This window comes from Sphaerodactylus townsendi, linkage group LG03 (genome assembly GCF_021028975.2).
Source record: "Sphaerodactylus townsendi isolate TG3544 linkage group LG03, MPM_Stown_v2.3, whole genome shotgun sequence".
NCBI classification, from domain to species: Eukaryota; Metazoa; Chordata; class Lepidosauria; order Squamata; family Sphaerodactylidae; genus Sphaerodactylus; species Sphaerodactylus townsendi.
In genome coordinates, this window is record NC_059427.1 from 59,436,210 (window position 1) to 59,922,109 (window position 485,900).

Here is a 485,900-nt window from a genome sequence, read left to right on the forward strand (position 1 = left end):
TCATTGGGATCTCATTGGGGATCTATGGCTGGAAAAACCTCAGCTCTATTGAGTGGGTTTACCCCATCCCACTGAGCATCTCAGAACAAGAGTGCGCTCTTCTGGTGAAAAAATGGCGTGTATCTGTAACCTCTTTCTGTGGGTTCTGTGGGGCAGTACTTGGAAGGAGTTGCAAAGAACTAGATTTAAAACAAAACAGTTTACTTCTCAAATAACACGTTTAAAACATTTAACATTTACACTTTACAGTCCTGATATTGCCAAGTACAATTCTTCTTTGCTGGTGGTTGGCTTTTGAAGACTTCAGAGGCTTGGTGAACGGGATTCAAGATGATGAAGGTTCCCAGAAAACTCACACCATTTACATACACAAAAACCCTTTAAACAAGGTGTTAAGGGCTTAATAAAATCAATCAAGGCCCCAGCCTGGTAGCCTTACTTCCTCCAACCTCATGAGTTCTGCAGCATTCTGCTTCTTTTCAGACTCCACCCCTTTCTGGGTCATCCCATTCTTACACAGGGGTTACATATCATCTTCTGTTGGATATCAGCATAGTTGACAAATGAGTAGTAAATTAATGGTATGTGTTGTTTTAAAACTTGTTTTAAAACTTCAGTGAGCTGAATTATGCTACTTTCAAGTTGCTCAGTAGCTTTGGAAGCAGCAGCAGTAGTCTAGACTTCTGCAGTTTTAAAGCCCTATCTAAAACTAGATAAATCTCAGGGGGAGTTGGAGTGCATGCCCCTTCACCCTCATCATTAGAGGAGTCTGGAGGGGTGTCACTTCCAGAACTTCTGGTGGTCCTCACACTACTTGCAGCCATTCCAGAGGAGCTGGCATTTGATGTAGTGTAGTGGGCGGAGCCGAATTGGGTGGGAGTGGATCACGATTGTCCTGGCAAGGCAGAGGTGGCCTGCCAAGACCTGGAACTATCCGCCTTGGCTGGGTTGAGCTGATCAGGTAGTTGGGTGGGGTTCACACTGATCATGTAGTTGGACAGGGTTGCTGTCTCTGACTGGAAGATTATTTTGTCCCCCCCCCCCACATGTTGCCATCAGGGAAGGGTTCTGGATACCCCTCCCCTCAATGGGAACTGGAGGGGATGGTCTGAGCACAATAGGCTTGAGTTCTTCTGGAGGAGCAGAGGGGAGCAGGACCTTTAAAGAGTCCTGCTTCTCCCTGCCCCACCATGGTTTGTAGTCAACCAGAGGCAGCTGGATAACCATAAACTTTTCTCCTTCTGATGCTACATAGAGTTCAGGTATCCATCAAGATTCATTGATCAATCTTTTTGTTTGTCTTCTGGAAAACGTGAAGCAAAGGCTGAATCACAGTCCAGTCAAGGGACCCATAAACTGGCCAGGTGATACCATTAGCAGAACCCATAAACTGGCCAGGTGATATCATTAGCAGAAGTGAGCAAAGACCATTCCTACATACAGAGATGTATTCCAGATCACTTAGCCAATTTGTCCCAGTTATGGAAGATGTATGCAAGAGTGGTCCCTGTGGGGACTAGGAGATCAGGACTCTGCTTACTGACCTTAGTACCCATAGTGCAAACTGCCCCCTTGGGTTATAAATGTTGGAATCAAACAGCGTTTTGTACTGCATGTATTATCCAGGGTCTGGGCGAGCTTCACCCTCCAGGCTCTGGTTTTCACCAGTGTGCTTACCATAGCTGTTCCAACACCCCATCCCTTTGAGCATTTAACTTGAACCAGAGCTCCTAACTTCGCCTCTACTAAGCAAGCAATGAATTGCCGCTTTGCAATGCACTTCCTGGGGAGGGGAGGGATGCCTTCACCTGTAGACAGATAGGTCTCGCTGGCCAGCCAAGCCTTAACAGAACAGATCAGACTGACTGTGCAGAGCAGAGCAGAGCAGAGCAGACAGAATTAATTTGGAGTGGTCATAGGGTTTTTCCCAGATAAGGAGGAGAAAGAAAATGATAGGATGAGTCAGGGCAGACAGAAGGTGGGGGGCTTACCAATCCTGGAGAGTCGAGGCATTGCAGCTGAAACAGGAACTGAAGCAGATGTAGTCAGGTTGAAGAAGGCCTTCTGGCGTCTGCCCTGGCAAAACTGAGATGTCTCGCTTAAAGCAAAGTCAGACCGTGGGGGGTCAAGAGTTGTTTTTGAGAATGTCAGAAGGCTTCCAGGTGCATGGGGAACTGGTCAAAGACAAGGGTTCTTGACCAGGCATGCTATCCCTGGCACCAAGCAAGCAACCTCTCTAAAGGATGCTCAGATATCTGCTCCCCGCAAGCACTGCAAACAACCGTTGTACAGTTTTGTTCAAGGCTACATTGAAACCAGGAAGATGTAGGTTTGCACTTGCCCTGCAAACTAAGATTTCAAAGAATGGCCTTATCCTTTTGTTGCTGTGCAAGTACAAACCATAATATGCTGATCTGGATGTAACTGCAAGCTATAATTTGCTGTAAACTCATCTATAGTGCCATCCTAAAAACATCCGTTACACCATTGCGATTAATGGGCTCAGAAGGATGTAACTCAGTTTAGGATGACACTGCTAATTATCTAATTTGCTTGTGGGGGGGGGAGAAGTGGAAAAGGAAATTTATGGGAGTAAGCCTGAACTTCTTTCACAGCTCATGCACATCACAGAATTGTAGTATTTGCAGTTACTTTTTTTTCCTGGGTTTGCTCAAAGGTAATTTAAGACTTCATAAAACAGAATTCTAGGTGAATTTAAGCTAATAAATCAGAGGCTTTAGGGTGAACATGGGCTAATAAATTGAAGTTTAATCCCAACAAGATGGCTGTGCTACAGTGCTAATGATGAGCAGACTGTCTGATGCAGGATTTAAAGTGTTTCCTATTCTGGATTGGGTTGCATGCCCCTTGAACAAAAAGTCTGTCATTTGAGAGTGCTCCTGGTCTACTGCTGGATTTTGAGTTTTGATTGGTTAGTCAGACACAATCTTTCTTGGGTAGTAAAAACCTGGCCACTGCAGTACATGCTCTAATAATATCTAGATTAGACTAGTTCTGGTGTTGTTTTAATGATAGGCTTTATAATGATCTGCCATTTCCCCAAAATATAATAGAACAGCATAATTTTGTGATGATCATGGAATCAATTTAAGTTACTCTCTCTCTCTCTCTCTCTCTCTCTCTCTCTCTCTCTCTCTCTCTCTCTCACACACACACACACACACACACACACACACACACAGGGTCTAAACATATAAGCATTCCTTGTTGCAGCTTCCATCCCAACCCATTTTTCCCAGGCCCTCTCAGTAGTCTTTTTTAAAAAATACTTTTTATTAGGTTAAAATAATGAACAACATTGTTAACTTTAGTCTCTATGCCTATTAAAGGTTAATAAAGATAAAGAAGGTTAACTTTAGTCTTTAGAGGTTTGGCCCACTTTGAACTTTGAATTTTGCCAAGACCGTCCACACCACAAAATCCTTCCTTCTCTATTATTTTCTATTTCCGCACTATGCTGCTCTGCAGCTCACCCTGGAATGGGGAACAAGCCCTTTAAAGTGGATTAAAGGAGTGAAGAAAATGACTTAAGGCAGCAAGCTGCCCCACACCATTTTGAAAGTGGAGCTTTGGTCCATTCCGGTTACCACAGTGGCAACATAGGTAGCGTCCACACAAACACTCTCATGGCCACTGCAAAGATGTCCTTTTATTCTAAAAAAACAGATTTTAAAAAATACCCAAATTGAAAGGGGAAGCATTAGACAAGCCACAAATCGTGCTCAAGATATGGATGGTCTGTTTTAATATGGGAGGCGCCTGCTTTCTATGTGGGGAAAATAATCGGTATAGAAACAGGAAAGGATTTTGATTTTGGCATTATGGGTCTTTATCTGGAGGTGGAGCACAAAGAAAATAGTCTGCTGTTGAGTAGGTGAGAAAACATAAAGGATCAAGTAAGTTACACTGAAATGGCTTTGCTGTAAGGAAGGTTGTGGCAATATCTCTTCTACAGCATATCTCCTGGAAATAGCTGATCTAAGAAAACAGTAGAAACCAAAGATGATAACACCCATGATAACAAGCCAGACCTGCTGCTATTTTTTCATTAGTGTGAAAAGTTAAAACTGAACAGGCACTCTCAAAAGTTCAGGCTAGCTTGTTTTGGCAAAATTGGTACTGCAACCAGTAGCAATAATATTTAGCGCTACTGACCACAGCCAGTGCTCTTTGCCATACCATCGGCTACATTAAAATTTTGACAAATGTATAATGGGATTAAATCTACCCACTACTTGAGATTTATATAGCACTTGTATGGCATAAACTTTTTGAGAGCTCAGCCTAGTAGATGCTTGAATTATGATTAGAACATTATATTGGAGAAGGTTGCAGATTTATGTCACTGTATCCTTCCCATCTGGTAATTGCATTCCAAAATATGTCTATATTAATGCCTGTTTGTTTTTATTCTATTGACTTCTAAAGAAATACTTTCTCAGATATAAAACTGGTCATCAGGTCCACATTCATTTTTGCTTGTTGTTCGAACAAACTTTCTTCAATTCCTCCCCCCTTGCAGCAGCAGCAGAGCTGATGGGGTGGTGAAACTGTGTGGCATGGGCGTTGGTGTTGGTCAGCAGGCTAATTGGCTAGAACAATGGCAGACCAAACATCTGGATAGCTGATAGACAGATCATAGGAAATCTTTCTCTGCTCAAGACCATAAGATGAGCCCATCTGGACCAGAGCAGAGCTCAGTCTAACCAATATCCTGTTTCATGAAATGTCCAACCAGTTCCTAGCACCCTCACTAAATGTCTGTAGACCCCAACTGTCTCATCTCAGCAAGGGGGGCACAGTTCGCAAGCTTGGGAACAGGATTTTAACTGGCAAACTGGACAGTATAGGAAGAGGTGGTCCATCAGATGCCTTGACCCACAAACCATTCAGAGTCTTAAAGGTAAGAATCATCTCTTTGCCTTGTGCCTAGAAACTGGTGGGCAGCCAAACCAGATCTTTTAGCAGAAGAGTGGTACAGTTCCTTTCAGTGGCGTAACTAGGCAAACTGGAGCCCTAGGCAAAACCTGAGTTTGATGCCCCCCAGGTGCGTGCCCAATGCAACGCGCACCCCCTTGTAGCTACACCCAGTGGCGTATCTAGGCAAACTGGAGTTTGGCGCCCCACATGGGCAGCCACCCTCCCCCACTGTGACCAAGCAATGATTTTTACACCAGGTTGTTTCAAAGTCATTATCACATTATAGAACATGCCCCAACTCACAAATCTGAGCACAGCAATAAGCCATGCCACACAGCAGAAATAATTTTTGAAAACATTTTCAAAATGCTTTCAAAATGTTTTATTACTGCTATGAAAACATTTTATGGTGTTGTATCCAGTACCCCCAATTGGGGGAAACAGCATCACTTTCATTAGTTTCAAAGGAGAATCTGGGCTCCCTAGTTTAAAGCAAAGTGATGCTGGAATCCACCCCCAAACAGCATCATTTTCAATGGTGTTTAAACTAGGGAGCCCAGATTCTCCTTTTAAATCCACCTTAAAGGGAGAATCTGGGGTTCCCAGTTTAAACAACATTGGAAGTGATGCTATTTTGGGGTTGATTCTCCCCCACCCTGAAACAGTATCACTTGCAATGTTTAAACTGGGGACCTCAGATTCTCCCTTTAAATCCATGTCAAAGGCAAGCGGGGGGGGGGGGGGGTAAAAAGAAAATCTGGGGAAATTTGGGAGGTGCCTGCTGGAGTCTCCCATTGGAAACAATGGATGATGGGGCACCCCCTTTGGGAGTCCATAACTTTGGACTCCCTGAACCAAACCTCACCAAACCTGGATGATAGCATCAAAAGAATCTCCCAAAACATCCCTGAAATTTTGGTGCTGCTAGCCTAAAGACTGCGCCCTCTGCCGGCCAAAAGTGGAAAAACACTGAAAATACAAAAAATCCCACAACCAAACTTGCGCCCCCCACAGGGCTGCGCCCAGGGCAACTGCCCACTTTGCCCAATGGGAGGAACGCCTCTGGTTCCTTTATCCCTACCCTGACTGCTGAATTTTGGACTCATTTAAATTGCTCAATAGTTTTAAAGGGAGCCCCACATAAATGCAGTTTCCAATGCAGTCAGCTATGTGATTTTTACAAATTTGTATTGACTAGAATATTCTTACTGTTTAATCCTAAGAACAGTCAAACAAGAAAAGAAGCAGGCAGCACCTTGATGATGGTGTAATATCACAGCTCATGCCCTTGCAGCAGAACCTGATCCCAAGGTTCAGCACACCAAGTTCTCTGAGAATTGTCCTCATGCAGCAGAGAAAGCAGTGTCATCCTGTGTTACCACTGCTGATATTTATGTGGAAGGCATTGAAGCAGGAAGAATCTTTTGCAGAATCTGTAATTTATCTACACATAATTAAGGTGAAGGTTTATGCTCTGTTGAGGCCAGCAGAAATAAACAGACCTAAATCCAAGTTCTTTGGGGTAAATGATTACAGAACAGGGTGCTCTAACGTAATTTTCAACCATCAAAATAAACTTTCAGATTCTCCTTGGGATGAAAATAGACATTTGAGGCTGACCTTGCAACTTGCTGAACACTCTACAGCTGGCCCAGTATTAAAAAGTGAATATTAGCTTTAGGTGTAATCTAATGATGCTTGACATACGCTAACAGAGGTCTGCATGATTGTTCATGTCTCAAAAGTTAAATGAGAGAAACCATTTAAGTCCCAGTTAAAGCAATTCTGTACATGCATAAACTCCTTTGATTCCAGTCATGTGTATATTTTATTGTAACGTTTGCTTTATCTGTTGGTCAAAAAGAGCAGCTGCCCAAGTGACTGGAGAGAAAAAATGTCCTGCCACTTTAATACATTTTTATTGGGATATTATTTACTAACTGGTTTGATTGACCTCCATACAATGAAAAGCTTCAGCTGACTATTTCCATACATGAAGCCTCTACTAAAAGGACAGGACATTTTTCTCCAGGTCTGGTCACTAGTCCCATCTTGATAAAGATTGCCAGTCTGCCCAGGAAGCTTACATGCCGAATAACAGAGCTAAATCTCTTTTCTTTTTACTCTTCCAACTTCGAGTGAAACTACCAGTAGGATTTCTAACTGCCTGTAAAATATATGTCATGTCAATTTAATAGAAGATTATTGGGATGTTATTTATCAGGTGGTGTTATTTATTTCCATGCTATGGAAAGCTTCAGTTGCCTACTTCTATACCTTGAGCCTCTATTAAAGGAAAAGGACAATGTTATCCTGGCTTACTAGCACCATTGGACCACCAGAAAACAAGTGTGTTCTAAATCAAATCAAGCTTGAAATATCCATACAAGGTAAAATAACTAAACTGAGGCTGTGGTACTTCGGTTACATAATGAGGAGACAAGAGTCAGTAAAAAAGACTCTGCTAGGAAAAATTGAAGGCAGCATTAAAAAAGGAAGACCCAACAAGAGATTAATTGGCTCTATAAAGATATATCAAATTCTAATTTTTTTAAATGCATTTCCTCACATCAACAGTGAGTATGAAGAATAGATTTTACTAAACTGACATATTGATTTCATCAGACATGGGAGCAGCAGTGATGTGCCCCATAACTTAAAAGGTCTGTGATTATTTTTCTCCACATCAGTTTACCACAGTGGCTTACTTATTTTACTTGGGTAATGACAATATCATTTTTTCTATCCTTTCAGAACTGTAACAGTATTGATGCCTAATAGAAAATGCTAGTCAATTTGAATAAAATGCTTATTTGCCACCAGAGTAATTCAATCAAATGTTCCCTGATTTCCTGAAAAAATCAATGATGATTCCTAAAAATTATGATTCCAAATAAAATCTGAGTTGTTTCTTTGTGCCTTTTACTACGTTGAATTTTTGTCTGTCTGTTTAAAAGTACACTGATTCACAGAAGTTTCGTGTAATTGCTGCTTGACCTTGCTCAGTGTGAGAAGATGGAGGCAGTGATCAGGAGGCCTTTATTGTTCTGGTACAAAATTAAATTCCACAAAGCAGTCATATGACTTGGGGCATAAAATATAGAGAATGTTTCCTTTAAACAGAGACTGAATGCCCATTTAAATCATTGTGTGTGTATTTATGTTCCAAAAGACTGATATGAAAACAACCCATTGTAATGTTAGCATATATTGTCTTTCATAAATATTAATTTCTTTTGGTGTGCAAAAATTTCTTTTGGTGTCCACTGTTCAGAATTTAAGTCCTGTTTTTTCTTTAAATTCGAGAAAAGCAGTTCATATGGAAACAATTGGGCATTATTATATGAAGCTGAACAATACAGAAGGCTCTTCTGCTGTCACTGCACATTCCATTCAGGTGCAGAACTGAAATGGATCCAATTACAGTCAAAGAAAGAACATTTTAATAAACAGCAGAATCCTGCAGATTTTTTAAAAAGTATGCATAAAGCACATGACCTGCACTTTCCTCCCTTCTGGATCCTCTACTGCTTGAGGAGGAAAAGTTGTGGTGTAGTAAACAAAAGTGCATTACAACTGCAGACCTATAAATAATTTAGAATCTTGAACAGAATTAATTAAAATGCAGTCATCGGGTACCATAAATCAATGAAACTAGGGGATAAAAGGAAAGGGGGAAGGAGGTTGCAGTAAAATATTTTAAAATTTACAAATAATCTCAGGAATTAGGTTTAGCATGAATAATAACCTTTATTATGAGTAAACAATGTTTAAAAATAAAAGCATCCACTTACATCAGAAGACAAATAGGAATTGGTATTTATATACTTCATTTGTGCCCTGCCTTACTCCCTCACTGGGAACCAAAATGGCTCTATTTTGTCTTCACAACTACCCTATAAGGTAGGTTAGATTGAGAGAGTATGACTGGCCTGAGTTCACCCAACAGGCTTCTGTGGCAAAGAGGGGGTTCAAAATTCAAATCGCCGATCCCAACACTCTGACCACTACACAACACTAATGCTAATGGAAGGAAGAAAAAGCTCTGGAAAAACAACAGCATGTTGCATTCCAGGATGTTGCTTGAACAGTAAAAAAATTAACTTTTCTCATAACAATCTCAGGATAAGCACTGATAAATCAAAGATCATTTATGTATTGTTGAAGGCTTTCACAGCCGGAATCACTGGGGTGCTGTGTTGTTTCTAGGCTGTATGGCCGTGTTCTGGCAGCATTCTCTCCTGACGTTTCGCCTGCATCTGTGGCTGGCATCTTCAGAGGATCTGATAGTAGGAAAGGAAAGCAAGTGGAATATATATACCTGTGAGTAAAGGTCAATAGGTGAGGGTATCTGAATAGAAGTGGCCTGGCAAGTGAGTAACAATGAAGTATGTAGCATGTGAGTAACCATGAAGATAGCAAGGTCAATAGGTGAGGGCAATCTGAATAGACGTAGCCTGGCCTTTGTTCCCTTTGATTGTATTATTGCCTATAGTCATCCTGTGTTTGTGTGGATCTCAAAGACGGCAATGAGGTGTCTACCTCCTGATGCCAAATGACAGCAAAGATGCCTCCGAAACACCTGGAGGAGAACATTCAAGCAAGACCTGAAGGCACTGAATATTGCATGGAAAGAGGCTGAAACACCCCAGACAAGAAATGCTGGAGAGCACTTGTTGCCCAATATACTGCTTACCATGGAAGGGTCTAACAATAACAACTTGTTAATTCATTCTTCTTCTTCCCCCTTAAAAGCTGTAGGCTAGATACCTAAATCAGCAATCCACTGATTTCCTCTTCCTGCTGCAAAACTCCTTCATATTGTTCTTCTGGGTCCCTCCTTTCCCAGGACCAGGAATTTGTGGAAGTCAGAGGACAAGCAAGAAATGACATTCTGTTGTGGCAAATTTAGTCTGGATCTGGTCTTGGGCAAGTTGAAAATACATTCAGTCTCATATGAGTGCTTTTGGCTCAGGCTTGTTAATCAGCAGTATGGGCATCATCTCCGAGCAAAATTAACATTATGAATAGCTCTGTGATTATTTTTCCTGACAATTAAAAAATGCAGTTGGGGAAGTGTGCAGTAATTTAAAGGAATGACCCCAACATTTTTCTAGTGGAGGTAAATCACCTTTGTGAAAGTGGTTTTCAACAGGAAAGGAGCTGGGGTTGGGGGGGGGGGCAATGACTCTTTTCTACCTGTGCTTATCTTCTTGTTTAAATCACACACATCCAGCTGCATTCTATTTTTTGAAAAGCAGAGGGGAAATTATGGTACCATAATCAGATGATATAGTAATGTGTGGATTCCTGCAAGCATCAGCCAGTGGCATTGGTAAACTGATTGAATGGGGAGGTAAATTGCTTCCCCTTTCCTATCCTACTCATCATATACAGAGCAGCTGTCTTATCCAAGACATTTGCAACTAGAAAGGGACAAAATATTATTCTTTTGCTCTGTACTTTCTAATTTTAATTTTTGCCTGTTCTTTCCCCCCAAATTCCTGAGAAACTTTGTAACTGAGGTGCTGTTCTTGCCTGCTGTTTAAATTTGTACTTTATAACTTCCCCCTAAAAAGAACATTCTTATTCTACTACAGGACTTTCCTTTACTAGTGTGTGTGTGTTTTATTTTTGCAACCAAACTTACATTACTTTCTTCTGACTATTAACAGAAGTGGTCTATGCCGTCCATATCAGTGGTGTTCAGAAGGCCTTCAAGCATGTTTCTTTATCCTATCCAATTAATCAACTGTATAACAGTTTTCCACCTGGATGTTACCTTTTCTCTGAAACCCCCCACCCCGCACCCCCCATTTTGGGTTCTGCAAAACATCAGGAAATGACCCACAGACCTTACTGATGATAATTAGAGAGACAGTGCATTAGGAATCTGGCTGATGTCAGCAGCCTTTTTGTTATCTCTATCCTTCATTTTTTTAAAAAAAAAAACACCCTCATGTGTTTTGTCTATGTTTTTCAGAGTGTCAATTAGTTTGAAGATAGAACTTAAATTTATCTGAAAGGTGGCAATCATTATTTATTTAAAGTATTTCTATACCATCCTTTTCTCAAAAACATAAGCTTAAGATGATTTACAATGCACGTAAAAAGATGGAAAATAATGAAATGCTTTAGGTAAAATGATTTTAAAGGCTGGAATGTGCCATTTCTACCTCAGCTCAAAATTAACCAACATGTCATAACCAGACTTGGAATACAGTAACTTGGAATACAGTAACTAATGGAAATGAAAATTAGCAAAAACAGTCACGAGGTCAATTTCAACACTTATAAAGGCACAGGGAGGGTCAAGAACATCTGTCCCCAGTGGCATTTTCAAAATAGACAAGTTCTTCTATTGAATAGCATTGGAGGCCATGGGTTGAATCTGTGGCTGCTATGACGTGTAATTTGGCCCTGAGTTTAAAGGCAGAACTTGAGTTTTGCTGCAGCTGCTGCTTGCATAGTTCTTAGGAATCACAGAAACAGCCCTGAATCCCGTCAGTCCTCCAGACCAACAAATCTAGAGCTCCAAAAACAGGGATTCCTCTCTAGTCCCTGAGATACTGAACTTCCATTTTGGGTCCCTAGGCCACACTGTATCAGATGCTAACCCTATAAAATAAGAGACAACAAAGAGATTGCACAGTCACTGAGCACTATAAATATTGCTTCTTAGAATGTTTGCTTGCGTGCCAAAAAGCCTGACCAAAATGTTATCGGACTCAGAAGTGCCAAATTAAAATGCATTTAAACTATCAGTTTGACTAGTGAAGCCACTACACTTCCCTCTGCTAAGGAAAAACCTTTTCTGTGACAACACTGTCACCCTGATACTATTTGTTTTTGCTTGACAATATATTTGGCAACAATCCTGCATGAATGAACCAAAGAAGAAAAGCATTCTCCTGCCTGTGTGTTTCTATCTCCCTGCTTTCCAATTGGACATTCTGCATATGGACATTCTGGTGGGTGAGCTTTGTTCAATAGGGTTGATTCACAAAATTGCATAAAAGGCAATTGTTGACACCTACTGAAGAAAATGGGATTACCTCACCTCACAGTGCCACTGGATCATAATCTATTGAAAAAAATTGGTACCCAGATTTTATTAAATCATTCACTTTTATGCTTAGTACAATGTCTGAAAATTAAAGGGGCACTTCCTGCTGAGTTGCATTATTCCACTATCTCATGTCGTTACTTTCCATACTATGTAGTGATGGACTCATGAAAACTCCAAGAAGCCTCTGGCCAGGAATATTTATCACCAGACCTTAATTGCAGATACAGCTGAGACATCCTAATCAAGACACCAATTATACCATTTGTATAGTTAATCAGTAGCAAAAGAGGTGCAAATTACACTGGAAAGATCAACTCTGGAGTGTGTGACTCTCCCTAATTCAGCATAATACTAACGAATAAATGAATAAAGCAGTAGTCCTTTGGTGGTTGTGGAGAGCCACACTGACAATTACCAATAACCAAAAGAGCCATCTGTTTATTTCCACCCAAGCATGAGGCCTGAACCTCAAAGAGGCTTGGAGCTTTTCTGTTTCTCTGGTGGCAGCTTCTTCAAAGTGAGAACCAAACAGCAGTCACAGTCCCTACTCATCTTGCCTCTTTCCTGAAACACAGTTTGGGTGACACATTGGGGAATGATTCTCAAAAAGAGCCACAGGTAAAATGCCAAAAACCCATATGTGGCTTCTGAGCCACTGAATAAGTATTACAGGAATAAAGAATTGACAGTATTCCACATGACATCTGAAACAAAGATGGCATCACAGAGGCAAACTCTTTGGTCTAGATAATCAATAGAAAAGCATAGCCAACACATGTAAAATATAACCATCTACTAAATTTAGGAAAATGTTTCTGTGACTGATTTTGGCATACCGGTAATGTTATCACTATTGTTCAATATACATTTAGGGATGTATATTTATTGAGGGATACATCAGCTCCTGAAAAGTGCCTCAGCAGGTATTCAGAGATATGCAGCCAAAAGCAGAATACTGAGTAGTGAAATTGCTTAGGGATTCTATGTATAGCTGAACCCAAAGAACATAACAATTCCTTTGCTGGATCAAATAAAGGACCATGTAACCCAGTACTGTTTGTCCAACAGCACCTAGCCAGGTACAGGATCTGACAGGCCCTTTCTACCAACTGAGGGACCTGACAGAGAGCCAGTGTGGTGTAGTGATTAAGAGCAGATAGACTCTAAACTGGAGAACTGGGTTTGATTCCTCACTCCTCCACATGACCGGTGGACTTGTATCTGGGGAACCAGATTTGTTTCCATGTTCCTACACATGATGCCTAATAAATGACCTTGGGCTAGTCACAGTTCTTCAGAATTCTCTCCGATCCAGCTACCTCACAGGGTATCTGTTGTAGGGAGAGCAAGAGAAAGGAGTTTGTAAACTACCTTGAGTCTCCTTACTGGAGAAAAAGGTGGCGTATAAATCCAAACTCTTCTTTCTCTTATGATTATTTGGAACCAGGTTTCTTTATAACTGTAAACCTTCAGTTACAAGATGTTAGGAACAGGCTCACTGTGACTTTTAATTCTTAAATATAGATGGAAGAGCAAACTTGCTTTGGCTCCAACCCCCTAACTGGTTGGAAGCAAAGAACATATTCACTGTAACTCCTGCCATCCTTGCACCCATGCAGCTTGTACAAGATTGGAATTGTTGGAGTATTACATCTCAACTTGCCTGGACATTGGAGATGGGGCTACATTGGTCTAGATCCGGGGTAGGGAACCTGTGGCTCGAGAGCCGCATGCGGCTCTTCTGCCTTGCACTGTGGCTCCACGAGCCGAGCCGCCGGCCCCATCCTTGCCCGCCCTGCAGGCAGCAGGGCGGGCGCACCAACTGCCCACGGTCGGCTTCCCCTCTCGCCCATTACCCGGTTCGCGGGGCGAGGCGGTAGCTTTTCCCAGCGTCCGGCGGTGTCAGACGCTTGTTACGGCTTCATCCTTGCCCGCCCTGCAGGCAGCAGAGTGGGCGCATCCATGCGCTTCTCAGAATGTGCGGAGTAAAAGGTAAAAAAACCCCAATATATATAGTGTTATCTTTATTTTAAATGTCAAAAATTATTTGCGGCTCAGAGTGTTTTCTTTTCCCGTGGAAAATGGGTCCAAATGGCTCTTTGAGTGTTAAAGGTTCCCTACCCCTGGTCTAGATGTTACATGTATTATCTACTTAATGGGGTGCCTCTCTTTGTTCTTAACCTGGGGGATTTTTTCTGACTTTTCCTCTCTTGGTGTACCCTTTATTCTATACCACTCTCCTCATGTCTCTTCATTTAGTTACATACATATACAGGTCTCGCCTATCGAAGCAGAATCAAAATGACCTGAATCAGCAGGTAATTTGTGATAAGGAATAGAATTCTTTGGATTAGCTTTCTTTCTCGCCTTTTGACTGCAGCCTAAATGTGAACTGAATCTACATGATAAATGTAAGCTTTACTTTTTACAATATACTTCTTGAGAGTTTATTTGTTGCATGCAATATCATGCCTCCATGACTGTGAAAACTCTGCTGTATTAACTAATACACATTCCTAATGGGGACCACTGGCTCCCCTTATGGGGCTGGCAGCAGATTATATTTACCTTGGGGTAGCAGTAGCAGTCAACAGGGAGACAGGGGCTACTGGTGGCAGTTCCCATGCACTTTGCACTGGACCATTTGGGTGGGAGGGCTTTTAAGCCATTGGCCCATTGAGACTTTCCCTGGTGGCTTCAACAGTCAATCTACTCCCAGATATGAATTACAAACTACAGTGTATGAACCAAGCCTTAATTTCCATTCCATGAAAAACCTACTTCATCTAGTAATTAGCAGCCCTTGCTTCTGAAAAGTTCTAGGCACTCAGCATACCTGATTCTATTTTCTGTCTTCAAGTAAGTGATCTGGCTAACTACCCTTACTGTAAAGAGAAAGTCTATCAGAAATTTCATTTTCTGTTTACTTCCAATTTGTGCAGTTTTATACTGACAAAGGCATGCAGTAACATGACCAGAAGTATAAAGGCTATATTTAGTTTCAGTCAGTATGTTTTAGTTTTAGCAATGAACTACATCATAGTTCAGAAGATATGTGAATTACCAAACAGAAAATTTGATTAATATTAGAGTTTTCTGTTTGATTTAAATCAAATGTGTGTGTGATTTAAATCATACCATGTCTGTGTCTTGAATCTGTGTATTCACCCCCACCTGCGAGTGGGTCTTCTCTTTCCTTCTGGAAACGCTGGTCATTTTCTTCCTCAGTACTGCTTTTGTGGATGTCTCCTTCAGGACTGATAATTATCACCCTTCCCTAAATGCCGTTCAACCTCCTCCCTTTGCTCTTGCTAATTCTTGGGTGCTTTATATGAGTGTGTTGCTCTTTGATAATCCATCTATTTGCCTTCAGTTGATTTATAAAACTCATTTTAGTTTCAACAACCACTTGTTCATTTAAGAGTTCTCACCTGGGGCTGTCCGGGTATACACAGGTTATTGATCCTAGTTACCCTTTCTCACTATCTATTCAGCTAATTCCCCCAGCTTAAGTGGAAACTTCCTGCCCAGGGTAACAGATTAGTGATGGAATTGCAGACATAACCCTATAGGTCTGAATACCATGGGTCAATACATGTATCTCTGAATGCAGATATAGGGAGGCATTCTGGTGAAACTCTCTAGGTGCGTGAGTGTCCCATTTTCCCATCTCGCGCCTGTACCATGTAGCCACCACCCCTAGATCACTGCTGAAATCACATTAATTTATAATCATTTGAAACTGGTCTCTACTTTTAAGTCAACTACATTCATACTTCCATAATTTAACCAAACTAGTATAGCCATAATATGTAACTAGAAAACTTTTGTAAATACTGGGGTGCTGTGTGGTTTCCGGGCTGTATGGCCGTGTTCTAGCAGCATTCTCTCCTGACGTTTCGCCTGCATCTGTAGCTGGCATCTTCAGAGGATCTGATAAAATACTTTTTTGTAAATACTTTTTCTTTCTTCATAAAGAATAGAAGGCCTATTATATCCGATGCAGCAGCTACTGTTGCTCATGTTGGCTTCTTTGTATGGAGGAGGTTGCATGTGGTCAATGGTAGGCACAGACCTCTGAATCAGCTGACTGATTGCATGTTGTTGCAAGTTCGTGCACATTCTCAATTTAATTTTCAGATATGGGACAAGGCACAAGTTGCCATTTTTATGGAAAATCTATTTACAGCAGTTCACCTTGGCATGCAGGCCATTCCAGAGGGCAACAATGTTCAGGCATATAATTTGGTATGTTTTGACTTTTTCACACTACCTCCAAACAGGGGGGTTTGAATTTCACAACAGTATTGAAAAGTCAATGCATGCAGAGTTCTGTGACTACCATGGGTATGCACATGCCTCCACACACAAAAAGATAGAAATTAGTCCCACCTTTAGAAGTTTACCACCAGTTTTTATTTAAACGAGGAAAGGCACAAAGGATACAAGAGAGCCAAGTGCTGCCTGAGATCCAGCATTTGGCTAAATAATATTTTCTTTCTTGCCAGTAGTAACACAGTTCTTCCAGCACGACATTTCTATAAATGGAACAGGCTTGCATTACCATAAAACCATATTACGGAAAGAGCTCCAATTGCCACTGTAATCACCATAATTGTAGCAGGAAAATACTGTGCATGCAGATGGTCTCTTTAACTATAACACAAAAGGATATCAAAAGTCATTTCAGAAGACCTGCGCAGACCAGTAAACTCCTTGGACAGAAAAGTATCTCATAACTGGAAATTAGTTTTAACATTGTGAGCACAGTAGCTGAAGCCCTGTTTTAGGCTTTGTGTAGTAACACAGCTATCCAGAAGTTATGCTTAGAAATATGTCAAATGTAGGGCACTTTCACACATGCAGAATAATGCATTTTCCATCCATTTTCAATGCACTTATGCAGCTGTGTGAAATAGCAAACTCCACATGCAAACAATTGTGAAAGTGGATTGAAAGTGAATTATTCTGCACGTGCGAAAGTGCCTGTAGAGTTTTTTGCAGGTAGGGGGGGAAATAAACAGTATGACAATAAAGCACCAGTGCAAGTGGCAAAAAGGAAATGTTCATAGCATTTCAGACAGAACAAGAACAATGGCATATTAATGGTGGTTAAAAATGTCTATTGTATGGAAAGCAAGTAAGGTATGTTATTGCTGAGATTGTCTCGGCTTCTAATTATGGTGGTTCTTAATGAATTGAGGCACTCAAGGTAAAATCCATTTCATTAGAATCAGCATAAGGCTAGGAATTGAAAAGGACATCAACAGGAATTAGAATGAGCATAAGGCTAGGAACTGAAAAGGATGTCAATTATCTGAAATAAAACAGAAGATTGAACCAGAGGCGCAGCGCTAACAAGGCGGGGTGGGGCGCAATGATCCGGGCGGAGCCACGGCAGAGGCGTGGCCAGGCCACAGCGGGGTCATGGCGGGAGCGTTCCAGGGTGGAGGCAGGCGGCGTCACGGCAGCGGCGCAGCACACACACCCTGGGCAGAGTTTCCCCTTGCTCTACCTCTGGATTGAACTCAAGCTTTTCTCTCATTTTCATGTGTACAATGAAGCTCCCTTTAAGGAGGTGGACTGGATGTGCATCCACCTTACAAATCATAGTTTCCATAGTTACTTTAAGCAATAGTTTATACTTAAAATAAGGGAATGATCTTTCACTAGTCATGGTTGAAGGCTGTGATTACGAGAAATATTGGCAAAAAAGAAGATCTAGCTGAAATGCACAGCCGAAATAATGCAACAAGTTATATGTTGAACTGTCCTTGAAGACAACTCAAAAACTGCATCTGGTTAAGAATATGGCAACTTGACTACTATTATTGTAAAATATTTGAGTAATTAATCACTATATTGTGATGATCTAATTCAGCTCATCAGAGCTATGGCCGGCTCAAGGTATTTTATTACCTGTGTGGTAATGGCAGACCTGCCTCCTCGACCTGCCTCATCATTCTCTAGCTGCAAGGCATGCTCTAAAGCTGATAGTATCCCTGGGGTTTGTCTTCTCCTGACTGAAGGCAATCCAGGTCTGTGAGGTGAGTTGTCCTGTCACCAACAAGCTTGGCAGGTCATCAAAATGTAGTGACAACTACCAGGATATTTTACAAAATGGTATACATATATATATATATATATATGTGCTAAACTTCCAGCTCATTGTCAATGGCTTCTCAGACATGCAATAGTCTGAAAGAAAAATTCAGAGGCTTAGTTTTGGCATTTAACTCTTACCCACCCAATGGAACCAACAGGAGACTCACTTCAGACCATAAGTTTCCTCCTTTATCTTGTGTGTGTGTGTGAGTGAGTGTGTTTAAAAATCTGAGATTTCTCTCCCTTAGCCAGGTATCCCTACCTACATTTGTTGGCCTTGTTTGCTTGAGATGTATGCTCTCTAAGTCCATGCCTAAATCACAAAGTTATTCTGATGATAAAATGGGATTGGGAGAAAGAGATCTATGTAGAGCAATTGATGAAATACAATTGCAATAAATAAAATAAATTGTAAATAAAATCAATTAATTGTAATGAGTTCAGAGCAACACTGGGATTGAGATTCAAGGGTAGTAAGTCACGAATAAAAGTCAATAGTGAGTGGGGACAGCCCTTCTCCAGGATCATGGGAGGGAACAAAAGATGGTATCTCCCCAAGCCTTCCATTCATTATCATCATTCAGTTGCCCAAAGAAAAGCTCCTTGTTTCCTTCCCCTCCAAACACACACACACACTTCTGCCTTCTTAAATTTAGATTGATCAACTTCATAATATCTGACAGAGACCTTCTTCTTAAAAGACTGAATTTAGATCCTCAGGATCTGGCCAATTACCGCCCAATGTCGAACCTTCTGTTGCTGGGCAAGGTAATTGAGAGAGCAGTGGCAGATCAGCCCCAGAAGGTCAAAATACTAAAGTGTTGAACCCCTTCCAGTCTGTTTTCCATCCTGGTCATGGGACCGAGGTGGTTTTGGACGAGCTCCAGTACCAGTTAGACAGAGCTGCTGATGTTATCAGACCTCACCGTGGCATTCAACACAGTAGATAATGACCTTTCGGTCCACTCCTTTGCTGATGTTGGGGTTCAGGGGACAACCTTGCACTGGATGAATTCATTTCTCCAGGACTGGTGATAGCAGGTAATGTCGGAGGAGGAAAATTCCAGGTGGTATCCCATTGAGTGAAGGGTGCCGCAGCAGGCAATCCTTTCTCTGATGCTTTTTAACATCTATATGCATCCCCTGGCCAAGCTGTTCCAGAGCTTTGGGCTGTGGTGTCATCAGTATGCATCAGTATACCCAACTTGTCCTTACAATGGTGGGCCAGCCACACTCGGCCTCTGAGGCTCTCCAGCGGTGTCTTGAGGCTGTGGCTGGTTGGTTAAGAACTAGCAGGCTGAAACTGAATCCAGCAAAGACAGAGGTCTTGTGGTGGGTCAGGGGGAGATGTCGGCTGCCTATGCTAGATGGCAAGGCCCTACATCTGGCCTCATTGGTTACTAATTACTAGGTGATCCTAGATTCCAGGGTTTCCTTGGAGGCCCAAGTCACTAAAATGGCCCAGACAGCTTTTTATCATCTCAGCCAGGCGTGACAGTTGGCCCCTTACTTCTCCTGTTCTGACCTGGCCATGGTGGTCCATGCAATGGTCACCTTCAGTTTGGATTACTGTAACTTGCTTTATACTAGCCTGCCCTTGACTCTAATCCAAAAGTTAAAACTTGTTTAGCCCACGGTCACTAGGTTCCTAACTGGAACCTCTAGCAAGGACTATATAACACCTGTCCTGTACCATCTTCATTGGCTGCCCATCGAGTACTGGATTATCTTCAAGTTATTGGTATTGTCCTTTAAGGTTGTGAGTGGTCTTGAATCCACATACCTTAGGGACCGCCTTTCCCCATATTGCTCAAGTAAGTCCCTCCATTCTTTGGAGGAGAACTTATTGAACTTCGATAAGATCCAGAACCTTTTTGTCCTGGCCCCCTACCTGGTGGAATATGCTTCCAACTGAGATCAGGGCCCTGTGGGACTTGTTTCCGCAAGGCCTGTGAGATGGAGCTATTCTGCCGTGCTTTTTCTGGAGGCCAGCCAGGCTGACATCTATTTTTGTGGCTTCCCAGGGGGTTAAATGGGAGTTGTAAGTTTCCATCTTGGATTGTTCAGTATGTACTGTATAAATTGATTTTTAACGTATTTATTGCTGTTTTAATTGTAGTAATGTTTTAATGATGTTGTTTGCTGCCTCAAGCCCTTCGGGGATGAACAGGGTAAAAATCCAAAAATAAATATAAATAAATATATAGTACAGCCATATTTAGCTTGATATGCAAAGTTCTGTTCCCTACAGTTCACAAAGGATGCAAAAAAAGGAGAGAAAACCTCTGGAAAATGACAAGTGATTAGATTCCACAAGGGAAAGCTAAAGCTATTAGAATTTTTAAAGGGAGACAACAAAGGATGTTATTCCAAGCATATTTACTGAGGTCCAAGTTCCACTGAACTTAAATGAACTGGTTTACAGTTGAATAATTATGTTGCATACTGGGATTTATAAAATTAAGAATAACACAGATAGCATGGCTGGATAAGTGCACCTTTAAACTCATGATTTTGCAATAAACTGGTTTACTCAGGTGTTGCTGATTGGCAGTAGGTTCAGAATATACTGAGGAACAGAGTTCGAATACTGGAATTCTCAATCTAGGTACAGAAAGAACTCCAGGGGGCTTTGATATGTTGTTGGGGAACAGGGGTTAATTTATTCTGTCCCATGCTATTTCCCATTTCTAGCATGGGGACAAGAAGAGCAAGGGACAGGGGTATTACAAATATCAGTCTTTTCCCCCCAAGTTGCAAAGTGCAGCTACCCTTACTCCGTAGAATAGTCTCAATCTTTATTAACTGTGAAACACCATAACAGGAGTTCCCATTACAGAATGCTAGTTTCACATGTAATTTTGCCCTAAAGGATGCTTTGTAAATTCCTAGTTATGTAGTGATGGCCGCTACATTCCATGGGTTAAAAAAAGGTCTATACATATTCATCAAGTCACATCATCCACAAATTTATCCATAATAGCTAAATGGAATGTCCATGTATGGAAGCAGTATACAATTGGATACTACTTGCTGAGTCAGAACAAACAGGAAATGCCTCCCAGTACTCCCATCAGAAAATGCCTCCCAGTACTCCCAGCTGAACTAATTATGAAAATAAAATGCTGCTCTAGACAAACAGTCTGATCCAGCCAATTATATTATGTTGACAAAACATGTAGTGTACTTTGATAAGTAGACCTTTATTAGGAACAAATCCTTTCTTTCTTCCGGTTTCTGTATATATTGCCAGACTATCAAGTATCCACTCCTCATAAGCTTTGAATAAGTACTCCGGAGTAAATTTAATATTTTGTACCAAAAGTACCTATTGAACAGAGAGGTACTATGACGTAAAGCACCCAATTTTCCCTTGATACCTAAATGATAAAATTAAACTGTCTCACTAATTTTAAGGAAACTGACATGGTTACAACCTTATACTTGCCTCTGTGAATAAACAAATACACTGTTTTTCTCTTTTAGGCAAGCTTGGCTTGAAATCTGCTGTTTTTCTGAGTGGGTAGTCAACACCCTGCATTTCCATTCACAGCCAGTCTGCAACCAGCTTTTCTGCATATGAACCTGAATGTGATACTGATGCTATAAATATGTGGGCTTTTTTCCTCCTCTCCTTCTAGTTGGCAAGCTTTCTTAATTCATCTGGTGCAATGAAGTGCATACACTGTTTAAAGCTCCTGGGGAGAGCTGTGATTTCTCTCTCTAAACACTGCCAGCAAGATCCCAGCAGCATCTTGCAAACTGGGGGCTTGTCTTAAAGAACCTTTAAGCCAGATTATGCAATACTTTATTTTTGTTCCTGTGTTTTTGTTTGAAAGCAAGATTCCTGTAAAGTGAGTTTTGAGGCAATTCTGTCCGACCAAGGGAAAGTGGCTATCTCTGACTGACAAATGAACCTAATTAACCTGTTAATGAACTCAGCAATGTAGATACTGCTGATACCCTCAGGGCCAAGAAAGGGCAAAAGGGCTGTAGGAGAAAGCTCTTAATGGACAGCTGGAATATATCTAAGAGAGATTAGATTATATTGGCCTTTGTTTGATTTTTGGAAAAGTATACAACTGATATGACTTTGGAAAAGGGGAGAAGCTTTATTTGAATATGCAAATGAACATACAAATCACAGGAAATATACAATGTATCCCTTCCCAAGCAAGTCAAAACAGTATTGTTACCTTTTTTTCTCCCAGAAGCTTCTGTGTTTAACAAGAGTACAACAAACAGATTTTTTACCCTTGCAGCCTTTCACATCACTGTATCTTTAGCTGTGTCTATTGTATTCTGCTCGTCATGCCTCTGTTAAAGGCATAGGAGCCTTGTCCCCAGCAGCATAAAAACTCTGCAATAAGGTCTCACATCAGTGATTGTTTGTAACTTATGTTTCCTTATCTTCAGAAAGCCCAAAGTTGCTTCTGTAAAGTAGCTATCATTATCATTAATATTGCACTATCGATGTGCATGAAAATTGACAAAGTAATCAAAACACCAAAATGGTAAGGAATATTCTCTTACAAAAACAGCACACAGAATTAAGCAATTACTAAAAAGACCCCATAAAAATATACCAAAAATCAGAAAGACAGTATTTTTATCATGCAAAAAGCTGTCTCTTCACAGGTTATTGAAAGAAACTCTGCTGAATTAGAAAGGTCCTTATCTTTCCCTGGTATTTTTCAGCCTTGCCCTATGCTTATTAACTCAGAAGTAGGTAGTATTCCAAATGTGCCCAATACTTCTCTAGCATTTAGGTTAAACTGTGCATCGCCCTGGGAAGTGATGAATGCACAGGAAGATCATTCACAGGAAGCATTAATGTTTACAAGAAACTTCTCTTTCTGGAGTACTATGTCCATGTTTGTAACTGAAAGCCATTTACACAACCCCCAAAAGGCTATTTTCAGATGATTCCAGGTCAAGAAAATGAAATGTTCACCTCCCACTGATTTCACATATCCTGATGAAAAGCATCTTAATATGAAAAATTCCATATTTTCTATTACAGAAACTTGTTTATAACTACTGGATCTGTCTTGGCATATCTGATAATACCCCTCCTGGCTCATTATGCTAAGTGGCATCTCCGTAGATTTGTAATAGTTTCAGATGTCATAGAAACATCTTGCCTATTTACAGAACACTATGGTTCAGAAACCTGTGTTCATGGTATAGCTTGTTGACAACCAAATTGATTCAGTATAGCTACAGCAGAAGCCCCCCCTCCCCCCCTTGTGACATTCCCCTTTCCTTGGTTTTTTTCAACAGTGAAAGGCAATCTGAAATAATATCAAAAAGTGTTGTTAGTTTTTATAGTTAGGAAGTGAATAGCATTGGAAACATCTATTTTCCATTCCATGTGCTGCAGAGCAACCCTGCTTATATGGATGGGTCTGCTCTGGAATGAGCACACTGGAGTGGTGGGATCCATAACTTGGAGAGTTCCGTGGGGTGGGAGTCACTTCTTCTGCTGAATCACCTTCACTCAAACTGCCCATCCTGTCAAGTATTAGCAAGATTTGTAGCCCAGGTTCCAGAGGAGCTGACTTTGCAGAAGGAGGGTCCAGTGAAATTAGCAAGGCAGCAAATGTACTGCGGTATTTGAGTATTAGTGAAAGTTTGGGGAAGGGAGAAGGAGCAAAGGAAAGGCAAAGGATGATTATGAAGAGGAAAATACAAGATGGTGAAAAAGCACACCCCGTCCCCAATTTCTCTCTTCCACCACCTTGTTTCCTCTTCAGCCGGGCCTCTGGACCGCAGCCAAAAGATCCACGCCAGTCAGTCACTCTCCAATTTGATGCAGCCTTTCTACCGTCGGAGTGATGCGCACATCAACAAGGCCGAGGAGAGGGCGGGTGCCGCTCCGCTAGCCAGCAGTTGCCACCCAGAGGAAGCGTGACTCGGGGCATATGGCTCGGGAGGGAGCCGCCGCCGGGAGCGCCCGCGGGGCGATGTTTGCAAACAGCTTCGGCTCTGGGCAGCAGCCGCCCTCTGCCAGCCCCGCGCTCTCCAGGACATCCTTGTTTCCCCGGGGGAGGGGAGACGAGAGAAGCGAGCGCTCAGCCACCAGCGGTCCTCCGCCTCTTGCCATCATTTCCCACCCCCTCGCCGGCACAGGCACGCGCGCACACACCGCCTGCTTTCCTTAGAAATCCAGTCTTCTCCTCCTCTCGAAACGCAAGCGAGACGGTGGAAGTTCAGCGCGTCTCCAAAGCGGGCTCGCGGCTCCGAAGCAGAGGGATGGCCGGGCACTGCAAGCAGACCGCCTGCCGCAACCGAGCGGGTCCCGAGCGAAGGCGGGCGGAGAGACCCTTTCGCTGCCCGGGTTTATTATCCAAGCGAAAGGAGCACAGATGATCTTGAGGGAGGACCCAAGTCGTGAAAAAAACAAACAAACCCACGCGCGCACCCACACGCGCCGCTTTCCCTTTCTCTCTCTGCCCTCTCTCCGGACTTCTCACCCAGCGGGGCTCCTGCCTGTCTGACTCCCCGACCTGCTCGTGGAGATGCCTCCTAGCAGGAACAGAGGAACGATGAGAAAAGGGATGAGGCGGGCCGGGCGCACACTGCCCTCCAGCCAGCCCTATAAAGGCTCCTGCCAGGTTCCCGCCAAAAGGCGAGCCGCGCTGTGAGGCTTCTAGCTTCGCGCATCCATTCGCTTCCCAGTGGGACCTCCTGGCCATCCCCCCAGTCCCAAGCAGCTGTCAGCAGCAGCGGCGGCGGCGGCGGCCCCTCCTCCTCCTGCCTGCCTGCCTGCCCCTCTCCTTTTCAGCCCTGCCGGGGTGCGTCTGTATTCGGAAAGAAGAAATCCGCCTTGCCTGCCCGGCGGTCAGAGGCTGGGAGGGCGCTGCAGTGACAGCAGCCACGAGTGGCGCTCAAGCCGGTAGTCAGCAGGCAGGCAGCTCCTCCCCAGAGCCGGAGAAGCGGCGCAACGCCCAGCAGGCAGTGGGCACTTTCACAAACTCTGCGCCGGCCCCTCCGCACCAGCGCAGTTACTGCGCGGAAAGATCTGCGGAGGCGGAGGAGAGCGCGCCTGCGTGAAGAAGAGAGCGCCAGAGACTGAAGGAGCCGCCGAGGAAAGCGGCGGAGGTGAGGCGAAACTCACCGCGCGCCCCGCAGAGACTTTTCGGGGCTGTTGGGGGTGGAGAGGCCGGCGTGGCGGACGCCGCAGGAGGCGGGAGGCGGAAGCCCGCAGCCCGGAGTCGAGGCAGGCGCGGCCGGCTGGACCTCGGGCGCGGGACTCCCACGCACCCGGGCCGGGAGCTGCGGGAGGGCCCGTGGGCAATGGCGGACCGGAGTCGGGGCAGCGAGGCGCTGCTCTGGTTCGCCTCCCCGGCCGAACAACGGGCTTGCTGAAGCGGAGCGAGACCGTCCCGGGACCGTCGCCTTCCTGCCCTCCGCCAAGCGGCGCCCCCCGTAGCCCAGGTGCGTGGAGGGCAACGGGGCTGGCGGGGCCATGGAGAACCCGGCGGAAAACCCGAGCAAGGCTGCCGAGTACCTCAAGGAGCTCAACAAGATCATCGAGACGCAGCAGGAGCTGCTGGAGAAGCAGAAGCTGCGGATTGACGAGCTCGAGCAGCAAGTGGCCAAGCTGTATCACGAGAACGCCTGCCTGCGGGACGAGCACCAGCGGCACCTGGCCACATGCAGCCTGCTCCTCCTGCAGCAGCAGCAACAGCAGCAGCAGGGAGCCCTTCCCGCGCCGCCGCGGGACGGCCAAGAGGACGCCAAGGAGGAAAAGTAAGCCGCGAAGCGGAGCATCTGCCAGGTGGCCCCTTTGGGATGGGCTGGGGGCTTCAACACGGGGTCAGCCCTCGAGCTGGCTTCTTGGCCCCGGGGGAGGGGAGCGGAGGGGACGCGCGTAGTCCGGAGGCAGCCCCAAGGACTAAGAAGCGGGGGCAGCCAGAGCATTGTGGTTTCGGGGTCTCCTCAATCGAAGGAAGCCCACGCCCCTTCTCCCGACGGCTGCTCAGGGCCAGGTTCTCGCTTCTGAGGACCCGGGTGTTGAAAAAAAGAAGCGTGGAGATGAGAGACGCGCTTCTCCCTTTGCATCTGCTTAGAAGTCGGGACTTCAAGCTGCAGGCTTCGCTTCATGTGGGCCAGGTTTGTGGCTTAGCGGGTCGGTTGGATTGCACAAGAATACGAGGTTGGATTCCTGCAGCGCTTGTCTGCGGGACAGTGCCCGCGCTACCGGCCCTGCTCGAGGTGACTTCATGGAATTGTACCTGGTGCCTTCTCAGGCACCCAGCTGGTGCCTTCTCCCAGGGCTGGGCTTGAGCCTGTAGCGGTGGGAAGAACAGCTGTTGACCCTTTCCGCATATGCAGAATAATGCACTTTCCATCCACTTTTAATGCACTTTGCAGCTGGATTTTACCGTACCCAATAGCAAAATCCACTTACAAACAGTTGTGGAAGTGGATTAAAAGTGCATTATTCTGCATGTGCAGAAGGGACCGAAGGGGACAGAAAGAGGGTCAGTAAACACGGGCAGGGTGGATGGCCACGTGCCAAACACTGGCTACCTCCAGTCAAACTTGTTGATCTTTGGGAACTTGTTTGCTCTCAATCTCTGCGTCTATTTAAAGTGTGCTTTAATCTTTAATTAATCATGTACTGCTTACAGCCCATGTGGAGCTGCTTAACTGCTTTACTGTTTAAAGTAAGGCCCGTTTGGGAGTCGTTAAAGAAGTACACCTGCTGAATTCCTTCTTTTTAATGAAGTTAATTCTTTTAAGTAAGATTGGCAAAACCGGTTTCTTTGAAGGCCACAGGCTCTTATAAATTACCAACTTTTGGTATGGTAAATTGTTCTTGTAAGATACTTTCAGAGGGGATGAGAAAGTTTCCCCCTTCATACATCTTTCAGTTACTAGCAGTAGGTGTACAGGTCCAGCTTGCTTCTGGGACTGCAGCCTTTAGTTTGGTTAGGTTAACTGAAAGTCTTTAATTGGTTAAAAAAGGTTGGCCCTGACTGGTCTTTTAAAAGTGATCTATTTAATGCAAACCAAAAATTACCAAAGATGACATCTTGAGAAGAAACTTTCCTCATTTTATCACGTGTGGGGGATACTTCTTTGCAAGATGGTTCTTGAGCATTTTCACTCCCTTCAGAATGTATTCTCAAAAAGAAGTATTGTTTTTACTCTTATGCAAATTTATGCAGAGTTAATTGGGCAAATAATGTAAACTCATAAGATTAATCGACTAAAGTAGAAGGCTCTTGTATTTTCAGCTAAGTACTTGTAGAAGAATCTGAACAGATCAGTTGTGATTAGGTTTATATGTCTCCAGTGTGATGTTTTGCACGCACTATTGAGATGGATATGCCTCTTTTCAATTTCAATCTCATCAAGTAATATTTACTTTGCTGTTCTATAAATAAGGTAGTCCATGACAAACCTCTCTGGTTTTCACCTTGGTGACTGTTTCCTAGATTTTTTCCTTATATCTAGCAAACACTGAAGTCTAAGCCTTGTAACTGGCACTGGTGCCTATAACTTAATTCCTGAAACATACAACTTGGGCATATACATTAATTCTTATGTGGTTCCTATTGGAACTGTTCCTACATGGCTCCCATTTGCAGTGTTCTACCTACCAGTGTGTTCCTTCGTGCCAACTTCCTTCTTCCCCAAAGCAAAGAAACAGTCCTAGCTTTCCTCTACCTAATTGGAACAGAAGTTGCTTTGCAATAATCCAGCAACCATCCTTTTGAGTCTGTAGAAAGTACTCTTTGAAAACAATGGTACCCATTGTAGGAAGATGTTTGGCTTGGAACCTCACAGCATTGTGTGTTTGGCTTCAGTACTCGTGGAATAAGTGTTATGGTTGCCAGTGCCTTATAGAGCAGCCATTTTGTGGTGGTGCCCACTAGTTCTCAATATTCTAAAAGGGCCCCACAGGCTCAATAAAGTTAGAGACCCCTGACATAGAAACTTGTGGCAAATAACTACAACTACAATTTCTCATTTCTTGCAAAAGTATTTGGGAATATAGAGAGTGAGTATTTTAAAGGAATAAGGTATAAGGAATATTCTCTGCTCCTTATGTGTAGTTATGGTTTTCAGACAAAGATGATAGATTAGAAAAGAGTAAGTAGTTCTTATTCCATGCTTATCAGTATGGCTTAAAAACTCAACTCTGTGTTGGGCCTCCTGTTTAATCTGTACTGTTCCCATTTACTACTTAGTATCTTATTGACTGCTTCTAGTTTTCTGAGGTTTTTGCTTTTTTCCGGTTGGCTAGGATAAACTCCTTTGTATGGTCAGGAAACTAACTTCGAAAGAATAAAGTATGTTGCCTCTAGTTTTGCAAAAGTAAGCTAGGAATGTTCATCCAGCAATTGATTTGAAACATATACAGGGGGTGAATTCTTCCAAATGAATCTCTAGAATACTTGAAATTTCTCCTAAAACCAATGGATTTCAGTGAATATGTTGCTATTCAGAAAACAACATTCCTTATGTAATAAAAAGTGGGCTTTTAGATCATCACCCTTGTTGACATACTTTTAAAATACCCAGTTAATTCAGTACTTGGATGAAGACTCAAAATGAACCTTCTGCATGTTTTCTGATAGTTGTCTTCCATACCTGTTGTAGACATAATGTACCAGAAATAATAAATGTTTTGCTGTGCTGTGATAAAGTGTTTCTCTTGTCTCTCAAAGGAAGCAGTCTGTGAGCTACAGGCTTGATGATTGAGTCTTTTTAAGTCTCTTAAGTGGATTTGATGTTGGGATCAGAATTAATCTGGGATATTTATGGAATAGTTATAATCTCTCTGAGGTGTAGTCCACAGGGCTCAGTGAGAAAGTTCAGATTTATCAGGCTTCTGCTGCCTTGCCCAACACGTAGAAGCTGAGCTAGATAGTGGTGGTAGAGCTACCACCTGTAATCTGGATGTACAACTGTAAAGTGCCAGGGTTTCAAGTGGAAAATGCTGGTTTCCTTCTTGGCCTCAGCAAGCCATATTATTCCTCTCTGAGCCACCACAAATTGCCTTACTTATTGCATCTTTAGAGAACATGCTGGAATTAATGCATCTGCCTATCTGAGTTTTTTAATACTTTGTTACACAAGTAGTATTTTTCCCAAGCAAGTCCAATGAAAGAAATGTGGGTTGTTAACAGCTCTTCAGATTTTATCCTGTGGGAATCACCATGGCTAGTATGGATAGTGGTTTGAAGGTTGGACTTGGAGGATGTGGGTTCAAATCCTCACATAAGACAAAGGAGCAAAAGAAAATTAAAAAATATGCGTTGAAAGTGAAATACAAAACCTATTGGACCAGCACCTCATACAGAAAGATACTAAAACAGCTACAAAATCCAATAAGCGGATACATGTACATTAAAATTTCATGAGACTTGCTGATATTTTTGCAGTATTGGCCTCATTTAGAGAATCTGTATGTTTATCATTTATAGAATCATGCTTCCTGTTTGAGACTAGGGATGCATCTAAAGTTATCCAGCTATACTAATTTTGGATCATATTATTGCAAACACACACATACATATTTGCAGATTGTGAATTTCTATAGGAGGTGGCTGTTTCTCAGTCTAGATATAAAATCTGAAGCTCATACTTGAGGTCATTAGATGACCTTCAGCCAGGGATTCTTTCTAAGCCCAACCTACTTCACAAGGTGACTGGGACAAAAGGGAAGGAAGAGAAACCATGGAAGCCATCAAGGATGTAGGTAAGGGGGGGGGGTTTCCCGGGTTCAACCTCCCTATTATATGTCCGAAGCTCCACCCCCCGTTTGTGGTTTTTTTCATTTTAAGTGTTTTTTTTCAGTTTTTGGCCTGCGGGGGGTGCAGTTTTTAGGCTAGCAGCGCCAAAATTTCTGTGATTTGTAGGGAGACTCTCCTGATGATACCACCCAGGTTTGGTGAGGTTTGGTTTAGGGGGTCCAAAGTTATGGACTACCAAAGGGGGTGCCCCATCCCCCTTTGCCTAGCTACGCCTCTGCCCAGAGTGGAGGGCAGAAGGGACTGCTGACTGGGAGCCCAGCTGGTGAGGGCAGGGGGGGCAGGGGAGTCTGCCATCCCTGGCCTCAGAGAGCTGCTTTTATAAGCACTGAGGCTGGGGGCAGGACTTGGGGAGGTGTGGCCACACCCCCAGGGGCGGGGTGGGGGCATGGTCCCATCCCCCGAATCCACCCCATAAAAATCTATACCTGTGTCACTGCAAGCCATCTTGAACTCCTTGGAGGAAGGATGTCTCAAATGGAGAATCTAGCTTGTGCCTGCTGTAGATATGTGGTAGAAGGCAACTCTAGTAATAATTAGAAAACCAAAAAATTCTTGACAGTTAATAGTGTTCTTGTTAATGCATTGTTTTGCAAAATCATTAGGATCTTACATATTGGGATGATCATATTCCCTCAAGTCCATTTCATTGTTCGTTGGTTGACTGTGGCTTATTTTCTGAATCGTCCAGTTTTCTTTTATGTTCATCTTCAGATTTTTGCATGGAAATCTGTAAAATTATGTTTGAGAATGCTGTGAGCACAGTTGCTGATGCCCCAGCTTCCCTTTCAGTTAAGTGACTTTGTTCTCCATTTAGGTGAACCATGGGACACATCAGTGCATAACCATCCCTCTGTATGTAACGGGAAGTGGGTTCCAAATTTATTTGCACACTAATGTGTATCCTCCTAGAGGTCACATACGTGGTTTTTCATCCATTTAAAAGCACAGGAAGTCTTAAAATATAAATGTGTAGATATATTAAATCTCTTGTGAATGTAATTAGTTTGTGGAAAGGGGCAGTAGTAGGACCTGTAACTATTTTCTGTACCAGTAGAGGTGCTGCAAAATTTGAGGTGAATGTGGTTGGCAGGGTATGAGTCCTATGAATGTGGCTGATGTTGCAGTCACATCTTGGGAGCATATATATAGCATGCTTAGTATGCCTGATACATGAAAATGGGCCCCTGCTATTATAAAGCAAATAACTTTGTTCTGTCTTTTCATGCCTGCTAGTTTGTCCTGATGAAGGGGCTAATGTACATGATGGCTGGGGATCAGTTTAGAATGTGAGCTCGTTGCTTGAATTCTTCAGAAAGACATGCACCATAATTAAAGAAAATCAAAAATTCTGCTGACTTCTTATTACTGTGCCGTAAAACACTGGAAGGGAAACGAGAACTGTGTAGAGTCCCCCACTTTTTACAATATTTGCTGGTGTGGTGTTCTATTATGCTTAATTGATTTTATTCATAATCTAGTCTGATGAGTGCATGGTTGGGCTTGCTGTCATTAGAATTCTGAAAACAACCTGTAGCATTATGGTCTGCTCAGCAGAGTCAAGTTCAACTGTGCACTGTGGCAGGAACAAATAAGGTAACCGTGGTTCTTAGCCTTTAATCCACTGCTGTCCACAAGCAGACTACATTGTCATCAAATGCCAGCACTATGGGCAAGAGAACTTTATTTACAAAGCTATATTGATTCATACAATACTGAGATGCTCATTGAGGCACTTACTTGATGGCCATCAGCAAATTTCTTAATGTTAGATTTAATTTTACGGGTCAACAAATAAAAATAAAATAAGATTTAATTCTTGTTTCTTACATTCCTGGGGGAGAAATCTAAAATTTTATCCTAAGGTCAGTATAAAACAACTTGTCATTATTTGCTGTCAGAAACCATTGCAGGTTGAGAATGGGATATTTGGCTAGTTCCTAGCTGCCCTCAAAATTCTGTAGATTGGCTCCTAGGAGAACTCAAAGTACCTGTTATTCTCCACTGACATAGCTTATTGACTACAAAAGCCCAAAACTGCAATAACTAGATAGTTTATGAACTTCCATTTTACTTCGTATTTTTACTACTCAGTACTATTTAATAATTTTCTACAGGTCTTCAGCTTCATTCACTTAAACTGAACAAGCACCTCCAAACGTGATGAGAATCTTCTGCCAAACAAAAGTGAAGCCAGGAGATGCTCGCTTTTGGCAGTCCAGCTAAGGTTCAGTTAGGGTACCATGAAATGCAGCTATAAAGAATCATAAACAGTAGTAATAATCTGTTAAATGTTGTATCATTTCATCTCTTAAATAGCTTTTGGTATATGTGGCTAAAACATGTTTTGCTAAAAGAATAACTGTACCACTAAGTTTCCTTTCAGATCTCAAGCAACCTTTTGCACAAAATGTTTTAATTAAATTCAGTTCAAGCTACTGGTATTTGACCTGTAGTTTTCTCCATGATAGTTTACTGTAATATACTCATGAAGGGCATGCAGTACTTCTCAGGGAATCACACCCAGGCAAAGCCAATCTAGGACAGGGCTTAAATAAGATGCCCTGCTAATAAACTAGATTCCTGGAAAGACTTAGAGAAACAAGAATTTGGCTCATCATCTTATTAAAGCAGATATTGAAGTCAACACTTTGAGGAAGTCTGAATTATAGGGGTACTTCAAGTATGAAAACTGCTCCTCTTGTAAATATGTGATAGAAACTAAGCCATTTGAACATCCAACATGGTTCTTGTGTATCCATATTTATGATGTAGAGAAATATGTTCTTTAGGAAAATGAAGAGTTTCAAATGAGAACATTGAAGAAGATTCTCTAAAAGAGATGCATGTCCTCTATGAAAATCTGAGATTTCTTCACGAGTGTTGGAGTAGATTCTCTGTTTTGATTCATATAAGGAAATCATCATTATTTTCCTGGTACACAACTGTTGAGAAAGACTTATTGAAATAGGAATTAAAAATCAGGATATGGACTTTGCATTCATGGACTTTTACCTGAGTACCTTTATGTTGATATTTGCAATACAAATGTGTATGATTTGAGATATGGACTTCGTGTTTATGGACTTTTACATTGATATTTGTAATATAAGTTTTTATTATTCTTATACTATATAGTCAGTAAATAGGAAACTTTTTGATTACCTATATGGCTTTATTGATTTATTCATAAAAGCAGTTGGTACAGTTGGTGGTTTACTTTTTGCCCGCTGAGAGAATGGCTACCCTAATTCTAACTTCACTGAAGTCATGAAGTGCCCCTCAAGAATTAATTATGGGATCAGATCTTGAAACAAGCTCCATCGCCACATTCATTAGGGAAGCTCTATTATAGGCACTACTATCAGCAGCCATACCATCATAGGCCCATTTTCCTTAATCATCCCATATGATTATGTATGTAAACAATTCCCTTCTGCAGTTTAAGAAGGCTAAGCAAGTCAGTCACTATGAAGAATAAAATGACACAAATTTTGACATATAAAGACAACATTCAAAAACCTGTGGGAGAATATATTAATCTTCCAGTACGGACTGTTGCTGATTAGGAATTCTTTTACAAAGGATCACAAAAGGGAGTCTCCGATGGGAAATTGCTGCATTAGAATTCATCAGTAGTATTAGCCAGGAACTCAAGGGGTCTGACAATTTTCTTGGTCTCACTGCGTGTTAAATTGCTTAATATAATTAACTTGCACTATCACCAATTATAGGTCTTACGAGTGATCACTGTGCTTATCAGTTCGCTTCTGAGTTTTGCAAAGAAAGACGCCTGTGAATCACCAGATTGATTGCTTGATTGCTGCTCGGGGTGGGGAGAAGCGAGACCAGCTGATGCCGCCCAGTAAGGGCGAAGGGGAGCCTTGGGAAGTCTGATACAGGGCAGCTTGACAGGAGACAGAGCCTAATGTTTAGGTGGAATCTCTTTTCCTATACCTTGACTCCATTATTCCTTGTTCTAGTCTCTGGAGCAGCAGAAAATAAAATATCAAGGAGTGAGGTTATACATAACTGATAGTAATGGTTCACTATGTACAGAATCTTTGTATTAGTTTCAAGGAACCACAAAAGCCTTGCAGCTGATTGTGATTAAAAGAACCACCGAAAGACATACTGTATGCGGGCTTAACCATCCTGAAAAAAAATGCTGGCAGTTTTACCAGAACATGTGTTAAACAAAACTGGACATAACATTTTATTTGAGAACACTGAAATTTTGGACAATTCAGAAGCCTACTATGTCAGACTGCACAGGGAGGCCATTGAAATTCACAAACACCAGGACAACTTCAATAAGAAAGAAGAGACTTTGAAGATTAGCAGGGCCTGGCTCCCAGTACTTAAAAAAATGGAATGATAACCCCACCCACAATACAATGTACTCAACCACACATTTGCATAGCAAGTTCCACCCAAACAGTTAATGATTGGTTCCCCACCCTGGGACATGAACAATGTACCACACTAAACTTTCCCTTCTCACTTAGACACAGTGAGAAACAGACTTTTCTCTGTGATACACCTCTGAAGATGCTAGCCACAGATGCAGGCGATACGTTAGGAACAAAAAACGTTAGGACCATGGCCACACAGCCCGGAAAACCCTCCAGAACCTCCAGAATCTTTGTTTCCTATGATGCCCTTTGAAATGAGCATATTGTTTAAAATATTTTCTTATGTACACCAAATTAATATACATATTGAGCTATCTATGAAACCAATATCTAGACATATTTGTCTTCATTCAGCAGCCATCTAACCTAGTTATTTAATTTGCATGAGCTGGAAAAAAACCTCTCTTGGCCTCTTCTCATTTTTTGAAACATGTGGCAAACTACAGGAAAAGTGGCTCGTGTCATATTGGGGGAACTATGGATAGTTTACTCTACCCTGGTTTTCTTCTTGCTCTGTTCTTATATTGGTTTTAATCACTCTACCATTAACATGATGCTTATTGATTTATCAATTTTAACAATGTAGATTTTATTGCTTTTGCTTTTGTTTTTCTTCTGGCTGTTAAAGTTTCTGCTGAACTTTTTTTGTTGACAGTTCTTTCTACTATTGTTGATTTAAGTTACTACGTCAGTTTTTAATTTTCAATGCAACATAAATTGTGACTTTTTGTGAAACAAAATACAGCAGTCATCCAATTCAAGTCATTTGCAATTTTTGGTTGTGTATGGCATGGCCACTTATGTGGATGGCACACATACAATTTAGAGATTAAATTCATTGTTAATGCTGAGAACTCATCAAGACAATGTAACAATACGTCGTTTGAAATAAAATGCATACAAAAAAATCTACAGATAACTTAAGGTACATGGACTGTATCTTACTTGGAATACAGCCTTCATGATACATAGGGCTGCATACTGTGCATACCCCTGACATATGGCTCGTAGCACCAGCTAGCATAATCTTCCACCTCTATGTAACTGAGGGAGAGGGCACCTGACTCATGGAAACTAGTACCTCACAACTGGCCAGGAAGCTGCAGTTAAAATAATGGTCAGAGAATTTCACATTCAACTGGGAAGTACCATGTTTCTCAAGGGAAGGGACCATTCCCAGCTAGGTTTGAGATGGTAAGGTAACTGAGAATGAACAGTGTCCTAGGTGGCTCCACTGGTAGGCCTGGAGTGTAACCATGATTGCAGTACATGACTCAGCATGGAAATAACATCTACCCTTGGAAGAAAAAAGTGTCTCTGCAGCCACAACATTCTGGCCAGCTCTCTAGCTATGAAACATCTGGACCTTCCTCTGAGCTGAGTGGATGCTGCAGTTGCTTTGGTGACTTCAGTGCCTGTGCTCATAAAATCATAGAGTTGGAAGAGACCACAAGGTCCATCTAGTCCAGGGGTAGGGAACCTGCGGCTCTCCAGATGTTCAGGAACTACAATTCCCCTATCCCAGCCCTCTGTCCAGGCATGTGCCAATTAGGCCATGCTGAGGTGAAACTGATGAGGAATTGTAGTTCCTGAACATCTGGAGAGCCGCAGGTTCCCTACCCCTGATCTAGTCCAAGCCCTGCCATGCAGGAAATACACAATGTTCTGCCCCCCAAGTGAATCTGTTTTTTTGGTGCCCTGTACTTGACTAGAACAGAGAGGGGGAGACACAAGCCAGGTTCAACAGTTCAACAATAGGTTTATTACTTTCACCCCCCCCCCCCCCCACCCCCCCCCCCCCCCCCCCCCCCCCCCCCCCACCCCCCCCCCCCCCCACCCCCCCCCCCCCCCACCCCCCCCCCCCCCCACCCCCCCCCCCCCCCACCCCCCCCCCCCCCCACCCCCCCCCCCCCCCACCCCCCCCCCCCCCCACCCCCCCCCCCCCCCACCCCCCCCCCCCCCCACCCCCCCCCCCCCCCACCCCCCCCCCCCCCCACCCCCCCCCCCCCCCACCCCCCCCCCCCCCCACCCCCCCCCCCCCCCACCCCCCCCCCCCCCCACCCCCCCCCCCCCCCACCCCCCCCCCCCCCCACCCCCCCCCCCCCCCACCCCCCCCCCCCCCCACCCCCCCCCCCCCCCACCCCCCCCCCCCCCCACCCCCCCCCCCCCCCACCCCCCCCCCCCCCCACCCCCCCCCCCCCCCACCCCCCCCCCCCCCCACCCCCCCCCCCCCCCACCCCCCCCCCCCCCCACCCCCCCCCCCCCCCACCCCCCCCCCCCCCCACCCCCCCCCCCCCCCACCCCCCCCCCCCCCCACCCCCCCCCCCCCCCACCCCCCCCCCCCCCCACCCCCCCCCCCCCCCACCCCCCCCCCCCCCCACCCCCCCCCCCCCCCACCCCCCCCCCCCCCCACCCCCCCCCCCCCCCACCCCCCCCCCCCCCCACCCCCCCCCCCCCCCACCCCCCCCCCCCCCCACCCCCCCCCCCCCCCACCCCCCCCCCCCCCCACCCCCCCCCCCCCCCACCCCCCCCCCCCCCCACCCCCCCCCCCCCCCACCCCCCCCCCCCCCCACCCCCCCCCCCCCCCACCCCCCCCCCCCCCCACCCCCCCCCCCCCCCACCCCCCCCCCCCCCCACCCCCCCCCCCCCCCACCCCCCCCCCCCCCCACCCCCCCCCCCCCCCACCCCCCCCCCCCCCCACCCCCCCCCCCCCCCACCCCCCCCCCCCCCCACCCCCCCCCCCCCCCACCCCCCCCCCCCCCCACCCCCCCCCCCCCCCACCCCCCCCCCCCCCCACCCCCCCCCCCCCCCACCCCCCCCCCCCCCCACCCCCCCCCCCCCCCACCCCCCCCCCCCCCCACCCCCCCCCCCCCCCACCCCCCCCCCCCCCCACCCCCCCCCCCCCCCACCCCCCCCCCCCCCCACCCCCCCCCCCCCCCACCCCCCCCCCCCCCCACCCCCCCCCCCCCCCACCCCCCCCCCCCCCCACCCCCCCCCCCCCCCACCCCCCCCCCCCCCCACCCCCCCCCCCCCCCACCCCCCCCCCCCCCCACCCCCCCCCCCCCCCACCCCCCCCCCCCCCCACCCCCCCCCCCCCCCACCCCCCCCCCCCCCCACCCCCCCCCCCCCCCACCCCCCCCCCCCCCCACCCCCCCCCCCCCCCACCCCCCCCCCCCCCCACCCCCCCCCCCCCCCACCCCCCCCCCCCCCCACCCCCCCCCCCCCCCACCCCCCCCCCCCCCCACCCCCCCCCCCCCCCACCCCCCCCCCCCCCCACCCCCCCCCCCCCCCACCCCCCCCCCCCCCCACCCCCCCCCCCCCCCACCCCCCCCCCCCCCCACCCCCCCCCCCCCCCACCCCCCCCCCCCCCCACCCCCCCCCCCCCCCACCCCCCCCCCCCCCCACCCCCCCCCCCCCCCACCCCCCCCCCCCCCCACCCCCCCCCCCCCCCACCCCCCCCCCCCCCCACCCCCCCCCCCCCCCACCCCCCCCCCCCCCCACCCCCCCCCCCCCCCACCCCCCCCCCCCCCCACCCCCCCCCCCCCCCACCCCCCCCCCCCCCCACCCCCCCCCCCCCCCACCCCCCCCCCCCCCCACCCCCCCCCCCCCCCACCCCCCCCCCCCCCCACCCCCCCCCCCCCCCACCCCCCCCCCCCCCCACCCCCCCCCCCCCCCACCCCCCCCCCCCCCCACCCCCCCCCCCCCCCACCCCCCCCCCCCCCCACCCCCCCCCCCCCCCACCCCCCCCCCCCCCCACCCCCCCCCCCCCCCACCCCCCCCCCCCCCCACCCCCCCCCCCCCCCACCCCCCCCCCCCCCCACCCCCCCCCCCCCCCACCCCCCCCCCCCCCCACCCCCCCCCCCCCCCACCCCCCCCCCCCCCCACCCCCCCCCCCCCCCACCCCCCCCCCCCCCCACCCCCCCCCCCCCCCACCCCCCCCCCCCCCCACCCCCCCCCCCCCCCACCCCCCCCCCCCCCCACCCCCCCCCCCCCCCACCCCCCCCCCCCCCCACCCCCCCCCCCCCCCACCCCCCCCCCCCCCCACCCCCCCCCCCCCCCACCCCCCCCCCCCCCCACCCCCCCCCCCCCCCACCCCCCCCCCCCCCCACCCCCCCCCCCCCCCACCCCCCCCCCCCCCCACCCCCCCCCCCCCCCACCCCCCCCCCCCCCCACCCCCCCCCCCCCCCACCCCCCCCCCCCCCCACCCCCCCCCCCCCCCACCCCCCCCCCCCCCCACCCCCCCCCCCCCCCACCCCCCCCCCCCCCCACCCCCCCCCCCCCCCACCCCCCCCCCCCCCCACCCCCCCCCCCCCCCACCCCCCCCCCCCCCCACCCCCCCCCCCCCCCACCCCCCCCCCCCCCCACCCCCCCCCCCCCCCACCCCCCCCCCCCCCCACCCCCCCCCCCCCCCACCCCCCCCCCCCCCCACCCCCCCCCCCCCCCACCCCCCCCCCCCCCCACCCCCCCCCCCCCCCACCCCCCCCCCCCCCCACCCCCCCCCCCCCCCACCCCCCCCCCCCCCCACCCCCCCCCCCCCCCACCCCCCCCCCCCCCCACCCCCCCCCCCCCCCACCCCCCCCCCCCCCCACCCCCCCCCCCCCCCACCCCCCCCCCCCCCCACCCCCCCCCCCCCCCACCCCCCCCCCCCCCCACCCCCCCCCCCCCCCACCCCCCCCCCCCCCCACCCCCCCCCCCCCCCACCCCCCCCCCCCCCCACCCCCCCCCCCCCCCACCCCCCCCCCCCCCCACCCCCCCCCCCCCCCACCCCCCCCCCCCCCCACCCCCCCCCCCCCCCACCCCCCCCCCCCCCCACCCCCCCCCCCCCCCACCCCCCCCCCCCCCCACCCCCCCCCCCCCCCACCCCCCCCCCCCCCCACCCCCCCCCCCCCCCACCCCCCCCCCCCCCCACCCCCCCCCCCCCCCACCCCCCCCCCCCCCCACCCCCCCCCCCCCCCACCCCCCCCCCCCCCCACCCCCCCCCCCCCCCACCCCCCCCCCCCCCCACCCCCCCCCCCCCCCACCCCCCCCCCCCCCCACCCCCCCCCCCCCCCACCCCCCCCCCCCCCCACCCCCCCCCCCCCCCACCCCCCCCCCCCCCCACCCCCCCCCCCCCCCACCCCCCCCCCCCCCCACCCCCCCCCCCCCCCACCCCCCCCCCCCCCCACCCCCCCCCCCCCCCACCCCCCCCCCCCCCCACCCCCCCCCCCCCCCACCCCCCCCCCCCCCCACCCCCCCCCCCCCCCACCCCCCCCCCCCCCCACCCCCCCCCCCCCCCACCCCCCCCCCCCCCCACCCCCCCCCCCCCCCACCCCCCCCCCCCCCCACCCCCCCCCCCCCCCACCCCCCCCCCCCCCCACCCCCCCCCCCCCCCACCCCCCCCCCCCCCCACCCCCCCCCCCCCCCACCCCCCCCCCCCCCCACCCCCCCCCCCCCCCACCCCCCCCCCCCCCCACCCCCCCCCCCCCCCACCCCCCCCCCCCCCCACCCCCCCCCCCCCCCACCCCCCCCCCCCCCCACCCCCCCCCCCCCCCACCCCCCCCCCCCCCCACCCCCCCCCCCCCCCACCCCCCCCCCCCCCCACCCCCCCCCCCCCCCACCCCCCCCCCCCCCCACCCCCCCCCCCCCCCACCCCCCCCCCCCCCCACCCCCCCCCCCCCCCACCCCCCCCCCCCCCCACCCCCCCCCCCCCCCACCCCCCCCCCCCCCCACCCCCCCCCCCCCCCACCCCCCCCCCCCCCCACCCCCCCCCCCCCCCACCCCCCCCCCCCCCCACCCCCCCCCCCCCCCACCCCCCCCCCCCCCCACCCCCCCCCCCCCCCACCCCCCCCCCCCCCCACCCCCCCCCCCCCCCACCCCCCCCCCCCCCCACCCCCCCCCCCCCCCACCCCCCCCCCCCCCCACCCCCCCCCCCCCCCACCCCCCCCCCCCCCCACCCCCCCCCCCCCCCACCCCCCCCCCCCCCCACCCCCCCCCCCCCCCACCCCCCCCCCCCCCCACCCCCCCCCCCCCCCACCCCCCCCCCCCCCCACCCCCCCCCCCCCCCACCCCCCCCCCCCCCCACCCCCCCCCCCCCCCACCCCCCCCCCCCCCCACCCCCCCCCCCCCCCACCCCCCCCCCCCCCCACCCCCCCCCCCCCCCACCCCCCCCCCCCCCCACCCCCCCCCCCCCCCACCCCCCCCCCCCCCCACCCCCCCCCCCCCCCACCCCCCCCCCCCCCCACCCCCCCCCCCCCCCACCCCCCCCCCCCCCCACCCCCCCCCCCCCCCACCCCCCCCCCCCCCCACCCCCCCCCCCCCCCACCCCCCCCCCCCCCCACCCCCCCCCCCCCCCACCCCCCCCCCCCCCCACCCCCCCCCCCCCCCACCCCCCCCCCCCCCCACCCCCCCCCCCCCCCACCCCCCCCCCCCCCCACCCCCCCCCCCCCCCACCCCCCCCCCCCCCCACCCCCCCCCCCCCACACCCCCCCCCCCCCCCACCCCCCCCCCCCCCCACCCCCCCCCCCCCCCAAACCCCCCCCCCCCCCCCCACCCCCCCCCCCCCCAAACCCCCCCCCCCCCCCCCCCCCCCCCCCCCCACACACCCCCCCCCCAAACACCCCCCCCCCCCCCACCCCCCTCCCCCCAAACCCCCCCCCCCCCCCCCCCCCCCCCCCCCACACCCCCCCCCCCCCCCACCCCCCCCCCCCCCCCAACCCCCCCTTCTCCCCCTACCTCCTCCCCCCCCCCCCCCCCCCCCCCCCAACCCCCGCCACCCCCCCCCCCACCCCCCCTCTCCCCCACCCCCAGTGGCTGGCATCTTCAGAGGATCCTCTGAAGATGCCAGCCACAGATGCAGGCGAAACGTCAGGAGAGAATGCTGCTAGAACACGGCCATACAGCCCGGAAACCACACAGCACCCAAGTCTATGGGCTATTCACCTCTATGGCTGTATCCACACCTTCTGCAGAACATGTGGAGGTTGTGGGTGGGACTAGTAGATATGATACTGTTCCACCTCCTGTGTATCCTCAGTGAATATATATGGTTCATGAAAAAAACAGATAACAGAAAGTTGGGAGTAATTAATGATGTTATTCATTCAAGATGAATACCTCCTTACAGACTCTTTTCGTTTGAAACATCTATTGGGGATTGAAAGGCTGTTCAGCTTGAAGATAAAGCATCTGACTCCTATTACATTTCCTGGAATTATTGATTGCTCTGCCTTTGCTTGCTAATATCTCTGCTGAAGTTTCTGTGAATTTTTATATACCACCTGGTACGCTTGCTGGAAACAGTCTTTTGCGATCTCCACCAACAGAAGCAATGCTTATGACATATTTAGGCTAGTAATTTCCCTGTTCCCAAAACACAGATAACAAATGGGATGGGGTAATGTAGTCTGATGGGGAGCTATAGAGATGGGAGCCAGGAATTTCTAAGTTCTTGCTGGAGCCTATGCTCTACTATCTGTTCAAGATGGAGCAAGTCTAGAAGGTGAACTGCCCCTCCCCCCACACACTCAAACTTGTCCCAAGCTCCCAGCTACTTATCACTTTTTTATTCCATTCTTCCTCCAAGAAGCTTAAGGCAGCATACATAGTTTCCCGCTCAGTCATTTTGTCCTTACAATCACTGGTGTATTTAAAATGGGACAAGCTAGGGCATGAGCCCCAGGCTCTACTTACCTGGGGATGCCCATGCTGCCCCTTTGCAAAGCAGGAAGCTGCCGCTGCTTGGAGGGCTGGTCTATCCACCATTAAGAAGCAATAGGTCTACCAGTTCTACTTAATGGCAGGTAGACCAGCCCTCTGGGGAGCTGGTCTACCTGCAATTGAAAGGAATGGTTGGCCTAAAGGAGGGTAGACCAGCTCTCTGAAGAGCTGGTCTAACTGTGGTCGAAAGAAATGGGTACACCTGGCTGAGGAAAAAAATCTATCTAAAGATAATTTAAATAGTTTTGTATTTAAGATCCATTATATTCCAAAGGTTATGCATCAGGAAATAAAGACTAAAATTTAATTTAATTAATCAATTAATTAAATTAATTAATTATCTTTAGTTATGTGCCATGGGATTGTATATTCACACAATGTTTAAATATTTTTGGTAAATAAATTCTACTAACCTACTCACAATGTCATGGTCTAGCAGAAGTTTCTATAAGATTATTTTAGCCATTTTTTTCACCCAATCGATATTATCACACATGCTTGGTTTTTCATTTTTCAAAACTGTAAATTTGTGTCTTCAGAAATAAAATACCTGTTGTTCACAGTTATTACTGAGCCCTACAGGGATAGGGCAGGATAGAAATCAATCAGTCAGTCAGTCAGTCAGTCAGTCAGTCAGTCAGTCAGTCAGTCAATCAATCAATCAATCCAACAAAGTTGCGAAAAATACCCTTATTGTTCATTTGCAAATCTATGTAGACGGAATCAACCCCTTTTTGCATTGTAAGCTGCTTGAGTCCCCAGAGGGTGAAAAGCAGAATAAAGGAGAATCAGGAAGAACAGTTAGCTCCTTGGAGGAAGTTCAAGATAGTTTGGAGAGGAGACGTCTGAGGGGGGATATGATTGAAGTCTATAAAATTATGCATGGGGTAGAAAATGTTGACAGAGAGAAATTTTTCTCTCTTTCTCACAATACTAGAACCAGGGGGCATTCATTGAAAATGCTGGGGGGAAGAATTAGGACTAATAAAAGGAAACACTTCTTCACGCAACGTGTGATTGGTGTTTGGAATATGCTGCCACAGGAGGTGGTGATGGCCACTAACCTGGATAGCTTTAAAAAGGGCTTGGACAGATTTATGGAGGAGAAGTCAATCTATGGCTACCAATCTTGATCCTCCTTGATCTCAGATTGCAAATGCCTTAGCAGACCAGGTGCTCAGGAGCAGCAGCAGAAGGCCATTGCTTTCACATCCTGCATGTGAGCTCCCAAAGGCACCTGGTGGGCCACTGCGAGTAGCAGAATGCTGGACTAGATGGACTCTGGTCTGATCCAGCAGGCTAGTTCTTATGTTCTTATGTACACTAAGTAATGAGTTTGAGAAACTTTGTTTGGTATATTGTTTAAATGCAGCTGCTTCTTCAGATTTAGGAATTACACCAGAGAGTGATTGCAGAACAACAGACAGCAGAACTGTTTACAGTGCAATCCAGAACAGTTATTCCAATCCAAGCCCACTGAAGTCAAAGGTTTTAGACTGGAGTAACTCTGTTCTGGATTGCAGAACAGTCTCTGAGTACCAACTGTTCTTTCTGCTGCTGTAGTGGGTTTTATTGCTTAGCTGTACTCTTACTCTCATCTTGTCTCCCCTTGTACCTACAGAACTATATAGGGAGCTTTTGAAAACAAGGATAGGGCGATGAAGACTGCATAAACATTTTTCTTACTGTTAACACTTTTTCCCCATCAAGCAGCATTTTTTCTTTTTAAGACTTCCTTAATTTTTGTCCCAAGAGGAAGGGCAGAGATGAAAAGCTGAAAAATAAAAAGAAAGAAAAGATTGAAAGTCAGTATTGTATTATTATGGGTAGAGTTGCAAACAGGAGCTTATTATAGGGACAGGAAAATAATCTTGTCCCTGTAATAAACTGCTTTGAGCCAAAAGGAAAGGCAAGGTAAAATATTTTAATATATAACAATAAATAGAGACTTAATGTGTGGAAATGGACTGGCATGGAAGTGAGTGACTTCATCTTGTAAATAAATTCCTATTAAACCTATACTAAAGAGCAGAGCACTCCCCCCCCCCAGCAGCCCTAGTTATGGGTAGGGGCCTTCTAATAGCAGAGAGTGGGAACAAATGTGGCCCACATGGTTCTAGTTCAGGGCCCTAAACTGGCAGAAGAGTCCATATTTAGCTGAGCTAAGTAGTAGGATGTAATACACTCAAATTAATATCTAGGATCTGATTTATAAGTTAAGCTTCCTGTATTGAAAGGACGAGACCCTGTCCCTTGATGTCTATCAACTGGCCCTCAGAGCAACTTCCCAGCTGTGGTTAGGGTTGCCATGCACCTCCTGGCAACTGGTAGGAGCTTCTAAGAGGCTGGGTTGGGGACGGCAATCCATGCACTTGGCACGATAGCATCACTTCTAGGTTTCAGCATTGCACTGAGGGACGCTATAACACTCTCCCCTAAAAACTCAGTAGAAACCATAATGGTTTTTGGGGAGAGTGCTGGAACATCCCATAGCATGATGTTGGAGCCCAGAAGTGACATTCGTTTCTGGGGAAGGTAATTGAGAGAGTGGTGTTGGAGCAGCTTCAAGGCTTTCTGGATGACACATCGGCTTTTGACCCCTTCCAGTCCGGCTTCCGTGCTGGGCATGGGACGGAGACTGTTCTCGTCGCCGTCACAGATACACTCCGTATACAGCTTGACCGAGGCGGATCGGCGCTGTTGGTATTGTTAGATCTTACCGCAGCGTTTGATATGGTCGATCATGACCTTTTGACCCACCGCCTGGCCGCCTCCGGAGTACGGGGCATGGTTCTTCAATGGATTGTCTCGTTTCTCCGGGGTCGGAATCAGCAAGTGAGGCTCGGGGATCAAGCCTCCCGGAAGTGCCCGCTTTCTTGCGGTGTACCCCAGGAGGCGCTATTATCCCCGCTATTATTTAACATCTATGTAATGCACTTCTGCTCAGCTGGTACGGAGTTTTGGGCTGGTCTGTCATCAGTATGCTGGATGACACCCAGCTTATTCTGTCGATGGAGGGGGGGAGCAGCCGCCGCCCCTGCGGCTCTACAGCATTGCACCGGAAAGCACGCTGGTTGGTTGCGATAGAGCAGGTTAAAGCTGAATCCATCGAAGCATTGAGATCCTTTGGCTTGGCCGCGTGGGGGAGGGCGGGACTTTTCAGCCGCCGGTGTGGGAGGGGGTCACATTGGCGCCGAATTCGGGGCGCTATCCTGGGGGTCCACCTGGATTCGTCTCTTTCTATGGAGACTCCAGGTGGCCCATATAACCCGGGTTGCCTTTTTTTTTCCACCTTCGCCAGGCCCGGGCGCAAAAGGGCCCCCTTCCTCTCCTGCCGACCTAGCCACTGTGATCCACGCGAACGGTCACCTCCAGGCTAGACTATTGTAATTCGCTTCACGCTGGCCTTCCCTTGCGCTCGATCCGGAGATTGAAACTGGTCCAACATGCGGCGGCGCTTCTGCCTACAGGCAGCGCCAGTTGGGATCATCATATTCAGCCTGTGCTGCGCCGGTACTGCATTGGCTCCCTGCAGAGTTCCGGATCATTTTCAAGGTGTTGCAAGCTGACCTTTAAGGCCTTACGCTGCCTGGGACTCCCTCGCATCTCGGTGACCGTGATCACCCCATATGTCTCCCACACGGCCTCTTCGTTCCGTAGAGGCCAATCTACCGGGTGGTCCCCTGCCCCTCTAGATGTATGCGGCTGGCCTCCACATCGGCTGTGCCCCGGCAGCTTTACAGCCTTGGCCCCGGCCTGGTGGAACGCTCTTCCACCAGCTGTTCGAGCCCTGCAGGACCTTGGTGAGTTCCGCAGGGCCTGCAAGACAGAGCTGTTCCGCCGGGCCTTTGGAGAGTCCAGCCGCTGATGGTGCCCCCCCCTTCCACTGGCCCCTACATCTGGGCCTATAACATCTATCTAGACCTGCCGTTCCTCCCTGGGGGGGAAGAATTTAATATTAGGCACCGGGCGCCACCCATGCCTATATTTATTTTACATTTAAATGTTAATGTTTAGCCAGTTTTCGCTGCTTTTATAAGTTTTAGCCTATTTATGATGTTTTAAAATTGTATCTATTGTCTGCTGTACACTGCCCAGAGCCCCTCGGGGATGGGGCGGTCTAGAAGCCCAAAGTATAAATAAATAAAATAAATAAAAAATAAATATGTCAGGCATGCTGATTGCTCCCCCCCCCTTTCCATGAGTCGTCTTCTGCCTGCCAATTGGCTGAAGGTTGGTAGGCAGCTACAGGAATACCTGTCAATTGGGAATCCTAGTAGCAGGCCTAGGCCAGCAATATATGGTATTTGAGCAAAAACTCTATAGCAGAAATGACTTTTATCATTGAATTTTTGCCCATGTACCAGAGCATTTGTGCTGAATCAGGCTGTGGGGACCTGGTGTCAGGTTTCAGAATCCTGGCCAGCTGACAGAAACAGAGCCAGGCAGCAGACTGCTTGAAGTAAGGGACAGTCCAGAGCACCAGAGGAGCCAGGAGGCAGGGAGAGTGAGACAAAGCTGAGACTCTGTAAAGATAGAACCGAGAGTCTGTTCACAAGTCAAGATCAGGTTGGTCTTGTCAGGAATCCAACAGAATAGGTGTCAGGGAGGCAGAACCGTAGTGGCAATGGGGACATCCAGGGCAGCTTGTCCCATGCTCCGCCATTGCCATCACGTGATGTGGGCATGTTGGGGGCAGGGTGGGGTGGGAGGAGGCGTGTGGGCAGCTCATGCCCCGGGCGCAGTCCCCCCTCCCTTCATCACTGCAGGGAAGTGGCAATCATGTTGTGTCCATGTCTACCTCCTTCGCAACCAGCCCTCCTATAGGCTAACCACAGGAGACTAATCCTCATCTTGTGACAAATCATTCCTGTCCTGTTCAAACAGGTGCCGATGGGCCATCAAGTGGGCACTGCACCTTTAATTCTGTAGTTTCTTCCTGCAGCACTGCTGGTGTAATTCTACTGACACAGCTGACTCCAATGAACTAACAGTCTAAGTGCGAACAGCTGGGACCAGGCTGGGAGATCAAGGTGCTTCTGCAGGCACTCCAGCCTGAGAGTTCTGGGGTTTCACTTGCTGGGGTTCTGGCAGGGCTGAGTTCTCTTGGCCTAGCTCTTCCTCCAAAGAATTCCTGAAGGCTGACCCACGATAGCATTCCTCACATTGCCAACAATGTGACAACATTCCTTCTGGTACGCTCCAGAAATGATGTTGCTATGACACAGGCCTAGGCCTTCCCCTGCTGCCACAAGTCCCTCCCCTGCCAGTTGTCAGGAGGGACCTGACAACCCTCTTTCACTAACACAAACCCATGGGACTGGTTCTAACTATAGAAGTCTCCTTTTGGATCTAACTCATAGATCTAAAATCTCTATACACTCTATTTTAAATTCATACAGTTGGATCTAAACTCTGTTTCACAAAATCCAAGATTCCTGTTGGTTTGAAGGGGTAGGGGTGAGGAACAAATGCTTAGTCAAAAATGACAGCTTCAAAATGGACTTTTATCTATCCCATCTCTGATTTTTTGACAGAAGAGGAGTTTTGATTTATACCTGCCTTTCTCTCCTCTAAAGAGTCTCAGAGTGGCTTGCAAACACCTTCCCTTCCCCAAAACAGACACCTTGTGAGGTAGGTGGGGCTGAGAGAGTTCTGAGAGAATTGTGACTAGCCCAAGGCCACCCAGCAGGATTCATGTGGGGAAGTAGGGAATCAAATCCAGTTCTCCAGATTAGAGTCTACCTGCTCTAAACCACTATATCATGCTAGCTCTCACTGGCTCTTAATCATTACATCACTTGCATTTAATTTCACATTTTGGAAAAGGTGGTATATTGGACAGATCAGAGACTGGCTATGTGAACCAGCCATGAAAGAATACCTTCTTTATGGAGCATATGAATCTGCCTTAAACTGAATCAGACCTTTGGTCTGTCACAGTCAGTACTGTCTACTCAGTCTGGCAGTGGCTGTCCAGGGTCTCAAGCAGGTCTTTCATCTCACCTGCCAAGGGACTTTGAACCTTCTGCATGCCAAGCAGATGTTCTACTACTGAGTCATGTCCCCTCCCCTGAGTAGGAGAAGATAAATCCCTCAGAACTTTAAACAATGAATTTAAAACTGTATAGTCCCATTTGGACTGGTACTTTTGATATGGTTGTGTTTATGTATATCCCCATGCCACTTGATTTCTCCTTTTAAATCATCAGTGATGGTTCAGGTAATTGAAAAACTCTCCCTCACTTTTTGTGAGCTGTGTATCAGTAAACTTCCTCCCATGAAGGAAAGACCTGCAGAGATTTTAATAGTGAAATTCTCTCTGCTCCCTCTGGGGCAGTTTTGGGGTCTCGGTGGGCAGCCAATATGGTAAGCAACTTGCTTTCAATCCCGCTTCACTAAGTTCAAATGCAGTAAGTAAATGACTTTAAAATTAACCTTGAAATAAACAAATGAAGAGTTTGAGCTGTTGTAAGTCTTCATTAGGAGTAATGATCCAGCAAAGAGCAATAACAATAGATGCATCTCTCTCACACACACATACACACACAAACACATGCAAAAACCCCTCAAGCATCAGTTTGTTTTGTATAGTTCCCAGTTCTAAGGTAAGTAAAACAGAGAAACATAGTTTGGCCCTCTATAATGTGTAGTGACCATATGTGGTCAATTACTGGTAAGCAGGACATGGTATAATGAGGAGGCATAAAACCCTATCCCTGGAAGATCTTTCATCAGTTTCTGAAGGCAGGAAAGTATGAAATTACTGACAAATATTTTTGTTTCAGCTTTGAGTTTGTATTATAAAATGCACCAATTCAAGCATTATTGGGTTGGATCCAGTGAAGGTTTTCTGTGAGTAGATGACATTTCCATTTTTGGAGAATAACTTCTCCACACACCCCCACACCCCCACCCCCGCTGCTCTTAGGGAATAGAGACTCCCAGGAACAAACTGGGGGAAATAAAAATCTGCTGTGGGAGGTGATATAAATTAAAAGGGTTTCCTTTTTATCCACAGAAAAAAAAAGGGGGGGGGCAAACCATTGGTCAGCCCATACTTTCATTTCAGAGGTGGAAAGTTGTTGCATCATAGAAATCCATTCAAGAAACACTTATAATTTTGATGGGGATTCAGAGGGAAATTCAGAGAGAAATTATTTCTAATTACAATTGGTTTTATTAGAAGAAAAGCAATAATGATCCTTAATTTTGTACAAAGCCACTGTCTGCCCTAACTATTCTGATAGATTATAACTGAGGAAAATAACACTTATGTAGTTAGTATAAAATGAGCTAAATTTACTATGGAGAACCAAAGCAAAGACCAAACAAAGGTTTCTAATAGGAAGAACCTGTAGTAGTGAACAAACCTGCCTACTGCATCTTTCCACATCTCCTGTGTGACCGAAGTTAATCTCTTTATGTGACTACTTTATTGCTGCAAACTTTTTCAATAAATTTCAATGATTCGTGCAACCAAAATAAAGCACTGGAATGACTAACTAGAAATTTATAGTAGTCTGCCTAATTTCAACAGAGGAATGGACTATAATCTCCTAGTTTCTATAATCTACAAAGTGATCTTCATAGAAGTCTCATAGATTGGTATGGTGAAGGCTTACATCTAGAGCAGTGATGGCGAACCTTTTCGAGACAGAGTGCCCAAATTGCAACCGAAAACCCACTTATTTATTGCGAAGTGCCAACATGGAAGTTTAGCCTGAATACTGAGGTTTTAGTTTAGAAAAAACGGTTGGCTCAGAGGCATGCGTTACTCGGGAGTAAGCTTTGCTTTGGCTTTGCTTTGAAGCAACTATGCAATTCTTCGAACGGGTGAATCATGAACATAGGAGGGTTTACTCAGAAGCAAGCCCCATTGCCAGCAACAAAGCTTACTCCCAGGTAAAGGATCACGCTTTAGTTCTTTGAATGAAAATCAGTGGGGTTTAACAGCACTTAACAGGGTTGCCTACACTGCTTCCCCAAAATTAGGTCTTAGGTTTAATGCTAATAATCGAGCCCAGCAGCCCAGGCCAGCCTGCGGGGGGGCATTCCCCCCCTGACAAACTCTGTTTGCGCGTGCCCACAGAGAGGGCTCTGAGTGCCACCTCTGGCACCTGTGCCATAGGTTTACCACCACTGATCTAGAGTGTTCAGGGTGTAATAGATTCCGGAGTTTTGAACTATTCACTGTTGAGTTGGAGGACCAAGATCCAGAGAGGGGTTGTTGAAATGACTGTGAGTGAACCTGGCCCTAGTATTTTTATAGCACTATGCAGGATAACTGAGCTCCCATGGGTGGGAATCTCCTAAACCATCCTGATAGCAGGTAGTATGTATACCATCTTGTTGTATATGGCCTTTTTATATTGCCATTCTAAAATGGTTGTTGTTGGCCCAATTCCAGGTAAAGCGACATTGGGACAAGGGTGTCATGCAGCATGTTTAAATCTATTTGTGAGCTGTGTCTGAAGTTCTCTGGCCATTTCAAACCGTGCCACCCCCCCCCCCCTTTTTTTTTGCAGCGTGGACTTTTTTGTATTGTCGAAGGCTTTCACAGCCGGAATCACTGGGGTGCTGTGTGGTTTCTGGGCATGGCTATACAGCCCGGAAACCACACAGCACCCCAGTGGACTTTTTTTGTAGTCTATTTTAGACATTTCAAAAATTGTGCTACAGTACTAGCCCAGAATATCAAATTAATGGCCATATTGCTAGCATTCAGAAGCATCAGAATACTGACAATATAGCACTGAATTGTGATATTGGTTTAGTGCTATACCACAAAAAGTTATAACATTTTTTAAAGAGCAGAAAAAGAATGCTCCACAAAAAAGGGGCGAGTGGCTCTTTTGGAAGTGCCTGAGGCATTTCAAAGATCACACTGAGGCAATTCAGAAGTATAAAGACCTGAAAATGGAAGAAAACAATTTTTAAAAAAGTCTCAATCCAACTTTAACTGGAACTTGGTATGAAAATATTTTTAAAAATCTGTTAGCAATTGGGAGTCAATATGGTTGTGTCTGAAATTACACCAAAAAATCCATTAGCAGCAAGCCACTGAAACAGATTACAAAGGCTGTTTTCAAAGGGCATAAGTGTTACCTCATGAAGTGTTACCTCATAAGTGTTACCTCCACCCAACTTGAGGCCCAGTTTCCTGAGAGAATGAGGGTTTACAAATACATTAAATAAGTAAAATCCTCTAGTCAATTAGGCCTAATTTTCAAGGGTGATTCAGAGAACAGACCAAATATGAACCTTCTAGCAGGAAGAGGAATATGCTTTAAATAATGAACCTGTTTCATCCACAACAGATTCCCAAATTTCATGCAGATAAGGACATTAACACAGTGCACACAGAACAAGATGTAACTTTGCCTTTAAGTGTACTGAGAATCACAGCATTATGAAATAAAGTTTCTGAGCGACCCACCAATCACTTCTGTTGCCCATTGCTGCTCCGAGCAGTGGCAGAAGAAAGATTCAAATAAAAATGCTTTCAGCTTCTGTTTTTGTACATTACTTGCAGGCAGACAGTGTCTGATTATTTCTAGAGTTATCTGTTGTCACTTCTGGGTTGTATCCAGTAGTGATGTCAGTGGCGTCACTGGCATCACACCCCCATGTCCCTGCTCCCCCAACCCTCCTACTGATTGTTGCACAACACAAATTATGAACATATATTTGTAATATCTGTGGATTTTGATTCAGCTTGGGCTTATGAATCAGAAACTTATGAATCAGTACTTTAAAATTAATTTTAAGAGCACACTTGTGTAAGAATTATTGAACCTTATAACATTAGTTTGTGAGGTACATATTCCCATCATCATAAAATACTAGCCTTTCTGACAGTCAATGAGTAAGGTTACACATTGCATTAAAAGAGACATAACCAAGCAGATTAAGAAAGTGAAGTTCTCAGTTACTTCCTATATACTTCACATTTTTAAAGAAGATGATATCTTGGCTTGTAACAGTCTATTGCAGCAGTTGTGCATACATACAAGCTATTATGCCTATACATGTGAAAACCAAACTCCTATAATTTCAGAAAGATATATAAATTTTTAACACACTTCAGGTTACAGGTGCCTGCTTTGACTTTGGAGGGCTGATTTTGGGGATGGAGTCTCAGCAAAAATGTGAAATCTCTTCTAGGTCAAAGATCATTTCATCCAAACCCTCTCATTCCTAAAACTACATTTTGCAACATATGCTACTTCTCCTCACCTTTGTTTTTCATCTTATATCACTTGTAGGCTTCTGCATGTCATATGCACATTTGTATTGGCATAGTTGACTATAATCCAGTTATGTTCCATTCAGCTGAAAACTCTCAAAATCCTCTTAAGTTTTTTCTCAGGGAGAAAAATCTACTCTGAATATATATATATAGAAAGATATCTCCCAACATCAATTCCATCCCTTTCTCAGTTCCTAGTTATACCTTGTTCAGGATAAAAATGACAGGAGATTTGTAAATTTATCCACCATTTCCCGGACTGTCTTTGTTCCAGAATTATCTGCTTGGATCCTGGTGCCTTGGGAACAGAACTAGGTAGGCACTAGGACTCAAGCAGAGCATTCTAGAACAAAGACGATCTCCTGTCATCTTTATCCTGAATAGGGTATAGCATCTGGCTTTTAGTGTCTTTACAGGCAGCAGTTTGTCCTAGTCTGTAGGCTATACCATGGAATATGAGGAAGTCCTAAAATATCTAAGCTCTGTCGGGACTCTAGGACTTCCATTTCTTTTAGATTTTGTGGTGTATCTTAGAATCTGCCACCCTCCCCCCACCCCCACCGCAGCTGCATTTGTTAACCTTGCATAGGTGGTTTTCATTTTTACAATTCTGCAATTTTATTATGATTAAAATGAAGTTAATTACTGATGAGTTAAAGAGAGTTTGGATTATTAGTTGAGAATAGAAAAAAGTCATGAAACTTTGCCTTAAATTTATAAAGTCTCTTAAATGAATTTCAGAAATCAATTTCCCTACAAAGTGAAAAGATTGCTGTTGATAACACAGAAAAGTCATCTTGGTGTAACACCTTTACTTAGAAGAAACTAAAGATATTTATAATAATATAAAAGAGAATAATTTAATGAAACTGTATTTAATGAATTATTTACATAAATTTTACCTGTTCTATAACAATTATAAATGCTGATAGTGTCACATTTTTTTATACAGGATAAGAGTTGGATAATTCACATCTAATAATGATGAATATTAAAATTAGATTGTAGTGATGAAGTTTTTCTAATTACTTTCATTCAATATTTGCTCAAAACCATAAATCTGTTCAAATAATATAAAATATAGAAGAAAACAATATATGCATAAATATTTCATAATTTAACATATCAGAATAGTGAAACCCTGTCTTGGATCCTCAGATGCTCAGGAAAAAGGAAGAAATATAAATACTGCTAATAAATAAGGATATGTACAGCATATCTATATATATAAAAATGGAACCATGCGTTTGTTGCTTCGAGAATAACCCCGCACTTGCTGGCCCAAACGCTCTGAAAATTTCATAGACATTTACTCATTCCCCTGACTGTGTTATTACATGCCTCCCGCTGTCAGACAACACACCTGAGCCAGGTAAAACATCTTTTTCCTGGCGCACCAGGCCATGAAGCTGCCTGTGTGTAACTGTCACCCTTAGAATGTTCGTGCCCTTAGAATGTTTGCTCAGATGGCCAAATATGGGCAGTGAAAACAGTACATTGGCAATAACTCGAGTGGACATGAAACACATACACCCATTGCCATGTGAGACGTCAGGTGGGGTTTCCCCCCTCACACACAGGTACCTTTCACTCTCTGTGCCTCACCCACTACTACCACACAATGCACCTACTCTCATACACATTCAGCAGAGGGAGAGGGAAGGGACAGAGGGGGAGGCATGCAAGGGAAGAGAAGTGGGGGGGGACAGAGAGTGAGGGGTGGCATGCAAGGGAGGGGAGGAAGCGGGCCCAGCATCTGGATATGACCCACCCACTCTAGCAGAGGGAGACGGAAGTGACCAGCCAGCCTAGATGTGTGGGAGGGGTGCCTTTCCATCCCCCCCAGGAATGCAGTCACATACATCAATGACATCGCACAGTATCAGCCTGCGCATTTCCATGAGCATGTACTGCTGGCCTCAGCAGTTGATTTGCTGCTACTGTTCCTTTCCCATTTCACTACAATAAGCCACAGCAATGCGTGGCCGGGCCTCGCTAGTTTATTATAATAAACTCAAACTGTGTGATCATCTCTGGAAGAAACCACAGTAGACTGGACATTTTCTTCCAGTTTCTGGAGCAAGAATACTGTTTAAGACCACCTGTTAATATCTCTTCCCCCCCCCCCCCCAGTGTATCGAGGGGAAATGGGACCCGAGGACAACACCTGCTCTGGGCGCCACCTGCTATGCCCGCACCCCCGCACTCGAGGGCAGTTTGGATGGGCACTGCAGCAGCAGGCTGGCTCTGGGTGGCACCTGTCCAAACTGCCCCCTGTCTCCCTACATGCCACCTCCTGCCCTCCTCAGTCCCTGGAGAGGGCAGAAGTCCTGGCCAGATAATGTAAACTTTCTTACTTACTGGCTCAGGAAGCATAGGAGTTAGCAATGGGAAATCAACTTGTGAATAGTAATCCCCCTGTGAGAAAATACATGAATTTGCTGTGACTAGATCTGCAAATTACTGGTTGTCAAATGTAGTGTTAGAATGAAATTCAATATATCTCTGAGAGAGAGAGAAAACTGTAATCTCAGAAGACTGATGTCTTGGTTCTAATATCAGAAAATAATTGGGGTTCCTGTTGAGATGCAGACCTCCACAAGTCAGTTGGGATGAAATCTTTTAGCACAACAAGCTCAGGCTTGTTTTTGAAAATGCTAATCAAATCTACAAAACATATCTGACTCAGAGGAACCTATCTTTAGGGAGAATGTTCTTTTAATGGTTGATAGTAGAAATAGTGTAGAGAGTAAAATATTTCATACCTCTCTAAAAATGGAAGATCTTGATTTAAGTCCAGTAGCACTTCAGAAAACAAGATTTTGTGAGGTATGGGAGCCAAAAACCTTGTCGGTCTCTAAGGTACTACTGGGCTCAAATCTAGTTCTTCCACTGCAGATTAACATGGCTACCCTCTAAAATTACCTTAAAATGGGAAAAACCATAGGAAGTAAATCTGGGGTTTTGTGTGGTTTCCAGTCTGTATGGCTGTGTTCTAGTAGCATTTTCTCCTGACTTTTTGCCTGCATCTGTGGCTGGCATCTTCAGAGGATCTGATGATAGTAAAGCAAGTGGAGTGTATATATACCTGTGGAATGTCCAGGGTGGAAGAAAGAACCATTTGACTGTTAAGAAGTGTAAAGGATGCAATTAGCAAGCTTGATTTGCATGTGTTGGGTGGGATCCACCCATTGAGCATGAAGATAGCATAATTAGTGAGGGCATCTACAAGAATCAGAAAAAAATATTCCTAGAAAGATTACATTGGCATGTGTATTGTTGCTGGAAAGTCTTGTACATCCTGAAGCAATTTATATAGTTTTCAGTTTATGACTAGTTTTTAAGGAGAGATTCAATATGCACAGATTACTGAAATCAGGATCTAAACAGCCCAACGGTGTTCAGGATTGCAGTCAAAATGTCTTCCTTGAGAACAGCTGCCAACCTCCAGGTGAACTCAGGGATCTCCTGGAATTACAACTGATTTTCAGGCTACAGGGATCTGTTCTTCTGTGGCAGTTTATGAGGGTGAAATCCATGGCAGCAATTACCAGGCTTTTTTTTAGTACAAGGACTCCTTTTTAGCAGTGAAAAATTTCACGGCCCCCCAGATGATAGTTGTAATATTAGTGTCCGTTGACTGAAAGAATACATCATGACAAAAAGCTACTATGAATTCAGTAATGCTTTTTAATTGATTGATGTTTTATTAATCACATCAGCTTTACATGCATTTGAAAAATGGTAATATATGCATATAAGGTATTCTTTATTAAGTATACAGAAAGTATGTTTGCTTTTTATTATACTGAGTCATTTAATGAAATTGCAGCTTTCAGAAACTATAAGTCTGCTTGAAGAGTTGAAAGTACAGATCAAAAGCTAGACACCATGTAAGAAAGCTTCATATATTTGTAAAGTTTGGATTTGCTGATGTAGCTGCCTGGAATTAACCCTTTGTTAACACAGTAAGTAGTTAGTCAGCAATCACAGGAATTTGCTTGGATGCTCAATGAACTTTTGGTCCGTGATACAATAACTAGTAGATTCTTATTAATTTTTATTTTCTCTTGCTTTTCAGTGGTAAGTTAGCTCACAAAGAAACTAATAGGTATCAGGATCTAATACGATGATTCAAGTACAACACAAAAGGTTCCTTGTGTAGAGAATTCTCAGTTGTGCTGGTTACCGTCATGGCTGGCTGCTCCCCCAGAGTCTTAGGGATGGCACTCAAATTGTTCGTTTATTTATGTATATTCCACCTTTCTGTTGTTATCAGACCCACTAAGGCAGCTAATAGGCTAAAAACATAAATAATATGTATTTCAAACCAAACCAAAACACATCATTAGAAAAAGTAAATCCAAAGCTTAAATACCCATACAAAATCATAAAACAGCTAAAACACACAGGGCAGGAAAGAGGGAGTACCAAAGAAAATAAAATGTATTTAAACACTGGAGGGAAGGAAATTGATCTTTAGAATATTCTGTCAGATATCTGGGGTAATGTGTTGAGTTGCAGGACTTTTTCCACAGCTGCCAATGTAGTGAATACAAATCTGAAAGCCAAAAATAAATGAGAAAACTAGTAGTATCATAAAAAGTTACAAAATCTAATTAAAAATCTGGCGTCTGGGTTTTCTATGGGGTTCACATCCATGCTAAATTCCCTGCATAAACTCTACCCTCCTTAGTGTTTGCCACAAAATCACCAAGAATTTCCCAATCCAGTGTTGGCATGAACTATCTGGTCCCCTGGTCTTAGTGGTCTACTCTGGGTTGGTCAAGAGGGAGATCATGCCCCATCCTGGTGAAGCTCCTGGCCTCTGGTGGCTGTCTGATGCAGTATGGGCCTTCCCAGGCTACCAGATATGACAGCCAACTGACAGGCTCACAAGGAAATTTCTGGCCAGATAGTGTCTTCTTAAAATGTGTAGTCCGTGCCTCTGTTCAAGGTGTTGGCATTTCCAGCTGTCACTGGAGACAGGAGGGGCAGATCATGTGAGCCATTATGCCCACCTGAGCGTCTCCTGAGGCAATGTTCTCTTCACAAGTGGACAAGTAGCCCTGACTGTGGTGGTGAACACCTGGGGCCTTTGGTTGGCTAAAGGTTGCCTAATATTTCTTGTCTAGATGGGGTTTTAGGCAGATAGGTTAAGGAAGTATGCTACAGCAAGTTGACTGGTAGATGAAGTACAGTTAGCAGCCAGACTAACAAGCAGTTGAGGGGCACATGAATGCATTGGAGGGGAAGGGGGAGGCAGAAATCTGCTCAAACTGGGTGGATTTGCAAACTCTGTGCTCTCCTAGGTTTCCAGATGCTTGGGCCAAGAACCTTTGCCAGGTGGCTTCACATTGCTAAGCTCCCTCTCTGAATTCTGCCCTCCTTAGACTCCACCTCCAAATCTCCAGGAATTTCCCAACTTGTTGGCAACCTTTTTCCCTGAAGTCTTCCGCAGAGAAGCTACTGTTCTTACAGAGAACACAGAAGTACTGTTGTTTAAAAATTTAGTTTGCAGCCAATTAAAGAAAACACAGAGGGCATTTTTCCTACTTTCTGTCCAGAATTTCTCATTGCCTTAAATCCTTTTCTTCACTTTTGTTTAGAAAATAATGCTTAACTGTCAGTCCTGCCACTTCTTAGAAGCTATTTATTCAAGAGAAGAAAAAGGTTGGCTTACTGTTCAAGTTTGGCTTTTGGAGAGTTTATATAAGTAACTTAAACAGTGCATGAATAGCAAAGCTGAAGTCATCATCAGCAGTTTTATTTGGTCTGGCTTCAGTACTACTCCCATCTTCTAAGCTGTAATAAAATGGAGATGATTTGCCATTGTAAAAGTTTTGGATTATGCATTCTGACCTTCTGTAAACATACTTCTAAAGCAAGCTTTCATAAAATCTAGCCAGTTTTTCTGTGCATGTCTTGTGTGTCCTAGAGATTTTTTTAAAAACAGAATGTAAACTATTTAGTATTTTAGGCTGCAATCCTGCTGTGGTTACATTTCATTGACTAAACTAGAGCTTATAGGTATAATTTAGTTCTAGTAGTTGATCGTTCTACCATAAAACAGTGGTTAGTAACCGAGACTAATTCATAACAATGATACTGCTATTCATGCTCCTTCTGGTGGTTAATTAGTAATGGTCTGTTCCTCATAGTTGAAATAAGATGTCCTGAGGACACCAAAAAAAAAGGTGTCCTGGGAAGGCACTCCACACAGTCTTTTTCTCAAGGTGTCCTTAGGATGCCTTATTTTTGCTCAAGACATCTTTTTTTTTAAAAAAATGCTTCAATGTGCACCTTTTCCCCCTAAGCTGCCTGCAAGACGTTTCCTGCCTGGCTGTGCAGTATGCAGAATTCAGGGGGCGTCTTATGTTTCCCAACGTGACCATTTTGTTATCTGGTCAGTTTCACACTCAGCTTGCTACCAGTTGCTGAAGGTTGCCTCAGGATATTTGCTCTGTAGATCTCTGATCCTGGGCGCGTTTTCTGCCCAAAAAGTACGTAGTTGTACTCAGCTTGTCGTGCTGATTCCAGCAATATATAGTTTCCCCAAAATATATAGGTTTTCAGGGAGCTATCTTTATAGCTATGTAGACACACATGTGAGAATCTTAGCCACTCGGAAGACCCATCCATCTCCCACTGAAAAGCACTGGGTTGTCCTGCTCTCAGTGGATTGACTTACTTTTTCTGGGCAATAAGTAAAAACTAAGTTGGTCCATGGAGGGAAGGTAAACCCAGTGCCTTCCAATGGGTGGCAGACCCATCTTCCAAGGGGCTAAGATTATTTTCTGTGTTTCTGTATAGGGTAAGCTTAACTTTCCCTTGTTGCTGTTTTTCTGCCAAATGATTGAGTTCCTCAGTACATTGCTGTGTTCTCTTCAGAGGCACAGTCCTCTGGGAGGTGGTGCTAATTTGTACCATTTAATATTCTGTTCTTCAAAGAGGAAAAGACCATTTCTATCCAGGGGCAATAAACATCTACCATCTGAAAGTGCTGTAGGTAAAACCTTTGATGTTCAGTAGAAGCTGTATGCTTAATATGTCTGGAAATTAAGGTTACTTGAGTTTGCTGGTTGATCAAGTTAGTAGTATTAACTTTGTAAGAGTGTGATAGGTAGTCAGATTCAGACTGTGTATATAATTTTCAGTGATTTTTTTAACCACATATGTAAAACTAGTCACATTAGGAAATGAATTTCATAGTTACTTTCATTGGTTCTGATGATAAACACACCCAGGAATGCAGTTTCCTCTTCCCCACCCAACTGAAATTATAGTCTTAGGAACTGCACTTCTTATTTATTTGGTCAACTTCTACATTACTCTTTCCCCTATTTAGGGCACCCGTGGCAGCTCACTAAATTCTGAAACAGTTTAAAAATATTAAAACATCAAAACATCATGAAACACAAAATACAGCACACGATAAACACACTTTTCAACTATAAAGCAATGTAATTGCCAACTCGAAGGCCTTCTGGAATTAAGATACTTTTTGATTTCTCTGCAGGCCCAGCAGAGCAGAGGTATAGCTGCCTAAAATGGTGTCTGGGGCAAGCACAATGCTTGTCTTGCCCCGGGCACCACTTGGGCAGGTCACATGGGGCTCACATTGCTGGCTGCCCTGCTCCCTCCCAACTGCACCCACTCCAAACTCCATATGGAGTTTTGAGGCAGGGGTGTGATTGAAAGCCCATGAATGTTTATTTGGACTCCTTTTATGACCTCCACATGGAGTTCTGTCGGGGCAGGAGGGGAAATATAACTGTATAAACATTGATGGGTCAGGGATGCTTCACATAGAATGCATTGCAGGTGTAAGCTACTCAAACCTAGAAGAGTACAACACAAGCAGCCTCTGCCACCTCCCTCTGAGAAGAGCAGCGGACCTCTAGAAGGACCTGCAGAACAAACCTGCTCTTTCAAGGGCAGAGTAATCCCATCTAGGACAGGCTGTGCATCTGTTCTTGTATTAGCTTTACTACCAACCCACAGCACTTCCATCGTGTCTGAATTAAGCTTCAGTTTATTTATCCCTGTCTGTGTGTGTAAAGTGCAATCCAATTGCAGCTGTCTTATGGTGACCCACATAAAAGTTGCGCCCAAGTCTGTTGGAAAATTCAAATAGGCCTTTGGATCGTTTCCCAAACTGCTTTAGTGCGGTTATAGTCTGTGTCAGATAAACTTGTGTTTGCAACATTGTACAAAATAAAAAAAAATTAATCTTTTAAAAACAGCAAAGGAAGAAAAGGAAGAGGAAATCCTGACTGTAGCAGTAAATGTGAAAGTTTATGATTTTACAGGGAAATTTTAAAAAAATTTACACAGCCTACCCATCTTTAGCCACATACATTACTTAAGGGGAAAAATACTTTTTATGTTGTGGTTTTATCTGTAGCATTTAATCTGCACAGATTAAATGGTAATCTTAACTTCTTTAAATCTTTTAAAGAGAAACTATAGTTCTGTGTAAAAAAGGCTTTTTTGTGATGGGGGAATATAAAATGTTATATAGTTTGTGCAACTTCAAGCAGTTGTGATTTTAAAATTGCAGTTTACTGAAGCAGTGAAAAAGAACTCCCTGAACATTGTATAAGATCAGGAAACAGAAGTTGGGATTTGGAGGGGGGAATAATTATAGCACTTCTGAAGGGTCAGAGATAGTAAGGGAGAGGTTCAAGCTGAGGAAATATATGGCATAGATTCAGAGATGGGATTTACAGATTTCATAGTTCAGTTAAATTTTTTTATTACATTATTCTTTCTGGAGTGGAGGGCGGGGCATTTAGGACATTTTAGGACATTAGCTAAACATTTATATGAAAGTAATGTTATTTTCCAAATAATAAATTATTTAAGAACAATGTAAACATCTTTAGGAGGCCACTATGTGGCCAACCAGTTTCTTTGGAGATGCAACATCAGGGCATGGAGGCCAAGGCGTTTCCCTGATGCTGGATGCTGGCACTAGAATTTACTGCCTCTGAATGTGGAAGCTCCCTATAATCATCATGGCTAGTAGTCACTGATAGACCTATTCTTTGTGAATCTATCTAATCTTCTTTTAAAGCTATTTATTTCTGTGGCCATCACTACATGCCCTGAAAGCAAATTCTGCATTTTAACTGCTTACTGTGTAAAGAACTTTTTTCCTCTGTCCATCCCAAGAGACTACTGCCCATTAGCTTCATTGAATGCCCTTGAGTTCTAGTATTTGCAGAGAGAGAGAAAAACTTCTTTCTGTCTGTACATAATTTTTTAAGGTTCTGTCATGTTCCCCCTTAGTTGTCTCTTTTCTACACAGCCTTTCTTCATAGAGCAGGTTCTCTAACTCCCGAATCACCTTGGTGGCCTTCTTCTGTACTTATACACCTTTGCAGTGTCATTTGTGAGATATGAGTATTCCAAAGGAGGCTGCACCATTCATCTATACAGGGCCATTAGAATATCAACAATTTATTTTCAGTACCTTTTCTAATAATCCCTAATATAGAGTTTGCCTGTTTCACCACTGCAGCAAACTGGGTTGACACTTTCATTGAACTATCTGCTATGATTCCAAGATCTTTTCCCCTGTCAATTTCCCCTATTATCAACCTGCACTTGAAGAAGACTTGGCTTTTACACACACACACCCTTCTCTACCTTTTCTCTACCTCTGAGTGGCTTACAATCACTTTCCCTTTCCATCTGTACAACAGATACCTTGTGAGGTAGATGCAGCTGAGAGAATTCTGAGAAAACTGTGACTAGCCTAGCAAGCTTCATGTAGGTGAGTTTTCAATTTCCCAATAGGTCTAGAATTTCATCTCTCATCAACTCAATTTGACTCAATTCTTCAGACTCCTTTCCTGAAAAAAGTGACCCATACTTTCAGCAGTGAACATAGAAGCACATCTGTTGAGCTTTTCTGTCATCTCCCCATCTTCCTTTAGAAATCCTTTTATTCCTTGGTCATCCAAAGACCAAGCTTCTTCTCTAGCTGGTTTCCTGGATATAGTTAAAGAAATGTTTGTCTTGATGCTTTTAACAACCTGATCCTCAAATTTTCTTTTTTTCCTGATTAGATTTGCTAAAGGTGCTAAAAGCTAAAAGCAGAATTTGAGGAGCAAATTTCATAGTCGTTCAGTTCTACAAATACACCTGGTCTTATACCTGACTTCCTGGCTATTTTGATGTGAAGTTGAGGCTTTCTTGGAAGAGAACATTTCTAATTACATCACTGTAAATTTAAAGGGTGTCTGGAAGCACAGTGCAGAGTATGATTTATTAGGATGTTGTGAAACAATAACATATAGGCAGTGGTATAAAATGCTCTCCTTAGGCCTGTTCAGTTGGTTACTTAAAAAAGGAAAAAAAGCTTTTATGCTTTTGATGTTCCATGCTGGTTAAGAATATTCTAGTTCTTGCTAATTCTGCTTCAGTTAAATCTGATAGATCTTGCGCATCTACTTGTTACAGTTTTCTTTGAAATGCAGCTTGGAATCTGACAGCAATAAACTGAAATCAGTCTCTAAGTAAGACTGCTGGAAAAGAAGATGAAAAGCGTTGTCATGACACTATAATAATCTGACTTCTTTACTCAACACTTTCTTAGATCTTACAAAAACAATATTTACCTTTAGAAGGAGAAAGGGAGTAGAGAATATTTTGCATAGCATGCCTTTTGGTTGCATTGATATATACACCACTGAAATATAACTATCATATATACTCGTGTATAAGTCCACCCCCATGTAAGTCGAGGCACCTAATTTTACCACAAAAAACTGGGAAAACTTATTGACTCGCGTATAAGTCGAGGATGGGAAATGCAGCAGCTACTGGTAAATTTCAAAAATAAAAATAGATACCAATAAAATGACATTAATTGAGGCATCAGTAGGTTAAATGTTTTGAATATTTATTTCAAAGAAAAACATTAAACTAGTTCCATAAGTGGAAAAGAGGGTCAACAAGAACAATATGGTATCAACAATAACTTTAAAAGTACAAAACCTTAGCTTTTTTGTAAGGAAGGGTTTTAAACAATGGATATTACAATAAAAACTGGAATGAACATGCCTGTTCACTGTGACTCAAAACTACCCTGCTTTTGAAAAGAATAGTTCATTATTTTTAGTGTACATGTTTTTTTAAAATTACACATGGCAGGTGTCATTTTAGAAGGAACATTCACACAACCTGTCAGGGGAGGAATCTTTATGTTAGCAGTACCAACATTTCAGAGTATCTTTAGGAGACCTTCCTGATGATACCACCCAGGTTTGGTGAATTTTGGTTCAGAGGGTCCAAAGTTATTAGCTTCCATTGGAAACAATGAGGGATGAGAGCACCCACTTTGGGGACCCTTAACTTTCGACTCCCGGAACCAAATATCACCAAACATGGCTGGTATCAGCAAGAGATTATCCTGATGATACCACCCAGGTTTAGTGAAGTTTGGTTCAAGGGGTCCAAAGTTATGGACCCTCAAAATGTAGTCCCATCTACTATTAGCTCCCATTGAAAACAATGGGGAATGGGAGCCCCCACTTTGGGGGTCCAGTACTGGACCATTACTGGTCCAGTAAACCAGTAATGGTGAACCTTTTTGACACCAAGTGCCCAAACTGCAACCCAAAACTCACTTATTTATCGCAAAGTGCCAACACGGCAATTTAACCTGAATACTGAGGTTTTAGTTTAGAAAAAAAGTTGGCTCCAAGGTGGGCGTTACTCGGGAGTAAGCTTGGTGGTAGTCGGTGGCTTTGCTTTGAAGCAACTGTGCAACTCTTTGAAAGGGTGAATCACAACCCTAGGAAGGTTTACTCAGAAGCAAGCCCCATTGCCAGCAACCGAGCTTACTCCTAGGTAAAGGATTGTGCTTTAATTCTTCCCATGAAAATCAATGGGGTTTAACACCGCTTAGCAGGGTTACCTACACTGCTTTCCCAAAACTAGGTCTGAAGTTTAATGCTAATAATCTCCCTGAAATAATTACACTATTATCACACTGTGGGCCTGGTGAGGGAAGGGGGAGGGGTGCGGGGGGAGAGGGAAATAAAACTTTCGCTTTCTGAAACCCAATAACCTCCCACCACAAAATAGAAGTAAAAAGGCTGTCAAGGAAGGCAATCCTAAGCAAGAATACTGTGCAAGGGGTGGGATAACTTCAGGAAAGCTAAATTGGTGGAGCATCTGATCTGCAGTTTTTCCTTCACATGTCATCACAGCAGTTGACTTCCCTCAAAATGCAACAGGAACAGAAAAATAAAAGCATGGAGAATATTTTGAAATGGACCTCTCTGTCCCACATTTGCCTCTGTCAGAATGGCCATAATTCTGACAAGGGGGGTGGGGAAGGGATGCTCGGGGTGGTAAGAGATGCTCCTCTCCCTTTCCTGCCAGTCAATTCTTTATCAATGTGAAATGCCTTTTGTATTTTTGCCTTGATCCTGTGGGGACAGGATTGGCATCACAAGCCTAGGGGCATTGCAAGATCTCTCCTCCCCGCCCTAAGCTCCCAGGCACTAAAAACCCCATCACCTTCTCTCCCAGGGGAGGGGGGCCCCTTAACAAATTGTTCACTCCAATCGGGGCGAGCGCCAGAATCCCACCACTGCGCTTGCCCTGCTCTTGGCAGACACACTCCTCTCAATGAAAGCCCCTCACCTGGACTGCTGCTTTTTAATCCTACCCCCAAAGTTTTTGTTTGGTCTCAAAAATTACACACCAAGAAAAGCGTGCCAGCCTCCAGTCTCCCAAGCTTTGTGGGGGAGGGGGTACTTGTGGGGCAGTAGATGGTACTTACAGCAAATTAGGTCAACTCAAGAGGACCTCCCTGAAGATCAGCCCCAGCTGGCAGAGTTCCTTGTGCATGGCCAGCCTGTTCAGCGTGACTTCCAATGCATTTGCTGGCAGCCGCCTCTGGCTGGGTGAGGGGGGAAGGGGGAGGGAGAGATGGCAGCATGCGTGCCCACAGAAACAGCTCTGAGTGCCATCTTGGGCACCAGTGCCATAGGTTCGCCATCACGGCCCTAAACTAAATGTCACCAAACCTGGCTGGTATCATCAGGAGTGTCACCTGATGATACCTTGAAATTTTGGTGTTGCTAGCCTAAAAACTGCTCCCCCTGGTGGCAGACTAATTAAAAACCCTAAAATATTTTTTAAAATACACCTGACTCGTGTATAAGTTGAGGGGGGCTTTTTCAGCACAAAAAATGTGCTGAAAAACTTGACTTATACATGAGTATATACAGTAGCTTTAATTAAGCTAGGGCATTCCTCATCTTGTAATTATACCAGCATCTAGATATCACAACAGTGACTTATTGAAACTCCCATTTATTGTTCAAATCCTGGTTAATCTAACAAGAGATGTACAGTGAGTAACTGATGGGGCAGACTGAGAAATTTAAGATGGAGCAGAATAAAGCTAGGTTGATGGTTTCTGTTACAGCCTGTGTTGGAGAGGTCACTTGTTTCAGACCTGTCCAGCAGCACCAATGATGGGTGCTGACTTGCTTGTTGCTGCTTTCTGCAGTGCTGCCATTGTTGGAACTACTGGACAGATCTGAGCTGATCAGTTACTGCTGTGCTGTATCTTAACTCTGTTGGCTTGCTGGAAGAGATTCTGTGTCTTAACTCTGCTTGGTAGTGGTCATCTAAGAGCCCTTCGGGGGAGGGGGCGGTATATAAAACCAATTATAAATAAGTAAGTAAGTAAGTAAGTACGTAAGTAAGTAAGTAAGTAAGTAAGTAAGTAAGTAAGTAAGTAAGTAAGTAAGTAAGTAAGGGCTGTGGCCCACCAAGAACTTTCCCTGTAAATTAAATGGCCAATCTACCCCTGGCAGCAGATTAACAATATTAAACCTCCCCCCCCCCAAAGGGCAGCTTTATGCTCAGCTAACAACAACTTACTGGTGGTCCCTGGCCTAAAAAATGTCCAGCTGTCGTCAGCCAGAGCCTTTTTAGCTCTGGCTGAAAGGCCTGTGTTCTGCCAAACCTATGGGTGAGGACAGTGAGGGTATCCATTAGCTGACCTCCTTTCCCCCTTCTCCTTTTCCTTCATTCCTTCCCTTCCCTTCCCTTCCCTTCCCTTCCCTTCCCTTCCCTTCCCTTCCCTTCCCTTCCCTTCCCTTCCCTTCCCTTCCCTTCCCTCCCTTCCCTTCCCTTCCCTTCCCTGTTTCCTATTTATTGTTGTTTTTGTATCCTTCCATGATCCTTTCTTGATTTGTTCCCTCTCCCTGTATTGGTTTATTATGTATTGATTGAGGTGCAAGAACTAAGAATTGTTATTGTAATATGATATATTTTACTTTCGTAAGCTGCTCTGAGCCCTTCTTGATGAGGGAGGGCAAGTTATAAGGCATACAAATAAATAAAGGTTCATGAGTAAACTCTTGGCTGTTATATATGACCAGAGTTTATCCATAAATCTTAGTTGATCTACTGCTTACCTTTCTTCATACATCTCAGCAGCATTCCTGGATGCCACCCTAAGCTCCCTTGTGTTGCTTGGCAGCTATCAAAAGTGCACCATATAGACCTCTTTCCCTTTTGGTCAACTACTCTTGCTGTGTTTCAGGTAAATAAAAGCTTTTCTAAAAAATTATTGTGAAGTTACTTGCTCTTTCCTAGGATAATAAGGGAAGTATGAAAGGGAGTTATTTTTTTTTGCAGTGCCAAACCTATTCCAAGTCTTAATTGATATGGCATTGTGTTAAACTTGTATAGGCTGAATGCACATTGTCCCTTTGTGTTTATTTCTTTGAGGCTTCCCCCCCCCTTCTTACAATTCCACATAGATGGTCAAGACTTCAGTATTAGAATTTATCTATGACAAGGCACTTCTAAAAACAGCACTGTAGTATGTGTTCTTGCAAATTAATTATATTTTCAAGTCATTATGGGCACAATAAAAGCACTTTAAAATCTTAGGTATATTGTTGTAAGGAAATCACAGAAGACTGATCTTTTTGCATAATACTATTGTTTAAAATGATTAATGTAAGGGGAATAGCAGTCATTGCTGCTAATCACTAGTGAATGATTTGCATATGTGGGGCTGCTGCCGCCGCTTTGCTATGAAAGCTCTAGGGTTACCAGCTCCTGGTTGGGAAATACCTAGAAATTTTAGGAGTGGATCCTGAGGGAGGGCAGGGTTTGGGAGAGGAGGGACTTAATTGGGGTATAATGCAATAGAATCCACTTTCCAAAGCAACCATTTTGTCCAGGTGCACTGGTCTGTGTTATCCAGAGATCAGTAGTATTGTGGGAGATCGCCAACCACCACTTGGACGTTGGCAACCCCCTAGGAAACTTCCCCGCGCTTCACATAGGGTGAGTGCCACTTTTTGCTTGAAACCAAGTTGGGCCTGGTAGGAGGCCATCCAACCAGGCTGTGAGTTTACCTGGACTTTTCCAGGTGGCTTAATGGCCAGTCAACACCTTCTAAAATAGGTGGTGGTCTTATGTTTTTACCAGTACAGTATGTACAGAACAGAGTGTCTCTACCAGTGCAGTAAGAGAATCTGTGCTGACCATACATCCCATTAGTACCAACATATTTGGGGGGGGGGGGTGTTGTGTTAGTTCATTCTCCTATTGTGTTTGATTATCTAGATCAGGGGTAGGGAACCTGCGGCTCTCCAGATGTTCAGGAACTACAATTCCCATCAGCCCCTACCAGCATGACCAATTGGCCATGCTGGCCGGGGCTGATGGGAATTGTAGTTCCTGAACATCTGGAGAGCCGCAGGTTCCCTACCCCTGATCTAGATCTTGGTCTTTTGGAATACTTCAAACTTTATTTTTGTCTGTTTCATGTAAAACAGGTATGTCCCCATAGTTCTTAGCATGCTTTTAAAGTGCAAATAACAGTTTAAAAAACCTTTAGCACGAACAGTTAGAATTTTAACATTGTTTAGTTTAACTCATCTCAGTCATTCTGCATGACAGACTGTCTTGCGCCAAGTACTTGGCAGTCATGACTCCTGATTTCACTGTAGTAATTGTGAATAACAAGAGCAAACTGGCAAGACTTCCAGCCAGAACAGTTGTATACACCATATAGTTCTTTTTATGGCAGACAGTTTAGATGGGTAATGGATATCTTGGGGTGTAACAGGATTTTGAAATCCTACATAGATAAAAGAACAAATGTTGTTGATATATAAAGTAGTAATCTGAATGCTGCTGGGCACAAAGCATCACTTTGCTAGTCATTGGGAAGACCTCAAGAGTGATGTCTGATTAGCTAAGAGCAATAAAATGTGTATTACTTTTGGCAAAAACAAGAATGGCAGAATGTATGATTGCTCATATAAAAATAAGATTTGCTTTTGCTTGGAATTGTATCAGGTTGCTAAATACTGGAGGAATGCTGTTATGCATTTTTTGTAAAATAGTAGAAAGCCATTCTTATCTTAAGAAATTGACAGTTCTTTTTTTACATTTTTGGACTATGGTCTGATATCATTTGGGACTCTGCATTGGATCAGCAATGTAGGATTTAACTTCATAGCATTAGTAAATTGTTGAGTATCTCATACAAGTCCACTGCACCATTGGAGATGGACCCAACAATAGCATCTGCATCCCACTTACTTTCAATAATAAATTGTTTTTGTGTCACATAGGATTAGATGATAGTTCTGCTGAGATTTGTAGGGAATGAACTCAGCATTAGCTTTGTAGATTCAGCCACAAACTGGGAAGTTTGGCAGTTGTTTCAAAAAGAAAGATGGTTTTGGTCCATAAGATACAGAATTGTGAGTGTCTACATATGTGCTGTGCAGTCTGTGAAAACTATTATTGTGTCAAAGACTCTCTGCAATATGTAGGACTTACTTTATTTCCCTATTTCTGTATTTGGTGGCTTTTTATTAAATTCTGGATAAAGCGTTCGGGTATTTCTGGTTGGTTTTAATAAAATGCAAAATTGAAGAAATACACTGACTCAAATTGCCAGTGATTGAAAGTGGTTCAGTTGTTAGGCTGTAGGCTTAATCCACCTGGCTGTGGTTAACAACTGAAAAAGGAAACTGAATACCTGATTTTAGCTGCTCAAAAGCAAGTCATTAGAACAAATTTGATCAAGGCCAGAATCAAAAAATCCTCGGATGATGCAAAGTGCAGATTGCGCAAAAAAGCTGATGAAACTGTAGATTATGTCCTCAGCTGCTGCAAAAAGATTGCCCAGACTGAGTACAAACAGAGACACAACTCAAGATGATCCACTAAATGTTTACAAGAATTACAACATAAGAACAGCTAAGAACTGGTGGGAACATTGTCGAGAGAAAGTAACTGAAAATGAGAAGGTGATGATTCTGTGGGACTTTTGAATCCAAACAAAGTGTTGAAACACAATACACCAGACATCACCGTGATCGAGGACGAGAAAGTGACCATCATTGACATAGCAGTACCCGGTGACAGTAGGGTCATTGAAAACGAGAAGGTCACTAGATACCACTATTTGAAAATCGAGCTTCAGCGTCTATGGCACAAACCAGCTGAGGTCATCCCAGTGGTAATCGGCATGCTGGGCGCCATCCCAAAAACACTAGGCAGCACTTGAAAATCTTCAAATCAACAAAATTAACATCTGTCAAATTCAGAAGCCCTGCTAGGATCCGCATGAATACTACGCCAATACATTACAACTTCCTAGGCCTCTGGGTGAGGCTCGAATTGTAATGAAGGCCAGCAACCAGCAAAATATCTGGCAGCTATGAAATCTACCATAATAATATCTATACAGTCTCTCTCTCTCTCTCTCTCTCTCTCTCTCTCTCTCTCTCTCTCTCTGTCTGAGTCACACCCAACCAGACAAAAGTCCTCTCTTCTTATACCTTCAAAATTATACACATCATGATTTCCTTACACACATACCCTTCACCTTAAAATCAAATTTGGTAGTTTGAATTTTTAACACAAAGCTGGAATTTTTCTCTGCTCTTTGGCTTGTTGTCCCTTCCATAAATAAGGCAATAAAACTAATTCCAGCCTTCCTGGTTTCATTGAAATAACCAGTTTCCAACATTCCTGAAAGGGATTATGTCCAAAGAGAAACTTCTCCAGGATAACACGATTTTACATACATCTTATTTACTAAAAAGGAGGAAATGATTGTAACAATTGTTTATGATATGCAGTTTCCCTAGAATACATTCTATGCATACCTTTCATATATTTCACTATCATGTCAGAGTTCATTAAAATATAGAAAAACACATTTTAATTATCTCATCAAATTTATCTCTCCTCTAACCTTTGACATCTTCATTTCTGTGTTTATTAACTTGGTCCCTCTTATCTAGCTGATGATACCTTTTTAGATCTATAAGACATGCTCTATCTCACATCTTTAGTCCTATACCGGGATGTTATAAATTCCTTGGTGATATGATAAGATCTTCCCTGCTTTGTAATTTGCTGACCAGTTACTTTTACTACTGAGAGCGAGACTCCTTGATTTTCAGTTTATATAGATCCCTTATTCTTTTATGTCAAATATAATATTCAAGCCTATTTTCCTGTTCCCATAAAAGCATGCAACAAATAGTCAAGCCTGACCTATTAACTGAAATAATTTACAGCTGGGGTGCTGTGTGGTTTCGGGCTGTATGGTCATGTTCTAGCAGCATTCTCTCCTGACGTTTCACCTGCATCTGTGGCTGGCATCTTCAGATGCAGGTGAAACGTTAGGAGAGAATGCTGCTAGAACACGGCCATACAGCCCGGAAACCACACAGCACCCCAGTGATTCCGGCCATGAAAGCCTTCGACAATACATAGTTTACAGCTGTTACAAGATATGCAGCTGTAATGGCCCTGTACTGGGGCAAACTTAAAGAAACATAATCAAATTATGGAGAAACAAGTAAGTACAAAATACGCAAAAGGGTTCACCAAAACCATTTTAAATCTAAATCTTGATTCAAGCCCCAACTAGTTTGAAAAGTTCTGAGTTTGAAAATCCACTTAACCTCTTCCCCAAGCAGAATTTTATATACATTTTCAAAGGAGTGTTTGGTTTGGTGTTTATATAGAACCAAAAACCTCAGATCTCTGTCTGTATGTTTATGCTGTATATAATGTTGATCAATGGTGTAGAGTTGCGACTAGCCACTTCTCAAACGTGGGTCAGGATTTGGGGTGCACACAAAAAATAGAGGAAAAAATTGGGTAAAATATTTTTAAGGTTTATAGAGTACAGCACCTGTTCAATAAACAAAATAACAGAAAAAATAACTAAAGATTAAGATAACGACATAAAACATTGGTAGCGTAGCTTCAAAACAAACAGCAAGCAAAGAGAGAGATGAAAAGTATTGCTGATGAGAACTGGCTGGCAGAGTCTTAACAGCTTCGAAATGCCTAAGATAGCAGGCTGGGGGGAAAAGTTAATCTCAGACATGGAGAGAAAGTAATGAGAAAGCAAGAAAGATATTCCTTTGAATATTGAAGGACAGCTATACAGAAACTACTGGTGGGTGGCATTAACAGACCATTAACCCTCTAACCCTAATTAACAGAGCAGTTTGGTGCAAAGTCATTGTTGCTATCAGGTGCAAATACTTGAAAGGGGTTGTTGAAATCCTAACTATGAAGGAAATAATCCACAGCTGGGGTGTGAACTTTAGCTAAAACAGCTACAAATAAGTTGGGAGAAAATTAAAGCAAAAAAGACAATTTCGCCACAAAAGGGTTCCTCAACTTTTTTCAATCTGATAATGGATGAGTGTTCTAAAATTCTTTGTTTAACTGGTCTGAAGAATTTGTGCACCCATTTATTAAGTTAGGTATAATTTAAATATATTTTCTAATTGTAACACCAAGAATTGTGTATATCCCATTTCATGTGCCTGCCAAGCATTCTATGTAGGTTGTACCCTGAGAGACTTGCAGTCCTAGTACTGTTTGTGGAATCCCTTGTTTGTTTTTTTATGTATTATATTGTGTGTTATCTATGTGATTGTGTTATCCAAGCCATATATGGTGTTGATGTTTAGAAGTTTGAGTGTATTTTAATTATTTTCATTAAAGATAGATATTTTAATGCTGTTTATCAGAAGCCAGACAGAATTTTGTTCTTTTTGTGGCCTTGATACAGCACCTGTTTTCTTGATACCAGGAGTTTGCCCACAGCCCTCAGGCAAATGGGAACCCTAATACAATGTAGCTGAAAACTATGTAAGTGAAATGTTAATTGCTAGGGGTTGGATTAAATGTAGTACAAGTGTAATATTGTTATTTCAGCCCTTTTTTTCTCATGCTAAAATTGTAGCCTGTTTTTGTGATGTTCAGTTTGCTCCTTTGTTTACTAGTTGCTAAGCCCTCTCTCCTTATTGTCAAGACTTCAAGGGTAGCCCTGAAATATGCAAATACAGTTCATAACAATTGAACTCTGTGAAGTTGACTGGCTCCAGGCCTCTTAACAATTCTAAGCAATTGGAGCCTTTTCTTCCTTATATGGAAAATCTGAGCTCTTTAGCTCCCCCTAATGGACCCTGTGTTACACAAACAGAGCTTCAGCTATAACACATACAGTTGTATATAAATACCGTATATACTTACTTACTTACTTACTTACTTACTTACTTACTTACTTACTTACTTATTAAATTTATATACTTGAGTATAAGACCCGAATATAAGCCGAGGGGGCTTTTTCACCATAAAAAATATGCTGAAAAAGTTGACTTATACACAAATATATACGGTATATTGCCTTGCAAGCTCTGAATCTGATTTATTCCTTCACGTTTTCACAGGCAAAGGTAATGAATGCAGTTGTTGTAGTTCATTTTGCTTCTTTGCATCTCTTCCCCATGTTCCTGTTGCACATAAATGTGTATGTGTTAAGTGCCATCAAGTGACCTCCAGCTTACGGTGACTATATGAATGAATGTTCTCAGAAGCATTCTATTGTTAACAGCCTCAAACCATGTAATGTTGAGTCATCCTCTTTTCATGCTGACTTCAACTTATCCTTCAACTAATTGTATTTTCTCATGACTCATGCCTTCTCATAATGTGATCAAAGTACAATGGCCTCAGTTTAGTCTTTTTAGCTTCTAGGGAGAGTTCAGGCTTGATTTGATTTAGAATTCATTTATTTGTCTTTTTGGCGGTCCAAAGTATCAGTAAAACTCTCACACAACAGTATTTTTCAAAGGAATCTACTTTCTTTCTGTCAACTTTCTTCACTGTACAATTTTCACACCCATATTGTTGAGAAATACTGTGGCATGACTTAACTTGATCTTAGTAATCAGTAACACGTACTTACACTTCAGAGTCTTTTCTAGGGAGACTAGAAAAGCCTTCATAGCTGTCCTTTCCAGTCTCAATCTCCTTTTGATTGGCTGCAGTTTTTGGTTGATGATGAATAGAATATTTTTAATAATTTCAATTCCTTTGTGATCAACCTAAACATTATGTAGTTTACCAGTAGTCATTACTTGTTCTTTCTTGATGTTCAGTTCTAATCCTGCATTGGCACTTTCTGCTTTAACCTTTTTTCAGGAGTCATTTAAATCTTTCTCAGGAGTCATTTCAAGTCTTCACTATTTTCTGCCAGTGATTTGGTGTCATCCTCATATCTCAAATTGTTACTGTTCCTTTCATCAATTTTCACTCCACCTTCATCTAAATCTAATCCATCTTTCCTTATGCTATGCACTGTATGTAGCTTGAAGAGAGAGGAAAATAAATACATCCTTTTCTGACACCTTTGCTGACTGGAAACCACTCTGTTTCTCTATAATCTGTTCTAACAGTAGCCTTTTGTCTGGAGTACTGGTTGCACATCAAAAAAATCTGTGGCATATCTTTTTTTTAAAAAAATCTGCCATAGTTATTCATGGTTCATGTAGTCAAAAGCTTTGCTATAATCTGTGAAACACAAGCTGATTTTCTTTTGAAGTTCTCTCAGATTTTCCAGTAACCAACATACATTTGCAGTATGATCACCTCCTTTTCTGAATTAGCATGAATATGACATATTTCTCATTCCGTACAAAGGAACAATCTTGGAAGATTTTTCACATGAGAAATTGGTCCAGTACAGTCTTTTACATCTTTATTTCAGAATTCGAATGTAAATTGATTGTTTCCACTGTGGGCCATTGGTTTGTTTTCAGTTTTTGTTGGCATAGTTTTGTCAAGTTGATATCCCATCTACTCCTGATGATTTCTTCTCCCAGTTGCTCTCAGAACAGCTTTTACTTCACTTTCTAAAGCTATATGTCTTCTTCAAAAGTTCTTTCTTGGAAGGAATCTTCTACCTTTCATCTTTTTTTGTATAGTTCTTCAGTGTATTGTTCCTACCTCTTTTTAAAAAATCTGTTCTGTTAATGCATTGTACTTGAAGAAGGGAGAGGGAGGTCGAGGGTGCAGAACAATAAGATGCAGGCAACCAATTTTTTGTGGAATGAAATTTGACCACAGCCTGTTTATTGGTATGCTGGCAAAGGAAGCAGAGATGCAGCATAGGGAATGGATCCAAACACTTACCCTTATGCCTGCTGTCTCCCAGTGATAACCTTCCCCCAAGTCCAAAAGCTGGGGGAAAACCGGCGCAGCAAGATAGAGGGAGCTGGTCTCTGAATGAACTCCCCTTGCTGCCATGGGGCGTGAGTCATCATCAGCCCCCATCTGGACATTCAGTCCCCCAGGCTTGCTCTACCCCCAAGGCTTATGAAGGTCCCCACAAATGGGGAGGGCTGGCACACAGGCTCCTCCTCCCCTGAATAAATCAGTTCCCATGTGCAACCCACCAACTGGGATAATTGAAAAGCAGAGCAGCAATAAAACCAACATAATGAAACTGCAAATGTACCAAAATCCAAAGCAATGAGAAGAGTGGACAGGATTTCTTGGATCTTGTGGAATAGATTCTGTTGTTGGTTGTTGTGGGTTTTCCGGGCTGTGTGGCCATGGTCTGGTAGATCTTGTTCCTGGGAAGATCTACCACACCACGGCCACACAGCCCAGAAAACCCACAACAACCAGTTGAATCTAGCCATGAAAGCCTTTGACAATACAAGATTCTGTTTTTACTTTTTCGTTGTTCTCTTCTGTTTCTTTGCACTGCATATTATAATAGTTTTATTTATTTCAAGTTTATAGGCCGCTCTTTCCTATATGGACTCAGGGCACCATACATATCAGTTAATAACAGTACGTCAAAAATATTTTATCTAAATCTCAGCATCATAAATTCTAATAAGGGATAAACAATTAAAATTCAAATCTAAATTAAATACCTTCAAGTCTAAAACAGAATGAGAATGGCAGGAATCTATATGTCTCTATATGCAAGTCACTAGAACTCTGCATATAAAATTGTAATTCTATTTTTGTCATCATTTACTTTTGCTTCTCTAATATCTTTAGCAAGTTCAAGTGTTTCATCCACTTTCCATTGTGGCGTTTCTTTTCTTTTTGCTATAAGAATACTGGGGTGTTGTGTGGTTTCCGGGCTGTATGGCAGTGTTCTAGCAGCATTCTCTCCTGACGTTTTGCCTGCATCTGTGGCTGGCATTTTCAGAGGATCTGATAGTTGGAAAGGAAAGCAAGTGGAGTATATATACCTCTGTGTGAAGGTCAATAGGTGAGGGCATCTGAATAGGAGTGGCCTGGTAACTGAGTAACAATGAAGTGTAGCATGTGAGTAGCAATGGAGATAGCAAGGTCAATAGGTGAGGCATCTGAATAGAAGTAGTCTGGCCTTTGTTCCCTTTGATTATCTATAGTCATCCTGTGTCTGTGTGGAGCTGATTTGTCACTGTCTTGACTCTAGTGTTTTCAAAACTGGCAGCCAAATTCTGTTCATTTTCATGGTTTCTTCCTTTCTGTTGAAATTGTCCATGTGCTTGTGGATTTCAGTGGCTTCTCTGTGTAGTCTGACATAGTGGTTGTCAGAGTGGTCCAGAATTTCTGTGTTTTCAAATAATATTCGGTGTCCAGGTTGGTTTATTATCACAAAACAACACAAGCCTTTATTGGCATAAAAAACAGGACAAAATTTTAAAACAAAACAAGGTTAAGAAATACAGTTAAAATTACTAATTTCCAGTGTAAAATTTGCAACAGTTTCACAAAAGAGTACATCAGAGCTGTTCAGGAGATTGGGTATCTTATAACACTTATGCCACTGAGAACATTGCAAGAAAATGAAATTCATGTATTTCATGCGTATCTTATTGTATTTAGGGCATAGAAACAAAGAATGGTCAAGTGTTTCAACCGTAGTCATATCACACGAACAAACTCTTTTAGAACCTTCCATATTCTTAAATCTCCTCCCAGCAGAGCTTTCGCTGATGGCAGCACATTTACATCCTTGCAGTAGCCAAGGCTCTCCTCTGGGTGGGATTAATCAGCGCATTTTAGACTAAGATATGCTTCCCATAATTCCTTCGCTCGCATGGGATTAATAATGTAGTCAGAGAACAGGTTGTCTTGGCAGCACGAGTCAAATTATGAAAATCAAGATCCAAGAGCCTATTCTCTAACTAGTCTGAAGCGCTTCCCAATCTTTGTGAGCATAAGGAGGGATTCCAAGGGGAAACCAATAGCTTCAACCCTTTCTAAAGATCAAAGTATACCCATTCTGAAATAAAGTGATTCTGATAAAAGAGAGGAAATATAGCTATTGGATCCCACTAGAAAATGTATATGCAGCCAATATTTTATGGCCCTTATCCATGCCAAGGTTTCTAGACTTGTTTGGCCCATCTCAATGCACAACGCAGCATAAGGCACACATCTAGGGAGCCCCATTAGTTTCCAAGGAATTTGGAATGTAATAAATTAAATGATTTCACTTATTGCCTAAAATCCAAATGTGGGGAACCGTACAGTAGCAAGGGAGCTAATCCTAGCCCTTCAAAACCTTCAAAGGCTGATTGCCTTCACTGTAAAAAAAGCGATATATTGCTGTCATGTTGGTATGTTCCGAGGTAGTTACTGCTAGTCGCTGTGAGGACCATGACAAATTATACCTATAGTAAATGCCAAGGTATCAGAAATATTTGACCTGCTCAATTTTGTGGCCCTTAATTCGCCAGGACGAGGGCTTCCAACTCTTAGCAAAAATGAGAACTTTAGTTTTAGCATAGTTAATTTCCAGTCTGTTCTCTTCGTGTTGCTTTATTATGTGTTCTGCTGTTGCTGATTTTTCTGGCTGAAATAGTCTGCAGTGCTTTTCATGTTCTTTGATTCGTGTCTGAGCGCCAAATGCAACTATCAAATCCTATGAAGATGCCAGCCACAGATGCAGCGAAACGTCAGGAGAGAATGCTGCTAGAACACGGCCATAGATCCCGGAAACCAAACAGCACCCCAGTGATTCCGGCCATGAAAGCCTTCAACAATATATAAGAATACTCTTTGCACATTCTTTCTTGATAATATCTCTGGTTTCAGCCCATGGTTCTTCCAGTTCCCATTCACTTGAACATAGTAATGCAAAACTGTTCTTTGCAGAGTCTCCAAACTCTTCAGGAATATTTTTAGATTGTATTTTGGCACTATGAACATTTTGGCATTTTCTCTCAGTTTTACTGTATTTTTTGGATATTGTCAATTCAGTTTTTCATCAGTACCATAATCAGCTTCTGATCGTGTTTTAGCAGAGAGAGTAGAGTGTCTTCATCTGCTGTTTCCTATTATATAGTTAATTTGATTTTTGTATTGCCATCTGGTGCATATATACACATTGATAAAATGCTAACCCATAAAACATTGCCTTGATGTGACTATGCATATATTTTCTTAATATTAGTATTAGCATCACACAAAATCTTGAAGTAATTATAATGCAATCACATTTAATATTATTTTTAGCCAGTATACAATGATGTAAGAAAAATTTACTAAAAGCTGCAATAAGTTGCTGTAAAATGTGCATATACAATATTTCATGCTTGGTGGAGAACTGATAACAGGCTGGTTCTACTTGCACACATCAAGCTGTGTTATACTTAATCTGACTATCAGTTCATCATGGTCAATACTATCTACTCAGATTGGTAGCAGATCTCCAGGGAGTCAGAAAGAGGTCTTTTATATCACCTACTCCCTGATGTTGTTAACTGATGGTGCTGGGCATTGAACATGAGACCTTCTGAATGCCTAACAGATGTTCTACTAATAAGCCATGCCCCCTCCCCTTCTACTTCAGAAACAAGACCCAGGAATCTAGAATGTCAAACTCTGGGGGGAAAAATTGAATGAAAACTTGGAAGCATCCTATGTAAACAAGTAATTTGGCATGCTGGGGATAATTAGGAAAGGAATTGATAATAAAACTGCAAAGATTGTCATGCCCTTATATAAAGCAGTGGTGTGACCACACTTTGAGTACTTTGTTCAGCTCTGGTCGCCACATCTCAAAAAGGATGTCGGAGAGATAGAAAAAGTGCAGAGAAGGGCAATGAGGATGATTGAGAGATTAGACCACCTTCCTTATGAGGATAGGCTGCAGCATTTGGGACTCTTTAGTTTGGAGAGGAGACGTCTCGGGGGATATGACTGAAGTCTATAAAATTATGCATGGGGTAGAAAATGTTGACAGAGAGACATTTTTCCCTCTTTCTACTGTAGGTGTGGGGCATCTTGAATGGGTGTTCTCCACCAATTGCAGAGAGGCAGGAAGTAACCAAAAAACTTCTCCATATCCTTCCTGTGTCATGCCCGGGGTCATCTTCCCTCAGTATCTTCCTGCCTCTGCAGAGAGCAGACGTGTTTCTCAGGCTCTTACAGATCCCTTCAATTTCTGCTTGTGTTTGGTGTTTGTTTGTCCGTCTGAGGTCTTGTGCGTTCCTAGAGGTGGTGAGTAGGGGTGCTCAGATTTAGGCTAGTCAGCAGCAGGAAACCTAAGACCTTTTCCATCTGCTTGCCCCCCCTCCCCCCTCAATCTCCCGCCCAGTCAACCTCCCCTCCGTGCAAACTATGGAGGCCAGATCCTTCTCTCCGGAAAGAGAATCCTTTATCGCCTCAGCGGCTGAGCGAACGCGCTCTTCCAAAACAGACAAAAAGAAAGGGAGCGCAGGAGAGAAAACCGCAAAAGGCGCCAAATCGGCCACGGGAAAAACGGGCCCCAAAGAGACCGCGCCATCGGCACAGCCCTCAAAGAAGAGGCATGTCCAACCCGACGGGAGCTTCGCGCCTTCCCAGGGTGCAGCCGTAGCAGGCAGCTCCTCGGACGACTCCGCCAGCCTTCCCGGGGCTTCGGAGCAGTCGCTTCCTCCCGTGGGCGGGGCTACCGCTCTGGCGATCTCCCCGGCTAATCAAACGCTGCAGAATTCGCCAGCCCCAGAGGCCTCTCATCCAGTCGAAGGGCAGTTGACTCCAGCAGCAGCTTGGATGAACGCCCCACCAGCAGCATTCGCTGACTTCCTAAGCAGGCAAATAGAGAAGGCACTGGATGCTAGAGATCAACGTTTAGCCTCTGCCCAATCTCACTCTCAATCACAGTCCCTTAGAGTCACACACAGCCCTTATAGAGGGGACTCTGGATCTCACAGAAGAAACCCCCTATCCTTCCCTGATGAGGAAGAGGAGGGGCTCTCAAGCATTAATGATAGTGAAGAAGGGGAAAAGTTTTCTGATTCTGAGGAAACTGCTGAAACTGCTGCAGAGCAATCAACACAGTTTTTTAAAGTGGAAGAGATCCAATTATTAATTTCAAAGACTATCTCGGCTTTGGATTTGCGTGATGCTGAAGATGCCGAAGAACAGCCTTCTCAGTCCTCCTCCACTTCTAACAAACCAATTAAAGGATTCCCTAAGGGAAAACCTGATTACTTCCCCGTAGATAGTGAAGGGGCTAAATTCTTCCCAGTACCAGAATGCTTCGTTAAAAGAATACAAAGAGAATGGCTCAATCCTACCGCACATAAAGGTTTGCCCAACAATTTTAAGAAAAAGTATCTGATGCCCCAACAATTTCATGTCTTACTGCAGAACCCCCCAGTAGATGCCCCGGTTACTGTTTTACACTCCGGAGCCCTTGTAGCCAAGGAAGGGGAGGGAAACATCAAAGACCCACTTGATAGGAGGTCTGAAGCCGCCTTGCGTAGATCCCATGAATGGCTTGCGGCAGCCATCAAAACCCTGACCCCCTCATCCACAGTGGCCAGAGCCACTATGGTTTGGCTAAAAAGACTCTTAGAAATGATCCAGGTTGAGGCTAGAGGCATCAGAGAAGGTGTTGAGAGAATCTTGTCAGCAAACTCATTCATAGCAGATGCCACCTTTGACGCGATGGCCCTGGTGGCGAGATCCATCGCTTCTAACATGGTAGCCAGACGCAATGCGTGGATTCGCCCATGGCAAGCGGATACCCAATCCAAACATGTGGTCACTGGCTACTCCTATTATGGAGGGGCTTTATTTGGTAAAGATCTGGAAGAGGTCCTAGTCCCAACCAAGGACAATAAAAAGACAATGCTAAAATCGGTCCTGGTTTCTGATAGGCAAAACAACACTAATAAGTTTACGTTCAGATCCCACAAAACCTTACCTAGAACCCAGCGGGAAGGTCACAGACCAAATTGGCAAAATCAACAGTCCTTTCAGAGTTACAAACAACCCTTCAGAGGCGGGTGGCAGTATAACAAACAAGGGAAGTCCGGCCCCGCAAATAAAAACAAACAATGACTATCGAACCATCCCGGTGGGGGGGCCGTCTTCAATGCTTCCAGGACGTTTGGCAGGGCAGTCACCTGGACAGATGGACCCGGGAGGTCATCTCCACAGGTTACGTGATAGACTTCAATACGATCCCACACCACCACGTGTTGATCTCTCCCCTCTCGAACGACCTGTCCAAAGCAAACAGAACTCTAACAGCGGTCTCCCACCTGATCCAGATTCAAGCGATCGAACCTGTGCCTACAGCGGAACGATTCTTAGGGACTTATTCGCATTTCTTTACAGTCCCCAAATGAAACGGGGACTGGAGAGCAATATTGAATTTAAAACGTCTCAACAAATTTATTCGACTACCAAAATTCAGGATGGAAACTCTCCGGTCAATCACTGCAGCCCTCCAACACAGGGACTTCTTGACTTCGTTGGACTTAACCGAAGCATACTTACACATCCCGATTCACAAAGCCCATCGGAAATTTCTTCGTTTTGCAATCCAGGACCAACACTACCAATTCAAAACGTTGCCGTTTGGGCTGGCCACAGCCCTGAGGACTTTCTCGAAGGTCCTCCTAGCTCCGGTCATCTTGCTACGCGAACAGGGCATCCATGTATACCCTTATTTAGAAGATCTTTTGGTTCACTCAAGATCCGTCCATCAGGCAAAGGAGGATGTAAAAAAGGTACAGGACACTCTGTCACGGCACGGTTTTATCGTGAACAAAGAAAAAAGCTCTTTCGTTCCTTCCACAAAACTGGAACTAGGCGCACTTCTGGACACCTCCAAGGATTCACTCTTCATTCCAGAAGAGAAGATCGGGAAGATACGGCGCGCAGCACTGGACACGATGACCAGCAAACTCAACTCCCTACTGAAGCTCGCAAGTCTCCTGGGATTATTTATTTCAGTGATCGATCTAGCTCAGTGGGCCAGACTGCACGCAAGACCACTGCAATTATTTCTGAGACCATACCAACTAGACATCATCAACAAGAAGGACAAAAAACTATCACGACACAGCCTCCATTGGTGGATGAAACGGTCCAACCTGCAACAAGGGAAACGATACCTACATCAAAACCGCAGTCAGATTTTTACAGACGCCAGTCTTCACGGATGGGGAGCCACTCTCAACCAACAGTATTTTCAGGGAACCTGGTCCCTGGAGGAATCCAAAATGCACATCAACCTGCTAGAGACTCGCTCCATTTTCCTGGGTCTCCATCATTTTCTACCGCAGATTCGACGTCAACACATCCTGATCCGTACGGACAACATAGCCGCCAAAATGCATATCAACAACCAGGGCGGCTCAAAATCGGCAAAACTCCATCGGGAAGCCATGAAAATCATTTGATGGGCAGAAACGAACCTCACCTCACTAGAAGCCTCACACATCAAAGGAATTCAGAACTCAACGGCAGACTGGTTAAGCCGTCAGGAAATATGTGAAAACGACTGGAAACTCGATCCAGCAGTTTTCAACCTGATCTGCAAAACCTTCAGTCTCCCAGAGATAGATCTTTTTGCCTCCCAGACAAATTCCCAACTACCGAGGTTCATGTCCCTCAATTATCATCCAAACGCGGTGGCAACGGATGCCTTAAACACAACATGGCCCAGCACGCTCCTATACGCGTTCCCTCTGTTTCCATTAATACCTCGACTACTGCGCAAGGTGATTGCGGAGGGTGCTTCAATGATCTTGGTAGCACCCAGATGGCCCAGGAGACCGTGGTTTTCGACAATTCTGGAATTGGCCTCGACAGATCCATTAACGCTACCCATCACTGCCAACTTTCTGACTCAAGGTCCATTAGTCCATCCCAATCCCGCTTGGCTAAAGCTAACCGCGTGGCTCTTGAACGGGACATCCTGATAAACAAGGGATACTCCGACCAGGTGACATCTACGATATTGGCAGCCAGACAGCGATCCACTGTTAATATCTACAACTCATCATGGAAAGCCTTTGTCAGATGGTGCCAACGTAAGAAAGTCGACCCCATAGGACCTTTGGTCAAGGACATCCTTGAATTCTTGCAACACGGTTACCCCATGGGACTCAAGTGCTCCACATTGCGTAGACAACTGGCTGCCTTCGCCACTGTACTGCCCATGGTGGACAACTGTCAGATCACGAAACATCCAGACATTTTGAACTTCCTGAGAGGTGTGAAACTATCACAACCAGCAGTAGTTCATAGGTTTCCCTCTTGGCGTTTACATGCAGTATTGTCAGCCCTCACTAAGACCCCCTTTGAGCCCATCCAAACGGTTCATCTCAAATGGGTTAGGATGAAGACTCTATTCCTGATCGCAATAACGTCAACAAGAAGGGTCTCGGAGTTGAGAGCCCTCTCTGTAAACTCGAAATTCTGCGTGTTCCACGAAGATAGGGCATGCCTTTGCACGGACCCTACATTTCTGCCAAAAGTGAACTCACAATTTCATGTACGACAAGAGATCGTCATTCCAAACTTCATGCCAAACCCGTCGCATCCCAAGGAAAAACTATGGCACACCTTAGATGCACGTCGGGCCCTAAAGGCTTACATCATTAGGACAGAGGACATCCGCAAGACGGAGACCCTATTCGTCAACATTAATCCGCCCAACACCGGATCTCAGATGTCTAAGGCAGCAATAAGCAGCACTCTGAAAGCATGCATTTGCGAAGCTTACAAAGCATCAGGTCTCCCTATTCCATCGGGAATTACCGCACACTCGGTTCGCAATGCAGCAACTAACGCCGCTTTTCGGAATCATGCCTCAGTGGAAGACATCTGCAAGGCGGCAACTTGGTCTTCCATATCCACTTTTGTCCGTCACTACAAAATTCAGTCCCTAGCCTTGGCAGAGTCAGCCTTTGGCAAAAGGGTACTGGAGAGTATTATCGGGGACTAATGAAACCCACCCGTATTTGGGACACTGCTCGGGGAGGTCCCATTCAAGATGCCCCACACCTACAGTAGAAGGATCCATTGGATACTCACCATGAAGGGTCTTTCTACTGTAGGTTAGTGGGGCATCTTGGCCCTCCCTGGTTTGTATTGCTCCCGATTCTACTCTCCAAAATAACGAGAATGCTTATATGTTCCTCTCATGTTTAATAGTTTTAGGGTTTCTGTTGAGCCGTTGTTTGTCTCCATGTCAAAGTTATATGTTAGCCGTTGCTTGTTTGTTGATACTACTATGCCAGGCGGGGGAACTGAGGGAAGATGACCCCGTGCATGACACAGGAAGGACATGGAGAAGTTTTTTGGTTACTTCCTGCCTCTCTGCAATTGGTGGAGAACACCCATTCAAGATGCCCCACTAACCTACAGTAGAAAGACCCTTCACTGTGAGTATCCAATGGATCCTTCTCACAATATTAAAACCAGGGGGCATACATTGGAAATGCTTGAGGGAATGAATTAGGACTAATAAAAGGAAACATTTCTTCACGCAACACATAATGGGTGTTTGGAATATACTGCCACAGGAGGTGGTGATGGCCACTAACCTGGATAGCTTTAAAAGGGGCTTGGACAGATTTATGGAGAAGTCAATCTATGGCTACCTATCTTGATCCTGAGCTGAGACTGCAAATGCCTTAGCAGACCAAGTGCTCAGGAGCAGCAGCAGCAGGACGCCATTGCTTTCACATCCTGCATGTGAGCTCCCAAAGGCATCTGATGGGCCACTGCAAGTAGCAGAGTGCTGGACTAGATGGACTCTGGTCTGATCCAGCAGGCTCTTTTTTATGTTCTTACATTCTTAACTTTAGAGAGTGAATTAAACAAATGGCATTTCATAGGCTGTTGGGCTTCCACATAAAAAATCTATTTATTATACTCCAGGGAGATTTGATTCATAATGGATAGATTCAAAATGAAGTTGTGGATGTATTGCAAATATGTTGTGACTTGGCTATACTTCTGCATGTGTCAGAGGTTCGATACTTTGAACAAAATGAAACACATTTCACCAGGCTTCATGAAGAAAAAGAGCACAGAAGTCTATTTTATCCTCTATGTCTTTGCTCTGAGTAGATTAAAGCATAGTGTCATAATTAATTCATAATGGAACAAGCAGCAAAAAAAAAATATCCCTCAATTTCTTGGGATGCCTTAAGGTTTCTAAGGAAAGCAACCAAAGGCTATAAGAGTCCAAGCTGAATTCTTCCACAATTTAGCCCAATCATACCAGTGCTCTACTCACAGACTGTTTGATCCAACTTAATGACTTTTTAAATGTTACTCAGTACCATAACTACAAAAATAGCTGATGTCAACTCATTTTAAGCTGAGGAAATCTTAATCAGGGTGTAGAATGGGGTAAAAAAAATAGAGTGTAGACAGACATCTATAGTGTGTGCTAAAGTGTATTCGAGAGCATTAATTTTTTTCAGGCCAAATATATTCAACCGATTTCATCTTTTTATGCCCGCAGATACCACTGAAGTAATATGATCCAGTTCAAAGAACTGATAAAATAATTGTACACACTGTTTATTAGGAAAGATGTTTTCCAAACACGTGGGCTTCTTGGAAAAAGTTGCCTGTATTATAGTTGCTAATCTATATTAAGGTCATCGTTGTTGCGCTTTGCTTTCTTAATGGCAGTCATTCTTTTTTAAATAGCTCATTCAGTCAGCATGCATGTGACAGCTTGTCTCCTTGCCACCCATGCCTTTAATAAAAGTGTATGAATCACATGTGAAGGAGTAATATTTAATGATAATGGTGCCCTAGCGAGATCAGACAACCCTATAATGTGAGAATGCAATGATGACTGAGGCTGCCATCTTCTGTGGAGTGTCTCTGCTACTACCAAATAGCTTAGATTCTAGGCTGCTGAAGTTTCAGCCGTGACCTCGGGAGATTTGTGGATGAGATATAATTGTGAGGATTCCAAAGGTCAAGTAAACACAGGTAATGGATCCACCACAGTAGACTATTAAGATTCATAGATTCAAAGTATCAGGCTTCTGTACATTTTGAAGCGGTCTGAAATGTCTGGAAGATATATTTGGGTTTATGTTGCTGTGGAAAATTAATAAATTCAGATACCTTTATTAGGCATATAAGGAAAATTAAAAAATCTTCAAAGGTTCTAAAATACCTGAAACAGCATTTAAAGTTGGTAATGTCAGAGCACAATTTTTCCCTTGTGTTGTACATAAGAACATAAGAACAAGCCAGCTGGATCAGACCAGAGTCCATCTAGTCCAGCTCTCTGCTACTCGCAGTTGCCCACCAGGTGCCTTTGGGAGCTCACATGCAGGATGTGAGAGCAATGGCGTTCTGCGGCTTTTGCTGCCGAGCTCCTGGACTGTTAAGGCATTTGCAATCTCAGATCAAAGAGGATCAAGATTGGTAGCCATAAATCGACTTCTCCTCCATAAATCTATCCTCCATAAAGCCCCTTTTAAAGCTATCCAGGTTAGTGGCCATCACCACCTCCTGTGGCAGCATATTCCAAACACCCATTACGTGTTGCGTGAAGAAGTGTTTCCTTTTATTAGTCCTAATTCTTCCCCCCAGCATTTTCTATGGATGCCCCCTGGTTCTAGTATTGTGAGAAAGAGAGAAAAATTTCTCTCTGTCAACATTTTCTATCCCATGCATAATTTTATAGACTTCAATCATATCCCCCCCCCCGAGACGTCTCCTCTCCAAACTAAAGAGCCCCAAACGCTGCAGCCTCTCCTCATAAGGAAGGTGCTCCAGTCCCTCAATCATCCTCGTTGCCCTTCTCTGCACTTTTTCTATCTCTTCGATATCCTTTTTGAGATGTGGCGACCAGAACTGAACACAGTACTCCAAGTGCGGTCGCACCACTGCTTTTTATAAGGGCATGACAATCTTTGCAGTTTTATTCTCAATTCCTTTCCTAATTATCCCCAGCATAGAGTTTGCCTTTTTCACAGCTGCCATGGATTGAGTTGACATTCCCATGGAGCTATCAACTAAGATGCCCAAATCCCTTTCCTGGTCTGTGACTGATAGCACTGACCCCTGTAGCGTGTATGTGAAGTTTGGATTTTTTGCCCCTATGTGCATCACTTTACATTTTGCTACATTGAACTGTATTTGCCATTGAACTGCATTTGCCATAAAATACCATGATTTAGACCCATATTGAAGGATTTCTGCCCACAAGTAGGATTTTATTTGCCTTCCGCCTTCTGCTGCAGCCCAAATTACCACCAAAATGCTGCACTAAAATGCTGTCACCTGAACCCCAGGGACTGATTTTCAGTGGGTGGCTTGAGTTACAGCGAAGGGGGAGTAAAACATCTGTTGGAAATCATTGTATCCATGGAAAAGTTTGACTAGATCCAAGCTTTTATCTAGCCAATGATAATGGCATTTCTTTTGATAATGGCATTCCAACAGATTCAGGATGGTGTCAAGCTAGCAGTGGCTGTGTATTCTGTCCCTGACTTTTTGTGTTATCCAGCTTATTTTAGTTTGTTTCTTTTGTATTCATGGTCATTGTGCTTTGGAGGACAGATGCTACCTTAAGGATGACTTGCTGCCTTGAGGATTTTTAGACTACTTCTAAGGTGCTATTGTTTATAATCTATCATGTTGAATTTTTTTTAAAAGCTACTGATCAAGAGGTCTCCCACTGTAGCAGGTCTCCTATCTCTACTTGTAGTCACAGACCCTTAAGGATGTCAGTGTATGTACAGACCTTAAGAGGAACTGAAACACATTCTTTGTTGCTATTATCAGAATGGAGTGTCTGATGTTTCTTCTTTAGCTGGAGCTTATTATCTTTGTTATAATACTTTTTCAATTTTCATTCCTTTTTTTCACAATAATATCAATATGTACACATAAGGTAGCTATAAGAAGTATTTATGTAGCATGTACAAAAACTCTTATAAATCTTACTCATTTGGTTGAAGCTCCATTTTTATATTGACATAAAGTGACTTGTTTCTGATCAAAAATATTAAGGACTCCAGACTAAGTTAATTGCTTTAATTTGCAAAGCAGGTGATATGGGTCTGCCATTGGGATACTCTTTAAGATACTCTTTAAAACACTTTTAGATTGCATAATATGCTACATCTTTAGTTCTGTGTTAATACAGAGATAACCACATGTAAAGATGGACAAATAATTTACAAACAGGTAGTTTAAAACCTTAAATTACTAATATTCAAAGGTTTTGCTGTTATTTATTGGTTTTTATCATGAAGAGTGTGCAGATGCTAATGATTTCATGCCTGACTACAATCAGAATGTCAACAGTATATATCTTTCACAGTACTTCATTAATGAGGTGAAAATTAAGATTGTTTCAGTAGCTTAATACTATGCGAGGCTTCTATTATTGGCTGTTCCTAAAAACAGGCATTGTATAAAACAAATAGGAAATACACCCTACAAGTCTTATATAATTTATATTTATGTACTTTTCTCTTCCCCTAGAGACAAAAATTGTAAGATTGGCTTTTCAATTTTTTTCTCCCCCCTGCCGCCCGCCCCATACTTACTAATTTGTTCTACAGATGCTGCCAATGTGCTGTAGTCTACTTGGCCAGTTTTGCAAGCCATATGTAGAACAGCATAAAGATAGCACAAAACCTCTCCCAGGATTATTAACAACTGTAACTGATCTGTCCATGAAGTTAGAGTTCCTTGATATCTCTGTGTGGATATACAATGTGCTTCATTCTGCCCTTTTGTTATACAGATCATTTTTTGGTACAAGTATTTTTTTCAGTTTGTTTTAAAAGAGTTAACAGAAAGCACCACTGTGCATATGTCATGGTAAGGAGGAGACTTGCAAAAGGAAAAGATGATTTTGTGACAACATCTTGCTGCAAATAATTTCCCCTTGAAAATCTACAGTGGTGTATTACTTGTAAAGCTGGAGTGATGCCATACTAATAAATGGGAAGGAATGTAAACAACTAAGCAGCTGCAGTCAGTGTCCTTGTTAGTGATGGCAGTACATGATATGAAAAGCCAGGTAGAATATGTGCCACGCCATCCATGACTGAGCTGTGAGCAGTATTAACTCTATGTCTAAAAATAGTATGCATGACCATGGAAAGGATTCCATGTCAGTGATTCAAGTGCTCTGCAGGGAATAGATATTAAAATTTTATGTGAGATTTCTCTACCATGGTGCGCATGATCACAAAAGGGTAAGTGTCAAGAAATTCAATCACTGTCAGAGCTTTGGTCAAGTTGCTCATGCTGTGAAAGGGAATCATTTCGAAAACAGGCCTGTGAATTTTTTTCTGTGTAATTAGAAGGCCTTGTCCTGATTAGATCTTGTTTCACCTGGTTGATGTTGTGAGAATGAGCAGGGAGTACTACCTCCAAACACACATACACACGCATACCGAAAATTCATTTCATGGGGGCTCAAGCCGGATTGTACTCTTTTAATACAAGTTCCTACCTTCTTTTCATGCATACCTGACAAACCTGACCTATGTCCAAAGACACTGTAAATTTAAGTTAATCAACACATGGTTCAGGATCACACATTGGCTGTTTGAACGTACATTGCATTGAAATATTAGTCGTGGGTTTTCCCCCCCCTCAGAAGTAGGACAGTTACTCCAGGCAGCTGAAAGGCACATTCTTGCTTCCATAGTGCCCACAGTTCTTCTGAGGAATGCACTCCACTAAGAAATGTGCAATTGAAATTGTATCATATCCTACCACGGATTTGAGAAGTGCTTTGGGGAGAATGTCATCTAGTTATCTCATAGAAACAGAGGGAAATGCCAAATTAGAATTTTTGTTTCTGAACCATCTCCGGGTAATGGTGGTCATTTGGTTCTGCCACCTACTCAAAGTGCTTCTTTAGCTAAAGATGGAGCAAAATCTTCAGTGTTACATAGTGTATTAGGAAATACAGTTTTGAAACATGCAGTTGTATCATATTGTTGTTCAATAATGATCACATACTCAACATGTTTTCAAAATAGATATCAAATTATAATGGCCTTTACCGCAGAAATCACCAAAAACGTTTTCACTCCCCCACTTTACCATACTGTATATCCATGCTCCACTCCTTAAAATGATTCCTGGCTGCCATTACATGATTTTTCCCTTTTGTTTTGAATTCTTTATTGAATCGATTCTTCAGTTCCTCAAAGCTTCTTGCTTCAGTTCTGTATGAGTGAGGGGAATGGAGAGTGAGATGGGAAAATGATGGTGAGGAGGAAGTTCAGGGAAAGCAGGGAAGCATGGAAAATGTAGTAAATAGTTCGCACAGCAATTGAAGTTGTTTTCAAAACATTTCAACTGGAGTATTGTTTTCAAAGGGTTTTCATTTAAAACATTTTGAGACTGCAAATAAAACATGTGGCAGTGAAAACAATGCAGGACTCCATGTTGGAAACATTTTATTTCCTGCTTCAAAATATTTTTAAATGTTTGTGTGGAAAGGGCCAATGTCTGCTGGATTTATTTTACAATGCATACACAACAGTATGCAAACACAATTTTATTTAATGAAGTATATTCCTATTCTGTCCTCACTAGGTGGGGCTGCCATGTTTCAAATGAGTACAGAACAAGTAATTTCCTAATAGCTGAATCTGGTGTGAAGTTAAGGCTTCAATGTCTGTTTAGTTGTGCATCTCAGAAATGCATATGTTCAGTAAGAACATTATTTTTTTTTGTATTGGGAAGCTTGAGAGCCAGTGTGTTCTAGTGGGTAAGAGTCAGGCTAGTACCTGGAAGGTCTAAGTTTGAATGCTCATTCATGTAATGGAAGCCCACTAGATGACCTTGGCGCCATCACACTCTCTTAGCTTAACCTAGTTCATAGAGTTGTGAGTATAAAATGGAGGAGAGATGAATGATATAAGTTGTTTTGGTTTCTCATTGGGGATTAATGAGTATAAATGAATTAAGTAAATAAATTGTACACATAAATTGTTACATGTATGCAATAGCCCAGGGTTGGTCCTTGTATGGATCAAACAAACAGCACAATGGACCCTGTCTGGAGGTTGTTTGTTGTCCATAAACTCCTCAGGGATGAAAACACACACATTTATGAAGATAAATGTTGGGAAAACTAGAGGCAATTTGGCAGTATAGTCAGGAAAGGAGAAGATGGATAGCTTTTAATATCTGCAGCTGAAAGCCATAAGTACCTTTGATGAAAGATGTTGTGGAACTGAGTAACACAAGTTTGGCTGGATTTCGAGATCCAGCCTCTCAAAGTAAGGCTTGGGTGGCCCTTCACCTATGCAGCCTTGGGCTTAGGTTGCCAGAGACTGAAGGATGCCAACATGTCCAACCACCTTCTGCATGAGTGTCTCCCATTCCCCTCCTGGCTGTGGAATTGGAATCTGCCCTGGAGGTGTCCCTGGCCCCTGTAGGTGCTTTTCAGCTTACTTTCCACAGTTACCATCTTCCTTCCTTCTTCCCTCCTCTTGATGGTGTGGTAGAACAAGTAGAGCAGGTGCCAACTTCTCTTCACGCCTGCCTCCCCACAGTTGGGACTGTGTGAGGAGGATGGTGGAGGAAGGTGGCTTCAACACCTTAGTCTAGGACAGGGGTAGGGAACCTGCGGCTCTCCAGATGTTCAGGAACTACAATTCCCATCAGCCCCTACCAGCATGGCCAATTGGCCATGCTGACAGAGGCTGATGGGAATTGTAGTTCCTGAACATCTGGAGAGCCGCAGGTTCCCTACCCCTGGTCTTGGATGCCCAAAATCTTTAGACCAGCCATGGTCTTTAAAAAGATTCTCCCTGTTGTTTGGAGAGAGTACACCAAGAAAGAGCAAAACAGGAGATCACATCCTCTCCTGAGCCAGCTGTCAACTCACATCTGTTCTTTTGGGCAGGGGGGAATGGAAGAGCAGATAACTTTATACTCAGTCTAGGCTACTGAGTTATCCTTTTTTGTGATTTATTTCTGAGAAACTGTATAATCTCATTCTCATTTCATTTGTATTGTATTTTGTGTACAAATACACTAGTTATATAAAAGCCTATTCCTTGAATGGTGTTCTGAACTGCACTGAATTCTGACTCACCTATCTGGTTGGTTGGACTGGCTGTGTACATCTTGCTGGTTCAAGACACAAAGGTTTATAGGAACCAAATTCTGGAGTGGCAGCAAAATCTACCAGGGGAGCAAATCTACCAGGGAGTTGTAGCAAAATCTACCAGGGGATACTTGGATACATTAAAAAGAAAGGGGAACCCAAGAAGGGGTTGAAATTCTTGGCAAGCATGGACTCTGAGTAACTTATCTTCTTGGTCAGTCGCTATCTTAAAGGAAGTGTTGGAGAGAGAGAATGAGTGAGGAAACCCATAACAGAGAGTTTTGTGCAGTTGGTAAGTTCACAACCAACTGATTTGAATGGGAATATCAGCTACAGAAGAGTACAGAAGTATTTCATTTGGAAAGAGAAGCTTGGCTAGTCTGAGTTTTTCTTGTTACTTTTCTTTCCCATTTCTAAGAGGAGTACTGTCACAGACAGTTCACAATCTGACAGGAGAAGAGCATATTTCTTTATCTTTGCCACCTTCACAGGGCAGTATGATAGAAAGGACAGAAGCAGAACTGGGTAGCTAAGCAGAACTAGTGTGAGGGAGAGAAAGTAGAGCTGGGAGTTAGACATTTCTTCTTCTGTGAGTCTTTGTGGGTGCTTCCTTCCATGAGTACTTGGACAAATTTTCTTATCCCTCCACAAGGCCTTCTATCATGCTCAGTCATAGTAGTTAAAAGAGGATTTTCTGAATCACTTAAGCCAGTCTTCCTATGGAAACTGCACCCCCATTGGCTGCCAGCTGTAAAAGGAAAATAATCCCATAAAGTAACCGTGGAGATGCATGTAATGTAACACCCTGTATTGTAACACAGTGGAGATAACAGTTCAGGAAGGGAGGACAATAGCACTTAGGAAGCATATTCATTCAGTTCTGAGGTTTAGCTTTTGTATGGAACAGGGATTAAAAGTCTGTTTCAAAAGGCTTCACAGATAAGGTAGTTTTTGAGGAGTGAGATGAATTGGAAAGCATAAGTTAAGGAGAAGTGAAGGTCACAGTTCATCTCAAAATGTAGAGGAATGTGAGATAGAAAGATTAGTGGTAGCAAGGCCACTGAGGACTTTGAAGGTAGGAATGAGGAGTTTGTTCTGGATCCAAGGAGCAGTCTAAAAGACTGTGTAGGATTTTAGGGAAGGGCAACAATTAGCAGCAGGGGTGTACCGGGCCTAAATGGCACCTAGGGACATGAACGACGCCCCACTTACAGAAGCCCAAACATAGACTGGGCTAAACATAGAGATAAGGCCCTGAAGGGTAGCAACTGTGCCTCTGCTGTTCCCCTGAAGTTTTTTTACCACCAACAGCGGTAGATTTATCCTGGTGGCCCTGAAAGTATTTAACGCAAAAATGGTTCAACATCTAATGTATGGGGTTCCTATATGGATCCACACATGGAAAACCAAGTTTGAACATCTTCCTATATAGATCTTTGGACTCTCACACTGTGTCCCCTATGCAGTCCTTTGCCTTGAGGCAGGACAGTACCTTCTGGAAACCAGGGCATGGGTCGCCACTTTCAAATTTGGTTATGCCTCTGTTTCCATTCTGACTTGTACAGCTTGGTCCAACTAGTGATGCAGGAGCTCCAGACCTCTGACTGGTGGTACTAATCAAGGCTAAGATCTCCTTATTGGGCCTTGCCTGGAACTTCCTGCTTATGCTCACAGCTAATGAGGTTTTTCGTCAACTAAAAAATAAATTATTTGATCAGGAATTTCAATACCTTTTGAGGAAGGCACAGAGTTCTTGTTCACCCTTGTACTTTGGGATTACTCCTCAAAAGCTCTATGTTGCCCACTTTCTGAACCAACTCCCAAACATGAACTTAGACGATTCAAGAGAAAGATGCAATTCCTTTCCATCATCTTTACTTCAAGGTCAGTTCTTGGCTGGGTTCTTGGATCTTTCTACCAATGCAAAGATTATTCTTCTGCTCAACAATCCCGAGGCTGACACAATGGAAATAGTAGCCAAATTTTTACAGCGCACTTTGAACTAGGTTCCCTTGGCTTCTGTTTACACTACTTTCAGTTCTGTATTGGATTTATTCTTTCCTTTTTCCTTTTGTCCCCATGCTGTATATGCCTAATAAAGGTCTCTGAATCTGAATCTAAATTTACGGAAGCCAGCAGGGAGGCAGGGGGCGGGGGGAGGAGGGCAGCGGGTGGCTAGGAGGGGCACTGCCACTAAACCCCGCCCCCTGCCTGAGGAGGGCAGAAGCTGGCCTGTAGGGAGACCTGGGGATGGGGCTCGGGGGCTGGCGGGCCAGGCAGGTAGCTCAGATGGGCACCGCCGTGGCAGGTTAGCTCCTGCCCTCCCTGGCCTCCGGGGGGAGCCACCCTGCAGGCGTGGCAAACAGCTCAGCTGGCGAGTGGCGCCCTGGCATGGAGGGAGCCGCCAGGCACCGGCCAAGTCACTGCATCATGGGAAACAACATGCGCCCAGGGGACATTGGATACCCCCTGATTAGCAGCATATAGTTCTGACAGAAGAGGTGAAGTTGTGAAAGTCAAAAGCCAGAGAATGGATTTTTGCAACAGTCAATGAGTTGACCAGAGTATTAAACATTTTTTTTGCTCGGGGTATGGGTAGAGATTAAGGACTATGGCAGGTCTCTATGGCAGGGATCCCCAGCATGATACCTGTGGGTAACAAGACTTTCACTAACACCTTTTGCCACACCCACCAAGTGCCACCAAGTTTTTGTAGGAATTGAGTGGAGCCTGGTAGGATTTAATTGGCTATACAAGTTTTGTAAAAATGTTGCACTGCTACCACAGCACAAGAATCTTCACAGTATTACTGAAGTTAAGCTGTGGCAATCATTTTGTGGCTGTCTCCACATTCTGCAGCACCCATTTTGTGGCAGCCATTTTACTGCTACACCCATCCTGCCATGTCCGAATTCCAAATGTGCCTGCAGACTCAGAAAGGTTGGGGACCCCCTGCTCTATGAAATAGCAGTGTGGAAAGATCGCCTTTTCACCATCAAGTCATTCTTCGAGTGTTCCTATGATATTTGGATTTCTTTTGAGGTATGACAATGGTCTTTACTCTTGCTAAAACGGATAAAAGGGATTCCTTAAAATGTAATTATATGATACCTTCTCTTGTCATATTATATGTGTTTTTGAATACATATGCAATTTTATAGCAGTGGGATAGAGGAAAACTAAGGTCAAAAACAGGAATGGAGACGAGCTATGAGAAATTTTGGTTTCACAGAAGTATGCATTCATTCATCAGTTTTCTTTTTTATAAAATAAAGGAACCAGCATTTCCTGTCATTGCATGGAAGTTTGAGAATACATGTATATGGAAATCAGATTTAGACATCAGGAAAAGAGGGACCCCTTTTTACTAGTACACCGAAGAGGACTTTTTTTCACTAATTTGAGACTCAGTAAATATTCGTTTCTTAGACTTCATTTGTTTACCATGTTGGCTGTTAGTGGTGTTAAAACATTTTTACTTTTCCTCCTCTTGCTCTGGTACGTTAAAACTGAAATTAATAATTTTTGTTTACCTGTTTTTCCTTTAATTGGTCAAATTGATAGTTTTTCTAATGTTGAATTGTAATGTATGCCAGTCAGAATGACTCATTCAACTTAAATACCTTAGCAGAGAAACTGCTGCTCCAAAGTATTAAACTTAAGTGAGAAAGTAAGCAGTGTAGAGGCCTGCTTTTATTGCTCTTTTGCCTTAAATCACATTTGCAAACTGCAAATAGCAGTAAATCAAGTTTCTGATTTGTCTTCTGTGATTGATACTGCTACTTGTTATGTCTGCCATTTAATATTTCTTCATGTAAAGCAAGCCTGCTTGCTGTAACTGATCATCTGGATTAGTCACCTGCTAATTTTTCCTCTTTCCATGCCTTTGAAGTCTTCTAGCTAAATGTTGAAGGGCATGGAAGAGTAGGGTGTTCGTCAGAGGAACTGAGTATAATAAGAAATGGAGACTGTGTCCAGGCTCCCTTGCCATTGTTAATCTTTCATTGCTTTGACGGTTGCAAGATGATTTCCATGTGAAGTGATGAGACATTTAAGTTGTTTTTTACATTGTGATTCTGAATATACCACTTTGCAAGTAAGATAAGATGAGCTTGCCTATAAAGTTCATGACTGCACATACTATAGAGTATAAAAAGCACATACATTTTAGCTTCTGTTGATTTATTGACAATCTTTTGAGTAGTGCTAGTATTGTTAACAAAAATGACACTGATGGTCAATGTTGTTCCCTGAATGAAATTATGACATATTGAAACTTTGTCAAGTTATTTTGTAGGAATCATTCAAAAATTTAGCACATAACATGAAAGGCAGATTATTTCTAAACCAGTCATGGTTTGACATATTTAATCTGTTTGATACTCTTTGGTTAAGCTTTTGAAAGGAAACTTTTTAAAGATAGGGAAACTATTTAAACATACCCCATTTTATAGCAGACTTCCTCTTTATAATGAGCATATGCAATATTTTATCGTTCTATTTAAGATTCAGCAATTTGAGAACTATTTTGTGTATTTTGCAGTATGTACTAATCTTCTTATGAGTGTTCATGCTGTAATTAAATTGGGGCCATCTAGTAATAAGGATTTTACATCAGAGGTGGGATCCAGCAGGTTCTCACCAGTTCCCGAGAGTGGGTTACTAATTATTTGTGTGTGCCGAGAGGGGGTTACTAATTGGATCCGCTTTTCCATCTCCACGCCTTCGCCTCCCCCTCTCTTCTTCTTTCTCGTAGCCCGGAGCTTGCCGGCTAGTCAGAGGAGGGACCCTTTAACTACTGTTGGGTCCAGGGGACTCTTTACTTGCTTGGTAGGCTATTGATTTTGGCACTCTGTTCATTTTATGATAAATTGTGATTTACCATGATGCTTGGCCACTTAAAAGCTCTGTATTCCTGTATGTGAGAATGTTATGCTAATCTGTGTCTCTAATCCTGGATTAATTAATGTGAAATATTTGCAGAATATACAGTATGGATTGCGAATTCTAGTTCACAATGGATGATGTTTTGGTTTATTTTTTACTTTAAACAGAAGAAGAAGAAGAGTTTGGATTTATATCCTCCCTTTCTGTAATGCAGGAGACTCAAAGGGGCTTACAATCTCCTTGCCCTTGCCCCCTCACAACAAACACCCTGTGAGGTGGGTGGGGCTGAAAGCTGTGACTAGCCCAAGGTCACCCAGGAATAAAAAGGGAGTATTAATGACTGATTTTAGGTATTTATGGGGCTAAAGGATTACAAAGCATTTTGTATAAGTGAAAGGTTAAAGGTACTAACTACTAATGCTTACTCAATTTTTTAAAAAGTCATGACCTGTGTATCCTGGCAGTAGCCTTGATATCTAGCTCTTGAATATGCCTATGCAGTAGGAATGGTCCATCGGATCCATGTTTTAATGAATTTGTGACTTAATCTAAAGTGCAAATTATTTTGAGTATTGAATGTATTAGCTCTTCAGAATATAGTTCACAAACAGTGGTGATGGTGAATCTTCACTAAACTGTAGTGACCACTCATGATTTCACAGTTGGCATAAAGTCCTGTTGTTTCCTATGTGGCTGGTTAGCGAAGGTAGAAAACGGGATAATTCTCCCTGTTGGGCTGTTTTAAAAACATGTTTTAGAAATATGGTAACGTTCCTTGTTTAAGGAAAGTATCCTTCTTTTGATTTCTAGAAACAAAATAAAGTATTTGAAAGCATTAAGTATTTGATAGGCAGTAAATTAGAGGAGAAGTAGTTGTTTCTGTTGGCAGTAGACGATAGGACTTGCTGTAATGAGTTTAAATTATGGACAGAAAAATACCAGCTGGAAATTAGGAACTTTTTTTTACAGTAAGAGTTTTTTACAGTAACAGAGAAATTATTAATGCCTCACCCCCAGAATGCCCGCCCCCGCCCCCGTCGTGCCCTGCCCAGCCCCATTGGCGCTATGCCACTGTTTGAATCCCACCACCATGGGAACCTGTTACTAAAAGTTTTGGATCCCACCACTGTTTTACATGTATAGGATTTATGTGTTGTGACACAATTGGGGTGTTCAGTCCCAAATATGAAAGACAGATATATCATTACTCTTTAGTGCCACTTATTTGTTCACTCACTTGTACATGCATACGTCAAAACTTAAAAAAAAATAATCCTACAAATAATTTTGGGAAACCTATTTACTATACATGCACTGAAATTTTGCAGGGTCATGCAATACCAAATCATATTGCTTCAGGGGTCACAACTTGCCTATGGACAGCCAGTTGTCTATCTCTGGTAAATTTCTTTTGACAGCCATCATTAACATGCAGCTTCTGAATACAAACACATGCTAAATGTCACTTGCCACAGCCATTGTTGAGGACATGACAGTGCTATAAAAATTGCCTGCAGAAGTCCATGATACATCTTTAAACTGATGCTAATGTGTGGAGGTACAAATGTTAATTAAGTTGTGACAAATCAGATTTTAATTTGATGAATGTGTGGCTTTTCACTTACAGCATATACTTTCAGAAAGCTGTGAATTCTGGTTGCTAGTTTCATAAGTGTTTCAAGAAATGCTTGTTTTCCACTGGCATCGAAATGCAGTGTTTCATAATGATTGAAGTCTCCCCTGGTTTCTTCTGAATATTTCAAGGCCTTTTGACAAATGGAAGCTGTTTGTTAATTACTGCAGCAGAGAAGTATTCTACTACAGTATTCTGCATCTTAAAATACAAAATAGTTTCACTAATTCCGAACAGTAGACTTTATCCTTAGAATACTTTGCAGAACAACATTAAGCTCTGGGAGCTGTTCCAAGGATCTAGATTGTAACTGACTAATGGGCTCTATTATCCTTATGTTTTGAAGTAGATAGTTGGTTGCCATAACAACTTGCCTGAATTGGATTTATTGCATGTTTTTTTGCAAATGGGTAGTTGAAGTAATGCTAATGGTGATGTTGGAAAACTTAGCTACCATTTACCACTGGGCTGTCCTTATGAGCAATGTGGAATCATTTGATTCTCCATTCTGAAAGTTAGGGGCAATATTTGGCTGAACTAAACAGTGATGAATGGTATTTACATAATAACATCTTGCTATGACAATATTAAGGTGAGGGATACACAACCTGTATCAGGTTGTGGGGGAAAAAATCAATGTATACATATTTCAGGTGTTCTGACCACTGCTGAAGAAGTCCTTTGTGTGCTATTTCATGGCTGGCTTATGTATTTTGCTTATCACACAAGGAAACAGATTGATATTAGTTCACTGTGACAGTATGTCTACTACTGGCAAGGCAGGCTGATATAGCTGTATACAAAATAGGTATTTATTTTAACAGGAATGTATAGATGGTTCCACATTTCATATATCTCCTAATTCAAAATCAATAATTTTGATACATAGTAACTATTTTTAAAATCTGTGATCCTGTTAACTACTTAGATGCAAAAGAATGATTAAATGATGTCATTGTCATTATCATTTTCCCCTACTACACCTGTATGTGCTAGCAATGAAAATGCAAACAAACTGTTTTCCTTACCTTAATGAGTTCTCTTGAAATAGTTCACTGCAATAATTATGAAGGACCCACAATAGAAAAAATCATGATTTATGAAGTACTTTTCATAACGGTTCAAACAGTAAACATATAGAATTTCCCCTGATCTATTGAGCATGTTCATTCATGAAATGGCATCAGTGTCTTCAGTCTAAATGAGGAGAGGAAAATGTTGATGCCATGAGGAGAAACACATGTTACCATGATATTATCTGAAGATGCCAGCCATAGATGTGGATGAAACATTCAGTGCAAAAACTACCAGACCACAACCACATACCCTGGAAAACCTACAACAGCATTGAAACAAAGTAAAGTACTTGAGTGTGCCTAGGGTAGCTCTTTGGATTCCAGATAATCTAACTATGCTGAAGAGACTCTTGGACTTTCTGGTCTTTTATGAACTGGGAGCATGGCCTTCTGATTAATTATCTGTAGTTTTCTTTAACAGCCTCAGATGGAATATTAAATAATGTTAATACACTATAACTTTTGAAAATTGTAGCTTCTCCAATTTTTTAGTTGAAAGGTGCTAGTAATTGTAATAAATAAAGTTCATATTTGATTAACAAAGTGCAGTCATTACTACAGAGGTTACTTAGAATTAATTTTGTATGAAAGGCAAATATAATATTGCATCTTTAAAATTAACCTGTGAATTAATTTAATTAGCTATGTTTGGCACCTAACTGACTCTGTAAAACATTAAACAGTAGCTTAGTGCCAGTGACCATTTTATTTTGAAAAAATGAAAAAAACTGTCATGGCCACTGTTTCTTAATGGCTTTCCTAAACAATTAACTATAGGGAAGTTTGCTTTGAGTAAATAATTGATAAATTTAGTCTTTTATAGATGGCCATATCTCTGTCATCATGCATCTTCTGCTTCATCTGCAGTTCTACCTTAAGTCATGTTCTTTTTATGCTGCTAAATTTACAAGTGGAAACAACTGAAGGAAGTGAGATGCAGAATCTTCCTGCTGCTTTAATTCAAGAAATATTCTTTAAGAGAAAAGATTCAGTTGAATTCCATTGAAATCAGCAAATTTTCAGTTCTTTTATGTCTGAATTGTGGCAGGCTTTCCTTGTCTCAGTGTCTGCTGATTTCAGAATTATCATTATGATGGATATCCAAGATGTATGAAAGCCTTCCTACATGAAAGACAAGAAGTTTCTGTATTTGAGCCTTCCTAAAGGCTCTAGAATGGCTAAAACTGCAAGTTTCCTGGGCTAAAATCAGGGTCTCTAACAGGAAACAAATGCTATATGTGGATGTGGCAGATTCGGACAGCATGAGTAGGCAATAATATATTTTTTGCTCAGAAAAGCTCCTGCTCAGTTCAGTGCCATTGGATTCTTGAAGGCAGCATGAGTGATATTTAAGAATACTTGAGGACTGCTGCTCAAAGAAGACTTCCCTGACACACACACCAAACATCATATACACAGAAACCAGAGAAAAATTTATGTACTGGCCTGCAAATGCTTGGCAGCCTTTAAAGTCTGCCACCCAGAAATGAAACAGTGATGATGGTTCTGAGGGACGATCTTCCCAAACCCACTTATAACCGCAGGAGAGAAAATTAACCATTTTATTTAGGGGTACACAAGCACTCCATAATCAAAACAGCAGAACACACACACAGTCCTAGGATATGAGCAACACTGAGTGGATAGGTTTGGAAAATATGGAGGGAAATTGGGATGGGGGATATGGGTTATAGTCACCTAATCTTAGAGTGGAATAGTTTGATGAACAGAGCTGAGCAACCTGCTCTTAGCATTGGTAGAAGAATAATATGTTGTGGGACAATAGCAACAGACAGAGAGCTCTCTGGAGGTATTAAATACTGGCTACTGGGAGAGGAGGCTTCCTATAGGGAAAAAGGGACCCTCAGGGTTATGCAGAGTGGCCCTTAATCTCCCAGGACAAAGAGGAATCCTGACTTTCCAGGAAAAGACAAGAGACAGACATCAACCTTAGGTATTGAGTTGTTAATCTAATGGTTGAGGCATTAGCTAGATGAGCCAAGCTTGGGGATGTCTGAATGTGGGAGGAAACTGATGAAATTACAGTTTTTATAACAATGACAATGAAAATGAGGTGGTCATTAGAGAGAGAGGAAGAAGTATTGGGTTAATACACTATTGGCAGAACATTTGGGGCAAATACCTTAGCAAGTCCTTTGTCTGCACAGGGTGGATAGTCCAGGGCTAGAGGTGGGAAGCAACAGCTTCCAAGGTAAAGGCATTGTGTTTTCTTAATCCCTTTAAGAAGGGTGTGGCTGCTATTTGCAATGCAGATGTGGGTGAGGGCAAGTCCAGACAGGATTTTATTGTGTTTTTGTGGGTACATTAGTCAATGCAGTGAATGGACTCCCCATTTTGGCACTGCACTGCTAGGCACCCCAAGAGTTGACAGGATGGGTAGAAACACCATTCTTAAAACAGAGCCTTTATGCATACACTGTGGATCAGTCTGGTAACACATTCCTGTTCCCCCTTTCCCAACAAATGTTCTAAGGACTCTCATTGGCTGTTTCTGTAACTTTCTACTACACCAGTAGGAGAGAGAGAGAGAGAGCAGAGAAAGAAACCAGCTGCCAGTAAAAGCTGGAGTAGCTGGAAAGAAGAAAGTAGTAGAAGAAAAGAAGAAACCAAATTATACTTTCCTAAATCTTGAAGAGAATCCTTGTGCACCCATGCTGGTCTGGAAGATGATTTGAACAGACACCCACAAAATTGGGAAACTTGCCCAGTTCCTCTTATGAACCAATTTTTTCCTGGGCTTCAGTGATAAAGCCTGGCCATTGGTCAAATTGGGCATGAAATTTGCCACTGGAATCCCACTGGACCACAGTATAGACTTGGAGCTCCCATTGGTGGATTCAGGCCTGTAAGTGAGAACCTGAGATCCTTTTAATATAAGTGTCAAAATTGAGTCTCTTAGTGGTTAACTGAACTATGAGAGTACCTGAATATCTATGAGATAGCCACCTGGGACAGGTATTAGGTTTTAGCTTGATGGTACCCAGATGGGGAAGTGGTCCATGTAAGAGGTCAGCACCCTCTCTTTGAATTGATCCCAGAAACAAATTGGGAGAGCCAAGACAGGAGTGATGTAGTTCCTGTTTCCCACTGCTGTCAACACCCTGACTGCAGCACTCTGTACCAATTAAATTTTCCAAACAAATTTCAAGGACAGGCTGACATAGAACACCATTCTGCAATCTAATCTGAAGATTGCCAAGGCATGCAATACAGAAGTCATATTTTTTCAGTCCAGGAAAGACTGTAGCTGGCTAACTAGTTTTGTTCAGTTTCCAATATTGCATATTTTATACTATGTCATGTTGTAAGAATCCAAACCCTGTTTTTATATATATTCCTGATTTTACTGACCTTCATTTTATATAATTAGTTGTCCTAGAGGTATAGCACCTAAACACACTGTTGATTTGCTTAATGAGAATTAAAGATTGAGAAAGTTGTCAGCCTCTTGAAGGACCAAAGATCCTTGATTGCTGTCACCTATAAAGAACTATATAAATATGTACTAGAGTGTTAAATGTAGTTGGGTGAGTTTGTAGTTCCAGTCTAATAATATCTGACATTTAGTTTTTTAAAGGAAGTCTTGTATGTGACATTTGTTATTTGAATAGCATAGGAAATAATAAAATGTTCTTTGTATGTGAGGTCAAGCGTGACTGTTGATCAATAGCGGATCTTAAAAAACCATTATTGTCTGGTATGCAAACAAATTTTCCCCCATTATCTGATGCATGTAGATAACTGTCATGATGTCACACAGGGAAATGGTTTGATAAATTTGTAATAGTAATGTTTATCCCGGATATATAACATTATAATAGTTATGAATGGAACATGTACCCTGATGTTACGGCACTGCCTGTTTCCCTCTACAATATGAGTAGATGTTTCAGCAATGTTTGCCTACTCTGTTGCTAGGTTCAGTAGCATAAACAGAAAGCTTGTATCCAGAGCAACTTGTTTACCTTTTGACTTTTCAGCCCATCAAGAGATAATTGCTTTCTTCCTGTCGTGTTCATGGTTTATTATAGAAAAGAATGCCAGATTGAGCATTTTCTGATTAGCTGCAATTGGCTGGATTTGGCTTCTGTGGCTACATACAGCTCAGGCTTCCAAGTCCCCAAGCTGGTCATTAATAAGTAGCAAAGGGCAAGTCAGAGGTGCACAATTTAAATTACTACATGGGTTGCTAATGAGTTTGTATCGGATTCCAAACCACAGTTTGAAGCAGTACTGGGGGAAGGTGAGCATACACCGACACACACCATTGCAGACTTAAAAGGTTTCAGGTTAAGGACAATGTTACTGACAAATAAATAGGATGGAAATAACAAATTCTTTGTGAGGGATTAATTAAGAGAGTGTAATTGAGTTGACTAATTCACTGGCATGAACTTAAATTATTCATAACCAAGCATTAGAACTGAATATTTGCCCATAAGATGTCTTCCTGCCTGCTCCATTGGAACTACAATGGGGAGAAGAACTCAGCATAGCTAAGTAGGTGGATCCAAATCTCTCTGTGGCAGTAGAAGCTGATAAACACAGCCTCTCACTCCAGCTCAGCTTTTTGTTAGTGGAAGTGAAGTGAAGGAAGGAATCTGGAGCTGGACCAACTTTGAGGAATCAAGAAAAGGGAAAAAGAAGTAAATAAATAGAAATAGTTAGAAAGCCACCTAAGGAATGAGGAATAGGGCTGTGCATTCAGATGTAGCTGAATTGAAAATAAACCCATAAGGGGGTGGAGGTACGTGCTGTGCACCAGGCGCATGCCAGTGGGGAAAAAATCGCCCCTCTTCCCCCTCGCCTCCCTTGCCCCACCCCACTTACCTTAGTTCCTCCCTGCTGCCCCTTAGTTCCCACCAGGCTGCAGGAGAAAGGAACTAGGGGGCAGGAGAGAGAAACTGAGGTATATGGGGGGCCGCAGGGGGGTTGCAGGGGTAGGGCTGGGCCATTTTTCCCTAGGCACCATTTTGCCCCCCTATTCCTCTGGGCCATTGAAATGAATGGATTTAGGCTGAAGGAATTCTCTTTAGATTATCCTGTTTGTCTCCAACCAGATTTCAGTTCTACATGAACTTAATGCTTGTTAATATATTAAATACAAATCATTAAAACAAATATTTAACATATCATAGGGTGCATTTCACCAGATGTGTTTGAAGAGAATAGCAAATTACCTTGTGTGACTGGCTTTAAGAAAATTGTGGCCCCAGACTCACCAGGGGCAGTAGTTGCGGCAGGAGGGAAGGCAGACAGCAAAAATTGCCATTTCTTCTTAGTGCACGCGCAAGCACGGGCCAGGGACGGGGCTCGGATAGAGACCCAGGTCACATGTCAGGGGCCCGGCTGCGTCATAAAGGGGGCATGCATGCCTTTAAAAGGCAGCACACGGCTGCTTCAGCCTCTTCTAATCGGCCGAGTTTTCAAATGTTAAAGTTATGCTGTTACTGTTCTTATGCATATTTTGTTGCAGCCTTGGCTGGTTTGGGCAGAGGATCACATCTTTTATGGAGAGGCTGGGCCTGCAAGCCAGACCTCTCCACGGTTGGGGGCCTCATTAAGAGGCTTGGGGTGGGGCGAGCTCATGGTGCAAGCTGCGGAGCTCTGCAAACAAGCCCACTACCCCCGGCAGGAAGGGGTGTCACGAATGGGTTTTCGTCCAGGTGATATCTAGTAACTTCCTGTCCCATTCCCCAATACAGATTGGGGACGGTTCTGGGCTCAGCAAGGGTGCTGCCCCAATGGCTAGGATGTGTTCCTCTGGCTCGCCCAGCTTTTTCTTTCAAGCAATAAATTGGGCTGCGGCCCAATTCATTCCAGCAGTGCTTTGGTGTTTCATTAGCATTATAGAGCTCTACATATCTACCTGCAACATAATATTATCTGTGCACTTGCTCCCTTATGTTTCCTTAAGAGGCTGTGGCTGCTTATGTTCCCACGTTTTAGTTCCTGCTGCATAAGCTCTGATTCACCTACTAACCTAACTAGTTTGAGGACTCTTCAGGTATTATAAAAAACTAGCACATTTAGTAGTGGCCGTTCTACCTTAATCAAAAATCAGCCATGAATGACCAGCAATTGTGAGTAACTATCAAGGGAAAACTTCTTGTAAAGTTATAAATTGGCTTGCATATTTTGTTCATGCACAGCAGTTTTGCATTGCTGCTTGGAAATTGTGTGTACAGAACAGAAAAAGTTATTGCCCTGACTGGCATTCAAAGTTGAAAAAGTGATTTTGTTTGTCTCTCTCTCTAGTGGGACAAAAGAGCACTTGGTTGAGGAAATACATAGATAGAGCTGCAGGCAAACATGCCCTCTTATTTTCCTGGATTTGAAAGTGATTTTTGATACACATGGGAGCATTGCTTTACAGTGATTCCATCTTTTCTGAAAGGTTAATATAAGAGGAGAGTGTTGATAAATAGTTGTTCATTCCCTTAGGAATTATTTTGTACAGTTCATGAAGGATGAAGTTTAGTTGATATACTTCAATATCAAAAGCAGCTGGGAAATGTTCCTGAATTTATGAGGTGTGGTGCTGTCTGTTTTTCCATTTCATTGTCTGTAAGTGAGGGCAGTGTCTATTCTGCACTTGTGGCTGAGTTCTGAAATGGACTTGACAAGGGTGAATTATTCCACATAAAATGAAAGTAATTATAGGCATTTTTCCCACGGACATAATATCCTGAGGGGAAACCAGGATCAAACATTGTTTGTATCTTGTGTAACGGTCCAAAGGACCCCCAGAATATTATTTATATATATTTCTGCTTTAAAATCATATTGGCAAAAGCCAGTTGCCAAAAGCACTCCTGTGGGTGTAGGTAGCAGCATGGCCAAAGGTCACAGGTCTGCTTTACAAAATCTAATTAAGAGGATGAGTTACTCTAGCATAACCTGGAGGTCTCATTTTGTTTGTGGGCATGATCTTGATTACCACACCTTGCAAAGATACTGTTAAAGACAAAGAATATGGAAAGCCAACTTGCTATCAGATACTGTCATTTCCCTATCTCTTCTGGAGACCAAGTCATCAACAGATGGTTGCTTCTCTGCCTCTCCTCTTCCCATTGTTATGAATTTTCCTAAAGCACCCGGTCTAATGTCTCAGCCAAAATCTGAGGCTTACTCCTGCATAAAGCCATTCTGTGCTTCCTGACTTAATCTAAGAGCAATTGGCCCCATTGTCACGGGCTTAGCAGTAGACGAGCTGACTAATTACCTCAGCACCCCCAGACCCAGCACAGATGTGAAACGTAGTGTGATTGGTTCCTTTCCCATCAAGGAACGACCCACCTTATAAAAGTTCAGTTTACCTGCAACATATTGCTCATTGCCACATGTTCTCTTGCTGTGGTGTTGAGACATGGATTCGTCCTTCATTGGGTTTCTGTGCTGGCATGGAATCCCTGCCTTCTACTTCTACCCTTCTAAGAATCGTTAGGTAACGTATTACCCCACAACCCCCCCCCCTTCCATTTCTATCATCCAATCTATCTTTTAAAACCTTTTTTATATCTTAGGAACCTGAATGTATGTGCTCTTATGTCTCACTGTGTGTTTGTATTTTTAAACAAATTTATATAAAACTTTTAAATTCAATTTGGACTCTTGCATTACTCTGTGGAATATCCATTGTCAGAATTCCTTCCCCGTATCATACAGTCTAAAAGATCTCCTCCTGGCCCCTCTCGCTGCCAACGTGAGAGCTCATTCCCCTTTGCTACTTTTAAAATCCTATGTGTGCTGTTATACTTTTAGCAGCTGGTGGAGAATCCCTTTAATAAAACCCCTACCCCTGTTAAGGCCATAACACTTGGTTTCTCCCTTCGCAAGACTTCCCAGTCAGTGTATTCAGGCCTGGAGGAAGAACTCCAGTGAATTATGCACAAGCCCCTGGGTAATTTCCATTTTCCACATGAACGTTTACGTTTATGTAATTTACATAGATTCCTACGCATGCGCAAACATTTCCGTTTTTCTGATGTTCTGATTGGCTGTAGCTGTGGGGCGGGGAGAGCAGGCAGCGAGGTGGGAAAAATAAACTGAACCATCTCCTGCGGTGTTTGCATGGGAGTGGGATTGGCCCGAGCTTTTAAAAAAGAACCAATTTTATCGTTTTTTGAAAGCTGCAGGATAAGGGAAATCTTGTGGGGCAGGCCCGATTTAGGCCCGGAAGTCATGGCTGAACTGCGATGTTTCACCTCCTTATCCCAGGATATATGGTCCATGGGGAAAACGCCATATTGAGGGACTGTGGAGCCAGATAGGAGGGGAGAAACCTTTTGGGGCAGGACTACAGTGTTCTTGTAAGATCAGACTCAGTTTGAAAGTATGTATGTGCACTTCAAAATTATCATTTTAATTCCATATTGGGAAGTAAGGAAGGACATAATTACAGCTCTCATTAAGTATGTATATTGTTACCATTTTGTAAAGTTGCGTTGGAGAAAAAAAACTATTATAAATATCCAAACAGTGTTACCTATTTAGTGAAAACTATAATCATGCCTTTCTGAATGAAAATAAAATTAAAATAATAATGTTAAGTGCCTCTTTTCACAGCAGCAGAAGCAGGGAGGGAGGGAGGAAGAGGTAGAGAGGAGGGAAGCCTGCTTCAGCCAGTCCATGGTACACCAGGCCTTTAAGCTCTAAAGCAGTGGTTCTCAACCTTCCTAATGCTGCGACCCTTTAATACAGTTCCTCTTGTGGTGACTCCCAACCATAAAATTGGTATATATAAAATATAAAAAGTCTGTTTTCCGATGGTCTTAGGCAACCCCTGTGAAAGGGTTGTTCAACCCCCAAAGGAGTCGCGACCCACAGGTTAAGAACCGCTGCTCTAAAGGGTAATTATTTCTTGTATGTGGAAAATCTGATTTCTGGAGATCTAACAGCCATAGAAAATAATGACCCTATAAGTTCAGTGTCTCTTTCCTGGTGGCAGCAGGAGTGAATGAGGGAAAGGAAACTTGATCTGGACTGGCCCTAGTTGGTCCATAGTACATTGGTCTTTAAATTTTAAAAGGTTACTCTATCAATGGACCATAGATTTGTGAAAAAAATGTCTCTCTTAACTAAAGAATAACAATAATTCCTCCTATGTTTTTCCATAACCAGATGTTTAACGCATAACACATGCAGTGTAGATATAGAAGGGTCAAATTCCCACTCTGCCGTGCAAGCTTGCAAACCGGTCTTGACCATTCAATCTCAGCCTAACCTGAAGAGGATTATGATATAGTAAGGTGCTTTGAGTCCTCTTTGGGGACAACAGTGGGGTACAAATAAGTATTATTTATTATTAACTTGGAATAGAAAGTTTGATGGGAAAGAGGCAATAATTTATGCTGCATGCTTGCCTCGTGTGCAGTTGCTTTTTTAAAAAAAGAATTAGATGGTGTATATATTGGGTGTCATACAAAACTCTTCAGATAGTTTTCCACGACCGCACATGGGTCCTTTTCTGTTTTGCCTTCCAGTGTCAGCCCCCATGTCCTGTCAAAACTGACTATAGTTAATAGGGTTGCCAGCCTACAGCTGGAGACTGGAGGGCGGAGGGTAAAAGATCTGATAAAATGGCATGACATGATGCCTTGAAGTCACTACCTGATGCCTATCTAGAAATGATGTCACCACATCATGCAACACTAGGATTTCCCCTAAACTTTACTGTAAAAAACAGATATTGGGGAAGTTTCTAGGAAACTGCATGATGTGCAGTTGCTTTTTTTTTTTAAAAAAAAAAGAATTAGATGGCGTATATATTGGGGGTCATACAAAACTCTCCAGATAGTCTTTGCTTCCAGGAGCATAGCCAGAAGTGCTGTTGTGGTGTCATGTTTCCACTGCCACTCAATTGAGCAGTGCTAAGATATGGTGTTTCCGCTCCAGCCTAATAGTTGGGTGTCTTCTACAGTGGTGTTGTGTGGGAAGAAGGGGTTCTTCCATAAAGAAATCTCTTATGTGCTCACAGAATTATTTGTACTGGCACATGGAATAAAGTGGATTTCAGCCAGTGTGTAAGATATGAGAGGCGAAGAAGTGATGTGGTATTAACTGACTGTAGCCAGCAGGGGATATGTAACTTCTGCTTCTGTTGTGATCTTTTTCTGAGCTGTTTTGAATTAGCTTTCTTCATTTGCCAAATTTTACCAATGTTTAAGAAGGATCTGAGTATAAACAGGTCCGGAGTAACAAGTGCTAAATTATATGGGGATTGCTGATACTTTGGCAATGCTAACCAGTTTTATATTACAAAACACTGTACTGCAATAGTCTGAACTGTACTACAGTAGCCTGAAAAGATACCACACCACACTGCTCTTGGGTCACCAAATTTTTTGAGCCTGTGGGATCCTTTCGAATTCTGCCCCAGGACACAGTGCCAATCATAGAATGTTAGGAGATGAGGACTGGTATGACTCTAATAGTAACTCTTCAGCATTTCAGGCAAGAGCTGTGTTTTACAGGATGCCTTTTTGAATGAACATATTGCTTCAAAAGTATTTTCATGGATACACAAACCTGACCTTCAGGAACACAGTAAAATTCCTTGTGCTGTAATGGCGGCAGCTGCTGAAATAACTTTTTTAAAAATCTGCACAACCAATCAGAAGCCCTGCTGTACAAAAGACACCTTGCCCTGTCTACTTTCTTTAAAAACTTGAGTGCTAAGAAAGAGCTTAGTGGGCATCATATGTTTCATCCTGGATTACTGTGATTCATTGCTGTTTACAATCTCTCAACTTGGCTCTCATACCACTCCCAGGCTGTCTGCTGCCAACTGGGCTGAGCAGCTGATGTTCCTATAGGGTACATGTGCCAGCACCAAGCCACCAAGACCAGCTTTCTTACCTCATTGCTCCTGGCCTTGGGTTGCAATCACGGTCATCAGATGAATCTGGGACTGTTGCTTCTCAAAAATACAACTTTCTTGAAGCCAAAAGTCAAGCGCTATCATTACAATTCTAGGGATCAATTCAAGGAACTTCTGTCAGAAGTAAGTCCTTAGGATTGCAACCATAGTTCTTCCAGATAGGAATATCACTACCCAAGGGCTCATTTTACTTTTCTTTAATCTTGGTTTGTATTGCACAGGAAATACTTCAAGATTTTTCAGTTCACCTGGTCAGTTTATCTTTATAGAGTAAAGTAGTTTTACAAAGTTTTACAAAGTATCAGTCTTCAAAAAAATCAGCTAAACCTAGAATTCTTTAAATGGACTGTAAGAACAGTTTCTGTATATGGCAGTTAGTTTGCGGCTAAACAGAGATAACAGCAAACTAACTGCCATATACAGAAACTATCCTTGCAGTCCACACGAAGAATCCTAGATTTAGCTGAAATACATTTAAAATACAATATATACAAATAAAATTGAAGTAAAAGCAAGAAATAAAACAATAAAACCAATTAAAGTATCAGATACAAAGCTTGCTTGGAAAATAATACTCAACTAGCCAACTCCCTGGTTTGTAACATTAGCCAAAGGCTTCATGATACAAAGCAGCGTTAATTGCCCTGCAGAATGCTGAAAGATCCCACAGGGCACAAACTTCCCCAGGTAAATGATTCCAGAGGGGAAGGGACAGCCAGTGAAAATGTCCTTACCCTGGTGGTTGACAAAGTTTAATCACAATGTTAGTTACAACTGTTCGTGTATTTTGCAAGATACCAAAAGCTAGAATATTTAATTTACTTGTCAGCAGAATTACATTTGTTTTACATCCATGCAAAATTTGTTCTCTTTTTCAAAGTCTAGTATGTTTCAAGGCTTCTTGACACTGGTAGGTCATAACTTGGCTACTGTAGAGTACTGGCTAAAAGACTAAACTATGAATTAGAGAACTCATCATGAACTCACGAGTGGCTTTCCACAAGCCGTTGTCTTAAGAATTTATATCAGACGCAAGATTTAACTGAGGACTTCTTCACCTGTACATTACATTTACTTACTAAAAAGTCTATTAGTTAACAATATTAACAGTTAGATTGTTCCTCCAAAACTGGGAAGTTCTTTTTGTATCTGTGTGCATTTTAAATCTATAAATGTAAACTTTTATAGTATAGAATCAAGTTCTGTAAACCATATACCCAAGAGGATTTATTTTAAATCACCTGCCAGCTGGGTTGACATGTTGTCTAATCCTATCTTTTCAGTGCTTCTGCATTGGACATAATTGCCTTTTGTACCTGCTTAGATTATTGGGTGTTATGGTTTCACTTGACACATTTCTCCATATGCCACCATTGTAACTCAAGTCAAATCTTGCTCACAATTCCAAGTTTGTATACCAGTTTGGGGTTTGAATATTTTAAATTGCTTCAATATTTTCTAAAAGTTTTGTCTGAAAAATAATTCACTGATTGTTTTAAGCCTAAAAGCTCTTTCATAATTAAGAGATTTAGGGCATGGATGATGAAGTGCTGTTTAATCTTCACTATTGTCTATGGATTATTGATGCAGTTAAGCCATTATGGCTAAGTCTAAACCTTTTAAATTCACAGACCTGAGACTAAGAATATAAATTTGAACCTACAAATTGAAATAAAGTAACCTCTTATGGTTTGCCATTCTCTTTATTTGCAAGCTTAAATAGCATTGAATTACTGCAGCTTCAGGCAATACTTCAGGCTACAAACTTCTAATTATTTGAGCATTCTGGTGTGCAGCCATTTAATGAGGCTCCATTCGTTACCTCAGTCTATGGCCTTTGTGTGTCCTGTGAGTGTGCGAGATCAGTTGTTTGTCTACCCCCTGTCTTGCATGTGTGTTCGTCTCAAGTGGGCAAAAGACAAAAGGGAGGTAGGAGATAATATGGCTTCGCAATCATTCACACCTCTGAGGGAGACATTCTCCCGCTCAACTGCGGAGGGGACGAGAGCAAAGGCACAGAAGAAAACGCAAGTGGAGCGCTTTTCTCTGGAGCGAAGTTCCAAGACACAAAAGAGTAAAAAAGTGACAAGGTGTGAGGAGGGAGTTCCTGCGCCTAAGAAGAACAGGACGGAATTGCCGCGAGGGAGCTGCGCGCCTTCCCAGGGCGCAGCGACAATGGCTGGCTCCCAGCCGAGCTCCTCCAACCCTTCGCGGGACATGGAGCACTCAGCCAAAGTATCGGTATGGCAAGGAATCGAGGTGGAAGTTCCGAGCGGTAGCCAACCGATCAGATAAGTCCCGGGCCCCGGTACTAGTACGGGGGGGACGAGTCCCAGCCAGAGATGGGGGAAGAGGCTCCAAACGCCCTTGCGCTGGAGGCCGCCAGGACGGAACCAACAGTTCCCACCAATTTGGAGCTCACAGCCTGGCACAATGCTCCCCCTGCTGCCTTTGCAGCTTTACTGCAGCCAGAGATAGATAAAGCGCTAACAGCGAGGGACCACCATAGAGACGCTACGCAATCTCAGCTCTCCCAGATTGAACCCCCTGCCGACCCTCTAGGGGAGCTTGGGCGGGACGTTACAGGGACCCAATAGCCTTTCCCGATGAGGAAGAGGATGGGTCAGACAGAGAAGAGACATTGGACAGATTCTCAGTGGGGGAAAAACAGTGGAGGAGACAAACGAACAGTCAGCCAAACTGTTTAGAAATGAGGACTTGCAGCTTTTAATTACCAAAACTATCTCAGCTTTGGACCTGCAAGACAAGGCGGATGCGGAAGAGCCCGCAAACCCTCTGGGTGAGGGGTCCTCAACCAAGACAGTTAAAGGATTCCCAAAAGGAAAAGAAGATTATTTCCCAAAGGATTCTGAGGGCGAAAAATATTTCCCAGTGCCAGAATATTTCGTGAAATGCTTAAAAAATGAATGGTTAAACCCAGCTGGCAGGAAGGGACTTTCCCCAACCTTTAAGAAAACATACCTGTTACCTACCCCCTTTCATGACATGCTGCAGAACCCTCCAGTAGATTCCCCAGTGGCCATCCTACACTCAGGGGGGGCTAGTAGCCAAGGAAGATGAGGGAACTATTAAAGACCCACTGGATCGCAGGTCTGAAGCAGCATTACGCAGATCGCATGACTGGCTGGCAGCACTGATTAAATCACTAACCCCAGCTTCACCAGTTTCCAGGGCTGCCATGGAGTGGCTCAAGAGAATACTAGAAAGATTACCACCGGATGAGGCAGCTTTAAGGGAGGGGGTAGAAAGGGTTCTAATAGCAAATGCCTTCATTGCAGATGCCACAATGGACACGATCGCATTAGCAGCTAGGATAATGTCATCCAACATGGTGGCAAGACGGACAACTGGCTACGCCCCTGGCAGGCTGACACTCAATCAAAACACGTAGTGGCAGCCTACTCCTATTACGGAGGTGCCCTATTCGGCAAAGAATTGGATCAGGTACTAGTAGGAACAAAAGACAAAAAGAAAGTGATGCCCAAGGCCGTTAAACTGGAGAGATCTCAGAACTTTAATAGAACAACTTTCAGATCTCACAGGACACTATCACGGACCCCCTGAGAGGGTCCATGCCCAAACTGGCAAAACCAAAGTTCCTTTCGGAGCAAGCAAAACTTCCGCCCCTTTACCAAACAGGGCAAAAACTTCAAAACAGACCGCAACAAGCAATGACGGTTTGGACCTCCTGGTGGGGGGTTGCCTGGCCAAGTTCACAGAAATCTGGCAAGCCGATCACGTGGACAGTTGGGTATGGGAAGCAGTCCATAAGGGCTATGTAATAGACCTCCCAAAGATACCCAAACAACATTTTGTGCCGTCCCCACTGTCCAAAAACCCACAGAAAGCAAAACAAATGTTGGAGGCAATAGAACATCTGTTACAGATACAGGCGGTAGAGGTGACCCTGAGGAAGGAATTTCATTAGGAATTTCATTAGGAATTTCATTAGGAATCATTAGGAATTTATTCGCAGTTCTTTACGGTCCCCAAAAAGTCAGGGGACTGCAGAGCAGTACTGAATCTAAGATCTAAGATTCCTCAACAAATTTATCAAAGTCCCAAAATTCAAAATGGAAACACTGAGGTCCATCTCACTGGCACTAGACCACGGAGACTTTCTGATGTCATTGGACCAGAGAGAAGCATACCTCCATGTCATGATCCACCCCTCACACAGGAAATTCCTAAGATTCGCGGTGGGGGATCGACATTTACAGTACAGAGCACTTCTGTTCGGGTTGGCAACTCTGCCAAGAATGTTCTCAAAAATCCTATTGGCCCCCATCACTCTCCTCAGAGAACAGGGAGTACATATTTACCCCTACCTAGATGATCGGTTGATCCGCTCCAGGACATACCAGCAGGGGGTAAAAGATGTAGAAACAGTAGTAAAAGTGCTACAACAGCACGGATTCCTGATAAACAAAGAAAAAAGCTCGCTTACACCAGCGCTACAATTAAATCACTTAGGTGCAACCATAGATACTCAGCACGATGCCTTTTCCTCCGATGGAGGGAAAGGTAACAAAAATCCAACAAGCAACCAGGAAAGTAATAGCCTTGCACCAACAGTCGCTAATTCAACTAACAAGTCTGTTGGGCCTCTTCATCTCAGTAATAGACCTATCACAATGGGTGCGTTTTCATGCACGACCGCTTCAACTGTTCCTCAGATGTTTTCAAAGGGACATCATCCTAAAGGGACAGGAAGGTTATTCTCCCTACCTCAGTCAAGGACAGCCTACATTGGTGGATGCGTCGGGACAACCTCATCAGAGGCAAGAGGTATTTGCACAATCACAGACCACAGATATACATGGACGCCAGCCTCATGGGCTGGGGGGCAACCCTAGACCAACAATTCATTCAGGAAGCATGGTCACAACAAGAGTCGCAATTACCCATCAATCTTTTGGAAACAAGGGCAATACCATAAAGGAAAAACAAAACAAAAAGGCAGATTGGCTGAGCAGACAGCAAATCCAGGAAGGGGAATGGCAACTGAATCCGGTAGTCTTCCAACAAAGTACCGAGGTTCTTGGTTGGCCGACGGTGGACCTGTTCACGTCGCCCAACAATGCCCAAGTGGAGATGTTTATGACCAGGTTTTACAACAGCAAAGCGATGGACACAGATGCCTTGATGGCACCTTGGCCCCAGGGAATTCTATACACGTTCCCACCATTCCCGGTGATAGCTCGACTGCTCAGGAAGATAAAAGAAGAAAGAGCAGCGGTGATACTGGTGGCACCAAGGTGGCCCAGGAGGCCATGGTTTTCGACAATACAGGAAATGATGATTGCCCCACCAATACAACTGGATCCGGTGCCAGATCTACTCTCACAGGGACCCATCGATTTCCCCCAACCCAGAATGGTTAAAATTGACCGTGTGGCTTGTGAGAGGAGACGTCTGATGCGAAAAGGATTTTCAGCAAAAGTGGCGACCACCACAAGGATTAATATATATAACTCATCATGGAAAGCCTTCGTGAGATGGTGTGGCAGTCGAGCGGTGGACCCAGAGCATCCGTCATTACAGAACATACTGGAATTCCTGCAACGAGGTTTTGACTTAGGTCTCCGTAGCTCCACTTTAAAAAGACAAATTGCAGCCATAGCCACTGTGTGCCCATTCATTGAAGGCGTCGCCATCACCAGAAAGACAGACATCATGAATTTCCTAAGAGGAGTTAAGCTATCACAACCACCAACAATGCATAGATTTCCATCGTGGAGATTACACACAGTGTTAACACCCCTTAGTAAACAGCCATTCGAGCCAATTCAAGATACGCACCTAAGATGGGTTAGAATGAAAGCATTGTTTCTTGTTGCGATAACATCAGCAAGGAGAGTATCAGAGCTTCAAGCGCTATCTACAAACCCAAAACTTTGTATTTTTCACAAAGATAGAGTCACACTGAGACCAGATCCGGCTTTCATCCCAAAAGTTAATATGAACTTCCATTGGAGACAGGAGCTTATGATTCCTAATTTCATGCCAAATCCAACTCACCCAAAAGAGAAATTATGGCACACACTAGATGTCAGGAGAGCACTGAAGGCTTTTCTAATCAGGACAGAACATTTGAGAAAATCAGAATCATTATTCATTAATATTCAACCTCCAAAGGTAGGCCTTCCAATGTCTAAAGCAGCAATAAGTTCTACTCTGAAGGCAACCATCATTGAGGCTTACAAGGTTAGTGGTCTGACACTCCCTTCAGGCGTAACTGCGCACTCGATTAGAAGTGCAGCAACCAATGCTGCATTTAGAAACCATGCATCAGTGGAGGAAATATGTAAAGTGGCAACTTGGTCATCTATTTAATCATTTGTACAACACTACAAACTGAATTCCATTGCAGCTGCAGATGTGGCCTTCGGCAGAAGAGTATTGGAAACCATCATCGGGGATTAAGGGGACACACCCTAATTAGGGGACACTGCTCGGGGAGATCCCATACAAGATGTCTTCCCCCCCCCATAGAAGAGTCCATTGGATACTCACCATGAAGGGCTTTTCTACTGGAGGGAAGGGAAGACATCTTGACTCCCCCTGGTCTCGGTTTCTTCCCAATGATGGTACTCCAAAAGAATAGAGAACGTGAGAGAAAATAGGATGGAGCCATAGTAAAACACAGTTACGTTTTATGTTGTTAACATTGTGTTCAAGTGTTAAAATGTTATATGTTTAGTTCGTCTTCCTGTGGTCCTCATGTCTACTACGATGTCAGGTGGAATACCGAGGGAGGTGACCCAGAGGACCCACACAGGAAGTGATGTCAGAGATTTCTGATTGGCCTGCCTCCCTGCAAGTGGTGAAGAGCATATCTCATACAAGATGTCTTCCCTTTCCTCCAGTAGAAAAGCCCTTCACGGTGAGTATCCAATGGACTCTTCTGTGCAGCTAAGTTGGCCTGCACAGTAAAGCCTTTCACAAATGAAATTTTGGATTAAAAAAACTTTGAGCAAAAAAATTAATTGAATCTCATACTAGGTGTTCTTTCTTTTTAGAAGTAATATTATTTTACATAATAAAAAATCTAACTGAGAAAGTAGAGATAGGTTTCTTTCTTGCCAGTAAGTAGGACAAGAGGCAGTCAAAATTAATTCCTCTTATGACAGAATTAATGATACAGTGTTTAAAAAAGAAGTGGATTTGACATTTGAAAGTTATTTTTCTTAGAAAATGGGAATTTTCCAAACTGTTTCTGAATAGATGGAAATCTATGCAGTTGTGCAAAATACTGTAAATTAAAAGAGATTATTAAAGGCCATGGAAGCTAATGCCTGTTTTAATACTTCAAGATTTGGAATCTTATAGAAATAAACTACAGTTGCATGTAGTGTGCATTCAGTGTTAGCTTGAAGAAACTAATCTGGTTGAAGTGAATTAACACTTCATTAAGACCTTTGGAGAGCAATGCAGTACAGCTGAAGGAAGGAAAATAGTGCTTTGGCATCTCAGTGGTATTAGTCTTTTCATGCAAGACTGAAGAGGGAATATCTTGTGGCACATTGAATCACTTCCCTGCCTTGTCTTCCTTGCCACAGCCTACTGAGACCCCCCAAATACTGCTCCTTTAATGCCTCAGGATTTCAGTCGCCCAGTGGCCAAAAAGCTGTGCAAGTAGTGGGACTCAATAGCTCCCCTTCGCAGACGGACTATCAACTTACTGGTTTCGTTGCCTATTGCTGTTTGCTGCCTCTGCCTTCTTCCTTGGTGGCCAGTTTAGGACCGCCAGGGGGTGCGTGGCTATATTTGCCATCCTTCGGGGCCTGGTTTTTTAATGCCTCAGGAGACACCACTGCAACAGTAATAGAGGCATATTATAATATAGATACTGAAGACATCAAGAGGCTGGGCTGCACTCTGCTGTGGAGTTTACCATCTTCTCCCTTCTTGTTGCAGTTATTAATTGATTAATTAATTAATTAACTGATTAGCCTAGATTAGTTAGTGGGTGATTTGTATAATTGTTTTAGCTTGCTTATTGTATAGTGTTAGTTAAATAGATTAGTAAATTAGTGGCGAGCTGAGTCCACCTACGGTGCCGAGTTGTTGCCGGGTTGGGTTAGGAGGGGACAGCGGGGATGGGGGCACCTTCCTTGGGGTTGGGGATCCCAGTGTTGATGGGACGGGGCAGGTATGACGGTAGGCGGCGGCCATATGAGAGAAGGTGGACGAGATATGGTTATGCTCGTTCACCTTCTGACCTCCGACCTATCCCAAGGGACGAAGGTGGTTGGGTTCAGAGACACCCTGCTTCGTCTTTGGTGTTGATAAATGCCAGGTCCATAAATAACAAGACCGCTGTTCTCCGGGACTTTTTTGGAGTTCAGCAGATGGACCTGGCTTGCGTCACCGGAACTCCGGGTGCGAGAAGGCGAGATCGCTAAGCCTTTTAGGCGCAGGTTTCCAGGTTCAGCCTAATTCCACCGATCGCGAACACAGGGCCGGGGGGGTGGCGTGGCGATGTTGGGCTATCCCTGTCCCTGAGATCATTGGTATGGAGTGTGTCGGCCTGGAGTGGTTGGCATTGGAGAGGTTGGCTGTTCTCCTGGTGTACCGGTCGCCTAGCGCCCCAGGAGACAGCCTGTCACTGCTGCAAGCAGGAGGTGGTGGACTTGATCAAGGCGGTACCCCAGACTTATTGTTCTGGGGGATTTCAACGCCCATGTCGGACACTGCCTCATGTACAGTGGCCACGGACCTGGTGTCATCCATGGCGACGCTGGGCCTCTCCCTGGTAAATTCTGGCCCCACTCACGAGGCCGGTCACACACTGGATTTGATCTTTGGGTCAGGGGTTGATGTGGTCATATCCTCTACTGGACAGAGTGCCATGGTCTGGACCACTATGCCCTGAGGGCTCGGATAAGCATGCCACAACACCCCGCTTCCAGGCTTAATTTAGCTGATTTATGCTCGGCCTCGCCGGCGACTTATGGATCCTGATGGATTCCTCGAATGCTCAGCGGGATCCTGAACTCATCGGCACCCTCGATGGCCTAGTAGCGGACCAAATGCCCGCCTTTTAGATGCCATCGAGGTTATTGTTCCCCGACGCCTTCTTCGACCCCGTGCTCGGCTGGCTCTGCGGTATAAGCAGAGGAGCTTACGCTTGTTTGAAACGGGAGCTTAGACGGCTAGAGCGAGTGTGGAGGAAGTCTCGTGACGAGGCTGCGCTAACATCTTATAGGACGCTATGAAGGCTCTGCGAGATGGCTTAATTAAGGAGGCTAAGAGAGTGTTCTTCTCCTCCTCTCTCGCGTCTGCTCAAGGCTTCCTCAACAGCACAATTGTTCCGCATTATTCCATCCCTTACCTCTTTGTCAGAGGGTTCAAAAAATGATCAATTGGCTATTAGCTGTGAGGCATTTATGAGCTATTTTACAGATAAAATCGTTGCCGCTCCGCTACAGGACCTCCCTGCCACCTTGGAGACAATTAGTGAACTGGAGGCTCCCTTTGCCGCCTTTAGCCCCTTGTTTGGCCCAGTTTTCCCTGCTCTCTGAAGACCATGCTGACAGAGCCCCAGCTGCTGTTAGACCTACTACTTGTCCTCTTCTGATCCGTGCCCCTCCTGGCTTATTAAAAGCATGCCTGGAGGAGTTACGAATTCCACCTGTTGACTATTCTCTATTGCTCCCTTGAGCAAGGAGTTTGTCCGGGTGGGTTGAAGGGAGGCAGTGGTCCCGCTTCACTCTTAAAAAGACCGCCGCGATCCTAGTGATCCGGCCAACCACCGGCCCCGCTTCGAATCTTTCGTTTCTGGGGAAGGTAATTGAGAGAGTGGCGTTGGAGCAGCTTCAGGGTTTTCTGGAGGACGCATCGGCCTTTGATCCCTTCCAGTCCGGCTTCCGTGCTGGGCATGGGACGGAGACTGCCCCCGCCGGGCTGGCCACAGATACGCCCGGTATGCAGCCTTTGACCGGTGGCGGATCGGGCGCTGCTGGTGTTGTTGGATCTCACCGCGAGCGCTTGATGTGGGTTGACCACGATCTTTTTTGACCTTAATCACTGGCCGCCTCCGGGGTGCGGGGTACTGTTCTTCACTGGATTGCCTCGCTCCTCCGGGACCGGAGTCAGCAAGTAGTGGTGCGCGGGACCAAGTTTCCCGGAGGTGCCCGCTCTATTGCGGTGTGCCTCAGGGAGCGCTATTGTCCCCGCTGTTATTTAACATCTATATGCGACCCCTTGCTCAGCTGGTACGGAGCTTTGGGCTGGAGTGCCATCAGTATGCTGATGATACCCAGCTCATTCTGTCGATGGAGGGGGGAGCGGAAACCGCCCCTGCAGCTCTGCAGCATTGTTTGGAGGCGGTTGCTGGTTGGTTGATGCAGAGCAGGTTAAAACTGAATCCAGCAAAGACGGAAATCCTTTGGTTAGGTCGCCGGGGGGCGGCGGAGAGTTTCCAGCAGCCGGTGTGGGAGGGGGTCTCATTGGCACCGGCCCCCTCGGTCCGCAGCCTGGGGGTCCACCTGGATTCGTCTCTTTCTATGGAGACCCAGGTGGCCCATATAAACCGGGTTGCGTTTTTCCATCTTCGCCAGGCCCGGCGGCTGGCCCCCTTCCTCTCCCAGGCGGATCTGGCCACAGTGATTCTTGCAACGGTCACCTCCAGATTAGACTATTGCAACACGCTCTACGCGGGCCTACCCTTGAGGCTGATCCGGAAACTGAAACTGGTCCAGCATGCGGCGGCCCGTTTGCTCACGGGCGGTGCCTCTAGAGATCATATATCACACCCGTGTTGCACCGCTTTCACTGCCAATTCCCAGTTGAATTCCGAATCGTCTTCAAGGTATTGGTGTTAACCTTTAAGGCCTTACGCGGTCTGGGACCCTCGTGACCTCAGGGACCCGTCCTGGCCCCATATGTCCCATCGTCAGTCTCTGCGGCTCGGCAGAGGCTAATTTACTAGGAGATCCCGCCCCCCCCTCTATGATGCGGGCTGGCCTCCCACTAGAGGCTATTAGGGCTTTTCTGACGCCCTGGCCCCTGCCTGGTGCAGGAATGCTCTCCCACTGAAAGCTGTCCAGGTCCCTACGGGACCTAAACGAGTTCCGCCCAGGGCCTGCAAGGCCCCTGAGTTATTCAGCAGGCTTTCTTGGGGGGAAGCCGGCTGCTGATAGGTGCCCATTAACAACTGAGATCCGCTGTTCCCCTCTCAGAGGAGTTGAGGAGTTAATGGTCGAACGCCATCTGTTTTTAACTGTTTATGAATTTGGAACGCTGCATTTTAACTGATGAATTTTAACATTTTATTTTGTTTATCCGCTTGTTTATATTATGTTGTAAACCGCCCTGAGCCCCTTGGGGGAGGGCGGTATAAAAGTGGAACGAACGAACGAACGAACAAATAAATAAATAAATAAATAAGATACCTTCTGAGAACAGCATGAGGGCAAAGTATGGGCTTGAAAAGAGAGGTGGAATTCACACACATTCTCTCTCTCTCTCTCTCTCACACACACACACACACACACACACACACACTCTGTGTGTGTGCGCGTGTGCACACGCGCTTATTGTCAAAGCCTTTCATGGCCGTAATCCAGGGGTCTTCAAACTATGGCCCTCCAGATGTTCATGAACTACAATTCCCATCAGCCCCTGCCAGCATGGCCAAGTGGTATAGCTCATGGGAATTGTAGTCTATGAACATCTGGAGGGCCATAGTTTGAAGACCCATGCCGTAATCACTGGGGTGTTATGTGGTTTCTGGGCTGTATGGCCGTGTTCTAGTAGCATTTTTCTCCAAGTGGAGAAAGGTCTTTGAAAACTCTCTTTTTCTGCATGTGGAAAAAGGTCTTTGAATTCAAACTGAGCAGACTTGCTGTGGCCTATGTTGTCATGAAGTAGACTTATTACAGTCCACAGAAATTTAGAACCATAATAAATCTGTGTGTATTTAAGATGTAATTTCTCTAAGATTTTGCTTATGTAGTCAGACTAAATAGGGATGAGCAAGAGGCAGATAAATGTGTCAAATAACAAATTTCTTACTGCCTCAAATGTGTGTTAAAATATCTGGAGGAAATTTTTATTCTTTTTTGGTCTGCTTATATAAATATACAGTGATCATTTTGCAAGTTTTCACTTAAAAATATTTGCTTAAAGAGAAAGTGCATGTTCCTACCCAACTTCCAAATGAAAATGATTGCTGCAAGTCAGTAACAATATTAGTGTCAGAAAATGCCATCAAATTCACTTCACACATTATAGATTCATTTAAGCATGACCCTGTGGAAGGGTCTCCTGTCAGTTTGAAAGGCTCAGATAATTATTCAGTCTTTGTGCATAATACTGATTTTCTATGAGACAGTCATGTACAATTTTTTTTTGTATATAACATTTTAAGTGGGTTGTTTCAGAAGGTAGCCATGTTGGTCTGCAGTAGAATGATTAAATTCAAGTCCAGAAGCTCCATAGAGACCAGCAAGAGTTCTAGGGTATAAGTTTTTGAGAGTTGATGTTTCCTTTGTCCAGTAAGGCAGTCATCTTCCATTCAGATCATCCTCCATGTCAGCACATTTGTACCAAACGCTGCATCACTTTACATTCCCCCAAGTTTGGTAAAGTTTGAGTCAGGGTATCCAATGTTATAGGTCCCCATTTTTCCTTCATTGGAAGCAATAGAAGATGGGTGGAAGCACTGTCTTTGGGACCTCACTTCTGCCACACACCAGAACTGACATTAGTGCACTGCCATGGATAACCTAGCATGTGAACAAATCTCTAGGGTTCTTCAACAAACATCTGTGCTCAAATACCTGAGCATTCCAGGCACACAAGACTGATGTTAATACACTGGGATGCTGCTGGTGTCCTCCTACAGTTTCCCCACCATTCCCCCCCACTGGCTAGCTCAGGGGTCTGCAACCTGTGGCTCTCCAGATGTTCATGGACTACATTTCCCATCAGCCCCTGCCAGGGAATTGTAGTCCATGAACATCTGGAGAGCCACAGGTTGCAGACCCCTGGGCTAGCTGATTGGCAGCAGGGGCTTCCTGCTTCCAGTGTGGAGCTGGCAGCCCTATGTATTTATAGGCACAGTAAACATTTGGACTGTATCTAGTGAACTGGAGAGAAAACTCATTTCACAAACTCAGAAACTAGAAGATTTAGTGAGCCACTCTTAATTAGGGTCCCCAGCCAATGTCAGGGAGCAACCCTTGGACAGTTGCAGGAATCACTTCTAGGGAAAACTGGAAGTGCCTGTCTAGGAATTGCCAAAAACTCAATGGTAAAAACCATTCCTAGAGCAGAGTGACGTTATACCTTTGCTGAATGACAATTTTTTCATTCTTTTTCTACAAATAGCTTCAGGAGTAGCAGGGGAAAATAGGAGCTGGGTGAGGAAATGAGAAGTTTTGTACTTCACACATCTCTCAAGAATTTAATGTGTGCAGTGTGTTTTCACACACATTTCTTAATTTTACTGGAGTCATTAATACTACTATTCTTTTTAGCAATGTATTAAATATAGCACAATTCCAAATTATTCAGAAGCCTCTTTGTAACTGAGACTGCTTGTTTTAAATATGTAGAGTACTTTGTGTTAACATAATTTGGAACATATTCTTCTTTAAAACTCACTGGAACTTAGAGCAGGCTGGGAGGGAAAAATATTGGTGATTCTGAATTTATTATTGAATTTTGCTATGTCTTTGGGGAGGGATGCACAATTTGAAAATAAATTTGTAGCCCATGTAACAGCATTTAATTTCTTGTAACATTGTGAACCTACTAGATAACATATATTCTGGCCCTAAAATGATAGTAGTAACTTAATACAGGAATTATTATCCTTGGACTGGATTCTTTGTAATATTATATAGAAAGTCAAAAAAGAAAATATGGAACATCCTTTCCTGCTGAAGAACCAAAGCTTATGGAGAAAACAATCTTTCTCCAAAATTTGTATAAACTACATGTAGTTATAAATTTCCTACTGTATTTTTATGGAATATCCTACTTCCTAGGAACAATTAAATATAACGCTGTTGCTGCTGGAAGTAAAAAAGTAGTAGTCACGCAAATTTATGTGTTTATTATCCCATCTTCAAAAACCTGACAATATAGATGCTTTCTTTCTGTGTCACTAATAATGTATACAGTTTTAATATTTCATGAATGAAGGGAGCATCCAGTGGAGAATATGAAATATCATTTGCCTGATTCTGTCAAAAGGCTGCATCAGCATTCTATTTTTATATAGAAAAGTTAGAGCTGTGCTGATTTGAATGACACTAGTATTCATATTTTACTAATTATAAATGTAAGAAGAGAGAGGATGTTCTCATTTTAGTTCAAGTTTGCTGTTTTTGCTAAAAACAACTTTCATTCTCCATGCTGAACAACATACTGTTTGAACTTCAGTTAAAATAGTTAGGGCAAAACAGAGGCCCCTTAGCTGGCCCATGTGCATCTTTGTTCTTGCTCTTTGCTTCGTACATTTCACTTTGTTCAACTGTGTTTAGACAGTCAGTTTAAAAACCATAATTGTTTAATAATTATTTTGGCTTGACTGTGTTGGCATTTCAGCACCCTATCAGAAGCAAATTTTATTTGAGGAGACTTGGTGATTAGATTCTGCAATGTTTTCGATAATGGCCCTTGTGCCAAAGACTAGACAGGAAAGAGGCAAGTGTATAGTATAATATGCTAATCATATGCTCAGACTGAGCCTAATATTTTTAGAGTATGTGCTTGCAGAGTAATTGTTCCCGGATATCCCGGAAGAGAGTATGATAGTATCATTTAAGATTATTGATTCAGTTAAGCAAGATTCAGTAGATATAAATCAGATGCATTTGCCCTAAGGATGTGCATTTGAATGTAACAGAGCAGAATATATATTTGAAAAAAAAACATTTTTTTTCAGATGTATTTGGGTGTCCAAATATTATTTGGGAGTTTCTGGGATACTGGTAAATAGGGTTCTGGATTAATATTGGGAGCCGGTGGCTGAAGGCTACCAGGGCTGCTTTTTTCCCTTTACTTTCAGGAGTCCGTCTTGCCAGGCTTGGTATCAGCTTGCCAGGTTGATTTGTGTTACATTATGCTCTTTTAAAATGTTTTTTCTGGCTTTGCAAAGTTGTGTTTTTTGCTTGGATTGCTTTGGGTGAGGTTTGAAATGGCAGATTTTACATTGCTGTAGATTCTTGGGTTGTACATTGACTAGATTCTCTGATTTTGCTTTCACTTGTTCGCAACAGAGCCTTGTGGTGCAGAGTGGTAATTTCCCTTAATTTCTTGCTTCTATAAATGAGAGGTCTTTATGTATCATTAGTAACAATTTCATGACAATTGTGTCAAAATAGCAACAAATGGTTGTGAACATGCAAACCGACTTTTTTGGCTGTTTTGGAATTAGTGTTCAACTTTTTTTTGCTTTCTTTACAGGTCTGAAGGAGACAGCTCAAGAAGCATCAGGTATGTACATCATTTTCGATCTTAGATAACCTTTGTACAACTGTGTAAGTGAAATCATGTGGGCTTTTTTGTTTGTTTTGATAGTGGAACCTTCATAAATGAGAAGGAAAATGTATTTAAAAACAAATTACAAGATTAAATTAAAAACATTTCCAGTGCTATCACTGAATTAGATACCAGAGTATATTTTGCTTCAATTAGGGAAGACAAGTAAACTCATTGTTTTTGAGACTTAATTTAAAACTTAGTTTTTTAAAAAGAAAAATCCTGTGAAAGAGGTATTCTATTCTTGAGCAAGATTCTAAATCCTTGGTGTAGTAACCAAGTTTGTAGACCTACTTGGGAAGTGGGTATGAGTGCTTGATAGCAGAGTACAAAGATAGCATCCTCAAACATATGCCCAATTAGAAAGAGCTGACTGCTCTTAAATACCAACCAATATATTGTTACATAAGCTTTCATGAGCCAAAAGCTACTTCAGTGTGGTGTAGTGGTTAAGAACAAGTGGACTCTAATCTGGAGAACTGGGTTAGATCCCTCATTCTACTTTATGAGTGGCAGACTATAATCTGGTAAACCAGGTTTGTTTCCCTGCTCCTATGCATGAAGCCTGCAAGGTGATCTTGGGCAAGTCACAGTTCTCTCAGAACTCTCTCAACTCCACCTATCTCACAAGGTGTCTATTTTGGCAAGAGGAAAGGAAGGAATTTGTGAGCCACTTTGAGACTCTTACAGGAGAGAAAGGCAGAGTAAAAATCCAAACTCTTCTTCTTCATGAGATACTCTGGCTCATAAAAGCTTGAACGACAATAAATTCATTAATTTTTAAAAACTCTGTAACTTTGGCAATAGCAGATTAACATGATCACTCTGTCATTTGTCAGCATGTACAACAATTCAGTCTGTGATTGTACCAAAATCTTCTGCCATTTTAAATTAATTTTCAGATCCTTTATTTTACTGCATTTATTTCTGGTTGAAGATGTGTGTTGGTCAGAACAGTAAATTTTAACATTGCAATTCAGAATTAAAAGAGATTTGGCTCTCTGTAATAGTAAACTTTTTCCTAAACTGTATGCAAGGCAGATTCCACACTGATTTACATATTATCAGGTTACGTTGGTTACCTACTTCAACCCTCATGAGATGCTTTTATCTCCAATATAGATAAAACAGTTATTTTATTATTCTATGTAGTAGTAAATGCAACATGTTTGTTTTGCTACTCTTAATAACTTCTTAGAACTTTTTATGAACTGTGTGCAAACTACAACCTGAAGTTAAAGACTTGTTACAGGTTATGTAGCTAGTCGGTTAATTATTTCCTTGTTTCCAAACCCCTGAGATTGTATTGATATGTAGGAAGAAATCATCCAGAATTAGTTGGGTGGTAGAGCATCCAAACCCTTTCATGTTGTATTTACATTTTTTACATTAATGTAGCTTTTAAGAAGACATAGAAGTTATAACTATAACTGGTTAGCCTTCCATATGTAGTTGCCTGTGAAACATTTAAGCTGCTAATATATTTATGCAGCCGAATCCAAAGATGAGGGGAGTAAAGTGACTGCTAGGGACATCGTTGTCTACAACAAGGTAATTGGTTACATTCTCCCAAACAACTTAAACCATGCTTTTTGCATGAGTAATTTTTATGCTGCAGACCTCCAAGAATGCATCCTGGAACGACCAAGGTCCAGCTTCATGGCTTGGGCACTGCAGTAACTAGCTGCTGGGGTAAGCCCCTCAGCGCCAGCATACATGCCACTCTACATGGTGTTTGTGGCATGGGCACCGATGCATCACTTCTGCCACTTCCAATATGGCTTCAGCCTTTCCTCCCCCCCCCTCCCCACTTTGGATTGCATAGTTAAATTGTTGTAGCATTATAGAAATATTCTGCAGATTGGATTGCAGATTGGATTTACTAAACTGGATAAGGACTAGATGCAAATTTACATTAACTCAATTACAGTAAATTAGTTTTAAAATTGGTTGTTGTCAGATTTGACAGAGGTATATTATGAAGTAATAAAAACATACCAGTATGATTAAATTTTAATTGGGAAAGCCATTCAGTATACATTGAGTTAACAACAATAATTTGTTACAAGTAGGTTTAATTATTTGTGAAAACATTGTGTATAATGGTCATTACACTAGTTCTACAGTGTTGTTTTCTGTATCTAAATGTATTTAATTTTGGTAATCCATACCCTTAGATATACAGTTAACCAGTCACACAGCTGTATGAAATGGTGCTATGTGTAGATGTTGTTGTTTAATTGGGAAAGCCATTCAGTATACATTGAGTTAACAACAATAATTTGTTACAAGTAGGTTTAATTATTTGTGAAAACATTGTGTATAATGGTCATTACACTAGTTCTACAGTGTTGTTTTCTGTATCTAAATGTATTTAATTTTGGTAATCCATACCCTTAGATATACAGTTAACCAGTCACACAGCTGTATGAAATGGTGCTATGTGTAGATGTTGTTGTTGTTGTTGTTGTTGTTGTTGTTGTTAGTAAATCTTGTATACCGCTCAGGGCGGTGAACAACATGAATATGAGTGGAGCATGAAATAACCTAATCAAATAACCATAAATAAATATATAAATATAGGCTCTACACATGTTAAAATACGAAACCCCATTAAAATACATCGTTCTAAGTTATAAAAAAAATGGCGTATCACAACTAAACCCCCCCAAGAGAGGGGTGGCAGGGTTCACCGATGTTATAAAGAGAGGGTGGGGGCAATCAGAGGCCAGCCTCCCCCAAAGCCCAGTGGAACAGCTCGGTTTTACAGGCCCTACGGAACTCGCAGGGCCTGGACAGCTGGAGGAAAAGCATTCCACCAGGCAGGGGGCAGGGCTCTAAAGGCCCTGGCCCGAGTGGAGGCCAGCCACATCATGGAGGGGCCGGGGACCACCAGTAAATTGGCCTCTGCTGAACTCAGAGGCTGAGTTGGGACATATAGGGCAAGACCGTCCCAAAGGTATGAGGGTCCCAGGCTGTGCAAGGCCTTAAAGGGTCCCAGGCTGCTCAAGGCCTTATAAATGTAAATTCTATGGGACTTGAATTACTTAACTTTGCATCGTGTCCCAAAACATTTACCAAATCTGACAGGCAACAAAGAAAACAACCAGAATGTGTATAACTGTACTTCAGTAGGATACAAGTGATTGTGATCCTAGGAACAGGGGAGAGAAAGAGTGGGAGTGGAGTGTGAGAGCAAAATACCAAGACATGACTCGAAAAAAAACAGGCCGCAGCTTCTATTGAGTACAACCACAGGGGCATTGGTGCAGCATAGGGATGGATCCAGCATTCGGAGACCCATCTGTCACACAATATATTCCCATCCTGCCTACTGAAGGAGTGAATGTGGAGTGGCAAACCACGGGACATGGGTGTAAGCCACTGTGTGGTTCCCTTGACTCCTGTGGAAGAACCAGCCAACAGTCCCTGAGCTGAAATGCCATTGTTCACAAGATTCCAGAATGGTGGAGGTGGGCAAAAACACACAACCTCCCCACCACCAAAATGAAACTGGATCAATGCCTAAATTGCTTCTCCACGCTATGATGAGAAAGCTAAAACTGACCAACAAACTCTTCTGCAACACATCCTAAATGAAACTCTATCTGAGGGAGGGTGAGAGCAGGAACCAGAACAGATCAAGGGCAAGATTCGAGTAGCAGCCTAAATAGGAGAAGGGCACACCAGAGTGAAGCCTCAGAACCTCAGGCCAGCCCAAGCCTTCTTCCAGAGCTAACTTCACTGGCTCTTTAATGCCTGCTTGGAATGGCTGCACAGACCTCACTGCAGCTATCAGGTAAATCCTGGACCATTGCTTGTAGCTACTGTTTCAGATAAATAATGATCTATGAGTAATCCCTGGAAATTCTTGTTTGAACTACCTTTTTTAAGGTTATTTAAAATCACAGTCAGAGCTTCCCAGTGGTATGTGGCCTTTTGTTTTATCTAGTGAGCCAATAATTATACAAAAGTACAAAGGCATAAAAAAATAGATTCCTTTACAAATAGTGTTGCCAACCTCCAGGTGGGCTTGGTGATCTCACAGAATTACACCTGATCCCTGGGTTATCCCACTGATTTTGTGTGAGTGTAAAGTGCCACCAAGTCATAGCCAATTTATGAGAACCCCGCAAGGTTTTCAAGGCAAGAGATTAACTGAGGTGATTTACCATTGCCATTGATTTCCTTTAGATAGTGACTCTGGCATTCCTTGGTGGTCTCCCATCCCAGTACTAGCCAGGACCAACCCTGCTTAGCTTCTTAGATCTGACAAGATTGGGCTAGCCTTGGCCATCCATGATTTCACTGATTACTATAATGGTAATAGGATGTAAGGAAATAAGAAGCAGGCCTAGGAACCAAACTGCATTTATGCATTTCATTCCACAAAAGCTTTGAATCATTATTGCTTTTGGGGAGCATAAAAAAGAAAGATAATGGAGAGTATAAGTAATGTGTAGTTCTGTACTCTGTATGTATACAAAGAATTCTTGCAAATATTCAGAATGTAAATTGAAGAACACCCCCATTATTAACTGTGAAGTGCCGAACATGTTATCCATGGTTTGTATCCTTTTACTCTGGAAAAGTTAGATTGACTTAATTATAACTTTGAAGTTTTAGTCTTCTAATGTGTCCAGAGTAGGGGTGTATGATTGTCTGAAACATGTCCGAAAATATCCCTGAAAATGCCTTATGTTTTGAGTATTTTTGGCTCTTCCACAATTTCTGGGATTTTTAAAGAACACCCCCCCCCCCCCAATGGTCCTGAAAAACCTCAAAAATATCCAACACTTTTGTGACAATCAAGAGCTTGCATTTGTGGGCCTCCTCAGACTGGTTTCTTCCCTGCTCCTCCCACCCTGACTTGCAGTTGCAAGTTGTCTTTGATCTTCAATTTCCCGGGAACTTAAAGAGCTGCTTCTATCAGTTTCAGAAGGGCTTTTGTTTCTTTGCAGGTTTTCAATGGTTTGTATTCTGTCTGCTGCTAAACTGTTGCAGTGTCACTCAGTGCTGGAATTTCTTTTTCACAGTCTGGGTGCACATTATTCTTCCTGTTGAGCTGGCATACTGGCACTGGGTCGTCCTGGGCATTCTGTACAGTGAAATTGGTTCTGCTATACTTGCACTATTCTCCCCACCAACAGTTCCCACTCCAGGGATTCTCTGGTTTGACGGTTCTGCTGGGCTCACACTGTCTAAATGGGCCTGGGATCTGATAAGCTTTTGAATTGCTTCAGTTGGGCTAGCAAAAGTGGTGCCAGGCTTCTTGCCCTTAGGTGAAAAAAAGCAGAAAAAGAAAAAGAACTTTTTAAATGCTATCATTCTGTGTTTTGACAAAGGTATGGGTGGAGTGGGCGGTTCTGGAAGGCATCTGCAGTCATGTTGCATTTGGTTCATCTGGGCTTGCGGAAGTTGCCCCCTTTCTTGATTCTTGTGTGTCTATGATTCTCTGGTTTGACATTTGCTCTGTTAGGCGTTGCCACATTGGGTTGTTGCTATGCTGGATTCTTGGATTCTGCTTTAGTTCTATTAGTCAGGTGCCCAGCCTGACTAAAGTATGGATTAACTTCACTCTGGAACTAACATTCTTGATAGTGAATAGAAGTCCTAACTACATGACTAGCTGCAAGAGACCATAGGAGTCAGAATGGAACTTCTGAAAAGGAGGATATTGCCCTAAGATTAGCCATCTGGAGACAGACAAGATAAGACATTTAATGGGAGAGAAAGTGCTCACAATACTGTCCTATCTAACTGTCCTATCTTACTGCCTTTGCAGGGTCTTTTTCTTTATTCCCTAGACATTTTCTATTCAAAGTATCTTTGCTGCCATCACTGCTACCTCATAAACCTGCAAATTTTATGTGAGAAATTGAGGAAGTTGTATCAACATAAACTTTGACTATGGGTAACATTCCTGGCACTCATTTACTTTACAGTTGCCTGTCTCCATGAATTTAAAAACCAAGAACAGGTTTTATTCTTGATGTATTAGAAAAACATAATTGTCACTCATAATCAGCTCAAAATACACCTCAGTAGCTGTAGTGTGACAAAAAGTTGACTGTGCACTGCATGGCACATTACAGTGGAGACTTTGACAGCATACAGTACATATATCCAATCTTAATTTGTAGGGGCCCTTGGAAGGAAGCTGAACTCCAGCAATTACAACCACTCACACTAAAAACTTTAATGAGGTATTTTGACTAGCAAAGGTAAGGATGAAATGGGAAGTTGTTAATAGCAGTGATTTGAGCATATGCCCTTTGTGATGTGTTTTGCAGGAATTTGTTTAAGGTTGGAAGTCAGAATTAACAATATAAATTGATCAGTAAAGTGTTAAGTCATGTAAATGTCCATTTGAAATGCAGAGTTTTATTTCTGTATCAAATGGGTGCCTAAAAATTGTAGGTTTTCATTCTTCTACAATAGTTAATCTGCCTTCATTTGTAATTTCTGTTTTACCACAGTCACTAGCTATTTACTATTTTACCAGAGGCATTTTATAAATATACAATTTACTAGAGTGATAATCAAGTTCCTTATTAAAAATAAAGATTGTGCTAATGTTTCTAAGCAAATGGAAGATAATACAGAAGGCTTGATAGCAGGCCATTTTTATTTGCTTGGTAGCTTGTGGCTAAATTGATATAAACTCCTCTAAAGGAAGTAGAAACTAATGACTGTGAACCAGCAAAGAATGTAGAAGAGAAAAGAGATATGAAGTACTATAAGAATAACTTTAATTTCAACAGAAAAACTGATAATTCTCCTTTATATAGGGGAAAGGTAGAGGAGGATATCATATCAAGAGTTTTTCTATTGTTTACTGTTTTTATAAATATTAGTTTATCAAAAGAAATTGAAGAAACATACTGAAGGAGGTTTTCAGCTGTCATGAAAGATTCCAAAGATCAGCTTTTCTCTGGCAATATCAAGTATATGACTTGGTCCTGGACGGGTGTTACAGTAATTGAGAAAGTTGTATCAACATAAACATTGGCTGTGGGTAACATGCCTGGCAACTGGCAGGAGCTTTGGTGGGTAGGAACATGATGTTTCCTAGAACCACCTGACATCACTTCTGGTTTTTTTCTGGAAGTCACTTCGCAGCACACACAACACTGATTACATAAAACAGAATTGTTCAGGAGGACATATTTTAGTGGTAATAGGACTGTGCTATGACAGTTGTTTAAGAAGGCAATTGTTTAAGAAGTTGTTTAAGAAGGACAGTTGTTTAAGGACAGTTGTTTAAGGCAATTTTATAGAAGCAGAAATGTGGGCTACACTAATGTGTATATATTTCTCACAACTCACATTCTCTTGCTTTGAATGCACTGTTCTCTGCCTGAAAGGTTCTTTTACCTTTCCGCATTATTAACATATGTCTAATACTAATTATTTGTTTTCTGATTTCTGTAATCCTAGACCTATTACTTGTCTTATGATATTTCGTATACTATTGATTGTACTTTTGCATTGTATAATCCATCTTGAATCTCAAGATGCTGTGTGGAATGAGTTGAATGCAGGAGTCAGTGGATATGGTAAAGAATGGAGAAGGGGTACATTTGTCTGCTTTGAAAAGTGTCCCACTTCATTAATTTTCTAGGGTTCATTGCAGAAAAAAATCAAAATATTTACCTATCAAGAAATGTTCTTTTGGATCAGGAAAGTGAAAGTGTCTCTATGTGACCAAACTGAGCTTCTAGATGTCTTGCTTTTATGCTTTTATTATTCTCAGTCGTGATATTAACAGCTACATTTGTTTTTGCCATATCCACTATATGATTCTGGGGTCATATGGCAAAGGAACAAGATACTACTTATAGGGGAAATTTTACATTAAATAAGCAGTAGATTGTGGGAACAGTCGATGCAAACTGGTATGAGAAACATGAGCATCCTCAGAAATGTAGGGTGGGTTTTTTCTGGGAATATTTCTGGACCCCAAATGTACTACTTTTGCCTCAAAAATCAAAATAGAAAAACATTCCTGTTTTAGAAGCCCTATTTTTACAGCCTAGGTACAAATCTTAAAATTTAAAACTTTGCTTTAACACTAAAATCTGTGTGCCATTTAATTTATATTAATGTGCCACTAATGGAAGGCAATCTACATAATAGACTGGTTAACACAGATGTTCTAATAGTAAGATGAAATGTGGGATATTCTAATTTGGATTACCTAAGCTTGTGTGAAAATAACCAATGATGTAACATCTCTAGCCAAATTTGATGGAATATTCAGTTACATTTTTTCTCACTTAAGTCAGTAACTTACATTCTTGTGTGCACACCTAAAGAGATGACTAAGCATTTTCTATGTTTTGGATGCAAGAATTTGAAGGCACCTTCATTCTGCTTGAGAAATAAACATCCATATTACATAGACAAAATATGGGTTGAATAATACTAAAAATTCTCTTGGAAACAGGAGGTGTGCAAGGTCATGTGATTGCAGAAAACATTTATTAATATTAACTAGTGTGCCTGGCCACGCGTTGCCGTGGCTTCAGTCTGGTGAAGTGGAAAAGAAAGAAAAGGGAAAGCGAACGGTTCGAACATGTGCCATTGAACAATGCTTGCAAGGGAGGGGAGGGGCAAGAGGCCCCTCACTCCCCTCCCTCTCTCCTGTTCCCTTGCATGGCACCCTGCCTCCTCCCTCTCTAACGTTCCCCTTCCTCTGTTAGGGTGGGTGGCCCATGTCCAGATGGCGAGCCCTGTTCCTTTCATTCCGTTCCCTTGCAGGCGAAGTGTGTTGCTGTTGACGTCCATCCGATCGCGCTGTTGCTGAACCATACCATGGTTCCAACTGTCACAGGTGTGGCAGGTACACAATACCTCTCACAGTTTGACTGAGACACACCCCTAAGAGATGTGTGTATGAAAGGTTATCCGTTTCTACTTGGCTTTTGGTTCCTGTGTGCGGGGGGGGGGGGGGAACTGGGCGGAACGTAGCTTGTTATCATGGTTTACCTGGGCCAGTGTGGTACATGAGCTAGGTAAGTAGCTTAAAACACTCTGGGAGGCATGAGCTACGTTGTGTTCAAATTTCAGAGCGTTTGGTCCAGCAAAACCCCGGACCCTCCCTCACCTTCCCCTTCCTCCGCTAGGGTAGGTGGGCCATGTGGGTGGGCCCCGCCCCATCCCTTTCACACCAGATGGCAGCGGTTTTCAAAGAAGGCATGGTTTCCCTTGTATCAGAGGGTGTTGCTTTGACGGCCAGTAGATGGCGCTGTTGCGGAACAGAACTGTGGTTCCAACTGTCACAGGTGTGGCATGTACACAATAACTGGCAAAGTTGTGACATGTACACAACAGGAGGTGTGGAAACAGTATGGAAACCTGGCCGCACACGAATGCGACGTTGTGTGAAAATTTCAAAGCAATTGGTCCAGTAGTTTGGAGATTACCTGTCAGCAGAAAACACACTGATAGATTTTTATAGATAGATAGATAGATAGATAGATAGATAGATAGATAGATAGATAGATAGATAGATAGATAGATAGATAGATAGATAGATAGATAGATAGATAGATAATCTTGAGGATGGTGTAGAGAGTTCTAATGAATGCTGATGTGCATTTTGACCTGAAATTTCTGGAAGTATCTGTAAATTGAAATGTTTACAAGCTTCTGACAGATTGGATCTGAAAAACTGGCTTGTTCTTGACCCTCGCAAAATTATTCTTTGAGTCAATAGTCTTTGTTACTTGCACAGCTTGAAAGAACTTCAAATGAGCTCTGTCTCAAACAAACAGCAGTTGTATTATGCATCTAAATATTGCAGACTTCATCCAAAACAAAGTTTAATGTCACTCTTCAACTTGTGTCAAACTATACACATTAAACTTTAAAAACTAAAGAGTTTGAATGTTCTGGGTGTGGGAAGACAGTAAATGCGACCTTGAGAGATGGGGTGGTTACTCCTTCCTTGAAGTGGGAAGTAGTGTGTCCACTCCTAAAGAAACCTGTTCTGCACCTAGGAGAGTTGAATAACTACCATCCAATCTCAGATGTACCATTCTTGAGCAAGGTGATTACCAAGCACTGGTTGAGACTCCTGAATGAAGTGGATTGTTTAAGTCCATTCCAATCTGGTTTCAGTCTGCTTATGGGACTGGAAAGGCCTTGGTTGCCCTGATGGATGACATACACAGGAAGATAGGGGAGTTCTACCCTGTTACTTCTCATGGACCTCTCAGAGGCTTTCAATACTATTCTTCTGGATTGCCTTTCTGGGTGACTGGGAGGTAATGTTCTATGGTAGTTCTAGTCCTATCTCAAAAGTAGCTTTCAGAGTGAAGTACTAAGGAACTGCTGCTCTGCCATTTTGGCTTATGGTGTTCCCCAAGGTTCCATCTTGTCCCCCATTCTTTTCAACATAAAGCCCTTGGATATGTCATCTGGAGATCTGGACTGAGAGTCACTAATCTCAAAAGATACTCAGCTCTATCTCATGCTTCCAGCAGATCCCAGGAAAGCTGTGTGAATGGGTGTCCTAAGGCAGTTTTGGAATGGATGAGGGCTAACAAGCTGAGACCTAATTTTCATAAGTGGAAGTGCAACTGGTCAGAGCAGGTTGTGACTTGGGAAATGGGTTATCACTTGTTCTGGATGGGAAACTAGAAACCTTAGCTGGATCATCAGATTCTGGTCAGAGTTGGGGGCTCTGCCTGTGCCCCTGGCAAGGAGTTCCCTTCCACGCCCTTCTCGCTATGCCCCTGTGCATATTTGAATTCTAACATTGCTACTACATACAACAAAAAGCTAAACATGATTTGTTGCTACATTTGACCCAAAACAACATTTGGGATAAATTTAGAAAGTACAAATTAGTGAAGATGTCTGAAGCATTTTTGAGAAAAAGCTTTTTTTCATGGGATTTTTATACATCTCTAAGTTTGTTGTATGCTTTTACAAACAACACATATACTGAACAATTCCTTATATTTCAATTCCTTATAGTTTTGTATTCCCCTGGAAAGCTGTCTTTCGCTAGCACAAAATGAAATGACAAAAGATTAACCAAGGTATTGATTGTAAAATGTTTATTAGGAGTATTTTGTCATACTCTATAAAGATCTTTGATTTCTTCGGTTTCACCTCACTGAAAAATAAATATGAAACACTGTCTCTGGGAGAGTCTGTTTTCAATTTGTTATTCTAGTAATATTTTCTAAAATTAAACTCCATTTAATCTATATATATAAAAAGCTAACCATTCGTTTGTTGGTCTTGCCCTAACGCCGAAACAGCTGGACGGATCGCCCCCAAATTTTCACATGACGTCCCTCCCTGTTGGGGGCAGGTAATCGGACCTTCAAATTGCCAAAAGTCCATACCTGAGCCAGGTAAAACGTCTTTTTCCTGGCGTACCAGGCCATGAAGCTGGCTCTGTTTAACTGTCACCCTTAGAATGTTCGTGCAGCCTGTCTGTGGCCTGAGGCCTTGGTCTGCCCTTAGAATGTTCGCAGAGATGGCCACAGATGCAGTGAAAACAGTAAATAGGTAATACTGGTAGGTAATATGAGTGGAAGTGAAACACATACAGACTTTGCCGTGTGAGACGTCAGGTGGGGTTCCCCCCTACACACACATGCAGGTAACTTTCACTCTCTGTGCCTCACCCAATACTACCACACAACACACATACTCTCATACACATCCATTTCATCCTCACACACCTCACTCTGCCCTCCCTCACATCCAACCACCACTTACCCACTTCCTCACCCATATTCACCACAGCTCTCTTTTACTAAAAGCAAGCTGGAGTTTGCCTCTTTCTTCTAAGAAAATCCATTGGGTGGGGACGAACCAACACTACCAGCTCCGCTTCTTTTGCACGTGGCCCTTTAAAAATCCAGGGAGCAGGCCTCGATTTGAGCACCTCACTACCCTGCCTCTGCTGCCTGACTGGGATAGCCTCCTTGCCCCAGTTCTGCCTTACCGAAGCCAGGACTGTGCGTGTCAACCAGCCTCATGGACAGCGGGATTCGCACTCTGGACAGTTCCGTTGTGGAATGGAAAGGGTTACCTTATACTAAAAACCAAGACAGCACCATATAATAATGTGAATTGAAAAGGGAAAGAGGGATTCCATTTTCACCACCCCAAAAGAAGAAGAAGAAGAAGAAGAAGAAGAAGAAGAAGAAGAAGAAGAAGAAGTAGTAGTAGTAGTAGTAGTAGTAGTAGTAGTAGTAGTAGTAGCAGCAGTAGAAGAAGTAGTAGCAGTAGTAGTAGTTTGGATTTATATCCCCCCTTTCTCTCCTGTAGGAGACTCAAAGGGGCTTACAACCTCTTTGCCCTTCACCCCTCACAACAAACACCCTGTGAGGTGGGTGGGGCTGAGAGAGCTCTGAAAAACTATGACTAGCCCAAGGTCACACAGCTGGTGTGTGTGGGAGTGCACAGGCTAATCTGAATTCCCCAGATAAGCCTCCACAACTCAAGCTGCAGAGCTGGGAATCAAACCCGGTTCGTCCAGATCAAAATGCATCTGCTCTTAGCCACTATGCCACTGCTGCTCCCAAAAGGCTATGCTGGGGATCATTGGACCTGCATGGACATCTGTGTGGGTTGTGGACTGTGATGAGAAGGACAATTGCCACAGCAATGTGTGGCTGGGCCCCGCTAGTTTATAATAAAAAGTTGTGTTGAGCAGCAGTACTTTGAAACCTATTTAATTGCTGTGATTGAAAGCATGGTATGGGATGAATGTAGGTGGATAAATTGACCTATATGAAAGAATTCTAAGGAACATAAAGTCTTCAAGAAAGAAGTATCTGTAGAGAACATATTCATATATTCATTCTTCTTGGAACTATAGTTTATGTAACATTTTTAACGCAAACAATAAGGGTAAGCAAGAGCATCGTAATCCCCAGGAAAGTAGCAAGAACAAATAACTGGAAATTTCTGAGCTCTTTTTTCAGCCCTTTCTTTGAATGCATTGACCCAACTTGAAAGCTTTTCTATTGCTTGAAAGCTCATTTTTTGAGATAAACATCTGATATAAGTCTACATTTTTGTGTAGCGTAACAATAAGGCAAGAAAATTGCTACTTAGTTAACCGTATGGCTATTCAGTATGGCTATTGTATTCAAAACACTTGACTTTAAACACACTTTAAATAGATGACTGATTTCAAATTAATTCTATACATCTTCTTGCATGAACCTAAAAATAGCAAGGTAAGTTGCTTTTGCAAGAGGAAATTGACAAGGGACTGCCGTAGTAAACCACCTACTTTGGCATTACCTTGTCAATTTTCTCCACAAAAGCAACTTCCCTTGCAATTTCACTTGCGCCTAACTGTGAGCGCATTGTATCTTCACCTTAACATGACATTGCTCATTCAGGATGAAATTGACGAAGCTAATACAATCAATGTGGCTCGTGTCTGTGCCCTTATGTGACATTGTTAATACTGTAAAGGTTTTTTTTTAAATCCTTTTGAAATGGAGGAGAAAATAGTTGAATGGTAAGTTGGTGAGGTATTTTGTGAGGTGGAAAAATAAAGATTGTTTCAACATGATTGCATGCTTATGGAAAAGGCTCGGAAACAGATTTTTAAAAATCACAGTAAAAGTGCTCGGGAAAACAACGGAGTTAAAATGAAGGGGAAATGTTTGCAGAACCAAACAGAGGAGCATTTGGTGGCAAGATACACTGTAAACAACTTCTGTAGAAAAGGCCTTAGTCCTCAACATTCATGCCAGCTATAATTTATACCAGGAGTCTGCAGAAGCTAAACAACTCACAGGGAATAACAGCAATCTCTCCTCCCCAGTTTTTTTATGGATGGTTGATGGAAAACTGCATAACTACAGACTAACTGCAGAGTTAATTTGGACAGATATATCACATCATTTTCTTTCAAACACATCTGCTATGCAAAGCAGGTCAGTTTCCTCTTCCTGTAACATCTGATTGAGGCATGCAGTTTTGTGGTTCACTGATCTGTTTTGCACAATATTAGAGAAGAGGTAGGGGAAATAAGGCCATTGCATTGTCAACTTTTGGGATGCTATGGAGATTGGATGAACAGTGAGTATGCTTGCCAAATATTGACCATCTTTGAAAAATCCAACCCCCAGCTCCCACTTGCACTGCAATAATGAATTCAACAAATATCCTACTTCAGGCAAACATTGTTTCCACAACTACTAAGAAATCCTACAAACACCCCATGTCTACAGAGAAGCCACAAAGCTGTCCAGAGCCATAGTTATTGTGTTGAAGTTAGCATTGTCCAACAAGCTTTGTTATATGTCAGTACTGTTCTGATCACCAAGTATATAAGTGGTGTAACTCTCCATCTGCAGTCGTGGGGGACTTTTTTCCACTCATTACATGCAATGGCTTAGCACCAGCTGTGCACCCCAGGGAAATAGCCTCAAGCCATGAGTTTCTTGCCATTCAGCTTGTTTCTGTCAATGTCATTTACGCTAGATTAAGTCATAGGTATTCATGCTAATCGTGTGTGTCCTCATGTATTTTTATGACCTCTGGAGTTCACCAGCTGATCAGGGTGAAAGTACAGGATTTCTTTTATCTCTTCGGCAGCCCCATCCTAACCCAGAGGCAGCTCCAAGAGGGTTTTTCAGTGGCACAGGAAGCAGGGAAAAGCCCTGAACACCACCACCCCCCATGCGTGCGCGCACACATACACACACACACACACTACTGAAAAGCCCCATAGAGCATACAGGACCAAAAAGGTGCTATAAGTCTGAGGGCCAGGGCACTGCGCTCCCGGCCTTCAACCTTGGGAATGCCCTGACCTGCCTCTCCGCATGCTGGCATCCAAACAGAACAGCAGTGCAGCCTTTCCGCAACCCAAACTTCCAAGTTTTGCAGACTTCCAAGTTTTGCAACCACCAGTGTGTCTGCCTGCCTTCACTAGGATAATTGCCCCATGGAGGGGAAGCACATTGACACAAGACTGTGCTTCTCCCTGAAGCCCTTCTGCTCCACCCCTTTGGATGGGTCTGGTAGTTTTGATAAATAGTGAATTTGTTTTTCTTCTAATTGCAAGTAAGCAATGAAATTATCATTGACTTCTAGAATGTTTATTCATTAATAATGCAGTGTTTTTTGTAAGTTAGGGGTGCATTGGTTATATTCTTAAAGATGGATTCCTTGAGGTAAGAAAGGGGGGAAAGCAAATAAAGAAGAAAAGTTGGGGTTGCAGTGTATGAATTGATTGGTTGTAAAGAGAGAGACTGCTGACTGGGTGAAAGAAGAAAAGAGTGGAGAAGCTATTGAGGAGAAGAGTTGAGACAGTTTCTTAAAAAAGGAGGGTAAGAGACAGGTTTTGAGAAAAAAAGTTTGAGGAAGTTGTTAGATCTGTAAAAAACAGATTCAAGTGCATAATATAGCTCCTGGCCCTGCTGAATTGTGCCACATGAAAGTGTGCCATAATCCTGTTTGTCCTATGGGGTGATTTGGGCATCCAGAGGGATTTAAATGTCCCCTCTTTTGTATGTCACCTGAAGTCCCTTGTGAAGATGGTGCAGTGGCACCTTCAGGCAAACACTGTCCCTGACCAGCTCCCTGCACCCCTACCCCCAATCTAGATTGCACCTTTGGTATCATCCCTAAACCCACCTACTTGCTGACTAGTATGTCACACAACTTCCAGAACAAGAATAATCTATTAAGAGGGATAGAATTTGGGAGGTGGATGCCTCTGGTGGTACTGGAAACCCTGTTATAAGAAAAGTAGTGGAAAGTGAAATTTCCCTTTCTATTCCCTCAAAAGTCAAAGATGATGCAAGCCTCAAAATTTATGCTTTTAATCTTGAGCAGAACCAAATAGGCTTGAGCGGAACCAAAAAAATTGATAAAATTCAGGTTTGGGTTTTTGTGGCTTTAAAATTAGTAGAAACCATCCACACAATGAGAGGTGGGGGCTTTCCCTTTGGGTACCCATAGAATTGAATCCCCTGGACCAAACTTCACCAAACATGGGTGCTTTTATTAGAAGAGTCTCCTAAAGTGACCCTACAAGTTTCATGCCTCTACTTTGAAAAATGCTCCCTCAGACACCTCCAGAAATGTCCCAGATCCTCCTATTTGACTGGGCTCCATTTTAATCCCTTCCCTCAACCCACCACCAAGTTCACCATCAAGCCACAACAGCAACTAAAATTAAAGCAAGGAAATTATTTTTTAAAAAATTAAATTGGTTCAGTCAAACCATTTGACATATTCTCCATGCAGGCAGATAGGACTGCAATATACAGTTGATTCCATGAAGACAGGCGTTCAAAGACTAGATTGGGGGGCGGGGGGGGGAGTTCAAGAGCCTAAGATAAAGCTCAAACTATCATTCAAAACCTCAGTCTGGATCACAATGGGTTGGCCAGGACCCCGCACTGTAATTTTTGCTCTCTGGCCAGACACCAAAAAGAATCTAAAATTTGAAAATAACCCAAAGACTAAAAACATTCCCTGATTGGCCAAGCAGCAGTAGTTGCAGTTATGCTGAGACTCCAATGGCCACTGGCAGTTTTCTTCCTCTTCCTCATAGAATCATAGAGTTGGAAGAGACTCCAAGGGCCATCAAATCCCCTGCAATGCAGGAAGACACAATCAAAACACTCCTGACAGATGGCCATCGAGCCCTTGTTTAAAAACGTTCAAAGAAGACGACTCCACCACACTCCAAGGTAGTGCATTCCGCTGTTGAGCAGCCCTTACTGTCAGGAGGTTTTTCCTAATGTTTAGGTGGAATCTCTTTTCCTTCATCTTGAGCCCATTACTCCTGGTCCTAGTCTCTGGAGCAGCAGAAAACAAGCTTGCCCCCTCACCAACATGACATCCCTTCAAATATCTAAATATGGCTATCATGTCACCTTTCCTTCAACAAACTCAACATACCCAGCTCCCTAAGTCTCTCCTCATAGGGCATGGATTCCAGGTCTTTTATCATTTTGGTTGCCCTCCTCTAGACCTGTTCCAGCTTGTCAATATCCTTCTTGAATTGCAGTGCCCAGAACTGTACCCAATATCCAGGTGAGGTCTAACCAATGCAGAATAGAGAGGTACAATTACATCCTGGGATCTTGACACTTTACTCCTATTGAGTATTACATCCTGGGATCTTGACACTATACTCCTCCTACTCCTACAGCCCAAAATCACATTGGCTTTTTTGGCCACCGCATCACACTGCTGACTCATGTTTAGTTTATGGTCTAGTAAGACTCTCAGATCCATTTCATATGTAGTCTTGTCAAGCCAGGAGTCACCCATCCTATATCTGTGCATGTCATTTTTTCTGCTTGTGTAGTATCCTACATTTTTCTCTGTTGAAATTGATTTTTTTGTTTTGACCCAGCTCTCTAATCTGTCCTGGTCCTTTTTAATTCTGACTCTGTCCTCTGGGGTGTTAGCTACCCCTCTTAATTTGGTGTCATCTTCAAATTTGATTAGCATGCCGTATATTCCATCATCCAAGTCGTTGATAAAAATATTGAATAGCACTGGGCCCAGGAGAGAACCCTGTGGCACCCCACTAGTCACTTCTCTCCAGGATGAAGATGAGTGATTGGTGAACACCCTTTGAGTTTGGTCAATCAATGAGAAATCCATCTAATGGTAGCATTGTCAAGTCTATATTTCACTAGCTTACTTGAAAGAATATTATGGTGCACCTTGTCAAAAGCTTTACTAAAATCAAGGTATGCTATGTCCACAGCATTCCCTTCATCTACCAAGCTTGTCACTCTATCAAAAAAAAGATAAGATTAGTCTGGTATGACTTGTTTTTCATAAACCCATACTGACTTTTTGTGATCACAGTATTCCCTTCTAAGTGCTGGCAGACAGTCTGTTTAATAATCTGCTCCCTGGTGTTCATGTCAGGCTGACTGGATGGCAATTATTATGGTCCTCCTTTTTCCCCTTTTTGAAGATGGGGATAACGTTATCCACTGGGACTCCTCCTGTTCTCCAGGAGTTATCAAAGTTTATAGTAAGTGGTTCTGCCAGTTCTTTTTACTTCTGCCAGTTCTTTTAATACCCTGCGATGTAGCTCATCAGGGCCTGGAGATTTGAATTCATTTAAAGTAGCCAGGTGTTCGTGCACTAACTCTTTGTTTTGTGCTAAATTTCTCCTACCGTATCTTCTGTTCCATTTTCTCCTGGATGAGAACCGTTTCCTATTTGGAAAAAGACTGAGGCAAAGAAAGTGTTGAGTAGTTCTACTATTTCTCCACCCCATGTTAGCATTTTGCCATCTTCTCCATGCTTCTTTCTTCTTCCTTTTGGTATGGATATAACCAAAAAAGCATTTTTTTTATTGTTTTTAACCTCTCTGGTAAGCCTCAGCTCATTGTGAGCTTTAGCTTTTCTGACTTTCTCTCTACACATCCTGGTTATTTGTTTGAACTCCTCTTTGGTGATTTTCCCCCCTTTTCATTTTTTGTACATGTCCTTTTTAAATCTTAACTCAGTTGAAAGTTCTTTAGACAGTTATCCTGGTTTCCTTAGACACCTCCAATTTTTACTCCTCTTTGGAACTGTTTGAAATTGTGCTTTCAAAATCTCACTTTTAGGAAACTCCCAGCCATCATGCACTCCCTTCTCTTGTAGTATTTTTGACCACAGGATCATACCAAGTAGATTCATTAGCTTACTGAAATCTGCTTTCTTAAAATCTAGAATGCATGTATGACTGCGCTTAGCATCCCCTTTCCACTGTACAACAAACTTCAGGAGAACATGATCACACCCACCTAAGGATCCTATGACATCCACTCCACTAATCAGGTCATCATTATTGGTTAGGAGCAGATCTAAAATAGCTGTTCCCCTTGTTGCTTCTTCCACCTTCTGGACCATGACATTTTTCCTCTGTGAAAAGGTTCTAACTCTGCAGAAATACATGGCAGTCATTGGCTGGGATAGAATTTCTACCAAGCTCTCCCATTTGCCAGTGGGAATGCCTCTCTGTTGCCTGGAAACCACACACAGGCATGAAGAGGGCAGGGAATACTCCAGCGAGGCCCTTCAGCAGAGGGTAGGCTTTAACCAACCCCCAAACCTCACCAGTAAGTCCTCCAGAGAGACCCTGCCAGGGTAAGTAAGAAGTGAGTGGGTGGATGATTCTCTGCTTTGAAAAAAAATTCAAACCTTCAAGGGGTTTCCCAGTGGCTACATGGTATGGAAAAGTCCCTTTAAAGTTTATATGGCCCAAACCTGATAACCTGAATACCTTGGGTTATCAGGTTTTCTAATTATTATTATTATTCAACTTGGCTGGGTTTTTTTAAACTGGGGTGGGTTTTTTTTTGGTATTTAGGGTTGAATAAAACCCAAAAAAGCTGAACAGGACTTTGGGTGTGTGTGTGTGTGTTGCTCAGGCCTTCTTGAGAAATTAATGTATGTGTGTATCTTTTATATCATTTGTGGACCAATCATATTATCTAGAGAACAATTAAATCTTTGAAAGATTTATCTCAATTTTTAACTGTCACTTTCTCTGTAAGAAGTATGATGTAATGAGCAAATCAGGTTTCTCTGGTCAAAGAAATTTAGGTGAGGTAATTTTGTGTTTTTTACTAGACTTCCAAACCTTTCCTACTATTCCAGGACAACTGAAATCTGATTTAAACTTAATGTATTTAGTTAGGTTTGAGAAATGTAAAGAGATTTCATTTTGACTGCATGTATTTTTTCTATGACAATAGAACTAATTAACATTTGCTAAGTTCTTTTCTAATAAAAAAGTTATGTCTTTTTTCAATAAAAGTCATTAACTCACAGAAAGTTTTCTGCTGGTTTTCTGGTAATGATCAAACCCTTAGACTCACCCCATCTCATTGTACTACAAAAGATAAATCTATCTTTATCTCCCAGAGATCTGATGAGGTCTCTGCTGCTGTGCTAATGAGAATGATTCTCACAAAGTTGAGTGGTGCAGATCCTTAATTGGATACGAACTAGCTAGTTCATTATAAAGAGATTCTGGCCCTGTGAAACTGAAGGTTCTCAGTCTGTTCTTACCTTTAGCAATTCAAAAAGAGACAGGAAGCAAACTTGGAGAAAGGTGCAAAAGCAATGTTTAATTTGTAAGCCATTATTGTGGTGCTCTTTCACACAAACAGACACATCCTGCAATCTCTTGTTAATCAGTCCAAATTCTTGATCTCTCTTCACAAGAAATATGCTTCATTCATTCGCCATGACAAATTCAGTTTTCCCATTTGTACTTCTCCAGCTCTAAATATTACTTTGAAGATGAAGACACCTATATTCATCTGGATGTGTGCTAGGTTTAAGCCTTAATCACCAGGAGATCATCTACCTCCCTTTAATCAGACTACTTTGCAGATGATATTTCACCTGCAAGTTAAAAATGGAATCATTTTTCTGCTAACCTTGTTTATCTAGGTTTATATACTTGCTTTATAGACTTGCTTTATATACTTGTGATATGTCATGTGTGATATAAAATCTATCCATGAAGGCTAAAATTTTACATTAACCTCAATTTACATCCAAAAATGCACCCACATTCATAGTTATCCCTAATCTTGCTGCAATCTCTAGTTAATAAAATGTGCAGCATGTCACCATGTTGTGCATTTCCTTTTTGACTAGCATCATGGAGTTTCCATAGCACAGTGGCAGTGTGGTTCCTGGTTAAATCTTTTTGGCATTTCCAGTTAACAGGATCTTAGGTTCAAGGACTAGGAAAACAGCTTTTTAAAAAATAGTACAGAACAGTTGAGTGTAGATAATACTTGCAATATTATTTGTTGTGGTGTTGTGTGATTTCTGGGCTGTTCTTTGTTTGAAATATTTATACTGCCAATCTATATGATTTTCAATACAGTTTATAGCAGCTCTAAAAATATAACAAAACTAATGACATGATAAAAATCCATGAACAAAACAGAAGCACTATCAGAAAATACCAGAAAACAAACTAAATATTAGCAGAAGCCTAGATAAATAAAAACATTTTCATCTGAGTATACCTCAACAGAACAAACTCCTGAGCAATAGGCGCATGGAAGGAGTTAAACAAAAGATATAACAGAGAGTACACTTGAAAGGAAACAGACAAGAGCCAGTGTGATTTAGTTTTTGGAGTGTTGGGCTAGGTTTGGAGACCCAGGTTTAGAAATCCCTTCCTGCCATGGAGGTTTGCTGGGTAAACTTGGACCAGTCATGCACTCTCAGCCTAACCTGTTGTGAAGATCAAATGGAGGAGGGAATGATGTAAGCCACCATGTGTCAAGGCACCTAATTTTACCACAAAAAACTGGGAAACTTATTGACTCGAGTATAAGTCTAGGGTGGGAAATGCAGCAGCTACTGGTAAATTTCAAAAATAAAATAGATACCAATAAAATTCATGAAGGTATCTCACTGATTGTAAGAAAAGTTGACTAAAAGCAATCTTCATGATCAGAGGATGAACAGGATGAAGGCAAGAATGTGCAGAGTCTAAGGACACTGTTGTGTTAACTGCTGGTTATGGTAGAAATGTAACATGAGACTAAAGAAAACATTACCATAGCATCTCTTCAGAGTGATAACTATTGATCATCTACTCAGGACCTCAGCAATCTCTGTTGTGCTTTCTAAGTTTGTACAGTGAGATGCTTTTTCTATGAACAGATTTTTTTGCTGTTTATACAGAGATTCGGGAACAAAGTACCAATTACAGCTGTTCGGAATTGCTGTAAGGACAGCGCCAGCTGTTCTATCTTCAGCTGGCTGGCACTGAATATGATTACTGTAGTTTAGGATTATGAATAGTTTATCATCTTTTCTCTCACTTATTTTAGACGACATGGAGGGATATAGAGAAAAAGTATGTAGAATTGATAAAACTATATGCCAATCCTCTAGAACCATGCAATTTCCATGGAAAGGCTTTTTTTAAAAAAGGAAAACTTTATTATATTTGGCACTTCTGCTCAAGGAAAGGATTGTGGATAATTCAGAGGTTCAAGAAGTTTGGATACAGCTTTATTTGTTGTATTCCTTCTTAGATGCATGTGTATATGCTGAGCAAAAGTATAATAAAGCAAAAAAACCCCCTGGGTTTCAGTTGAGGGAGACTATTGATTCATTCATTTGCTACAGTGATTTCACATGTGGGTCCTTTTAAAATAAGGAATTTAAGGTGTATGATGAAAATATTTTAAAGTTACAAGTCACATCATACCATTATGAGTTTTTCCACAATTAAATAGTTTATGTTGCCTTTATGTAGGATTTATTAAAGCAACTAGCAATATATGCAACAGAATCTAGCATTGTAACAGACAGTTTATAAAATTAATGGCTGGAATGAACAAATATGTGAAAATCTTAGCCTTATCTAGACAAGAAAACCACTGTAAACATAGCTGTTCTCCAAGATGGTTTTAATTGCTTTCTGAAAATTTGTATCCAAAATTGAAAATCAGTCCGAAAATGCAATTTATAATGTAAATTGGTAGTTTCTGGAATCATCAAAAGTTCTGGAATTCTTTGGGATTATAGCAATGTATCCCATAACTGTCTGTACTTTTATATTCAGGTTCAGGCCTTGTCTTGCTTGTTTCTGCTGTCCTTTTCTCCCCTTCTTCAAATATACTGATTTTTAGAATAGTGAAAAGGTAATAGGTGTTCAAATGGGATCCTTGGGACAATCAAGAGATCACTCCCTGTAGCCAATCACAGGAGCCCAGCCTCACAAACAAGCCTTTGAGAAGGCTACCTTGAAGAGCTTTTTAGTTGGTATCCCAACTCCTGATTGCTTCTGCTCTTGTATTATGTCACTGTGCAGAAATTCTGTCTGAATTTGGTCTATGTGGACCTTAGAATGTGATCCTTTATTCTGTTTGTTTATTTGCAAAATTTATATTCTGCTTTTATGCCTTCATCAGGTCCACCAAGGCAGATAACAGATTAAAATATAATAACAAAGAGAATAAAAACATATTTCCAGGTTAAACTTTTTATTATTAAGGACCTGCACAGAAAAATAGAGAAAAAACACAAAAAGTACGTATTGCTGTCATGGCCCTGTAGCATGTTAGCCAGTATCTTGCAATATTTCTTTCGGGGTCACTCTTAGAGGGTTCTAGATGATTGGCACACAGTTTTATCAACTCTTTGCGTCAGAAAGATTCAAAGCAAAAAAAGAAAATTATCTAAAATTGCTGTTATTTAATCTTTTAAAGAGTTTTTTTTAATTCAAAGGTTGAACAGAATGACAGGTTAGATCTATTGGTTTAGTTCTCACTTCTGTAAATTATAATGTCCAAAACTTTGGCAGATAGCAGCAGAGAACTTCTTGCATTAATTTCCATTTGAACATTGAAGCAGGTATGTTTTGAGAATCTTGAAAAAAGAAAAACATACAAAAAGTTGAGATATATTTCCTTTGGGTTCTAGAATATAATAGTTGTAAAATCCAGGAGTACTTTTGAACAAAAATGTTAGTTCAACTGATTTAGTTTCCACTTCAGCTTATAATATCCAAAATTGCTGAGATATTTACTTATTTCAGTCTTTTAAAAAGTCTTTAAAAATCATACTTGGGTTACATTAATCATTTGAACTTGAAGGTTAAATGCTGGAAAGTCTACAATCTTAAATGTGCTTAAATCCAACTTAAATCCAACCTAAATCAGTTGTAGGGAAAAATAAGGTTTATATTCACATTCACTACATCATCATCATAGCAAATTGAAAGTAAAAAGAGGGAGCATCTCTCATGTCATAAATTAACAACGCCTGTGTGATAAATAGCATAGAGTTGAAAATTTCCAAAAGTGAGATAAGAATTTCTAATTGGCAGATAATGAAGAGTAAAATAAGCAGCCAGGCTAAACCTCAAAGCAATTTTGCAGTCTCCTCTGTTGCGTGCAGATGTGCGGATTCCGCTTTTCTTATTAACCACACATATATACTTACATTCGTTGGAATAGAAATGGCCGCAGCCCGGTTTATTAACAATGACACATTACTGTTTTGGGAAGCTGGGCGAGCATATCAGGGCACATCCTGGCCACCAGGCAGCAAACCACTGAACCTGGTCATGGTCAGCTCAACAGCTGACCCCTGGCCCTTCGAGCAGCGCACTGCTGAACCCGGCACCGTCCCCACATGGGGATCGGGACAGAAGGTTACTAGATGCCACTTGGGCACCTACCTATTTGTGACACCCCCTCCTGCCAGGGGTAGCAAGCTTGAAACCAGGCTTCCAGGCCTGCTCCAACAAGCCTTCCACTACCCCCAGACCTCTTATTGAGGCCCCACCGTGGGAAGGTCTGGCATGCAAGCCTGCCTCTCCCAAAGGATGCACTCCTATGCCCTGAAAAACTGCCCAGACTGCGACAAATGTATAACAATAAATAGCATACAACAAAATAACAGCCCAAACTTAGGGAAGGCTGGTGGAATCCACATGCAGGCAGCCTTGTGAGGAGGCTGGGCTGAGCCGTTGGCTTAAATAGCCTGCCCGGCTCCCTCGTCACAAGACAGTTCCCCCCTGTCACATAACATCTTCAAACGACAGAGCAGGGAAGGCGAGCCGACCGCTCCCTCCTCCCCAGCTGCAATGGTGCCCCGGGTAAGTCTGGGTGTGCTTTTTACAGCCCTGGGTGATTTCAGTGCTTTGGAGAGAAGAAAATACCTCTTCAGAAAACAAGGCAGACTTCCTGTTTTCAATACCATGCTCTACAGGGACTTTCCACAGATTGGGAAGGGGATGGGTTTAATTAATAACCCTGTCTGGCATTCTGAGGCCCTTGTACAAGAGATGCAGGAAAGCACATGTTATGATGTGCTTTCAGTCAGTTGCCATCTTGGGTCCTCTTTCCCCTTTATTGTTTGTTGAAGCTGTGTTGAAAACAACTGTTCTTTCTTTGAAAAATATTTAGCAATTTTTTTAATTTAAGAAGAAAATCCTGTCCATTTATGCTGTGTGACTTGAATTCGTGGCACTTTCATTTGGCTAGAATTCCAAGGTACCAACTCTTTTGAAATACTTTTTTTTAGCCTCCCAGGATTTTTAGCATATTAGTCATATTTTATCATCCTTAATTCTATTCTAATTTGTAAAATCAGATATCACTCTGATACTGTATATATCTCTTTTTGCTTTTCACCATAATTTTATGACATTCATGAAGATGAAATTAGGCTCCAGTAATTGTTGACCAATGCAAGATGTTGATTTTACTACATGGAAAGATATGGTGGATATGAAAACAGTAACTTGGCTTCTCTGATGTTGAGTCAGTAAAATTCTGAAAATAAAACCGTTACACTATCCTTATGTAAATATATGTGGTGTGAAAATATTCATGAAAGTTTGTACAGTTCTTTATCTAGCATAGAAGGATATTGTAGACAACATCTATTGTAGACAACATCTATTTACCCTGATAAATGTGCTATAGAATCTTCTCATCTAAACTGAAGGAATGACTATCACATCTTGAGGAAGTTAATTTCATAAATTGATTACACATTGTGTTAATAAATATTTAAATTTGCTTCCCTAAATCTACAGCTAATCGATTTTATTGCAGGGTCTTCAACTTCTAGTGTTCTGGGAAGAGAAAAAAGATCACACCTAATTTTATAAATTGTTAATACCTGTTGTGTGGAACCCACAGGGGATTTCTCTGAGGCCCCTTCCACACAGGCCAATAAACGCGATCTAACCATGGTATAAAACCTGTGTTGAAGGGAAACTTTGCATGGACCCCGCTCCTAACACAAGTCCACTCCGCGTTTCACCCCCCAACCCGGGTTTTTCAAGAATTGCGCTACCTGTGATTCTTTTGTTTTACTGTGGATTGCAGCTGTGGTTGAGCAAACGGCTTCCCCAGGAAGCGCGTTACTTGGCTGTGCTTCCTTTTTTCCAGTCCCCTGCTGTGTAGTTATTGAGGGGCACAGGGACAACAGCATGGTATGGAGGTTCATGCTTGCCAGGCTTTGTAGCTATGCAGCAGAGGGAGGTGAGTGGAAAAAAGCACCGCTGTGTGAAGACACATGCCCTGGCCAATACGCTCGCTGACCACATAGCCCAGCCATGCGAGTGGCCCAGGGCTATGATGGGTTTATTTATCCCACCTGCAACTCACTTAACATTTGCTGTGCAGAAAGGGCCTGAGGAGGATAGCAGCTCTCATATACCAAAGATAGGCAATTGGAGGCTCAAAGAAGTAGAGGGACCAGGGAGCATTTTGTGAGTTCAAATCTACAAAATAGATTTGAAGTTCTCTCCCTTGTCAGTGAGGATAAGGAACAGATATAGGAGCAACTGAGTCAGCCCTCAGAGAATGTTCAGGTGTCAGAAGGCTCAACCCATGAAATGGCACCTGCAAAACCCCCAGAAAAGATGTGTGTTGGTAGTAGCAGACTCCTTGTTGAGGGTAACAGAAACAGTCATTTGCAGGCCTGACAAGATGCTTCAAGAGGTGTGTTGTCTCCCTGGGGCAAAAATCCAAGATGTCATGGAGAGGCTGACAAGACTTGTCAAGCCCAATGATTGTTACCCCTTCCTTTTGATCCACATGGGAACAAATGACACTGTAAGATGTAGCTTTTGGGACATCAGAAGGGATTTTGAGGCTCTGGGAAAGAAGTTGAAGGATCTGGATGCACAGGTGGTAATTCCATCTCTACTCCCCATTGAAGGACATGGCCCAGGGAAGGAAAGAAAAATAGCAGAGGTGAATTCACAGGTGGTGCCACCGGGAACATTTTGGTTTCTTGGCTCATGGTCTGCAGTTTCATGAAGAGGGACTACTGGCAAGAGATGGGTTGTACCTCCCATGTGCAATTTATCATGATTAAAATGTTGACTAACTGTTCAAGCCTGAACAATTTACTAGCTAGACGAGCAAATATGTTGCAGCAAAAGAACCCAGTATTCAGGCATCCTACTAGAAGGCTCATGATTCTGTTCCTGTGTTTTACTGGTTTTTAGAGTGATTTAACAAATAACTGGAAATAGATTTCTTAAATGGTAGACAGAAAATATGGCATTATTACAAATCAGCATACAGAAAAACAAATTAGATAAGTTACCATTTTAAAGTTACACAATAAAAAATAACAGAAAATCTCGATCAAATTAAAATCCCTGTTCTCTCCAGAATCAGCCAACTTGGCAAGAGTTACCCAGTTTTGATGACCTAGCTGGCCAGCAGTTCTTTAAGAATTTGTTATCACAGCTTGTCATTACTTGTTGACAAACATAGCTAGAACTAAGTGCCTGTTTTCACGTTTCAGGTTCTTTCATAAGTAACGTACAAATTGAAGAAAAGAAACAACTTAGTATATTAATTGTTAGTAAGCTATTCTTTGCACTAAAGAATGTAAAATAGATGTTTTTTCTTTCTATGAAGTAAAGTTTCCCACTTGTATTCCTGTATCTTTTGTTGGCAAGACTAAAGAGGAATCACTTCAAAGTTAGCCTTTTCAGTAAGGAAAAAGACTTTTCAACCATCTAATGTATTTAGGTACTGAAATAGTACTCTGTAGAGAACAATTAAAGAATTTTAAGCCATTCTTCTATACTATATTGCATATGATGTAATTGTGTGTCAGATTTTGAAGGACAAACTCCAAACTGAACTAGCTTTAAAGAATCCACAGCAATACATATCAGTGCTAATGTGGATTAAAATGAATAGCAAAATCACCGTTGAGTGTGTCAAAGATCGTACATTGTGGGAAGATTATATAATAAAAGCATTCTAGAGGCAAGAAAGCTGATGTTTATGGTGACATAGAATATTATGTTTCATACCTAATGATAGTAAATGCTAGAGTTTCTAAAATATTTGAAATGAGGGCTTTAGGTAGTAACAGCAAGAAACTTCAGTGGTACATTTAGAACCATTAGGTATCATGATCAACATTCCTGATAAGATTCTCTTGTAACATTCTCTTGGGCATCTAGTACTTTTTGTGTGATAATTGAATAGATTATTTGCCATAACATTTTATATCTTGACAACTTGAATTGTGACAGCAAAGGAAAACATTAAAATTGCCTTGCCTGAGTTTGTTACCTGAAACTGAATTATCTGGGGACCTGACTTACAAAAGAGTTATTTTAGCATTCCTGACAGGAATTCTTGTAGCGCCATGGAGGGTCTTACAAAAGAAAAAAATATCCAATCTCTGTGGATCTTTTATACTGGAAAATGTACCTGGTGCATACTTAGTCTACTATCTGGAGACTGACTTCTTTTTATATATACAGCATAACTTTTTGATAGAGAGGGGACTTGCACTAAGATCTCCCTGGACAGGTGATTGAATGTGTTTGTTTATTAAAACCTTCATATCTCCCCTTTCTTCCTGGTTCAAAGTGGCTTACAATAATAAAAACATCCCCAGTCTTCTGCCAGTGATGTAGTATCATTGGCATATCTCAGATAATGTTCCTATCAATTTTCCCTCCACCTTCATCTAAATCTAATCCAGCTTTCCTTATGATATGTTTTGTGTATGGGTTGAAAAGGTAGGGAGATAAACTACATCTTTGTCTAACATCTTTGCCAATTGGAAACCACTCTGTTTCTCCATATTTTGACTTAACAGTAGCCTCTTGTCCAGAGTACAGGTTGCATGGGACGGAGACCGCTCTTGTCGCCATCACAGACAGCTCATTAATGCAACTTCGACCCGGAAGCGGATGCGGCTGCTTGCTGGTTTTGTTAAGATCTTACCGCTGGCGTTTTGATATGAAGTGCGATCCACGACCTTTTTTGACCCACCGCCACTGGCAGCTTCCGGAGTGCGGGGCACTGTCGCTTCCAGTGGATTGCCCTGCGTTTCTCCGGGACCCGGGAGTCCCAGCAAGTGTGGTCGCGGGGATGCAGGAAGCCTCCCGGAGGTGCCGCTTCAGTCTGCGGAGTACACGCGGGAATGCTGCTATCCCCGCTATTGGCCCAGCTTTAACTTTATCTATATCACGACCACTTGCTCCAGTTTGGTCGCGGAGCTTTTGGGCTGATCTGTCATCAATATGCTGAGTGACACTTTCAGCTCGATTTCTGTTGATGGAGGGCGGTTGCGGCCCCTGCGGCTCTCCAGCATTGTTTGGAAGCGGTAGCTGGTTTGGTTTGCAGCCAGAGCAGGTTTGCAACTTAGATCGCCATAGAAGATGGAGATCCTCTGAAAGCTAGACCGCAGGGGTGAGGTTAGGGATTTCCAGCCCGCCGGTGTGGGAAGAGGTCTCATTAGGCGCCGACCCCCTCTGTTCGCCAGTCTGGGGGGGTCCCACCTGGATTCGTCTCTCTCAATGGAGACCCGGGTAGGCCCATACAACCCGGACGTGCATTTTTCCATCTTCGCCAGACGGCCCGGTTGGCTCCCTTCCTCTCCCAGGCCCGGATCTGGCCACTGTGATTCCATTGCAGCGGTCCCACCTCCAGGCTGGACTGTTAGCAACTTCGGCACTGTACATGGCCGGCCTTCCCTTGCGTTTGATTCCCGGAAGTTAAAACTGGTCCAACTTATTGCAGCAGCACGCGCTGCTCACAGGAGGCGCCTTCAGAAGAACACATCCAGCCACCTGTGTTGCGAACAGCTGCATTGGCTCCCGGTTGGAGTCGAATCATCTTCAAAGGTGTGGGTTTTGACCTTTAAGGCTTTGCTTGTGACCTGGGACCCTCATTACCGCCGGGACCGCATCACCCATATGTCCCAACTTCGGCCTCCTGGCTCTGCAGAGGCCAACGCTGGTGGCCCCGGCCTCTATGATTCACGGCTGGCCTCCATGCAACGGGCCAGGACTTTTACGGCAATGGCCCCGGCCTGATGGAACACCCTTCCTCCGGGAGGCCGGGCCCTGCGGGACCTGGGTGAGAGTTCCGCGGGGCCTGTAAGACTGTGTTGTTTCCACTGGAGCGCTTTGGGTGTCCAGCTGCTGACATGGTGCCCCCTTACTGCCCTGCCCCTAGGGCAGTTACATCAGGGTCCCCTCATATTGAGGGGTCCTGCCATCCCCATGAGGGGTAGGTTTTACTAAATTGGGGTCGAGACGCCTCTTGTTGTTGTTCATTATGTATTATGGGTTTTTTTTTTTGCTGTTTGCCAAGGTTTTTGAAAGCTATTTTATGGGATTGGAGCCTATGTGTTTTATGTTCAATACGACCGCTCACTGTTGATGTTGTGAGTGAATGTTGTTCACCGCCGGGGCCCCTTCGAGGGGATGCAGGAAGTGCCAGCCCTAAATTAAATAAATAAATAAATAAATAAATAAATAATAATAATAATAATAATAATAATAATAATAAATAATCAGTTGCACACCCTTTTCTGTTAAAACCAGCCATAGCTTTTCCATGATTCATACAGTCAAAGGCTTTGCTGTACGAAACACAAGTTTTTTTCTTAAATTTTCTTGTATGCTAGTAACCAATGTAAATTTGTTCTTAGAGATGCATTTTGGTTCCAGAGTAAGTGTAGCTCTTTCGCTGTTGCCCTTTGGTCCACTCCTCTAGCAAGCATTAAGTTGGTTTTGATGGAGTGCAGAAAATGTAATTTTTAAAATGCAGGTCTGCCTGAAGCAAAGCATTGTTTACATTCAGAGTAAGGCAGTATGTGTACCAAGTCTGTTAGAACCCTGTATGTCTGAACAAGCCATTAGCGAGATCATCTGAAGTTTAAGGAACTGTTCCATCTAAGAAATAATGATATAACATCTAATCTGAACTGTAATTGAGAACTGAAACTGATACGTCTGTACCTGAAAAACTAAATACTGAATCTCTGTGCCAAGCTTTAGTGCATATATATTTGTCCTGCTTTATTTGCCTCATCCATTCCTTCTCTCCAAGTTATTCATATCCCATTCTCAACTCCTTTTCATTAATAAACTTTGTATTCTGTTTAAATTTAAAATCTGCCTCAGTATTTATTTTGTGTGCCTTGATAAGGGGTTTTGCCTAGAAAAGGTTTGTCAGAGGGCATCCTTCACCTTCTGGGTCAGTTACAGGAAAGTGCTGAGGGAAAGTGCTTTTATTATACCAAATGCTACCATTTCTGAAGAGAAAAGATGTGAAAAATCTGACGAACTAGGTCAGAAAGTGGTTTCCCTGCCTGAAGAAAGTAAAGAAGGTATGGGGTCTGTTGCTTTTGTCTTCTGTTGGCAATTACTTGTCTCTTGCAGGACACCAAATTGTTTTACCCTGGGATACCATTTTATATAATTTTGTTTTAAATCTGAACTAAGACTTAGACTGGCTTTGGATATTTTACTAGCTCAAAGGAACTGTAAGGTGGTTCAAGCCTCCAGCACTTGCATATTCCCCTGGACATGGAATTCTTCACATGGCATGCCAGAAGAATAGGAAGTATGAATATCTTCAGGAACCTGTTAGTTGGGTGGTTTTTGTAGCTGAGATAGAAGTTGTTAGTTAATTTTAATATTCATGTATCCTTATATTTATGTAGTGGAACATTTTTTACATTAAAACACAGTGTAAATGCAACTTCCATAATGCAAGAAAACAGGTCCTTTCTTCTGCTTAGTTTCCTTTTTAAAGACTTCTGTCTGTCACTGTTGTTTAGTAAAGTCCATAAAGAATGTCCAATGAATTATACATTAAAATGAGTGCTGCAGTACTGCAAGTTGAAATATTCTGAAGTGAGATAACATACTGCTTAAATTAAAACTTGCATTAACATACAGATGTTTCAGTTTAGATTATACTTTTCACTGCTGAAAAATATGCTCTGAATTTAGAATTTTGGAACTGGGACTTAATGACTGAAAACTATTTATTGTTTTTCTCATGCTGAAACTGCAAAATCATTATTCTGTAGCTTGGGTATTAGTTTTATCCATGAGACTGAAGTTCATGTAAGCCTACAGGGCCATTCAGATTCTTTAATATATGACAGAGCACAAAAGAGGTGGATTGAATAGGTTGTACCAGTGGCATTGCTAATATGGGCACAAGGGGAGCAACTGCTCCCCTTGAGCACATTTGAAATGTGGTGCTTGTTCAACAATTTGCTCTACTGGTGGAGAATTTTGTCTTTGATGGTGCTTAGAGACTCCTTCAGCCTTCTCTGAAGCCAAGCAACTGAGCACCTGCCATTTGCGGCCAGTGGCTTGCATGCAGCTGTAACAACCTGAGTGTGGAGAATTGTGCAGCAGGAGCAAAAAAGATGCTTGAGCTGGTGCAACCCTAGCAATACCACCCCCCCAATCCAGCTGTCTTCCAGCCCCCAATACTTGGCTTGGTTACACAGGAGCAAGTCTAACTCCATTCAGTGGGCTCTGTTTCCCCCCACTAAGAAAAAAGAATTCCATCGCTGCCTAGCAGAGTTGTTTGGGCAAGACCAAGTTGTTTTTAAAAACAAAAAACGGTGATGAAGAAGAAGAAGAAATCTGGATATTTCCTTCCTTTCTGCCCCCAGCTTGAAAAAGTAAAACAGAGAGAAAAAATGAGAATCTCCCCCCAATACCTATCTTGCATTACTGTCTGTCCGGGGGGGGGGGCTCTCTGTTGTCTTTCAGGGCCAGCCTGAAACAGAAAAGCTTTAAGCCACCTTGATTCTCCTGTCCTTAGACTCTTCCTTACAGAAGAGAAAGGGGTGTGGGGCTGGGGAATCTCCAAACTCTGCTTGTTCTATTGACCACCCAACCAAAAAAAACGCCAAAAGAATTCTCCCCCTTTCCTGCAATCCTTACCACCTGGGGTTGCTCCTTTAAGAATCTCCCCCCAATACCTACTTTGCATTGCTGTCTGTGTTGGGGGCTCTCTGTTGTGATGGGGGGGGGCTCTTTGGTGTGCTTCAGGGCCAGCCTGAAGCAGGAAAGGTGTGGGGGGGAAGGGAAATTATCTTTAAGTCACTGATTCTCCTGTCCATAGACTGCTCCTTACATGAGAGAAAGGTGTGGGGGAGGCATGAATCCAAAGTCCATTGGAACGAGTGGGAGGGGTGGGATAGGGTGAGGCTTGCTGTTATGCCCAGCTGTCTCTGTGGTACAGATTTCAATGGGGAGCGCTCTGGTGGGGGTCTTGCTCGGGGTGGGGCACCAAATTTCCTGCAGAGTTGCCGATGAGTCTCCTGAAAGGAACCAGCCAATTTAGCTGAAGTTTGCATGGGAGGGACAAATGCTGTGGACATCCATTTGAAGATGAACCTGATGTCCACAGAACTAATGTCCAGCCATGCAAGCTTCAGCTAAGTTGTCTGGTTCCTTTCAGGAGATTCAGCAGCAGCCCTGCAGGAAATGGAAATTTGGTGCCCATACCCAGAACAACCCCCCAGAGCCCCCCCCCCCAAAATCTCCAGCACAAAGACAGCTGGGTAAAACAGCAAACCCCATTGAAGTCTATGGTGGAAAAAACCAATTAATTTTTCCAACCATAGACTTGCTGAAGAGTCTGGAAAATTATGTGCTCTGAAGTGGCTCCATTGCAGCCCAGGGGGAATTTCTGGGGGAGTCTGTGGGGGTGCACATTTTTAAAGCTAGCGGCATCAAACTTTCAGGGTATCTGCAGGAGACTCTCTTGATGACATCACCCAAATTTGGTGAACTTTGCATCTGTGGGCAGTGGGAGATGGGCCCTACCCTTTTAAGGGCCCATAATATTGAACTCCCAAAACAAAGTTTACCAAACCTGTGTGGTGTCATCAAGAGAGTTTCCTGCAGATTCCCTGAAAGTTTGGCACCTCTACCTTGAAAAATGCACACCCAGAAATTCCCCATTGACTGCAATGGAGCCAAGGCACTGGAGAGCAAAGAATCTGGGGAAATTTCATGAGGTGCCTGTCAGGGCGCATTTTTAAAGCTAGTGGCACCAAAATTTCAGGGTATCATCTGAAGACTGTCTAGATGATACCATCTGAGTTTGGTGAATTTTGGTTCAGGGGGTCCAAAGTTATGGACCCCCAAAGGAGGTGCCCCATCCCCCATTGTTTCCAGTGGGAACTAACAGAAGATGGGGGCTACCCCTTTGAGTCTCTAGATCAGGGGTAGGGAACCTGCGGCTCTCCAGATGTTCAGGAACTACAATTCCCATCAGCCCCTATCAGCATGGCCAATTGGCCATGCTGGCAGAGGCTGATGGGAATTGTAGTTCCTGAACATCTGGAGAGCCGCAGGTTCCCTACCCCTGCTCTAGATGATACCCTGAAATTTTGGTGCCACTAGCTTTAAAAATGCACCCCCTGCAGGCCAAAACATGAAAATCGTCAAAAAAAAATTAAAAATCAGACAGACCCAAATATATCTGGATATCCAAATATATTCCGGCATACCGAATATAGTATTCGGGCTTATTCGGGCATAAAGATACTTTTATGCCTGAATAAGCCTGAATCTGAATTTTACTGGTGGGGGGGGGGCGGCTCAGTTTTGGCAACCCAGACTGGACCAGGTGAAGAGCAAAGTGGTCTCTGGGGCCACCGCACTGCGCTGCTCAGTGGGGCTGTGGCCAGTCCTTGCCCATCTCTGCCGCTGGTGTCTGCAAGTCAGCTCTCCTGCTGGGCATGGCATGGCTCCCCTCACCAACATCCCAGGCATAGCTCCCCCCCCCCCCGGATATGCCACTTGCTGTCTGCTTCATAGTGCCTTTTTAATGTAATCATTCTCTTCAGAACTTTAGTACCTGGCTTTGCCCCCAGGTTGAACATACAAATATATCTATGTATGGTATTGCAAGCACTGGGGTTAAAAACTTAGTACAAGAATGATGGTTATTTTTGCTAAGGGGAATTGCTGGCTGATCTGTTTAAGTGCAGGATGTTTAAAATTCATAATATTTTACACTAGAGAAGGAAAAACAGATTATTATTATTAACAGCCAATTTCTAGGAATGTGCACTAGCACAGAAGTAGATGCAGAATATTTAAGAAATCTAGCATTTCTGAATATCTGGAAGTCCATTAGGTCAATCTGTTCCAGAGTGGAATTTATTCTCCTTAATTTATTCTCCTGCATGGTTTTTTTAGGTTAGAAGAATTAATTAAGCTCTATTCTAAATGTTTGTTAATTTTAATTTTTTCATCTTCATAGAATGTTAGGTTTCATGTTTGTAAACAATTCTTTTGTGTAACTTAGAGTGCAAATGCTGACAGTCTGTTCTTCTACTGGGCTATATTTTTTTTTTGTCTCAAAAAGGTTCGAGATGCCCAACAACAGGAACTTTTTTCTGTTATGTGTTCAACTTTCCTTTCTGTGACTTTCCATGTAATTTAACTTGTTTTTCTGGGAAAATTTGAAAACAGCTTCAACTTATCCACGGTTTGTGCGTTCTCCATAGCCTTTTTGATGTCATTAACATTGCATTTTAAAAATTTGTTTGCGTTTATTCTTTTGCAGCTCTATATGACATAGAAATACTGGTTCTGCCGGTTTCATTTTTTTAATCATGCTTCCAGGATAAATTACAGTCACTAAAAATATTTTCCACTGTTATTGCTGGTTGTCTTTGCATAGTCCTACTAGAATAGAGTCAAGTAAGTGCCAATATTTTGCAGCAAGGAGTACAATTGGGACACAGCTGTGCTCTGTCCCTGACAATTTTCCTTCAGTGTGGACTAAACCATTTTCAATAACAAAACAGACCCTTTAAATTCTGGCCCTGATTTTATATTCTAAAGTTATTTCCCTTCATTGCTCAGATGGTATTAGCATTCAAATTATATAGTCTGCAAGCAGGCAACGGATGGATACCCACTGAGGCTTGAATTTATGGCACATGAGCCTGAGATTAAAGTCTTTAGTCTGAGTGTTATATAATTCACCTTAAGAACATGCACTATTTCTGAGAGAATGTATTGTGAAGTATTTGAGCACTTGTGATATGCTATACAAATGGTAAGATTTTGTTTCTCCTTAAGATTTCCTCTGTTGGTCTTGGAGAGTCAGTTAAGGCTAAACAAAGGTTGCTTGTTCTAGTACACAGTGTTAGACTGCAGGAAACAAACCTGCTGTCTCACAAGCAGCTCCCTATTGCTGCTCTCCTAGTAACATGCCTGCCTCATGCCAAGTGTCAGCCAGGATTGCTTAGTCTGCTACCACCAGATTACAAAGCATGTGGATAAGTAGTGTATGAGAGACGTTTGTACCCTGACAACAACAAATCTGTTACTGTACTTAACAGATGTGTGGTTCCAAAGATACTGGGGTGACCTTTAGAAGGCAACAGTAATAGCTTTCTCCATTTCATCCTATGTTATTGGTTGCTGCTTTGAAATTATATTTTCAGCTGAGTTATTTCTATTCATCTGATCATAACAGAGAATTGTTGTCCGGTTATCCTGGAGCAGCAGTGGCGTAAGAGGTTAAGAGCTCGTGTATCTAACCTGGAGGAATCGGGTTTGATTCCCAGCTCTGCCGCCTGAGCTGTGGAGGCTTATCTGGGGAATTCAGATTAGCCGGTGCACTCCCACGCACGCCAGCTGGGTGACCTTGGGCTAGTCACAGCTTCTCGGAGCTCTCTCAGCCCCACCCACCTCACAGGGTGTTTGTTGTGAGGGGGGAAGGGCAAGGAGATTGTAAGCCCCTTTGAGTCTCCTGCAGGAGAGAAAGGGGGGATATAAATCCAAACTCTTCTTCTTCTTCTTCTTCTGTAGGATATAGAGTCTGGTTATTGTACTTTTTAAAACAGTAGAATTAGTTCAATGTTGGAATCCACCCTGAGCCTGTAACGAAAAAAGCAGCATATAAAGCTACTGAAATAAAATAATTATTCTGCATGTTTCTAATTTGGGAATAGGGTCAATATCTACTTCCATTCCCATTTAGACTGTGTAACCCAGGGAGTGTATTGAAAACAACGGATTTCTAGAATCTAAAAAAGAGCATTTTTCAACAGTTTATTTGCCTTGAGGAAGGTGCCCAGAAATTGGCTACATATGATGTCGAACAAGTGTGGCTGCAATGAGGTATTTTTCTTGTGTTTCCATTTGCACAAGAGCCCCGATGCAATTCCTTTGGGATTGATGCTGCCCCCTCCTACTATTTTACTAAGCAAAATTTATCTACTTATACCTCAGCTTTCCTTTTGCTTCTTGTTTAAAGCTTCCCTCTAGTCTAAGGAGCTTTCCTCTAAATTTAAATGGCTGGAAGTGAATCCTCAGAGTTTTAGAGTAATTCACATACAAAAACTCATAAGCTCTGAAGTGAGAGATTTTCTAAATGTTAGGGAATGATGTAGTGTTTGCATATAGCTTCACATTTGAAGACCTATGGTATGTTTGTACATCTGCCCCCACCCCTTTAAAAATATAGAATCTTAGCTTCATTGGTAAAATCCCATCATTTAAATAGTCTCTTCCTGGTTACTGATGGTTTGTTTAAGACCAAAAAGTATAACAGAAGTTCTGTTTTAGTAGTCATTGCAAATACTTTGACTGCTATTTTATCTCTTTAATGAAGAAAGGAAATAACAATGTGATGTTGTTCTTCTCTGCTTCGCTCAGAATTAAAATGTTGTATGAGATTCTAGCAGCAACTGATCTAGGGATGATTAGCAAGTAGTCACTGTCTCTGACAAAGGGGAAGTAGAATCTTCAGAAACTGCAATTGAGGATCCCTAAACAAAGACAATTTTCCATTTTGTAATTCATGTTTCCAGAACAAGAATGAATTCTACTTGGTTGATATAAAAATGTCAATCTATTAGTTTGCATTTATTCACCTGAAGAATATAATCCAGTTCTTCATGCAAGCTACATACCTTTGTATTAATGAATAATAGCTGCTTACTCACAAGAAGGTCATTGTGAAATTGATGGGTTTCTATTTAGGGTATCCTAGGACAGAGGTGTAGCTGGGGAAAACTGTGCACAGGGTGAACCCCACATTTTCCAGCCTCCATGGGCGGCCAAGCGGGGCGGGGCGGGTGGGGCAGGGGAGTCTGCCATCCCTGGCCTCGGAGAGCTGCTTTTATGAGGACTGAGACTGGGGGCATGGCTTGGGGAGGCATGGCCACGGCCACAGGGGTGAGTGGGGTGTGTGGCCCCACCCCCAACCCAAATCTATACCTACGTCACTGTCTGGGTTGCATGTCTTCTTTAATTCATGGCAGAGTGGAAGGGAACCCACCATCTCCTCCTTTTCACTGTAAAGGGCTGCTGTGATCACCAGTAATGTGCAAACCAGGTCAGCATGCCAATAGAAAATGATGATAGTGAATAGGAAGAAATGAATTTCTCTAAGGTGAAAAGTAAATAGATATGTAGTGTCATAAATATTCATAATTTCAGATCTGATCACATTGCAGAACATGGTTAGAGGAAATAAATCCGAAAAACAAGATTATATATGCTTATGAAATACAGGATAATACAAGACAATGTGAAAGTGCCTAACTTTCAATGTTAGGCACTTGAAATTGTGGCAATTTGGGGTATGTATCTGGTTGCTGTGCTGCAAGCAGGTGTTAGCTGTGACATATCAGAAGGACCAAGATCAAGGCATGGTCAGACAGTCCAAGGTCAAGACAAATGTGTAATCAGACAGTCCAGAGTCAAGCAAGTCCAGGAGTTCAAGCAAATAGGCAGGCTAGACATGAAGGTACAAGGTGTGGAGCAGGGAACCTGGTGCATGGAACTTTCCAGTGAAATATACTCATGGCACCCAGGCAGAGCCCCCTAGCCCAAGACAGGTTTATATAGGACAGTGGTGGCAAACCTATGGCACAGGTGCCAGAGGTGGCACTCAGAGCCCTCTCTGTGTGCACGCGCACACAGAGTTCGTCACGTGGGGGGGAATTGCCCCCCACACACACATCTAGGCTGGCCTGGGCTGCTGGACTTGATGTGTGTGCACCTCAAGAAGCAGGGAGGACTTGGCTGGCGGGCCTGGTGCCTGTGCCCCAGGTGGTTGCTGCCCTGGGTGGGGGCAGAGGTGGTAGAGAGGCGCAGAGCGGTGCACGTGGGACTTGCTGGAGGCTACAGCAGGCTGGCCCATGCTCAAGGGGGTTATTCAGGTTAAATTGCTGCATTGGCACTTTGTGGTAAATAAGTGGGTTTTGGGTTGCAATTTGGGTACTCGGTCTCGAAAAGGTTCGCCATCAATGATAGGAGATACTGGCTAATGAGGCTAGGATCCTGCAAGGATTCAGTCCTCCTCAGATGCAGGTGCCTCTGTTTTGCAGAACCTTCTACCATACCTAGCAGCAATGCAAGCACTTCTTTTAGCACTTAGCTGCTGCCATTGTCTTTGCCTTCTTCATGCAGCTGGCTTACTCAGTTACTCAGATTGTCTGAGATAACTGATGGCTCTCACAGCTGCACAGCATCAGACTCTAGCTGGTTCTGCCTTGGCTGGCAGGGAAGGGCTTGGAGCTGACTTTGCCCTTGCTGGTAGGACAGGACTTGGAGTTGACTCTGTCCTCTGTCGCTCCTGGTTCAGAGTGCCTTTAGGTTCCATGTCAGATTCCTTGTTTTCCAGGGACTGGCTCATGACAGTTGCATTTTTATGATTTGTTGTGTGTAAACTATTCATCTGAAAAGGGATCCAATAGGGTATCAAACAATGATTGCTCTCTGTGTTAACAGATTGGGCGCCCTCACCTGCTAATGATAAATGTCTCAGTGGTGTGACAAGATGCTTTTCTTTGGCAGGTGATGAAATGCTTGGATAGTAATCAAATGTCTGAAGAGAAGGGTAGGGAAGCTGTAATCAAGATGTATACAAACAAACCAGGATTGAATGATGATGTGAGAGCCAAATCCTGATTTCATAAACTACTTACAGTTAAAATAAAATAAATCCATGGTTTTCATGTTGTCCAGCACTTGAATGAATCCAATATCATCTTAGTTATATCTGGAATATCTCACTAAGACATCCAAGTTCAGCTTAAATGTTAAATATACTTTATATGATAGATCCAGTTATTTTTGTTGGATGCTTTAATCTGTTTTTGGAAACAAAAACAACTGTTTCTTCTTGAACAACACAGCAGTGTTCTACCTAACAAGGGAGGTGTTGAAAAATGTTGGGATGTTCTAAGTTCTGGAATATCAAGAAAAACTTTAAAAGGTGGGTTGGGGTCACCCAGTTGTGCCTGGTGCAGGGGAGAGGCAGAAGGATGAACTATAGGGCGATCTGCAATAGTTGTCACCTTTGGCCCCTTGCCTTTGGTTCTCATGCGCTAAAGTGAAACCTCACCCCTCAGTCTGTCACCTCATATGGTGTCTGGTTCACTTAGTGGGCAGATTTGAGGGGAGTGTCTCGCTTTTGGTCACCCCTAGAGTTATATGAGGAGTGATCTGAATCAAGCCCAGAACTCAGTGTCTACCAACCTGCCTGTTCATAAACTATGTTCACAAATTATGGTACTTGGTGATCACTGGTTAACAGAACTAAGAAGAAACTTTACCTGAGAACTATATTAGCTGAGGGAGATGGGCAGCAATAGCAAAATAATCACTGTTGAAATCATCTGTTTTCTTTGACACACTGGTGTGGGGAAGTTTATGTTGTATTGAGACAATAACATAGTGTAAGGCTGTGGTGGCGAACCTTTGGCACTCCAGATGTTATGGACTACAATTCCCATCAGCCCCTGCCAGCATGGCCATGCTGGCAGGGGCTGATGGGAATTGTAGTCCATAACATCTGGAGTGCCAAAGGTTCACCACCACTGGTGTAAGGTATGTGAGAATGGATTACCCTTATGCCCCACAAGAGTGTTCTCTTCGACAGATTCCGCATGGGCCAAAAACAGTGATGTGAAAACGGTGTAAAAGGGTTTAAAACAGTGTAAAAGGGTTTACATCATTTTCACACTGTTTTCACACTGACTGTTTTTGGCCTATGCAGAACCTGCCTTAAAGAATATTAGAGGCAAAGGTGTAGGCCACCATCTCAAAGTCTACTAGATGGCTGGCAGCAGGCACGAGCAGTGACTCCTGGCTTAACCCAGTTTTACATATCAGTGTACATGAAACTGCCTTATACTGATTGTTGGACTTCAGGGTCAGTGTTGTTTATTCAGACTGGCAGTAACTCTCCAGCATCTTATGCAGAGGTCTTTCCCATCACCTGCTACCTGATCTTTTCAACTGGAAGTGCCAGGGATGGAATATGGGATCTTCTGCATACCCAGCAGAATTCATGAACGTTCTACAAGGAAATATCTGTGGGATGAGCTGCAAGCAGAGGCAAACTCTGTGAGAAACAAATGCAGCAAATGGCAGCAGTGGGGAGTCTCTAGTTGCTGAAAATGGAGGGTGCGCGCTGCTGTGAAAATGAAAGTAAGTTCTGTACAGGGGAAGTGGGGAAAAAATAAGATGTTTCCTGCCTGTTTGTATTTGCCCAGTTAAGCAGGTGTGACATCTTACAGATTTTCATATTTTAGCGTTTTTTAAAAAGGACAAAGCTGGAATAAGGCGTCCTGAGGACGTCTTGGATAAAAAGCAGTATAGATTAAAGGAACATCAACAGCCAAGAAGGCTGCCTTACATTTTATTATTATTATTATTTATTATTATTTTATTGGACTTATATACCGCCCCATCCCCGAAGGGCTCTGACAAGTCAAATCAGCACAAATGACGTTTTTCTAGAAAAAAGTTTCTGAATCAGGTCTGCTCACCCTGTTTGAGCAGCAAAGAGACCTTCTGCTATTACCTGCAGGTTGATTTTCCTTAATCTTTCTCCCTAGCTTTCTGTATCTTGTCCCTATCTTGGTTTCACAGAAGAAAGGGATATCAGTAATATACTAATATACACTATATGCTATGTGTTTCAGTAGTACCTTATCTCTTCTCAGTTGTTTCCGTACAGACTTCAATGAATGGAGTAATTTCATAAAATTATCTTAATGCTGTTCTAAGATTATAGAATTTATCAAACTTAATTTAAATGATAGGGATGATCTATTTTTACCTCACTTACTTTTTTCTCATTGATATCTCAATTTATGGAGCTTTTCTCACAGTTTTCTGCTAGTTCAATATCATTTCATTGCATGTTAGAATAGCCAAGAATAGTATCTCATTGAGCTTTATAACCATTTGCATGGATATATTGCAATCACATGATTTTATTACTGCTGTGTATCTTATTGTGGGCAAGACTTTTTAATGTATTGCTATACACTGGTTTATGGGCATAACACTCATAACTCATTTATAATAGCTTCTGGTTGTAGGTCTTTCTTAGTTGCACGATGCCCCCCCCTCCCCCGCAGTGTTCCTACAACCACCTTTAGCATAATTTCCCTCTGTTATCATTCAAGTCAAGACACATAGGAGACATACCTCTCCTACCAAAAACTAACCACCTGAAAGAAACAGCTTCCTTTTTCAAACCCCCACCCCATGTCCTCTTCCTTAGCCAACCCAGTACCATGTTTGGGGCTCAAGCCATCCAGAATATGTATACTCATTATACATGGAATGCTTACCTTGAGGTTCTTCTCTGTGCAGTGGGCTTGCAGTGGGCTCTCCTCAAGTTTCTCTGTTTACATGCAAGGAGGTAACCCACAGTGTGCAGTGCAGTTTGTCTCCCAGACCTCGGGTGCTCCTAGTTCTCTTAACTCTGCCCATCAACAGCCTTAAAAGCAAAGATCTGATCACATCACGTAGTCACAAGACTAGCGCTGATATACACACTCTCTCTCTCTCTTCCCCCCTTCCCCTCCCCCCTCTCTCTGCCAGCATCAAAACAACCTCTTCCGGCATTCTTGTAAATGGTAAGCTTTGTTTTAATAAACTATCACAGAACAGTTTATTTATAAGGGCTTGTTTGAAATAAAGTTTTTAGAAGCCCTCTTGATCATTGGGGAGGGCAGAAGCAGAGTGGGGTAGAGCCAAAAACATGCCCTTCTTGTACTGTTCCGTGTAAAAGTCAACACTCTGTTATTATATTGATATATCAATATAAGCATTTAGAGAAGCAGTAAGGAGCCAGCAACATGGAAGAGGGGATGAGGGGGAAGGTGTGAATGCTGTATGAGAAAGTGGGAAGGTTGGCATAGTCAGGGGAAACATGTCTGGGGCAAAATTGTGCTCAAATCTCCCTGCTCTGGCAGCAAAGCAAATGAAAAGTCATGTGAGAAGTGGTCTCACTTGCTGTGGAGTGAATGGAAAATGAAAGCGCGGCTCCAGAAAATAGGTCCATACTAGAAATCTTGCTGTGACAGACACTCACCTCCACCACTGAGCAGACTCTTTATAATCAGCCATACTCTCCAATCAAGAAATGTTAACACATTAAAGAGCAAATTGTTCTCCCCGTCAGTTGCAAATTATGCTCTCTATGCAGAGAAAAGCACCTTTTCCACATTTGTTCACTCACAGAGACTCCAGTGTCTCCTCACATCACCATAACTGTCACAGCATCTCTCTCCTGCCTCTCCTCCACCACAGTTCTCATATCTGAATTTTTTCAGCTTCATAACAGTTGTGCAATCTATTGCTGTTAATGAGTCTATAGTTAAGTATTTATTTGGAGATGCTTTACAAGTCTGAGAACCTTTTCATATATGAGGTTTATGTTTCCTTGTCTTATGCTATTTAACTGCATGTTGGATTATTGTGGTTAATACAGAAACATGGAAAGCATATGTAATGTGAATTAGCATACTGATCTATGTTCTTGCATAGATGGTTTATAGCAGGGGTAGGGAACCTGCGGCTCTCCAGATGTTCAGGAACTACAATTCCCATCAGCCCCTACCAGCATGGCCGATGGGAATTGTAGTCCATAACATCTGGAGTGCCAAAGGTTCGCCACCACTGGTGTAAGGTATGTGAGAATGGATTACCCTTGTGCCCCACAAGAGTGTTCTCTTCGGCAGATTCCACATGGGCCAAAAACAGTGATGTGAAAACGGTGTAAAAGGGTTTTGGCCAATTGGCCATTCTGGCAGAGGCTGATGGGAATTGTAGTCCATAACATCTGGAGTGCCAAAGGTTCGCCACCACGGCATAAACCATCTATGCAAGAATCTATTTAAGTCCCATGCAGAATAGATTACTGTGTACAATAATCTCTTCATTACCAGAATATGTTCATGTGAAATGCATGTTGAATGGAGGATTTCAGCTGATGTAGGAGGTTGGCATCTCACAGACTGCCATTCAAGATACCTGCCCATTTAATTCCCTTTTTAAAGGAAATAAAATGCAGACCAGTTTAAGCTGCTGAAGCTGTAAGCCATTAAGCACAACTGACTTAAATGTATGACATCCCAATTGAAATGTCAACTACCCAATACTTCTCCCTTTTCTTTCCTGTTCTGCTTTTCTTTCCTGTTCATCCCATAAGGAGGATCAATAAGGCACTATCAGGCAGAAGAAAACTGTTGAGTAGTTCAACAAATGAGTGTGCCTTGTTGTATGCAGCCTGAAGTGTTTGGTCTGAGAGGCAATAAATAAGTTTTATTTATAGACTGCAGATTCCTACAGTCAGTTAGGAGGTCTTGGCCTATTCACTTAGCACAATTCAGAGAGGAAGGCAGAGGGTCAATAGATGCTCTGGTTTCTGTTGTGAAAGAAGCCACACCCTTTGGCCATAGGTAGAGATAGGCAGGGTCAGGCAAATAGTACAAAATTCTAGGCTTGAGAACCTAGGTAAGTTGAGACTGGGAGGGTAGTGACACTGTATAATGTATCTTGTAAATGTTTTTCTGAATGTGAGGCAGGCCCAAATATCATGAGTGTGAAGCAGGCAGAATCTTTGCCCAGAGACCCATGTTGGCCTATAGCAGCTCAGGGGGTATTCATTAGGCTTGGTGATTTGGTAAAGCTGAATCACAGAAAAACCTTAAAAAGCCACACCAGCTTTTTCTTCTACCAATAAAAATCTCCAGATGTATTTGGTTTTTCAAATATGCCCGGGGCCAAAAAAGCTGAGTAACATTTGGCTTTTAAACTTTTTAAAATTTACTTCCCTTCTCCAAACATTCCCCAAATCCAGGTGGGCTTGGGAGCCAGTGGAGGGGGGCAGAAGAGGTTTCTATGCGACACCAAGTTCAGCGCCACATGGAGGATTTATCTCCCACCAGCCAGATCTTGCATGCAGGACAGATGTAAATTAGCCCCACATGCAGGATTTGTCCTCCACTGGTGCTTTTAAACCTTTGTTGGGCTTGAGAAGCATAAGGAGAGGAAGAGCTGGTCAGTTCCTGCATGCAAGCCTGATGTCTATGGGACTGTGGGGCTTAAGAGCGCCAGCAGGGGAAAGTTCTCTCTCCACCCTGCTGTTTCCCAATTCTCCAAAGTCTTGGGAAATGGAGGAGGGAGAATTTAAAAATTACAGGTTCGGGTTTGTCAGCCTGAATATTTTCAATATTAGCCAAATAAAACCAGTGGATATGCCTAATAAGCATGACCCAGTGTTCACCCTCTACCTTCTGTGTCCCCCTTGTAATCAGAAGTATATTTGAAGGGCATTTCCTTGTGTAGTGTTTGCTAACAAACCTAAAGTTACACTAACTATTCTTAATGAAGGTGCCTTCCTTTTATCAGAGTTGTTTGACATAGGCAAGGTTGGTGGATTTTTCTTTGGTTTCTCCTTCCCTCCCTGGCACATAATTACCGAAGGACATTCTATAAAATGTCCTCTCCAGTTAGAAAAAGGTAAAGGATGGCATGATGTCATATCACAATGTTTACTAGGCAGACTATGATTATGGGGTGGTTTACCATTGCCTTTCCCAGTTATCTGAACTTTCTACTTACATTTCACAAACTATGTAATGTTGCTGTATTTAAGTCAGGCCTTTAGATGAGTTTCTGTACCCTGGTTTATTGTGTTTGGCCTATTTATTTAAAACATTTATTAGGTTCCTTTCTTCTACACAAAGCTTGTGGTGGCTTACAGTGTAGATAAAAATACATAATATAAATATATGTATCTATTAAAAATAATTCAAAATCACAATATAGAACTGCTAATAAATTAATCAAATGCAGTCCTCAATTCAGTTGTCCCCTAAAGATTAAAAGTGCACCTCTAAGGGGAGGTTGTTCAATAATTGTGGGGCCCTCTCTCATGTAACTGTGATGGCCCTCTCTCATGTAACCACTAAACAAATTTCTTTGATTAATGGGACAGTCAGGCAGGCATGTTCCTGTGATCTTAATTCCCAAGCAGGAGAATATGAGAAAAGACTCCTTCAGATATCTCAGTGTCAAGCCACGGAGGGCTTTAAAGGTCAAAATCAACACCTTGAATTGGCATCAGAAGTAGATTGGTAACCAATAGCTGACCCTAACTAGCAGTCTAGCCTCAGCATTCTGCATTAGCTGCAGTTTCTGAACCTTCCTTAAGAGGACAACCCCTAGAAAAGTACAGTGCAACAGTACAGGTGAGATGCAACAAAGACATGGATCATTGGGGCTAAATCTGACTGATGCAAGAACAGACATAGGTAATGTGCCAGCCAAAACTGGGCAAAAGCTCTCCAAGCCACCAGCTGGTTGTATGTGTTGCTTTTAAAACAATGGTTGTTGTTTAGTGACCTAAATTGTTGTTTGTATATTTCTATTATAAGTGGTATTTTTGCCTGTCAACTTTACTGGTGATAAATATTCTTCTAAAATCAAATATTCTCTGAATGTTGTTTATGCTAGGAAGGAACAGGTTTAAACTGCCGCAGGTAGAGGTGAATCTTCACAATTCAGTGGGATATTCTGGTATGCTTTTTAAAAATACAGTCAATAATCTAGAAATTAAATACTTATTGAATTTGTGCTGATTGAACACATTTTTTAAAATAACGTTGTTACATACATTCCAGGTTTGCTTGTTCATCTATATTATTTCTAGCTGTAAAGCCAAATGGTTCTTTCTTGTTTTGTAAAGCTTTTAAACATATATTATGCTTTGCTAACCCAGTAGCTGATTGCACATTCTCATATGCAATCAGCTGTGTGTTAGTGCTTCTACATCTTTATTTTTATGCAAATTATTGACATAAATGTACACTGTCTAGAGACATTTAGTTATAGAATTTGTAGGGATGATTTCTTAAAGGTGCATGATCACTATGATCACATTTAAGGAGTTTTAAAAATGGTATACTTTAAATTAGCACATGAAATCGTAACTATTTCTATGGTGCTAAACATAATTAGTGCTGCTGTGCAAATATTTGTTTTGTTTCTGTTTAGATCACATCTTTGTGCCTTAACTAGAAAACAAGTTAATTAACTACCACTTGGTACTGATCAAAATTGTATTGTTTACTTCCTCAAGGTATACATTTACTGCATTATGGAGTGATTCAGTGTCGATTTAGACAAGTTTTTTCCTATTGAAGCCAGTAGAACTAAGTGTAGGCAATAATTTCATCCCTATGTGTGCTCATTATACACTAATGTGACATTGATCAGTTTGATGTTGAACTAGTTCTGACTAGCTTCAGTTAGGTCAGAATGGATCCTCACAGTCCCATCTCATTTACAGTTCAATCCATCATCACTCCTGGGGATTCAATCAAAAAATCTTCCACAGAAGTTCTTGAATGCTAGAATAAGAGAAAGAACCATTCACCTCTTCCTTCCCCTTTTCTACCCATTTCTCCCCAGAGTCTGCAGAGACTTGGGACAGTTCGAATGGGGGGAAGTTTCTGATTTAGGAATCATTCTTGACATTTAGAGAACCTTCTCCAAGCTTTTGATCCAGTCTCAGAGCCCAGAAATATAACTTTGGGGGGCTTATAATATAGCCCTTTGGATTATGTTAAATAATTGCTCTTTGCTGCCTGTCTAGAATGGCGATAACAGGAGAATGTTACAATCACATTGTTCATAGGCTGCATTTGGTTTTGGGATTTACAAGTTGTATTCACATCTATTAGCAATTTTTGATGTCTTCAAGAAGCCATAGTTCAGATGCCCACTGTGAAGTTAGTTGGCACAGAATCCAGGGAAGATTAAAATACTGATAAGCAACAGATCTGGAAAACAATAAAACATATTACAGGGTAAGTCCAAATGTGGCAGCTAGTGTGAGAATCATCAGTGCATCTTACTGCACAGGCTCGATTTCGATGTTGCAAAGAATTCACTTTGCATTGAGTGAAAATGTAGTTATCAGTTGGAGATACCCATGGTCAGGATGGTTGAATCTAGTTTGCTTGCTTGGAGTATTTACTTAATGGCCCTTATCAGGTACTAGATACACACTATCTGCTTGAATATAGGATGGGAATAAAAATCATGTTAAGAAAGAAAATATTCTTCCAGGTCAATAGAAGAGAAGAAAGTATGAGTTCATGTGTCTGACAAGGAGCCTGTGACTTCTGGGAAACTAGCCCTGTTTTATAGATAAGCAGCATCTAAATGTTCATTTACAGACAAGTGCTAGCTAGCTACTTGTGTTGAACTTTATTTGTAAACCATTTCTCTCACAGTGTAAACTGTCGTATAAAGAACTATTTAAGGAATTCTTTATATTCACAACAGACTTGTAAAGTAGTAATTGGTGCAAGATTACCTGGTGAGGTTAATGGCAGAGTAGGGCTCTCCCCTATCCTAACTGGATGTGCTTACTACTTTACCACTCTGGTTGTCTACCTTTCTTATAGTTATTATACCTGGACTTCTTGAGGGTTTAGTTCCAAAGGGAAACAAATATCTGTCTGCAACTTCCCCCTTGTCCTGTTGAAATTAAATTCTCCTACATTACTGTATATAATCGTGTATAAGTCGACCCGCTTTAAGTCGAGGCACCTAATTTTACAACAAAAAACTGGGAAAACTTATTGACTTGTGTATAAGTCAAGGGTGGGAAATGCAGCAGCTACTGGTAAATTAAAAAAATAAAAATAGATACTAATAAAATTACATTAATTGAGGCATCGGTAAGTGGTGAAAATTTGAGGGTGCCTGGGAGGAATGTTTATGTTAGCAGTACCAACATTTCACAGAATCTTTAGGAGACCCTCCTGATGATATCACCCAGGTTTGGTGAAGTTTGGTTCAGGGGGTCCAAAGTTATGGACCCTCACAACGGTAGCCCCATCTACTATTAGCTTCCATTGGAAACAGTGGGGGATGGGAGCACCCACTTTGGGGATCCATAACTTTGGACCCTCTGAACCAAACATTACCAAACCTGGCTGGTATCAGCAAGAGATTATTCTGATGAAACCACCCAGGTTTAGTGAAGTTTGGTTCAAGGGGTCTAAAGTTATGGACCCTCAAAATGTAGCCCCATCTACTATTTGCTGCCATTGGAAACAATGGGGGATGGAACACCCCCTTTGAGGGTCCATAAGTTTGGACCCCCTGAACCGAACTTCACCAAACTTGGCTGATATCATCAGGAGTGTCACCTGATTATACCCTGAAATTCTGGTGCCACTAGCCTACAAACTGCTCCCCCTGGCGGCCGACAAAGTAAAAACCCAAAAATATTTTTTTAAAATACACCTCACTTGCGTATAAGTTGAGGGGGACTTTTTCAGCACAAAAAAATGTGCTGAAAAACTCGACTTATATGCGAGTATATATGGTATACCATTTACCCAAGGGTCTCGCTGCATGCTAAGTATCATACAGATAGGAGAATGGGTTTCTATTTTATAGGCAATTAAAGCTCTTCTTTGTAAGGATATATGACAATGAAGGGTAGGTTTTCCTCCTTTCCTACAACCCTCAGATGGGGAGAAGGAGATAATATTCAAACAAAAATGAAACATGTGGGCAAGCATAAGGAACTAGAACCTTTCCTCTGCATATGCTTCCTTTGATTTATTTTAGCATTTTTCTGCTAACCTAGCTGACTTCATCAGAGCTAAGCTGGGAGACAGTGCAGTTAAAACAGACTGACAGAGCATCACTCTCCTCACCTGTGCATACATTCTATGTTTGTTTTAAAATAGATTCACTCATCTCCTACTTTTTTGCACCTAAATGATTAGAATCATACATCAGTACATAAGGGTTGCTTTTTATTTATTTGAAATGCATTCTTTATGCATTTATTTATTTACTTCATTTGTACTCCCCTTTTCTCACCAGTGAGGTTCCAAAGCAGCTAACACCATTTTCTTCTTCTCCATTTTATCCTCATCTTGTGAAGTAGGTTAGACTGAAAGTGTGTAACTGGCCCAGCAAGTTTTCATGGCACAGTGGGGATTTGAACTATGGTGGCTCTCACTGCACTGGCTGAAATATTTATATTCTGCCTTACCTTGTTAGACTCAAGGCAGCTAACACAGCAACAAGTTGCAAAACACTTGAAAATGATATAAAACTCAGTGTGATTAAAAACAGCCTGTATGATATAATCGGCACAGCCAGAACTGTCAGAACAATTTATCTTCTGACACATTGTTGTTTTACAGGGAAATCACAGAAACTGGTGGGATTTGCCAGTGAATGTTCCTGGTGACATATCTGGGAAGTTACGGGGGGGGGGGGGGGGTCGTGTTTGTGCTGCCATTGGTTGGCAAAATTCCAAGCACCAGTGTGGCTACCAGTGCCTCACAGTGCAATCCTTAAAAGTGTTACTCTAGTCCAGTGATGGAGAACCTATGGCACGAGTGTCAGAGTTGGCACTCAGAGCCCTCTCTGTGGGCAAATGCACTCAGAGTTCATCATGTGGGGGTTGGTGAAAAATCACCCCACACACAAACATCTAGGCTGGCCTGGGCCAGTGGGCACAATGCCCTGCGGCAAGCAGGGAGGACTCAGCTGGCAGGCCTGGTGCCTGTGCTCCGGGTGGCTGATGCCCGAGGGGGAGCAGAGGAGGCAGAGATGCTAGAGAGGTGCACAGTGGTGTGTGCGGGATTTGCTGGAGGCTAGAGCAGGCTGGCCCCTGCTTGAGCGGGTGGGGCAAAGGCAGAGGGGTGGGGTGGAGGCATTGGAGCAGCACAGGGCAGAGCAGCAGGTGCACACAGGACTAAAACCTCGATATTCAGGTTAAATTGCTGTGTTGGCAAGTTACGATAAATAAGTGAGTTTTGGGTTTCAATTTGGGCACCCGGTCTCGAAAAGGTTCACCATCACTGCTCTAGTCTAATCCTATTCATTTCAATGGTCTTGTACTAGAGTAACTGTTCATAGGATTGTACTGTCACCCACTTTTAATCAGAGGCAATGGCAGCACTGAGAGACTACAACAAACATAATCCATGCCCGTCATCTCCTTCCACCCCACCAGCAGCCTGAAGCGGACTGTGTTCCAACGGTGTATCAGTTTCTTTTTAATTATGTCACCCAAAACAGCTACTGTTCCATTCCTCCATGCACCCGTTGTTTGCTTGGTTTCCTAACTGTTTTAACTTTTGCATCTCTCCGTTGCATGCTGTTGGTTGTGAGAAGGAGAAGGTGCAATCTCTGTTTCTGTTTCCCTGGTCTGCAGCACCTGTATTGTGGGGGTGGGGTGGCAGAGTGTCCCTGCTCCTATTTAGTAGGCAAAGCCGATAATGGAATAGCAAGCATATATTGACTTTGAAGACTGTGCAATAGTTGGTAGAAAGTGGAAATACTATGTGTATAAATATCTGTCAGAATGATTATTTTCCAGTGTAAATATTTATGCCCCTAACAATTAGATAATCTGTGAAGTTACTTCCTGCTCCTCCCATCTGACCTCATCACATGCAGTTGTGAGAAGCAGACAGTGAGAACCCATAGTAACAGGCTTTCCAAAAACTACTGTTTTTTTAAAAAAAATCTGTTTCAGAAGATTAAATATATTAATTGAAATGATCTGGTTTTGGTTAGTTTATGCATCATGTTAAAATGGTACATTAACCCTTCCTAATAAGACTGGGAAATCTGTAGTTAAAGTAGAATACAGTGACTTACTAAGGGTAACTAACTAATAGTCATAGCTGAATTCTGGAGCACAGTCTCTGGTTGTGTTCTGCAATTTTTGAAACACAGGTAAGTTGCTCCTTTGATTCAGTAATCAGAGCTATCTAACATATCATGTATTTCCTACAGCCTAGAAGAAGAAGAGTTTGGATTTATATCCCCCCTTTCTCTCCTTCAGGAGACTCAAAGGGGCTTACAATCTCCTTGCCCTTCCCCCCTCACAACAAACACCCTGTGAGGTAGGTGGGGCTGAGAGAGCTTCGAGAAGCTGTGACTAGCCCAAGGTCACCCAGCTGGCATGTGTGGGAGTGTACAGGCTAATCTGAATTCCCCAGATAAGCCTCCGCAGCTCAGGCGGCAGAGCTGGGAATCAAACCCGGTTCCTCCAGATTAGATACACGAGCTCTTAACCTCCTATGCCACTGCTGCTCCTAAAATAATCCAAACCTAAAATAATTCTTTGGGTTGAGGCTTAATGACTAGATTAAAGAATACTGTTTATGTGGGTTTTATTCTTGTAGGGATTTTTAGCTTGTACAGTGTATATTCTGAATTAATTTCTGTGCTTTGATTTTTTTAAAAAGCATAACTGCCTTTGAGTCTTAATGGAAAAGTGAAACATTAAATGTATTCCTTGCTGTGATTGAGATCTGAAATATTCTGTTACAGGAATTACCTTTTTTTCTTGCTATTCAGCACAAACTGAGGGAAATAGCACTATGCTTGATGAAGCATATGTGTAGGCACTCTTTATCAGTGTTCCAAACAATAATGAAAAATTCTTTTTTCTCTATGAAGGACAAGGAAGAAGAATTGAGTCTCCACAATGAAACTTTCAAAACTGAATGCATACAGAATTTTATTTCTATTATGACATCATGGATCTTTCTGAATTATCCTATGGAAATACTAAAATATGATAGCATTGGTATAAATGGCACTTACACCAGCGTAAGAGGTATTTACATAATGCAAAGGAACTTAGGTTAGCGCTGGGGAGCTATATAGTATCCAAAACACATCATTGCAGGCATGGTGCCAATACTATTCTGGCACAGGAACCTGTGCTGGCATAGAAAGGGGTGTTCCCAATGACTTTCATTGGCTTCTTGAGTCCTTTTGGGTCCTTCCCTGGAACACACTTGCACCAGCAAAATCAGTGGTGTACTGTAGCCCTTTGTGGTGCAGTCATTGGGCTGCATAGGCCACTTGTGCAGGGAAAGGAGCAGTGTCACATTTGGTTTGCTGACCACAGCACACAAGCCTCTTAGGAGGCAATGTGGCTGCTTCGTCCCTATCTGCACTGTAACTACTCTAAGCTCTAGAGTTGTCACAAAGGGATATAATGGACAGCTATTATGCCCATCAACTGAATTACATAGAGTGTTGGTTATTATGGATGCTACCTATTGATAAACCTGACAAAATTGGCCATCTGTATCTTTTGAACTTTTCAGCCAGTGGTGGTATTTGCAAGGAAGAAAGCATATGCATTAGTGGTCTTCATGCATTTATTTTATTTTATTAGATTTCTATCCTGCCCTCCCTGACTAAGGCTGGGCTCAGGGCAGCATACAAACATATTTAAAACATTGTATACATAATAGATAAAATTAACCCAATACCAATATTTAAATGTAATACCAATATTTAAATGTAATACCAATATTTAAATGTTCTGAACTGTAAGTGTATTTGCAGTTTTGTATGCCATTAAAGGTTGAATTGAATTGATAAAATTAACCCCATCTGTGTTAAATTGTACCGTTTAAAACAGGTTTAAGGATTCTTGCTATATTAGGGTTGAAGGACTGTCAGGGTCATGCCTTATATTCTTTTGATATACATAACCATTGCTGTATGAGCTATATTCTCTGTATCTTGTCTTGACCTAAATTTATGGCTGCTGTGCTGCTTTTGGACAACTAGGCCTCCCTTGATATGGTGGTACCGTGGGAAAGAGTGTTTATCTGGTCTCTGGGCTGGCAGCCAGGTGGCTCCATATTGTTATCTGCTACTGATATAATAACCTTGGTGCCAGGTCCAACTGCAAGTAACAGTTACCAGATATTCTGTTCTGAGAATATGGGAGGGGAGATTCTGTGGAGATAAATGTGTGTCAATTAGCCATGTTCTTTAGAACTGGCTTTGAACTTGTTTGCCTGATCTGCAAATCTATAATAAAGGCTACTGAGTAATATATAAGAGTCTGATTATTGGACCAAGTTTCAGGGATCTAACAGGGACTAATCATAATGGGTTTTATGAATTTTAAATTAGTTTTATTGATATATTGTTATATATTGCATTTGTTCTTCGGTTATCAGTATTTTAAGAAGAAGAAGAAGAAGAAGAAGAGGAGGAGGAGGAGGAGGAGGAGGAGGAGGAGTTTGGATTTATATCTCCCCTTTCTCTCCTGCAGGAGACTCAAAGGGGCCTACAATCTCCTTGCCGTTTCCCCCTCACAACAAACACCCTGTGAGGTAGGTGGGGCTGAGAGAGCTCCGAGAAGCTGTGACTAGCCCAAGGTCACCCAGCTGGCGTGTGTGGGAGTGTACAGGCTAATCTGAATTCCCCAAATAAGCCTCCACAGCTCAGGCGGCAGAGCTGGGAATCAAACCCGGTTCCTCCAGATTAGATACATGAGCTCTTAACCTCCTACGCCACTGCTGCTCCTAACATTTGTATCTTATGCTGTAACCTGCCCTAAGCCTTTTGGGTACAGGGTGGGCTAGAGATACATATACATAAATAAAATAATGAATGTTAAGTAGAACATTGTGTTGCCCTACTTATTTTCCTTAGTGGTGAGAAGATCCAAGATTATGCTGCCTGGATTTGATTTCTTTTGGATGAGAGAGCACCATAGACATTCATTTAGAAATGTAGGAATAGAATAGAGTTAGACAGAAAGTTGTGCGATACAGCTGATCTGCTGTCTCACATTAGATCAACAGATGCAGGAAGACTTTCATCTCTTTCACTTTGTCTTTTTCTTCATGGCATCATTAAGACATCACTTTTAAGGTGGCACTAAACTGGATGAAAAACCAACTCTGTTTATTGCCAAGGTCACGTGTCTTGCACTGCCTCTTCCTCTCAAGCAGAAGATTTTAGTTAGAAAGTAATTGCAGTTACCCACAAATGTAGGTACATGGCTTAATGAAGTTAGGTTTCACCCCCACCCACACATCTGGATTGGAAAGCAGGGTTAAATCCTAGTTTGGCTGAGAGGGAAAACTAACTTTTTAAATCCATGAGCCTACGATCATATATCATGGGTAACCAGGAGCATTCTGAACTGGGAAGGTGGGCAAAGTGTGCTTGGGACTCTTGTAGCATATCCACTAAATGTTGCTTTAGAATGCAGTTTATGTCTGTTCCAAAACTACTTACTGATGCTTTCTCTAGCTCCAGTTGGTATATCATTCAAGAGCTATCAGTGGACTTTGCTCTCACAATCACAGCTATTGTTGAGGCTAAGGAAACAATCACAGCTATTGTTGAAGGCTTTCACGGCCAGAATCACTTGGGTGCTGTGTGGTTTCTGGGCCGTATGGCCGTGTTCTAGCAGCATCTTCAGAGGATCCTCTGAAGCCACAGATGCAGGCAAAACGTCAGGAGAGAATGCTGCTAGAACACGGCCATACAGCCCGGAAACCACACAGCACCCAAATCACAGCTATTACCATTGTGTTATCAAAAGCCTTAATGTACAATAGCCATGTTCCATCTTAGGCAAAACCATGGTGGTAGACCCATTCACCATAATCAGTAAATAGTATTTGATATACTAATGTATTCTCAGTTCTTTTTTAATTCATTATGTTCTGTAGATTACTGTATAAAGACCTTTGGGGGGAAAGGCTAGAATATTAATTGAATTTGTTCCCAGGGTGAACAAAATTTGTATAATGAATCTTCAATAAAGAAGTGAGACCATACACGTCTTCCTTCGAGATCAACTTCATTTCCATGTATGGTGTTAAAAGGATAAAATGAAAAAGGGGAAAAATCTGCACGTTGTTCTATAATTCTTAAAAGAGTAAGATAAAAATGTGATACATAAATGCAAATTCTGTGTCTATTAAGTCTGATGCATAACAAAGAGACAGATCTGGAAGTCATCTGTGAGGATGATTCTGCTATTCTTCTGACCTCACTACTAAGCTGCCAGTTAGTCTTCACCCACAATTATTTCAGATCAAGTGAAGATTTATTCCTTCAGATAAATGGCACAACTATGGATACTCACTTGCCAACATTTTTATGGTTGACTTCAAGTAGTACTTCCTAAGTTCCTGTACATTAACACCCCTCCTGAACCTGAGATTATTGACAACATTTTCATTATTTGGGCAGTGTCAAGCAAACAGTGGAAAAAGTTCATTAGGTCTTCAGCAACTCCCAGCACTTGAAACATCTTCAAATTGACAAATTAAATATCTGTCAGCCCTGCTGGGATGCGCACTGCTGGGATCCGCACAAATACTATGCGGATATATTACAACTTCCTAGGCCTCTGGGTGAGGCTCGAATTGTAATGAAAGGCTAGCAACCAGTTAAAAAACTGGCAGCTGTGATATTAAACAAAGTAATAATAATAATAATAATAATAATAATAATAAATAGGAAGAGTTGGTTTTTATACACCACTTTTCACTACTATTCAGGAGTCTTTAAGGAGACACAATGATGTGTGAATGATACCAAGTGTTAACCTGCAACAAGAAGGGCACAAATGAAGCCACAATAGAACACCATGGGAGCTCACATAGAACTCTCAGCTCCAAGGATGTAGGTAAGGGGGGGTTCTCGGGTTCAAACCCCCCACTGCATGTCCGAAGCTCCGCCCCCTGTTTGTGGGTTTTTATTTTAAAGTGTTTTTTTTTGTTTTTAACCTGCAGGGGACACATTTTTTAGGCTAGCAACACCAGAATTTCAGGCTATTGTCAGGTGACACTTCTGATGATACCAGCCAAGTTTGGTGAAGTTTGGTTCAGGGGGTCCAAAGTTATGGACTCTTAAAGGGAGTACCACCATCCCCCATTGTTTCCAATGGGAGCTAATAGAAGATGGGGTCTACACTTTTGAGGGTCCATAACTTTGGACTCCCTGAACCAAACTTCACCAAACCTGGGTGGTATCATCGGGGGAATCTCCTAAAGATACCCTGAAAGTTTGGTGATGCTAGCTTAACAATTGACCCCTGACATCAGGCACCCCCCAGATTTTCCCAGATTTTCCTTTTGAATCCACCCCCTTTGGCATGGATTTAAAGGGAGAATCTGAGGTCCCCAGATTAAACCTTGGAGGTGATGGGTGGGGGATAATTCACCTGAAAACAGCATCACTTTCAATGTTGTTTTAACTGGGGACCCCAGATTCTCCCTTTAAGATGGATTTAAAAGGCGAATCTGGGCTCCCTAATTTGAACACAATTGAAATTTATGCTGTTTGGGGGTAGATTTCAGCATCACAGCAGCCATTGGGGGAGGGCGCAAACCTCAGGTTTTGCTCCAGGCTCCATTTTCCCTAACTACCCCTCTGCCTGGAGGGGAGGGAGAAGGGACTGCCGGCTACCAGCTGGGAGCCCAGCCAGTGCGGGGGGGGGGGGCAGAGCAGGAGAGTCTGCCATCTCTGGCCTCGGAGAGCTGCTTTTATAAGCACTGAGGCCAGGGACGGGGCTTGGGGAGGTGTGGCCATGCCCCCAGGGGCAGGTGGGGGCATGGCCTTGCCCCCGAACCCCCCCAATAAAAAAACTATACCTACATCACTGCTCAGCTCAAACCAGTTCAACACATCATTAACAATCTAGATTAACCATTTTACAAGCACTGGAAGGCCGATGTTTTCTTGCCCACAGACAGCCTTCAAACCTTAAACATCTCATCCACAGCAATAAACTTCCTAACGTGGACACAGAGGCCAAGGTGCCAACTCAGTCCGCACATCCACTCTGAGAACCCAGTAAATGAATCTAACAATACCACTCACACCATCTAAGAATTATTCATTTGTTCATTTTCCAATGTTATACATGCCATCAAATGTCAGCAATGCTCTTACACTCGCTATATCAGACACAAACAGATCAGTCCCTATGCAGCACAATAAATGGACATAAATCTGAAATTAAATACCACAACACTAAAAAATGGTGGGAAAACATTTTACTCTCCAGATCATTGCATTGCTGACCTAAGAGTGGTGGTCTTCGAACAAAGAACTTTCAAGGTCAAATTGCAACAAGAGATTGTTGAACTTGAGTTCATTCACAAGCCCAGAACAATATACCTCATAGGGCTGAATAGAGACATAGGATTCTTGTCTCACTACAGGTATTAATTTTCTGCCTCCAAGGATTTCTTATCTGTTCTGATTAAGCTGATTATACGTGTTGTACTTTTGCATCTTTTACAAACATCCTTTACAATACCCCTCCTACCTTCTGACTGCGTTAAAAAGAGGGGAAGGAGTTTTTAAGCTGCTTTAAGACTCCTTACGGGACAGAAGGGGGGGGGGTTAAATCTAAGCTCGTGTTCTGTTCTTCTGATAATCAGAAAATCTTATTGGTCTCTAAGGACTGGAATCTAATAGTGCAAATGAAATGCTTGACGAAGCTGGTATAAACAGCAGGCAACTTGAATCAAACTGTTCTACTGCAGACCAACTCAGTTGCCCTTGATTTGTTTGCTTATAATAGAGCACTCTCTTTTGGAAGGTCCTGCATGCTTCCTTATGCATTACATTGTCCGTGGCTTTTTTTTAATTGAGTGTGTTTTGTTGTTAATTGCTAAAGACTAGTGAACTATATTAGTCTGGTGATGTATTTAAGGAAATAATAAAAATAAATCTGCCACATCTTGAATTTTTTTTAAAAAAGGAGTTTCTCCGCTTTGCCTATCTCTCATGACAACTCCCTTATGACTGCTTTCACTTTGCAAGAAGACTGCAAGGAAACTATTATTTCTAGTGTATTTCTGAGAAACCATTTAAACTAATGCACCAGTATGAATTAGTTTGAGATTGTGGGCCATTCAATTACATTGAAGATATTTAAACACTGGCTATGTTCTTATGTTTCTAAAAACAAAGTTGTGTTTGAAGTAGTCAAATAACATAGATCATTTCATTTTGAATGTTTTGGAAGAAAATCACTTGGCAAAGTAGTGCATTGGCTGTTTTCCCCTTACAATAAAAATGTGCTGTTCAGTACTGCTGCTTGCTTTTTCTACTTATTTGTATTCAGTTTATGATGTGTGAATAAACACTTTGATGTTTTCTACAGGAAGCCAGTGCCCTCTTCTGGATGCTTGATGCATTTCATCAAATTTGTTTCCCATTCTATGATAAACATGCTATACCTACAGCTACATTTATTCTTTTAAACAAAATTTTTAGTTACAGTAAATAATGTAATCCAAATTATCTGCCTCTTAATTACCAATAGAACAAATAGATATTATTTTTCATTACTGTTCTCATAAAATATAGCATTATCGCTAGCTACTCAAATTGCTTTACATATTTTAGATCAATATACCTTAAAGGTGAAATCAATGAAAGCCACTTCGAGTCCCCACTGGGGAGAAAGGCACAATATAAATCAAGTAATTTTTTTTAAAAAAAATGAAAGTCAGAAAGTGCTCCCAGTCAGTGTTAGTGCTCCCAGTACCAATTTTATAGGGTGATTGTGCCTCAGAAACTGACTCAGTTCAGAATTCTGGATAGCCTCTTGCTAGGGGAAGAATTGCCAAGCCATGGACTGACTGTTCCAGATGCTGAAAAAAAATTTTCATCAGAACTTCTGCACACTTAATTCTGATCCTTGAAAGCTTATATTGGAATTAATTTTGCTTTGTTTTACTTTTAATCAGACCTTTAGTAGACATCAAAAATAGAAACCAAATTATATATCAGAACATTTGTGCCCCATTAGTTAGTTAAAACCATGGTTAAAAATTCAACTACTAGTTCTATTATCTCCTTTGACTGATTATCCAGAAGAAAGAATACCCAATATATTGTTGGACAGTCCCTTAAATAGGGAGGTAGTATAATGGGAAAATCAGGTCTATAATAAGCGTGTTTAGGACAAAAGCATAAAATATGTTCTGCAGTTTCAACAGCATTAAAACAGTAGGGGTACATCCGCTCTTGGGAGGGTAGCCTTAAAAAACACCCATTAAGGAGAGCAGAGGGAAAGGAACTGCACCTCGCCCATCTTTGTTTCAGATTTATCAACACTTTCAAATAGTGGGCCATCTGGTCTCTCTCTACAGCAATACCCTAGTAAAGGGGATACATGAAGAGCCTGATTCGCAGACCAAGGATTGAAATTCATAGTCAATAAGATGGGGGGGGGGGGCGTTGTTTGGAATATTTCCTTGGGTGACAACATTAATACAGAATCCTAATAGAGTCCCAATGAAATTAACTTTTTTAAAAAAACTTTTAAAATGCCTTGATTAAGAACTCCTCAATTGATCCAATCGTATGCCAGCGTCTCTGCAAATCTGAAGCTCACCCTCCCAGACTTTATGGACTCCCAAAAATCCACAAGGACTCCACTCCACTCAGACCCATTGTGAGTGCAATCGGATCCCCTACATATGGTTTGGTAAAATTCCTAGCTGCCCAACTACAAATCCATATTGGACATACTACACATTACATTAAGGACTCAGCGCACTTCATTGAAAAAAACAACAATCTTAAACTCAACCCCAATGACAAACTGATCAGCTTTGATGTGGTTTCCCTATTCACCAAGGTCCCCACAGCAGACACTATGGCACTCATCTACCGGAAATTCCCGAAAGACATCACAGCCCTGTTTCAACATTGCCTCACTACTAGCTACTTCCAGTGGGATAATGAATTCTATGAACAGAAAGATGGGGTAGCCATGGGTAGCCCTCTTAGCCCTGTAATAGCAAATTTTTATATGAAACACTTTGAGGAGCAGGCCCTGGAAACAACACCAAAAAAGCCCACCATATGGTTCCATTATGTGGATGACACATTCACCATTTGGAGCCACGGAGAAGAACTAAACAAGTTCCGGTACCATATCAACAAGATCCGCCCAAACATCCAATTCTACTTCATGGAAAAAAAAGAAAATGGAAGAGGAATACCTTGCCATTTCTAGATGTCCTAGTCAGCCAAAACCAAAACCAAACAATTCGGGCCATACAGCAGTATACAGAAAACCTTCTCACACACTGAAGTAGATATCTACACAAAAACTCCAATCATCATCCAGGACAAAAAAGGAGCACTTGGTATAAAACCCCTTTGGTAGATTTGCACAAAACAAAATCTTGGTGAACCCCACCTCCTTTCCAAGATGAATTGATCCACCTAAAACCGGGCTCTTACAGGCTAATGGTTAATCCTACTACAGACATCAGAAGCAGCTGCAAAACCAAGAATCTAGCCAGGCATGAACAAAGATAAAGAGCCATCTAGGAGAGAAAGTGTTCTTACGCCATACATCAAAGGGAACCACTGGACCGCGATAGTGAAAAAACTTCGATGAAGAAGCATAACCTACAAATAATCTACAGACCCACTAAGAAAATTCAACAAATGCTACATTCAGCAAAGGATAAGAGGGATCCTCTAGCTACTACAGGAGTCTACCGCATACCGTGCAGTGCTCAGACATGAATCAAAGAACACGAAAAGCACTGTATGCTATTTCATCCAGAAAAATCATCAATAGCAGAACACATAATAAACCAACCTGGACACAGAATATTATTTGAAAACACAGAAATTCTGGACCACTCTGACAACCGCACCATCAGACTACACAGAGAAGCCATTGAAATCCAGAAGCACATGGACAATTTCCACAGAAAGGAAGAAACCATGAAAATGAACAGAATTTGGTTGCCAGTTTTGAAAAACACTAGAGTCAAGACAGTGACTAATCAGCTTTACACAGACACAGGATGACTATAGACAATCAAAGGCCAGACTACTTCTATTCAGATAACTCACCTATTGACCTTGCTATCTCCATTGTTACTCACATGCTACACTTCATTGTTACTCTCTTGCCAGGCCACTCCTATTCAGATGCCCTCACCAATTGACCTTTACTCACAGGTATATATATTCCACTTGCTTTCCTTTCCAACTATCAGATCCTCTGAAGATGCCAGCCACAGATGCAGGCGAAACGTCAGGAGAGAATGCTGCTAGAACACAGCCATACAGTCCAGAAACCACACAGCACCCTAGTGATTCCGGCCGTGAAAGCCTTCGACAATAAATTAATTTTTCTTCAATACAATGCCACCAGTCAGAAGTCTGTAACTTGGGGAGAGCAGAAAATATGAAGCTATTGGGTCTGGTGGTGAAACATCTATATATATATAAAAAGCAAACAGTGACTTCGTTAGTCACTCCCTGACGCCGAAACGGCGGGACGAATCGCCCCCAAATTTTCACATGACGTTCCTCCCTGTTGCGGGCAGGTAATGGGACCTTCAAATCACCGAAAGTCCATACCTGAACCAGGTAAAACATCTTTTTCCTGGCACACCAGGCCATGAAGCTGTTTGTGCTTAACTGTCACCCTTAGAATGTTCGTGCAGCCTGTCTTTCTGTGGCCTGAGGGCTTAGGATGTTCGCGCAGATGGGCAGAGATGAGCAGTGAAAACAGTAAATAGGTAACACTGTTAGGTAATACGACTGGAAGTGAAACACATACACACTTTGCCATGTGGAAGGACACACAGAGTGGGGTTTCTCCCCTCACACACAGGTAACTTCTCACTCTCTGTGAGCTCCACTCACTGCTGCTACCACACTTAACACACATATACTTTCGTATACACATCCAGCTCATCCTCAACACACCTCACTCTGCCCCTCCCTCATCCCATCCCAACCACCACTTACCCACTTCCTCCCACCCACTTATTCACCACAGCTCTCTTTTACTAAAAGTGCCGCAGCTGGAGCTTTTACTGCCCTTTTCTTCATAAGAAAATCTGTACCCGGTGAGGGGCGAACCAACACTACTGGCTCCTTTCGCTTCTTTTTGCACATGGCCTTTATGAACCCAGAGAGCTGTGGAGCCTCAATCTGAGTGCCTCACCACCCTGCCTCTGCTGCCTGACTGGGATAGCCTCCTTGCCCCAGTTCTGTGCGTGTCAACCAGCCTCATGGACAGCGGGATTCGCACTCTGGACAGTTCCGTTGTGGAATGGAAAGGGTTACATTATACTAAAAAAAGAGACAGCACCATATAACGATGTGCATTGAAAAGGGAAAGAGGGATTCCATTTGACCACCCCAAAAGGCTATGCTGTGGATCATGGGACCTTCATGGACATCTGTGTGGGTTGCGGACTGTGATGAGAAGGACAATTGCCACAGCAACGCGTGGCCGGGCCCCACTAGTGTATGTAATAAAAATTTAGAGGTTGCCAGTCATGCTCTAGTAGTAAGGAGATGTTAACCAGCCTCCAAATAAAGGGTTACATCTGGAACACAGTGAAGGACTCCAAAGAGTTGGTAAAAAAAGCTGGATTGAATTTTCTGTAGGGATATGTTCCATGACTGGATCCATATAGGGATCCCATAAAGCAGTTGTTGAGCAGCCTTAGCATTAATTTTTTTTAAGGCTGCCAGGATGTAATGGCCGCCCTGAATTTTGCTTTATATCCCACTGTATTCCTGCTTTATTTCCTGGGCTTGGTATACAGATTTAAGTGACTTGCAATGTTCTCCTTTCTATTCAATACAAAGTTGAGTATTGTAGCCTGGATTTCTTCTCTGACTCAGATTGTGGATGCAAAGCAGAGAAGAACATCCCCTCCCATTTACCTTCTGCTGTGGTGGCCAGCTGGCAAGAGGGAGAGCAGGTGTAACCTCTAGCAATCTGTGTCCTCTGTAGGCTCTCTCAGGGACTTAAATCAAAGAACATTAGAAGCAATTATGAAACATCTGGAATCCAATTAACAGTAAATATATGTAAAATTTGTACAATATGTAGAAATTCTATAGCTCTTGTGTTCTGTGGTACTTGCTGATACTGTCTCTTGAATTGAGGTGAAATGCTAGCTTGCATGTCTTCTAGACTCAAGATTCAAACTCAATTGCTGTATTAAATGCATAACAAAGAATCCAACCACACTTTAAGCCTTACGAAAACACAACTTGAAAATCTCTCTTTGTTCCATACTGGCGTGTGCATAGTTCTATAGAATGTATAAATTATCTTGTGAGCTGTCAGTCAGCTTCCCCATCTTGTTCTGTGGAGTATGAGCTTCTCCATTCCACTCTGATACTGGTAACTCCTGTCATAAACCCACCATGTGGTCTGTGTGTTCTCACATGTGTGTTGTGTGTCTGTGCATGTACAGCATGTTCCTCTTCATTTCCCCCCACCCCAAATTGAGAGTCCAGCCTCTCATGTTACCAATGACAGAGAAAACTCTGGTAAAGGCTGCCTCAGAGCGAGTACAAAGGGCAGAGATTTTAAATTAGTTTAGTCTCTCCCCCATTCATGCATTTGAATAATCTAACTTCGTATGAGGAGGATTTGAATCAAAGTTTGCTTTCCTAAACAGAAAAAGACTTTATTGCTACAAACTAAGCAAGAGCATAGACAAGGAAAAGAGCTATCATGCTTACTGGTTACAGATCTAATGTAAAACTATAGAAAAAGATTTATTAGCATGATTGTTGCAATAGCTTTTGGCTTTGATAAGTGGAAATTCTCAATATCAGTTGCAACTATCTTTTGTGTTCTTTTTCCTTAACCTCTGATTTTTCCAAGACTCCCATGGGAATGAGTGAAACACATTTGTTGATATTTTCATTTATGTGTTTTGGTTAATGATCATAATTAATGAGGCTTAAGGGAAGGGTATTAAATTAGTTTGTGCACATCACGAATGTGGACTACCAGATATGGAGCTTGATTAAATGATAGAAGTACACAGAAGCTTCATTATTCCTAAATTTAAATGTAAAATTTGCTTCATTTTTTCATACATCTTTTACTGAGGGTGATTCTGCATGGATCAAGTAAAATGGGTTGAGGTTCTTTCTAAAAGTGTTTGGGGGGGGGTTTCCCCCAGACCTCGCCCCCAAAATGCTGCTAACCTGTTTTTATGGTCAGAAACCAGGTTAAATGAAAATCTCTAATTCACTGACTTTTTAAATTAACCTGGGCTGCAAACACTTCCTGTTTGCCTGTGTGTTCAATCCCCACCCCCTTCCTTACACCATTCTGGTGGATTCCCCAGGTGGTCACCATTAGAGGCAATACTCTAATAGGCAGTCACCATGCTGTGTAGGGGGATTCTCGGGTGGGGAGGGATGCTCAGGTGGGGGGAGATTCCTGAGGGTGTAGATTCTCGGGTGGGGGGATTCTCAGCTGCTCAGTTTGCATGGAAACACAGTATTTCTGTGTGAACCATACTACCTCGGGGATCCCAGCCATCCCAGCTGGTCCCTGCAGCCACCATACAAATGGCGGCAGAGGCAGCAGAAGCAAATTCCATGAACCCATTGCTGCCTGTAAATTAACTCTTATCTGTGTTTTTATGGTGGTTTTTGGTGAATTTCATGTAGCAAATGAGAAATAATAAAATTTGAGTGAAATAGTTGTAAGAAACCTAATTTTCACTTTTAACGTTTTATTTTATCATGAGGCTCCTTTATTTCGGAAAATGTGCTGCTCTACATGTTCAGAAAATGTGTATCATTTTAAAAATTAACACATCTGGATGAATACTATCTAAGAGGGAGCAAGAAAGCTTTATGGTGTTTATGGTGAATGGGAAGCCTGTATCAAGGTGTAAAACCAGGAATAAGATTTCCTTCACTATCCGCCTACACTGTAGCAGCACAGGTTATCTATTCTGATCCATACAATAAGACTCTTCTGTGTTAGGATGTAATTAAAAATACAACTACTTGCTGAAGTCTTCATCTGGTTTTATAAGACAATTTGCAGTCTCTCTATATTGCCTGGATACAGATCCTGAGCAAAATAGTGCCTCTGTTACTGTGTACTGTCACACTCTTATTAACTGCAGGAGTTCTGTTCAGTTTAAAAATAACCAATTTTAGCTTCACCTGGAAGTAGATTTTCAGTGTTAATATTAGGCTGTCTCTCTTATAGCAGAATATTTTTTATTGGTAAAAGGATAATGACTCGTGTAAGAAAGCAAATATAATTTCTGGATATGCATCAGGAAGTTTATGTGTTGAGTAAAGAAATACCATGTGATAATTTAAAAGTGCTGAATAGATGGATGAGTCATCATAATTATGCATGCAAATACATCTAGTCAGGATTCTGAAGTGTCCTTGGCACAACAGAAAAAAAGATATTGCAGTTCAGAAAGCAGAATGATTAGTTTGCTCTTTAGCTAATTTTTTTCACTTCAGGGATGTAGCATTAGTCAGTGATTCAGATCTCTATAAATAAATAAACAAACAAACAAACATTAAGTATAGGGAGATTAGAGCCATTTTATGTCAATGTCTGAATAGAGATACAAAACAAGACTCAAGTCAATTTTTGAAAATAAGTTCTATCTCCAGTGTATAAGATAACGAATGTGAGGCATTGTTCTCTTTCGTATTGCAAGTTGCATGTTTTTAGTGGTAAAACAACATGGCACCTTATTAAGTAATTTTAGTTCTCTAGTTAAATCCATAATGTTTGCTAGAATGATGCATGTTTATATTTCCATGTTTTGTTTGGGGGAAGCTACAGTTTTTAGAGTTCTGCCCAGTTAAAATTGAATTTGGCACACAGTTAAATGCTACTATTCTGTTGCTATTGTTTAAATTGTGCACTGTTAATTTTTGTTATTGCAGGATTTGTAAATACTGTAATATTTGAACAGCATATTTCTGTACTGGAAAAACTAAGCTTTCCAAGTGTTTGGGAATCTAAAAATGTTAGTGGAAGGCCATGTTTCAATGATTAGAATGAGTATGCTTTTACAAAAGCATTCCCATGCCTACACTCTGGATACCATTATAGACTCTGACATAAAAGAAACCTGTGAATGGAGATTCATTAATTAATGTTGTATATTATACAATGATCCAGACCATCCTAAGAAACAATATTGTGCATTTAATTTAGAAGAAGATTATTTGTCATCTTACTGTGAGTCTGGAAGCTCATACTTCTCAAAGAACTGGAATCCTTTACAAGTCCCCTCTTACACTCCTATAAACTTCCTTAGGGTTATTCAAAGGGTACAGCCACCTAGTGATATGGGAGTACTAGGTGCTGCTATTTAGATACACAGTTGATCTCAAAGCATCTTTATTATTTGTTTGTTTATATATTTGTTTGAAATATTTATATTCTGCCCTATTACTTAAATAGGGTCGCCAAGGTGGTGAACATCAAGATATTAGAACATTTAAATAATATTTAAGAGAGTGTGTAAGAACATGTTGAAATACAAACAACAAACACACATAGCCAGTGAGAAGGACCAATAAAAATGCACTGTGGTACACCAAACAAAACAAAAAAGTTTTCATCCACTGGTACAGGACAGTGACGGAGGGAGACAGTCAGATCTTCCTGGGGAGGGAATTATAAAGTTTTGCCACCATAATCAAGAATACTCTTTCTTGGGTTGCCACCCAGCTAGCCTCATATGGCTGGAACACCCAAACAAGAGCTCTGAAGATGACCCAAGTAGACAGTTCTCAAGATATGTTGGCCCTGAGCCATATAGGGCTTTAAAGATCAATTCTATACTTTGAGTTGGGCCCAGAAACAACATGGGAGCAAGGGTAGATGGAGTGCTACAGTTCCTTCGATACAGTCCCAGATGTGAAAATTGCCGGGGGGGAGGGAGCAGGTTCCCCAGGCACCACTTGCATGGGTCACATGGGGGAAGGTTTGGGCAGCCAGCCCCTCCCTCTCCCCCTGTTGGGCATGTGAGCAAGCAGACTTGTGAGTGAGTGAGTGAGTGAGTGAGTGAGTGAGTGAGTGAGTGAGTGAGTGAGTGAGTGAGTGAGTGAGTGAGTGAGTGAGTGAGTGGTGCAGTAGGTTGGCAAGCTTGTAAGATCTGCTTTCTCCTATTTTCCCCTCCCCTCTGCTCTCTTCTACCCCATTTCCATGCTCATCTGTACTGCCTTTTTTTATCATGAGAGAGAAATCTGGGGAGGGGGGAAGAAGAGGAAAAATCAAGTTTGTCTGAAGCAAAATGTGCTTGCAAACTTCGTAGATGTACTGATTTGTCTTTTCATTTTTTTAGTGATCTAAGATGCAAATAGTGAATCATATGCAGGTAGGCAATAGGTGAGATTTATTGATCAGTATCATTTGTAAAACTCTGTAACTTTTTTGTTTTCTGATACAGTTTAAAATATTAATATCAAATTGTGCCAAGAGAAAGGACAATTTTTTAGACCATGGGAGGGGGGAGCAAATTACCAGGGGAGGTAGCTGATAATGCTGGGGACTGAATCAGTTAAAACTTACTTTAGAAGCTTGGACCACAAAAGCAGTTTGTAGTCAGTGCAGCAATGTATTTTTGAGACTAAATATTTTGTTGGTTTTCTTGGTGCCCTAAGGGGTAACAGATTTTCTGGCTCAGCTGCTGATGTTTAGAAGTTCTTGTACGCTTACTACAACTGCACCCCTAAACTGGCTCTTCAAAGCTTGTTTCAGACATCTCAGCCCCTGTAAACCTTGTTCTAATAATGTGTCACAAGCACATTGCATTTCATTTTGGTGCTGATTTGAAAATAGGTGATCGAGTCATTGTGGATGTGAAGTGTCCTTTCCTCCTGAAGACATAGATAATTGTGTTGTGGAAGGCTTTCATGGTTGGAATCAGCTGGCTATTTTAGGGTTTCCAGGTTGTGTTACTACCCTGTTTCCCCAAATATAAGACATCCCCTGAAAATAAGACGTAGTAGAGGTTTTGCTAAAGTGCAAAATATAAGGCATCCCCCGAAAGTAAGACGTAGCAAAGTTTTTGTTTGGAAACATGCCTGACGAACAGAACACAGAAAAATAAGACATCCCCTGAAAATAAGACATAGCACATCCTTGGGAGCAAAAATTAATATAAGACACTGCCTTATTTTCAGGGAAACACAGTAACTAGACCATAGCTGCAGAGCCTGGGAAACCCATAGCAGTCACATAGACTATGCCAGTGGTGTCGAACCTATGGCACAGGTGCCAGAGGTGGCACTTAGAGCCCTTTCTGTGGGCACGCGTGCACAGAGTTCGTCATGTGATAATAGTGTAATTATTTCAGGGAGATTATTAGCATTAAACCTAAGACCTAGTTTATTCATTTTATTTATTTATTATATTTTTAGACCGCACTCCCCAGAAGGTTCAGGGAAGCAGTGTAGTTTTGGGGAAGCAATGTAGGTAACCCTGTTAAGCACTGTTAAACCCCACTGATTTTCAGGGGAAGAATGAAAGCATGATCCTTTACCTGGGAGTAAGCTCAGTTGCTGGCAATGGGGATTGCTTCTGAGTAAACCCTCCTAGGGTCGTGATTCACCTGTTTGAAGAGTTGCACATTTGCTTCAAAGCAAAGCCACCGATTACCACCAAGCTTACTCCCGAGTAACGCACGCCTTGGAGCCAACCATTTTTTTCTATACTAAAACCTCAGTATTCAGGTTAAATTGCCATGTTGGCACTTTGCGATAAATAAGTGGGTTTTGGGTTGCAGTTTGGGCACTCGGTCTCGAAAAGGTTCGCCATCACTGGACTATGCTATGCCTTATGTTTGTAACCTGTTTGTCTTCTATTTGTGACTGGGATGACTTGGACACAGATGGCAAAACTAAAGGTTATTGCTAATCAGTGCAGGCATCTTAGCATCATTTTGTATGTTAACCAAAAGAAAAGAAAATTATAACTGGTCAGATGTGGACTCAGGTCAATCTCAGCAGTATTGGAACACATAATGATGTATGTAAGCAACTCCTTTTAAAATATAGAGAAAACAAAATACATGAACAGGCATCAGTTCAATGAGAAATGTAATTATATCTCAATTCAGTTATCCTAGGATATAATTTTCTCAAATTAACCACAGGCAACATAATACATTCAACAGTGGCTAGAGTTCACTGAATCCAGCAATTGTGCACAACCAGTTAAAAATAAATGAATGCTTTGTATATTTCTGCCTACATATATTGCTCTATTGCATTCATCAGCAACTATGAGCCAGCAAAGTTGGAACTTCTAATTGGAACATAAAATCCAATTTTCTAATTGTGGTTCTTTATAGTGATGTCACAAATATTATAATTTTGTAGTATGCTTGTGTATGAGTCTTTTTAATTGCCTGTTGGTGTCTCTGAAGAGTGGCAGGAAACAGAAACAGTTAAGCAGACAACGTTGTATATATTTGAATAAGAAATGAAGTAGAGAATAAGAAGTGAAGTAGCTTGCAAAAGAAAAAGGCCAAACGTATCTAGTTAATTCTGATGTCATTTTCTGTAAGGGAAATGGACAGAAATTAAATCAATGGAGTTAACAAGTCTCCTGAAATAGAACAATATTTTGGGGGGGTTGGTCTGGTTTTCCATACCCTCTCCTATTGTCCAGCTCTTTTTCTAAAGTAATTCAAGATAACTAATTCAAACTTATTTGTCTCATAAACAATTCTCTTCTTCCTGCTTTCCTGCCACAATACTCCTGATAATTAGGAAATTATTCCTATAATACATATCTCAGAGGTTAAAACACTTGTTAGAAAATAGGTTCTGAACAAAGAAATTAAAATGCTGCATAATTATCTACCACTACAAAATTCAAATACTAATTTCCTAATCTGTGAATTCTACCATTGGAACAATTTATTTCTGCAGAATGTGACTACTACAGCTCAGAATGCCTCTTGAAATGCTATTCTGGAAAGAAGCACCTGCAGGAATGGAATTTCGGGGAACATTTGGGTACAGCAAGAGGGGAGAAGTGAGAAAGTTGCACTTCATCCATGGAAGCACTGAGTTGGATCCAAACCAGTGCTTGTGGTCTGGAGTGACAGCTGGCTGCTTGTCCTGTATTCTAGGCAGAATGCTCCCTTCTGTTGCATCCTACATTCTTCTAAGGGCACTATCTAATTTTTCTTCTTCTGGTGAAATGATATATTAGAAACAGGCTGTTAAAGAAAAAAAAAAGGCTTTTCCTTGGGAAACTGAAGCAAAAACATCATTTTTCATACAAACCATAGGAGAATATATTTTCCTTAATTTCATTTTCATTAAATAGGAAAATGGGAGCTCATGTTTCATATACCATACATTTGGTTCACTGTTGCTTTGTGGGTATAGCTCATGGTGTTCATTTTCACCCCCATAATCCTGAACAACATATACATTGTGTACCTGAATGTCATTTTGTTTGTATGCCTTAATAAGATCAAAGGGCAAAGGGTCTTCTAGCCCAGAGGTGGCTTTAAGCAAAGTGGACCAATTGCTCCCAATTGGGCCCCACACCTAAAGGGGCCCTGCAGTAGGGTAATTACTGTAATGTTGTGGTGGAGTAATCAACTCTAATCACATTTGCTGCCATCCCTTACACCTTGGGAGTCAAACATATGGCCCAGGCCTGATCTGGCCCCTTGAGGGCTCTTATCCAGCCCAAGCTTTTGCACCACTGGCCAGGCTGAGCCCTGTGTTGAACTGCATGCAGCTCAACACTGAATCAAGACCAGATGAAGGCCACAGTTCAATACTGGGCACAGCCTGGCCAGCTCTGGAAAAGTTCAGGCCAGATTATAGTTCTCAAGAAGCTGTATGCTTGACGCCCATACTGAAGATTTTACAGACCTTTTCTGTGAATCTGGGGCCCCACAAAAATGTTCAGTTGGGCACCACAGCTTCTAAGACTGGCCCTGTTCTAGTCCATCCTATCTATGTGGCAAATGCTAGAATGTTAAGCATCTTTCTGTTCAGGTTAGGGTTTTGTTCACTAGATTCATCAGCTTCTGGAAAAGGGACTGAGAATAATGGACTCAAATGTCTTCCAAGAGTGTAATGTTCTTGTTTCTGAAACACTGACATTTTTCTCACCCTACTGCCACTAATTTATTTCTCCTTGAGGATTATAGCATGTGTTGTATTTAAACTATGTTTTCTTTAAAAGTAATGAAAGCTGATGGTCCTTAAGGATAGGGATGTTCAGTGTTAAGGTTATCTTCCAAGATGCAGGTATGCTGCCTGTACTGCACCTTCTAAAAGTCTGCCTTGATCACATTTAAGTAAAACATACCTTAAACTATGCCAAAGGAAAATATATGCCCTTCATGTTTGTGTTAAGTCACAATCTTCTTAGGCTAAGCACATATCTGGCATCATCATACACTACAGCATGGGCTGTTCCAATCCTTTTCATTAGAAACAGGTACAAATTAAAAATCTAAGGTTACTACTCAGCTCAGTCACCTTGCTAATGTTTAAGGGGAAACAAAAGGGGTTTTGTACAACAATTGTAGCTAGCAGGACATCAGTTCCAAGAAAACAAGGCAGTGATGTCATGCCCCTGCAGGAATTGCTGGAATTTCTGTTACAAAACCATAGAGCCGTGGTGGCGAACCAATTGGCCATGCTGGTGGGGGCTGATGGGAATTGTAGTCCATAACATCTGGAGTGCCAAAGGTTCGCCACCACTGCCATAGAGTTTCCTGTGATTTCTTAAGAGGACTTACATCGGCCTGACTGTCTTTTTTATTTTTCTTCTACTGCAGTTCCTAGTGGCAGCAGGAAATTGGAGCTGTATGGCGAAGGAATAACAACACTGGGCAGGAGTAATTATGTAAATGAAATAAATTTCCTTTGGACTGTTGGCTAGCTTTAGAATCTTTAACAAATACAATGTTTATACATTATCACTTATCTTGACAATTGAGACTGTCATGTATTGTCCATGATAGTTTGCCATACAAGTGCTGGAATTCAACAAGACTGAACTCCAATCCTGGTTTTGCCTGGCTATTAGTAGCGACCAGTTCAGTTCAAGGTTTTCTTTCATTGGACCTTTGTTATAACAAAATTATCTGTTGGTTGTGCACCTTCTGTACTGCCTTCTCTTCATGTTGTTCTTTTTTGTTTTGTTTTATAAGCCATGTTCTTTTCAGCAAGCTGATATATATGTGGGGTACCATATTACAAATCCAATTGACGAAGTGCAATTAAACTAATGAAGTGTTCATTTGAAGGATGTCTGTTCTATTCCCCTTAATTTATTCTGCCTCTTCCATCAATCCAACTGAAATAATTACCGAACATTATTTTTCCAATTTTCCATTTTCTCTACCCAATGAGAGAATACTTGTAAGAACTGAAAGCTTTTATACTAGTTGCTTAGCCTGCCAGTAAGACATTTATTTGTTAGTTTGTTTTGTTTATATTTTAGATTTATATCCTGCCCTCCCCCCAGTACAGTGGGACTCACAGTAGGTAACAAGTCATATTTGCAGGACCACCTTTCCCAATATGTCACCTGATTGGTGCTGCAATCAGCAAGCAACAATATGCTGGTGGTCCCTGGCCCAAAACATGTCTGCCTGGCCTCAACCAAGGCCAGGGCATTTTCAGCCCTGGCCCCAACTTGGTGGAATGCCCTGTCCAGTGAGACTAGGGCCCTCTGGGACTTGATGAAATTCCACAGGGCCTGTAAGACAGAATTGTTCCACCAAGCATATGTTTGAGACAGGTACGTTTTCCTCCCTCTCCCTTCCCCTTCCTTTTTCTGGGTTTGTATCCTATTCTACTAGATGTTTTATGGTTCAGGATTTTCATATATTTAAGATGACTGGAATATCCACTATCTGAAATTTTAACTGTAATTGCAATTTAAGTTTTTTAATGTTTATAATATTTTGGCGGCCGCTTTGAGCCTGTGAGGGGAAGAGCATTATACAAGTTAAATAAATAAATAAATAAAAAGTTAAACAAAATGAATTAATTAAAAAAATTAAAATAGATTAAAATCCATAAAATAACAAATAATAAGATGCCACCCTGGAGGCTTTGCTGGTGACTGGTGGATATAATAGAGCATCTGAAAGCCCACAGCTAGAGCTGAATAATTGAATTGGTAAATCTAAATGACAAAAAAACCCTTTAAAAAACAAATGTGCAAAATAATCTGGTTCTGAAAAAGCTGAATAAGTTTCTGCTTTTTCGGCTGTTATGGCTGTCTGTGGGGTTGGGAAATTTTGCAAGCAGGGAGAGGGCTAGCAGGGCTGACTGGAAAGATTGGGAACCTCAATCTCTGCAGGCAACCCTCCCTTTCTGCTTGCAAAGCAATTTTTGACTTTGCAAACAGGAAGGAGGTCAGCTGGACTGCTGCGAAGATCAGGAATCCCAACCTCTGCAGGCGAGACTTCCTCCTCACCTGCCTAGGCAATTACAGCATTGCAACCGGGAAGGGCCCTACACAGTTGAATGCAGGAGTCAGATCAGCTGATTCCTGTATTCAGTTGTGCAGAGCTTGCATTTTCAAGTTTAGTTTTGAATAACTAAAAATTGTGTTGTGGATTGTGAAAGTGGATACTTGTGGAAGTGGATTGAAAGTGCATTATTCTGCATGTGCAGAAGGGGCCACAGTGGGACATCAGCTGTTCTGTATGTATGCATCTTTGTTGTGTGTTTGTGTTTCCCTTCCCCCCTTCAACAGTTTGCTCTTTTGTGGCCTCCTATTTCAGCTGTATCTAGTTTCAAAGTTGGTATATAAAATCCAGTTACTATTTTCCCCATTTTGCACTACTTTTCCCAAATGTAAAACTGTCAACTTCTTTTTTATGCCATTGTAGTGATGCGTGGATAGAACCCATAAGAAATATCCAGTAGCAATAAAACAGGAGGTGTGAAGCAGAGAAGTGATTTAATGAAACTAATGTATGAGATTCTGCTTGTCAGAGTAAACACTTGAGCTATAATGTTAATAATTTTCAAGTATATAATGGATCACAGCACTCACCTTCACGAGCTAAAAGCATATGAGGAAAATGGCTAATTATTTGCATTAAATGTAGTAAAGACATTCTCTGAATCAGATGTAATGGAGTAATTTGTCAAACTGACACTCGATTCAATCCTTTTTGCTAGGTCTTTTTTTTCAGTAACACTTTTCTATTGTTTAATACTGCTAACAATTATAGAATGCAAATGCAGTTATTTGTTGAGGAAACATTTATTATTATTTTATTATCATTATTATTATCATTATTAACTTTGATTATTATTATGTTATTAAATGATATCCAGCCCTTCCCGGCCAGGGCTGGGATCAGGATGGCATACACAGATATTTGAAAACATTTTTAAAATAATGATTTATTTTTAAAAACCTAATTAATAGCTTAGCAATAAAACTCAGATGGCAAACAACAGTGTACACCTATGAAAAACCACCTATCCAAGGATTTGGTAAGGGGGGTTCTCGGGTTCAACCCCCCCATTCATGTCCGAAGCTCCACCCACCGTTTGTGGGTTTTTAAAACATTTTTAGTGTTTTTCGGTTTTTGGCCTGCAGGCTAGCAGTACCAAACTTTCAGGGATTGAGGGACTCTCCTGATGATACTACCCGGGTTTGGTGAGGTTTGGTTCAGGGGGTCCAAAGTTATGGATTCCCAAAGGGGGTGCCCCATCCTCCATTGTTTTCAATGGGAGCTAATAGGAGATGGGGGCTACACCTTTGAAGGTCCATAACTTTGTACCCACTGAACCAAACTTCACCAAACATGGGTGGTATCATTAGGAGAGTCTCCTAAAGATACCCTAAAAGTTTGGTGCTTCTAGCTTAACAATTGCACCCCTGACAGCAGGCACCCCCCAAATTTCCCCAGATTCTCCTTTTAAAACCATCCCCTTCGGCATGGATTTAAAGAGAGAATCTGAGGTCCTCAGTTTAGAAGAAGAAGAAGTGTTTGGATTTATATCCTCCCTTTCTCTCCTGTAGGAGACTCAAAGGAGCTTACAATCTCCTTGCCCTTCCCCCCTCACAACAAACACCCTGTGAGGTGGGTGGGGCTGAGAGAGCTCTGAAAAGCTGTGACTAACCCAAGGTCACCCAGCTGGCCTATGTGGGAGTTCACAGGCTAATCTGAATTCCCCAGATAAGCCTCCACAGCTCAAGCGGCAGAGCAAGGAATCAAACCCGGTTCCTCCAGATTAGAATGCAGCTGCTCTTAAACCACTATGTCACATTGAAAGTGATGCTGTTTCAGGGTGGGGGATAATCCACCCCAAAACAGCATCACTTTCAATGTTGTTTAACTGGGTACTCCAGATTCTCCCTTTAAGATGGATTTAAAAGGAGAATTTGGGCTCTCTAGTTTAAACACCATTGCAAGTGATGCTGTTTGGGGGTGGATTCCAGCATCACAGTGGCTACCGGGGGGGGGGGGGGGGGCGTAAAACTCAGATTTTGCACCGGGCTCCATTTTCCCTCTATGCCTCTGCCCAGAGGGGAGGGCAGAAGGAACTGCCAGCTGCCGGCTGGAAGCCCAGCTGGTGGGGGGCAGGGAAGGGCAGGGCGAGGGAGTCTGTCGTCCCCGGCCTTGGAGAGCTGCTTTTATAAGTGCTAGGCTGGGGGCGGGGCTTGGGGAGGCATGACCATGCCCTCGGGGCAGGTGGGGGTGTGGCCCCACCCCTGAACCCCCCATAAAAAAATCTATACCTACGTCCCTGCACCCATCCTACCTCAATGCTGTCCCCCTACTACAAAGGACTGTCTGAGGGTGGGAAAAAATTTTGGCCAGAGGAAATGACAGGATGACAATAGCACCTTGTTGGTTGGTTGTCAGGAGGCCAGCAGATGTAATTGAAATAGATGAGTGACCTTAACCAAAAGCCCAGTGGAACATCTCCATCTTACAGGCCCTTTGGAACTGTTTAAGATCCCGCAAGACCAGGGGTAGGGAACCTTTAACACTCAAAGAGCCATTTGGACCCGTTTTCCACAGGAAAAGAAAACACTTGGAGCCGCAAATAATTTTTGACATTTAAAATAAAGATAACTATATATAGGGGGTTTTTTACCTTTTACTCCGCTCATTCTGAGAAGCGCATGGATGCGCCCACCCTGCTGCTTGCAGGGCGGGCAAGGATGAAGCCGGCAGCTCGGCCTCGCCAGCCTCCGGGAAAGCGTCCACCCTGCTCCAACGGGGTGGGCGAGAGGGGAAGCCCGCGGCGTGGCCCAGCCAACCATGGGCAGTTGGTGCGCCTGCCCTGCTGCCTGCAGGGCGGGCAAGGATGGGGCCGGTGGCTCAGCTCATGGAGCCACAGTGCAAGGGCAGAAGAGCCACATGCTGCTCTCGAGCCACAGGTTCCCTACCCCTGCGCAAGACCCTGGTGTCAGCTGACAGAGAGTTCCACCAGGCTAGAGCCAGGGCAGAGGAAAGCCTGGCTCTGATCAAGGCCAATTGGACATCCTTGAGGCCAGGAAACACCAGCAGATTTTTGTCCTCCACGGGCAATATGGGTGATGAAGTTTTTAATGTATAACAGTTTTCCTCGGGAGCATGGTACTTAGAAAACTTGCCTAGTTTTCAAAATAAAACTGTAAGTCTGAAAAGGATGTACCCCTGTTTTCTGTCTATTTTAGCTGCCTTGGAGTAGCTGAGGACCCTGTTACGATGAGAGTAAACAAGCTCCTATTCAAGGTATCCTGCTGAAAGGCTCCAGATGCTTGGCTATTAGCAGCTTTCTGCACACCCACTTCTTTTTATCATAGTACACTTTCAATTATGGGGTCAATCTCCACTTTTGATCAGCACCCTCTACTCATGCTGATTCTCATAATCACGGTCTGATTTCTTTAAAAATAATAATCTGTTTCTGTATCAAATTCTCCTAGGTTCATGGTTTCATTGAGTAGATTTCTCCCAACTATTTCTTTCTTATTCCCTGCAAGAGTTCAAGTGTGGCCATGGCTTTTCTTGGAATCTGATTTTTTTTGGTTCCTGAAATTACCACACATGTTGCAGAGATGATTATGATTATGGTTAATTCCTGATTGTTTGCCCAGAATTTACTTTAAAAATGAAAGTGCTGCTATTTTTATTTGTTATTTTTGTTTATTTTGTTTATTTGTTAATTTTAATCTCTTCTGTTTCATTTTTCCATTTATGTTGCTTTGTTCTAATTCATTGAGATTGATGTATTTACTGGTGTTACCATTTATTTTTATTACAATTGATGATATTTACTACTGCTGCTATTTATGTATTATGTAATAATTTTGTTGGGGCAAGAAATTATCATTACTGATTGGGTTTACTCTGATTTTAACCTATATTTTATTGTTGTTCCAAACCACTGGGGATTTTTTTTCAAAAAACCGAGAAGGGTTGTATATAAATCTATAAAATAAATAATTATGTCAGCTCCCACTTGATTTTCTCCTTCCCTTTTGTTCTTAGGCCAATTGCAGGAAAAGAGAGAGGTACTTTCTCTCCCACTGCTGTGCTTTCTGTAGAGGGTGTGTGTGTTTGTATGTGTAAGGGGGGGGGGGGACAGAGAGAGAGAGAGACAGAGAGAGAATTGCATATATGTACATGAGAGTGAGAGAAAGGTTAACTTTCTGCCTTCTGGACCCTCAGAAAATGTAGACTTTCAGAGACACAGTTCAGCAGGGCTGCATAGCCATGTGTGTGTGTGTGTGTGTGTGTGTGTGTGTGTGTGTGTGTGTGTGTGTGTGTGTGTGTGTGTGTGTGTGTGTGTGTGTGTGTGTGTGTGTGTGTGTGTGTGTGTGTGTGTGTTTCCCCCCTTATCTGGGGTGAGCTGCTGGAAATGAGGCATCAACAGAACTCTCCCATCTGGGCAGTGGGGCAAAAAAGCTGGGCAGTAGTTACCTGTTGCATTTATTTGCTAAATATGCAGGGGAGTGTGGTGCTCAGGCAGCTGTTGAGTTCATGTGCTCTCATCCTCCCACTCCATTCCCTCTTCTCTCCCTTCCCTGGCAGTCACTCCCAATAAGTTGCGGAGGTGCACAACCCAGGCAACTCTCTCCTTTCTCCAGAGTATAACAGGATGCCTGCTTGCAAGGCATTCGGGAGAAGGAAGGGAGTGCCAGTGGGGAGGAGTGGGTGCTTCAGTGCCAGACCGGGGGGGGGGCAATTCTGCCACCCCCTCTGTATGCCATTCCCATAGACACAGTCCTGTTCATGACAGTCTTTGAGGCAGTTAGGATGCTTAGGGTTTGGCAAGAACCTGTAATTGTGAGGGAACAGTATCTGACCAAAGCAGGTACTGAATGGGGTGAAGGGCAAACATGCAGGCAGCCTGCTAAAGGCAGATCTTAGGTGAGGCCACAATATGAATGGATCTTAAGACAGTAACAAAGCACTGCAGAGCTGGAGACCATACTGCCATCCTCAGCTAAGCACATAGGCCAGAGCAACATAGTGGAGGCAGGGCGGCCAAGGATATGCACTACTTTTTAAAGAGCTTAACAGGACAGCAGTTGCATAAAATCTTTTTCAGGTAAGTCCTCTGGCAGGCCATGTTAAACAGTAGAGGGGGCATTAATTCAAGTTTGGACATTGTGCCAGTGAGGGACTAAAGGACTGCAATCTGCCTGTGAGCAGACAGGCTAGAGCTTTTCCCTATAAGCAATATGCTTTTGGCCTTGTCATTCCTTGAGAGAAACGAGAAAAAATTGTAGAATATACTTCTTTACCTGAAGTGATTCACATTTGGGCCATAAGTTAGTTTGCTCTTTGTATGCTGCTTATCTCCCAATGAGCAGCACAATATTTGTTTGAAAGACAGTCATGTCCTATAAAGAGATATAGCAGGAGCAGAGATCTCCTGAACCATTCTTGTATTATATACTGCTTACATAAGCAGATCACTTGCAGGAGTAGTAAAACCAGCTGCAGTAATATTTTCACTTGAGAGGGTTTAGAATTCTGTGGCTGGAGCTAGCCAGAATCAGAGCCTGGGATGAATCATGCAAATACATTATTGTCTAGTTGTTTATTGTTCATAAAACAATCACTTCCTCTATTTGTAAAACAGATTTCCTACATGTGCTGGGAATCAAAATCAAGAAAAAGGGGTGATGGTATTCCAATTGGAAGGACTTCTGACCTATGCAAAAATAGATTTGAAAAACCATGCCCCCACAAAATCTCCCAAAATGACAAATTGATGACAGCATCAGCCTCTTGCCCTATTGTAGCCAATTAAGTTAGCCGCATATATTCAAGCCCTCAATTGTGTGAATTAAATCACAGGGCACAACTTAAATGGGAGGGAGCAGGATTCAAATTCAATTTGCCTGAAGGCAACAGGCAACCTCCTGCTCCCACCCTCAGTTCTCCATGCTTACAGGTGACATTCCAGGGATCTCCTCTGTACCCCATCCCCAATCTGTATGGCAAAGACCATAAAAGTGCAAGAAAGAAGTGATATCATTTCACAAGCTCCACCTTCCCCAGGTACCTCCCAGAATTTCCTGGCATTTGTTGAAACAGAGCTGGCAGCCATCATTCTTTAAACTGTAAGGACTATCGCACCATTTTTATTTTTATAGCTTGACTTACTCTCCAATGGGAACCCAAAGCTACTTTCATTACTTTCCTCTCCTCCCTTTTATCCTCACACTGTCCCAATGGTAGAGCATGGATTTGAGCCTGGGTCTCCCGTATCCTAGGTTGACACTATCCACTACACTACACTACACTACGCTACACTACACTACACTACACTTGCTCTGCCCTAATATTAATTGCCCTTAAAAAGCCTTCTGAAGTCAGAAAGCTCCAGGAATGCACCAAAGTGAGAATCCTCCTGATTTGCTCAGGGAGCTGTTTCAAAGAAAAGAGGTCATAGTCAAGAAAGAATATGCTTACTTAGTGGCAAATCTAATGAACACCAGTGATGGGATATTCAGGGTAATGTCCTGAGAAAATCCATGTTGGTGCAAAAGCTCTTAATAAAAAGGCTGTCATGAAATAGCAGATTTCCTGAATGCAAACAGGTTTCCGGAATGTTTTCCTAACTCCTATGGAATGTCAGGGAGCCACTGTGAAGAAAATCCACAAATGAGCTAAGGCAGATCTCACAAGCGTATGTGGGGGGACATTCTTGCCAGCCCTGTTTCTGCTCACATAACAGGATGAAACTTCCACAGTTAGTGGATCTCTTCCTGGAAGGAATTATCTTCTCCTTACTCCTGTTGAACCAGCTTTTCTTTTCTTTTCAGTAACCTTCTGCTGCCACCAACTAACTTTAAGCAGTAACTCCTGCCAAAGGGTTAGAACTCTTTGTTTCAGTGCTTGTGCAAATTGCCCCTTTACTTGCACCAGCCAACATGGGGATGACCAAATGCACTTGTGCACTGTGTACTGTTTGTTTATTTAAACATTTATATCATGTCTTTCTTCTTTTTATATTTACGGTTGAATTTTTTTCTGTCAAAAGCAAAAATACAATAGAACCACCCCTCTCCACCATTTAAACCACCTCAAAAGCTCTGGCAAACAGGCCGGCCTTGCAGTGCATTCTGAAGATCTCCAAGGAGGGGGCCTAACCTCTTCAGGAAGTTCATTCCAGAGAGCCAGAGCTATGATGGAAAAGGTCCAGGCTGTGGTCAATACCAAACAGACTATCCTAAATAGTGGGATAACCAATAGATGGCTGTCTGACTACCATAGTGGGCGCACAGGGTCATATGTAGGAAGATGATGTCATAAACCCACCAGGGGTCTATGTGTTTTTTATATGCATATTGCATGTTTGTGTGTATGTAAAGTATGATTCTTCCTCTGCTTTGGGCTAGCACTCAAAGTTAAGAACTCAAGCCTCCCACATTACCAGCATCTTTGGGAATGCTGGTAAAGGCTGCCTTTGAGCCAAATACAACAGGCAGAGTTTCCCAATTACTTCTACTCTCCTGTGTATGCGTGTCTGCACATGAGTGAGTGATCTAAGGCACGCAGGGAGGAATTGAATCACAGTCTGCTCTCTTAAACAGGAAAAGACTTTATTGCTACAGATTATGCTAGAGCATAGGACAAGGAAAATAGTGTCATGTCTGCTGGTTACAGATATAATGAAAAGAATAGGAAAATATAATACTAAGTTAAACTACAATACAGAATACCTTTGATATCTCCCTTTCTTGATATCTATGGAACAAATGCTCATCCTGCCCCCACCTGCTCCATGCAGAGAAATCCAGCCTCCACCAATTAAACAAAGACTAACAACATGTAACACTCTATTTTATATGCCTAATAAAGGTTGAGTGGTTGGTAACACGTATTTAGTACAGACTAACAACATTTTAACCCTTTCCTGACTTCACTGTTTCTTAAGAAGATATAAAACTCATACATATCTGTGAGCAACCTCAGACTAACCAAGGTGTTTTTTTTAAAAAAAGTGATAATGTTCACTTCTCTAAACTATAATCCTGTGTATACCTTAATTGATATTAAATTAGGGTAAACTATCTATTCTTAGAACTGCAGACAATTGGAAATTATTCATTCTTATTGTTGGAGCTTCATGTGTTCAAGGTGGAGTCCAGATTAGCATGGAGCCTGGTTAAAACACTTGGAATAAAATGGAGAATGGTTTTCTGAAATATAGCTTCTCCCTTGTGTCTGGGGTAAAATAATCTCTTCTTTCCCCACTCCTTGTGTCGTCTTCTGTTTCCAAAAGGAATATCAGTTGTGTCCCTTTTGACCTCCCAAGTCCTGTGGCTTCAGTATGATTCTAGACTAAGTGGAACCCTGGATGTCTTTGCTCTGTTAGCTAGGACCATCTATATATTTGTGGTGCTTGGGAATTGTCTACACTTGTCTAACAAAGAACAGACCCAATTATTGCAAACTTTGCTATTCTGAAGTGTGAAACATTTCATCCTATATGATTCCACAATTAGACACATGTCAGTAAGACATATGTCCAGTCTGCACAGACCCACTGGTGAAAAGCAAAATGTCCAGACCCAAAAGTAGATTTGTTGAATATGTAGGATTTGAATATGTTCAAGATGGGAAGATACAGCATGTCACATATAATGAACCTCCCTCCAATGGTATCCCACCCTGCAGTGGGGTGCTGCCAAAGGGAGGGCCAAGGGAAAAAATTTAAAATTATTTTTGGAGTTTCTGCCAGTTCTTAATTATTAATGGCACACAAGAGGCTTTTCTTTTAGAAAACAATGAAACAAGAATTTATTTACAGAAATGAGTTAAAGTTGATGGTAAAACATAAGCTATACCCATTAAGTTGTTTTTTAGAACTGTCCCTACACTCTTTAGAGACTTGGCTTATCATTTTCCTTCAGGAAATTAAGCTTCCCACAGGTTACCCACACAATACTATACAGACAGTCTCCCCTCTAGAGTGCCTGTCACACACACTGGGCAGTACAGGGATAGCCTCAGGATTTTCTGCCTAAAGTAAACTAACAAAAATCCCCTCCTTCCCAGAGGTGGGATCCAACCAGTTCTCACCACTTCTCTAGAAGTGGTTACTAATTTTTTTCTGAGTGCCGAGAAGGGTTTACTAAAGCAACCTCCCTGCCCAATAGGGACTGAAGGTGCGTGTGTGCGGCGGCACCACTGTTTGAATCCCACCACCATCGGAACCTGTTATTAAAATTTTTGGATCCCACCACTGCTTCTTCCTCTACATTACCACACCCACAGGAGCTTCACTGCATCCATGTCTGGGTGGGTGTCTCTCTCTCTAGAGATATGTAGACTAGCCGCCTTTGTGTGTTTCACTAGTGTGACTGTGGTCTGGTAAATTTTCAAGACCCTCGGCTAAGAAAACTACATCGATTTCTGGCCTTCTTGGCCTTTGCTTCTGCTTTTCTGCCTTTCTGTCTCATGAACACACACCCTCTGGCAACAGCCAGCCAATCAGGTGGAGTTCTCTCTTAACCCTTATGGGTCTGACGTTTCTAAAGCTTTTTGGAGGCTAAGTCCCTTAATCCATTACATTACAGTTAATGGGAACTGAGGGAAAGAGACTTGGTAACTGATGTGAAAATCCTGCATCCCACTAGACAACTTTTGCCAGTGGAACACATACCACGAGTTGAGAACTGATGTCTTAGACCATAAAAAATCATGAAATGTTTAAATCAGAATCTTGAATTGAACCCAGAAATACACTGGCAGTCAGTGTGACTGGTATACATGTCCTGGTTAGCAGCTGGGCCACTGAATTTTGCACTAATTAAGTCATCTGCAAAGGTGAATATTACACTCAAGGAACAGCATATAAGTACATACTTACACAGACTGGAACCAATGCAAAGTAATTCTTCTGATACACACCCAATATTCCAGGCAGAGCAATAAGATGACATAATCAACCAGGTCAAATGCTGTTGACATATCTAACAGAACTAAAAGCACTGAATTAATTTGGAAATGGAGATTGTCAACCAGAGTTAGTGAAGTCATCTCATGCCCAAAATCTGGCCTAAAGCCAGACTGAAAAGGGTCAAGGACGTACCAGTTTATACCTGTCACAACCATCTCAGCCACTGCAACCAAACATAAATAGGTTTGACACAAGCTTACAATTTGCTGGATCATTTACCAGCAATGAAGTTTTAAATACAAGTGTTCATGTATTGGCTTCCTTTAGAAGGTGTAAGAAGCGATTCCTTCCGTTTAAAAAAAACTGTTAATAATTTGAACCACTGGTACTATAATTTTCTTCAGACATGGTTTTACCAGCCACAATCCAGCCATCGTAATCTTGTAATATAATCTTTCAATATTCAGTGGCAAGACCAAATCAAAACTATCAGAATCAGCTTGACCAGTTAGTTCCTGTGAGACCTCTGGTATCTGATCTATATCAAAACCAAAATTAGAGAGATTTTACTAAAATGCAACTATCAAAAAGTAACAATTTAAATCATATTCTTGTTCAAGCAGGTCTTGTACTTACACTACCAGGCTGTGCTCAATTTTAAAAAGCAGAACAAAATGAGATTCAGCAGACACAATAGAAGTGGTGCTGTCATTGTCATCACTGCCTCCTTGGCTTTCAAATGCTCTTTATTGCACGTTCTATCTGTTTTGGCTCTAGTTTTCCACCAATATCACTGTTTCTAATTCCCTCAGATCATTATGGAAACAGAGTCTTACAACACTGGGGGAGATGGTGCCTACAGAACAGTCCTATCCAGAGCCCCAGGGAGTTTGAAAGTACAGACCCCCATCAACAAGGGTTCATCTAGGAATCTAAAATAAGTTTGGAAAACAAACTACTGTAGTGGCACTGTCTTTGTGCTGCTGTCTTGGACTAATGTGAGGCTTCCAAAGTGACTTGCAGCACAAGCTTATGCATGTCTTCCCAGAAGTATCCCTTACTATGCTTAGTGAGAGATGTACTTTCAGATGTTCAGCAAAAAAGGGAGGCGTACAAATACTTTAAATAAATTTTTAAAAAGAGATAAAGTGTGTGTGGGATTGTAGTTGTTAAAATGTTCAGAAGCTCTACTTGTCCATAAATATTGTCCAGTACTTAAAAAAAAAGCAGTATAACTTACTGGACTCATCACATCATCAAACATTCTTGGCATTTTAATATACATTTCAAGTCTAATCTCAAGCTAAAATTAAACCATGCTACAGGCTTCAAAACAGCATGGGGGAGGGATGGTGCAGCCTCTGAATTTTCTGGCTGAGAAAAATCATAGGCTCCATTTATTCATCATATCTAATAGGGAGAAATGTATGGATAGAAAATTCCTCTGAAGAGTGGAACTTATGAATAAATATGCAAAGGAATATGCCCCATAAGATCTTAGTGATCTTTTTCATATAGTGCAACTCCAAGGGGCTCAGGATTCACAAGATATTGTGGAGCTGAAATGATCTGGGACTTACCTGGAGATGAAGACCTAATGGTATAGCTAATGTTGTACATGATGCATCCTGCTCCTTGGAGGTTTCCTTGTGGAATTTATAAACAGGCAGTGCCAATCACAAAGCACATAGTATAATTTTGCATTCATTCGACTCTCATCTAGTGATTATACATGGGGAACCACTGTACTTGAACCATTCCCATTCATGTGTGTTGTTGAAGCACACAATCCAAACATGTATAGAGGACTTAGGTCATTTCTCTTTACAGGTGCACTGCTAGTCTGGGTAGGGTAAGGCGGGGCAGGGGTCTTGAAAGAAAGAGTGCATGATCGATGTGTGGGAAGCATTCCTCTGCCTCTGACCCAGTCAGTGTAATGACCAGTCTGGTTTATTTGGTTTGCCAACTAGAGTCTTGAAATTTTATCAAAAACTATTGAACTCTCAAGACGCTGAAAGCAGACCAACTTAATTGGACCCCTGGTCTTGCAGAATAAGGCTTTGACCTGAACCTTCAACCTCTGAACAGGGATTTCCTCACCAGTTATCTCCCTAGAAAACTACTTAATAAAAAAGGTAACATGCAATTCCTCATCTGTAGAGTCAAAAACAATCTTGGCTCCTGGTGAGGCCTGGAGATTTATCCAGAATTACAAATGATGTTCAGATGCAGTGGCTTACCTAAACAACATGGCACCCAGGGCAAGAACTAAAATGATGCCCTCTGGCCCAGGGCAAGAACTAAAATGGTGCCCCCTGGGTCCCCCAACATTTTCTTCCTCCCCCCAATTTGTGCCCCTACTTTTCAGGTGGCTATTCAGCAGGGTCTGGTGCACCTGGCAGCCAAACTCTTGGAGCGCCTGTCCCATTGCCACCAGCCTGCACCTATTCTGCATGGGTCTCAAGGAGTGCAAAGTGGGTATAGGCGTGCCCCGAGGGGCAGCTCTTTGGCTGGCAACAGAGCAGAGACAAGAAGAGCCACAACCTTCCTGGCTTCGTTAGAGGAGCAGGAGGTGCAGTGTTGGCAGCTGCTGGAGCCTAGGTGGCAGCACAGTCCCTCGCTGCGCCTCCTCTGCCAAAGCCAGGAAGGTCGCAGTGGGCCAAGAGAGCCCAGAGGGGGTCGCTATGGCTGGCGGAGGGGACAGTGCCAAGTGGGGGCACCTCTCTGCCAGAGGGGTGTGGAGTGTGATTTTGCACCCCCCATGTTATTAAATGGGTGGCACCCAGGAACATGCGACCCCACATGTCCCTTTGGCAGGTACGCCCCTGTCCAGATGACAGAGATCAATTCTGCTGGAGAAGACAGCTGTTTTGGAGGGTGTAGTGTAAGGCATTATATTCTGCAAAGTTTGCTTCCGTTCCCAAATCCTTTGTGGGGATCGGAAGCAAGAGTTTGCTTCCCTCCCCTCATCCTTTGAATTCTCCATTATCTAATCTCCAAGAATTTCCCAGTCTGGAGATGGCAAGGGCGAACTGATCTCTGTATTTGGGAGATCTGTTGTGATTCCAGGAGATCAACAGGCCCCATCTGGAGGTTGGCAATGCTAACAGGAGAGAAGGAAGCAGTAAAAGGGGAGATGCTGAGGTGTCTTTCAGGAAATGGAAAAGGTAATAGTGGGGTAGGGGAAATAACATACCTCCTGCAAGTCCTTGCGGGTTCCCATTTGTCGGTTTGATATTTCTGCAAACTTGAAAATTCCCAATTTTTCGCAAAAATCTGAAACTTAAAAAAAATTGTAAAAAAAGAGGGAGTTGTAAAAAAAACAGGGAGTTAAAAAATGCATTGGGGGGAGAGAGAACATTTTCCAGAGCTGTTTTACCTTCCCAGAGCTATTCAGCCTTTGAGGAAGGACTCATTGATCCAAGCCAGGCAGCAACCACTGAGTGACTTGTTACCATCCAATTGTATGACTCAACTAGCCCTGGCTATTTGCTACTGTTCAGCAGCAGTCACCCTGTGAAAGCCAGTATGATGTAGCACTTAGAGCTTCATAAGAACATAAGAACAAGCCAGCTGGATCAGACCAAAGTCCATCTAGTCCAGCTCTCTGCTACTCGCAGTGGCCCACCAGGTGCCTTTGGGAGCTTCAGAGTAGGGTCTGGGTGATCCAGGTTCAAATCACCAGTCTGGAATGAAAGCTCACAGGGTGATGTTGTACAAGTCACATACTTTCATCCTAGCCTAACTCACCGAGTTGTTGTGACAATAAAAAGGTGGAGAGGGTACATTGTGGAGAAAGGTAAATGAAGGAGCTAATACCACACACCTGACCCGTAGTGTTCATAGGTAGGGATTATTGGGAGCAGGGGGAAGAGGGAAGGCTGAAGATACAAGGCCAGATAAGTGTAGGCTGACTGTTGGGTGGAATGGACAGAAGGAAGAAAGGGAGAGGCTACAAGGGTTTTCAGGGAAGAGAATAAGAAAATAGTGGCAAAAAGGGAAATTTACCCCACAAATCCTTAAATGTCTCCTTTTGTAAAAATATAATCCCAATCTGAATTCAGAGTGACTGGGAAACTAATGAAGTATTAGTCAATTTGGAACTGTGCTTCTATGTAGATTTCTGGGCAAACTAAAAGCTGATCAGATAGTTTATTCTTTGATGCATGTAAGACTTTAAGTATTTCTGCTGTTTAAGTATATAAAAATGCATTGTAGCAATAACCACTAGTGTTTGACAGAGTGCTTTTTCTGGTTAGCTGAAATGTTTCCAGCCTGTGGAACAGTCTTAAATTCATACCTTATCCACAAATATGAGCTGTCCATGTAATATATTTAATTTAGTAATGAGAACAGATGGTCATTATAGTGACTCATAAACCAAGGGAGACAGATTGGCTATCTTAATTATGTTCAGAGAGAGCACTGAATTGCTCTAAAATGGAGGTTGAGGCTGTAAGCTTCTCCTGATCTGCTGGCAGTACGCAAGAATGTTAGAGGCAAATGGATACACATCTGACTAAAGACTTTTGGATTTAGGAAGGTACAAACTCAGGTGTCCAAAGAAAGCAGGATGTTGCATTTGCTTTCTCCCTATACTACGAGTCGTTAACAAAAGGGGCAGCATTGGGAGCTTTAGATGACTCTCTATGCCATTTTCATTTTGTATGAATATTGCAGTAAAATGTATGTTACAGATTTATTGTGCTGCTGTTGGGTGACTTAATATGTTGTAAGTTTTAAAATGACTGTCAGAAGATATATGGAGTATGATGCATATGTTATTCACATTGGGAGGTGAATGAGTGAATATTTATTTCAATAATCAATGGCTATTGGGAGGTGTGTATTTCTTTCAAAAAATCTAGATAATTGCAGATAAAATCATGAGGCAGTACTCCTACAATAGGACAAAGGAAAAGAAATTTAAAAATAATTTTATTTTTAGGCCTAAATAGTGCTATTAAACTACTGAATTTTAATCTAATAAATGTAAACCAATTTTTGTTCCTTGAAAAAATAGGGTTTCTTCCCCTTACCTGTTTCTGTCACAGTATCTCACTAGAAATGGACTTTGCAGTAAAGAAGGGTGTAGAATTTGCCTCCACAGATGCTGCTGTTACCATGGAGATAAAGGAACCAATGGCCTTTTTCTAGTTTGGACTGTACTATACTGTTCATAAAAAGATGGTGAAATCTAAAACTGCATCATTTGGTTTTTTAAAAAGTGAACCAGAATACCATAAAAGAAAGCAATTGGAGTTGTATTTTAATATTGTTATCAAGTTATAAATGGAAGATTTTTCATGAGACACAGCATAAATAAATAGAAATGTTTGAAGCCTGTGCTAGTGGCTTATTCGTTTGCTAATCCTCCTCCTTAGGAAAACCTTTGGCTTTGCAAAATATAACCCCTCAGAGCCTTTGGCTTCATCTGATGCAGCATTTGATGCTGATTACATCACAGACTCCCTTATCTGTGTTGCTCTTCTATGACTGAACGTGAATGAGCATGTGAAAGCTGTGAATGTGAATTTTGATTCTTGGAAGAGAGACGGGCTCTACCTCAGATTGCTGTAAAGAAGAAAAAGGAAAGCAGATTTTTCGAAAGATCAGCAATGGCTTGTAGAAGGTGTCATTTGTAAGTATTATCTGTCATATAAAGCCTATGTCAGAAAGAGTACAGATTGCTGGAGAGGAATAGGAATTGCAATTTAGCTCCTTTTGTAGCAGCTTTCTCTTCATGAACCATTTTTTGGGTGTTACCTCTCAGCAGCATATTGATGTGGATGTTTAGAATTGTGCAGTTGTAAAGCTTCAGAGATGCAAAAGTAGGAATAATTTGGCATGGTAGATAATAGAAAGAAACCTGTTAGAGGTTTGATCAAAACCAGCTGTTTTAAATGTGATATTTGCAGCACAAAGGGTTGAGGTCTCCTATGTATAAATATATTGACCGGCAATGAATGTATCTTCATTTTTGTATAAATGCTTTGTTCCATGATTGGTTTAGGCAGTATCATAAGTCTCTTTTAGGCAACATATCTGATGCTATTTTTACCACAACCGTATGTAATTTTAATATTGTGTGCCACAGTATTTATGTAGCAGATAAGATATTGTTCATAATATTAACATCACAGGAAAGTAGCAATAATTAACAAGGGTGTGTGTGTATGATTTAGTCAGAGAAATGATAGCAGAGTTTACACAAGTCTGGTAAAATAACTGAATCAATCTATATAAGGAGCCTGCAATAGATCCACTTATCTGTAAGGATCCAGGAGGCTTTGATTCTTGAATCTGCATTCATAAACTCCTAGTACCAATGCATCCCAGTGGATACTTCATCCAAAACCAAAATAAAAATGGAATGAATATATAGTACAATATTTCAAAGTAGTTTGTTAACCTTTAAGTTTCAGGAAAACAATTCAAAAGGCTTATCATTCTGAATTCACTACTTTCGTATAAATAACCTATCTATATATATCTCACCTTGCTCTGATTTTAGTATCAACATGGAAATAACCTACCATTGTATTATACCAGCATGCATGCTTTGACTCTCCTGTTTCCAGTGAGCAATACTTTTCCCACAAATAGACATTTTAATATCAACCAGTTATGAGGGAAGAGTTATGCAGCATGAGCAATAATTTGCTTTAATTGCTGCCTGCTTCATACCACTGAGCTGAACAAAAATACTTGGCTTTAAACCAATACAAATTCAGTGTGTAACATGCAATGGATTTCAGTGCTTGCTATTCATGAATAAGCATTGTTTAGATAGTGCTACACTGATGTACTCCCAAGAAACTCATTTCAGATGTTTTGCAGATTTCACTCTTCAATATCAGTTGATTTCATTTAACTTTAATAGACTTTTTATTGAGGGTGCAGATTGTGATTTGTAGACTTGAATAATAATGCTTGAACTTGATATTGTAGATATATAGAGCAAGTTTGACTGGTTGAGGTTTAGAGCAAGTTTGACTGGTTGAGGTTCAGGCAAGCATGTAATCAGTATGGTCTCATATACATGAGATCCTATCCAATATGTTGGTGTTAACCTGTCAGGATTAAAGAACTGTCGATATGCTGGAAGAGCCATCTATATACTGAATTCCACTTTCATTTGTTTGTGGACATTCTGATTTTGTTAGTGTCGGCAAGAATAGGATAGATTTTGCCAATTTTATGTAGCAAACATCCAAAGTAGAATAGTTGTACTATGCTACAGCAGTCATTTCCACAACTATTATGATCAAAATGTCAGTCTTGTATAGAGACATTGTACTGCTTAATTCTTGATCCTATATGTTTACTATTTGTCTTCCCCCTATAGAATGGTTTCTGTGTGGGTCTGTGTTTGTATTAATCACGTTACAAGGTTGCTTCATTTGGGAGTGATGTTGGCACTCCAGTCTTAAAGCCAAATGTCAGTACTCTCTTTCTATTTCTAAGCATCCAGAACCGTATAAGGACATGTATTGTGGAATATCGATCTTAGTTTCTCAGTTCATTTCATATTTAATCATTTAGCCTTATGGGAACACATTCAGTTTTCAAAGATTATATGAGAAGAAAGTAAGCCAACTGAGAAATTCCAAAGTATTTGTATCTGGTGATATATGTATGATTTGCATTTAATACTTTTTAAATATACTTTCCTGTTCCATTAAGGGTAAACAGATGGACCTTAATGTTTAAAGGAAATGTATTTTTCTTTGTCCTGTGGATAGTTTTCAGAAACATTCTTAAAAGAGAGAAAGAAACAAATAATATTTAGGCTCTGGTTCTAATTTAACTAGAAAGGTTTTTTTTCCATCCTGGAGAAAAATAATTCATGACTATATGATTTAACAGGTGAGATATTCCTACAAATACTATACTACATGGAGCACATGTTTATACAATCAAACTAACAAAACCTATATGTGGTGTGTGTGTGTGTGTGTGTGTGTGTGTGTGTGTGTACAAACAGTAGAAACCTCTTTGTACATTCTGTATTCCCAATGGAAAACCTATTCCCAATGGAAAACCCACCAAATCATCCAATTTGAGTGGTAGTAGTTGGAAAAATGTACTACATTTTTATGGAAATTTGTTGCATTTGCTACTGTCAATCTAGAGCAATTGTAGCAGAATTCTTATTAATTAGGAGTGTAAATTGATTTTTAGAAAGAACTCTCCACCAATAATGCTATTATGTTTCCTATTCAGTTTCTTGGGAGTTTTGTTCTGTGGCTTGGCTTTTTGAACATTAGCTTTCAAACTGAACTGCTTCATTCTGAAAATGGTTTGTAATCAACTCTTTAAGGACAGGTTCAAATCTCTTATGAAACTTAAATGCTTGACAGAATAGATGATAGCCTAACTTTGCCCTACCCTACAAACGCTAACTTATCTTTTTCTATCACCGGCCATATCACATTGTTTCTCTGGTTATTTACTCATTTAATCATTGCTACTTAAAGTAACTAAAATGAATGGGCTATTTTATGTAGTTTTTGTAGTGCATTATCATCCAGTGCCCTTAGAGCTATGGGACTGCATCAGTAGAGAAATATAATAGAAGGAAGTTGATGTATTTTATTGGATTGCTTCCTTCTCTGGACCGTACAACAATTCATGTCTCTTGAAATTTTAATTCTATGCTGAATGTTTCAAAAGGGCTGTTTAAAACTGGTAGATAAAAATAAACTTTGTAAATATGACTAATAAACAGGATCAGTATCTTCTTGAGGACATACCCTGTAGTGATGTTTTCTATGGCTATTTGTAAAAAGGCAGAAAACCCCTCTTTCTTTCAATAATTGATATGTTTCCTTTGTGTTGTAGAGTATGTGGTTTAAAAGGCAATTTCCCTTTGTCCCAGAAGAAAGCAGCATACAAAGACTGTATTTAAAATTGAGTCTTTATCCTAAGGTGCTTTTAAGATTTGTGGTACAATTTAAATTGCGTTAAGAAACACTGCAGCCCTGTCTGTGTAACACTCAGTTTTTGGGGTGGGGTGGGGTGGGGTGGGGTGGGGTGGGGTGGGGGACTTTATATACTACGTGAAAGTAGACTAAACTATTTTTATCACCATGTTAAATCCCCAAGCTTAATAGAAGCATTCTCAAGAAGGAAGGAAAATTATTTATCAATTGCATTGTGACTATTTTGCTTTTAGTTTAGTTGATCATTCTATAGAAGTGAGTCACAAGGCATCCTAAACCTGATGAATATTATTTAAGTGAAGATGTTGTATCACAAAAATGTATCTAATTATGTAGGATCAAGGAGGGGGGGGCCTTATTTAGTTCTCCCTCCTAGAGCGTAACAATCCAAAATCAAGTTAATGCCGAGGTATGCTATCCCAGTATTAGGGTTCCTATCACCAGTTTGTTCCCACTCAGCAGCAGCCTTGCCAGATTGGTCATGTTCATAAGTAATATCCTTCTTAGTACCATATTCTAATGGCAGTATGTGGTAGACTTCATCTAATTGAAATCATCTGGTTACCACTGGTTCAACTGGTTGCAACTGTCAAAAACAAAATGCTGGACTTAGTGGACCATGGTTTGATTGAGAAGGGTAATTTGATATAATTTTGTCTTTTATGTAGTCCAAAAAGAATTGTACTGCAAATATAGGCATACTACGATACTGGTTGAAGGGACAGATTATTCTTCTATAACCGTACCAGGCTGAGTATGACATACATATTGCGTCTAATAGATGGATTGGAGCAGAAGAATGTGGCTGCTCTGTCAATTCTGATGAGTGTTTTTATTGTTTCCTATGAACACATTTGTTGGGGTCAGGATCATTCCAATTTTCTGGTGCAAGAAAAGAAATTACGTGTATACAGATTTATTGTGAACACTTTTATGTCATTCATATATGTTGTTATAAAATATGTTACAGTTGGAGATTATTTGTTCTATAAGTTACCTTTTTGTGAAATCTACTAGTGATGTTTTGATGGATTAGCAGCACATTTCAGTCGTAACCCTTGCTTAATTTAATAATGTCAAATTTTGCCTGGGGTGGGGGGAGAATGAGTTTTAGTGTAATCACACTGTGGTTCATTAATAGGGTTGTGGAAGCATCACTTGCAACCTCTTTACTGGTTTCTGGATAGTACCATCTGTTTTCACACAGATACATGTGTCTGTATCTATGAAGATTAGGATGTAGAATTGTGCATTCCAGAACCTCTGTCACTCAATTGCCATTTGCACGCTCAACCTTGCTTCCATCTTACCTGTATCAACCTTAATCCTGGTTGAGCAGTTTCCTCTTAACCAGAGTTTTGAATTAATTAAAATCCTGGTCAGTTATAACCATGGTTTACCATCTCTGCAGAATTAAGTTTTACCATTTTAATGGTCGATGGTCATCATCTGCGCATCCCAATCTCAACCCATTAATTATGGTTAAGGAATGAGAGCATGGTACAGTTGCATAGGTTTTATTAGACTCATGACTTTGTAGCTATCTAGAATCCTATTGAGAAGAAAAAGGGAAAGTCTAAAAGGAAGGTCAACATTTTGTTAGTCACATTTCTAATAAACAATCTATGTGGTTTAGAATAATGACATATAATTAGTTATTCACAGTCTACCACATTGATTTCACTGCAGTGTGTATAAATAACTAAGGTCACTATTTCAGCCTTTCAATATGATACAAGTAGTAAAAATGAAATGAAAAATGCCACAAAATTCATTTTCTTGTTGATTATGATGGAGAAACACACCTACCCCTCTAAACGGAGGGAAATCTGCTAAAAGTGTAGCAAATTATTCAGAGGAAATTTTGTGCTTGTGTGTAATTTCTGAATGTAAAACAAAGTATGTAGATGATGAATGAATTTAAAATATAACCTATTCCTTGCCAAAACTTGAGCATGTTGTAAAATACATTTCTGCAAGAATATATCCTTTGTGAAATAAGGGGCTTGTTGTCAATGCAAAAGCTCTTATCAAAATTTCTCTCACTTTCAGTTATGTATAGCCAATACATTTTATAAAGTTACAATGTACAGTGACAGAGTTCACTCATTCATCAGTAGTATTAGTAGTATTTTACATGGCCTTGAATCTAAACAAGTGTCGTTGGTATTCCTCAGTTGTGTGATGTCCCCAGTAAGGCTATATGGGGAGATTACATGGTTGACTATAAATGACATTGAGGTTCAGCTCAAACCTATTGATTGCTTACTAAATGGGTGCAGATTTTAAGGGCTGGAAAGGAAAATTCTCATTCTGCCTTTCTTCCTATCAAGGATTCTTAACTTTACAATTAATGCTGGTAGTATGAACAACTACTTGGAGTTATAATTTAGTATGGTTTTAGAATTTATTAATTGGTATAATCATTGTAGAATCCCACATGGATAAAATAATATGTTTCTTTATTTAGGAATTTAAAAATTAACTGGATGGAAACAACTCCAGAGACAATCACCTACATGAGCAAAATGTATGTTTAGAATGGGTTTACAGTCAGTTTGTAATCTGTATTTTTACAATAATAATGTAGTTTTCTGATGATGAATTGTATCTTGGCTATTCCAGATTATGTAATGTTGCATTATATATCTCACATTGGGAAAGTCTGATGTAGTTTTATTAGCAAATTGTAATATGCACTTAAGTAATCCAGCATGTATATTGTGAAAATGTTGGCAGATAAAATATGACATCAAGTCAATATAATTTAAAAACTCGTTTACAATTAAGAGACTTTTAAAAAAACTACACACAAGTATTTCAGTATAATTACAGAAGGGTAATTTGGCTTAAGCTAAGTAGCAGTTTTCAAAAGGTGTGCAGATAATTACATCCTCTCAATCTCTATGTATCAGCCTGCACAGCAAATATATAACAGGTTACAGATGTTATAAAGGAACCCATTTTTCTTTTTCCTGTTCACATTCATGCTATGCAGGCAGCGATTAAAGCCTATAGAAACAATCTGGGTTGCTTTCACGCCTTCGCATGGAGACACTTCTCTCTCTCTCTCTTTAAAATTTCCTGCTACACATGTGTAGCTGTGCAGGCATACAGCAATGAACCCTCACAGCCATGCTGATCATCCCACAATACATTTGGCTGCACCTGCATAACTGTACATATGCAACATGCAAAACAAGAAAAAGAAAAAGGGGCCTTCCTGCAATGGCAGGGTAATAATGAACGCATTACTGTAGCAGGAGGATTCTCTCTGGCCCTTTTCACCTGGGCCAATAAAAGGGGGAGAAGGCAGGTTATATGAACCCACCGTCACCTCGGCCCCTGGCCCCTTCGCACATGAAGGCACCTCCCCCCTCCCTGCCTGCTTTCCCCCTTCTGCAGGACCGACCTCCCCGGGCCATGATACAGCCCATTTCTCCTGTGTGGCTCTTCAGATGGGAGCTGGGGAAGGGGTTTTCAACAGTCGTGTTATGTGCAAGTCTCGTGTTTTCTGCGAACCACTTTAAAACAAAAGAATCACACATAACACAATTGTCAAAAATTGGGTTGGGGGAACACAGAGCGGAGGAGAATGGAGCTGAAAGAAAAAACTGGAGAATGGAGTTGGAGAAAGACTTAGAAACTTAACTCTCTGTCACACACACACACACACGTGTGTGGGGGGGAGGAACTGGAAGAGGACATTTCCAATTCAGAAGTTCAGCTCTCAGTTGTAAGCTGCTATTATGCCTGGGTGGAACTAGAGCAGAAGGATGGTGGTACAGGTGTGGCTGGTCAGGTAACCCACACTACTTTCTGCAGTTCTTCCCATTTGGCCAATTGTGCAGCTTGCAGGAGTGAATGCAGCACCCTTCAATGGGCTCCAATTTGGTCTGTGATGCACATTTAAAAGGAAGGGGCTGCAGGCAGGCTGGGCATTCAGAGTCCCTGGTGAGCAAAACACACCCCTTTATCTGTATTCATTTCTCCAGCCTATGGTGCCAAGACCTGAAGAGCCTGTAATCAAAAGCTGTGGCCAGATTTTCCCCAGTCCAACATGCCTGTGTCCAGGGGCGTAGAGGGAGAAAATGGTGCTCGGGACAAAATGGTGCCCGTGCGCCGCCGCCCCACTTCCCTTTTTTTGCTGGCTGAAAACAGCTTTCTGTCGAACAGCTTTCTGCCAGCTGAAAACAGGCCAGGCTGGTGGGGCGGGGTAAGGGGGTCAGGGGTCAGGGTGATTTTCCGCCCCCACCAGCGCACGCCGGGTACACGGCACATCCTCTTGCCTCCTTATAGCTGCGCCTCTGACTGTGTCATCCTTCTTTCCCTCCCTTTCAGGCTGACCCTACTCCAGGCACAAGACCAGGGGGGAAGGGAAAGGAGTTTGTAAGCACCTTTGAGTCTCTTTACAGGAGAGAAAGGGGGGATATAAATCCAACTCTTCTTCTTCTTTAAAGATAGAATAGCCTAAGCTCATGATGTTACATTGTTAAAGATGCGTGAATGAAATAAATGTTAATGAAGGATTTTTTAAAAAAATGAGTGAAGGAAAGATCAGAAAGTAGAAGTAGTAATTTTGAACTTTAATTTTATTACTGTGGAGGAAGATAGTGGCAAGGTGTGATTGCATGTCTTAAGTGTGTGCAGGAAGGGATAAGGTATCAGGCATTATTTCTTTCTTCAATTTTCCCTGCTGCTGGGAACAAAGGTTGCTGCGGCTAGCAAAGATTGTATGAGCATTGTGGGGAAAGAAGAGAAAAGAACAAATATTAATTCAGTATAAATTTCAACACTTTGAGAGGTTGGAAGGAAGTATTGTATCAAATGGTTCTTGCTTGTGGGTAGACATAATGGGGAGCTATTAAAAAGTGCAGTGTTGAATTACTGATATAACTCTAATTCCACATGATTATTGAACAGTAATGCCTCAGCAATGCAAAATTATGTTTGCCTGGATAGTCCTTTCAAATTACAATATAAATTCAAAGATGTATAATAGAATCTACATATCTGTAGTCCAAATAACTATCAGCAGAGTAGAGCAGAGCTACCCATAGTAGACAAAGAGGTCTAGTAGTCCAACTGCATACACTCAGGAGCCTCCCACTTTCTTGGAATAAGACACTTCACAAGAGATGTTCTTTCCACAGGAAGGCTTTACTTGGTAGTTGCAGCATGCAAACACTATACAAAGTTCTAAAGCTACACAGGACTAAGCAGTAAGATAAGCAAGAAGCCTAAAGAATACATACAGAGTTCTATACATTGCCTTTATAATGGTCAAGCTAGCACTTTGCCCAGCAACAGTCTTCCATAGGAACAGAGTCACAGTCTCTTGCACCAATCACATTAAAGGTAGACTATCACAAGTTGCTCCAGATTCTCTGGCTCCGGCTCCGTTGCTGACCCAGATACCTAGGAGATGAAACCTCTTTTTTTCCGCATACCATAATAATAACTACATCATTTTGTCTACACTAGACAAAACTAGTTAGTGTAAACTGGCTAACAGAATTGTAATTTTTAAAAATGGGGATGTGGCTGCAGAATTTTTAAAAAGAACTTATTTGTATGAAGTGATTGTATGAAAACTATTTCCACTTGTAATATAAAAAGCTATAATGATGATATAATGTTCCTAGTCAGTGTCGTTTTAACAATAAACTTTTTTTGTTCATGACCTGTTTACACTTAAAAATTGGTAGTTGGGGGGGGGGACCCTCCAATTCTCAAAACTCTTCTGGCTTATCAGAATGGACTAGGGCCACTTTCATACAAAGTGCTTGCTGTGCAATTTCTTAGTGAAAGCCCTTTGAAAAGTTGCTTCCAGACTGGTAGCTTTCCTCTTTCTGTTCAGTGTTTTTAAGTTGTTGAGTTGGGGTCCAATGATCCAGTGATCTGGGAAGGCTGGGACCAAATTATCTGGTAAAGGATTGCATTTCTGCTACATCGGCGCTTTCCTCATGCCACACAAACCCTTTTTTCTCCACATATGTTGTATCAGTGCAGTGGAATAAAGTGAGGTAGTGTTCCTAGGGCAACAGTTTCATCTTTTCTAGACATGAGATTGCATTTTTAAACATCCCATCCCACCCAGGGTAAAGCCACTAGAGCAACATTTTATACAACATGAGCTTTTCAAAATCTTAGTCCAAAGATTTATAGGTAGTTAAGACTTGTCAGCAGAAGCTCAAGTTTGAAAAAAACAAGCTAATATGTACATGTTCACTGGCATTTCTGATAAAACAGGAAGGGGAAAGAGGACTTTCTCTTTCACACACACCCTCTGCTCAGTCTTATTTTCTACCCAAGCAATTGCTAGCAAAGTCATTTAGAATTATAGCAATAAAAGACCATAACCCCCCCCCCCCCGTAACGATGATGGTTAAGATGATAGTTTCTAAATTACAACATTTATACAGGTAACCACAATTACAAATTATCCACCTAGGGTAAAGTTACAAGTTTTATGCAATGGTCTTAAATAGTCAGACCCTGCAGCAGATCGTTTTTGATCTCAGGAAGCCTTTTGGGCAAGATTCGAATTAGAAATGATATTTGAAACAATAAATTATTCCAAGAGCACTACAGACGATTTCTGAGGAAGTGTATACTACACAAAATGAGCCCATATTGGAAACTGGATGGCTCATGAAGCTTCTGTCATTATCTAACCTTCAGCTTCTGCTGACAACAAGTTTCAAGTCTTAATTGATTATAAGTCTTTGGATGCAAGACTTTGAAAAGCTCACTTTGTTGCTCTTGTGACCTTACCTTAGGTTGAAGATCCCATAGTGGGGAATCTGGGGACTGTGGAAACATCAAGGAGGATGGTGAGGAATTTGAGGGCAGTAGGAGGCAGCAGAAGATCTTGGGATGGGAGTGGGGTCAAGTGCAGGGATTCCTAAGCCAGCTGGTAGGAAAAAGGTCTTGTCCTTCCATCCGGGTGACTGGTGAGTTTTAAAGGAAAAGCAGCAACACTTTCCTTGCTGTGTAGCTTGAGGTGGTGGTGAGCCAAGGCAGAAAGCTCTGTCACGCCTGCATTACAAGGCAAGATTTTTTTAAAAAAGGAAAAGCAACAGCATTCTCCTCTCTGTGTTGCCTGGGGAGTGCAGGGAGCCAAGACAAAGCGCTCCATCACTGCTGCTTTACAAGGCAGTATTTCTTTTCCCCTTGCTGTGTAGCCTATGGGGGGGGGGGGAGAGAGACTCAAGGCAAAGAGGCCTGTTGCAAGGCAAGAGCCCCATTGCTGCTGATTTGCAAGGCAAGGTTTCTTGCCGTGCAACCTTGGGGTGGGGGGTGGGGGGTGGGGGGTGGGGGGTGGGAGAGACTCAAGGCAAAGAGCCCTGTTGCAAGGCAAGTTTTTTGCAACAGCACTCTCCTCACTGTGTAGCCTGGGGAGGGAGGGAGTTAAGATGTGAAGCCAAGGCAAAAAATTCTATCACTTCTGCTTTGTAAGACAAGATTTTTTAAAAGGAAAAGCAGCAGCACTTTCCTTGCTGTGCAGCTGGGGTGAAGGGGAGCCAAGGCGAAGAGCCAGCAAAGGCATCTTTATTACTCAATTTCTGTGCCCAATTTACATGGTTCTCTCAAAAAGACCTTCCTGATCACTACCCTGCACTGTGGGACAAAGTCAAAATGTACTCTCTTGCCTTCTCAACATCATATTTAGTAAAGTGGGGCTTCAGTGCAATCACCCAGTTTCTTTCCAAGCAGCGAAACAGACTGAAAATTTACTGAATGTGGGGATCTAAAACTTCGTCTTAGTGCCTTGTAGCCTGATGTTGAGCAACTGATATCCCTCCACCAAGCACATCCATTCATTAAACAATGAAGATATAATGTGTGAGATGCAAATATACCCTTTCATATTGCTAAAGCAGCTGAATCAATTGGTTTAATTTTACTAGGTCATGTTTTATTAGTAAAATATATATGTGTGTTTACAGTTTTAGAAGCTGTTTTGAATTTGTAGTAGATGTAATATCACGAAAAAGGAATGTGTTCAGGGGCGTAGCTGCATCCCTTCCCTGAACTGGAGCTCCACATGGAGGGAGCCCACTCCACTCTCAAACTTCACATGGAGTTTGGGAGTGAGAAGGACACATTTGATGCTGGCTTCAGGTGACCCACATCTAGCTTTAAACTGCAGGCTTCAAGCCTGTAGTTTAAAGTTCAACCCTACCCCTGCTGAGGCCAGGATCCAACTGAGTCTCTGAGATCACCAGCTCCAGCTTTATACTGTTAACACCACCCCAAGGTGGAGTTTGGGGTGGAGCCAACATTATAAAGCTAGAGGCTTTATAGTAGCCAAGCTCATTCTGAGCCAGGCACAAATAGGCCCTTGCCATTCCTGACCTCCATATGGGGGGGTGGGCGAGCCCTACTCACTGACTCTCAACTGTACCTCTGCTTGAACTCTCCAGAGTTCAGGATGGGGCACAGCTGTGAGGGGAGTGCTACCCTGCTGTCCCCCTCCTAGAAAGTGGGGCCAGGGGCTCCAGCCCCCCATGCCCTCCTAGCTAAACCACTATGTATGATCACATATTGGGGGAGGCACTAGGAATGTGGCCTGGGAGCCAAGGGGGCAGAAGCCCAAAAAAGTTTGGGAACGACAGCCCTAGGTAGATGATCTGTATTTTCTAAGCACCTAATCTCTAATATTGGGAAAACTCTCTCCCCTATCTCTTTATTTGAAATTCAGTATTCCAGAAGCCAAGAGCCTGTCTTATTCTCCTTCTTTCCAGCCACTCTGTCCTCCAGCGAATCAGGTGCTGTTTTTGTGTGTGAATGGAAGAGAGAAGAAGAAGAAGAAGAAGAAGAAGAAGAAGAAGAAGAAGAAGAAGAAGAAGAAGAAGAAGAAGAAGAAGAAGAAGAAGAAGAAGAAGAAGAAGAAGAAGAAGAAGAGTTTGGATTTATATCCCCCCTTTCTCTCCTGTAGGAGACTCAAAGGGGCTTACAATCTCCTTTCCCTTCCCCCCTCACAACAAACACCCTGTGAGGTGGGTGGGGCTGAGAGAGCTCCGAAGAACTGTGACTAGCCCAAGGTCACCCAGCTGGTGTGTGTGGGAGTGTACAGGCTAATCTGAATTTCTCAGATAAGCCTCCACAGCTCAAGCGGCAGAGCTGGGAATCAAACCCGGTTCCTCCAGATCAGTGTGCACCTGCTCTTAGCCACATGGCAACCATGGAACAGAATCCTTTCTTCTCTTGCTGTCCATTCTTCTCCTGCTTAATCCCCCTTTGTATGATTAACAGAAAGCTGTTCCTGACAGATGCATGATCCGTTTTTCATCTTTTGTAGTAAAATCTATGCCATCCAAGATAAAAACATCCTTAAAGACCTCATTGCTACTTCAGTTTCACCTGATTGGCTCTCAATTATTGAACATTGGTTTCTTTTTCCATTGTTTCTTTTTCCATTGATCATGAAGCAGCTTTAAGCATAGCAATCTATTTTCAACTTAATAGAGGTAGAATATTCTCCCCACTCTTTCTGGAGACAGTATGACATTTTTCTGCTTAACTCTCTGTTTTGATCTTTTAAGAGGGTGACCTCATTGGACCCTCTCTTTCATCACCTGGAGCTAAAAATACATTTTTCTTTTGAAGCTCCTAGGGAAGTGTGTAAGCAAAAGAAATAAAGGGGACCAAATGGAATTTTGTATGTATATTTTATTCTTGTCATGAAAACTTTCAAGTTTTATTTTACAAAACAGATCACAACTAGTGAATGCCATTTTTATCAGATCATTGGCTTGGATTTTCATTATTGCTATCAAAGTTACTGTAGTCAGGAAATTTGATTTTGTGGTATCATCATACAATATTTTCAATACTAAACCATGCCTACTATTTCCACAGAAAAATGTCAAATACCAAGCACAACTGTGCATTTTATATTTTCTTTTGGTCTATTGCTTTGTGTTACTTTGTCGATGCATTGTGATTATTTTTATTTTGGTCTCCTCTTGTACTTGTAGAGATGTATTCAGAGATAACTTAAGAATCAAAATGTAAAATTTCTGTTTTTTCATAGTTCAAGATGATTTATTGAGCATACATCCATATTTTAATCTGTGGTGTTTCCTTCTCAAGGGAATTAATTTACAGTTAAAAAGGTAATTGTATGATTAAAGTGTAGGTTATTGAGTATATATGTCCATGCTTTCTTCTATTTTTGTTCCTCAAAACATGGTACATTTTGGAGTAGCTAAAACACAAAACACAAGCATACACAGCTTGACTGGTGCAGAGTAATCAACAGTTTCAAATGTTTCACATTTCTTCAGAAATTATAAGTAATCTTTAAATTTTATCTTCGCTATGATAGTTCCACATAACACAGCAAAGAAATCAATTTTAAACTTGGCTTGTTTTTAGGCTTTGTTTTTTTACCTGACAAAAAATTGGCTTATCATTGCAATCACTTATCAAATTTATTTCTGATTGTATGCATAAATTTTGTGAGGACTTTGTTTTCTGTGAATTGGAACTGACAGTTTGAATTTTTTTGGAGAAACAAACTCCCTGACATTTTAGATATAACAGTTAGCATCTACCTTTCCATTAGAAAGCCCCTTACTAGACACTTGGTGTGTTGACTTTGTTTTTCCTTGTGTCGTAGGTCTATAAATACTCTGCACCAGTTTTGCTGTCCAGCTCCATTGTACCATACCAAGCTAGCTGTCCCTGCCACACAGTCAGAGTACAGGTAAGAGTAGATATGGTCCAGTCACTTCTTCCTTTCATGGAAAAGTCTGACTTTTTGTAGCTCTCTATGATTAAAAAGAATGCTACAAAAATACAAGATGAATTTTTAAACTCTATGTAACTAAATTTGTAGTATTAGTTCTATGTAGGATTTCCATAGATAGGTAGAATATTATCTCTGGGCTCCCCAGTATTTATATTTACGATGTGAACAGTTGTACTCAGTGGGGACGCTTGCATGGTGCATGTTTCTCATGTGCTTAGGGAACATATAGGATACTGAGATCTGTACAACTTGACACATCTGTGTAACTTGTCAACGCAATATAAATGTTAATACTGGTGCAGAGGTCAAAAGGGGTGTGCAAATTAAACTGATTAATCAGTTAGAATCACACTGGGTCCTTAGCTGCTGCTGTTTTCAAATCAGGGGCTTCTGTCACAAGGGGAAAGTTATTTTTTCAGCTGTATGATGCAAGTGCTTGTCTTTCACTGGTCATGCCACATGCATCCTCCATCTGATGGTATCTGATCAAAGGCAGATGGACAGGAGCTATAGTTAGGTACCCTGAGATAGGGCACTAAGTTGGTTAGAAAGAAATCTCTTTTAGAAACTAGCATACATCAAGTATCCTGTGGGGCGGGGGGAGGAATTCAACAGTCGACTATCAGTGCAATCCTAAGGAAAGTTATTCCGGTCTAAGTCCATTATTTTTTTTCTTTTTATATCAAGTGCCAAGCTCTTACAGCACAATCCTATGCAGGGTTGCTTCAGTGAAGATCCGCTGAAATGAATGGGTGTAAACAAGAGTAACTCTCCTTAGAATCGCACTATTAGGGTCACATAAGGCAGTCACCTCAGTTGATGGATTTTGAAAGCTGGCAATCTTTTGTCCCATTTGCCAGCAATCATCCACCCGCACACCCATACTGGAGGCAAAGGAGATACTTGTGTTTATCTCTTTCAGACCTATTTAAAAACAGAATCAGCAATTTGCTGATCTCTGAAAAGATTTATTTTTGTTGCAAAAGTTTGACCATCATTTTTTGTTGCCTGTTGCCAGAGCAGCTAAAATGATGACCAGACGCTCATAGGGGGGAAAAACATCTTGTGGGAGAAATGGATTGCTACACTGTTTTAAAAATGGTTGGAGGGATGAAGAAAATTCTCTCCTCTGGCTCGTGGGTGAGAGGGCAATGTTGGAGCAGAGGGTGTGGCTACTGCTGACACTGCCTCAGGCAAGAAAATATCTTACTGTCATTACTAGAATAACTGCAGGACAAGAGAAAATAGTCAGCACTGCAAGGTCCCCCCCCTTCAAGCTGCTTATTAGCAAAAAAAAATTCAAATGAAGGTAAGATATATCTATAGTATATCACAGATTGCCAGCCAGTAGATTTAGTGATATAGAAATTATGAGTACACTGAATATTTAATTAGCTCTTTCTTAATTCATTTTACTTTTGATGTAGATAGTGATCATTTGCCAGCTCATGAATAACATTTGTTCAAATAGCAGTACAATGATGCTGAAAAATCTTCTAGCTCACACTGTACTAGTAAACCATATAAAATCAGCAGTGAATCCTAAATCTGTAAATGCAAGTGCATGGTGTGTTGCTTTGATAATATGTATGTTGCCTCTATAATTATGTTGCATATTCGTCTTCCATAATTTTCAGCATTTTCTCTTCTGTTTTTCATTGTTTGACTTTCTTCTGTCATATTTACCTTTTAATACAGTGAATTTGTTAACCACTTGTATGTCCTCACAATAGAGTTAATTCAAGATGGCAAACCTATTTGTTTTTGTATATCAAGGTCTTTGCTGTAGAGCAGGCCTATAAGCCAAATACAGGTATCCTGCCATATGGGACAGTCTACTAAAGATGTAGTGAACTTGCTAATTTTGCTGCTTTTCTGCACAGCAAAAAGAAGCGCCTAGCTGGCCATAATTTATCACTAAATTTGTACACCTGGCTCAGTGAATCAAACTTTTCAGATAGAAAGGTAATCATTTGACTGACCACAAAGATTCTTCATTGCTCTGTGTTTAACTAGGGTTGCCAAGTCATAAGAAGAGCCTTGCTGGATCAGAACAGTGGTTCATCTGGCAAAGCATCCTGACAAAGTGACTATTACTTTAAGCAATTATCAGAGGGGGATTTTTCTGGAAAATGTTTGGATTTATTAAACCTAAACTCGAATAATTTCTGCTTCCTCCCAGTTTTCAGCTCTGTGCTTCTGCTTCCAGACCCACACGTTGGAGTCAGCAGTACAGATCTGAACATTGAACTCCAGTGACCCAGTGTTCAGCTATGTGCTGCTGCTATCTTTGAAGTCAAAGGCAGTCAATGGTATACTACCAGAAAACAGTTCCTGGGGCTTGCTTCAGGTGCCATGCCCAGTTCCTGACAATGAACTCCCCCGCTGCCCCCACTCCGCTGAACTCCCCCACCACTGCTGTGCCACTGTTCCCACAACTTCTCCCCAAACAAACCTTTTCCTCCTCCAAACAGCACTGGTGGGCAACACACTGGGGGTAGAAGCTTCCCTCGCCTTAACTGTGCCTCCAGTGTGTTGCCAGCTGGTTCCACTTGGAGGAGGAAAAGGTTTGCTAGGGAGGGTTGGGAGGCTGCAGTGGCAGGGAGTTTTGTGTCAGTGGTGGGGGAGTTCAATGGGGGGCAGTTCAGCCAAGGGCTGGGTGGGGGCAGGAAGTCAAAATGCATTCCCCACTTGACCCAGGCAAATGGCACCTAGATCATCTGCCCCCTCTGGGGTCCCTAGTTCCACCAATGGAGGCAGCACTGCAGAACTGAACAATGAGCTCCCAGGAGCATTTAACTCTGCACCATTTGCTGCCTTCAAGACTGAATGGATATTTGTGGCAACACAAAGCTGAATGCTGGGCCCTGCCAAGCAGCATTCAGCTCTGCACCGCCTGCAGCTTCAAGACCCAGTCAGCAGGTAAGTGAGGGGGAGAGGGCCAAGTGGGCCAAAATAACGGTAAAAAAAATATTCCGACTCTGCTTTTCAGCTCCCTTAAATCACTGCTAATTTTTGGAGGATAAAAGAACCCTGAAAAATACTGATAAGATAGTTTAGGGGGGTTTTTTGGTTCGGCTTTTGCCAAATGCACACCCCATCACCCTTACCTACATGTTTTTTCACTTCCTCGGATAATTTCAAAAGGTTTGTGAGGCTGGACTTCCCTTTGCAGAAGTCATGTTGATTTTCCTCAGCAGGCTTTGTTCCTCTATGTGCCTAACAATTCTATCTTTGATTACAGTTTTTACTGATTTGTCTGGTAAAGATATCAAACTGGTTGGCCTGTAATTTCCTGGTTCCTCTCTTGAACTGTTATTTAAAATTGGCAAAATATTTGCAAAATCTCTATCCTTTTGATATATAACCTGCACAAGAGGTTATCTATGGATGTTATAAAGGTTGCATTCATAATGGAGACAGAGTTAGTAGTTTACAGGCATTTTGGTCCAAAAGTAAAAACAAAGAACGCTATTAGGGTAATGGCCAGTGAACCGTGCAGTATCAGCATTGAAACTATAAATCACAGGTGTTTCATTTACTCAGCCAGAAGATGTGTATCACAGGGTGCTTCTATGTTTAATCTTTTTTGGCTTGGGATGGACTTATAGACTGATATTTGACCTAGAAATTGCTTATGGCACCAATCATCTGTGTATAGATGTGCCTAAAATCTAGTCCACATTTTAGAAACACAGACTTCTGCTTTCAAGGGGATTAAAGCATTATTACACATTAAACTTTTTAGCACATCCCAATCCCCATTTATTTATTTGAACTCTTTTGTATTTATTTGTTGTTAAAAGACTATGGAAATTTAGGCTAAAATATTTAAGAGGGGAATTGTCCATGCAGTTTTTTAATTTTAGAACAAAGTGTTTATTTTTTTTTTTAAAAAAAAGATTGTGCTACCTTCTAAAACTTGCTATTTTTAACATACAAGGAATATAAAGTGCAGTATGAAAAATATACCCAAGTACTTTTCTATATTGTAATAAAGAAGCCTAGATAGAAGTTTATTTCAGTTTTTAATCATATAATTCCAACATACAAATGGAAATCATATTCACATCTTATAAACCCTTTCCCATAGTTTTTGCTTTTTTTCAACATAATTTCATCTTCAATATGTATTAATTTATTTTTGTCATGCCCATGAAATTACATAACACTTCCCATTATAATCAAACTATTTCTCTTTCTGTTTACATTACTGACACTTCTGAATTGTCATGTTCATTTTTGTCCACAATGTTTTCTGCAGAACCATCCTCTAAACATTTGAAACTGGAGACGTTTTCTCTTCTTTTTCCCCCAGTGATGCCTGTGAAAGCAAAAAGATATTGCAAAGGATGTTATAGTACCAAAGAAATCTCATTATTTTCTGGCAGTACCTACCTGCATAATGTATGTTCAGCACCTCTATGAGGTAAACCCATTATTCTGAGCGTATTGTTCTAACCTTGAAATTAGTGACTTTTTTGGTTTTAATAAATCATGATTTGTAACATTCTGATCAGTTTCTGTTTCCAGAGTCAAGAAGAAAGAATTGATAATGGTTAACCCTACTGCTCAGTCTGGTGACAAGCAATGTTGTTGTTTATCATTATTTTGTAAATAGTGAAAGTTGAGAACACACTTTGTGATTTCTGAAAAAAGGATCTGTATGGTAGAAATATGTGGCTCTGAATCATGTGTCCACTTTTAACACTGTAAGAGAAAAGTGTCTATTTCAGCACTGTGAGTTTTGAAATTAGTAGGAAACAGAATGTTTCCTTTGGCACAGATATGATGGGCAATAATTTAGCCTTGTGGGTAATCTTTAACAAAATATTTTATAAAAGCTGAACAGGCATGATTACTTGCTTTTACCACCCACACTTTCTTCTATATTTTAATTCTCACTGTGGCTGTTTTGTGGGATTTCCATATAGTCATATTTTCCAAAGTTTCTGTAATATATTCTCAGAATGAAAGAAACAATGGTAAGAAAAATAGATCTTAGGTGGGTTTCCTGGTAATGAAATTTAATGGAACACACCTTGGCTGTTTAGTCCTTGGCTCAAAAAAAAATCCAGTCAACGATGGCAAGGGGGGGTATGCTCCTGGGAGGGGCCAAATCTTAAGGGAGGCCAAATCTGCTCCTGGTAGTGCCTTGTTGCCATGCCAGTAGCTTCACCCTCTCCAGGGCACTTAGCCTGGAGTGATTTTGCCGGCGTGTAGCCACTGCCCACCCCCTGGCACTGGAACACGGCACTGGACACCTCACCAGCATCCCAGGGGCCCTGCTGTCAGTGGTTGTGGCCAGGGGATGAGCCAATCTTAGGCCCTTTCTGCACAGGCCAAAAAAGGCAGCCTGGGAACGGCAAAAACGCTGTTCCCAGGCCGCCATTCGCACAGGCGGCGCTGCTGAAACGCAGCAGCGCCGACCTGGCTCCCCTTCCCCTCCCTCAGGGTGGCGTCAGGCTATCCTAAAAAACAACCCTTTAAAGGGTTGTTTTTGAGGGAACAGCGTCTTCCCGGCGGCGCGGTGTGAACAGCACCACCGGGAACACGCTGTTTCCCCTTCCCTCTCCCACTTACCTTGTCGCTGTCGTCGCCCTACTGGCCTCCTAAGTCCCTCCCTCGCTGTCCTCCGACCCCTGGAGGTCGGAGGGCAGCGTGGGCGGGGCTTAGGAGGCCAGCAGGGCGACGACAGCGACAAGGTAAGTGGGAGAGGGAAGTGGGAGAGGGAAGGAATATATTACAGCGCCTCCACCCCCACGCTGGCAGAATTCTTGCCAGCGTGGGGGCGCATAGAGGCCCATGCGGAAAGGGCCTTAGTTAGCTCCTTTGCTGGTGGGCAGCAATTTGGATCTAGGTCACCTTTTGGGTTCATTGAGGCTTCTCGATGGTAGGGAGACTTTTGAGATTTATGAGCCTCCCCACACCACTTGGAAGCCTCTATAGGAGTGGCAGGATGGTGCCACATTGGCACTGTGGCCCACTGCCTTCCATTTGGATGGGGCTGCCGATTTAGCCCATTATACACATGAAGACTTCTAAAATGTATCAATGTAATAGCTGTAGTCTTGTTTCTATTTATATAAAACATCAACCCAAATTTTAGAAAAATATTTCTTGGCCAAAATTGGCCCTGGATACATGAGCTGGCCTACATAAAAAGACAATACTAGTAGTATTATTGTTTTACTTATATATCTCACAATTTTTGAAATGACTAACCTTAAGACTCAGTGGGATTTGTGTTTCTCATTTCGTAATGCTACATGACAGACCACTTTTGAAAAAATAGAATAGTTTCAAAAGCAGATTATGAGGTAGCAGGTTTTGGGGTTTTTTCCTTGTTCAAATAAGCAAATCTGTAAAATAACCCATACTACTATATTATTGCTATCATGTAATGTGGTATCCTTTATTCAGATAGTCATGTCGTACAGAAAAATCTGTTCAAACTATTCAGCTGATAATTTCACTTCTTTCTTGTATGGAACATGGGGAAAACATGAGGAGTAGCATTTTTTGTGATCTTATTTTCATCCTTTATCATGTTCCTTTCCATCCTTATTCTTTAGCCTGTTATTTAATGAAAGGAAATGGCCACTGGTGGTGGTACTACTGATAAAGATGTGACTTCATGCAAGCTTCGCACTAAGCCAGCATTCTTCCCTCCCACCCTAAAGTACAATATAGCTTTACAGATGTAGGTATTCCATATTGCTTTTGTATACTAAAGTGTTTAACTTATGGTTTGTAGCATTACTCATGATTCTGGCAACTTGGGAGACTCTGTAAGCAGAGTTTTTCATGTACTTTTTTTTTAAAGACAGTTCAGCCGTATCTGTAAAAAATCATTCTTTATGGAATCTGTTACTATAGATGTACTTAAAAACTGAATTTTTTCTCATGTGACCTATTAAATAAAAGCCTTTTAAAATGAAGGCAAAATAAGTAAAGCATGTTTCCAAGACAGGTAGAAAGACTCACACTTCAGAACTTATTAGAATAAGCCAAAAATGTTATTCAAATTCTATTAAGTTTTCAAGTTTTCTGAACAGTTCTAATCCTCTATCAACTGACAAGTTGCTTACAAATGGGCTGTGTTCTTTTTAAATTCTGTATACTCACAATAATGTCCCTTTGTGATTCTGTTCCTCTATCTCTCTTTTTCCACTCCTTGGCAGGGAAGATAATGTTCCACACCAGTTCTGTTGTCCACCTTCTGGGTCTATTAGTCCATCTTCAAGATAACAGAGAAGTTTTGAGTCGCTATTCTGTGCAGTCAGAGTACTACATCTGTACATTCCACTTCCTCTTCTTTCTCTGACTGGTGTGTATGGAACTGACACTAATTTGCATGGATACAGTAAAGGTTCTGGTTTATGTCAAATTCAAAACTACTCAGAATGTTATATAACTGACTGGTAATTTCCACTCTGCATTTTCTACTTCATGTTTGCACAACTCTCCTGTTCTCGCTCTGTCTCTCTTTTCTTGTGTGATCTTAACAAATATGAAATGTAAACTTGACATGTAAAATTCACATATTTTGAACTAAAATAAAAAGTGTTACCAACCTGCATTCTGTACAGTTTCATTACATAAAGACCTGAGGGCATTAACATGTATCTGAAGTATTATTAGTAACTCTGAAATTTTCATGACCTTTCTCTCTGTCTTTCAAGACATTGTCCTAAGACCTTTCAATGTCATACAACTACATTTTAACATAAGGATACAAAATTTGCAGCTGGGCCTGAATTTTTCTAGTCTTTGGAACCTGAAGGTTTGATCTATCTCCTTTCACATTTTCATTCTACTACAATATATTTTAAATTTGTCTATCAGATTAATATTTCCTCAGTTTCCAAAAGAGTTTACTTGTCAGTTAGTTACATACCAATTAAATGTATGGCAAAGCAATGACTCATGGCATTTGAGTGAGAAGATCAAACTTAGCTTCAGTGGACTAAAATAATTTCATTTTCAAGTTGTGTGAAAGTTCACATCTGCCCTTGATGAAGATGGAAAGTATTTTGAAGGTAAATGTAACTAAGGTTCTCTTGTGTAAAGTTGGACATGAAATTTCCTAATGAGTAAATAAGGCCATGCAACCATGACATCTGGTGGGTTGCATTTTAAAATGCTGAGTGATTTGCTGAACTATTCAAGTATAACATTTTTGGCTGTTTCTTTTATCTATTAAAACGCTGCACTTAATTTTTTAGTACTGTTTCTTAACTTCTTGGTAGTATTCTTTTTGTTGGCTGTCAAGTCAGATCTGACTTATGGAGATCCTGTTGAGTTTTCAAAGCAAAAGACATTCAGAGGTAGTTTGCCATTGTCTATCTCCATGTCACTATCCTGGTATTTTTTTCAGAATACCAAATACTTGCCAGAGTCTGTCCTGCTTAGCTTCTGAGATCTGACAAGATGCTAGTCTAGGCTATCCAGTCAGGTCATTATTACAAATAGTTTATTTCAGTAAAGAAATAATTTCTAGATCAAGGAAGAGATTTTTAAAAGCACAATGTGGCATTTAAAGGGTTTACTCATACCTAAGAAAGCTATGCTGAAATCCAAACAGTCATGAAGCTCAACAGAGACCTTGGGCCAGCTGCATTCTGTAAGCCTAATTTACCTAATAAGACTATTAGGAAAACATAGAAGAGAGTTACGTTTGCCATCCTAAATTGAATGGAGGCTGGATAAAACGAACATATAAAAATATTCACACAAAGCTTTTAGACTTGCTGTGAACATGCACAGAAGTCAATTAAGAGTATTGTACTTTCCAATAATCAATTTAGAGAACAAATCCTAACCAGGTCTATTCTCTAGGACTTAATCTTAGGCTCATTCTGCACAAGCAGAATAATGCACTTTCAAACTGCTTTCAGTGCTCTTTGAAGCTGTGCGGAATGGCAAAATCCACTTGCAAACAGTTGTGAAAGTGGTTTAAAAACACATTATTTTGCGTGTGCGGAAGGGGCCTTTGAGATGTTAGGACTGCAGTGTTAGTGATCTTGTGACCTAGTAGAGAACAGTAAAACCAGACAAGCTACAGAAATAGAGGAGGTTGCCAGCCACTAGATGGGGCCTGGAAATCTCTCAGATTACAAGTGATCTCCAGATATGTTCTCCTGCAGAAAATAGCTGCTTTGAGGGATAAGCTCTATGGCATTATACCAGTTGACGTTCCTCCCCTCCCCCAAACCCCACCTTCCATGTCTTATTAATGCCAGCAACTTCAGGTATTGGTATGACAAACTATTAATTGAACTTCAATAGCACAAAATGAAAAGAACAAACAGTTCCTTCTCAGGCTTTGCTTATGCAGCCGCACCTTAGCTCTCCCAGTCTTTTTCTCTACTAGCTTCCTGTTTCCTATTGCTGCTCCTCCCTGTTCCAACCCCTTAACTAAGGTTACATTTCACAACACTCCCATATTCTACCCCCAGTTCTCTAGGAATTTCCCAGCTCAGAGTATGACAAGACTGTAGATTTTTACTTGGCAGAATAAAATTACGTTGAAAAGTAAAAAAGAAAATAATTAAAAACATCCTAATAAGAGCTGGATGTTCTTTGTGCCTATCAGTTGAAAAGTGACGACAGGAAATAGCAAATATGCTTTTTCAGTCCTCTTACAGATTATATGTCTTGGGATGAAAGAATTAGGGCCTGGGAATGAGCATTGTGGGGTAGGTAATTCTGCCCTAACCTCCATCTCATCCCTCTTTCATTCAAGTTGCTATAGTTTTTTCCCCAAGGGGTCTAACCAATTTGAGGCTAGAAATTGCTTGGAAATATGTGTTGTTGAAGGCTTTCACAGCCGGAATTACTAGGATGTTGTGGTTTTCCGGGTTGTATGGCCATGTTCCAGTAGCATTTTCTCCTGACATTTTGCCTGCATCTGTGGCTGGCATCTTAAGAAACAACCCAGAAAACCCACAACATCCTGCTTGGAAATAATTTACTGGACTGAGAGAAGCAACCAAAGGAAAGGAGCTGTCCAGTTGAGAGAAAGGGGTAGGCAGCAGTTGATGGGAGCTTGAAAACATGTGGGATTGAATCCAAGGAGGCTGTACTTAAGAAAGTTGCAGAGAATGGGGAGCAAGGAAAGTTTGCAGGCTTGCAGAAGGGCCTAGAGAGGGAAAGAGGCTGTGGCTGTTGAGGTGAGATAAAAGGAGGGAAAGGGTGAAGCTGGACCAAGATGATGCAATGGGATAGTATTTGCACAGGACTGGTAGGAGACTCCTGGGAGGGAGCACACAGGGAAAGAGAGAGCAATAGATTAAATCATACTTTTCCTGACCTGTTGTTGTGCTGCAGCAGTGGTAGAGGTCAAATCTGGAAGATGTGCAGAGATCCCCCTCCCCACTACACAATAATCGCAGGAACCACACACATCTACCTACCTAGTGTAATGATTCACAAGTTAATAAAATAATAATTAAATGTTTTCTCCTCGTTACTAAGTTTTTTCAACACTTTTGCATCTTACTACTACCAGTGTCTTAAGCTTTGCAAAATCTCTTGAGACAAATATCTCTAAACAGGTTAAATCAATGAAGGGCCCAGAAGCAAATCACATTTTCATTTGATAGGTGATAGCATGCCATGTTACAGGTATATGGTTGCTTCTGTCTATCCATGTGAGAACTAGGCATACATAAATTACAGATGCAAGAATTTATTACTCATAGCTGCACTACACTTTACACTTAGCACATTTTTAAAAATGTTGGTTAACAACTCATTTCTTCAAAGCTCCACAACTGAAGAAGAGAAGAAGAGGAGTTTGGATTTATACCCATTTTTTTCAACCATAAAGGGTTCAAACCAGCTTGCAAACTCCTTTCTAAGGCTTAGAAAGTTCTGAGAGAATTTTGGCTAGCCCAAAGTCAACTCCAAGGTCATCCAACTGTGAATATATATCCTCATAAATACCATGCAGTATAGGTCACTACTAATATGGCTATGGCTATGATATCACCAGGTACCAGCCCATTGATGGGCATGATGAGAACCTTGCTGGACAATGAGGCAGATTGTTTAGATACCATCCAGTCTGGTTTCAGACCTGATTATGGGACTCAAACAGGCTTGGTCGCTCTAGTGGATGACTCGTATCAAGAGATTGAATGCGACTCCATTGATTCTTCTGGACTTTTCAGCTGTTTTCAGTACCATCAATCATGGTTTTCTTCTGAAATTCCTATCTGGACTGGGCTTTGGAATCACTTCTTTGGTGGATCTGGTCTTTCCTGGAGGATAGATTTCAGAAGGGGGGGCTTGAGGGACTGCTGTTCAACCCTTTGGTCTTTGACTGATGGGATAGCACAAGGTCCTGTCTTGTCCCCTATACTTTTTATACATAAACCACTGGATGAAATCAACTGGGAATTTGGGCTGCGTTATCATGAATATGCACATGACTCTCAGCTCTATCTTGCATTTCCAGTTGATCCCGAGGCAGTAGAAACTGGTCGATCACGATCTTTTGACCCACCGCCTGGCCGCTTCCGGGGTGCGGGGCACTGTCCTTCAATGGATTGCCTCGTTTCTCCGGGACCGGAGTCAGCAAGTGTGGTGCGGGGACAAGGCCTCCCAAGGGTGCCCGCTTCATTGTGGTGTACCTCAGGGAGCTCTGTTGTCCCCGCTGCTATTTAACATCTATATGCAACCCCTTGCTCAGCTAGTACGGAGCTTTGGGCTGGTCTGTCACCAGTATGCTGATGACACCCAGCTCATTCTGTCGATGGAGGGGGGAGCCGTCACTGCCCCTGCAGCTCTGCAGCATTGTTTGGAGGCGGTTGCTGGTTGGTTGAAGCAGAGCCTTGCGCGGCCTGGGACCCTCGTATCTATGAGACCGTCTGGCCCCATATGTCCCACGTTGGTCCCTGCGTTCTGCGGAGGCCAATTTGCTGGTGATCCCCGCCCCCTCTATGATGCGGCTGGCCTCCACCAGGGCCAGGGCTTTTACGGCCCTGGCCCCTGCCTGGTGGAATGCTCTCCCTCCAACTGTCCGGGCCCTACGGGACCTCAATGAGTTCTGCAGGGCCTGTAAGACTGAGCTTTTCCACCGGGCCTTCGGGGAGACCAGCTGCTGATGTGGGTGCCCATAACAAACAAACACGCTGTGTAACATTCTAGACCCACTGTCCCACTCTTAAGAGGAGTTTAATAGTCGGAGGCCATCTCTTTTTAAACTTAAATTTAAATCGGGTTCGATAGCTGAACGCTGCTGCATTTTAAGTCTTAATTATTTTATTTGTTTTATTGTCTGTCTGTTAGTGTTGTACACCGCCCTGAGCCCTCCGGGGGAGGGCGGTATAAAAATGTAATTAATAAATAAATAAATAAATAAATAAATAAATAAATAAATAAATAAAACTCTGAACCAGTGCCTGGATGCAGCTGTGGAGTGGATAGGGGCTAATACATTGACAAGACAGAAGTGCTACTGATAGGCAGAATGTCTGACCTGGAATAGTCAACCAATTTAAATGGGGTTGCACTAATGTTGAAGCAACAACTCCATAGTCTGGGGGTGTTCTTAGACCCAGGCCTACTGCTGGATAAGCAACTGGCAGCTGTGGCCAAGAGTGCTTTTTGCTAGCTTTGACTGATTAACCAGCTGTAGCCTTTTCAGGATAGAAAGGATCTGGCAATTGTTGTTGGTTACACCTAGACTAGACTACTGCAATGCACGTTACAGGGGCTGCCCTTGAAAGCTGTTTGGAAACTTCAGTTGATAAAAAACAGTACAGCCAGGCTGTTGACTGGAACCATAACACCCTAGTTTTTGCCCACCTACACTGGCTTTCAGTTTGTTTGTGGGCATAACTCAAGATGCTGGTCTTGACCTTTAAAGCTCTCTATGGTTTGGGACCAGTTTACCTGAAAGACCACCTAATATTTATGAAACTGCTCAGCAGTTGCTGTTATCTTTGGAGGCCCTGCTTTAGGTACCTCCACTTTCTGACATTAGGTAGCAACTTGGGAGAGGGCCTTCTCAGTGATGGTACCAAACTTCTAGAACTTTGTCCTTGCGGAGATTTGTTGTCCCCTTCTCTTTCTGTCTTCTTCTAGCAGGTGAAAACTTTTTTGTTTCATTCAGTACCTCAATGATTCCTCCTTCCTAACCCACATTTTATGTTTTGTGTGTATTTTGTTTGTTTTATATGTATTTTAGCTGTGTTTTAAAATTATTTTTATAGTTGTTTTAATGATGTTTGTGACAGGTCTCTTCATCCTCCTTACTTCTAGATTAAACACACTCTGACTGAGCTACTCAGACATTCTTCCTTAATGACTGAGCTGCTTGGGTTGGCATGAAGTGATTTATAATGCTATTGTTCAGCCCTATAACCCCACAAAAGGTGAAAGAAACCTGTTATTATGGCAAATTCCATCATCAAGGCACCAAAAAATAATGAGGCAGGTTCAATGAACAGAAATAAAATTTGTTAAACAGATGAGATGGGATAGCAGAAAACCTAAATGGATCCAAAGCAGGCAAGAGATAAATGCATACAACTTCAGTTTAGATTTCAGTTTTCAGGCACTGGCATAGATCTTACTTAGACCTTATAAGTTTCAGTTGCTCAGATGTTCTAGAGCAGGGGTATCCAACCTATGGCCCTCCAGATGTTCATGGACTATGATTTCCATCAGTCCCTCCCAGCATTCTGTAATTAACCCTGCCATAAAAGTTCTAGCCATAGGCCTGCATTTAGCTTTGGAGTTCTGTAGTCACCAACTAATCCCAGTCCATTACCATGATTCCTTGCAATAATCAGCTAGGCTTACAGTATTCTCTTTATTTCTATTTGTCTACTTATATTCCACTCTTTTTCTCAGTGTGGACCTACCAGAGTGGCAATTTTAACCTGGGTTTCCCTGATTGCTATCCATTACTCTAGCCACTGCTTCAGGATTAGAGTGAGTGAGTGAGTGAGTGTGTGTGTGTGTGTGTGTGTGTGTGAGAGAGAGAGAGAGAGAGAGAGAGAGAGAGAGAGAGAGAGAGAGAACACATTTTAAAATGGGTGGGTCCGCCTGGCATTTATTTAACCAGTTACCGGTACTTTATTTAGGAAGCCCTAAATAAAGATAGTGTAAGGACTTATTTTGTTGTGACATACTTGTCTTTTTCACAGGCATAAACAATAATTACCTCCGCCCTCAGCACTGTAAAATAAAATGCTGTAATTACTCCTTTTCACATGCTGAAATTTTGGGGTCTTTTGATCTAATTAACAATGTGTTTGTGTGAAGACCAAGGTGAAAGTGCCTCAAGGGTCAAATATTTCATTCTGATGCCAGTTTGTAAGGGGGTATGTGTTTTAAAAAAGAAATGCTGATTAGTGTCACCATAGTTACCGTTAATTGTTCCATTTGTTTAAAAAAAGAAAAGCAGTGCAAATTGGATCTTTACTAGTTGTTGCATGGAGTGTCATTGCTTGGTTTTGATTCTTTTTAATTATTAAGTTCCAAGTCAACAGATATTCTTTGCATGTGAAATTCTTTGCTTTAGTCATCATAATGTCTTTAAACAGCGTGTGTATGGTAAAAAAGTGAACCTTCAGTGGAAGCTGGCTGTGTAAAAGTGTCCCTTTATCCATTTTAAATGGAACATGCCTGTATGTCTTGGTCATCACTATTGAAACTGGCAGAATAGTTTGCTCATTAGCTTGTCTTAGTTTTAAGGAAGCAAATTAATTGCTTCATAAAATGGAAAAGAAAAGCTCCATTAGTATTGGGAAGAAGGATTGTCCTTCCTTCTGATTTCTTTCCATATCTGGCAGTACAGCTTGTGCCTTCAGTGCTGCCTGAATAGATCTTTCAATTTGTAAAATCCTACCATACACCTTTTTAAAAACAGAAAGCTTTTGGGTGGCATTCTTATTTCTATTAGTATCCTGTTCGCTTCACTGATATGAAGAAACCCATTTTCTTCATGTACAAAACAAGTTTAATATGATGCCACAATAATGTCTTGCAGGAAAAAACAAACAAACAAATTTGGTATTCTGTCCATGGCCCTGTGTCAGGATCAGACAATCTCCCTGAAATAATCATACTCTTGGATTCAGAAATCAGTTTATTGAACAGGGATACTGTGAACAAGAAACAAGCAAACAAAATCTGAACACTCAATAATTATATGCTAGTTATAAGTTTAATAGCATGATTGTCTCATACTTTGCTTCTTTTATGGCAAAGAAGAAGATCATCCCAGGGATCTTTTTAAGGAGCAATTGCAGCCACTGCTGTGCTGTGCTGTGAGACTCTGTGCAGTGAGACTCTGTGCAGATCTTGATTTATGAATTGGTGTTCTCTTCTGTATTTTCATATTGCTTAATAGGGAGCCTTGAAAGGAATGGCAAGGTAAGTCTGCCTTGGGTGCACGCTGGTGTGTGAGCAGACTCCTGGGGGGAAGAAGGGGGGAGTAGAGCCTCTTCTGGTGTCCCCCCTTTCTAGAGCCTATTTTATTTAAGGTTAAAATGGGCTTTGGGGCTAGTTGAATTTATAACTCAAAGATGTTACTCCTCAGGGCAGTCTTTCCAAACCTAAGAACCAAAGCAGAGAATGTTCAAGAATGAACAGCTGCTGATGTTTACCCATTTGCAGTATAACCTTCAGTTGCCTTTGCTCAAATGGGTGTAGCTGTCACTGTGTGGTGTATCAGGAGAGGCTGTCCTTTAGATATATGGATCTAAGGCCATGAAGAGGTTTATTTTGTTCCTTGGTTTGTTTGTTGTTTTTGATATTGAGACACAGCTGATTTATAGCAACCCTGTGCAGCTTTCAAGGCAAGAGACATTCAGGAGTTAGCCATTTCTTGCCTCTATATAGTGACTGTGGTATTCCTTGGAGGACTCCCATCCAGATGCTAGCCAGGGCCAACTTTGCTTAGCTTCCAAGATCTGACAAGATCAGGCTACTGTAGGCTATCCAGGTAGTGGCATGAAGAGCTTGTGGAGGGGGTTAAATTCAAGGTAATAAGTGTCACATATGAAGAGCTTTGTGGGTGATACTTATTACCTTCAATTGCACCTAAAAACTAATCAGTACTGGATGAACCAATTTAAGAATAGGTGTAATATGTGTATTCATTCTACTTTCTGATAATAATCAAAGTTCTGCACCAGCTGGAGTTTTTGTTGTCTTTGAGGGCAGACTCAAAGTAATCAAAATTGTAAAAATTTTGATTTAGCTTACAGCATAGCTAGAATTGGTACTGATGTGACACTATACAACGTTGGCAAAGGAAGGGAAATGTTTTGAGGGTACTGGGAGAGGAAGTGCACAAATTTTGGAGCAAAGATCTGCTACATATGTCTGCATAGTCACTATTTCATGTTTCTGTAAAGAAAAAAAAGAATGGTGCTGAAATACTAAGAAAAACATGGGGGCATGTATGCTAACTGAACAAAGTCAAAGACTGTAGAAAATGTCCATTGATTACAGAACTTGGAATTCAAGTGGGGAACTGTAACTTATAATGGCCATGTTTGGAACAGTTGAATTTGTAAAGTTCTTGCTGAAAGTTGTTGGTTTATTTTTAATCTTTGAAATTTATCTCTTAATTTCACAAGGTTACTTCTGTAGGTAGAGTCAATTGTTGATAATAGCAGCTTAAGCCTGAGCCAGAATGTAAACTGTTTCACATTTTGTTTTATTCAGATAAAAATTATAGTGCTTCCTACTCACTGAACATGATTAATGCATAATGAGTCATAATAAAATCTGGCTTTTAATAGCAACATTATGGAGCAATTCAGTCTTGTCAAAACTGAAAAATGCAACAGTATGAGTAATAAAATGCTTTTGAGTCTGCAGTTGGATTTGAAAAGGGTATGACTAGACTAATCAAATCATTACATTCTGAATATATGGCAAATTGCATTTGATAAGGATACCTGCGTATTGAAGCTAGAGGGTGCTCTGATGCAGCAAGTTTCATTCATCGTGTTGTTCTCATTCATCATGTTTGCTCTATCTTGGATTGTTCATTGTTTAGTTTTATCCGTAACTCTTTAAAATGGAAAAGAAAACAGTTTCAATTAGCCATTAAGGGCCTCAACTATTGTGTGTGTCAAGATAGCTGCAAGAACACAGTATGTAGGTAAAACATAATAACTTTATTATCTCTCCTGTATCATGTCAGTGCTTTTGATAGACACACCATTTCTTGGAACAGATGTGACAGTCTTAATCATACTCATAAGGTTTCTTTTCTTTTTTTACACTGAACTACAATATTAATCTTACTTTTGAATTTTCTCTGAAGAGTAGGAAGCAGATGCCAATTTCCTGTATTTTATAACTTTTTGCTATGCAAATAGGTAGAGATTATGCACATTAAATTAACAGAAAGCTTTCTGAAGTCATGTATGGATTTCTCTATTGCATAAAATAATACAGAGCTAGAGAAAATATAGAATTATTTAACACAGTAAAATGCTTTCTTTGTTGTTGGTAGAGCCTCTATCTTTCTACGTTGGTAACACTAGAAATATTGACGTTCATATCATGGCCTTGGAAGAAAATACATCAATTCTGTCCTGTACTCGATTCTGAAAAGTTTTATAATCTAGGTGGAATTTTTTTGTACATTTTAATATGTATACCCAACTTCTCTTACCAATAAATACCCAAATCACAGATTATGTCATTTTCTCTTGTTATTTTGTCTGTAATGGAACAACCCTGTGAGGTAAGATAACTGAAAGTGGCTGGGCCAAGGTCAGCCCATGAGCCTCCAGTGGCGTATATTGGGGGTCAGTGGGGACAACCTCAGTGGCGTATATTGGGGGTCAGCAGGGACATTTGACCCAGGCACCATTTGCTTCAGTAATGTGGGGGGCACCCACCCTGCCCCCTCCCTTCCTCTCCCTCACATGCCAGGAAGGCCCTTGTGCCGCCACTACCATCCGCCTGCCCTCTGCTTGGTGAATCCATCACACCATGTAGGTGATCAGCAGTGGGCCCAGGCAGCAGGCACACATCCTTCCCAAAGATCAGGCTGCCCACTTCCTGCCCGCTGCTTGGCTGCTGCCTGCTCCCCTGCTACCCACCTGCCATACAGGTGATCAGTGGTGGACACAAGCAGCAGGTTACCTCCCCCCTCAAGTCAGGCAACCTACTGCTCAGCTGCTGCCTGCTCTCTTATCTGCTATCAACCTGCCTGCTGCCCACCAGACTGTCCACCTGTCAGCTCGCTTCTTGCCCACTGGAGACTCAGAGAGGTAGGCAAAGGCACCCTTTCAGTCTGTCCCAACTCTGGGGACACCATTTTGGGGTAAGGATGCAATTTGGGGGAGGACACAATTTGGGGGGATGGCACCTGGATGCAATTTCAGAACTTGCCCTGGGCACCATTTTTTTTAGGTATGCCACTGGCAAACTGAGATTCAAAATGGGGTATCCCAGATGTGACATTGACATTCAAACCAAAGATAAGCTCCTAGTTTTGTGATCTTGAGGCTAGGTGGTACTGCAGTTGTGTGTGTGTAAAGATGTGTGACAATGTGCACTGGTAATCTGGGAACATTTCAAAAGCAATTTGTAATGTAGACTACAGATCTGAGGATCTATTAAAATATTTAGAAATGCCTCTGGATATCAGAGAGCCCTTGGGCATGCAATAAATATTTCCTTTCATGCTGGCATTTTTTCTAATTAATAGAAACATTCTGATGAGATAAAGTGACACTTGTCAAGAAATATGAATGTGCAAAAATATGAATTATAACCATTTGTACAATACTATAAAAGTGAAATTTTTGCTGCATGTTTATTTTCTATCAAATAAGGATATTTTAAAATTGGTTTATACACATACTATTTGCACACATACATGTCATCTTCCCCACAGAAATTCATTTTAAACTATCTAGCAACATATTTTGAAAAGTTGCTCTAGTCCAAGAGAAAAATCTGTGTGGTGTTGGACAAGAATGTTGATTCAGACTTCATAGACACATAAGTGATGGAAGCAGTGGAGAACGCAAGAATTATTTGAATTCATTATAGTATGTTTACTGTTAAAGGTTGAAGAAACAGTTTACATTGGCCTTTTCTGCACAAATCCCCCCAAAGTTTGTAAAATACTTTCAATCCCCTTGCCCTTTACTGTGATGTATGTCTGCACTCACCCCCTGAAAATGATTTCTGGCCACCTATTTTGTGATTTATCCCTTTTTGTTTGAGAACTGAGCAAAGTTCTGAGCAAAGTGCCAAGGGTAGCTGGAGACTGTAATATTCGTGATGTATATGGTGGTCCATAGTAGTCTATGGTGATACATAGAGCACAAGTTAACAGCAATTCGAATCAGACAAAGACTGAAAGAAATAAAAGGAAGCAAGACACAGTGGAAACGACACAGTCTACAGCTTCAAACCTGCTGAGAAAAGTAAGTACTTTGATTTAGACAGACCCAAGGGAGGAGTTAGGGTCGTAATTCTCCTAAGTAATAAACCTATTGTTAGAACTGTTGAACCTGGCTTGGGTCTCCTCCACTCCGTCCTAGCCAAGTACAGGACATCAAAAACAGATTCACTTGGGGGGCAGAACATGGCCCAAGATCATCCAGCAGGATTCATGCGCAGGAGTGGGAATCAAACCCAGTTCTCCAGATTAGAGTCCACCACTCTTAACCACAACACCACGAGAAGGTGGAAGAAAAGTAGAACAGTGTATCAAAACTATCAAACTATCACAGCAGAGAGCCAGAATTCTCTGCACCTTTTGCAGTCCATCCTTCAATGATCAGCCCCTCTTCTATAAAGAAACCTGCAAGATAAATAGATGATGGGGAAGGAGTGAGCTGAGAAAATGGTGCTGATGAGGACGTGCAGAGAGAGGGAAGGCAGAGAGAGAAGGCAGAGAGGCTTGGGAAATGTCTTAAAGGAAACACGCATTTTGAAAACATTTCATCTACCGGTACTAAAGAATCGATTTAAAAGGGCATACATTTAAAACATTTTGAGGCTGCAAATAAAATATTTCAGAGTGAAGACAATGCAGAACATTTTATTTCCTGTCTCACAACATATTAAAGTGTCTGTATGTAAAGGGCCATTAACACACATCCCATTTTTAATTTAAAAAAACATAAATAGGTTTTTCTTTCTTACGTCAGTCCCCCCCCCCCGCTTTTTAAGTAAGAAACAGTGTAATATTCTTATGAACTTTACTTTGCTGTCCAACTGTTTCCCTTATTTATTTATTTGTTTGTTTGTTTGTTTATTATTTGATTTTAGGCTACCCTTTCCCATATGGGCTCAGGGCGACTTCCAACAATAAAGCAACCAATACAATCAATAAATTTAGAAAATGATATTTTATGACAATATTGTGTGCTAGTCAGCCATTGGAAAGCGTGCTGATTTTGTGTCTAAGCCAAATGAAACCCTCAGTTATACTATAATATCCTCTAGCTTCCTGACTTGTCAAAAATGTTTGCATTCTGCTACTAAAATATTCCTTTACCTGTGTGATGTAAATGTTACAATCTGTATTAATATAAGGTGTCTTTATTTTTAATTTTTTTAACGGGGGTTATATACTACAAAGGACTTTGTCTAAATGTGACAGATGTTGCAGACAAGTCAGCTAGGCATGAAGAGTCTGATTAAAGCAATTTGCTCTTCTTTGCTCTTAGTTAATCAGTGAACTGTCAGCTGAACCCTATTAATTCCACCAGCCCATATAACTGAGAAGCTTCCTCCTTTGCATCCCCTCATGATGAAATGGCATGCACCTGGGGACATGGGATATCCCATGTCTCCATTAGCGGTACGCCACTGCCTCTTCTCCAATGGAAGGCCTTTCTGTTAGCAAAAATATCTTGGGATCCAATCTATTGCAAGAGGATGATTTAGCAAGCAGCCGTACAGAGTCATCTACTCAGAATCCGACTCAAGTCTACTCAGTGGGACTCAGAAATCTATTCTTAGGATTGGACTGATAGTGTGTCTTATCCTTCCTTCCATGCGGAGTTCCGTTGTGCATAAGATACGTTAGTGCTTTACTTTATTATATTAAAATGGCTGTTATTTCTGCACAAAAATGTAGTATGTATTGTTCAAAATTATTGTTCTTACCAGAGTGCCCAGAAAAAAAATGCTACCCCAAAGAATGAATCAAGGGATGACTTAAAGCAAAAACTCTGGAGAGCAGGATGCTGTGCTTTATGTATTTATTTATATTTTGTTTTTCCTTTTGGCTGAAGGTACCTTACAAGTCACTGCTAAAACTTCAATTTAAAACCAATAGAACAAAACCCCATATACCCCCTCCTTCCTAAATATCAAAGGCATAGCAGGGAAAAATGGTGCCCAGGGCAAAATGGCACTCCCTCCACACCTCCTGTGCCCCCCCATGCCCCATGGTAGCCCCCTGTGCCCCACTTACCTGAGCCAGCCAGCGGCGGTCCTGGGCAGCCTGGCAGGGCGGGGCTGAGGAGCAGCCTGGTGGGGCCAGGCCAGCCGAGGGGGGAGAGGGGTGTGGGGGTGATTTTGCACTCCCCAGGGGCCCCATCACCTCCTCCCCATGCTGACTCGGACAAGCTGAGTCGGCACGGGGGAGGTGTGGGGGTGCAAAATCACCCCCACATGGCCCGCCCCTCCTCCCCTGTGCCACCCTGGGAGCTGAGTCGACATGGGGAAGGAGAGGTTTGGCAGGATGGTTCCACATGTCCTCATGGGCGCTCTGCCCCTGCTAAATATGTCTGCAGTTTTTACCCCATTAAAAGCTCTGGCAAATAATGGCCTTTCAGTCTCCTGAAAATCTCTAATAATGGCAACTTCTCAGGAAGCCAGTACCACAGAGTGATAGCTGCAAGAGAAAAGGAATGGTCTCTGGTTGATGCCAGATGGGTACCTTAAGTGGGGTAGCAGCCAGTAGTCACAGCCTGAAGAGCATAGTTCGAATACAAAGACAAACAGGAGGAGACAGTCCCTTGGAAGCGTTGGTCATAGGCTATGAAGAGTGCCAAAAGCAGTAACCAGCACCTTACATTGGACATGGAAACACCATCAGCAAATATAGCTATTTTAAGTTGAGTAATATATGTTGCTTTTGGTTAGCCCCTGACAATAATTGTGCTGCCATATTCTGAACTAGCAGCACTTTCTGGAGTGTCTCCAAGGACAGCCAAATGTAGAGCACATTACAGTTATGCAGCTACAAGTTACAAAAGCAAGGATTAGTGTGGCATGGCCAGATTGTCTGAGTCTAATAGAAAGGGCAGAGTTGGCAAACCAGATGAAACTGATAGAAGGCACTTTGTTTAGACTTTGCAAAAGAGCCAGTCTAGTTTAAGCCAGCCTATCTATTCTCCTCTTTCATGTTTCATTACTTGCATGGATGTCACTCTAATTGTTCAAAATTGCTGTGTGGATGTTTGTGTGGAATACATATGCTAGTCTGTTTGGTGGACTGATTAATAATTCCATGATACAAATATTTTATGTTGAGAAGATTTTCTCTTTAGTATATTACAAAGGTACGCAAACAATTCTACTCAAACAATTCTACAATCTACAATTTAAGCTTACTCAAACCCGGGAAACGATAGATGTGTGATGCCTAGTGTCTTTCAAAATATTAAATTGGGAAAGCCAGCTGATTCACATGTAGCACCCCTCCTCCTCCCCCCCCCCCACCGCCGCTGTTGTTATGGTACTGAGGTTTTCAAATAGCAAAGATTTAAAAGCATCATTGAAGAAGCAAATCATGTGCTGTCTAGGTTGGTTGCAGATATTCTGGCTTCATTTCTTGTATTTGAAGATAAGCTTATTTCAGAGTAATTTAACTTTTTATATATAATTATCATCTTCCTATTTTTCAGTTTTGTAATAGAAGTCAAAGAAAAATAGCTTCCTTGTTGTAAACGAGTTCCAAAACATATGAGTTGTCAGCTGAAGGGCGTCTTTGACCTTGTCTGTTAAACAACTTCATGTCTCATATTCTTGTGGTTTTCCTTAGTCAGCAATGCCCTGTAGTTTCTTTTTAAAACTTTTCCTACTTATAGCATAATGCTTGTATTGGCAAATTGTAATATGACACTTTTGTCATTTTGGGTAAACAAAACAGTAATATATTGTGCAGTTATTTTTCAGATCTTCTATTTGATCAATATTGGTGATCCGATCAGTTAGATAGCTTTGAAAATCTCAGGTGCTGCATTATCATTATTTTTTCACTATTATTTGCTTTAAAATAAAAGCTGCCCTTTTGAACAGTTTGGCATTTCTGGTATTTTCAAATGCTGTTTTCCTTTCGATCATAAAGATATGGATCAAAATGGTCCTTATTTTAACCAGATTGTGCTATCTAGTTTTCAGTTTCAGTTATGGCTATTTAAAACCTTTTATGCCACAAGACTTTTGTGTTTGCTGTTTGTGTTATGTGTCAGTTGTGTTCCGTTTGGAATAGTATTGAAGCAGCATGGCCTGGTAGTTCTTATTCCTGCAGCTGGCTCCCAAATGATTTAAACATTTAAAGAAATAACGCAAAAGCTTTGTCTATACCAGGGGTCTGCAACCTGCGTCTCTCCAGATGTTCATGGGCTACAATTTCAGCTGATGGGATTTGTAGTCCATGAACATCTGGAGAGCCGCAGGTTGCAGACCCCTGGTCTATACCAAGGCATGATGGTTGGTCTATTCCTCTGAATTTTGATGCGGTATGGGCTTTTAATTATCAAAAGTTAATGATCCCTGCCTTAAACCCTTGAACAAACTATGCCCACAACTGAGGCACAGTTAAGTGGAAAACAGGGTCTCACAGTACATATGGGTAGGTATTATTTAGAAAGCCCCCTTTTCTAGCTTTCTGAATTCAAAAGGAATGTATGCTAATTTTAATAATGTATACAAACTGTTTTGTGGCTGTGCGCTAAATCCCTGAGGTCATAAACATGCTTAGTGTCTTTCTGTACAATCAGGGGTCTACAGGCTATCAGCTAATCAGTGTCTCATTATCATGTTTCAGTATGCACAACACATGGTCACTCCATAAAGAGGCTGGGAGAGAGTTTAAATATTACAGGAACAAGATGGAACCCTCTTGATACAGTTTTTAAAATATTCTGTTGAAGTCAAAACACTACTGTATTCAGAGACTAGATGACTCTTCCAGATGAAGTCTGTGTTAAATGGAACTTAATTTAAGTAAATTAAGTTCATCCTTTACAATTGTCAAGTTAACAAAGAGCCTCTGGAAGACATATGTAAGACACCTCCTCAAAATTCATCACTATTCACAACTTCTAAACGCTGCTGACCACAAACAAAGGGATGGGAAAGCATTTGAAAGCTGATTTATAATTATGGGGACAAAGTGACTGTTTTGCTTTTTTGTAAATCCTGCACATGAAATTAAACATTTTATAAGAGAATTAAAAATTATATGAGAATTTAAGATCAGAAATTCAGTTCATTATTGTGTATTCTATTACTCCATGCATCAAATATGGAGTTTTCCTACATTCTTCTGTGTCTGCTGCTCCTTCTAATACCCTGGAAAAATCATTCCCAGGGTTGTGGGACCTGTGCTGGGGAATAAATGCATGGGTTTCGGGAGCTGGAGACTTTTTCACTAAGGAAAGGGAATCATGTTCTTACCCTTCTTAACTCCCACTGATCTGTATGGCTGTTCTTCCATTAGATCTCACAATCCCTAGAATGATCTTTGTGAGGGTCACAAGGGGTTGCAGAAATGGAGAGGAACATGGGAAAATTCAGTGTGCCTTCTATGCATGGATGGACAGATGGATACCTAGCTTTTCAAAATCAGACATTTTCTTTTGAAATTATTTCTAGATGCAGCAATTATAATTAGAGGTGTGCACTAGTTATCACCAGCCCTAAAAGTAATCCAGCATCAAGTTAGGTAGGCTTATACTGAGGCTGTCACAGGCTTTCTCAAATAGCTCCTGGATCACATAACATTGTGAACTGTCTGTAGAAAAAAAATTCCTCCCATTTCCTGGAAAACCGCATTTCTCTGCATCGGTCTTAGTCATTCGACTGATTGAGTGAGCTTCCATGTCAAAATACACAGTCTTTCTTGGATGGGAAGGAAATTTTAAACTGCTGAGTCCTCCATTACATTGGCCATTTGGCACCATGTGCCCAATGCATGTGTGTGTTGTGCTCACTGCTTCTTGTATCTTGGAAAAGACAGCTTGCTTGGATGATTCTGCACCCCCGTCTGGACAGATCCTGCCCAGATGGCACTTCTAGACAGACAAGTCAGATTAATTTGTTATTAGCCTTTCCTCCATCCTTGTATGTTGTTAACCTTTCCTCCATCCTTGTATCCCCTTGAAAATGTGATTGCCAGGGCACTGTTTCTGGTTGAATATGATTGGAAATTTTCTGCACTATATAGAAACGAACTTTTCCATCCCTTATGTGGAATGTCTCCGATGTAATTCTTCCTTCAAATACATTGCTTTACTAATATATGAACTGGATTTCAGGTGTGTCAAAAGCTGAGTTTCTAAAAGGGTGATAAAATTCATTAATTGCTTCAAAACTCATTGTTGCAAAGCTGTGCAAAAAAGATATTCCAGTATAAATGTTTACCATCAGAATGTAAATATGGTTAGTAAAGAAAAAGCAATCCACATTCTTGGTAATTTTAATTTTAACTTTACCTTTAACTTTTATTCTTTAAAGCATTTTATTGAAATATTTGTTCATGACATTTTAGCCTCCTTTTCTCAAAAAAAAAAGACTCAAGGCAGATTGTAATGCTGATTGAAAGCGCAGTAAAATAGGCAAAATCATAATGATATCACTGTTATAAAATATCAGAGTCCCCACATTCACATATCCGTTTAAATGTTTGAATGTGATACCAGTATCTAGCAGAATAGTCAGAATGACAGATTTCCTGTATAAGTAAGGAATAAGCTTGAAGCATTACAATGTGAAAGTAAATATGTTGCCTGATTCATAAGAGCTCTTTGAAGAAAAATGAGAACTATAGTGTCCAAGCCTTGCCTGCAAGCAAGATTTTCCTCTTGTATCATTCCATTTCTTTTTCTCTGGATACATTTGCAGCTTCCTAAACATTAAGCTTAAAGGAATTGGCCTGATTCCCTATTCTGTATAGAGGTTCTTATCCATATTGAGTATATTAAAGATGAAAGAGGCAATTTACCCATCTGTGCGTGTGTTTGTATGTAAATCACAGTGATCCCAGTTAACATTTTCTTTGATATGATCAATTAATTCACATTGTGCTTCTGTCTCTGGTCCCCCTGTGCTTTTAGAGCCAGTTTTGATGCCTGCAGGGGATCTTTCCATGTGGAACACGTAACAGAATTGAGACAGTATTAATGAGAACTGCACATGTGGCCAGCCCATGCCCTTTTTATTTTCATTTTGGGGTTTTTTCTAGACAGTTCTTCTATGTCAGCATTCTTTTCCCACACTTATCTCATATGTCTGTGCTCATTTCAGGTGTGTCTAATGTGCCATGACTGTAACTGTTTGACTTCTTTTTGAGAAAAGTTCTGGTGTTTGAAGTGCTGTCAAGTCACAGCCAGTTTATGGACATCCCAGAGGGTTTTCAAGGGAAGAAACAAATAGAGGTTTGTCATTGCCTGGCTTTGTGCAGCAACCCTGGACTTTCTTGGTGGACTCCCATCTAAGTACTAACCAGGGTCGATAGTGGTTAGCTTCTGAGTTCTGATAAGATTAGGCTACCCTGTGCTATCCAGGTCAGGGGTCTAAGACTAGCAAGCTATTGGAAATGTCTACAGAACCTTGCATTTTCACTGTTGCTGCAAGAGATGCCAGGTATAAAAGCCAGTGTAAAGGAGCTACTTTAATTGTGTTTTCTTGCTCCCCCAGTGATGGGATTCTATTGGCTGAACAGACTTGGATCACTTGGGTGCTGTGTGGTTTCCGGGCTGTATGGCCATGTTCTAGCTAGAACACGGCCATATAGCCCAGAAACCACACAGCACCCGATTCCGGCCGTGATGCCTTCGACAATACAGCCTTGGATCCTCCTACACCAGCAGGGAGAGATTTTCACTCTTCCCATCTGGTGCTCCTAGCCTTCCCGCTCAGTTCATGATATTTTCAACCATATGCCCCCTTTAAACTATGGAGCACTTAACATAATTTTCCATTCCTCATTAGCATAAATGTATTATAGCAAATGCCATGATTCAAAAACATTTGAAGGTGCTGTGGCATAACAGTCTAGAAAGAGCAAAGCATTAAGGGCCCCTCTCATCTGGGAGTAAGCCCTCAAAAATTCTGTAAGCCAAAGGCCATACTGAACAGCCACTTCAAAGAACCTTTGATGTTTGTCTTTGTGCAGTGTCACAAAGAGAACAGATTATCTGGTTTTCATTTCTTGTAATTTTACTGACCTGCAATGTTGGGTTCACTTTAAACTGGTTTGAATCATAGTGTTTCCCATAAACTTTTTTGCCATCAAGTCACATCTGCCTTATGGCAACCCTTATGGCAACCTTGGAGGGGTTTTCAAGGCAAGAGACATTTAGAGGTGGTTTGCAGTTCTATGCCTTGGTCACAGTGCTGGTGTTCCTTGGACGTTTCCCATTCAAATGCTTGCCAAGGTTGACCATGCTTAGCTTCTGAAATTGGATGAGATCAAGCTAGCCTGGGCTAGCAGGTCAGGACAATTTTAAAGCTACAAAGATTTTATTCCCGCATAAATTGTTGCAAGTCTTAAACTAGACTCCTGTTTAATATTGCTGCAAGAGATTAATTTGACTGCAAGAAATTAATTGATTGTTGCAAGAAATTAATTTCCTCTGAAAATATTTTACGTGATATTTTTACACAAGCATTTGATTGGAGGGATGGAGGAGATGTTAAGGATGTTCTTGCAAAGTTGTTCAAAGGTAAGCATTTATTATATGAGAAGCAATGTCCTGGATACCTACTCAGACACAGGAACGTGTGTATTTCAATTAGAGTTGGTTGTTCCTTAAGAATGAAGTAACTGAAAAATAATGATATCCTGGAGAAACAAGGAATTCACAAGTTGTTCTTTTTATCAGTCACCAGTTATAAAAGAAGGTTCTACATTATTCTGTATCAAATAGTTCAAGAGCCTGTGTTGCAAATATCTGCCCACAATGAGTGGTGGACCTCCCATAAAACTTCAGATAACCAAAGCATCAAAATTGTGACTCCTGTAATGCCACTCTAACAAACATACACTCTTTCACACACTCTCACTCACACTCTGGGACTAGGCAGCCAGTTGAGATGCAGTGTACAGATGGCAGCCATACTTTATGGCATATGTATTCCAACAAGCTTTTATGGATATTTGCAGGGCAGCTGTCAGTGTTGTCATGAGCCCCAGCCGCTGCCCCACGAATATCCCAATCCAGCCCCCTGCACATTGAGCATGTATGGGTCTGGGAGCACATCTGGGACAGGAAGTACCCTGCCACCCAGAGTGCCATTTGGGGTCCTGCACTCTCAGACCCCCTTTGGGATGGATGAAACACCAGCCTCTGGAAGAGCAGTGGCCCCTAGTTTGACACTCTGGTCATTCGGGAACAGACCCACCATCCTACACACCACTTACCCCACTTCCCATGCCCGGCCCTGTACTGCTCCCAGGACAATTGGCAAGGGACTCCATTTTCAAGGAGAGTTTCTTTGTACACATGCCCCCATCCATGTCTTCTCCATTTGGCATACACAGAATCTGGGAGCGGAAAGAAATTGTGAACCATGTCACTAAATCCTGCAGTCACATGCTGATAAGCAGGCATATGTTACCCTGAGCTATGCAAGCCATTGAGACCCCAGAAGGCAGAGAGTGTTATGTTCTTCCTTTACTTTTGTTTTGTTCCCCTGAAAAAGGAAAGGGGCAACAGTGACTTCAGAGCTAGGATTGTCCACATCCTGTAATCAGCAAATATTCTGCTTCATGAAGATATGGATTTGTTTATGCTGGTTAAAGACTCCAGAACCAGATTTTTTCCTGAATGTCCAGCCACATTGCGATGTGGAGGGAGCCGCATATCTGTATGGATGGCTGATCCCTCTATGGTGCACTCCCATTCATCTACCCAGCTCCTAGCTCGTTTTGCAAAAGGCCCTCTACAGAGCCCATCGAGCCCGTTTCCAGTGTCCCCACAATCAACTGGAAATGTTGGCCAAACCTGACTACTGACTCATCCTTCTGTGCTGCTACTCTGGCCCCAATATCTTGGATATTTTCAACTAGTTATACTCCAGTCATTATTAGAGCTTTCAGCTGAGTGTCCACAGTTCAGGAGCAGAGGAAAATAGCATTGCTAGGCATGTTCATGCAGATATGTCACCATCAATAACAGGATGAGCTCCATGGGCAGATTTCCTCATCTGCAATGAAAATAAGCTCCCCTCTAATAACCCCAAAGTCATGCAGACGAAGACACAGCTGTGGCCAATAAAGACACTTTATTGAGAGCTTTAGGGTCAGCAGGGCTAAGAGAATCAAACTCCACCTCATTGCCACCTGTGGGGAAATGGGTGTAACTCCCTTGGAGCTGGAGTTTGCCCCAAATGTCACTACCCTCCCCTCTTGCCAAAAAAAAACTACAGCATCCAAAGCACTCTTCCCCTGTTTGGAGCTCATATCCACACCAACAGCATGTGAGGTGACCTCTTTGGCATCTTGTCCAAGGGACACTACTCATGCCAGGGGGTGAGTCCAGACTATCCACTACACTAAGCATGTTCAGGCTCCACCCTCTCACCCCTTGTCCAAGGGGGAGCATGACAACTGCCTGAACTATCATTCCAGTTCTGAATCAACAGCTCGGGACCTCCCCACAACAGTTGTTTCAGCCCAACCCCCATGAACCACACCCACATGGGCAGGATGCTGGTAGGGGGTCTAGGGCAGGGGAAGGGAACCTGCAGCTCTCCAGATGTTCAGGAACTACAATTCCCATCAGCCTCTGTCAGCATGCCCCCTTGGCCATGCTGGTAGGGGCTGATGGGAATTGTAGTTCTTGAACATCTGGAGAGCCGCAGGTTCCCTACCCCTGTTCTAGGGTTTCTGCTGGGCTCAGATGTGGGAGGTGGTATTGCCAGGGCAACTACCAGCCACAACCAAAAAGAAAGGGAGGAAGAGATTTGGGGGGGACTGTAGTCTTTGTTTTCCCTGTTGCATGTTTGTGCTAAGTACCTGCCCAGTAGTGCTAGGTTCCACCAAGGAGGCTTGCCACTCTCTCTAAGGTTGCATGGTAGGGAACTGTCAAACAACATCCTGTGCCACATTCTCTACCAACCAAGTTGTGGGGCATCATGGCCAGAGTTTTTATAAGGTTGTGAGGTGCGATTTGGTATTGGGGATGGCCAGCACAAGAAAGGGAGCGAGAGCATCCTGCCCTGGTCAGGACCTTGTGTGTGTGGCTGCAGCAATGTGGGGGAACTTGATGTTATACTTTAATGACTACCTGTGGGGCATACCACCATTTTCCTCAGCATAACTTTGATCCTGTCTCAGGGGGCATTTCCAGGCTTTAAGGGGTCAGGGAGACACCAACACCTGTTATGTCCCCTGATCTGCTCACAACCACGTCATCTTAGACCCCTGTTCCTGAGTTGTCTTGGTGCACAGTTGGTGCCAAGCTGTACCAGTTCCCAAGAGCATTGGGCCTGTGCCTGCATAACTGGCTCTTATATCAGTCTCTCTTTAATATACGCCAGTGTAAGGGTCAGGCTTCTTCCTGTGCCCATAATCCGCTGCTTAGGATAGCACTGTAATAATTTTAAATGCTGGAATATTTCTAGGTCAACTAATGTTCTTAACATTTTCAAACTGCAGTTTGATTAGATTTATAAGTTAAACCATGCAGAGTAGGTTCCCCACCCCTTACTTACTAGAATACAATAGTTAGTGGCTCTCTTCAATGCTTTATTGGCAATAATAAGGAAAAATGCTTTAAAACCCCTATTTAATTAATACATGCAAATGTTTTGTTCATTTCTAAATCATATTGTATAAAAGAAGACACAGTGAGCACAACTAATGTTTATTTGTATAAAGGCTTACAATTGGTGTTTTATGGCTAAATTAAGAATTTAAATAAAATAAAAATGATTTTAAGAAATAATTTAAATGATGGCTTTATAGCAATATATTTAATACTACAACTGTTTTCTCTAATTAAAGCACTATTTTGGCATGTATAATGTTTCCTTGTATATGATTCATGTATAAATAACTTTTAAAAAATGAACCTGCAGATCAGATTTTAAACTATATAATTTATAAGCATATCATTCCCCCCAAATAACTTCTAAAACATCTTAATTACTTACCAGAGTCTTGATATGGTAAGCTTTTGTAAGCTTGTCAAATGTTGTATGTTAATATTGTTAATTTTATTCTTTTGCAACTATCTCAGGACCTCCTTGGAAACAAGAAGCAGTCTTTCAACTGATCCATTCAGGTATGCTACATATTTTTTTAAGCATATCAAATACCACATATGAATCTCACAACAACTTATCTTTCGACCTATATTTCTCCTTGAAATAACTGTGCTACAGAGATCTTTCTATCCCACCTGACTGGGTGGTTCTGCTTTGCGACATCTTCATGCAAATAACCATGAATATTCTCAATTAGACATTTCTTTCTCTGAACAGCTGTATCCTAATACAGAAGTGCAACGTACAGATGAGTGAATCAGGCCATACCCATCAACCATATGAGGACATGTAGCAGAGCTCATACTACAGAGATTACAAAATATTATCTGAGGGAAATATATAGTTTAAGAATTGTATTGATCCTGAGACAACATTAGCTTTTATGACTGTCTGAAGTAAGTCATTCTGTGTAAATTTTCCATACTAGAACACATGATGCCCTGAACTAAAATAGCAAACAACTGTTGTGGGAAGTATGACACAATTTCTGAATAACTGTACAATCTGGAAAGTTTTGTCTGTCTAAAGCCACAAAGATTTGAATAGAAACAGAAACAGAGATTTATTTAAATTTGCTTGTGGCACCTTAGTACTGATAATTTTGGTAGAGTGATGCAAGTCGAAAATGTGTGTATATTTGAGGGAGGATATTTTCACTTTCATCAAGGTCTTATAGTGTTGTTGGATTCCTTTGATAGATGTTGAGAAGAGGCACCATCTACTGGGCCAACACTACCTTACCCCAATGTGATTAGTTGGAGATAGAATGTTCATCCAAATGCAATCTGATCAAAAGCAACAGGGTGCAGATGAATAACTTTCATATTAAGATGGGTGTTTTTCCATACTATGAAGTGGTTGAACAAGACTATGTATAAATACAGCTGGACTGAAGTGAAAGTCTTCTGTGAAATCCTGGAAACATAGCACAGGAGGGATTACCAGCCAGCCCAGTTTGCTATCATGGAAGAATTTTTTATTTACACCATCTGTAGTCCACCTTTCTCACTGAGACTCAAGGAGGATTGCACAAATCAAATGCAATCATCAGGATGGGATGTTCAATAAGCAATGTAATAAGATTATAATTGAGGAAATGTGAAACCAAGCAGAAATGTAAAACAAAGCATGAAGTATCAACATGACAACAATTCAGAAATTTCAAAGTAGGAAAATATAAACAGTAATAGATAGTAACTATGCACAGTAGTATATTACACACACCCCTTCCCTTTATTAAAGCATCTTTCAGACAGTTCTATTACAGTAAAGCCCCATTTCCTGTGGGGGAGGGAAGGCAGCATGCTATAGCTCAATCTTGTCAGATCTTGGAAACTAAGCAGAAGGAAAGACCTCCAAGTAAGAATCTGCAGATGGAAATCACCTCTGCTTAATCGCTTGCCTTGAAAGCCCCTTTTTGGGGATGCCCTGTCATCTGTGACTGAACCGCACTTTACATACATACATTACCTTTGTAAAAATGCTCCCTTAAACAATTCATTTGTTCATAATTTGCCCCGTGCCAAGAGAATGTGACTTTATGACTTCCTGACTTTATCAAACAGGAGTCTAAAAAAGGGCTTTTGAATAATTTCTGGTTTATGGGCAAGTTCAAAGATCATATGGAATTAGTCAGGCCTTCAAAATACCCTGGACTCCAACCACCTAGAAATGTATAGTTCTGAAACTTGTTTTGTTCCATTGTGTCTTGAGCCAGTGAATATCTTGCAGAATATTAAGAGATAATTTTATGGTGGTATCTTCTTGCCAGTAAAGTTGCCATAACATGTTGGCTTGTGTTTAGTTGCTTCAGTCTTCATGTGCAAAGGTTTTTGTGTTTGTCCCAGCCTTACAGTGTTTGTCCCAGCCTTCCATATTACAGTTATATGGCATGGATAACCATAACAAGGTCAAAGCTACTGGTGTAATCAACCTGAGCTTTGCATAAGTGGAAAGGTCAATGCCTCTTAAGGTCCACTATAGTGTTAACAAGCCTTAAACCTCAGATATCCTTTAAGAATATCTGTGCAGTCTGGCATGTTAATCAAGTACTTGGGTAATTTACAGGCCCTAATTTTACACTGAATTTACAATCTAACAATTTCTAGAAGATTGTGTGAGGAAAGTAAATGCTCCAACACTTTCATCTTTCCCCCTCCCACCACCACCACTTTCTGTATTCTGTCCTTGCTCCTGTGCCCTTCAGTATTGGAACTACCACTGTTCTAGCAATGATTATCAGAGTAGTTAGGAAATTCCCCAAATGTCAGTGAGATCCTGTGATGTTACATAGTAAGAACTATTCTTTTTTGGAAGTTATCAGCTTGTGCAAGTACAGATGTTGCTTAAGCAGTTTGGGAGTGGGTCAAAAAATCACTATTTTGTCCTTGGGTTTTTCTGTAAACCATGAAATTTACCTTTCTTACCTTTCTGTAAACCATGAAATCTCCCCTTTTCTTGGCCACCTATTATGAATCTGCACCAGGGAGGATATTTAGATATATAGAATGCCTAGGATATTGAGTATTTTAAGCTTCCTTTCTTCCAAACATTGGGATCGATGGAGGGTAAAACAGTGACAGCAAAACATTTGAGACCTAATCCAAGAAGATAAAATAACAACAATCCAGCAATAAAAACTCTGTCAATTTAAATAACCAAAGACTTCATGTAAAAACCTAATAGTTTCTTCTACCTAACGAAATATATATGTATTCATTGTATCTGTAGACAAAAATTAACATTATTTCATTGTACAATGAAAACAATAGTTACAGATAATTACACTTATTTTAAATATAGTTAATGCTTCATAACATTAAACAACCTTGCAAAATTGACTGAGTTGCATTGTGAATAGTATGCCTCAGTGGAAGTCATTCAACAACAAATAATATTTTTCTGTAGAAATTCATTGAAATGGTTTGTCATTTATGATAAATAAACCCCTTGGGGTTTACTTTCCCAAAACGAATGGCGGCAGAGGAAGTAGATGCTCAGATAATCTATAGATGAAGATGCTGTACACTCATTGTAATACATTGACCTATGAAATATGATATATTAATGGTTTTTGCTCATGGAGGTGGGTTATCAAACAAAGCCAAGCTGTATTTAGTTTTTTGTTTTGTTTCTATTTTTGGTGCTCTGTTTCTTCATCTCATTTCTGTTTTAAATTTATGAATTTAAAGGAGAAAATGAGGAGGCCCAGTTCACACAGCCATGCAAGGATAATCTTATTATACATCTGTTCATATGTCTTGAGGCTTTAATTCTAATAAATTAAAACTTTTTTGCTTTGTGTATGAAGTTGCTTTCCTAACTTTTAAATTGCTTGATCTGTATTTCACATTTCTTGCAATTATGGGCTATAGAAAAAGACTTGTAATTCATTAATTGTTCTCCCTTCAGTCACAGTGGTTATTCATTATGTTTAAAAAACTACCATTTTCCTAGCGAATTCTGTGACAATACAATGAAAAAATTCTAAACAAGTTCTTTGCTCAGAATCATCACTTTGTGGCAATTTTAAAAAATGTGAATCTGACTTTAAATTTTTCTTTATATAAATGTAAGGGAGGCAACCTGGCCTGCTTTATTAAATGTATTGTTTTTGAAGTGCATTTCATCAGCATGCAGCCCAGAGTTGGCCAACTCTAAGCTTATACCATATTTACAAACTCTCTCACCAGCATCTTACTGAAGCCTTTTTTCTGCATCACTGATTGCCAAGGCAACCAGTCTTTAAGAGGAGCTGCACTATACTTTCTCAGCTTATTCAATATAGCTTTTTCTTAATGTCTGCTTAGAGCACTGTGCTCTCGTTTGCTGCCAGCCACTGAATCACATAAATGAATATACAACAACAGCTGAACGCAGCTCACTGAGCATCACAATGCGGAAGCTACACCACATCCAAAAGTTACTATGCTGTTTAAGCCTGTGAATTCAACAACAAAGAACAGACCAGGAAAATGGCCTTTCAAAGAACCAGCTTTATATTCAGGCCGAGCGTGACATGAAATTTAATGTGTTTTACTGCTGGTTTTCCAAGGGAAAAAATGAAGAGCATGTACGTTGAGACTGTTGTGCTTTTCATTCACAAAAGTCCCTATTAGCATTTCTTTACAACACAGTACAGTATCATCAGAATTAGAGTCTGTCAAAATGTCTTGATGAGTACCTTTATAACCACTTAGAAGCCACACTTAAAACACAGAGATTGGCAAATAACTTCCATTTATTTCTTGCTGGCAGAGGAGGAAAATGTCTTTGAACAAATCTGAACCTTGTGTCACTTTAGGAATGAATGATTTTATAATGTTCTAGTGAAAAAAGGAATAAAGAATAATTAAGAATAATGTTCTAGTGAAAAAAGGAATAAAGAGTAATTAAGAATTTACTCAAGCCCTTCACATCAGTTTCTTGCTCTTTATCATTTTTATATTTATACATATTTGTGTTTGTATGTGTCCCTACCCAAATAATGGATGTGATAGAAGTGAAAGGGATACTATTCTGATTCTGTTTTTGTAGTAAGTTTGTTTTGTTTAACTACAATTACCAACTGCTTTTGTGAGATGTGTTTTCACAGGGGAGAGATATTGAACTTGGTCAAATATTGGTTTTAGTGGGGAAGGAAGTGCAGTTTTAAGTTTTCAGTCAAAGCTCTGAGTTTAATGGTTCGTGTTTAAAACAACAATAACTGACATTTTTAGTCATCTATCACCCCCTCTTGAGCAAGGCTGATGGAAGCTGCAATTGGAAGCTGGAAAAAAGGAAGAATGAGTCTTAGGGCTAAGGCAGCATCGGCACTCCTGGAGGGCAAGGATGAAGGAGTGGGAAGCACCCCCCACCTCCCATCCCCCACACAGCTGCAAAGATAAGAATATTGGGAGCCAGTTAATGGTTGGCCCAGTAAATTAGGTGGACAAGGAAATACGAGTGTGTATGAGATGGGAGGCATTGGGGAATGTGTGTGTGTGTGTGTGTGTGTGTGTGTGTGTGTGTGTGTGTGTGTGTGTGTGAGAGAGAGAGAGAGAGAGAGAGAGAGAGAGAGAGAGAGAGAGACTCCACCCAGACACAGGGTTTGCATTCACTAAGACTATTGCTGCTGTAGGGAATGCAAATGCGAATCACTCCTTGGACTGAAAACCCCCACCCACATTACAATACAGTCAACCACATCTTTGCATAGCAAGTTCTACCCAAACACTTACTGATTGGTTACCCAGCCTGACACATGGACAATATATACCCCACTAAACATTCCCTTCTCACTGGACACAGTGTGTAACAGTTCTCTCTGTGATACACCTCTAAAGATGCCAGCCACAGATGCAGGCGAAATGTTAGGAACAAGATCTACCACATCACAGCCACACAGCCTGGAAAACCCACAAGTTGAATCCAGCCGTGAAAGCTTTTGACAATACATTGGTTTTATAACTCGATCACTAGCTAATTCATCTTAGTGTTTTTTTATGGGCCAACTTTACCAATAATTTTCAAACTCTCCAGTAACACTTCAAGTTTCAAACTTTAGTCCAATCCCATCCCTGCCAGAGAAAATTGACACTGACATGAATTCCATGGGACAATTGCCATTTCAATGTTTTTCCTTTGAGCGGCATACAGGTTAAGGATCTCCCTTCTCCCCATGAGATCCCATTCACTTCAGGGGGCGGCTCCTTGCATCCAGATTTAAAATACATATTTAAAATAATATTCTTTAAATACATATTTAAAATAAAATATATATTTAAAATAATATTCTTTTGGAATGAAAATCAGTGAAGGACAAAAAGGATGTTTTTATAGGAATGAGGGAGGGTAAAGGCTGTTATTTAGGCTCTGCACATTATGTGTCCAGATGATATATAAGACTACATACCTTACAAAAGAAATTAGGGGAGAAATTTAGGAGATTAGGTTTGCTGGCTATGAGGTAAGTGTAGAAGGGATGATGAAAAGGCTGTGTTGGTGCCACATGTAAACAGGTACAGTACAGGCTGCTGGGCTCCTTCACTTGGTCAATGTGTCTGCTACTTTGGTGGGCTCAGAGAGGGTATCCTGTTTAATTCCCAGAGCAGTGTCATCACTTGGCTCCATTGCTGAGCAAAAATTGCATTGCTGCTGCCTATATCATCAAAGTGCTACAATGGAGAAACTTTGGAGGTGGAGAAAAATAAGTAGAGGATGGGAAACAGCAAAGTCCTGGACTCAAAGCTGGAACTGGTGAACATCTGTAGATGTGGTTTGGGAAAAACTATTAGGAACATGCACCTGTAAATGGGAATAAGAAATGGATTTCCTGGTCTCTGTATATTTCAATACAATCTATGTCTGTTTCAGTGCCACCGTCACTGTGAACAGGGAATTATTATTATTATTATTATTATTATTATTATTATTATTATTATTATTATTATTATTATTATTATTCAAAAACAGTTATACACAGCAAACAAGATCGATATGCTGGATTTTGTATTACATCACACTGCGTCCGGACACTTGAGAAGCATCTAGGACTGTGCTGATGTATACATTGAATAATCGTGCAGAGCCAGGTAAAGATTATTTTGCAGCTGACATATATGGTGATTTTGTCAGAAGCATGAGTATTTTTTTTTTCACCAAGTGCCGTTCAAGATCTTTAGGCACTGCACCCAGTCATGCCGATCACCCATAGGACCACCTTTACTGGATTTGTATGCAGAGTCTTTTATGGATTCAATCCTTAAATCCCCTCATTATGCATTATAGAAGTTTTTCAGATTTACTTTCTCATCAATCCTGCTGCAACATCAACTATTATTATTATTATTATTATTATTATTATTATTATTATTATTATTATTATTATTATTAGGAATTTATATACCACCCACACCCAAATGTCTCCTTCCTCTCTTAAAGTGCCTTCCAAGACAATTTGCTTTTGTCTACTCATGCTCCAGCAGTTCTTCTCCCCCTTTATATGCTCACTCTCTTTGTAGTTGCAAAGAATTGTGATAGGGGGGGGGGGGTCTATTGTTCTACGGGAAGGAAGAGGGTGTGGAAATTGGTGACTAATGCTAGGCTGCAGTTTCAGCCTTTGCTCTTTCCCTATCACTGCTTCCAACATCCAAGTTAAAAACATAGTTGCCACTGCTAACCATACATATAGAACTTTCTTTTAGGAATTTCCACTGAGAGCTAGCATGGTGTAGTAGTTAAGAGCAGATGGACTCTAATCTGAAGAACTGGGTTTGATTCCCCATTCCCCCATGTTAGCGGCAGACTCTTATCTGGTGAACTGCATTTGTTTTCCTGCTCCTACAAATAAGTTTTTCAAAACTCTCTCATCTCTATTTACCTCACAAAGTGTCTGTTGTGGGAAGAGGTAGAGAAAGGAGTTTGTAAGCCACTTTGAGTCCCCTTACAGGAGAGAAAGGTGGGTTATAAATCCAAAATCATTATCATCTTTTTGAGTTAAATTAACATTGTGGTAATATGACCTTGCACAACTGCTATTATTAAAAATAGTGGCATAACCAACTAACAAGATATAATCAGTTCTGCTAAAACAGTGATGGCGAACCTTTTCGAGACCGAGTGCTAGAGCTGCATTAAAACCCTTATTATTTATCACAAAGTGCCAACGCTTGGCGAGATTTAACCTGTATACTAAAGGGTTTTAGTTTAGAAAAAACGGACAGAAATTCACGAAGTGATATTATTTACTCAGGAGTAAGCTTGGTGGTAGTTGGTGGCTTTGCTTTGAAGCAACCGTGCAACTCTTCCAATGGATGAATCACGACCCTAGGAGGGTTTACTCAGAGAAACAAGGCTACATTGGCAGCAACTGGGCTTACTCCCAGGAGTAAAAGGATGCGTGCTTTGGACCTTTACATAAGAAATCTGAGTGGGGTTTAACTTGAGGTGGCTTAACAGGGTTACCTGCACTGCTACCACAAAACTAGGTCGCAAAAGTTTTATGCTAATAATCGAGGCAATTGTAATGCAAGATTTAAATACTACATGTGTGGGGGGGCACTCTGTTTGCTTAGCGATGCCTGGAGAGGAGCTCTGAGTGTACCTCTGGCACGCCCATTTTATAGAGTTCGCCATACACTGTGCTAAAATGTTAAATATTATATATATTGGTATTTTGCCTATTGTACAAGAAGCAATTCTGAAGTCAGACGAAACACAAACCTTAAAATTGCAGATGTATCCAAATCTATCTTAAAAGGCTGGAAAGATAAATTGATGAAAAGTTTGAAATCTGTATTTCCATACAGAACTAAAATCATAAAGTCATAAGGCTGCCTTATGGAACAGTGGGATGACACATATAAAATCAATGGTCAAAAATCTGAGAAACTGTTTGTGGAACAGTGCAGTGCATAGTTAATCTAAATAGACTATCCTGGATATATTAAGCAGATTGAACAGTGTTCAGGCTATTAGTAAATGGAAAACATACCTTATTGGGCATGACAAAGAATAACCGGGGGGGGGGGGGGGGGGGGGCAGTGTTCCCAGGCCTATTGGAGAAGTCTAAGCTTTTCCTTGATGGAAGGAAAAGTCTGCTTGTGAAACATTCTGTAAGTATGATTCATCCCACCCAAACATACGTTCATTCACTATTACTTTGATATTTATTCTCTGAATGTTCTAATTCTAACCAGCAGGGATTTGGTGAGCTGCACAACTTACATAAGATAATTAATTTTAAAAATGTAGAGCAATTGCACCCTTTAAGTATCTCTGAAGATATGAGACACAAATGTGACCTTTGGGTTTCAAAAGGATAGCAAATAGAAAGCAACTGTCGCATCCTCTGTTCCAAAGAAAAGGATTTTAGAAATTGAAAATGCTGCCTGGTTTCTCCAAATTTAGTTTTTCCCCTCCATTGCATCCTTGCCCCAATTTCGCTTACCCTTTGTTTCCCTTAAGAATAAAAAGGTTTGGCTTTGCACTGTAACTAAATGAGGACTAGCTGCTGCCTTTTTTTTCTGCTGTTAATTAGCTGGGCTCCAAATTCATTCTCCACTGATGAGATTGCTATGAGTGCCTGAGCATTCCTTGTTACAGATGCATTATATCCCTGTAAACCAATGAAAAACTGTCATCAGGCTTCCATTTTAGACGTTATCAATGTGTTCTTGTTGCCATAACAACCAGAATCAACCTATCTCGAGGAGTCTTTATCTTGCTGGCTTTTAAAAAGCTAGGAATTTTACTCTTTGCACCATGTGGATTCCAGATGAATTGGATTTTTTCTTGCATACAGACCCTAACTAGCCAAAGTATTATTTGGGATTAAGATAACCATAATTTATTTTGTGAGTGGGAAGGACCTGCACGTAGCCTGTCACTTGCCACCTCCCTTCCACTCCCAGGAAATCAACATTTTTCATAGGTGCTGGCAGACAATGGAGCAGATGTGATTCACACCAGAGGAACTGATTTTTTTTTAAAGTTCTGTGCAGCTTAGTTACAGAACTGGGGAGTTTCCATATGATGTGATCTTAAGTCTGCCAGGATCACAGCGCATTTGTTGTGCTCAGCTGACAGGAATGTTTGCTTGTGAGCTCTAGGGATGCTTTCTGAGGGGCCTTTAATTTCTGACTGAAATATATACTGATTATTTATCAATCAGTTTTGGATTGGCTGGAAATAGGCAAATAGGGGTTTTGTGCGTGTAATGGTAATGTTGGTTACATTGAAAAAGTCTGAAAAGATTAGCCAAAATTAAGGGAAAGAAGCAGAGTAAATTAATGTTTAGCCTTTGTGCTATAGCCTCTTTGTATCAAAGTAGTACACTGTAGCTATGCAGGTGCAGGACCATGTGGACGAAGGGCTACATACAGTGGAAATACTTGCATTGCTGCCTCCTTAGAAAAGACGAGGGTGTTTTATGTAATATCAGTTTTTTCCCTTAAAAAGTGGGATATTCTTTTATTAAATACTGCAAACGAGATTTCACTTGCTGCAGTTGGATTGTTTTAAAATGCTGAAGTTAAAGGCCTTTTGCTTGGACTATTGGCAGTTTCTGTGTCTCCAACCTCTCCATGGTTTCTATAAAAGGTAAGAAATATTACATGATTTTAAGACTGGGTGACTGAAAGCTGCTGCATCCACTTTCTGTGAGATATATTTGCATGGAGAGGAAGGGGGTGGGGTGGGAAAATTAATGCAGATTTATTGCGACAAAGGTTAAATGTTTATTGTTTCTTTAAATATAGTGACATTGCTGTTTCCATGTTTCTGTACTGAAGTGATGTGGTATTAATATTCATATTTTAAATGAAACAGTAACTTTTTTCTTGAAATGTGGTTTTCATTCCCTTTGATTTTATCTCTCCCTTAAGCAGAATAACTCATTAGATCTACACAACATAAATAGTGCTTAGATATTATTTGGAATATCATGGATAATTATGTGATGCATATTAATATTCCAACAAGGAAAAAGTTTTAAAAGAGCAGTGTGTGTTTCACATGAACAAGCAATTGCACATCAAAGCAGCTGTGACAGAAAGCTGAAATGATAGATGGTGAGTCATGGCCAGGCCAACACTAATGGGACTGAGTGTTGGATGCATTGTTCTTGCGAAAGTAATGGAACAGCAAAATAAGCAATTTAATTTGACATCTATGCCACACTTACCCTGATGTTTTAATCTTATCTTTGGAGGTCTCACTATTCAGAACAACTTCTCAGTGAAGAAATCATGTACAGATTATTCAGTTAGCATTCCTCCAAGGTTGCTTTTAATTTTTTCACAACATTTTGCAATCTTCTATAGAAGGACTACACTTATGTCTTAGAGAAAATACTTGGAAGGAATGCTAATTACAGCTTTATTTATCACACAGCAGTTGCAAATCTTCCATATGTATACAAGGAATATATGCTCTTTTTAACTGTCATTTTGTTGCAAATTTCTTTTTAAAGAAAGTCTGGCAACACAATGATGCAGAAAATTTTGTGTAGCTTTAAAATTAATTAGAATATGGAAATCAGATTTGTGCCTTTTCTGTGTTTATTTAAATGCCTTCCTTTTTCTCTAGGAGTAATTATCAAAGAAGTGCGGTACCTTAATGCTTTTCACTACCTATTTCCCTATATAATAAGATTGCATTTTAAAAGGTATGACAAACTTAATTTGCATGGATTATTTTAATCAGAATGTGAAAAAAACAGTAATTACTTACATTAAACATCATTATTTCATCAGAGTATTTTTAGTGTTTACACTACATAAGCTGGAGTCACTTACCTGAGATAAAATATTGCTAAAGAACTGATAACATAAACCTTTATCTTTTAAAGTACAGGATGCTTAAGAATCTCAGAAAGTATTTGAAATTAACCTTTTTGTTCCTTGTATGTGAAAATAAAACATAAACGTGTTAATGAATATGATTCTCAGTCTTTAAAAGTTCTAGTTATGCTTCATTATAATTTTTGAAGTTAATCAGAATTCTTCACAAAATGCCTACAGGCCCACAAGAAGAAAGAGAGTGATAAAAAGGAGAGGGGAGGCAAAGTGTATGAAAAATAAATTGTGTTACCAGATCCAAACTTTAAATCTGATTAATTCATCCATGGCTTAATATGATGTCTGGCAGTGATGTTGAGGCTTTCTCTATCTTTTACCACTGAAGGTCCATAAAAGGAAACAAGTTTGGCAAATTTAACAGAAAAAAATATAATCTCTGCAGTTGAGTTGATCAGCAAGCTAAAACTGAATTACAGCTTATTAACTTATTAAAAAATAATAGAAGATACCTTGAATTCAGCAACATGCGTTCAGACCTTTCAACAAATTCTAGTTGGGACAGTTTTGATGCAAGTGATAAAATAATAGATTATTTACTGCTGCAGTTAAGATCATGCTTCAATTTTGTAATTGATATTACTAACCTACACTTTTAGATCTAGAACTATGACACTTGTTTTGTGTGTGCTGCTGCTGATACTGTTCCAATGTGAAATCTATTTGTTTATTAAGCTTATGGCTTTCATAGAACATGATAGAAAGACACAAAATGGTCTTCTTTGAAGTGCAGTTTTGCTCAGTAGAAGCACTCAATTTTTTAAAGTGGAGTAGGCAGCAGTTTTTCTATATATAAATTAATGTCACTTTTTTTACACAAGGAATTCCTACAACTGCAATTTTGATTTTGGCTTTTCATAATCATACAACCTGAGATAATCTTTCATTTGCTGGTGTATTCAAAGACTAAGCCAGAGTTTGCAAGAATGAAGTCAAAAGATTGTTGAGACAGGGAACTTTTGACTCATTTCTTGCTTGTCTGTCATCCCAAGGCAAGTGATATCCTGCCATTTCAGAAGAGGGGGAAGTGATTCTGTTCATTGCCCATTTCAATTGAAGACATGTTGCTTCACTGACTTCTAGAATAAGGTGACCAGATTTTTACTATTGAAAAGCAGGGCGCGCACACCCGCATGAGCACACTGCTTTTTGCGGCGGTGCTCCCCGGTCAGGAAACAGGGAAGCGCCCCAGAAGGCACTGTAATGGCAGCACGCGGAGTGCGCAAAACTTCCTATTTGTTTCGAAGCGCTTCCTGACTTCAACCGAAGTCGTCACAATAAAGCGCCCGCTACAAAAACGGTGTGTGCTCATCGCGGCCCCTCTTCTGTAGCTGACGCATAAGGCCACATTTGTTTAATCGGGACAATGTCAAAGCCTGGCGGGGATCGCGGGACACGATTCGCATAAAAGCGTGAAGTGTCCCATTTAATCCCAGACGGACTGAGATCACCCTATTCTAGAACAATATTTGGGAGGGGCTTGTGCTGCTGGCCGGGGGTTTGGAATCAGTTAAAATCAATCTCCCATCACTTTCCAACAGAAAATAGCTTTGGTAGCTAGGGCTATGTGTATGCAAATTATTTTCCAGTTTCAATGATGTTGAGGTTTTCCTGTTTTCAATAGGGGTTTTCCGATTTCCCCATATACCATAGTGTATGCATGTACCTTTGGGGGTCTGTCCAGTTTTTCTCTGATTTATTCCTAACCTTATTTTCCGTAAATTTTTGAAAAAAGTTCATAGCAAATTCTATATATATGAGGTATGGGTAGGAAAGTTTGGGTTTTCTCAGTCTTGCCCTGATGGCAGCCATTTTTCCTGCCCCATCTTTGCAGTGGCCATTTCCCTGTCCTACCATCAGGCAGCTTTAAAAAAAATCTCTGCAATTGGATATTGCTCTGTCATTATAATGGCAGCAAAATTTCCAAATTGTGGAGATATAAGGGGGAAGGCATTACCCCTTATGTCCCAAACAGGCCGCTGTGTTCGGCAGCGGCAGAGCTGCTGGAGATCCCTGGTCCTGTGATGGTGCGGCTGGCCTCGACCTGGCCAAGGGCCTTCTACAGCTTCTGGCCCCTGCTACCAGTGGAATGCTCTACCTCCAGCTGTCAGACCCTCGCGGGACAGCAAGTGAGTTCCGCCAGGGCCTGTAACTTGCTAGGCTATTCCACCGGGCCTTTGGGGGGGGGCTGGCCGCGGTTTTATCACCCCCCACTGAAGCTGCCACTTTCCAACTGGCCGGGCCCCGGGTTCCATCCTGGGTCCTACCTATCCCTCCCTCTCGGCTGGCCTTTTAGATGCGGGTGCTTGTTGTTTTAAGCGGTATGTAATTGTAACTGTTATTTAAGTTTTAATTTTAAAGTTTAAAGTTTTAAGTTTTAATGAAATAAGCTGCACTCTTGTATTTGAAATGTTTTGCTGTAGTTGTTTAATGTGCAGCCATTCTGTGAGCCGCCTCGAGCCCTTTGGGGGTGAGGTGGCTTATAAATAAATAAATGAATGAATGAATGAATGAATGAATGAATGAATGAATGAATGAATGAATGAATGAATGAATGAATGAATGAATGAATGAATGAATGAATGTTATTCTAATGATTCAATTATATTCAACTAATACTTTTTTTAAAAAAAACCCTGGAAAGGCCCTGGTGGTTTGGGGGGAATATGGCTGCTGCAGGGAATCCACAGGAAAATGCTACATGAAAGCCTTGTTGCCACTACTTGTTGTATTGGCAGCCACAGTAGCAATGGGAAAAATTCTGTCTCTGTGTGGAAATCTTGTGCGTTTCTTTATCGCTGAGCAATGCTAATCTTAGTCATGTGATACTTTTAGCCACCAGGGATGTTTCTTCTCATAAATCCTGGCCAGTTTAACATGTGCATCAGGAGCTCATAGATACCAGATTCAGAAAATGCAGTTGCTGAAAGTTTTTCAAAAGCAGATAGTAATTATGGGAAGCCAGTGGATGATAGTTCGTAATAACTGACCACTCTTATAAACTAAGACTATATCCTGAAGATAGGCAATTGTTGCTGGTTGTGATCCCTCTGGGGGCATCGAAAGGTACTCTACATGAAAGAGCCCTTTATTTTAATTGGTGCTATCTCCTTCACATTGACAAAGCCTTAAAGTGGCCATTACTTGCATCCTTGACACTGCCATATATAGGTTTATCTGTCCTTGAGTTTTCGTGGCAGCATTTTTCTGAAACATGTCAAGATTCTAGCCCAAGGTTAGCATTTAGGATGCATGTCTTTCTATGCCAATCTGTATCATATAAGTGAAAAGTCTTCCTACTATCTACCTGTGTCTCTATGTTAATACACACAGGTGCTTCATCTCTTAATAATCTGAGTATGTGTATCTTGGTTCAAGTATCTAGTTCATGCATCATTCTCCCCAAATAATCATGTACTATTTAGAACTCATATATCCAAGTAAATGCCTCAATTGTCCAACTAGTGAAAACAAGAAACAAATTAATTTTAGAGCTGTGGAGTTTTATAATTTACACATTAAATGCTAACTTCTGAACAGTAGAGTTCTCTCTGTAGTTGTCGAGAAGGCTTTCAAGGAATCGACCTTGGAGTGCTTCATGTGGTGTTCTGGAGTTGTATGACAGCGTGTTCTGGCAGCATTCTCTCCTGGCGTTTTGCGCGACCATCTGTGGCTGCAAAGCATCTTCGGAGGATCTGATCCTCTGGAAGATGCCAGCCACAAATACAGGCTAAACATCAGCGAGAGAGAAAGCCTGCTGCTAGAACACCGGCCATACAGCCCAGAAATACTACTACACATGGCAAACCCACAACATAATGGTTCTCTTCTTCCTTCCATCCCAGTTCCTTCACTTGGAATGGTAATTAGAATCAGCCACCAGTCCCTAGCTAGGCCCTCAATAATTATGTGTTCCCAGTACCAGCTGCTGAAGTATATCCAGGACTTTATCTCAGCTTTCTCTTGGTGTTGGGCTGTTATGGATGGTTTGCTTTCTCTGAACATTCCTAGTTCTTATACTACCACTGGCAATAAGGGGAGTTCATCCACAGGCCAGCGCCCAGATGGCTCCCACTATCTTGCTGCTCCAGGCATTGGTGTTTTCCCCATGCATTGGGCTGGGAGAAAGTTATTTCTGGGAGACAGCAGACCTGCTGCCCAGTTCCGGATCCATTCCCTATGCTGTGCCTCTGCATCCTTTTGCCAGCACACCAATAAAATGACTGTGGCCAAATTTTACCTACACAATTGGGTTTCTTTGTCTCCTTCCACACCCCTCGGGCCACTCCCTCCCCTCCACAGGTGGCAATGCTAGATCTGTTCCACATTACAAGGTCTGATAGCAGCATCCCCTTCCTCAGATGTCCCAGATAGGGGTGAGCCAAGAAAAAAAAATTATCAGTATTTTTCAGGGTTGGTTTTTCTTGATGATACCACCCAAGTTAGGTGAGGTTTGGTTCAGGGGGTCCAAGGTTATGGACTCTCAAACGTGTAGCCTCCGTCAAACGTGTAGCCCCCATCCCCTTTGGGAGTCCATAACTTTTGACCCCCTGAACCAAACCTCACCTAACTTGGGTGGTATCATCAGGAGAGACCCCCCAAAACTCCCTGAAATGTTGGTGCTGCTAGCCTAAAAACTGCGCCCCCTGCAGGGCAAAAACTGAAAAACACTAAAAACACTAAATCACTAAAAATACAAAAAACAAACCTGAAAGTTTTGCTGCCCTCGAAGCGTGTGCCCGATTGCAAACGACGCGCACCCATACTTGGTAGCTCTCCTCCTCTGACACTGGGCTTGCCGTGACCTGGCCCAACTTTGTACTGCAGGCTTTGGAGGTAGAGCCCACAGTTTAAAGCTGGGCTAGGCTGAGCTCAGGATTGAACTGCAGGCTTCCCCTCTAAAGATCACTTGGACTTTGCAGGCAGTGTGTGCGGTTCAATAGTGGACCCAGCTAGGCTGTAGGTAAGTAAAGGGGGACTTTTTTTAAGACGGTGGACTAAATGAGCCTGAAAATGCTAAAGAAATTTTACATTTCTGGGATCAGAAATGTCACCTTTTTTGGGGTGACCAAAACACCCACCTCTAATCCCTAACCTTCCCCCACAGAAATTTCACAGTATTCTTCTTACTATTTCTCAGTGCCCACCTCTTCTTCCATAACTAAAATTTCTTCTATTATTTAAATTAATCTCAGTTTTTGAAAATTACACTGTTCCAGAAAACCTGAATTGTCAAGTAATAGCAAGTAGTCACAGCCACAAAACAACTCCAAGCAGAAGCAGCTTAATGCCACATGTCATTATCTTTTGGGAAAACATGGTGTGAATCCTTTAATAAATGCTAGTTGAAAAACCCTGCATATAATATTCTTATTATCTGAAATCACAGCTTCCAGATCTTCAGCTGATGTTGCTTTTCATATGTATCAGCTTCTTCCCAAGAATCTAGAATGCTGTAATTTGTCAGCATAGTATATATGCATATCCAAGCAGTATGGAATTTTGTAATTGATAGATGGATATTTTATCAATATGAAGATGGTTCAAGTGCCATCCAAGGTTTTTTGGTATGACACTCAGTGTGCCAATAATCACTGAGACCACAATAATTAATGACTTTGTTCTTACGCTACCCTTCTCAATGGGGACCTAAAGTAGCTTATATCATTCTCTTCTCTTCTATTTTATCCTCACAGCAACAACTCTGTGATATTGGTCAGGATGAGAGTGTTTGACTGGCCCAAGGTCACCTGGCGAGCTTCCATGGCATGGTGGGGATTCGAATCTGCATCTCCAAGCGTCTAATCCAATATTCTAACCACTATACCACACTGGGTTCCACCGGTGCCCATCCTATTAGTGTCGGGCAAAATGGCATGGATGGCAGCACACAGGAACTTACCTCGGCAGCTGGCTGGCCACCGTGGCACCCAAACCTGCAGCCATGAGTCTCCTTTGCAATAGCCTCTGCCAGCATGGACAGGGCACTACAGGGGGCAGATATTCAAATTGGACTTGCCCAATTTGAAAGTCCCAAAGGACTTTTGGCCCGGGAAAGCCCCCATACGCCAGCAGCCAACTGACACCACTGAAAAGGATTCCACAGATATATATTGCGTTGGTCATTTGAGCACTTAACTGTTGGGCCTCCTCTGTATGTTGTTCCATGACAAGTGAAAATAAAAAGTACTCCCAGATATCAAAGTTATTTAACTTTCTCTAACTTTTGTCCATTGATTACCCAGTTATAAATTGAATGACAGTGTTGCTTAATGAAAATTATAACCTTAAATTTGTCATAACTAATATTCAATTTCCCCCAAAATAATACTGAGAAAAAGATTTAAACAAATGCTGAAGGCCAACAGGAGAACAAGAGTGAAGAAGAGTCTGCATTTAGCAATACAGGAATTTTGATGTTAGCTAAAGAAGGAAAGTGATGGTTGGGTAATTTCAACTTGCTGTTAAAAGTTTATTAAAAATAAAGATCAAGAAAATCTGTTCCTGGAAATGGAAGTCGCTGTATCTTTGACATCTTGTCGAGGTCCGCGCTGTAGTCTTTCCAAGCTTGATAAGGTGAAAATATGGAGAAGACTTATTAGCCGTTGCTGAAAGTGACCCCTCTACTCCTGAGGCGTAGCACCAATGGGGCGGGGTGGAGTGCAACACCCCGGCTGGAGCTGTGGCGGAGGCATGGCCAGGCCGTAGAGGGGTGGGGGCAGGGCGGCTGCAGTGGGGGGGCACATGCGCCCCCCAAGCAGAGTTTCCCCTTGTTCCACCTCTGGTTTATTCCCAGTCATCGCCATCCCTATGGATGCAGGAATAGATTCAGAATGTCATGGCATCTTTCACTTTGTCAGGTATTGTACGCAATATGATTAGGACACTGATGACTTGTGATGAGGAGGCCGTTTTCTGCAGAGTCTCTAGGTAATACATTCTGTTCATTGTATGTGCTCCCTCCCTTGCAGAGGCTAACATTTACTTCATTGTATTGTGTTGAGATTGTGCAAAACTCCTTGCACAAACATTTAATACAGTAAAGACAGATAGCAGCTTAGAAAATAGTTGCTTCTCTGAGTATGTTGTTTCACAGTATTACTTTACTGTCTACCGCCATCAGGTTTACACTGTATCTGCACAATGGGAGGCACTGTGGGAGTCATTAGCCTTAATTTGGATACAGTTTGAAAGAAATGCACAGATGCTGTGGATCATGTATGTCATTATCATCTGGTCTTGCTTTTATTTAGTCACATATTTTATTGCATCAGGGGCTGTTAATTATGCCATGAGATTCACCAGCTTTAACTAGGGCACATTGTCGGGACTTCTTTGCCAGGATGATAGCCAGTAGGCTGTGATAATTTTTAAAGCTGTTGTTCTTTATTGTTTGTTAAAGAGTTTTCTTGTTGTTCTACTTTTTAATAGTTTTCCTTTGGTTAGGTTAAAAAGTATATTAATCAACTGGAAATAATTATTCCATTTCTTAGAGGCAGGGCTGAGAGAATTACAGGGACAACTGTATGCAGGTTGGGGCCATTTTTCCTACATTTATTCTGAGGTGTTCAACCTCCTCCTTCTTGCAGTCTGCTTCTATGCATCATATGAACACAAATTCCACTGAGTTCCTATCTTTAAATATCTTTGCTGTATGGCACCCCAGTGAAGCCAATGCTGAATAAACTTGCCGCATCTGTAGAACTGTAGTGCTTATGTGCCTTCTTTTCTCTCCCCTATAGCATATGCCACCATTCCCTATGATTTTATAGCATCTGCTCGCCATTCTACAGGGAGTCTGCTTCATAATAAAATCATGGGAGACAGCCAACTGAAACAAAATTCCTAGTAGCACACGCAGAGCAACTGCATAAATAATGTAAAAGCTTTCAGCATCTTTCCATGCCAAACAGTACATGCAGTCCTTGCTATCAGTGACCCTGTACTTAGTTCTTGGGTTATGAAAGTGGCCAGTCTGTTTATCTGCTGAAAATGTACAGTAGTAGCTGAAATCTAACAATGCCATAAGTCTGAAACAACTGTCAACATGAGATTCTACCTCCAGTCCAAGCAGAATAGTTTTGTTTCTTGACATATTTCAGTGCTTTGTATAGGGTTGCCAACTCAGGGTTGAGAAATTTCTGGAAATTTGGGGGTGGACCCTGGGGAAGGCAAAGTCTGAGGATGAAAGGAACCTCAGTGGAGTAGAATTTGCCCTTCAAAGCAGCCACTTTCTCCATAAGAACTGATATCTGGCATCTTGAGATCAGTTAGAATTCTGGGATAACTCCAAGCCCCACCTGGAGATTGGCAACCCTAACATTGTAGAATAGGAATGTGGGTCCGCTGATGTAAGTTTATGTACAGTGATCAGTGTCAAAGAAATAACATGTAAGGGTTTTTAGTGTTTCTGTGATTAGGACATGCCTTCCTTTAATGGAGGGTTGCTTAACACTTGTACAATGTAGAAATCATCTTCAGGATTCAAGTTCTGGGTTATTTCTTCTGTAATGCTTACTGATAACCTATCATTGAAAAAACTCATAGAATATCCATAAACATATAGCCAGAAATGAGGCCTTCACTTATATAGCAATGTTGAGGAATATTATGCATTCCTCTGATACAGGAAATTGTTATTTTTATGTGATATAGGTGTATTGAAATCTACAGTTTTCCTTTCTTCAGTGATCCTTTGTCATTAGACTTGTTCGGGAGTTGAAGTGAGCTAAAATGAGAATCATATATCATTGTGCACGATCGTCGTGAACATAAGAGCAATTGTTCTGGAACAGATCAAAAACCTATTTGTTTTTATTTCTGTGTTCACTTGCAGTCAACTAGTTGCCTTTGGTTCATGAAGGCAGCAGATGCCCTCCCTGTTTTGTGTCTCTAGCATTTGATACTGCCTCTGAACATGAATGTCTCGTTGAACTATCATGGCTGCTTGTCATCAATAGATCTGTGTTGCAAAAGATCTAACTTTCCTGAGATTTCCCACTATTGTCCTTGTCTACTAATCTAGGCAGCATGTGAGTTTGCTCATGCATAGCTACTGCTTACAAAAATTTGCTAACGTCTGAAGGAAAAGACCATATGAACAAGCAAATTGGCTGTTTCTTATACCAGAATTTCTAGCCCAGTAGAGCAACCTGATATTTGAAGTAGGTGTGTTATCTTCCCAGTAGCATTATTTCTCTTCCAGTGTTTCTTGAATAGTTTGGGGAAGCAGCTCTACTGCAGTGGCTGCCATACTATTTCAGTGATATTTGAATTTGCCTACTCAAATTACTCTATTTACTGTAAACTAAAATACAAGTTTATGGTTCTCAGGTGTTTCATAAACTTTTCCAGTCTACAGTATGTTCAGCTTCTTCTAAACTTTTTAATATTTGTAACTGAACAACTTATAGAACATTGGCCCTGTACTCTGGGTGCATCATAATTGTTTAGCACAAACCCTTTGGAACATTAGTAATCTTTACAAATAAATAACCCAACCAGTTCCCCCTCCCCCCACCCCCAAAAAGCAAGATTAGTGTTCTTACTGGCTTAACTGATGTTTAAGTCTTTAACTTGATGAACTATTCTTGTGTAATTATTGATTGATTTGGTAGAGGCAGAGATTAACATAGTTCATTCTAACAGCAATTCATGTCAGAGCATTTCCAAGGAAGAGAGTGGCAGATACAACATGTGCGGAGAAATTACTTCTATCTCAATATTGTAGAAAACAGCTGGGAACTGTGATCTGAAACAAGTGCATCTGTCTGGTTTCTAATGACTGCTAAAGAAAATATTAACTGAATTGTGTTGTACCTAAAAAAAGATATTTATGATTTGTTCTGTAATTGTTTTGAAGAATACTATCCTTCAAAGACTGGAGGTCGTGCCCATTTCTTTCCCCAATGGTTTCCCAAGAAAGCCAGAGGGGAAATGGTCATTTCTGTGTACAGTTTCTACACGCTTAGGATGTTGTGCCCACATTTAAGTAAATGTACTTCAGAGGTGGCATCTCAGCAAGGCAAGGCCACCCTCTGTGTGTGTGTTTGTGTGTGTGTGTGTGTGTGTGTGTGTGTGTGTGTGTGTGTGTGTGTGTGTGTGTGTGAAGTGCCATTAAGTTGCTTCCAACTTACGTTGGCCCTATGACTTGATGACCTCCAGAACGCCCTATTGTTAACAGCTTTGTTCAGGTCCTAAAAACTAAGGGTCACGGCTTCTTGTATTGAGTCAATCTAGTTCATGTTTGATCTTCCTCATGGCTCATGTCGGGTCAGCATACATTGTTCTGTTCCCCACTCCCTCAAGTATGCCAGTGGGTCATGTAATCAGGAAAGAGCCCACTTATATCTGGACCAATTTTGGGGAGAATGTATATATAGACAGATGGCGAGGTAATATACTCAATTGTGAGTAGCATACATCCACACCTGCTCTCCCTCTAAGCACTGGAAGTAATTTTGCTTAGGTCCACCCACATCTACAGCTAGCTCTAAAAATGATTGTTTTATTATGAATACAAGTTGAGATAACATTTCTCTTCATGTGACTGATAATTTAACATATAAAATGAGTTTTGTGCTGTGTAATTCTATTGAGCTTTGTTTAGCAGATAACAAAAAGGATCAAAGCATAAAAGCATCCTTGTTCTGTGAGTGGTATTAATGTGACTCTTTGTCATTTGCAGTATTAACAGTGCCTAGCTTATACCCTTTCATCTATTAGAATCTGACTGTGTTTTTCACTTTGTATCTCATGATCCCTGATACAAGGCAAGAAGAGAGGGATATCTGTCCAATAAAATTCCTGACACTGCCTGGTATCAGTTTTGGCAAAAGGATCCATGAAAGAGTGATGCTCATCTGCAAGGCAATGCAAAGATTATTGTTGTTAAATTTATTGTTGGTGTTTGGTGAGAAAAAGATAATAGTTAATATATTTTTATCATTATTAAATATACATATATATGTGTGTGTGTGTGTGTGTGACTCAGATACATCAAGGTTAGCTTCTTCTCTCAGTCGAGCATTTCCATTTCAGATGCTGTGGTATAGTTGATTGATATATTATTTGAATAGGAGATATTCTTTGCTGCTGTGTATGTTCATGTTTAACATTGGAAAATGACTCAGTTCTTTTGGCATTCAAATGTTTATTCCAGTGGGCAAGAATTTGCCTTTAAAAATCTGCACTGCTGGGAGTTTACACAGTTTCAGCTGTGTGATTTAAATGTAATTGGTAATCACTTGCAGTTCTAGTAAATGATATTCTGGAACTTTGCAGGCAGATTCTGAAAGAAAAAGGGATTTTTCCCTGAAGTTCAACCTATTCTGTACCTGCCTAATTTAATAATCTGAAACTGTGATAAGTTACCTTCTGAACAGCCTTGAAAAATATTTCCCAGTTAGTGAATAATGTAAACAATTCTAGTAAATTGTGAAGAAACCTCAGATGGGAAAGCTGGCTTCTTTTTCCAAGTTACAGAGTTAAAGTCAGTGGAGATTGGAGGAATTGTTGGAGATCATGAATCAGAGTGTGGCTGCGTCCGGAATCTTGGCTAGCTTTTGCTTGGTGTTTGCTCAGTGTACTTCTTGACTGGATTATTTGGAATAAGTTTTGCCTTTTGTAATATTGCTGAGGAGGTCATGAAGGGAGATGGCAGTGCAATGTGGAATCTGATGTGGAAATACTGCATTTCAGTCAGAACAATCAGGTACAGTTGTTTGAAACTTGTATACTTTCCCTGTAGGCTCAGACTGTTTACATTTTGTATGGCTGTGTTCTACTTCAATGGCTTCACACTGTTGTATGTGATGATGGAAATCCCTCTAGAGATGTATGTTGTGTGCAGTTAAATATAGAGAACTAACATCAGCTTTTCATCATCAATTTTTTCCTGGATTTCAGACATTACAAGTGGACTTGATATGAGCGTAGGAGGTTAGTTAAAGTATGAAACAAATAGCTTTTTCATATGCCACTCTGTTGTATTACCTAGGGGTCTTACCAATATATTCTATGTCTTTAAAATGCCACGTATTCTACTATTTTGATTGCATGTGTCTGCTCTTCAGCAGATTAGTCACTATACATTGGGCTTTTGCATGTATTTTGCATGTTGAATATATTTTTCACCAGTGCTGTCTGTTTCAGTGAAGCATATTTGGTAAGGACAGTATTAAGAAAGTTAATTGTGTGCACTTACAGTGACTTAGAGAGCTACTTCATTATTCTTTTCATCCTATGACTTCTTTATGCAGTAGGGTTGTGTGTTTTTAAGGCTATGTTTTGTATGCAAACCTCCCTCGAGGAAATGCATAATCTAAATAATTACTGCACTTCACAGTATATAATTATTCACTGTTCCAACAAAACCGTCTGGCCTGGATTTCTGCATGAATCTTTACAGCCAGTAAGAAAAGTAAAAATATATGCCGGGGAGACTTTTTCAGTAATTTTTTTTTTTTGTTGAGACAGTGAATCCCTGGTGGCCATATGATAAACAGATGTTAATTAGATAAAGGAGGATTGAGGACTGAAGAACTTTTATTCAAAATGCTTTCAAGAGGTTTGGAAGTGGGGGTCTGATTCAAGGGCCTGAGTGAAGTGACATCCTGATATTTAATTCATGTTTAAACATAATTGCCATCTTATTTTCAAGAATATTCATCTTGCTTTTAATATTACTTGAAAGAAATAATTTGAATACATGAACATTGTATATGATCAACAATGTGCCAAGAGAGAGACTGAGAGAATGTCACAAACTTTAAAGGTCTGGAAATTCTGGGGAATCTCCAATGGGTCTTCTCTTTTTGCTTAATTCATAGATATCCAAAGTAAGTTATTTTGACCATGTGGATTGAACTTTAGATTTATTGCTTTAAGGTATAAGAACATAAGAACGAGCCTGCTGGATCAGACCAGAGTCCGTCTAGCACTCTGCTACTCGCAGTGGCCCACCAGTATAATATTTTAGTATTAGCTGTCACAAGAAGTGCAATCCAAAACTATTTCTCTTTTGGTAAGAATGCCATGGGTGTGCATTTGGCAAAAGTCAAACTGAACACCACGCCCCCGAAAAATGGCTTATCAGTACTTGGGGAAGGGAGTGTTTACCTGAAAAAAAAAAGGCAATTTAAAGGAATCTGAAAAACAGATCCTGAATCATGCTGATGTTTTTCATCATGATATGAGCTGCTTTGGACCTGTTACTAACTATGCTGCTTGGAGGTAGCAGGAATTTTTTCGGCTTCAGGTTTGATAGATCCATTTAAAGACCTGAAAAGCCAATATGGGAATTAGGCTGCCGAGGGGGCGGGGGGTGGGGGTTTCAAACATTTGTGGGAATATTAAACCCAAACCTGAAAAATAACTAAGGAAAAATGTGGCGCACACCCCTAATGAATAGCTGTGATTAGATAGCTGTGTGAAGAACTGTCTGAAAATCACAAAGCCTCTGGGTTCCACTACCAAAATTGAAACTTTTTCTTATACACATTTATGACAGTTCACTCCTATGAGAATGGCCACACCTGAAGGCTGATCATTACTAAAATTTGCCTTAGGCAACAGCCTTGGACTTATAGTTGCAGGACTGCCTCTCCTATGTCATACCTATGCTGCTATGACAACATCATTAATCTGAACAGGCCTTCTACAAGTATTGCTTTACAAATAAGCAAGATTCATAACTGCTTGGACATCTGCATTCTTTGTCGTGGCCTCCACCTTATGGAATAGTCTGTCTGAAGAGTACAGAAAAGCTCCCATACAGGGGCATATCTACAGAAATTGGCACCTGAAGCAAGTTCTCAAACTGCATCCCTCCAACAACTGACACCCATCCTTTAGATGTACCTCAACCATCATCTTCAGCTCACAATGGACCATTGCAGGGGTTAGAAACTAAGGGCTCATTTAGCTCTTTCTGTGCCTGGTGGGTGGGGGAGTGGGGGAGTTTATTTTTAAGCATTCTTGAGAGGCAAGAATGTACACAATCCAATTTACAGCCCAATTAAACATGAGGAGTCTAAATTTGCAAGTCAGTCCCATTGGTCTCCACAAGACTAGCTTCTTCCACCTGCTGTAACTGGATTTAAGCCCAGGGTGTCCACATTCAAAGTACTAAATGCACCCACAGGAAAAGGGCCACCTAGTTGCTGAAGGTAAGGGGATCTGAAACTCAAGAAGGGAGAAAGGAGGCTGCAGAGACCCCTGAACCAGTAATTGATCTGCAGCCCAATCATTTGCATCAGGAGTATCACCTAGTATTTCCAAACAAAGCATGCACGGGGATTAGTCCTGCTACAGACAAAACATCTTCACATATGTGCAGTGGAGGCACAAACCTATAGATTCTATTAAGATGATGTTGTGCATGGATCTGGACCTACGTCTGGTGCTAGGTATATCTTCCAATATCAGCATTCTAACAGACAACATTAAAAAAAACTTGGGGTGCACATGGGGTTGGGGGGGGAGCAAAATCTCCCAAGTAATTCCAACGGGCAACCAAACAGAAAACCAAACAGCTTTGTGTATGTCTTTCCCTCTTCCCCCTCCCCTCTTCTCCAAGGACCACTAAAAGCAAAACAGGAAACTGATCAATCTGGAGAACTTTGTGACTCCCTCATGTCCTTCCTTGCTCCCTTTCTGCATATTTGCAAAGACTGCAGCTTGCATTACCCACCCACCCATAATGAGAAGGAGGAGAGCAGTATGTGTGTGCACGCCATTGCATTGCTCCCTCCTGGCCCCTTCTCAGGATGAAGAGTCTCCAAGTTATGCTCTGGGGAATCTGCAACTCCTTGCTCCAGGGCAGCAGAGAGAGGACAGTGCTGGAGATTTGGGAGAGAGCTGTTCTCCCTACCCCTTACCTGCTGCCAAGTGGATCGTTGATTTCCTCCTCTGCAGGGGCATGTTCAGTACCTGTTCAAGACTGCTGTGATTGGGCATGCTGCGAACTCAGGGCCAAGGTGCCAGGGCACCCAGCAAAGTCCATAGCCAGGTTGGGAGGCAGGAGCCATGCCGCCTGCTTGCCTCTTCACTTGGAGGTTTTACTGGCTGGAGGCTGGATGCAAAGGTGAGGGTAGGGTGCAACAGTGAGCTTGGCTTAACTGGGCGGGAGTTTGAGGTTCCTCTGAGGTCACGGAAGAGGTGGGTTGGTGGTTGTTCAGCAGTGGCAGAAGCAGGCAACCTGGGCGGCAGCAGCCCATTGTGGTGGGCAGGGGAGGCTCAGGCTGGTAGGTGGGGGCATAGGAGGAGGAGGCAGCACAGCAGGCAGCCCAATGCAGCTGCTTGCTCCTTGAGGGGAGAGCAGGGGGAAGGTAATGACTTAATGTCCCCCTCATGTGACACTTGCAAGTGGTGCCTGGGGCAGCGGCTCCCTCTTTCCCCCATCCAAATTCACCATTGCTCCTATTTACTTGCTCCTAGATTACTTTCCATATTCTATACAAAGCAGAACTGTTCTGAAGGACATTTTACAAAGGTATTTTATTCCTCTGCCTAGTTCTGGTCTGGTCTGACAGAGCCTTTTCAAAATATGGTTGCTTTGTGTCTTTTTGTATCTTGTAAGGCCTTATTACAGATTTCTTTCAGCTATATCAGAGTTCATGGTAACTTTCTCAAATTTGCACCATTTACCTTTGATAGGAAGCATCTGTCTGACTAACCTATACAGTTCTTACCCTTTAGCCTCTGATTAGTATCCTGCCTAATGTTTTTCCTTTGTTCTCTCTCTTACCATTAACCAAACCAATTGGTTGTAATGTAGAAATGCCAGCTCCCTTTTGGGGGCAAGGGATCCCCCAGTCCTGTTGCCATAAAGATCTGTACTGTATGGTTTTATTATGGACTTTCTGGTAATTTTTAGAGCTACCAATGTCGCTTTTTTTGTTGGAAGTGACATGTCATTGCAGCCTGTGAACCCCTCAACCACCCACGCACGCACGCACACGCACCCCATATCTCCACTCAGAATCCTTCTCCTGGTTGCCAGACACTGCCTGAGAACCAAGGTGAAAATAGAATGTCTCCTTCATCTGCTGCTATAACAAAGTGGTACCCATTAAGTACATTTCAATGGAGCTGTTTTTGTTCTTGTAATTATATAAATACTTTTACAAAGTAATTTAGCTAGAGTAGCTAGTGGAAGTGTCTGTCAGGACTCCAAATATGTCTCCCTAATGCCCATTTGTTGCATTTTTCTGACTTGGCTGAGTGCCATGATGCAAATCTGTTTAATGCGTTCTAGGGCCACAATGCATCAAGTTTTTTCTATACATTCAGTAATGAAGTCTCCTCATTTCATCAGTGACAAAAAGTTCCTTGTGTTGGGTTGGCAATTTTCTTTAAAATGCCCTTATGATTCAAGAGTAGTTTTCCAGGAATCACTGGATCTTTAAAACAGATGTTAAAGAAATAGCTGGACATGCAGATTTAGTCACAAGGTTATTTGAATTTTGTCTGCAAAATTGGTGAACAGACACAGGACTGTGACTGTTGTAGTTTCCAATCAACACAAAATGACTAATTCACTGTACCAATGATGATCATGATTGTTCAAATACTGACATAGATTTTTTAAAATGCCAAACTTTAATCAAAGACAGTTTGTGCATTGATGGGTTCATTTCACAGTGTGTCTGTCCCACTTTCCTCCTGTGCTGTTAATTCCATGACTGAATATCCTCACAAGTATAAATAATATACACTGTTGTTGGTGGGGGAAAGTCAATTAGCTATTGATTTACCAATGTTTTTTAATAGCATGTCCCAACAAAGTTTATTCCCATGGTTTGGTTTGGTTTAGTGGTTTGAAAGCAAACTGAGCTTCCTTAGTCAGCAAATCCACAAGCCACAGGGAATAAATTGCAGGGTTTACAACATAGTAATACATAGCTTTATGCTTGCATCTTAAGTTCCATTTGTGGGGAATGGAAGAAACGAGTCAATGGTTTGCTTTCCACACTTCGCACATCTGGAAAGAGTAAAATATTTGTTCCTTCAGTTAGAGAGTTGTCATGGTTCTTTCTCCATCTACAAGGTTTTTCCATCTTGCTTCAGTCCTCTTCATTATTAGCTGTGCTGTACAAAATCATTTCACTGGTGGAAAAAAACAGTCTAGCATATTCTTTGGTAGCAATGGATACAAGTTTTGTTGGCTAAGTGTAAGAAAAGGACAAGCATGTGGTGGTCTTTTTTTTTTAAAGGAAGAGCTTCTGGTAACTAGGTATGCTTGAACCTGCCTGACCTCTCTATGGATTTTGATGGAGAGTAGAACGAAATCAAAAGCCTAGCATAACAGACCTATTTCTCTGTGTGACATGCTGTTAGACACAGAAAAAGCAATATGTTTATTAATGACCAAATCATTTAATCCAAGAGCAGGGTTGACTTTTGGGTTTGTTTGGGCACTGCATTTCAGTGCAAAATATCTGAGGCAGCAAGAGGTGAATGAACTACTGACCTCAAGTTATTAGGATAATAGAAACTCTAGCTTATTAGCATATGCAAAGTCACAGGGCTAGGGAAGGAAAAGCAAAAAAAAACACCACTTCCCTTTCCCTGAACTGATGATCACATTTATTTCCAAGGTGGTCTTGAAACAACTCAAGGCACTTCGCATTACACTTGTTACAGAACTCTTTTTGCCTGCAGCAGAAACTGTGGTTCTGAATGTTGATGTCTGGCTCAGTCTTGCTGACAATATGTAAAATTTACTATATCAATAAAATAGAAAATATTTAGCATTAAGGTATAAAAACAGTTAGAACCTAGTGCTAGTTAAATGTTGCCTCCATTAGGCACAGATGTACCCATTACTTCTCAATGGGATAGTGCTCTTATAGGCCTTTACCATCTTAACCCACCTGAGGTTCCCAACTTGGGATGAAAAGTTGGCATCTCTACCATTAACAAAACCATATATATCCAAGGAATGAACTTGCACGACAATTATAACATATTGCGGCACTGAGGAAAATACTGATACCTTGTTTCAATTTTAAAAAGTTCCCAAAAATATACAACACCCATGCAGGAAACTGAATTCTGGAATCTCCTGTGATCCAGTTTTTACAATAAGCTTCTGGATATTTGTCTTGAACCCCCATGGCAACCTTCAGTCATCCAACAATTTTTCTTGTCTGTTCCTTCCACAAGACTGATTAATATTCCAATCCAGAGCCTTAGGGTGGCCAGGGTGCCCTACAACCTTCAGAAGGCTTTTCAGTGGTGCAGGGAGGAAAAAAAACAAAAAATACTCCCCACTTCTGAAAAGCCCTCCTTTGAGCTCAATGGGCTTATGCCTCCCAGATAGTTGGCTCCACCCTGGCCATGCCACTGAAATGCCCCTGCTACACCAGCAGAACCAGTGGTGGCATAGAAGCCACATCTTGCCATGGTTGAGGGCTGCAGTGGCCAATTGCTACCAGATTTGCCCCTCTGCAGAGTAAGTGCCGTGGGAAAGGCAAATCTGATGACTTGAGTTCCCACCACCTCCGCAACTCCCTTTGCCCTCCCCCCATATGGGGCTGCCGCTCTTTTGTTGCTTGATAGAAGGTCTTTTTGTCTGTGGCCCCAGTTCTCTGCAAAAGCTTACCTGACCTATTGGTTTTTATGAAGCTAGTGGAGGAATTCACCTTATTCATTGTTTGAAAGGGTAAATCAATCCTTTTTTAGAGGTAATACCTCAGCACTCACCAAATGCAAATATTCCATCTTCTTGGAAATAAATAGCAGAGACTGTGAATTAATCCAGCATGGAGAAATTTCTGTACAACACACATATTCAAGAAAGCTGTGTTTAATAACTATTTACAAAGCAATTGAAAACAACATTTTGGTTAAAGCTTCAACAACTTTATCTTTGTGTAACAAAACAGTAAAAATGAAAGAGTGAAAAAGGCAGTATTAGTTAGCTGCATGAATAACTGTGAGGAAGAGAGAAGGGAGGGCTGACTCCAGAGGAAAGAAAGAACCAGTACAGTTTATCAGATCCAGTGATGGGATTCAGCCGGTTTGCACCAGTTCAAGCGAACCGGTTGCTAAAAGCGGCCGGCTGCTCTGAGGTGTGAAAAGCCCCTTCCTTCCCTCTCCCAGGGGAGGGGAGCAAGGGGGTTTCAGAGCCTCTATTGGAGGCTCTGATGGAGGTGCGGGGGGAGGGGCTGGGCCGGCAGCAGCCTGCCATGAGCACGCTAGGCACTCCTCAACTTGAGGGGCACCCGACGGGCCTGCAGTAGGCAGTTGTATCCCTGCACCTCTATTGGAGGCCGCAGTGGAGGTAGAGGGGCTGGCCCGATGCTGCTGTGGGCCCACTGGGCGCTCCTCACCATGGCCAGCTAGTGAAAGAAGCCCAGCCCATTCAGTAGCCGGGTGGGTGTCATGCGGGTGAAGCTGCAGTCGCTACCTTCCCTTGCCTCCCCCAACATCAAAAAGGGGGGGTGCAGCAGCCAGGTAAGTGGTGGGGGGGGGGGCGGCAGGGTGCACTTGGAGGGAGGAGAACTAGTAGTTAAATAATTAGAATCCCACCACTGATCAAACCCTCTCTTTCCTGAAACCGTAGAGGTTTCATTAAGATTAGGTCCCAGAGACCTTCTAGTATTCACTCCATTCAGCCACTAGCACTAGACTCCCACTGTGAGTTCGAATATGGCTGCAAAAGGAAAGGTGCCCGAGGGTGACTCATCAAGCTCCAAACTTATTTATTTTATTTATTTATCATATGGCTTTTGCTTCTCATTTGGAGATGTTTAAAAAGCATTTATATAATAAAAGAAGCGATTCCTGAAAACCATTACACAATGTTTTTTGGACAGATTAAATAAAATAAAATAATGAAATACATTACATAGATAACATTGTAGGCTGTGTTCTCCACCCTCCAACAGATGTCATCCAGGCCACACATTCAACTTCCTCTGCAATGGGGCTGGTTGCAAAAGGGTCTGATATCCCATCCATACCTGGACAAACTGAAACTGATCACATAGAGATTGAGTGGAGTGTCCTTCTGAAGGCTGGATTCAATTAGGAGGTGATCAGGACCATGCTAGCATCTTGTAGACAGTTCATGTACCACATATACAGTACAATGTGAAAAACGTTATTCCAAAGGAATAGGAGAAAGCAGCTGAATTCACTTCATCCTAAGATCACATCCCTCCTATTTTTCCAGTGAGGTGGCTTGACATCTCGTCTAAGATCTGCCCTGCTTAAAAGACAGATAACTGCTCTTTCTGCAGTTATCCCACAGCTGGGAGCATGGCCAACATCCAAGCACCCTCAGATTTCTCAAAGGCACAGCATCTGGGGACAAACAGACAATGCACTGGTTTCCTACTGGGAAACTTAACATCATACTGAATGCCTTAACTGGGCCCCCATTTGAACCTCTTAGTAGGGTACCCTTGAAATACCTCAGATTGAAGACCGTCTTCCTAGTGGTCATAACATCTGTTTGCAAGGTCTCAGAACTGTTGGTACTTTCAATAAACCCAAGCCTGTGCACTTTTGACATGGTCATCTGACCTGATCCATCCTTTCACCTCAAAGTGAACTCTAGATTACACCACCAGCTGGACATCCACCTTCCTTCATTTTCACCTCACCCAAAGCACACTAAATAAATATGCTGGTAAACCCTAGATGTTAGAAGAGAATAAATGTACATTGTTATAATATAATTTATAAGGAAATCTGAGTCCATGTTCATCAGCAGATGTCTCAAATCCTTCATCACTGAGGCTTACCAGTCCATGATGGTCAATCTACCATTAGGTACAACAGCACATTCTATGAGGGGAGCTGCAACTAATGCAACATTTGCATCAGTGGAAGAGATCTGCGAAGCAGCCACCTGGTCATCCATCTCGACATTCATTTGATATTATAAGATAGATACATATAGTTTGGCAGATGCAGCATTGGGCTGAAGAATGCTACAACATGTTGAAAAGTTTTAGGATTATGATCCACCCACTGCTCTGGGACATCCCACAAGGTGTCCTCCAGCTCAGAGGGAGGACGGCCACTGGTACTTACCTGTGAAGGGTCCTTCTCTGAGCACAAGAAGGACATCTTGCCCTCCCACATAATCGTCTTTTCCTCTTTGGGCAAGCTTGATCTAACTTCTTAGCTTATTATTATTATACCTTGTTTCTTCCTTCCTACTCTAAGTTATATGTTAAAACTACTGTTTTTCCCCTCTTTCAGTATATGTTGTGGAAATAGTGTTAGTTTCAGAATTAGTTGATTAGATTACTGCTGTCTGAAATGCCAGAAGTGAAGAGGAGGGAGGTGCTCCCACACCTACAGGAAGGAGAAAAATAATAATTTCCTGCCTCCCCGATTGGATGATAGGAAACAACCATAAGATGTCCTCCTTGTGCTCAGAGAATAAGAACTCTTCATGGGTAAGTACCAGTGACTATTTCTTCACAGAGTTTTCTAAATCTACAATACACAGAAAGATTTTTGAAGGAGTTTAAACTCTTGAGATTTCTTGGAGTTCTATTTTTATTGGAATGTTTCCCTTGGCTTTACAAAGAGTTTTTCTATGTGTTCATGCTGTTTAAGCATCCTTGAACTCACTATAAAGGGGTACAGTAGTCTACAGGTATTCTAATAAATGTAAATTAATGAACCCAGATAAACCCAAGAATCTTCTGAAGTGGACTTCTGAAAGATACAGGTGAGTTTTGTCCATAATATCTGAAATCTGGGCAGAGTTGGTTTGGTTGTGGTGGGTTTTCTGGGCTGTGTGCCGTGGTTTGAAAACCCACCACAACCAGTTGAATCCAGCCGTGAAAGCCTTCAACAATACAGGGTTGGTTTGTTTTAAAAAATTGCTCTACATTGCATAGATGAAATCATTCATGGAATTCAAAGATGAAAACATGGATATATTCATGCGCTGCAGGACAAGGAAATCTTTCAAGTGGCACGGACCCTCAAAAAGTAGCCATATAAGCTGAGAAATCTTCATCAAATTCTAGTATTGCTCTTGGCAGCGACTGACTAATTCTGTCCTATCGTAAAAGTTTACTGACAAAAATGCTACCAACTTAGAGTGACATATGTATATGTCAACAGAATAGGTTTAACAAAATCAGCTTCCCATGGCCAGTGTACCTAAAATAAGTATACCATGTCATTTAAGTAATGAATGGCACAATCCAGCCAAACTAAGCACTTTATGTTCCATTAAATTTATCTTTAAGTGCATGTTCATGTACTCCCATTGAAATAAATGCCTAAAAATGTTAGCTCTCACTCAAACTGGACTGAAATGTGATTGTAGAAGCTCTTATAATTTTAAAAAATATGCACACATGCTTGCACATCATTACAATGGCATGAATTGATGTTTTGGGGATCTTTCTCAGCTGAAGTTATCTGTGTATGCCACTAGTCTTTGGGTTAAATTATTCTGAAGATCTGTACTTTTGTGAAACAGAGCTGGCAGTATGCAGTGAAACACTAGACTTTAGAAACCCAATCTGATTTGCCTGGGGAAGTTAACAGAAACAGTTCCATTATTTATTTACACAACTTCTTTTTGAAGAGCTTCTTGATGCAGCAGCACAACTGTTGCAGGACTGGTGAATGTGTTTACTTAAAACAGGAGAGTTATTCTTATATTTGGCCTGTTAATGCTCTTTCAGTCTATTTACAATACCAAATTTCTGAGCTAGGTCTGCTGCATGGGAGCTGTACAAGGAACACAAGTACTGGTAGTGACCATGTCGCTTTTTTGTTTCAATACTTTATGAGTTCTTCAGCTCTTCTAGAACACATGCTTCAGGACTCTTAAAATTACGACCAACTTTGTACTGCTCTCATTTTGTGCTGCTAAATTTTGGGACATTTATCATGTATAAAAATGATAGTTGTTATTGAGCTCCATGACATCTGAAAGTGGTAAGATATGCACATAAATTTTCAACTAAATAGTTTTGTTTGAGTCAATGAAATACAGGACAATTTATTAAAAAAAATTATTTTAATTGCAAATGCATATGTTTAACATTTTGAATCCAGCAATGTCCTTAAAGAATCCAGCTTGTTAGCAGCCAGTGAGTAATGATGCCTGTTTAAAGGCAGCAGATATTTAATTAGAAGAGATTATGAGCCATATGCTGTTTAGGGATCAGCTGTATTCCTAAACTGTTTATTCAGTACCCATGGTTGGTCTCAGTGTATAATTTCTTACATTTGATATTGTTGGGGTCCCTGCGTATTGAAAAAGGATTTCCTGCAATAGCCGCTTACATTTAATAGAGAGCAGGATGCAAAGTAGATTTTATAAGGCTTATGGTCTGCACTACTAAATTTTTTAACTTAGTTCTGTTTAGGGATTGTTGGGAAAGAATCTGACATCTGCTTTTAAAAAATATGCTTGCATGATGCAAATAATTTTATATTGTTTAATATTGTCTATAATGTTTTCAGCTCTTCAGAGTTGCTTACTTTTAAACATCTGAATAGATTCTGAAAATGACAATAATGCATTAATAGGTTCTTTCTTTCTTTCTTTCTTTCTTTCTTTCTTTCTTTCTTTCTTTCTTTCTTTCTTTCTTTCTTTCTTTCTTTCTTTTGAATATCATGTATACCACACATCTCAATATTAAGCATGACACAGACTTCATGCAGCCCTGAATAGGCATATTTTTTTTCTAAGCTGTCCAATGTTATCATGATTCAACTGGACTTTGTGTCATAATCATTTTCTTCTTCTTCTTCTTCTTCTTCTTCTTCTTCTTCTTCTTCTTCTTCTTCTTCTTCTTCTTCTTCTTCTTCTTCTTCTTCTTCTTCTTCTTCTTCTTCTTCTCCTCCTCCTCCTCCTCCTCCTCCTCCTCCTCCTCCTCCTCCTCCTCTTCCTCCTCCTCCTCCTCTTTGCAAATTCTAAGCCTCTTCATTGTTAATAGACTCTGGTTTTACAGAAATATTACGACTTGTTCCCTACTTATTGTAGTTAAAATTGTGTTTAGCTCTAAAATTAAGTGTTTGGAAGTAATCATTCACCCAACATACTCTACCCTACTTGAAAAAATGATTCTCTGATTATGTCAGTTATAGGACTTTAGGGGTCATATGTGAACAAAACAATATACTGAGCCACCAATTCCTTCCAGACATGAAATCCTATTAATAGTTCTTAGCTCATATTGACAGTTTGCCTGAATATAATTAATAAAATAAAGCAATAAGAGCTTTGAACCTAAGCCATCAAATCGATGTTCCTACTTTTATTAAATGACATACTATGCAATTTTACACAAAAATAGTGTCAACTTTTTTAAAATTGTTGACAATTTTTTAAATAGTAACAGATTCTTCAAAGCAACCCTCTTGGTATTAGAATGAACAAATATTTGCTCAATATACTTCTGTCCATATCAGGGAAATTTGCTGATGTGTTCCAAACCACTGCATACCAGTTCCTTGGAAATGCTTGACACAGTCACCTGGATGCAGTTCATTTCTATAACTTTCTATTTTGCTTATTTAGCTCCTGAAAAGAATAAAATACATAGCAAGGTCTCAAGTTAGAGCTTGTGGGGATGGTTATGTTTACTTCTTCTTTGAAGCGTAGATATTCCTAATTAAACAATTAGGACAACAAACACTGTCCAGGCATGGGTCAGGTAGAAAGTTCAAATCCCAGATGGTCCCTCTCTACACACGACCCATCTACCAGATGGGACCCCATCATGGTTTTTTTTCAGGGTTAAGCCAATTTGTTATAGTCTTAATCAAATATTTATGAGTCTTGGAGTATTCACTAGGAAAGGTACAGCTTGTGCTTTGTTGACAGACCTCATTCTCTGCATCATGCATGTGTGAAAAATGAATGAGGGTTTATAAGCAAAAAAGTGATGGAAGAGAAAGAACCATGGCACTCTGGGAGTACTCAGTTCAGCAGTTCTCTGAACCATAGCATTAAAGCACAAAGCCTCAGTCTATATTACAACTGTAAACACCTTTGAAAACCAGATATACTAAATCTAACAGTGCAATCCTGAATGGGGAGGAGGTGAAAGGGCTTTGGAACCAATGTGACCCCACTGCTGGTGCAAATGCCAGTCCACACAATGTAGTCCATACTATTTTGGTGCCGAGGCAGTGACGCTGGCACCAAGGACTGATGTGGCTACTTAATGCTCACATACGAATGCTGCCATTGTAAGTTTCCTGAGGACTTTCAGCCTGGGAACACTCCCTTTTGGAGTGGATTTGGTGTGGATTTATGCCAGGTAAAAGGATAGCTCAGCCCATCTGGCTGCATAGGGGCTTTTCACTGTCATTTATGATTTTACTATCTTTTTGTTTTATTGCCTCAGTGCTGCAAACCTCTTTGGAGGTAGCAGGGCTGCACTGTGCTTGGCTGCCACTCATCTACACCCCACCCCTAGGAACTGTCTGTTCATTTTTTCATTGTATTTAGTGTGACGTGGTATTATATAGGTAAAAATAAATCTATAGACCATCTAGTATGATCTGCTACTTGAAGCTTAACATCTAACTGTACAGCAGTTCCTGCTTCAGCATTTTCTTCAGAGGAGGGTAATATCCCATTATACAGTCAGTAGTCATTGGATCTAGTGTAGTGGAAAGAAGTAATTGGATCTAACTCCCAGACTTTATCCTATATCTATAGTTATGTGATATTTATGGATGTAAAGTGATCAAATGGTGAGTTTTTTGGGGGTGCTGGTCTAAGATCTGGAAGATCAGATCCAAATATCCACTTACCCATGAAGATTACTGGTTGATCTCAGATCGGTCACAGTGTCTCATCCTGACTTCCCTTAGTGTTTTGCTGTAAGGATAGAAGTAAAGAGCCACGCACATCCTCCTGAATTCTTTGGAGGAATGGTGAGATAAAAGAAAGAAAAAATAGACTTTTATTATAGATATTATACATGTTTGACTGAGAAAATGTAATAATTGTGACACACAATTTATAAACTTATTTTTGTAGTGTTTAGGGAAAAAGGTATAAGTTCCACATCATTGAGATATTATAGCCCTATTCAAATGTTATGACCATTTAATCGGGGATTGCGGGCTTAAGGGCAATGCAGGAAGCAAGTTTGGGGGATGGACCACACATATACCAGGTTGGGGAAAAATAGGCCACAGTTTAATCGAATACAGCTGCCAGGAACTTTGGTCCAGCATGGGGATGAATCCAGCATTGAGTGACCTGCCTATATCCCCTTCTCCCCCTGGTGGTCTGTTTCAGGGGGACCATGGAGTGGCAAGCCCTGGACCCCCCATGGGTAAAAGTCACTGTGTGGTTCCCCTGCCACTTGGTGGTCAGCCCCTGAGCTGAGCATGCCGCTGGATGGCTCCACATTCCTTAAGGAAGTCCCCAAAATGGGAGAGTTGGGCTCACAGGCACTGTTTCCTTCCCTAATGGATTCATCCCAATGCCCAAACCATCAACTAAACTGTGACAAAGATGTAGAATATGGAAACATAGAATAAATGGAATAGTAGGGACCTCAAGGGTTGTCTAGGGTTCAACCACTTGCACAATGCAGGAAATTTACAATCACCTCCCCTTTACTCGCCAGTGTCCCCCACTCAATGCCCAGGATTCTTGGCCAATCTTGTCTGGAGGAAAATTCCTTCCTGACCCCAAAGCAGCAATTTACACTATCCTAGCCAAGTAAACAAGGACCACAGAAGTCAAGCCCTGGCTTACCCCTTTCTACCCTCCTTCTAATGATCTGAGTAAGATCAGTAAAGGATAATCCAGAATGCCACCTGTTACAACCTAAACACAAATGGTGAGCCAAAGGAAGTGCTCAAGCCCAGAGAAGGCAAGATACGCATGGCTGCCCGACACTCTCCCCACCCCCACCTCCATCATGTCCCCAGAAGAGCAAGGAGCCATGCTGCCTGTGCAGAGCTGGTCCATGCTCCTACTCCTGGGTCGCAAATGTGGCCCTAGGTAAACTTGGGGCCATTGCTTTCAGCAACCACATGTATAAGTGTATCCCCTAACTGTTTAATATGAATTGGAAACAGATGGATTTTCAATGCCCATTCAGCTTTCGTAATGTGAACAATTCATACATTTCTCAGTTCACATAAAATGGTGATTGCATGTGCTTGATGTGTGTCACAGGGTCCACATGTCCCAGATACACACAGTTGGTGGGTTCCCAGTTCACTTTGGCTGTTTCTGCACAGCCCAATAACAGTGTCCTATGGATGGTAAAAACACTGTCACTGGGGCGCTGTTTGCACAGCAGGTGCTGCTGCATCACATCAGTGCCATGCTTGTGCCACCCTAGTGGCGCAAAAATGCTGCTTTTGAACCTCACTTGGGGAGCAAGGTTTTTCAAAAGTGGCATCTTCCACCCTCTGCTGTGTGAATGGCAGTGGAAGGCGGCATTTTCCTCGTGCCGGTCCCAAATGACTCCTTGCCTCCTCCTGGCTTCCATCACTCTGTGGCGGCCAGGGGACACGCCTCCTGGCCTCTGTTCCTGCAGCCTTCCCTCTGGCCATGTGGGCATGTCCTCTGGCCTTCACAGAGCGACAGAAGCCAGGAGGAGGTCAGGAGCCATTTGTGGGACTGTGCGGCCATGCAGAGCCTGCTCCGCCAGCTGCGCAGCAAGCGGGGCCGTTCGTGTGAACGACCCTGGGGCTTTCATTGGCATGAGCCATGCCGATGTAGCCCCATTTCTCTGGCTGTGTGAAAGCAGCCATAAATATCTGAAGGGGCCTTATGTCATGGTAATTCTTGTAAAGATTCAGTTGTCACCATATTGTTGAATATTCATTTTTACCTAGGATCTGAACTATTTAGAAATGATGTTGGCACTCCTAAATATTTTTCAACGTAGCACCCATTGCAGTGAAAAGATGAGGTGAGTTAGGATTTAGGTGAACTAGAAAGCAAGTCTGCTGTAACAATGTCCTATTGCTCCGCTAGGCAATTTGTTTTGTAATACTCATCTTGCAGTTTCTGGTTACAGGGTTTCCATTACACAAGTATGTAAGATATATTCAGTCTAAGGGTAGGGCTATTTTCTGCTAGCTTTATTTATATTGTTAATCTTGCTGAAGTGAAAAGCATAAGTTGAGCAAGCCCTAACAAGCTATTTTTCTAGTGTTTAATTTCCTCTTGGTTATTTTATACAATTTTATTACATTCCATTGTTGGTTTCCAGGGAGGTTGTAGAATTCCCAAAGCTGCTAAGCTTTGGCAGCTAATTAAATATAAGCTTCTGGATTAATTTAAGAGGTTATATTAAAGTATATTAAATTAAAAAGAAAAACAAATGTCTGTTAGAAAATATTACTGTTAATCTTTGGCCTTCTGAACTCTAAGGACTGAATAGGATTTTAGTGTTCATTGTACATATTTTCTTCATTCCTAAATATGTAATCCAGTAGCACATATTTATGAAAGCCTTTGGTATTACATAATTCTTCAGGATCGGGGGGGGGGGGTATGCTAAGAAATTCCTATAATAGTCCTAACTAATGAAGTACAGGCGAAAATCTCTGATGTGATGCAGGATTCAAAGGGACTCATAATTGTGCAACACATTCAGGCCACAAGAGATTTGTTTCAAGGAAAATATATTTGGGGCAAATAGATGTATGTAGGCTGATGGACAGGAAGGAGAAAAGGAAGCAGGAAAATGGGACAGGGTATGAGGCTTTCAGGGAAGGGAAATAAGGCTAATTCCCCATGGTCAGTTAATCGCATGATACTCATGCGAAATATCAAGGATTCAGGAAGAACTCCCCGCTGCCTGATTGACAAACAAGGATTCATCCCGGTTCTGGCGCTCATTCTCCCCCTAATCCTGCGTCTTTGCCGAACCTTCTTGGAAGTACTACTTTTAAAAAACACGTCTTTGATCCAGTTTGGAGGGGAGGATCGGGGTCTAATCCTGGTTCAAATTTCCCACCGTGGAGCATGACGCAAATGCCTTACAACCAATCAGTGCGCGGAGTACTGTTCTTGCGAGAGCACGAGAGAATGATAACCAATCAGAAATTTGGGCAGGGGAGAAGTGATAACATGAGCACATTTTTGCAGGAGAAAAAAAAAGGTCCCACCCCAACCCGGCATGACAGCCAATGGGAGAGACCCGCCAAGCCGATCGCATGGTAATGGGGATTGTTACATTTCTTGAACCCGAGATAGGCCTAGATGTCTTCACTGGAAACATGCTGTGGTGAAGAGGTTGAAACCTCAATGAAACGGTGCAGTTTATTTTCAAACTTGGTTTGATCTAGATTGAATTTCCCGGTGGGGATTCGGCCTAAGTGAAAAGGAAAATTAGATGCCCCTTGCAAGGATCCCAAACACATAGGTGAGGCTTCAGTGAGACTGTGAAACATGAATTCCTTAAAGCTATTAACAAGATTGCCAGTCTATGATCACTCCTACCTCTGGGGTATAAATCAGCCTCCTGGTTAACTGCAGAATGAGGTCACCTGAGGAGGGCTGGGAGATGTCTAGAACATGGGTCTGCAACCTGCAGCTCTCCAGATGTTCAGGAACTACAATTCCCATCAGCCCCTGCCAGCATGGCCAATTGCTGAACATCAGGCCAATTGCTGAACAATTCCTGAACATCTGGAGAGCCGCAGGTTGCAGACCCCTGGTCTAGAATAATACTGGCAATGAACCTATACCCAGTCTGATCGATTATGATGTAGGAAGACCTATGAAGTGGAGGTGATAGCGGCGAAGAAATGTTACCATTTAGCTGCTATAGCATCAGCTTCCCTCCAACCTTCCGGCGCATTGTCCAGGCCTGGGGACATGCCCCCCCTGCCCTGCGACTCCAGAGCTGTCGTGCAGGGCAGGGGGGGGGTGTTCCCTGGCCTGGGCGACGCACTGGAAGGTCGGAGGGGAAGGTAAGGCGTTCGGGTGACAGCGCAGCCCTGTGCTGTCTTCCCCGCCCCTACCGGGACCATTCGTGCAAATGGTCCCAGGGTGTGTGTGCCGGTGTCGTATACGCCAACGCACCCCTGAGCATGGCCATGCGGAAACGGCCTAAGATTCTTTAGCGGGACTTTACAGCGCAATCCTAAATCGAATTAAACCCTCAAAAACTCATTCATTTCAATGGATTTAGAAGGATTCAACTTGATTTAGAATTAACCGAAGACCAAAAATCTGCCAAAATTCTACTTTAAATATATCAAGAATTTTGGTCCTAATTGTACTAGGTCAGGGGTAGGGAACCTGCGGCTCTCCAGATGTTCAGGAACTACAATTGGCCATGCTGACAGAGGCTGATGGGAATTGTAGTTCCTGAACATCTGGAGAGCCGCAGGTTCCCTACCCCTGTACTAGGTGATAGCAGAAAATTTTACAGCTAAGTTTTTAAATAGGTACATAGACTATTTGGATACAGAAATAATTTTTGGACAAACCGCCAATAGCATAAAATAGATGTTTAATGTGTTCTATGTGAAACTAGTTTGTTGAACAAGTTTTTTTAAAAAAAAACACAGATAGAACAGATAAATATATATATTAAATTTGTCCTAACAAACATTAACTGAGCCATATACTCTAGTGCCGTGGGGGCGAACTTTTGGCACTCCAGATGTTATGGACTACAATTCCCATCAGCCCCTGCCAGCATGCATTGTAGTCAATAACATCTGGAGTGCCAAAGGTTCACCACCACTGCTCTATTGCAACTTGTACTTCAACAAAATGTTTGTTACTGTGCAAGTCCACAGGTGATGATATATATAATTAAATCCAATACTTTCAATTGGGGTATCATGGTTATTGGCTATCCTAGTGATTTACTGCCAATCATTAACTTACTTTCTAGCAATCCCATCTTTACCATTCAAGCTGTTTCCTATTAGCACAAAATACATGTTAAAGAAAAAGCATAAAAGAAAAAATACAAATGGGATTTAAAGGTGTGCAATAAGAAAATTACAACCTTAGTGGTCCCAGTGGTTATTAAGGATTTTTTAGACAGATGAACTAGCAAAGAAATTGTTTATTCACCTTTAGCAACTTTATTCATTGAGTGGGTTGTTACTTAATTAGATGCATTCCTGCCAGTGGACTCTATTAGCAGGTGAAAAAAACTGTTTTGTTGGTTCAGTTACTATAAGTTAATATCTCTTCTGAAACTGCTGTTGTTACTGAATATTGGTTAAATTTTCCTTGCAAATTAAGTGTTTTTCAGAAATGATGTAAAAACAAAACCCCAGACTTTTATGAAACTTTGATCCCCTATCTGTACAGCCAGGGGTAACTGTCAAACTCAGTGGGCAGCTGGTAGGTTCATTCATTTGTAAAGACTAGACCGTCAGTGGTACCTATACAACAAATACTGCTTTTGGTTTTAGCATATAATTAGCAGCATAGCAAGACAGTTCAAAAGGTATGGAGAACAAAGCACAGTGAATGACAGAACACTGTATGCAGCCTATAATTTTGTGTTCTATGATTCACAAGGAAACAATAACTTTTTAAATAAAATCCTCTGGTTACAAAAGAAAAATATTCTGATGAGATTAATCATGCCTGAGTAATAACTTGCATAGACATTGCGAGCCACCTAGGCCTGTTTAAATTCCTTACTCTTGGGTCTTGGAGTATTTCAGGCGTTCTAAATATCCATTAGATACGTTTTAACAATCTGGGAACCTAAAGCCCAAGCTCTGGATTTAATAAAGTGGCAAATATTGGTGGATTCCACATAGCACAAATATAACGTCTTTTGGACATTATGAAAAGTGTTTTGGGGAAGAAGTTCACACAACTATCTTCTTCAAAACGAATTCAGCCCGTTATATTTTTCTCAACCCGCATTTTTCAAAAATTGCTAAACTAGCAATCTTTCCCCCGCAACCCGGATTAAAGATTATTCCTGCTTGCTGAGCAGCACCGTCAAGCAGGAAACACTTTATTTCTCTCACCCAAACCTCTTACTCTCATTTCTGCCATTTGCACCCACCATTTTGTCTGCTCCAGCAGATTCCCTTTGGAGATTCCCCATGGAGGTTTCCTCTTCTGGCAGCAAATCCATTTGCTGTTTCACTGTAAAAAGTAGCTGGATAAAGGTTGTTTAACGATCCCATGCACGTATTGTTATCCTTTTTTTTTGAGGGAGATATTTGTGAAGCTATGAAGACATGATTAGAGAAGCTGCAATATGTGAAAGTTCGTGTTGTGGGGAATCTCCATGGAGAATCTGCTACAGCTCACAAAATGCCACTGTTAAACTGACAAGAGCTCCATGCAGCAGGCAGGAAAAAAGAACCATTTTGGCTGGCAACACTTGTGTTCTCCCACACTGTGGGAACGCAAAATGTCAAAAAAGATCTTTTTATAACGCCCTAAAGACATTATATTTATGCTGTACAGAATCCATCACTGAATGACCTGGGTTTGTTTTCTGAGAATTCAATTATGGACTACAATGAAACTGCCCCAGCCTAGAAGAAAACATGGTTGATGGAGAGGTTTGGAAGACTGAACGTACCAAGTCAGCACTCACATACATACATAAATGATGGTGCCATTTAGCTTTTAAAGGCAATTATTTAAACAGCTATGTATATGTGTAAAACATTCATTCTAGAAACAAAAACAATAATACTGAAGCACAAAGTCTGGAGTTTAATATAATTTATTTTGCTTTTGGCATCCCCTACACCTGGCACCACGTTCAAAATTTACATAGGCTTTTTACTAAGGGGTTTTATCTTTTAAATGTTTTATGGCCTGATTCTGGTGCAAGGATTATTTCATTTACACAGTTTTAGGCTGCTTGGTATGCATTTTAGAATGCTGTTAAATCCAGGTTTGGTTTAATAGCATTGGTCATATTTAACAGTTAAGTTTTAATGGCTTGTCTTAGAGTATGCTGCCTTGAGCAGGTCTTTGAAGAAGTGGCACATACATTTTCCATATAAAGAATATTTTAAGACTAGTGAAGATTGTGTGAAAACTCTAGCAATACAGCGAGGCTCTGACACTGCATTGTGAAATGAAGCTGCTGTATGTTAATACCGGTAGGTCTAATTGCTTAGAAAAATAATGAAATAGAATGTGTGAAAACTAACTTCTCGTTAGAAAGCAGATAGCATTCTTCAGAGTCTAGAGCTTACACTGCTTGCCTATTGGGTTTTTTCCAGTTTTTAATTCACAGGCAGTTGAAATGGATAGATGGACCAAAATTTGATCTATGTTCAGGCTTCAGTGGTTTGAATTGAATGTTGTCTTGATGGACAGCAGGAGAGATAAAAAGGGGCTGTAGTCTGGCACTTCACAGTCATTTAAATATTTTTAAATAAACACATCATTATGTAGCCCCTAATGTGTCAGTATTGGGGGGGTAATCAAGTCACAGCTGACGTGGTGACCCTGTAGACTTTTCAAGGCAAGAGACATTCAAGGTGGTTTGCCTGTCTTGGAATATATTAATTCATAACTTGATTGTAGTAAATGAGAATGCATATTAATTTAATGAACATTTGATTACAAGAAAATTAAATAAAACTATCCCCATCCCACCAATACCTCCACATATTCTCCAATGTCTGACTAATCAAATTTAGGAAAAATGTAACCTATTTCAACAGTAATGACGATTGCCTTAACTTCACCTCTCCCCTTCCACCAATACGCCATTTTATATAGAAGGGTTTTATTGCCCTTCCATAAAGAGTTCATTATTCTGAAATAGCCTTTTCTGCACTGGCTGTGGAAGCAAAGAATGTTAATAAACTAAACATACATTTCCTTTAAAAAGCAAACTACCCAAACTTAAAAATATTTGTTTTCACATTGTGTGTATTATGAAACACCTGCAGCTCACACATTCAACAACATTTACCATATGGAGGAGAAATGGATGAGAAATGTTGGTCTGTTTACAAAATTTATATCCTGCTTTTCTGTCCTTAAAAAGGCCACCAAGGCAGCTAATAATTTAAAACACAGTACTTGGATGATTTGTTTATTAGCATGGTCAATGAAGCATTTATCTCTCAATCAGATGTTTGTATTCTTGACCCCTCTAAGAAGGCTAAAACCTGAAGTACTCTAGTGTACTGCTATGTACACTCCGAAAACTTGAAGAGGAAAGCTAACTTCTCCCCAAAAGGACAAATTAGGAATAGTAATTTGCCAAGCATTATAATCAGGAAATATGGACTGCCCCAATAAACACATGCAGGCAATAACCTCAAAAGAGTGCTTGATGGATTACTATTATAGCCCAGAATCCTGTTTTGTTGTGGTCAGCCAGGTTCCCCTGGAAAGCATATAAGCAGGCTTTGAAGTCAACAGCCTGTTGTTACTGCTGACCTCAGAAACTGAGCAGAGATTTCATTTAGGCAACCTTGAAAATAACCATTAATAAACATACCTCCAAGAAGTAATGACTTTTATTTTTGTGATTCATATGTTGCAGGAAAAAATACTTAACTCCCCTTTTCTACATATATGGTTAACAATTAATGTGTTTACCAGACTGTGAAGTTCTGAATGACACTTGTCAGATTACAGCTAAATTAGGACCTTGCAGATATTTGTGTGTACTTTCCATCAAACACCAAGTTGCCTGTTCATAGAAAACATATTGGCAGGCTAAAAATGAGTAATTTCCAGTAAATCTGTGAATGTGTTACAAAACCTTTGGACTGATGCTGAAGATTTTTTAGGAGAGAGAAATGAAAGCCAATAATTTGAGAAGGAAGCTAATTTGCCTAGAAATCACTGTTATAAAAGTAGTGTTCAATCTTCTGTTAAAAGCTGATGGTCGATAGTAAGTGGCAAATCTGCTCTTCAGGGTCTGGAGGGATCTTTCCTTTTTCAGGAACCACTGTATATGAAAACAATACAACATACATAAATGTAAGTCTGGGAAGACTGAAGGTGGTGCTATTTACCCAGGTTCCTGACATTTCTGTGGCTATTAATTCACTGGGGGGGTGGGGAACTGACAAATGACATTAGCCTGAATTTGACCATAGCTGTCATGTAGTTCAAATCCAGTGAATTCTGAATGCTTAACATATTTAAATAACTATATGATTATGCTGATAGCTCAGCACCCATAGAGTTCCTTAGTGAATTTGGATTTTCGAAGTTGGAAAAGGAGGTTAAGATATCAGCACATATGTGTTCCACATAGAGCCTCTGCTAACTTGCAAGGGTTTTTTTAAATGTGCTTAATCAAACTTTCTATGTTTCTCCTGAATTTTAAGCTACGCTTATTTATGGCTGAGTCCCTGTAGTTGTAATTTGAATAATTATGGAAACCCAAGTATAATCGCAGGTTTTAATTTGTTTGTTGGCCATCTGTTACCTAAAGATACGGAAAAATATGGCCTGGAGTCATTGCTATAGCTTTGATCACTTAAGATTATGCAGTGTTACTTAATATTCAAGAATCCCTTCAATAATTAAGCAGACGACAAAAAAGTAGCCATTTTATTATACAATCAAGCTGAAAACTGCTTTGATTCTAGCTTAAGAGACCCGTTTTAAAAGCCCTCTCCCCACAACTCCATTACTGTCCACAAAGTCATGCCATAGACAGTTAGTATAGTCAGTCAAGCTTAATGTTAGTGAAGCGGCTCCTTAGTAAAGTTGCCAACCTCCAGATGGGACCTGGAGTTCTCCTGGAATTATAACTGATTTCCAGTCTAGAGATCAGTTCCTCTGGAGGAAATGGCATCTTCAGAGGATGGACTCTATGGTATTACAAATCACACCCACCTTCTCCATTTCATACAAGTTACCAGCCAGTGACCCAAATCCCTAGGAATTTACCAAACCAAGGTTGGCAACCATAGCCCAGAAGCTTCCACTGGCCAGGTGAAAAGGTGAATTCTGGATGTAGTTGTAACTCTTGTGGTACCTTCAAAGAATGTAGAATGCAAACTTCTACTCATCTAACACTTATACTTTTCTCACCTTGCACTAACCAATCATATTTAGAAGAAAGAATTAACTTTTGGGCTTGAGAGTAGAATTACCCTTTCGGAATTAGTTTACCATTTGCCAAGAACTTGGTCCTTATCAGTTAATTGAAGTCAGGATGCTATCCTAGACAGCTTCTTATTTCAGGTAATTGATTTGTTGCAACACCTGGAATAATTGTACCATTATGAGAAAAATCAATCACTTATATACTCATTTTGCTTTGCTATGGCTGTAGCTTGATCTTATGTTCTTCCCAGAAAACTGATAATGGGGCAATAGTTGACCCTAATAAAGGTAATACTTTGCAGGTCTTGTGAATTTAGCTGTGCTTGGTTTGACCTGAGGAGCAGAAATAAGTTGCATTCATCTTCCTTGCTCTGTCACCAATGCTGGAGAGTCATAAGGCATTTCATTGCCTTTCTAATCAAGTAGAAGCAGCAAGGTACAGCCTATTCCTTCAGATACAATCTGCTTTTCCTTCTGTGTATTTGAGACACAGCAGAATAGAACAGATATATCACAGAGGTCCTGTTTTTCCATTACAGGTACTTGGCTATTTTGTTTCTGTAAGTTTAGATTAGAATCGTATTGCATAGTGGGGATTCTTTTTGCTAGTTTCCAAAATGTCTTTAGAAATAAAGGCCAATTCTAGCAAGGCTGGAAACACACTAATAGTATTTTAAACTATAAATGTGTGCTTTCTTGAAAACAGTTTTGTGATCATCCGTCAAGTGCTGGATCTACTACCAATAATGAACTCAGTGATTTCAGTCAAAGGTCTTTATTGACAGACAACAACATGGCCATAGAAGAAGCCAGGTCTGAGAACTGACTTCCAGTAACACCAGAAGAAAGAACAGCACATATTCCAGAAACAAAAGGAGAGATAATAGTAGAACTCCTAGATGAAAACAACAGTACAGGGCAGGAAATAATAGTACAACCACCAGTGGAAGTCCCAATGGAAAAAACTGTTAGACTGACAGAAAGACAAAAAGAACTAAAGTCAAGAAGAACAAAAAGATCATCCAGTATGGACAGTCAAATGAGAAAAGACAATGGCTGCCAGCATTGCCAGCAACGGCTAGACACTAGAACAATTGAAGAAGCACTGGAGCTCGCCAAACCACAAACAGCCACAGCGAGAAAAACTGAAAGATATGAAGCAAGAAACATCCAGTACAGACAAAATCAACAATTTCGATCAGACCAAAGGCATTTCTACCAAAGCCTCAACACAAAGATCAATGTTGAAAGCAAAAAATCAGAGAAAAATGCAACACTTCAGTTTTTTAAAGATCTGTGGGAAGAGAAGGATTACAAAAGGAAGGTGCAATGAATAAAAGATTTTGAGAAAGATGTTGGCCAAAAACAAATGCAAGAGCTGGAAATAACAACTGATATGATAACAAATCGAAGCAAGAAAGTGAAAAATTGGACGGCACCAGGACATGATCAATTGCATGGCTTCTGGCTCAAATACCTAACCAGTTTGCACCCGACAATGGCCAAGCAGTTCAATGAAGCCATGAAAAATGGTAAAATGGATGAATGGCTAACCACTGGGAAGACATACTTGATTCAGAAAGATCCAGCCAAAGGAACAACACCTGGAAGCTACAGGCCAATTGTTTCCCCACAATTTACCCAAGATGCTCAAACTGCTCACCGGCATAATAGCAGATAACATCATGGACTACTTGGAAGCAAATAGCCAGAGGAGCAAAAAGGGAACAAGAAGCAGATAGCCAGAGGAGCAAAAAGGGAACAAAAGAAGGAGCAGGGTTACAAAAGATCAACTCCTGACAGACAAAATAATAGTGGAGAATTGCAAGAATTGAAGAGCAAATTTGCATATGGTCTGGATCGATTACAAGAAGGCATTTGACTCACTGCCTCATAGTGTAAGGAACTCGAAGGACTCGAAACAAACGACTTAGGACAGCTCGTTTATTCCATAAACTTCAATGAACACAATACATGCCATGCGAGAACTGGCCCCCCTCGGCTAGAATCGTCGTTTTTACAGATGAGAGCACTGCCCCTCCCCCTGGTATAGTTCCCAAGCATAGTTTCACACAGGAAAAGCGAAAGTAAGTTTCAAACAGATATGATAAGCATGAGCATAGCAAGGTCAGTACTCCGGGCAGCAAGCCCAGCACAAGGAATGTGCCAAGGACGAGTCGGGCGGGGGATCGCACTAACCCCCACCCTTACATTCCGCCTCCCCTAAAAAAAACCCTTCCCCCCCAGGCTTGCCGGGGAAAGCTTTATGGAAAGCCGAAATCAAGGGAGGGGCATCAATATTTTCCACATAAATCCATTGATTATGACCAGAGGGATATCCCACCCAAGAGACCAAATATTGCAGTCGATTCCGAACATAACGAGAGTCCAGAATAGCGTCGATCTCATAATGCTTGTGGCCATCAACGATCACCGGCGGGGGAGCCTCCGTTGGGTCGTGCCAGGCATCTGAAGCGGGAGCCTGCTTGAGTAGACTAGAGTGAAAAACAGGATGAATGTTACTTAGCGAGTTAGGCAGTTCCAAACGTGCGGTCACCCCGTTAATTACTTGGGAGATTCTGAATGGCCCTATGAATTTCTTGCCTAGCTTGGAATATTTGTGCACATCTCTCAGGTTTCTGGTAGAAAGATAAACCCAGGCACCCACGTGCAGAGGAAAATCAACTCTATGTTTGTCTGCTTGGAACTTTTGAGCCTCTTGCGCTTGAGAGAGGGAGGTAGAAACAGATTTCCAACCTTCTGCTAAGGACTTAATCCAATCTCCAAATTCTGGGGGCTGCAACGCAGAGTCGGGAAGTTCAGGTAGAGGGGGGAACGAGCGACCAGACACTATTTCGAAAGGCGTTTTATTGGTGCTACTATGCACCGCGACATGTGTAAGCCTATTCAGCGAAAGGGAGTAGCTCGACCCAGCTGTCTGAAAGGTAAATGGTGTAACGACGTCGATATTGTTCCAGTGGTCTGTTGGTCCGTTCGGTCTGGCCGTCACTTTGAACGTGGTAGGGGGCGGCGACCGCCAAGGTGGTTCCTAGAATGTCCAGAAACGCCTTCCAAAATTTTGAGATGAATTGGGGGCCCCTATCCAAAATTACTCTCTCCGGAGCTGAGTGCAAACGATACACATTTTGAATAAACAACTTGGCTAGCTTAGGCGCTGACGGGATGGTGGGGCAAGGAACGAAGTGAGCTTGCTTGGAAAAAAGGTCTACCACTACCCAAAGCGCCGTGTTTCCATGACTCTCAGGCAGATCTGTTATAAAGTCCATGGATATGACCTGCCAAGGTCTGGCAGCTGGAGGGATGGGATGCAACAGTCCATGGGGCTTTCCAGGGATTCCCTTGGCTTCCGCACACGTAGGACACCCCTTAATGTAAGACTCAATATCCTTGTGCATAGAGCGCCACCAAAATTGCCGCCTAAGTAGGTGTAGAGTTTTCAAAAATCCAAAGTGCCCTGCTTGGCGAGCATCATGCCCCGCCTGCAGAACCCGCTTGCGTAGGGACGGCGGCATGTACCAGCAGTCACCCCGCCTCCAAACTCCGCCTCGTAATTGCAAAAGAGGATCCGACTCCTCTTTCGGAATGTCCCGTTGTCCCGCCTCCTCTAACTGACGGAGGAAAGGCGAAACCACGTCTGGAATACCTGATGGTAGTGAAGGCGGGGGGGCAGTCGTTTGGGATTGAGTGACCGCCAGCCCCAATTGGGAGGGGGAAAGGATAGTCCGAGGGGTATTACGCAAGGAGGTGTCCACCCCCTTCGGCTGGCGGGACAAAGCATCGGCCAACTTATTGCTGTTGCCTGGGAAGAAATGGACTGTAAATGCAAACCTGGAGAAGAAATCGGCCCACCGCAGCTGTTTAGCCGACATTTTGAGGGGGGTGGACAAGGCAACTAGGTTCTTATGGTCGGACCACACCTGGAACGGGTTGGCAGCCCCCTCCAGCCAGTGCCGCCAAGTGGAAAGAGCTTCTTTAATGGCGGCTGTCTCCTTGTCCCCCACAGTCCAGTTCAGTTCAGGGCCAGAAAGCTTTTTTGACAAGTAAGCACACGGGACAAGTTTATTATCTTTATTTCTCTGCAGGAGGGCAGCCCCCAAAGCTTTATCCGAAGCATTGACATGTACTATGAAAGGCAAGTTGGGATCCGGGTGTTTTAGAATAGGCTCAGTGGTGAACGCAACCTTAAGGGACTGGAATGCAGTTTGACAATCCTCAGACCAGGGAAGAGGAGCTCCTGGTTTAGATGCCTGAGGACCTTTTCCTTTGGTGCGTAGCAGATCCGTCAATGGCAGGGCTAGCTGAGCAAACTGGGGAATAAAGTCTCGATAGAAATTGGCAAAACCCAGAAAAGATTGGAGTTCCTTACGAGTGGTGGGAATGGGCCAGTCAACGACCGCTGCTACCTTAGCAGGGTCCATTTCTAGTCCCTCGGGCGAGATCCGATAGCCCAAATAGTCCAGGGATGTTTGGTGAAATGCACATTTCGATAGCTTGACAAATAGAGAATTGTCAAGAAGACGTTGCAACACCGCCCTGACCAACTTTTCATGCTCTTCCACTGTTTGCGAGTATATCAGAACATCATCTAAATATACCACTACTCCCTTGAATAAAAAGTCCTGTAAAACATCATTGATTAAACACATGAAAGCCCCTGGGGCTCCGGCTAATCCGAATGGCATTACACAATATTCATATTGTCCGAATTTGGTGTTAAACGCTGTTAAATGTTCATAACCTTCAGCAATTCTTAACACGATAGTAAGCCTCTCGTAAGTCCAATTTGGTGAAAATGCATCCCGTACCCAAAGCGTCGAGCAAATCTTTAATTAAAGGCAAGGGATATTTGTTGGAGAGTGAGACTGCGTTCAAACCTCGATAGTCGGTGCAAAGACGTAGGGAACCATCTTTCTTCTTCACAAACAATACCGGGGCAGCGTGGGTGCTTTTGGTTTCCCGCCGGATGAAACCCCTAGCAAGATTTTTATCAAGAAAAGCCCTGAGCTCCTTTTGTTCGGCGGGACTCATTCGATATATTCTTCCTTTTGGCAGTTGTGCACCCGGGACTAAGAGGATCTTGCAATCTGTATCTCTATGGGGGGGAAGCTGATCGCATTCCCGCTCTTCAAACACTTTAGCCAGATCCCAGTACTGCTCTGGGATCCCAGTCAGTTCAGGGCTCGGGGCAACTTTAAGGGTCAGCGAATTTTGTGAGAGTGGGGTTTCTAGGGGTTCGTCAGGTGGTTCTCCCTCATGCATATGGCCTCCACAAGGTGGATCCGTGAATTTAACGATGCGTTGCCCCCAGAGAATGGTGGGTTCATGGGACAGAAGCCAAGGCATTCCCAACACGATGGGGTGTTTGGCGACTGGAGCCAAAATGAAGCTGCGCCTCTCCCAATGCTCGGCGCAACGTAGAAGCACTGGTTGGGTTTTGAACCGAGCCGGGCCCTCGGATCCCAAGGGGCTGCCATCCATCTGAGTAAAGGGAATGGGCTTGGCTAGCGCTATCCGTTCGAGACCTAGCTGTTCTGCTACCTGAGGTCTCATTAAACAATGAGAGCAGCCTGAGTACACTAAAGCCCGCGCTAAGATATGGGTGCGTTTCGCTGAATTAGTTAAAGTGGCCATAATGGTTATGGCCCCCCCCCCTTCACTCACCGCATCGGGCGCCGTCTGTTCGTCCGCTGGGCCTGATGATAGACTTACTCCACCAAAGTCGGTCTCTTCGCTGTCATCCTGGTCGTCCTCCTCCAGGCTGCGGGCAGCTCCCTGAGGCTCTTTCGGACCCGGTTTACGGGGGGTCCTAGCTGTGGATCTTCGTGGCGCGGGGACAGGAGCCTTAGGTTTTTTCGGGCAGTTGGCTGTGAAGTGGCCCTGGCCCCCACAATACAAGCATAAGCCAAGACGACGGCGACGTTCAGATGTGGCTTCGGTGGTGGGGGGTCCCTTTATGGTCTTCTTTGGCTGAGCGGCGGCTGATGCGGGTTTTTCCGTTGACTTGGTTGGGGGGGCTTTTCCCGTCTTAGACCGGTTAAGTCGGGATGCAATGAAGTTACCAGTTGTAATCCATTCAGCGATGGTCTGGGGCTGGCGTATCATGTCTGCCCAGGTGCGGATCTCAGGATCGATGGCATCGTGAAAATACTCGCATTTCATGCGTTCAGGCCAGTCTGGAAGTTTATTTGCCGCTAATCGGAATTCTCGGGCGAAGTCGGCAAAAGGTCTGTTCCCTTGTTTGATGGTTTTAATGGTTCTGCTGGCCTTGTTTACTTCTTCGGGATCTTGAAAACGCATTCTGAGGCTTTGGAGTAAGGCGGTTACAGTTTGCAGTTCAGGAGCTCCCTCCATTTCATGAATTTCCACAAACCATTCAGCCGCGTCACCATCCAATACCGACCCGATGTCCCGCACCTTTTCCGCCTCGGAGCGGTAAAGATCATCAAATTCGAGCATGTGCGCGTCCAATTGCAGTATAAAGTAGGGCAATCGGGAAGCGGTGCCATCAAAACGTGCGGGAATGGGGGGCCTAGGATGGCCTCTACCAGCAACTGGGGCTGCTTGGGGCGCAGGAACTGGGGCAGGTGCGGGAGGCAGTTGAGCTGCGAATACGGGTGGCGGGGGTTGTGGCGGGGGAAGGATCCTTTGCTGTGGCACGGGAGCTCCCCTTTGGGGCCCAACCGCTGGGCGAGGAAGGGGTGAACGTGGGCGAGCAGCTCCGTCAGTCCCGGTGACGGTTGCCGGCGGTGCTCTAGCTTCACGTCGAGTAGCGTCTTCCCTATCCGCCAAATCTCTCTCTCGGCGCGCAAGTGCTTCCCGTTCTTGTCGGAGCCTCTTGCGTTCCTGCCGTTGCAAGGTCGCGTCGACTTCTCCCTGGGTCTTAAGAGCCTTCACGCATTCGCGTTGGCGCTCAAGATCTTGTTTGGTGTGGTCCAAAACCATGCGTGAGCGTTCGAGGTCTTTCAGGAATTGTTCTCGGAGCATTTCCTTCTCCTGGGCTATTTCCGCATCACGTTCGCGGCAAAACTGTTCCCGTTCTAATTCCAGAGCCTCACGCTCTCTCTCGAGGGCCTTGCGTTCCAGCTCCCAGTCCTGTTTGGCTCTGGCTAAAGCTGCACGCTGTTCTTCCCAATCGTCCAGATCTAACTCCGAACCCCGCTGCGAATCCTCGGTGGCCCCTGCAGTTGCCCCTAGAAGTCCACGGAGGTCGGGGGGTCGTGGGCACGGCCATCATCCGCAAAAGTTAGTCTGCGTTGGGACCCTCCGGGTAGATCCAAGACACTTTCTATGGACTGTCAAGACCCAGACGTGGTTTTCGGGCGCGCACCCGTGCTTTGCCAGTGGTGCGTGGGTGGGGGGTCCTCGAAGTATTGGTCCATATATTTCGCCAACGATTCTTGGGTATCTCCGTGGATGGCTGATACCCCGATTTCCTCTCGAACAGTACGCATCACCGGTTTGTAATCCACATGGTGGCGGGTGGTGATGTGTTTCTCTATGGGAGCACGATCCATTGATATTCCTCCACCAGGATCGAAGAATTCCTGACGCACCTCGAGACGTCCGGCCGAAACCATGCGTCGAGCTACCAGTGGGGCTTCCTCCATCTGCTCTTGTAGTTGGAGAAAGGCCACGCTTCGGCTGAGCCGAGGCCTGGAGAGGGTCACCAGGGAAGCTGGTTCCGTTGGCTCCTCGACAGGGACCGTCGAATGGGTGGTAGAGAGGGAGCCCTCTATGGGGGCTACCGCAGTCTCCTCGTACTCATTGTTCAACGGACCCTTGAATGACAATCTCTGCATGTTGAAGAACACCAAAGATTCACAGAGTGGTTGAGTGTAGAGGCTCAAACTCATACCAAACTTGGGGGTTGATTTGTGAGTTCTCGCATAATGTAAGGAACTCGAAGGACTCGAAACAAACGACTTAGGACAGCTCGTTTATTCCATAAACTTCAATGAACACAATACACGCCATGCGAGAACTGGCCCCCCTCGGCTAGAATCATCGTTTTTACAGACGAGAGCACTGCCCCTCCCCCTGGTATAGTTCCCAAGCATAGTTTCACACAGGAAAAGCGAAAGTAAGTTTCAAACAGATATGATAAGCATGAGCATAGCAAGGTCAGTACTCCGGGCAGCAAGCCCAGCACAAGGAATGTGCCAAGGACGAGTCGGGCGGGGGATCGCACTAACCCCCACCCTTACACATAGTTGGATTGCCATGATCCCACTAACAGTAATTTTAAAGAAAACAAAGTTGGAATATCAAATGTCCAAAGACTCGGAAAAAAATTCACATTTGCTGTACATGGATGATTTGAAGCTATACAGGAAATCAGACACAGAAATCCAGTTGCTAGTGAACACAGTCCGAATATTCAGCACAGATATCGATGGAGTTTGGCCTGGAAAAATGTGCTACTGTGGCAATAAAGAGGAGCAAGTTCACCAAGAGTGATGGGATTGAAATGCCTGATGAACAACTCATCAAGTGCAACTAGGAGGCAGCTTATACATAAATTTACAGATGGATAACATCAAGCACGGGCAAGTGAAGCCTATAGTCAGCAGAGAATACACCCAGAGGGTCAGGAAAATTTTGAAATCTAAATTAAACGGCGGGAATACTATCAAAACCATCAACACCTGGGTCATACCCATCATCAGATACACTTCAGGAATCATGAACTGGACATAGGCTGAGTTGGATGCATTGGATAGAAAAACTCGGAAGTTTATAACAATGCACCATGCCTTACACCCACGCAGTGATACTGATAGATTATACCTTTCCCGGAGATCTGGTGGACGAGGCTTACTGCAAGTATAGCAAACAGCGGAAGAGGAGAAACATTGGCTGAATAAAAGTCAAGAACAGGCATTGATTGAGGTGAAGAACAGACACTTGCTGCAAACCCAGAAAACCAAACAAAAATACAGAAAAAATGTGATTAAAATGAGGACCGAAAGCTGGCACAACAAAGTTCTGCATGGCCAATTTCTGGAGAATATCAAGGACAAGGTAGACAATGAAAAGACCTGGCTGTGGTTAACAACTGGAACTCTGAAAACTAAATCCCTGATTTTAGCCGCTCAAGAGCAAGCCATTAGAACAAATTCGATCAAGGCCAGAATCGAAAAATCCTTGGATGATGCAAAGTGCAGATTATGCAAAGAAACTGACGAAACTGTAGATCATGTCCTCAGCTGCTGCAAAAAGATTGCCCAGACTGAGTACAAACAGAGACACAACTCAGTGGCCAAGATGATCCACTGGAATTTATGCAAGAATTACAACATAAAATCAGCTAAGAACTGGGGGGAACATTGTCCAGAGAAAGTAACGGAAATTGAGAAGGTCAATATCCTGTGGGACTTTCGAATCCAAACGGACAAAGTGTTGAAACACAATACACCAGACATCATCGTGACTGAGGACAAGAAAATGACCATCATCAACATAGCAGTCCCAGATGACAGCAGGGTCATTGAAAAAGAACATGAGAAGGTCACTAGATTCCACAATTTGAAAATCGAGCTTCAGTATCTATGGCACAAACCAGCTGAGGTCGTCCCAGTGGTAATTGGCACACTGGGCACCATTCCGAAAACATGAAGGCAGCACTTGAAACATCTTCAAATCTGTCAAATTCAGAAGGCAGTCCTTCTGGGATCTGCATGAATACTATGCTGATACATTACAACTTCCTAGGCCTCTGGGTGAGGCTCGAATTATAATGAAAAACCAACAACCAGCTAAATATCTGGCAGCTGTGAAATCTTCAACAACAGCAACAACAACAACAACAACTACTACTACTACTACTACTAGTTTCTTTTGCAGGAAGGAAAGTTTCTTTTGCAGGAGGAAATTGATAAGAGACTGCTGCAGTAATGATCATATGTTACTGCAGTTCTAATTTGGCCAAAAATGTGATTCTATATGTTTCTGTTCCTTTGGTAATGGTGCCTGCTCTAGTGAGGGAGTGCTTCCATTTTGTGCAAACACTTGGCCCTAGTCCATGTCCTGTGTAATAGCCGAACAGTCCCTTCAGTCGGTTTTTCCCCTCCCTCCTCTTCCATTTTCAAAAGAATGTTTAAAATTCTTTTTGTCATATCAAACCAGCAATGTAACATTAGGCAGAGATAAAAGTAGAATGATACAAGTATAACGGTATATTAATGTGCCACATACTAGAGCTTTTTTGTGATAGGTGGCTCTTTTTGAATCCTATTGCCTACTTAGTTCCGTCCCACCCCTTCCATTTCAATCAAAAATAAAAACAAAAGAACACACCCTGACAATTTTGTTGGTGATTGAGGAATAGCCCAGGGAGAGGCACATAAAATTACATATAGAGCCTCTTCGGCAGTTGGGGCTGACCTCTTCTGCCAAAGCAGTTCAGGAGCATCAGGAGTTCCATGTGAGCCCACACATTCACGCACACACATTCACACACACACACACACACACACACACACACACACACACACACACACACACACACACACACACAAAGACCAGGAAAGAGAAAGAGAGAACAGAGAAGAATGGCAAAGGACAAAAAGGAGGCTTCCCTCCCTCTCAGCCACAGGCGCAAACAGCAAGACAATCACCGGTTCCCTGCGCAGCTAGGGAGAGGGCAGGGAAGATATGATCGACAGAAGTATGGGAGAAGTCAGGCATGGGAACAGATGATGCAGTTTGCATCAGGCAAGTATTGCTGATAGTCATTCAACGCACTATAAATGCTCTTGTATCAAAGTACTGTGTTTAATAATGCACAGAATAATGAGTTTGACAAAGGCAGCACTTAAAAATTATTGTTAATTTTCATATTCATTTGGGACTATTTTCAAATATGGAAGCATGCTACTTTCTCTTATGCCGCACCACAACTGACTTCACTTTACTCTTTCACTGGTGCAGATTATAGCATGGTCAACTGGATCAGCTTTATCAATTTCACATACAAATTGCAACTGTAACATTTACACAGAGATACAAATTAGCATGGTTCATTTCTCAAAGATGAGGGGGATAGTGAGCAGGAAGCTGAAAGGGAAAATCAAGAGAGTCAAAACTGTCCAGGATGCTTGGACGTTATTTAAAAACACAGTAATAAAAGCTCAGCTGGAATGTGTTCCACAGGTTAGAAAAGGCAGCACCCAGTCCAAAAGAAAGCCACCATGGTTAACAAGAGAGGTTGAGGAAATTATCAGAAAAAAGAAAATGTCTTTTAGAAAATGGAAGTCCAATTTGACTGATGAAGAATATGAGAGGGAACACAAATGGTGGCAAAAGAGAAGCAAGTTAGCTGTAAGGGAGGCAAAAAAGGATTATGAGGAACGCATGGCTGCGAACATCAAGACCAGCAACAAACAGTTCTTCAAGTACATCAAAAGCAGGAAGCCAGCAAGGGAAGCAGTAGGCCCGTTAGATGACAAAGGAACAAAGGGTGTGCTAAAAGATGGCAGGGAGATTGCAGAGAAGCGGAATGAATTCTTTGCATCTGTCTTCACCCAAGAGGAGGTGAGGAACATTCCTGCACCTGAACCAAGCTTCTTAGGAGGCGAATCCGAGGAACTAGCGAAGATAGTGGTAGACAAGGAAGAAGTTCTGGCAGCCATTGATAAACTAAATGCTACCAAATCCCCTGGCCCAGATTGCATTCACCCAAGAGTTCTTAAAGAGCTCAAGCATGAAATTGCTGATCTTCTCACTTTAATATGCAACTTATCCCTGAACTCAGGCTCCATCCCTGAAGACTGGAAGATGGCCAATGTCACACCAATTTTTAAGAAAGGATCTAGGGGGGACCCGGGAAATTACAGACCAGTCAGTTTGACATCTGTTGCTGGTAAATTAGTAGAATCTATCATTAAAGATAAAATTATAAAACATGTAGAAAAGCAAGACCTGCTGAGAAAGAGTCAGCATGGCTTTTGCAGAAGTAAATCCTGTCTTACAAACTTACTAGAGTTCTTTGAGGGTGTAAACAGGCATGTGGACAGGGGTGAACCGGTGGACATTGTCTACTTGGATTTCCAAAAGGCTTTTGACAAAGTTCCTCACCAGAGACTGTTGAGAAAACTCAGCAATGAAGGAATAAGAGGGGAAGTCCTCCTATGGATTAAAAACTGGTTGAGAAACAGGAAACAAAGAGTGGGTATAAATGGGAAGTTCTCACAATGGAGAGATGTCGGGAGTGGTGTCCCCCAAGGACCCGTTTTGGGTCTTTAACCTATTCATAAATGACCTGGAAGTAGGGGTGGGTAGCATGGTGGCCAAGTTTGCAGATGATACCAAATTATGTAGGGTGGTGAGAACCACAAAGGATTGCAAAGAGCTCCAAGCGGACCTTGATAAATTAGGTGAGTGGGCTAAGAAATGGCAAATGCAGTTCAATGTAGCAAAATGTAAAGTGATGCACATAGGGGCAAAAAATCCAAACTTCACATACACGCTACAGGGGTCAGTGCTATCAGTCACAGACCAGGAAAGGGATTTAGGCGTCTTAGTTGATAGTTCCATGGGAACGTCAACTCAATGCATGGCAGCTGTAAAAAAGGCAAACTCTATGCTGGGGATCATTAGAAAAGGAATTGATAATAAAACTGCAAGGATTGTCATGCCCTTATATAAAGCAGTGGTGCGACCGCACTTGGAGTACTGTGTCCAGTTCTGGTCGCCGCATCTCAAAAAGGATATTGAGGAGATAGAAAAAGTGCAGGGAAGGGCAACGAGGATGATTGAGGGACTGGAGCACCTTCCCTATGAGGAGAGGCTGCAGCGTTTGGGACTCTTTAGTTTGGAGAGGAGGCGGCTGAGGGGAGATATGATTGAAGTCTACAAAATTATGCATGGGGTAGAAAATGTTGACAGAGAGAAATTTTTCTCTCTTTCTCACAATACTAGAACCAGGGGGCATACATTGAAAATGCTGGGGGGAAGAATTAGGACTAATAAAAGGAAACACTTCTTCACGCAACGTGTGATTGGTGTTTGGAATATGCTGCCACAGGAGGTGGTGATGGCCACTAACCTGGATAGCTTTAAAAGGGGCTTGGACAGATTTATGGAGGAGAAGTCGATTTATGGCTACCAATCTTGATCCTCCTTGATCTGAGATTGCAAATGCCTTAACAGACCAGGTGATTGGGAGCAACAGCCGCAGAAGGCCATTGCGTTCACATCCTACATGTGAGCTCCCAAAGGCACCTGGTGGGCCACTGCGAGTAGCAGAGAGCTAGACTAGATGGACTTTGGTCTGATCCAGCTGGCTTGTTCTTATGTTCTTATGTTTTTCTTATGTTCTTATTGGATCAGCTTTGTCAATTTAATATTGAACTGCTGATATATCATTAGGGCAGAGAGTGATTTTGAAGCTATGGGTGACTGAAAAGAGTACTAGGAATAGTTGCTGCATGTAGCTGAGGACTGTTTCAGTAACAGTTGTGTATTATTGCAGATCAAATTGGCAAAAAAAATATAATTCTTTGTGAGAGGCTGGGCTCTGAGTTTTTATTCATTCAGGTAATGGTGCCTGCTCCAGGAGTTGTTTTTGGCTTCCTTTTTGGGTTAGTAGTTCTAAATAGTAGAAATGGAGGCTGAGGTGTGTTTTTTTTAATTGTTGCTTCAAAATGTATTTGTGCAGTAATTCCAGAGCACCTGTACAAAAGAAAAAAAAAGGGAAGGGTTGTTCTTTTGCATCAGAGATGTCATCTCACCACCATCAGGAATAGTATATTTTCAGCATTAGCATGTAGAATAAATGCAGCTGAAGAGATTGGGGAAAGGGGGTAAACGCCAAAAAGGCAAGGGTATGCAAAAAGGTGGTATGCAATGATTTCACAGAAAACATTTCCAAACCACAAGGTTTTCCCAGTGGTCAAATCTGTAGTAAACTGTGCATGTGGAACAGGCCTTAGTCTGTTCCTCGAACCGCACAATTATTCTCAGTGTCATATTGTTCATTCTTGCTATTGCCAGGCAGCATCTATTCCCAGGTAGCCATTTCTCTCAAAGCTATCTGTACTGCAAATGAAGGTAGAGGAAGAGACCTGTTGGATGAGATTAAGGATCTATCTGGTACAATATCCTATTTTGCATTGACTGTCTGCCTAGATGTCCTTGGGAAGTCCACAAGCAGAGCATGAAACAATAGTTTTCTGCCACTACTCGCCCCAGCAAATAGCAGTCAAAGGCACATTGACTCTGAACTTGGAAGCTTTATTTAGACACCATGACTAATAGTTGTTGATATCCTTCAGCCAGACAGGAATGCATAGACAGAAGCCTTGAGCTAACCCTAACAGAATGAGGGTGACTGTTTCTAAACAAATCAGTCCCATGAATCTATTCCAAAAATGTATGTACTTTATTTACCAGAGAAGTGAACTACATTTCAAAAACTTCTGGGGTTCAACACTATAGTTTAACAATGAACAAACCCTTAAACCACAGTAATTTAAAAATAATGTCAAGTATGCATTTGTGAGAGTATAAAACAAGTATACAACAAGTAGGGATAAAAGTTGTCATTAATCCAGATTAAAATGGTTTTTATCTATTTAAAAGCCCTAGAAAATGTCCAGTATGCAGTGTGTGTGTGTGTATGCTGTCAAATTGGAACTGACTTGGCAACTCTGTAGGGTTTTCAATGCAAGAGTCATCCAGAAGTGGTTTGCCATTGCCTGCCTTGCATGGGCTGAGGGAGTTCTGAGAGAAATGTCACTGACCCAAGGTCACTCAGCAGCCTTCTTGTGGAGAAATGGGGAATCAAAACTGATTCTCCAGGTTAGAGTTCACTGCTGTTAATCACTATGCCACGCTGGCAGTCTTCAGAGGTGGAGCCACATAAAGTATTTTAGCACTGTAGGACAATAACAGAGAAAGGCCTGCTATATATAGAGGCAAGTCTGGTCTCCTTGTAGGATGGCATTTTAAGCCAGGGATCCCCAAACAGTTTGAGCCTGTGGGCACTTTGGGGATTGTGACATGGGGTGGTGAGCACAAGCATGAAATGACTGCCAGAAGAGTCAGGGCCAACCACAAAATGGCTGCCAGAAAAGGCAGAGCAAACCATAAAACCACTTGCTTGCTTTTATTTAACATTTTATTTCAAATCTTAACATTGTATCTTCTCTCTTACCATGACACACTTTCGAAGATGTCAGTTGCGTGCAGATGTACGGACTTTGCTTTGCCCAGTAATGACAAGATAACCCTTATTTGTTGGAATGGAAATGGCCGCAGCCCGGTTTATTAACAATAACAATAACTGTAGGAAGCTGGACGAGCATAAATGGGACACATCCTGGCCACCAGGCAGTGTAGCGCTGAACCTGGTCTCGGTCAGCCCCACGGCTGACCCCTGGCCCTTCGGGCAGTGAACCGCTGAACCCGGCACCGTCCCCCATGGGCATTGGGACAGAAGGTTACTAGGTGCCACTTGGGTGCATACCCATTTTGTGACACCCCTTCCTGCCGGGGGTAGCGAGCTCGAAACAGGACCTCTAGGCCTGCACCGACAAGCCCTCCACTACCCCCAGACCTCTTATTGAGGCCCTCACTGTGGGAAGGTCTAGCATGCAAGCCTGCCTACCCGATAAGGGTGTGCCCCTATGCCCAAAAAACCACCCAGGCTGCGACAAAAAGCATAACATTAAATAGCATACATAACACTGCCACATCACTTAGGGAGGGAGGGTGGGTCTGCTTGCTCGCAGCCTCGTGAAGAGGTTGAGCTGAGCCGGGCACCAGCTTATATAGCCTGCCCGGTTCCCTTGTCACATGACGGTTCGAACCGTCACATGACCACCCTCTGAGACATAAGGGGAAGGTGAGCAGCTGCTCAATCCTCCCCTGCTGCAACGGTGCCCCGGGTGAGTCCAGGTGCACTTTTTATAGATGCGGGCGAAATGCAAAAACTACCAGACCACAGCCATGCAGCCTGGTAAAGGCACAACAACAAGTATTTTGGGTCATATTGAAGCATCATCTGCAAAATGTAGGAATGAATAATAGTGTCCTGTTCGTTTGGGAAGAAAATTTCAGAAACCTAGAAGAAAACTAAATTATACATTTTAAATGTTGGATAATAGTTTCCTGACTCTGACCTGATTCTGGTTCTCTTCAATCATGCGACAGCTGCTGGAAACTAAGTTTTCCGGAACCATTTGGCTCAGGACCAGACCACGTTGAGGGAAACGGCTTTAGCCCTTCACCCACCCACACACCACCACCACCACCACCACCACAAACCACCACAAACCACCACCACCACTGTTTGCTTGACTCAGAATGGTTCAAAGGCTGCTATTCGCCCTATTGGGGGTGCTTCAGTGCACTTTTGATTGCATATCTAAGAAATATTAACTTTTCATCCTGATTTTGATTAGATGTGCAGCCTAATTGGAATAGGTTCATTCCACACAACCTAAATAAGACATCAGCTGCACACAAAATGTCGGGCACAAGCTGAGGATGAAGCTGACCAGAGAGCATAATGGTTGGGCTTAGGAAACAGCCTCCGTTCTCCTCTGACTCCTTTGTTGTCTGGAAAGCACATCAGAAGCCACCTCTTTAAAAGATGTCTCCTGATGTCTCATTGTGACTATATGGAGTGAAAAGAGGCAGTCGCCTCTTTTTAAAACATCTCACAGATGTCTTTTTTTGTGTTGTGTGGAACAGACCATAGATATTTAGTAATATTATTAATGTTATCCAGTGTGGTGTATTGGTTAAGAGTAGCGTACTCCTATCTGGAGAATCAGGTTCAGTTCCTTATTCCTCCACATAAAGCCTGCTGGGTGACCTTGGGCCAGTCAGTCTCAGAACTTTCTTAGCCCACATGGAGGCAGACAATAGCAAACCAGGTCCCAAGTGTCTTGTTCTGAAAACCCTTTGGGGTTGCCACAGTTGGCTGTGACATGACAACATTTTCCACCACCACCAATATTATTGATAATTTTACATACAGTATCAGCTAACTTCCATGGACCTTAAAAGAGTCTCCGAGTGAGTCATCCCTATTCAGCAAAGTATATATTATAACAATAGGCACATGCATTTGTTTAAGAAATTTGCTGAGTCAGAACATTCATGCATAATAGAAAATCTGTTACAGATAATTCCAGGAAGACAAGTAAAATAAAATGGCTGCAATCCAGAAAAGTTATATTCATATGTAAGGAAGAACTGTGTGCAGCCGTACGTTCCTTTGACATTTCCATCACAGTAGCTCTACTGCTGAGCATATGAAGCTGTCTTACTGAATCAAACAATTGGCCTATCTATTCTTGTATTGGTTCTCTGATCTATCTCTGATAATGGTTCTCTGTAGTCTTGAATTGAGCCCCGGCCAGCCATACTATCTGAAATACTTTCAACTGGAATGCCAGAAACTAAACTTTGGGCTTTCTTCATGTTAAGTCTGTATACATTTCAGACTTAAAAAGTGACTTCAGCATGACCAACATCTACAGCATCATAAAATCTGCTGCAAATATACATATACAAGGGGGAGATCTGTAACAACTTGCAAGGGGTATCTCATTTTCCTATTCCCCACTATTACCTGTTTCCCTTCTTTGAAAGCCCTTGTAGTATTTTCCCTTTTCCTGCTTCCTCCTTTCCTTCCAAACCACCTGCCAACCTAACCTCTTTATCTGTCCCCCCATCTTAAATTTTTCTTCCTTCCCCCAGCAGATGGAGTAGCACTAATTGAGTTGCATGATAATGGCTGCCAAACCCAGTCCCAGTGGGTTACCTGGACATAGGAGAGACACTTTACTTTCCCCTATGTCCCCTCTCCTACACTATTCTCTTCATTTCCTCCTGGGATTCCCCATAAATTGTCTCCTTTCCATGTTTTCTTCTGTCCTTCCCACCAACCAACGAATCTACCTACCCTTTTTCCGCCCCCCTTCAATCTTCAGCTAACATTATTATTTATTTCATTTATACCCTGCCTTTGTCCACAATGCGGACCCAGAGCATCTTACATCATTATTTTCTCCATGTTATCATCACAACAACCTTGTGAGCTAGGTTAGACTAAGAACATGTGATTGACCCAAAGTCACCCAGTAAGTTTCCTTAGCAGAGTGAGAATTTGAACCTGAGTCTTCCAGTTGAAAGCAGTACTGTTGTGGTCACCTAGCAATAGCAACAGAGGGTGTTTATTTCTTAAAACCACAGGAACTGCTTCTATAATTGGGAGGGGGGAGAGTTTAACTTCCCAATGTTTGTTCTTGTTTTTTACATTTCAGATTTTTCTCTTTGTTCATAATTTCAGTCTATAGCTTCAAACAAGTATCCACTTGATTTATTGATTTATTTTGTACCCATTTCTGAGAATAAATTGCTTATCACTGAGCATTAGTTTGTATCTTTGGAAACAATGATTTGAGGGAGGACAAAATTATAGTAAATGTAATTTTGTTAATCAACAGTAATATTTTGAGAATCACTGATATTATATTATATTTTAAAATGTAAGGATCATCTTGTCTCTCCTCCCCACCCCCAATCAGAAGTTCCTATTATCTCTTACTGCTTGCAGATATTGTTAATGAGATCCCTAGAGATGGTAAAGAATGGCACTGTGGTATTGCATTTGTTTTGTCAATTAGAACATAATGAGAGACTGTCAGTAGTTGTCTCAGAGTCCAGATGTGGTGCCACTTATCAGTTCCTCTTTGACTTTTAATGATTACATATTGTATGAAGGGTGTCTATTGAGAATCAGCTTGTTACTTCCCCTGTCATTTTAGATAACAGAGAGCCTACATAAAGCAGTTTCAAAGGCCAACTAGGTTTGGAACAAGCACATAGTCTAGAAAACTGTATTAAAATGGAAAGCGGAGCAATACTCACCCTTTAGCATAGGATGAATTTCAACTGCCCTTGGCAATGGAGGTAGTTATGTTTTTGCATCTTGAAGGTAAGAATTTCCTATTTTGTAAGGCTACATGGAGAGAAAGGTTGTTTTTAGGGAGGTTGTTTCAATAATGCCAATGGAAAAAAATTCTGGAAACGAAGCATACGTGTAAGGCCAAAGGTTCACTTGCCTATTACTGTAGGCTGTACTACAACATGCCCAACATATTGTATTCATAATCTTTTCTTTTTTCAAAGAATCACATGTATATAGATTTAGCTTCACAACAGTCCTGTGAGATAGTTTGGTATGAGTGACAAAAGAGGGAGGAGAGGGAAATTTCACTCCTTCCCCCGTCCATTGCAGTCTCCCAGACAACATGGGTGTTACTCCCTGTGGGTTCTGAGTCATCCAAAAATATTGGCAATAGGGGAAAGGAAATATTGGCAATGGGGGAAAGGAAAGGTCCAGATTCTTCAGCACTCTGGCCCCTTCTGCGCAGCACAGACAGAGTGGGTTGCTGGCAGGATAAAGTAACCCACTCTCCTGTTTTCGCATTCTCATGCCTCCATGCAGGCAGCGGAGCCGACGGAAGCAAAGTTGGTTGCCTTCGCACAGAGGTGCGGGTTTTTCCCCACTCACCTCCATCCACTGCGTAGCTATGTGGGCAGGCAGGCAAGCATGGACCTCCACAGCCATGCTGACGTTCCTGTGCCCCTGCGTGGCTATGCAGCTGAGAGGTGGGGACTTTAAAAAGCGAAATGTGGCCAAGTAAAGCGCTTCCCAGGTGGCTGTTCAAGCGAGAGCAACTGCAACCCGCATTAAAACCAAAGAATATCAGATAACGCAATTCTCAAATAACCCATTTCAGGGGAGATAGCACGGGGCAGCCTTGCTTTAGGGGCAGGAGCCATGCTAAGCCCCCCCCCCTCCCGGGAATGGTTTTTTCCCCCATCACCAGCCTGGCTTTATTAGCCAGTGTGGAAGGGCCTCTGTCTTGACAGATCACAGAATCCAACCCAATACATTCATTACTGCTATAAAATTGCTGCGAATCTTGTAATCTCTTAATTTCCTTATTTTGTTCACTTTGGAGGAACCTTAAATCTGACTGACAGTATTACTTTGTTTTTAGTTGTTGTTCCCAGAACAGTAACTTAATGATGATTGTAAGTACTTTTATGAAATACCTGAAGTCCAACAATTAGCAAAACATTTTGTAAATTAATTAGTTGTAGCAGTAAAACATGGAGGGAAGAGTAGAATATGAAAGCTCCACATGAGGTTAACAGCAAGTAAACTAAATGAGATGGAATTGGTCCTAGGAGATACTATTCATTGAATGTTTTCTAATGTTAACATTGAATACTTTCAGGGGAAGAGGATATTTTATTAACAAGTACTTAAGGGATCCTGTATCAAAAACATTTCTGCAACATTGCAAGATGTGCATCATGGGGCAAAATTATTAACCCCAAGTTTCAAATGAGAACAAGATATCGACTTGAGTTTAAACTAGCATCGAATTTTATTACATATTCAAAAACATAATAAAATCAATATAAAATAGCATAATTTTGAATGGATGAGGGGGGACTGGTCTCATTTTCCATTACTGCTAGTTCTATGCCAAAAATGCAACTGGACTTGTTCCCGTCTACTAACAGCTAGAGATTCAGAGAGCCAGTGTGGTATAGTGGTTAGAGTTGGACTAGGATTTGGGACATCAAGTTTAAACCCCTGTTTAGCCATGGAATCTTGTTCTCATTCTAACCTAATCACAGGGGTGCAGTGAGGATGAAATGGAAGAGAGGAGAATGCTGCAAGCCACTTTAGGTTCCCAGTATGGAGGAACATGGGGTTATAAATGAAGTAAATAAAATAAATTCTAAAAGCCTGCTTCCCTAAGCTCCAAGCTCAATAGCTTCACAGTTTGCTGAAACCTACACAAACCACCCCTGCCAAGTGACTTGAGCTTAATGGAGCAGCACTGAGGGAATCCCTCACCACCAGCAGAAATGCCTCACTGGGTACCGTATATACTCGTGTATAAGTCGAGTTTTTCAGCACTTTTTTTGTGCTGAAAAAGCTCCCCTCGACTTATACACAAGTCAGCTGTATTTTTAAAAATATTTTAGGGTTTTTACTTTGTCGGCCGCCAGGGGGTGCAGTTTTTAGGCTAGCAGCACCAAAATTTCAGGATATCATCAGGTGACCCTCCTGATGATACCACCCAAGTTTGGTAAAGATTGGTACAAGGGGTCCAAAGTTATGGACCTCCAAAGAGGGTGCCCCATCCCCCATTGTTTCCAATGGGAGCTAATAGTAGATGGGGCTACATTTTGAGGGTCCATAACTTTGGACCCCTTGAACCAAACTTCACCAAACCTGGGTGGTATTATCAGGATAATCTGTTGCTGATACCAGACAGGTTTGGTGATGTTTGGTTTAGGGGGTCCAAAGTTATGGATCCCCAAAGTGTGTGCCCCATCCCCCATTGTTTCCAATGGGAGCTAATAGTAGATGGGACTACATTTTGAGGGTCCATAACTTTGGACCCCCTGAACCAAACTTCACCAAACCTGGGTGGTATCATCAGGAAGGTCTCCTAAAGATACTCTGAAATGTTGGTACTGCTAACATAAACATTCCTCCCCTGACCAAAAAACCAGTTTTGAAGGATTTTAACTCTTGTGTTGTAGCGTGGTTGCTGGTTGAGCTAAGGTTTTTGTACTTTTAAAGGTATAGTTGAGACCATATTGTTTTTGTTGACTCCCTTTTCCACTTACAGAGCTAGTTTACTGTTTTTCTTTGAAATATTCAAAAACATTTAACCTACTGATGCCTCAATTAATGTAATTGTATTGATATCTATTTTTATTTTTGAAATTTACCAGTAGCTGCTGCATTTCCCACCCTCGACTTATACGCGAGTCAATAAGTTTTCCCAGTTTTTTTGGGTAAAATTAGGTGCCTCGACTTATATGCGGGTCGACTTACAATACAACAACCTTTATTAGGCATATTAAAATAGGCTCCAGAGCATTACAGACATTTCTGAGGTACAAATCAAAAGTACATTCAAAACACAGACAGATAAACTGTATCTAATGCGGGTCGACTTATAAACGAGTATATACGGTAAGTCCTGTTCTTGTCCCCTTCCTGCATGAAGGTGCCCCTAAATTGTAGTTAGTTAATCTAATAGTATATCAGGCCTTTCAGAAATTAAAGAAAATTTCCTGTTCTGTCCCACTGTGAGTGACTAGTATCTGCTCATACTCCCATATTAGGGTGAGGAGACAGCTTGCATGAGTTGCTGTTATATTTGTCAGCTGAACTCTCTTTTACAGCAAATGCTTAACCAAAGAATTGGTGTGTCCTGTAGGAAAAGAGATCACTGATAATTGAAAGAGCAGACTGAAGCCACTGAAAAAGAAGCTGTTCCATGGCCCATCTAGATATAATGCAGAAAATCCATGATTGTGATCTCTTGCTTTAAAGCATCTGCTGGAGTCAGATAGAATCAGGAGCATGCTGTGGCACTGGGAGGAGTGCAAATTTCCCATTTCCCCCGTGTCATTTTCTTAATCTGAAAGCCCCCCTCATACACAAACTTGTGCCAAAATGTATTTTTGCCATAAGGAAAAAACCATAAACAGTCTATATTGTGTCTCTTGGTTTTCTACCTCCTGATAAAATAATATCTTCAGTTGCTTTGAATTTCTAAATCCTACTAGAGTTTTTATTATAATTCTATCAAGCGCAGTTTGGTCCTTTGTAGGTAGCATTTTGAGGGAAGTGTGGGGCTCTTAATTCTTTGTTCCTGCTAGTTGTCTTTGAGGCCTTGGGAAGTAATTTGAAAAACTATATTCTTTAAGGAAGCTGTGATTATCCGAAGTGCCAGTTTGTAGTGCTGGAAGGTAAAGAGTTATTTATCATACCTAGGTGGTTTGAATCTTTTAGAGTAGAACATGAACGAGAAATTATTGGTATTGTAATATAGTTTCACTAGCAATAAAGTCCTCTGTGCAAAACGATATAATGGGCTCTAGAAAACTATTGGTAGTGAGCATAGCAGGGAGTAAGGATTTCTCCAAATCAGTCATCAATGTTGAAAGATTTCTATGTATACAATGTTTTCTGTAAAGATTTTGTCAGAATTGGAAAATAATTTGCCTTGCTCTTGTCTTTTGACAATTTGAACCGTTATCTGCAGACAAGAGAAACCAGTGTTGGTTTGTCCCCAGGTCTCTCCCACTCCCCTCAAGTAGAGGGGTCTCCAGCTGACCCCACCTGGCTTTGCCAACCCCATTCACTTTTCAGGCATTCAGCGATGTTCTGGAACAATGTAGCCTATAATAATAGCATCACTTTTGGGGAGAAAAGGCACATGATTCAGTCAGGTTGTGGACAGCAATACTGTAAATCTGTTGGCAACGGCACCCTCTCCTGTTTTTAAACAAACTGCCAGAATCAGCAGCCTCAGTTATTCAAGTGCAGGGCCTGATGGGATTTGTACTGCCCTACCTATGCCTCCTGGAGGGTAATGCAGTACAATTTCCAGCAGCCCTTGTGACTTGAAGAACTGAGTGTTGCAAGTGCAACATCCTCAATTGTATCTCCCAAAGTGGTGGCTGGTGGAAATGTAGTCCATAAATACTCAGGAGGCACAGGGGCCTGGTCCTCCTTGATGCTCATGGACAATACTTCCCATCAGCGCCCCCCCCCCTTTAAAAAGTGAGTAATCTGAAACTTGCTGGGCTTTTATATAGTAGGATAGCCACCTCCTACAGACTATTGTTTCCTATAGAGACTCATAGGAGCTTTATGTGAGGGTGAGTATTAATTCACATAACATTAAAAGCTTGAAAGGAAGCTAACTTCTACATCTCAAAACAATGACAAAATGAAAGAGTTTTCTTTCAGCAGTTAGGAATGTGGTTGGAGCTATCACTTCACTAGAAGCCAAATGATAGTAACCAAAGAAACATATTCTTTATCCATATTTAACTTAAAAGGTGAGAGAAAAGCCTGTTTCCTGCTGCAAAAAAGTAACTGAAAATTCATGTCACAAAGGCACTATATATTATATTTGTATACCAACTTTCCTCCAAGGAGTTCAGAGTGGCAGAAATGTGTCTTCTCTATCCTTGCAAGCACACTGTGAGATAGATTAGGCTGAGAGAGCAATTGCTCACCCAGTGAGCTTCATGGGTGTATGGAGATATGACCTTGGGTTACACGACTAGACTAAGTTTACTCAAAAATATCAATTTCTTTAATTTCTTTTGTGTGATATGGTTCCTCAGGCTTAGAGATTTGCCAGATTACCCACAGGCATATAAATACATCTCCATAGTTCCCTCCTTCCCATCTTTGATAAATATATTATTTTAAAGCCTTTTTAAGGGTATGACATTGAGATTTGAAATTATTCACTAAGGTATATGTAAAACTGTGGCTAAGATTTAACAGAGTAAAGCAATAAAATTCAACACTTTGCAACATTATTGGGTCTTTTCTTCTGAACTTTGTAAAGGTATGGTATTTTTTTCCAGTGAAGGATAATAAAACATATAAATTTACTGATGTAAAAGACTACCATCTCATTTTATCTTTTTCTGAATCATAAAAGGTTGCAGGGAATTTTCATTTTTATGGGAAAAGAATATAGAGGCTGGTTTCCAATACATTTTTTCCTAGATAAAAATGCTATATCTGCATACATTTTCTGAAAGGTTATATTTTTGGTGTCTATTAGAACAAATACATTTGGAATGTATATTTTATTTTTATTTACATCATTTATAGTCTGCTTTCTCAGACTCAAGGAGAATTACACAGTGAGTCAATACAGTTGACAGGATGGGGTATATATGAAAGACAAAGTTTACACAAACAAAACTGATGAAAGAGATTGCTGTAGAGCTGATGGCATAAAGTGAAGGCACGCTAACTGGGTAATATTAGTCAGGTAGTTGTTAAATTTGCATATTGTTAGTTGTGCAATTACCTCTCACCCTGTATGCGTTGGTTAGAATTAACTATTGAGTAACTGTACAAGACTACAAAGTCCAAGGGGTAATCTTAGGTAAGTCATATATATCCTGTGCTAATATATTGCCATCCCTGAACTAGATACAGAATTCATATCAACCATGAGAATGAACCTGGACTTGTATCATCAATATATCTAATTCTCAATATGGCCCCATCTCTGCATGTTTAAATCTGGAGACTGGGGACATGAATAGACAAACCAGATCTTTCTACAAACCTAAAAAGAGTCCCAGCTTCAAAGAAAATTCTGAATTATAAAAATACTTTGGAAGGGTTAAAAATTTCCAAAATGATAGAAGCATTAGAGAAATGAATATCCTGTGCAAACAAACCAAACCAATCCAAATTATTTTCTGGACCTTCAGAATGCTACAAAAGGCCCCACTGTGAACAAAATTCATGAAAATGTTTGCACGACTTTATAATTGTGCTGTGCAGAAAAGACCTTAATGATCTTGGTCATATCCAACAAGGCAATTCTTTTAGTATATCAACAAATATATTCAGATATATAACGACACAAGAATATTTTGTCTGCATTACCATTCTGCAATTATATATTGCCCGTCACTTATTAGGATGGCTATAAAGCTAATTTAAACTTATGTTGTAATAGAACAAAAGTCTCCTGCTTTTAAAAGAAACATATTGCAGCTTTGACAAGATGGTACAATATGGCAAAACAGACTCCAAGATGATCAGTGAATCATTGTATTCCAAGATTATATTTTCTATAATTTATCACATTTTAGTCAATATGTTTCTTCTTTGGTTTTTGTTGTTTTTGTTGTTAGGGAGCAATAGCATTTGGTGCCTCAAGAAAAGTAAGATGGAGTTAATTACTGTAATTGTATTTTAATTATCTCCACAGATTCATGGCTAGTCAACATAAAAATGGTTATGCTATACAGTCGCTGTTCTGGTGATTTGGTAACCTGAATAATCAGATAGATTGTTATTCATAAAACATCTAGGAATATTAATATAGAAATAATAATAAAAACATTAATAAAACAATTTAGGCACATTAAACAGAAAAAAGCAAGCAACTTTGAGAGGAATAAAATATGTCAAACTGTTAAATTATAAATGGAGAAACAAAAAATGAAAGGAAAAATAAGAGTGCAAATCAACAGCAATAAGTCTGCTAGTATTGTAATGTAAATCATCTGTAGTGAGTAAACAAAAAGACCAGGAGACCAATTTGGCAGATGTGAAAGGTGTATCTGGAGAGCTACAGTACAAGGCAAATTGTTGATGTACTGCAGTGCCTATGTAATAAAGAGCGCAGATAATCAGGATGAAAGATATCAGAAATCCAAAAAGTCAACGTTTAATCAATTATGTGAGCGTTTTTAATGAATACATGTTTAATTCTAAAAGCTGTTGTGGATTCTAAATTCTGTTAAGAAAGCACTAACATATGCAAATAGTGGCAGTGAAACCTTAAAGAAGGTGATATTCAGCAGAAGCAAGCTAACTTTTTAGGAGTATTATTGTTTTTCTCTATTTTATTCTCTTTGAGTTGTTTGCTCTAAACTTTGGGAAATAATGATTCATTGTCATGTTCTCAGTGCAGTCCCAGTCAGCTGTGGAGAACTGATAAGAAGGCTTCCAGAAACTTCAGAGTGCCTAAAGCACTTTCCCTCCTCCCATTCGAAGCTAAGAGTTGCTGGCTTCCTGCCCAAACAGTCACATGACAGAGGCAGGGAGAGCACTCCTCCCTCAAGTCTCTCTTCATCACCATGTAGAGAGGACAGGCTTTAGCTGGGTGCTTCAGTTTTTTCCCCTCAAGATTCTTCTTCATTGAAATGGCAGTGTTCAATTCCCCCCCCCCTTCCATGCAGAATGAAGATAGTTCAGAACAATGAGCACAAGGGTTGTCTTTTTTATGTGTGTGTCTCAGTGAGATCCATGTCTGGCCTTTTTACTCTCACCCTCATCTATGACTGGCATCTTCAGAGGCGTGACAAGTTAAGATGTGTTTCTCTCTGTGGCACAGATCACTCAAGATTGCTGGGTCCTTTCCATAATAAAGTTTGGTTATCGTTTATACTTTAAATCTATCCCAGTTTCTCTCCACCATCTCTTTCCAAGATCTCTTTACATCTACTTGCAGCCATAACTTTGATGCAGCTACAGAAGAGTGCCAGCAGTCAACTCACTCCACCTTTTTTTGAAAAGGGATTTTCAAAAGGCCATCTGCATCCAAAATCCTGGCATTCATGGCTTCCACTACGTCTAAAGTTCCCCTGACCAGATTAAATGTGAGATGCTTATAAACTGGTCCCTTGGGAAGTTCAATCTAATGTGAATTCCCAGAGTTGTAAACTGTTCGTACCCAAAGGAATTCTCAGGTCTGTTCATTGGTGGGTGTTTTTAAAACATTTATTTAAAGGTGTTGACCTAGGCATGTTCCCTCATTGATCACAGACTGAGTCTAACTTGCATATACATCTTTTAGAAATCATACCAGTCAGGTACGCTTTTGCATCTCTTTCAACCACAGTCATGGGAAAACGTCTGCACATTGATACGGTCTGTACAGGTGCGAAGTTTTACATCAACAAGCAAGGAGTATAGAGCCTGGGATGCTAACACAGATCCTAACTCTGACTTCCCTTCCAGGTCAGGCACTCACATGCCTCAAAGGTTGCCCACCTAACCAGTGCATTTGTCAAATGCGCCATTGGGTGGCCATGCAGGCATGAGATTGTGCAAGCTGCATTGAGCCCCCCCCCCCCCCCCCCCGCCCCGCCGTTTTGGATGGGACTGAGATTGAGAAAGTCATAAGAGTCTTTTTGCCCGCGGAGACAATGGAAATTTCTGTATTCTCATTTTCCTCATATGTCTGTTGCTGTTGCATGGAGGGCGGGTTATTCCACATGTGTTTTACTTCCTGTTCTGGTTGATTTGATATCACATAGGTTTATGTACACCATATCTCCTTGCAGATTACTGCAGATTTTTATGCTGGACATAAACTGCTTCAATATTGAATCAACCACTGGAAAGAACAAAAAACATGAGTAGAATTTTTTTAAAAAAATGAATCAACATGAACACACAAGTGAGGAGAATGAAAATGCAGAAAAACACATGTCATCTAGGCTGAATTTTAAAAAAGAGGTATAACTTGAAGGTGCTCTCTGGGAAGAGATGTAACTTGACGGTGCTACCTTGAAAGACTTTGCCATCTAGGTTGAACTATTCCCAGCTGCCTACCTGTTAATAAACAAACTTGAAAGGTACCAATGATTTACAAGAAGATTGATAAGAAATTTCCCATATTTCTACTTATTAGTCAAATTTAAATTACCTTTAATGGCATTCTATCAATTTTACATAAAAATTTGAGTAAAAAGGGCATATGTTAAGAAAAAGAACAATAAAACCAGCATGTTCCTATTGCAATTAATGGCAAATAGGACATATGGATAAACAGTACATATGCTAAGAAAAAAAAGCAATGAAGGTCATTTCTACACTGTAGAATTATACCTGTGTAGCACCGTTTCCTTATGATCCCAGTCTGTTTAATCCTGGTTTGTCTGTTCGCATGGCTTCCTGTTTTGTGAAGGAATCCAGTGAAGTCCGGTAGGAAATACTCCAATTTCTTTTGCATGAGCCCGGGACTTCTGTATTTACTACAAGCATCTCTGAGCATGCCTGGTGTCCCGTATTCTGATTGGCTGTTGTTTTTGAGTGGCAGCTTGAATGAACATCAGGCAGGGAGATCAGGCAGCTGGGCAGGAAAAATAAACTGATTCTGCTCCTGCTCCTGTTCGCACAGTTTCAGGCTCTAGCAGGCTTACCCTGGGATTTTTTTAAAAGGACCACCAATTGGGATGAGGGAAATATCATGGGCAAACCCATTTTAGGACCAGGAACCATGCAAACATCTCGACTACAGGGATATTTTTCTTGCTCAACCCAGGATATTTTGACCCTGTGGAAATGACCAAAGTCAGCATATTCAAGTTTCAGTTGATCCTCAGTCTTAAAATTTTAGCCAAGAGAGTTGCTACTGCCATAATAACGTGAGGGTCTTGGTTTCTTAGAAGAAGTTGAGTCAGCATGGGGTTACTCAAATGATTCTTCCCCTTGATGTTTAATAAATGAAGAAGAGGTTTATGCAGATGATTGAAAAGAGCATTCCAAAATAGTATGAGAAATTGAGTCAGGGGTGTTTGCTCCACAAGAACAAAGTCGCTCATACATGGGAATGCCTGCAAATCTTCCTAATAAAACATTGGAGGGGAAGATATTTAATCTCACCAGCATAAATTTTCTTCTGAGTGATGGAGAGTTGAACATATACAGATAAGTAGCAGCTTATATATAAAGTGTATGGATGCTAAACGTTTGTGGTAAGCAGACTCTAGGTCTAGATTGTAAAAGGGCTTGTCTCTCAACATCTTTCAGTTCGGTTTAAATTACTTGGAAGATGTACCTCTCACTGCACATTTTTATTTTATATTCACATTTATACCCCGCCCTTCCAAACTGGGCTCAAGAGAGAGTCAGGCCTAGTTACCTAAGTTTATGAGAGATTTCCTGCAGCAGCAGGTATTCCCCAGCAGATGTAGTATTAGGCTACCGTCCCCAGCTCTGAAGTGAATTTTCAACCAGTATTAGAAAGATGAAAGTCATGCTTTGGTTTCTAGACTTTGGGTGCCAAGTTCTTTGTAAATTGCTGATTGGCTGACACATAGTTGTATGCCTAGCAGTTCTCTAAAGGTAGAAGATTGCAGTCTTTCTACACAGTGTTAAAGGCTTTTATCCAAATTGGTATACCTTATAAAATTTGGGCACTTATCTTGGCTTGATAGATCCGAAGCATGGCAGGAATTGACTGATTGCCTTTTAAAAAGAAAAGGTGTTTTAATTGTGCAAGTAAGTATTTAGAAGTGGTAATTATCCTGGTTTGGTGAGCTGTCCATTTAGTAATGAAGTTAAAGGTAAGTTATTTAAACTGTTTAACTTGATTAATGGGGTGGTTTCCAATCTTCCTGCTGTATTTGTGCCAAGTTTTGACAAAAACCATAATTTTTGATTTCTCATTATTGATACAATAAAAATGAAAGCTTTGGAGAATAAGTCAGAGGCCGATGTGGGTGCAGGATAGTATGACAGTATCGTCCACATATAGTAGTAATGGGGTCGGAAGCATGCCCAGTTTAGGAAGGTGGCCCTCTATTTGGGAGAGATAATGAGCCATATAGCTGATAAATAAATTAAATAAGTGTGGGGCAAGAATGCAGCCCTGTTTTACTCCCTTGCTAAAGGCTATGTTTGAGGTTAAGTGACCTTGGAATGTAAATTTGACCTGGCAGGAGTTAAGGCTGTACAGTCGTTGGATTAAGAATAAAAGATGTGGATCCATGCAAAGTTTGGGTAGTTTAGTCTAGAGAAAAGTGTGGGAAATAGAGTCAAAGGCAGCTGATCAGTCAATGAATGCAACATAGAGTGTCTTCCTCTCTATTGTGGTCTATTTTTGGCCAAAGATGACAAACTGGCACAGTGGTTGGTGGTACACATGCCTTTGCAAAATCCCACTTGTTCTAGGCCTAAAATATGTTCTATTTTATATGTTCTACTGGACATCCAGTCAGGCAGTTTTGTCTCAGAGTGCTTAGCATAGAACTTGCCAGTTATAGAAAGCAAGATTATAGGATGATAGTTGGAAGGTAAGTTCGGGTTACCTTTTTAATAAATCGGGACTATGATTGAGTTTATCTGGGAAGTGAGTATAACACCAGTGTTGTCAATATAGATTAAAAAGGTTCTTTAAGGGTTAAGTCATCATTCAGGGAATTTTTTTTATTATTTAAGCTGGGACTCCATCCAGACCCAGGGATATCCCTGATTTGAGGCCCTTCATTAGCTGCAAAGTTTCATCCAATCCAAGGTAGCATTCCAATTGAATTCCCATTGGAACCAATTGAAAAGTTGACACTATATGCAGTTGCACAAATTAAAAAAAGCAAGAGATTACCTCTTCTCTTCCTTGTTAATCTTAGCTTTTATTTTCCTCATTCACTAAATCAGTCAAAGACAAGAGAGTTCTTGTTCATTACAAATTTATCAGACAAAATTGTTTTGTTGCTCATTCTGCCTCACATCTACAAAGGTGATATACTGGCTTCAAAAAAATTAAAGCTGAAAATCAAAAGCAGCTAATTGTCCAAGAGACAGGTGGCATACCCAGATATTGTACAAACTTGGGCAACTGAACCATATGGCAACACCACTTTTTTGTTTTCAATAGTCCAGGAAAAGATTGAGCAGACAGATTTGTTTCAGTCAGTTTGGAGGATCAATATGCTAATCACTGGAAGGAAAGAAGGCCTAAATAGTTGAGTACACAACAAAAACAAAAAAAAGTGAAATGCCCTAGTTGTAAAGGGTCTATGTTATGCCCAATTTAAATTTATCATAAATTATTTTCTGGGAGAAGAGCTTAAACTGTTTCAGTAATTTGAGTTTAAAGTTAAGGGGAAGAGAGCACTTTGCTATAATGTACATCACCTTTATCCAGTTGTCACATAGTGTGGGACCTGCTGCTATTGTACAACTAATTGGAAAGAGAATTTATGCTATAAATTTAAGTAACAAAACTGCTATCACCATTTAACCTGAGGTTCTATTTGTACTACTTTTAAAAGCTCTTGCTACAGGGCTGCTATTAAGTACTTAAGTTCCCCTGTGGCTATGCTGGTTTTCTCATGCATTTACATCTGTCTAATCTCAAATGTCTGCATGCTACAGTGCAAAATCAGTATGGAAATTCTTATGCCTGAAGGTCAAAATCCTCTTTGTGACATCACAGATGACAGATGTGAGGCTGACTAATGTCACAGGGAGAGCAATTTCAGAAGGTTTAGGTGGAGCAATAAACAGCAGGAGCAAATGAACATTTATGAAATAATAATGTTTTATGAAAATATGATCAGCAATTAAGGTGAAAACCTCCAGGATATCTGTAATAGATGAATAAGGTCCATTTTTAAGGTTGTAAAAAATTGCCAGCCCTTTATTGTAATGGTATCACATATGTGAAAGATACCACTGTTGAATGTTGTAAAGCAAATTGTATGCAAACAGATACTCTAACTAGTTCTATCCGTAATGAAGCGAAATTCTTCTATGATTTTATTGAATGCTTCTTGTGGAAAGGAAGCTGTGGTGAGATCTCTAACAAAGGCTTAGTCTACACCCTGCTGATCTTGAACACTGTCCTGTCTCCAATCTTTCATACTTGATCAGAGTGCAGAAGGGATGTTATAAAGCAGTGATTCTCAACCTGGGGGTCGAACGACCCTTTCACAGGGGTCGCCTAAGACTCTCTGCATCAGTATTCTCCATCTCTAAAATGGATAAATGTTAGGGTTGGAGGTCACCACAACATGAGGAACTGTATTAGGAAGGTTGAGAACCACTGTTATAGATGCTCAGTTCCAGTGTCTCTTTGTTTTCGAATATTATCCTGATAGTTTTAGTACTGAGACAACCTTAGTCACTTTAGTAAATGACCTACACTAGGCAATGGAGGGAGGGGTTTATGAGAACTTATTTTGACAAATGGTGACAGTGACAACTTCCTAACTTATACCACTATGGACTGTAATTCTCCAAAGTGCCAAAAGCGATATGTCACCCACATTTCTAGAGTGCAACACATCTTTGGACCTCCTGCCTTTTGTGGATAAGAATAAAAATGCCTGATACGGATTCTACTTTCATTGCTAGTATTTTGACATGTTCCTGACACTGCCCAGTGCCAGCACTCCCTTGGCAAATAATAGGAGACATGGGGGAGGAGCTTGAGGAGGATGGAGTTTGTAGAGGATGTGATGTCACTGTACCAGTTGTGTGGCTGTCATGCAGGGCTAAAGCAGAAAGCCAGCTCAAAGTGAAAAGGTCACACATTGTGTTGATGGGTCATCAGGAAAGAGACCAAGATATATCCAATCAGTGACTCTCAGGCCCTTTCCTCACGGGCAAAATACAGCACCTTGGGGACAGCAAAAATGCCGTCTCCAGGGAGCTGTTAGCATGGGGGGCGCAGCTGCTTCGAAGCTGCCATTTCCCCACCTCGCTCCCCGAGCAAGGTTTTTGAAAAATGGTGGCTTCCAGCCGCTGCCGTGCGAACGGTTCCAGTGTCTCTTTGCCCGATCGACCTACCTTCTCTGCGACCGTCCGGCATGTCACCGAGGCCTGGGGACACGCCCCCCCCTGCCCTGCGACTCTGGAGCGGTTACGCAGGGCAGGGGGGCATGTCCCCTGGCCCCGGTGACTCGCCGGACGGTCGCAGAGAAGGTAGGTTGATCGGGTGACGGCGCTCCAGGTGCCGTCTTCCCTTTCGTTACCGGGACCGTCCGTGCGCCGACCCAACCCCCACCGTGGCCGTGCAGAAATGGCCTCAGAGACTCTCCAAGATCTCAGAGCAATGGGAGAGTTCAGTTTATATTTCCTTCTAATGCTATGTCCTCTCATCTGCCTCATGGTTGGCACAGAAATCTCTGAATAATGTCAACACTTAGAGGATTCCCCTTCTTCAGTAGTAGCACAATATATATGAGGATAAATGCTGCTGTACTGTTGGGCTTTATTAGGGCAGAGAGAACCTTCAGTGTAATGTCAGGTCCTTCAAGCAGAACTTGGAGAAGGTTACCTGAAGAACTGCCTATTTCCATATAAACCTGCCCTGTTACTAGGATCATCCAGAGAAGGCTGGCTATGTGTTGCCGTGGTCTAATTCTCAGAGCCTTCTTTCTTGTTGAAGTTGTCTTGGTGTTTGTGAATTTCTATCGCCTCCCTGTGCAGTCTGACATAGTAACCTTCTGAATTTTCCAGAATTTCAGTGTTTTCAAATAAAATGTTATGTCCAGTTTTGTTTAAGACATGTTCTGCTACTTCAGAATTTTCAGGATGGTAAAGCCGACAGTGCCTTTCATGCTCCTTAATATGAGTCTGAATGCTGCATTTTGTGGTTCCTGTGTAGTCCTTTCCACAACTGCAGGGTATGTGATAGACTCCTACAGAAATGAGGGGGTCTCTCTTGTCCTTTGCTGACCATAGCATCTGCTGTATTTTCCTGGTAAGTGTGAAGATGGTTTGTAGGTTATGTTTTTTCATCAGTTTCCCTATTTGATCTGTTATTTCCTTGAGGTATGGTAGAAATATTTTTCCTGTGGGGGGCTGTTTCTCCTCAGTCCTCTGGGTTTCTCTTGGTCTTAAAGCTCTTCTGATTTCCTTTGATTTCTTACTGATTGGTTCCACACCCTGGGTCATGGACAATATTTACCCCACTAAAACATTCCTTCTCACTGGACACAGTGTGTAACAGACTTCCCTCTGTGATACGCCTCTGAAGTGCCAGCCACAGATGCAGGCAAAACATTAGGAGCAAGATCTACCAGACTACGGCCACACAGCCCGGAAAACACACCACAACCAGTTGAATCTGGCCATGAAAGCCTTTGACAATCAATGGAAAACTTTCACCAAATGGCAGAGGCAAGAGAATCTCTGCAGCAGCACACAAAATGGTGGGCATAATTCTGAAATTGACCAGAACTCTATCAGCCAGCAGGTGGGGGGAAAGTCGTCTTGGCTGGCAATACTTGTGTTCTCTGTGCTGTGGGAAAACAAAAAGTCAAAATGGATCTTTTAAAAATGTCTGCAGGATGTTTTATTTCTATTGTGTGGAGAGGGCCAATGAAAAAGACTGACTAGAAATAAAATTTGATAAATGCTCTATCAGCTACTGCATAATCACATTATCAGCAGTTCTTTTCAAACTCCAACCTATTTTGTACAAAGACCAGATCAGTGGTAAACCTGTATCTGGATCGTAGAACTTCAGGTAAGATCTCACAATATGCCAGAACTGAAAGTTTCTTCATACCAAAAAATCTCTACACATGAAATGCTATCATGTTAGGAAACAAGGCTAGGGCAGAATTTCTAGCATTCAGTTTTCTGTGTGTAGTTCTGCCAAACTCTGGATGAAACCTGGAGATCTCCTTGGATAATAATTTGTTTCCAGACTACAGAGATCAATTCTCCTTGAGAAAATAGCTGCTTTGGAGAGTGGGGTCTATGGCATTATATCCCATTGAGATTCCTACCCTCCCCAAAATCTGTTCTTCCCAGGCTTCACCCCCCACCCCACCCCCAAATCTCCAGAAATCTCCCTACCCAGAGTTGACAGCCTTACTTCAGTGTCCAGGAATACACATTACATTGTTTTTGTATGGAGAAGTAAGAATTGAGTCTGTGAATGTTACAGCCCAGAAACAGTTTGAACAAGATCTTACCACATGCAAAACTGCCATGTGGAGAAGTTCTTTGCTCTCCAGCCTTACGTTTAAATCAGACATCCTTTGCTGTTCCTGAGTACTAAGTCTCAGAAAGAGATGCTTCCTATCAATATTGTCTGAGCACCCTTTCAATAAAATACTGAATATAGGATCTCACAGGAATTGATCAGAATAAAAAGTCTAAATAAACAATGGGATGTATGAAAATAGTTGGATGATAAAAACCCTGGGTATTTTTGCATCTGTAATATAAATGTAGAAGCTACATGTGGTAGAATATACAATTGCTTATCTCTCACACACATTTCAAAATTGGCACTGAGTGTGAGATGCTCAAGTATACTTTGTAGTGCCACATATGAAAACAGCCTTTTTCTTATTAGGGTTTTGCTGCATCCTGGTTCATTGTTCACTGTCCACTGATGGCAGAAGGAGCTGGAGGATGAGAGAAAACTAATGAGTAAAATCAAAAATAGTGTGTTGGACACTTCACTATTTTCCTAGGCTCTTTAAATTTATTTGGCTGTATTATATTTTTAAAAGATGTGTATAATTAGATATGCCATTATTAGTCTCTAATAAGCATGATCGTGCTGCCAGTGTGTTATTAGGCATTGTGCATATATTTTCTTTATGTGTCTGCAGCATGCTCACTCAAACACAATGTCCCTTTTTTATAAGCTGGAAAAGGCCACTGACCTTCCAATGAGATTGTTTGACAGTTAGAAGCGCCATAGAGATTAGGCATTGCTGGGGTTACAGTGGCTTTGGAAGCTGCTGAGTAGAGATCCAAGAGGTCTAGCACATGATAACACTGGTAGGTAAATTTGCTGATCAGTACAGAGCATCTATCAGCCCAGAACCCTGCTCTCTGCTCTACGATGAGGCACTGACCCAGCTTCATCCTTTTGTAGGACCCTAGGAGCTTTCTTCTTTCACTCTAGTATTGCTGTTTCACATCCCCTGCGAAAGGAAACTGTGACAGAGCTCCACCTGGATGTTTGATTTTTTTTTTTCATGGCCTATGGAACAATGAAGTCAGAGGTATGTGAATGATGCAGTGCAGGAAGTTACTGCAGCACTAGCATTTGCTTGGGTTATTTTAATGGACTAGCATAGCAGTAAACGTTATTGAATTCTGTTTGTTCTGCATTTGGTAAGACAGGAATAGAATGTTGGTTTCTATATTTTCCTTGTTTTATTACTTTCTATTGTGCTCCAGTGTAGCATTGGGGAAAATAGGTGGGGATGGGGGGGGGGGGGGGGGATATATGTTTTTGAAAGAGAGAGAGCTGTACAACAGCTTAACAGGATATTACAGATCAGGGGTTTTTTTTGGTTGTAATAAGCTCCCTTCTAAAAATAAACATGCTTATGTTTCAGTTGATGTTCTCTTTATATAGATTGTTCTCATTGATTCTGTACTCTTACGACCAAGCTCCTTATTTGCATTTCGTCAGTTAAGTGTATATGCTCATTCTGAGTCACTTCTGGTGAGTTTCTTTTTTGCTGATTGATGAAAAGGTGTGGAATTATTTGTTTGTTTTTCTTTGGCTTAAGCAGAAATGATATCAAACAGTCTTCCTATATGTCAGTAAAGTCAATAGCCAGAAGATATGAAAAAGAAAATGGTTTTATTTTACAAAATCTCTTGTTACCTCTCCCTGCTTTACAAGAGGATCGGCTTTTCTGGGTCACAAGCCTGCTCTTTTTGAGGAAGAACTGTCATTATGACTAAGTTGTTTTGATAGACAAAAGGAGGAAGTATAAAAGAAACAAGCTTGTGAATAGGTTAATATTATTTTCAAAATGTACTTATTAGTAGCTAAACTGTGAAGGTGTCTTGTAGGTATGTAATAGATTAGATGTCATATGTGCGCCTGAGGGGGAAATTGTTCATGATTCCTATAATATATGTATATAAAAACAGAGAGAATTATGTATTTATTTAAATTTGTTATCTGATTTCATTGGTAGGTTTTTGTGTATCCATACTTGCATAAAGTTGGAAACAATCCCCTCAGTGCTGTTTTTCTAAGTATTATAAAAGAAATGCAGACAGAATATCACAGAAGTTATATTTATAGGACAGTCATCAAAATAATGTTTGAAAATTACCAGGAAAATGCCACAATGATGCTTCATTTCACAGAGAATTTTAATTTTTTTAAATACATAAACTTGAAGCACATAAATGAGAAAAATCTGCATAAACCATCAGTCAATAGCTCTGACATACCTTAGTTAAAATTCATGACCAGGTAAAAATTGTATGAGAAAATCTGTAAACAGGATGAGATATGGCTTGTATTGTCATAGACTCTACAATATAAATGTCAAAAATATTTATTAGCTATCACATGACTGGATGGCTTAATTGGAAAATGTGGAACCAGACTTAAACAATTTGGAAATTCAAGCATGCTGTAGTTTGGAGTTCTATCTGAGAGTTTTTCCCTATATTTTAACAAATGCATTACTTTACCATGTGCTTTACAGACACTGCTTCCCTCTAAATTTTATACTTTAATAAAGAGCAGTTGAAAGTTCTCTCTGGCATTTCTATCTTTGTCATTTATTTCAACATATTACATGTTGCCCATGAGTGAACAGGTTGGCCTTATGAATAATTTAACACTGGTTTATCTCAGCAAGCCAATAATCCATGTTCATGGGGTTGGCAAGCAATTAAACCTCTTGGTAAAACTGCCCTTATTTATGAGAGAAAAAGTGTATTGTAAATAATGAAGTATGCACTGTTGTCATATTGAACTGCTAGGTATAAAAAATGGCACAGCGATAATCCTTGGAAAAAAAGAACGGTTTTATTTTTTTTAATGCTACCACTTGACCATAAATTCAGTGTATGACCCTTCTTTGATACACATAGTGTCGTATTTGTAAACAGTATTATATTCTAACTTCAGCTATTTCAGTTATCGTAAGTTGGGGGCTTTGTGAAGCTGCCTTTACATCCCTGTTTCCTCGGGAAGCTTTACAGTTTTGTTCTCTAGGATCAAACTAAGAAAGGAAAACTTGGTCTTGTCTGAGAAAGCAATACTTGCAAAACCAAATCCTTCCCCATGCAGAAAAAGAAAATAACAGTCTAATAAAATCTTCAATATTCACATGTCCCTTTTTAAAATTAGATTGAAGTGAACAAAACAGAAAAAAGAAACTGGAATCAAACTGTAGTTACAGTTAGTCCAGGAGATTAAACTAAACCATATTTATACATATAATATTATATAAAAATAAAAAACAATTATCAATGATGACTGTTCTTAATGTAAAGATTCTAATAATCCAGAAGAACATTGATAAATTACTTCTATTATAATTTTCTAAACATTTTCTCATAAAATAAAAATTGTATTGATATATCATTTTTCATAATGTGGTTACTAATTTGTCTGTTTCCCATTAAACCCATTATCAATCTTATATTATCAAGGTTAGTGATTATTTATATGCATCATTTCAATAACATCCTTCACTTTTCAGCATTATTCTTTTTAAATCATGTAAGTAATATGCTTTCCATTTATCTTAAAACAAATTTGATTTCTCCATTCTTCACAAAGTTTGTAATTTGCCATTGTTGCATATTCCACTAGTCTATTTTTCTAATTCTCCTGGCTTGGATATTCTTCTGCCTTTCCTTTTGTCATATTATTTTGGCACCCATTATCAAATATTTAAACAGTTCTGAATGTTTTGGAAACTTTTTGGCAATATGCCTACGAACATCATATTATCATCCATTGCAAATTTGATTTTAAGATTTTCTGAATTTCTGCAAGAATTTTGTAACTTTTCTACACATCCATCACATATGTCCAGTTTTGGATTTGTATTCGTCAAGATTAAATACCATCACAGATACATTATTTGGTGTGTGCATAAAAATGGGCAAAATCAGAATCTCTTGAAATTCAGTGAAAATCCAGCACAAAATGTCCACTTGCTCGGAAATTCTGGCACAAATGGAAACCCAATTAAAAAAAAACCTGTGGTAGCCACTAGTACTAAGTCAAACACGTTAAATCTCCACTTGCATTTCTACTGTGCAACATCTTATACAACCACTTTTTGGGTACTACCTATCTATATATAAAAATCTATGAGTTCGTTTTTCTGCTGACAGGTAATCTCCCAAACTACTGGACCAATTGCTTTGAAATTTTCATACAATGTCGCATTCACGTGCGGCCAGGTTTTCATACTGTTTCCACACCTCCTGTTGTGTACATGTCACAACTGTGCCAGTTATTGTGTACATGCTACACCTGTGACAGTTGGAACCACAGTTCTGTTCCGCAACAGCGCCATCTGCTGGCCGTCAAAGCAACACCCTCTGATACAAGGGAACCAACCATGCCTTCCTTGAAAACCACTGCCTTATGGAGTGAAAGGGATGGGGCAGGCTATCTGCACATGGAAGGGGAAGGTGAGGGAGGGTCCAGGGGTTTGCTGGACCAAACGCTCTGAAATTTGAACACAACGTATCTCATGCCTCCCAGAGTGTTTTACGCTAGATAATTCGCCTGCAAGGGAAGGGAGTGAAAGGGACAGGACCAGCCCACCTGGACATGGCCCACCCACCCTAGCAGAGGAAGGGGAGAATCATTAGGAGAGGGACTCTGCAGGGTTAAGCACATGCAAGGGAACGGGAGAGAGGGAGGGGAGCAAGGGGCCCCTTTCCTCTCCCCTCCCTTGCAATCATTGTGCAATGACACATGTTTGCACCGTTCACTTCCCCTTTTCTTCCTTTTCCACTTCTCCTGACTCAGCCACAGCAAAGCATGGTCAGGGCAGCTAAGGTACCTCGTATATAAGGAGGAAAAAGAGTCCCTAGGTGGTTGTATCGCACAAGACCTTGAACAATTGGAACTGAGCTAAGTCCATTTGTACTTTGCTTGTACATTGCCTCCAATTCCAATTGATGGGGCATAGTAATGAGTTCCCCAGGATCGCCAGAACATGCAGAGACTCTCAGACAGCATCAATGGAGAGAGATGCAGGTTAAAAGTCACAGTGCTCAGTTGCTTGCACATCGCAGGCATCTGCTGGAGCAGGAGTAGAGTGAGCCCTCGCAGGATGAGGTCTGATCTCCTGTGAGGACCTACAAAAGGGTTATTGGAAGGCATACATTCACTGCAATTATGCAAATTGACTGCTATGTAGCTGATACTTACCTCAGTTCCTCCTCTGGACTCTGATCCTTGTATTTTGCATCATGGACTATTGACTTCCTATACTGGTAGTTCTGACTTTGTCCTGATTTGGCTTCTAAATCCTCTGCTGTAACCTGATATCTCCAGCTGGCTGCGTAGACCAGCACAGTAGGTTACATGTGGCTAAGTTAAAAATACATGTTTAGCATACAGTATATAGTTTCTCACCTGGCTAGAGTTGCCCTTGGCCATCAGCAGGGGAAAGGGTGGATCTTACCAAGATTAAACCAAGGTCTAGGCCTTGACATTTTCTGCATGTTACCATCACTTTTGGAAGTTATGTCTTCACACAGGCGACAGTAGGGGACATGTTCCAGTTTTTGAGCAAAATTCTATGGTAGAAGCTGTTTTTACCACTTCCAGAAGTGATGTCATCACACCAGTGACATTGAGGCCTAGACTTCATTTTAAGCCTGGTAAGATCCCTGTCAGCCATCTGGATGGCACCAGAAGAAGGAGGACAAAACAGTGAATCCCTGCCCCAGTTGCTTGCATTTCTGATACGTTACTAACAAAGTTCAAAAACAAGTTGTAGTTTTATAGAACCACCAGTAAGTATTGCAGATTCTGTCAAACTAGTAGATATTTTTTTTGTATATTGTGAAATGAAATAACATGTTATTGGTTAAATCTCTTAGAGAACTCAGAATACTAAGGCACAAATTGCTAGCATTTATATTGTGTTTGAGAGGCTTGTAATTTCTTTAAAAATCTGAAAAAGAGTAATCAGTCTTAAAGTATCTTTCTGATTTTTTCATACTGTATCAATTACTGATCCTACTGTACAAGTAAAAAAAGACATTAGACAATAGCATGGTCTTGCAGTATACAATAAGCCAATTCGTTATAGATCGAAGTGTTAGAGATGATGACCTGAATTGTTTCCAAGTTGGGTGCTTAATATTGATGTTGCATATACCAGCTGCATTTTCCTGCAATTTAAGCTCTAAATAGCTTACTTTATACAGTCCTCAAGGCAGCAATCAGCAGAAAAGAACACAAGGATCAAAGAGATCCGTTTGGGAAATAGCCCATCATGACATGATGGTTTCATTGTGTTATTCAGAGAATGTAATAGAGGTTGTTAGTTCAGCTGCAAGCTCCAGCCATGTTCTGATTCATCTACAGAATCTTAGGAGGGAACTCTGTTAGACAAGGAAAAGATAACATTGCCTTTGAGATGTTACTTGCTGTCTCCCTTTTTTGGCATCCGTTCCCAGATTGAGTTGGCTCCTCATCAGTACCAGAAACTGGAAACATATAGTTGCAAACTAGTATTATTGCTATCACTAAAGTAAGTTGGAGGCATTAATGTGGTGTAGAAACTTCCATGTGAATACACATGAAGCTACCCCGTACTGAATTGTACCCCCAATCTATTGGGGCAGTTTTGTCTATGGCTAGCAGTAATTCTCTAGTGTTTCAGATGGAGGTCTTCTGCATCACTCAATTCTTTTTCCTGAAGATGACATTCCTGAATCCGGGACTTTTTTCATACAGACCAGCTGCTCCGCCACTGCCCCTCCCTTGAGTAATTTGATTTACTGTAGGAGAGTAATTTAAGCATGGTCTTTAGTAACTTTTGTTTAGCATAATTAGAAAAATTATGTGATAAAGACAGTACTTTTAATTAGGACTAACAAAATATAGAGTACAAGTTTTCAAGTTGTACAGGATACTTCCTTTAAAGAAATTAAAATAGCAATGTGGATATACTTGGAGAGTAAAGGAAAATATTTCACAGAGAGGCATAATGTTTAACATGGTTTATGTCTGGCTGTAGACTTTTTTGGTACAAGTTATAAGTACAAACTTAATTTGGCTAAGGCTATAAACTGTAGGATTTCAAGAAGGGTGGCCAACCTCTAGTTGGGGTCTGGAGATCGCCTGGAATTACACATGATCTTCAGATGACAGAGAAGAAAATGGCTACTTTGGAGAATGGACTCTGTGGCATCATGCCCTGCTGAGGTTCTTTCCCTCCTCAGACTCCACTTTTCCCAGGCTCTGTCCCCAGATTTCCAGGAATTTCCCCACCTGGAGCTGGCAACTCTAGTTCTAAATTACCCAAAAGCCTTTGGGGGGAAAACAGAAATTAAGTTTCTGCCCCTTCTGGAAATATAAGTAGTATAGTAATATTCATCAAGCCTGTCTCTTACTGTAACTAAATGTGCCTTTTTAACCCCATGTTCTACGTAATATACCTAGATACCAGACCAGAATTTGCAGAGCTTTTAGATTAGTCCACAGCACTCAAGTATTTATGGCAACTCTGCTGTGGTTTCAGAGTTACAACTACTGATTCCCTGCAAGCAAAGACAGATTGGGAGAAGAAGGCCAATAAACTTATTAGTGTCCTATTAATGGCCTGACTACTAAGCTGTCTGTTCCATTTACCCATTCAGCATTGTGCTTCAGCTACAGATTGTTATTTAGTCTGGTGATGCACATAATGTTTTTGCATATTCCATTTTAAATTCTTCCCTTCTCATCCCACCATGGTACTCTGTTCTGACCTGAAATGTTCAGCATTATCTTTTACTCACTATGTACTAACAATAAATGTAATAATCTGCAATGCAAGATGGGTAATATTTTGTCAAGGATACTTTGCATATTGTGTTGTTAGACATGCATATTGCCTCAACTTTGGAAGGAGTTTCATTTCAGAGACTACATTCAAAAGTTTGCCACTTAGACCAGAGTACACAGTTGGTCTGTTCTAGAATGATGGAATTGTGAGAACAGAAAAATTATTTAGCCTGCTCTCTGCCCATTCCATGCCAAACAAATGGCAAAAGTTGGAACATGGTTACCAGACCTTACCTCCTGCCAGATGTAGCAACTTGCATAAAGTACATTTACTTACCTAAAAATTGCCCTGTGCTCCATTGTGTTTTAGAGCACTGACAGGAAGAGGGGCTTCTAAGTTCCCTACTGCACTATTTCTGTCGGTTGAAAGGGCCAAGGGGAGGTCTCTTGGCCCCTTTCTCTGGTTCCACCAGTTTTCCTATCACTATTGAAAATGGCACATTATGGAAACTGGAACACCTGCTCCCTTTCTCACAGTGCTTTGGATTCCGAAGTAGAATTCACTTTATGAGTTGATACGTGTGGTGGCAACCATGTCTTGACTTGTGTCACTCATACCCCATCAACCAGCCCAAGTCTAAACTTAAAGTTGAAAGCAGATTCAGAATGCTTGATTGGGGTTTTATTTAAGTTTGGGAACAATTCTTAGTGTAATTGCTAGTGTTGAGATCACTCAGATGAAAAATTAGCTCATCTTAATTAAATTTATTAAAGATACATGTTGTCTATGGTAAATTTATCTATCCACTCAGGAAGCATGCCTGTCGACCAGAGCATGCAACTGTGGAGTGGAAAAATAAGACATTCCCTGAAAATAAGACATAGCGCATCTTTGGGAGCAAAATTAATATAAGACACTGTCTTATTTTCAGGGAAACGGGGTACCTATATGCTTTACAGTTCCCCAAATACTACAGAACTTTTTCCGTAGCCCATTTTAATTGTCTGCCCTCAGTGCTAGAAGGGAGATACTTGCTTAACCCTCAATGTTTGTCTTCCTGCCAGTCAAAAGCAGTCAAAACAGTGGAACAGGGGTTATTATACTGTCAATTTTATAAGAGCATCCCTACACTAAGTTTTCAGGAAGATCTGGAAAATTTCCTTGCAGACCACTTCAATGAGACCACCTCTAAAGTGGTGAAATTCTGTGTCCTTATGGATTTTGTCCATAGGAAAGACGATGCTCCAAATGTTTTAATAACTTTTATATATAATAAATTACAGTACAATGGGTTTATGAGTTTTGATCTGTATATTTTGTATTTGTGTGTAAATTATGCTAAACTAATGTTGACAGAAATTGATCATAATAAATGTTGCTTGATTGATTGCTCTTATAATAGATCATGTACATGAATCTACCTTATGCATAAAGATGTTGTTTTAAATGGTGGAAAAGACTAATATGATGGGTAGCAAATATAAGGAGTAATGTGGACTATAATGCCACATTGGTGAATTTCATTGCAATTTCATTCTGTACTATGAAAACTGCAAATCAAGCAAAGAAGCAGTGTTAAGTGGAATACCTTTTTCCTTTGCAGTCTAGCTATCAGTATTTTTCAATTTCCCTAAAAACAGAGAGAGAGATTGAGATTGATTGATGGGCAGGGAGGCAGACAATGCGGTGTTTCAAATCTGGACAGTTGATGAAATTGAAAACAAATTAAGTCTGCAAAACCTTCCTCATCATTAGCATGAGCCATTTTTAATATAAAAGTATGCATGTTAGATCATGAAGTGTTATATTATAAAATGGAAAAAAAATAATCTTGACAACTTGAACTCAGCCATGTTGGATACTTTGTATGCATGAAACTGTGGAGCACTCATTGTCAGTAACTGTATCAAAATTATTTTTCTGTTTTCTCCTGGGATTTTATCTAGGGAAGATTAGGAATGCGCCTTACAACCTGTTTCCTTCTGCACTTTTCTCACTGCTGGAAAATGCACGAGTGAATTAGAGAGAAACCTCATTTCTGTGAACAACAGGGCATCCAAGGGTAGTAAGGCCACATTCCAGGGCAGGAACAATCGTAACATATCCTGCAAGGTTCTAAGACAATGTTGTTTACTCAGTTCAAAAAAGTGTCATGCAGTGCAGAGCTGCAAATACAATGAAAGGGGTCTGTGAAGATCAGTTGAATGAATTGTTTATCCTAGACACACACAAAAAGGGAGGAAAACTGAAGGAAAAGGAAGATGCTAAACCACTATAAAATTATTGACAGAATTTCAAACTACTCAACTAGCAATTACAGTAAAGAGTAGTTTGTATTAAATTCTGAGCAGGATCTGTGTAGATCAGTACAAATGTGGAATACTCACAGGGTTCCTACCCTGTGCCAGCTAATGCCAGGAGATTTATCGGGCAGTTCTGGGGAGTGTAGGGCTTCAGGAGGATGTGACATCATTTCTGCGTGATACTCTAGGAATTTCCCCTAATCTCTGTGGTAAAAACCATTCCCCTTCCACTTTTTCTCTAGGTCTTCAAATTATCAAGGTTTTGGAATTGAGGATTGGAATTGTCCACTTGATGGCAAATATGAAACAGTAAATTTTTTGTAATCTTATTAGGAATCATTTTTACGTGTGAAATACACCATATGAGGGGAAAGATACGCATATAGGGCAACTCTCAAAAATGCTTCCTAATGCAAAGATAACAAAATGGGCTAGCCTTCTCAAAAGGAGAAATATACACCTCCAAAATTGACACAGTTCACTTCAAGGATACACGTCCTCTTCCTTTATGCTCCAGAAGTAAGGGGATGCATATCTCATTCCTACTCCCTTTTCAGTATCAATGCAAACTATTAGTAGACTCTATTCTAAATCCTCCCTTATATTTTCTTTGTACAAATGGTGTCCTCACTATTTACAAAGCAGCACAGCTTTAATTGGATTTTATAGCTGCATCTTTTTCTTGCGGGAAAGGCAAACATTTACTGAAAGAGTGATCCTAGCTATAATTTTTTCCCAAAAATTAAATAAAAAAGAGACCTATTAACTAAATAATATTAATTTTGAATTTGCTAACATTGATTGTTCAATTTAAATTAGCAAGAATTCTTTGCATAATGAAAATTTACCCCCCCAAATTATAAAAATTTCTCAAAGACTTTTTCAGCTAGGCTTCATACAAGATTTTTCATTCATAGTTTCTCATCAAAATCCATACTTGGTATGGATTTCCACAACAACATAAAACAAAATGCCCTGCTTTTGTGGTTCTGTTAAGGCAGGCAGCAGACAAGCAATCAGCATCCAGAATGCAGAGAAATATGTGTACTCAGAAAGTTTACATATCTGGCTGACTTTTGGCACCACATCTTTCCTCTTGGCAAATTTGAGGAATGTCTACCACATGCTGAAGTCTGGCACAGATTTAGCTCAAAGTGTCCAACAGAAGAAGGCTGATCTTCAGAAGGAAACTGAATGAACTATTTATGGAACTGTCTGTTGCATAATAAGTTCAGACTTTCCTGGATTAAATATTCCTTTCAAGATACCTTTCAAAAGCTGCCTTTCTGACAAGCTGCCGAGAACCTTGAACATCCCTTCCAACTGTTTAAAATGAAATGGTTGAGAAAAGGCTAAAACATTGCTTAACATTAATATGCAACCATGGCGTAAACTCTCTGTTGATTTAGATTTTACTTTCTGTATACAGCTCTGATAAAACCTTTCTTTTCTTTCTTTTTAAATTTTTGCAATGAAGGACTTTGCAGCTGATTTTTTTGGATTGCTGATATAAGTACATAAATGCCGTCAAGTTGCAACCAATTTATGGCAGTCCCAGTGGGGGACTTTTAAGGAAGTGAGACGCAGAAGTGGTTTTCCATTGCCCTCCTCTGTGTGGTCTCCCTTCCAAACACCGACCCCGCTTAGCTTCCATCTGATGCAGAGGCGTGGGGGGAATAGTGCCCGGGGCAACACGTGACCAGCTGGTGTGCGCCCAGGGACATGTGACCCCACATGTCCCCATGAGCTCTCTGCCTCTGATCTGATGGAATGGAGCTGTATCATGCCATCTTTCCTCCAGTTGCTGATATATTCTGAAACAGCATCTGCTAGACACTCTAGCAATATAGTTATAATGAAAGCTCCTGCTTAACAATGAACTGGATGGACATTTGTATAAATACTGGGAGTTCATGGCCATATCAATTTCCCTTCTGTCTTGGCTATAACTATTTCCCTGATTGTCTACCAGTTTCAAGTTACCTCCCTAGTCTGTTACATATCAAATAAAAACCATTCTAATTTCTGTCACAATAATGAAAAATGATGGGAACACACCCAATAATACATACCAAAGGTACTTATAAAAGTCTGCTATATTTACAAAATATACTTCAGCTGCAGGGTTATCTTTCCAAAGCTAAAGAAAGTGTTCTCTGTGCATGTGCCGCAACCTTTGGGGGCGGGGTTGGTGCCTCAGCTGGCAAGTCCACTGTGGGATCAGAGCCAAGATTGGGACTGGAGGAGGTTACTTCCTTGACTGGTGAGCCCACAGCTTGATCGCCAGGCAAGATCAGGATGAGGGGTTGCCTCAGCCAGCAAGCCTGTAGCATGCTCACCTGCCAAGATTGGGATGGGGAGTTACTACTTTCACTGGTGAGATCACTACAAGCTCCCCAGCAGAAGACAGGATTGGGTGGATAGCCTTAGCAGACTCAGCAATGGGAGGAGGGATTCCCCTGCAAGTATATGAGCCCCCACATACAATTCAGAATTTGATTAAGTGTATAAGTTGACTGTGCTTGGTTCAAATGATCAGCTGAATCAATACTGTGTAGCAACTCAGCATCCTTAAGTGTACTTTCTCCAAACTGTGGTGCTGTATTGATGCTTCCTAACATTTCCCAGATACAAATGGATTCTGATATACTCTAGTGTCCAACAACACCTGCTTCTCCCCCTAACCCCCAGTGCTGGGGGCAAGCTAAGCCTCCTCTTCTCCACCTGCCTGAAACTTGACTGGGACAATGGCAGCCTGGCAGTATGTGATAATCTCTCTTCCTTTCCTGCCGTCCTCCTCATACACCTGTCAGCATTCTTTGTGTTTGCATAGTCAACTCTTTTTTGTTTTTGTAAACTCTTAGATTTTTTCTGTAATCCTAAGGTTTTCCTCAAGTTTGGAGAAAGTTCTCCATTTTGTTAGTGTAGCCCCCATCTGTGTATTCAGATGTCCACAGATTGGACTACACTTGATTATCCTGCTACATAAAAGGCAAGCCACATTGCCAATGACTCACTTCTTAAAGCGAAGGAATCTGGGAAATTTAGTCCAGAGGGTACTATTTCCTGAGCACAGAGGGGTCAGTGGGACTACAACTCCCAAACTTCTTCACTTTGAGAACTGAATTTTTGACAGTACATCTTGCCTCCCTGTTTCTTAAGAAATGACTTCCTGGCTGGGAGACAACCTTACCTGTGGGGCTGGGAACAGGAGAGGGTCAAGCAGTGATGCTGTATTTGCTGCCATGGTTGGCCGGCACAGAAAGCTTGGGCAACCCCTGCTGCCAAAGCAGAAGGTGGGAGGGTTGGTGGAGATGGCAGCCAGCAGAGGCAGGAACTGACCCAGGCCTTGAACTGCAGGTCAGCTGAGCAGTGGCATACCTAGGCAAACTGGAGCCCTGGGCAAAACCTGAGTTTGATGCCCTCCCCAATGGGCAGCCCCCCTCTCCCACCGTGACCAAAAATTTATTTTTTTCCACCAGGTTGTTTCCAAGTCACCATCACAATATAGAACATGCCTCAACTCACAAATCTGAACACAGTAATGGGCCATGCCACACAGCAGAAATATTTTTGAAAACATTTTCAAAATGCTTTCAAAATGTTTTATTACTGCTATGAAAACATTTTATGGTGTTGTATCCAGTCCCCACAATTGGGGGAATCAGCATCACTTTCAATGTTATTTAAACTGCAATCCACCTCCAAACAGCATTATTTTCAGTGGTGTTTAAACTAGGGAGCCCAGATTCTCCTTTTAAATTCACCTTAAAGGGAGAATCTGGGGTCCCCAGTTTAAACAACATTGAAAGTGATGCTGTTTTGGGGTGGATTATCCCCCACCCTGAAACAGCATCATTTTCAATGTTTAAACTGGGGACCTCAGATTCTCCCTTTAAATCCATGCCAAAGGGGGTGGATATAATAATAATAATACTCTTTATAAGGCATTGAGAGAATAAAAGAAAGAAAGAAAACAAGCATTGGCAGGAAGGGGGTGGATTTAAAAGGAAATTCTGGGGAAATTTAAGGGTTGCCTGCTGTCAGGGGTACAATCATTAAGATAGCAACACCAAAATTTCAGAATATCTTCGTGAGACCCTACTGATGATACCACCCAGGTTTGGTGAAGTTTAGTTCAGGGGGTCCAAAGTTATGGAACTTCAAAGGTGTAGCCCCCATCTCCTATTAGCTCCCATTGAAAACAATGGGGGATGGGGACACTCCCTTTGGGAGTCCATAACTTTGGACTCCCTAAACCAAACTTTACCAAACCTGGGTGATATTATCAGGGGAGTCTCCCAAAAAATCCCTGAAATGTTGGGGCTGCTAGCCTAAAAACTGCATTCTCTGCAGGCCAAAAACAGAAAAACACTGAAAATACAAAAAAAGAAATCCCACAAACGAACCTGCAGTTTTTTGCGCCCTGGGCAACTGGCCATTTTGCCCAATGGGAGGAACGCCTCTGCAGCTGAGGCAACAAGGGGGCTGGGAATAACAGGCCACAGCCCATCCAGCAGCATCTGTCTGAGAGAAGGAGGCAAAACAGACCCTACTGCCAGAACAGATGGCAGGAGAGTGCCCGGGAGTTGAGGCACTGCGAAGAGCCAATGGAGGCAGCAGTCGGCCAGGGCAGAGGACTGAAAGACAGGTGAGGCAGACCAAGAGCTGCAGAGGCAATGAGGAGAGAGGACTAGAGTGACAGCAGCAATTCAGTATGTAGTCTTTTTTGTGCTTGAGCACATCACCCAGCATGTACTGAAACCATTTAAGACCACCTGAATTTTAGTGATTGCTAGATGAGGCAGAGTTGGGACACGAAAAGAGTATAATGCTAGGCAGGAAGGAGATTTCTGCAGCACAGCCTCAATGTCACTGGAACTTAGACATAAAGAAAGGACCAAACGGATTCTCTGTCCTTGAGGATCCTCAAGAATTAGGATAGGTGGAGAGAGAAAGAGACAGTTGGGATGGGGCAGAAAGAGAATGAGTGCTGAGGAGGCCCAGAAAGAGAAAAAGAGAATTAGGATAGGTGGGCAGAAAAAGAGAATGACAGCTGGGGTGGGGTGCCAGAAGGATGAAGAGAGTGTTGAAATAGGGAGAAAGAAAGAACTGGAATTAGTGGGCAAAAAGAGAGAGCTGGTGGGATTCAGTGGTGGGATTCAGCAGGTTCGAACCACTTCGGCAGAACCGGCTGTTAAAATGGTGCTTGTAAACAACCAGTTATTAAATTATTTGAATCCCACCACTGGAGAGCTGGACTAGGGAACCAGAAAGAGAGTTGGGGTAGTGAGGCTGAAAGAGACAGAGAAAAGAGCTGGAGTAACAGGAAGAGAAGACTAAGAGAACAGGTGGAAGGTACGAGGCAGAGAGGAAGGGGGAACAGAAGAAAAAAGGTGGGCCGTTTCCGCACGGCCTCCAGTTGCCCCCACGCCGCCAAGAGTTCTGGCGGCATGGGGGCGCAAGCCCGTTCACACACAAGCGTGCGAGCAGGCGAAGCGAAGGCCGGCAGACGGCAGACGGCTCCGCACGGAGCCGCCTCTTCCCCCTTCCCCGCCCCACTCACGGTGTCCTCATCGTCGCCTGCTGGGCGTCGCAGCCCCGCCCACGCTGCCCTCCGACCCCTGGAGGTCGGAGGACAGTGTCAAGCAGGTGACGACGAGGACACCGTGAAATGGGGCGGAGATTAGCGCCTTCCCGGGCGCATGATTCGCGACCGCCGAAGACGCTTCCTCAACAACAACCCTTTAAAGGGTTGTTGTTTAGAGTGGCCTGGACATCGCCCTGGGGAAGTGGAGTCAGGTCGCCGCTGCTGCGTTGCAGCAGCGGCGCCTGTGTGAACGGCGGCCTGGGGGCGGCGTTTTTACCGCCCCCAGGCCGTCGTTAATGGGCCGTGCGGAAACGGCCGTGGTGATAATGTTTTTTCTCTTCAATTTTCTTTTGAGTTCTCACTTGCTAGAACCTGTAATAGTTCTTCACACAACAGACTTTACTGCTAGTTAGAATAGAAGATTGTTGGGCCAGTCACTTTCTTTCAACATAACTTGCTTTATAGGGTTGTTGTGAAGTTAAGATGAAGGATCAAATATGCTGTCAAAAGCTCTTTGAAGGAAAGGCAACATAAAAGTGGGATTGTTGGAAAGAGAATGTGACTGAAAAGGAACAGTGAGACTCTGTGAGTCATGTGGCTCTCAGACAAGTTGGAAAAGCATCTACTTGAATGTTGCCTGAAGAAAAGTGTGTCTTTGCTTTATCTCTGTTAATATGGAAAAATAACATTCTAACTTTTTTTTTAGTCAGCCTAAGAATTTTCTCAAAAGTCATTAGATAAAGGATGTTCCCATTTACTTCCATAGCAGGGCCTGAAGAAAGCAGTAATAGTCAATTAAGAACACCTATTTTACAGTTTAGGGAAAACTAAAGTTGACAAAAATTATTAGCCCATGGTAAATATCATATTTCATTTTTCTGCATTTTGAGCTTCAAACCTTGAAACCTCATTCATTCTTTAGCTTGTTGTGCTAGGAAACCTGTGAACTAATAAATTTTGAATTCATTATGACAAGTGTAATTATAACAGTCAATTATGCTGTTCTTTCATCCTGGCAATGTGCCAAAAACCATAGAGTTTTAAAATGACAGTTTTATTACATAAAGAAGTATATTTTCTTCTTGCTTCGTATTCAGTTTTGGTGAACACCGCTCAGTGTCACAGAAGGTTTGACTTTTTAAAGCTGATTTGCACTTCCCTTATCTTCTAGCTGATATTAATAGGTATTAAGAAAACTTTTCTCCATAGGTGGGAAAAAATAAAGGACCAGAAATCTTCCAGCAAGTGTACAGCTAGTATTAAAGATTTGTGTCCTTTCAGGAAATAGTCTGACATTTACTGTCTGAATTCCCTTTCCAGTGTGTTCTGTGTAACACCAGGGTGAACGTACGCTATGAACCTCGATGGCTTATATGTCACATGTTATTGATGAAAGAATGTTTTTCACAATCTCCTTGAAATGTTCTAGCTTTTAGGTGATCTCCAGACAGTTTACCATACCTGTGCTGCCTTTGAGACTACTCTTCAAGTATGTGTCAAGGAAATCATTTGGGTGTTTTTAAATATGTGACCACTGCATTTGAATGAAGCATGGAATAAGAATCCTTTTCCTAAGAACTAGTATTTTTGATATTTCAAAGAAATAAAATAATTTGGAAAATACCTTCTGGCTTGGAGTTCAGCGCTTATTTGCAAAAATTACGTGATTGCATATAATTACAATATTAAAAACCTATGTCTACTAGCCAAATCACAGAATATTATGCTATTGTTTTAAGCCTGATTATTTATAATTGTGTTTATGTATATTTGCTCATTCTCAAGAGTATTTCAAAGGAGGCAGGCCCTTTAGAACAAAATGTGCCCAAAGGATGGCAGCCTTAGTTTAGTCATTTTAGCTTTTAGGGAAACTGCAGGCTTGATTTGATATAGAATCTACTTGGTTCATCATTTTGGCAGTCCACGGTATCCATAAAACTGTACATATCAAAGGAATCTATTTTCTTAGTTGTCCAACTTTCACACCCATACATAGTAAGAGGGAATACTATGGCATGAATTAACTTGATCTTCGTTGCCTGTGACACATCCTTTTGCTGAAGTATTTTTTCTAGCTTCTTTATGGCTACCCTTCCAAGTCTCAATATCCTACTTGTTTTTGGTTGCAATCTCTCTTTTGGTTGACAGTGGAGCCAAGGAATAGAAAGTCTTGAACAATTTCAGTTTCCTCATTGTCGACCTTCAAGTTGAGTAATTCCCCAGTAGTTATTACTTTAGTTTTCTTGATATTCAGGTGTAATCCTGTTTTGGTCCTTTCTGCATTCACCTTCACCAATAGTTGTTTCAAGTCTCTGTTATTTTCTGCCAGTAATATGGTATAATTGATGGCAATAATCACAAATTGTTACTGTTCCATCTTTACCCCCCTCCCAATTTTCACTTCACCTTCATCTAAATGTAATCCAGCTTTCCTTATGATAAGTTCTTCATATAGATTGAAGAGATAGGAAGATAAAACACATCCTTGTCTAAATCCTTTGCCAGTTAAAAACTATTCTGTTTCTTCATATTCTGTCATAACAGTAGTCCATAGTACAGGTTGTACATCAAAAAATACTGGATGTTGGGGCATGCCCATTTTTCTTTAAAAACAGCTGAAACTTTTCATGAGCCACACAGTCAAGACCTTTGCTATAATCTGTAGAACACAACTGATTTTCTTCTGAAATTCTCTCGTATGCTTCAGTAACCAAAGTAAATTTGTGATGTGATCTCTAGTGCCTTTTCTAAATCCAGCTGGAACATTTCTCATTTCATTTATGGTAACAGTCTGTGTTGCATCACTTTACTTGTGTGAGAAATTAATGGGATGGTGTGATAGTTGATGAAGTCTTTGACATCTCCTTTTTTCACTATTGGAAAGTAAATTGCGTATTTCAAGTATTTGAGCCTTTTTCCATATTTGTTGACGTACTCTTCTTAAGATTTTAATGGAGTGGGTTTTTGTGGCTGTATTGCTATCCAATCTGCTCCTAGTGATTGGTATCTCCCAATTGCTTTTAGTGCATCATTCACTTAACTTGCTAAAACTATAGGTTCCTCTTCAACCACTTCTTCTTGAAAGGAATCTGCCATCCTTTCATCTCTTCTGTATAGCTTTTGAATTTATTGTCCTCTTCAGTTAATGTATTTTATGTTGATCTTTCAGCATGCATAACTCTTTAAATTTTCCTAAAGATACCTGTTGCCACTGGAAGACATGACTAAAGCTTGTTTTAAATATGATTCTGGTGAGGTTACTTTGCACAGCTGTGTTGAGACCATTCACTGTAGCTGCATAGATTTAGTTGACTCATCATGGCCCTGCATTGGTCAGCTGAACTCCTGCCCCTTTCCTCACTTGCCCATGCTCCATCTGTTAAGCAGCAGGAGAAAAATGGGATGGTGACATTGCAGATGCTATGACATTACTTGCCGGCAATCACCTGGAAGTAATATCAGAACCTTCTTCCCCAGATACTCTAGGATTAATCCTCTGTGAGGACTATGGAATTTCCCAAGAGTTGTGGGTCTGTGAATCACTTTATGGTGATTATCAAGAAGTGATGTCACAGCATTTACAATGTTTTCCTTTCCCAAAGCTCTGCCCCCATAGCTCCTAGGATTCATTGTCTAGCACAATAGTCACTGTGGCTGTGTGTCTCTGACATGTAATCTAAACCTACATAGCTGCTTTGCAAGGGTTGTAGCACAATTTAAGAGTGACACTACATCTGTGCAAGGTTGCATGGGAAAGTTCTGTGCCATGCCAGCATCACATTTAAATTAGGGCTGAGATGATCAGACCACATAGTACATAAGTAAGGGGTTGGAGTTTTAGACAAAAGTTTGAACTTTCAGTCAGCCATGTAGCTCACTGAGTCATCTTTCATCAGTCTTTCTCATTGTGCTAAACTTAATCCACAGAGATTATATGAAATTAAATAAATGTTGTGTATGCTAGGAGGGGTAGGATACAAATGATAGAAAAGCACAGAAGTTTCCACCTAAAGAGGTAGTTAAAATCTGTATTGTAGATTGCAGCCTGTGGGTGGCCGCAAATCAGCTCTGGCTCCTTGCTGTTATCATCCTAGAAAGAAGTGTGCTATTGCAGGCTCGAGTAAACAGAAGTCATGTAAGAAGCGATCCTCCCTTCCTCCTGCTGATGTGTTCCCTCCATTACTTTTTTGCCCAGTGCCCTCTTCCTTTCCTTCCCATAAGTCTCTAGAGGAAGATAAAGGACTTAAAATCTAGCCCATAAAGGACTTGCCTCCAATCCCTGCCATGTCCAAACTCATTTTTTTCTTTGTTTTTCCAAATTTATTTAATTTCGATGCCAATAAGGTAACGTTTTATCTCAGAACTGGAATGTGTTTATTTTTTGTGTTCTCTCTATCTCATTCTTATACTGTGACTATTTGTTTTAATTGCCAGGTATCTGAAATGTTATTCCCACAAAGTTGTGTTGTAGTCTGTTATGTTTCAGTTTTTCCCTTCATTTGTTAGCTTACAGCAACCAGTGCCTTTATAAATATTGGCGGGGTGGGATGGGGGGAACCAGATGGGAAGCTATGCTTTATCTCTGCCTCCTCTTTCCACACATCAATGAATCACTGAGCATCACAGCTGATTTTAAATTCTCTCTGAAGTGGAAAATAGCAGTTTAATCAAATGAAGAGCAGGAGGAGGAACTGCAAAGGACATATGAAGTGCCAAAGTATTAATGCCAGAAAAGCTCTGAGCAATTATTCCTTTGACTCCATGGGCAGAAAGGGCCATGTAGTCCTTAACAGTATCAGATAAAATAGTATTTAGTCTATTCTAGTCTAAATGTTGATCTTTAAAAGATTTTTCAAGAATATAAAAAGTGAGAGAAGAAAAATGAAAACAGTTCTGGAAGGCAAGTTTGCTTTACCTTAAATCAAGAAAAGCTTGTACAGCAACAGCATTAGCACTGAGGTGAAGCTGAGGCCGTTTCTGCACGGCCACGCTTGGGGGGTGCGTCGCTGTATATGATGCCAACGCAACCCCCCCGGGACCGTTCACACAAACGGTCCCGGCAGGGGCGGGGATGGCGGCTCAGCCTGCGCGGAGGCTGCGCCATTGCCCGAACGCCTTACTGTCCCTCCGACCTTCCGGCGTGTCGCCCAGGCCAGGGGACACGCCCCCCCTGCCCTGCGTGACAGCTCTGGAGTCACAGGGCAGGGGGGCATGTCCCCTGGCCTGGGCGACGCACCAGAAGGTCGGAGGGACGGTAAGGCATTCAGGAAAGGGGGGAACGGTGCCTTCCAGCCGCTGCTGTTCGCACGGCGGTGTTTGGAAGCTGCTGTTTCCGAAAAACCTCGCCCAGGGAGTGAGGTTCGGAAACAGCGGCTTCGCGCCGCTCAGGGCTCGCGAGGCCACTGCTGCTGCATCACAGTGGCAGCGGCCATGCAAACCCCTCCCCAGGGATGCTGTTTTTAGCTTGTACTGGGATGCTGTATCCCGCCCGTGCTGTATCCCGCCTGGGATGCTGTATCCCGCCCGTGCGGAAACAGCCTGAGTGAGAACTGAAATGGCTATAAAAATTATATTTTGTTAAGGACAATTCTTCTATGACCTGCTTCTGTAAAATGGACATATTCTATTTCCAGGGACACAAGCTTATTTTTAATTGCTGCTTTTAATGGACAGGTCAAATTGTTTTCTGAAGCAGTGTGTCAGTCACAAATGCAGCTGCATTTTTCAGAGCTTACTTTATGTTTTTAAGTATTTATTGCATTTTCCTGAATGTTTTTCACCTCTTTTTGACTGCAAAAAAAGTGTTTTTGGCGTTTAGGCAGTAATATACCAATTTAAATTGGGAGAAGGGGTGTAAGTGATGTGAGTTGACAGGCGCTGTCACTAGTTGAGTGCATGATTAATTCAGATACACCAATCTGTTGTATTGGCATGTGCTACTACAGCAAAAGGAATCCCCCCACAAATACACACATCCCCTCCCCAATTTGCATTGTGAATGATAAAACAATCTTTATTACTTGGCGTCATCAAAGAACTGTAAATTGTTGTGTGTCTGCAAATCAAAGTTTCAGAATGATGGCAGTATCACACAACATTGACATATATAGGTTTCCCTGGTGATCCTGTTCACAAAGGCCAACACTAGTAAACATTAAAGGAGAAACATGACAGTCATTTGAAACAGCAACCACATCTTTCCCCTTTTCCATCAAAGGGAACATGTGCTAAGGTCTGGTTCTGACATTATAGTGTACTCACACAATGCTGTCATTCTCAGTTTACTACATATTTCTTTACCTAAGTTGAGATCAAAGAATCTGTATAACCTTGCTGATTTGTGAGTCTAGGTTTCCACATTTTGTATTGGTTCGTTGTTATCAGACTGCTTGGACTTTTAACCTCTGGATTAGCTACCAACCCAGGCAGGAAAATCTAGAACTAGAATCCTTGCTGATCTACTATGAGGCAGGAAAAGACAACAAGGATTAATTTTCTCCATATTTCTCTTGCATTTTTAAGAAGACATTGAAGGCAGAGATAAATTCTAATAAATGCAGGTGTTAACCTTTGCATTGCAAACAGATTTAAACACACCTATCTAACCAGTGTGTTTATTATATTACTATTTATTAAAAATATGCAGATTCTTGTCTTTGTTCCCTAACTGGTAAGCAGCGTGACAATGTTTCTCTTGAGAGCTGAGTCATTCTGATGCACAGTTGAACTGTGTTTTATCATTCCTTTTGAGTTACTCTAATCTAGAAAATAGTACCATTATCAGTACATTTGTCATTTACAGTTACAGAAGAAAAATATAACATGAATAAAGATGTGCAGATACATCATGAAATATTGAAGCATTTATTTTTCAGCTACATGTAATTCACCATTTAAACAAAAGATGGCATGATATTCAAACCTGACCAAGCAGGGTGATAGTCTTCTGACCTTTTTGCTGCCCATATAATTTCCTTCAAAGGATAGAGGCTGTATCTTGTGTAAGCAAAGAATGAGGTAAGAATGAGGCATGTGGGTTTGGTTGGGAAGTTTGCCAGCTTTTCATGAAATAATTCCTTTGAGCCTCAGATTTTTCTTTTCTTTTTGGAATACAGATAAGCACAAATGCTAGCCATTGATAAGAGGGTGAAAGTTTTGTTAGTGGTAAGAAAAAGCTCATGATTATTAAATTCTGAGCTATTTGAAACGCACTGTAACTTTATCAAATTCTGAGAGACGTTCACTTTTTCCTTGTCTTTCCAGTTTCTTGTAGAACTTCCTAAGCAATGTGCAGTGAAGATTAAGCAAAAATAGGTGATTTAGAATAGATCAAAATAAAATGTTGAGGTTGGATATGCACAAGAGAAGAGGGTACTGGAGAAGTGGGCACACAATGGTAAACTCTGTTGCCTGAATAATCCCCTGGGTTGGGGCATATCATGACATCAATCCTGTGAAGGTTTTCTTGGCAGTAAGCCAAACCACCTCTGGATTTCTCTTGCCTTGAAACTCCTGTGGGGTCTCTGTTAAGTCAACTGTGACGATGGCACTTTCTGCCACCAGCAAGCCCTAGTGATCTCAGTAGGATTTACTTCTAAGCAGACCTTTTTATGATTGCTCCAAGTATCTAGTGTTGCCTTGATGGGTAGAAAGTTTGACTGTGCACATGCCCATTTAGTATTTATCAGAAGATATTGGAGTTGAACTAGTGCCTCTCTGATTTTTATATCTACCTCCCTAGATATGATAGAGGGAGCTTTAACTCTTGAAAGATTATGCCCTGACACTTTAAGGTCCTGTTAGACTTGAATCTTGCTCTTCTCAGCAGCCAATTATGAATACTAATATTCTTAGCAAACCAGTTTCCAAGACTGGTCCATCAGGTGGATGCATGGCATGGTTTAGAAGTCCTTCTCTGTATTTACTACATGTCATACCACTGTGCTTTCGTAGCCTTTGCTATTTCAGTGTTATCCACACTGCAGAATTATAACAAATACAACAGGCATTCCCTTGTTTTATGGAACTATAAGATGTGTAATTTGTTGAGGGGGATTCTTGCATCACCAACAAACTATGATTTGCAGGAGTCTTATCAACAGACAGTAACTGTTAATGTATTTATACCAGTTTAATAGGGTAGCTGTATTCTTAATGCTGGATTTTAAAGCAGCAAAATCCAACAAAGAAGCTTCTCCGTCTGCTACAATTCCTTACTTTTGTTTTAATATATTGAAATGTATCTATTTCTTTGAAAGCTGTTGTAATCTATTCCTCAGTAATTCAGCAAGCTTGTGCATATGAGCCATTTGCCTCATAAAATGGCTAATATTTGTCTTTGTTGTTGGTGTAAATGGGAGGGCAGGCGGCATGGTGTAACTCAATCTCATCAGATCTTGAAAACTAGGCAGGGCCAGCAGTACTTAGAAAGAAGACTACCATGGAAGGTTCCACTAAGGGATGCAATGGCAAACCACCTCTGCTTCTTTTTTGCCTTGGAAGCACCTTGCTGGGGTTACAAGAAGTTGATGGTGACTTGATAGCCCTACACACGTACATTGATGTAGGTCAGAGGTCCCCAATGCTTTTGAGCCTGCCAGCTTCTTTGGAATTCTGGCACTGCGTGTTGGGGGCAGTGAGCATTCAGAGCTCACCTTAAGTCACAGGGTGGAGATCCTTGTACTGTGGTGGCAGGTACTCTCGAAGAAATGTTTTTAAAAATCTGCACAGCCAGTCAAATCTCCAGTGGTCAATCAAAAGCCCTGGGAAGCAGAAACTCCGTCCTGCCACTCACTTTCTAAAAATACTTGTCTGGCATCTCAAAAGGTATCCATGGGGACTTTTGGTGTAGTTGCAAGATACCCTATAGTCAGCAAACCTGCAGTAATAGACAGCACCATTACAACCAGTTTGGATCAGTAAGTTCAGATCGGTTATAATAACAATCTTGGCAGTTATTGCAGAGGGATTTGCTACATCTTCATTGCCTATACTACTAGTCATAGGTGGGGATTATTGTTTCTTAGTACTACAAAACACCAATTAAGTTTGCTGATCATATCCTACATGCAAGTGCACCAGTGTATTTATATATTTGCTTTGCTTACTGTGGTTCTGTATCATCTTGCTCTAAGAATGATCCAGGCAAAATACAGCAAAAAAAACCCCTATGGAATAGTATTGCAATGACAATAAAAATAGCTTTAAAAAATAAATACAACACATAAGACAAATGAAAAGCTTCAGCTAATGTTGCCGTTAATTAAAAGCCGTGACAGATTAAGTAATACTGATTCAATTAAATGGGAAATGCTTTTAAAAACAGAAAAGCCTTCTACCCTCAATACATCTGGCAGTTAAGAGCAGCACTGTGATACTTTGTTTTATTTTGAAATCCCTTTTATTTAGCATGATATTTTCTAAGGTAGTTGAGTAATTAATTGACCAATTAATAATTGGTCAAATCTTATTTCACGTTACTAGGTATTGCTTTGCTGACAAAAGTAAAAGCTTTGTGAGGCACTCATTTAGTTTTCTGTTTTGTAGATGAACAAATGAATGGAATGAGGTTCAATCTTTACTGTATCAACCTTAAAAGACACAAAATGAGAAAGAGATGTGCTTTTTAATCATCTCAGTTAGCTATGAGCCATATTACTGATAGGAATTAATGCAGCTGTAGGTAAGGGCCAGACTGCACATTCAGGTTTTCTAAGTTGGACCTGGATCACCCAGACCTAACTTGGGTTCCCCACAGCTTCACAGCAGCTGTTGGAAATGGTTTTTCATAAACAAGGAAATAAATGAGGATTGTTGTTTATTATAAGTATTCCTGAGAGAACAGCAGTTTTGCTTTCAATTATTTCATTAGCTGCAATTCACTTTAATCACATAGGACAATAGCAAATATCCTTCACATGGATGGGGAAGGACCAGTGCACTCATGATGCTTTACTTAAACCACCTGTGCTTCTCATTTCCCTTGGAAGCACCTTGCTGGGTTCGCCAGAGGCTGATGATGACTTGATAGAACTACTCACAGATATTGGTGTAGATTAGAGGTCCTCTTTATGGGTTTAGACACATGGCAAAGACCTTTCCTTTCACCCAGGCATTTGGCTAGCCTCCCTGAAAGCCCCCTCTACAGCTGCTGGTCAGGGAGGTGCTGGTGGGAGAATGGGGGTTGGGGTTATTTTAATGCTATTTTGTTGTTATTTTAATTGCTATGTTTTATTCATGATATTTTTACTGTGCTTTTTATTGTTTTTAACTTTTGTAAGGTGTTTAGAAATGCTAGTATGAGACAGGGTATAAATACCAATAAAGAAAGAAAGAACGAAAGCCTGACTATCCTGAGGTATGCATCTTCAGAACATGCTAATTGTACAGTTCCACAAACATCCAAAATCAGTTCTGCTCCAGCACTTTCCAAATAATATTAAAACAGTCTGTAGAAACTTTGGCAAAATCTAAGAAACATAATTTCTGATACCCTATTTTTAAATTTTTGTTCTGGCCTGCTGGGCGTACAGAGAGTCAGGTTAAAGCTGATAGCAGGCACAGATGGGAGAGAGGGAGAAAGCAGCCTTACGTTGAGTCCAGAGGAACAGGTCTGAGAAGAGTCAGGTCTAAGTCTGAGTTTTGTCTGCAAGCAGGTTTGGCAGAAGGCTGTTAGACTTTCAACAAGGCTGCTCCTGCAATTTTCACTTCCCAGAACTATTTCTTATATGTCTGGGCTGTGACTCAGTCTTGATCCTAAGCTGACTCACAGCATTCTCTGTGTTGCCTTAGGGCAGTGATGGTGAACCTTTTCGAGACCGAGTGCCCAAATTGCAACCCAAAACCCACTTATTTATCGCAGTGCCAACACGGCAATTTAACCTGAATACTGAGGTTTTCGTTTAGAAAAAACAGTTGGCTCAGAGGCGCGCAGGAGTAAGCTTAGTGAAGCAACCGTGCAATACTTTGAATGGGTGAATCACGCCCCTAGGAGGGTATACTCAGAAGCAAGCCCCATTACCAGCAACCAAGTTTACTCCCAGGTAAAGGATCATGCTCAGGCCAGCCTAGAGAGATGTGTGTGTGTGTGGGGGGGGAATTTCCCCCCATGATGAACTCTGTGCACATGTGCCCACAGAAAGGGCTCTGAGTGCCACCTCTGGCACCCGTGCCATAGGTTCGCCACCACTGCCTTAGGGCTTCCAAGCATGCACTGTGCCTCTTAGAATACAGTTCCTGCTGGGTATGACTTTTCAACTGACTCACAGACACAGGTGAGCTTGGTGGGCTGCTAGGTTGGGCCTCAGTGGCTGGAGGTGCTTCTGCAAGCACTCTGACCTCCAACTCTTGACTTAGGCTAGCTCTGTCTGTGTCCTGTGAGGCTTCCAGTTGTGCTTGAGGCCTGGTTGACTGGGGCTGCAGCACTGTGGGGGCAGCCTGCCAGTCCTTCTCATCAGCGGACTCCTGACTGACTGACTGACTGACTGACTGACTGACTGAATCTGAGCCCACAACAATTTCACTCTTTGGAGATTGTTTAGGATTCACTTTCTAGAAGAAGCTAAAAGTATATCTTCATGGTTCCTGATGATTAAGGCTCTAATCTTATGCATATTTACTTAGAAATAAGTCCCATTGAGCCTACTGGGATTGGGTACTACCTCTATTATTTTATTAATTAACATAATGACTTTCTGCTTTATTTATCTTGCATTTTCAGTGGACATGATTTAATGAGCTTATTCGGTGAAGTCAGCTGCATCCTAGCAGATTGTCAAACAATTAATTTCAGTAAAGTTAATAGAATGTGATTATAGGTTTATATTTGAAAGTCAAATATATTTTGTGTAAAACATAGTTCCATCCATAACAGTTGAAAGCAGACTTACAAACTTACCACTAGAAATATCTCCCGCTGTCTGATGAAGCATAGTTATGCTGATCACAGGCCTCTTTATTTGATTTTACATTTATAAAGCAGGAAATAAGTAGCATGCCAGAGAGTGTGCCAAGTCTTTGAAATAAGATTTTTAGAGGATATCACTGTTAATATTTTGCTTATTAATGTTATGAAATCTTATGTTCTTTAGTTCAGTGCCCAACTATGGTTAAATACATTTCAGATTCTGGTGGGGATGGAATGATGGCCCCTTCCGCACACGCAAAATAATGTGTTTTCAAACCACTTTCACAACTGTTTGCAAGTGGATTTTGCCATTCCGCACAGCTTCAAAGAGAACTGAAAGCAGTTTGAAAGTGCATTATTCTGCATGTGCGGAATGAGCCGATTTTGTTGGTTGTGCTTGTGTAGCTATGCAGCCACACAAAGAAGAGGCAACACGGGCATCATGATTTTTGACCAGTCGCCTCATCTCTGCAGCTACCCTCTTGAACACATCCAGGTTGCAGAGACTCCTGGCCAGCGCCTGCTGAATGGCAGGTTCCCTCCAGATTCCTAAGAGGTCTTATGTCTCTGCCGTCTCCAGGAGGCCCCTCTTCCTGACCCTCTCCCACCACTGCTGCTCATACTGGCCGGGTATGGGAGCAGGCCACCACAACACGAGGCAACCTAACACACAGAACAGACTCTCAGTACTGCACAAGCACCTTTCCACACGATCATCTCCTAGAAAATGAGAGCTCATATGAAAGAAAACATAACAAAATGACGTAGGAGTATCCTTAAGAATTTCTGTTAATGTGTACACAGGACACATTGCTTGGGATAATCTTTAATTTCAGTTTATTTAACAGAAAGGCAAATAGTGGTTTCTTGACCAAAAGAAACCATATGTATTGAACAATAACTCATGCATCTCTATTTTAGTATGGTTCTGACATAGTTATAAGGAGAAGAAGATAATTGGGGTAGAAAATCGGGTTCCTTTGTTCTCATTTTAGAGCAGCCAACCGCCTAATAGGGCCTAGAGATCTCCTGGAATTTCCAGACCAAAGAGATCTGTTCCCTTGGAGAAAATGGCCATTTTGGAGGATGAACTCTGTGGCATCACATCAGTGCTGGGGTTTTAACAACTGGTTCCCCCCCCCAGCCGCGCCCCCTCTCACTGCTGATGACTTACCTGGCTGCTGCACGCCCCCCTTTTCCAAGTTGGGCTGGGAGAAGGCGAGGGAAGGCAGTGGCTGCAGCTTGGCCCAAAGGACCTGGGCTGGAGGCTGCAGCCCTGTTGGAGGTTGCCAAACTTCAAATTTACAACTTTTTTTTTGTATTTGATAAATTTCACAATTGCCTTGAAAAATGTTCTTTTAACTTAAGGTAAGTTTCAAACACACATTGTGTTCTTATGTGTACACAAACAACTACATTGAGCCTAAAATTCTCTTTGCATCCTGGCCAAAATTGCCTGTTTTATGCTTTTTTTCAGGGAACACATGGACATTGTGGTATATTTTGTTCTATGAACTCAGTTTATATTCCATTCAATGCCCTGCACTTTTGTTTGCACATCATATGCAGAGTGATGGCAGAACCACTGACCAAACAACTTTCTGATAACCCTTTTCTGTCTCAAAAGTAACCAATTTATTCAAGTTTTCAGATGTATATTCTAATAAATATTTTGACCAGAGCATGCCTCCAAGGTAGTGGGCCATAAAATCTAGGGAAAATTGATTATAGTAAAAACAGGGCAAGTTAAATGGAGGGTGGGTGAGACATAGCAATTGATTGTGAATAGTTGTCGCATCATAACTTCAATCCTGCCCAAAAGCTTGGGTTACGTTTATTAAATTGTTTGCAATTACATGTAGAAGATAACATAGAACCTTGATGGATATGCTTGTGGGAGGATGCTTCAAACTTTCCATGCCACCAACAGAAACAGCCTTGTGCCTGATGGTTGTCTGCCTTGTCTAAGGAGGAGGCACCCAGAGGACAATCTAAAAAGAGTAATTTAACATAGAGAAAATGGGATGGGGTTACTCTACACCTTCTCTCTAATTCAGCTTTTTTTTGTTAAAAATGGTTGTTCTATTGCTATTATTCTTTTAAAAAAGTCACTTATTTAAAGAGTTCTGCATGGTTTGCTCCACCCCATTCCATTGGCTAAAATGCATCACCTTTCTTCCTTTTCTGTATTAAAAACAAATAATATATTTGAGGAAATATGTTTGGATTATTTCTGCATGAAGGGTAAATAACATATTTGAGGAAATATTAGTGTCATATTTTTGCTGTGTACATAAAATCCAACTGTGTTCTAAATAGCTGTTTGGAACCTCTACAGTGTTATTTTTAGTGCTGGTATTCTAGCCAAATTGTAATTGTAAAACCACATGCTTGGAACAAATGTGTGGAGAATGAGGGTGTTTTTTTTAATCAGCCATTGCACAGTAGTTGACACAGATGGAATTGTGAGAAGAGGTGGGTTTTTTGGAAGGGGGTTGTGATGATGGGACAGTTACAAATTCTGAGCTTTTGTATAATGGATTTATCTGCTTAGGTGATTCTCATTTAAGATTAGACATTTTTAAAGGCTACGTAGTCTCTCCATTTTTTTAAAAAAAGAATACTTTACGGGAGTTTTTTGTATATTACTGAGCAGTCCACTGAGATGGGGAGGGTGAAGGCACATTGAAAGTGGCAGAAGAGTTGCACTGGTGCCTATGCCACAGCCCTGTGCAAAGTGGCACAAATGGCAGCACCGATGGACTTACCTTGTGTCTTGGTAGATTTTACAGTAGTATTCCATCACACCTTGGCAGCCGGCCAAACCCAGAAGTTCAGTCCTACAGTGACAGCCATTTACCCCATGTCCCATGCCATTTACTCCAAACCCCCCATACTACTGGAGGGCTTTAAAAATCTGTAATTGTTAAGATAGCTATAGTGTATAATACTATAATGATTTAATGCCACAATATACTCATTACTTGGACTTCTCAATTCCATTTTAAAGGTTTAGTCCTTTCCCCTTATATAGTACAGCAAGTCCTTTCCCTTTCCTCCTTTCCTCTTATATGTCTACAACAAAAAGGGCTAGATACTTGATTTAAAAAAATAAAATCTAGGAATTCGAAGGAGCTCCTAAACAACAGCACTAGACGGCTATAACTTTATAATTGCAGTTTGGTTTTTTTTAAAAAAGCCTTTAAAAGCTCACGGTACAGTGGAGGTGGAGGGGAATGTAGAGAAAATGACAGAGGATAATGTAGGCAAAACTCTCTTGTGGATCCTCTACAGCCAATGGAAATGCCTCTGTATTCCTTGAAATGGTGTTAGAGAATTCTCAATGTGTGGATGCATCCAAATTATATGATAGGCATCAGATGGGAACTATTTCCACAAATGTTATTCCCATCAGGTCTGGCTCCATACTAATTGAGATTTTGTGTTTTTCTGCACATGTTTTGGTGTCCCTAGGAATAGGTTTGAAATTGTTAAAAATGTGGATTTTTCTTGTGTTTTCTTGATGCACATTTTGCCTGAACTTTCCTCCCACTAATCTAGATTTGCTTTATTGCTAATTCTCATCCTTTTTTGTTGTTGTCCATTTTTGAAACACACCTTTTTGTCACCCTATTAAGCTACTGAATAGACAATATCCATGGCCTATCATCCATAAAGCGAGAATGAGATCTGATAGTGTTTCTAGGGAGGATTTGTTTACTCCAAATACTTGCACAGCTAGAATTGTATCTTCTTTTGAGTTTACTGAATTTAGTTCAGGTATTAAAAATATTATTCTTAGATATTGGCCACTTCTCCAAGATCTCCCTGGTTGCTCTGTTTCCCCTTTGATAACTTTAGAAGAATCCAGAATTTGGAAGATATTCTGATCCACTCAGACTCTGGCAAGCAATTGAAAAAAACCTTATCAGTTCAAGGTCACTTTAAATGTGGCAACTGTGCTGCCTATCCTTTAGCAATTGAAATGAGGAGTGTGTCTTTCCCTGTGGCTAATTACATCAAAGATTTGGATAGTTTTTCCAACTGCAGTTCTGTGAATTCTGAATATTTTATAGTCTGCACTTGTACAAAATATTATATTGGTAAAACATTGAGAAAATTGAATTTGAACACTCTTTTCGTATCAGGAATGGAATTAAGGACACTCCACTTGTTGACCATTTTTTGTGTATGAATCATCCTTGGAATTCACTACACTTTGGAGTTTTAGCCCTTATCTCTGATGTGGAGGAGGATGTGGATTGCAAATTACGTCGCCTTGAGAGTTTCTTTATCTTTCGTTTGAATACACTCCACCCCTCCGGTTTGAATAATTCAATTTCCTTTTGACCATTTTTTTAATGAGGGAGTGATTGCACCTAGCTATTCTCTCTCTCCTCTTTGAGGGTTGTATAATTAGCCTTGAATTCTGGCTCCTTTAAGGACTTTACGAGAAGCAGGACTCAAGCTAGCATTGCGCAGTCCCTTTTGGTATCCTTTATATATTTTGTAATTTATTATTTTTGCTTATATTATGGGTTTTGCTTATATTATGGGTTTTGGTTATAAATTGATTGTATTTGTATATACTGTTTGTTTTTGCTAGATTATCCCATTTCATTGTAACAAGTTGTGTTTCTTAGTACCTTTCAGTTTGTAAGTATAAAAATTTTATATTTTGGATTGGGGGTCTTTGTGGACTTTTTTATTTATTTGCATTTTTGTTATTTTTACAGAATGAGCCTTGAAGTTTCATTATGAAGTCGACATTGAGTCTAGATTCCCAGCTAGCTTGTTCTTGTATAGATGGCCGGTTTGTTACATACTTGTAAAGTTGTATACATTTCCATTTAAGTTTGTAATGAAATATAAAAGTAAAATGTCTGTTGTTCTTGCACTCCAGTTGGAGGTTTTATTTTGTCAGCATTAAGCTGTAGCCTTGTGGTACAATTTTGTCCTTTACTACCTTGTGGTTGTGTACCACCCCCTTTTGCTCATTATGGTGGGATCATTTTTAAAACACACCTTTGGGGCACCCTGATTTCTCTCTTGTTCTCAGCCCTCCCCCATTCAGCCTCCCTTGATTGCCAGATGATTTTTTACATGTAAATGTGATAGTGGTACTTTGCTATTTTTTTAAAAAAATATTTCAACAGTGTTACAGCACTGAAATGCAGCATTGTGGGTGTCTCCATAAATTTGACCAATGATTGTGTTAATGGCAGTTGTTGATTTGAATGTTCTTCAAAGACATACAATATGCATGTTTTTGTGAAATGATTTATCTGTTATAATTCTCCCTCTTCCTCTGCAGACTGTTCATAATAAAGTGTTTAATTGACTGTATATAACTAGTGAAGTTTATTTTATTTGAATGTTTCATTTTGATAATGTGATGCTCCACCTCTCTGGCCCTGCCCGCTGAGGCCTCATCCTTCTCACCTTCCCTTATCCAGGTGTTGTCTGACCCGTTCGTGGCCTCAGGCTGCTGAGCTGGGGTTTGATTCAATTTATTTATATACTGTCATTTACCAGCAAGATACAAAAGGGTTACATTTACAAAAATACAGATTAAAACAAATAATAAAATACAGATAAAAGCATAAGAAAATTCAGGATATGAGCACACGATAATAGAGACAGTATGCATCTTATAATAATAAGGGGAAGTTATCTGGCACAACTGGTAGAGCTCTGTCGAACCTTCCTGATTTTGCTAGAGATCCAAGCAAACTTGGCAACAGAATACGTTAGGTGTTTATTTGTATCTGATAGCAATATTTTGATCTTTTCTTTCTTTGCCAAAGAGGAGTTTGCCTGGTCATAGGGAAGAAGCATCCTACGTATCTCATAATAATATGGACGTTCAAGTAGAATATGTTGTGTGTTTTCCATGCCTCCTGTTTGACAACTGCAAGTTCTGCCCTCAATTGATACTTTGTTATAAATCCCAGCAGTATAGGTAGGCGAAAGGGCATTATAGCGCAATAGGCTGAAGGCTCAGCAATGGTTAGCATTAGACAGAGAAGTGAAGTAAGGCATTATTGAGAGTTTATTGAGAGTTATTTTACTGAAAAAGGAAATTTTAAGTTTATTGAGGTCATGTTGCCTCTCGACATCTATAATTCTGAATTTAATAAGATCTCTAGCTCTATCGTAATTCATACTTCAGATTAGTTGTTGGGAGAGTCCATAGTATGCTAGTTTCTGTAATACTGTTCTAAGCCACGGGGAAATAAATGCATCAAACAAGACATATCTAGCAAGGCCCCTCTGGCAATAGCACAATCTATGCCAGTGTAATATAGAGAGCGTCCATAATTTTGCCTATACTGATATCAGTCCGGTCTCTAGATGCAGTGCAGCGTTCGAGATGTTTTGGGAGCTGTAGGGTAGACCTCAAAAATTTAGATTGGATACGTTCAAGATTACAAAGGCAGTCATTGATGGTTAATGGGGTACGATATGATAATTGTGCCAGTGATTTAGCCTGAAATAGTTTGATGGCAACCGGGATGTGATGACCGCCTTTATCCCAGTAGTAGTTTCTAATAGCGCCAGAACTTTTAGACGCATTTGCAATGACATATTTGATATGAGCAGTTCTAAGTCCTGACAACTGAAATACAGCACCTAGATATTTGTTGAATGAGACGTGCTCCAGACTTTTCCCGCTTAATTTCCATGTGTGGTTTTTAGGTCTAGTAATGCATACCATCACTTTGGTCTTGTCATACTTAATTTCTAATTGTTTTTTCTGGGAAAATGGGTTATTTTGTACATATTAAATTGGGTAACCAGGATTTGTATAAAGGAAGAACTCTTCCACTGGTAATGCACACTTTTAATATGTAGGCCCCTTATGCATGGAGCACTTCCTGTGATACTCCTAATCTACAGTTTCTTTGCAGTGCAGGTTCCTTGCATTTCCTTGTTTACACAAGAGAAGGTGCTGTATTGCCTGCTGTGCAGTTTGCCTGCCCCCCTTTCCAAGTTGCTTTGCTCAGTCCGCTGTCCAACACAAGATTGAAGATTTTTTTTGAGCCCTTTAAATGTAATTTCAATTTTCTTTATGTCCATATTGTGCAGGTTGTTATCATTGTTATGTTTTTTACGGAACTGCTGGCCGTCGATCCTGCCCCTAGCAGGGATTAACGTTTGGTATTTCCATTTTTAAAAAAACAAAGACAATGTGACATTACATTGAGAGGGCTCCAAAAAAAAGTCAGTAATCTTCAATCTTGGATGGATGGGGGGAGCAACCCAGAAGGAATGAAACCCCTAACAAGAAGAAAAATTGGGGTTTCTTTACTCTTGATAACCACGGGGCTTCTGGGATCTTTGGCACCATAAGTGGGATCACATCTGTACAGAAATATCTGCCCCCAAGGAGACTTATCCTTATTGTAGGGCAGAGCACCAGTGAATAGTTGGCCGGTGTGTGGCTGTAGCAGTGGAGACCACCATTGCTAAAGTACAGTGACTCCAAAGAAGGGTGCGTACTTCAATGATAAAACACATCAACACCTTCTGCTTTAGCTCTGTGTGTGGGGATTCTATCCCATAAATGCAAACTACAGTAATAGCAGAAAAATGTAATTTTGGTACTGAAATTTGGTACTGTGCCTAATTTTATGGAGTGCAGTGGGGATGGAGTGGCAACCATCCTTGCAGAAGCACAAAGAAGTGTGGATACTTTGATTTGTTTTGTTTGCTTGAGTTATGGTTGGTTGAGTTTCAAAGGAAAAAATCACTGTGTTCAGAAAGTACAGTTAGTAAAGTTTGGGTATTGCTGTTTGGGCGTGGAGGAAGAAATGGCTACAGCACACTTTCTCAGTAGTGGCTTCCTAGGTTGTTTCCATGTTCGGGGGAGAAAGCATGGGGGAAAGTCCCTTTTTCTTGTATGCTGTGGTCCCAAATCAAATTTGGCCGCTACTTACTGGGGATAAAATTCTGAACACAGACTCCTAGATACACATCTGATCAACAGCTCTTACAGTGGATGCAGATAGGATGCATGTGAGAAACATGTAACAGATAGCTTGCTGTGTCATATTTATGTAGCAAAGTGTTTATGCTGAACTCCTGTAGTTTTTGAGATATATACCCCAAATTATGACTGGGATGTGGGTTAAATGCTGAGCCCACAATCCAGCACCTAATACTGGTAATGCAAGAATGGTATACAGGATTGGCACTGATCTATCTACAAAGCAAAAAGATCCTCTGAAGATCCTCTGAAGATAGCAGATCCTCTGAAGATGCCAGCCACAGATGCAGACGAAATGTTAGGAGAGAATGCTGCTAGAACACGGCCATACAGCCCGGAAACCACACAGCACCCCAAAGCAAAAAGAACTTCTCCCTGAATCCTAATTTTGAAAAATGTAATGTTCTTTACTTAATTTATACCCTGGCTTTCTCCCCATTCCCCATTGAGGTCCCAAAGTGGTTTATATCCTTCCCCATCCTTCATTTTCTCAGCACAACAAAACTGTGAAATAGGTTAGGCTGAGTGTGTGTGACTGGCCCAAGATCACCCAAGAAGCTTCCATGTAGGGAGTCTGGTCACCGCTGCCTGCTGGCACACTGGGAGCCAACATAAGGAAATATCTTTGTAAATGACACCATGCTGGTTGGTACATCATTTCCATCAAATCAGTTCCATCACTAGTGTGACATTAATATTGATACTGTAGGATTTGGGCAAAACTCTGGAGTTAGGCCAAAATGGTAGAGCATCACATTGATGCATGCAGTTGACATGTCACTTCCAGTACTGACTGGAAGCAACATTGTGTTACACACATGTAACACATTCTCCCCCCCCCCCATTCCCCCACCCACTTTCACTAGTTGTCAGCCTGCTTCCATGACACAATGAGCCTGAGGATTCAAACCTGGAGTCTCAAATCCAATAGAAATATTTTGCTCTTCTATGCAGGCAGATTTAAAACCAATCTGAAACAAATCTGACTATGCTCCAGTTGTGGATTTTGCAGTTCATGGAGTTTTGAGATCTTTATCTCAAGATTTCAGTTTTAATTAACTTTGAACCCTATTACACTGAGAAAACGCCTTTCATAAAGATAAGAGACATGGCTTGGGGGGGGGGGGGTCACAGAAGGAGAAAATGTGGATTAAGAAAGAAACAGGGAGGGAGAGAACGAAAATAAGAGCAGAGCGAGTCTCTCCAGCAACTCCAAGCAATTCCAAAGCCAATGCAAACATTTGTTGCTCTCAATGCCAAGTGTGTGCCTGCCTGGGGAGGGAGCCACTTCCAGTGTCACCAAAGCCGCTGAATAGCAATGAAGTCTGCCTTTCCCAGTCTGAATGCAGCTATTAATAGTGCTGCCAGAGCCCCCGCTCTTTCCATCACGTGAAGGCAGGATGCGAGGAAAGTGTGTGAGCGGGAGGCGGCAGCGGCTGCTCCTGCATCCTCCTCCTTTTCACATTCCTGCAATGCCGACAGAGAGGCATATTCTCTTTAGCTCTCTCTTTCTCCAACCTCAGACTTTGCTCCCTTCCTGTGGCGGTAGTGGCCGCTACTGCTTCTCGCCCCCCTCCCTTCTCTTTGCGCTGGAAACCAGCTTCTGCTTAATAAGATCAATGCACCCCTCCCATCTTTGGCATTTGTATTCCCGGCTCACACTATTGGCGCGCTGCTAGCGGGATGGAAGTGTGGAAGAGTGTGAGTGGGGCGCGCGCGCACGCGCTGGGCTGAGGAGGGTGGACCTCCGAGGGCTCGTGCTTTTCCGGACCCCCAGCTCAGCCATTCTCGCTGGCTTGGAGAGAGCCCTGGGGCGCTCTCTGGTGTGGGTCCATCCTTGCCCCTGAGTTATTCTCTCTGCCGTCAGGGTGCGGGACCAAAGGAGAGCCCGAGGGCAGGATATGCGAGCAGCTTCGGGGCCCCTCCTTGTTACTTCTCTCCAGCCATGTGGTGCTTGCACTGTAACTCGGAGAGGACCCAGTCCCTGCTGGAGCTGGAGCTTGACAGCTGGTAAGCCATTTCCGTGTACTGGAAGACGCGTGGGTTTTCCTAAAGCATAAAGAGTCGTTTTTTGGGGGGATGGACTGTTTCCCCCCCTTGTGTTTCGATCTGAGAACAGCTTTGTTCCGTTAGGAACACTGGTTTGGTTTGTGTTTGAGAGAGACTGTGTGTGCGAGCAAGCAAGCAGGCAGGCGAAAAAATCAGCTGCACATACAATACTAATCTCGTGACACAAAGGCTTTTTTCAGTTTTCTTTGTCGCTGACTTTTTTGCAGTGTAAAAAAAACACAACGTCCTACGGAAATGTATTTTAGAAAATAGCCCTCATGCAATTACACTGTTTCAGTACACAGACCTACCCTTGATATAAAGGCAGAAATGTAAAAACACGTTTGGAAAAAAATAGTGCATAATCTCCTGATTTTTCTCTGTATCACCGTATGTTCATTCAGTGCACATATTCATAATGTAGTAAGTTCTGTTTCAGAATTTTAAATGGTTTGCAAATGTATCTTGATTACAGCCAACTGTAGCTTTGTTTTCAGAATATCTTGGTTTTCTGGGCTCTTTTATATTCTACAGCACATTTACTTGGTTTTCAAAAGCAAAACACTACATCAATGCCATCTGTCCTTCACAGAATTAAAATTAAAAGCTTAGTCATTTGAATATGGAATCAAAACTTGTTTAATTACTTAGCCATGCTATTACTTACTAACAGATGAAATATGAACTGCCAATCACCTTTAAAAATAGCAATTTGTTTCAAGAATCTGCAGTTTCTCATTGCCTTTTCCATTTTCTCTCACACAATATATTTTCATTACAATTTTTAAGAAACCAAAGGTTTCTTAATACCTATTCCATTGAAATCCATATGAAATCCCACTGAATCTGTAGGAGCTGTACGACATGACTGAAAGGTTGAAATACTCTGCAATTGGTTTCTGTATTTGCTACAGGTCATCTAGAAAAACTGCTTAATTTGTCAGTATCTGCAGTTATAGGTTCCATTACAATGCTGAGACCATTAACCAGAGTTTCCTAGATTCAAGTGGTGGTTTACTTCTGGTTAGAAGACAGAGAAAAAAATCATAATTTGTAACAAAATGACAAACTAGGGATAGCTGCAGAAGCATTTAATTTTTGAGCTGCATATGAGGAAGGAAAAGGCACAAGCCTGAGAATTTTCTGTTTGTTCTTGTAATGATAAACAGAATTTGTAATTATGATTCATGCCACTATCTTTAGATACCTGATACAAAAAGAATTGGAAATTTTTAATTCAAGTGTCAACCATCAATTGTTCTTCTTTCTAGGAAATCTGCTGTAAACAAGAAATTTAAAATACTTCAGTTATATCTGATGATTATTTCTTACCGAGTTTCAGTATAGTTGAGAGTATGTGTGTGTATCCTTGTGTAGTAATTGATGAAAGTGAATTAAATTTATTGACTCTGAACAGGTTTATCATTACATAAGAAGAGAACAAACTAGTGAACTTAACCCAGTGATTCTGGGTACTATGATGTCTGCCAGTGTGTTTTCTGGTACCCACTTTTTGCCCACAGTAAAGGACCAATCCTGACTTTCTCCTCTTCACTGGGTTAGGAGATGCTTCAGAAGAGCCCAGGAAGCATCACACTTGGGGACCATTCTCTTGAACATATAAGAACATAAGAACGAGCCTGCTGGATCAGACCAGAGTCCATCTAGTCCAGCACTCTGCTACTCGCAGTGGCCCACCAGGTGCCTTTGGGAGCTCACATGCAGGATGTGAAAGCAATGGCCTTCTGCTGCTCCTGAGCACCTGCTCTGCTAAGGCATTTGCAATCTGAGATCAAGAAGGATCAAGATTGGTAGCCATAGATTGACTTCTCCTCCATAAATCTGTCCAATCCCCTTTTAAAGCTATCCAGGTTAGTGGCCATCACCACCTCCTGTGGCAGCATATTCCAAACACCAATCACGCGTTGCGTGAAGAAACGTTTCCTTTTATTAGTCCTAATTCTTCCCCCCAGCATTTTCAATGTATTCCCCCTGGTTTTAGTATTGTGAGAAAGAGAGAAAAATTTATCTCTGTCAACATTGAAAACATGTCTTCATCTGTAGGAGGCTTCTTGGTCTTTAAAAAAAATCTCTATATTTTATCATTGGGCCCAGCCCCCAGAGCAGCCATTTTGTTGTGGCACTCAGTGCCTCCACCAGCTGAATTCCTAAAATTGAGAACCACAGACATAGTCTAGCAGATTCTGTGTGAGTAGCAAATGTGTAGACCTGTCCTCAGAATCACACTTTTTATTTCCTATAGTTGCAGCAATTCTGTAATAAAACTATGCTAACAACAGGCCCATTTCATATGTTAATATAAATAGTTCACTGATAGCTTTAAACTACATGTGGCATAGTGCATTTTGTGTCATTCCCATAAATATCCACATTAGAGGAGATTCTCATTTTTAAGAAGGATGAATCTGTTGCAGAGCTACAAGCTCTCTTCTGCTCCCTCAGCAGAATCCGCCATGCACCAGGCAACCTCCTTTCAAAGTGTGTGGCAAGCTTTCTATGCATGCTGGTGATGCTATCAGATTCACTTTCAATGTAAGCTTTAATAAAAGTTTTCATTCTCTAAACATATTTTACAAGGTCAGGCCTTGGAGGGTGACTGATTCTATCAGGCTGCAACTCAAAGGTTTTAACACAAGTGATGATCAATCTCACCCTTTGACTGGGTGGAATGTTTGTACTGAGACAGGAATAAACTTACTTATTATATAATAACTTTTAGGCTGAGTTCGGGTGGGAAGGTGCCTGGAAAACTTTTCAAAGCAGCTCATAGAAACAGTCAAGCACCACACAAAAGCCGTAGTTCAGTGTTCAATTGAAAACCACCATTGGCTGTAATTTTCTGTGGATGAAGGGAGCAGTCTCTCTCATTTTAAAATCCTGTTCCTTGAAACATGAAATGAAAAGCAGTGAAATTTTAAGCTGAAAGTAACTCTACAACTACCTCCACTGTGTCTTTTTGGACTAACTTGCTGCCACCTGGACTCACTGTCTTTCCGGATCATCTGAGACCACTATCCAGAAAAAAAATATTGACCCAGTAGTTTAGCACTAGGGACTTGGGATGAATGGCGCCAAGGAGAACAGAAAATCCCGACCCATATTCTTAGAAAACTGAGAGGGTTTCATTTTTGCATTTTCAGAATGGGATTACAAAGCACTTGTGAACACTCTGAAGTGCCCCAGATCCCAGGTTGAGTATGGCTGTCCTGGCTCAACTGTTCCTAAGATTGAGATGTGAGCTGTTGGAGTTAAGCCATTTTAACAGATAGGGTGTTAGAATTAAGCAGTTTTTCAAAGTGCTATCTATTTTGAGGGTGTGGTGTTTGATTTCTATATGTGTACTTCTGTATTGGGTCAGGATGTAATGTGCGTGGGAGTTGCGTAGGTCTATTACTTTGGAAATATACCTTTGACAAACAACCTAGTTGCTAATTGAGTTGTTGGAAAACATTTCCCTTTTCAAAGCTTATTTGCTTTCTTGGGTCATACCAGGATATATCTAAATTCCTGTAGCACAATTGGACCTTCTTATATTCTTTTTCACCATCAGAAACTTAGATAGCTGTTGCTGGTCTTGTTTTGGGGAATTGGTAGAAGCTCAAATAATTTTCATTTTTGTTTGTTTGAAATTAAGGAGTTTTAATTAGTGTGAAGTTTAAAAAACATCGAACTAAATGACATATGCTCTCAATGTATTTCTGATGTGAACACTTTCAAAACCAGAAGTAAACTGGTTCCAATCCAAAATGATTCCAGAAATTCACACCTGGCCTTTAAACAGGCCAAATAAAACCACATCTAAGAAGATCTGAACCATTTAGAAATGCCACATATGTATCTGGATCTGAGGTTTGAACATCTATGGAAGCTGACTTAAAGTGTGCTTTAAAGTATAGCCTAGAGCCATAATAGCTAGGCTGTGATGATGCTGCAAGATCACACAAGTTAAGCGGGTCATACTAGGTCACACCAAGTGCATAGTAGTACTCTAAGAGACAAAGCTGCTGTAAGCAGGATTCCTTTAGCATATAATGATTCATTTAGAGTGAGGGAGGAAGCAACTTTAGAGATTCTGTGCTGGCATTTGGATGCTTTCTTTCATTTTGTTCCTGATCATTTGTGCTGCTTGAGATCAAACAGATCTTTCTGTACAGGTAGGAACATAATATGAATTCCAGAAATAAGTTTAGGTTTCACCTTTGCTTTTTGTTGCTTTCTGGTGGAAGTGTTCTGTGTTTGTAGACAGCACTGACCCCAAATGTAGGGTATTAGTCCAGTATTGCACAGGAGAGTACTGGGTCTTGTTTAATGTATATGTGCAAGTATTTATTATTGCTATTGTACTCTGCCTAAGCTCTCCCTTAAGCATATCATTTAACCCTTTAAGCTAGTGTCTTCTTACTGGCAAGTGTTTTCACCCACTGTAGTGATACAGAGCACAGATTAACAGTTATATGCAACTTGAATAGGAAGCACTATAATTGTGAAACTGCGTGACTTCAGTTTGGGAGGATGTTATTTACAGTTCTGGCAGTAGTTCTTGCCAAGAAAGCACATTTGATTTATAATAATAGAAAAATTCACCAGAATGAAAAATTCACCAGAAAAATTCACCAGAATAGAAAAATTCACCAGAATGAAAAGACATTGTCATTTCCCCCCTGATAGTCTGTGATAAAATGGTATCTGCAGACAAGCCAGGAGAAAGAATAGAACACAGCTATATAAGGATCATCTTTCTATATTAAAATACATAACATAATTTATATTACAGCTGTTACTTTTCAATATTTGCCATTTCAGGTTGCCACAAAGAACTAAAATAAATCTTCAGAAGTATTTTAACCCAGTTTGGTTTTCTCAGACCCGACAAATAAAAATTAGCATTCAGGCATGAACAAAATGAATCCAAAGTGATTTTTACTAGCAACTCTCATAGTATAGACTAGCACATACTGTTTAGTATATTGAACCCTAAGGTACAAAAACTACCCAGATGAAGGAGTTGTTTTGGTTCTCAATGGCTGCTTCATTTAGTTTTATAATATAGAGGTAACAGGCTATAATCTGCTGCTCACACTGGGAGGCATATTTAGTTCTTACCTCGTTTAGTTCTTAAGTGCAGTTCTTCACTGTACTTCTGTTCCTGCTGTTTTATTTCTAAGGAAAGCAAATTAAGTACAGTGCTTCTAAGGGCAACATTCAGATGATGTGGTTTTGTAGGGAGACTACAAAGCCCAGAAGAACTACTACAGATGTACTATAAAACTACTGCAGGGTTCCTTGCAATATGCTTACATTATGCCATTCTTGCATTAAACTTTTTTGGGCGGAAAAAAATAAACAGACATTTAGTATGGTATACAGTGATGCAAAGCGGTGGCAAAAAAAATAGAATCTGCCTCTGAAATCTGCTGCTCCAAACAATTTATTTTGCATTATTTCATGGCAAATTTCATTTATTGGTTATACTGGAATCACAGTTCCATGTACTAACTTGTAAAGAGTTAATAGAAACTGGTTTTCTTGGCCAATAAAGACTAAACATCATATTGTGTACTAGGACATGTTCTAAGACCCTGATGACCATTTTTTGTTTTTTAAAAAAATCATTCTCTGAAGAAGGCAATTTGTTGTCCAGAAATAATGGGAGGAGAGCAGAGAGAACACGTCTTGTCATGTGATGTCACATATCCCTAGTTTATATGAAAGGTAGAAAAAAACTTGTAGTAGAAGACTGTGAATGTTCACAACATACAGATGTACATAGTGCATTCCAGAAGATCCCACAATACACAGATCCTCTGTCTCCATCATGATGATAGGCATTTCACTAGCATTTTGCATTAAAAAAACCCTATGAAATATTGATTAGAATAAAAATGAGTTTTCATTTATGTGCCTGTGAATTAAAAGACTACTCTGGCTTGATCCTTTGCCAGTGAATTACAAAGTAGGTATATCTTAAAGTCAGAACTATCTAAACTTCATTTAACTATAAAATATTGCCTGTTCCATTTAGATTGTGGTTAGATAGTGCTTTTGTCTGTAGTCTATACAGTGGGTTGTGAGGTAATTAATGTAAAGGACTTTTTGTAATGTATATTGTTCCATGTAGTCATCCTCCCACCTCCGAAGAACTAGTCTTCTTTAATGGCATAAACAAATGAATGCCATACTGTGAAATTCTAAAATGATATTCTCCAAACAATAGCCTGAATGTTCCTGAAGAGAAATGAATCTACAATCCTGTGCACAATCTTCTATGTATGTGAGATGAAGCCTCTGTGAATTCAGCTGAATTTTTTTTCCTTAGAGTAGGATTATACGTGTTGTATGGATTGTTTTTATAACATTTTATGATGCTGTCTGGCTTTATCCCTCATAAAGTAAACCTCTTGTTTCTGTTGCCTGGGGTTGCTGTTATGTTCTTAGGTCATTGATTTGTTATTTAGAGTTTCTTCAGCCTGTAAATGTTGGGGTACTTAAAGGGGGAAGGTAGTTCAGCCAAAATTCTTCCCAGCTGTTTGCATTGTACCTCGTTAGCATTCATTTCAGATAGCAGAGGACAACATATTTTCATCATGAATCAAGTTGCAGAATTCATCAACTTTTATTTGATTTATAGCCTGGTATAATTACATTGTCTGATGACACCTCAACACATGAAACATTAAATGGCATTTAATTAATACACTTAAAAATCAGTCCACAATATGCTATTTTATGTAGAAAAAGAACATTGACAGCAGGGTTGGAAGAGAGAAACAAGAGCAGGAAGCTTATCCTTAGCTTTCTGCAGTGCCTAAATGCCAACAAATTGAATGTTATATGGACAGAAATGTCATCCAGTGTTACCTCCCACTGTAACAAGCTCAATGCAGCAGCTGAATCCCAAATCTAATGGAAATACAGGGTTGGTTGGTATGAGAAAAGGATTATTGTGCTGTAGCAAATGCTGTTTCAGCTGTGAACATACATCATCAGCTGTTTTCAAATAAGCCTAATTCTCCTTAAATGTAGAGTGTGTAGGGTGTTTGCACGTGCATGAATGGCTATACACATTACAGAAACAAAAGACAGTAAAATAAAATAAAACAGAAGTCAGGTTGCATCTTAAAGAGTAATGTTTGTTTGGGACTGAAGTTTCCTGAGTTACAGCTATTACGCTGGAAAGTAAATTTTTGGAGATCTTTATTTGAAAATCACAAAAGGTGTGTGAATGAAAGAGTAGGAGTTGGATCAGAGTGGTCTTGGTGTTAAATCTTGACACAAGTCTTTCAGCTGTGGTTCCATGTATAAGAGACTAGAACACATTTGGTTATTACACATAATAGATGATGAGAGAGGGCAGATGTTCAGGCCTCTCACGGGTACAGGAACAAATAAAATGTAATTAAGCAGAGTCAGTGTGACGTACCAAGGAAGAAACAGTCTGAAACATAAGTGGCCCTTTCCATACAAGTCACATGCAACATTTCCAGAATGTTTTAATTCGCCCTTCCTTACCAAGATGTTGGTTCACATTCACCCCTTTCCAAGTGTTTTTTTTTACAAATTGGGGCTATTTGTAGTAACGGTGCCTCATTGATTCTCTGCTTGCATCATCTGTAGCTCCATTTAATTGATGCTTTGTAGATTCAACCAAAACAGTAACAAAAAATCAGAAATGCTGAAAATAAAGAGGTGAGGGGGAAAGAGAGAGATGAGGGATGTGAAAAATGGTGCCGAGGGGAAAGTTAGTCAACAGCACAGAGGTGTGGAAAATGGCGGCCAGGAAAAAGAAAACGTCGTAAATATGACCGCACAGCACAGGAAGACAACTTGGAAATGTTTCAGACGAAATAACTGTTGTATTTACTGTATGCAAACCATGTGTTCAACTATTGAGCCTTTTTTCCAATTTGCTTCAGGTTTAATTTTTGAAAATTCTGCGCTGTAAATGATCAACTTGAGTTAATAGGAAAACATTGTTTTAGACTCTGTCACAACTTCAGTATTTTACTTTCTAATGAGACTATGCCATATATGTTCAGGAATATTACTAGAAAGCAAATTCATTATTCAGTGTTCCAATTTCTTATTGCTTCATTTCTTGGAAAGCAGAATAGTCCATGCTGTATAGGATGGGTGACGTCTATAGAGCTAGAAAGCCAAGTTGTAGGGCAGTCGAAATCAAGCTATAGACCTAGAACAGAATATGATTTAAAATTACCTTAGTGCAAGTCAGTTTCTGTTTTGCCACTTGAATGCTTTCCCCCCAGTTTCAGTTACTTTTGAAAGCTTCTGAGTATAGTGGCTGCTTGCACATCTGCCATATTATTTGTTCTCAGCTTCTTTAAATGAGTATTACTGTTGCCCACTGACTCTATACTCTTTCCCTGAACTGAACCAGTTGAGAGGTCTTGTATCTATTTGTAAAGAAGTATTTAGAAACAGTTGGGTCTTTTGAGGATAATGCTGTTTTCTCCTGGGACTTGCCAAAACAAAGTGTTGCTGTGACATTGAACCATTGCTGGAGGCAAACAGACCATATAAAATGTTTGGTATGAATTTAACTAAGTGTTGTGACCTTCTGCAACCAGCAAGTATTGAAACAAAGTGTTGTCTAGTGACTTTGTTTTTTCTGTGCAGCTTGCTTTGTTTTACAAGGTATGCACAGTTATTCAGGAAAGATTGTTGGATTCCTTCCTGGCCATTTTCAGAAAACTTAGATTATATGAATTAGCTGGAGGATATTTAAAAAGTTAAGGTAACCAGGATTTGGGACAAAAAGAGAAGTCCTCTTTAGGATTCATTAACAATCAGTGGCTTATAGTAGAGGTTCATCTTTGATCTTCTGGGCAGTTCTACACTGGAACTACACAGGCTGGCCACAGAGAGAATTTTTGAGCCAGAATAGTAAAAGAGGGGCACCACTCCCCCCCCCCCCCTGAGCATTCAGAATGCTGTTTCCTGCCGAAACAGCCACATGCTCTGAGGGAGCAGCACTGCCTTTCTTCAGTTCCTTTTTGGCTGCTGCATGGAGAGTAGCACTTCTACCATTGTTCTGAGAGGGAAAAAAGAACAGAATTGATATTTATTAAATGGACAGAGAGACCATTTCTAAAAAGAAAATTATTTCTGTCTCTTTTACTCTCATTGGAGTAATGGCACCAAAGCCTCTATTTAGTCCCATTGTGGGACTAAAATGACCCTCACAGAAAACATTCACTATGTTTGCTGTGTTTGAGTGACTGCCACTCTGACTCAGCATGTAGATATTGTCAACAATTTACTCCAAAGGCCCAAGAGAAGGTATTGAAGTTGAAAGTGGCCTTATCCAACCCAAGTGCCTGAGAGCTGAACTGCTCACCTCGACCAATGTCAGCAGTGTCAGTCTGACCAGTTCCATGTTTTGAACCATCTAAACACACATCTAGGTCTCCAACTCCATTAAGAGCCCCTAGAAGCACGTTGGAACCACTGGCAAAAAGGGTCAAGTCAAAAATTAAATGTCATTAAAAGGTTTGATTGGTTTCAACCATTGAACAATGGATTGACCTACAAGAGTTCAGATCCATATTGGAGCCAGAGGAGCCCTACTTTCTCCTGCCTCAGACCCTGTCTATTCAGCCTCTCTCCCCAGCTCGATCTGTGTCTGAAGAAGTCTATTACAAATTACCTGCCCACCAGTTGCATCAGATCCAAGGTCTGCTCATACAGCATTCCCACATATCCTTTTAAAATTTCCCTCTTACAATCCTGAGTGGAGAGATTTTTATGGCCAGATGCCCTGGATGGAAACAGGCCGTGCTTTTCCATTGTAACATCAACAGTTACATAGATTGCCTTCACAATTTTTACAGGAAAATTCTGGCATTTTTTCAGAATTGGATGAGGAAGAAAAATGTATTGGTTTTGAATTACCGTCCAGTCCATCCTTGGATAATGCATCCAGCACCTGTCTTTCCTAATGAGGACCTCCAACTTTAATCAGAGCAGATGTTCCTTACAGCCCAGTTGTTAGAGATTGATGTTTCCATTTCAGATCTGAAGTCGAAAAACAAGATTTAAGCAGGCTTTAGTCAGACTCACGTAGGACAGTGGTTTTCCTGATGCATTAAGGCTTCCTAGACATAACCAAAGGAATTCAGAACAAACAGCACCATATCTAGACAGGTTGAAAACTTGTACTAGTCTTTAAAGAAGACTAATTTTTTTCAGTGATCTGAAAAAATCAACTTGTTTTTATTTATTATTAAACTTTATACCGCCCCATCCTCTAGGGGCTCTTTCAACTTCAGTGATCACTGAGGAGATTCAGAAGGCAGTTCCAAAGTTCCAGTTCTATCCCTGAGGACAAAGAGGGAAGGAAGCTATTGCTATGGAAGCTATGGAAAAAGTTGTATTTCTCCTCTATTTTAAATCTAAGAATCTCAGCTTATCAGGCAATAATGGAATAATACCAGCTATTTTTATAGGCGAAACTGAGAGTGCTCCCAGAAGGTGAGAAATCTCTCACTAAAGTAATTAAAATGGAAGGTTAACATGATGAGATGTGGCAGCTTCATCTGTGAGGTCTGTGGCTTCTTCTGTATTCTCTGCAGACATGTATAGTAATGGTCCACAGTATTGCCAAGCAGCACTTAATATAAGGTGGAAGATCTGCCTTTAAAAGAGACATTGTTATTCTCTTTTAAGACTTAAGAACAAACAGACAACTATACTGTTGAAAGCTTTCATGGCTGGTTTCAACTGGTTTTGGTGGGTTTTCCGGGCTATGTGGCCATGGTCTGGTAGATCTTGTTCCTAACGTTTCGCCTGCATCTGTGGCTGGCATCTTCAGAGGTCTATCACACAGAACAGTCTGTTAAAAGTGTAACGGACTTTTCTCTGTGATACACCTCTGAAGATGCCAGCCACAGATGCAGGCGATACATTACGATCAAGATCTACCAGACCATGGCCACACAGCTCGGAAAACCCACCAAAACCAGACAACTATACCTTTGGGAGTTACACCTGCTATGTCACAACATAAGTGGAGATACGTCCCAAGGCATTAATCACATCAGCAATACATAGTCAAAGGTATTACCAACCCGTCTCCCTCCACTTACAGACTCTTACATTTCCCAAAGTAGTTAATATGAAGCACACCTAGATGAGCTGAAGGAAGGACAGTTGGAGAACAATCACAGAATGAAGCCTATCCTAACTGCCTTCCCCCCTTCTATGGTTAAAAAGCAATTGTTCTTGGCTGTCTAAACTGGGAGATAAGAAATGAAAGCTTTGGGATGTTAATATGGATCATCAAGAATTTACAATATGTAGTTTAAAAGAGAGTTTCCCCAGATGCAGTTTTAAGTGTCTGGGGGATTAAATTCCTGGATGGAGCAATCTGTTAAGAAAGACACTGCATGAATGCTGTTTTTGAAATGGAAGGTCTGTTTGGTCATTTTTGGGAGCTCATGAAAAACAGGGTCACTTGTGTCTGGAGTGAGGACAAGTCTGAAGGGATGGAGAAATGACACAAAAACATTGGACTGGGAGAAAAATCAACTTCTTGATTATGGGCTCATCAGGTCTTGGCACAGCACAGACTGGGAACTGTGGGTGCAGCTGACAGTGAGACAGCCCCTACCCACCTGTCAACCGAGAAAAGAGAGCTAGTCTTAAGGCTGTACATGACAAAAACTGTTGTTCCTGCATGTTGCCAGCTTTGGGGGGGCATGGTCAACATGCTAGCCAAGCCATGAAGGTGGCTGTCATGCCTCTCACTTGCCAGAGCCCCTTTAAGGAAATTCCCCTTTTAAGGACATGTAGGGAGCCCATCTGTACATACCCTGTAATAAGTCCCCAGCCAATGATTAAATGTCACAGGAGCCAGATAGCTTAGTTGCAGGTAGACTGCTCCAAATGCCCCATCTGCCTATGGTGTTTTTCTATTAAACATGCATCATGGGCCAAATGGGAGCCTGATCATCAGGTCTGCTAGACCCACCTCCCTATGATATATAGCTGGTTGGATGGGGGTGGCCTTCAGAAAGAAGCTTAAAGACCCCCTGGATGAGCCAGGGTGGGGCACAATTGCCCAACGTTTCTTACTCCCTTCCCTTCTCTCTCAGTCACAGTAATTTCTTCAGATTAAGGTCTTCTGTGTACATTTAAAAAATAATAAAATATTGACATTGCCCTGCACGATGTTTTCTCAGTTAAGGGAAAAAAACCCTTCGTGTATGGAATCACCATAGATTCACAACTTGTATTACAGATTCCTCTGATACCCAGACCATTGAATTCTGCAGCTTTTAAAATACTTGTGATTTGTATAATATTAGAACTGGAAGAATGAAATAAGTCTGAAAAGTGTTCTAAGCAATGTTTTGGGTTCATGTTCCCAATGACAGACTGTGCGGGTACAGTAGTTTAGGGTAGATTTGAGGAGGGAGAATTTTGTAGATAAACTTCTTGGAACAAGCATTAGACCTTGTCACAAAAATATTTTAATACATTTTAATAAATTTTATTTTGGAATAAAAATAATTATTAACTTTTATTAATTGTAGTACTTGCTGTGAAATAAAGCTTCTTTAAAAATACTATAATTTTTAACTTCTAAAAATAGGTAAGGTTTCTGTAAAAGTGAACGCATACTCTGAAACACTAGGATTGACCTACAGATATAAAATATTTTTTAAGAGCAAAGCAAATGTGTAAGGGGTTCTCCTTATTTCCTGTTGTAAGCAGGATAGAGTCCTATGCAGTAAACTTTGCCACTGGTTTTATTTATTTAACCTTCACCACTGATATGTCTGCTTCTGTTCTGAAGATTCTTTTCAGTTACAGCAGATGACTAGGAGAAGCTTTGCTATATTGCAAGGTTTGCCTATGAATACTGAAATCCTACAGGGGACATGGAGCCCACAGTCCTCCTCTTGCTAATAAATGATAATACAATGAAAAAAAAACATGATAAACTGCTGCCAAATGGCACTCTTGTTTATACAGAATATTTTACTGTGGGGAAAGAATAGGCCATCTGTTGACAATATTGACTAGTCAATTGGTACATTGATGCATCTTCTTTGCTCTCTTGACAGATAAGAAAATATGGGTATTTTCAGTATATGTCAAGGGAGTAGTCGGCAATTATAGTTGGGCACATCTTCAGCTGCTTGAAGACAAGATGTTTACAACTGTTGTAGTTCAAAAAGCCCAGTTTTAGGGTGCTGCTTGAGCAACTGCACTGCAAGCAGAATAAAACAAAATCCCACTAGCCTGTTCAACTGTTACCTTGTTGGTGATTCTGATTGATGGTGCAACACTGAATTGGAATGACAAGCAACCCTTTTTTAGCAACCCTTTTGATGTTCTGCATTGAGCGTATTGGCACAGAGGCTAACAAAATCCCTTCACTTTACTTTTTCATTCTGTTAGGGGGGGTTTATTGTTTATTTTTGTGTTTGAAAAGCCATTAAATAAGATCAAAATGTCAGACAGGATCACGGCTTCATAGAACCCCTTTTTGGAAATATAGAGCCACTTTAAAAAAACAGGAAGAAAGGCCTTCTCTGTATACTTGAAAGCATTGTTTTGGCTTCCTTTTGCATTGTTGAACTATCACGTCATTCCAGTTTTAAGCTACTACCCTCCTATTTAGTGTTCAATTTTGCAGTCCAGTTTTATAGCAGGAGCAGTTTCAGAATAGGGTGATGATGCTACCTTTGGATCTACAGCTGCCTGGGTGTGGATCAGTTGACTCACTGAGGGAAACCTCAGAAGTTTGTTTTAAGTTATTAGATTCAACATTGTAGCTCTCTAGATATTGACTGAATTGGTCTTCAATTATTTGGTTTGAATTTAGTAGTATTAATGTGTTTTGCATATATCTATGGTGGATCTTATTCTATAAGATCAATTAGTGTTGCTCAGGGGTAGGGAACCTGCGGCTCTTCTGCCCTTGCAGTGCGGCTCCACGAGCCGAGCCGCTGGCCCCATCCTTGCCCACCCTGCAGGCAGCAGGGCGGGTGCACCAACTGCCCGTGGCCGGCTGGGCCACGCCACGGGCTTCCCCTCTCGCCTGCCCCGTTGGAGCGGGGCGGACGCTTTCCCGGTGGCCGGAGAGGCCGAGCTGCTGGCCCCATCCTTGCCCCCCTCAGGCAGCAGGGCGGACGCATCCATGCGCTTCTCAGAATGAGCGTAAAAGGTAAAAAACCCCAATATATACAGTGTTATATTTATTTTAAATGTCAACAATTATTTGCGGCTCCAAGTGTTTTCTTTTCCCATGGAAAACGGGTCCAAATGGCTCTTTGAGTGTTAAAAGTTCCCTACCCCTGGTGTTGCTGGACACGTATGTGTCCTCTTGCAGCTGTAGGTACTGAGATCTATAGGTAGCTGACCCTCGGGAAGAGTACAGGATGTAAAAAGTTAAAATCCAAAATGGATAGAAATCATTCCCTGTTGCAGAGTGGAAGGATACAAGCCTGTGTGTTCTAAGATCTGCATCTTGGAATGTCATCTCACAATTCAGAATACGTTTGTTTACAGAGGTACATTATGACATCATCCCTGATGATTCCCTGTTTCAGTCTGCATGGGGCAACATAGCTTTCAGTAAGCAAAAGGTATTAATCCAGTAGGTGCAAGGCACAAGATTCTAAGCATTTAGAAATGATTTGTACCAGCAGGATAGACATCTTAAGTGTGAAAGAAGCAAGTATTGCAGTTGGGATTTGCAGGAGCTTCACCACAGTCCTTCAAACTACCATCGTTTGGATCTCAAGAACTACTGGTAGAACTTGCAGAAGGGGTCTTTACTGTCATTGTCTTCCCCCCCTCCCAATCTACAGTCCTTTTGTCATCCTAAATCTTGCTCTGGATAATCAAGTGATCTTTCGGATTGTTCGGAACTGTATTTGGAGATAGGCATTTCATAGACCCCTTCGCTGTTTGAACTGAAATGCCTTCAGTTTCTGAAAGGAGGAATGACTCCAATCTGTACAGTGAAAAACTTCTTCAAAAGTATTAGATCTACATTGGGAAAGTTGTGCAACATCGGTTCACATTTCTGCTTGTTGAAACTGTGCTGGTACAACAAAAATTCAGTTCAATTCCCCTCCCAAGTTATTTTAAATATTTTTTGTGCCTCAAAGTTCTTTCATGTTAAAAATGCTACCAAAGTTTAATGAACTGCTGGGCAAGGGCAAAGGAGCATATTTTTTACTTCAAACTAGGAGTGACGTAAAATGGCAGAAATTCAGTTTGTTAGGAAATGTTTCCTACTGTATTGTGTTATTTCCTTATGTTCTTTGATCTGATGGACTGGCTTGCTATGTGTTCTTTCTTTTATGGTGGTATTTCATAAATGTTAGGGAGCAGGGCCTTTTCCAGTGTCCTACTGTATTATGCTTTTCCCTGTCAAATGAAATGCATATGTTCAAAAAGAGATTGAATGTTTCCTTCTTTGTTGCTGCTGTTGAATAGTCAACAAAATGTGTATGAGGCAAAAAACACCCCTAATTTCATATGTACGTTTATACACTATTGTCATGTAGTACTAAGTGATGGACTAAGGTCTGGAAGATTCAGGTTTGACTCTGCCACAAAAGTCTTCTGGGTGACCTTGGGGCAGTTACACATTCTCAGTCTAATCTACTTTACAAAGTTGTGAGAGTACATTGTATGTAAGTTGTTTTTGGCATCCTTTAGAGAGAAAGGTGCAGTACCTTTCCTCACAAGTCATGTATAAAAATGATCTTAAGGTTGTGGTGGAATGCATCAATTAAAATTTCAGCTCAGTGGTAGAAAAGGAAAACAGGTAAGGAATTGTAGATAAAACAACCATTATAATAGTGTATTTGCATACTCTGTGATGTGGACAGATTTGGAATAGCCCTGGTCATTCAGTCTCAAAAAGTATGTTGTAGGAAGCAGGGTGATGGGACTAGATCAGGGGTAGGGAACCTGCGGCTCTCCAGATGTTCAGGAACTACAATTCCCATCAGCCTCTGTCAGCATGGCCAATTGGCCATGCTGGTAGGGGCTGATGGGAATTGTAGTTCCTGAACATCTGGAGAGCTGCAGGTTCCCTACCCATGGACTAGATTAATCCTTTGATTTTGCACTTCTGTTCTCTGTCTCTGTTTCTTTGTTATAACTATTATGACTAAGAGCCCAATTCGGGGGGCGGGGCAGGCTTACCTCTGGAGCTGGCATAGCCTTGTGCTAGGATGGGTTCCTGCCCTGCCAGTACAAGGGGCAAATGCGCTGGCAGAAAGGCCAGATATGCAGGCACTCTGGAGCCTAACGGGTCCACCGTGCCTGAAGTGGCTCCCATTTCCCATCACAGGATGCTGTGCTGAAGTGGCTAGGGGCATTCCAGAGGCATGGCAAGGAGTAGAACTGATCTTAGTCAGCTTCTACCCTAGCTTTACTTTCCAGGATTCTGGTGCCCGGGACATGGAATTACACCATCCTTTTGAGGTGGCCCATGATGCATAGGGCTCTAGATTGGGCTGTAAATAAGTATGCTTGGGCAGGATGGCTATGATACATAAAAATTGATTAATTTTCTTTTCTTGACAAGGCTGTGTTCCTTAAATTGCTCTTAGACTGATTTGTGCTTGGTTAATGTTATTATTTATTTGTATATGTTGTTTTTTTCTTAAGGCTTTAAAAAAGATTTGGTTGTATTTCTATGTTTTTAAAACCGAACAATGTTTAGGCAGATTTTTACAAAGAGTGCAGCTGTCTAGTAAGTATAAAGGAGGCTCAAGTAGAAATGTTTAAGAGATCTCATCACCTGCTCCTCTGTATCTTAAAATAGCGTTTGGTGGAATGAGTATTCAGTGTCATTTTGAGTAAAGTAAGGAAAGTGTTAGCTTTGCTGAAGCTACACACTGAAACCCAGAACCCCATTTTAATTCAATTTTAAGCAGTGTTACATCCTTCTGAGTCCACACGTTGATAAGTTGTGCTGCTAATGTTGTGGGAAAGAAGTTCAAACTATGAACATGCCATCTATCTTGTTTTACAACTTAATGTAAACAAATAATCATCAAATTAAATAGTAAACCATTTTAAGAGGAAATAATTAAACCTCTTTATTTCTGTAAAACAGATAGCTGGATGTTTCTGTGATCTGGATATACAATGTGGGCAACTGGTGTCCAGTTATATGTGTAGTATTGTAAATCAAGGTGCTGTTTACATGTTGGTATTTTTTGTTTGATCAAAACAGAGCATTTACCTCTCTGTTTCTCTTTTGCTGTTGGATCGCAACATCCACCTTGAGTTTGCGGACTCCTATGTTACTGCCTCTTTGATGAGGCAAACAGATGATCTTGCTTGCACATATGGTGCTGCAGTTGGGCTATTTCAGTTTAAAAGGAAATTCTAGATTGGTATTTCTTGAAAAGGATGAACAGTTTAGGAAGGAAAGCCTTTTGAACTGATCTCTGTTTAAGAAAAAACTTGAAAAACATACTTTAAAGAATTTCTGCTTTTATCTACATACCAACATTTTTTGTAAAAAAAATAGTAGTTTGAGTTGCTTTTTAGCAAGAAACAGAAATGCTTTAAGTATTTTCACTCTTAAATAAGTGTATGAAACTTCTGTAGAATATGACCAGTCTACTACTTTTACTAGTTTTTTGGTTGAGGGCAGGGTTGCTGTCAAGTTGAAACTGACTTATGGTGACCCTTAGGATTTTCAAAGCAAGAGACATTCAGAGGTGCCTCTGTTTAGTGACCCTGGACTTCCTTGATGATCTCCCATCCAAGTCCTTAGTCACAGCCCTTACTTTAGACTAATTTGCTTCTCTCTGGTTCCTTCAGAAGGTGATGCTAAACACACTTATTTGAAAGTAAAAGCCAGTATAAACAGTAATGGTTTCCAGGTACATGTTTAGAATTAATTCATAGTGATGATCTTGAAGAATGAGCAAATGTTTCTGAATTGCCTCCTGGACTCTTGCTGTGCGGATTCTTGATATACAATGAACACATCCTTTATCAGCAATATACCCTGAAGGTGGCAATATGGAAAACAACAAAATTTTCAAGTCAGTAGGTGTGCTGCTGATAGGACTATCAAATTTCTAATCCCTGCTGGTTCAACTGAAGATTTTTCTTTTTTCTTGTAAATCAGAACTGTGAGGGTTTATGTTTGTGCAATTTTTTCTGTTTCTGCATTTTTCAGTGATACTTGTGTGTTAATTACATATCAGCATTGTAAAAAGAATGCATGCGCTGGGTGGAATAAAAAGGTTCCAACATCAGCATGAAAACAAATGGAGGAAAATGATTATTTGTACATCCATAGCTTCAGAGGACTTGATAGTTTAGGTTTGCCCAATCGTCTTCAGGTCTCAGAAGCTAAACAGGGCTGATCCTGGCTAGTATTTGGATGGGCGACCACCAAAGAAGTCTGGATCCCTGACACAGAAGCAGGCTATAGCACACCACTTCTGAATGTCTCTTGCCTTGAAAACCCTGCCGTGTCACCATGAGTCAATTGTAACTTGACAGCAAAAAAGATGAATATCATGGCTAGTATTGATCTCTTTGAGACTCATGAGCCAATTTAGAGTTTATATAGTCTTTTAAAAATCTTACTTCAAATCAGTAGCATTAGTTCATTTAGCATTCTCTTTGTACTACATTCTATACTGTAGCTGGGTGCTCTGTTATTCATCTCCACAGTTTTGGCAAAAAGTGCTTCCTTCTTTGGGTCTTAGCTGGAATGTGGGTTTTTTATTTATTACCCTACATAGAGAAAAGAAGCTGCAATAATTGCATGGTTACTGCAGGAGCAGACTATCCCTGCCATATAGCTGTTATATATAGAACTGTGAAAAATATGCTTTTGTGTTTTATGTGCTACACAAATCTCATTTATTAAAAATGACTGAATGAAATTTTTGAAAGGGGTTATGGTGTTTTTGTGTCCCTTTTTGTGAATATTCACCTTGAAATTAACAAGGTGGGGACAAAGATAAAATCCATACATGTTACACTCTCTCATATTATGCATGTTGAAAAAGATAATTAGTTCCTATAGATGTATTATCGGCTTTCATCAAGTCGGAATATTGGGTGCTGTGAGTTAATGGCGCATTTAGCATTTTCCTCGACGCTGCATCTGTGGCTGGCATCTTAAGAGGATCTACTGAATCTACTGATCCTCTGAAGATGCCAACCACAGATGCAGGCGAAACGTCAGGAGAGAATGCTGCTAGAACACGGCCATACAGCCCGGAAACCACACAGCACCCAAGTTCCTATAGATGTTTGATAGGTTAGGCTTGTGACGGCAAGGTGCTGCTTTATGAGCAAAGTGACAACAATCATACCAAAATGTTTCTTTCTGGCCGATTATGCACATCGATGTTCCTGCGACTTCAAAGAGAATTGGCTAGGGAGTCTTTGTTTCAGGGTATTATTACCCACAGCTCCATTTGAAGCGAGGCAGGCATAACCCATCAGCTGGCTTTTTGCTTGCATCTGATGGGGGCGATGTTTCATGGGTTCTCTATCATTCTTCCGTACTTTAATTTTTTATCTTTAATTTGTATTATAGATTTATCAATAGATCAAAAGAGAAATATCAATAGATTGATATATCAATCTATCAATAGATTGATATATAGATACACAAAAGGTGAATTATTAAAGAAAAGTCTGGAATACGGCATCTGTACAACTTGCCTGAACACTGATTGTCTTTTATGGCAGGAAGTGTGTGGGTGGGTGGCAGAGGAGTAATGGTGGAATTCAAATGTCAAAACGTCAAAAGGACAACCTGAACTGCCATTTGCTAAGCTCCCTAGGTTCACTATCATCCATTTCCCAATGTACTGTAAACCTGAGCATCAAGAGCAATGGGCTTTTCCTGATGTGGTCTGGAATCAGTGATTGCTTGTGTATAAAACCATGAGGCTGGAGACATCCCAATTTGTTGATCAAATGCAGGGACAAATCAGGTGTTTGTTGATTGACTAGTTTTATTCTTTTGTCAGTTTACAGCTACCTCTGATTAAAGGTTTCTGGTTAGATCTTAAATAACTTTTAATTTATGCCTAATAAAGGTTATTGTATTGTATTGACTAGCCTTATTATTTTTATTTTTTAAAAGTATTAGTATCAATTTATTGATCTATCAATATGGTTATTTAATTTTTTTAAAGTCTAAAGATATGCTGGAGCGGGGAGGCCATAGGCAATAGAAATGTTATGGCAGAACAAGAAACAGGAAGTAGTTGGCAACAAGAGGAGGGAAAGGGCGAAGCATGCAAAGCAGCATGAGGTAGTGGAGGGCAAGACTAGGCGGGTGGGCTGCTGGCAGAGGGAAGAGGTTTGCTAATGTATTGATGACATCAAAAGTTATAACTAAGATGTCTTATTAAAATGTCATTGTGATAATCATAATTATAAAAGTTGATTAGATGTTTTACAAGTAGGAGGATGGAGAAGTGGAAGAAATACATCACCACATAAGGAGTATATCAGAAGGATTCCTTTAGGTGTGCACAAGTCAGATCTAGACTATAAAGCAGTTAGTGTTTTTTTGTGGGAGTTAATGCATGGGTTTTCATTAGGCATTCGCACAACAGTCTGGCATATCAGCCATCCATTATAGATTTTACTTAGCAGAAAATACCTGACAGGTCAATAGGAGAGCTGCTAAAAGGATTGTTTTCCAGGAAAGATTACTGTTTAGAATAAATAGCTTCACAACTTCAAAACACTGGGAAATATAACCCTAAGGTCTAAACCAGGGGTAGGGAACCTGCGGCTCTCCAGATGTTCAGGAACTACAATTCCCATCAGCCTCTGTCAGCATGGCCAATTGGCCGTGCTGGTAGGGGCTGATGGGAATTGTAGTTCCTGAACATCTGGAGAGCCGCAGGTTCCCTACCCCTGGTCTAAACGCACCTGTACCGTTAACAGAGATGTTTTCAATTTCTTGTCAGTTTCCTTTTAAGTCAGAAGTTAGGTAAATGGTTTCTAATGTATGTGTAGAAATCATTCTTTGGCACCAGTGACATTTTGAGGGAATTGAAAATAGAAATAGGTTTGAATTATAATTGTCTGCAGTTGAATGAACTTGATTTTTTTTCACCTAGCGAAAATCTGGGGACTTTTGACAATATTTCTCTTGATCTGCCCTTGCAATGGAATCCACAGGAGAATGCCTTTCAGAAATAGTTTTGTACTCTGAACTCTTGAAGGACTGCTGCTGTGTTTGTCTAGCAGGGAGAAGGATTTTTCATTTCAGCAGCAGGGAGTCATTTATGCTCAGATACAATGTACGTGAATCATGAAAACAAATCTAGATGAGAAGGCCTAGATTCTTCCTTTTCTTCTTCTTCTTTGCTAAGGATCCCAGTATAGCTGAAGAGAAAAGGTAGGGAAACTGAGAACATGGCAAGCAATGTAGAAAATTACTGTAATGTGCCATGTGATATTTGCATTAGCAGGTTATTGGTCAAAATGAAATTTGGCATTTGAGTTGTGTTCGTGTATTTGAGGTATGTTTGAGTGTGTGTGTATCTATATATCTATCTCTAAACATGCAGCCACTGTCAGAATTCCATACATTAACAGTAGCACAGTGTAAGGGCTATGCTGTAATCTACCTAGTAAGCTTGTGTGCATCTGTTCCTTGTTAAATATGGTTATGTGCAAATGGATCATACATGTGTAGTTTTGCACAGCTGGATTGGATCAGTAGCCAGTGGCAGTTGATTCAGCTTTTCTGGAGAGAGAGACTGATGCCTGGATTTACTGTGCAATCCAAAGTGTGTGTGTGGGGGGGGGGGGGCTGCATTGAAAGAAGGGAAGGATTGTGCTGGTGTCTGTGCCACCAGTGTTTCTAATGTATGTGGTATGTGGCATGGAGGTTGACGCTGAGGAACTCAACTTGGTAATCGGCCATTGCAGTGCCCAAATGTGGTAGCTGGTCCCTGCGGCCGCCGACCCCCATTTCAAATGTCCACATTGGCATTCAGGGGGACATTCTCAAATGATTTTTGGCCAGGGAATGCTGTCCTTCAGCAGCTCAGACTTACAGCACCCCAAAAGATGGTGTAAGTCATTTTCTACTATGGACTTACATGGGGGAGAAAGGAGCTCATCCCTCGAGGTCTGCACTCCTGGCCACCACTCTGCTGCTTTGGATTGGGCTGCCCCTCTCCCATTGGATTGGATTGGGCTGTCAGTCCTATTTGGATTGGATTGGGCTGCCCCTCTCCCATTGCTTCTCTCCCCCCTCCACAGCTGATCTGAACTATCGCCAATTATATGACTGGTGTTAAGAGTGTACAAGCTGGTATTAGGACATTACTTTTAAATGAGCATTCCTATTTAAATCTCTGCCAGTCTGAAAACATAGTTTGGGTTGTTTTACTAGTTGACCAAAAGGTTAAACTATATAAAAGCTTGAATTTAATTTCTCAAGATGAGCCAAGAGCCATTGGTTGTACTTTGGTAAACTTTCTGTTTTTATTTAAAATAATGTTACACATTCCCTTTTGTAAAACTGTATTGATAATTTTACTCAAATTCATATGTAGAATTATATAAATCATTCGTGCTTCTGTTTAAGTCTGCCATATAAGTTTAAATAATGCTAGAAATCCTGATCCATTACTGTATTATGCTGCATAGATAGAAACACAGCTTCAACCAAAATATAATTAGGTCAGTATTGAATAATATTACGCAGTTGTAGATGTAAAAATAAATGATTACAAGGTAATATTTAAAAATAATAAATTCTGGATGCAATGGACCCATGGATTTTTACTGTTTGTGTATTGACTGTGTATAATACTGGGCTAATAATAAGCTGTGATCTTTCAATGTATAATTTATTGTTTCCCTTTTCCTTTTCCTGCTCTGTTTAGCGTTGAGGGTGAAGCTCCTGGAAGTGAAACTGGCACATCACTGGACAGCCCATCTGCTTATCATCAAGGAACTATAACTCACAGTTCAGCGCTAAGCCCAGACCATTACGATCATTCTCCATACGGGCTATATTCTATCTCTCCTGGGCAGCAAAGGCCCCGGAGACCCAAGCTTCAGCATTCAACATCCATTCTGAGAAAACAAGCAGAAGAAGAAGCTATTAAAAGGTCAAGGTCACTTTCAGAGAGCTATGAACTCTCTTCTGATTTGCAGGATAAGCAGGTATTTGAACTCTGCTGTTTTATTGTTGACCCATGCTAAATTTGCTGTTAAAAGAAATGCTCAACTTATACATAGAATATTTGTGAGATTCTAAGTTTTTCTCATAATGTGGCATATCCATATAGTGTTTAAATTTGTATGGTAACTCATGGTCGTTGACTTAGTTGAACAAACAGCTAATATTTACGCTGAGAGATTATTTATCTACTTCATTTATACCCCATTGTTCTCTGCAGCAAGGATCCAGAGTGGTTTACAATGTTCTTCAATCATCTGTGTTGCCCTCACAACAGCCCTGTAAGGTGGACTAGTTGAGAAAGTATGACTGGCCCAAGGTCACCATGTCTGAGTGAGGATTTGAAGCTGGATCTCCCAGATCTAGTCCAACAGCTTGAGAAGAGCCACATTCACAATTATCATCTAAAAGAACCACATTAACTCATCCTTAGCATGAGGTCTGCACCTTAGAGAGCTTTGTGGCTTACTTGTTGTTCTGGTGATTGCTTTCCGGATGAAATCCCCTGTCAAACACAAACCCCACTGGGCAAGGACCTTGTCCAGTTTTCAGAAGATGTCATGTTGGGGAGCAGTGTATAGAAGATGTGGTTCCTGAGTCACTGAGTGATTGTCAGTGCTCTAACCGCTATACTATGCTGGTTCTCTTCTGCATGTTTTTGAAATTGAAGAGGCATTATTTGTTGCTACATGAACACATTTTTAAGTAATTTCAGGCTTTCTTTCCTCAGCTGTTCTCCTCCCCCCACCCATTGCACATAACAAGGCAGTACATTCTTCTTTCACAATAAACCATAGTTTGCTAGTGTCTACCTGTCAACTAAAAAGTCCCCAAGATGATTTCTGTGTCCTTTATCAAGTTGCTTTCAACCTATAGTCAATCTATGCAAAATGTTCCATTAACAGCCTTGCTCTGCACAATAAAAACAACAAAAGGCCAGTTAAAGTCTGTTAAATTCAATAAAGAGCTAATAAAACTCAGTTTTCTAATATTGCCACTCCCCCTGCCACATTATTTATCATCGATACAAGCCAAAGTCACTCCAGAAAACACAACTTTTCCTATCTGGGTGGCCTTTAGTAAAGCAGTGATTCTCCACTTCTGAATAAGAGAGTACCAAGATCCGGCATCTGAAAAAGCCTTCCTCTACCAAGGTCTCTTTCCAAGGGCGAGTGCACGTGACATCTCACAGTGATCTCACAGTGATCTTGCATCTCGAGTTTTACACAGTTTTTTAGATCATGGAGGGTTCTGTTCCCCTAACCCCTGCGATGTGGAAGGGGCAACTGTAGATGAAGATGATTCTTCAGCTCCCTTAGACACAAGTTTGATGCTTTAAAGATTAAAAAAACAGCACCTTGTAGTGAGTCCAGTAACAGATTGGAAGTGTCAGTGATGTAATGTTGTTTTAATATGATCACACCATCCAATATCTGTAAGGAAACTAGTTGCTGTCATAGACTTCCATTACATTCAAATTGGCAGTTTTACTCTTTGTTCTAATTTTAGTACTACCTTTATATTATTGTTGTTAGCACTCTTTAAAGACTACTGCAGTAAGAAAATTAATTTGTATGATGAAAAGGGAATGAGAGTTGCCATAAGTTGGAAGTGACTTGATAGCATTACACACATGCACACACACACACAAAATGAACATAACCAAGATATGTACATAAAATTTTGATGAAGTTAATAGAAATAATACGAGTTGGTATGGCTGTATGAACACTTGCTAAACCTCCCTGGGGCATTTCTCAAAGACTCTTCACAGAATAAAAATCCGAAGTGGAAAGTTTGAATGGGAAGAATCTTCAACAAAATTGTTTTTAACTATTGAAAGGAAAATCTGAAAGGAAAAGGATTCAGTAAGATTTCAAAAGCACATTCATTGTTTGCTTTGTTAAAATGGATAATATCTGATATATATAATTGGAAAGGCTAGTTAAATGTCATTCAGACTAGGAAATCCAAGGTGTAAGAACTTCTTATAATTAGTTCAGTAAGTGTCAAAATGTTTTTAAGTAAAGCAGCCCATGCAACAATAGCCTTGGGCTGGAAAGAAAAGAAAAAATGGACACTTCAGAAATGGTTAGAATATATCTGGGAACAAGTGACACTTGATATTTTCAATATACTAACCAAAAATAAGACGTGGCAAGATAAACAGAGTGAAATTTTGAAGATATGAATAATATACGTGGACTGGATGAAAGAAGCTCGAGTCAATGAGGAAATATGGGAGAAGAGGCTACAGAGAATTAACTTACTGCTGTTTGTGTGACAAAATTATGAAGAAGTAATGGCGGGAGGGAAAAAAGGGGGGAAAGTATTGTTTGAAAATGTATGAAGAAGGAAATTACTATAAACTGTAAAATTCAAATGATACAATAAAAATGTTTTTAAGTGAATCTAAGAAACAATGTATTTGAAAAGGTTTCTACTGAGAAAATGTGTGTGTGTGTTGAAATATAATTTTACAGTACATCTAAAATGTTTTCAGTTACTATAGGTTCTTGTTATTAAATTTCAAAAATAATTAACATTTTAATGACCATGACTGAACTGCAATTTGTAGAAAATTCAAGAAAGGGTTTGTTTTACAACCCTTATTAGAATATTGATTAATCCCTCCTGATCTCATCAAAATCAAAAATCCTATTAGTTTCTTCAATATGGCTAATTAAATTGCTGCCCTTTATCTGGAAATGCTTTTCACAGAGTTGTGGGTCATACTCCTCTTCCCTTGTTAATTACATTTACATGTGGCAGTTGTAAAAGATCTCTCTGATGGATAACTTTATGTGCAATTGTACAGGTAATTTTCCATTGTGAAGAGGGATTCTGTACAAACTGAGTCTCTTTCTCTCCCTCTTCTTCTTCCCTCTCTTGTGAGAGAATCATGAAGTTATCTCTGTATTACAACTGTGTCATATAATATTTGTACAGCCTGACTATGATAAAATATTTATGTTTCCTTTTTAGGTTGAAATGCTAGAACGGAAATATGGAGGCCGTCTCATAACTAGACATGCTGCCCGTACTATACAGACTGCTTTTCGCCAGTATCAGATGAACAAAAACTTTGAGCGGCTTAGAAGTTCTATGTCTGAAAATCGTATGTCAAGACGCATCGTGCTGTCCAATATGAGAATGCAGTTTTCGTTTGAAGGACCTGAAAAAGTCCACAGTTCCTATTTTGAGGGGAAGCAAGTTTCTGTTACAAATGATGGGTCAAAGCTAGGGGCCCTTGTCCAATCTGAATGTAGCGACCTTGGTGAATCAGCTACAATGAAATCTCCAGCAGCATCTACTGACTTTGCTGATGCCATAACGGAACTAGAGGATGCTTTTTCAAGACAAGTGAAATCTCTTGCAGAGTCAATTGATGATGCCCTGAATTGTCGTAGCCTACACTCTGATGAGGTACAGATACCTGATCAGGTCAGAAGTCGTGAAATAGAGAGGGACAGTTGTCAAGTTAAACCAACAAGCCATAATGTTGATCATAGAAAACTTGATGAAATGACTGCATCATATAGTGATGTTACATTATACATTGATGAAGAAGAACTATCCCCACCATTGCCTCTTTCTCAACCTGTGGATAGACCATCTAGCACAGAATCTGATGTGAGGCTTCGGTCAATAAACCCATCGCAAGAGTACTGGTCTATGACTCATAAAGATCATAAGATAGACACTGACACAAGCTGCAGGAGTACCCCTTCACTAGAATCCCAGGAGCAAAGGATGAGAATGGATCATCTGCCTTTATTAACTATAGAACCTCCAAGTGACAGCTCAGTGGACTTAAGTGATCGTTCAGAGAGAGGATCATTGAAGAGACAGAATGCATATGATAGAGGAATTACTAGTCAGCAGGGTAGTCCAAAACACATCTCACATGGTATCCCAACCAAGATAATATCCCGAGAGGAACAGGAAACTAGACACAGGCCAAGGCCTATTGATAGCCACTTAGCTATTAATGGCACAGCAAATAGGCAGAGCAAATCTGAGTCTGATTACTCTGATGGTGACAATGACAGCATTAACAGCACTTCCAATTCCAATGACACAATAAACTGCAGCTCAGAATCTTCGTCTCGAGACAGCCTAAGGGAACAAACTTTGAGCAAGCAGACATACCACAAAGAGACTCGCAATAGCTGGGATTCCCCTGCTTTCAGTAATGACATCATCAGGAAGCGCCACTACAGAATTGGACTGAACCTTTTTAATAAGTGAGTACATGCTTTGGTCCTTCTCTCCCAAGAAGCAGTGGTTTTGTGTGTGTGTTTGGTGTGTGTTTGTTTGCATAGATAAATATTTTATTTCCAGTCATAGAATAATTGAATTGACAAGTCTGATGTGAAGATTAACAAATGCACAAACATTGTATACTAACAGCTGCCTATTTCTATCTAATTCTGGGTTTATTACCCCTACTTTCCCTCTTTAACTTCCCTCCCCCATTGTTATATTACTTTTACAACCTTGGGGTACTTCTTAGGCAAGTGGTCATTTGAAAGCCATCAAAGAAAAATGGAAAGAGATGGGGTGAGAAGTAAGGAATATTTAGGAAAATGGTAGAAACTGGCACCACTGAAAAGCATTTAGAAACAGAATAATAAGCACTGGAGTTTCCAATAGTCCTTTAAGAGACAAAAATTGTTAACTTTGGACCAAGAACATTTGTATTCTTTAAAAAATTGTGATATTCATAGAATCTTCTACTGATTCACTGCAAAAGCACTTTCTGATTCCTTTTGTTTTCTCTTCATATTGGGCATATTGATGTTGGCCTGTTTAGATGCCAATTTAGTTGCTTAACTTTCATTGAATCATATGGCAGCTTTGGGTTACCCTTAAACATACTTAGGGTTGTGCCTGATATCTACTAGATATGGTTCTGTTGACAAGCTTTGTCGAACCCTCACTGTAAAGTCATATTTAACCAGACTTGGGTACCTTTGGCTTCTCTTTGTGCCCATGTTGTTTGCTCTTTTGAAGTATGGTCAGGGTAAGGTAAGAAAATTAAACATGAGAAATTTCTGTGTAAGTATGAGAATGGGTATGGCAATACATGTATTTACAGGATTTAATATTAAGAGTGTTTTTACAACATCTGGAGTCCAGAGAATGCTACAAGAGCAGCATGGAAGAAAAATCTAAATCCAAACACTGCTTGTGGCTTTCCCCTTTTAAACACCCCATATGCATCAATACAATTCATAGGAAATACAATTGGTTGTATAAGTTGTCACATCCAGTAATATAGTGAAATGTTGGGTGTATTAAAAATGAGCATTTATATCAATTTTGTAAGGAGGTATGTAAACCTTCCCATATGTGAAATCTCTACTTCAACTGCAGTGCCCAGCATTAGCTGCTTGGAAATGTCCTCAGAAGCTAGAACAGAGTAGTTACATCATTCACAGTATTCAGTATTCCAAGCACACAATTGAAGCTGCATGCTAGAATTAATCAGGATTCTCTTGTCGCAAAACCCAGGGAGTTGATCAGGTTATAATCTCATTTTAAAGTGGCCTCTATAAAAGGAAGGAGTTGGTTTTCTGCCACAACCAAGCATCTCTATTGACTATAATTATGCAGGTCAGTATTTGGCATCTCATTTATTGTTCCTTGGAATTCAGGGTGGTTAGACTATCCAACTGAAAAGCAGAGACAGCTGCCCTTTTCAGCTGTTTAGAGAAAGAGAAGACAGTTTATTATACATAACCATAGCGAGAGGGAGGCAATACCTTGTAAAGAACAATATTAAGAAAAGGAGTATAGCCTCAGGAAAAATAAATGACTAGATACATCAAAAGTGAAATGTGTATGTAAAAGTGAACAACATGTTATCAAGCTAAACAGATCCATGAATATTTTACTGAATTGTTATTCAAAAGATTGAACATAAACATTGAAAGTTCCTTAAATATTTATTTGTTTGTTTCATATCCTGTCCCTTCCCTTGCAGACTTGGGGCAGCTACCAACTGTTAAAATTCCATTCCACAATAAAACAGACTAACAACTTTCCAAATAAATAATAACAAGTATGTTTTCCAATAAAATTCAGTTGGCAGTATACAACCAATTGCGAAGTGGTAATAGCATGTATAAGGTAGTAAATCAGGTAGCGGGGGTGGCCAGAATGGTAAACCGTTGCTGTCTCAACTGTATGCCTGGTGAAACAGCTCTATCTTATGGGCCCTGTGGAACTACATCAAATCCTCCAGGGCCATGGTCTCCCTAAACCAGTGGTGGCGAACCTTTGATGGGAATTGTAGTCCATAACATCTGGAGTGCCAAAGGTTCGCCACCACAGCCCTAAACAGAGCATTGCATCAGGTTGGGGGCAGAGCTGAGGGTAGCTGGACCTCTCTCGGGCCAGGGACCATGAGAAAATTTTCACTTGCTGAATGCAGCGACCTTTGGGGGCATATCAGGAGAAACTATCCTGCAGGTATGCTGGCCCCAGACTGTTTAGGGCTTTGTACATCAGTACCAACACCTTGAACCTGATCCGATGCTCCACCTGGAGCCATTGCAGCCGGCAGAGCACTAGGTGGATATGTGCCTACCACAAAGTTCCAGTCAAGACTCTTGCTGCTGCATTCTGGACCAGCTGGAGCTTCCAGAGCAGGCCCAAAGGTAGCCCTTCATAGAACGAGCTGCAGTAATCAAGTCTACAGGTGACAGTTGTGTGGATCACTGTGGCTCAATCAGTTTGGGTTTGATGAGGTTGCAAATTATTTTGCCTGGTGAAGTTGGTAGAATGCCATGCAAGTTGCATGCATCACCTGTTCCTCCATCATCAGGAAGGCATCAAGGTACACACCCAGACTCCTGACAGTGGGTGCCGCAATCAGCTGCATCCCATCAAGTGCTGGCAATTGGTGCTGTCCATCCACCCCCACAACTCAGCCACAGAACCTCTGTCTTAGCTGGATTTAGCTTCAGCCAGCTCTCTTTCATCCATTCCACCACAGCCCCCAGACAGCTGGCCAAAACACCTGGAACAATATCTGGTTTGACCACGCATCAGCAGAAACAACTGGGTCAGTATGCTGATGATAACCCAGTCCAAACCTCTGGATCAACCTGGGAATAGGACACATATACATATTACATAATATTGGCGAAACAATCACCCCTTGTGGGATTCCACATACCAACGTGTGGCGGGCAGAGGTTCTCTCACCAATTTCAACCCTATATCCCTAGCCCTGGAGAAATAAGAGCAGGTGTTCCATGAATCCCTGCACCGACGAGGCAGTTGGTCAAGATGTCATAATCAACCAAGTTCAATACTGCTAAGTCAAGTGATAACAACAGTGCTGACCCACCTTGGTCCAGGTGTCTCCGGAAGTCACCCCATTGCCAGTTCAGAAGGCAGATTTTTTAAAAATATACAAATATATATAAGAGAAGCCTCACCACAGCCTCTTTTAGACCCTCAGGAAAGATCCAAGTACTTAGGGATAGGTTAATATTCTCCAAAAGGGCCTGTACCACCTCCCCACTGGCTTTTACCAGTTAGGATGAGTATGGGTCCAGGAGGCATATGGTGTGCTTTATAGCTCTCAGTATTCTGTCCATATTGTCCTGAGATTCAGCTGAATTGGTCTGATGAAGGACCAGAAGACGGCCAAGGGGCCTCCAGTTTACTTCATCAACTTTGGCAAGATGGTCTTCGCGAAGTGACAAGATCATCTCCACAAAAAAGCTCACAAAATAGTCACAGCTAAGAACAAAATTGCTACTATTTTGGGACCTTTCCGATAAGGCCATTAATTGTCGTATTAACCTAAACAGTTGGACTGGACCCAAGCTTTCAGACGCAATACTAGGTGTGAAATAGTCCCTTTTCGCAACTTTCACCATCTCATAGACCAGTGGTGGCGAACCTTTGGCACTCCAGATATTATGGTCTGCAATTCCCATCAGCCCCTGCCAGCATGGCCAATTGCCATGCTGGCAGGGGCTGATGGGAATTGTAGTCCATAACATCTGGAGTGCCAAAGGTTCACCACCACGGTCATAGACCTTCATAAACGTCCTAAGATGTTCTTGCCACTTAATCATCAGTTTTCAGCCCAACTCACTCTCACTGTTTTAGCTCTCATTTCTTTCTCCTCAGCCCCATGTTATACCCCTTGCCCCAAACAAGGAGAGAGTACTTTCACTTTCCCCATCACCAATGGTCTCAGGTATCTTAGGAATGGATTTAGGGGGCACCCTGAGCTTCACAGAGAGTTCTCAGTTGAGCATGTTGGGGCTTTTTGTTGTTAATAATTAAATACAATGAGTATGAGAGCTTCTTCTATTGGGGTACTCTCTGGATGCTAATTCTTTTAGGTTGTAAACTCTTTGACAGATTGTGATGATCAAATGTTCAATGGAGTACCAGTTATATTTGTCGTTTCAAAAGTTTTCTTCATGAGTATGTGCATCAAATCAGAACATTTCTTTAACAATTTAATAGGTTGGTGTTGTAAGGGTTAAATTGGTCGATTTGGCAAAATATGACTTACAAAGCTGAACTTTTAGTGTTGATGGAAGGATCATTAGAGTAACCTTCACTCTGCAATCTATAGATGTGCAAGTAGTCTTTCCCCACTTGTCCATCCAGTGGCGTAACTAGGCAAACTGGAGCCCTGGGCAAAACCCTGAGTTTGATGCCCCCTCAGGCGCTTGCCCGCTGCAACGTGCACCCCCCACCCCCTTGTAGCTATGCCCAGTGGTGTATCTAGGCAAACTGGAGTTTGGCGCCCCCCCCCCCATGGGCAGCTGCCCTCCCCCACTGTGACCGAGCAATGATTTTTTACACCAGGTTGTTTCAAAGTCACCATCAGATTTATAGAACATGCCCCAACTCACAAATCTGAACACAGCAATAGGCCATGCCACACAGCAGAAATAATTTTTTAAAAAACATTTTCAAAATGCTTTCAAAATGTTTTATTACTGCTATGAAAACATTTTATGGTGTTGTATCTAGTTCCCGGAACCAGTAGTTAAATTATTTGAATCCCACCACTGCTGTGAAATATAGGGTTTTTTAATCCTTAATTTTTCATTCAAGGGCTAAAGCAGAAATAGAACATTAATGGACATAATTTAGTTTTTTCTTAAATATTTTTGATTGATAAGTTTAGCTCCTTGCACACTGTTAAGAATACTATGGTCAGTCCCAAAATTTAGAAGACTGGGATCTGTGGATGCAAATAAGTTGAACATCTTTGTGGGTTTTTTCCATCATAGGAACACAGGTCATTTGCATTTTTGTTGTTCAGGAACCAAGAAGCACAGGTGGAGATCAAGAATTTTGAATTGTAATTTAGATATTTTAACATAGCACCCTGAGCTCTTTCTATTTATGTAAATCAAGGAAATATTATCTTAGTTTGCCCTTGTGGAAGTAACAGTCTTTTATTTGTTTCCAGAGGATAATGCCCAGGCAGGCTGATTTTAAGACATGATAAGGGAGTTGGGAGAATATGCTATTTTGAGGGAAATTGTATATTTCTTTTACTTGCTGGGTATCAAATTTATACTAGTGTAGTGTAGCAGAGTAAGCATGTTGGACTATCTAGTAATGTTATTTTCAATAAATCTCAAGAGGGAAAAGATTGAGTTTACATGACTATCTATATAAAAATAGCAGGGTCAGCATATTCTTGGGAAATGATTTTTTCTTGTATGAACAAAAAACTGAGAATCCATTTGCTTTTATAGAAAATTTAGTATCTGTATTCTCCATTTTATTATAAAAACCTTTGTAATAGCAGTAGTCAGATACATAATTTATGGATACCATTGCTGTTACTTAAGAGTAACAGTAACAATTATCTTAATATAACATTCAGATTATAGAAAGTATGATATGTACAAGGGAGCCTGTGCCATTTTAATGCTGGAAAACTTACTGTTTCAGCATTTCTGTGACTTTCATTGGGGATTTAATGTTAGAATGCTTGCACATATGTAATGTGTAAAAAAATTTCCTCTAAATTGTTAGTATGCTATAAAAAGAAATATTAAGCCTGATTCATGCACCTGTATCGTGTGTACATGAACTATCTAATGCATGAGACCTTGGGTGATTTTTTTTTAATCCTCCTGGCAGATTGTTGTTAGAAAACAGCAGCATGCTCCCTTTGGCTCATGCATTATTTTTTTCTTCAAGCTGTGCTTATAGGGCGTCTCAACCTCAGGTGTTTTATTGTATATTAATCAGACAGATTTAATAAACAGCTAGAAAATTTCCCATCTAACTTATGTAGTTTGTAATTTCTTTAAATTGTATTTGCATCTCTTCGTGATACTGCTGAACTGGCCTGCATATAAACTGTACAGCATATGTTGCAATTTTTTTTTGAGTCTCCAGTTGTGGAAGAGACAAGGAACAGATTGTGACCAAGGAGGTGGAAGATTTTTCCAGGTAGAGGCATACAAGATAAGTAGGAAAATGTTCAAGAAAGATAGTACAAAAGGTCAAACTACAGCTGAATGAACAAATACGCCAGATTCCCAAAAGGAACACCAAACTGAGAGTCAGTGTGGTATATTTGGTAGACTGATGAACTAGGGATTGCTGGCCAGCCATGAAACTCATGGTGGGTAATATTTTCTCTCATCGTCTCTGGGTTATAAAGATGCACAGACTGAAGGGAGGGGTATATCTGATTGGATAAAACCAAAACTGATAAATAAAAGTTCTAGTGTTGGCACATTTTGCAGCAGGAAAATTGAACTCTCCAACTTCAAGAAGTTTTCTGTATGGTATCTTACTGATTTTTTTAAAAAAATTGTACATTAGATTTCATATGTGGGACCAAGCAGCAGCAAAGAGGCAGATGAATGCTTTAGCTTGGCTACTGACACTCTTAGTCACTGCTCTGCTGGCTGCTGAGTGGATTTGAGAAAGGAAAGATTTTAATCAGAGAGAAGAGAGCAAAGACTAGGAAAAGGAGGAAAAATGTGACAGTGCAGACCGTTGTCCTAGAAGGCTGAGTTTTCAGTGAAGAGAAATGAAGCTCTGATCCACCCCGCCAGGGGCATGGGACAAGAACATGTGGAGCTGTTGTTCTCCTTCTCCTCACAGATCAACCTGGCAAGTTGAAAGCATAGGTATAAATTTGGAGGGGTCAGAATAGTTTCTCTCTCTCTCTCTCTCTCTCTCTCTCTTCCCCCCCTCCCTCCCTTTAGTGATCTATGAGCAGAATAGGTTAGGATTAAAGCAGTAGTTCTTCTTTCCTTCCTCTCGCTCCTTATCTTAGGAACTTTCGTTTTTTCCTTTGCTCTCTGTAAACATGAGATTCTTCATGTAAAATAATTAAATGTGTTTCCCTGATGACTTTTCAACCTTCATCAAGGGTTTACTTAGGAATATGATTTATTAATGGTTTCTCATCCTTACTTCCTATCTCTCAACTACAGATTTACTCAAAGTCAGAACCATTAATTATATTACCAGAAATTTCTCTTTTGTTTTTTTTTTAGTTTTTTCTTTTTTATCTCAACACTACTAGCACTGAAGGTATGGTACCAGCTCTTTAATAATGTACCAGGAATTCATCTTTTGTCTGCTAAATGTTTTGTGTGACAATGAGAACAATATTTCTTCTCTCTTGTGAATCCCACTGATGCCTTGCTTGCAAACTTATCTATTTCTATGCTTGCAAACTTATCTGGGTGGGTGGGTGGGTGGGTAACCTTAAATTGTATTTCATTCAATTAATTTGATTTATAGGCCAGAGACTGAGTGCCCAACTGCACTTTTCGAGACCAAGTGCCCAACTGCAACCCAAAACCAACTATTTATCACAAAGTGCCAACACGGCAATTTAACCTGAATACTGAGGTTTTAGTTTAGAAAAAAGGTTGACTCCGAGGCACGCAGTACTCGAGAGTAAGCTTTGTGGTAGTCGGTGGCTTTGCTTTGAAGCAACCGTGCAACATTTCGAATGGGTGAATCATGACCCTAAGAGGGTTTACTCAGAAGCAAGCCCCATTTCCAGCAACCAAGCTTACTCCCAGGTAAAGGATAGTGCTTTAGTTCTTCCCATGAAAATCAGTTGGGTTTAACAACGCTCAACAGGGTTACTCAGTGGTGGGATTAAATTTTTTTAACAATGCTGCCCCCCCCCCCCATTCAATCAGAACTGGCTGCTGCCCCCCTCCCACACTCAACCTCCATCGGCAGTGACGCATCACAAGAACGCTGGTTGGGGAGAGAAAGAATGACTGAAAGAGGAACAGGAAGGTTGCTTGGAGAAAAAGAATGACAGAAAGAGGAACTGGAAGGCTGCTTGGAGGGAAAGAATGATGGAAAGAGGGACAGGATCAGCATGGAGTGACGAGGCCGGAAGAGGGGTGAGTCCCAGGGCTTTGTTGGCGGTTCTCTCCAGCTGCAAAGGAGTTCCATGCACCTCTGCCAGTCTCCTGGGCAGGCAGGATGTGATGCTTACAGGTGCCTCCAGGCTGGGTGAAGCCTCCAGGTGCAGGAGCAGTTCACCTCCGCAGCTGCTGTACGCTGGTGGGTGGTGGTGGCGGCAGGAGGGTGGCAGCTTAGGGCAGCGACGTTGGGCAGGCCGGGCATGCAGGTGTGGGGGGCAGTGGCAGCAGCGTCCAGGGTGGGGAGGCTGTAGGCTTTGTGCAGGCAGCCCATGGTGACCCGGTGGAGCTAGGAGGGCGATGGGCCTGAATGGGGTCTCACTGCCCTTCTGCCAGCTGTGCTGCTTCTCGCTGGTGCTGTGCCAGTGCAAGGTCACTCCAAAATGCTCGTTCAGCCAGCCAGTGGAGCAGCATGCAAGGTGGGATTTGCAATTTAACAAGCGGTTTGCCCAAACCAGGCCAAGCTGGCTGAATTCCACCTCTGGGTGGAAGGTGAACAGAAAGGTAATAAAAGGGGGAAGATGAAAAGGGAAGAGGAAGAAGACGATAGGAGGGAAGCAGGGAGTGGGAGAGAAAAAAGAAGTGTGTGTGAGAGAGAAAACTGGCGAAAGGGCTGGGAATGGGATGGAGCCAAGTGGTGGTGGTGGAGTGGGGAAGAGATTTAGCACTTTAAAACTGCATTATGCAAACAGCACACAAGCAGCAATTTATAAAGCTTAGAGATTAAGAATCTGAAGTTTACAAATTCATCTCATAGATACTAGAATGCATTCAGCCATGAACAATGCAACATTTTAATTAGTAGTTTTTTATATTATGCTATTAAATGGAGTTGCATAACCCATTTGGTTAAAACAATTATGCAGGTACATGTATGTGATTTTACAATATTTTGTCTTTTAAAGTAAATTCATAGATAACTAAGGAGTACAAGTCATATATTGTTCCAACCTCCAGGTGGTGGCTGGAGATCTCCTGGAATTGCAACTGATTTCCAGAGATCAGTTCACCAGGAGAAAATGGCAACTTTATATGATAGATTCTGCATGGTAGAGGTGTGGGGAAAGGTAGTATGGATCCCTCAAGAGAAAGTGACTGTCTATTTTCAGGTAATTTACAAAATATTTCTGCTGATCTGGTGGAAAAAACTCGCTGGGGGTGATTTGTGAAAGATTTACATGTTTAATACCTACTTGGAGCTGTTTCTCAGGCTAACAACCTACCTCATAGTGATGACAAAATTAGGAGAGAGAGTTGGTGAGCAGAAGCCCATGTGGTGGAAATTATCTATCAAAGTGGAAATTAACTTGTATTGTCGAAGGCTTTCACGGCTGGATTCAACTGGTTGTTGGGGTTTTCCAGGCTGTGTGGCCGTGGTCTGGTGGATCTTGTTCCTAACGTTTCGCCTGCATCTGTGTCTGGCATCTTCAGAAGTGTATCACAGAGGGAAGTCTGTTACACACTGTGTCCAGTGAGAAGGGAATTTTTTATTTTAAAAAATATACCCCTGCCGCAGCACTGCCCACCCAGCTCAGGAACGCCCCACCCCCGGACCGCCCAGGCCACGCCACCACCACCTCACGCCCCACCCAGCCCCGTTGGCCCCACCACCATCGGAACCTGTTGTTAAAATTTTTGAATCCCACCACTGTGTGTGTGTATGCTCATTAACAGCTTTGCAGAACTGCAGAAGTAAGCAAGTCAGTCTTAGTTGCTATTAAAATGAAAAAAAAACTTTACAAGCTATTAAAGCGCAAAAAGAGGATTATACGTGTGGTCTATAGTTATCTCTTATCTTTCTCTCTGTGTTGTCTGCTGCAACTAACCAATAGCTAATCAGTTGACTTTCTAATTATGCAGTGACCTCAGCAACTATTTAACATACTATCAGTTAACTCTTTCCTGGCTTAGTTATGTGACAAACACTTGCCAAATCCCAACAAAAAGGAAGAGGACGAGCAACAAGGAAAGATGGGGAAAGGATAAGGGAGGGCAGCTCTCAACTGCAGCTCTGTATTACAGGCCCTGCAGAACTGTGATAGGTCCTACAGGCCCAAGGTCTCATTCAACAGAGCGTTCCACCAGCATTCTTTGAGAAGGCTTTGGCCCTGGTCGAGGACAGCCAGATATTTTTTTGGGCCAGGACCACTGACAAAATTGTTATCCATAGAACAAAGTGCTTTTAGGGGTGTAGTTGAAGAGGCATGGAGGGACTATTTTTTCTCACTGAACAGTCACCTGCTAGTTACATTGGATTTCTTCATTTTAAAAGTCAGGGAAGAACAAAAGCTAAACTGTTCCACTTCCCTGCCCTCTCCTTATGAAACAGCTGCATTTGGCAAAATAAAACAAAGTTATTTTGAACGTGGAAAGAGTATAAATGAGTGGTTGCTCTTCCTTCTGTTTTGTCTGTGGAAAATTGACCTACAGTAACGTAACTGGTTAGACTTTTCTTGTCTGTGGACTATTTAAAACAGTAAAGGGAAAACTTGTGTCCCTAAAGCAAAACCGATTGCTTTGCAGATAGCATGTTCAGCGTGTTGTATATCTGCTGACCACTTTAGGATCATGTTCCTTTCTAAAAGATGGGCATTTGCTTGTAAGAAGCTATTACAAAGTTTTTTTCAGACAACTCTGCTTCGACTTCCAATGATTGATGTGGAAGAAAAAGAAAAAAGCTACTCTGGCAATATGTGGGTAGAATAGGGTTTTTTTTCTTTAAAACAAACTTTATACTATGTTGTGAAAGTTTTATATAATGCATGTAAGAGATACTTAAGTGTGGAAAATATACATGGAAAAAAGCATGTGGCTTGATCTAAGTACTAGCAGATTTAACATTAATGTATGTGAATTGGGGCATGGGGAGATGAAAACTGCAGCCAGGGAAGAAGGAGGCTGGTAAGCAGGCAGGCTATGGTTCTAACTATTAACAAGACACATTTCATGATACAGAGATTACAGAATATGATCCTATCACAATAAACTGTGCAAATCATTTATCCAAATCAGGATCTGCTGCAGGCTTGGCTCTGGCTCCTTATCACAGTAGATTATAATTTATGACAATTTGTTGTTTTCAGATTAAGAAATAGACGAAAGTGTACGGTTGAGCAAGATGTAAGCTAGTGTGGTACCGTAGCCATTTATTTTGCTTCATTTGTACCCCACCTTTGTGCCCTGTGGAACCCAAGTGGATTACATTGTTCTCCAGTCTGCCATTTTATCCTCACAACATCTCTGTGAGGTAAATTTGAAATTTACCAGTAGCTGCTGCATTTCCCACCCTAGGCTTATACTCGAGTCAATAAATTTTCCCAGTTTTTTGTGATAAAATTAGGTGCCTTGGCTTATATTCGGGTCGCCTTATACTCGAGTATATACGGTAACCTGTTTCCCCACAATGCTGCCAGGTGTTTTGCATGATGTGTACTAACATGGCATATTAAACATTAGAACAAAGAATCTTTTAAAAGTACAAAGATTATAAGGAAGGTACTGGTAGGAATGAACTTGACGGTAGAAAATCCAATCAGCTTCTAAGCACCTGTGCTAGGAATGGAGAGGGATTTTGCTTTTATCCTCTGCAATGATATTCATCTAATTTACAGCTATATTCAGAATGTAATGCTAGGATGATCAATTTTTTTGTTGTTAGAAGCAACTGATTTGTTATCTTGTGCAATGAAAATATAGAAATACAAATACAAATATGTATCATGGTGATCTGTCTATTGAACAATTAAGTGAGTTGTTGAGGGCAGCAATGGAGTTCTAACTTGACTGACCTCCCCTTCCCTACCCTCCTTTTTACCTTTTTTTTTGAGTATTTGTGTTCTTATTTGTATTCTTTCCTGATTGATCTCTACCACTGGGTAGGGCGCTGTAATATGTTGACACATGTTTTGACACTAAAAACTGTTTTTTATGATTTCCTAGGAATAAATTTTCCAAAAAATTACCAACTATTCTATGACCAGGAATGGGAGACTTCTATGAAAACATGTTTCAGGAGTTATTTACACTAGGATGATCTTTTGCAATGTCCTTTATATTATGTTATGGTACTGTAGCCTAGAGGGTGGGGAAAGAGAAAAGTGGGTAGTTGTGAGATGTGGTCAGAGAGCAAAAGAAAAGGTGCAGATGTTTGATACAGAGAGTGTGAAGGGAGAAAAAGTGGGAACATTAACAAAATAGAAGAGAATGCATCCTATAGGATTAGAAAGAAAAGGGGTGTTGAATAACCAACTATTTTGAAGGTATGACAAGCAGCCCAATCTGGCAGGATTGGTGGAGGGTCAAAGTTTTTCCAGGACATGGTATGGGCTTGCGCCAACGCGTTTGCCTGCCCTGCTAGTGTAAGTGGCACCTATGCCAGCAGAAAGGGCAAACAGGATGGTGGGCAGATGCCACACAGCTCTGGGGTACCCTATCTAGAAGATGCTGCCTTCTGCAGAGCCACGCCAGCATAATGGAGGACACCTGCATGACTGAGGATGGGCTAGAAGTGTTCCTGGGGGGTTTAGGCCTGGGAACAGCCCTCTACCCAGCTGCAGATTTAAGCCACCCAAAAGTGTGATGTAAGTCCATTTTGCCCCATGGACACTTTTCAAGCAGCCGGGGTTTTTCATGTTTTGTATTTTTTCCTGTGCCGTCTGAAAATCCTTTGGAGGTAGCATGGTAGGGACACCATCCTTAGACACAATTCCCTTTGGATTGGGCTGTAAAAGACTTTAACTACAGTTAAAATACTAGTATAGAACCCTTTGCATGATTGTATTTTTGCTCCTCTGCATTGGAGGTCAACACTGCAATGCTAGACAGACTTATACCCTTCTAAAATCTTAGTACTGCTTCTGAAAAGGCCTTATGATAATTCTGACATATCTATTATTTACAGTGCTATAAGGAAAAATAATGTATAGGTGATGTGGGGATTTGTGTTTTTCATTAGAAAACCTGAAAAAGGAATCCAGTACCTGATTGAAAGAGGCTTTGTGCCAGATACACCTGTTGGAGTTGCCCATTTTCTTCTCCAGAGAAAAGGACTCAGCAGGCAGATGATTGGAGAGTTTCTTGGCAATCGACAAAAGCAATTTAACCGGGATGTATTAGAGTAAGTATTAAATATGTAGTGATCATTATGCATCTAAATTTACTCAGTTGCGTTTAAAGGGATTAAATTGTGCACAGACTAAAAGCAATTTCCAATAAAAGAAAGAAGGCTATAAGAAAATATTTCCTATTCCTTTTGCAGAATCTCTATCTCCCTCGTTCACACATACACACAACACTCAATAAATCAAACTGAGACTTATCCGCATTTTTGTGATCCATTTGTATGGCTCCTTCCACATGGAGGTTTTTCTCTGCTTTGGCAACCAAACTGAAGTGTCCTTTGGAGCGAGCTGTAACTGTGCTCCAGTTGTCTTTTCCTTCCTCAGTACTCTTTACAAAACTTACTTTTCTGCAGTCATTTTTGAGAAGAGGAGTCCAAGCATTCTATCAAGCACTCTGAATGGGACAATCATGCTGCATGGGAAGGTCATGCTTTGCGGGGTGCCGGTCCCATCAGCACCATTTTCTATCTGTCAGCCCCTTGCAGGTGCTGTTTTCCATTCTGCCTAAGGGCTTTTTGACATGCTAAAAATTGCTGTAACTCTACAGAGAAAAGTGCACAGCAAAGTCATGTGGGTGTTCTGTTGCTAAGATGAATGCCTCTGCATTTGCAGCAGCAATGAAGACAAAATGGAAGATCCTTGCCATGTGCATGCAGCCTGCGAAATATGTTCATCCAGAAATAAAAGGTGTATTAATGTTAAGTCTTTCAGCGTTCTTTGTATTGTAATATGATATATTGTTAGGAATAAAACAATGTGGTGTGATATGTAAACCTCTACTGATTGAGAAGAAAGCATTGCTGTTTGAAGCTAAACTGCTGCTTTTAATTCCTAACCTTATTTAAGAATTCCATTGTTCTTCCCTGAAGATAGTTTTTAGATGGTAGCCACATTGGTCTTCAGTTGAACAGTTAGACTGATGTCCAGTAGCAGCTTAATGAGCAGCAAAATTTTGGGGGCATATGCTATTGAGAATCAAAGCTCCCTTCATCCGATAGGGGTAGGAGTGGAGATCCCTGAGTCTTTATATCCCAGTCAAAAAATGAGAGAGTATTGTCAAGGAAGTACTCTGTACGCAGAGGTACAATACATATTGTAATCAGCTTGACTGGAGCAAATAGGAAACACACACACACAAAAGAGTTATAATAGAATGACAGAAGAACAGCCCCCAAGCTTTTAAAATAGTAGATGCCTTCGTATCTGTTAAACTTGGTATGCTTAATACTTAATACCTTATGCCCTGGTCCGGATATGTAGAACAACAATTTGAACGAAGAATTACTGTTGAATAGGAAAACTACTTGCATGGTGATTATAAATGTTAATTTGTTGGGAAGCCTAATTCAATAAATGCTTTAGCGCAGCATTACGTACTATGCAAGTAGCCAGTCATGCTGTAGAATGGCCTAATCCTCTTTCTACAAGGGAACAGAGAAGCACACTTTGTAAGAAAAGACCAGGATGGTAGGTTCCCGGCAACTCACATTCCTGGAAATCTACACAGATTTTCAATAGCAAGGCAGTGTTTTCCAAAACCGCACCCATGGATGAGAACATTCTGTTGGAATCTGTTGAAAGTAGATTTTAAAAGGGCTGTTGTACTAGGAATTGCTTTCCATGAAAATATTAGTGATATTTTAATGTTTGTAAAAACATGTGATCTACATATAGACTAACAAATTTAATCCTGATTACTTTCTCTTTACATTTGCTTCAGTTAACCATTGAATTATTTTTCTTTTTTGATAGTTTGTTTTTAAAGCCATTCAGAGAGATTTGACTGCACTTTACTGAGTGCTGGACAGTAGCCAATGAAATTAAACATGCCATTCCTGTGTTCAGTTAAAACAACCAACAGTAAGAGTACAGAAACTTCCCTTACTAGCTTAAATGAGACACAAAGATAGTCTTTATTCTTTGTGGTATGAACATATACAGACAGGGATGCTGTGTTGTATTATTGACAGAACCATTGCAGTGCATTTTTAATTTGTTTTTTTACAAATAACAGAAGAAATGTGAACCTGGAAGGGTGTTCCCCCCCCCCCCCCAATAGATTTTGCTCAGTTCAGTGTGAAACTCACACACATCTTTTGTAATGCCATGTTGTGTAAAATGGCAATGTTAATTACACCATGGCAGTTAGCAACACTAAGAGCAGAAAGCTTACTTTTCATATGTTAGCCATTTGTGATTATTTTGAAACTATATGCCATAGGTAATCATTCTGAGAAAAAAATTCCAATGGCTATGTACAGTATAGGAATTAAAGCAAACGCTGGTAAGCCTGTGGACCTGATTTCAAAATCAAAGATCAGCTGCTGAAGCTAAGCTCACTCCTTAACATCCCCATGCGTCAGCCAACCTAAAATACTGTTGTCGTCTTTATAATGAGGTTTCCTGGAAGCATAATGTTTTATTCGCGTTGCGCCCCACGTTCTTTTATGAAGATAATTGCAGGGAGATCCATATTCAGAATTCCCAGCAATTTTTTAAATTGTGGGTAGATTCATGTTGGAAACATCGGGTGTGAGACCTTTTCCCTTGCACCTTCATAACCTAAAACACCTTGAGGAGATGCTATTTGCTTCAAAAAGGACATTTACATAAGCTTCTCCAACAGGGCAAATAGGTTGTTTCAGGTTGAGAAAAAGATGCAGGGAAGGCACAAGCCATGGTTCTCATGTATACGAAGCTATGATTTCCTGAGAACAATTTCATAAATTACAGGGAGCTCCAAACATAGAATTCACAGTTCACACCTAGTTTGACAGGACTCGGCATGGAACTGGAAACAGTGGTTAGGCAAGTCATATATGCAAGTCAACCACAGTCAAAAGAATGTAAGCAGGGCACAGGCTTGCAAGCTCCCTCTTTATACCGGTTTAACTTCCATGAAGCAGTATATTGTTTCCAGTACTAACTAAAATGAAGGCTAACTGGCATTTGAAACCAAGGTTTGCATGCTTCCTTGAAAACTTGCTTTTCTGATTATTCATTCTAAGGGTTGTCTCCTAATTTTCTTTGTATTTCCATTCTTAAACTTAAATCATGCTCTATAATAGTAAATTTGGTGTGCTGATTAGCGGGGTCCAAATAAGACTGAAGGAAAAAGTGGAAAGGTGGTACTGAATACTGAGAATGACCCCGTGAGCGATTTTGTGGAATTTTTTAACAAGCAAGATTGCCCCCAAAACTGCACTGAGACAGGGCAAACACATGTAGGAGTTCTCACTGTGCCTTCGTGCACATCTCTTTGTAAGTAACTAACTAGACTTAAGGACCCAAGCCCTTGGCAGTGTGTCAAAGACCATTCAGAGGGCTTTGTGCACTTCTTTTCCCTGTAGCTATTTATCATTGGAGTTTATGAGCAGAGTTCACACTAATACAGTTTTTCATTGTATGGCAGTGTATTTAATAAACACCCTTTTAACATGAGTAATCCATTTTTATTGTGACACCTGTATTAATCTGTTCTATTTTACAGTGATTAATGCTTAGTTGTTCATAACCTTAAAAACCTTTGTAAAAAGAGAACTGCAGGTCTTTTCTTTGAAACTAGTAATTATTAAAGTTAGCTAGATTGTGGCTTCCAAATAAGTCTGATCCATTGGAATTGTCCTCCTCTAGCATAGTTTCCTCCTCACTTTACACCTTCTCTCTTCTCCCTACATGTTGTAGAACAAGTATTTAAATTATTTACCTTTTGGGGGTTTTAAGGGGAAAGTGGTAAGTAACTACCCTGTTTCCCCTAATATAAGACATCCCCAAAAAATAAGACATAGTAGAGGTTTTGCTGAAGTGCGAAATATAAGGCATCCCCTGAAAGTAAGACATAGCAAAGTTTTTGTTTGGAAGCATGCCCGACGAACAGAACACAGAAAAATAAGACATCCCCTGAAAATAAGACATAGTGCATCTTTGGGAGCAAAAATTAATATAAGACGCTGTCTTATATTCGGGGAAACACGGTAGTTATTCTAAACACTGGGAAGGGTATGTAATTTCCATTTGCTCTTGACTTAAAGGCATTTAGGTAGACAACTGAAAGATCTAATTTCCACCTTTCTTCCAGAATATACAAGGAAATCGGTTCTGTTGCTCCCCACCTTATAATTCAAGCTCCTTTTTTCAACAATATTGAAAAAATGAAAATAACATTTTTTTACTTTTTTAGTATAGTTAAAAAGTCTTGAAAATATAATGGATGGTTTCTTGTGCCACAGACTGTGCTTTCACTGATCAATAGTCATTATGCTAACAGCTCTGTAATAAAGAAAAATCACGACCTGCTTACATCATCTCTTTTAATTGATCTATTATGTCTGTAAGTCTTTTTTACATTTCCATGCTCCTTCTGTTTGAATGATATACAAACTATAGTCATTTGTGTTGTACTGTAAAATACTGCCGACATGTAGAATTTCTTTGCTAAATAATTCTAAGACAATGGGTAGAGGAAACCAAAGCGAATGAAAAATTTCTCTGCCCTAGCTGTGTAGTGGATGAAATGGACTTCTCTGCCATGGAACTGGATGAAGCACTCAGGAAATTTCAAGCTCATATCCGTGTCCAAGGAGAGGCTCAGAAAGTAGAACGACTGATTGAAGCTTTTAGGTATGATATAAGTAGTTAGTGAAGATTTGTCCTGTCATCTGTTGAATGAGAAGGGTGTACTCAGATATATTGTGCTGTCTGTTTTTATCTTATGAAAGTGACTGTTTAGAAAGTCTCAATCTAAAATTCTGTTTTTAATGTATTACACATTGTAGACTGGCAACTTAATTTGATGTTTCTTAGGCCATTGATTTTAAGTTAAAACAAAAACCTGCTCGATTTCAGCTTACTTCTTTTGAAAAAAAAATCTTGTTTAAGTATAAGCATTTCCTTTCATTACATTTTGCAGTATGCTCTTTTGACCTTTTAATTAAGCAATTTAGCTGAGCTGAGCGAAGAGCATTAACTTATTAAAGCCTAGGCAAGTGTTCCTTATTCTTGGTGGAGCATAGGAAGAAATGTAACAAATCTTACAATATTCTAAAAATAGAGAACATCCCCTGAGGATATCAGAGCCATTTGGTACATGACAATCAGTGTATATTTAGTGCTAAATACAGTAGGCAGCATACAGTATAAATACAGTACAAGCATGGACTTTTGTGCTGGTATGTATGGATTGTGCTTTCTTGGTCAGAAGCATGTGGTGAACCCTTATATTAAGGCTTGATGAGTATGGTATGGATTGACATAGTGATTAGGCTGTTGGACTGTAGTCTGACAAACCAAGATCAAATCCCATTTTTGCCATGAAACTCACTGATTAATCTTGGGCCAGTTACCTTGTTGTGAGAAGGTGAGGAAATCATGTATACTTCACTGAGGTCCTTGGAGAAAGGATGGGATAAAAATATATTAAATAATTACATACTCTCCTGTAAGATCCAAGTAATACCTTAAAATTGCCTGGGGGCCATATGAAAATTATAGTTTGCAATATCCTCTGGTGAATGTAGCTATGAATGTCTGAAGAAGGAATGGCTGGCATCCCTATGCAGTTTCTTGAATATTGCACACGTTCTGGTAACTGGGAATGCCACCCTAAGCAGATATGCACCCTGCAAAGCCATAGAGTTCAGTAGATTTAGAGTGTATCTCCACTTAGGACAGCACTGTAAACTTTTGAAAATGTAAGATAATGCTTACTGATTGCGCCGCTAGCCACATGTATTGCTTACAAAATGTGTTAAATTAGCAGGACTGGGTGCACTTACTTTAATAGAGTTAGAAATAGCTTTAACCACTGGAGAATCTAGATCAGCAAATTATACAAGTGGCTTGCATTATAAATCATCAGCATTCAAGGAGCTACCATTACCAGAGAAAATGTAAGAACATAGCAAATAATTTTTAGAGGATATGACACAGTGAGTACTATTTCAGCATCCTGAATGAAGTGGTTTAGTTGGTTTGCTCTAAATGGTGTATCAATTACTCTTTGAATCTGATTCCCCACTTTTTCCTCCTGTGTGTCTTGTAGCCAGAGATACTGCATTTGCAATCCAGGCGTTGTGAGACAGTTCAGAAATCCTGATACCATCTTTATCCTGGCTTTTGCAATCATATTATTAAACACAGACATGTATAGTCCGAATGTGAAACCAGAACGCAAAATGAAGCTAGAAGATTTTGTCAAGAATCTAAGAGGTAGGAATATCCTAAGAATATCCTCATCATCCTTCAAAATTGAGAGGCCAGTTATGTTAGTGTTTACAAGCATTGAGAGTTCAGATCTCCTTTAAACAAGAGGCAAGTCTATTAGCATGTTTTCATGATGTTTCACTGAGTGATGGCACACTGGAAAAGGGGGAAGAGGAAATGCTTTAATCAGTGATAATACAGCCACACCCATTTTCTGTTTCCTAAGGGAACAGTTTCCAAATATGTTGGATGGATATCAGAGTCACTTGCCAAAAGACAACAGACTTGCTGCCCTTGTACTGGATCCAGAAAGGGTTAGGTGGCTTTTCAAAAGATGTTTTACAAAAAAACATAAAAGCATGGTCTAGTTCAGTTCCAGTTTGCATGTTTGTTTCGTTGCATTCTTATGAGAATTAGTGTAACAACTCTGAGGAGACAGTTGGCTTGAAACTCAAGATCTGAATTTTTTTTGAAAGCTACATAACTCCAAAACTCATTTAGATAAATACTTCTGAATATTATAATATTGAAAATCATTCTTGAGGAAGTCCAGGAGCTGCTTCTCACCCTATGTCACCAAGGGTGTCATAGACAAGTTCATGAAAAGAGAGGATGAGTGCAAATGCTGTCCTTGATCTTTACAGATTGGTCTCCAGTGCAGATATATGTTAAATATACTGATTGTGAGTCTATTGAAATCTTCCTAGACAAAGTAAATACACGATCCACAGAATGTTTTTTATCCAGGTGTAGTCAGTCATCTAATTTTTACATTAAAATGCTCATTGGATAAGCTGTAAGCACAGGAACCTCCTGTGAACATCCTTAAAATGGCGGTGGCAGCACGAGCCTCTGAAACTGGCACAAAATGGCGGGCGCTGTTATAGAAAAAAGCAAGTTATGCTGATAGTTTTTCAATGCACTAAAAATGCTCTCTAATCAAAGTACCATGCTTAATAGCTCACATAATTATGGTTTTGATGAAGGTGGAATTTGAAAAAGATTCTCTAACGTTTCTAGATAATTGGAAGGTGGGGGAGAACAAAGCAGGCACTACAACTGCAGCGGAACATTCCATTATAGAGGAGGTCTAGGAGGCAGTAATTGATTAATTCACAAATCTCCTGAGATCTTTTTGTGGGAAAGGATGTAGTAACACAAGTTCTGGTTAAGTACAGAAACATAAATGGTTGTAAAATAAAAATACAAACATGTAAAGGGACAGGAAAAAATGGAAACTTTGCTAAATGGGGCTTCCTTCCAACAAGTAAATATATAAGACAGTTTTGCCCGTGAGGTTGGCATTGCCATATATATGTGAGGAACACAGTACTGTATCAATTTTAATAGAACCACAGTTTGAATTATACTTCACATGCAGACAAGAGATAAACTTTATAGGTTAAGTCTTGGACCACGACTTTATTAACACATGCACACAGACAGATGTGGAGAATACATTGATTAACTGATTCTCCACCCAGAGTGCAAGAATACAAACTTGGAAAAGGCATCTGCCACTATCCCAGCTTAATGTAACAGTTCAAACTCCTCACAGCCATGCAGAAAAATGCTGGGAGGTCAGGTTACTTGATCCTCAAGCCAGGTCTGAAGATGGTGCTAATTTCACCTACTGCCATATCCAGTAGGCCTGAGTGGTGATTTGAGGAAGTCTCTTTCATCCTCTGAATCAGTGATCCCTGGTGTGGTGCCTATGCATCCTGTTTTGTGGCATTTGGAGGCCACTTTTTCTCAGTCATGTTTTCCCAAAGCAAACAGCTGGCTTTCCTCCATAACTTTTGAGCAACAGGTGCTGCAGAAGGATAAAAGAGGCATCACCTTTCTATCTGCAGGGATCATTCACACAGAAACATCACTTTTAATAATGGGAGCATGCTTGGCTTGGAACCTACCAATCTTTGGTGATTAGATCCAGCCCCCATGGTAGGCAGTTGGTAGCACAGTATTTTTTTTTTATAAGTGTCTGTGGAATCAACTGCTCTTTGGATTCAAACATTAATTCAGAAATAAAATTTGTATTTGGTCCCAGATCCCTTCTGTCTGTGGGGCTTTACTGTAGGATCCAACATAACATTTTCATGACTTTTATTGCATAGCATATTTTCCTCCTTCGTGGCTTTTATGTTATTACTTTGGTAACATAAGATGTTTTGCTGTAGGAAAAGGTCCAAGGACATATCTGACAATTGAAGCTTCTTGTGTTTTATGCCTAAATTTATCCATTGCTCTAGGTCTTATACACTTCATATTGTTTTAACATATTTACTTAATCTATTTTACATAATTTCTACCAAATTTGTCACTTGTATAGTCTCATCACACACACACACACACACACACGAAGACAGAAAGAGAGAGAGAGAGTCTGTTCTTTCTTTAGCACATCCATATTCTCAAATTACATATTGCACTGCTTAAAAACTTATTTTCATTTTCATTTGTGAACATGTAAAAAGATAAAGGTTTTGAGATATAAATACATGACCACTGCATAATTATTCTAACAATTAGATCCCTATTTAAAATAATAAGAATGCAACAATAATAGTAATTATTAACATATCAGAAAATTAAATCTTTAATTGTAAAATGGAGGTGTTAGATCACAGCATTCAGTGACTTGGGTTTTTATATCAGAGGTAAGAGTAATTGTAACTAGCCTTATAGCCTGATAATCTGAAGCTGTACTGTGTCTTTAGTTTTCCCCTTTATGGGAAGGCCATTATAATAAAATAAAATGGAAGCACTTCTATTTCTGCATTGCTAATTATTAGCTTTACATTCTGTAGGTGTTGATGATGGCGAAGATATCCCGCGAGAAATGCTTATAGGAATTTATGAGAGAATTCGAAAGCGGGAACTCAAGACAAATGAGGATCATGTATCTCAGGTGCAAAAGGTTGAAAAACTCATTGTAGGAAAGAAACCGGTAAGTTGGGCAAAAGTTGACCCAGTTATATCACATTTTTGAGAATTATTGGGAAGAGGATGCTATCTGCTTTAGGGTCAGTATTATTTCTTGAAAGTTGGATTTCAGTTAAATTAAAAAAAAAACAGATAATGAAAAACCAAATAGGCAGACACACAGCCATCAGGAATAGGGTAGTTTGAAAAGCCATCATAATAAGAATTCTACAGAGTAGGAATTGTGTTACCGTATATACTTGTGTATAAGCCAACCCATGTATAAGCTGAGGCACCTTACTGCCCAAACCTGGGAAAACTTATTGACTCGGGTATAAGCCGAGGATGGGAAGCCAGGAGGCAGAAAGAGCTCCTAATTTTGGCAGTGACATCAGGGGGAGTCACTGCCCAAATAAGGAGCTCCCTCTGGCTACCGGCTGGGTTTGACAAAGCCCAGCCAGCCAGCAGGCAGAGGGAGCTCCTTATTTGGGCAGTGACATCAGGGGGAGTCACTGCCCAAATAAGGAGCTCCCTCTGCCTGCCGGCTAGCTGGGCTTTGTTAAACTCAGCCGGCAGGCAGAGGGAGTTCCATATTTGGGCAGTGACTCCCCCTGATGTCACTGCCCAAATAAGGAGCTCCCTCTGCCTCCCAGGGTTTGACCAAGCCCAGCCAGCCAGGGTGCCTCGGGGTTCCCCCTTCACCCTCCGAGGAGGGCAGCAACAAGCAGCTTCTAGGCGGCAGGGAGGTTGTTCTGGCCCCGCCCCCAGCCTCCTTATGATGGATAGAAAATGGTGACTCACATATAAGCAGGGGCGTAGCTAGGGAAAATGTAGCTCAGGACGAAATCTGAGTCCCGTCCCCCCCGTATGGGCAGCTGCCCTCCACCATTACTACCCAGAGTAGCCGAGGGGAGGAAGAGAGTCGCCCAGGCCACCCCCCTGCCCTCCCAAACAGCGGATCGCTCCCCCCCCCGATCAAGACCTGACTGGGGCTGTCCTCGGCTGCTCTGGGGGTGTTTGGCACGCTCCATGGCTGGCAGGGCCTTCTGCAAGGATTTTTCTCCTGTAAGAGAGCTGGAGACTTTCTTGCAGGCTCTTTTACAGGAGGAAAATCCCTGCAGAAGGCCCTGCCGGCCACGGAGCACGCCAAACACCCCCAGAGCAGCCAAGGGGAGAGCAGCGGGTCGCCGCCCTGCCTGCCCGCCCACCCAGATCGATCGAAGGCCTGGCTGGCTGGCTGCCTGGCCAGTGCCTGCTGCTTGCCTGACTTGTTGTTTGTCTTCAGGCTCCGGCAGGCAGGCGCTCCGGGACTGCTGGTGGCTCATGGAAGTTGAAAGGGCTCCCTTTACGGCAGCCTTTCCGTTGCTCCTCTTCAAGCCGTTTGCTAGTCACCAGGTCACATGTGGTGCCTGTTCAAGCTGTGGGCCCGCCCCCTCCAACTCCCCGCCCCTCAGGCAGCCTCAGCACGCCCACAAGGAGGCCTGCTTGGGCTGCATGTCCGCCCCAGCAAGGCCAGGCATGCCCAGCAGCCCAGCCATAACCGGCGGCCAGCAGCCGCCACTGCCGCCCCCCACGTGACCTGGCAGGAGCCCGCCCGGGGCTGACCACCCCAGATGTCCCCATTGGCGCTATGCCAGTGCATATAAGCCAAGGGGTCTTTTCTCAGCCTTTAAACAGAGCTGAAAAACTCATCTTATACGCGAGTATATACACCGTATATTGTAAATTGTAAATAGCCCCCCCGCCCCCAAAGGCACAGAATTTGATTCCTTAAATCAGTTTCTATCCACCCCAGGAGCTAGACTCAAAAAAATTGTAAGAAGTACAGTGTTGATAATTACAGGAATTTACAAATGGGGGACCCACAAGGACTTGTGAGGAGCATCTTATATTCTCACACCCCACTATTTCCTCTTTTCCGTCCCTAAGAATTCCCATAGCCCATCCCTTTCCCACCTTCCCTTATCCTAGAAGACTTTGCCAGGGAAAATTGTGGCCCAGTGACATGGTGCCAACTGTTGACACAGGCCCAGTTGCACAATGAGGAACCTGCAGGTACTTATGGAGGGCACCTCATTCACCCCTGTATCATCTTCCCACATTATTTTATCTCCCCTCCCTCTGGGCATTTCCCGTATTATCACCTTTCCTTCTTTCTCTCCCACCCACCCACCCACCAATCTACCTTTTGTCTCCCCCCCCCCCCCCCCCGCCCATCTTCCGCTACGTTTATTATTTATTTGTTTACACCTCACCTTTCTCCACAATGGGGACCAAAGGCAGTTTTCATCATTCTGCTCGCCTGTATTCTGTTCTCACAACAACCCTGGGAGGTAAGTTAAGCTGAAAATGTGTAATAGGCCCAAGGTCACCCAGTGAGTTTCCATGGCAGTGGTGATTTGAACCTGCATCTCCTAGATTTGTTCTCACCACTACACTTCACTAGCTTTCATGAGGGGGGGGGGGTGCTGTTGAACTGTAGCAAGCAACAGTATGTGGGTAAGTCATACAATGCATGAATTCTCCCTCAAATGCCAGAAAAAAAGCTTTTTGAAAGGGTACTGACTTTTAATGGCAGAAACCAAGACTGGCAATGCTGTTTTGACTGCTTAGCAAAGCTACCGAGGGCATTCATTTCTTAAAACTACAGGCACTGTTTCTCGTATCATTTTTTAAAAGATTTCCGATTTCTCTGCAAAGCTAGGGCTTTTTACCAATTGTTAAAAGATCTGCTCATGGTTTCAGTCTCTGGATTTAAGTATCCCCATATCTGACCATGTTGAGAATTAGTATTGATACCGCCATTATTACAGCAAATAAATATATGTGTATTACTCAGCCTTTGACATGATGTATTTTTTTTTTGTCAGCTTACATAGTGAAAAGGCATATGTTACGTAGGCATGAGCAGTTAAGTTGTGGAGTGATCTTTGTTTTTATACTGTTGGACCATTGGTCAGTCTAGCCCAGTATTTTCTACTCTTGACAACAGCTCTCCAGGATCTCTGACCAAGGACTCTTTCATACATGTTATCATTAACTTTACCAGGAACTGAACCTAGTTCATTTTGTATAGATGTTCTGTACCACTCAGCTGTTTTCCCTCTAATGTACCTAAAAAGGTTATCAGGATAGAGATCTTGGTAGGTAAATTTCTGGGCTTCAAAAGATAACTGTTTGCTCTGAAATTGTGCCTTGGTGAGATTTTTTTCTAAAGCACAGTTCTGACATTTCCTATGTGAAAGGTAAAATGGTTCAAAAATCTCTCTTCCCTACATTTAACCTCAATTATAGAAAGTCAGCACAAAGAAAGCAGTCTCACCAAACTTTGAAGATATTGCGAGACTTTGAGAAAACAGAATTACATAGCTGTGTGACAGTCACCAAGAGCACCTTTCTATATGCAGTTTATTCTTGGTAACCAGAGGAGGTGGATTTGAAAATAGTCTTGGTACTTATCGTGTCCACAGACAGTTATTCTGAGATAAATAGATGAATAGTGTAAAAGTGTTATTGCAATATACAGTAGAAAGTGGTATTTCAAAAAGCAAAACTAATCCATAATAATTCTCAATAATCAATAATTCTCAGCATGGCCCTATCTGTGAATACTTAAATCTGGAGAGTGGGACCATGAACAGACAACTGAAAAAAACCCAAGTTTGCAATCCAACTTTAGCTTGACACAGTGTGTAACACACTACTCTCTGTGATACACCTCTGAAGATGCCAGCCATAGACGCAGGAAGAAATGTTAGGAACAAGATCTACCAGACTATGGCCTCACAAGCCAAAAAGCCCACAACAACCAACTTTCACAACTCACCCAGATTCAGCAGTGACCATGTGGCAAACTACTACTCAACCATAGCCAACATACAAAAGCCAGTGAAGTAGTAGTGGTAAGAGAATACCTTTGTCATGGAAGCTTGCTGGGTGACCAGGGGAAAATCACTCACTCTCAGAGTAGCCTACCTTGTGGAGCTGTTGTGGAAATAAAATGGAAGAGAAGATAACAGTATAAGCTGCTTTGGATCCCCACTGAGGAGGAAGGCAGCTAGGCAGGAAAGAATAGGTCAGGAAAGGTTGTGTACATGGTGAGAAGGAAGCAGGGAATGGGGGGAGGAAATAGAGGTTGCCAGAAGAAGTGAAAGGGAAAATAGTGTATGGAGAAAGAACCAGGGGAAAATGAGGTGCTCCCTGCAAGCCCACTGTCAATATATTTAATTCTCAATTTGGCCCTATCTGTGGATATTTAAAGCCCACAAATTGGAGCCATGAACAGAGAAGATCCGAGATTTGTAGAAAAATCTGAAATCTTAAAAAAGAGGGGTGGGATTTAAAACTTACCAAAAAAATAGAAGCAGTGCTTAAATAAATACATTCTGAGACCTCAAGCACAACAATATTGCCATGGTTCTCCAAACCTTGGTTCCTATCAGCAAAAGCAGGGGGGAAGAAGCAAAGCCTTTTCCAGGGCTTTTTTGACCTTCCAGTCTACCCCGGCTTTCTCACTACTACCCTGGAGGACTCATTGGAGCCAGGCCCAGCACCAACCTTGGAACATGCTGCTATGTAATTAGTGAAGCCTTGAAGCTACACTATTTACCTGAACCACTACCAGCAGCCACACTGCACAACTCACCTGAGTGACTTCCTACTGAAAAACTTTTGTAACTGGCCCAGTCTTGTCCCAGAGGAAGAGTCTGCCAAGGGGAGAGAAAGCTGAGAGCCATTGTGGTGTGCAATGGTTTGTTCCAAACTATGATGTGAGAATCCCTGGTTCAGATCCCCACTCTGCCATGAAAGCTTTCGGGGTGATCTTGGGATTGGCTCTCTGTCTAATCTACCTCCCAGGGTTGTTGTCAGAATAAAGTGGAGGAGAGCATAATGATGTAAGCTACTTTGGGTTCCCATTGGGGAGAAAGGTGGCATATAAACAAAGTAAAAAATAAAGCTGAAGACTGACGGTGGGTGCTGTAAAAGAAAGGTTAATTGGTGAGTGGAAAGGCAAGAAGGAATCAGGGAAGAGGGAGAGGATATAGGGACTGCAGGGATCAAGGGAAGACAATACAGGGGGAAATGAAGTTACCTGCCCCCACAGTTCCTTGTGGGATACTTCCTTGTAATTGTATTAATATGCAAGTTTCTGTTGGAATTATTTGGACTAGTGCCCATAGACCCATATAATGACAATTTAACTGAGAAAGAAAAGGCTTAGAGAGAGTTGCCTATGATTGTTTGTTGAAATGTTTGTTTTTATTTATTTGTTTAAATCTTTAGAATGCTCTTCCTCTTGAGGGTCATCTGACATCTAAACTATTTTCTTTTAGATGCCATGGTTTCAGTTTGCCAGGGCTTTTAATTAAGGCGTTTAATTTTTTAAACAAGGAATTTATAATTATTTTTAGCCTGCAAAATTTTTAAGACTAATTTTAAGCTGCTTTGTATCTTAGGTTATTTTATGCTCTGGCTGTGTTTTGGAATGCTGGGTTTTAATACCATTTGTAAGGATTATTTTTGTTTCCTGGAGAGGTGACATGGGCAATTTCAAAATAACTAAATATTTATCATAGTTTAAGAAGGCTTTTAAGTATTTTCTAGGTATGACACAATTCTGTGTTTCTTTGAAATATAGTGAATTTATATGTGTTTTTCTATTGTAGATTGGATCTCTACATCATGGACTTGGTTGTGTAAGTATTTCCTTTCCTATTATCTGTTTTGCATAATCAGAATAGATTAACAGTTAGCATTTAAAAAGTATTCTGCATTAATATTATCTAAGTGTGACTTTTGGTTGTAATATTTAAACGATAAAAGCTTTTGTTAGCTGATCTAATGGTAGTGGAAAGAGCTGTCAAGTTACAGCCATCCTTATGGCAACACTGTGGAGTTTTCAAAACAAGAGATGTTTAGAGGTGGTTTGCCTGCCTCCATACAGTATCCTTGAACTTCCTTGCTGGTCTCCCATCCAAGTACTGATCATGGCTGAACTTATTTAGCTTCTGAGATCTGACGAGATCAGGCTAGCCTGGGACATCCAGGTCTGAGCTAATAGGAGTAACTAATCCACTGGCGTAATGCCCATTGGGCAAGGTGGGCAGCTGCCCAGGGCATCACCTTGTGGGGGGCATCAAAATGCTGGGTTCATTTTTGGATATTTTTAGTGGTTTTCCATTTTTGGCCTGCAGGGGGCGCGTTTTTAGGCTAGCGGCACCAAAATTTCAGCGTATCATCAGGAGACTGTCCTTATGCTACCCCCCAAGTTTGGTGAGGTTTGGTTCAGGGAGTCCAAAGTTATGGACTCCCAAAGGGGGTGCCCCTATCCCCCATTGTTTCCAATGGGAGCTAATAGGAGATGGGGGCTACAGTTTTGAGGGTCCATAACTTTGGCCCCCCTGCACCAAACTGTACCAAACCTAGGAGGTATCATCAGGGCAGTATCCTGATGAGACCTTGAAAGTTTTGAGACTGTGCCTTCAGAAATGTGCCCCCCCCCCCCCAGCCTGCAACCCCCATGGACAGCAATACAGAAAACTCAATGCAGAACAAAGATTCTTGGGCAAATTTCAGGATGTTCTTGCAGGGAGGGCATTCTTGGACGTAACAGCACCAAAATGTCAGGGTATCATCTGGAGACTGTCATGATGGCACCCCAAGGTTTGGTGCAGTTTGGTTCAGGGGGTCCAAAGTTATGGACCCTCAAAAGGGTAGCCCCCATCTCCTTAGCAAAGAATAGGGGGATGGGGCACCCCCTTTGAGGGTACATAACTTTGGACCCCCTAAACTAAACTGCACCAAACTTTGGGGGTACCATAAGGACAGTTTCCAGATGATACTCTGAAATTTTCCAGATGATACTCTGAAATAAGGACAGTTTCCAGATGATACTCTGAAATTTTGGTGCCAATACATCCAAAAATGCACCCCCTGCAGGAGCATCCCAGAAATTTGCCCAAGAATCTTTGTTCTGCGTTGAGTTTTCTGTATTGCTGCCCATGGGGTTGCAGGCTGGAGGGGACACATTTCTGAAGGCACAGTCACAAAACTTTCAAGGTCTCATCAGGAGACTGCCCTGATGATACCCCCCAGGTTTGGTGCAGTTTGGTGCAGGGGGGCCAAAGTTATGGACCCTCAAAACTGTAGCCCCCATCTCCTATTACAGCGATGGCGAACCTTTTCGAGACCGAGTGCCCAAATTGCAACCCAAAACCCACTTATTTATCGCAAAGTGCCAACACGGCAATTTAACCTGACTACTGAGGTTTTTGTTTAGAAAAAAATGGTTGGCTCCGAGGCGTGCGTTACTCAGGAGTAAGCTTGAGAGGTGGTGATGCGATGGCTTTGCTTTGAAGCAACTAGGTGCAACTCTTCCAAGCGACCCTAGGAGGAAAGTTTACTCCAAAGCAAGCCCCCTGTTGCAAACTGAAAGCTTACTCCCCAGGTAAAAGAGATTCGCGCTTTAGTTTAACAGCGCTTAACAGGTTAATCAAGCCCAGCGACCCAGGCCAGCCTAGATGTGTGGGAGGGGCACTCTGTTTGCGTGTGCCCACAGAGAGGGCTCTGGGTGCCACCTCTGGCACCCGTGCCATAGGTTCGCCATCACTGTCCTATTAGCTCCCATTGGAAACAATGGGGGATAGGGGCACCCCCTTTGGGAGTCCATAACTTTGGACTCCTTGAACCAAACCTCAACAAACTTGGGGAGTAGCATAAGGACAGTCTCCTGATGATATGTTGAAATTTTGGTTGTGATATGTCTAAAAATGCACCCCCTGCAGGCACCAATGTCCTGGTGCAAAAAAAAATTTGGTCGTGGTGGAGTGGCCGCCCATGGGGGGGGGGGGCATCCAACTCAGGTTTTGCCCAGGGCTACAGTTTGCCCAGGGCTACCTCGTTACGCCCCTGAACTAATCCATTATTCAAATTAGTTGTACTTTCCGTGCAGTGGTGGGATTCAGCAGGTTCGCACCACTTCAGCAGAACCAGTTGTTAAAATGATGCTTGTAAACAACCAGTTGTTAAATTATTTGAATCCCACCACGCGAACCTGTTGTTAAATTATTTGAATCCTACCACTGTTTCTATGTGGTGTACAGTTTGATACAAACTGAACATGGAGTTACTCTGAAATACGAGTAATTATGTAAACGAGCATAATTAAATGTTTAGGCAGTATTTATAAACCTGAATTGTAAACATGATATTTACCCCAGACTTCCAAATAAGCTTTATTGCTGAGTGAGTATTAGAGACCTAATTTTTCTACTTCTACACCAACCAACCAACCACCAACCAACTAACCAACCAACCAACGCCTCTGTCTTTGTACTCCTTTTCTGTTTGAATACCTTTTGTTGTTTTATGTGTGAATGGTTGAGGGGGAAGGATATATAGGTGAAGGCATGTAGAAGAAGAAGAGTTTGGATTTATATCCCCCCTTTCTCTCCTGTAGGAGACTCAAAGGGGCTTACAATCTCCTTGCCCTTCCCCCCTTACAGCAAACACCCTGTGAGGTGGGTGGGGCTGAGAGAGCTCCGAAAAGCTGCGACTAGCCCAAGTTCACCCAGCTGGCGTGTGTGGGAGTGCACAGGCTAATCTGAATTCCCCAAATAAGCCTCCACAGCTCAAGTGGCAGAGCGGGGAATCAAATCCAGTTCTTCCAAATTAGAATGCACGTGCTCTTAAACACTATGCCACTGCTGTAAATAACAAATCTGTTATATTGTTATGACCGACTTTAAATGTAAGGTTGATAGCAAGTTCAGCAGAGTAAGATCTTCATCTCTATATATTTTCTAATAGTCTTGTGAAATCCCAGTGCTGTATTTGATTAAATGGAACATTACAGTGTACAAAACTTTCCGAGCAGTTCAAGGTTTCCTGCTTGGTGAATGTCCAGCTACCTCAAGCATTCTGTAATGAAATTACCTCTAGAAAACATTAACTCCCCAAGGACTAGAATTCAAGTTAGGCAAGAAATTTCTCCACTGCTTCCTGATTTTATATGAAAAATCTGAGCCTTTTTGAGAGCTGTGTCTGCTTAGAATATTAGGACTAGAAGGGCATAATTCTGTAATTTTTGCATTAATAGATAAAGTAGATTTCCAACAGTGACCTTTTTGAAGATCTTTGAAACGTTGGCAAACCACATATCATTTTCTGCTGCAGGTTTTCTGCATTGCCATGTTTTCATTACACTCTGAGTCCTGTTAGTTAAATTTTGGGAGTGTCTGCTACTCTTGAGGAAGTGAATATGCTGCATTCTTCGTATGAAAGAAATTTTAAATGACACCATGTTGCAGCGTTTACCACATGGTGGGTCATATTGAGCAGCGTACCAGGTTACTTGAAAAAGTTTTCTTCGTGCTTTCATTTTTTTCAATTTGCAGTTAGGAGCGGAAAAAACTGCCTGACAATAATATATATAAAACTTCACCATATCTTCAAAAAAGCCTGTACTGACTCTAAAATGTAGAAATCAAGCCCCTACAGAATGTGACACATTGAATTAATTGTGCTTAGTGTAAGAACGATTAATTCAGTGTGTCACATATTCTGTATTCGTTATTAGTGCTCTTTAGTAAGTGTCATAGCCTTATATATGCACCAAAGAAAAGCAATGTATCATTGGGAAGTTACAGATTGTAATAATATTGACCAAAACACTTCATGAGTAACTTCAAAAGGATGAACATGACAGCAAAGAATGAAAAACCAAAGTATGGAAAGAAAGAATGCAGTTAAAGGATTCACGCAAGTTCATCCTAGGAGCTTTTCATTAAAGTCTTCCCTTTGCACAATTTTAGATTATGTTCCTTTAATTATTGTTTGCAAGAGACTTCCCTTAAGTATTCTTTATTAATAGAGGTCAGCATTGTGCTTTAATCATATTTTACAGGTTCTCTCTCTACCACATCGAAGATTGGTTTGCTACTGTAGACTGTTCGAAGTTCCAGATCCAAATAAACCTCAGAAGCTTGGATTACACCAGCGAGAAATATTTTTATTTAATGATCTCCTTGTGGTAGGTATTTTATAGCCATATTTTTACAGAGTAATGTTACTATTAATACAGAGACTTCATTAAATAAAAAGGCTTCCTTAAAAGCAATCACCAGAGCCAATCTAGAGGTACAAATCCTGCAGAAGCAAGCTTCCATGTCTTGTACCCAAAGGCAGAATTGGCTGCACCTACAGATGCTGTGTGCAGTTTTCCAATCTGTAATCCAGTAACCCAAGTCTGAACGTACAGAGCTTTTTCTATTTAAAAAAACTAAAATGCTGATGATCAGCTGTTTTGAGTCCAAAAAAAGGAGGGGTGTTCCCTCATAAAAATTGATTAGTAGAAAACCCTCCGTACTCACAGCCTGAATAGTTCCATGTAAATTCCTTTGAATTAGAGTAAGTGAATGCTAGACTAAACCTAAACCTTCTATCATGTAAATGATATTCCTTTTCAACATTATTTTGGTTTTTAAACAAAGGAGAGAGGCTAAACTTTGCCTTTATATTCTTACTGATATATTTTGGCAACACAGTTTTTGTACTAAAAAGATTTCCTGATATGTTCAGGCCATGTTTTCTTTGGTTTTTCCTCTTCTCCATTTACATCCCACATACATATATAGGGCTCTATATATCTATAAGACAACAACTGAAATGGCTCAAGTTCTCGTTAGTCTTGTTACTTGGAAGAGACTTTGCACGAGGGTCAGCAAGATTTCTAAATGGCTTGCCCAAAGGACTTCCAGATCCCCAGAAGTCCCCAGACTTCAGTTGGAGAAATGCTGTATTGATATTTTTAATATATGTATGCATGTAAAATGCCTTCAAGTCAAAGGCCAAGTATTTTTGTTGCTGTCAGCTGGAGAATGCCCACCATTTACTTCTATATCATGATAGGAGTGAACCTGAATTGCTGAGATGTTTGAAACTAGAGCTACTTTTTACTACTTTTCCAGAGTGGGGGATGGCTGTATGTGGACTGATAGCAAGTGGTAGCCCCTTTAAGTGTTCTTTCCATTTCATTTTGCACAGAAAAGTCAGTATAGACTATTAACTTCCATATGACAAGAGGACTCTTAAATTGGAGTGTGGAACACACCTCTTCTTGCTTATGCAATTTTATGTGATTTTGTCTTGGTTAACTTCCTAAGCATATCAGAAACTTCCTAAGCATATCCTGATAATACAAGGTGGTGGTTAGGGCAGGTGAGATATAATGGGACTAGAGGTTGCGACCAATTTTATAATAGTGATATTTATCATTTGCATGGCATTCCCATTGTTTAAAGATCTTTAATATTTATCTCCATGTTGCCAGTTTGGAGGGAAGGGATGAGACAATAGGAATGACCTCCCATTTCTCTCTCACCTGTTGAGTTTATGGCAGAGGTAAGATTTGAAGTGGAGGTCTCCTGATTTCATTTCATATATGCCAGTGCACATCATGTGTGAAATGGAAACCATAGCTAACTAAAATAAAATAAATTTCTGTCTTAGGTATTCTACAATCTCAAAATAACCAGGTCCATGGAAAGCAGCTGTGTATAAAGCATGGTCTTGCAAGGAAATGTCAAATATGGGATTTGCTGAAGCAGTGATTACAATTAGTAAAAGGAGCTAATTTAAGAAATGCTGGATAGAAAGATTTCTAAGAATGAATTGTTTGACCATGAAGAGGCATTGCAGAAGTGTAGGTTGTATCAGGGAATCTAGGAGCTGCTGGACCTTTAACTAATCCTGAAGCTTCCCAGTAGGCTACTGTCATGGAGCACTGAGATCGATTCCCCATTGAAAAAAATAAATGTAGATACAAAACCGGGAACTTTTCAGCACGTTTTCAGCATGCCCACTGCAGCTTCTGCCCCACAAATGATCCTTGTTTCCAGAAAAGCAGCAGCAACGAAGGATTTCCCACTGAGGTGGATAGAACACGCGATCCGCTCAGGGGCTATCCTGATTGGCTGTTGTGTTGGGATGGGAATTTTTAAAAAAATTTCAAACTTCTGAATCCACTTCTCTGCAAGCATGCGCGGAACAACCCTATGTGGAAACGAAGAAATGGGCGATTAAAGCGAAGCCCTGTTTCCGCACAGTCTCCATATAGTCAGATCCACGTGGATATGACATGTAGCACTGCTTTGTATTTCCTTCTACTCAGTCAATCAGTCAGAACTGCCCCCATGTTGCTTCGTATCCACGTGGATCTCTGGTCCGCAAAAAAAAAAAGGCTGTGCACACATCGCAACAGCCCACTGCATTTTCATTGGATGGGAGGCTCCACGTCACTACCAGCAGCGGGAAAAATGAATCCGGATTCAACCCCCCCCCCCCTTCCCCACCGCTCCAGATTGCCCACACGTTTTTTGAAAAGGTCTACTTTCTCCCAGGTTCTAAAATAACATGTGCTGAGGGGGTAGGAGCGCCAGAAACGGGATGAAAGCGTGTTCGGTGCTGGTGCAGTGGGGAGTTCTGCTGGAAACCTGGATATTTTGTGTGACGAGCACACATCTAATTCTCAGTGGGAAATCAACCTGATGGTAGTCTGGAGTAAGCTGAATCATGTTGCCCCTGTGGCATTGCCAGCACTGCAGGGTCATGTGACTCAGCTTCCTTGAGGGCTGTTTCAGAGTTTTTTTTATCATCCAGCAGTACCTCCCAAACATATTGCATAGGATGTCTGAAGAACAGGCATCAAAAAATGAGAAAGACATTCCTAGTGGAGGAAGAAGCAGCTTGTGAGTAGCAATTTTCAGTAGGAAAGTAGCCTAAGGGAAAATTGTTGAAAGCCCATTTTCCACCTCACCATATCAGTGTCCAGTTTCCCAGAATCATAGCCAGCATATCTGCATTAGGTATAAGTACAAACTTACTAAAAGAATCACAGAATTGCACACAATGTAAAGTTCTCTTCTGATTTGGCCTGATGGGAGCCTCAATTGAATAATCAGGTGTTAATGGAGGTTCTGTAAGAAAACAGGAGAGGTCATTAAAGACAACCTAGCAGAGCAGTGGAACCATGACAAAATAGCCTAGCAAATGACAAAGTTGACAGGCTGCTTCATTTATTTGTATGTAGGGATTTAAAACTAAGGAAAAGTGCAAATTTAGTGAGGAAGTAGAATGCCTTTTGCTGCCCTATTTTTTATATTATATCTGTGTGATATTCTTGGAAGAATTTTTTTTTGCAATGTTTATCGGGATGTTGAGAAATGTGTGTGCTTGAATTAGCAAAAAGGTGTGCGTGTATGTTAGTATGCTATGCAGAGAATGTCTAAATTTTGTATCTGTTGAAATGTTTAGGTTACCAAGATCTTCCAGAAGAAAAAGAATTCAGTCACCTACAGTTTTCGTCAGTCATTTTCTCTCTATGGAATGCAGGTCCTCCTTTTTGAGAATCAGTGTAAGTCTGTTTTTAACTGATCATATGATGTTATGAGTTGAGAAAGAACCGTTCCCTATATTTTTTTAAAATAGTTGTAGTCTAAGATTTGGAATCCCTGAAGTTTTCCATGATGGTTTGAATTATGAGTGTAATTCTTAATTTGGAGAAGACTACATTACAGGTTTCCAGGCAAGTACACATCTAATTCTTCACTTGTTGGTGTCAGTGAAAAGGAAGTAGTTGCTTGGGGTGGGGAAGAGTGGAATAAAGCTGTAGATGTGAACTCCTCATTGAGGTCTACAGGCTTGAGACCTGGGCCAAGTGATTAAATTCCACATCTCCCATGATCAGTTACATAGGTATAGATTTTTAATGGAGGGGTTCGGGGGTAGGCCACACCCCCACTTGCCCCTGGAGCGTGGCCACACCTCCCCAAGCCCTGCCCCTGGCCTCAGTGCTTATAAAAGCAGCTCTCTGAGGCCAGGGACGGCAGACTGCCACGCCATGCCACCCCCACCCCCCCGGGCTCCCAGCTGGTAGCCGGCAGTCCCTTCTCCCTCCCCTCCAGGCAGAGGCATAGCTAGGGAAAATGGAGCCCGGTGCAAAATCTGAGGTTTGTGTCCCCCCAATGGGCGGCCGCTGTGATGCTGGAATCCACCACCAAACAGCATCACTTTCAATGGTGTTTAAATTAGGGAGGCCAGATTCTCCTTTTAAATTAATCTTAAAGGGAGAATCTGAGGTCCCCAGTTAAAACAACATTGAAAGTGATGCTGTTTTGGGGTGAATTATCCCCCACCCTGAAACAGCATCACTTTCAATGTTTAATCTGGGCACCTCAGATTTTCCCTTTAAATCCATGCTGAAGGAGGTGGATTTAAAAGGAGAATCTGGGGAAATTTGGGGGGTGCCTGCTGTCAGGGGTACAATTGTTAATCTAACAGCACCAAACTTTCCGGGTATCTTTAGGAGACTCTCCTGATGATACGAACCAGGTTTGGTGAAGTTTGGTTCAGGGGGTCCAAAGTTATGGACCTTCAAAAGTGTAGCCCCATCTTCTATTAGCTCCCATTGGAAACAATGGGGGGTGGGGCACCCCTTTTGGGAGTCCATAACTTTGGACCCCCTGATCCAGCCTTCACCAAACCTGGGTAATGTCAGCAGGAGGTTCTCCTGATGATACCACCTAGGTTTAATGAAGTTTGATTCAGGGGGTCCAAAGTTATGGACCCTCAAAAGAGTAGCCCCATCTACTATTAGCTCCCATTGGAAACAATGGAGGATGGGGCACCCCCTTTGGGAGTCCATAACTTTGGACCCCCTGAACCAAACTTTACTAAACCTGGCTCGTATCATCAGGAGAGTCTCCTAAAGATACCCTGAAAGTTTGTTGCCACTAGCCTAAAAACTGTGCCCCCTACGGGCCAAAAACAAAAAAACTTTAAAACCCACAAATGGAGGGCAGAGCTTCGGACATGCAATTGTGGGGGGTTGAACCCGAGAACCCCCTCCCTTACCTACGTCCTTGCCCATGATACAGTGAGGTGCCCACAGAGAGTTTTTTGCATCACAGTCAAGTAATCCAAACCTCACATTTCATATTTATAAAAGCATGTAATTTTGTTTACCTGCTTGTTCATTCTAAAGTTTCTAAAAACATAGTTGGTTTGTCATTCATGGCCCTTTTTTGACAGGACATTTGTGAACTACAGTGGGATTCAAAACTGTACTCAGTGAGTTGTTATTTCTGAGAGCACTGAAGAGATTGGGACAAGTACACATCCAAGAGGTCTAGGGAAAGGAGTTTGGCTAGTGAGGCTTGTATTTCTTCAGATTCTTATCCCTTCAGCAATTTCCTAAAAGAAGTGCAGGGGCAGCAAGCCACAAATACACTATCCAGCATATCTGCATGATGCAGCTGTCAGGTTCAACTTGTTCTCAAGGAATGGAATTCATAAACCTTCTGAGGACCCTGTCAATTAAAGCAAATGCAGTGAAAATATTGTTTGGATGTTGGCAAGGTGGAAGAAATGATTGGCATTGCTGAGGGGATGATAAAGTTGAAACATATTTTGGGATCCAGTAAGGTGTAGGAAAGGAACGAAAGTGTTTATCTCCAGGATATACATAGGTCATAAGGGAATAGCTAAATAGATATTTCCACATTTCCTAGAATAACTTTTCATTATAAAAACATAGCTGTTGACAGCTTCTTTTCACTGGAGGCTCAGTAACAATGAAAATGTATTTTCTAGCCTCTTGTCGATCGAAATCTGATTTTTAAAAGACTTCTATTTATTATTGCTTCCTGAGCACTGAACTGGGGTAATGTTTGGAAATCCAGCCATATATTTACTGGTTTTGTTTAAAACTAGTATTTTATTTTATTGCTTTTCATCATGTTGATAAACAGTTAAGTTTTTCAAGTTTTTAAAATTTATCTGACCATACTAAAACACTCTTGTTTCTCCTCAGTCAGGATTGCTTAATGCATGTATAACAGGAAAAGCACTGGGATGTTTCATTTGTCACATTTACAGAGTTTTATTTCTTAACAACTGATTTTGTAAAAACCCAATTAACCTTATTAGTTAACTGAAATAATAGTAATATTTCAGTATGTAGTCTGAGTTGCCTGTAAATTCCTGTGTGGTCCTGAAAATTTTCCATGTTTCTTTTGGAGGTAGTCCCCCCGCCCCTTCCCCCACAAGCCCTTTGAAAGTCAGGGGCTCTCTCCAGGGCAGACACTGAAAAATCTGGGATGGGAAAAAACTCTGAGTACAATTCTAAGAGCACTTTTCCAGGGAGTGAAGTGCATTGAATAGCCCTCAGTAGCTATTAGACCTACTTAGGATTGCTTTCTCATATAGAAAAAGTGCTCACTGTGTGTAGGCCTTTCTGATCTTGGCCCTGTATCTAAATTTTGCTTGGGAATGAACTGACTGTGTCAGAACCTGCAGAGCTACCAAGTCCATTTCGTAAACATGTTTTCAGCCATTATGACTGCTATTTCCTTGCCTCTGCCTTCACAGAAAGATGAATATACCACACTTAGTTTTGAGTTGTGCTGGCTTTTGACATTCAGCAGCATCTTAATGATGTTTAATTTTATAAACTGAGCTCTGTATTTGTACACAATATATTTGGGACATCTTGACCTTGGAGAGACTGAAGGCAGACAGTGTTCTTACTTGGATGGTGGTGCTTGAGTGACTGGTATGAAATTATTTGTTGATATGTGCATTGTATTCACTCTCCTCGCCATACTAGGAAGTCCTGCAATTCTGCCTCTTATCAAGGACAGTTTTACTTTCCAGTTTGGTTTTTAGCAGAAGCCAGTTTAGTACAAGGTAGAGGTGAGCAAAAAAGAACAACAGATATTTTTCAGGTCTGTGTTTATTAGACCTAGAAATTTTTGAAAAACCTGAAAAAGCCAGTGCTACATATTAGCTTTTGTGTGTGTTTTGTTTTCAAAAAAATGCAGGTTATTAAACCCAAATACCAAAAATATGCCTGCCATCCAGACTCCATGTGGCAGCATGTGGCTCCAGCCCTGGATTAACCATTAAGCAAAATAAGCACATCCTTAGGGCCTCAAGTAAACAGTGGCTCATAGAGGGTTTTTTCCTCCTTATGGGAGTGCACAGGATAATCTGAATTCCCCAAATAAGCCTCCACAACTCAAGCTGCAGAGCTGGGAATCAAACCCAGTTCCTCCAGATCAGAGTGCACCTGCTCTTAGCCACTACGCCACTGCTGCTCCCAAAAGGCTATGCTGGGGATCATTGGACCTGCATGGACATCTGTGTGGGTTGCAGACTGTGATGAGAAGGACAATTGCCACAGCAACGCGTGGCCGGGCCTGCTAGTAAAGTTATAAATAAGCAACAGTAAATATTGTTTTGCATCTTTGATTTGTTTTAAGTTAAAATGCTATTTATCTTCAAGGCAAGAAAGCAATAATGATTTTTTTCATTAAAATATATATATATATATATATATATATATATATATATATATATATATATATATATACGCACACACACACACACACACGCTCACTCACTCACTCACTCACTCACTCACTATTTTTATTTTGAATTATATATAAAGTATTTGGGGGTACCATAATCTTTCAGTGTTTAGGGCCTCTGAATGTCTTAATCTGGCCCTGTGCAGCACAGAGTTGAACTCACACTGCATGCTGCCTTTGAGACCCACGTGGAGTTTGGTGGCAGGTACACAGTTGAACACTCAGCCCTGCCAGGCCGAGCACAGCTGAGTTCAGTGTTGAACTGCAGGCTCTGCCTCCAATACCTCTGTGGACTTTGGAGGTAGTTCACGCAGTTCAATACTGAATCCAACCAAGCTGCAGGTAAGGGCGGGAGGAGAAGATAGGGATTTTTTCCCTTTTTAAAAGGCAGTGGGCCAAATACGCCTGGAAAATGCTGGAAAAGCTTGCGGTTTTTGGCATTCTTTTTATTGCCGTCTTTTTGGGGGGGGGGTGAAAAAAACCCTAAAATACTATTTCAAAGTTTTCTCCTTTTGTGAGTATGACAGAGTTATCACTTCATTATGTGTATTCTGTGTGGCCTTCTCTTCATGCGATTTAACAATCCCTCCCCTTGCATGCCACTCCTCACTCACTCCCCTCCCCCTCACTCCCCTCTTGCATGCCACCCCTTCCCTCCCTCACTCCCCTTCCCTTGCATGGCACCCTCCCTCCCCTCCCCCTTCCTCCACTAAGGTGGGTGGGCCATGTCCAGATGCCAGGTCCCCTCCTTCTCCCTCCCCTTCCCTTGCATGCCACTCCTCACTCCCTCCCCTCCCTTGCATCTCTCCCTCACTCCCTTCCCTTGTATGGCACCCTCCCTCCCCTCCCCCTTCCTCCGCTAGAGTGAGTGGGTCATGTCCAGATGTTGGGCCCCCTCCCTCTCCCCCTCCCGTGCATACCACCTCTCACTCACTCCCCACCCCTTCCCTCCACTAGGGTAGGTGGGCCATGTCCAAATGCAGGGTCCCCTCCCCCTCCCTCCCCTTGCATTCCACTCCTCACTCACTCCCCTCCTCCTCCCTCCCCTCTCTTCCATGCCACCCCTTCCCTTCCCTTGCATGGCACCCTCCCTCCCTTCCCCCTTCTTCCGCTAGGGTGGGTGGGCCAAACTCTTCTTCTTCTTCACAGAATGTTCACACACTGTACAATGACAATGACATTTTCACTAGTATAGTCCGACTTCTGGGATAGAGGAAAACAGTCAATTTTTAAAGGGAAAATGCTCACACGGGCCTGGGGACTGAAACAATTAGGAAGGAAGGGTTAGCATACATACATACACACACACACACACACACACACACACACACACACACACACACACACACACACACACACACACACACATACAAATTGTCTTTAATAACAAAGTATATTTGCATTCTTACCACCCACCCTTATATCCTAACTCTATCCTCCTCAATTAAGATTTGAATTTATTTTATTTTTTTATTTTTTTATTTCTTAAATTTATATACCACCCGATCCCCGAAGGGCTCCGGGCGGTGAACAACATTATTTGAACATCAACAGGAGCGGTCATACAAATATAAATACATAAGCTCCATCCCATAAAATAGCTTAAAACTCATAAAAACAGCGAATAACCATAATACATAATAACAACAAGAGGCGTCCAACCCCAATTTAAAACCTTCCCCCATGGGGGGGGGGCGGTGGGGCCCCTCAATGTGAGGGGACCCTGATGTAACTGTCCCAGGCACAGAGCAGTGAGGGGGCACCGTTCAGCAGCTGGACACTCCAAAGGCCCGGTGGAACAACACAGTCTTGCAGGCCCTGCGGAACTCACCCAGGTCCCGCAGGGCCCGGACAGCTGGAGGAAGGGTGTTCCACCAGGCCAGGGCCAGTGCCGTAAACGTCCTGGCCCGCGTGGAGGCCAGCCGCATCATAGAGGGGCCGGGGATCACCAGTAGGTTGGCCTCTGCAGAATTTAAAGAGTTTAAATATTTTCTTGGGAGCACCTTGATATAAAATTACCCAAGCTAGAATATGTAATAAACATCTGAATTGGTAAGATTTCTGAACCTTTTAGAAGCCCTTAGTATTGAGCCCTGGTGACCTTCTGTTGATTAATGAAATCACAGTGTTAAGCAGTGGAAACTAGATTTGTGGTTTATTGTGAAAAGAATTGTTTTTCTTGACTCAACTTTAATTACTATAGAAAACCTGCGCTTTTGAGTGTAAGATCAAGCCTTCCCCATTTGTGCATATTAAGCATCTACTTTTTTAAAAAAATATATATATGGCAGATAGTTACCAGCTGTTGGAGAGTTCTTGTTACAGCCATTACTACTTGGTAGAGATGTCAAGATGTTCAGCTTCTAGTACTCAAGAATACAGAGGCAGTCTGATTTGTAACAGCTATGTCATCATTCATTATCACTGGGTTTTAATTAAATGTCCTGATAATAATCATTTGTACTCCCAATATATAAAGCAACTTTAATACATGGAATAATGAAATCTGTCTTACTTTGTGACTTGTAGGGTAGCTAACATTACATAACATATAGAGTACTCAAGACAAAGAATACTGTGCTATCTTGTTCACTAGTATATTTTTCTTAACGATATAATCGGTAAAATTGGGATTGCCTTTCTAGCCTTAAACAACATGTTACAAATTTCACAAGTTGTACCCAGGTTTTCTGACCTGATTTTACTATCGCAGTCAAAACAGTAACAGGGAATTCCTTGCTGCAAATTTATTTCCCAAATATGCAGGTCCCATTCAGATGGAAGGGTTTCTGCCTTCTCCCATGCCATTTTTCCTGATACAAATTGACACCATTTGCCCCACTGAGGAAGTAAATAAATGTATTATGATGCTTTTCTTACTCAGTTCTTTCTCCGATTCCTGTTGCTAATTGTGTGAGAAATCAAACCCCACAGTTCATTAATTTTTGTTAGATTTAAAGATTTGTTGTTCTTAAGTCTTTATTTTTATTGCTTGTGTTCAGTCAAGATTTAGGAATAATAATTGCATTAAAAGTTAAACGCTTTCTATATATTTGTATTGGTGCACAATTATATTACAAACATGTTGTAATGTTTCTGAACCAACCAGTAATTCATTATAAGCTGGAAACCAACAACACGGTAGCCTTTATTGGCATACAAAACAGAACAAAATTTCAAAGGAAAAAAGGATTTAAAAACACAATTATAATTACTAATTTCCAGAATAAAATTTGCAAAAGTTTCACAAAAGAGCATATCAGAGCTGTTCAGGAGGTAGAGTATCTTATAACATTGCTGAGAACATTGCAAGAAAATTGAATTCATGTATTTCATGCGTATCTTATCATGTTTAGGGCATACAGAGTGGTCAAGTGTTTCAAAAGTAACCAAATCACAAAAACAAACCCTTTTAGAACGTTCCATATTCTTAAATCTCCCATCCAAAAGAGCTGATGGCAACACATTACATCCTGCAGTAGCCAAGGCCCTCCTCTCGGTGGGATTAATCAGCAGATGAAGATATGCTGCCATAATTCCATACTGGCATTGGATTAATAATGTGGTGGGGAAACAGGTTGTCTTGGCTGCAAGAGTCAGGTTATGAAAGTCGAGATCCAAGAGCCTGTTCCTTACTAGTCTGAAAGTTTCCACATTTGTAATCATAAGGAGTAATTCCAAGGGGAAACCAATAGCTTCAACCTTTCTAAGGATCAAAGTATACCATTCTGAAATAAAGTGATCTGATAACAGAGAGGGAATATAACTATTGTATCCCACTAGAAAATGTATATGCAGGCAATGTTTTATGGCCCTTATCCATGCCTAGGTCTCTTAAGAGTTGTTTGGCCCATCTCTATGCACAACACAGCATAAGGCACACATCTAGGGAGCCCCATTAGTTTCCGAAGCAACTTAGAATGTAATAAATTAAATGATTTATTTATTGCCGAAATCCAAATAGGGAAACACACAATAACAAGGAGCCGATCCTAGTCTCAAAAACCTTCAGGGCAGCAGGAATGTATTGGTTGCCCTTACTGTAAAAAAAAATGATATATTGCCATTAATGTTAGTATGTGCAGAGATAGTTACTGCTTGTTGCTGTTAGGACCATGACAAATTATACCTATAGCAAATGGCAAGATATCGGAAATATTTGACCTGCTCTATTTTGTGGCCCTTAGTTTGCCAAGACATGGGCTTCCAACTCTTGTCAAAAATGTCAAGAACTTTAGTTTTAACATAAATAATTTCCAATCTGTTTGCAATAATTAGCAAAACTGTACATTAGGAGTTTAAGGCCGATACTAGACAAAGACAATAACACTGCATCGTCCGCATACAACAGTAAAGGAACATGGGGAAACTGGAAACCATTGTGTGATCCAAAGTTGTTCAGATAATGGAGGAAGTCCATTTGTGAGTAGAAAGGCATGGGGGGGGTATTCCTATATATAATTGTATTAGAAATGTTAAGGCATAGTCACCTCTGAATAAATGTCCAATAAGCTCTTGTGATTTTTGTAGGAAAAAATACAGAATGTGAAAATGAGAATCTTTTAAGTTGTGATTTTTTTCATATTGACAAAATTTAGGAAAAAATGAGGGGGAACCTTTACAAATCAAAGTAATAATAATATTTAATTTTCTTTAGATTATCCAAATGGCATACGGCTCACATCAGCTGTTCCAGGAGCAGATATAAAAGTTCTGATAAATTTCAATGCACCAAATCCTCAGGATAGAAAAAAATTTACAGATGATCTAAGGGAATCTATTGCAGAGGTGCAAGAGATGGAAAAGCACAGAATAGAGTGTAAGTACAAAGGTTCTTATAGCAGATTGCTTAAATATTGATTGTGGTAGGTTAAACACAGTTTGGCAAACATGATTCTTTTTTTAATAAAAATAAACTCTCACATTGGAAAGGGAAAAAAATTGCAAAACTTTGTCTTCAGCAGCTTCATACTCCACATATTTATCTCTCTTCTATTCGCATGTTTCTTTTGTAAATTACAAATTGGGGATGCTCCAGAAGCTGGTGTAAACATAAGACTATATGATACCTGGCTTGTTTGCTGGTATTCTGTACAGTGAAGAATGACTTCATTAAAAAAAATTTCCCTAGGAAGCTCCCAATGTTTTTAAACTCCCAATGGGTTTTTGTAAAAAAATTCTGTTACTTTGGTGATTATTTGACCACATATGATTTTTTTTTGTCATTCAGTTTAGAAAAGTATTTCAAGATGAGCGGTTTGCATAGTAATAAAGATAAAATTGTTGTTCTGAATTACCAGAGTATATTATTGTGAAGGTGTGGGGTAAAACCCCTATAGCAGAATAGCACAATATACTTGAACAACTGTAGGAAGTCAGACTCTCACACAGCAGCTCTGTTTCATAGAAGCGGTCCTACTTTATTAGTTCTCAAGTATAGCTCACTCTAGCAAAGTGCTTCGCAAGGCAAAACGAAGACAAGCGACTCATAGTCCTGGGTACACTGCAGCCTTATATCTGGTTTACTGGCCTATCACAGTCCATTGTCAATCAATCCCAGAATGAGGCTGTCAGGTGTTACCTATCAGCTGTCAGTTAGATTTTGATGATCAGACACATTTTACATCAGTGCTCTGACAATTACTAGGTGCTGACACGTTTCATGTTCCTCTGTTGGAAAATACATGTTGGCCATGTCATTCCATGGACTCTCACTCTGATTTCAAGTTTGATATCTGACTATGACCATGTGTTTATGTGGGATGTTCACTTCTAGCCTGGCGGAAGGATTTGCTCTGAAAACCTTAGGATGTGGTTTTGCTTGCAAATCTTATTTCAGAGGATCCTAAGCAAACAGATAATTAAATAGAAATTTTTTTTGGCTTCTAGTGGTAGAAAGTACTGAAAATAAGTTAACTCATTATTTTATCCACTACAGCATTTAAAATCATGGAATATTTCCCAACATTGAAATGAATAGGGCTGTCTCTGTTCACACAAGTCTGTCAATACTTATGTCCTTTACATGTGTGATAGAGCTATTAGATTAATGTTGCTTGTACAAAGAAATTAGCCTTCATTTGTCTGAGTGCCAATTTTAAAAAAAAACCAAAGGAGTCCATTTTAGTTTACTGACCACCAGACCTTAAGAATTCCATACATTAACGTACTCTAAGCTGTAATAGCCAGGAGAACAGCAATCCTAAATAACCCCTCAAAAATATACTGCTATATACTTAGTAGGTATGAACGGTACCCTTGTATTGTTTTTCAGCTGAGTTGGAAAAGCAGAAAGGTGTAGTGCGACCAAGTATGTCTCAGTGTTCTAGCCTAAAAAAGGAGTCGGGCAATGGAACGTTGAACCGAGCCTGCCTTGATGACAGCTATGCCTCAGGAGAGGGGCTTAAAAGGAGTGCACTCAGTAGCTCTCTTAGAGATCTCTCTGAAGCAGGTAGGTTTCATTTTTCTTCGTTAAGTGCATATAGACCTTGAGGTTTAATACATACATGTTAAAATACTAATCTGGGAAGGAGTGTTATCTCTGTAGGGGGGGGATTTAGTGTCGGTTTTTTGCTTCCCCCCCTGCTTTTTCAAAAATTTCATTTGAAAACATTGAACTGTTATAGCTTTCTATATATACTTTTAAAGGAGGAAGAAGACAGAGGAAACTTGTAAGTTCACGCTAGGTATAATGCTAGGAGTAATTTGCTTAGTTTTGCTTCCTTTTTTCATTGTTTTCTTCCGTATGTTATTGTCATTAGGGGAAAAACCCATCAAAATCATTGTGTACTGGCTGCTTCCTGTGCATTTTGTGCTTATGTGTATCCATGTAGTATACTGATGAATGAAATTGAATGAAGACCTGCTAAATTCTATCTAGAAAAATATAAATCATAGTGTGTGACTGATGCTACTTTATTATATTGTTTACAGTATAAAATCATTTGCTGAAACTGTGGCATATGTTTACCTATGTTGGCATCATCATGTGAAAAGTATTTTGGCAAAATAGTAATTTCCCAATTATATTTGGCCTAAAATTTTAACTTTCCTGGGGGGTAGGGAGAAGTTTAAAATATTGAAAATTATAATTGTTGTATACTGGATTTTAAATGTATTCATTCTTAATTTCCAAGCACTACATTTCACCTGTATATGCAGAACTTAGACACATTGCCTCTGATATTATTATTATTGGAAATCAATGCCCTGGTGTATTCCAGATATCCAAGCAAATAAATTTCAGTTATGTGGGCAAAATATTAGGTGCACTGTTGGTTCCTGCTACTGCTGGTATTGTTGCTCAGTACACCATGCAGAATTATAACAACCAATAGCAAATAGATCAAAGTTTTATTTATATTTTATTCTTCTGTGTAAACTGAAGTATAGCTATCTCTTTAAAGTTTAGTGGTTCCTTTAATGCCAGTTTGAGATTTAATATAGCAGTAAAAAGGAGGTTTTACAGTAATCTATTTGTAAATCTGCACATGCTGTATGTGTAATTATATGCATCTAAATTTACACATATGTGCATCTAAATTTACACACATAATTTACACCCTTATTTTTATCAAACTGGTTTATGTTCTGTTTAGCTAAACATATTTTTTGTTATTTTTTAATCCATTTGCTTTAGGGGCAATTCAGAGACTATTTTAATTGGTTAATTCTTTGCACAGAACAACACCTGTTTAAAATGTTTTCTGAATAACCTTCTAATTTAGGATTTTATTTAAAAATTTGCATTGGTGTAGGTATTTGATGAGGCCGCTGTCATCATTATTAAGCTTCATGTAAGAATGGTTTCACTTTTTTGTTGTATTGTTTTTCCTTTTTCATTGAGAATGGCAGCATTCATTTTTAGAAAAATGAATTTCACTAATGTACCTTTGACTTGCCATGATTGCCAATTAACAGTTTTCATCCTTCTAGGAGCTTTGCATTCCCCTATTTCAGACATTATCATGTAGCTGAATTCATTTGGCAGTTTCATTACAATTAAACAAAATGAATTCTTCACAATCATTAAAACATTTCATGTGTCAACAACACACACCTTCTGTTGGCATGCTCACTGGTGACAGTTTTCTATAGCAGAACATAGCTATCTGGCTGAAGGGTTTAAGCAATCAGTGCGTTAAACCCCACTAAACTTAATTTTAATATTTAATTCCATTTATAATTCTGGAAAGTATCTGTTTAAACTTGTGCAGTGCAGTTTAAAACAATACACATTCGTAGTCTGATTTTAATTAGTATTATACATATAGAACTCCCTAATTTGTAATTATAGGACCTATTACTGAGACACATCTAGAATCAGCATCAAGTCTACATTCTTTGGTGTCCATAGCCTGGTTTTTGGAATGATTTCCACAGAAGTTCAAACATATGAAACTGTTCTGATAGAAAGTGTCATCCATACAATTATAAGAGATAAAACAACTTCTATGATGAAAAATGCTATGGAAACGATAGCAGCATGATAAATACTTCCAAAAGATTGAGTTAGTTCCAGACTAAATTTTCTATTAATAAAATGACAAATTCTGCCAATTTCCCCCTTCCCACTGCAGATGCACAATTTGCTTCTCATGCTTTTCCTGGAGGTTCTTATACCCAAGGGGTCACTGTGTAGCATTTTGAGCTGCAGCAGGATTGGAGGCTGGAAAAGTTCTGTACCAGTGACAAAGATGTCTTCCATAATACAACATTTAGTCTAAAAACAATCCAGTGTGTGAATGTTTTCCATTAGATCTGAGCAAGATGTGAGAATAATGCATGCTACAGCAATCTGTGGACACAAAGATCATGGATCTTTCTCTTGTTCCCCTCTCCCCATCAGTCCTTTCTGACCCTACAAAGATTGATTCGCAAAGTCACATGTCCTGCATGAACTAATAGCTGCATGGATTTGTGGGGGAGGGAGGCTGCACTGAAGATGTCTTCTCCTCATTCTCCAGTTCTTGTAACTCTGCCGAAATTGCCCTTCCTGTTTGCCTCCAAATTCCATCCTATCCAAGTGGTGTGGTTGTCCAGCCAATCCAAGCCATTAGCTTTTCCAGGGTTAAAGGGGGATTCTACAAAAGATCCATGTCCACAAGTGCCTTTCACTGAAAGGTTAATTAAAACAGTCCAATTTTCTTGTAAAACATTTTACAGATCTGTATAACTATAGTAATAGCCCAGTAGTTATATACCAAGGATTCAAGATATTACATAGCAAATTCCAAAAGTTCTTGGTTAATAAACATGCTTATTCTACCATTTTGAAAATCAGAAAGATGAGCATCAAGTTAAAGCCATTAAGGTAGTGTTCTGTTATGGAATACAGGATGATAAAATAGGTTCATTATATGTTATCAAACGATCAAAAAGAGTTAAGTGAACTAGTCTCATTATATTATATATTATGTCTCATGCAGATGAATGGTAAAAATTTAGTATAACTTTTTTAAAAATATTTTTTGAATTGTATTGTAATTGAAAATTGATTTTCTCCCCAAGTTGTAGCTAAAACCCCATGTTCTTCTCATCAATATAACAAAAGCTTTTTCAATTTTAAGGTTTTAAAAGTATGTAGTAAAACCTTATTTTTTATAAACTGGTTTAACTTTCCTATGTATTGGCCATTAAAGTTTTTTCTGACAGCTTGGGTGCAATTTGGCTTCACAGTCAAATGACTGAAAATTGAAAAAAAATCAAAAAGCTTAATACTCAAAGACTAACATCAATGCACTGAAAAAAGTTTGCCAAGATAAAGGATTGTGTGAAAAGCATCTCTAGATGTGCTATCTATTTAAATAAAACTGCTTAAATAACGCTCTCCTCATGGAAGTGTTGCCTAGCACTGGTAGCACTTAACAAATTAAAAACTCAAACATTTCCACAGAAATACAGTTTGTTGATGTTAGTCTTTGCATATTCAGCTTTTTTACTTTTCAGTTTTCTGTCATTTGATTGTGAAGCCAATGTCCAGTTTGCATTTATGACTGCTGACAAAAGAGGCATAAAGGGCAGCATTGGGAGGTTTTTCCCCAACACCCCAAATGAAGTCACGAGACATCAAACTTGAGTTCCACTAGTTCATTGATTTAACTGTGATCAGCTTAGATCAACGCCTGATCTACATCATTGCTTATTTTAATATGCTGATGATATTGAGGATGGGCTGTGCTCAGCATCCACGTGGATTCCTTTATGTACAGATCTATCCTGACTCCAACCTCAGCCAGTATTTCTGCCAGCCTTGCTTATTACCACCATCCCTGTGTGAAGAGAGGTGCCCAGCTACATCCCTCTTGCCTGATTGGCCACAAGGCTACCACCAGGTTCAAAGTATGCCATTCAGCCCTAAGGGCACTCCTTCACAGAACACCCAGCTGCAAGGTGGGTGATAGCCTGCTCCAGATGCACCCTCCATCATAAAGATGTCTCAGAATACTTTCTAATTAACCATACCTTTCTGAAGCAATTTGTTCTGTTCCTGCCACACAAGTAGATTAGCCTAGTTTAACAGCCCTTGCCCCACCTGCCAACTATTATGTCACACAGATTATGTCACACAGATTACAGCCCTTGCCCCACCTGCCAACTATTATGTCACGCAAGTCAGCCAAGTAGAGGTAACACCCAGCCTCAAATAGGTGGGCCACATTGTTTCTGTATAGAGGCAGCATTTCACGGTAGATGGAGGGATGGTGCGTAATGCCAAACCTTCTCAATGGCCAGAGGTTTAAAGGCACTCCTCCATATCCACCTCAAGCAGCATTGCAACTAAATCAGCAACATTCTAAGACAGTCTGCCTGAATTGTTCTGAGATCCCCAGTTGCTTTTATTACTAGTGAATTTTCCTTGGTCTGTACTAAATTATTCTCACTTAAGTGCAACATTACAATACCAGGGCGACTGCCCTCTCTCAATACCTAGTGAAGAAAGGGGAAGATCCATAGTATGCATCTCTTGCCACACTATTGTACATTCACCAGAGGGGAAATGCCTAGCTGATGACCTTCCAATGCTGACTTCTACCCTTCTCTTCACCAAGAAAACAATGCGGGTAGCTCATGATGAAATCCCTGATTGGGTTGCGTGATGTGCCTACACCTGTAAAGACAAACCACACTGTGTTATCTAACGTAACCCCTAAAGGCAGTAGTCCCCCACTGACCAATCCGCTGTATGTCTTGGCCACAGAGGTCTAAACTGGCTGTGCTTGATGCAACCCAGAATGAGTTCATCCCAAACTCATGTTCTGGGAATCCAGTCTCCCTCAGGACCCTGCAGGGTATTGTGTGGTGCCTGTAGCTAAAGGCAGGAAAAATGGAGTCCTGCTCAATGAACACAATATGGAGAGCCTCAATTCTCCCACTGCCTACAGGGCTCATGAAAATGACACTTGTGGTAATCAGTACTCCCCATGACAAAATCAAAGCCTGCAAGTTCGAACTAAGCTATGCTTCCCTAACGGCAATGTAACAACAGGCACAGAGCAAGCCAAGCCAAGAAGAGGCTGGTGAAATTAAATAGTGATCCCGCCCCCACCCCCCAACAAGGCTTGAAGCTGAAGACCACACTGCTCCTGAAATTTAAATCCAGTACTCTAATACCTGCCAGTACTCAACCAAAGAAGCGCTGCCTTCTTGCCCAAACACAGAACAAAGCTCAGCCTCCTCAAAATAAAAAACCTCCTGAGGTGCCATGTCAATCTTGCACCTCAAAATAGCCAGCTCTCAAGCTAGCTAACCTCATCCCCCAACAGGTAGACCACTGGCGAGCTAGCAACAGTACAGCCATTCTGCACTGTTTTCCCTCCCCTATGCTCCAACTTTAACAAACAAGCAAATTACATCCACCCACAAATTCCCATGCACCTGATATACAAGCAACTAGCAGGGACACACCCAAACCAACCACCACCACACCCACAGCATATAACAAACCTGTTGAAGAGACAAGCTCCATGGATGCAGGTCTTTTCTCTCTTTCAGCTGCAGCAAAATGGTTGGAGTTGAGAGGGAGCCACAGGGCAAAAAAAAAAAAAAGACCAGCTGCCCTCACCTGCTTGGCTGCTCTGCTTTTCCCACAGCCAGTGGAGCCTCTTGCTTCATTTGAATCAAGTTGGGGGCCAGGGCAAATCATCCCACAACATATGTTGTTGGGAATTCTGTTTCTCCTTCCTAACTCCAACCGCCTTTTAATCTATCTGGCTAGACAGGTCAGTTATCCACTAGAATCTTTTAAAGCCCTGCTTTTTTCCAGAAAGCACAAATAGTTTTTTTGAGCTTCCGAAACTGTTGTTTCTGGCCACTCCCACAATTCATTAGAATTGGATATGTTTAAAATTTTGTAATGTCCATTGTTTTTGTGGCTACTTGTTTTGTTTAGCAAGGCAAGGTTTGATTTGTGGATCAGGCAGTCCCACAGATTTCTTTTCAGTAGTTGTTAATAGTTTTTTTAAATCTGTACGACAAATGCATCTTCGTAATTGATGTTGGAACTTCAGTAATGTATCCTAGAGCACTTTGTGCAGCATGAAAGAGGTTTTGGCTTGCTATAGAGTTGTAGCTACTTTGGCAATCTCACTATCAGGACTTTCTTGTGTATTACTTTTTTCATCTGCAAAACAAAACAAAACAGGACCTTCTTGTGTATTACTTTTTTCATCTGCAAAACAAAATGTTAGCTCATCTCACAAAAACATACTGGATACATAACTTATAATGCATTATTGAGAGAGCATGATGGCTGTGCTGCAAGGTCAAATGTTACTTTTCATTACCTTGAGAAAGAAATTGGTTCTTTAGGACAACACAACAATATTACTGTTCTCTAAAAAGACATTTCTAAATGTTATGGGAAAGTAGACAAAACTTCCATTTCACTTGCTACAAAATCTCCCCTTCACTGTCTACCCATGTTCAGCCCCTTGCAGTCCCTCCCACCCAACTGTATTTCTGAAAGATTATTCATAGTCAAACTAAATAACAGATCCACACAAACTTACTCAGCAGTCCTGAATAGTCATTATTTTGCTGCTCCTTCTCTCTCCTAGGACCAAGGTACACATTACAGTGTCTAGGGGCTGGCCTTGTGCCCACCCCAAATCCTGTCATGCAAATGTGATCCAGGAAGTTCTCAGATGTATGGGGGCCTAGTTGGGAGGCAGGATGTACATTGCTCCATGCCATTTCCTTGATATGAAAAGGCCTGGCAAGCCACTTATATCAGGAAGATACAAGTTTCCCTGACAGGACAAATAGTGGTTCTCCTGGGGCCATTATATGTCAGCAAAATTGCACCAAAAAAAGAGGATTAAGTCCCCTCTCTCTATGGTCTTGAGCAGTGATTGGAAAATGGCCTGGCTGGGGGAGGGAGATGAATACAAACAATTCATTTTTAAAATTACTTTTCTCAATTTTTCTGATAGGAGTTCATTTGATTTTTTCCTTTGAAATTCATTAAATGCTTTGAAATGAGTACAACTCAAAATGTGTAGCATTCAGTTGTTCCAGTGAAACTGGAAAAAGTCCTTTAAAACATTTTTTTCCTTTCAAAATTTGTGGAATGCCTCTGCAGATATTAACTCAAAATGTATAGCATGAAATTCTAAGTTTCCCTCCATCTTTCCAGCTGGGAAATTTTCATGAGGTCTGGAAAAAAAAATTATGAATGAGTGGTCTTTGGAAGGAGTGAAATGTGCAAAGTTAGCATAAAGTGCAGCAGTTTTACAACTTTCTTGCTTTAGTACTGGTTATATTTGTAATGTTACTTGCAGAACACTAAGGCATTTATATTTAAATTCCATAAATATACCAATTAGAGCATGTATACCTGAGAGTCTGAAGCTCCAACAGAGAACTTTCAGTTCACATTTGCTTGATAGGACCTGAGGCCGACCTCTAAACCGGATAGTATGTAATCATGCCCCTCATGCTTGTCTATAGAGGCTTCAGTGTTGCTGGTTTTCTCCTTATTCTTGTAGTTTCCTATAAGATTGCAGGCAATGACCACAATAAACGTGTCCCTAAGGTAACACACCTCACATATCTCAGTAACAGATTTTTTTAAAGTAAAAGATCTAAAGGGTTAGGAAAACATACTCAAACGTTTCTCTTACAGTTAATCTTTGTGCTGATATCTTTCTCTTCCATTGAATAGCTACAGAATCTGAAACGGCACACTACCTGCTTTATCTTTTCAGATGCAAAATAAACCCATAATATGATAGAAAAAGATATGAAGTGCCATAAAAATACTAACATGATTGCACTATGAATGCTTAGGACTCTGACCTAGACCTGAATATCTACAACCAAAATGTTGCCTTGATTAAGCAATTCCAGATAAATGGTTCAATATTTATTATGGTTATTATTTCTACTTTTATCCCACCCTTCTTCCAGGCAGCTCAAGGAAGTGCACGTGATCATTCTTCTCTCCTTTTTTTTCTGACTGTGGTCTTATTATCTGTATTTGGCTGTATGTATGTGGCTGGCCTAAGGTTACTGAAGCCACTCCATGGCTCAACAAGGATCTGAACCTGGTTTCCTAAATCCTAGCCTAGCACTTCATCCACTGCACCACACCTGCTAATTGAATGGCCCTGCAGTTCTTTTGGGCTCATTAAGCCTCTGCTCTGATGTTAAAGCACAGAGCAAAAAGTGCACAGAGAGAATGTTCCGGGAAAGCCCTGAAGAAAAGAGCGTTTGGGAACTCATGGCAGTGATTTCCACAAAATCTCTTCTTGTATGATGAAGTTATGATAGGAAAAGTATTACGGGAACTGAAATTTATTATCTTGCTAGATATTACTGATAGTTCTGAAAGATGTGGTATTCATATTCATTCATAAGAGCTGGGATTAATGATGTCTACACCTAGACAATTCTGGCTTGCCTCCGATTTCCACAATTTTCCCATTCAACAGCAGGTCCTTATGCTATATCATATACTGTTCAGGAGAATCTTCTGACTTTCAGGACCTGATTTGCACATTCCAAGGCAGTTCAAAGTGATTGAACAAGCATTTTCATTAACCATTTTATCTTAAGTTAGTATCAGAAATGAAACCAAAATCAAGAGAGTGGAATTGTGAGTGGATCTGAACCAGGGATGAACCCAGTTTTTTACCAATCGAATTCCATGGGAGTACTATGCAGTTGCTTCATAAATGCTAACCTAGTCTCCCTTATAATGCAGGTACCAGAAATAAATAGCCAGTAGTTGCTGGTGCAGAACAAGGGCTCTAGGGCTGATCCTTCTCATGTAAGTGCAAGTTCTTCAAGAATTGTACATTCTCAAATCATCACTTGCTAAATTTTTCCAGAACACAAGATTCAGTGAAAATAGGCCATGAATTAAATGCCTTATAATGATACTTAGCATTTGAAAGTGCTTTTGAGTGTTCTTTTGTCAGAGTTTGCCTTGTAATCCATAAAAGAACCCTGTAAGACAGGTCAGCATTATTATCCCAGGACAGGTATTGCACCTTGAAAACATCGGCTAAATGATGTGCTAAAGAGGGCCAGCATGGTATAGTGGTTAAGAGCAGGTGCACTCTATTCTGGAGAATTGGGTTTGATTCCCCGTTCTGCCACTTGAGCTGTGGAGGCTTATCTGGGGAACCAGATTAGCTTGAGCACTCCAACACATGCCAGCTGGGTGATCTTGGGCAAGTCATAGTTCTTCTGAGCTCTCTCAGCCCCACCCACCTCACAGCATGTTTGTTGTGGGGGGGGAGGGAAAGGAGATAGTAAGCCCCTTTGAGTCTCCTTGCAGGAGAGAAAGAGGGGGATATAAATACAAACTATTATTATTATTATTATTATTATTATTATTATTATTATTATTATTATTATTATTATTATTATTATTATTCTAAAACTACGTAGTGCTTTCATGGTAAAGGCAAGAGTTGAACTGGAGACTTCTTTTCATGGTTCAGCCACTACACTACAGGAGCTTTCTATTACAAAGTGTTTCTTGGCAGTCTCAGGAATTCATATTTTACAGTGAAAAGAAAACATGATGAACCTCAAGTGAAATATGCCATACAAAACAGTTGATCAGTTTTACAAGAATACATGTGTTTATTATACCTCAGCAGTTAATGATTTGAATATAGAATTATTATACATAAAAAGACCAGGGTCTCTGGAAAACACAATAAATCTAGGAAAGGTGGAAGGCAGTAGGAAAAGAAGACCCCACATGAGATGTTTCTCAGTCTGCAAGACATAAGTAAGGCTGTTAACAATAGGGCATTGCTTCCTAGGGTCAGCAGAAAAGCTGTCACATACATACATATTTAACTATACACACATACACACACTAGAAAATATCTTTGAGGATTGTAGTTCAAAGGACTGGGTTAGCCTAAGATGAATAAAGGAATATGTTGCAGTAACTAATTTTGCTGTGGACTAGAATTACTTTAAGGTGTAGACTGTGAGCATGCTCAAGCCTAATTTTGGTCCTTTTTGGATCCATTTCAGAGTTCAGGCATATGATTGAAACGAACAGTTCACACACGCAAATCTGGGACTGGCAGTCACCTAAACCATAGTACATTTACTCTGGAAATACCTTCTTTCTTCTAAGAGTTTATGGGGGTAAACTGAGGTTTACCAGATCAAATGAGCTATTTATCCTCTTTTGTCTCTGAAGACCTAACTGCAGCTATATATACTGTTCCCAGGTCTACCCTGGGTCTTTTCAAACAGATGTGCCTATACACAGAGATGAATCTGGAAACCATGTAGTGTAGTTAGGCCCTGAGGGAAGGGAACACTTTTCCTTCTTCTGGAGAGTAGATAAGTATATGTACCTCATGTAGTGACATGTGAACATGTATGCATGTAGTCATAAAAAGTTACTTGTGAACAAGAACTATAACTATATTCTTATTTTATGAAATTGTATCCAGTGGATATTTGTAGGGCAATCATTGCTCCCATGCAATTTCTTTAACTCCTTAGGGAATATAGATTCCATGAAATAGCAGGTTTAATAATAACATTGCAGGTCAGCTGAGGTTATAGTTTAACAGTTATTCTGCAGCAGTTTTATTTAGACTATATTGGAGTAACTTGATTGTTAGCACAGAAAATATTTTTTCTGGGCAGAAGTTAAAAATGAAACGAGGCAAAGCTGATCAACTATTATATCAACATAAGTTCTCATAGAATACTCCAAGCAACTCAGATTCTCCAATATGGATGCATCATTTTGTATTCGAGAACTCATCTTGTCATATTCATGCCCAAATACAATGTTTGGGTATCTGAACTACCAATCTACAGTTTGTATGTCAGATTTGTAATCTGATCTGGCACCCATTTTTAGGAGACTAAAACCCAAAGTAAATACTGTACTGTTGTGGACATATAAAAATGTATATGCACTGCACAGTTAACAAACAGAACCTAGCCATAAATCCAGTGTTTACGTTTATATATAAAATTAAGTTTAGTTTTCTTTATATTTATCATGAAAGGAAGCTATATAAAATCCACTATAATTATGTGAGATTCAGTCATTTTACTTTAGTATAACTTTGAAAAGAGGAAGAGAAATGCTTGTAGCATCCTGAGAGGATTTGAAGTGTACCTAAAATATTTTAAAATCATATTTGAGTAATACGTTTAAGCCCTGACCTGGATGACCTTGGCTAGCCAGATCTTGACAGATCCCAGAAACTAAGCAGGGTTGCCACTGGTTAGTATTTGGATGGAAGATCACCAAGGAGGTCCAGGGTTGCTATGTAAAGGCAAGCAATGGCAAACTACCTCTGTTACTGTCTTGCCTTGAATACCCTACAGGGTCCCCAATAGTCAGCTGTGACGATGGCATTTTCCACCACCAATACTTTTAAAAAGAAATCTGTAGTAACCACAATGCAAAATCTTGCTAACCATGAGTAGTATCTTGCCGCTAAATACAAACAAATCCATTGCAAATACTTCACACAATATATCATTATATACACTCTACCTCTCAAGTGGAATACATATATTTTAGTTTATGTATATGTTAAGCAGGATTCCCAAATATCAATGGTTCTCCCCTTAAAGTACAGTTATATCATTTCTGTTTTAGCCTAGCAGCCAATTTGATCCGTTAAAAATAATGAGAGATTCCTCAATATTTCAGTGGAATGTGTTTACACCTTAAGTGTATGCTTCTATATAGTTCCTGTATCGTCCCAACATGGGCAGTTGAACTCCAAAGCTCCTTTAAGCAATGAATCAGGGAAGGCGGCTGTTTGTCACCCAGGTCTTGTGTCAGTCTCTAATCTATGGTATTGCATGTCCTGGGCAGGCAAGCGTGGGCGTCGCAGCAGTGCAGGATCGCTAGACAGCAATATGGAAGTAAGTAGGAAGTTACTGATGTCTAGCTGGATGTGATGTGCATTTCAAGCCTTTATTTTATATACCTTTTTTGCTTTTTTCTTCTAACATATAACCCGCCTGCCTTAAATAAATTGCATGCCAAGGCTACTTTATGTTTTTTAGCATATTTAAAAAATTTAAAAAACTATTTCCAGCTTGTTGAGATCAAGCGCCATTTGTTTTGCTTTGTTTTTATTTCAGTTAACCTTTGTCCCCCTCTATTACTACAAGCATGGTCAAATGAATATGTGTCCTCCTGCCACCATTTCAGTCTGGTCCCTGCTTAAAGGCCCAGTGAGCTCTTTGTTGCACAGTACACCACTGTTTGTGCTGTATGATAGTTAACACAAACTGTTGACTCCATGCACAGCCATTCACCTTGCTTATTTCCTAGTTAAATTGCAAAATGTATGCAGTCATGACACCATGGAATTGCATAGATAGGGCACGGGAGGAGAAAACAAATGAGACGGATGAATTCAATGTGGATTTCATGAGATTTCATTCATCTTCAAACCATTTATATACTGTTCATGTCTTTGAATTCAGCCCGCAGATTTGTGTGTGCGTGTGTGTTTGAACTAGGTAGACTACAGTTTACATTTAGTACATGATACCTCACCATTGCTGCACCTGTTAGTTGTCTGAATGGAAAACAAAAGCTTCCACCAATTAACTAGACAGTTGAAGGCTAAATAGTAAGGAATACTGAGCTATAGCTCAGGAAGTCAACACTGTACAGAAAGCATACTGAAAGCACAATACAAGCCTCTTTTCAGTCTAACTATTAGCAATAGAACTCTTTTGTTCCACAATTCAAAAATTATTTTTAAATTTAAGTTTAGAGAAAAATATAGCATAAAATCTGAACAGTAGCCATGTGATAATTATTTTAATTCTTGTTTTTGTATTTTTTTCCCCTAGAGGGGGAACAATAAACCACCAGACTATAATATTTTTAAAAGAAAAAAAAAATAAAATAAAATCGTAAGGTCACTGTTTACCTGATGACTCTTTTCTTGTTTAATATTTCCATTGGATTTTTTTTTTAATCGGGCATATATATATACCCCAGCTTTGCACTGAAAAGCAGAATTAGCAGAGATAGAGAGGATTTCTCCTGTATATAATGTAGCAAATAATCCATATGAATTTTTAAAGAAACATGATGGTCGCTGTGAACTTTTTCTTTTACACATATTTTTAAGATTTTTTTTAATTTTTATTTCTATTAATTTCTTTTTAGGGGTCCATCATTAGCAGTCCTCATATGCGCCGAAGAGCTACATCAACCCGAGAGTGTCCATCTCGCCCTCACCAGACTATGCCTAATTCTTCCTCACTACTAGGGTCCTTATTTGGTAGTAAAAGGGGGAAACCTTCCCAAGGCCATCTAGCACCTGGCCCGTCACAGCAGCCTCAGCACCCCCCCATAATTTCACATCAGCAACACTCCCAGCATTCTTCTGCAATGCACCACTCAGGGTCAGTTGAAGGGCAGACCCAAGCACAAGTGCACACCCACCATTCTCAGTATTGTCATATGCAGAATCCACCCCCTTATCATCACCACCACCACTATCACCCACCCCAGCATATCCAGCACCCACACCAGTACCATCACGTACCACATTCCCAGCACATAGTGCATTCCCAGCATTCCTATATGCCACACTCCCACTCACAGCATTCCCATGCTTCACATCCACCATTGCCCCCTCATCACCCTGCACACTCTTCCCATACTTCACATCACCATGGTCAGCCAGTTCCCCCTTCTACTTCAGCCAGCACTAAGTCCAAACACAGTGGCATCAGCACAATAGTCTAGAACCAAACTACCCTGCCAGTAACTGTAGCTCTAGACGTAACTGTAAAGGCACTTAGAGGAAGCAGAAGCAGCCTATAAAACTGGATTTTTCTTTTTTTAAAAAAATCCAAGCCAGAAGAAACTTATTTGACTCCTTTGGCCTTAAGGATTCAATAGAACAATTTATAGTAGCCTGATCAATGCTGGTCTTATGGTTGAGCTCGGTGGTAACCTTCTCCCTCCTTTTCTCCAGTAGCCTTGAAAAATATGCTGCTTGCTGAAAACGTTAAGCTACCTTTTTTTCATCCCTGTGACAATTTTAAATGCATAATGAAAATATAACCAACTCAAAATAAAAGAAAAAAAATGAAATAGAATAAAGTGTTGCATTCTTGCTCCTTAATTGTCAATGGGCAAAAACAGTAGACCTCATATGGTTGATGAAAATACGTAAGTAAACTTTATATAATATAAATATATAAATATATACATATATATATATACTGTATAGTTAATGTTTATGCTTAGAAGAAAACTTTTGCAAAGTTCACAAGCTAGCAATATATACTTTACCAGGAATTCCACTTACTGATAGAAAGACAGTATAATAGATGAACAGTGTAAGAAAATGTAGACCAAAAACTATAACAAATTCCAGGCATTTCAGTGTTCTCATTAAAAAGTTCTCTGGACTTGGAAATAAATCTCTAAGCAATCACTGCAAAACGTGCCAAGTACCATAGCATTTAGCTGCTGTAGTCCAATATTGCTTTGTATAAATCTTTATTTTATTAACATGATAATATACTTAGTCAGTAATGTAACTACTCAGCTATTTCAAGTAAGCAAACTCTAGTTAAGATGCAGTAACTATACAGTAGCAACTTGAGGCAACTTTACTTGTGGTTGCCTCTAAATTTTGGTTACTCGAAATCTTAGACACTTTAAAGGCTGTGATAACTGTGAATTTACACGATCCACATTTCTTTTATATTCACATATATTTTAATAAAATACACATGAAGAATTAAGTGAAAAGTACTTGCATACTCCACCTAAACATTCATCTCAGACCTTAAAATAATACATCCATCCTTCTCAGCTACATTGCCTCTTTAACATAACTTCCTCTGTTTAACCCAATTAAAACACTGCAGTTCAGATTTTTTTAGTGCTCTGAAACTTGAAGGTTTATTTTAGTATTGAGTATAGATTTTTATAACTGTAATTCCATGTAGGCATGTGCTGGTGGCAGGATTTCTTCACCATTATTCTCATCACATGTGTTAGTTTTACCCAGCACTCAGCAGGCTGAGTCTATGCTCAAACTGTCATAGTCCAGTTAGTCGCAAGATGTCACGTAAACTCCAACTGTGCTGTTGTTGCTTATGTGTTGTACCCGAGTCATTTGCAAGTCCGTATGAGTTTTTTTTAATTCCCAAAATCTATTTTCTAAAAAAAAAAATTATACATGGAGCATACTTTGTAGTTTCAGCATTTTGAACCACATCAGTCACAAGGACTGTACACCTAAATGGCAGAAACAAAAGGAACCGCAGAACTGCACCAGCTGAATTGTGGACATGGCTTAAAAGAAGAAGGAAAAAGTTCCAGTGAGAGATGGGTAAAACTACAAATTGACTGTTGCTTCTGAATGTAAACATGATGTGTGAAGATGACTTTACTCTTCTGGATTATTCCTAGCACCTCCGGCTTAGTTTTTCTTCCCCCACCCCCCTCCTTCATTCTATGAATTATACCATGAGTACCAGCAAAACTATAAACTAAGTATTTTTGTTAATTTCTATAAAGCAAAAACAACCACCTAGAGTTTAGTCTGTTTAAATGTGTCCTCTATTTTTCACATGTGCAATACTTTTTCTGTTTGGTTTCTATAAATTAATTTCACATTAATTGAAAGTAAATCTTAATGATCATACAGGCTGTTCTAAACTGTGCAGCTTTCCTTATGAGGGCTAATCTCAGCCCCCTGAGGCTCTGTTCCTTGCAGTTAAAAAATCTTGTTCTTCTAAGGGATAGTAGAACTGTCTGCATGTCATCTAATGTTGATACTGTTGAGGCTACACTCTATGTATTGTATATTTGCAAATATATCAGTGTTACTATTGATATTAGTTGAAGTAAAGTGATAACATATTTAAATATGTAAGCTTTTCTTCAGACCTTTGTACCAATAGCAGAGTCTAACTGTAATTTATAAGTTGTTCCAGAAAAGATAAGACAGGGTGTGGGCATTTTTTTCCTTCTTTATTTTGCATTAAATATGCTGTACATCAAGCTGAAAGCCACATGCACTGGATAGTCAGGTTATTTTGTATTTAACACATTTATATCTGCAGCACACACACACACACACACACACACACACACACACACACACACAACCTATTTATACCAGGGGTCTGCAACCTGCGGGGCTGATGGGATTTGTAGTCCATCAACAGCTGGAGAGCCGCAAGTTGCAGGCCCCTGATTTATACTGTTTATTTGGATAGCATACAGAAATCCATGGGAGATTTTGTGCTGTTATTACATCACACATGCTTACATCAGATATTTACACTTGTACTTTGATGCAACGTATTCATATACTAAGACTCAAATTGGGTTGAGAAGCCTGTCTTCCTGTATATATATGGGGAACATATAAGAGCAATCCAAACATATCTAAGACTTTGTTCCTAGTTTTGCTATAATTATTTTCAACTATTACGTCCTGTTGTGAGCATTCAGTTTCAGAATTTCATTGCTTCTTTAGGAGAACACTCTGATGTTTCAGACTACGTTCTGGACAGCCAGCAAGAAATGAAAGTGATCATTATCAATGTCTATGCATTGTTGGAAAAAATACATCTTCTAGCATGGAACAAAAACAGATATTGAATGGCTTTTGTTAGGATTTATTGATTAAAAACCAGCACAAAGCACTATTGAATTATGTGTCAGCCTTGTCATTTAATAGTGTGGCTAGTTGAAAGCAACACAAGCTACACTATTAAATCAAGGAAAGACTAAAAGACCTTGCAAACATATCTTTTCTGGGACAATAGTTAAATATGTATTTGTTTTAATCCTTTTTAAGTTAAGAATGAAATGTACAACAATGTAAAAAAAAATAATCCTAATATAATGTACATGTCTTGTATTGCTAAAAAGAAGTCTTCAAGCATAACATTGTAGAATGATTTTCCCATCAAGCACTGCATGCAGCAGAAGCCTCTTGTTTCTTGATTTAAAAATGAGCTGAGGTACAGTCAGCAGCTATTTAAACAATGACTCTCTACATGTTGACTTGCTGTTCCATATAAAGCTGTGCATTTTCTGCAGTTAAGCATGCGTTTTGCTGTTTTCGTTGTAAGATATCATCACTTCTTGCCTGCAAAATGAGTAACTGTGTATATAATCCAAGGGGGGAGGGTGACCAATAATAAGTTAAAAATTGAGGGAGGGAGAAGAGTAGGACCAAGTGGGGGAATAGTTAATTCTCTAAATTGTACATAGAGTGTAAATTAGTATTAATACAAGTCTGCAGTCAATTTCAGGTTGCATATAGTACCTGTCCCCTGCTAGGAACTTAATTCAAGCCTTGAGTTATATTAAACTGTTGTAATTAGGTCTTGAATGCAGACTGTTAAAAGACTTCAAGAAACATCATGCTCACAAGAAGCTTCTGTTCTGGGAGGCTCAAGACCCATTTTGTAACTCTTGGGAAGAAAGAAGTGCTTTCATTTTAATATGCATTGTTTGTAAGTAGTATCAGACCTTCCTTATCGTGTAAAACTATAACTGTGACTATGTGAAAATTCAAATAAATCACTTTGAACTCACACAGTTTCTCATCCTTCATGGAACTACAAGAGCTTTATATTTTTCACACTAAATGAATAAAATTACTATGCCACATATGTTTTTGGCAATCTCATTGTGTGGTGTTTAAAAGGGACCATTCTGTACAAAATATGGAAGCTAAAAATATTGCTTATGCACCATCAGCTACATGCAGTTTGACGAAATTCCTCAAAAAATACATACAAAAAAGAGGGTTGCATTGTATATTACATGTTTTTGGTAGAACCAGAAAATGGAGAAAGGATATTATTAGTTTTTCCAACTGCCAAACTGCTCTACTCAAAGAAAAACTGTGTGAAAGAAAGAAGGGTGTGGGCTCACCTCTTTCTTGTAACTTAACCGAGAGAATAGGGTTCAAATCCAGATACTCTGAAACTGCTGGCTTATCAAGGTTTTATTTAAAAGAAAGAAAATAAACAGGAAAAATTTACATAAAAATAACTCCAGTTCCAAAATAAAGCGTTAGCATGTCCCTTTGCAGTCTGAAGGCTGAATCAGAATGAATGTGAATCTCTTCCCAGTCCCTGTGATCTGTGTTATATGGCCTTTTGTCTCCTTTTCTTCGTCTGACAGGTTGGGTTTTAGAATTTGGTCCTGGAACAATCTAAGGCCATTTCCGCACGGGCAGAAAATGACGGCCTGGAGACGGTAAAAACGCCGTCTCCAGGCCGCCATTCGCACAGGGGGCACAGCTGCAGCCGCGCCGCCCGCGTGCCGCCCGGCCGGCCCGAAGCCGGCGTATTCCCAGAGCGCCGGGAAGCGCTCTTTTAGGGAATATGCCGCCGTGAAGCCGCTGCCGAGTGAACGGCAGCTGACTTCAATTTCGCCGCCTCCCCCACCCGGCACTTTGAACGTGTCCCTGGGCCTCAAGGCGTCGCCGAGGCCTGGGGACACGCCCCCCTGGCCTGCGCCGCTGGAGCAGGCGCGCAAGGCCAGGGGGGCGTGTCCCCAGGCCTTGGCGACGCGCCGGAGGCCCAGGGACACGCCGGATCGGCAGGGCGCCGGCGCTCCGCGGCGCAGGCGTCCCGCCTCTTCCCAGGACTGTCCGTGCGGACGGTCCCAGCGTCTTTGGGTTGGCGCAAAATGCACCGACCCAGCCGTTTCCGCCGCCATGCGGAAACAGCCTAATTTCCTTTTTTGGGAACATAAAAACAGTTTTAGAGCTTTTCCATGGAGCCAGGGTCTCATAGTTTATGACTTTAGCCAGGCCATGTCAAAGACCCATGTCACATGCCCCCTCTTAAGATGAAATTTGTGGGCTTAATGTCTACAAATTACATCTACTAACATCCATACACCTATCATGTTCAGGAAACATCAATCATCTCTAACTAATACAAAATCCTTGTAACTACTTACATAAGCCAGATAGGAACAATGCTGGTATAGCAACATGTTACAAAAAAGAAGAATTGGGTTAACACAAACTACAAACAAGCAATGCAATACTCCTGCTTATCTTGGCACAGTATCCAGCAATTTTCGCTCATTGCAGCGGCTCAGGGCATCAGCTACCACATTCTGTTTACCTTTAATGTGAGAAATTTCAAACTGAAAATCCTGTAGGTTCAAAGCCCACCACAAAATCCTGACATTATTCCCTTTCATTTAATTCAAGAACACCAAGGGATTATGATCTGACTGAACAAAAAAATTGCTTCCCATTAGATAAGGCTTAAATTTGTCCAGAGCCCAGACCAGTACGAGGCATTCTTTCTCAACGGGGGAAAATGAGACTTCACAAGGTAATAATTTTCTCCTCAAAAACACAACAGGATGTAATTCCTGGTCTTCAGACCACTGGGTCAACAAAGCACCTAGGCCTCGTTCACAAACATCTGTTTGAACTATGAAAGATTTTTGAAAATCTGATGCTGCCAATACAGGTGTATCAATCAGATACTTTCTTAACTGATCAAATGCATCTTGACACCGTGGTGTCCACACAACATGAACTGGAGCATTCTGTTTGCATAAATCAGTCAACGGCACAGCAATCTGACCTAAATTAGCTATGAAACAACAATAAAAGCCAATGAGACCTAGAAAACACATCAGCCTTCTTGGTAGTAGGAACAGGTCATTCTTTAATGCTGATTACCTTAGTCTCTAAAGGTCTAAGCTTGCCACCTCCCACACAGTGACCCAAATATACAGCCTCATTGCATCCAAAATGACACATCAGGCCTGAGAGTAAGGCCTGCTTCCTGCAACCTTTGTAACACAACTCTCAGATGCTCCAAATGTTCTTGCCACGTGGAAGATGTGATTGCCATGTTATCTTGATATGCCTGTACAAACAATAAGCTGTCCAAAATCCTGTCCATAAGACGTTGGAAGGTTTTACTGGCTCCTTGTAACCCAAAAGGTATTTTCAAAAATTCAAAATGTCCAGCAAAACACGCAAAAGCACTTTTCTCCGTAGCTTCAGGAGTTAAAGTCACCTGAAAATATCCTTTACTACAATCAAGTGTGGAAATAAACTTTGCACTTGTTAATTGTTCAACCAGCTGGTCTACTCTGGGAGTGGGGTAAGGGTCTAATTCAGTTGTACTGTTTAGTTTCCTAAAACCCACAGCTAAACGAAATTCTGGAGAGTCATGGTCTGATGCCTTCTTCTTTGGAACAATCATGATAGGAACGCCACACTTGGAAGTGCTTTTCCTAATCTCTCCATGGTCTAACATTTGCTGAATCTCTCTCTCCACAACTTGCCTCATGTTACCATTGAGAGAGTAGGGGTTAACTTTAATTGATGTGAGATCAAATGTGTGCTTCCTGGCTTACTGGAAAACACAGCTTTAAAATCTGACAATGTCTCAGTTAACTGACTCTGCTGCTCTTCTGTCAAGCTGCCAAAAATCTGCACATCAGCCAAACTCATCTCCTCCACAAAATCAGCTTCTGTGAGAGCAGTTCCTTCCTCCTCCTGAGCTTTGAGAGGAAACGCAACACCAGCTTGCTCCCAATACAACTTGAAACGGTTTGCATGAACCACCATAAACTTGCCATGCCCCCACAACTCTTTTACCAAATATTTGCCAATAGGCATCTTCTTTAGGATCTGGAAAGGCCCCATCCAGCTTACAGACCGTTTTCCCATATGATACATACACAGAACTAACACTTTGCCACATAGAAATTTCTTGGTCTAGCCTTCTGATCATGATAAAGTTTTTGTCCTTGCTGTGCCTTTTCCAAATGAATACCAGCCACCCGTCTGACCTTCTCCAAAGTGTTTCATAGGTCTGCAAAATACTCTGCCACTCCCTTTGGCAGTGAAGGAGCTGCCAGGGGGCTGCGGGGTACGGGTTGCACTGGGCACATGCCTGGGTGATGGAAAACCCCCCCGCAGCACCCCACTTCCCCACCCCCCATGGCACCCCCTGCCCCCACTCTTACATTATTAAAGTAGTGCAGGCTGGATAAGCGGCCCCAAGGTCTCATGGAAAGTGCAGTTCCTACCAGGCCATTTTTAGTCTGAAGGGAACAGGCCGCTTTTCCAGGGTGAAGTAAGGTAAGTGTGGGGGGGGCAGGGTGCCACGGGGGTCGGGGTGGGGGCGAAAAACACAGAGTGCACACTGGGTGCACTCTAGCCCAGCTACGCCTCTGCCTTTGGGCATTCAAGATTTAAAACACCTTCCCAGTCAGCAAAGAAGTGCAAAGATTGATCTGGTATTCAAAAGGAGACAAAAGGCCATATAACTCAAATCACAGGGATTGGGAGGAAATTCCGATTCATTCAGATTCAGCCTTCAGACTGCAAAGGAACATGCTAAAACTTTATCTTGGAAATAAAGTTATTTTTCTGTTTTGCTTTCGCTTTTCCCCCTTTTAAATAAAACCTTGATAAGCCAGCAGTTTCAGAGTATCTGGATTTGAACCCTATTCTCTCGGTTAAATTACAAAGAAAGAGGTGAGTCTACACCCCTCTTTTCACTTTTATTAATTTTTATCCAACCTTTGCTCCAAAAAGCTGAGGGCAGTGTATTCCCTCTTATGTTGACAGCAATCCTCTGAGGTGGTTTCAGTCAAGAATTGGTAATAGACCTCACCTTTGACACTATATGGGAATCTGGTCCAGGGCATCCCAGGTCATCATTCAATCCTCAAACCACTGAATCATATGGATTTTTTTTCTTGTTTACATTATAGAACGGAAAACTGATATCTGCACTATTGTTTGTCTGGTCTTTGTTTGTAGCTCACAACAATTCATTTCCACCCTTTATGATGCTTAAACTGCAAAATGAGTAACTGATAGTATTGGGCTTATAGTATGGGGAAGTGTATGCTGAGATTTCTATAAATATGCCCAATCTAAAGTCACACAGAAGCCTGCATATGTGCATCGATTAATGACCAGTTAGGCACGTCAAAGCAAATCACAAAGATACAGGTCTTTGCTGGTCTAACAGAAACTAAGGCTGATTCCGCATGGGCCAAAAACAGCAGTGTGAAAACGGTGTAAAAGGGTTTAAAATGGTGTGAAAGGGTTTATAGTGTTTTCACACCACTGTTTTTGGCCCATGCGGAATCAGCCTAAGTCTTAGCAGGAACTGGCCAGAGAGAGACTGTAGTATGTTAGATCCTATGAGCACTGAGGGAAAAGAGGCATTAGAGAACTTTTCCTCAGGAAAACGATACAGTGAGAAATGTCATCAAGAGTTTCTTCCAGGAAAAGTAATCTCTCATGTGAATGTAGAGGACAGTTATATCAGTAGATAAAGTCAGAAAATCCTTTAAGTATAAACATGGAGGCAGAGGATGACACAATGTCCTTGATTCTTACATATAATATTCATTGCCCTGGGCCAGTGTTAAGAAAGCTAATGTACCAACATTTTCCCTGTATGCAAATTTGAACCCTGGAGGGTCATAATTTGGGTGTGCTTCCAAACCCAGTAAATACAGTTATCAGAAGGTTTTAAAAGTGTGCATAGTTTCAAAAATGATCTCCATGTGCTGTGGAATCTCTCCTTTGGGTCTCATCTTCAAGATACATTTTTAAAATAGCTAAATCTAAGTCTTCTTCCATCCGTGCTTCTACATTTGGTGAAATCCTTCATTTCTATTTCTGGAGAGTAAGTCTTTTGGTGAGTGTCACTGCCATTAGTACAATTTTTTTTTTACTACTTTGCCTCTATGTCATTCTCATAAGAAGGTAAAAATCTTAGTTTGGTGAACAGGACCTTTCAAAAAGATGATGTAACTGGATAAACAATATTCCATACCAGGGCTCATAATAAAAGAACCTTTGGGCGTGTGATGTGTAAAGTAACTATTCTGTGTGGTGTTAGTACATAATAAATTGCTTTCATTTGAAATGTGTTTGTTAAATGTATTTCCTCTCAAAAGTATTGAGTTAATATGTAATTACTATGGTTGAAACCAAAGAGTGCAGATCTCTTTGTGGAATGGGTCTTTCCTGCTTTCCTACTTTCCTGCTTTAGGGAAGACTCCACAAAGAGCACTCCTGCCCCCTTGAGAAAGAAAGAGGCCTTCTGTTTGCTGAGGACCACTGGATCTAGCCCCACCATGTATTAATAATGTATACAACCCAATCTCAGACTCTTTAAAATTATTTATCAGTTTGATTTTTTCCTGTTTTTCTTCCAACTAATACAGGCCGTCATAATGTAATCTTCCCCATTTTGTTTTCACAACTTTTTAAAGTAGTTAAGGCTGAAAAATACTGACTGGCCCATGGTCATACAGTAGCTTCATGGGTGAGTGCAGATTTGAATAAGTCCGTGCTTACACACTAAGTCTCTGTCAAGGACATAGTTATCCACTTCTTTACATGCACAAAATTATGTAACCACAAAGGAGTCATTGTACATGCAGCACTGGACAATGAGTTGAATTGCCTTAACTGTTACTTATTTCCCAAACTGCTGATTCTGCCCACTAGTGAGCAAACTAGCAGCATACATAACAATAGAAAGTCTAAGCATGCCACACCAAATGCAAAAAATGTCAGCACTGTAGCAAGGATGAACACTATGGTGTTTGCTTGTAGAACAGAACAATACATTTAATACACTATGGTGTTTGCTTGTAGAATAGAACAATACATTTAAATTAATCACTGGAAAGTTAATAGCAGTTAGTTTACTAAGATGGATATTTGAAACACAAAACAGCCAAAGTTCCGTGGTTTTGTTGCAATTACACATACAGCAGATTAGTTTGGGGGTTTTTCCATAGCACAATTATTGCATAAGTTATCCATATCTTAAAATAAATGTATTTGCTCCAGTGGAATCAGAATTTGTATGTGTTGATCTGTTGCAGCAGCAACATAAAAGAGGTACCCAACTTTGGTAATATTTTTCAGTGATTATCTGGCTATCATATTTTTAGCATGAACTCGATTTAAGACGCTGAGCACTTTGCACTTGCGTGTTCAAATAATTTTCAAAAACTGTCAACACATAAAAGACAGGAGGGAGAACACAATTTAAAACAGTTGTTTTTCAAAACTGAATTGTTCTGTTCTGATTGATTGTAAATAAGGCTTTTCCTTTTATGCAACTATTATATTTGACATGGGCATATTGGTTTAATCTATATCTATAAATGTGAAATACCACTCACTGACTCACCGACTGACTCATGCACAGAACGCAAAAACCACCGAACCTACAATGTTGAAATTTGGCACACAGGTTCATTATGTGGTTTAGGTGCTCACTAAGAAAGGATTTTTCAAAATATTCAGTTTTACTCGAGTTATTACACATTTACTGTTTTCACTGCTCATCTCTTGTGACTACTAAACATTTGTCGGGTTTGCATATGGACATCAGATTGATTACTGTGCAGACAAGTTTACTGCTCTCGGCCTCCGATCACCCTGTGCTTGGTGTCGTGCTCTGAAGTGGCGGGATGAGTCCCCAGGAATGTGCTGCAGTGGCAGTACAGTCCAGCTCCCTGCCCTTCAACCCTACCCTAAACCTTTGCACAGCCTTCTCACACATCAGCATCCAATGTCAGAACACTTCCTTTCTGCATCCCAAAAATACAATGGCTGCTTCCACATGACGTCTTTTGGAGCCCACCAGGTGAAAAAGAGCAATAACACATTGCATTAGAAAAAGACAACTACAGGAAGCTGCTGCAAAAGATGCGAAAACAAACCCATCAGTCCACACACAGGCTGTGAGGAAATATGCTGCATGTCACCCCAAAGTTCACAAACAGGCTGTAAAGAAGTATGTTTAATGTCACCCCGAAATTCATAAAGAGCCTGTGATGAAGTATGCGTAGCAAAGCATGGGTGCCCTGCTAGTTCCATATAAAGTAGTTTAATAAGTGGCACTAGAATTGCTGAAAGGTTAAAATGTGGTTGTAAGTTGGCTTTTTTTAACAGTTGAGAAACCTGATGCAATCCTTTGCCCAACAAAAGTGGGAGAGAGGCTCACAAGTGACTTAAATGGTACATGTGAATTTGGACCAACAATTAGGGAGCCAGAGGCAGAGATCAGAGGTTCATAAGAACAGATAGCCTTTGTAGGTGTTTAAATGTTTGAAAAAAAAGTTGCATGAATATCAAGTTAAAGATTTTTCAAAAGATTTCTTTCAGGAAAAAAAGAGAATTTGAACATATTACAATATAAAACAATAACTTTGGATCCAATAGACAAGATACAAAATGTAACATGAAAGTAAGAAAATTGTTATTAATGAGGGCAAAGCCTTGATCCAAACCACCTCCAGTGAAATTCAGAGAAGTATTTTTGCTAGTCTTGTCTTCCTACTGCAAGCCTTATTCTCACTGCAAAAGCAGAGGAGGAAGGAAAGATGCTGTAAGCTGGGTTTTGTACCCATTGTAGTATATAAATAAATATATTGAATGTTTTGCATGCAGCAGATTTAACATATGTTAAAACTGGCTTATTCTACTCTTAGGCTGTTTCCGCACGGGCGGAATACAGCGACCCAGGGACGCTAAAAACAGCGTCCCTAGGGAGGGGTTTGCACGGCTGCCGCCGCTGTATCAAGCAGCGCAAAGCCGCTGTTTCTGAACCTTGCTCCCTGGGCGAGGTTTTTCAGAAATGGCGGCTTCCAACCACTGCCATGCAAACGGCAGCGGCTGGAAGGCGCCATTCCCCCCTTTCCCAAACGCCTTATCATCCCTCCGACCTTCCGGCATGTTGCCCAGGCCTGGGGACATGCCCCCCTGCCCTGCCACTCCAGAGCTGTCACGCAGGGCAGGGGGGCATGTCCCCTGGCCTGGGCAACATGCCGGAAGGTTGGAGGGAAGGGAAGGCATTCGGGCGACGGCGCAGCCTTCGCGCAGGCTCCACCATCTTCCCCGCCCCTACCGGGACCATTCGTGCGAACGGTCCCGGGGGGGGGGGTGCGTCGGCGTCATGTGCGCCGACGCACCACCAGATCGTGGCCGTCCAGAAACGGCCTTAGATACAAGTTATTGTAATCAATAGTGAGATCAGTGTTTCTGTTTTTCCATACATATGCTTTATTTGTAAAAAGATTCCTTTATAATTAAATTAACTACCCATCAATGATCTGTTATATCCTTGATTTTGAAATAATTAGTCATAATATCCTTCTATTGTTGTTAACTGTGATATAAATAAGTATAAAAATTTATAGCATATGATTTAATGCTGCAGTGGTTTAAATCAAATCTTAAGTAGAATTATATATATATGCCTGAGCAGCATTCTTGAACTGTTCAGATGTTATTTGTGCTTGCAAGCAAAGAGGAAGAATATTTTAGAAGTATTTTTTCAGACACAAGCACACTATCCCTCTGATGCCAACTTCAATTATTTGGATTGCCATCCTCCAGATGGTTGATCCATAAGAAAAAAAGGGGTAGGTACACCTGAAAGTTATCAAAAAGAATATTCTGTACCTTTTAGGCTCAAGTACTATGAAACATTTTCCTTATATAATTCTAAACAAACACATACCTTCAGAATGATATTTGACATTTTACTGCAGCAATTATTACTATGTCCTTACAATAATATCTCAAACAAAAAATATTCTTTACATGGATAAACCCCGGGTTAGGTTATGCCTCGTGAACACTTCTATGGCCCCATCTGTAGAAACATAAGCACAAAATATCCTAAAGGGAAATCACATTATCTGTTATACAGTAATAAATGGCTACCGGACATACATTATCATACTGGACATACATTATCATACTCACAAACAATTGTAATAAATTCTGAATGATTAACACTTCATTTTTCTTTTTCAGTCTGTGACTCAATATCCAATGCAGATTTATGAATGAATTAGGTGTCCAGTGTGTTCTATGGCATCTCAAATGAATTGACAAAAATCAGAACACAACCTTGTGATGAGCTTTGTGTGCCTGAAATCATATTAACTGCCATTCTTCTGTCAGGACTTTTGGTGGGGAGAGGTCACACTCAGCTAACTTCATTGTAACTATTGCATTTACAATGTTGGATTATTAGGTATCATAAACAATAATGACAGACAAGTCTTGCTTTATCCTAAACACAGTAAAGGCTGTTCTCCTGGCTTAGTAGGAATACACATACTGTCTTTTTCTTAGCTTGCCCTGAGCTGTAAATCAGGGGGCTGACACATGGCCTTCCTCTAATTCTGTAGGCAACGAAGCTTTTTCAATTCAAGCATTTACATCCATACAACTCTATCCAAGAAAGGCCACGAAAATGTTATCTGATACCTCTTTTAAAATATGGGGGGGGGGGAATAAAAATGGAAAATGTAACTGAACGTCATGCTAATTTTGTCTCTTCCTCATTACATTCATATTGAAAATTGTTTGCACTTAAAATTTGTGCCTCTTCTTAAAAATGCATTTTCAATGAGCAGTTGGAGCCCCCTCCCCAAAAAAATGTATACAAAAAAGGCCTATTTAATTATACATGGAAAGAAAATTGACTTTTTTTAAAAAAAATGCCATACTTCAACTATTTCATTTATCTTGTAGTGACCAATATTAACTATCTTTCAAACAAAAGTTCTGCAGTCTATGAATGTTCAATGTGCCTAAGGGAAAAAACTGTCATTTTGGAAGCTTTGAATATTTCATGAAACAGCTTAATACACATTTCATTGGCTGTGAGTATGGACAACATTGGTGTATTTATAATTACAAGAATGGCTTCAGAAACTGCAATGAAATCTTTTAATTTCCTTTCCCTATTAGACTTTTTTATGGCCAAACTGTGAAGAAATAAACATTTTCACTCTTACCTTTCTTTTAAATGGCATGTTTCTGCAGATCTTTATTTTATTTCTGTTTCTCACCCAATGTGAGCTTTTTAATTTACACGGAAATTTCCTGATGAGCCACTGCCCTAGAGGGCCATAGGTGGCCAAGCTCCAGCAACTCTACCAGTACCTCAGCGGGCCACTTCGCTCAGATTCTTAATTGAGTCAGCTTACTGATTGTCTCCTGCACTGCTGTCATTTTTATGGGCAGAGGCAAATGGTGAGTCAATGCCTACTGTTAGTGCAAGAGTTGTGGCCGTTTAAGCTCAGCTGGACTTGCTCCAAGACTATTTACACTTCCCAGCTCATTCCTGGCTTTTGTTTAGGGAGAGTTGTGGATTTCTTTCATTACTGTCAGATTTCTGCCTGCTCCTTGCACAAATACTATAGTTACTTAGCAGGGCCACGGCCAGACCAAAGAGCAACTCTGAAGTATCTTTATTTAGAATCACAGCACCCAATTACAGTTGGGTCAGTTCTCTGATGAAATATATATTTTATCCTTGAAAATAGAGCAACGAAAATAAACATCCCACACAGGTATGCCAAGTGCTACTTCAGGTCCCATTCTGTTACCTGGACAAAGTCAAGTAATTTAATGTCTGTCACAAGGGCTAACCTTAAGCACAACAATTTAGTGATTGGGATGAGGGGGGATTTGATTTAAATCACTAGTCAGGAAGATTCAATTTAATCATGGTTTTCCAGATAACTGCATTCTTGTTGATTATTATAAGCTTTATACATAGTTTGGCAGAGCATTGAGGTCTGTTATTTAGTTCTATGTATTATTTTAAAAAAATGTTAACAAGCATGTTATCTTTGGAGACATGCACTTAAAAGTCTTGAGAACTGCAAATTTAAGTGTCTCTTACGGTCTCTTTGAAGATCAACACTGAGTCCTGTTGCATACACAGAAATATTAACCTAAATCTATACAGAAGTCTCAAGAAGTCTAAAAGATTAGGTCCCTGATTCATGAATTATTGAAACTTATTGCAAATTTTCTTTTAACTATTACAAATATAATGTCTCATACTATAGAATTTATAATCCATATTCCATAATGGAATATTTTGACATATAATGTATCTTAATTAAAACTATCTTTCAGATAAGTTCTTCATCAACAAATTATCAAAAATCATTTTTTAATTTTTAAAAAGAACATTGATTTTTATCCATTCTGATCATGATGCATCTTGCATTTATTTATTAATCAGTATTCTTAACTATATTTATAGGGGCAGCTTAGGGACAGCTGCTTTCTAAGTCCACTGAGCTGAATAGTCTTAAAAGGGTATAACTCTACTTAGGAGTCAGGAGAAAATGCTACTGGAACACGGCCATACAACCCAGAAAACCTACAACACCCTAGCAATTCCGGCTGTGAAAGCCTTCAACAATACTTCCTCATGTCGTTTCAAGTCTTCACTATTATCTGCCAGTAATATGGTATCATTTGCATCTCTCAAACAATTAATGCTTCACTCTCCAGTTTTCACTCCATCTTCATCTAAATCTAATCCAGCTTTCCTTATATGTTCTGCATATAGATTGAAGAGATAGGTAGATAAAACACATCCTTGTTTGACATCTCTGCCAATCAGAAACTATTCCGTTTCCCCATGTTTTGTCCTAACGGTAGCCTCTTGTCCAGAATACAGGTTGCACACCCAAACCATCAGATGATGTGGCACACCCATTAAAAAAAAAACCCACAGCTTTTCATGACCAATACTGTCAAAAGCTTTGGTGTAATCTACAAAACATAAGCTGATTTTCTTCTGAAATTCTCTCATATGTTCCAGTAACCCGTTTGCAACATGCCTCTTCCTTGTCTGAATCCAGCTTAAACATATGTCATTTCTTGTTCTATATATGGTAAGAGTCTGTTGTAAGATTTTGAGCATCACTTTATTTGCATGAGAAATTAATGCAATATCTCAATAGTTGTGACTATTTGGAATTGGAATGTAAATTGACCATTTCCAGTCTGTGGGCCATTGTTTTGTTTTCCATATTTGTTGGCACATTCTTCTTAAGATTTTGATGGACTCCATTTCTGTGGCTTGGAATAGTTCTTGATAGCCCATCTGCTACTGGCGATTTGTTTCTCCCAATTGCTGTCAGTCAGCCTGCACTACGTTTTCTAAAACTGTAGATTCTTCTTCAAAAGATATTTCTTGGAAGGAATATGTCATCCTTTCATCTCTGGCAAGATGCTAAACTCCTAGCAGAGTCACTCAAGGCAGAATGGTCACAACTGAGACACCAACTATGATGCATCCAACCCTTTCAAGGACCACCAGCCACATCAGAAGAAGAGAAAGAAGAGAACACACAGTTCCACTGGTGATGGAAGCATAGGAATCCTTAAAGGGTAGGTACTGGGTAGCAGCAGTACTGAAAGGTGACACTGGCAGAGGATCTTTTGTAGACAATGGCAGTGCCACTTCAGCTAACCCTGGCTAGTACTGCACAGAAGGTGGCAATGGTAAACTACTTCTGACCAGCTCTTACCTAGAAAACCCTAAAGAGTGAGCTTTAAGCATACCTAACTATACATAGAACATATATCCTAACTATATATATGCCCTAATTATACCTAAGATTTAAGTAGTCCCAAAAGTAAATTGAAGGATTTTATATACTAGATCAATCAGTGCAAAGTCTTCAATTGTTATATTAAGTTTCCTTCTGTGTGAGCCTGCACATCTTCTGAAGAGGTCCTTTTCCTTGCAACCCATCTGTCTCATGTGAGGTGAGGTATCAAGATACAAAAGCTTCTTGGTGGTGATGCCACAACTATGGCCTTCTCTCTCCCCTGATTATACAAAATGGGTTAGTGTTAGTCAGATAGCAA

The 485,900-nt window shown here is 41.5% G+C and overlaps 1 protein-coding gene and 1 long non-coding RNA gene across 12 annotated transcripts; both read left to right on the forward strand.

Moving 5' to 3' along the window:
• Nucleotides 1-24,970: 24,970 nt before the first annotated feature.
• On the forward strand, nt 24,971-472,758 carry IQSEC1 (IQ motif and Sec7 domain ArfGEF 1). 11 transcript variants are annotated; one of them, XR_007244093.1, is made up of 17 exons: nt 24,971-25,870; nt 125,892-125,921; nt 261,171-261,215; nt 404,321-404,603; nt 407,605-408,866; nt 421,987-422,148; nt 426,650-426,772; nt 428,193-428,359; nt 431,164-431,303; nt 436,945-436,974; nt 441,183-441,308; nt 444,590-444,689; nt 453,362-453,523; nt 454,979-455,155; nt 463,910-463,975; nt 467,030-467,079; nt 470,400-472,758. XR_007244093.1 is itself a non-coding variant. In XM_048491774.1 (16 exons), the coding sequence occupies exons 1-16, from the start codon at nt 25,587-25,589 to the stop codon at nt 468,929-468,931; spliced, it is 3,726 nt and encodes a 1,241-aa protein (XP_048347731.1). In that variant the 5' UTR covers nt 24,972-25,586; the 3' UTR covers nt 468,932-472,758. The 11 variants fall into 11 exon arrangements, 9 of the variants coding, with proteins under 9 accessions (XP_048347741.1, XP_048347731.1, XP_048347739.1 ...); XR_007244092.1 differs by lacking the exon at nt 470,400-472,758 and adding an exon at nt 468,347-468,461; XM_048491774.1 differs by lacking the exon at nt 463,910-463,975 and having other exon boundaries at nt 24,972-25,870; nt 468,347-472,758.
• On the forward strand, nt 235,482-237,322 carry LOC125430075. The gene is made up of 2 exons (XR_007244094.1): nt 235,482-236,443; nt 236,925-237,322. It is a non-coding gene; the product is annotated as an uncharacterized LOC125430075 (long non-coding RNA).
• Nucleotides 472,759-485,900: the final 13,142 nt, after the last annotated feature.

Coding starts and splice junctions, on each gene's coding strand:
- IQSEC1 (XM_048491774.1), top strand. CDS start 25,587: ATGGAGAACCCGGCGGAAAACCCGAGCAAGGCTGCCGAGTACCTCAAG. Junction 408,867..421,986: donor GGACTGAACCTTTTTAATAA/GTGAGTACATGC, acceptor GTTTTTCATTAG/AAAACCTGAAAAAGGAATCC. Junction 431,304..436,944: donor TCATTGTAGGAAAGAAACCG/GTAAGTTGGGCA, acceptor TTTCTATTGTAG/ATTGGATCTCTACATCATGG.